Source organism: Paroedura picta, chromosome 5 (genome assembly GCF_049243985.1).
Source record: "Paroedura picta isolate Pp20150507F chromosome 5, Ppicta_v3.0, whole genome shotgun sequence".
NCBI lineage: Eukaryota > Metazoa > Chordata > Lepidosauria > Squamata > Gekkonidae > Paroedura > Paroedura picta.
Window position 1 is genome coordinate 89928555 of NC_135373.1, and position 576716 is coordinate 90505270.

The window sequence follows — 576716 nt, forward strand, 5'->3', positions numbered from 1 at the left end:
ATGTTACACATCTAGTTGTGAGTTCCTGTGTTGTTGTGCAGGGAGTTGGATTAGCTGACCCTTGCGGTCCCTTCCAACTCTATGATTCCATGATTTTCACCAGAACTCATTTTAAAACACCTTGTGGGAGCATGGCTGACTGTGGAGCATGTCGAAGTAGCAAAAGGGGCATCAATTTCCACTTGGTGTAGTGCTTAAGAACGGCTGTTTCAAATCTATGCTAAATGCACATCTCCCCCAGTGCCCCATGTAGGATATTCTTCATAACATTTTGAATCACTCACGCTACAGATCTTGCATGCTCCAGCAGTTTGCATGCTCTGTTTTTATAGAACAATGAATGCAAAGGAATGGGATATGAATCAGGTCCTCAAAATGTGGCTTGTTTTAAGTATGATTGAGGAAAACGTATGAACAGAGCCAGCTGTCCCATAAAACCAGCTGAGGCAGCTGGCAGATTTGGGGTGTGGAGGAACTTCCTAGTACTAATGACTAATTCCACTGTCCTTTGCCTCCTTCCTTCCACCACCTCCCCTGCCACTTGGAAGACAAAGTAGAGTCTCCTCCTTAGATCACAGAATCATAGAGTTGGAAGGGGCCATACAGGCCATCCAGTCCAACGCCCTGCTCAACGCAGGATCAGTCCTAAGCATCCTAAAGCATCCAAGAAAAGTGTGTATCCAACCTTTGCTTGAAGACTGCCAGTGAGGGGGAGCTCACCACCTCCTTAGGCAGCCTATTCCAATGCTGAACGACTCACTGCTGATCTCTCCTCCAATCATATTTTAAAACTCCATAGCCTCCCAAACATTCCCTACAGTACTTCCCAAACTCTTATGGGATTTCTGCCTCACAGAGGAATCCATTTATCATTTTGGTTGCCTAAACAACCAGGATGATCAGCAAAGTCATCAGGCCAACCAAAATGGTGACTGGTTTCTTGAAAGAGTTATATTTGTATGTAAACTGTTGTTTTTTATATGTTTATCAGCATATTTAGAAGAAATCACAAATACAAATATTTTAGCGATGAAAGTTTTCTTTTAGACTATTGCTGCTTCACACTCATACTTTTTATATATATATAGGAGATGATTGAGCCATAGTTAAGGACATTTAAGCTTCACTGGTGCCATGGGAGAAATGTAAATAAATGATTAGCTCTCTTATTGAAATCAATGAGATTTTAAAGTACATAGCTTTGGTTGGAATGTGGATATAAGCCAAGTCCATAGGTATAGCCCCGGTGACATAATTTTTCCATCTTCTTACCAATGGGCATAGATCACGTATTGCATTCCTTATGAAAATATAAGTACTGGGTCTGTGGTAACTAATCCAAATGAAATTGCCTCTATTTTCATGAAGGAAGTGAATAAGCCACATCCAAACATTATCTGTGCCAGCCTCCACTTTCCATTTTCCTGCACAGTCTTTCATTTTCCATTTCCTCGGTGTGACAAAGGGACTGGAAGCTCCACAAGGGGAGAGAGTGACTCAGCAGACACATCCAATCTCATCCAAATAGCATCGTATCGATTTGTGTTTCTGCATATAGCAAGCATTCCTGCCATCATGCAGCGTGGATCTGAGATAATATTCTTCCTGATTCATATTTGACAGAGCATCCTGCTATTTAGAATCTCATGTGCTCCCCACAACTCCCCTACTGTACAGCTTGATGAAAGTGCCTGTGGATACTTTCATATCTGATCTCCCAATCCCAGCTGATCCTTCTAGGCTGGCTAGGTGTCGGGTATCTCTGGATGAACAGCTAGTCATTTGGTTTAACAGACAGAGATCCTTACAGGAGAAAATACCCTTATTACAATGAAACCCTCTCTTTACAGACTAATAGCAAAGAACCTGGAAACAGGCGTAGATGTAGAAAGACAAAGTACTGGTGATACAGAGAATGAGGAAAATAATAATAATAAAAAAGAGTGCTGTCTAAATTACATTGATTCCTGAGCTAACTTGCCATTCCTGAGAAATAGATGCAAGTTCACCAGTAGAATAAACAAAATGATTTTGGAATTTGGGCAGAATTCCTTCTCTTACTCCTTGTTTCCTTGGATTTATACTGACTGAGGTAGATATGTAATTCCATCCCAGCAGGGAGGGATTTTCTTTGTGACCAGCCCAGCACTGGTTGGCTCTTCTCATCAAAGCTGCCTTTGACCAACAGCCATGGCATGCACCACAGGTTTTTAAAGTTCCAGGCCAAGACCTTAAAAGTAATCTATATTGCCTCTTCCTGCCAATGTTGCAAATGGTTTCCCCACAGCTCCCTTTATCCTTTGCCATGTTCATCAATCACCATAAATTGTGCTTCCTTTCAGGGGGATTTTATTTTGCCTGACTCCCAACAAGAAGGTGTAATTCCTACAAGGCAGAGTCTGCACTTACTTTGTTTATTCCATTGTCAATCCTGTTGAATTCAGATCACTTTGAACTTGGATCTTCCTCTTCCCCCCCCCCCCATTGAAACAGAGAAGTCTTCTGCACGTGGTTAGGGTAGTCCAGAAGGGGGGGGGAGCCAAGCCTCTTTCTTTCTTTTCTTGAAGGGTGAGGGGAGAGGAGCCAAGCAGGGAGCCTCTTTTCTTGGAGGGGAGGGGGAGAAGATCGAAAAAGGCAGAGAAGGGAGAAAAAATCCAGGACCGACAGAAGTTGAAATTAGGGGCTTCTCCTTTAAGGCAAATTCATCACATGACCACCTGTGGCCAATCACGGGTCCTCTACCACGGAGGAAAGCCCCGATTCAAAACAATGCAATTTTATAATATATTCAGTATTAAAAGCACTCTAAGATATTGCACAATAAAGGTAGGGTCACTCCGGATCAATCCTTCTTGCTGAAGAAGGAAATTTTAAATTGCCCCAAATCCAAACGGAAATCGCATTCTGTGTAGAGGGCAGGGACTGAATCGATCTGGGGTTGGAATAAAAGCTCCATGCAGTTTACACCCAAGTCTGATAAAGGTAAAGGTATCCCCTGTGCAAGCACCGAGTCATGTCTGACCCTTGGGGTGACACCCTCCAGCGTTTTCTTGGCAGACTTAATACAGGGTGGTTTGCCATTCCCTTCCCCAGTCATTACTGTTTTACCTCCCAGCAAGCTGGGTACTTATTTTACCGACCTCGGCAGGATGGAAGGTTGAGTCAACCTTGAGCCGGCTGCTGGGATTGAACTCCCAACCTCATGGATAGCCCCTTTGTAATCAGGCATGAGTGCTATTCATGACATTCCACATTCCCCTGGCAAAACAGATCCCAGATAATGTATGGACTCTGGGATGGTATTAAAAAATGAACAACAGAGGCAGATGCTCCAGGCCTCATGCTCAAGGAGGGGAGGGGGGGCTGGCTGTGCATGGCTCTACCTCTCCCCAAAAGGGCAAAAGAAAACCTGCCTTGTTAGCACCTGCCCCATTTCAGACTTTGGAAGAACTGCGTCCAGTGACAGTAATGACTCCTCAATTCATATTGAAACGGACCCTAGTGTGGCCCTGGTAGAGGGGCAGCAAAGGAGTGACAGTGATTCTCCGGTCCCATCCTGGACTTTTGTCTATACCTGGATTTGCTCCCACTTACAGTGTTTTCCTAAATAGAAATATACCACTAAAGTTAATGGAACTAGATAGGTTTTAGGATGGCCTTGTTAGTTTCCTGTGATAATCTGATTCTACTGCACAAAGACCATTTTGCTAAACAGCTTAGTTTTGATATGATTAAGTGGCTGGACCCAGTTTCTTTGGGTCTGCTCATGATAGCTGCAGTGTAGAATTGCAGTGCAATTTCTTAAGATCGGGGTGTTAAATCCAATTCAAGTTTTTGGCCGGTTCCAGCATCACAGCCATAGAATCCCTCATTCTCATCATGCATATAGTATTTTATCGGACTGCCCCAACAGTTTAGTTTCTGCCCAATGCAAAAACATTTTTTTTCATTACAGGACAGCAGCACTGTCATGCAAATGAGAAAACAAAACTCCAGACTGTCCCAAGACTTGCATTTCATGTCAAGAACAAGCCAATTTGTTATTTATTATTTCTTATATTATTTTTTACTGCCCCGAGATGTCATAAATTGAATGAATGAATGATTCAATTTCTATAACCACCCCTCTTGACATTGCTATCTTGGGGCAATTTACAACAATTCAATAAAACAACACATTTCAATAATCACAATTGAAACAATAAAATAATTTAAAAGTTTAAAAAGTTTAGCTCCTTAAACACGATTTGTTCACTGTAGCTGCTAAACATAGCAATCAGTCAGTCTGCTCCCTAGTCAGCGTTGAAGAACATAGAAGAGGACCCCTATTAATGATCTTTGATAGATTCATTGGCTCCAACCAAATGCCTGGTGGAAGAGCTCCATCTTGCAGTTCCTGCAGGGCCCTCAGCTCTTCTGGGAGCTCATTCCACCAGTCAGACTGAGAAGGCCCTGGCCCTGGTAGAGGCCAAACATATATCTCTCAGGCCAGTGATCACCATCCTGTTTGTATTGGCAGAGTGAAGCACTCTTTGGGGGATATAGCCAGTATAAATCTCTACATTATGTTGAATATGTACCCTACACTTAGCATGTGGAGTCTCTGAGAGATAAAAATGCAATGGAGAGAATCTTCTGTTGAGTCATATGTCGTCCATTCATCGTCAAGTCTACCTTCCCTCTAGAGCAGGGGTAGTCAACCTGTGGTCCTCCAGATGTCAATGGACTACAATTCCCATGATCCCCTGCCAGCAAACTCTGGCAGGGGCTCATGGGAATTGTAATCCATTGACATCTGGAGGACCACAGGTTGACTGGCAAATACTCTGGAAGATAGAAACAGAGTTCAACGAGATCTGAACACAATGGAAAATGGGCAAATGAGAACAAGATGCAATTTTAATAAAAGTAAGTGTAAGGTTCTGCATCTGGGTCAGAAAAATGAAAAACATGCATACTGGATGGGGGGTACGCTTCTAGGTAACACTGTGTGTGAATGAGACCTTGGGGTACTTGTGGATTGTAAACTAAACATGAGCAGGCAGTGTGATGCAGCGGTAAAAAAGGCAAATGCCATTTTGGGCTGTATCAACAGGGGCATCACATCAAAATCACAAGATGTCATAGTCCCATTGTATACGGCACTGGTCAGACCACACCTGTGTGCAGTTCTGGAGGCCTCACTTCAAGAAGGATGTAGATGAAATTGAATGGGTACAGAGGAGAGCGACGAAGATGATCTGGGGCCAACGGACCAAGCCCTATGAAGATAGGTTGAGGGACTTGGAAATGTTCAGCCTGGAGAAAAGGAGGTTGAGAGGGGTCATGATAGCCGTCTTTAAGTATTTGAAAGGTTGTCACTTGGAGGAGGGCAGGATGCTGTTTCTGTTGGGCACAGAGGAGAGGACATGCAGTAATGGGTTTAAACTTCAAGTACAACGATATAAGCTAGATATCAGGAAAAAAATTTTCACAGTCAGAGTAGTTCAGCAGTGGAATAGGCTGCCTAAGGAGGTGGTGAGCTCCCCCTCACTGGCAGTCTTCAAGCAAAGGTTGGATACACACTTTTCTTGGATGCTTTAGGATGCTTAGGACTGATCCTGCATTGAGCAGGGGGTTGGATTAGATGGCCTGTATAGCCCCTTCCAACTCTATGATTCTATGATTCTATGATTACCCCTGCTCTAGAGAAGAATGGGATTTATCCCATTTGGGACCAGCATATTCAGATGAGCTCCTCAGTTGCCTTTGGTGACACCTGTCCTCAGATACTTTTACATATTACAGAGACTTTCCCTCATCTAATTGTAATATTTGTACTAATGAATAATCATAACCATGGTAAAGCAGATTCTAACATACATTATAGGAAAGTGAAAACACGAGTGAGGGAGCACCTGAAACATTACACAGGAAATGAGCTGCTGCAAAGTAAAGTCACTGCATCTCATTATCATTATTATTATATATAGTTCTTTTACACTGAGAAACGGTATTTTTCACACACACATTTTTCTGTACTTCCACTATGCCCCCTAATGGAGGAAAGGTAGAACGGCTGAGGAAAGTAATCCTGGATCTCCATTCTGCTCTTTAAATAAGGGGAAGTCTTGTGGCACTGTAAGGACAGACGTAATGTCCAACATAATTTTTTAGTGGACTGCAGCCCACAGAAGTCATTGCTGGAGTAAAACCTTGTCAGTCTATGACTCCTCAAACTCCTCTTTGGCTGCAACGGATGAAGATAGATCCTCCTTTTGAATGATTGCCACTACTTGAGAATGTGTTCATTCAGATCCTATTGCAGGATGTCTGTGCAATGTCCAGTTACCCATCATTAGCTCACTCACTGACCACTGAAGAGAGTTTTGCTGAATAATGAACTTGAAGAAGAAGAAGACGAAGAAGAGTTGGTTCTTATAGGTTGGTTTTCTACCTGAAGGAGTCTCAAAGCGGCTTACATTCACCTTCCCTTTCCTCTCCCCACCCTGTGAGGGAGGTGAGGTTGAGAGAGCCCTGATATTACTGCTCAGTCAGAACAGCTTTTTCAGTGCTGTGAGGAGCCCAAGGTCACCCAGCCGGCTGCATGTGGGGGAGTGTGGAGTCAAACCCGGCTCACCAGATTAGAAGTCCACACCCCTAACCACTACTACCAAGCTGGCTCTCTTTGATTTTTTTAGTCAAATGGATCCTCTTTTCTTTTCAAGAAGAGGCACTTAAAATATGCTCCTATACCACTTTTTAAAAAAAAATTAAGAGAGTAGTAAATAGAACTGCATCTCACAGAAGATAAATAGCAATATTTGGGATTAATTCTCAGTTTGTGACCGGCACATTCAGATGAGTTCCTCAGTTACCTTCAGTGACTTGGCTTTAAATCCTTTTTATTATTGAGGCTTTTGTGCAACTGACAGTGTAATTCTAAACAGAGTTGTGCCATTCAAAGTCCCCTGAAGCCAATGGGATTCCAACAGGATAAGTGTGTTTGGCACTGTAACTACAAGTCATAGAACCTACTCTGGGCGCTTTAGTTCATCACCAGAACTTGCAACAAGATAATGAAGATTTGAAATAATCCAGGCATATGCTGAGTATATCTTTCTTAGCACCAGCTTAAGACAACTAATCATTCCATACCTAGGCTCAGGGGACAAAGCTCTGAGATATGCTTTTCTTTCGCAGTAATGGTTCACTCTAGTTTGTCCCAAGGCCCAGAAACACTTTCCATATACACAAATGGTCATAAATCTTCATTTTAAAATTCAGAAGGCTAGAACTTACAATGGATATTCATTAGACTTCAGTTCTGGAGTAGAAGAATCTCTGAGATGATCTGCAATGCATATGCTTCGTAGTACTAGGGAGTATGGTGCTGGGGAGGGGTAGGCCTTCTAGGTCCAACAGTATTTGTTTTCTAGGCAGGCCAAATGCTGAGTGTATATCTTTTAAGATATTAAATGTTTTCTTTGAATAGTTGTATATGTTCTCTCCCCCCCCCCATACTGCTCTTCTAGTCATCTAAGTTAAAGATAAACAAATAGAAATATATGTATATGGGAGCATGTGGCTTGGTATACAGGCATCAGTTACAGGGACACACAGCAATAATCTATCGCTGTAGAAAGAATGCATAATCTACATCTACATGGATAAACTTGGGGTAGTGGTTAGGAGTGCAGACTTCTAATCTGGCGAGCCAGGTTTGAATCTGCACTCCCCCACATGCAGGCAGCTGGGTGATCTTGGGCTCCCCACAGCACTGAGAAAACTGCTCTGACCAAGCAGTTGGTCTCAGCTTCACCTACCCCACAGGGTGTCTGTTGTGCGGAGAGGAAAGGGAGGGCAACTGAAGCCACTTTGAGCCTCCTCTGGGTAGGGAAAAGCAGCATATAAGAACCAACTCTTCTTCTTCTTCTTCTAATTACATCTGACAAAGCTTAGACTAGGAACTCAAGGTCCCAGGTTTGAAGAATACCACTGTCTACCTAGCCTGCTTCACAGGGGTGTTGTGAGAAGGCAGTGACCTTAGGAAAGTATCATCCAAAAAATAGCTGTGTAATCCGAAACAGAGTTACACTCTTTTAAACCACTGGAGTCAATCAGCTCAGAAGAGTGTTAACTCTTAGGACTGCACTGTAAATCCACATTGTATCTGAGGAAAGTGGTGTGCACCGGAAAGCTCATACTTTGAATAAAACTTTGTGGGTCTTAAAGGTGCCAAATTTGTTCTGCTGCTTCAGGCCAGCAGGGCTACCCACTTAAACCTCTAAATCAATGGTTTGGGTCTCGGACTAACAACTAATCTTTCTCACTTTGACTTGGAAGGAAGACTCCCCCCCCCCCCCCATCTTCTTCTAAAAGGTCTCATCTGGCTCGGTTTCTCGCAGTCAGCGGAAACACTTTATGCACAAACACACACGCCCCCCCCCCCCATTCTGGGTCTGCGTCAAGAAGAGCCGAGCAGCGCGGCGCAATTAGTGAAGCGCGTCACTTTCACTTCGAAAGCGGGAGGGGGGCGGGGGGAGGGGCGCTGGGTGAGTGAGTGGGTGGGTGGGCGTCTCATTAAACAGCAGCGGCTGTTGTGTGCGCTGGTGACATCAGCCCCCTCGCTTTATATACTTAGGGAGCGGGACAACGTTCCCTTCGTGGTCCAGACCTCCCTAAAGCGACTCCGGGCAGTTGAGGGGAAAGCAGCCGCCGCCGCCGCCGCCTCCGTCCTCTCTGCTGTCTGTCCCTGTCTGTCTGTCTGTCTCCCTCCCACCTCTTCTCCTTTGTTTGCATGGACTTTAGTTCCTAGAGAGGAGAGGATGGCAAAGCTGAGGATGCAGCTGGTGTGCGCGCTGCTGCTGGCGTTCGCCTCGTGGAGCCTGTGCTCAGGTAAGCTCCGTTTGGCACCTTCCATCCTTGCTGAGGAGGACCCCGGGCGATTCGGGCGAAGTTGGGAGCGCTGGAAGCGTGGGAGGAGTTTGTGCGGACAGGTGCAGGAGACACGGTGTGCCAATTTCAAAGGCTCGTCGGGACTGAAATCAGCGGTTTGTTGTCAGTATCCGCTGGAAGGAGCTGTTCGCCTTTTGCACTTTTTAAAATTAGAAAGATCGAAGTCGAGCGTGGCTTCCCATCCCTAGTTCCCCAAGGCACACTTTCCCGCTGTTTTGCTACCAAGTCGCTAAACTACTTCTCTGCACCTCTTTAAAACGGATCGACTGCACTCAAACTGCCAACTATGCAGCGATCTTGTAACTCTTGTCAAGGAAGATCCTGACAGGACTAGAGAAAACGAACTGCATCTCCAAACCCACGAAAAATTTTTTATGGATTAGGTAGGTCATCTCAGCCAAACCCAGGCAGTTATATACAATGGATACTCATGCCCTGTGTATAGAGAGAAGAGAATCCCATAGCTTTAAAGAACAGAACCAATCTTTGTCTATACCTGGATTCTAATCTGATTCGTATCTCATTTTTACCTTTATGGATCCCTCTGCCCTCCTCCTGTTTCAGCTGCCCAGGAGAGATACTTTCCCCGAAGGAGTAATCCTAAACAGGGTTACTGAGAAATCTGAGGAAAATAATTTTCAGATTGGACTGTCATTTCCCCCTTTGATCAAAGAGTGGTGATCTCCCTTGCAAATGCAATGTGGAATGTATGGGGATGAGCAATATGACATGTACTGTTATCTCCTTCTCCTTAAGGATAAGGCACACTGTCAAGCTGAATATCCTTTCTAAAACTGTAGGCAAGTAATATTTATTCTGACAACCTACTGCTTCTTCCATGTCATACAACTATGTCCTTCAGTTGCTGAAGCCTATCAATGGCATTTATTTTGTGGAAAGTTAAGGGATCAGATATAAGTACTCTAATGGGAAATGAGAAGTGATTGGTTGAAATAAAGATGGGTGAAGTTTGCCTTACATAAAGACAAATTCAGGGCATATTTGTGATTTGGTAATTCTTCAAAGCAATCTTCTCTGTTCTATGTTCAAGCAACTGATTTTAAGTTCCCCAATGATACAATTTCTCTTAAAGGAATAAAAACACATTCTGAACGTGGTTAAATAGTGTATATAGGTCCTATTAGACACATTATACATAGAGTGGAATGGATTTAGTTCCTATCACACTTCCAGGTGTTTCAAAACCCAATATCATTATTTCATGGAGCAATGTACAGTCTACAAGCTTTTCAGATCTAACAATTCCATTTCTATATTAAAAATTTGCAGCACATATTCATGACAAAAGCTACAACGTGGTACACAATTATAGATACATGAGCTTCACTTAAAACTAGATACTTCAGATTCTTTGCCAAATTTTGGCCCATTAGACATCCAAACAAAATGATACTAATGATACTAAATGGGTATAAGACTGTACAGCTAACTGAAATTTATACCAATAAAATTATTTTAAATCAAACACCCATAATATATCATGCAGTCTTATCAGAAGTCAGATGCAAAAGCAAAACATATATAAAACTCATTTTCATCTTGCATATATCAACTTGCCTTTAAGAACAGCTGTGTTACGTGTTGCATTGTTAATGGGAGTTGAATAAAGAAAAGGATATCTGGATCCATTTAAATTGACAGGAATTAATATTTGCATTGGAGCAGAATAGATGATTAAACAGATGGGGACCATGTTCTAAAAGCAATGCAATATTTTAATTTGCTTTAATATTTCAGTTTGACAACCCAGTAGTTCCTAATTCCTGATTGCACACTGGGCACTATCCAGCTCCTGGCTCCAATGACAAGATTCATGATGTATCTAAATCTTTCACTGAAATTACCAGGACAGTAAGAAACGATTAACTTGGACCAACAGCCATCAACCTCACTAGGGTATGGATCATGATAGGGAAAACAAAAAACAATTGGACTTCTTTGCATGTGTTATGCATCATCAAGTTGCTTCCAGTTTATGGCAGCCCTGTGAATTAATAACCTTAACAGCTTTGCTCAGGTGTTGCAAGCTGAGGGCTGAGGCTTCCTTAACTGAATCAATCATCTCATGCTGGGTTTCCTTCTCTTTTCCTTCTGCCTTTAACTTTGCCTAACATTTTGGTCTTCTCCAGTGACTCTTGTCTTCTCAAACTAAATAAGATAGCTTCAGTTTAGTCATATTAGTTTCCAGAGAGAGTTCAGGCTTGATTTTATCTAGAACCTACCCACTTGACTTTTTTTAGTAGACCACTGTATCTGTTAAATTTCCTCCAACATCAAATTTCTTTATTTCTTTATTATTTATCTATTTATCTATTTATTTATTTCTCACCATTTTTGAGACCAGCTCATGGTGATTCACAGACGTCCAATAAAACCCCCAGTAAAACCCCATTAAAATGGACAACAAAATCACAATAAAAGAGTAACATGGCAGTAATACCTCTAAACTCCCCCACCGTCTACCCTACCTCTGTCTCTGGAGGGACAGAAAGAGGGGTCAAGCTCACTTAGACTAACTGCTGCCTGTCGCCAGGGGGAGGGCACCGATCTTCCTCGCTACCCTAACCTCAACCATAGACCTGGTGGAAAAGCTCCGTTTTGAAGGCCCTGCGGAATGCTGGAAGCTCCCACAGGGCCTGCAGATCACCCAGGAGCTCATTCCACCAGGTTGGGGCCAGGACCAAAAAGGCCCTAATCCTGGTCGAGGCAAGGTGTGCTTCTATGGGGCTGGGAAAAACTAGTAAATTGTCACCCGCAGATTGTAGGGCTCTGTGGGGGGTAGACGGTGATATGCGGTCCCTCAGACCATGCAGGGCCTTAAAGGTTAAGACCAAAACCTTGAACCAGATCCAGACAGCAACTGGTAACTAGCGCAGCTGCCTCAGCACTGGCTGGATTTGGGCCCTCCATGGTGTTCCTCTGAGGACCCTAGCAGCTGCATTTTGTACCAGCTGTAGTCTCCGAATCAGGGACAAGAGCAGGCCTCCATAGAGTGAGTTATAGAAATCTAATCTGGAGGTCATTGTCGCATGGATCACCATGGCCAGGTGTTCAGGGGACAGGTAGGGTGCTAGTAGCCGGGCTTGGTGTAGATGGAAGAATGCCTGGCTAGCTACCTTCTTTCAATGGAATCAACTTTCTTCCTGTCAACTTTTCTCATTGTCCAACATTCGCACCCATGTATAGTAATGGGAGAATACTATATTATCCTGATCTCAGTTTCTTATGTCTAAGCAACAGTTTCTTATGCCTAAGGATTATTTCTCATTCTTCATGGCTGCCTTTCCAAGTTGCAGTCTCCTTTTGGTTTTCTTGGCTGCAGTCTTGCTGTTGATTAAATAGATGGGGACTAGGTTCTAATACGATTGGAGGCATCATTACTTTCAAGAAATCCTACAAGTGATCTACAAGTTGGCTGATTGGAAATAATATTGATACTTGCAACTGGTACAGATCCCTCCTCCCCAAGAAAGCACTGAGCAAAATGTGTTGGGGCACACAGAGTGAACAAAATTGATTCCCATGGCACCACTGTTTGGTTTGTTCTTTCCTTGCCTTCATTTGTGTGACCCGTCTTTTCTGGCTGACTTCACGTAAATGATCAATGCAAATATACATGTCCTCATGTATCATCGGCAGCTTCTAATCATGTGTATGGTCTGGGCATTTTTTCCTATGTACAAAAAACAGTCCTCATTCTTTTGGGATTCTTTCTGCATTTGTTCTTCAAGCAATTTATCACCATTGCATTCAATAAAACTATTGACATTGAATTCAAGTACCAGAGAATTGCATTGAAAAGGCTGTTGTTCATAAGCTACACATTATTTAGATGAAAGTCCAACTAATAACAATTCTGGGACATACCATGAATAATAATAGAGTGAACGTAAGAGCTAAGCAAATATAATCAATACAATTACTGTTGTTTATAATTACTGATGCCACAGAAAAGGTGTATCAACAAATTAAGCCTCTTAATAGTACTTTCTCATTTTGGCCACACTAAAATCGATGGAATGAGCTGATTACAAGTACCTCAACCATTCTTGTTAATATGGCATGGAATCTGATCCCATCCATATATATTTATAATGTTCCATATATATAATATATATATTTATAATTTATCACGTTCATGCTGTTGCAATCCTAGACACAATGGTGCCAGTTAATGACTGGAATATAATAAAATGTGTTTCTGTACAGGAATATATTACTTCTAACTTATGTTTTCCCTTTTCAGGCTGACACTCCCTTGGGAAGTACAACTCAAGCCTTGCTAACTCAAGACTTGCTACCAAGGGTCACACACTTTTACAGAAAACCATAAGTCCCATGGCTATTATAAATGTATTTCCATTTTACTCATACTGATTGGTAGGAAAGGATTTTGAATCTGCTTAAGTGGATTAAGCATCTGCAGGGTTGGGTTTTTTTTTTTTAAGAATTCCAAATTTTCATAGAGAAAAAATGCTTACTAACTGCCATTGAGATCCTTTTAAAATAAATCAAGCTGTTGAATTTAAATCCTCCCAGTCAAAAGATGCCTTTAACACTTTATATACTTTATAAGCACAGTAGGAACTTCAAATAATTAAGGCTAAAGCTAATCCCACCCAACAAAACCAGCAGGTTTTCCTTGGCCCCTGCTGGTGATGATTGCAGTTGACCAATAACAAGCTACTTCTATTCCTAGATTGCATTTCTCCCAAGAGAGTGTATAAATCAGAGAACGCATATTAAAGAACAAAACACTTGCCAAGCATTTATTGGTGCCAGTGCTTAAACCTGAAATCTCTTTAAAGGATATCTTTAAATCCTATGTGTTGAAACCCAAATGCTGGTGATTTATACTGGAATAGTAAACATATGTTTCTGATTAACTTGCAGATTCAGAAGAGGAAATGAAAGCCATAGAAGCAGATTTATTGACCAATATGTATACATCAAAGGTAATGCCCCTATCGCTCTTGAGCTGCAGAATGCTTGAATTCTCACTCCATACATGAATGTTTTGGCATACCATTGTCAGGCACAAGATTAACCTGAACATTATTGCAAGATCTTTGCAATTGTGCAAAATTGTCTTAAGGGACTATGAAAACCCGGGTGAAGGCATGATTTAACTCACTGTTAAATGCTGTAATATTGATACAACTACGTTGGAACAACTATGCTAGAATTATGAAGCAATGTAAATCCATTAGCAGAAAAAAAATCAAGTCTGAGTAGTCTGATGAATAAAAAATTAATGTCAAATCACATAATAATCCACTTATAGATGTATAATTTACATTCGTGGCTAATGAAGTCCTCACCAAAGCTTTATCTGTATAACAACATATGCTTAATGGTCATCAGAAAAACAAACAATAGTTCCAAGAGTACCAAATCAGTAAGTTATGATTCCTTCATTTTGGGAATGAGGCATCCTTTTTTTTATTTTCAAGATACACTTTCTGGAAATATGTCAGAATGCAGAACACATGCTTTGACAGGCTTGTAGCCAAACAAGCATACCTAAATATCTCATATATATATATGGGAATGAAAACACAAACCTAATATACTGCTGTCAAAAGATTTATTTTGCAGCATCTAGAGTGGCATACTTGATATACAGATGATTGCAGAGTTTCTTTTTCCAGAAACAAGAAAATGATTAATGTATGTTTTAGAGAGCCATATTCAGAATTATAATTTTTCAAGCCATCCTTTGAGGTATGACCAATCCATGTGACTTTTCAAAATCAGAGGTAAGTTCCATGGAGCCCACCACTCTATCAGTGGCCAGTCAGGTGGCCCTACAAAGCCCATGATCAAGGCTATCCCTTGCTATCATTTTAATTTAATTTACTCTAAAACAGCCCGATGATGTAATTTAGCTTATAGTAAAAATTAAAAAAAACTTATGAAACATTTTCAGACTCATTACAAAGATTTTCTCTGTGTCCAGGGTATAATGCTCAAGTTTGACAGCTTGGCAGTACAACCCTTCACTTTAATGTCAAGACTTGCATTTAAGCGAAATTGATTTATGACTGCTCTGAATTTGTACTTTGCTGAGAACCAAGGCTGTTTGGGGCGTGGGGGGGGGGGAGGGAGCTACAGCTAGCATCTTGAGGAATTAAAAAACAAATATCATTGTAATTTGAAATACCATTTCTTCTGGTGTCTATGGATGACAGACTTTGTCGAAATATTTTGTAAGGGAGTAATATTGCTGATTCTGCACAGTGATTGTTCCCCACATACAAAGTAGGAAGCCTACATAACATAATGTTCCGTCAGGGGTTCCTGGGGTTGTTCCCTTTAAAGTGTAGAGGAACACTCCCTCCATATTAAAAGGGAACTTTCAGAGAGCTACAGAGAAACATATGTTACTACGGTTTCCATCCATCTATGTGCATCTGCTGCCATGAGAGAAGAATCTTTGTAGAATGTTATAGCAGGGTGGCTCCTCCCCCTGTCCTTAACACTCCACTAAGCAAAGGCTGAAGCTATCCTGCAGCTTAAAGTGCCTTCCTCCCATTTAAGAAGCTCTACTTCTTCATCTGAAGGAAGGCTCTTTGGAGGATGGTCGATCTCCTCCAGCCACTGACAAAGCAACGGCATTTTTAGTGGGAGTTGTAAGGGTTATAAACTTTGTTTTCTTGAGTACATTATAGAGTACATTCATCAAGGTGAACCTCAGTACAGTTTTGGAACCTATGCTTGAGAAAAAGTCTTCAGGAGGTGTTACTTATTACAAAACAAACTTGATATTTTAACTACTGTACATAATTCATTATGACCGTTTATGCACTGGGAACTTCACTGCCCCAGCTCCTGTGCAGGAGCACAAATTAGGGGCAGATGAGGCACACCAGGCCAAATGCTCCCCCGTGTGGGTGCAGGAAGAGGTGGGGCACCTCTAGCCTTCAGCTCGGCACAGAACCTCCAGTGTGTAAACGGTCTATGTCATTATGTGTTGGGATTTTTTTTTTCATTTGTTGGTTTTCATATGTTGTAGACAGTTTTGTATGAGAGTGTTTGGCATGGATTTATGGGGAAGTAAAGGTGCCATTATGAACACCAAATTGAGACATTGTGCTAAGCAAAGAAATACCATGGCTGGGCAACTTCCACTATTATAAAAACATCCTGAGATTTTTTTTTATTATCCAGACTTTTTCCAGACATCCCCCCCCCCAACATATTTCCATGAATTTGTTTAAAGCAATGAGGACTATGGAAATGACTAAATGCTCAATCTTTTGCATTTTGTGTTTTTCAAATTCATCATTGACATATAGATTGTCAGGGTGTACTTTATATACCATGTATTTTCATGGTAAGAAAGACTCCTTTCCTTAAGAGAAATGGATATGTTATAAAGCCTAATCAGTGTAATAACACTGTTTTCATAGATTGTTTCCAAGTTCAGTCTTCATTTTATAAGCATTTTAAAATTCATAAGATTTGGGCTGTATCTTGATTCACTTGAGCTTAAAGATTCCAGCTATGAACCATGGTAGTCTACTTATATGTAAGTGCAGAATGCATATAATATATTGACAACTTCTGAGAAATGATCTGTTCTAAGAAGAAAAATTTAATCTTTTGCCAACAATTCTGACCATCAGTTAAATAATTACTCTTTAAAAATCTGGAGAGGAAGAAATATTGGCAAAAGGATTAATTTCTTTTATGTAATAGCAGTCCTGTAACAAAAAACAAAACAGGTCTTCATCACTCTCTTTGTATTAACCTTCTCCAAAGGGGAAGTGATTTTGTTAGAACACATTATTTCAAGGGCATTCTCATTGTCATTTTAGACAGATAAGGTCTGCATTTGGATAATTAAACTGGGCTGAAACCTTTATATTTCTATTAGTCTCAGCCCTGTAGAGAAGATGATAAAATCTCAGTTGAAAGGGAAATTGTGGTTCCATCTTTGACCTGATGGAATGAAGGCCTTACAAGCTGAAGTATTTGTAGTTTGATATTTTTAGCCTATGGACATATCTTTCAAAGAAAATTATAAAATTTACAGAAAACCAGAAAAAACATATTGATGCCCAGAGATTTAACTGTCTCTAGGCAATGTCATGGCGTCATAATAAAGAAAGGGAATAACTGCTTATATGTAGAATGTAAGTAGGAAGAAAGAAGCCTGCTTACCCACTGTGTAGATGTTCATTTCCCCCACTATCATTTCTTATTAGAGTTTTGAAGCACAAGAAAAAAAAACCCTATAAAACATGACCATGGAATTAATATGTGTGTCATGAGCAATGATCCCTTTTTTATTACCCTCCTCTTCAGCTCAGTCAAGTATCAAGTTCCACAAGATTCTGTATCAAATCTGAATCTTCATATCCTGGTTGATCTATTTCATTGTTTTGAAATTGTTTCTTAAATATCTGTACTGACTTGGATGGCCCAGGCTAGCCAAATGTCATCAGATACCATAAACTAACTGGACTGTTCCTGTTTAGTACTTGGATGAGAGACCACCAAACAAGTCCAGAGCTGCTACACAGAGGCAGGCAGAGGGAAACCAACACTGAATCATCTCTTGTCTCAAAAACCGTACAGGATCACCATAAGTTACCATAAGTTGATAATTCAAGTGACATTAAAATATGGCATATGAAACAGTGATAGGTTTGGATGCTTTTAGGAGATCCTCACACTTTGTAAATAGAACTGAACCTGCCAAGAAACCTGAATTAAAATAGTTTGGTTATACAAAGTAGAAGCAGTTTATGTGAAGTTCTTCTATGATAAGAGAAAGGCATTTCTTTATTCAGTCAACTGTCAAAATGAAGACGTTCTCTCACTAAGCATGGGAGACCCTCAGTTCCATGGTTCTGAACACTGATCTTCAGTGTTTGTGTTCTTATAATTGTCACCACTATTGATTTTTTCTAAAAGTCATTGACACCTCAAAGACCAAGTTATTGGCACTAAAGGAAAACAATTTACTGACTATGTATGATGGGCCTTTGAAAGCCAGTTCACATTTTGCAAAGCTGTTTTTCCATGACCAGTGTACTTACAGGAATGGCTTTTCCCTTACATTCCCCCGACAGCACTGAAATCCTCAGAACAACATCTGTTCATGGTCCCCGGCCTGAAAGAGGTGAAGTTGGCCTTGATAAGGGCTTAGGCTTTTTTAGCTCTGAACCCAGCCTTGTGGAATGTTCCCAGAAGAGATCATGGCCCTGCGGGGCCTAAACCAGTTCCACAGGGCCTGCAAAATGGAGTTATTCCACTGGGCTTATGGTCAAGGCCAGAAATACCGTCTACCTTTAAAGGCTAGCCTCACCGCTAGGGAAGGAGGAGAAGGAATGTTGAAGACCAGTTCCAGCCCTCACCTCCCCATTTTGGGATTTTAGTTGGGGGCATAAATTATAGGAATTATAAATATTAATGTTTTAAAATTTTAATCTTTGTACCTTTTAAAATGTTTTTATCCACCCTGAGTGTAGGAAGGGCAGGATTTAAATTAAAAATGTGTTATTATTGTTGTTATTGTTGTTTTGTTTTTTATATAGCACATTTTGATCCTGACCCTTAATAAGCTTTGCATACACCTAGCCTCTTATATTGTCTCCCATCACTCCCAGATGGGACTATCTCATTGCAGAGAAACAAGCTCAGGGTTCCCATTGATTTGTCACTGTCATGAGTTAAAATTTCCATGAAAATAAAATGTTCCGTATGTTCATTGTTGTGGCGTGTCTGTATCTTATTTTGAAGGGATGTTTAAACATTACCATAGCGATTAAAGAGCGTTAGGACAGTGGTTGAGAGTAGAGGAGTAAACTACTCCCCCCCCCACTGGGCCTCAGTAAAATTGTTGAGCATTGAGTGGTCCCCGGTGATAAAAAGGTTGGGGACCACTGCACTAAACCACCTGAAATTCTGCTTCTGAAGGGGGTGGGGGGCAAAGTGGGAGTCTGCAGGGAGAGGAGAAAATTAACCAAAAGTTAACCAAAAAATTAACCAAAAAGAAAATTAACCAAAAGTTCCCATCCTAGGGAAATGCTGCTTTCCCAGCATACATGACAATCCTATCCAGATCGTAAGAATTTCTTCCCTTAAGTTTCAGGCTTCCATTGTCTGATTTTCATCATAAATGGATTGAGTGGCAAGGGCACAATCTCTGAACTCATTAAAAGATACAAAAGCGTGGTATGTAGCAAATACAGCATCATGTGCAAATAGCCTGTGGAAAATACAGAATTCTCAAGGGCCTCCTGCATTTTTAGGGACATCAGCAGCTGTCTCAAGAGAACAAGTCTTTTTTTGCTTGTGGGGAACAAGTGCAACCTCATCTCTGTGGGCTTTGCAAGCTTAGGCAATTGTACAGTTTTCAGGAGTTGGCTTTCAATCCAGGAGTTGGCATTCAATAGGAGAGAAATCCAACAGCTGGCAAATGCATTCTCACACATAGCTGTGACAATGCTTATAAAGATCTGGATCTAATCATGGATCTTCTACCATTTCATATGTTCTGTCCTTTTGCTAAAATGTGTTTTTAATAGATTCATAGCTTAGTTATGCTGGAAAGGACCAGCACTGCAGTGCAAAAGTGTAGTTCAATGGCTCATTGGCTGGTGTTTCCCCCAATCCCACTCATTTCATACAAAGGCAATTGGAGACCTTTGACATGTTGGATAGGGCTGAAGGGCTGTGTGTGATGCTTTGTATCATCATTATAATTACAGCAGGATCTTTCCAACCAGGGCAGGGTTTTTTGCTCTGAATTTCAATGCCACTGTAGACAAAATGTGCACTTAATTCATTCATGCCGTTTCATTTAAATAAGTAGCATTACTTCATTCTTGATTGAAACTGAGAGTGTTTATTCATTAAAGGATGTAAGCTGACACAGTATATTTTGAAGGAATAATAATAAACCCACCCTTCCCTGAAGGCTCAGGGCAGAAAACATAATACATAAAAACAACGTTTAAATAACAGCAATTGATATTTAAAAATATTCTACATCCAAATTGGTTCAAAACTGCTCTCTAATTTCCCTGTGTGTATATGTGTGTGTGTGTGTGGGGGGGGGGATACTAATGTCAAAATGGTTAAGGCCTGGGGACTATAATTTTGGTGTCATTCCTGGCCTCAAATGCAGGCCTTGAGAAACAGCTCTGCTTTGCAAGCCCTGTGAAACTATCTTAAGTTTAAGGAATTACATGGGTTTCTTGTATTGTGTTTCACCTTTTCCAACCCCCACACCCCCATTTCATCCCCAGTCAAAAAATAATTAACTTACACAACTCACTTCTTCAGGATATAGTGATGGCTACTCGTTTGTCTAGCTTTGGTCCATCAAGGGCTATGAGCCATGCTGACTTCCTCAAATGTGTTTCTTAATCTAATGGCAGAACTGCTTAGTCTGGAGGATACATGTCTTCAGAAAGAGGAAATTTCTACATTCCAGTGCAGGCGGAAATCAACATATGAAGTTCTGGACAACTCTACCCTGCTTGTATACTTTCCAAGAGTATTCAATGGCCTATTAGTGTGATCTAACATGCATGCTCTTACACCAGTATCAAGAAAGAAGCAGTCAGATTTAGGGGAAAGGGTAGCAATATTCAAATCTTCTCCCCAGTGAATCACAGGCATGACTTCCTACTGATAATAACATGTCTTTGGCTCTTTATTCATCCTTGATTGGGCAAAGTCTTGGAATATACAGTTGCCCATTTTGCTGACATGAATGCATATGCTGAAGAATTACCGCACCACACTGTGTGCCTTTTTCCTGCTTGGTGTCATGATAAAGCACATGTGCCATTGCCATTTCATTTGACTAATATTCATGAAACAAAGTTAAGCTTGAAATTGCAGTAGACATTTTATTCAGATTCTCTGTCCAAGTTGTGGCAATTTTCAATAATTAAGAGAGATGCTTCCAAACAAGGTTAATTTGTCATTAAACCTGTCCTAGCCTTGTAAGAGAATTTGACAGTTTAATTATATCACTGAATGCAATAAGAGAATGAGTCTAAAGGAAACACAAAATGGCAGCAAAGACAAAATGTACCGGTGGAAAAAATAGGATTTAATCTTCATAAAAACTAAGATCAAAAATATCATTCAAAAGGCAGTCTGTTACAGGACTTTGCTTTGTGCAGATTAAAGTGTCCAAGTACATCACAGATCTGGCCAGCTGGCCTTTAAACTTGAAGGGAATCAAAAAGAAAGAAATGACACCTACAGAATGGCACATGGAATGAAGTTTTGATTGACAACTTCTTGTTGGATTGGGAATATGTATATTTATAGGCCCCTATCTACAGATAAATGACGGAAGAGCTCAGCGTGCTCGTACCCTCTTTTAACTTCCTTATACAAAGTTGTGTTTATGGGAAGGAGGAACAAACAACTAGTTTCTTCTTTTTGTTTCTCTTGTGGCAAATCTTTTCTTTCCATTGGGAGAAATAGAGAAGATCAGCCACCAAACCACGGAAATTTGACTGTACAGAGGAAGCCTCCAAATTTCTGAGCAGACAGATTTGGACCATTTGTATGTGCATCAAGAATTGTTTTAATATTTGATCTAAGAAATTAAGCTTACAAGATTAAAGGCATCACTGAATTACTTAGCCAATGACTTATTGTTATTGACCACCCCACCATTGTTATTTGCAGGGGAAACATTTTTTAGGAGTGTTAGTGAAGCATCACAACATCCATAGGTGTTCTCCATGTAGCAGTTCCTGAACTCCAAGAACCCCTGCAATACCTCCTTCTGAGCAGGATGGCTCACATCACACCTTGTTTGCTAGCAGCTGTCTCCTTTTTGTTTTGACAATATGCTTGTCATTCAATCTATAACGACTGATAATAGCCATATGACATACTGTGGATTTTGAATTTTGCAGATAAACAAGGCAACGGTTCCTAAGTGGAAAATGACCCTTCTAAACATCTGTGACCTTTTAAGCAATGTAAACAATCCAGAAGAGGAGACCGGTGAGGCCACAGAAGAGGACCTCCTCACCAGAAGACAGTTCCCTGCTACTCTTGATGGCTTCAGTTTGGAGGCAATGTTGACACTATATCAGCTGCAGAAAGTTTGCCAAAGCAGAACTTTTCAGCATTGGGAGGTAGCTGTGATACCTGAACGTTCTAGTTTGTTCTAGAAGTTACATTACTATGGAATAACATTTTGTTGTTTTTTATATAGTAATTAGTTTTATAGCATATTCTATTTCATTTAGATTATACATAGGATTATATTGCAAAATATATTTCATGGTTTTATCAGAAATCCTGTCCTTATGTTCAGAGGAATTTCATGATTTTCAATATAATTGATGATGAAGGGTCCTTTATGGAACTTAATTTGGAAATGAAATCTCAGGGATTTTTTGTTACTGCTAGGTCTCTGTTTAACAGTGTGAGAAATAATGGCATACAAGATACTAAACAATTGGCAAATGCTTTCTCCTGAGAAATTCAAGATAATCCCTAAATTTGCTGTCCTAAGAGCAGAAAGAGGTGGCTGAGAGGGAAAAGAGGAACATGGAAGTACACCTAGAACCAAGTGGAATGAAATAGACAAGTTTTATCTATTACGAGAGACTGAGAACTGACACAACACAGGGCATGTATCTAGGTATCAAAAGGCCCACCTAGTGACAGATGGAACCCTTCCCCAACCAATGAGCCCAAGGTAAACCTGGAATGGGATGCTAGTGGCCCCACATGGTTGCAAGCCTCTGTGTGTTTCCCTTGCCACCTGGGCATGCAACTGCAAGGCTCAACCCTCAAGGCTCCATAAGGTGAACACAAAGGGACATCCTCCTCTCAAATGGATCCATTCCAATGCCCGAAACCAGCATAAAGCTGTGAAAAGGAACAAATCAAAAGTAAATGAACACACTAAAAGCATGTACATAAAGGAAGGAGAGAGGGAAGGATGTTGGGAAGGGTTCTGGAAGCCAACTGAGCAACCAGATAGTGAGGCCTTAAAAAGGGGAGGAGCAGACAAGAATGAAGCTTGCACTTTTCAGGTCTGCCCCTTATTCAGCCCCTAAGGAGCACTCTAGATGACCAGTGATTGGCTGGTGTGCCTGGAAGGCCTCCCAGCTAGTGAAGCAGGGATCCAGCTCTCTACTTTAGCTGAAGACAGAACAGCCTTTCCTCGTTTCACCACCTTGCCCTGCAGCTGCAAACAGTCACTGGTAAATCTGTGGCTGTGATATCTATGTCAGGTACAGAAATGTCTAATGGAAAGGGTGTGACATCTGAGCCTCTGTTCAACGGAGTGAGAAATAATGCTGTATGAGACACTAAGCAAATGACAAATCCGTAAATGTCTGTGTCAAGTACAGAGGCCTCCGAGGGAAAGGGTGTGACATCTGGACAATATTATTTTACACAACAAATACAAGAGTCAGACAGCACATTAAGTATGATATCAAGGCTTTATTTAAGGTAAAAAAAAATTATGGAAGCAGACCTGATTTGGAATGGGTCATGGTACTAGATGGCAGAGGCTAGGAATGGGGACAAATCAGGAAAATCCATTTTGGTTTGGTTCATGGGTGAACCACAAACCAAACTGGAAAGCTCATATATGAACCAACCAATTTGTGGTCCTGCAAATCTTCTTGAAAGGGAGGGACCACAGTCTCTTTAAACAGGCATTGCAGAAAGCCTGAAAAACAGTTTGGAGCTGTCTTGTGCAGTTCTTTTAAGGTTTAAAGAGACTACCAGACAAAATGATGTGGTGGTAAGGTGGTATTTCTCACTGTATTGGGCTGTCTTCTGAAATCTGTTTAAAGAGACTGCAGAAGACAGCCCAAAACAGCTGAATGGAAGGGAGAACCTCCTTGCTGCCCAGCTATTTGTGCAATTTGTGCAGGGAACATAAAACAGGGGTTTAAAAGAGCTTACAGTCTCTTTAATACCATGTTTTCTGCTCCATCCATGACCAACTACATAACACACAAACCATTATCATGGTTTGTAGAAGTTCATGATGAACTTCTGTTTGTGAACCATGAACAGAGTAAAATTCATTACAAATTTTCCTTCATGATTCGATTCATGCTCATCTCTACTAGAAGAAGAGTACTCTTTCTCTTGAGTCAGTTCAATAATAATGATTGAGTTTTCTGGAACCAGCATGGTGTAGTTTTAAAGAGTGGTGTATTCTAATCTGGATAAATGGTTTGATTCCCTGCTCCTCCACATGCAGCCAGCTGGGTGAACTTGGGCAAGTCACAGTTCTCTGGGAGCTATTCTCACAGAGCAGATCTCCCTCCGCTTCACTTACCTCCCAGGATGTCTGTTTTGGGGAGAAGAAGGGAAAGGTGTTTGTAAGCTGCTTTGGGACTCCTTCCAATAGTGAAACGTGAAGTATAAAACCCCAGTTCTTCTCTCTATTGAGTGCAGTAAGGAGGAAATGGCATTATTACTTTTGTTTGGTAGCTACAGTCTCCTCTCCCTTTCCCTTGTCCTTCACCAACATATCACAATTAATACTGCAGGAAAATGATTGAGATGGGAAGTTTCATCTGTGCCCTCCAGCAGCAGGGTGCGAATAGAAGGGCAAAGATTGATGGCTTGACCCAGAGTTCAGCTGGTTGATATGCTTGATCACAGAATCATAGAATCATAGAGTTGGAAGGGGCCATACAGGCCATCTAGTCCAACCCCCTGCTCAACGCAGGATTAGCCCTAAGCATCCTAAATCATCCAAGAAAAGTGTGTATCCAACCTTTGCTTGAAGACTGCCAGTGAGGGGGAGCTCACCACCTCCTTAGGCAGCCTATTCCACTGCTGAACGACTCTGACTGTGAAAATTTTTTTCCTGATATCGAGCCTATAACGTTGTACTTGTAGTTTAAACCCATTACTGCGCATCCTTTCCTCTGCAGCCAACGGGAACAGCATTCTGCCTTCCTCCAAGTAACAACCTTTCAAATACTTAAAGAGGGCTATCATGTCCCCTCTCAACCTACTTTTCTCCATGCTGAACATTCCCAAGTCCCTCAACCTATCTTCATAGGGCTTGGTCCCTTAGTCCCTTCATAGGGCTTGGTCATAACTCAAAATAAAACCTATATTCTCCCCACATTATCATGGCCTTTAAAACTTCTGATCCTGGATAAATAGGAGGGACCTTCGGAACAAAGTGGAATTCTGACAACAGTTTGGAAGTAAGTAGACAAAGGTTAGAGAGAAATCTTTAAAAGGTGGAACCCCAGCTTCTGGATCAGGTTGCAGAGTTACTCAAAGTACCTGTTTCCACTTGTTATTCCATATCCAGTTAGGATGTGGCAATCTGCTTCTGCTTAACCCCTCTTTGGGCCATGGGCCACTGGACCACTGACACACACATTTTAACACTTCATTTGTATCCCATAGTGCCAAACAGTTGAATATTTTGAAGGGGTTAGGATGTACTGCTCCTAACACAGTGCCATTCCACTGGAAAACAAAACTCTCATATTCTCTTCTTACTACCAACAGTTACTTCAGCAAGATGTTTATGATCCAGAGAATTCAAGCCAAGATAAAGACCTGATGAAGAGAAAAACTCCTTACATTCTGAAACGGCAATTACATGTGAACAAAGCCAGACGACCATACATACTGAAGAGAAATTCATATTACTGACTCAGCAATTAAAGTAGTGCTTATTTAGTTTATGAGTAACTGTGCTTGATGGTTACCTTATTTCACCCTAAAATCTTATTTGTGTGGGAAATATATTATGAAAAGTGATCAAGATGATAGCATAATTGTGTCTTTTTTGCCACTGTTGTTTCTGGATTGTGAATTTTCCTACCTAAAAATTAATTGGACTAATATATTTACAAATAAATCTAGTTTCTAAGCATGATGTATTGTATACCACTGGGAATTTAAAACAAATAGAAAATTGTAATACAGTGTCTACCCTGCATCATCACCTCTTTAACCACATTGAACAACACATTTTTGCAAAGTCATTACAAGGGCATTTCGTAATTTGACATATGACATTATTTAGATATAATAATAAGCAACTAAAGTAGAGTTTACAGCCTGCTTTACATTCATAATTTCCAACAATTAGTATAGAATACTTATTAATAAACTCATATTGCCAAAGTAAGTCATATGTACATGCTAGATTAGGGTGACTATTTTTATCATAATAAATTATGCTCCACTTCCCACCGTTAGAAAATTTCAAAGTGGCATACAATACAATGATAATAACATCTATAAATTACCTGTTGATGAGAACAGTTAGTAGAAGCAAAATATGAAGATACTTAAATTCAGTGACTGGAGCTGTGAAAGGGCACAACAGATTTTCTATGCACCTGAAAAAGGAATCCAGGTTTGCAAGGGGGGGGTGAAATCTAGGGGGGAAACTAGGGAAAAATTGAGGTTTTAGAAAAATCCAACAATGATTCACCGAGTAGTTGTAGTTTTAAGCTACAGTTTCCCTCAGTGGCTGTTGCTAGTAAACTACAGATTCCAGGTTTGGTTCAGTCTGGAAAAGGCAGGGGGAGAAGCCATGACAGGGCAGCTTGCAGGCCTAATTTAGCCTTTCAGGGAAGACTCATCAGGGCAAGGCCTGGCTAGGGTAGTCGGATCCAGATTGTGAAATTCCTGGACATTTTGTGGTGGAGTCTGATGACAGCAGGATTTTGGGAGGGGCATGCCACAGCAGGATATAATGCTATAGAGTCACCCTCCAAAGCAGCCATTTTCTCCAGGGGGACAGATCACTATTATTTGGAATATCCCCAGGTCCCACCTGGAGGCTAACAGCCCTAGACCTAGCAGCAGCCTCTGGGTGACATGATACCAGCTGATTTGCCTGAGTCAACTAGGCCTGACTACTTGCTACTTTTCAACAGCAGCCACCCTGCAAAAACCAGCTTGATGTAATTGTTACAGAGAAGTGTCTGGGAGACCCAGATTCAAATTCCCATCTTGCTGTGGATGCTCACTGCGTGATCTTGGACCAGGCTCAAACTTTCAGCCTCATATGTTGTTATGCAGATAAAAAGGATGAGAGGAGAATAATGTATGCTGCTTTGGTCCCACTGAGCAGGAAGACAGGGTATAAATGACATAAATAAAGCTGAAGATGGGAGTTAAAGGACAGGTTGGTGAATTGCTGAGAAGGACAGAATGAGGCAGAGGAAGAGGAAAGGATATGGAGGTTGCCAGGGAGATGGGGAGGGGGGATAAAGGAGAAAATGAGGTGCCACTCCATAAAACTGTGGGGTTCCCTGCCATGCAAGTGGGCCTGGCTGACATCAGTGACTGACATCACAAAACTGGGCCACAGTTTTCCTAGGTATAGACTGTTGGGGGAGAAGCTTAAGACAGAGGGGCAGATGAAAGTGTCCTGGCTGTTGGGTGAGAAGCCAGTAAGAGTTATCTAATCCACATTAGGAAATACCTGAACATTTGAGGAATGGAGTCCAGAGAATGTGGGGTTTGAGGAGGGAAACAGCTTCAGACAGGGTAATGTCATAGAGTCCACCTTCCAAATCTAGGGTTGCCAACCTTCAAGTGGGTACTGGAGATCTTCTAGAAAGAGAAAATGGCTGTTTTGCAGGGTAGCCTGAATTACATTATAACCTAAAAAGGTCAGTTCCCTCCCCAAGCCCGGCTTCCCAAGCTCCACTCCTAAATCCTCACCTTTTCTCTACCTGAAGCTGACAATCTTAAGGAGAGAAGGAAACAAGGGGAGATTCCTCCCTCAAGTCCTTGTAGGCTCCCCCATGGACAGTACTGGACCATGGAGAAAATGTACAGTATGGAATTTACACTACTTATATAGTGAATACAGTATATGAATACATAGATATATGTATCAAATGCAAAATGAAATTAGTATTGATTGTAAAACTACACATTTAAATGGACTTCATACTAGAGCATAGACATAGCAGACAGATTTTGAAATTGGGCTCTTTGAGATCAGATTCATGCTTTGCTGTGAGCCACATTTGGTGACTTCCAAACACTAACCTGCCTCATAGCATTTCTAGAAGAATGCACAAGTATTTGCCTTGACTTGGACAGTCCAGGCTAGCCTGATCTCATCTGCTAAGAAGCGTCAATCCTGACTAATATTGGATGGGAGACCTCCAAGGAATACTACGGCTGTGTTGTGGAGGCAGGCAATGACAACCATTTCCGAACATCTAATGCCTTGAAAACGATGGGGTTATAAGTCAGCAGTGACTTGATGGCGCACACACATGCAAGTATCATTGGGGAAAAGGCTTGACACAGTGGTTCAACATCAGTGCGGAACGCAGAAAGGCCCAGTCCCAATCCCCAGCATCCCTAGTTTTAAATAATATTCTACATTTTAAGATAGTGCAATTGAACAAAGGTCAAAGTGAACAAATTCAGCAGGTTGTAAAGAGAATACACCGTCTTCACGAAAATGGTCCTTAAAAGCTTTAATACCATTGAGCCAGAACTACCATTGGAAACAGAGATCATATAAGAATGAACACAATGAGCAATAAGTGCCTGATTGTATGAGTGGGAAAGAATGAGCACAGTAAAAAAAATAATCTAAGCCTAATCATGCAGCCTTCTGTTGATCAAATTATTTATAACTTCAGGCCCCTGGGTTTAAGTACTAACTGAGGGAAAATATCCATGTAATTTTGTAATTATTTGACTAAATCCCATCCACAGCATAGTCAAAACAAGACATTAGCATGGCTATACTAGTCAGACCCTGCACATGACAGGTATGCTGCAGAAGTGCCTTTGAGTGTATTGTTATAAGGAAAGAAATAGAAGCCGATGATTGTATGTGTGGGAGTTGAAAGGGCTATTTGAATGGGCATAAATGCCCAAACCACAAGGATGAATCCAAGTATTTCCAGTAAGTCATGTTAAGGAAATTTGCTCTGGCTGCTGGAAGCTTCAGATTTTCCAGTGGAATGTTGTGGAAAGGCAGAAAATGAAAGTGTTAGATGCCTCTTTTTTACATTTCTAAAATGAAACATGGAGAAACAAACCACATATCATTTATGCCCCCTGTATTATCATTTCTCTATAAAAGTATTATCATTTATCTATGTCAAAAGTGGAACTCTTGCTTCTCTACCGGAGCTGAGATGCATATGTTTGACTACATGCACATCATGACACAGGAAAAGAGATGGGAACATATGATGGAGAAGGAGAAACACAGTATGTCGCTTCCATTTCCTGATCCCTTTTCTTCAACATCAGGTGTTATCCATAGCAGAAGTTAAGGAAGCTCCGTCAGTGAACAGACTGGAGTCAAAGGCTGATATAGTAAGTGATATAAAGTAAAAAGGGGAAAAAATGGAACATGGAACGAACGGGGGGAGACAACTTGATACAAGACTGGCACAGCAATCCTAAGCTGAGTAGCATTGTACTGTGTCTGAGGACTAGGCTGTTCATGATGCTGGGGGATCTCTATTAGAACCATGTTGAGGTGGTTGAACTACTCTTTGCTGTTTCCCTGACTGGAAATTGTCTCCCCAAGGTTGCTTCGGTAACAGTACAGACAATATGTAGCTGTTATTTTCTTCCTTAGACTTAAGGCACACAAGGGGAACATTTCAGTTTAGGAGAACAGCACAGGGGGATGACCCCCTCCTCCACACACACACACACACACACACACACACACACACACACCCTTTTTTAGTGCCACAGGCCTTATCCAAGCTGGGACTCCCATGGTTATTAGAGCAAATGACATATCTGGAGTTCCAACCATGAAATGTCATTGTCACATCAAAATTTATCCCTGAACATGTTTTTATCAAACATGGAAAAACAAAGGTGAAATAAATCATCTGGGAGAGGGAACAGAGAAGATGCACCCAACATCTTCTAAGTACACATTGAAAGAAAAAATCAACAGTTCTAGACTTAATTCTTTACAATATATAACCAATAGTTAATCTTATTTGTCCTTCAAGCAATGCTTTGTGTTAAAGAATCCCATGTTCTCTCTTCGAATAAATCAACACTCCAATATAGTCTTGTTCTGTTCTGAGGCCCTTTTGACTCTGGGCTCTCTTTATATTTTATTGTACTTTGAAGGGACATCTTGTAAAGTACTCAGAGTATCTAAGCTACCATGTGAAAACTGAACAACTCATCTCTAACAACAACAAAGTTCCTGGTTTTATATCATCAATAGGACAACTCTACTAATTTACAATATGTGTAAAAAGGGAAAGTTAAAATTAATTCTTGCTATTAAAAAACCCTCACAGCACGATGAATTCATCTGGCAAAAAATGTTTTTTCTAATGCGTTACCTATTGAGAATTGTGGTGTGAAAATGGATGCTTCTTACTCCTTACCTGCATTACAGATTGTTGAGTTGGATCCAATCAACTTTTCTGCTTAAGCAAAGGATAGAAGGGATTGCTTCGGACCAACCAAATTATTCTAGGAATCTTAGGACCTACACGCACATAAATTATGTGGAATGGAAACTTCAGTAGGGATGAAAATGGGAAGAGAATAAATGAAAAGGCTGGATGAACCCAAACCACAGATTACTACCCACAGTTTGTCAGATTGCCAGTTTGCTTTGTATGAAGCAATGGAGAACAATTCAGTTTTCATGTCAGACTTTCAATTTCCCCCTCTTAGAATCATTTTTGGTATAGTGCCTCTATCCATATTCATAAAATGCTGTAAAGTGCTTAGATTTACTACTTACATTATCCTAGCTTCATTTTGAAAGATGCAGGATTTCTAAGAGAGGATATATGCACCACATACTATCAGATAAATACCCTAAAACAGAGGTGACCAACAAGTAGCTGTGGAGATACTAGTAGCTCATTGGCTGCGGCAAAATATAGAAACATCTCCTCTAGGCTATTTGTGTGGCATAGCTGGTGACTTTTTCTTGGGATCTGCCTAATCTGTATTGTTTCCAGAGTGAAACAAAACTTGGTAACATGCTGGAAGGACAGTATTTTTTTAATACACAGGAGTAGGGATGGGCACAACATGAAAATTCCAGTTCACTTCAGAGTTTGGGCCTGAGATGTTCCCAGACTGAACTCTTAACCCAAAATGACCCAGAAGCCCTGGAATGGACTGGCCAGATTTGGGCTGGTCTTTCTTCTGCTTCTTAGAGGGGGGAGGCAAAATCAAATGCCAAAATGGCTAGAAGCCTCACTGCTAGGAGACCATGGGTGCATTTGGATTTGTCTTTAGGTTTTGATTCCTATTCTCACAGACATATCATTATGGGGCAATTCCAATGTAAAGACATGATCATTTGGAATATCTGGGCTAAATCCAGGCTTTCCATCACTCAACAGTGATGACAGGTTTCAACACTTTGAGAGTCTCCAGGCAGCATTTCTCCTTGTCAGGATGACAAACTTGAACAAAACCCTTAGTTGAATCAAGAAAGAGTTTATTTTGCACAGATCAATCCAAGACGATATAAAGCTCAGAACTGAGGGCTAATTGCAAAAGCAGTTCCTTTTCACCAACATATCCCTCCCAATTCCCTTCTCACGGTTTTTACTCAGAACAGAAAGTAACAACAGGTGCGCACTGACCCTGCATTCCAAATAGATAACATGTTCAGCACTGGCCCTGGAGAGGCCAGGGGAATTCTTCTCAGATAGTGCTAGTTACAAACTACTGCATGGCACACAGGTCAAGGGAAAGATACAGACATAGAAAATGGCTACAGTCAGGCTAAGCAAAGAATTTATGTGCAACAAATCATGGCAGTAATCAACTGATTCTGACACTCCTCCCCCATCAGCATTTTGGCAATATCTACAGTAACTACACTGCCTTCATGCCAAATCTGGCCCTGATACTTTACCTCATGAGAGCCTCCATGATTAGTATTCTTTTTGGATTCGATAAAACACAATTTTTGATATCCCTCCCTCTAAGCAGAATTGGAATCAGTGTCCAGTTTCTAATGGAATGTGGGAGCAGACCTATTCCCACAGCTACCAAACAGTCATCAGTAGGCATAAGATGGCAGCATGTAAACAAAAGAAAATTCCTACAGTGAGATTTGACAGGTTCCACAGGCTGGGTCTCCTGGACCAAAATAATTGCTGGAGATGAGCTGTGCTTGGTTACACAACGTTGCATCATTTATGTACTTGCCCTGACCCATTTTCATGAGAAGTGAAGAAACACAGTAATGGATTCAATAGTTCAATCCTCTCTACTTGCAATGCTGGTGCATTGTACATATATATGGAGCTGTTACCATAGGCAGAAGCCTACACCGTTGGACTGGCACTTTGTGTTCCTGCATTGAGCCGCCGCCAATACTCACACTGGTCTAGGCAAGGACCAGCCAGACTGGGAGTGCCAGTAGCCATGTTTGGACCAACTGACTCAACTCCTGAAATATGCCCTTCTACACAGAAACTGAGTGTCAGGCACACAACTTTGCTGAGACAAAGAACATTCTCCTGGTACTGACATTCTCTTGGTACTAGCCATTGTATTGCAAAATAGTGGCTGGCAGACTCCTTTCTCAATTTCATCCTGAAGCTAAAATTCTTTGTTATCCCATAAACCCCTTTTCTGTCCCGACATTAAGCCTGCCTGTCAAGAGTTTCATCACTCCTATCAGCTAGACATTAGGAGGCAGCCAGTTTCCTGACTCTTCTCCAAACTTCCTCTTTCCCCCCAATCCCCCTTTTGTTAATCCCATCTTCTTGCTCACTGCCATTCCTATGGCAAACCTTTTTTTACTCCCTGGGAAGCCCATCCAGCCTATGTGCTTTCTCACCCTTTACCACGGCTGCAAAAAATGTATGAAGACCCTTCTCTGAGGCTACCAGAGTGCCTTTCTAGTGACTAGCTTCCCTGGTGCGGATCAAGTGCAGGCTCATTCGCATTGCTCTGCTTCTTTCTAGTGCACCCCACATCCAAATAAGTAATAGTAAATCTTGCTGACCCTTATTTCCTAGATCTAGTCCATTTCCTTCTCTTTGTTTCTCCTTACGAGTGTTAGTGTAATTGCTTATCTGTTAGGTAAGCTCATCATTCGTCTTATGTGTTTGTCCCAATAAAAATGAATTCTTTTATTTTAATATCTATAGTCTGCCTCATATTCCGAAAAAGAGATAATTACTTCATAAAACATTGGCAATAGATGTTGCTAGTTACACCCTCTTACTCAGCCAATTCACCTACCACATTAAGAGCATTTGGAGTTGCAGAGCATTTCATACATTTCCCCTTTATTGTTTACTAGTTTCAAAGCCCCTTTATAAAAAGGGGTTTTGAAAGGGGAGACCGGCAGGGAGGGAATCCCCAGCAGGCGCGCTTCGCGCGACTGCTGGGGGTTGCCTCGGGCGGCGGTCTGACGCGGCGAGAGGCGCTTCGCGCCTCTCGCCGCGTCAGTCCGGGAGCAACTGCGAGCCGCGCTGCGCGCGGCTCGCAGTTGCTCAGCCTGGGAATCGGAGGGACCAATCGGCAGGCGCTTCGCGCCTCCCGTTTGGTCCCTCCGATTGTCTGTCGTGAGGAAGGGTCCAACCCGGACCCTTCCTCATCACGGACAAAGCCCACCTCTAGGGGGCTTAACGAATTATATAGTCCGTGGCGCCCGTGGCGCCACGGGCTGTTTAAAGATAGGCTGAAAGACAACTGGCCTCTGTTTATGACACTGTATGTGTCCCTGTTTTTAAAGAAGGTAAATCTTGTTCTATTTATGTCAGACAAGAATTATGGAGACTTACAGCACAGAGTAAACCTACTTAATTTCATTTGGCTCAAAGTAATTAGCTGGGTGTTGATTGTGTAACTTTAATAGAGATGCCATTGCTTAAGGCTCCCCATTGTTTGCTGTTCATGGACAATGATGCTGACTAAACAAGAAAGATACAGACTGGGTGTACTTTTGTTAACCTGAAGCAACATGTCTCATAGAATAACTTTCAGAGGACTTATTAAAAAAGAAGGCCAAGAAAAGTCTACTATACCACTTCTTGGATGAAATATCCGAATTTACTGAGAAGGCTGTTACTATTATTTTGACAAGGGTCATCCCTGAATAAAGCAGAGAATGTTACAATTATCAGTTCATGTAGGGTTGCAGAACCCACCATATATGAAGAATGTCTGAAGCTACAACTAAATCTCTTGCAGATTGTTGAATTAATTTCTTGTCAAGACCAATAATGATCACAGTGCAGAAAAAACAGCAATATTAACTATTAAACCCAGACATGTAATTGGTCTTTCCATAATCAGTTTAATTGCCCAAACTAGGTTTTCCCTAAATAAAAGCTGCCACAGCAAAAACTGCATATAGAAACATTTTCTAATCTAACAGGGAATATTTATGGATTATATTTGAAAGACTAAGTCCTTTGTCTTCTCAAGGGACTTAACATTTCTCCAGCATATGTCATAGCGTGTGACCTTGAGATCTGTTTGGATATGAAATTTCTTTTGAAAATTCACCATGGTTGTACATACCATCTCCCAAAAAGTTCCTCTTCCTTCCACTTCTTTGTCATAGTTTTTAATAGAGCATGGAGATGAAATGTCTTGTGGACACTACCTGAAGTACTCTGCTCAAAGCATTTTATTTGTGCATACCATGAATGCTAAATACCTGACACTTTATCTGTTAAACTCTTCACTTAAATAGTTAGGTGCTTTTCTAGTAGAAACATGCCTGACACTTACTGGGTAGAAAAAGCATCTCTGATTCAGCTTACTGAAAGTTTAATGATGAAAAGGGTTTTCAGCAGCATCAATAGAGGGCTGTTTGAACTTAGTCCTGCATATTTCTTGGTATGACACAACTTTCAATATAAAGTCATAGAGGTCTTTGGGAACTAGGGATGATTCTGAATTTTTCACTTGACAATCTCAATTTAAATTTAGCTTCTTTCTTAAGAACATTTAACTGATGTTTCTTCATTTTCATACCATGTAATGTTCAGTTGTATTGGATCTTCCCCGTGGACCTTGTAGTGGGCTCTGTCTCATGAAAGTCTGTCACATTTAATTTGTGAGTCTTTAAGGTGCCTTAAAACTTTTCCACATTTTAATGGTACTTGTCAATAAATGCCTGTGATACATCACACAGATTTGGCTCTATTAAATGCCACACCAACTGCATATATAAAAATAAAAAAATAAAAAGCAAGAATCCTCTGCAAATATATATTAATAAAAAGAAATAAAAAAGCAAACAGTGGGCCTATGATCTAACCCAGAATGAAATGGCAAAGTACAGAACAGATATGGGTCTATAGAAAGCCATCATTTAACATAGCAAACCAAAGCTGTGAGAAAAGATAAAGCAACTATGCTGAATTGTGACTCAAATTCCAGCTACAGCCCTGATGTCACCATGGACCAATTGGTGCGTTTGAGATTTTAAATTCAAAGACAATTGCTTGGGGGAGAAGTCTGATCTTGACACTCCTACAATTTGTATCAAGATGGGTTTGCAAATTGTCTGTGACTAATGTGGATTTATGTAGGTAACATTTGCTAAAACCACGCTGAAAATATACCAATGACGTTTGTCTGCATTCTGTTTCCTTCTTCAGCATTTAGGAAGCATCATGGCTTTTTTTCTTTGTAACAGCATCTCAGCATTTTAAATGAGATGATATGTAACACAATTGTTTTCATGGTGACCCATTAGTTTGCTTTTGGTTGTTGGGATGTAAGAAATGTCTTTAAGGAGTGATTACATGGACAATATTAGAAGCAACCAACTATCTGATCAGATATGGCAATCATTTGTGTGCTTACTTTCCTGTTAATTGTTATGTTTAAAAGTCTTTTCAGAGGATAGCCTTGTTGGTCTGCAGTGGAACAGCTAGATCTAAGCGCAGTAGTACCTTAGACACTCATAAGATTTTGGTGGTATCACCTTTCAAGAGTCAAAACTCCCTTTGGCTTGTTGATCTTGTTGGTCTCTAAGGTGGTACTGGACCCAAATCTAGCTGTTTCACTGTAAACCAACAAGATTCCTTCTGAAAATACCTTAGGGGTTTTTTTTTTCTTCAAAAAAGGTTTATAGTATAATACTAACCAGAATTTCTTCTGGATGTTAAGACTAGGGTTTTGCAATCTTAGGGCAAGCACACAACTGACTAATTCATAACAGCATGATTTGTTTCATTTTGATATTTGGTTGGATCAGGGTCATATAGGTAGGTAGAACCTTACCTGGGGTCCCACGGTGGCTTTTGATAGCCCTGACTCACTGATTTCATAGGATTTTGCAGGGCCTGCAAAATGGAGCTCTTCCACCAGGTGTTCGTCTGAGGCCGGGTGGTGGCCCAGGGGCTAAGATTGGGTCATCCTCTACCCTGGGGACAGAGACCAGTGTTAGACTGGCCAGATTCCCAGCTCGATCCATCCTACACCCAATTATTCATCTGCCTGCCTTTTTTAACCATCCAGTGAGCCTATGTGGAAAATAGTTTGTTAATCATTGTATCACCATCATTGTGCGTTTTATAGTTTATGGGGTTTTTAATGGGGAATTTTAATGTTTTTAATATATTAATTTGTACATGAAATATTGTAAACCGCTGCTAGCCAGTTCTCTGAGAGTGGCTGTCATACAAATCTAATACTAATACTAATACTAATACTAATACTAATACTAATACTAATACTAATACTAATACTAATACTAATACTAATACTAATTCAGTTCCTTGGCTGGTATGGCTGAGCCTCACAGAGAAAGAGCAAATATATCTGAGCAGCCCTAGGGCAGCTGCTCCACGGGTGCCTGGTGTGTGGGCCTTTACTGATGAGATCTGCTGACTTGTTCTTTCTTGCCAGGATGTGGAACTGATATGTTTGATCCAGTAAACCACAGGTTTAGTTCATAAGAGCTTGTCCCCAAACCTCAAACCATCATTAAAACTGGAATCTAGAAGAAATGTAGAACTGAGTAAGATAATAGATAAAGCAGAAGGCCTCAAAATGCAATTTAAAGGTTAAAGAAATTATGCTACAATACTAGTTTAGGAACATGACTGTTCTTCTGCAACCATGCTTGTAGGTAATGGTCTATCCTGTATCACTTTGGATTAATTTGGAATGGCAAGAAACCAAGAATAAGTTTTAAAATGTTATAAGATGAGAAAAAGGGAGGAGGGTTAGCAGTTCCATATATAAAATTATGTTTTCAAGTGTCAGGTTTGATATAGAGTATGGACTGGATTAAAAATCCAAGACAAACTTGAATCACCAAACTTAAACAAAGGTTTACACAAATTCAAATGGGCAGCCATGTTGGTCTGAAGTAGCACAATAAAATCAGAGTTGCATTTGAAAGCTCACGCCCTGAATAAATCTTTGTTGGTCTTAAAAGTGCTACTGGACTCTGATTTTAAAGGTTTACACAATTATTTATGGATAACAAACTCAACAAAAAGGAGCCATATAATTAGAGATGGACTTTTAAGAATATGGTTCACATATCAGAACATATTGAGTCCTCCAAATTCTATGATGTCCCCAGTAGAAGCACATCATGACAATGATACAGGCAATAAAAATGATTTTTGAATGCATAGCAATATGGTAAAAGCTCAGGGGAACTCAATTCCTAACAAGATATTCGAGATGGAATCAACATTCAATGGCTACTATATTACTAATCAGTTTCAAAACTAAAGAACATCAGCAAAGAAGATGGAGCTTTGAGAGGAATGGCTGTATTTGAACAGCTGATTTCAGAACAAAAATATAATTTACTATATTGGATATATAAGTTACTACTTCAGTTAGAAACAGAAGATGAACAATATATATGTATGATTAAATAGATACAGACATATAGAAAGTAAATATCTATGCACTAATAGGTACAGTTGTGGGGAAAAGAAATTACGTTCACAGCCAGGCATGTCTTAAGAGAAAATTGGTTTAAAATATTTTTCAGATGGTATATTACTACAAAGGATATTGAGAAAGTAGATAAAAATTACAAAGGGAAATACTGGAAACATCAAGATATATACAAATCCTTTTATCATATGTAGTGAACTTGTAATAAACCAAAAAGATATTGCAAGAAAATAAATGAAAAAATACAGAATATATTAAAAATTAATTCCTTATGGAAGCTAAGTAGATGTTATTAAGAATAAGGTAAAGGTAAAGGTATCCCCTGTGCAAGCACTGAGTCATGTCTGACCCTTGGGGTGATGCCCTCTAGCGTTTTCTTGGCAGACTCAATACAGGGTGGTTTGCCAGTGCCTTCCCCAGTCATTACTGTTTACCCCCCAGCAAGCTGGGTACTCATTTTACTGACCTCAGAAGGATGGAAGGCTGAGTCAACCTTGAGCTGGCTGCTGGGATCGAACTCCCAGCCTCATGGTCAGAGCTTCAAACAGCATGTCGGCTGCCTTACCATCCTGCACCACAAGAGGCTCAAGAGGGCTATTAAGAATACTGCCTTACAAATTACCAAAAGTTTGAAAGAGATCTTTTAATATATTGTGACAGTGGCTATAATTATCAAGCGAAATGGAAATGAGATGTCTGTCCAAGCCTAGAAGAATGGGAAAATACACTTGCTGACTACGCTGTAACAGCGAATTAGCATCCTATTTGGGAAACTGATCAATTATAAAATTTGAGGAGAGATGGAATGTTTATTATTTTAACAGAAGACAAACATAGAATAAAAACAATGCAGAAGAAAAATGAGAATAAGTTTTTTAATATAAAGGTATAATTAAGTGTATTTTAAATAAAGATATATATTTTTTTAATTGGGAGACATATAAAAGATTTTCTTTAGAATTTGGGTATACTGAAAGCAATAGGTAGTGTCTAGAAATTATAAGATGTGTAATGTGAATTATGGGGTGATAATAATAATATAGTTGTAGAGTTGTTAAGTTTGCATTTTGAGTATTTGTGGGGACTGTTGTATTTATGGAGAATGCCTTAGAGATTCTACTGAAGGAGGATGTTGGGGAGAGGGTTTTGTTGTGGCTCCATATACCCAGTAGTGTGTAGTGGTTTTTTTTATTCATATAGTCTGTTGTATGATTCTGCCTTTTATTTTGTATCCCTTTTGTATCATCGTCTAGTGTGTATATATATAAACACACACACACACAATTCTTCCTATCACCACCTATCTGCCGAGTTGGGGACATTAAGGCTATAAAGAGTATCACTGCAGTAAATCAGACTGAATACCAAGATCTGAGATGGTATCAGTGGGAAAAAAACAAACTACTTCAGGACAAGAGTTATTGTCTTCTGCTTTCCCATTAATAATAAGCAACTTTGGAAGGTGGCTACTGACCTCTACTGGCACGACTCAAGAGCCTGTGCAGAAGAAAGAGCTGAGACAGTCAGTGCAAATGCCCTCTTATGGAGAGAATCAGATTACATGATTTCCCAGTCATAATTTTACACAAAAATGAATCAGATACATCCTTGATATTGACTGGCAATTAGTGCAATAAAAACAGCTCAGGATATATTTTGGCCACCATGTGTGGCCTGAGTACCTGACATTGGGACTGAAGTATTGCTACATTTCTTTGTCTCTTGCCTTGAAAAGGGTGGCCATAAGTCAGCTGCAACTTGATGACACTTTTCATTGCCCCTTGTAAATCAATATTGTGTTAACTGAGATCAGTCTTACTAGTGATTATATAGCTTCTGTTTGGAAACAAAAGTTTCTGAAATGTGCTGTGATTCCCCCCCCCCCTTATCACTTAATTTAGAATTGGCCTGACTCAGTTATTTGAGTTCAAAGTGATTTGAAAGAGGGCTAAACTGAAACGGAGCAGCCAGAATGGGTGTGGAAGGCCCCAAGTGTCCTTAAAGAGAGAAAACAGGGGAGGAGAAAGACTACAGTCATAATTAAGGGTAGGGGGAGACACCACATGGGACCCCTGGAAGTGTGAGGCTGGTAGCACATGGTACATGAACTGGCCCTGTTTGTAGCATTGAAAGGAGCCCCTATTTGGGCCTGCAGAAGTTAAAACTTCCACTTTCAAAAACATGCTTACTCACCTCTTAGATTCAAAGTGTATTTTGTTTTGAACAGCCATGATCCATTTTTAAAAGAGAAGCTATGCAGAGGAGGCCCTAGGGATTCAGACCAGGATTCTAGGAAACTGGATTGGAGTTACTCTTTCTTCTCTATGTCTTTTCCAGAATACAAACTGCCCCTCCAATTGCTCCTCTCCACATCACATGAAGCAGTTCAGATCACCACCAAGAAGTCTGACATAAGCCCACAAGGGCACTGTTGTGATTCTGGGAGACATCTTGCTCATAGTAGCTTAGAACAAGATAGTAAATGCAGCTTTTCAACCCCCCCCCTTCAGAGAGTTGTCCCCACCCAATCTGAACCCACCCCCTTCTGCCCAGATTCCAGACATCCCATTGATTATACCCCTATCACCAGTTTCCTCTTTCCATGTTCTTTGTAACCTGCTTTATAATCTTCTGGGGAAGTCTTTTTAGCTTGTATATAGGCATGCTGCACTATCGCTTCAAAACCTGAGTCTTTGTTCTCAGCCTTGGAACATCTCTTACAATCCTCTATCATCATGGATGTTGCAACCCCAGTACAGTGACATCAGCGGTGGAAATTCCAAAGTTAACTGTCTGGCTAGAGAGGCTGATCTCTGAGATCAGGGGCTTGCAGGCTGGGCTGGTGGCTTTTAAATTGAGCAGGGAGGGAAACCTAGGTCACACTGTTATCCAGTGGCCTTCTTTAGAGTCAGCTTGGTATAGTGGTTAAGAGTGGCAGCCTCCTTCTCCACCATCAGCCAACTGGGTGATGTTGGGCCAGACACGGTTCTCTCAAAGCTCTCTCAGCTTCACCTAACTCACAGGATATCTGTTGTGGGGCAAGTAAGGATAAGGTGATTGTAAGCTGTTTTGTGACATGGGGTACAAAAAAACCCATCTCTTCTTATTCTTCTTCCTAGTGGGAGCCATGCTAGATAAGGCTGGCATAGATCTTAGTTTCCTGTGCAGCCAGAGGTCCAGGGAAACATCATCTTGTAGCACTGAGTTAGGAGCCCAACTACATGCAGTTAAATGCCTCCCTTGATGAGACAGCTAGGATCCCATGGGAAAGCTGAAAAACATCCTAAGCTAGAAAAGTGGCATAATGACATTCCTGGCTCAAGCACAATCAAGAATGAAGGGTCTAGTGTGGACTACATATTTATTTATGTAGAGAGATTGTATGCTGCATCTCCAGAGATTGCTTCAGCTGGCTTGTAACTACGAAAATAAAACCATTAAAATGAAGGCATTTAATGAGCCTCTAAAAAACAAGTCCACACCATTTAAACAGCCACTCAAAATAAATCCTTAGAACAGCATCTCATGGCTTCATTTGCTTGTTTTCCATGCTTGCTTCTATCTGTGCTGCACTGGTAATATAGGAATTGGAGCTGCTTATCATGAAAATCAGTAGAGAGGTTAATAGGAATAAGAACATTCCGCCATCCCCTTAATAGCCTAGCTTGCCTCTGTCAGAGATACTTGATTTCTTGCTAGTCAGTTTTGCAATCAGTACACTGAACTTTGCTTACACATATATCTTTTACATTGCCTTGCTAGAACTCCAGGTCACCCCCTTGCCAATACCTTCTTTATCTCCTGAGCTATTAGAGTTCTGACTTGTTCATCTGGCAAAAATGATCTCTGGAAACTGCACGGCTGGTGTTACCCAGGGTGCAGAAAAGTCATCTAAATAATTTGCACTTCCATGGCCTTCCAGTGCCTCATGGGAGCTTATTTACCAAGAAAAAACCTGCCCATGAGTCGGCAGCAGAGAAAGCAAGTAAAGCAAGAATGTCAACAACAGGAGAAAAACTTTTCAACATGGTGCTATTTTTTGACCCAAGACATCCTATTTTTGACCCAAGACATTGAGGCAATATGGTAAGGGGATCAATTGATTTGGTGATGAGTGGTTCAAGTATGATAAATTTGAATGTCCATCACATTTGCTGGTTTCAGCTAAATTCAATTTGAAACTGAAAATGTGAATTTTCAGGGAAACAGTATGATACAGATTGAATATGAAATTCATTACTACCAAAGAATTATGTGAATGCCCTTTCTGCCCTTAGACCGGTAGTGCTCACTCTGAGACACGCCCCACCACACAGAGACAATAAGATCAACATTCCATGTATAATTCTAGCCTATTATAATTACCAGAATATATCTGAATATGTAGGGTGGTCTTTTGCTCTCTCCCACCATTGAACCTCAGCTACCCCTTGTGTCTCAGACAGGAGTGGAGGAGCTAGCCAATCAGACTTAGGACACAGCACAATGTACTAGAAATCAGATTCTCCAAAATTCTTTATCAGGATGGGTGTTTAAAGATAAGAAGAAGAAGAAGAAGAGTTGGTTCTTATATGCCACTTTTCCCTATCCGAAGTAGTAGGGAAAGTGGCTTACAATCGCCTTCCCATTCCTCTCCCCACAACAGACACCCTGTGGGGTGGGTGAGGCTGAGAGAACCCAGATATCACTGCTTGGCCAGAACAGCTTTATCAGAGCCGTGGCGAGCCCATGGTCACCCAGCTGGTTGCATGTGGGGGAGTGCAGAATTGAACCCGGCATGCCAGATTAGAAGTCCGCACTCCTAACCACTACACCAAACTGGCTAAGTGTTTCTAAAGGGTAAAAAAAAAAAAAAGAGCCACTGAATAGGCATCAGTTTAATAAAATATTAATCCCTAATTCTGATTTACTTAAAAGTCGTGTAGAAATAGAACCTAGGTTGATAGCATTTTCCGTTTAATCACAAGTTAGGATGTTAGAAACAGAGATTTCATTTAACAACCAAATAATTATTTATTTATTATTATATTTGTTGACTACCACTATCAGTCCAGCCAGTTTCACCTTTATGATGAATTTTAAGATAAGATGCAAAATTAAATTATTTATCAATGGTCGCATCATTTTTTGATGTTATAGCATCATCTGGTGGACATGATTAAAATAACTACTTAAAAAAAATTTGGCTGGGTAACACACAGGACTCGTGGTTGCCTCGTGTCTCTTTTATTTGATGGTAACTGCAACCATGACTTTTTGCAATCCATGGAGACGGTCCCACTCAGGTATGGTTTTGACTTGCTTATTGTGTTTGCCAATTCTGTAAAACTACAGTCTTCAAGAAAAATGCCTAAGATGAAATATGTCTATCGTCATGTTTGGTACCAGAGCATCAAAGACAACAAAAATAAAAAGTAATCACTGCTCACTGTTTTTGCCCTCACTTCCCCCCATACCATGCAGTGTACAAGCTTAAGAGAGAATGTACAGCCCTGAGAGATTTACCTCCCAAAGCCCTCAACATGACACAGCCAATGAGGGCTGCTTTCATCTATAGATATTATTGCTGTGTGCTTGCTTATCTAAACAACAAGCTTTACCTCCACCCTAATTGTGCTTTAGGAGGGGGCTAGCAAGTTTAGGTCCCCTCCCTACAGACCATGGCACAATTCAAACAAAAAGAGATCATTGCCCTCTAAGAATCAATTATCTCCCTCCTCCCTGAACAAAGGTGCAGTGGTGGAAATTGTGGTTGTGGTTGTGGTTGTAGTATACCACCCTCCCCGAAGGCTCAGGGCGATTCACATCAAAAAGATACAATACAGGTAAGTTATTTTTACAATAATAAAGTGATAACAACATACAACATAGAACAGTAGAAAAATATAGAGAACATTAAATTAATACTCACTGATAGCCCAATGGGTTAGGTGGAATGGCAGTGGGTTCTATAGTAGGGAGGCTCAGGGAAAGGGCCCATGGGAAGTGGTGGTTGAGGTCGACCTCAACCAAATGCCTAGTGGAGGCTCCCTTTTGCAGGCCCTGCAGAACTGTTCTACCAGGTGAGGGCCAGGATGGAGAAAGCTCTGGCCCTGGCTGAGGTCAAGCGAGCTTCCCTGGGGCCAGGGATCACCAGTTGGAGGTGCTGAAGTGTAAGGCTTTTTGGGGGGTGTAAGCAGAGAGATGATCCCTCAAATATGCTGGACCCATACTGCGCATGGCCTTAAAGGTGATAGCCAGAACCTTGAGTCTGATCTGGAAATCAACCGGAAGCCAGCACAGCTGCTGGAGGATGGGCTGGATGTGGGACCTCTAAGGTGTTGCTGTGAAGGCCCTGGCAGCTGTGTTCTGGACCAGTTGCAATTTCTGGATCAAAGGCAGGCCTGCATAGAGCGAGTTGCAGAAGTCCAGTCTAGACGTGACCATTGTGTAGATTGCTGTGGCTAGGTGTTCTGGGTCCAAGTAGGGTGCTAGTAGTTTGGTTTGGCAGAGGTGGTAAAATGCCAGCCATGCTACCATTTTGATCTGAGCCTCCATTGAGAGGAGGCATCAAGAATCTCACCCAGGTTCCTGGCAGAGTGGGCCACTGATAGCCGCACTTCATCCAGGGTGGGAAGGTGCGCTTCCTGCCCAGCCACAGGACCTTCATCTTTGAAGGGTTGAGCCTCAGATGACTTTCCTTGAGCAACCCCATCACTGTTTCCAGGCAGCTGGCTAATGTTTCTGGGGGATTGGGAATGGACCCACCTTTCTGACATTATAACAAATTGCAGCTTGCAGTTTACTTTCCACCTGCATTAGGCTAAAAGTTCAGACCAAGAAATGCAGACCCCCAAGATTCTACTTTTTAATAACTCCCAGACTTTCAAGGACCTGATAACTCAGTGATAAGTGAGAGATCTTGTTCTCACCAAGGTAAACTATCAGAACTTGCAGTGGCTGTCCAATTTTGAAGTGTTGGACCAGAGATCGAAGGTGATGATTCCACAGCATTCTACACTTTCCATGCCATTTGATGGTCCTGGCATCAAGTCCAATTGGGTTCTGATGCTGGAATATCCAGCCCTGCACTTGGCCCTAAACACAGCAGACTGCCCCCAAATTAAAACCTGAACCAGGTTTCCCTTTACCACCACACTTGTAAAAAAACAAAAACAAAACAAAAAACACATGCAAATTGAGTTCTGTCTTTTAAGGATTAACTTAACTCACTTAATCTCCTCAAAGGACAAGCCTCTCTATGGTGCCCCACATGAGAAAAGACTGGGTGCCAAACTGCTGAGCAGATATCTAGAGCTGATGGGTGCTTGTTATCAGCAGCCACTGGCTTCTCTCTAGCTTAGGCTTCGACTATTTTCTGGACTTTGAAGTCACTGGAATTCTTAGTCCACCCCTGGGCTTCTGCATGGAAATCTTAACACAGCTAGATGAAAAAGTTAAGATAAGAAAGAAAAAAAGAAACTGGGTTAGTTTCAGAAGCAAGGATCTCAGTGGCCACTAGATGCTACTCCTCCTCCAAATATCAAGTAGAAAAATAAAACTGTAAAACCAGAAACAAAGCTCTCTGTATAAATGTGGACCCCATGCAATTTTTTTTTATTTTTCTTTGTTTCATTACTTTTCTTCCTTTCTTTTCTTGCCTCTTTGGTAATTCGATTTATTTGTACTATTACTTTTATCTCTTCTGATAATGCCTGATTTCCAAGATATCAGAACTGACTTGTCAAACATTGGCAGTGGTCACTTTATTTCAATGAAGTCCCCTTTGGAAGAAAATACGGAAGGTTTGTGATCCCATAGGTGCAGATTACACTACTTTCGAGCTCATAACTTTTCTAGCTAATTTTGCGTGAGAGAGACTAAGGCAACATAGCCACCAGGAAGCCAGATACTTCTATATATCAGTTATAGTGCCAAATGATGTGATGGCCCAAGACTTAGCTCCCAAGACTAAGTTCAGGCATCAGTATTACACTAGTGAAACTGAATAAAATACCTAATCAGTCTAGGGCTATGCGCAGAAATGTTCTATTTATTTACTTGCTTGGAACACTCCACTTTTCCTCATCCAGTACTCAGAGAAGCTCACAATTATCAACCTTAAAGTTTCTACTCTAGAGAGATCAGTTCCCTTGGAAGTGTTGAAATATGCAACATCTGTACTGTGCACAATTCAACAGCGTATATGAACAGCGTATATCCAGCAGGGGGCATCAGAGGAAATGTGTAGTTAGCATATTAGATTAGGAACTTCCTGGTATTTTCCAAATAATCTCCTCCTGTGTCCTGATTGGCTCAAATGGAAACTTCCTGATCCTTTGAGTATACTTCCTCCTACATGGGCCGATGCTTATCTTTGCTCTGGAAACTGCAACAGGTCCAGAGCATGGTAGCCAGGGTCCTCACAAGTACACCATGGAGGGTGCACATTCAACCTATGCTCTGACAGCTGCACTGGCTCCTTGTGGAATTCCAGATCAAATTTATGATATTGGTACTTACCCATGTCCATTTGTAATCTGAGTCCTGCATATCTGAGAGACCACCTCTATATACTCACATGCTCTACTAATACCAACCAGCTGGTGGCCCTAAGGAGATATGTCTGGCCCCAATTAGGGACCAGATATTTTCTGCCCTTGCCCTCACCTGGTGGAACAAATTCCTGGAACATATCTGAGTCCCGTCAGAGCTGGTGTCATGCCTGCACCCTCTCATCTGGCACCAGGGGGTGCACCAGAGGCAGAAGCTCCTCCAGAGACTCTAGGAGACCAGGCTGACCCAGACCTGAAGAAGCCTGATTTCCCAGGAAGTGAGCAATCTGGGACCAGCCAGGATGAAACCTAGCTCTGTAACATCAAACAAAGACAAGGCAGTGACAAGCCCAGAGGAGTCGCCCGAGGAGCAGCACCAAAGGCCACAGGCCAAGGCCCCCATGAGCCCAGGCTGGCAGTGGTGGAGAAGATGATCTACCCTGACAACTGTCAGAAGATCAGCATACTTGTTAGCTCACTGTCAGGGTAGATGGGACACAGTTGCAGCTCCTTCCTCCAATGAGGATTAGCTCCAGCTGTGGCTCATCTGGCTGGGAGCCGCCTCATCCAGTCCTGGCTATTTGAGAAGGGCGTTGAGACATGGCCTTTGGTGGGGATAACAATTGTGTTTACCTGCACATCTTGCTGATGATTGTGGTTCCTGTTCACCACAGCAAAGCTCTGCTCATTGACTGTCCGGCTCTTTGGTTTGCATTCCATCTTTCCTCGCTCTTTTTTACTTTCGCTTGAGTTCTGTAACTCCCGTGTCTCTACAACCTTTGCACTGCCTCTTGACCTTGATTCTGGATCATGGTTTGATTTATGTTCTCTCCCTCTGGCATCTGCTTCCTGCTTGCTATCAAAGGTGTTTTCCTTGGCTCCCAACCTCCCAGACTGGACTCTGACTCTTGGCATACCGACCTGGTCAAGTAGGTGCTGGCCGATAGGGCAGCACAGCTGGCACAGTTCTGCAAGACTTATAAAACAGAGCTCTTCTGCTAGGCTTTGGGTTGGGACCAGTGACATGTTAACATCTTTTGAGTGCCACCAACTTATTGGTTTATTGTAAGACACCATAGCCTGGTATTTGGGAGAATATTGAAAGATACTCCAAAAATCGGTTGTTCATGCTGTTGTTTTACTTGACTGTTGTTTATTGTTTTAGTTTAATTTTAAAATTTATTTTTTGCTTTAAATTTTAACTATTGTATTTGTGATTTTGCACTGCCCTGAGCTGGACTATTTGATAGAAAATAGATAAAATTAATTGATTGATTAAATAAATTAATAAATAATGCATATTTAAACTCTGCCAATAGGAAGAACTAGCAGTTTCTGGATGGCAGATTTTATGACATTACATCATACTTTTTATGACATTACATCACTTTCAAGACGGAGGTCCTATGGCTGTGTAGGAAGGGGGAAGAACAGGAAGTACGCTTACCTGTCCTGGCTGGGACACAACTGAACATCATGCCCAAAGCCAGGATCTCGGGAGTGAGCCTGGAGATATAGATATATATATACACTCCCAATCCAATTGGCGAAACCCTTCTGAGACCATTGCAAAACCACGGGGTTTCATGAAACCCTTGTTGGGAAACCCTGAATTAGAGGAATGCAAAAAATTATCAGTTCTGCCAGCCATCTTCAAATGTCCTCCTACATGATTGTGCCTTAAAATTCAGGTCATGAAATGCTTTAAATGTAGGAATCAGCACTTTGAACTGTACTCAAAAATAAATATGGAACCAGTACTTAAGGTGACCATTATATGAAAGGCTCACCTCCTCTTCCCCTGATGTCATTCACAGAAATGTTCTCTCCCAGTAATGCTTGCTCTTTGTAAGGATGATGTATCAATGGATTAAAGAACTATCTGCATTTTAACCTACTTATTAATCAATAAATCTATCTAAACCATAAGCCTCTATATGGATTACCTTTGAAAGACTGAAGGAAGCATAAAATAATCAAAATATTAATTCAAGATAATGCAGTGAGAGCAATCTTTCCATCCAACCTTGGCTGATTGTCTCTGGAAGTTGTAGATACAGGGATGGATATTCTGAAGTATACGTTACCCAGACATAAAAGAAAATATATGAAGAAGAGCTGTTTTTTGGTACCCCACTTTTTACTACCGAGAGGAGTCTTCAAAGTGGCTTCCAAATGCGTTCCATTCCTCTCCCCAGAGCAGACACCCTTTGAGGTAGGTGAGGCTGAGAGAGCTATGAGAGATCTATGAAATCTATGAGATCTATCTATGAAAGAGCTATGAGAGAGGTTTGCTGGATTGTGGAAATTCGGTTGATGTCATTTACTTGGATTTTAGTAAAGCTTTTGACAAGGTTCCCCATGATGTTCTGATGGATAAGTTGAAGGACTGCAATCTTGATTTTCAGATAGTTAAGTGGATAGACAATTGGTTAGAGAACCACACTCAAAGAGTTGTTGTCAATGGTGTTTCATCAGACTGGAGAGAGGTGAGTAGCGGGGTACCTCAGGGCTCGGTGCTCGGCCCGGTACTTTTTAACATACTTATTAATGATCTAGATGAGGGGGTGGAGGGACTGCTCATCAAGTTTGCAGATGACACCAAATTGGGAGGACTGGCAAATACTCCAGAAGATAGACAGAGTTCAACGAGATCTGAACACAATGGAAAAATGGGCAAATGAGAACAAGATGCAATTTAATAAACATAAGTGTAAAGTTCTGCATCTGGGTCAGAAAAATGAAAAGCATGCCTACTGGATTGGGGATACGCTTCTAGGTAACACTGTGTGTGAACGAGACCTTGGGGTACTTGTGGATTGTAAACTAAACATGAGCAGGCAGTGTGATGCAGCGGTAAAAAAGGCAAATGCCATTTTGGGCTGTATCAACAGGAGCATCACATCAAAATCACAAGATGTCATAGTCCCATTGTATACGGCACTGGTCAGACCACACATGGAGTACTGTGTGCAGTTCTGGAGGCCTTACTTCAAGAAGGACAGATAAAATTGAAAGGGTACAGAGGAGAGCGACAAAGATGATCTGGGGCCAAGGGACCAAGCCCTATGAAGATAGGTTGAAGGACTTGGGAATGTTCAGCCTGGAGAAAAGGAGGTTGAGAGGGGACACGATAGCCCTCTTTAAGTATTTGAAAGGTTGTCGGAGGAGGGCAGGATGCTGTTTCTGTTGGCTGCAGAGGAGAGGACACACAGTAATGGGTTTAAACTTCAAGTACAATGATATAGGCTAGATATCAGGAAAAAAATTTTCACAGTCAGAGTAGTTCACCGGTAGAATAGGCTGCCTAAGGAGGTGGTGAGCTCCCCCTCACTGGCAGTCTTCAAGCAAAGGTTGGATACACACTTTTCTTGGATGCTTTAGGATGCTTAGGGCTGATCCTTAGGGCATTGAGCAGGGGGTTTGACTAGATGGCCTGTATGGCCCCTTCCAACTCTATGATTCTATGATATGTGACTGGCCGGCGGTCATCCCGCTGGCTGTGTGTGGAGGAGATAGTAGGGGGAATCAAATCTGGTTCTTTAGAGGCCACTGCTCTTAACCACTACACCAAGCTGGCTCTCATGTGGAATGTAGGGCATAATGGCTCATGTGAAATGTTGAAAGTGTTCCATTGCATGCTACAGGATACTTCCTCTGGTAAAGCTATGATAGTGAGGGGAATAGGATGGCTGGTTCAAAATCTGGACAGAAAATAAGAAATTTCAGAGGGTAGCTGTGTTGTTTTGGCAATAGAGCAGCTAGATTTGAGTCCAGCAGCACATAGATACCAACAACAAGATTTTGGTGATATGAGCTTTTGACAGTCAAAGATCCCTTTGTCAGATACTTGATGAAGATGAAATTGTACATCTTGCTATTCATTGCCCTTCTATACAGGGGAATTTGAATCATGCCAGATTCTAGTAGAGGAACAATGATTTTTAGAAAGAAAAAAAAAGTCTTGCTTGAGAGGGGAAAAGGCACATTAGCGCCTTGGAAGCTGTTGCTAGCAGCACATTTCAGGCCAGCATGCTGTGCCATATGGGAGGACAGCTCTGTTTCCCAACAAAACAGGATGGAAAGACACAGTTCCTTAAGGCTACAAACATTATTACTGATTGTTTCGTTTGCCCCTGCTTTCTTGTTTTACAATTAAAGCAAACAGAATCCAACGCAAACAGAATCCAATGAATGTGTACGTTACAATTCCACTGGACCATCTACAATTCAAGGATTTTTGGCTCCTCTGTGTATATTTGCTGACTTCAGTATACATAATTGGCCAACTGGGGCTAATATTTCTTAAACTGCAATGGAGCTGCCAATCTAAGGGTCAATGTTGATGTGATAGGAATCCAGGTGTGTTTATTTACATGTTCTCCTGTTCATGCGTAAAATAAGCTGAGATATTTGGCTTAGTTTGTTTGTTTATTTATTTATACATCACATTTTATCTGTAAACCCCTAAGGTAGTTTATAATAGAGTAAAATACAATAAACATAATAAAGCATCACACAAATTCGGTTAAAAACAGCAAGTCCAGAAAATACAACAGAACTGCATACCACAACATCCAATACAATGCAATTTCCAAAAGGACGGAATTCCCATGATGCCACACTCTTTTGCATACTATGTCTTCTTGTTCTAACTCAAAGGATCTCTGGGAAAGGCAGGTCTTTAAATTCACCTGGAGGGCTTCTTACTTCTAGGGAAAAGGCTACTCTCAATTCCTGCAAAAGAGAATTCAAAAGTCTGGGAGCAATTTAAAAAGAAAAAACAAAAACAAAACCTTTTGGCTTTCCACCAGGCAAACTCCTTCTAGTTCCTCAGGGTCAGCCTCATATCTCAGGTTGCTTGATTTGAGTGGAATAAGAGCATTCTTTAGGGCTCTGTAGGGCTGTGGGTTTGTTTAACAGAAAGCAGAACACGTGGATAGAGAAAGCAAAACTATTTCTCCCCACCTCTTTACTTTTTTGTGTTTTGTTGCATTAAACTATCATCCCCACCCCTTCCCCCAGTCTAGCTTGCCTTGGGAATCTGATCTAAGCATGGAGAAAAATAATTGAATGAACAGAACACTATCAGGTGAGGTGAGGTGAGGTGAGGTGGGGCAGGGCTGAAAAACCACATTCATACTTTCTGTTTAAAAAACAGACCTTCCAGCTTGTGTGAAAATGATATTTTAAAAACTCAGTATTCCTATCCTCCCTTAGGCTGTTGTTTTCAATAAGAACTGTAAACTAGTTTGAGCTGATCTGTCTTTGTGGCATTATTGAAACAGTGATAATTTTTATTTCTCTCTGCTATTTTTGTGTTCACATTTCTCAGAACAACCTGATTAGCTCTACACGTACAATCATGGAATTTGATTGTGGGAGTGAACTAAATGTGCAGCAAGGACTATGAGCCCCTTCTAAAATATCAATTTTAATTTCAGATTGAAGAATGTACGGGTCATTTCCCCCTATTACCCCAAATTTCTGGGTGTCTTGTTACTGTTCCATTCCATGCCCCCCCACCCCGATTTCAGATTATCCCAAAGAATTCTTGAATACTATACCCCACCACCTCAAGGCTTTTGTGGGTTGATTTTCAATTCAGAGATCTCTAGTTGCACACCCCTAGTACAAGGTGAACTTGCACACCTGGGTGTAAACTGCACGGAGCTTTTATTCCACTCCCAGGTCAATTCAGTCCCTCCCGTCTGCACTGAAATTGATTTCCAGTTTGATTTCCATCGATGGAAATTTTCCATCTGCAACCGTCATGCCTCGACCCGCATTCACTGTACCTTTGCCTCGGAATATCAGGGAGCGCTTATTTTCCGGAATATCCACCAATCCGCACCGGATGCACCAAAGGGTCCACGTGTAGATGTCCTTGGCACTCGGATTAACCGGCATTCCTCCCCCCGCTCCTCCCCAATGGTGACGTTACGGAACTGTCTTTTGCTGATTGGTCAACCAACCCCCGCATTTCCAATGCTGACACTGCGTGGTTCTCTCTTGCTGATTGGTCGACAACCCCGCCCTTTCCAATGCTGACTGAACGTGTTTATCTCCTGCTGATTGGTCGACTCGCGGAGTCGAAAGAAAGGGGGAATAATTGTTTCACGGGTAAATACGCTGTTCAGCTCTGTTTTGAGAGCTTAGATTGTTTGAGAAAGCACAGAAATGGAAAAGTGTACAAATACGGTAATAAAAAAAACATATCCAGGCGCACTCTGGTGGGAAGTACGTCAGAACGTCAGGAATCGATTTAAACTAACGTGATGCAGATGACGCAAGTATGTTAAAGCTGTTTCGTTTCGGAAATAATGTTTGTTGCAGATCACTCATAATGCCCGAGCCTGAATCGGACGGAGATTGGCAAGAATAAAAGCGGGAAAATCAAGAGATGCAGAATAGGCCCTAGATTCCCATCTATTTGGGGGTATGCATGTGATAGCTTGCTTTAACTGTGTAATGCACCAGGATGACTATATCTATTTAGCATTTTTTGTAATTAGAGTTCTAGTAACTAGAACTTTGATTTTAAGTACTCTGTTTTTTTGGGGGTCTATGTTAAACTAGTTTTGTAGTGATGGGTGACAAGAGTGCATCACATTACTCCTCCATCCCCTGCTAGCAGAGCCAATGGACTTGGCAATCCTAAACAGAGAAATTTTGGATCTTCTCCGTTACAATAAATAATCAGATCCTTCATTAATGCTGAACTCAAATTTTCCAAGTATGTGAAATGCCTTAAACATTAACTATATGCCCCTGTGTACACAAAGCAAGTGCAGTGCCTATTGCTAGGGGGTGAAAGCCTTGGCTTTAGCCCCTATGTTCCTCCAGCTCTGCAGTCAGTGTAATCAAAACTCTGAAAAATTATCCCTGGTTCAGAAGGATTTACTATCATGAGTGTGTATGCGTGGAGGGGGAGGGTTTAAAATAATATGGTCTTATGTACACTACATTAAGTTAGTTAGTAAAGGAAAAAATTATATTTAGCAAAACTGGTATTTTTGCAAATTCATGGGGTATCCATGCTGATCGGAAGCAGCAGGACCAAGTTTGAGTCCAATGGCACCTTTAAAGTCAATGAAGCTTTATTCAAGGTATATGCATTTGTGTGCATGCACTTTCTGATACTGTGAAACAGAACTTCCTTAAGCACAGTATATAGCTGAGAGCCATAGCATGTGTAGATGTGTAGATTCAAACTCTTCAAATACATTAAAACAGATTTTCTCAAATGTTACATATAGTTAGAGGGAGGTAGCTGCCAGAAGGGCTAATTAGAGTCAAGATGCAGAAGTAACTGAGCAATAAATACAGTTAATATTGGAATTACATATTTGTTAAGCCACGTGAATAGCAGTAAATCGTCATACAAATAATAAAGGAAACAATAAATAATTATCATGTAACATAATAAAGACGTTAAACAGATTAAAGGACTAAACAGAGTTAACAAGCTCAGTTTAAACAGCTACCATTTGTTTAGGTTTAATTCTGGGGGGAAACATATCAAAGAAAATAAATATGTGAAAGTGCAGTTGTGATGACTGAATTAGATTAACATAAATTGTGAAATAAGAAGCCAATATCACTGTTAGGTCCTGGGGACTCAATTGTTCTGAGTATTGAGTCTAACCAGCAACTAACACCCCCCATATGTGTTGGTTGAGGAAATTCTGTTTCACTCTATCTAAAAAAGTGTTGTTGTTGTTACGTGCAAAGTTGTGCCCAACCCATCGTGACCCCATGGACAATGATGCTCCAGGCCTTCCTGTCCTCTACCATTCCCCGGAGTCCATTTACGTTTGCAAAGAAGTGTGCTTGTACATTAAAACTGATGAATACAATTTTGTTGATCTTAAAGGTACTATTGGAGTCAAACTTTATTCTGCTATTTTTGTAATTATATTGTTGTTTCAGGGTTATGTTTTCCAAAATACACATTAAAATCTTGTTTCTGTGTCATTCAGTGCATTGGAACTGAATTATTTTACAAGGAGTACTTTGGAAGAGTCTAGTACTTTGGGAAGAGAAACTAAATTGGGCTTACCACCAGGTTTGAAGCAAAAGACAGTGATTTAATACAACTTTAAAAGACTATCTAGCATGTATTTATTCATTGTTATACTTGTGTTATCAAGATGACCCTTTTAGGTATTGTCGTATGTGGCATGGGAGAAGCTAAAGAAATTTTGTTAAAATTAATTCATCATGCAAAATTACCTTTTAAACCACAGTTCATTTCTGTTCCACTCATCCATATAATATAGGGTGAACATCTTGTGGACAGAGACAACCAAGGTAGTGTGTAGGTATATGTGTGTTTTAAACTGACTGATTTGTTAATTACTGAAACATTAAAGCTAAGTTTCTGTTATTGTCTGTTCTGAATTTATAATGGCAGATGTTGCCTCCTGGCATTGGCATTCAGAGATTCATGACTTCCAAATGTGGCGATTCCCTTTAATCACCATTGCTAATAGCCCCTGATTATGTATCTTCTATATTCTATGAAAGTGTCTAATCCTTTTCTAAATATATCTATGTATGCAGCCAACTACCCCCCCTGGTAACAAACCCCACATTTTCATAATGTGCTGAGTAAAGGAGCATGTTGTTTTGTGTACCCTGGATCTATTACTCATCAATTTCATTGGGCACATAACTGCTCTATCAGGACTGTGACTAGCCCAAAATCACCCAGCTGGCTGCATGTGGAGCAGCAAGGAATCAAACTCGACTCACCAGATTAGAACATGCTGTTCTTAACCACCACACCAAGCTGACTCTTCCCTTTTATCTGTCCATAAACTTTTGCCCATAAACTTAATTGGGTACTCCTGAGTTCTAATGCTATGGGAAAGGGAGAAAAAACTCTGTTTATCCTTTCCACCCCACAGATAATTTTAAAAGCCCCAGTCACTGTTTTCTAAATTGAGAAGGTTCAGATTCTCCAGCCTATCACAGGAAAATTGCTTTAACAACTTTGTTCCCCCTCTTTTTTTGTACTTTCCCCTGTTCTACAATGTTTTTAACTATGATGGCCCAAATTATCTGAAGGGACCCCCACCATAGCTCTGGCATTGTAATCATAGCCATTTAATAGCCATTTAATTTTCAACCCTGTTCCTAATAATTCCTAGCATGGCTTTTTCTTTTTTCACGATTGCTGCACACTGCATAGACATTTTCATTGCACTATTTGCCACAATTATAAGATCTCTTTCAATCAGCATATATTTAACATTATGCTAACTGGCTTCTAATTCCCTGGATTCCCAGTGTACATATACTACTCATATATATTAAATGGAGATTATTCCCAGGAAAGTGGCCAATCTGTTGGTTGTCCCTGGCCTCTGAGAGGTACACCTGGCCTCGACCAGGGCCAGGGCCTTTTTGGTCCTGGCCCGAACCTGGTGGAATGAGCTCTCAGAAGAGTTGAGTGCCCTGACAGAGCTATGACAGTTCTGCAGGACATGTAACATGGAGCTCTTCCACCAGACATTTGGTTGAGGCTGGGCCAGGAAGATCGGGTCCTTCCCTGTATAGCCCATATGTGCTGGACATCTGGGCAGAAGTTATTGCCCCCAGGGTGGTGGTTTGTGGTTGCTGTTGGGCTTGGATAGGTGGGAGGGAGATGATATAGATTGGATTTTGCTGCCAGTATTTATATCATCTATTTTATGTGCATTTTTATTATTTTAACTAGATCTAAAGCTCATTTCACTCAGGAAGGAAATGGGCACTAGATTGCCTGGGAGCGGGGCCACCCCCCACCCGAGGCTCTCTCGAGCCTTCTCCCGGCCGGTGGGAGCGGCCTCACCATTTCTACAACACGGCGAGGCCGCTCCGCCGGCCAGGAGAAGGCGGCCAGGCCCACCTGCCCCCCGAGGCTCTCTAGAGCCTTCTCCCGGCCGGCGGAGCGGCCTTGCCCCATCTACGACGCGGCGACGCTGCTCCGCCGGCCGGGAGAAGGCGGCCAGGCCCCCCGCCCCCCGAGGCTCTCTCGAGCCTTCTCCCGGCCGGCGGAGCAGCCTTGCCGCATCTACGATGCGGCGATGCTGCTCCGCCGGCCGGGAGAAGGCAGCCAGGCCCACCCGCCCCCCGAGGCTCTCTAGAGCCTTCTCCGCGGCTGGCCGGGAGAAGGCGGCGCGGCCCAGCGCTCACCCGTGGCTGTCTGTGCGGGTGAAGCAGGCAATGGGGAGCCGCGCTTTGCGCGGCTCCCCATTGGCTGCTTGGGGCAGGATAAACACTTGGAGGGGAGGATAAACACTTGGCCCCTCTGAGTTTTTATCCCGGACAGGGCCCGCCCTAACTCCTCCCACAGTGCCCTTACTGCTTTATTCAGTCCGTGGCACTCCGCGCCACGGGGCTGTTTAAAGATGTAAACCACCACAAGCTAGCAGGGCCTGGGAATGGTGGTCAATAAAAGCAAATATAAATAAAACATTACAAATATTTATAAAACTCCTTTTGTGTATCTTCACCAGCCCTAAAAGTGCTTTGCACCGTTAATATACCCTACTTACCTTTTCTTGCTATGGCAATCTCTATAAATCATCTCAGAATAATGTCAACCAAGTAGATTAGAAATGAGAAATTTTTACTGTATGCATGTCAGAGTCATTAGAATATTATTAATGAGAGGATGCTATTAAAGTAAGTTACCTTTTGCCATGATTTCAGGCACTTTGGAATGTGGGTAGATGCCAGAAAGAAGCAAAAAAAAAAAAAAAAGATCTGTTGCTAGTCAAATATATCTGGGGTCTAGGAAGCCACCACAGAAACTTGGATTGTTTTTCTAAAAAAAAAAAATCTGTACTTTTGATTTCCAAGTCAAAACTCAAGGATACTCTGGAATCTCTCTGATTCAGGATACATACTTCCAGGAAAAAACAGAAATAGAGTTGCCAGAATAGTGGCCATCTTCTGGCATGGACGTTTGACCTCAAGTGTTCATGGGACTCCTGCAGTGATCCTGAAGGAAAAAAATGGCTACCTAAAGCTTGTAGCTTGTGAACACTGAAAGACTGGCCTGCAGTCAGTGATTCCGGATACAGGGACTAAAAAGACTTCCTTCTCTTTTCAGAATGACTTTGGAACTGCTCAATACCATTTATTATTCACAATGTTTTGTTTAAACTCTTAGTTCTTAACCCATCATTTTCTCTACTTTTAAATAAAAGCTATTTGATCAGATCAGATCTTGAATGAGACATCCAAAATTCTGTGTCCATCGATCTGGCTCTTTTAAGGCTAAAGGCTTACATCTGGAAGAAGAAATACAGATCTGTGAAGCTTACCTGATTACTTTGTAATCAAAGCTGACTGAAAACAGGAAGGTGTGGGGGGGGGCACAGAGAGCAGCAATGAGGAATAACCATATGTTGGCTCTTACATTCATTTTTTTAATGGACATAAAATAAAACAAACTGAATGTCCAAAGATAACCAATTTTAACAGTGATATTCAAGGAAGCAGGACAAATACTTTCTGTTCTTTATTGCCAAAAGAAAATTAGCATTTTTTGGGGGTGGGAAATGTCTGGATTTCAGTTGAACCACAATGATAGCCTACATCAGCCTTTTTCAACTTTTTTTACCATTGAGAAACCCCTGAAACATTCCTCAGCCTTCGAGAAACCCCAGAAGTGGTGCAATCATGCAGAATATGATTGGGCTTGATCCTGAGCAATGCTCTACTACTCCTCTGCCGACGGGCTCCGCGATTTACCTAAATGTTATTACTATGTTAAAAGAAAAAAAATGTATGGGTGGATTTATTTGATCCATATGTAATAACAGATAATGACAGATGCTGTATTATTTATATATTTCAGAAGCATGTATATTTGTCAAATATAAAAATTAAAAAAAACTCCCACAGAATATGATTGGGAAGCATAGCTGTGTACATGTGCACCCAGTGCCTTTCCCAACCACTATAGGCCCATCATTGGCATGGGGGGGGGGGAAGTTCAACATGATAATATATGTTCATATCACCCGATAAAAGTTTAACAGTGTTTAAAAAAAAGCTATAAAAATTAACTTCCACCCTTTCAGTAAACCCTCTCAGAGTCTCCAAGAAACTGTGGCTGAGAAAGCATGGGCTACATGCACACAGGAGGATCACATAGCTGTAAATCCAGCCCTCACCAAACTTGGAGGGCAGTTAGAGGTGAGACAGGCAGAAGTCCCTTACATGTTTGCTGTCTTTAGCACACCAGGGAGCAGTTCTAGCACTTCATAAGCCTCACAAACTGAACCAGTTCGTAAAGTTACTAAAAATTAATGATGGTCTGTGGTTTGCAAATGGGGCATGTCATGAACCACAAACCAAATCACATTTTCCTGGGTTTTTCCATCCTTAATTCTAAACCAGCCAGCCAGAATATCAAAGCAAAATGAATACTAAAAAAGGTAGTTGCTCTATTCCTTTTCATTCTAAAAATGACACTTTTCATTTACATTTAACTCGAATGAATACCTTTGAAGAGTTGTGTTGTAAGAGAAGACAACAGTGTCATCAGTTCTGCTGCCAAATATAAACAAAGCCACAGCTGGCAAAGAGCTTTGATACCATCTACCCTCTCTTGAGAACTTTAGTATGTTCTGAATTGGAAGAGATTTTTTTTTCTCATGAGAAACCGGACAGCTTAAACAGCATAAAGTTATTTTTGCAAAACTACTATAAAATACAAACCTACTATAAAATAAGGCAACAGGCTAACATTTCCTTGCCTCTTGAATTTCTTCCTGGTTTGCCACCTTAGAAGGGGGGTGGGGGATATCCATTGATCTGAACGTATGATTCCCTTTCTGAACATCAAACTCTGTTATAGCTTAGGGCAAGTCTTTGTTAACTGAACATATTACTGTATAATAAGGAAGCAAAGGTTAAAGGAAGACCAGTGCAGCAGTTCCCTTCTTAGAGAGGTTAATAAAATAACAATACTTCTAGCAGAAAGGAGCATCATGCAATTTCCCTTAAAGAATAGGTTAAAAGGTTTGGTTGAAGTTCTTCAAAGAACACACTGTTATCTGATCCAGTGGCTTGGCAACACTTTATTATTCCTATTTTGATGTGTGTGTCTCCATTCTCTTATCTAACTTTAAAGAAAACTCATATTTTTAATGACAGAAGAAAAAGAAAGCATAAGCAAAATCTTTTGATGAGACACAAACTCCCTTGGCAGTCCTCCCCCCCCCCTCCGTTTCACAATGTCACATTCTACAAATGGAAAAATGGTGCTCTCCATCAATATGTTGATATGGCCTGGTCATTAATTGGAAGTAATGGATGTTAATGGGTGATTTCTATATTTTGGTTTGAAGCAAATTTGCTACGGAAAAGACTAAAGTTTGTTTAGTTTTACATGGGGCTCAAAATTTATGATGGACTTGATACAGTCTTGTGTTTGTTCCTGTAGAATATAACAGAAATAAGAGAACAAATGAGTATTTTGTTGTACACCACTGAATGGATGTTGTAATACTGAGTTGCAGCAGTGACTACTCAAGTATAATAATTTTTTTAGTTTTGTGTTAATTAGCCAACAAAATTAATTTTCTGATGGAGTCCATGTAAGCAAATGTTTTGTAAATAATGGCTTCTTTTACCTATGTCTGTATAGAGGTAAAAGGTATCCATTCAAATTAACAGCATTTTCCCCAAGTAATTTTGATTCCATAACACATTAAAGTTACACCTGAAAGGTTAAAATATTAAAATTGTTTCCCCCCTCCTTGAAGAGGTTTATGTAGCAATTTTATAATTCAACATAATTTTAAATACAATATGATTCTTGTCCTTAAAAAAGCACCATTAATTCTGTTCCAAACACTATCATAAGACAAACTGAAAAAAATATCATTAAACCAGGTGGTTGAAAAACAATACATTCATAATGTAGCACCACAGTGAAGACTTGATTGCAATATGTGTTACATGCACCATTAAACAATACTGTGGTGAGCCAGGAAATCTTCTCACTTGGAATATCAGGATAGAAGCCCTTTTTTATGACAAGCGATATCACCTTATTGATTACAAGCATTCCTTCAAACTAGAGATGCTAGATTTTAAATCTACATTGTATCCTTTATGTACTTATGCATTCCCAAAACCAAAAATGAGTGTTGTAAGGGTATAAATCAGCAGTAGCCAATCTACCATACAATACTTGGAAAAAAATATTCTGCATTGCTAGAAGAAATTGATCTATGCAACTACAAAGGCATGCAGAGTTGCTCTGGAGTGTTCAGCATGCATGCCTTTGTAGTTGCATAGATTCAGCATAGATATATGCAGTATTACAAAGTCTTCATATTTGTTGGGGAATGTTATGAAAATTTTACATCACACACACCATGGAAGTTTGGGAATGGACTCTGGCTCTCTTCAGTTTGACAGAAGCAGATTTAGCCTCTTCTACCCACTGTTTTCATATCTTCCATCTTCACTATAGCACCATTGTAAAAATTATGTTACTTAGGTGGCTACATGCAAGTTTCACAATGGAGCCAATAGTGGCTCCATGAAATGGTTTGTGGACACAAAATCAGTATGTGGCGGGGGAGGGTAAAGCTGCTTCTCCCTGTGTACTGTGGTCACAAACGGAAAAATAAAACTGTGAGCATCCTGGAGGCCCAAAACTCCTATCACATGTGTGATATTAAGTCATTGTGTTTTCCCCCAACAAATAGAAGAATTTTGCAATGTGTAGATGAAGCCACAGTAGTGGATCCTCTGTCTAGAAGTGGCTCTCCAGGATCTCAGGCTCAGTGTCTTCTAACTGAGGTTGATTTTATCATCTCAGAACTTTACCACCTCTTTATGCTGAATGTGCAAACCAGAAACTGAGGCCATCTAAATGCAGTCACAAACAATTCCTCTCTGTTCTCTTCTGCCAGCAAGAGTACAATTACTGTATTTTGAAAAGCAAAGAAGAGGACATATTTCCTGACTGACGACTTCAAACAACTGATCGCTATGATAAATCTCATTTTAAATAACCCTACTATTTAAACTGTGCTAACTGCTACTAACTAGGAATATTCCTAACCTTCTTTGTTTTAAAAGAAACACAATTCTAAAAGATTTATTTAGGCTAAATAATAGCATACAAGCAATGCCTTTATTGGCATAAAAACATGCTACGAACAAAGTAAACTGAGATAAAAGGATCATAATGTGCCAATAATTTTTGATTTAAGAACTGTAGACAAAAATCAGCCTTAAGAAAAGTGAGATGGACATCACTCAATAGAAATTGACAAAACATCTTTTTGATGAGGCCTCCATTTGGATATAAGGCGCATGACCTGCCTTTGCTGGGCCGTGTGCGAAGGGCAATCAACTATAATATGTCGAATAGTATCCGGGACACTTAGTTCATATGGATACATTCTGTTTTCGAAATGGATCTTAGCAAATCTCCCTTGTAGCACGTTTGATGGGAAAGCATTGAGCTGTGCGAGCACAAATGCTGTACAGTAAAGGGGGGTTGTCAAATTATAGCAATAAGATGGCATTACCCCATATTGCACATTTAATGACAGCTATCAACAATGGATCTTGTCACAATGATTTAATTTTAACACAGAACTAATTGTAAAATTAAATTGTATACAAAGTTCTCGTATCACTACAAATAAAAATACACCTTGTGGCCAGTCTCTTTCAGGTGCACTTTGTTCTTCTTCCTTAAACTGACAAACTCAAGCATACTTCTCTGTAGATTGTATCTTTTTCAACTATTCCTCACTGTTGAAAGGATAGTTGTGAAATTCTTTGCAAGTAATGTGCCTATAATTGTACAGGAGTAATGATATACCTTGAAGTGATTCCAAGGTCAAGTCCTTTCTTTGCTCCACTGAATTTGCATTATGGGGCAAAATTTGCATTATGGGGCAGAATGGCAAAAAAGAACTGTGTAATCTTCAAAAGTTCTGAGTGACACAAAATGTTTTTGAACTCTCAAAGAACTTGCTCCACTTCTCATATTCCTGAAGATTAATGAACCCATCATCACCTTTACATTCATTCACAAACATCTTGAGGTTGCTGAATTGGTTGAAGCATTTCTCATCATCTATGGCCATATCCCTACTCAAGATGTATGTGATGGGAGATCTTATTCCACTTGGGTGTCCCACGAAAAGACATCCAAGTAACATATGAAAACTCTTTAATAGGCTCCATCACTTCTCCCCCCCCCCCTGATATTCTATGTTGCTGTCATATAAGCCATTTACCTCTGCACAGAATTTGTTACATGCTGCATCAAGGCCTTCCTCGTGCTTTTCTTCTAGCAGGATTTTAACACTGAGGGACATAAAGTTGTTGCTCTTCTGTTCATCGAGCATGGTGAGAACAGACAGTAAGACTTTAAGAACTTCTATAAATTATTTTCCTTCTCTAGTTCTTCAATATGTGAATGCAACATACTCATAAGAGAATGTATGTGCCACAGATAAACCTTGCTGAACATATGTTCAAAGAACTTCTTGATCGCTGTTGGTGGTTTATTCTGTGTGAGAGAAAAATGCCTTAAGAGCTGGGATGTGAATGAGCCTGGTGATACCTAGAAATAATGACAGCCATCTTGCCTTGCTATAAGACAGCAGGGTTTTTTGTACTCAATGTCTACACATTCACAGTATTCCTTTAACTGCTGTATTTGAACTATATAGATGTGAAAATATTGCTATATCTTGAAAATAATGCTCTCAACATCAACCTCCAACATGTCTGCTGTTTGATGAACAGTTCTTCAAAATGTGTGCTGGACATCCCACATTAATTAAGATTTTGTTATATGTAATTACTTTTTCAAATTTGTAGACATATTTCCCCCTACAAAGTCCCCTTGCAATCCTCCAAATATTGTGTGGCAATCCTCACGTGTGAATGCTATGCATTTTGGAAGTAATCCTTTACTTTAAAGATACCTTCAGAAATGATGAAATTGTGCCTCTAGCCTCGGATTGGCAGTGCAGTTGAACTAATTTAGATTGCAAGCCACCACTTTTCCCATCAAAATATTGTGACAATTGAACAATGGGAATATATATGGTCTAGAATTCCTAAGTTAACTAATAGCCAAATTCTTAGGGAAAACTGGTATAAAATGTTTTATATGTGGCATGTAACACTGAAAGTGATTGCCAAAATTGCAAAAAAATGTAATAACAAATGTTGGAAATGTACAGACAATGTGGGTTTGTTTTATCATATTTGGTGGAAATGTGATCAAGTATATACATTTTGGGCCAAAGTTCATACTATTATGCAGAAAATGTGGGGTCTTAATTTTCCAATGAAACCAGAGTATATGTTATTAAGTACCACCACAGTGCCTCCCGACATGTACCAGAGGACTATTTTTTTACGCGACGATGGCAGCCAGATTAGTAATGGCTATAAAATGGAAGGTACAAGAATTACCATTGATAGAAGACTGGCTGAATAAGCTGGCGGATCTAGCCAAAATGGCAAAAGTGACACTGAAGAAGCCTTTCAAGAACAATGGGGTATTTGAACTATTTAAATAGATAGTTGAAGTTGAATTAGAAGAAGGTTGTTCTTAATATTTTGTTATTATAGTGTGTATAAGTAATATGATGTACTAACGATAACAATTTTATTTCTTTCTGTTATTTTTTGAAAAATAAAAATCTATTAAAAATATTGAGCAATTACTGAAAACAGCCTTACCACACTATGACTGCTCCCATCAGTAGAAACTCCATAGTAACTTATTTCTTTAATACGTATCAAAACATTTGCAACAGAATGGAGTGCCTAGATAGTTAATTCTTAGATCTTGCAACATCCGAATTTGGGAATGTCCCCTTTAGAGAGCCAGTTTGGTGTAGTGGTTAGGAGTGCAGACTTCTAATCTGGCATGCCAGGTTCGATTCTGCACTCCCCCACATGCAGCCAGCTGGGTGACCTTGGGCTCACCACAGCACTGATAAAGCTGTTCTGACCGAGCAGTGATATCAGCACTCTCTCAGCCTCACCCACCCCACAGGGTGTCTGTTGTGGGGAGAGGAATGGGAAGGCGACTGTAAGAGGAATGGGAAGGAATGGGAAGGCGACTTTGAGCCTCCTTCGGGTAGGGAAAAGCGGCATATAAGAACCAACTCTTCTTATTCTTCTTCTTTAGTAGGCCTGACATGCAATCCATCACTTTGTCATTATTGTGGTGCTTAACAGTGTGGAAAGTGAAAGCACCTTAAGCTGCAATTACTTCATCTTCTAATTTGCTACTTGGTTTTATGAAGAGGTCTGTTAATTTTCTTGAAGATGCTTCTCCTCGTACTGCTGTCTTGTGTTTCTGAGAATCCACACGTGCTTGCAAGTCTTGCTGTCTTTTATTCATCACAGAGACAAACATACTTGGTTTATATATCACGCATTTGGGTTTGAAATCTCAACCACTTTCTGCAGTTCTACAGTAAATTTGCACTACCCTTTGGGCATTTTGTCTTGAACAGCACCGAACAGAAAGCAAGGCCTTCAGTAATCTCTCTCTCTCACATGTACCCAAACATAGTATCAAACTGGTTCACCAAGCATCCTTGCCAGACCCATTTTCTGCTGGATCTTGCTAGACCTATTTTTTTCTGTAAAAACATGCAAAATATTTCCAATCAGGATTCACCACTATAGTATAGCTAACAAGAACAACACCAGGAGTGTCCAGAAATCCTATACTTCATGGCAATGGGAGAGACTCTTGCCATTGCTATGGGGAGGGAAGGAGACAACAACATGGATCAATGCCATCTACACACCTAAGACAATTCTGATGTCCTGGCCATGCCTTACTGGCAGCTACTGTTTGCTGCTGTGGCAGGTAGGACCAGGAAAAGGCTTGTGCATCACCCCCATGGCCTCTTCCTGGTCCTGCCTACCACAGTTGAGCTGGCTAGTGCAAACACAGCCCATCAAAACTGTGGCCAGTGGTGTACTGCAGGGAGGTGTGGCCACGCTTTTTTATAGAAACAGCCTGCTTGATGCCCACCCTCTTTGTGGGAGACCAGTTGGAAGCTACTCACCACTTTTTCAAGTGTTATGCCCAATTAAAATGTTTGTATCTATAGATTGTTTGCCAGTTGTTATACACAAATAAGTTGTATGTTAATAATTTCACTACATATATCACACCTGGCATTTTGGACCTGGGATGATCCTTTTTGTGGGAGTCCATGTCTGCAAACTGGACCCTCCATCATGGGGGGCTCCTTAAGAGACTGCACAGATGCTGAGCTGCAATACTAACCCTGCTGGGGAGGCCTCACTTAACATACAGAGTGTTTGCAGTGGGGAGATAAAGGGAAGGTGATTGTAAGCCACTTTGAGACTCCTTTGGGTAGTGAAAAGCAGGATATTAAAAAATCTTCTTCTAAACAGGCTAAATATTTCCTTTTGGAATGCAGTACTGGAATTTTGACATTTGAAATGAGTTGATATGAATTTACCAAACCCTGAGACAGTATTTTTCAACCAATTGAGTTGCTCTCATACACCCTTACCAAATCATTAAAAGATTAAAAAAAAATTTTTTTTTTTAATTTCATTGTTAATAACACGCAGAAAACTATAGGAAAATTCCCAGATGACACAATATATGATTTCCAGCACACACTAATAAATGCCCATCCCTTACGATTGAAGTTTATCAACAAAACTGTTTTGAACATTTGTGAATTCTAAATACTCTAAATTACACATGGCTTTGATTACGGGTACATATTTAGTCTTGGTGTTTTGGGTACTACATGTGCTGACATGAAGAGTCCTTTGGAAAACATGCAAATATGTATTTCATCAGCAGGACACTTTTTCAACATTACTTTCTTCTTTTCAGCAAAAGCTTTAAATATTCTGTATCATTTGCTCAAATCCCTTTGATGCCCTCCCTCAGTCAGTAATACTTAATAACCAATGAAGCAAAAGGGAATTACTGTAAGCTTAAGAATTATGCCTGGCCATAAAACCAGCCAGTTACCCTAGCAGATTTGTTTTTTCTTTTATGTACATTTAGATGTGTATTGGTTTAAGCTTAGTGAGTACTTTTAATTTTGAAAAAAATTACACTGGTGATTGAAGTCGAAACTCCAGAAAGTATTTAAAATATCTTGTTTTCACAGGGATTGGCGTCATGGGCAGTTGTTCAGGAACGAAAGGAAAATAAACGAAGATTCTTCTCCAGAGAGGAGAAGCTTTTGTGAAGTTTACAATCCTACTGAGGGGATCATTTATTGAATGGAATGCTACTGCTTTAAGCAGACCTGTGCCAAGCCACCATCTAAAGTTAGCAGGATTTATGAGTCAAGAAAACCATTGGCTTGCTGCTTTTTGCAGCTCCATGGATAAGCTGCCCTTGTGAAATCACTTCTCTGGGACACTCAGTTCAGTATTATGCTGCTTTTCCTGTTGGCATTTTTGGTCAGTACTGGCATTCGTTCAAGACAACTTTTTGCTGACTTTATGTAAATAGCACCTATATATATATATATATATATATATATATATATATATATATATATATATATATATATGCAGCCTTTCAGGCACTGAGCATCTGAAAATAAGTAAGACTTAAAGGTTTGAGAGAAGAACAACCCAACTAGAAAAGGGATCTTTACTCAAAGATTGTTTTGATTGGTGTCCTCTCAACAATGCTTTCATTCTGCCCAGGGTTTTAATAGTTGTTTTCATGTATTTTGGTGTACTTTCACTCAGGTTTAATTTTTTAATGATGATGTGCTTTAGTTGGTGTTAATGTTCTTTTGAGATGTGATTTTATTATACATGTTTTAATGTGTTAGCCACCTTGGTGGCCCTTATGACAGAAAAGTGGGACTGCCTTTCCCATTACGTTCCCCAATGAACACTTAGGTCAGGTGACTAAAATCAGCTGCTTTCTTCAGCCCTGGACCCGGCCTGGTTGAATGCTCTGCCTGGTAAAATCAGGGCCCTGAGGGGCATTAAACAGCCCCACAGGGCCCATAGGTTACGGCTGCTCTGCTGGGCCTCTGGTCGAGGTTTGAAGGACACCAAAAGTCCAGCCAACCTCCCTGTCCGTATCCATAGCCTACATTCATTAGCCAATCCTACATCTTCCAGTTTATTTAGGAATTCATACAGGCATTGCCCCCACCTCTCTCCAGTTAAACTTTGGCACTAGTATGGGGCAAGGAGAGTTAAATTGGTGTTTTTAATATTGTACTTATATTGTTTGGTGTAGTGGTTAGGAGTGTGGACTTCTAATCTGGCATGCCAGGTTCGATTCTGCACTCCCCCACATGCAGCCAGCTGGGTGATCTTGGGCTCGCCACGGCACTGATAAAATTGTTCTGACTGAGCTGGAATATTAGGGCTCTCTCAGCCTCACCCACCTCACAGGGTGTATTTTGTGGGGAGAGGAAAGGGAAGGCCACTATAAGCCGCTCTGAGCCTCCTTCGGGTAGAGAAAAGCGGCATATAAGAACCAACTCTTCTTCTTCTTCATTTTAAGAAATGTATCTTAATGGTACTATAAATAGATTTTATTGTAATTTTATAAACTCTGTTGTAAGCTTCTCTGAGCCTCTAGGGAGGAGTGTGTTAAAAGTAAAACAATAAAATAAATAAATAATATAGATTAAAAAAATACCAGCACTCCTTTAGTGATATTTATGTTCAATTTAAACAGGAGGGCCTATTAAACATTACTCATCAGGAAGAAAAGTCAATGACCATCAGAATAGTTCCCCATGAGAAGCCACAAAATTTTTACAGCAATCACAGCCAGGGCTGCCAACTAGCCTGGTCTTGATACTTTCAAGTGTGGGAATGAACATTTGGAGTTTTTCATGTCATATAAGCCAGTACATAATTTCCCATTGAGCCATGTTGAAAGGGCCTTTCACCAGTGGTGCTACATAGTGCACAACTAGGAGTGCCATCATTGTGGCTGCCAAAGTGCCACCACCATACCATCTGTACAGCTCTCCCCAGCACTGCAGTACATGCAGCCTAGAACATGGGAGACAGAGTTCTCATAAGCAGACATGGAGAAAGGTACATTGATGGATGGCAAGGCAAGTGTGTTGGTGGAGAATTGGTGGTGGTGGGCCCTACTATTAGCCCTGGGTATTGGCAGCTCAGGGTATGCTAATATTAGCTCTGTCTCAAACCCATTAATTTTTGAGCTGCTTCATCTAAAAATAATTCACATAATCAGTGGGCAGCACACCAGTTTTTGGGGGGTTTTTTAGACTTGGTCAACCACAATGCAATTAAATATAATTTCTATCAAAGTCAGATGCCCCTAACCATTACTGTTCCAAAGACTGACAGGGACAGTATGACTTAGTTTGTAATAAAATATATATTTAGTTTAACTATATTTGTGATAATTTGAGAACTTGAGCTTCTGGATACTGGGTTAAAGATGGTGGTTTTGTAGTCAGTTAACAGACTCTCTACTTCTGGACAGTTTCCAATTGCAGCTATCCTAACCATTCCTCCCTGAGTCCAGAAAGCAAACAACTAGCCAGCGCAATCCTAAGTGACTCATCTAAACCCACTGCCTCCCTCAAAGCATCCAGAACAAGTCCATGGACCTAATTACCAAGTTCTACATATTGAAATGCAAACCCACGTCTAATTCCACCATAACATAAACAATAAAGACTTAACTTTAAAGTAATGAAGACATTGTTCCAACCTGTCAGTTAAATCAATATTAGAATGGAAGTTATTTACTGTTCCTTCCACAGAGATTTATCACTTCCATTGCAACAATTGACATCACTTGTCACAATGAAGACCAACTCTAGCACTGGCTCAGAAATGCCAATTTCATAGTTCATGCACAATTACAATGGCATCTAGCTCAATAAAATGATATAACAGTGCAGAATTTAACAATGTCATATGAAATTATGTACGATAACCTGGAAACAGTTGGACAGAGGTGCTACTTTTTAAAGTGACTTCATTTTATATTTTTCTATCAAAATGGCATTCCAAACCAATCCTCTACAGCAGGGGTAGTCAACCTGTGGTCCTCCAGATGTCCATGGACTACAATACCCATGAACCCCTGCTAGTGTTTGCTGGCAGGGGCTCATGGGAATTGTAGTCCATGAACATCTGGAGGACCATAGGTTGACTATCCCTGCTCTACAGGACTTCCATTATTCACGAAGCTCCTGTGAAATCAGAGTTTTCCTAAGTTGGTTCAATATCACTTTTGCAACAGGAATTAATTACTAGAGATTATCAGTGTTTGGTGGTGGGGAGGCAACATAGATCCAAGGAAAAACAGGAAGTGAAGGAAGGCAGGGAAATTAGACCAAAGCAAGTTTGTGTGAAGAATCAATAAAATAAGCAAAGTTTGAGGCACAGTTTTAAAACAGATTTTAACCTGTCTATCCCTATTTCCTTTTACAAAGGCTGCTGTTAGCCAGACACTTCAAGTGACTTAAAGTGACTTGAATTTAAGCAGTCTCACTGAACAGAACATTGTATTGAGAGATGCTTGTGCAGCGATAACACTTCAGTTAAACAGAAGCAGAACCATAGCTATTAAACCCCTCTTTCTACAAATCTCTGTATAAAACAAGACAATGAAAGAGAGTAGTGCAATAAAAATGACAAACTGACAAAGGATAGTTTTGGAAAGTGTAAACATGTATGGTCTTACTTTGTCAAATTTGTTTAATAAAAAGATATTCCTTACATATAAAAATGGATTTATACATTATGTGCATTAATATGGAAATATCATGGTATCTGTGACCCTTTTTTGGCGAGGGTGAGCTATATGGCAGTGACTCAGCTGAGTAGCCATATTGGTCTGAAGCAGCAGAACAAATTTAGAGTCCACTGGACAATTTAAAAGTGGGATTTTAAAAGTGTGACATATTTTGCTGACATATTTATGAACAGTTTGCCAAAGGGAAACACATTTAAAAAAATAAATCATGCTTCACAGAATATTTTTCTCTCACACTGAATTCATCCATATTGTTTAGAACAAGAAGCACCCAATCTAGCACAGCAAAAAATGCCTGATCGATTTTTGAAAGAAAAAAAATTATGTGATCTGGATGGTAGAACAAATTATGGGAACTATTTCACACAGCAAAGCTTCAGTCACCATGAAGAAAAAATATTTGCCTCCTTAACACAAAATGAGTACATTTGTCAGTGGCAACAGAGGCAAGGTGCCAAGCCTGTGCTCAAGATCTTTAAAGGGGGGGGGGTACATTCCAGAACCCTTTTGCATTATTTCTTTTAGTTAATATTGGGGGGGGGGTTAAAGCCACCCCACCCTGCCATTCACAGCCTTGAAAAAGGCATAATTTATTAAGAATTTCTTGTCCACTGACATTAAATAGAGATAGGTAAAAGCACTTGGATTTTGCCAAGTGGCCACAAGCCAAGGTTTTTCAGAATGCAATGTGCACATGAAGGTCTGTGAGTGCAGAGGAAATGTCATCCTTATGAATACTGTATGTATATTTCCTTTGTGTGTGCAAATGATGAAGTGCATGTGAGCATTATCTAGCATTAAAGGAAATGGAGGACTCCTCTTACGTAAAGTCTAAGATGTGCCCTGAAGCCTGACAGAACTTTGACATTTAACATTTGAATTCAGAGCAGAACTTATCAAAACCCACCATTGGAACTATCCATTAGTCATACATTACAAAATTATTCTGATTTCTGCAGCATCACAGAGAACTCTCTGAATGTGAAAACAATAATACTGGTGTGTAATACAGCTATCATAAAAAACTTCAGAGGAGAATATGGGCCGTAGACTTTATGGGCCCTAGCTCAATACCACAAAATGAAAGACAAGTGAAATTGGATTAGTGTGTCTTTTCAGGGCAAGGAATCCTGGCAGAATAATATATGTTGGTTCAGCTCAAGAACAGTGGATGCACTTATTGAGTTTACAGAACGATCATTACAGATTTATAACAGTACATGTATTTTCATTTAAAAGAATCTGCAGTGGGTACCAGTGCTGCTTTCCTACATTGCTCACACTAGCAAATACCAACTGCATTATCAAGACTGTCTTCAAAACAAAACAAGCCACCAACCACTGTACGCACACAAACCACCATCACATTTTTAATTTATATGTGGATAAGATGGAGTCAAATTATTTTGACAATATACTGGCAAAGGCCTACAAAACCTTTAAATAATGAAGTAGCGTTTGCTTTGTTTAGTGCATTGGTTCTTCCCCAAGGGAAGATAAAACAACAGAGAAATGGATTTAGAGCTGGAGAAATGGATGGGAACGTGTTTGCACTTCCTATAAAATTCAAACATTCCAACAAACTAGTCATTGTGTATTGCCTGAATGAACTAGTAAAAAATAGATTGCTTTGCTTGTTTTGTGATTTCCCAGACTGCCAATGTCAGAGGCAAAGTGCTGGCAGGGAGTCAATCATTTTATGGACTGCCTTCCCTTCAGAATCCAAGTTATGGTCCTTAGTCACAAATCAGTGTCTGCGGTAGAGTCGTCTTATTGATTTGGTGGCTGTGAAGTCCATATGCTAATACTCCTAATGATCAACCATTCCTTTTGGCTTTTAGTAATAAGTATTCTCATACAGTTAATATCAAAAAGAACTTTGTGCTCTACTTCTGTGATTTCCAAGTGTCCATTTTTAAACTCCCCTAGTCGTAAATAAGTGGTACATTGTCTCCCTTTTTTGCCCCCAACAATTTTTTCCCCAACTTCTAGAGCTCCATGATGCAAAATATCATTTTGTCGGTCTTCCGTTCCAGTGACAACTTTAATTCTATTGATTTTAATTGGCTTTTCAAAGACAATTACGTAGAAATCTCCAGTGGAAGGTGCCTTTCCCCAGAAATATTCATCAACACTACTGTAAGCCTTGCTGGCTTCATAATTTTCAAAGACGTTCATGTTGGTGTGTAGTTTGGCAGGTGGGTTATCAGGGATGTCAAATGAATCTTCTTCAAAGTCATCATCTTTTAATTTATTCTCCGCTCCTTTATAAGATGAATAATATCCCATATGCTGGAAGAGAGAAGGCTTGAAACGTATCACATCCTTTTGAGCCAATAGACCCCGGAAATGTATTAGCAGCCAGTCACAAGGCATTTCCTGGTAGAACATTAGCAAGAAATGGGCCAGGCGGGGGAGATCATGGGAATGGTACAGTTTCCCAATGTATCCCAACTTGGAAAATTCTAACGTCACCCAGTAGGTTCCTTCTCGTGAAGTTATGACTTTCTTAACTACAGTCAAGAAATTTTTGGCACATCGAACATCATCTTCTAACATCATGTAATAATCAGAAAGATTAGCACAGAAGTTAAGCAAGAAAGCATAATCTACGTTTTGCTTGGAACGGAATTTCACCCGATCTTCTGGGTCATTGTAATTTCTTTTAAGGCCATCCAATATTGGATAGTATTCCTCAGGAGTATGAATCACCATTAACCTGCCAGCAATTATGTGATGGGCAAATTTCTGTGAAATATCTTGAACCATCCCATCACACCAAGATGAATCAAACTCTGCCAGGTGCACTACCACTGCAATCTCTTTTAACTCCTCATAACTTGACTGCTCAAATATGGACTTGATTGTCTCAAGCAAATAATTCCCCTTCTTCCTTTTAACAGAGGACAGTCCAATGGTAAGATATCCTGCAGAAATGAAAAGAAATGGGCTTATTAAGAAGCTATAGCAATGATATTAAAACACACTGTTTTAATAAAAGTAAGTTATTGGAATAATAAAAGCTATAGAATGGGAAACACTTTCATGCACACTCAGGAGCTCACGTATGCCTTGCAAGACTTATGCCTTTTTCCTTCGGACAATAGCCCTTTAACAATGCCACTTCACACACTGGTTATTTCTCTAGATGGCAGGGGGAATAATTGGGGGCTCACCAGTGACAGTGTCATGTGTCACATCACTTGCAGTGCATTGGGAGTAAGATCATCATATTGCACCAGCATTCTAGGATTTCTCCAAAATTCTATAGTTAGGCATAGCATTTTTGGCAAATTTTAGAGGCTCAGTGTGATCTGATGACATCACTTCAGGTTTTGGACTGGAAATGACAGGGCAAGTTCAATAGGCCTCATAGCCTTATGGGGTCATATTAACCCTGCAGACACAACAGGATTTTGCCTGTTCTCTTAATATATCCTTTTCGGTATTCATAGGAGGAAAATACTAGAAGTGCATCAACTATATCCCAATTGGAAGATTTGATTACCTGCATACATATCTGAGATAGCTTTGTATTCCTCACATAACACTTTGATCTTCTCACATCCTAAAGTTTCATTGCTTTGTTTTCATTCTCAGGATTGGTCATTTCAACGCCTTCTGGTAGCTAGCTACTGAATGTGTGAAACTGTTAGCTACTGAATGTGTGAAAGTGTTCGCACATTGAGCTAAGGTTCAGTTCTTTCAAACCAAAATGGTCTTTTAAGGTGTCAACCACTATTAATAACCATGGGCAAATATGTTGGCAGAGTTTAATGTTCCTAAGTTGTGCAGCACTGGCTGCTAAAGAAGAAATAGCTTTATTGAAAATTATTTTTTATGTTAATCTGACATCACTTCCAAACTCATTATTTCCCCCTTAACTTTGATTTAACTGAGATATATCTCACAGTTGGGATATATCAAAATCAGAGTCCAGTAGCACCTTTAGGAACAACAAAGATTGAATAAATCTTTGTTGGTCTTAAAGGTGCTACTGGACTCTGATTTTATTGTGCTACTTCAGACCAACACATTTGAATCTATCCAGTTGGGATATATTGTACCGCAATTGCTGATTAACATAGAAGGCTTTTTAAGGCAGTTCACTGGGGACACGCATGCTATAAGGGCATACGTTTGAGTTACCTTAACACATTTGCCTTTTGTTGACTCCAGATCATGAGTCCTGTTCTCCGTTGCTATCTAAACTCTGTCCCCACTAGTTACTTTGAGATCTTCTGCAGGAGAGACTGGGGTGGATAACCATTTAGGAGATACCAAATATGTGTCACTAGACTAGAATGGCTGCAGCTGGCAGTGGCAAAGAGGAAAAGAAGGCGAAGAAGATGCAGTGTGCAGAAGGCATCAGGGAATGAGGATACGGTCATCATGATTTTTTAATTATTATTTTGGACACTGAAATAGAGGGACTAGATTTGGAGATCAATGATTCACAGACTACCCTAAATAATCCTAACTAATTTGATGGAAATTTGATTATAAGATTTTTCTTTTCAGAATCCCTACTTCAATGGCTTCACTCCATTACATACTTTCCTGTTAAAATTTTACCAAGAAACAGGTGATTCTCATTCATATGAGAGCCAGTTTGGTGTAGTGGTTAGGAGTGCGGACTTCTAATCTGGCATGCCAGGTTCGATTCTGCGCTCCCCCACATGCAACCAGCTGGGTGACCTTGGGCTCGCCACAGCACTGATAAAACTGTTCTGACCGAGCAGTGATATCAGGGCTCTCTCAGCCTCACCCACCCCACAGGGTGTCTGTTGTGGGGAGAGGAAAGGGAAGGCAACTGTAATCCGCTTTGAGCCTCCTTCGGGTAGGGAAAAGCGGCATATAAGAACCAACTCTTCTTCTTCATATATGTGAAAATACTGGAAAATAAACACAGAAGTGCCTGCAGGTTCTGCTGAGCATTTCTTCGGGTGGTCTGCAAGATCTGTACAATTCCTTTTCTTGTGCTTGCATGGAAAGGGTTAACAAGGCTGCAGATCTATGATCATTATTAAGCTTTAGACTTGCACTCCATTCCTATTGAAATGCCAACTGCATTCTTGAGGGTAGTCATCCCCCTAGTGCGGTCATTCACTGTTAAAATGTAAATGGACAAACAATGTCATAAAAGGTACTGACAGCCTCTTGCTTGATCCATCCTTGCATTCTCCCCTTGTGATTGCTGGCTAACAGAAGAGTTTGTTAATTCATAATGAGTTGAATTTTTGTTTGAAAAGTACTCTTATGCAACTGTATAGGAATTCAGGATTATTTCTTGTGATTTTAATGGCAATCCTTTACTAGATAGTGATATCAAGGCTGTTCCCCTGTATTTATAAACAAGCAGTCTTGGTAGGTTTATCTGTTTGTTACCATTAGGTAAGATAAGAAAAATCTTGCTTTGGTTAATGAAAATGAAATTCCAGACACTTACTTTTTCTGAGCAAAGGTGTGCCAGCCAGATAGCGATAGGAAACATTTATTGAGCCTGAGAAATTGGACAGATCCTTGAAAGTGTGAACATATCGCTCTGAGTTTAATTGATGTGTGGCTGTTTCTCTGATTAACTGTTTGTTTCCCTCCTAACAAGTAGATGAAAAAGAGAAAGACAAAGACAATGCACAAAAGCAGTTAATGTAAGAAAGGAAACAAATAGGGGTGCACACTTCACATTTCTCATCAGTATTTCCCTCAAAGTAAAGTTATCCATCTTGCTATACACATTGGCCTCATTCAGTCACATGTGGAGAAGCATGTCCACATTTGTATCAGTTGGGTTTCTAGACAATACAATAGATATAAGATTGTTGCATTGGTAAACATCATGAGAGGCAAATAGAAATCTGTATTATTAACATATAGAAATTGCTTTTGTTACGCTGGGACAGTCGTATACATGGTGTGGTATAATTATACAGCACCTTGTCCCCTTTCCCCTTTCAATTAATCTGTTATTATCTCCCACTCATTCTAGTCCATGCTTTCTGCCATATTGCTCCCTCTGACTGAACAGTCCTTCTTCCCTGTTTCTCAGGCTGACTTCATTTTTCTTCATGTCCATCATCTTGCAGATTTAAAAAACCTGATGGTTTATGTGTTTAGATAGAGCTTTTTATGATTCAGAATTACCAATCAGTGTTCACCACAGAACTGATAAAGCTGTTCTGACTGAGCAGTAATATCAGGGCTCTCTCCGCCTCACCTACTCACAGGGTATCTGTTGTGGGGAGAGGAAAGGGAAGGTGATTGTAAGCTTCTTTGAGACTCCTTCAGGTAGAGAAAAGTGGCATATAAGAACCAACTCTTCTTCTAATTGAGCAAAGTAATTTTTTAATATTAATTAATATTTTGTTAGTTTAAGCATATCAAGAGACTGAAAAATTCTGGAAGACAGTGACAAACTGCAGTTGTTTGTCATGTTTCTAGAGAGACACAGATTCATCTTGGGTCATGTCTTCCTCCCATATTGCTATTTTATTGTTATTCTGCAATTTAAAAAGCATCCTGCCATAATGTTAAAGGGCTAGAGACTCACAGAGCAATTCTAAACCAAGTGATGTTCCTCTTCTGGAACCAATGGGCTTATAATGGTTTAACTCTGCTTAGGACTGCACTGTCAGCCTCCAAGACCTTCAAAATACATACATGTGATTATTCTACTAATACAAATTCTGGATGTATGCACCACATCATATGCAATGTCTAGGCAAGTGTCTCCTTCAATATTCCTCAAAGCTATGCTTTGTCTACTTGTACTGTAGCCATGCTTCTCAAGGGATATGAATACAAAAACCAACTTTGTTGGAATGTCTCTAAGGAGGCTTTGCATTGAAATGGATATTTTAGTTCTGTCTTCCATAGCAACCTCAATGCAGTACCAGTGTTAAGCAGTTTGGGTGGAAACACTCAGCCAGATACATGCAGACAATTCAAAATACAATGCAAATCTCTAAAGGCGAATATCTTCGTATGTTGTCTGAAAACCTCAGTTTCATAATCTTTAGTAGAGGTGAAGAATCAATCACGGTCTTATGACTGACTTGTGGTTTTCCACAAGGTATGATACTCTCTCCCATGTTGTTGTTGTTGTTGTTGTTGTTATATCGATTTATTTCCCGCCACTCCCAAATGGCTCGTGGGGGGTTACAGTGTCTTAAAACCCCATTAAAACTCCCATTAAAAGACTTAAGAATATCACAGCATGGCGGCACAATAATAAAATCCCCTTCCTACCCCCCTTCCTAAAAAAAGGGGGGGTGGAGGAGAAGGAGGTCAACGGTGTTCAAGAAGAAGCCCGGGGGAGAGCAGTGGATGTACCACAGCAGCCCCAGCCTCAACCATAGACCTGGCGGAAGAGCTCCGTCTTGCAGGCCCTGCGGAACGTTGAAAGGTCCCACAAGGCCCGCAGCTCTCCCAGGAGCTCATTCCACCAGGTGGGGGCCAGGACCAAAAAGGCCCTGGCCCTGGTTGAGGCTAGGTGTGCTTCCCTGGGGCTGGGAACGACCAGAAGATTCTCACTCGCATACCGCAGAGCCCTGTGGGGGTCATATTATTTAATATCTTTATGCATCCTCTGGCCCAGCTGGTCTGGAGTTATGGACTGGGCTGTCATCAGTATGCTGACGACACCCAGGTCTATGTCTTAATGGATGGCTGCCCTCATCTTCTCCCAGAATCATTTGCCAGTTGTTTGAAACAGTGATGGTCTGGCTCAAGCAAAGTCAGCTGAAACTCAACACTTCTGAGATGGAGGTCCTTTGGTTGGGAAGAAAGGGGCCAGAGAAGGAAGCGTGGATGCCCAGCCTAGATGATGTGCAATTAAATACCTCACACACAGCCAGGAATATGGGTGTGATCCTGGTATAGATGATATATCAGAGAAGATAATATAACTGACCAACAGGGTCCGGAATAGGTAAAATACTACAACCTTGAAAACGATAATCTAACACCCTGAACAGACTGTAACAGTCTTAGTAGACTGAGGCAAAATGAAATCTTAGATCAACAATGAAATGTGGAAAATCATTTGAGGGAAACAGTGAAAAAGAAACTCTTATTATACAAAAGCAAATTAAATATAAGACATTTTGCCATCTGGGAAGTTCACATAAAGATCTAAAATCAAGCAAAAAAGAGAAACTGCATATAAACAGCAATAAATAAAAAAGTGGAACACATCTGGGGGATTTTGAAGTAATTAGCAAACTAAAGGAGGCATTCATGTGAGTGACAGAAAATATAGTATAAACCAGATCAAATTTAATCACAAGCAAGAGGTTATGAAATCCCCTAACAAAACTTAATTCCAACCGCACAGCAAGAGGAAGGCATACGTCCAAAGCCAAGCAGAATGCAAAAGCATTACTAAACATGAAACAGTCTTATAACAAGCACCAGCAAAGGCCTTGTTGACTGAATTTTAAATACCAAATACTGCCAATGGCACTTCTGAAAAATATATATTATAAATAGCTGGGATAGTTAATTTGATGGGGAAAATGGCCCAATTTTCCTAACTGAGGAATTCATGGTCTTAGAATGCTAATATATCACAATAATAAAATTTGGAAATGTTGCTACTTCAAAAGGAACCATAAAAATCATCCTGGTGGGCAGCTGTGGAGGCCAAATGACTATGGAAGGTCCTCAGTGTGAGCTATCAACGGCTAGCTGCCCCAGGAAATCTTTGGTTTTATCTCACAAGGAAAATATTTGTCCCTTGTCCTCTACCTCATCTTTTTAAATATGTGGGAGATGACTGAAGGGCTCTATTGTCCTCTGAATTGTGCAAAGTATTTTAAACCCTTTCATTTCAACACAGACAGAGCTTATGACAGCTGTCATCTTTGCTGGGTGGGCATATGAAGGAACAGCAGTGTTTCAAGAGTTCCACATGCATTCAATGAATCATGGGTAGGTGAAGAGCAGGTCCCAGAAGTAACACTTTGCAGACAACTGATGGTTAGGCTGGTGAAATATTGTAGGCTGAGGCTTTAACTATCAACACTGAGAAAACCAAGATTATGGCCTTTGACCCACATCTGAAAAGCCGAGCTTGGTTTGTAGCTGGGAAAGTATTGGAGCAGGTGGGGTCTTTTAGGTACCTTGGGATAACCTTTCAATTCTCTGATTCTAGTTTAGAGCATTGCAGGAATGTCTCAAGTCTTGGTGCATAATCTGTCCAGGATATAGTGAAGTTCTATTGTACCAGGGGAGCCTTTTTTGTTCCAGCAGTGCTGGAGCTCTTCTGTGCGAAGACAATCTCACAGATGCTGTATGGAACCCTGCTAGACCCTTCTCCATCATGTTTTCTGCCACTAGAAAGGGTCCAATTGAATTTTTTAGAGCCATTCTCCAAACACCAAAGTGTATTTCCAACTCACTCACTCACTCACTCACAACTGTTGCCTTTAGCAATAAATAATAGATTGTTCCTCACAAATCAACAGTAACAGAGAAATTAAGTGTGGCATAGTGATTGACTTGGTAAGATCCATGTTCATGTCTTCTCCATTTTCCATGAAACTCAGTAGGTAACCTTGGCCTTTTTGCCTTTCTGAACCTGAACTATTTCATAGGATTATAATGACTATAAATGGAAGAAGAAGACCTTTAAAACCAACCAAATTTAATTTAATGCAGAATACCAAGTGCATAAAGAAACAATATTGTTTTTCCTTCAGAGTAATGAAATACAATATTAAAACTCTTGGTGAATTACCAGATATGAGCAATGTCCCTCGAGAAACATCTCCGATTTCATTGTCTGCTTTTATCTTTTTTAATGGTAACTTACCAAGACATAGCTATCTTCGATGTATAAGTTCATGAACAACAAGCAAATGACAAGTACTCCTAGGAATGATACAGCAGATCGCTTTCGTAAACATCTCATTTTGTCCAAATATTTTAGTGTGAGTCTATAATATCGAGGACATCCAACGCTTCCTAAGAGAGAAAAACATTTAGATTAAGATTTTGTATATATTAGAACATGTTTTTTGGAGGAGTTCTTGGCTTTGAAATTTTATTATCTATTTCATGCCAATATAGAAAATTGTTGTAAATTAAATTCCACATTTCAAGAGCCACAGATTTAGGAAAGGGCAGTCTATTTATGTATCATGCAATATGATGTCCTAAAAATGTATATAATTACTGGATGCTCTCCTATAGAAACACTATCAAAATAATAGAGCATACCCTAGAGTAAATCTATTATTATTCCCACCAGTTAATAATTGTAAAAGCTTTGCTACCCAGAGACAAAACAGCTAGAAACTTATGATATTGAGGACTTTATCTTCCCACCAGTTTTAAATAATGAGTTTCAGTTGTGCTGTATACTGATTCAGACTGAAAATGTATGAGGAAATAAGAAAGTTTTCAACCTTTCCCCACATCAATTGTACTGATCAAAACTCCCCTTTCACATTATATTTATTTGCAAATAGACAATAAATGACTGCAGACCATTAATACAACAGACTCTCAGCCCTGAACTTGCCCCTTCAGTCTTCTTTTTCCTCCAAAACTCAAAGAACGTTTAAAAGGAACATGATTTGAATCCCTGTCTTTTTGCTGTGATGTAAATTGTAGAGGCAGAATTCTTTGGGGAAGGATGAGAGAGAGAGAGAGAGAGAGAGAGAGAGAGAGAGAGAGAGAGAGAGAGAATCCCTGCCTTCAAAAGTGTTTAGAACTAGGTGAAGGATATGTTGGGGCGGGGGGGGGGGGGAGGATAGCTTCACATTTTGATATTTTGGTTTAATAAAGGTTTATATAGTTTTAAAGCAATACTTTTTGACTTACCCTCATATACCACCTTTTCAAAGGACTGGCTCTAAGTGGCTAAACATCCTCTCCCCTGTTGGAGTAGCCTCAATATGAATCAGGCTCATTCACTGTACAAAAAACCAAACAGCTATTTGGGGTGTCACAATTTGAGGAAGATGGCAGTGTGAGTAGAGGCAACAGAAATTACCTGTAGCCATCATCCTGTTCTGAACCTGCCTATCACTATACGCCTCACCTTCCTGTTCTGAACCTGCCTACCACCATACTCCTCATAAGAGTGCTTACTCACTTCCTGTCTCACACTCACAGTATTTTGAGATTGCAACAGTGACACATTTCTATTGTACATGAATGCTGTTTTCATGACAAGGGCAGACATCTAATGTTAATGAGGTGGAGGATATGGCTAGAGAATAACATTTCTTTGTGCATAGTGCTTTCCTGGTCATTTCAATAGGGAGATCAGATACACACAGAAGCCATTTTTAGCCGAGATCTGATGCTCTGTTAAAGTGAATGCGAGTCCTGAACCATCGAGAACCACTGGTTATTCTGCATTAGCTTCAGTATAACAATGCAATCATTTCTGCGGCTGTGTTATTAAACCACTAAGTTATTATCAGATAATTTCATAGACTGCACAAGCTTAAAATTGGACCTTATGCTGGAAAATCAATAGAAATTCCAGAATTACCAGGTATTACAATCATTTTAGTGTCAAATTCTGTATTGCAAAGCTACAGCCATTGCCTCTTATTTTTTGAAGAAGCTATTTTGTCCTAGGCAGGGTTATTGAGACAACAGAAATATTTATTTATTTGTTTTTAAAATCTTTACAACAAGTTACAGATATTTTTCCATTTTACAGCTCTGGAGCTGTATGGTGTGTCACTGGCACATGTTCTTCAATGAACAATTGTCAAGTTACACCAAGCAAGGGCAAGTTTAGAAAGTTGCTGAAAGTGACTAAACATGTATTTCAGATTATGATTGTTGTGTATATGGCTCGGTGGAACCACAGAGCAGAAACCACCATTCAAACATCGGGGACTTGTAGTTGCATTGGTCAGCCTGCAGAATCCATCCTGTTACTAGATTGTTTAAAAAGTCCAATCAGTTTGAACCAGGGAACTTGCATGGGGCCAATCACAGGCTTTGGTGGGAACTCTGGACTATATAAGTTCTGGTGGTGGGCTGTTCTTGGGTATGATCTTAAAGAAAGAGCTGATATTTCACCCCATGCATGACTTCACTCCTTATTGGACCTACTATTCAATAATGATGTCTGCAAACAAAATTATTACAAATAATTGAACTTTATTTTAAAGATGTTGATTCTGACAAGGAAGCTGAAAGTGCGACAATTACAGTGCAATGTCATAACATGTATTTATATTTTGATAAACACTAGATGGCAGCAGGGATACATCTTCTCTCTTGCCTTGGGCGTGTTCAGCAGTCTTCCCATTTCCTAACCGGAATGCACCATTTTACTTGTGACTATTAAAGGCCAAATTCGGTCTTTTAAAAATTCTTTAGAGAAATTTATATGGAAAGTTTGCACGGGAATTCACTGCTCATATGAATCATTCAGCAAAGTTCTTCAAAGAGAAAAGAACTGCCCAGTTCTGGTCTTTAAAAAACTACCATCAAAATTCCAGTAACTAGATAAATATTTAATTTCCCCCAATACAATTACATTTTCAGTTCAATTAATATTAGTTAATAAACCATTTAGAACTGTGATTTTTTAATTTAGAGAATCTCAATTTGTATGTGTCATAAAAACATATTTAGTGCAAAACATGCTTTTTAAAAAAATGTTGGTTTTCTTAAGAGCTCCTGATATGCAAATTTGCAGCCTTTTGTTTAAAATTTTGGAAGAGCCATTTTCTTGCCCTTATGATAGTAGTTAAAAAAGTATATTTAGTTATAGGCTAAAGAACAAAGGACAAGCACCAAACAATCCAAACAATGTTCATTAAGTGTTTCTAATACTCTCGGAACAAAATGTGGAAATGAAAACATAAGCACCGAATGGTGCCCACTGTAATGGTGTTCTATGCAGTCCTTTTTATTCCCATGGGTACATATCAATCATACTCTGTTTGATGGGCACAATGAGATATAGAATCAGACTAAGAGCCCTGTCACTCATGGAAGGGAAATATTTCTCTCCTTGTCCCAGGCCTTGGGGACAGCTAAACCACTGGCACATCATCAGTTTCCATGGTTTCTGAACTCCGTCACATTCCTAAACCAACATCTCTTTTGTTGAAGGTACTTTACAACAACCTGACCTCACCCACATTGTCTGAGGTGGACATGGAGGCTTTTGTAGTGTAAATAGCACCTGGATGAGAGTGCTTCCTCTTCCGTAGCATAGGATGCTACTCTCACTGCATTGCCTGGTCCAATATTGTTGTCTTGAAAACATTGCTTTGTTGGCATCATGATTATCAGAAGCAAAGGCTACTTTTTATTGGTGCATATGGAATCTCATGAACAGAACAGGAAGATTATTTTGATGGGATCATGCAGATTTTTATTATTTTCATTTTATTTCACTTAGCTTTTCATTTTAAATCTCCCTCATATACCGAGTTCAATAGATGTGATTAGACAGGCCTGCACTTCTTCTCTTTCAGCTTCTGAATTCTTTGGGAACAGCTACCATTGTTTATTTTTCCTCTCTATATTTGACTACTTCCATGTCATTTTCCCCCTTAGTTCTTGCTTCTTTCTAATTCCTTTTGGTTTACACATGAGGATGCACTCAGGATTGAACTTTGGCCATGGACAGAGTGGTGATTCTTGTCTACTTTGATTTTAAATTGTGAGCTCCATGTCTGGAATTATTATTATATACTAGAGGCAAAGACCATTGTACCCAGGGAAAGAATGGGCGCTAGTACATACACCAGCAGTGTGACCTTCCTAGGCTCTGGCTCTCCTCCCCCTGCCTGATCTTGAAATCCAGTGTGGTAAAGCAGACTCTGATCTCAAGAGCTGGGTGTGATTCCTGACTTGTCCTCCATATGAGGGCAGCTGGATAGCCAACTTCCGGGGGGGGGGGGCTGAAAACTTCCAAGAAGATGAAAAAGAAAAAGGGGTTAAGGTGGTAATGGAAGAGGGAAGGAAGGAATCAGTTCTCCTGGATAAAGCAGCTGCTTTAGAGGGGCACTGTCCCTCCTACCCCCACCACATACAGCAGCATCTACATAGGTCACCGATGACTCCACCTTCCCATCCAACCCCACATCTTCCAAAGGCAAGGCTGGGTAGGCCATGGATGGGTGGACTGTCACCTTCCTGCCCCCCCATCTCCCAAAGGCCAAGCTGCTCAGGGAAGGCCATAGTCCAAGGGCTGCCTCTTTCCAACACAGAAGTACAAAGGAAACAGTTGGCTTCCCTCCCTTGCATGGGGGAGATGGAAAGGTAGGAAGAGGCTGAGGCTGGGGCAACTTACCAGCAGCAGAGTCTTTCAGAAAAGCTGGAACCTCTTCCACCTGGAAAGCAGGAGGAAGAGGAGAAAAGATATGCCCTATGATTGGCCATAATTGGGAGAGTGCTTCCTCCCTATTGGTGGCACACTCTCAGGGAGGGCCAATCAGGTAGGGAGTGAGTTGTCTACATGTAATTTGAACTGATTGGCCCTCATTGCAACACTGCTCTCTCCCTATCTGCACACAATTTGAGCTGATTGTCCCTCATTGGGGCAGTGGTCTCTCCCTATTGGCAGCATACCCTCAGGGTGAGCCAATCAGGTAGGGAGTGAGTTGTCTGCATGCAATTTGAACTAATTAGCCATCATTGGGACAGTTCTCTCTCCCTATCTCCATGCAATTTGAATTGATCAAATTACATGAAGATAGGGAATGAGAACTGTCCCAATGAGGGCCAGTCAGTTCAAATTGTGTGCCTTCATTGGGACAGTGTTCTCTCCCAATTGGCAGCACGGTCACAAGGAGGGCCAAATAGACAGGGAGTGGGTTGTCACACTTGAGCTTTATGTTTAGTGATGATGAAAGATGATGATCGTATTGTATGTATGATATGATGTATGATTGTATTGTATCATTATATGTGTGCATATATTTTATTTGACCACTGATAAAGTCCCTCTGGTTTGAAATGGTTTTGTTGTATGGTCACACCATGTCCAACCACTGAGACCATTATGTGCAATAATGCACAGACTCTGATTCTTATATTTTAAGGTTGTTTTTTAATCTTATGAATGTGTTCCTGACTTGTTTTCTCAGGTTGGGTTTTTCTTCCCTTTTTGCTTTTCAGCATTAGTGAGGACAAATGAAGCATTTAAATTGAGAGGTATGCTATCAAAATGTTGTAAACAAGTTCTGATTACAGTATCGTGTGACCAGTCAGGTTGGGCTATATTTGACACTTTTGGCTATATTGACAAAGAAAGCAAATAAAGCCAAATGAGAATCAGTCATCGTATATATGATTTCTATACAACTAGACATATTCCGTTAAATTTGTCTATGTGACTATCAGGACAATCCTGTGCAGTTATTCCATTTCAATGTCCTGTATTTTACTGTACACAAACAAAACAGGGAGGGGGCAACAACTGAAGAAGGAGAGACAGGAGATGTGAATTATTAAATCAACCTTTTCACCAGGCAAAAATTATTAAAGGGAGGGGAGCAATGTTCATGAAATAAAGTTAGTCATTTTGACTCAAGTGGTTTATTATAGCCACAAAATAAAAAAGTCTAGAGCTACAATTTTAAGCATATTTATTTAGAAGTATATCCCATGTGGTGGTCTTGCATAAGGACAAATCCAAGAGGAGAAGCCATTTCAGTCACTTGCAGCCAAAACAAGAAATATGTGTTGATGTCCATTAAAGACTAACACTTTTAAAAAATGACCTAAACTTTCATGATGAGTCAGGACCTACATTGTTAGATTAAACTTCCTGCAGTTGATGGACTCGAGCACACAAAAAGTTATACTGTAGTGAATGTTTTGATCCCTAAGGTGACTGAAGTCCTTCCCTATTCTGAAATCAGTGGGGCTTCCCGCAAACATGTCTAGGAGGACTGGGTTGCAGAATAACAGAATTGAAGAGATCATTAAAAGATTAAAACAATAAAATTGCAACCAAAACAGCACCCTTCATAGCAGCTGCTCACCACTTTATGTCCATCAGCATCTGCCAGCGTGATCCACCCAAAAAATTATTAGTGCCCTATTTCATTTGTGGTGAACTTCCAAATCAAATGCTCCCATTCTGGTCCCTAAATAGCATCAATCTTGTGCATAATCAAGTTGATATGACTGCCTTTCTTCATGCTTGTCCAATCTATGTTTCTGCTTTTACTCTTAAAATGCTGTCCATATCGCCCTTGGGGTTATGTACTATCACGTTCATCAATTGATAACTTGACATAGAATAAAGACCCTTTAAACATACCAAGCATTACAACAGAGCTTTCTAAATGGATAATATTATATTTTACATGAAGGTGTCTGACATCAAACCCAGCAAATGTCATTTTTCCCCTCTCATAGCAGGTTCATTTCAAAGTGCACTATATCCATTTGGAGTTCTGATTGACAGCTGAATCTAAATGCAAGGACCTGTGCAAACTGGAATTAGTTTCCTCCCCAACAAATACACAGTTCAATCCCAAGTTAGAATCATGGTGTGTAGAGAGAAAGCAAATGTCACTTTGCCCTGATGACTCTACTTGAGTGTTGTTAGGGGGAGTGAAGTTTCTTTTTCCAAAACTGTATTTTTTTAGACCTAGCCATTGATTTTTCTTATTTTCTTTTAAAGGATGGATTTCTCTTTTATTTACAGTTTTCTATGTCTTTTGATGTACAATGCCTTGAGGCTCTGGCATAGCATCTCCTACTTGGATAAATTGTTAAATCCAGGGATAACAACTTTCCATTTGGCTCTCATTTGTCTGTTCTAATTTTGATATGTCTAATGCCTTTTTATTTGCAGAAACTTTCCTAACCTCCTGTTCTTTAATTGTCTCAGAGGTACTGTTTTCTTCTGATGCTTTAATTGGCTTGTCTGTCACATGCGTTTGTTGATTTCTCTTCTATCCTTATTTTAAGGACATGTAGCAACTCTAAGGCATGTTATCTGGGAAAGGATGCTTAGAAACACCTGCCAATGTTATTTTCTTAAATTATCACTTTAAGAGTTTCTCTACAACCTTTCAAAGTGCCAAAGTGGGAATTCGAGCCCATGCTGGGAAATATGGTCTTTGTGGCTTGAGGCAGTTCTATATCTTATAGATTTAGAGGGTGTTCTACATATAGTCCATTGCAAGAGTTTGCCACCAGCATATCACAAGGTATTAGAAACTCTCAGAATGAACCAGTGCAGAAGTAGATTTTATTAAGAAAGAAGTCAAAAGTAACTTACAAACTTGCACACCAAAGCAAATGAAGCACATACAAGAATTTAAACTAAGGAAGTAGGGGAATATAGTTACTACAGTTACTATTGTGATGTGAAGAGGGAAGGTCTACTGATCTAACAAAAAAAAGAAAGAATAGCCTACTTGAAAGCAGGCTGCATATGTGGGATATCCAAGGAACACCCCCGTGCACAAACACACACAGAGATGGGTGCTAGGTATCTTCCTTAAACAGGAAAATTATATCCTCAGGCTAAGGCTGTTGAGAAACCTCTGACATATTCTTCAGGCTTCAAAAAAACCCAGAAGTAGCTTAATTGTGCAGAATATGGTTGGGAAGCATAGCTGTGTACATGGTCCACCTGTCCACTTCCCGCCCCCTCCAGGCAAATCAATGGCCATAGTGGAAGAGGGGGGGGGGCAGGTTGAAATGCCCATATATGGTCGTATCATTCAATAAATGTTTCACCAATTAAAATATATAAAAATAATTAACTCCTACCCAATCAGGAAAGAGCCTCTTGTGGCGCAGAGTGGTAAGGCAGCCGTCTGAAAGCTTTGCCCATGAGGCTGGGAGTTCAATCCCAGCAGCCGGCTCAAGGTTGACTCAGCCTTCCATCCTTCCGAGATCGGTAAAATGAGTACCCAGCTTGCTGGGGGGTAAACGGTAATGACTGGGGAAGGCACTGGCAAACCACCCCGTATTGAGTCTGCCATGAAAACGCTAGAGGGCGTCACCCCAAGGGTCAGACATGACTCGGTGCTTGCACAGGGGATACCTTTACCTTTAACTTACCCAATCAGGAAGCCAGATAAATTAACAATCTAAATTTGTGGTGCTGTAGGGTGGACTGGGGTGCTTTTTAAAATTTTGCAGGAAGGTTAGATTGTGTTCTTATGCAATCCCACCTTCCTGCAAAATACCCCCCACACAGGCAGAACCTGTCCACCATGATTGTGTTCCTTAGGGGGACACATTTCAGCAGTGAACTGGGTGCCCCACTGAAATGTGTCGCACATGGGATCACAGAAAACTGTGGAGAATGCGGCTTCATATCAATGCATCGCAGCAATGTATGGTGGCGCTGCTGGTGTGGAATTAGCCTCTGTGTATTTTAAGAACATTATTGCACTTTTCAATCCATGTTATTAATGTAGCAGTAAATCATCATGATGCATTGGGGGTTGACTCCAACATACTTTTAGCAGCACTCTGTTCATGGAACAAATTTTTCACTTCCTGCTTCTAGTGAAGCACTGCATCTCCCCTCAAAACTCATTCCCTGTGGCACAAGGAATACTCTAGGAATAACACTAGATACTGTGCAGGGATGTTCAACAAGAGAAAGGAACTGTTAAAAAATAATAAATCTGTTTCAACAGCTGAAACTTCTACCAGCAGCAAATGAACAATGGATCCAACCTTGAAATTATAAAATTTATTTATACAACATACAAATGAATATATAAACACAAAAAGTTGGAACATTTGCTCATTCTTAAGAAACAAGACTGAAAGACAGGAAGACTTGTGTTGTAGATCCTTTTCAGAACCAGTCACAACTACCAAAAATGTTGGTTCCAGGCCCCATCAGCTGATTTTCAGAATACAACCCTGAACATAAAAGTAATCTTATATATCAATATCTGCAAGCTTAAACTAACCCCAGTCTATTTAAAGTATCTGAGCTAGGAGGGCCTCCAGAGATTGGAGCTCAAAAGCTTTCACAATGCTTTGTGTCAATGGGGTTCGTCTTCATAAATTGCATTAAATGAAGTTTGTCCTTTCAAGATTTTTGCAAGATGTCAGTCTGGCACCTTGCTGGTGAAACTGGGCTAGATGAACCAGTAGCCTGAATCTCCACGAGACAACTTTACACACTCAGAAGTTTATTTCTTTACACAAAAGCAGAATCAAACAAATATCTAAGGCAATGAAATCCATTTTACAATTAGATATTGCCTGACCTTCCAGAGACCTAGAAATTTCTATTATACTACATCTGATTGTGTTCAAATGAGCAAGTGGCATCTATTCAATATGTATAATATTGATAGTCTAATAAGAATGGAGTACAGAACCTATTATTTTTAAAGAGGCATTGCCAGGATAAATTTTGCATGTATTATGCTACAGACAATTGAACATATTCAAGATTAAACAAGTACACAATTGAGTCAGCATTTTAAAAGTGATATGTATTCCTTTATGTGGCATGGAATTCATGGAAACTCACCGCCAATGGGTTTTCTTAGAAGACAAAACTAATTTTTAAATCTGTGTATTAACCCAGAGCCAATTTCAAGCTTCCAGCGCTTCATTTTCTAACCTCCCCTTTTTTTGGAATGAATTCTTTTATTGATCAGGAAGCCCCTGCCTGGGCGCTCAATGAGAGGTCTTAATGAAAAACTTATTTTAGAAAAAAAAAGATTAATAATATAGCCAGTGGAAACCGATTTTCTCCTTTTTAATTTCCTAATCTATTTTACATTATTTCCCTGGAGTACCCTGGACTTCACAGATACATGGCCCTGCACAACGAATCAATTCCTCTAGAAGAAACACTGAACACAGTTGTAGTTCTCTGCCAACCCACCAAGTTTCTACAAAGATATTTCCTTCCTCTAAAATGCGTTCATAAACTTTGGCCAAGACTGTGATTCATAAACTGCAAGGTATTTGCTGTACTATCTATGCAATGCCTTTCCTGGACTGATCTGTGAAGAGGTGCTCTCCAAACATTTCCCACAGGAGTATAGATACAAATCACAGCTCATAAGAAATCCCCATGGAGGTACCAGTTTTCACACTAAAGCCAAGCCAAACGGTCATAAATCTGAAATTTCACAGTGAAGTGTGCATGTTCAATGAGAGAAACTTTCATCAACTAGATGAATGAAACATATAAGCATTACCAGTATTTCTCTGTTTTTTGGCCAAGCCACAAATGAAATTTAAGACAGGATAGTGCAAGTTCCTTCCAGACTTGCTCAACAAGATGGGGAATATAATGCAGTCTCTGAATTAGCCAAGAGGGTGCAGCTCAAGAAAGATCAAGGCAGCTGGACTGTGCTTGAGCCAAACGTGAAGCCCTATTATTTCAAACCAAATCCTATTTTGTTTTCCTTCGAGCCATTCATATTCATATATTTGTTTTATACATACCAAACCAAATTTGATAATAGCTTCAGGGACATTTTGACCTAATCTTGGGAAGGATTCCTTTATGTAGCTTTTGAAAATCCTACTCCAATCCATGTGATTGTAGGCAGTTCATGATTTGAGGACAGAGATGTGGGGTGCACCTATGATAAAACCATAGAGGAGACTGATGTTACTTCTGGATTTTTCCTGGAAATTAGCAGGATTGTTTTGATATCATTTTTCTCTTGCTAGCCCCAAGAGTAGAGGCAGGAAATGGGAGCTGGGGGCAGGGGATCCCCTGCCATTGGTGGAAAACTGGTAAGGCTGGTCAGAAAGCAGGTAAATAGTGGATAATCAGTCTTACAGGCTCAGGGGAAAATATTTAAAAGGATCCTGAGCTTTAGCTCATACAGATCAGGCCTGGTCAGACACAGTTAGGAAATGCACCATTACTTCATTACCAAGGATCAGAAAGCTTTACAGTTGTAGCTGTGAACTAATGGACAGAGCTCTAAAGAAGAGTACCTACAGGTTACTAGGCACTGTAAATCAATCATCAGAAAGGCCAAAGCTGAGAGTGAGCTAAGATTGGCCAGGAAAGCCCACTGTAACAAGAAAAGATTTTTCAGTTATGTGAGGAGCAAATGTAAAGTAAAGGAGGCAATAGGCCCACTGTTGGGTGCGGATGGACAAACTCTAACGGAGGATGCAGAGAAAGCAGAAAGGCTCAGCGCCTATTTTACATCTGTTTTTTCCCATATATCAAAGGGTTTAGGCACATCTAGAGATGGCAGTAGCCAAGAGATAGTGTCTGGGTGGCAGGTTGACAAGGACTAAGAGGTTGTCAAGAGGCATTAGCTGTACTGGATGAGTTCAAATCTCCTGGGCCGGATGAAATGCACCCGAGAGTGCTCAAAAAACTTTCCAGAGAACTTACACAACCCTTGTCCATCATCTTTGAGACCTCTTTAAGGACTGGAGATGTCCTGGAGGACTGGAAGAGAGCAAACGTTATTCCGATCTTCAAAAAAGGGAGGGTGACCTGGGAAACTACAGACCAGTGAGTCTGACCTCTGTTGTGGGGAAGATAATGGAGCAGATATTAAAGCGAGCGATCTGCAAACATCTGGAGGACAATTTAGTGATCCAAGGAAGTCAGCATGGTCCTGTCAGACCAACCTGGTTTCCTTTTTTGACCAAGTAACAGGTTTGCTGGATCGTGGAAATTCGGTTGATGTCGTTTACTAGGATTTTAGTAAAGCTTTTGATAAGGTTCCCCATGATGTTCTGATGGATAAATTGAAGGACTGGATTCTGGATTTTCAGATAGTTAGGTGGATAGGGAATTGGTTAGAGAACCACACTCAAAGAGTTGTTGTCAATGGTGTTTCATCAGACTGTAGGGAGGTGAGTAGCGGGGTATCTCAGGGCTCGGTGCTCGGTCCAGCACTTTTTAACGTATTTAGTAATGCTCTAGATGAGGGGATGGAGGGACTACTCATCAAGTTTGCAGATAACACCAAATTGGGAGGACTGGCAAATACTCCAGAAGATAGACAGAGTTCAACGAGATCTGAACACAATGGAAAAATGGGCAAATGAGAACAAGATGCAATTTAATAAAGATAAGTGTAAAGTACTGCATATGGGTCAGAAAAATGAAAAGCATGCCTACTGGATGGGGGATACGCTTCTAGGTAACTGTGTGTGAACGAGACCTTGGATTGTACTTGTGGATTGTAAACTAAACATGAGCAGGCAGTGTGATGCAGCGGTAAAAAAGGCAAATGCCATTTTAGGCTGTATCAACAGGGGCATCACACCAAAATCTCAAGATGTCATAGTCCCATTGTATATGGCACTGGTCAGACCATACCTGGAGTACTGTGTGCAGTTCTGGAGACCTCACTTCAAGAAGGACGTAGATAAAATTGAAAGGGTACTAGAGGAGAGTGACAAGGATGATCTGGGGCCAAGGGACCAAGCCCTATGAAGATAGGTTGAGGGACTTGGGAATGTTCATCCTGGAGAAAAGGAGGTTGAGAGGGGACATGATAGCCCTCTTTAAGTATTTGAAAGGTTGTCACTTGGAGGAGGGCAGGATGCTGTTCCCATTGGCTGCAGAGGAAAGGACACGCAGTAATGGGTTTAAACTACAAGTACAACGATATAGGGGTAGATATCAGGATATAGTCTAGGAAATTTTTTTTCACATTTAGAGTAGTTCAGCAGTGGAATAGGCTGCGTAAGGAGGTGGTGAACTCCCCCTCACTGGCAGTTTTCAAGCAAAGGTTGGATGCACACTTTTCTTGGATGTTTTAGGATGCTTTGGGCTGATCCTGCATTGAGCAGGGGGTTGGACTAGATGGCCTGTATGGCCCTTCCAACTCTATGATTCTAATTTAGGGATTGAACAATTTTTCTGATACTCAAAATCACACCTGGGAAACTGCTGCAAACTTAATTTTATTGGCAGAGTATAAATATGCAAGAGCCTAAAGCACCAAGCTGTTTAAAATAATAAAATAATTTTGTTTAGAAGAGAAATAACTTTATATAGAATGGGAAGAGACAGAGAATTCTACTAACTGTCTAACTGTTTGGATTTCTTCATTCAGTCTTTTCTAGAGGCAAGCAGGGCGGACACATGCTCAGAGGAACAGGAAGTCTCCAAAATGAGCCAGTCAGGACACTGAAGAAGACTATTTGAAAAACATGAGGAAGTTCCTTATCTAATTATGCTAAATGCACATGTCTTCCAATACCCCATATTGGATGCTCTTCATATCCTTCTGAATCATTCACACCACCATGTAGAAGAAGAAAATGTTGAGGAGGCAGTGAAAAAACGTTGTGTGCAGCCAACTCACTCCCTATCTGATTGGCCCTCCCTGGGGCTGCATTGCCAATAGGGAGAGATAATTTGGCCAATGAGGGCCAAACATTTCAAACTGCACTTTGTCAATGAGAACAATCAGTTCAAATTGCACTTTGACAATGAGGCGAATCAGTTTGAATTGTAATCTGCCAATGTTCGCCAATCAATTCAAATTGCACTCTGCCAATGAGGGCCAATCAGTTAAATGCACTCTACCAATGAGGGCCAATCAGTTTGAATTGTACTCTACAAAGGTGGAACATTCAGTTCAAATTGCACTCTGCCAATGAAGACAAATCAGGTCAAATTGCATGCAGATAACGGACTCCCTACCTGATTGACCCTCTCTGGGGTGTGCCACCAATAGGGAGATAGCAATCTTCCAATGAGGGCCAATCATGGGGCTTATCTGCCTCTTCTTCCTCTTCCTGCTACTTGTTGGGTGGAAGAGGTCCTGGCCTCTCTGAAAGGTCCCGCTACTGGTAAGTTGCTCCATCCTCAGCCTCTTCCCAACCTACATGTCCTCTGAACAAAGTAGAGAAGCCAGCTGCTTCCTTTGCCTCCTGTGTTGGTCTTAAGTTTCAGGTCTCTACTGGAAGTACAGATGAGCTGCCAGGGAGGTAGAGAGAATTGGTTTTTCAAAAATAGAATGCTAAGGGACAGGCAGAATGCAATGAATGTCTTAATTCATTCCAGTGAGTCAAGGGTTCCATCAGGCAGTCCAAGGACATTAGCAAAAGGAGGTCACTGGTTGTATCCACAACCCAGCCCTCCCAGCTTCAAGTTAATACAGGCCATCAGTAGTCTCTCAGTCCTCACTTTGTGATGACTCACAATCTTCTGCAGTCAGCAACTTTCTTGATAACATGGTGTGGTGCCTTTTAGACTGGAGCTCCCTTCCAGCACATAGCTGGTATTGCTTATTTGACTCAGGTGAGCCAGGTGTACTGACAAGGCAGGAGCTGCAGCTGGAGAGTGGACAGAGGAATGAGGAGTTCCTGTAACAACTTTGGAATCTAAGCTCTGGTTTCTCTGCAGCTCCATTCTTTCCTGCAGGTTAGAGCTCTCTGCCTGTTGAACATCCGGCTAGGCTAAGCTCTCATGCAGCTGAAACTTAGGTTAAGCTGGGAGCTCCTGGCAAAATAATGGAAGGTATTTTCATCAGTGAAAAGCTCCCTCCTTCCTCCCACATCCACCCAAAGTTTTTCCATTAATGGGTTCATGTAGGACACAATATAAGGGCACTGTTTAAGGTCTATAGTGGGATGGAAAATGGGCCTCCCTTCTTCAGTTACAAATTTGAGGAAATATGAATCTATCAGGGAACTTTTCACCAAGTAAGATATTGCTGACCCCATACAAAAATGCAAAAATTAGATATTTTATTAAGTTGGTAATATCTGACTGAACACCCCCCCCCAAAGTAACAAGTCTCAATCTATTATATAATGGGCTAGTATACTGCTGGCATAACCTATCTTCAGTGTTTATATAGTTGGTCAGTGAGCCTGCATACTGGAATGTTTTTTCATAACTACCAGCATTTGAAAATGATTCTTTTACCACCTTTGAAAGTGATTGCATGCTTATGAAAATCTAATATTCTGTCCTATTGTAGTGCTATATCAATTACACCACTGTAAATGAAATCTCAATTTGTTCTGCTATGTACAAATTAAAACATCCTGAACATGATTTTCATTTGTCCCTGAAGAGCTTTATGAACAGATGATATATTGGAAGCCCCATGCCACAAAGGCAGTCTACAAAATGCTAGTGTGGATTCTAAAACAATATTCAATGAGAATGAGATATCTTATTTATGTGTGAAAGAATTTGTCTCAATGTACAGCCAATCTGTGTAAAAAATAATTTATCACGTGGGGAATTCATAGACTTTTCCAACCAATTCCTATAGTAGCAATAGTACTCCAATGTGTCATCCCATATGATTTTGGCAACCTGGTAGGGTTTTCAAGGCAAGAGACATTTGGAGGTGGTTTGTATGCCTGCCTTGACATACTGACTCTGGATTTCCTTGGTGGTCTCCCATTCAATTACCAGCCAGGATTTAGCTTAGCTACCAAGATCTGGCAAGACTATCCAGGGCAGGGCAGGGCAAAACAATTGTTTGGTACAGAAGATTTGAAGTGTACATATACATGCCCCCCTCCCCCAAATTTGGGTATAAAAACTTCGGTAATTATGAGTTTAAAGACATATATCTAATCTCAACCTCCATCACATAGGAAACAGGATTTACTGATAGTCGTGAAAGTCCAGATACTACTCACATGATAAACCACTTTCGCTTCCCATTATTTCCAACGTGGTTTTTAATTTTTTTAAATGATGAAAGTTATTGAGTATTCTTTTATTTAAAAAATTCCTCCTAGGCAGGCAAGATCAGCTTTAAATCAGCAGTTTTGCTATAGTGGAGTGATTAGCTGTAGTCTGTTCTTCTGTTTGGGTATTGGGGTAAAACTTAATGCGAAAATACAATGATTCTTTTTACATTATCACTCTTCCTGATTAAATTCAGATTGGGTCAGGCATGTACCATGTGCATATCATCTACATTTTTGTCACTGTGCTCATGGGTGATTGTTACACATATGTAGTTTTTATGCTAACTTTTATATTTACATCTGAGGCTGCAGATAAAGTACAGTGGCAATGAAGTTGCCTTGTGGCAAGTTTTCATACAGTTCCCCATCCCAGGCTCCCAGCACTGACCACCCTCCCACCCCTGGGCCACTCAGGCCTTTCCAACTTTAACAAAAATGGTAGTGGAATTTCATTATACTGATGCATCATTATGATAATACAGGTACCAAGTTCTTTGAATTTTCAGCCTTCATTTAAACTGAAACTCAACCTCCCCAAGATGGAGGTCCTGTGGCTGGGTGGAACCCAGGAAGTGTCTCCCTTACCTGGACAGAGTGCAACTTACATCTGCACATATGGCCAGGAACTTGGGCATGATTTTTGATGCCGCTTTGTCAATGGAGGCTCAGGTCATGAAGATAGCCCAGACAGCATTTTTCAATCTGTGCCAAGCATGGCTACTAGTGCTCTACTTGTCCCCAGAACACTTGGCTAAAGTGATCCATGCAACAGTCACTTCCAGATCAGACTTCTGTAACTTGCTAATGCAGGTCTATCCTTGGCCCTGACTCAGAAACTTCAACTAGGACAAAATGCATCTGCTTGGGTCCTCACAAAGTCATCTTGGAGGGCCCACGTCCAGCTGTTGCTGAGGCAGCTTCATTGGTTGCCGGTTTGCTTCTGAATCAAGTTCAAGGTATTGGTCTTGACCTTTGGTCTTGACCTTTGATACTATAAGTGGCCTGGGTCCTGTCTACCTGCGGGACTTGTTGTCTCCTTATGCCCCCTGCAGGGCATTATGCTCTGTGGGTATGAATTAGTTGAGGATCCTGGGTCCCCGGGAAGCATGCCTGGCCTCAATCAGGGCCACGGCTTTTTATTCCTGGCCCCTACCTGGTGGAATGAGCTCCCAGTAGAGCCGAGGGCCCTGATGGAGGTCTCTTGGCTCTGCAGGGCCTGCAAGACAGAACTCGTCTGCCAGGCTTTTGGTTGAGGTCGGGCTGCACACTGGGATATAAGATGCCCTTGTGGCATCTAGATTCCACTGGGGTCATCCATCACCCCAGTTTACATCTCTTGAAACTACCAGAAATAGGTGAATGAGGAATATGGGTCTATTAGGTATTGTTATGCCTTTTTTTGTCTTTTAGAGGGTGTTATTTTATTGTAATAAAATAAATTGTAACTAGATATTAAGCCCGCTGTCATTAAATACAGCGGGCGCTAGGAATGTGGGTGGGGGGAGGGGGAGAAGGAAGGGAGAAATAGACGAATGGAGAAAGATAGAAAGGGAGAAAGGGATGAGGCTAGAAAGAGAGGTAGGAAGAGTGAGAGAAGCAGAGTAAGGCAGGGATGAAGGAAGTAGGGAGGAAGTGAGGGGCAAGGGAATGGTGGGAGGAAGGGAGGGAGTGAGGGAGGGAAGGGTAGGGGGCGAGGGGGAAGGGTGGGGAGGGGTAGGGTGCAGTAGCAATGGGTGGGTGGGTGGCTGGGTGAGTGGTGGTGGGGAGGCAAGCAGTAGCATTTGGTGGGGGGGTGGAGAAGGCGGTGGGTATGGTGGGTGGGGATAGTGATGGTGCGGCCTCCCGGCCAGTCGGCATGGCTGGATGTTAGAGGACGTACCGTGCTGTGTGCGGGGCGCATGGTCCGTCCGTTGCATTGGCCAGGTGGCTGGGGCGGGTTGTGGGCGGCGGCAGGGACGGTGGGGTGGGGAGGGGTGGAGGGGAGTGTGGGGCGAGGCACGCTGTTGGTTGGGGGGTTCGTCCTCACAGCGGGGTGGTGGCAGCAGGCACAGGGGATGGCGTGGAAAGTTGTCAAAGCATCTGGAGGGGAGAAGGGGCACAGGGCGGGGCAGGGCCACGGTGCATCAGTGGCCTCAGTTGGAGGGGAGGAGCCGTAAAGCGATGGAATCAGGCGAAGGGAAGCTGGTGAGGGGAGGATGTTGGGGTGTGAGAGTAGGGGGCGGGGAAGGTGGAGTGGGGTGGCAGAGGGCAGCGGTGATGGGCTGTAGTTGGAAGAGGGGGGGGCCAGGCATGGTGGGGAGCATTGCCGGAGGTCAGGATGGATGGGGTGGGGGTGGGAGAGTGGCGGGTGGGGTAGCAGGTGAGGCGGGCAAGCGGCGGTGGAGGAAGTATAGGGCGGGCAGCTGGCGAGGTGGCTCAGCGAGTGGCGAGCTGGGAATGGTGGGCAGCAGGGGAAGGCAGGCGACATTGAGAGGTGGGCGGTTCGGGAGGCAGGCTGAGCAGCGGAGTGGCCTCCGCTGGTCAGTTGGGGGGCAGGAGGCGAATCGTCTGCCTTCCCCATCACGGACGGACTCCTCCCAGGGAGCCCTTATTCTTTTATTTTTAACCGCGGAGCGGTTAAAGATTGGCAAGATGGTGATAAATAAATTTTAATTTTTTTTTAAAATGCCTAATTCCACGTTGTTTTATCTGGCTGCCATGTAATATCAAATAAAATTTGATTTGATCAGAAAAAATACTGTTTATACTTCCCATAATTATTTTGTAAAGGTCCCATTAATATTGTCTCTTCATTAAAAAAAATCATTTCATATTAAAATGTTTCATCATTCATTATAACTTTGGGTAGTTATGCTATACTTTTCAAAGTCTATGTTTCTAGGAATAATAATAGTTGATTTTATAACTTGCAGTCTAAAAAAGGCATTCATTGTCCTTATTTTTTTTTACTGAAACTTGGTGATCTGAGGCTGCTAACTGGGAAAAAAACCCCCTGTATTTGCAGAAATAAACTGTTTCTGAATTACAAAAATACCATTAAAGAGTGGATGAAGATGCCAAACCTATCGTGAGCCCATTCTTCCCTTGGGAACAGCTGGAGAAATAATGTGATTCCCTTCTTCTGCAACAAGTAATATGGAACAGTTTCACTTAGATTCAGGTTTGACCAACCCTGATGATTTGAGTGGATGCTTTTAGACCAAGGGCCAAAATCCAGTGCTGTTTCAAGCTGAGGGCTGAAACTAAAGCTAGGAAACATGTCTCCCCTACAATATTGACACTTGTTGTGGGTTTGATGATAATGGGCACTATGGACTAACCCGTGCCACCTTTTGGCTGCGTGGGGGTGGGAGAAGGAAGTGGTGACGTTGGCAGCTGCAGCGTGGGCCTCCTGGGGCACGCTGCGTTGGCAGTGTGTGCGTCAGAGGAGGTAAGGCTGGGAGCATCTGTTTTAAGCCTAGTTTTAAGCTCATACCCTTGTTGCTCCAACCCTATGCGTGTGTATCATTAAAGCTGTGGCCATTTTATGCCAACGAATTGTGTCATGTCTTTCTTCTCCAAACTGGCCTCATACCCCCATTACATGTCTGCCGATACATTATTATTTCATTATGCTGATAACTCAGAAGGATCAGCTGATGTTTACTGAGCTCAAGGGTACAAGAAAGGAAAAAATGCATTCAGCAGTTTAGAAGTGCCAAGCTTATAGGAAGCTTCTAATATGTATGTGAAAATCCCAAACTGATTAATCAGTTATACAACAGCTGATAGTATAAGGAGCCATTGCAGTCAATTGGAAAAACTAACAATGACAGGAACAATTGAACTTATATGGGGTGGTGGTGGATATGAACAAGGATGAACCTGAGCTCCTCAAACATTGAGGATATGAAAATTAATGAGTTTGTACATTCCTAATTATTTTTTAATCTGAACAACTGTAATATCCACAGTGTCACAAAAATACAGATCATATTCAGGGAAAATGGTTGGCTAGAAAGTTAGCAGGCTAATACTATATTCTACAAATTAAATGAATGATTCGGCATTCGGGGGAAAAACAACCTCCTATTGTAGAGAATTTGTCTTCATATGGTTAGTGTCATTTTTGGTACAAATTCCAGCCAAATAATTATCTACTAATGAATTAAAATGTGCCATCTGTCCATTTTACTACAGGATCCATCTATGCTGCCAGATTGGAAAGTAAAGTAATAAACAGCCGTGTTGGCACACCAAAACAGACATAAGTGTTAAGAATGAAAAGGCAAAGCTTGTGCTTATGATGGGTTACATCATGAATTTAAAGGCTATAATATTTTAACCCTTTGTTTGTGGTGTGAGTTCTGATCACATTATTGGGTTACCTTTGGCTTGCTACTCATAAAGAAGCTGGGGATGTTTCACTTGAGGCGAGTACCCTCCTACAGCAACTTGTACAGGTTTTTCTGCCTTAGAGTAAGCATTACCTCCTCCCCTTCTAACAAACACATCTTTGGTCTAGTAATGACAAGCTTGCTGTGTTCCATTGTTGACCCAGTTTGTTTTCTGGCTCCTTTAAAACATTTGTCAGGTGTCTTTTATGTGAATTCAGTGAATAAACATTTGACTTGTTTTTTGGTGATTTTTGTCAAGAAGCAAGTCTAATTTCTTTCTTCTTGAAGTGTTGCTCCTAGCAGAGCAGAGGAATTGGCCCTGTGATTGTCATACCAGTCAACCAATCAGCAAGGGGTGCCAGTCCACAGGTGAGGTCTGGGGATTCCCTGTGCCATGTACCCATAGCCTAGGTACATGCCATCAGCTGAAGAGGCTCACGAGGGAGCCTGCTTTCCCCAGGGGGCTCCCCCATCCTCCCTTCCCAACTCCCTTGTTCCTTCCACCCTCTGAGGTTATACCTATTATCTTTTATAGTTGGCACTGGCTAATGTTGAATGATATGCAAATGACCTTTCCCTGACCCATGCTTGTGTCAACTCCCCAGGGTGCCCATGCATTAAGACAGCCCTGCCCCTAGCTGTGGCCAGGGGGAGCCTGGCAACACTATGTGCCTGCTTGAAAAAGAAAGCAATCCTGCTTGAAATAGAAAGAACCAGTTACTCAGTTGTCAGGAGAACATTGCAGCAAGAGAAAACCTGGCTTCAACTTATCTCAGCCAAATATTGATGTGGTTGAGAGGGCTTGCTGGGAGGGAGAGGCGGCAACCCAGAGACCCTCTTGTGTGCATGCTGCTGGAACACAGTGTGCACAGCATTAAAGGCAGGGTGGGTCCCATTGCAAATATTTAACTCACTGCATGGGTCTCACCCTCTTTGCCAGGGATGCCCACCCACCCTGTCTTGTTCAGGGTTTTGAGGTGATGTTTTGTTCAATAATTGTCACAGCTGCAGGATGGAGCCTGTTGGCAGGCAGTCTGGTGTGCAATTGGACTCCCTGTGGTTCAGGGCCTCCTTATGAGGTGGTGCTTATATGAGTTCAGCTTACCCAGCTGGGAGGCCAGGGGCACCTTTGCCAGTTGGCATGGGGGCAGTCAAATCAGGTTGGCTCCTGATGGCTCCCCTGCATAAGTCACTTCCCTTAGTGGCAGACTTCAGTAGGCAAGGGAATCTGCTCTCCCGGCTGGGAATGGTGTGGGTCTCCAGGGTGCCTCTGGACTCTGTGGATTATTGGTACAATCTGCTGACTGCTAGGTCAGGCCCCTCTCCTATGCTGTGCCAGCCCTCCCGTGGGGAGGTAATAAAGCTGTGGCCCTGTTTATCTCAACATTATCTTATTCTAGCACATAATGCCTTCCTGCAAGTCAATGTGAATTGATAGTGGACTCACCCCTCAGACATTGTGGATGTGCATGGCCCCTCAGTCTTTGTTTGTAAGTGAATATTGTTCCTAAATTGAGTAGTCGGCTTCCTTGAAAGCACAATAGGATGGAGAGAAAGTATAGACATTCTTAAATAAACTGTGCTTAATGCCTCAATTGGGAAGATGGTTGCAAGCACATATCATTCCTTTCCAGATAGACTCAAAGTAAATGTGCTTCAGGACCGACACCAAACATTTCTAAAAACATAACTGAGCTATAACCATGAAAATAGTTTCTGAGGGTCGCTGTGTTGGTCTGCAGTAGAACAGCTAAATCTGAGCCCTGGAACCCTTTAGAAATGAACAAGATTTGGGGGCTAAAAGCTTTCAAGATTCTGAGTGTTTCCGCACAAGGACCAATGTTGCCAATTGGTTCCACAAAGCGGAAATGCTATTTTTAAAAGTGAAATCTCGGCGTTACGCATACCTGCCTTTGTAGTGGAATCCAGTAGCGTTTCATTCGTTTCCCACAGGTTTCCGGTCTCGCAAAAATTGCTAGAAAGGAAGCAATTTTTTCTGTGGTTGGTCCTGCCCCTGGCCGTCAATCAAACGAACAGTCAATGGGCAATTGTTATCATGCTCCCGAAAAGCCCCTTTCCCTTTAAGCACAGTTAAAAAAAAAGAAAAGAAATATACCCGTTACAATGAATATGCCTTGATTCTTCCTAACGTAGAGACCCATCTAGCTGGCATATGAGCTGGCGAGTCATCGTTACCACGCTTCCCCGAGTGAAAAAGAAATACCCCCCCCCCCGCACGGGCGCGTTTTTCGGCCAAAAATAAAGGGAACTTGCAAACGGGGCTGTGTTGTGCTTGGGGACTTAGGGGAGCTTTAAAGCACTTTTGTGGAGGGACAGTAGCCGAAGAAGCCTCGCTGTGTGAATGAAGCCTCACTGGTTTGTTGCTTTCCACTCACTACGAAAAAAAAATGGTGATCGCTTCGCCGGAAGTTCGGAGGAGAGAGCCAGCGGGAGGGACTTTGTTGGAACCGCAACAATGGGAACGCACAGGTCTTTCTTGCTAGTGTTGCAGATTGTTCGCAAGAGTGTAGCGCTTTTCGGAGGATGAATCCACTTTTCCCGATTTCCCTAGAAGTGCTACAATGAATTGCTTTTTGCGGGACTGTTTCAGGAGTGTTGCAGATTGTGTGTGACGTCTTGCGGAACTGCAAATTAGTAGCGTTTACAATTAGCAAGCCTTCTGCTACATTAAAGTTGTGCAGAATGGACCTCAAAGTTCCCTTTATCAGAAGAGAAAATCTTGTTTGTCTCTACCTGGACTGAGATCTAGCTCTTCTACCACAGACCAACACAGCCACCCTCTGTAAAATACGGTCATTGACAATAAACATATACTCATATTTGAAAAATAAATGCAAAATGGTTATAATTCAAGGGCACCGTGGTCAGCAATAACATCTACCAGTGGGGAAAGAGCTCATTTACAAAAGCTCTATGCAGCAGAAAATGGAAACTGAAACAGGGATTAGAACATCCAGTTAGATTTTGTCTCTTCTTGCTTTAGACAACTGCCAGAATGAATATGTAACACCCTTTCCATTGGTGGTGCTTTTCTCATTGTCCATTTGAACTGGAGCAGGTGTGATCTGCTTTCTACAGCCCTGGTGTGTTCATTTAGTGAGTAGCAAGCATCTGCCTTTCGATTTTTTTAACAGTGTTTTTTCATTTGATTTTTGTGTTGTGGGCTTTAGGGAAAGAGCACCTTTCAGTGCCTAAGTGCTGATCAAATGGGGGGGGGGGCGAACAAACAAACAGAACCACCTCCTGCGCTCTGCAGGTTTTGCTTCATGCTCTAGTTTAGAGATCAGTTGGAGTGTGGAACTGCCAATATTTGATGTAAAAGACATGCTTCTAAGAGAACTATTAACTCCCCCAGTCATATAGGATGTAGTTATTGATTGCTGGAAGATATATTTAGTCATTATTCCCCTTGGACAAGGTACCTGCAGGAGTGCTCATAATTTTTCGGAAGCAACTATTTTGTAATATCATAGCCTCTATAGCATCAGACCATGATTTTCTGTATATAATCAACCCAGAGGGTCCTTGTGTTGGCTAAAATTTGCAAACACAGACCTTGTTCATGGTCCTGCAAGATATACCCACAGGTGACAATGAAACGACTTCTTCAGATTTCTTTTAATCATATTAATATAGAATTGTGAACTGCTGCATTACAAAGTGGGTAATTTGTTGCCTGAAGGCATTACATGACATTGTAAAACATAACGTTTCAATAAGCAATACAGTTACTTCTCATCTTGCATGTGTAGAGCAGACAGAATTAGAAAGATGTGTTACCTGTAGTAAGTACCCCATACAAACTTCAAGCAATGTGATCTCCATACTCACAGAACCAATCAACCTCATAGTCTTTGCAAATGTACAGAAATGGACATAACTGATATGTAAACCATTAAATAGGTAAAGGTATCCCCTGTGCAAGCACTGAGTCATGTCTGACCCCTGGGGTGACACCTGCTGGCGTTTTCTTGGCAGACTCAATAAAGGGTGGTTTGCCATTCCCTTCCCCACTCATTACTGTTTTACCCCCCAGCAAGCTGGGTACTCATTTTACCAACCACGGAAAGATGGAAGGCTGAGTCAACCTTGAGCCGGCTGCTGGGATCGAAGTCCCAGCCTCATGGTCAGAGCTTCAGACAGCATGTTACCACCCTGCACCACAAGATGCTCTTACCCATTACATAGCCTAATCCAATTATTTTTGAGGAGAGAGGGGAAAAAACGACCACCATTTATGCAGACCCCTGTAATTTTCCATTGGTTGATGATATTGTTTTTTCTGAACAATACTATATGTGTGGATGTGATATTGGGGTACTTGTGGACTGTAAACTAAATATGAGCAGACAGTGTGAAGTGATGGTAAAAAAGATGAATGCATTCTTGGTTGGTATCAACAAAGGCATCACATTGAAATCCCAAATTGTCATAGTCCCACAGTGTACTGCATTAGTTAGACTACACCTGGAGTACTGTGTGAGTCCTGGAGACCTCACTTTAAAAAGGATGTGGTTACGTGGGCTGCCACCCCTCTACCGCAGACCAGTACAGCCATGCCAACCCTCCTTGACACTCTTGCGCAGACCAAGGTCAAGCCTTGAAAAGCATAATGGGAGAACAACTAAAATCCACCTCTTGCTCTCCAGCAGGACTTGGAGCTAGGACTCCCCAGCACACTTGCTTGCAAACAAAAAAGGAGTTTTGTCAGCACACCTGGCAAGTATAGAGAGACAAAGGCACCCCACCCAAAACATCCCTCCACCCAGACACCCTCGATCTAATCTAAGATTTGGTCTTTGTCCTTTCCCTAATCACTATTCCCAGGCACAAGCAACCATCCAGGATTTGCCAGAACTGGGCCATCAGCCCTTCTAAGTAGGAAACATTTCTTCATATTCCCAGCAGCTAGTTTCTTTGTCTCAGCAACCCATTTCTTTGTGGGGACCTGGCCATAATTGTTACCGCCCATCAAAATTTGTCCAACCCCTGGACAAGATAGAATCAGCCCCCGATAGCCTCAGGTCACAAATTTCCTTTAAATATCGGGCTTCCACAGACACAAAGTGCAGTCAGTTTCCGGGCTACAGAAATGCGGTTCAATGCTCGTCTTGGTCCCTCGTCTGTCGTCCTGTATCGCTTACCCGGAACTCTGCTCCACCCAGAAGACAGGAAGGTATCACCTTCAATCAACCCTTAGTATAGGTTCTATCCCCGTGAGCCTATTCCTTGTGTGCTAGTGGCTAGGAACGTATATTTCTATGCTGGAGTACGCATGTGTTCTCTTTTGTCTAAATAGTGTGTGATAATAAAATCCTTCCATGTTTAGATTGTTGTCTGCCTCAGTTCTATCTCAGTGACATAATTACCTGGTAAACTGTGCAATAAAAGATCTTGTGTTACTCCACACTGCCTCTTGGTGGCTCTACTAGCTAATTCCCCACAACTAAATTTATACTCATGTCCTTACAGATACGCATTTGACGTAACAATGTGGACAAAATTGAGAGGGTATAGAGGAGAGCAACACAGATGATTCATGGTCTGGGGAACCAAGCCCTATGAGGAAAGACTAAAGCACTTAGGAATGTTCATCCTGGAGAAGAGGAGGTTGAGAAGGGACAAGATTGCCCTCTTCAAGTATTTGAAAAGTTGTCACTTAGAGGAGGGTAGGGAATGGTTCCTGTGGGCAGTAGACAATAGGATCCATAGTAATAGATTTATACTACATGGAGAATGGTACTGGCTATATATCATGGGGAAAGTTCAAAGTCAAAGGAGTTCAGTAGTGGAGTAGGTTACCTAACGAGGTAGTGAGCTCCTGCTCATTGGTGGTCTTTAAGCAGTGGCTGAAGAAACTATTATCATGGATGCTTGAGGCTGATCCTGCACTTAGCAGGGAGTTGGACTAGATGGCCTGTAAGGTCCCTTCCAACTCTATGATTTATCAGCAGCAAAACTGTTGGCAGCTCTTGCTTAGAAAAAAAAACTTACAATTTTATAAGGAAGAAAAAAAGTTTCAGTAAGTCTGGTGAAGTTTTCTCAGGATGCTGGTAGTTACAGACATCTCTGGCTAAGAGGTATCTGGGCTCAGCAACCTTAACTTTCTTTTCATATAAAATGTTCCCTCCCTCCACCCCCTCCTTTGTATTGCTCCATAGGTTTTCCCCCGGCATGTTCTCCAGTTATTCCTTTGTGGGGAAAGAATAATACATCAAAACTGGCCTTTAGATAGAAGCCTGCTCTTACTTGCTTGGAATGGGTAGGCTGTATGATTTTACATAACACATATAGCAGAAAACTACCATTATAAATTTTGTCAGCTGTTCAACATAGTTATTTTTCTTGCACTAAAAGCTACTGTTGCAACCTCTGTTTCATAGAAACAGGTAAGTACTGCCCCAGCAGAACTATATGAAAATAAATGTACTGGGATCTTTCTAAGAAATCTATCTTTCCTGGGCATGTTTTGGGCTGAGCTTGGTGTAGCAGTTAGGAGTGCAAATTTCTAATCTGGTGAGCCAGGTTTGATTCTGCACTCCCTTACATGCAGCCAGCTGGGTGAACTTGGGCTCGCCGCAGCATTAATAAAGCTGCTCTGCCTGAGCAGTAATATCAGGGCTCTCTCAGCCTCACCTACCTCACAGGTTGTCTGTTGTGGGGAGAGGAATGGGAAGGTGACTGTTTTGAGACTCCTTCAGGTAAAGAAAAGCGGCATATAAGAACCAACTCTTCTAAGAAAATGGCACTTATACATCTTTATCCATGGTTCCTCTATATATTTGTGAAACAGTCTGGGAGGGTGGAACATGTCTGGCTGTCCAATCAGGGTGCAGCCAGCCCCTGCAGCTCCTGCCCTCTATCCATGGACTCTAGCCTCTTTGCTCTCAGATGCACCTCAGTGCCTGGAGCCAGCAGCAAGTAAGGGAAGAGGGCTCTGGGTGAAGGGTAGTGGTGGAGGGCCTGCTAACACTAATGAGGGCTTCCCGGCCTGCTAAGCAGGGCCTGTTAATGAGGGCATCTTGGCCTGCTAGCTGGCCCTGCTAACGAGGGCCTCCTGGCCTGCTGACTGCCTGCTAAGGAGCTCTGTCCTGGCCCTGCTAACAAGTTGGCCAGCCCCCGTCTGCCCCAAAGCCACCTTAAGCTGCCTGGTCAGTGTTGCTCTCATTTCGAAGCCTGTTCTTAGGAACGGGCTTTGAAGCTAGTTTACAAATAATATTATTTCAGGAAGATAAATGCGTCACTTTCTGTGACCATTTGACCACATTGCAGTAAATACATCAGAGGTTCTTTTGCTTAGGAACATTTATATTTCACATATGTTTAATGCTAATCCATGCACTGATGACTGCAGGACCAGGCTGGGAATATTCACCTATGACATCTAATGGGCTGGCCTCCTCTAGGGAAATATCTACTGGAATATCAAGAGGAATTTCCATCTACTAAAAAGGAAAAACTACAAAAACCCAATATCCTCCCAGTGCTTAATCAACTGGCAGATGTGCTGGGACACTGTAAATGTGATATATGTTTATAATGCTTTAATACTTATGTCTGTATTTTATTGATTGATGTTACCTGTCCTGAATCTCATGGGAAGGAGAGGCTACAAGAATAAAGATTTTAAAAATTATTTAGTGTGATGATGATGCTCAAGGGAAGCAAGTGAATGAGGCTTCAAATTGGCTGGAAGCATGCCTCCTCTCCCTAGCTGCTGGGTTTAACAAAAGGGAGTTGCTGCTTTGTGTAAAAAGATGTCAGTCTCCAGGTGGGAACTAGGGATCCCCTGAAATTTTATCTCTTCTCCAGACTGCAGAGGTTGATTCCCCTAGAGAAAATGGATGTGTTGGAGGGTAGACTCCATAGTATTTTACTCCTTTGAGGTCCCTTCCTGCCCCAAATCTCATCCACTCCCAGTTCTACCCCCAAAACTCTAGGTAATTCTTAACTCAGAACTGGCTGTATCTTAAATTGCTTCCTGAATGACCAAATTTAAATTAAGGGGAGACAGATATTTTTATTAGTTGATAGACTGGTTTCATTGAAACTTTTGAAAAAAATATTTGTAGATCTGTCTCTTGAGAAACCTATATGCAGGTCAAGAAGCAACAGTGAAAACCGAGCATGGAATCACTGATTGGTTTAAAATTGAGAAAGGAGATTGGCAGGGCTGTATACTGTCGCCTTGCCTATTTAACTTGTATGCGGAGCGCATAATGAGAAAGGTGGGGTTAGATGAGTCACAAATTGGGATCAAGATTGCAGGGAGAAATATCAACAACCTCAGATATGCAGATGATACCACTGTAATGGCAGAAAGCGAAGAGGAACTAAAGAGCCTTATGATGCAGGTGAAGGAGGAGAGTATAAAAGTTGGCTTGAAACTCAACATCAAGAAAACAAAGATCATGGCATCTGGCCCCCTCAATTCCTGGCAAATAGATAGGGAAGAAATTGAGGTAGTGACAGATTTTATTTTCCTGGGCTCCAAGATTACTGCAGATGGGGACTGCAGCAAAGAAATTAAAAGACGCTTGCTCCTGGGGAGGAAAGCTATGGCAAGTCTAGCCAGCATCCTAAAAAGCATAGAAATCACCCTGCCAACAAAAGTGCGTCTAGTCAACGCTATTGTCTTCCCAGTTGCAATGTATAGCTGTGAAAGTTGGACCATAAGGAAGGTTGAGCGGCAAAGAATTGAGGCTTTTGAAATCTGTTGCTGAAGAAGACTCTTATGAGTCCCTTGGACTGCAAGGCGAACAAACCGGTCAGTCCTAGAGGAGATCAGCCCGGACTGTTCCTTAGAAGGCCAGATCCTGAAGATGAAACTCAAATACTTTGGCCACCTCATGAGAAGGAAGGACTCCCTGGAGAAGAGCCTAATGCTGGGAGCAATTGAGGGCAAAAGAAGAAGGGGATGACAGTGAATGAGGTGGCTGGCTGGAGTCATTGAAGCAGTTGGTGCAAACTTAAATGGACTTTGAGGAATGGTAGAGGACAGGAAGGCCTGGAGGATCATTGTCCATGGGGTCACAATCAGTTGGACATGACTTCGCAACTAACAATAACAACAACAACAATGTAGATCTATATTTTTCCTGTTTCTACAATACTTTGGAATATTACTCTGATACAAGAACAAAGAAGAAACAAGATGTTCTTAATCACATTCATGATTTTTGATGATGAAATGAGTGGATCAATCTCCTTAATCCTGGCCTTACTACCTCCCCCCCCCCTTCCTTCTAGAATTCTGATCCTCTCCAGCCTCCTCTTTTTTCATACCTTTCAAATAATTAAGACATTAAATCCCCCTTTTTAAAAATTTGTAGTAGCATTTCACTGAGCAACCATATGTATATAATAAGGTTAAAGGTAAAGGTAAAGGTATCCCCTGTGCAAGCACCGAGTCATGTCTGACCCTTGGGGTGACGCCCTCTAGCGTTTTCATGGCAGACTCAATACGGGGTGGTTTGCCAGTGCCTTCCCCAGTCATGACCGTTTACCCCCCCAGCAAGCTGGGTACTCATTTTACCGACCTCGGAAGGATGGAAGGCTGAGTCAACCTTGAGCCGGCTGCTGGGATTGAACTCCCAGCCTTATGGGCAAAGCTTTCAGACGGCTGCCTTACCACTCTGCGCCACAAGAGGCTCTTATAATAAGGTTAGTAAAAACAAAATGAGGAGAAAAGCCCAACCTGAAAATTAAGTCAGAAACTCAAAGCTTGAGCAAATAAAAATTAAAATATGATACTATTTATTGAACAGTGCACAGAATATTAGGACTAAAACATGACATACAAGGTACCACTAAAACCTCAAATCAAGATGAAGTTGCATGCCCTATTCCAGAGAATCATAATGGCTACACATGTACAAGAACCAAGAACTTGATGAAACAGAAACATATCTGCACTTGAGCATGAGGCTTCTCTTCCTAAAGTTGCAAGTAAGCAAGGCGGGCACAATAACCTCTCACAGAATGAGGCAAATCTCTGCTGCGAGAAGTATGGATTCTGGAGCACAGTCACCTTAAACCTTTTAAAAAATAAATCTTGGGAGGAAAATCTTGCAAGACTTAGAACTAATGCCCAACCAATCAAGGACACCCTGCTTCTCTACCTCAGTGGGGAGGACAGTATTCCACAAAAACACTGGGAACCCTTAAAGTGGCTTGATCAATTCTACCATGTTTTCTCTGCTCCTGGATATCTTTGGGGAAAGATAGGGTCACCGCGGTTCAATCAGATTGGTTGCAGATGGAAAATTTAAATTGTCCAAAATCAAAAAGGAAATTTCTTTCCCTATTTGATTTTCTCCCCAATGAGGACCCAAAGTGGCTTTTACAAATGACTTTTACACAGAACTTATATATTTTTTCCGGACTAAAATATGGCCATTGCACAACAAATAAATAAAGAGTATTGTGTGTTTTGAATTTGTGATAGACCTACCACCAGGAAAGAGGTTTGTATGCCTATGTTTTGTTTTTTGGGGGGGGGTGTTATCTGGGAGCCAAAGGGACAGCAGCCCCTTTGGAACCATTGTTATAGTGTATGTGTGTGTAATATAATTATGACCACTGAAGAATGCCCTCAGTGTCAGAACACATTGGGGCTTTTAATGTAACATGTATGTGATCCTTTGAAATTTGATGTACGTTTTCTTGGTTGCTTTAAATGCCAAGTTTTTAATGTTATTGTTGTATGTAGTTTTAATCCTTATTATGCACACTAGGTAACAAATAGTTTTATTCTCTTTTTTGTTTTTATTTGCTCATGCTTCAGGTCCCTGTCTTGATTTTCAGGTTGGGTTTTTGTTCCATTTTAACTTTTCTTTTGAAAGAAGCATAGAGCCAGAGGCCCATGTAATTCTCAAAGCTTTCATCATTAATACTTTATGGGCCCTGCTGATGTGCTTAAATATAGGAGCAAAAAGAATTGATCTTCTATTTAAGCACGCAAAACATATAAGTAATAGGTTTCATCTCTAGATGTAGGGAGGTGAAATGCGAAGTACAACCAAGATGTCAATAGGAAGATAATAAATTATTTTCTTCCCACTTCTTTCTGACAGAACTTTCCTGCAAAGATTGCACATATTTGCTAAGCACATCTTTACCTATAACACATACTGAGTAATCCATGTTGGTTAAACTCCAGTTTAAACTTAATAATTCAGTGTTCTCTAATAATCAGTGCCCATCTTAGACCCAAAACTGAAGATGACCATTAGCTCAAGCAATCCTGTGTTTATCTGTGTTAACATGCTGTGTTTATCTGTGTTAACATGCTGTGTTTATCTGTATTCAGTGAATTTTACTGGGAAAGTTTTCATGTGTTTGCTGAGTCATCTCGGAATTATTTATTTGAACAAGAGAAAGATATGCAACAATTAAGTAATATAATGAAATAGTGAAATATTGCCAATTCTAAACTAAATCTATTATGTCTACCAGGACTGTGCGCATTTAAGTGCCATAAAGTTGCACCTGACTTATGGTGACCTCTGCAAGAAGTTTTCAGTGCAAGTGATTGTAGGCAGAGATTCAATATGCTAAGACAGCTGAGCACCAAGCTTCTTAAAAGAACAGTTTTATTAGAAGTATAAACCAACTTTGTATAAAAAGAGGAGAGATTCTTAACTGTCTAAGTGTCCTGTTGGTTTCATTCTGTCTGTTCTGGAGGCAAGCAGGTAGGAAGTGTGTTCAAAGGAGCAGGAAATCTAATTGAGCCAATCAGGACACAGGAAGAGATTTTTTGAACATATCAGGAAGTTACTAATCTCCTTTGATACCTGCTGCAGTATATTCTTCATATTCTGGTCAATCATGGACACTGATGATCTGCATATTTCAACAGTGGTAGTTAAAGGTAGTTTGCCATTGCCTTTCTCTGCAGAGTCTTCCTTGGCAATTCCTCTTCCAAGAACCAACCATGCTTAGCTTGCTGTATGCAGAGGTGAAGCTGAAAGTGGTCAGAAAGCCTGGTTCAAGTATCCTTGAAATAAGATATTCCCACCATTGAACATTTTGTAGAAAGAGTAGATTAGTTGGACCTCTGTTTTATTAGTGATGTAGGAATGCAGGAGTCAAAGGATACCTCACATTTAGTTACCTCAATAGTAAAAGAAATACATATTTCTTTTTTTCCATTCGCATTTGCTGTTCGTTTGTTTGTTGAGAGAGAGAATGAATCTCATGGCAGCAATGTTTTAGAAAAAATATAAGAAAACCAAAGTACATTTTACAGTTTTAAAGTCTTGCCAAATACATTTTTTTTCACTTGGCAATATAATGAAAGTGTAAACAGCTTGTGGATGATCCTGACAAGGATGTTCCGCAAATGGCTGTTTGTGACACATGGTTTCAAGTTTTGCCCTCCAGGATCCTCAGCCAGTTACTTTCAAATGCTACAGTGGAGTGTTGAAAAGGGGGGGGGGAGGTTGGCAGTTTAACTGCTATCCAACTGACAGTGTGTGTTGTCTGATTTGGTGGCAGGTTGGTTAGGTGGTCTGTTGGTTAGGCAGGGAGTCCATTAGGAACTTTAGTATTTGAAGATGGGTAGGGTTAGTGTACTGTTACTTTCAAAAACACTTTAAAAGAGAGATGCTTTTGTGCTCAGTGTTATAAAGGTTTGAGTGCTGTTCCTACAAAAATTATAAAATAAAAGCCTTTATGTTCCATAAGTCTAAATCAATTGGACAAAATCATGCCCATTACCTCTTCTCAGGGTCTTGCTCTCTAAGTCCAGTGACACCTTTAAGAGCAACAAAATTTTATTCCTGGTATAAGCTTTCATGTGCACGCACACTTCTTCAGGCATTGCCTTCACTGAAGACTAGAAGGCTAAGTGATTCCAGCAGCTGTCATTATAGTCAATAAAACTTTTTAAAACAAAAAATGAAAAAAGTTTGTAGAATGTGAAATTTAGGTCTTTAGTTCTTGTTTTGGAAACAGGGTGTTCTCACACTGCCACCCCTCAAAAATACATCCCCTCTTTCCTCAGCTTCATAACTGGCTGGAAACCCAAAGAATTGTCTCTGCAGAATTTTGAAGATTCCCATCAGGACTTCTATGGGAGTAGAAATCATTTCTCCCCGTTCCCATTGATTCCTTGCCCATGCTATCTGCTTTTTCTCCTCTTTTGTTGATTATTTACTATTCCTCCCCTTGATATTCCCACAGCTGCCTAGTGTTTGACTTTCTTCCTTGACTGTGAGTGCCAACTCTGCTCCGCTCTTATCACTTGTTTGTTCTACTACATGCAGGACAGTTGACACTGTCCTCTCCCTTTCTGGCTATCTTCATGGAAGTCTTGCCCCGGTCCCAACATGCTCATTTCCTCCCTCTTTGCCACATGTCCGATTATCCATTCCTTCTTCTTCCATTTTCCAGTTCTTGCATTTTTCTTCCTTGGCTGATCACTGCCTTATTAAGAACAAAAGAAAAAGAAAAACTTTCTTGCATGGTGTGTCAGTGCTGAGAGGAAACTCAATATGTATGCTCTGCTGGAATTACCAGCTTTCCCCAGGGCCTGCAAGACGGAGCTCTTCCGCCAGGCATATGGCTGAGGCCAAGGCAGTGCCCGGGTTCCATCTTGGATCCCTTAGATCCATCGGCCAGCTCCCTCTCTCGTGAGACCAACGTTATGACCTCTGACTGAACAGGTGGGGGTTATAGGATTAGAATGCCAGCGTTGTTATTATTGCCTATCATATAATGGGAACTTATGGAGTTTTATTGTGATTTTAATGTTTTATTGTGAACCGCCATGAGACCTTCTGGCGAACAGCAGTATACAAGTTTAAATAAATAAATAAACAACCAAATAAATAAATAAATAAATTTCACAATGCCTAAATATAAAAGGAATTTTGGAACAAAAGGTTTCAAATTGAGTTAGTGGAAGAAGTGGTAGTGAACTGAAATAACAGTGAGATTTCTATAATGAATATGTTTCAATATTATAAATTAGCACCTCTGAAAAGAGGAAGCAAAAAGAGTCTTCCCTTTAATATGTGCTTTTCAAAGCCAGCAAATACAAGGATATCCAGTAGGAAGATAAATCCAAATCACATCTGTCCTTCAATTTAGGAGATCTAACTAATCCAACATATATTCAGTAATGACAATAGGAACATTCAGACATTTGCCATCTCACTATAGGGGCAGAAGATCCACTGCTGCCAGCAGGTCCTTCCCTGTTGACACTCACCTGGCCATGGTCAGGGAATAGGGGAAACAGTGGCAGTGTCCTGATGCACTGATGTCACTCCTCTTCTACCTGGAAGTGATGTCAGTGTATTGCTGAGGGATGTTGGGAAAAGCTTTCTTGCATGGTGTCTCAGTGAGGCCTTTCTCCCTTGTGGAGAAATGTTGGGCATAACTTTAAATGTTGACCAAAAGCTTAGTGTCCCTTGAGACAAGCTGATTAAAAAAAATAGAGCAGATACGTGCCTGACAGAAAACAGGGAAGTCTTCAGCCTGAACTATTATCAGATATTCCCAACAACAAAGTAAAGTAGGCCAGAAGAGGATAGGGTTTCTCATGTGTTAATGTGCAACTGAGACTCACCTGGGCCATTGATTGACACCACAGAGTGCTGACTGGAAGATGTGACTATCCCAGTAGCCTGTTCACTGCGTGTGCTGTGTGCTCACAGGTGGGCCCCGCAGTGCCTATAAAAGGCACCACATGCACAGGTCCGGACTCTTCACCCAGGACTCTGCAAGAGCAACTTCCCTCCTAGCAATTCTATATTTTTGTAGAAACAGCCAGGTTACAGTTTTTGAGCTGGAAGTTTCATAGTTAAATTCATCACAGCTGTGGTTTTGCATGGGATGGAGCCTGTTGGCGGGGATTCCAGTGTGTAATTGTGTAAACCCCCTCCCTGGGGTTTAGGGCCTTCATGACATGAAAAGAAGTGTGGCTGACCCAGCTGTGGGAGTCCAGGGACTCATTTTGCCAGATGGCCTAGCAGCAAACAAATGAGGTTGGCGCCCTTTGACCCCCCCCCCCGCCATGTGTGGCTGACCCAGCTGTGGGAGTCCAGGGCCTCATTTTGCCAGATGGCCTAGCAGCAAACAAATGAGGTTGGCGCCCTTTGCCCCCCCCCCCCCGCCATGTAGGCCACTTGCTCTGGTGGTGGACACCAGTAGGCAAGGGATTCTGCTCTCCCAACTGGGAATGGTGCAGATCCCCAGAACACGTCTGGACTCCAAGGATTTTCATGCTGACTGCTAGGGCAGCCTACCTCTCCCATGCTGTGCCAACCCTCCCATGTGGAAGTATTATAGCTGTGGCTTTGTTCATACGCAATATTGGTTTGTCACATCTTATTCCAGCCCTAAATGTCCTCCTGCTAGTCAATGTCTCACAGAGTCTGAGAACCTTTGAGTGACAGGGTATTCAAACAGAATTCCATAGAGAGTGTCAGTTAAGAAATGACAGTTGAAAAGTGACAGTTAGAGACAGTTTAGCACTGACTGTAGACTTGCAAGGAGGCAAAGGAGGAGTGAATGGATTTATGATGATCTCCCTTCAAGCCAATAGGAAAATTGTTTCGAGTTAAAAGAAAGTATTCCTGCCCAATGCAAAGGGACATAGCTCTTGAAAGAGGTGTGATCCCTGGTCTGTGAAGAAAGATTTTGGGAACTGTCTTAGTGTTAGCAAAACTCAGGAACCTATGCTTGAGTGTTTCAGCAGAAAGAAAGCCTCCTCAAAGTTTCAAAGATTTTGCTGAAAAGCAAAAATGCTTACTTATTGACAACATATTAGCAAGATTTAGTGTGATTATGAAGACCTCAGATTTTATTGTCGACCTAATACATCCTACCTCTGACTCCACCTGACCTTTTCCTTACCAAGTTAAATAAAATACTTTGTTTATTTTTGAACTTTCAAAAGTTTCTCGTATGCTATTTCAATAGAATATAACACTGTGATTTTGACTCATTCCTCAAGTCTCTGGTCAGGACCACCATCATCAATCAAAATATATAATAATATGGCAGTGTGCGACACCCATAGACCAAATAATAATAAGAAAATAAAGAGATCACAAAGAAAGAAGGAAAGAAAGAAACCCTGTGGGGGCCTAAGAGAAGAAGGTGAGATTTCACCCTATTTTTATAAAACAATAGTCCCCCCACATATGTTGTCTATTTAAGTATTTCAGGAACGTACACAAACTCAAAGACTGTCAATTCTTTAGCATTTAGAATATACTGGCCAATGTCTGAACATTTTACCCCTGTTAGGTAGGTGAAAGAAGTCATATCCAGAAATAAGATTTCCATTGAATCCAACAAAGAGAACCACACTGATTCTCTAATACTAAGCATTTCAATAAAAATGGCTTAACTTTTTGAAACAGAACAGACTCTGAATCTAAAATATTTTTGCACACCACTTCCTTTTACCAACTGACACTGGAATAGTTCTTTCAGAAGTGGGGAGAACACCTTTTAGTTTAAATCTTGCACTGGGGAAACTCTGTTAAGATACACAATGTGAAATGTTTGTATTTTTAAAAATTAATTAACTACTATTTTAAAAAATGAGATCCTATGGTTGGTATTTTCTCTGTAGTGACCTTTTCTGAGGCTGTAGTTTATTCATAACACCTAACAAACTGATAGCTGGATATGACAGGCCATAAAAGAGGTCTTGATTCATAGCCAACAGGAACTTCAGATATTGTGAGAAGATTGTATTCCATATCAATGTAAAAATCGGTGATTTATGGAGTCCATCACTCTGCTCTAAGAAGGGGCTTAAAATCCTGTCACTTTAACGTGCAAGATATGTGTACGGTGTCATGTTTTATGGAGTTTATCTAGCTAAAAAAGAAGGATGTGCCTAACTTGGATAACACAATGTAGAAAAGTTTGCCACAGATATTCACTGGCTAAATTCTCAAACATTCTCTGCCTCTATTATTCTCTTTACAAGAAAAAATGTGGTGTCAAATGTACCTCCAAGAGATTCTGGGTGAAAAGCAGTCTGCTGTAACTAGCTACATGAGAGAAGTGTAGTAAATGGAGCATAACACAAAGCCTGAATATATAATTGTACAAACTTCTTCTCAAGAACATTGTGATGGATAGTTAACCATTTTCTTTACAATTGCTCTAGATATTATTACCATAAGAATCCTTAGGACATTTGGCCTCTCTTCTAAGCATTAATGCAATTAAAGTAAAACTACCTAAATTGGGGAGGAAAAGACTACACGAGAAGCTGTCAATCAGGCAGAAACAATTTACATTATTTAGCCATCAGCTTCTGTAGTTACAGTAGAATTCATTGCAAACCTTCCATTCTGTAAAATTATTGAAGTATGTCCTGCTAAGTATTATGTTACACAAGTGCCTGGCTATCCATGAAAAACCACTGATGGCTCCTTCCCTGAATTTATTTTGAATTGTGCTTCAAAAACTTATGTAGTATTCTAATTTAGTTTTGCCTTAACCATCCCTTTCCCTGTGTGTTATAATGGGATCTGTTTAGGAACAACAAAACTGCAATGCAATACAAAGGAATCCTTAAGTATTCAAGTATCTCTCAACAATTAAATTTGTTTAATCTTTTTAATAACCACTAACACAAGATTTTAGAAGAGAGAATCTGGGTCAGTAAGATACACATCTTGAGTGGTGAGGAATGCAAACAACACAGGGTATAGGGCAGAATGGGAGGAAATGTGATCAGCCATTGAAAGACTATACATGGTAACATCCCAACAATTTCACAAATTCACCAAGGGACAGTAAAACAACTGCAGCTTCTAACAAACACTAGGCATAGGCTTCATGACTGCCCAGGCAAGCAAGGAATTTGCTGCCCCTACCCAAGATTGGAAGATTTCTCCTAGGCTCTAAGATTTTTACCAACAAGTTTAGGAAATGTTCCGACAGCATTACCAAGGTTTCACATCACATTCTCCCCAAACTCCATTCTTCATAAGTACTGCCCCCTAAATCTAGCATTAGCCTAGGCAGTGTTGGCAACCCTGATTAGCAACAAGGGTTTTGTTTTTTAAAGAATTTTTTATTCATAAAAGAGAGAAATGCTACATATTACATTTTACAGAACTACTATTTGAAGGTAAGAATAAAGCTGTCAATTGATGGGGGGGGGTTGGCGCCTTGTCTGGGTACTCTGGGCTCTTCGGTGGGAGGGGAGAGGTTTGGATACGTCTGGGCTCCTGGCCCAGAGGCCAAGCGGGCCTGGACAAATATCCCTTGTCTTGAAAACCTACAGGGTTGTGATAAGTCAACAGTGACTTGATGGTAAAAAATAATAATCAATACATCACACCACTTGTGTTCTGACTAGGCACTTGGGATGGTTTATATTCTTCATTGTGAAGCCCAAGTGCTGACCTACCCAAACATCTAAAAGGCATTTCTGAGAGCTAGGAATCTGCCTTTGTACTAACTTTTACTAAGTAGCATTAGACAAAACATCATCAAATAGTGATAGCAAGCATCACCAGACTGGATGTCAAGAAACACACTAACCTCCAAAGAAGGTACTTCATCCTCTGTTGTTTCCAAAGCACTAAAGTCAAATCAGGAATCTATGCAGTAGAAACTGAAGGTACCGGAGGCATTTTTGCAAGCCCAGAAGGACCTGTGCAATGTACCAACTACTCAGCAGTATTAGAGCAATCACAGTGTGCCCAGCAGAACCAAGTGCCATCTGAAGTCAAGCACAGAATGACAGGCCAAGTGGGAAGGAGTGTAATATACAGTGTCCAACAAACACACTGACTTTGGTTCATAATATTAACATAATACACTCTGTCACCAAGCAGGATAGGAATGAGAAGAAAAAGGGAATATAAAGACGGGAATGCAGAAAAATTCAGTGAAGGGAGACAAATACGTAAGAATCATGTGGAAAAGAGGGAGAGAAATTAAGAGAGAGAAAGGTTATCTTGCTGCAGCACCCTAACTACAAAGACATTTGGCAGGACACAACATGATGCTGACTCAAGGGGTCCCTTCAAAAGCCTTCCTCAAGCTGCGCCTGGGTAGACTACACACCACTGTTTTGATGTTTTGTCATTTTATCATCTGAAAGGGATACACAATGATAAAGCCCCTTAGGTATGGTTGAAGTGTATCCCACAAATTATTTCATGTGTAACATTGGTCAATAGGAAATGTTTAATATGAATCTCCATTCCATGGATCTACATTTTCTGTCCTTCCCTGATTGGCAATATTTGCAGTTAATGGGGGGGGGGGGATGACAAATTAAACAACAACAGCAACAATAACAAAACAAATGCTGCATCAATTCTTAGATGAAGAATGATATTCCATATCTTGCAATATTTATAAACTGAAAAGGTAATGTAAAATGATTTAGTCTTCAAGGCATTTGGCCTTTTCCTTGATCAACAACAGATCTGAATTTTTTTGAGAAGTTATGATTCATGCAGATTGATATAATAGAGCTCTTTTATACATGTAAGAATCCCTAACCTGACACTCTGACCTGGATAGCCCAGGCAAACCCTGTCCCATCAGATCTCAGAAGCTAAGCAGACCCTGGCTAATATTTGTATGGGATTTGGATGGATTTCCTCCAAAGAACGTTAGGAGTCATGATGCAGAGGCAGACAATGGCAAACCACCTCCAAATGTCTTTTGCCTGACTACCAGTCAAACCTTGGATCTCCTGGCTACACTACACCTGATCCAAGTTTTCAATCAAACATGTACCTCCTAAGATTAAGGTGAATAGTTGATGCGAGGTTACAATTATCAGTTCTAATTTTAGTTAAAAATAAAAGATGATAATTTGGATAGCATATTATGCCTCCAATAAGCAGCTCTGCATAGAATTCTATTCATCTCTATTAAATAAGCTTGCTTTGAAGAAAAAAGTTTTAATATTATACTGTTAGACAGCTTATTCAGAAGATGCCATAGCTCCTTAAACTTACACCTAGAACTTTTTTTTTTAATGTATGCTTTAAGGTTCGTTCTCTCTCCAGTTCTTGCATGCAAAAAATTCTTTAGAATTGTGGTGCTCCCTATTTTTCTTAATTATAACTACAAAAGATGGATATTTATATGGACATTTAACCTGTCCTCAGTGTGTGATATTGTCTAATGCTAAGGCTCAGATTATCTCAGCAATAATTACACAGTGAAAAAGTTAAATAATTTTGTACCCAATAGCTAGATATGTCCATCTCTTTAAAATCCACCATTTTTTTCCTGGTATGATTCAGAGTAACCCCTTTTCACTGTAAGTTCTATGTAGCTAAGCTTTTCTGGCTTTCCTTCATACATGATAACTATCTACTTTCCTAAGATCACGGGAGAAATGCCTCTACACACACACCCTTGGACTGTCCATCCTCCATGGACATTTCTTTGAAGACTAATAATGGTGTTGTTTTACTAGCTGATGCTAGAGTACCCTTTGCACTTTTTATGTGTTTTCAAACTATAACTGGAGCAAAACCCAGTATAGATGGCTGTCCAAAAATAAGAGAGAGTTCTACCCAAATCTTCTCCTCCAAACCTGTGGCTACAAAATCCCAGCGAACAAAACAAAGTAACAAATCCCAGTTACTATCTGCTTTCTTAGTATTAATAGAACTATCTCAGCTAACCGAAAAATACACATAATTGTAAAGTTTCTGCAATCTGGCATCCTAAAATGAAATATGAACCTTGTAGAAGATTATTTACAAGCCAGCATATCAAAAAGCAAGCATTTTCCTACTAAAATGAACATTAATTAGCCAAATGTTGCCCTCTCCTCTCATCAAAAAAACCTCAAAGGAAAAACAAGACTTGGAATTTTCTTCGTCTTTATTATAGAGGATACACAACTAAATAACTGATCATCTAAACAATTAAGTCATATCTCCCCAAAGCCTGCAGCTGTACAACCAAGCATTGATTTGCTCTCTGGCATGCACATACCAGTTTATCTTCAGGGCTTAATAGTTCTGTATATGGCTTTTTGATGTACCAAGCCTGTGGGTTCATAAAACAAATGGATATACACATTACATTATAGAGAGCAGAGGAGTATTTACCCCATTTGTACTGCTGAAGAAATATATGGATATAGTCAGGTAATTTGCATGGTAGCAAGTGAGTCAAATGAGGAACACAATTATTCTGCATGCACTGGTTTGATCTACATCTTCCCCTGGATAGCTGAAAAGTGGCAAATGTCAATATTCATATGTGAATACTGACAGTCCATGATGAACAATGTCAGTGTCCAAAAGCAGACTGAAAGATTCCACTGTCATTCAGGAATGTGCAGACAGCTTCTTTTAATCAACACCCAATAACATTATTCATGAGACACAAGGGGAAAAAACACAAATCCTAACTGAGTCTAGCTTATCCAGCTGCAGCTACTCCAGAAATTATTATCCTAGACTATATTATCCTAGAATCTAGTAAAACATGAAACAGACTTTTCATCATGGAAGATACACATTGTCTTACTTGTTGAGTATGCAGAAATGAACTAACAATCACACTAAGGTGGTAATAAACGCTCCATGTATTTTAACTGATATCCAGAAGTAAAGATGCTAGATGTCACGGTTACTGAGGGCCTATTCATTAACTCTGAACCATGCAACTTATTAGCTCTCACATACCTCTCTTGCATGGGTTCCCTAAAGACCACCCAATTGAGTTGGTCAGCATTTGGGTGATCCCATGCTCGCACAAGTCTCTACAAAGCCATAGGCCCTTCCTTAATTTTCCTTTTCTGCACCAGGAGTGCACCTAGAGATGCTGTCTCTAATCACCATTACACCCTCCACTCAATGAAAAGGTTCAAATATGAAAGTGCAACACTGACGAATTCTCCCCTCTGAAGATCCTTGGGATTATTAAACCACAAGTGGTTTGGACATAGCCCACCATCCTGAGGTATTTTAGGGTAATGCCAAGAATTGAGCCTGTGTGCAGTTGGGAAGCACAGAGCTCCTAGCACGCTTGTGATATAAAGTCCTGGAGGTCACAAGGAAGTGGCCCTCATACTTATGAATTGGCTTTCATGTTTAAGAATCTTATTTATTTTTATATTTGTATCCCACCTCTCCCAGCAACTCCTGGCCCAAGGCAACTCACTGTGAATCAATAAAAACACAATATGATGTAGCAACAATTAAAACATCCCCAACCACAATTAAAACAATCTAATATGAACAGCATCAAGATAGTGGAAACAATACAAAAAGAAATCCCATAGCTCTACTGCTCCAGCCACCATTGCCTACCACAGTTCTAATGTGGTGAGATCTCCCATAGCATAGGCTATGATAGGGTGGGACCCCAGAGTTGTGATTCTGGGCACCCTTTCCCCGGCCTCAACCAAATACCTGGAGGAAGAGCTCCATCTTGCTGGCCCTACAGAACTTTGATAGCTCGGTCAGGGTCCTTAGCTCTCCCAAGAGCTCATTCCATCAGGTTGGGGCCAGCTGGATTTCCCAGGGGCCCGGAACAACCAGGGGCTTTTTGCACGGCTTCAAAATCACACAATGGTTGCTAATTGGAAACGCTATTGATTTGCCTTAACGCACGACGTCGTAGACAATCTGCAACACTCCTGAAACCGATCAGCAAAAAGCGCTTCGTTGTAGCGCTTTCAGGGGAATCCCAAAAAGTGGATTCACCCTCCGGAAAGCGCTACACTCTTGCAAACAATCTGTAACACTAGCGATAAAGACCTGTGCGTTACCATTGTTGCGGTTTCTTCAAAGTCCCTCCTCCTGAGCCTGTCCTCCAAACTTCCGGCGAAGCGATCGCCATTTTTTTTCTCCGAGCGAGCGGGGATAAACGCACCAGTGAGCCTCTTTCTGTTTAGAGGCTTCCCTGGCTTCAGTCCTTTACCTTTAGTCACTAAGCACAAACCACATAAAAGCCCGTTTGCTGAAATAAAGTCCCTTTATTTTTTACACATTAATTCAGCCGAAAATTGGGCCCGTGAGAGGGGGGGGGGTTATCACTCGAGGCAGCGTGGCAACGATCATACGATCAAACGACAGCTCACATTAGGCAGCTGGATGGGTCTCTCCGTTGCAACGAATCTACCTAGATTCGTTGCTATGGGTCTGTTTTTTTTTTAAAACCTTTCTTAAAGGGAAAGGGGCTGTTTGGGAGCATGCTAACGGCTGCCCATTGGCTGCTTGACGGCCAGGGGCGGGACGAGCTTGGCAATAGCGCTTCCTTTCTAGCGATTTCTGCCGAGACCGGAAGCCTGTGGGAAACACTAAAAAACGCAACTGATTCCACTACAAAGGCAGGTATGCATAACGACGAATTCCACTATTTTAAATGGCGATTTTTCATTCCGCAAACAATTTGCAACAAAGATCCCCGTGCGTAAAGGCCCCCAGTATCTTCATACCTGCAGAGCAGAGCGCTCTACAGGGAGGCATAGGTATCGGGTATTCTGGATGCAACAACCTACTGAGTATTTTCTAAACAAATTGACACCAACAGATCTACCCAAACCAATACAATCAACTAATCCTGATTGATTTCACACTAAATTAACACCTGCCCACCCACCCACCATATACAATCAACTACTATCAATTAATCTATTCTAACCCAATACCGAACCCCCCCAAAAACCAACCCCCACCCCAACAATCTAAACTCTACCCCAACCTACCCAAAACAATTAAATTCCAAAAAATCAAGTTACTTGAACCCAGCCAAAGCAATTAATCCAACCAACCTATCAACTACCCTCCACTCACCAAACAACCCTAACTGCCAACTAGCCACCACCCAATCCACAACTTCCAACCACAATCCAACATGAAATAACACTCAGGCCACTCATACATCATACACCCCTGGACTGGGCAACCCTGAGGTGCCACAACAGGCGATCGGGACCACCCTTCCAGGCACCCACAACGACACACACCCTACACCCAGCACATAACTGCACACAAGTGGAACCGGAAAGCCCTGAGAGGCTGTAATTAGCGATCAGGGCCAACCTCCCACAGATACACAACTCACACACACAAAGACAGAACCGGGGTTCAACAATCAACCCCAGCCAAACCATAGAACTAAGAATTGAACCAACAGTGTCCATAGAGCTCATAATGCCTAGCAAAACTGAGGAAGGAGAAAAAGCAGGGGCCTTGATAGGGTCAGGGATCCCAATAATAAGGGGCAAAGGCAGGGACAGCGGATGGCGGAGATACATCAAACCAAGGGGGCCGAAAATCAACCATACTCGAGCCCCCTCCAGACTCCGCCCCATCCCTCGTGACACTAGGGTGGAGGCAAAGGTAAACAACCCGCCTCTGACACTGGTGCTGTGCAACGCCAGGTCAATAAACAACAAAACCTCTACGCTGCAAAACCACTTTGTAGAGCAAAGAGCGGACCTGGCATGCGTGACAGAAACCTGGACCAGGGACGGGGAAACGGTTGCCCTCAAAGATCTAGCCCCTGCTGGGTTTTCTGTCCTCCACCAGTCCCGGACAGCGGGGCGGGGAGGAGGGGTGGCAATCCTAACCCGAGAGGCTTTCTCCTTTAGAACCCTTCCTGCGCCGTCAATACCAGGCATTGAATGTGTTGGCCTCGGATGGGGATCAACCGAGAGCGTGGCCATCTGGCTAGTGTACCGCGCGCCCAATGCACCACCAGATGCCCTGCCTGCCCTGCTAGAGGCGGTGGCGGCCTGGACGCTACAGTTCTCCAGTCTACTAGTCCTGGGGGACTTTAACGTCCATGCTGAGCTACTGTCCTCTAGAACTGGACAGGACCTAGTGTCATCCATGGCAACACTAGGGCTCTCGCAATTTGTTGTTGGCCCCACCCATCAAGCAGGTCACACCCTGGATCTTATTTTCGGCGCAGGTTTGGATGTGGATCTGGTCACAACAACAGCCGTGCCATGGTCAGACCACTATGCTCTAAAGGCTCGGCTAAGGCTCCCACCACCTCCTCAGTTGGGCGTCGAGCAAATTTTAGCTCGCCCACGGAGACTTATGGATCCAATAGGATTCCGGAATGCTCTGCGGGAACCAATGCCTCCTGGCACTTCTCTCAATGGCCTGGTCAGTGACTGGCATAACAGACTGCTGACTGCCATTGATGAGATAGCTCCCCGACGCCCTCTCCGGCCCCGTCTCAAGCGAGCTCCCTGGTACACCGAGGAGCTTTGCGACAAGAAACGGGAACTGAGACGGCTAGAGCGAGTTTGGAGGAAGACTCGTGACGAAGCCTCGAGAACATCTTATAGAATGCAGATGAAAGCCTATGAGATGGCGGTGAAGTCAGTAAAACGCAATTTTTACTCGGCTACTATCGCATCTGCAGACTCACGCCCAGCTCAATTGTTTAAGGTAGTTCGATCCCTCACTGCCCTGATTGAAGGGCAACAAAACAGTAGCCAATTGGACATCAGCTGCGAGGCATTTGCGAGTCATTTTGCGGACAAAATCTCGACACTCCGCCACGACCTCCCTTCAACCTTAGATACAAAAAGTGAACTAGAGGCCCCTTGGCCATCTTTGGAGAAAACTATGAGTAACTTCAGACGACTCACGCTGACCGAAGTGGACAGGATTCTAGCGACAACAAGACCAACTACATGCCCACTAGATCCTTGCCCATCCTGGCTCTTGAAAACAGCTGGCATAAAGATAATGGGCCCCCTCCAGGAGATAATAAACCTATCTCTAACAACAGGAGAATTCCCGGAGGGTTTGAAAGAGGCTGTGGTACGTCCACTGTTGAAAAAAACATCTCTAAACCCACAAGAGCCTAACAACTACAGGCCCGTGTCTCACTTAGCGTTTCTGGGCAAGATGATAGAAAGGGCAGTCGCAAACCAACTGACAGAATACCTGGAAGAAGCTTCGGTCCTAGACCCATCCCAGTCTGGCTTCCGGCCTGGCCATGGGGTAGAGACAGCGCTAGTCACCCTGACGGACGACCTCCGTCGCCAGTTGGATCGAGGCGGGTCGGCACTGCTGATATTATTAGATCTCTCAGCAGCGTTCGACACAGTCGATCACGAGCTTCTAGCTCGCCGCCTCATCGATGCTGGAATACAAGGGACAGCCCTTCAATGGCTGATCTCCTTCCTCCAGGATCGTGGACAGAGGGTTGCAATAGGAGAGAAAACATCAGGCCGCCGGCAACTTACTTGTGGAGTCCCACAAGGAGCGGTCCTCTCTCCTATCCTATTCAACATCTTCATGCGCCCTCTCGCACAGCTGGTACGGATGTTTGGGCTGGGTTGCCATCAATATGCAGATGACACCCAGCTCTTCCTCCTGATGGATGGCCGCCCTGACTCTCCCCCAGAAGCATTAGCCAGCTGCCTGGAAGCAGTGACGAGATGGCTCAAGCAGAGTCGTCTGAAGCTCAATCCTTCAAAGACGGAGGTCCTGTGGCTAGGTAGGAAGGGCCCATGCGAGGAAGCGCGCCTGCCTAACCTGGATGGCGTGCAGCTCTCTACGGCTCACTCTGCCAGGAACCTAGGCGTGATTCTGGACGCCTCCCTGACAATGGAGGCCCAGATCACAAAGGTAGCGCGGCTGGCATTCTATCATCTCCGCCAAGCCAAACTACTAGCGCCCTACCTGGCCCCGGAACACCTAGCCACAGTGATCCATGCGACGGTCACCTCTAGACTGGACTTTTGTAACTCGCTCTACGCAGGCCTGCCCTTAGCCCTGACCCGGAAACTACAACTAGTTCAAAATGCAGCAGCCAGGATCCTCACGGCAACACCGTGGAGGTCCCATATCCGGCCTATTCTCCATCAGCTGCAATGGTTACCAGTTGAATGGTTCTGGTAATTACCTTCAAGGCCATACGCGGTCAGGGCCCAGTGTACCTGAGGGACCGCCTCCCCGCTTTGCCCCCAAAAGAGCTCTGCGCTCTACTGCCTCCAATCAGCTAAGGATCCCTGGCCCTAAAGAAGTCCGTATGGTCTCGACCAGGGCCAGAGCATTCTCTGTTCTGGCCCCTACCTGGTGGAACGAGCTCCCAGAGGAGATCAGGGCCCTGACGGAGCTTAAACAGTTCCGCAGGGCCTGCAAAAAGGAGCTCCTCCACCAGGCATTTGGCCGAGACCAGATGTAATCTACAGCGACCAAGGGCCCCTGCTCCCCCCCCACCCCCCTCAGAATTAAATCAATAAGCCACCCCCCTCAGAATCCCATCAACAAGCCCTGGACCTGTTTGTGTTATGATTGTTTATTGTTATACTGTGTTGTGTTTGGTTGCAATTGTTGGTTATTGGTGTACATGTTCTACAGACTGTTTTATGTATGGTTCTCTGTTATAATGTAAACCGCCCTGAGCCTCCGGGGAGGGCGGTATAAAAGTATGATAAATAAAAATAAAATAAATAAAGAAGAACAACCAGTTTTATCTAGGACTAAATATGCATCAAGACTAGAATGGCATGTTCTATTTTTTCTTAATCTATATTCTGTGTCTCACAATTAAGACAGGTCTCAAAAACCAACTTATTTTTCCAGTAATGTCTCATTGACAGCATTGAATACCCATAAATGTTTCCCTAAAGGCAACCAAGTTTCCTCCCCACAATAATGCTTGGTGTAGTGGTTAGGACTGCAGACTTTTAATCTGGCAAGCCAGGTTTGATTCTATGCTCCCCCACATACAACCAGATAGGTGACCTTGGGTTCACCACAGCACTGATAAAGCAGTAATATCAGGGTTCTCTCAGCCTCACCTACTTCACAGGGTTGTTGTTGTGGGGAGAAGAAAGGGAAGGTGATTGTAAGCTGCTTTAAGACTTGTAAGATGCTTTAAGCAACTCTTCTCCTTCTCCTTCTCCTCCTCCTTGTTCTTTTAGATGGGAATGTAAATTCATATGCATAGATGAATGGAGAAGATATCCATTGGCACATCATTGTTTTTCATTAGTCATTCATATACACCTACTTTGTGTTGTGTAAATCATCCTCCATCCTTAAGAAGCTCTGTTCTGCTGTTTTCACCATGGTTTCTTTAGCATTTCTGAATGAACATCAAACAGCTTTCTCTAGGCCTAAAATACACCATCACCAGAATCTTGAGCTGTATCCCTGCAAGGAACCTTTGAAATGAGTTGAGAAATTGTCCAAAAATAGAGATGCATTCTACAGGAGATGAAAATGCTTGCAAAATGTGTCTACCAACACCATTCCATTTTAGCTCTTCACTGGAAGGAGGATTTGTCACCAACAAAATTCTAAAGATCATTTGTCTGTGAAGGACAGAAAGAAAGGAATTGCACTGTCAACATGCCTAATTCCTTTTAAAGTGGTAAAGAAGACAGAGGCATGCAAAGCTGAAATGATTTTCACCTCATTTGTTCAAGATTAACAATGTCATCTTAGTGAAAGAAAAACAATTCACCAGGAGACAACCTTCCAAGAACTTCAGAATACCTAAAAAGACAGAAAATCAATACTGGCCATAACTATTGGCACATACATGTAATGAAGTGTAAAATGTCTGTGTAACAACAAATTAAAGCATCATTAATGCCCAGAGTAATGAAGGAACATAAAATGAATGTTAAGAGTATATATTGTCTGCTGCACCCCTCACAATCCTTTTTTAAATAAGAAAATAACCATTTTGCCAGTCATTTTAATGAGAAGTTTAGATTTATTAAAATCCACTCAGTCTCAGCTCTCCATCACATTGTCCAGCAAGTATCATATTTCACATGTATAACAAGCTTTTCAGAAAGAATTCAAGAATTAATCTCAAGCATGCCACTGGCAGGTTAATTGGGTTCATACCTTGAAATGTTTCTTCCAAACTAAGTATCCACCCATAGTTTCACAGCTGATGTGGGGCCAGACTCTGGAAGAAGTACCAGAAACTATCCCTAGCACTAACTGACAGTCATGGGAGCTGAGCCAAGTTCTTCTGAAAACCAGGGTCAGTAGCTTATAAACACAGAACAAACTTTCCCTCTCCCCAATATTGGTAGCTTTTCAAAGATTTAAACCACCACACAATTACTTGAGCCGGCAGGGGTGAGAGGCATCCCTACAGGGACACTGTAGGTTGGGGGAGGAGCCGGGCTGAAAGCCGAAAGCCTGGCTCCCCCAATTATGCACAGGGCTCGTTCAGGATAGCCCTCACCTGCACCCTCGGGAGTCCCAGGACTCTGGAAGAACAAGGGTCTTCCAAGGGCCTGGGTCGGGCCGGGTCCTGGACGGTGGCAATGTCAGGCATAATCAGGGATTTTTCCCAAAGCCCTGTCACCGCCATTTCGGGCATTCCGACCCATAAATAACGGCTCTATGGGAGGATTAGCACGGCATGGGAAAGGAAGCCAAACCTAGCAATCAACCCTCAGAGTCCAGAAGAGGCCTGGGGATCTGAACAGGCTGCTGGGGTAGTCATAGTGTCAACAGTGGCCTCTGTGGGTCTTGACTGCACATTTTCTCAACAGTAATAAGAATCTTAGAAAATTAATTCTATTTTGATGGATGTGACCCCGCTGTGTGTTCCAAACCAATGCCACCCAATGTGGAGGATGAACAATGACACACTCAGCCTATAAAGACCCAATATTTAAACATGCTATCAGATGTATGGCTGGTAAAGACAAAAAGGAATAATCATTTTCATTTGTATCATTTGATCTGTTTTTGACACAGACAAGGCAACAGGGTGTTGGAAAGAAACCATCTAGCTATGTAAATTATGTCATGAGAAAAAAGGGAACAAGGCCAGAGGGTATGGCATTTATTTGATTTCTCTAACAAGAAGCATAGAACAGTCCTGAGTAAATAAACACATTTAAACAGGCTTGGATCCAGCAAAGCATAGGGAAATGTCAAGAGACTTAGCAGAATTCTTCTTGCACAAGATCTTGTATAGCACTTAGCACAGCCTTTCCCAATTTTTTACCATTAAGAATCCCTGAAACATTCTTCAGGCCTTGACAAACCCAAGAAGTGACATGATCATGCAGAGTATAGTTGGGAAGGATAGCAGTGTACATGCTTACCTGTGGCCCCTCCTCACCCTCTCTAGTTGGCCATTTTGGGAGGGGTGATCAGTTCTCTCTCCAATCTTATTCAATATTTTTATGCACCCTCTTGCTCAACTGGTGCAGAGGTTGGGATGGGGTTGCCACCAATATGCTGATGACACCTAGCTTTTCCTCCTGGTGGTTGACTGCCCTGACTCTCCCCTGGAAACATTAGCAAGCTGCCTGAAAGTCATCTGAAGACAGAGGTCCTGTGGCTAGGCATGAAAGGTCCAAGTGAGGAAGCGTGCCTACCCACCCTGGATGGAGTACGGCCATCAGTGGCACACTCTGCCAGGAACCTCGGGTTGATTCGTGATGCCTCCCTCTCTATGGAGGCTCGGATCACAATGATAGCATGGCTGGCATTTTACCACTTTCGTCAAGCCAAACTACTAGAGCCCTACTTGGCCCCAGAAAACCTAACCACTGTGATCCATGCAACAATGATGTCTAGATTAGACTTCTGCAACTCGCTCTATGCCAGCCTTGATCTGGAAGCTACAATTGGTCCAGAACGCAGCTGCCAGGGTCCTCACAGCAATACCTCGGAGGTCCCACATCCAGCCCATCCTCCATCAGCTGTGCTGCCTTCTGGTCAAATTCCAAATCAGGCTTAAGGTTTTGGTTATCACCTTTAAGGCCACATGCGGTCTGGGCCCAGTGTACCTGAGGAATCACCTCATTGCCTATACCCCCCAAAGAGCCTTACGCTCCACCACTTCCAACTTCCTGGTGATCCCTAGTCCCAAGGAGGACCACTTGACCTCAGCCAGGGACAGAGCTTTGGTGGAATGAACTCCCAGAGGAGATCAGGGCCCTGATGGAACTTGTTCTGCAGGCCTGCAAAAGGGAGCTCCTCTGCCAGACATTTGGTTGAGGTCAACCAGAACCACCACTTCTAATCACCCCCCCCCCCAAGCCTCCCTCCTGCAACCATTACTACAGACTCACCTACCCTACTGAGCCATCAGTAAGCGTTTACTTATTATTCTCACCAATGTTCTATTGTTCATAATGTTGTTATTGTTATTACTGCATTATTATAAACTGAGTTATTTGTACTGTTCCTGTTTGATGTAAACTGCCCTGAGACTTTGGGGATAATAAACAAACAAATAAATATTGAACAATAAATGTTTAACACATTTTTAAAATATATAAAAATATAAATTAACTCCCACACATTTGGAAAACACTTCCAGGGCTGTGAAGAAACTCTATGGTTTCATGAAACTTTACCTTCCTATGGATCACTGTGGCTAGATGTTCCAGGGCCAAGTAGGGCACTGGTAGTTTGTCTTGTTGGAGGTGGTATAATGCCAGCCGCAGTACTCTTGTGACCTGAGCCTCCATTGAGAGGGAAGCAAGTAGGATCACGGCCAGGTTCCTGGAGGAGCTAGCCACAGATAGCTGCACACCGTCCAGGTTGGGCAAGCATGCTTCCTCACGTGGACCCTTCCTGCCAGTCAAAGGACCTCCGTCATTGAAGGGTTAAGCTTCAGATGCCTCTGCTTGAACCACCTCATCACTGCTTCTGGGCAGCTGGCTAATGTTTCTGGGGGAGTGTCAGGATGGCCATCCATCAGGAGGAAGAGCTGTGTGTTATCTGCATATTGGTGACACCCCAGCCCGAACCTCCATACCAGTTGGGCAAGAGGGCACATGAAGATGTCAAACAGGATTGATGAGAGGACCACTCCTTGTGGGACTCTGCAGGTAAGCTGGTAGCAGCTTGATGATCCCTCTCCTCTTGCTATCCTCAGTTAACGACCCCAAAGAAAGAAGATCAGCCATTGGAGGGCTGTCCCCTATATTGAAAACAAAAGGTAAACTGACTGATACTCATTGCTGGAAAAGCTGGCTGGGTCTGAGCCAGAGCTGATAGCTCCAGAGAAGGACATTACTGAAGACCTGAGGTTGGAACCTGGAGAGATAGTATTTGGGGAGGGGAGGGACCTCAGCAGGCTATAATGCTATAGATCTACCTTCCAAAGCAGCCAGTTTCTCTAGTCAAACAGTCTGAAGATCAATTCTAATCCCAGATCTTCAGACTCCACCTGAAGGTTGGCAACTCTAATTAGTTGAGTGGCCCCTCCAGAGGCCATGTAGCTTGTCTTACTCCTGGGCCATTTTTACTTTTGCCCTGCTTTCAATATTTCGGTCACTGAGGTGCTTGTCTTATTGTCCAGCAGCATTGACTAATTTGCCATTGATTTCATACTTTATCTGGAAACAAGTTCCACTGAAATCAATGAAAACTACTTTCAAGTTAAAAGTAGCTCTGATAGTGTATATATTTTCCCTAAATGAGATTTTCTGCTTTTCCTGAAGTATCTCATTTCCCTCCACTGCTAGCATTATGTAACAGCCTTCTTACAATGATCATTCTTCAGAGTTGTTTGTTTTCTCATTATTCTTGTTAAGCTTCATAGCACGCAGGCGTGAGTGTTTTGCTCATGTGGCTGCTACAGGTATTTCAAGAGAAACATGCTCCTGATGAATTAACAATGGATGCAGTCCAGCTCCATTAAAATCAGCCAGACCTTTGCAGCTTCTGTTTAGCAATTCCAAAACTGAAACACATTGGAAGCAGTACTGAAAGAGGAGATGTGTTTGAGGATCAGTTTTTGAGGATGAAATACATTTTAGAAGATGCAGCATGATAGCCAAAATCCTGAAATAGGAGGATTTTGAAATAGGAGCTTTTGAAATCACAGTGCCCACTCAAATAAAGAACATAATTATCTGGAATAAATTGATAGCACCCCCAAATATAACAAAAGAGCACTATTAGTTGTCACCTGCAACTCAAGACAGTTCAGGGCATCGTCTGTGGTTTACAACTAAAGCTGGACAATGAACTTTTTCAGAGACTTGGGGGGTAAATCTTTCCTTGCTTACAGAACATTTCCAAGTCTAAAAATAAAATAAAATAAAGCCAACAATAAGCCATTCAACAGAGACACAAACTCGATCAGGTCCTGCAACTAACTCAAGTGCTAACTTTATCCTCATACCCATTGAGCACTTCTATTACAGGACATCAGCCATGCCATCCTAATTCATATGCCAGTTGATCCTCTGATAAGATGGTCAATAAGGACTATTTGCTTTTTACAAAAAAAAATTGTCTATCTTGATGCAAAACATTAAAGTCAAATAAATCTGGCATTTAAAGTGAAAATATCCAGATAGAGCCTCTTGTGGCGCAGAGTGGTAAGGCAGCGACATGCTGTCTGAATCTGTCTGCCCATGAGGTTGGGAGTTCAATCCCAGCAGCCGGCTCAAGGTTGACTCAGCCTTCCATCCTTCCGAGGTCGGTAAAATGAGTACCCAGCTTGCTGGGGGGTAAAGGGTAATGACTGGGGAAGGCACTGGCAAACCACCCCGTATTGAGTCTGCCATGAAAACGCTAGAGGGCGTCACCCCAAGGGTCAGACATGACTCGGTGCTTGCACAGGGGATACCTTTACCTTTACCTTTATCCAGATACCAGTGGTACAATATTTCTGTCTCCCAGGACACAGTGTTACCAATCTAAAAGTCACTAACAAAAGAACTTCAAAAGGAGACTCTAGTATGAAATTTGAAACTGTCTCCCAAGGACATAACAAGGACCTAGAATTCCTCAGCAATTCATAAGATCACTAATTGTTGTGAATGGTGTCTCCACTTTCTCTGTAATTATGTCACTAACAGTAAAGCCCATTGTGGTCTGCTTTCAGTATGTGACATTTCACAGGAACAGGCTACCTTCATCCATCAGAACCCAATGGCCAGCTGATGAATCACTTTGGCCTCTTATGCATGGTGGCAACTACTGCACGCTGCCACCATCCCGTTATGATGGGCCAGGATGCCCTGCCATTCCCCATGTATGCACGGGGGCAGGGCATGCTGGGCTGCTCCGGCGTAGCACGTGCACGCTGAACGCTGGGGCCAGAAGGTAAGCCGGTGTGGCAGGGCGGGGGGAAGTTTGAATGGCCCGGGGAAAGAGTAGGGGGGCCCAGGCCCCCTCCACAAGCCCAGGTGGGGGCAGGGGGTAGCCTCTGCCAGCTCCAGGGCTCCACGGTATCCTTACAGGGACACCGTAGGGTCAGGGCTGGGCGGGCCAACAAGCCTGGCACTGTCGATTATGCACAGCGCCGGCCCGCCGCAGCCCCGGCTTACCCATGAATTTGCAAAGTGCCCCCAGATGTCCCTCCAAAAGTGGGACAATCTGGTCACCTTACTCTAGCCTGAACTTTTAGTTGGGAGTGGGGGTGGAGAAGCAAGCTGCTACTGCTCCCCAAGTTATCTGTTTGTGGGTGGGTGTGCTTTTCCTCTCCTACCCCCCAAAGCTATTAGCTTGGGCTGAAGAAAGTGGAAGCAGACACTCCTGTTCTCCTGCAGCCTCAGTTGTCAGTCCATTTTGTCAGTTTCCAAAGGAGAGGAACAGAGCAGGTAAGGAACTGACAGAATATGCTACAGAGAATAAGAATATGTCCCTAAACGTTGCAGCCTATGACATTAGTTTAAGTGTAGGGGAGAAACAATTTTCTCCTTCTACCCAGGAGTGGTTTAAGGATTTGCAGGGCCCTGGTAAAGTACAATTTTGGTGGGAACAGCCAGACCTGGGCAGAGGGACTCCACAGTGGAAAGGGGTGTCACTATTATTGTTATTCTTATTGTTGTTGTTGTTGCTATTGCTATTGTTATTAAACTTATATCTTGCCTCCCCCCGGGGGTTTGAGACGGGTCACATAAAAACCAATCCCCTAAAACAATAAAAGCACAATAAAACATAATACAATTATACAAAAGTTAAGACAAGAATGGCGGCAAAATTCAATATAGCTAACCCAATTCCACACCCACTAAGAAGGGAAAGGGAGGGGGCAGATGACAGACGAAACCGTCATATCTGTGAGGGGGGCTAGATCTTCTTGCTGCCCAGCCTCAACAGAAAGCCTGGCGGAAGAGCTCCATCTTGCAGGCCCTGTGGAATGATGACAATTCCCGCAGGGCCCGCAGCTCTTCCGGGAGCTCATTCCACCAGGTTGGGGCCAGGACCAATAAGGCCCTGGCCCTGGTCTAGGCCAGGTGAGCTTCCTTGGGACCGGGAATGACCAATAGGTTAGCCCCCGTAGAGCGTAAGGCCCTGCAGGGGGCATAGGGCGATAGGCAGTCCCTCATATACACTGGGCCCAGACCACGGATAGCCTTGAAAGTCAAAACCAAAACCTTGAACCTGATCTGGAAGATAACCAGTAGCCAATGCAGCTGCTTCAGCAGTGGCTGGATATGTGCCCTCCAAGGTGGACCGTGAGGACCCTAGCAGCCGCATTTTGGACCAGTTGCAGTTTCTGGATCAAGCTGGAATGTCCTTAAAGAGGGAGGAGAGTGGCTATGACCTTAATGTATGGGGGGAAAGCATTGTGTGGGAGCCTTCCTAGTTTCACAAATATGGTTTAAATCACACAACAAATAAGGTACTAAAAATTAAAACTCAAGTCTTAGTATGTACAAAACTGCTAGAGCTTATTCTGTCCTTGAGATTGTATGTAGAACTTGTCAATTAAAAAGCAAAACTAAGGCTTTCTTACACTAATATAATGGTTAGTTTAAAAGAGAGTATCGGTAGAAACTGGTATTTGCTAGAGAATATCCCTACACTCGAGTTTTAATTTTTAATATAATATTTGTAGTGTGATTTTAACCATATTTGTGAATACTCAGTATTATCATTGTTACATTGTGTATTACAGATTCCCTTGAAGAAGCCTTTTTTTGGGGGGAGGGGACATGTAAAGAATTTTGTAAAAAACTGAGTAATAAAATTATTTTTTACTTATTTTGCACCATTGGCCTTGGTCTTTTTTCTTTCATTCATTCATTCTGTAGAGAACAAAATCATTTTTTCCACAACCCAAGTTGCCAGTTTGGGATGGAGGGGAAATGAAACCTTGCTGGAACAGAGACAGAAGCTGGGGTGGAGGACAGAAAGAGAAATCCAGCTGATACCTGCTGATTATTGGCTTCTGATCTCTACCTCAAAACCCCTTTCTAGGTCCCAGGCAAAGACTCAGACAGTTTCAGTTCAACAGCCATTCCAATCATGCTGGGAGCTGAACAGATTTGGCCATCAGCTCACCTGTATTCCAGACAGCCAAGAATATTCACCACAACATTTCTAGCATCCCTATAGTTGGTGTGTTAATGAAAACTGTCTTGTGCAAGTCTTAGCAAAAAGTGTTTTTTTAAGAAGTCTAATGGGAGCCATTTCATAGTTCACAAACCTGTCCTCCCTATCTTTTACAAGACTCCAAAATTATGGCTTGCCACCCATCAAGTTATGATTACTGTCAAAATACCATACCTATATTCTTTCTTATTTCCCAGACACCTCATATGCTAATTTTGACCAAATAGATAAGAATTCCCACAAAGTTCCTTTCAATTAAAAATGCCCCCTTCTCCTTGTATTGTTCGAGCAAATGTATACATCTCCTTAGAGATATTGAAACTACAGTGTCAGTTTAGCTGAACACTGACTTCTCCACCTCTCACAAGATAGACATGCTTCCATTTCATTCTAGATTTTTCATTATGAACATATTCAATAGAAGTTGCTATATTCCCACAGGCCATTTTCAGAGATAAGATTTGTGTGTGTTCCCCCCCCCCCCGCCCCCGAAGTATCCTTTCAAGTAAAATTTCTAAAATGGAATTTGAAGTAGTTCAGACTTCAAACACTTAGGATGGCCTACTGTGAGTAAGTAGGCAAAGAAGGCACTTAAATATATTGATGTGGAAAGCTTCCCACCAATTGTATTTTAAATCATTATTCAAAGAACTCACAGACTTCAAGGATAAGTCTCACAAAACAGCAAAACATTAAATCATCATCCTGCCGTACTATCAAGAGTGATTGCATTGTTAATAGAAAACCTGATCCCTTTTCCTAATACAAAATTCTGCTCAACAGTTCAAGTACAAGAAAAACCCTCAAAACCCATCCATGGCTTTTTAGTTATGCCAGTCAAAATCCTTTAGGAATTATGTCAAAGGGCATTACTATTTGACTGATGCCACCAGAATAAACACAACATCTTTCCCTGACAGCGTGTAATGACTCAGATCATTTGGTAGAATCATATAAAATAATGTTATCAAGTGCACAAAACATTTCTCTCAGTATACACACCTCGGTTTTCTCTTTTAATATTAAAAAATGCATTCATCTACTATGCTTATTGTCAGGGCTTTCCCAGAAAAATAAGCATGCTTAAACATAGTAAATCTTTTATAATTAATTCAATGTTTTGTGCTATATTTGTATTCATAAATGTTCCATAAAGGAAACATGTAAATAATGCATCAGAGGGCACGGAAAGAAAGCAGCACAAATAGCAAATGATTTTGTTCAAAATCTTTATGAACTATTTGATTGAATCTGTATGTTAAGTAATTGAAAACAGAGCAAAAAAAGAGACCCGTAATCTTACATCTACAGCTGCTATTATAATTATAGTCAGTGAAGTATAAGGTTATTTTTAATAGCTAATAGAAAATCATCACCAGCTAATTATAAAAAACAGGCAATTTGCTTCATTAACAAGCCATAGTATTGCTGAAATAGGTGGCAATTTAAAAATTAAAATTAAAAATTGTGTTATAAATACTGGAGTATCTTCAATTCCAGGACTTGTTACACTAACAAATAAATAGTAAAGATCTAATGGATTAATTTATGTAATAACTCTCAACAGGAAATGACAGCAGCAATGCAGAAGAATAACCATACATTGCTATAAAAGTATTATTATTATTATTATTATTATTATTATTAGATTTATAGCCCGCCACTCCCTTGCGGCTCGTGGCGGGTAACAATATCGCAAATCCCCATTAAAACCCCATAAAACAATAATAACATTGCCAATATTGCCGGCATGGCAAGAATGGCAGCTCAACTCCCCCACTCCCTCCCACTACTAGCGGGTGGAGAGGAGGTCCTGATGATGTTTTGCTTCGGGTCCAGAACCCGAGTCCCCGGGGGAGGCATAGATCTATTATCAAGTGGGCTGTATAAAAGTGGGCTGTTTCACTAGGAAGATAAGATTAGAAGATCAGTCATGTTGGATCAAACCAATGGTGCCTCCAACATCCTGTGCAATTCAATCTCAAGTGAATACAAACAAATCCAAATAGCTGGTTTCCCCCTATTTATCTCTGGAACCTGTAAACCATTTTCATTATGCTGTATGTTAATTTATTCTCACACTCTATAAGTTTGAACTGATTACTTCCGTTCCATGACATTGTATCTAAAGAAGTGTGCATGCACATAAAAGCTCATACTTTGAATACAGCTTTCTTGATCTTAAAAGTGCTGCTGGACTCTAAATTTGTTCCCTTCATGATATTTCCTGCAAACAAAAACACTCCTTTTTCCTCATAGAAAAGGTATTCCAACCCTTTGATTATTTTGGTCACCCTTTTCCGTACTATTCCCAGCACTAGAAGCATAGAACAGAATCATAGAGATGGAAGGGGCTATACAGGCCACCTAGTTCAACCCCCTGCTCAATGCTTAAAGCATCCAAGATAAGTATAGAAATCTAAATAAATAAATAAATAAATACATACATACATACATACATACATACATATCTGTCCAGATGCTGCTTAAAGACTGTCACTGAGTGGGAGCTCATCACCTCCTTAGGCAGCCAATACCACTATTTTTACTGCAAAATACCTTTTCCTGATATCTAACCAATACTGATGACACCAAATTGGGAGGACTGGCAAATACTCCGGAAGATAGAGACAGAGTTCAACGAGATCTGAACACAATGGAAAAATGGGCAAATGAGAACAAGATGCAATTTAATAAAGATAAGTGTAAAGTTCTGCATCTGGGTCAGAAAAATGAAAAGCATGCCTACTGGATGGGGGATACGCTTCTAGGTAGCACTGTGTGTGAACGAGACCTTGGGGTACTTGTGGATTGTAAACTAAACATGAGCAGGCAGTGTGATGCAGCGGTAAAAAAGGCAAATGCCATTTTGGGCTGTATCAACAGAGGCATCACATCAAAATCACAAGATGTCATAGTCCCATTGTATACGGCGCTGGTCAGACCACACCTGGAGTACTGTGTGCAGTTCTGGAGGCCTCACTTCAAGAAGGACATCGATAAAATTGAAAGGGTACAGAGGAGAGCGACGAAGATGATCTGGGGCCAAGGGACCAAGCCCTATGAAGATAGGTTGAGGGACTTGGGAATGTTCAGCCTGGAGAAAAGGAGGTTGAGAGGGGACATGATAGCCCTCTTTAAGTATTTGAAAGGTTGTCACTTAGAGGAGGGCAGGATGCTGTTTCTGCTGGCTGCAGAGAAAAGGACACGCAGTAATGGGTTTAAACTTCAAGTACAACGATATAGGCTAGATATCAGGAAAAAGTTTTTCTCAGTCAGAGTCGTTCAGCAGTGGAATAGGCTGCCTAAGGAGGTGGTGAGCGCCCCCTCACTGGAAGTCTTCAAGCAAAGGTTGGATACACACTTTTCTTGGATGCTTTAGGATGCTTAGGGCTAATCCTGCGTTGAGCAGGGGGTTGGACTAGATGGCCTGTATGGCCCCTTCCAACTCTATGATTCTATGATTCTATGATTCTATGATTCTACTATTCTACACATAGCTTAAACTCATTATTGCAGATCCTATCCTCTGCTGCCAAGAGGAACCACTCTCCCCCCTACAACAAGTGACGACCTTTCAAATACTTTAAGAGAGCAATCATGTCCCTTCTCAACCTTCTCTTCTCCAGGCTGAACATTCCTAAGTCTCTCAGCCTTTCCTCATAGGACTTGGTCCCCTGGCTCTGATTTATCTTTGTCACTATCCTCTGCACCCTCTCAATCTTGTCCACATCCTTTTTGAGGTGAAATCTCCAGAACTGCAAACAGTATTCCAGGTGAGGTCTGACCAATGTGGTATACAACAGGACTATGATATCTTGCAATTTTGATGTGATGCCTCTGTTGATGTGGCCCAAGACTGCATTAAACTTCTTAACCATCGCATCACATTTTGTGCTCATATTTAGATTACAGTCCACAAGCACCCCAGGATCTTGTTCACATATACTGCTACCCAGAATTTCTGTACAATATTCTTTTTGAGATATGGTAACCAGGGGTTATTATGCATGTACCAGTTTTCACTGCAGTCAGTTCACTGACCCTTTTAAATTATCTTTTTAAAAAAACATTTTTAAAACATTTCTGTTTATGCATGTGATCTTATACCATATTGGGTGGTGTTTTTTTTTTTTTTTTTGTACCAATTATACATTTGAAACAGGGAAAACCAGCCAGGCACCAGCTAATCAAAAGGCACTGGCAAGTAGGAACCCCTCAGAAGCTGACTGAGTTATCTGACTGAGTAGCCACAGAATCAACACCTAGGCAGTCTGTAGGCTGTATTTAAGCCACAGTCTGGGAGAAGCTGACTTGGAAGTAACTAGCACATTGTGCTACAAAGCTGACACCCTCCTTGCCCGTTCTGTTTGGAAAACTTGTTTGCTACTCCTTGGACTTCTGACCTTGCACCAGATCTCATGACTTCAGCTCTGGAATTCATCTGCTTGCCTTGCATCTGACATCTCCATACTGGATTTATGACTCTGACCCTGGATTCTCTTCCAACTAGTACTGTTGGGCTCTATTTACCTGTGCGCATACAGGGCTCTGATTCTGTGCAGTCTTGGCTGCAGGAACACAGATTCCCATTCCTCTCTTGTACTCAGATGGTGCTCAGCTAGATCTCTCCCCTGTACCAGCACTGCATTGCAGGCCTGCCTCACCAGCACAGTCCCACTCTGGACTGCTGCTGAACAACTACAGTCACCTTTTAGCATCTCTGAACCCGCTCTCCTCAGGTGCCCTAGGCCATCACTGAGATAGGTGGGTCACTTCCATTTTCATTGATCTATGATCCCAAGTGGTCAAGCATCATCACTTCATACCCCATCTGCCAACAAAGTTTGGACCTCTTGCTCCAAGTAGAAGCTGCTCCCCCCTCCCCCAGCCCCTATGAGCATTCTACCATCAAAAGCTATCAGCTATCTGAATAATAGGTACTGCTTCAAGTATGATAGCCAGAAGTTCCTTGTGCTTTCCCAAGAATCTGGACTTAAAGCAAGTTTCCTTATCTGACAAAACCTTCATCATACTAATGTAGGAGACAATTTGGCTTGTTGCTGGTAGTCAGATGACCCAAGTTTATTCTGTTTACCTGAAGATCTAAGATAGGCTTTTTTTGTTATAAAATTCTCAAACTGAAATACAACAAAAGCATGTTTGCTTTGACTGAAGATAGATTCCATATGCAAAGTGGCTGAGCTACAACCACACCATTGTCAGCTGCTAAAGAAAAAGATACCTCTGAGGCTTGTGCAAAGCTCCCAGAATATCACACTGAACTGTTGGTTCATCTGAAGCTGATGGGTTGTTATTACAGCTATTCACACCTAAGCTGTACAGAAATATTTTATTTCAATTCCCTGCCCAACCATTTATAACAGCACAAACATGAGGAACAAAAATAGAAATTAAACTGGTTGGAGAAACTGCTATGAATTATACATTTAGCTACTGTATGCTTTATTTCAGGGGAGTAAAATTAAATGTCCAAGGTTTAAGTTCCTGAAAGGTTTTAATTAGAGCTGGCCAAATAATTCAGGACAGTTTAACTACCTAATAAATTTTAGCCTTTGTATTTTGCCAAGTGTTTTGTAGGAACCAATGCAGTTTTAATGATCACTTGAGTCTACATATTATTAATAAATAATTTGAACATTTTCTGCACATTATGGATAATATGCATTCTGCTAAAGGAGTTAGGGGGAAATCACTCAGTCAACAAAAATACAATTGTACTATTTATTCTTTACCCCCAAATTTACAAGATTTGTTGGCTTGTTAAAATATTTTAAATATGCTTATATGAGTCTTATTTTATTCTAGGGAACTGTAAACCCAGGAAAATCGAAATCTGGCCACAGAAGACAACACAATCTGCAGTAATTTGTGGAAGGAACTCTGTGTGATTTGAGTACTCTAGTAAGTATTATGGTCCCTATATTTTGGCAAAGGGATTACTTTGGGTCTTTTTTGAAAGTGAGAAGGTCATGGAACTGGTCAAGTCCCAGATTCCTCTAGGCACATCAGTTCTACCTTGACGGCAGGTTCTTCAGATTCACTGAACTAGCAGAAAGGGAAGGGCAATGCCTGCTGGCCCCCACAGCTCACAAGGATCACACATTCAACTGTATTTGTGCAGCTGGATTAATTCTGCTTGTATCAGCATTGCTATGGGGAGGGAAGTTTCTTATTCTGATATTGAGTTTTTACCTAGAGCCCTGCTGTCTCTTTCACTTTTGTCTTTTAAAAGAGGTATGTTTCTTCCATTTCTCTTTGAAGAGAAATTAATGGATGTCAAGAGACTTGGTCTATTTCATAGTCTCTTGCTCAAAATTCAAAGAAATGATTCAGGCTGGAGGCCTAGAAATAAAATGGAAGATTTCTGTTCCTTGGGAAATCAAGGATGAGCTGGTTGTGGCTCTGAGGCAGAGATAAGAAGCCTAGTAGGTATTCACAGGTGCTAGGTACCTTATCTGCCCCGTGTAAGGTCACCTAAGCAGGCCTGCACATTTCATCATTAACACAAAGATTTGTGGAAGCTTACTTGGCACAGATACATCTGCAATGTCAGAAACTCATTGGCAAATTCACCTGACTGGTTGAGTCACCTGGTCTGCAACATCACTGAGCCTACATTTGATCAATTAGTCAAAATCATTGTGCAGGCCATGAGGCATAGAGAGAAGATTCTTCATTTTAGTTTGGCCTTCTACTCTTCTGACTGGTTTGGTCCTTCTGTACTGAACTAGCCTTTTGATTTCCCCCCCTTATAACTGGAACATAGGGGTGCCAAATCCCCCCTGGTCACTGGTGGGGGATGGGGGTAGGGTTGCCAGATCCAAGTTGGGTAATGCCTGGAAATTTGGAGATGAAACCTCAGTGGGGTACAATGCCATAAGTCCCATATGAAGGCTGACATCCCTAATGGAACACAAACACTTCTGGACACTTGATTTTGGCTGAGCCAGCAAGACCAGGCACCTGTATAAATTGAACACTGAGATTTTCTTGGACTCAGGACTTGACAATGTAACATCAAACTTGTAACCAAGCCTTGTTCATGTACTGAGGAACCCTATCTTTCATTAGTCTTTGCATCTGTAGGCACTGACTAATATAAGCCTAGAAACAAAGCAAAATCTAGGCGGGGGGGGGGCAGCACCTTAGGGCTTTGTACTTCTTTTTGATTACTTGCTTGCTTTTCTCATCCATATTATTATTTTGCCTATGTGTGAGTATATGCAATCTTTTATTTTTACTTTTGGTTGTATTGTAAAAGTGCCTTGACCACATGTAGTCCTTTTTACCCTGCAAGTTCCCTAATGTGTGAGAGTGCATACATCCATTCCTCTTTTCTTTTTGGTTTTATTGTAAAAATGCCTTTTTATTCTGTTAATACAGCATTTTGCTTCACTTAAGATCTTTTACCTGCCTGGGATCAGTTCATCTGCAGGAGGAGTGGGCTTGTCTTGATGACAGAAGACCAGAAAGCCAGTAAATCCAGTCTGTCCAATGATAAGAGAACCAGAAGTGGGTAAACACGTGTGGGCATAAGGCACTGCTACCCAGGAAAGCTTTGTAGCTAATTCCTCTTCATCAAAACTATGAAAGCCGATTTTCAAACTACTTTTTCCAAAATAAAAATTAAAGTGTCTATATTGTCTGAAATGCATGCTGTCCTGGAATATCAAACAAAAGGGAAGAAATCCTCAGTGCCTCTCTTACCAAGGCTTGAGCTGAAGACCTCATTTTCTGTGTGCAGCGTGGAGAACACTTATCTTCAGAGCCTGTAAACTGCCTCATCAACCAGCGTCATCCCACGGTCTTGTTGACTTACAGTTCATCTATCAAGGGATTAATTTTCTTGACATAAAGTTTAGCTCTAGCGGGTAAATATTGGACTCTTGATCTACTAAAGAAAGAAACAGACCCGCAGAGGTGGCACTGAACAAAGAAATCAATGACTAACGCTTTCACAAGACACTGTAATGAACCAACTGGTTACAGTGGCCTAGAACACAAGTAACTGCCAGTCTACTCTAGCAGTATAAAACTATACAGGAATCAATAAACCAGATTCCCTTCACTTGTAACAGGGATTGGTTTATAATTCTTAGAATCATTTCCACAAAGCAAATTAGGGAAAACACATTATGGGCCATACGTTATTTGTCCCTCAATCCAGAGCTGAGCATCTTTATCTCAAGCAGACTGTTGCTGGAAAGCTACTAGTAAAGTAGCAACTCAGAAATCCTGAGGAAATTTCATATACCAAAACTAGGATAATTTTTACCCTGACCAAAAGAAACAGTAGAAACAATGGAAACTTCACATCTCTGATTCAAAGTTTCAGACCTAGTCTAAGCCAGGTCATTTCAGTAATGCACCTTCCTTCCTTCCTTCCTTCCTTCCTTCCTTCCTTCCTTCCTTCCTTCCTTCCTTCCTTCCTTCCTTCCTTCCTTCCTTCCTTCCTTCCTTCCTTCCTTCCTTCCTTCCTTCCTTCCTTCCTTCCTTCTTTGCCTTATATTGCACCTACTGAGCTCCTGGTTCGATATTGTCATTTATGCTGCTCAGAGGTATGTTATACACTGCACAGTCATCAGAGTGGACTCTCAACAGGGCTGGTGCAACAGGCAACCATTGCAGCTCAGAGCCTAAATCCTAATTCAAAGAGATGTCCTGAGTAGTCTCCCATCTCCCTGGGAAGAGTTTCCAACAGCAACATCACACTGTTAAAAAATGAAGCAGGAATTTGTTGACGGTCTTATTCCTAGCATGAGTCATACATTATGCAGTCAGTTGTACAGCACAGGGTCTTGCTCTATATGAACCTTGTTTCAAAGCTCAATACAGTGCCCTGGCTCATTCCATGCAGGGATGGTTCTGAATATCTCCTCTCTGCTGTTTCAGCACCCAGATGCTCGTTTTGCTTTCCCTTCCCTATTCGTGGCTTGTGATTCCTTATTTATAGGTTCTTTTCTGTTTCCTGGGACCACTTGTTTCCTTGGAAAATACATGTGTTGGCTATTCATCAGTAAATCACCATTGTACATAAGTGAGAAAGATTTTACAAATAATTTTACAGAAGCATTGCTACTGTACATCAATGCATGGATCCTGCCAAAACTCGCTGCAGACTGGATTTCCACCAGTAAAGAGCAACTTTGTTGTCTTCCAATTCTTGTTGCAGTCTGTCCATTATCACTGACGTATTAGAAAACATGCTGAAAGATCAGAAGAGATTTTAGTCTTCACCGCAGCCACAAGGGTTTTGGCAATGTTTGTGTCAAGATTTCCAGATTTTCACATATCACCAGTCATCAGAACTGGGCAGGATTCCATCCAATTTCTTTGCAGGTGGACCAAAAAATTGCCCTCTTCTTGTCAATGGACAACAACCATCCTGAGGCTACACAAAAGTAACTAAGAAAATGTTTCATTTCCACAACTAGCTGGACCCCAGACGAACTGTCAGTAGGATCTGGAAGGGTTCCTACTGTTGTACAGTAGGAAGGGTTTAGCAATGCCAAAATGGAACAGTCTGGTTCCTCTTCCATCTAGGCTTGCCTAAGGCAGAACTGTTTATAGATCTGAACCCAACAGAAATAAATACTGCAGAATCATAGTTGTCATTGTTCTGATGGGGCCTGATCCCCAGAATATGGAGAGCAGTTCCCCAGAGCTAATGGGAGCCTTAGAGGGTAGATTATATGGAAGCATATCCCTGTTGAGCTCCCACCCCTCCCAAAATGCAGTTCTCCCCAGCCTCAACCCCCAAATCTCCAGGAATTTCCAAGCCAGATTTAGCAGCCCTAATTCAGGCATTTAAAGAGACATCTAAAACATCTAAAACATAAAAAGTTGGCTCTATAGAGCCAAATTTTGGCTGCAACTCCAATAACATTTTTTTGGGAATAAACCCTACTTACTTCTGAGTAGATATGCTTAGACGAACTTCCTGTGTTTCCTAGCTCTATTGAAAAACCACAGGAGGCTGAATTACCTCTTGGGGGCTGGCAGTATTTTTGATTGTGTTTATAATCATTCCATTCTTGCTAATAAACGATTACTGACTTCAAAGCAGAAACCTAATTCAAGTCTGTTAGCAAATAATTTACACAGTTAGATATATACCTAAAAATGATTAATGGGCAACAAGCTAAATTGAGTCCGGCCTAACTTGGGACAAAACCCAGCCACTTTCCTTCTGAGCTCTGAGAACTGGTATCATCACTATTTCAATGCCATTTAAATATATTGTCCCTGAGGCATTTATAATTCTTGTCTGTCACAGAGTTCTAGTGGCATAAAGCAAAAAACGATGCAGCCATTTGACTTATGAGAACAACAAATCCTACACACATCAAGACCCTCACAATGACAGGAAGAAATAACTTGTCTCCTTACCTAGAATTTATTGCTCATGGTTCCATCAGTATCCACGATCAAATCTTTGTGTCAGAAATATTCAGAAATACTCCATAGCACAATAAAGCCTGAAATGTTCTTTATAATGTATTTCTACTTATCTTTCAACATCTAACCATATGCAATAATGTGCCCCAAAGACACTTGATATTCCCCAAATCTCATAAATGCATTCTGTCTTTGTCACAATTTTCTAAGGGAAAGGAAATCAAATATGATGAAAGACTTTGTCCTGGGAAACATAGCCAGTGCTGGACCTCTATTTACTTGGCTGGACAGCAGCTGGGAACATAGATGGCAGAGTGCCATCAGTGAGTTATTTATCACTTGTCTTTGCCATACATTGGTATCTTTGTTTGTGGGGAAGTGTCAACATGTAAATGAAAAAGAAAATGCACTATTTCGATGGAAGGCAAATTGTTTGGGCCAAATACTGGGAAGGGAGGAGTCCAAAAGTAAGCAGATGAAAGCTGCAGGTTATATCATACTGTAAATCAATCAAGGTGGAAAGCAATACAGGACACACTGGGCAATTTGGAAATAATGAAAGGCAAGGGTCCAGTGAAGTGTGTTTTAGAAAAGGGATTATTTTCCAATGTAGATTTTGATAAGGACATAAGTATCACTATTCTGGTTCTCTCATACTATTTTGGGATTTGGTTTAGGTTTTATGGGAGGTAGGGGAATCTCAGAATTATTTGAGTTATTTTATGGCTTCTGAGACTTTGTGAGAGGGGAAGGGGAAGTGGATGCTTTTTCAAGTGCATGAAACTAAACTTGGAAGGATCCTATTGCTGCTTGTCCACTAAAGACCCCAAGTTTCAAGTGAATTGGACAAAGAAGTCCAGTTCTATAGGTCCTTGAACATGATGTCTCCAGCTATCCTACCAGTCTCCATTGTTTCCTATAGGGGGATTCCAAGAGGCCAAAGCCAAACACACTGGCAAAAACCCTCTACATGAAAACAGAATCAATGTCAAACCAGAAAATCTAAGCCCAATCAAAGTTACGTTTAAAAAAAAACACTAAATGTCACCTACAGTTAACTGTTATTAAAACCAAACTATAAATTTTCTTCAGAACCTGCTGCAACAATTAACTCTTTTTAGAAACTGACAGAAAAGCCCCCAAATTCTGTAAAACCCCTGCTCCCAAAACACAGCACTGTATATACTACAACTACAAAATAATAACTGTATAGGCCAAACCATGAGAATGAAAAGGACAAACTTTTTGAAACTTTAAACCCTTTAAAAAATAGAAACAGAAAATGCAAATGTCATTACTAATTCTAAAGAAAAAAAGGCCAAGAGAAGAAGACCTAAAACTTTTTAAACCACAAAACAAAACCAAGGAAAATTATTTTAAAAACAAACAGAAAGGGGGGGGGGGTATTACCTTACACCCAAAGTACAATCATCCAATCATGTATGGACAAGCAGTCTGTGCCCCCCCTCCCACCTCCAGGTCTGATCATTTTGCCTGGAAGAGTTGCTTCTCTTCCCTCTCCCTTGCTTGGGAATCCTTTATACTTGAAGAAAAATATAAGGGGGGGAAAAGTCTTAAAATAGTGGCCCAAATATGCTTAGATATATCCCAATAGTTTTGGATTTTTCAAAGTCTGGTATACAGACAATTCTGGATACCCAAATATTTGCCATGAAATGGGATCACATACAAACAACTTATTATGGACTTGATATAGATTGGGTCCCAGTAAACACTTTTCAAGGTCAGATCCCAGGTCTTATTCATCTAAATATACCATGGTGTCCCAATGATAATCCATCACCAATCCCTCATCATCCCTCCCGCCAGACCTACCTGGTAGCATTGTTTATAAGAATTACTGCAGACACAGCCTTGATTAGGCCCTCAGATTCTCCAGGAAAGTACGCACCCCAGACCCCAGTATTATTGGGAAGTGTAGTTTTCCAGAAGACTTGTCATCCAGAATGCTGCTGGTCTAATAAAGACTGCAGTAACACCCCTTCTCATTGCTGCTCTGACATCAAGAACAATTTCAGAATTACGGTGTTTTCTGTTGCCGGGAAGGCTGGTGTTGGACTAATTATGAACTGAGCTTGTAGGTTTTTAAGGCAGCTACTGGAACCAGAATGGACAAGGGTTCCCCAAGGCTCCAGAATATGAGCCTCAAAACACTGAATCATAGCTCCATTCTATTGCTCCTTCAGTTTTTCAGAAGTGAGACTAAGAGACAATGGATTTGTCCAAAACTCTAGTATGACAGCCTGGGAGAGATGGGGCCTGATTCCTCAAACCCAAGCACAATCGTCTTGCATTGATTTGCTGAAATACTGCCCAATTTTAAACTGCACTTTTTGGGGACAAAGGGGTAAATATCTTTACCATTGTTTTCCTTAATATTTGTGAAATGCCCCTCTGGGCAGAGCACTGTCTGGGACCACATCCGGTGTCCAGACTGCGCTTCTATCAGCACGGGTGAATCCGAATGCACCCAGAAAATCTGTGTGACTGGATTGGGCCGGCCCCTGGAGTGCTTGCTTTCAGAAGGCTGCCATGAGGTGCTCTGGCAGCCTTGCACCCAGACCCTGCCTGGCAGCAAGGAGGGCATTCCTGCTCAGGCCCTACCTTGGCTTCCAATAGATGCAGCTTCTGGCGACCACTACAGAACAACTGGCTGCACGGTCGTTGCCCCATCTGCCAGCATGCTTCCTGCCTTGCCTGCCGCGTACCAGCCAAAATGGCTGCGGGGCCGTCACCCAGCAGCCAGTGGGAATGGGAGGTCGCCCAGTGGCATCAGGGGCAGCGAGCAGCTTGGCCAGCCATGATTCACTAGCCAAGCCTCGCAGCCCACCTCTAGCTACCTGCTCCTGCATTGCCCTGCTTTGCCTGCCCAACAACCTCCCGCCCGCCGCCACACCACCTGGACTGACTGTGGCCCCGTCATTCCGCACGCCTGTGGGAACACTATGTGAATCGCCAACCACATCCTTGGCGGGGGGAATGCCACTAGTGCCTGTTGCATACCTGCATGCAATGGGCTTAAATGCTAGTAATAATATTAATATTATAACTGCGTATCATCTCAGATGCAGATGCAGCAAACCTTCTTCCCACATGTAATTAACTTATGGAATTCATTGCCACAAGTTGCTCTTATGGCCATTACTTCAGATGGCTTTAAAATGGATCAGAGACTTTCAGGGAGAATAGACTGTCAATAGTGATTAGCCATGAAGGCTGAGTGGAACTTGAAAGCAAAATGTACTAAGATAGTACAACCGTGAGTGCCAGATATTATGGACAAGCGACAGAGGGAGGCCATCGGCGATTCTATTGGAAACAGAAAGCTGTACTAAATGGACCTTGATCTGACACAGCAAGGATTAGCCTATGTAGTTCTTGTGCGACAATTAATTATAATTTTTCCTTCTCATGTCAGTGCAGGGTGCAAGGCCAGTCTTTCATGACAGGAATGCCAAAAGGCCAGCACACTACTTCTGCCCCAAGGAGTAACAGTAAGGCACATTGTAATATTCAGGTCAGGCTGGTCCTTACTATAGTTCCTTGCTTTATCCCTTCTATTAATACCTGCAGCATCTAGCATTTAGGGCCTGATGAGGACAGGATCAGTAGCTCAGTCTTGCTTGGTCTCTCACACACCCAGCTGGTTCTCCCAACCTGCTGTGATCCATCTGTGAATTGTTCCTTCAAGTCCCAGACTCCATAGTTTTTGCAGGAAAGAAACATCTGTTCCCCTAGGCATTTTGCAAAAGCCAACACACTTCCTGAACTTTTGCTGGAGACATCTCCTAGTAATATTGTTTTAGGGTGTTCCAAGGACAGGTACAACTGTACAATCATGGTGCTGGAAGGAACCATGTAGGTCATCTAGTCCAACCACTTATTAAATCAGGATCAGCCTAAAGCATCCATGATAAATAGTTGTCCAATAGCTGAATGAAGATTGCCTGTGAGAGGGAGATCACCACCTCCTTAGGCAATCTATTCCACTGTGAATATTTTTTCCTGATATCTACCTAATACTCTACTACCCATAGAATAGCTGTTTTAATTGTTGATTTATTCAGACTGTTGTTTTTACTGTTTTATTGTGAGCAGCCTTGGGCTGGCAGTTGTTGGAAGAGGCGGAATACAAATATAAAAATGAATGAATTAATAAATAAAGCCATTAATGCTGCCCAAAAGAACCATTCCTTATCCTCCTTCAAGTGATAACCTTTCAAAAACAAAGAGAACAATCATGTCCCCTCCCAACCTACTCTTTTCCAGGCTGAACATCCCCAAGTCCCTCAGTCTTTCCTCATAAGGCTTGGTCATCCTCATCACTCTCCTCTGCACCATCTCAATTTTGTCCACATCCTTTTTGAAGTGAGGCCTCCAGAACTGTGCAGAGTACTCCAGGTGCAGACTGATCAATGAAGTACAGCAAGACTGTGATATCTTGTGATTTTTATATAATGACTCTGTTGATACACCCTAAGACTGCATTTGCCTTTTTTTACCATAGCATCATACTGCTCATATTTAGCTTACAGTGCACAAGTATCCTAAGATCTCGTTCACACACACTGCTACCCAGAAGTGGGTAGCACCCATCCAGTAAGCGTGAGTCTCATTTTTGTGATCCAGATACAGAACTCTGCACTTATCCTTATGAATCCTTATTAACCTGCTTGCTCTCGAAATGACATTAAATGGAGTATGGGGAGGGGAATTGCCAAATATTAATTTCCTCCCTAGACCTCCACCCCTCCAAGAAAATTCTGTTCACAGATTAATTTAAAATAATAATAATTTCCAATTATATTTCTCTTTCCAGAATTCATTTCCCCATGATCTTTGTCACATCAGACTATATGAACCATTTCTGCTATCACTGTGAGACATAATTTCTGAAAATGACATCATCACGTTTTGTCATTATATTAAATATTCATATTGGAACACGACTAGAATTGGCAACCACAACATATATCTGGGGGGGGGGGGGAGTCCACCATCAGAATCGAGGCTGTTCCATTTCCAGCCTTTACACAGTTACACAAGATTGAACACAGCTCTGAAAGAAATGCCAAAGTAAATGCAAAAGGCTTCATCTGGCCTGAGGGATAGAATAGGTATTCCACCTATTTGGTTTTCCAACAGGAATGCTACAGAAAGAGTATTGAAATGTGAATGCCATTATCATCGGGGCCCAGAGATGGAATTTAGTTTTGTGCCCTCTCAGTCTCACCATGCCTTATAACTGCATTCATCCACATTCTGAAATAACAAGCTTGCCTGAAGCACTTTGCTCCTTATAATCCTGCCTACTAGTAGCAAAAAAGCATTTTGCAATTCCGTAGGGTCTACCTCCTCTGAATATTTCAGGTTTGGATAAACAAAATGTTAAAATATAATTTATTAAGTTCCCATCCCCCCATTAAACAAAAGTTTTGGAAGAAAAACAAAACATAGCCTGAATATAAGTAGGAATAGGAAAAAAACAAACACTAATTTGGTTCACTAGTAGCAAACAAGAAACTGATTTTTAACAGACTGTTTATCTGTAAAGATTTGAGTCCAGAAGGGCCTTAGAGGCCAAAAGAGTTTCAGGGTATGTGTTGTCATCCTTTTTGTGAGTGTTCAGCAGAGTGCTTCACTGTTTTTCTTCTTAGCAGTGCCTTTGGCTTTATGTGCAGCCATACCCGTCACTTCCCCCGTTGCACCAAAAGAAGGCTTTTTAAGAGGATTAAAAAAAAAAATTACAGTAGGGCCATTGTATACCGAAGATCAATTGCTGTGATCTCAGTTTTAATTGCACAAAGAAATGTGAAACTACACAGTTCTTATGAAATCGAAGTCCAATGGCACCTCTAAGACCAGCAAAGTTTTATTCAAGGTGTGAGCTTTTGTGTGTGTGCATGAGGAAGTGTGTAGGCATACAAAAGCTTTCACCTTGAATAAAACATTGGTAGTCTTAAAGATGCCATTGGACTCAAATTTTGTTCTGCTATTTCAGACCAACATAGGTACCCTTCTGAATGTAAGTAATCTTTAGCAACATGAATGGCTGCCACTCTGTTGGGATCCACAGTATTTTGCAGTCTTAAAAATGTTGATGAAAACCAGTTCTGTGGGTGTTCAATGTCACTTGGTAGGAACTGAACTTATTGGGTGAGCAGCACATATCTGGTCATTGCATGCAAACAGGACCTGAGCTACATACAAAATTAATGGTGGTGATGATCATAAATATATTGAATATGAACAAACATATTCTGCACAAAATTCATGGCATACCCATATATAAACAGCTACAGCTCTATGAGATTATTCATTTTCATTTGTGCCCCTACAAAAGAAATTAAAACATATTTTGCATCCAAATGAAATGCTATCCTTTTCTCGTCTCTTTTTTCTCATATTATATTCTGCCCTTTATTATATTATATGATTATATTTACATCTAGTGCATTTTTATTTTGCCCTCTATGACAGCTTGGAGTAGTGGTTAAGAGTGTTGGCCTCTAATCTGGAGAACCAGGTTTGATTCCCCACTCCTCCACATGTCGTCTGCTGGGTGACCTTGGGCTAATCATGGTTCTTTTGGAGCATATTCTTCTGAATTAAGATCATTGGGTTGCAACAGAGTTGTACCACTGTCTTTGTCAGCTGCTCTGGTTTCTATAGCAGCAGAATGAGAAGCATGGTAGGAACAGATGGCTCTCAACCTGGTTTTCACAGCCAGGGTTTCATGAAACTCTGGGCTTTCTTGATGGCCCTGGAAAGGCTTCCTGAATGGGTCGGAGTTAATTAATTCTATACATATTTTTAAATTATTTAAATGTTTAGCAGATGATATGGCAATTTATGGTCCTGTCAATCTGCCCTTCCCTCCCAAAATGCCTAATAATGGGTATGGAGGGGCAGGCACCAGGTGGATGTGTACACAATTATGCTTCCCAACCATATTCTGCACAATCATATCACTTCTGGGGTTTCTCAAAGAATGTTTCAGGGGTTTCTCAATGGTAAAAGGGTTGAAAAAGGCTAATGTAAACTAATAAAGTGTGTGACAATATCAGATACTATAGACATGGCCAAGATTAATTCTCCAATCTAGTATTTCTCAGTTTGGGAGTAAAAGCAGTGAACACAATAAAGACATTTTGGATGATAAAAGGATTCATTAGGGCATAATGCCACCTGTTCTGAGCTTGTTAATAAACCTAGGAAAGAAATGTAAATGAAAACACTGGGTCACTTGGGGAGTAGATTACTAATTTTCCCACTGAACACCAGTGTTGAAATCACACTTTGCATTTAATAGAGATACTTCATATTGGCACAACATGTTATCTTCTGCATCCCTAGACATACTGACATAACTTGAAGTGCAGCTGCTACGAGCTTGCACCCTGTATAATAATACCAACTTTAACCACCATAGTTAAAGTTCCTGAGTGCAAAGCAAAATACCTCTCTTAGAGGTATTGATATCTCTTGTTCTGATGGAATGGGTTGGCTGTATCACCATTTTTAAATGTAGGAATGATAGACAAGGTGGCACCCACCAGCTGACTTCCTCTAAGATACTCCTATGTAGGAGCTTTCAGCAAAGCCTCTCTGGGTTGCCTTCCATGTTGAGGCATCCTTCTGAAATGATGGCAGCTGCCTCCTCTGTTATCCCTGCAGCTCCCACTGAACTCCATTCTTTAGCCATGCAGAACATTTGAAAATGACAAGTGGAAGCCCTGCTTCACCTGCCTTCAAGTAATATTTCCTTCTTATTGGGCCAGTTATATTGTGGGGCTGTAAGAGAAAAATATATCCTACAGTAACCAAACTGTGTATCTGAAGGACCACCTTTCCTAATATGTTCCCCTGAGGGCACTACACACGACAAACACCAGCTTGCTGGTGATCCCTAGCCCTGAGGATGTGTGCCCGGTCTTAACCAGAGCCAGGACCTTGTGGAATGAGTTGCCTGTTGAGACCTTGTGGAATAAATTGCCTGTTAAAATCTGGGTTATCACTGAGATTTAACATTCCTGCAGGGCATGCAGGATGTCACTCTTCCACCAAGCCTATGACTGAGACCAGCACATTCTGAAGATATAACAGCGTCCCTCCATCACATCTTTTTTTGGCTCCCCTTATCATGATGTCATCTCCAGTGGGGTAGCTTGTGGAGGGCATGAAGGGGTGGGGGTAGGGATGGGGTTTTAAACTGTATTTTATTGTATTTTGTATAATTATAATTATTGTATAATTTTATTATATTGCAGTATAATTATTATAATTATTGTAATTGATGTTATTGAATTTTTGTTGTTGTGAACTGCCCCTAGTCTAGCGATCTGCAGGTGGGCCGCGGAGGATGCCTTCTCCCCCCCCCCCTTCCGGCCCTTTACTTCATCCATGATCTGGCAGAGCTCCGCTCCTGCGCTCACTTGCTTGGTGATGGCTGCCTCCCTTCCCGGTCCCAGCAAGCTTGCCTGCCTGAGCAGAAGTGCTGCCTCGGCTTCCCCGCCCACCAGGAATCCCAGCAATTAAGGAGCACTCATTTCCTTGCCGGCTGCTTCCCTTCCCCGCCCCAGCAAGCTCGCCTGCCTGGAAGTGCCGCCTCAGCTTCCCCGCCCACCTGGAGTCCCAGCACTTAAGGAGCACTCATTTGCTTGCCGTCTGCCTTCCTTCCCGGCCCCAGCAACCCCGCCTACCTGAGGAGAAGCCCTGGACTCAAAGGCAATTGGAACTGGGTGAGGATGTGTCTGAAAAGCATGTTAGTTCCTTGCTGACTATAATCCTTGTTGTACCTTTGGCATTTTTAAAAGATATAGAAACAAGCTCAGGATTCCCATTGACTTGTCATTGTTATGAGTTAAAATTTCTATGAAAATAAAATGTTCCTTATGTTCATTTTTGTGCCGTGTCTGTATCTTATTTTGAAGGGATTTTTAAACATTACCACAGCGATCAGAGAGAGTTAGGGCAGTGGTTGAGAGTAAAGAAGTAAACTACCCCCCCCACCGGGCCTCAGTAAAAGGCGTTGAGTAGTCCCCGGTGAGTGGTCCCCGGTGTTGAGTGGTCCCCGGTGATAAAAAGGTTGGGGACCACTGCCCTAGTCCATACAGTAATGGGTAGTATAGAAATTTATTATTATTATTATTATTATTATTATTATTATTATTATCATCATCATCATCATCATCATCATCATCATCATCATCATCATCATCATCATCATTATCATTATATGAAAGCATGAAAAATATTTTGGACAATTTTATTATTTTTAAAACAAGGAGATAAAAAAAAAATGTTTCTGTATTAGTTGGTGTAAAGATGTCCTCTAAATGTTTCCTCTCAAATGTCCACTGGATATTTCATTCCCATATATCCTCTGGATGTTTCTTCCTAATAGTGGTATTCATTTCAAATTGCTTTTCAGATCTCCCTGGTTCTCTTCAGCATAAAACCAGTCATTATATTACCACGATGCACTGCAACTTACAAGGTGACCCCGGAGCGGTATGCATATTTATGTGGGTGCACCAAACAAGAAACCTGATTTATGAAGGTAAACTGTGCATGCCACTTTCATTAGTGGAAATCTATTTAAAATTCAATATTATCTCTTTTATATAGGTTTATAGGCCATCACATCCTAACAGTTCCCTTCATAGCTACATTAAAATATGTGTAAATACAATGTTCGGGAGATTTCAAAAGTATGAATTCCTGGCAGTGGGAAGTTCTGTTGTACTTTGTCACTGTAAACCTGTTTGATTAGTTTTTTGTTCATTTATTTTTATGTTATTCCAATCAAGGAATTGTGAATGTGCCATTTTAATGCAATGGACACAAAGGGGTGTTAAAATTGCATAAACAGAAGAAATTCAGTGTGAGAAAACAGAAATCAAGATTCTTGGGTTCGATTCATAGAAGGGAAACTAAAGAAAGAACAGACTCCAGGGGTGTGAAATTCAGCAGAGTTCTGTGTAATGCTGCTTCCCATCATGGGCTCCATCTGAATGACAAAAGCCATCTATAAAATAAAATAGTTTTCAAATATTTCTGATAAATCTCCTATTGCTTCCTGCACTGTGAAGCAGGTCCCAATAAATGTTATATATATTAGAGATTAAACTCTTGACTGATCATATATTTTCAGATGTGCACAGGGGAAGATGTGGCCTCTGACATACCAAGAGTTTATGTCTGAGAAGTACTTTATGGGTTAAAAAAAGGTTCCAGTACTCATATATAAGGTTGTGACAATTTCTACCAATTTCTTCTCCTTCTACAGATTCCCACAGATTCTCACCTGAAGGTCCCCTCTCTCTTTCTCTGCTTGAGTGGGACAGGTTGGCTCACAAGGATCAGAACATAGGGGAACTCTCCACCGCCACCCCAGAAAAAGTGCTGGCACTCAGTATTGGTGAGTCTCATCTCAAAAAATTCCTGTGTTCAACACTTATTCTTGTATCATGCGTGAGCATCACCTTATTTCTCTAGCAAAGGTTAAAGCATAAAATGGAAACCAACTCAATGCTTCAACTAATGTGGTTACTCATCCAGTTTCAGATATATGATAGAGTCATTGCACTATCAACTCTAGTAGAAAATATTTCTATTTGACTTTGAGTGACTCTCCCTGTGGCTACGCTCAATCCACTCTCTTTAAATTGTGTTTCATTTTCAATGAACAATGTCTGGTGGGGACTAAAATGTGTGCTGCTCAGTCCTCCAGGAAAGATGATACATGAAATAAAGTTACTCATGTGGCCTGATAAATAAACAGCAGATGATCAAAGTCAATTCTCCAATTTCTGTGGGGGCTTTTTCTGGTCATTTCACTTGCAGTGTTGTTTATCTTCCCTTTACTATCTGCCTTTGAAGGGAATTGATCTGTTTCATTTATATGGAAGTGAGAGCAGGGGCATAAACTGCCTCTTCCACTGACACTGGGAGACCCAATGTTAGAATTAAGTTTTATTTCTGTTCTAAATATTTGCACATACATAGTTCACTTCCTTAATTTACTGGTGAATTAGTTGCTTGAATTCAGGTAGAACAAACTAAAAAGGATGCAACTGAGACCATTCTCAAATAATTCAGATTATGTTTAATTATAAGAATCTCACCCCCTCCACCAGCTAAGACCCCCTTGATAAATAGGGACCCCCTCTTATTTTGGACTTAGGCTGTAAAGGTGGGTACTTAATAAAACAGCTATGTGGCAAGGGAACTTGAAACTTTGGGAGTCACATTGGCCCATTATGCACGGCCACCGAAACAGCGATTTCGGGTCACATGGAAAATGCGGAGGGGGAAGACGCGACGCACACCGGTTATGCACGGGGTGGGGCGCGACGGCGGCAAAACCCAGAGTAACCGATTATGCACGCAGCGATCCCGGCGCCACTTCTGGTTGCGCCCCGGTCATCCGGAAGCTGCGCTTTCTTCCGCGTTTCGCGAACGCGGCTTTTTCGGAGGCATGCACCGAAGCTGCGGCCAGTTGCAGCCGGCACCATGCATTATCGGTGATTTTAGTCGCCGCCATTCCACCCCGAAGGTGCGCTAAAACCCCCGTGCATAATGGGTCATTATGGCACCTGGGTATAGCCATGACATTTTCTGATTTGGTAACCTTGGTCTTCATTTTGTTTGTTTCGTATTTGTATCCACATTATTCTGAAGTTCTTCTATCTTAGCTGAAAGCTCTCTTTTGAACTCTATCATTTCTTTTTTAAAAACTTCTGCCACCTCTTTTTGACCTCTGCAACTTCTTTCTTAAATTCTGTCGTCTTTCTGTAGTTCTGTTGTTGTTTGTCAAGACAGTTAATGTGCCCAGATCTTGTAGCACTTTTTTGATTTGAGCTTGTAATGTGTCCTCAGTGTCTTCATCACTATCTTGTTTTACAAGTTTTCCCCCCTCCACTTTTTCCCCCTCCACGTGGCCATATCTTTTATATTATTAACAATGCTATTAATTCTGCAACAGATCTCCTTCCTTTAGGGGATTTCTTATAATATCTGGCTTTAAGATATGACAGGTATCACACCTTGATCTTCCATAAACTATGCAGTTACTTATTTTTTATAATATCTGTAATTTATATATAATCTGTATATAAATTATATATATACAGTTTATATATAAACTGTAATGTATGTATAATTACACTTTAATTAATTACAAGAGCCTTATCAATATCATCCCCATGTCAACTTTGTTATGATTTCATTAGAAAAACAGAAAAAAGAGAAAAAAATCATTACATTACATATTATACAGTTACTATTACTGCACACATTATATATCGAAATCAAAGAAAGACAGACAGTAGAGGGAATAGCAGAAGATCAAACCACAATGATTATCGCTCCAGACCTGATTATTTATCTCACATAACCGGAGATCAATGCTACAGACCGTATAAAGTTATAATAATACATCAGTTAAGTAGTTTTTATCAGAACCTGCCAATGTTGTCGATCAAGATTGATAAAGACTCCATCCAGATCAGTTAGTTTCATAATTAGCTCTGTCCTTTTCTTCTGTGCTTACCTTCTTCTTTTCTTCTTAAATGTAAATGCAAATAAACCACAAAATTTGTATCCTGAGCCCAATCCTGATGCCCACCTGCATCTTAGAAGGACTGGCTTTGGTGTTTTCCGGCACTTCCTATCTCTCCAGGCAACCAAGGGTAGACTCTAAGATAAAGTTGTAGCAAGTCAGCAAGTTGGCTTCTGATAACTTCATACTCAGCAAAAGGATCATGCATGCTTCTATCAGTTTCAGGATCTCCATGAATGTAAACAATGCTCAGTTGCCTGCTTCCATTCTGCTTATGTAAATATCAAAGTTCCCAACCCTCCCATTTGTTTCATTAATTATATCAACCAGGAGTTGCCTGCCAGGTGACTACAGCACTCAAGTAAGAATGGCAGTGCCTTGTTATGGAGACCAGGTTTTACCAGCTCTGCTGTGTCAAGGGTGTTGCAGACTCTCTTCAAATGGCATGTTTCGGAGGGTTGGGGGATGAGCTGATGTTTCACCAAATATTTCCAAGGAAAGAGGGGGAAAGGATGAGTCAGGGAGGCGAAGTCTTGGCCCTTCAGCCTGGTGGCCATTTCCCATGGAGTCCCAAAACAGAGCCCCACCAGTTTGGTGAAGGCCCCAATGCCAAAGGCTATTGTGGGAGATCTTCTGGGGAAGTTTGCATACTTCCCACCTTTGAGCCATGTCCAGAAACTGGGACTCGCCTGTTACTCTGCCATCTTCCCCAGAAGTCCCCATTAATAATTCTTAACTTTCCATTCAAATACTATTTAAAATGGTTTGAAACATAATTCATTTACTCTGAAACCATTTTAGGCACGGTTTACATATAACTGAAACTATACATGAAACCATGAACATAAATAAAGGCTACATATCAAAATAACAGAATATAATATCAATATGTTTGCTTTTGAAATAGTTTATATGCTCTCTAAGCTGATAACAATTTGGGGATAATTTCTTTTACCTATTTGAACGATGATTATTGCATAGAATTTGGACCAAACATGATGAAATGGTAAGTTAGTGTGATAAAATGCAGCTGATATTGTGAGTTGCTTTAGAATGCCTTATTTTGGGGGGTGGGAAGGTGTGGGAATTTTTCAAAGCTTTACCCAACACTGCTTGTAATTGCTGATTCAATTCTGAATTGATTTGAAGGGAATTTGTCAATCACAGGAAATATCTAAGTAATATTTGGTCATTCAAGGGCACAATGAATTTCAGTACCTCAAATATTCTTGTTATAGTGAAGTTCAGAACCAGAGAAGAAAACAATTTATGTAGTAGTTATAGTTCAGGAGTTGTTTTCTCATCCCGAAATGATTAATGTATTCTATTATTTCCTTTAATAGTCAAAACTGAGTCAAACCAAGATTTGCCTGCTCCAGCAATAGCACTTGCAGCTAGACTAATAGGTGAACATTCTTTTTACATATAATTTTGTTTGATGATATAATCTTTACCAATTCTGTGCATTCAGCCATGTGTAAAGTAACTATTTCACTTTATGTAGGATATGGGTTCCTTTGGAGAACTCTCATAAGATGTGAGTCGATGTGTCTGATATTTTTATAACTCTACAAACGCTTACCAGAGGCAAGCAATAGGAGGTTAAAGAAATCACATCAAACTTACTGCATTGCTAAACAGAAGAGGGCCCCAAAAAATCAAATTACTGACTTGTTCACAGTTTAGTTAAATATTACAAAATGCCTTAATTTCACATGAAGCTAAATACATTAAATTCCAACTCATCACTAAATGCAACCATCAATGTATCTCCAGATCAGGAGATCTATAAATCCCGTAATGGCTATTTTAATATGATTCAGTTTATTTCCTGTTTAGATCAGCAAGAGGAAATTGGTGGAGAAATTGCTTCTGAGCTTTTATTTTGTGAATAACTGAGGAACGGTTTGCATTCTGGATACTACTTATTATAGTGAATTGCAGGTATGAAACTATTAAACAAGTGCTTGTGTGCTAAAAGTTTAGTGTATAAAACACTGCTGTAGCTCTCACCCAAGATTAATTCTGTGCACAAATAAATATCTCATGGTTAATGTCTGAGCATGTGACTGATCTCTCTTTTCACAACTTAATGGGATACCTATCATTGGGGCTTCTGCTGAAAAATATACACCTGTGTCTATTTCCCCTTTACTCTTTGGAATACAGCCTTAAAGAAACATCATAACATAATTGCATTGCACATTCTCCCCCTAATACTAGAGATCTTTAATACCTTTCAGTTTGGCTCTCAACCTGTTCATCAGTGGTGATCAGGCAGCCCTTTAACAGCCAGGACTGTTTGCAAGCTGTTCATATTTATTTGCTGAAAAGGGATATTTGCAACCATCAGAAGCCTGTCTCATTTGATGAGGGTTCACCTGGGTTTTGACTTCTCATCTCTTGTTGGGGAATTTTTGCTTTGCACCAACAGCTTTTTCAGGGGGAAGTGGAATCAGGAATGGAATCAAGAGTTGACTCCCAGCTCATCAGCTGAAAGTTGAGCTCTGCTGATCTCCTAGCCTGGAATCTCTGCTGCCTCCCAGAGCTGCTGAGACACAGTAAATTTATTGGGGAGGGGGAGAGAATCTGAAGCCTGACTGATTTCTTTATAAGACAAAGTTTGAATCCAACAAAATGTTATGAATTGTTGTGTGCATGCACAGTTCTTCAGAAAATTAAATGGAAATCACCAGACTATAGGTAGATCCTTGCCAAGACCCAGTGACTCCCCCCACCTGGAGCAGGCTGTGTACTGACCAGCCCAGTAAACCATACTGTGCCTGACAACCCAGACCATTCTGAGCCAACCTATACCAGGCTTTCTCAAGCAGGGCTTTGTGAAAACCAGGGGTTAATTTGACAGCCCTGGAAAGGTTTCCCAAATAGGTGGGAATTAATTAATTTTTAATACATTTTTAAAATTTGTTAAGCTTTTATTGCGTGAAACAACCATATATGGTCATGTCTACCTCCCCTCCAATAGCCAATGATGGGTCTAGAGAAGGTGGGGAATGGATCAGATGGGTGTGTACATAGCTATACTTCCCAACCACATGCTTTGCAAGTGTGCCACTTCTGGGGGTTTTCAAAGCCTGAAGAATATTTCAGGGATTTCTCAATGGTAAAAAAGTTGAGAAAGGCTGACCTATACAGACTGAGATAAGATGAATGTTAGGCAAAATGCAGGTGAATGTAAGAGTAAAAGTTAGCTGAACATCAATGGTCTGGATTTTTGTGGATAGGAGCCACAGTTTGGAAGCAGTGGTGGCACTGCCTATTCAAAAAGAGTGAATGCCAAATTCCAATGGATGGAGGTCCAAACCCTCCAAAGATTGGCACAAAATATTAGCAAATTGATATCTAGATAAGCAGAAATAATTGGTGTGAATAGAAAAATGTCCCAGGAACAGTCGTTTTTTACTGGGCAATGGGTGCTAGGAGCCAATGAAATTAATACCTTTTTCCTTTTGGTCAGCCAAAGAAAAAAAAAGAAAAAAGAAAAAAGGGCTGTCAATGCCACCAGGCTTAATTAGGGGACATGCTGTACATCACAGTTGCATAGTGCCTGCCAAAACTTCCCACATTTGCCCTGGCCGGCCTTTTGATGATGTGGGTCCAGTCAGAGTGGTGGCCTGAGCAAAGGCTGGGAAGCCTCCTCCAGTCCCATTCAAGCCCATGCAACAATCAGCCCTTTTTAGGTAAACCAGAGCCAAGTTTGGTAGCTGTTCTAAATTCAGCGCAATCCCTGATCAGTTTATAGTCTGATTGTGATAAATGAGGTAAATTAATCTTCCAAACAGATTTGCTGCTATTATTAGATAATGCAATGACATTATATTCTTTATTCTCAAAAATGTATGGACAGAAGAGGAGGAAATTAATAGGAATTACTTAATACAGAATGGCAATGCTAAATGTTGCTTCCAGATTTTTTTTTTAAGTTGATAGGACTATTTGCAACATTAACAGTTCAATACTTTTCCAGAGTTAGTCCAATGAAAGTCCACTGCAATCAATGGGCTTAGACTAGAGTAACTATGACTAGGCTTGCATTGTAATATTAGTAAAGCCATCATTTAGTTTCCATTTTTTCTGTTTCAGCTACTGTACAAATGATATGCATCCTTTAATAGAACAAATATTGTGGCTACACAGTGCAAAGCTTATTCAGTAGCTTGCCACTTTTTCTTTGCTTTAGTTCAAAGAGTTGCTAACAAATGATCAATGAAATGGAAGAGGTGTTGTTCTTCTTTGATAACCAACCTGCATCCTAGTGGTTTTTGTACTGTTTTGAAGAAAAGAAGAAAAAATATACATTATTCAATTTTGCCAAGAGTCTTAGAGACTAGCCTTCCTTGCCTTTACAGCTAAGTGCATCTCAGCTCTTACTGTGGTTTTCTTAAGATGCTGATCACTAATTAGCAGAGTAGGAAAAAAAATGCTTTACTCAGGATCAGAGCCAAAAATGATGAGAAATTCTTGTCCTAGACACAACTGCTTTGAACTGACGCCTTTGTAGCAATACAAGCTCAGATGTTGTTCCTCAAAAGGAGCAAATTTGACTGTAGATTCTCTGTGAGGCAAACTATGATGTTTTAATATGTTCAAAGGGCATTCCTATTGACAACACACTTTGCAGTTGTCTTATATATCATGAAGATTTCCATCTGTGACAAAAGAAACATAACAAAAGTCTTGAAAATCGCCCATAGTGAAAGAAAGTGTTGCAGGGGTAAGTTGAGTTCAGTCATTAATGTTTTACATTTTTTTTCTTACTAGAATGCCTATGGTCCACTGATCTGTATTACATTTAGATGAAAAAAATCAGACTATGTTAAGGTTAAACTGATCTGTTAAGTGACCCTGACACCTCAGTAGGCATCCTTGCCCCTATGGGTCCTCATAAGAGATAACCAAAATAACATATTAACTTGTATGGAATTGCTGGTGAATCTTGTGGCTCAGTTTAATTCATAGAATTACTCATGGACATATATGAAGGTAAATGTTGAATGTACTAGTTCAACTTTGAGTTTATTCTAGATAGACAGACAGACAGACAGACAGACAGACAGACAGACAGATGGGACGGGGACGGGGACGGGGATGGGGACGGGGACGGGGACAGCGACGGCGACAGCGACAGCGACAGATGGATCTTATTGTATTACTGGTTTTAAACTGTTATACACAACCCCAAGACAGCTTGGCTGAGAAGGTGGTTCAATCAATCCAGATAAACATTTAGTTCGAACTTTTTCCATACCAAATGGTGTAAATTGGTATTTAATGGTTAATTTTATTATGTAGTTCTTATTATTACTGGTGTGGGGAACAAAATGGCACCAAGATACTACAGTTTCTGATGAGCCATGCTGAGAAGCCTGATCTCTATTAACTGTAGAACAGTGCAGTACATTTAAATATCTTGGAATCACTTACAGTGAGACCCTAAACTGGAATGCCCACCTTGCAACTATAAAGGCCTCTGGTCTAAAAATCATTGGAGCCATTCTGAGATTTTACTACACCAGGAGAGGGTTTCTAGTTGATCCAGCTCTAAAGCTCTTTGCATCCAAGGTCATTCCTCACCTACTATATGGCATCAACATCTGGGGCTGGAAAGAACAAATAATCAACAGCTTGGAGACCATTCAGAACTTTTTCTTCAGATGTATCCTGGCTCTTCCAAAAGGGTCTCCTGCAGCCCTGATGAGGGAAGAACTTGGTTTCCCCTCACTCAAAGCCCGTGGCCACTTGGAAGAAATCTTAGAAGAAAGACATCACAACCAAATCAGAATACTTTAGCCATCAAAGTTTTAAGTTCTCATTGAGCAAAGACAGGACTCGGTCTGATTTTTTTAGCTCCATTCTTTCACGCTATACCATGCCAGATGACTTACTGCACACATCAGCCAATATTTCTGATGTATGTGATTGGGTGCTCAAAGCAGATTCACTGATTGATCACTCTTCAATTCTGCTATCATAATCAGCCCCATGGTATAAAACAATTTTAAAAGACCACTCTAGAGCATCATATTTAGTAAATATAATATCTAACATCTTTGCAGTTTGAAATGATGCCATCAGCCATGCTGTCTGGGTGATATCTCCAAATACCCACAGCCCAATGCCTGTGTATATGTGAAAATTCATCTGTGCAGGATCTGCCCCACTATGTTTTGGCTTGTCCCCTGTACTCCGAATCAAGGGGCAAATTCCTTACCAAGTTATTACTGAACTCATACCCCATTTCTGATTCTGACAAAATCACCTATCTGTTATCAGATGTTGACCCCTATATTTCATATAGGGTGGCACTTTTCACTCTGGTTGCCAGTAAGATTCGAGACAAAGCATTTTTACAGGAATCTCCACCTTGATACACCATTTTTTTCTTATTGCAACTCAGTAGCACATGTTTACAATTTTATGTACGCAATACTGGAGAAATATTGTTTTATCCGTATTTGTACCATATTGTTTTAATTGTGCTTTGTAATGGCCTTTGGCTATATACAATAAGCATTTTCGTATCATTCGTATCCTATTAACTCTGACAATGAAAATAAAATTAAGAATAATATAAAATTTATAATACAGTATCTCAAATTCTTTATAGAAGTAATACTTTCTGATATTTTACACCCCAAATTTAATTGGATTTGAGAATCTCAGCACAGACAATACTATCTCTGATTGGCATTGTCCCTATCTTTAAGTTCAGAACTTGGATGGGGGGGGAGTGATATGGCTGTCAACCATGGCTTTTCTAGTTTAATTAGTGTTTATAAATTCAGCCAAAAGCAGATAGATGGTTACAGACAAAGCAGAAGCTTACACTAGCCTGCATGAATGAAAACTATTGTTCATCTCCTCCTATTTCACCCATGTTAATAAAACTGGTAATAGTTTTGGACCCCATGCCATTTTGTCACGTAGTTACAGCTTGTCCGTTCACAAAAGAAAATGGGAAAAGTGCTGAGTATTATAGATATTAACGGTTGCTAGAACAGTGTAATAAAAGTTTCCTGTTCTAAAGCATTGCCAAGCTTTCATGTCATTATTCATGAATGAGTAATGCATTCTAAAGGAGAAGAAAGTGCTGATCTCCAAGGATGTGAAAGAAGGAAGGGAGGAAAGATAATTTCATGGGGAAAAAAACACCAATGCTGGAGCTATACATATTGAATAACCTTTAGACTGAAATGAAAATGAAGCCTACTTACATGGAACAACCAAAGTTGCTTTGCCAATCTTGTGCAAAATTATAGTGATAACTAGGCAGTCTTTGGGGGGAAAAGGGGTCACTAAATCTGGAAAAGATTTAGAAACAGAAAAAGAATGGGTTTCTTATCTCTCGCTTCTTTTCAACAAAAGCCTAACTTCACAGGGCTCTGTCTGTACAAAGGTAGGGATGGGTTTTGTCCCAATAGAACCAAAATGTAGAAATAAGCATTATTCCAACAGTGTCTCAATTGATTCAAGTATATTGACTCAGATCCTCTCTTAATTCTCTCCATTCACACCTTTATCTATTGTTGAAACAGTCCTTTCATGATAGGCGTTTTGGAGCTCCTGGAAAAACAACAACATTGGACTTGCACAAGAATAGCTGCCTAGCACTTTGAGAAATGAATTCCATGAAGGACCTCTGTAACGGGTAAGGATAAGCACAGGTGATATGAAGGCATAGGATCCACACTAATTTTTCTCTCTCATTGATTTGTAAAGACAAGCAGCCTGATCCTGCAGATGTTAATTCAGTAGTGCTGTTGAATTCAATAGGATTTCTCTGAAGTAACTGAGCACATATTTGCAGCTTTAAATGCACCTGACTAAATTGTACTCAATGCCACTGAATGCTTAGACTTGCTTATTGTTCTTTAGACTGGCCTAAAGCCATGTTTATTTGAATTCTCATGTAATGTGATGTTATCTTTTGACTGAGAAGGAGCAATAAAATGCAATCAAACTGAAGTCCATTCTGATATAGACCATTAATCTGAGTTAGGGATGTTTCAATACCTAGGCTTCAGTCCTATTAAATAACTAGTGAACAGAGAACTGATTGTCTGACAGATTGTTTAACTAAAGTTTAAATACCAAGGGGCTGCAAGAGATATGAGGGAGAAAGAGAAAGTATGCTCCAGTAGAACCATGGTGCAAATGCTGCTGTTGCTCTTTACTTTGAAAGATCCACTGTGGCTGACTTGGCCTCCAGAGGGCACTGTCACTGAACTGCTCTCTGTCTTTCCCTTCCTCCTTCCCTTATCAGCATCGACACTTCCTGCTTCTCCCAAACCCAAACACTCCAGAAATTTCAACATTTTAGGAGCCATTTGGGTTGTTCCATCTTTGAACTGACCCACAATACCACATTTCAGGACTAATTTCAGATCAGGAACATCTAAATGCACAAGCCTAATTTCCACCTATTCCTTTAAAGCAGTAGAGCATAACTGGCATTTGTGACATATGTGTGCCCACACATGACTTTTTGGCCCCGGCCCTGGCCTGGTATAATTCTCTGGGCCTGCAGGACCTAAATCAGTTCTGCAGAGCCTGCAAGATAGAACTGTTCCACCAGGCCTACGGTTAAGGCCAGAGATAATGTTAAAAAGATGCTAGCTTCTCTGCTCAAAAGTCCACCTACAGGCAAAACTCAAAGTATGCCATATGGTCCCCCAGTTCAGTAATCCATTTGAATACTCTAGCTCAAAAGAGGTGGCCATAACTGGATTGGATATACTCTAAAAGTGAATTATTATAGATCATAAAGATGAAATTATATTTAACTATCATATATTTGAACTCTGTTATAAGCTGCCATTACCCCTTGGGAATGGTGGGATAAAAACTGAAAATAAAAATAAATAAAACAAAAATAGACATTTAAATCAGTCACACAAAAAAAGGAACATCACATTGTTCTTTTAAAAATTCTATTGATGTTAGTATAGACCATTTATGCACTGGAAGTTTCATGCCAGGCTACAGGCTGGATTTTTAGTCGTGGCAGGTTGCCCCAACTCTTCCTGCACACACACGGGGGAGCATTTGGCCCAGTGCACTTCATCTGCCCCCAATATTTGGTCCTGCACGGGAGCTGAGGCATTGAAGTTCCCAATGCATAAACATAGTGCTGATCAGATCTGCAAGATTTTTGCACATGCATCGATGAACAAAAACCTTCTGCAAGCCTGTTCAGCAGGAATTTATGCCATTCAGTGCCAAACTTCACAGAACTGGTGGTCATCTCAGAGCTGATCACCACAATCAAGCATGGTAAATCTGAATGTCAAAAGTGTATTTGCCATTAAATTCATAGCTTTGCTTCCCTCTCAAAACTTCCATTTCTAGCAGGTCTGGGGGTGGAACTTTGGGAGAGTGAAGTTTAAGGAGGACAGCAATCTCAGGGCATATATTGGCATAGAGTCCACCTTCCCAAGCAGCAATTTTCTCCAGGGGAACAGATCTCCCCTGGAGGTTGGCAACCCTAGGTCCCCTGGATGAACTGGCTACCACCTACCCAGGCACCTGTCGTGGTTCGGTCCTTGGTGGCTTGGGAACCGGACCGAACCCCGCCATCAGAGGCGCCCGCGATCACGGAGGTAGGGCATGGTGATCATAGGCAAGCCGGCAGCTGGGCGCCCCACCCGATCGTTGAGGTGGCAATGGCCGCTAAAGAACCTCAATGTCCCCCTCCACCTTTTGACAAGGGCCCGGAGATGGCCCTTTGTTCCAGGAAAATGGGCCATCAGGAACCCCGGAAAACCTCGCATATGTGCATGAGTCATGATTGTATCAGCATGTTCCCTCCGCAAGTACTGGGTGGCAATACAGCCTAAGGAGGTGGGTTTTGTATAAAAGGGAGCTTCCACCTGGAGTTCAGTGGAAGCTCTTACTCCATACCAGCGGACTCCACGTTGCTGAAATAAAGCTTGTTCCTGTTGTATCGTTCACCAGGCCTGGCGTGACGTTTTCTTCAAAGGGGCACCCTGTTTTTTCAGTTAGCAAGCGGGTCCCCGACATCGTAAGAGCTTCCCACCGAACTCCAGGGTCGGCATCGCATCCGAGCGCTTATCGGGACGGATCCAGAGATGGCGTTTTCAAGCAACGGGGCGGTCTCGACCCCCACGAACCCCGGGAACATGAGTTTAATGTCCCCGGGAGATTTCCTCCGAAAATCGGGGGGCCAGGAGCAGCTGTCCGGGACCCCGAGACCCTCGGCAGCGGCGGCCAAGGGAAGGCGCCGGGCCATGGGGTTCCCAAGCACGGCGGGGAGCGCGCCGAGGTCTGGGGGGTTGGCCCCAACCTGGGACACCCAGCTGAGGCAGGCGCTTCGCCCGGTAGGACCTGAGGAATCCCTAGAGGACCTGCGGCGGGCCATGGCGGACTTGGCCAGGCGCTTGCAGGCAGCTGAAGCCCGTGAGCAAGCTCGGGCCGGGCCCGGAGGGACTGGTAATACAACGGCGGAGGGGATCGCGTCGAGTGAGGACGTCTCCAGCGACGAGGACGAGCCCGGCACTGGTGAGCGGGCCCCGGACCCCGACCCGGAGCAGTTTTCAGTCCCGAGTAGGCGAGACGGCCAGCGGAGAGGCGAGACAGCAGAGGATCTCGGGGGAGCGGGTGAGCCGACGGGGCGGCGAGAGCCGGACCAACGCAGGAGCGACGTGCAAGGCAGGGAGCGGCACGGCGTCGTTGGGCAAGTTGGTAGCCGGTGGAGCGGAGCAGGACGAGACGGCGGACGCCGAGAATCCCGGATCCGGAGGGGGTCGGACTACTCTCCAAAACGTTCCCCCCCAGAGCTTAAGGCGCGTTTCGACGGGACGCCGGACGACCTCCCGCAGTTCCTCCTCCACGCGCTGACGCATGCCCGGAGGTATGGAGACCGGTATGAGGACTCCGAGGACTTGGTCTGGGGGGTGGCCTCGTGTCTCCAGGGCAAGGCGGGTCAGTGGTACCTAGGGTTGGCCGAGCGCGGCGACCCGGCAACTCGGGACCTGCAGGACTTCGTGGTCGCGCTCCGCCGACGATTCCAGGACCCCCAGGCTGAGGACAAGGCAAAGAGTCGGATCAAGGGACTTCGACAGGGTACTAGGGGGGTTATGGACTATATAGACATTTTCCGGAGGGAAGCAGGCAAGGTGTTCTCCTGGAACGAGGAGACCCAAATCGAGTACTTCCGGGAGGGCCTTAACCCGAAGCTCAGGGAATGGGCCGTGATCAAGGGGACGGAAGAAGATCTGTCTACACTGGAGGGGTGGTGTTTTGTGGTCGCCAAGCTGGAAGCCAGCCTGGGTTGGGCCGCCGCACCCCCCCGGGAGGCCAAAGGCGGGTCAGCCGAGGCGCCGAGACCGGGCCCCGACAACTCTCGCCCCAAACGACCCCCGAACCCCGAGCGGGAAAGGAGACGCCGGGAAGGTCTGTGCCTGAAATGCGGGGGGTCAGGACATTTCGCAGCAGCGTGCCAACGGCAAGGGGGGGAGGACCGCGGGCTCTCCCAGGGGGGAGGTGCGACACGCCCCCAGCAGGCACGCCGGGCGGAGGACCTCCGCAACGAACCGGGAAGCGCCCAGGCGACGGGAAACGGCCAGGACCTGCTGTAGACGGCGCCGGGCAGCGGGTCCCGCGGTGCGAGGGAAAACCCCTACAGCATGAGGCGCGACCTCCGAACGTGGTAATTTTAGAGCTCCGGAACCCGGAGAACGGACTAAGTTGGGTGGGGGAGGCTCTTTTGGACTCTGGATGCGACCACAGCATGGTCCACCCCCAGATAGCCCGGGCTTTGGGGCTACCGAAGCGCATTCGGAAGGTTCCCCTGGTTTTCGTCCAGATGGACGGCAGCCCGATTCAGGGGGGACCTTTCGGGGAGGAGGTGGGTCCTATCGCCATCCACATAGGGGACCACCAAGAGCTGCGGTGGCTGATCCAGGTCCCCGTAGCGGGATATCGGGCGGTGTTGGGCCTGGATTGGCTGAAGGAACACAACCCCGTGGTGGACTGGCGGGCGGGGACCCTGAAGTTCGACTTGACGGTGGGTGCACGGCATCGGGTCCCCCACGAGAATTCCAGCCACAAGAGGACGGCGGCGCGTCCCAGGGGAGCGGCGGCGGCGCAGCAGGAGATACCAGAGCCCGAGGTCCCGCCAGAGTACCGAGACCTCGCAGCCGTTTTCAGCGAGCGGGAAGCGGACGAGCTACCCCCACACCGCCGCACGGACTGCGCTATCAACATCCCAGAGGGGGCGGTACTACCCAAAGGGCGCATCTACAAGATGAGTGAGGGTGAGCTCAAGGACCTCCGGGAGTTTTTGGGTAAAAATCTGGCCCGAGGTTTCATCCAGCCCGCTTCCAGTCCCATGGGAGCTCCAGTCTTGTTCGTCCGGAAAAAGGATGGGTCCCGACGGCTGTGCCAGGACTACCGGGGCCTCAACGCCATCGCAGCGGGGAATGCTTACCCCCTCCCGCTGATCCCGGATTTGCTGGCCCGGCTGGGCAAAGGGACTCTGTTCACTAAGCTGGACCTAAGGGAGGCGTACTACCGGGTACGCATCCGGGAGGGGGATGAGTGGAAAACAGCGTTTAACTGTCAATTGGGACAATTCGAATTTAAAGTGATGCCGTTCGGTTTAAGCGGGGCACCTGGGGTTTTCATGAGTCTAATTAATGAGGTGTTGCAGGACCTTCTGTTTCAGGGGGTGGTTGTTTATTTGGATGACGTCCTGATCTACAGCCAAGATCCCCAAGAGCACGTGACCCTGGTGAGGGAGGTGTTAAAGCGCCTGCTGGCAAACCACCTATACGTGAAGCTGGCTAAGTGCGAATTCCACCGTCCCTCCCTGGACTATTTGGGCTACCGCATCTCAGCCCAGGGCATAGCTATGGACCCCGAGAAGGTGCAGGCGGTGCTGGCCTGGGAAAGGCCCCGCACCCGGAAACAGCTACAAAGCTTCCTGGGGTTTGCTAACTTTTTTAGAGGCTTCATCCCCAGATACTCCTCCGTAGTGGCTCCCCTCACGGACTTGCTAGGTACCAAGGGGAGAGGTCCTCGCGCCACGCGGCCCAGCGCAGCGCTCGGCTGGAATGAGAAATCGGAGGCAGCGTTCCTGGCCCTCAAGCAAGCTTTCGCGTCTGAGCCCACGCTACTGCACGTCGACCCAACCCAGCCGATGGTGGTACAAGTCGACGCCAGCGACGCAGCAGCCGGGGCGGTTCTCCTGCAGCGAGACAAGGCGGGACAGCTGAGGCCGGCGGCCTACCTCTCACGAAAATTCGCCGAAACGGAGCGGAACTGGTCTACCTGGGAGAAGGAGGCGTTTGCGATTAAGTTCGCCCTCACCGAATGGCGGCATTGGCTGGAGGAAACAGAGGAGCCGTTCGAGGTCTGGACAGATCACAAGAATCTGGAGGCGCTCCGGCAACCGCGATCCCTGAACGCCAAGCAGATGAGGTGGGCGGAGTTCTTTTCGCGGTACAATTTCAAGCTTGGTCACATCCCCGGCAAAGAGAATTTCCTCGCGGACGCCCTCTCCCGTCTGCCGCATTATGGGGAGGGGTACGCTCCCTGCACCAGGTCCGTGTTTGGTGAGGAGCAGCTGGGACGGGGGGTCGTCACTAGGCGTCGGGCCAGGGAGGAATGGGAGCCCGACCCGGCGACCGCCCCGCTCCGAGACCGCCTAGTGGCAGCCTACGGGACAGACGAGGAGCTGGCTGAGCTCCGGGACTCTTTGATTTTGGACTCCGGTCTCTGGCGGAGGGGGGAGGCTGTCTACGTCCCGGAAGGGCTACGACGGGAAGCCCTCAGCCTCTGCCACGATGCTAAGACCGCCGGGCACTTCGGTTTCGTAAAATCCTGGAAGTTGGCCCGGCGGCGGTTTTGGTGGCCCAGTCTGCGGCGGGACACAAAAGCTTACGTCAGTGGTTGTCCTGTCTGCCTGACCTGCAAGCCGGGGGTTGGCAAGCCGAAAGGTCTGCTGCACCCGCTCGAGGTCCCGACCCGGCCGTGGTCAGTGATCTCCATGGACTTTATAACAGACTTGCCTCCCAGCAAGGGGAAAACGGTGATCTGGGTGGTGGTAGATCTATTTTCCAAACAGGCCCATTTCATTCCTTGCGCCAGTGTCCCCAGTGCTTCACAATTGGCTCGGATGTTCCTGGATCACGTGTTCCGACTGCACGGGCTGCCGGACAAGGTGATTTCCGATCGGGGCTCACAATTCGTGTCCCGGTTTTGGCAAGCTTTCCTGCGCCTGTTAGACATCGAGCAAGGGCTGAGCTCCGCTTACCACCCCCAGACGGACGGGCAGACCGAGCGGGTTAATCAAGTACTGGAGCAGTACTTGCGGTGTTTCGGTTCCTATCATCAAGACACCTGGGTGCCCCTGCTCCCCCTGGCCGAGTTCGCGTACAACAACGCAGACCACAGCAGCACGGAGATGTCGCCTTTTGCCGTCGTCTACGGGACAGACCTGAGACACTTCCCGGAGCTTGGAGAGGTCCCCGCCCGGGAATCGGCCGACCTTCGCGAGTGGGGGAAGCGTGCCGGGAGCTGCTGGAAGTCGCTGCAGGAGCAGCTCCACAAAGTCAAGGCAGCGCAGAAAGAGGACGCCGACCGGAAGAGACGACCAGCTGAAGAGATCCGACCGGGGGATCGAGTTTACCTTTCCACCCGGAACCTACGGTTGAATTTGCCCAGCAAGAAGCTAGGCCCTCGGTTTTTGGGGCCTTTCGAGGTCTTGGCCCCGATCAACGAAGTTTCGGTCAAGCTCAAGCTCCCCAAGAACCTCCGGCACATCCATCCCGTCTTTCACGTGAGCCTTCTAAAAAAAACTCCGGACGGTGACGTTTGGCACCCCGTGGTTTCCCCGCCAGCGCCCGAGGTCCTGCCGGGGGGGGGAGCACCACGAGGTGGCGGATATCCTGGACTCTAGACTCCACAGGGGGAAGTTGCAGTACCTCGTGGAATGGAAGGACTTCGCTTTGGGGGACCGGGAATGGGTCTGGGCAGCGGACGTCCTTGCGCCCCGACTCACTGAACGTTTCCACAAGCGGTATCCTGGCCGTCCCGGGGGGTTGGAGAATGGACCTTTGGGGGGGCAGAATGTCGTGGTTCGGTCCTTGGTGGCTTGGGAACCGGACCGAACCCCGCCATCAGAGGCGCCCGCGATCACGGAGGTAGGGCATGGTGATCATAGGCAAGCCGGCAGCTGGGCGCCCCACCCGATCGTTGAGGTGGCAATGGCCGCTAAAGAACCTCAATGTCCCCCTCCACCTTTTGACAAGGGCCCGGAGATGGCCCTTTGTTCCAGGAAAATGGGCCATCAGGAACCCCGGAAAACCTCGCATATGTGCATGAGTCATGATTGTATCAGCATGTTCCCTCCGCAAGTACTGGGTGGGGCAATACAGCCTAAGGAGGTGGGTTTTGTATAAAAGGGAGCTTCCACCTGGAGTTCAGTGGAAGCTCTTACTCCATACCAGCGGACTCCACGTTGCTGAAATAAAGCTTGTTCCTGTTGTATCGTTCACCAGGCCTGGCGTGACGTTTTCTTCAAAGGGGCACCCTGTTTTTTCAGTTAGCAAGCGGGTCCCCGACAGCACCACCCACAAATCCCCAAAAGGGTTTATGGGAGACCCTGGTACCTGAACTGATGAACTACACTTTTTGTCATGTATGACAAAAATTAATTGCTAGAAAATTTGACTCTGGGTTGGCAACCTTAGAAAAAGAATGGAAAGGAAGAGAAGGTATGGAGCTTACAGGAAATAGTGGAGGAGGGAGGAGTGAAATGCTTTCTGCAAGTCCTTGCAGGTTGCCACATGTTCATTTTTACACATATAACCCTCAGGAAATATAACTTACAATTAGTGGGGGTTCTGGGTGGACAAGAATTCTGGACAAAAGAAATGAAAAAAATATATAGCACCCCCATATAGTTAGATGGACTAAACCAGTGGTCCCTAACCTGTGGGCTGCGGCCCGGCGCTGGGCCGCGAAGGCCTCGGCGCCAGGCTGCAGCTCCTTCTTCCCTCCCCCCGAAGCGAGAAGCTCGCCAGGCCGCAAGCAAATCGGCCACCAAAGCGGGCGATTAGCTCGTGGCCCGGCAAGCTTCTCACTTCAGGAGGGGAGGGAAGAGAAGCTTGCCGAGCCGCAAGCTAATCGGCTGCTTTAGCGGCCGATTTGCTCACAGCCCGGAGGGGCCGGGAGGGGAAGCCGCGGCCGCCGGCATGGCCCCTGCTGGGCGCAAACGTGTGTGAGCGGCAGTCCGCGCATGCGCATTTGTGCTGGGGCTGCCACGCATGCACGGGCCCCCAGGCCGCCCTCTCCGTCCACTACTCCGCAGTGGTCTGCGGCAAGCGGAAGCTTGCAGACCGCTGGACTAAACCCAGGATTAAACGTGAGCAAAATAAACACTGGATTCAGGGACAGAATATTTTGATAGGAAAGAGTCACCATGTTTTTCAGACAGCTGATATATATTTACATGTATGCTTACTTCTACAATTTCAGAAATAAGACAATTTAGGATTGTGTGCCAAAATTCCCCCTACTTGCCCCCATTGAATAGCAGCTGGTCATGGATTCAAGTCATGGCCACTATGTTTGTTTGTTTAATAGGCTGCTGTCCTGGCCCACCAACTCGCAATGGCTAACAATGGTTCGTAACAATAAAATACAATGATAAATAAACATTAAAACAATCCCCATTTTATTCCCTACATACCCCACACTAGACCTGCCTCCCCACCTGCCATACATCCAGCGAAGATGTCCTAATCTGGAACATCGGAGGAGGGGCTGTAGATCTTTCTCAGCCTAGCATCAACCAAATGCCTGGTGGAAGAGCCCCATGTCCTTATAACATATTCATCCATGTCCATTTCCTTACAAAATATTTGAATGCAATTTTCTACCAGACACAGATATCATGCTGATATTCTTTCAAGAGGCACATACAACATCCAAAAAACGGGTCTCAAAAATGATATTGTTATGCATTATAATAGGCAATCTTATTGTAAGACTGAGTAGGTAGCTCCCAAATACAGTAAACAAACTTTCCATTATTCTCAATATCACAGAAGACAGAGCATGCCAGAAAAGACTAGCTGACAGCTGTAATCAATGACAGGAAAATGGCATGCAATATTCCTTCGGGCAGCCGTAAATTGCATGCTACCTTGATCGTAAAGAAGTTTCAAACTTGTCTAACAAGGGATACATAAAAATGAGATGTGAAACTGCAGAGATTTAGGGCCTACCTAAAGGTTTTATTTGTCACCTAACTTCTGTCACACACTGGAAGAGATGATGATAATGTGTATATTTAGAATACAGCATGTGAATTATTTCCTCGATCCAAGGATTTCATGTCAGAAACTCATCTGACGCTATTCACAGAACACTCTGCTGGAGGCGGAACTACAGGTACCTTGTCAACTTCACTATATTAAACCGAGAAGCATCACATTATTATTAATACCATTGAGCTCCAAATCTTTAATCCCAAAATGAAATTAGGATGGTTATGCATGGCACATCACTGGAAAGCTGTCACCTGGATGCTGCCCAGTATAATTCTAAGGGCTGCTGCTCCAGTGAAATATTGCATCAAATGCCACCACTCCACGGATATATTTCATCATAGCATAAAATTCAAGATTCATACAGAACATTTGAGCAACCCTAAAGGTAATATACTCTTCAGCAAGGCCATTCTACATAATGTTGGTTGTTAGCTTGCCTTGGGGTTTAGGTGGCTCAAGTTCCGCTTCTCTCACCTTGGGCAGGCCAGATCCTACATCCCTTGTCCTACATGGGGCTCCGGCAGCCTGAATGCTGTCTCTCGCTGGTTCCCTAGACTAGCATAAGCTAGTCTAACCTAACGTTGAATGGGCCAAGTTAGGTGCTGCCTACCTTGCTTCACATAGGGCTCAGGTGGCTGAGCCAGGTGCCACCACTGCCTTCTCCCTTGCTTTGCAAGACCCTCATGTGGGATGAGTCAGGCACCACCAGAACCCTCACCTCACTTGGAGTTTAAGCAAGCTTGAAAAGAAAAGCAGACAGGAAAGATAGGAAAGCAGACAGATGGACCCCAAAGGTTGAAGTAGCACGGGGAGATGGTAGAGATTGGCATGGGGAGCTGGACAGCAAAGTCACCCCACTTCCTGAAATTGGAATGACTCCCTCAAGGCAAGGTGTGTGTATAAAAGTAATCAGACAGACTCTAAAAGGAGAAGCAGATTAATGTGCACACTGCTAGAACTTGAATTGGACAGCTGGGTAGTAAAGTGACCTGACTGCCCAAGGCTGGAATATTTTTCTCCAAGGGAGGGTGTGTTTAGGAAACCAGGTAAACAGGCAGAGATTATCCCCAAAAGAAAAACACCACAGTATGTGGGTGGGAAAAAATGACAGAGACGCTCCCCCCCCCCCCCCAAGAGCAATCCCTTAAGGCTTAACTGCAATCCCAATTGGGGGTGTAAAGTTAAGTGGAAAAAAAGGAAGGCAAGGGATATCAAGGTCAGACCACCAACAAAAGCAGAGCAGGGAAAGTCCCCTAAATAAAAGGCCATGTTAAATGAGTGAACAATTCCAGTTCCCTCATACACAGCAAACAAAAGAAAAATGGCCAAGGAACCCATGGCAAAGCAAAGCCCTTTGATCCATGAATTCCACCCACACACAAACATACAAACATGCCCAACAAAACTCTTCATCTTTGTCACCCCCTCTCTCAAATTACATAGTGATGATATGAAATAATAGGGGAGGAGGATGGAAGGGATCAAGGGAACTACTGGAAAATGAGAAAACAATCTTACCTCTCCCTTTCACTACAAACAAATGAACAACAACAACAAAAAAAGACAAATGGCCAATGAACCCAGGGCAAAGTGAAGCCCACCGAATGAGTGAAATGAATCTCCCCCATGCTCAGCAAAGTACTTCATTCAGCTTTGTCACAAAAGACCCTCTCCATGAAGGCTTAAACTACAAATTGATGTGAAATAAAATTTGGAAAAAGGTTGGGAACTCATGCAAAAATGAGATAACAATTTCAATTCTTTCCAACTTCACAAGAAGCAAACAATAGATGACTGGCAATGAACCCGGGGCAAAGCCAAGCCCCCTGACCTGACTGAGTGCAATTTTCCCCCATACCCAGCCCACACACTCTTCATTCGCACACATTTTCCCACACACTCTTCATTCAACGCTCTTTCTCTCTCCCTCTCTGTCTCTGACTAAAGCCCAACAGAGGACACATGTATTTCTCTTGGGCTTACACAGCACATCCATTGCAACAAATGGAAGTTCTGTTATAAGCAGACAGCACTGCGTGTAAAGCTTTGGAGTATCCCAGTTGGTGTTTCCAGGGCCTGTAAACACCACCACAACCATTGCCTATAATTTCTGCACCAGTTTTATCTGGGTGAATTTCATTTTCCTGAGCCAAATGTCCCAAGTCCCAATCCACTCAAAATTCAGCCTGAGTTTTGTCTTATTAACCAGTTCATACCAACCTCTAATTAAGAAGCATATCACATTTAGGTTTTAAATTATATCTTTGAGCTTTTGTTTTTGTACCAGTTTCTGGTTTCTTATAGCAAATTTCCTCACTATAATTAACTCTGTTTCAGTGTTACTTTTGGATCTGCTGCATTTAAATGGCACAAATAAAATGGTGTTAAAGAATTAAAACAATCAGCAACACAAACAATAAAAATGATGCAAACTTTAAAAACAATTAAAATGGTCTGATTAACTTATTCTTCATGTCAGTTAGAGTGGTTCCTCAGTGGAACAGGCTTCCTCATGAGGTGGTAGGTTCTCCTTTGGAAATTTCTTTCAAGCCAGAGTGGCCAGGGATTCTCTTTTAGAGGGGGGAGCATCATCTGGGCATGGAATTGGGGTAAGGTGACCAGATTTTAACATTGGTAAAGCGGGACACCATTGACCGGGGGGGGGTTCTTAATTAAAAATTTGGTCTATATGGAGCAACAAAAAGTTTCATAGAACGAAAAAATAGTATTGTAATATATATATATATATATATATATATATATATATATATATATATATATATATATATATATATATATATATATATATAATTTCAATGTAAGTACAATTTGCCAGGTACCCCCAGATGTCCCTCCAAAAGTGGGACAATCTGGTCACCTTAAATTGGGGTCATTGTGAGTGGGCAGGTAGTTCTGAATTTCCTGTATCTTGCAGGGGACTGGACCAGATGATCCTGGAGGTCCCTTCCAATTCTCTGATCCTATGGGCACAGTAATCTCTAGGGCTGTCCTTGACATAGAAGGCCTTTTGGCTTCACTAAGTCCGCGGTTCAAAGTGTGTCACCATTTGTTTAAGTAATGCAAAGGAAAAAAAGGAGAAAGAATCAACAAATCACTAAAATCTTCTCATGATACACAACTAATGTAGCATCCAAACATTTAGTACAATATACAGGCAGTCATATTATTAAATTTAATGGTCTTTCTAAGAAAAAGACAAGCTTACCCGCTCGAGACTATAATGAGAGAAACCTGCAGGCTGATCCAGATGCATGCAAATGATCTCATCTGAATAAAAATTTATGCTTGCATTTTGATGACACCCTGGAAAAAAACATTGCAGCTTCCTCTCACTTTCTTTTACTCGTTTTTCTTCTTCATAAAATAGCCAGAAGGTTACAGATGACTTGAATTTCCAATATAAGTTAGATCTTGAGTTTGTACTCTGGTTATAGAATATGAAATTCACCTCAATAAGATTGAAGAAGACATTTTAGCAGGTTTGTGTCATGTTGAGAGGTAAATAAAATGCTTCTTGATGCCAACTGTTAATTTGAATTTCTAAAGAATAATAAGATGCCAAGACTTTGTCTTTTTGGTGGAAAATAAATTAAGAACTTTAATTATGTTCTAATCCAACAAGTCATTTAAATGACGATTCTGAATCATAGGCACTTCTATGTAGACTTTGTGCTTTAACTTAGGCAGATTTCACCCATGATCAAACAGCCTAGAAATGACCCAAATGTGTGAATTTTTCAATACAGGCCTGCAGAATTTGTGATCTAATGTGCTGTATACAGTCAAACTAACATGGTTTCTTTCTTTGACTGAGTGACAGGTTTTTCAGATCATGAAACCTCAATGGATGTTGTTTACGTAGATTTCAGTAAGGCTTTTGACAAAGCCTGATGGGTAAACTGGTGGAAGTGTAGACTGGATTTTCAGATAATTAGGTGAATAGGGAACTAGCTAGAAAACTGCACCCAAAGAGTGGTTGTCAATGGCATTTTATCAGAATGGAGGAAAGTGAGCAGCCAGGTGCCACAGGGCTCAGTACTGGGCCTGGTACTTTTCAACATTTTTATCAATGATCTGGATGAGGGGGGTAGGAGGACTCCTTATTAAATTTTCAGATGACATCAAACTGGGAGGAGTAGCTAACACCCTCAACAAGATCTGAACATTCTAGAAAAGTGGGCAAATGAGAACAAGATGTAATTCAATAATAAGAAGAGTAGAGTTCTATATCTGGGTCGCAAAAATAAGAAACATGCATAATGGATGGGAGATACACTTCTAGGTAGCAGTGTGTGTGAACGTGATCTTGGGGTACTTATGGACTGTAAGCTAAATATGTGCAGGCAGTGTGATGTTGTGGTAAAGAAGGCAAATGCAGTCTTGAACTGTATCAACAGAGGCATCACTTCAAAATCACAAGATGTCATAGTTTGGTGAGCCAGTTTGGTGTAGTTGTTAGGAGTGCGGACTTCTAATCTGGCATGCCAGGTTCGATTCTGCACTCCCCCACATGAAACCAGCTGAGTGACCTTGGGCTCGCCACGGCACTGATAAAACTGTTCTGACCAAGCAGTGATATCAGCGCTCTCTCAGCCTCACCCACCCCACAGGGTGTCTGTTGTGGGGAGAGGAATGAGAAGGCGACTGTAAGCCGCTTTGAGCCTCCTTCGGGTAGGGAAAAGTGGCATATAAGAACCAACTCCTCCTCTTCTTCTTCTTCTAGTCCCACTGTATACTGCATTATTCAAATCCCACTTGGAGTACTGCAGTTCTGGAGGCCTCACTTCAAAAAGGACATGGACAAAATTGAGAGGGTTCAAAGGAGTGCAATGAGGATGATTCAGAGTATGGGGAACCAAGCTCTATGAGGAAAGGCTGATGTATTTGGGAATGTTCAGCCTGGAGAAGAGGAGGTTGAGAGGGGACATGATTACTGTCTTCAAGTATCTGGAAGATTATTGCTTAGAGGAGAGCAGGGAAAGGTTCCTCTTGGCAGCAGAGGCTAGGACCCACGGTAATAGGTTTAAATGACATGGAGAATGATATTGGGCAGATATCAAGAAAAAGCTTTTCACAGTCAGAGTAGTTCAGCAGTGGAATTGACTGCCTAAGGAGGTGGTGACCTCCCCCTCACTGACAGTCTTCAGGCAGTGGCTGGACAAATACTTATCCTGGATGCTTTAGGCTATTCCTGCATTGAGCAGGAGGTTGGACTAGATGGCCTGTAGGGCCCCTTCCAACTCTATGATTCTATGATTTTATGAAATATAATCTATAATGACTATGTCCTGCCATAGCACATCATACAACTGCCCTTATTTCAAACTGGAAGAAGGGTATCAATCACCTTGCAAATCATCATATTTGGCGAGTGAACTACATCCTAGTTCAATATGACATTATATGATGGGACAGAATGAGTGGGTAGAGTTGGGATAAAACTCCATATTCACATTTCCCTAAATAGCAGAAGAAATATAGACATGGGTGGTGTTCCTACGTTTCTTGCTTCAGTGTAGTGAGCTGCCTGGAAAAGAATTTTCCGAACAAAACAAAGAAGCACCAGCTAAGATTTGGTTAATAATAGTTGAGCGAGTAGAGTTCTAGTATCAGAACCAGTGTCAGTATTTCAGTGATGGCTCTTTCCTGCTAGAAAGGAGGTTTTTAGGAGGGAATTAAGATTTGTGAAGTGACAAGTGTTTTCATAGACTTGAACCAGAAATAACTCCCTACCCCTTAATATACTGGTAGTAAATATTTGCAACAGCATCTGCAAATATCTCCTAGCATTGCTGTTGTTATCATTCAGAAGTGCTGAAGTTACATTGCAATTGAGAATGAAGCATAGTGCATGGAAATTGAAACTCTTTCATGGCCATGAAAGTCTGTACTGCTGATAAGAGTACATAGTCGATTCATAAAGCTTTCCTTCCTGTCCATGTTGGTGAGGAAAACTAGTCATTTGGAATTGCAGTCCTAGGGTATGATTTGTCCATGATATGGCAGCCTTACAAGACCCAAGCAGGTCTAACTTAGACCAATCCCTTGAAGAGAGAGTTCCTGGAAATTCTTATATATATTCTAAAATGGAAGAGGGGCAATGTTAATATGTAGCAAGTAAAGTATGTTGATAGTTCAAGATGTTGTAATGGGGCACTGATATGCATAGCATACACACACTCATTGTCCATGTTGTTTCTTTAAACATCATAAACAATCTGAACTGTTGCAGATTTAGGTCCTGTGTCTCTTCTAAATAGAAAATGCTCATATGCCAACTCCAAATACTTTTGGCTTTCATGAGTTTGAATCTTCATTTTAAAATTGAAATAACATCCCAATCTATCATATTTTAATTAAGAGAAAGCAAAGTGCACTCTTAAAATCAGTCAGTGTATCTATTCTAATAAATACCCGATTATTAACTTATAATGAACAAGAGGAAGAAGGAAAATTATGAATCAATAAATAATTCAGTGTGTGCAAGAAAGCTTTCAACTAACCTTTCAAAGTAAATAAATCAGCACACCACTGTACAGCAATAGCAAATCAGAATAAATAATGTGCCAGTGCAATGCAAAAAGAAGGGTATGTTGATTTAGCTGTCTTAACTATGCTGAGAGATCACTTTTACTGATCTCATGAGAGGGGAAGAGAACTGAGACAGTATTCATAACAAGTGATATACAAAGAAATAAGAAATGTAAGCAGAAAATGCACAATAGTGAAGGAGTGGGATAGCCAAGTAATCAGAATGTTTTTGTAAACATGTATGTATGTATGTATGTATGTATGAAGATAAAACATTTAATTAAATAATATATAAAGTAGCTTTTTTCTTTTCTTTTGCTTCCCTATAATCCCTAAAGAACACTTTTAATATGAGTAAATACATGTTGAGTCCAGCATTTATACTGAATCTTATAGAACTTTATAAAATGTTTTTTTGCAGCATGGCTTGTTCAATGTGCTTGTGTCTCGAAAACGAAGTGACACAAGTCCTCTTGAGGCAACCTCTTTCAATGTTTCCCTGATTTGGTAAAGCTACTAGCAAAGTCTGAGTTAAGAGTAATGTGGAATACTTTCCAGGTGGTCATTAGAAAATATGTGGGGGGAAAAGAGAGTGGCCACGTTTTACACAGTAAATATCTACCAACTGAGATGCTCCTTACAAGGCCTGTTCTGGGACCCGACTTAAAGAGTTGAGGCAGGTAGAAAACTGAGAGAGGGCTTCTCAGTGGTTTAGAATACCTTCCTCCACAGTCAATTCCTCCCTTCCCCCCCCCCAGTCAATTTTCCTTCCTCCCTAGTCAATTTTCAGTGCCAGGCCAAAACATTTTTTAATTACACTCAGCCTTTCATCTTTTGAGTTGTTTTTACAAACTTCTAATGCAAGAACTTTTATGAGGACCTGTTAGATTTCTAGATGTTTTTGCTCTGAAGAAAAGATATATAAATGTTTTAGATAAATAAATACTTTTAAACATTATGTTTCATGCAAATATAATGCCTCAGTGTCTCTGTGGTGATTGTGATATGCTTGCTGGTTTCCAAACATCAAAACTGAATTAATTTACAATAAAGTGTTACCCATTAGAAACTCAGACCATGAAATTATATCCAGGCTTGCCACAATCAGATACAGAAGGATCTGAAAATTCAAGCCCATGTAAATGTCCCCAAGGAGGTAGATACATTCTTCCTCAACAGCAGTGACACAGTTTTCATGTTTCAGTCCCTGATTCTCTAGAAGCGGAGATGTCACCTTTCTTTAGCGATATGTGCCACTTCATTGATAGCCACATGTATTAAGCCATGGTCTTGGTTACATTTCTGCAAGCTTTACTTAAAGAATGCATGGAGTTACCTCCAGAAGTGCAAAAGCAACATCTGGCCCAACTGGGGTTTCTGTGACAACTGTCAGCATGGGAGTCCCAGGTCTACCTGGCCACAGTCACCAATATCTCAGAACTGGGTTATTGACCAAAGGTATCCACTAACATAAGTTGTCTGGTCTCATGTTAGTGGCCTTCTAGGAAGTTGTAAAAAGCCATCTGTTGTTCTGGAAAGTTACATATTAATGAAAGCTGAAATTAATTTTGATGGGGTTGGGATTCATATAATTTGTGATGGTGTGGTTTTTATTGTTGTAAACTGCTGTGTGCCCATATGGGAAGGGGTGGTATACAAGTTATCATTATTATTTACCATCCACTAGTCCCGATTCACAATGTCCTAGAACAATTATTTTTATATTTATTAGAAATATATGTATGTCTGCTGCCAGTTTCAAATAAAAGTGCTCCCCATTCCTCTTAGCTGATATCTTAACAGAAGTTGAACTTGAACAAGATATTTTAAAATCAATTTTCTGATTTATTAATTGCATTGGCATTTCTAAAGATATCCAGATGTTTATTTGATATGATGTAATGTTCTAACTGAAGTTATGTGGAGTGATTCCTGGTCCAATCTTTATTTAAGGTCATTTAGACCAAAATTTTAGAAGCACTACTATACAATAGCAGTTTGTAAAAGGGAAGGTGATACTTTAAAATGTTAAAAAATTCATCAACAATAAAACTTAAAACTTCTCCACCATAAAAGTCAACATTTAAAAACATTAACTGCCGTTGACTATTTTACAAGGATAAAATGAGCCATAAAAGCAATAAAACTAGTAAAGCCGTTAAAATATAAAACAAAAGACAAGATTAAGAGATGAGGATAAAAACTGCTAACCAAAAAACATAATAAGTTCTGTGGACCCAAGCATCAGTGACCCAATCAGTGGACCCAAGCATCAGTGACCCAATCTTTCCTAGTTCTTAAAGCTAGCCATGCAAATTTTGCTACTTTGCTAGTTAAAAAATTATCTGTATCTGATAGCAGTATTTGCAGGTGATGCTTTCTCAGATCGTGAGGGCATTCTATAAGCATTGGTACTAATGCACCTGTGCGAATATGATTATACAGCTTGCACTCAAATAAGATGTGTTCTGTGTTCTCTACTTGACCCTCATTGTAGATACAGAGCCGATCCTTGAGAGGGAGTCCATCGAATTTCCCACTCAAGTAAGCAGAGGGAAGGGCATTGTGACGAATGAGGATAAAGGATCTCCTGTGCTCAGGATTTACTTATGTGGAGTGCAATCCCTTTTTCTAAATTCTTTTAAATCGATTAAGCCATTTACTCCTATTCTCCTTTTTTCATTCAAAGAAAAAATTCTCTTTGGTTTCTTTTTGTGGTTTTCTATTATACCTTTTAAAATAACGTCAGCCTTTACAGGATTTTCTTTAAATGTGACACAGGGTGATGCTCTAATGGGAGGACAGGATGGCTTGGAAAGATGTTGCCTGCCTCTAAGCATATGTAGAATGACATTCTGCTATTTTGTATAACCTTATTTTTTGCTCCTTCCAATTTTTTCTTTTAAAAATTTCTCTTTTGATTGTTTTGAAATGGACCTCAAATTCTTAAAAAGAGGGAAAAGAAAGATATTTTTGCATTTTAGGGAGAAATTGAGTAAAGAAGAAAAAAATAATTCTTAATGATTTTTTCCCCTTTCCCTATAGATGCGAACTGTAAATCGACTAGGTACCAACCATGGGCTGGTTGTTCAATGCCATGCTAATTCCATTGTAACAAAAAACAACATTTTCTTTTAGAGCATAGTCAGAGCATTGTAATATTGCTTCAGAAACACAATTGCCTTCGGCATAGCAATAAGAAAGACAGGGTATCTCAGAACTAATAGCTTTATCTGACAATTCTCAGGGAAAAAGTCAGCAATAATAGCAAAGTAAACCAGGACATAACAGGAGGAAAATAGGCAATAAGAAAACATTTATAAAATGGTAATGATAGTTTTACAGTTCACTTTCTTCTGGAAAGAGAAACATGCAATAGATACAGATCATAGCCAAAAGTTTCCAAAGAAAGTTACTTTGAAAAAAATAGTGGTTATCCTTATCTATGGTTCCTCTATATATTTGTGAAACAGCCTGGCAGGTGGTGGAACGTGTCTGGCTCTCCAAGTTGGAATAGGGCCAATGTTTTTTTGTTTGCCATACTGTTATTTGCCGTCCTCCCCAGTTCTATGTGGTTTTGTGTGCTTATATTTGTATTGATTTATTTTTATTTACATTATTTATAGTCTGCCTTTCTCATTGGGACTCCAGGTAGATTACACAGAGTGAATCAATACAATCAGCCAGATGGGAAATTAAATAAACAATGAAAGAAGACCAGAATTCTGCAGGGGGGGGATGATGAGTGACACAGAATGGAAGTAAGGTATAAGTATTAGCATAACACATGATGGATGATTACATAGCAGGATCCAATTTATAGCAAACTATATATTGTAGTATGGACTGCAGTCCCTACTAGGGTTGCATGCTCCAGTGCACTTCGGCCGCTCTAGGAAGCACTGAATAGAGTGGCCAGCGCCATGGTACAGAGGGGAGGGGCAGCGGTGGCAGCACACCATACAGCACCCACATGCAGGCGCAGAGCTCTGTCCCTGCATGCTAGTGCTGGCTGGCACACAAGCGCCCCTACCCTACCCTCCACGCCATGACACTGGCCACCTCAGGCTTCGGTGCTTGCCGAAGTGGCTGAAGCATGCCATAATGCACAACCCTAGTCCCTTCTAATTTGCCCAAGTAAGTTTGTGAACCATTTGTGCAGAGCTATCTTATTGCATGTATAGAAAAGCCTACTTAAATAATCTAGTTTTGCAGACTGAAAAAAGCCAGGAGAATGAGAGCTTTACTGACCTCTGCCAGGTTGACCATTTCACAAGGAGGAGGTTACAACAGAGAAGGAACACAGACTGGCAGTTGTTGATATAGTTTATATATACTTTATTGGAAATGCTGTTTTACTATTTGCCACTCTGAGGGCCCTATTTCAGAGGAAAGGTGGCATAGAAATGTTTTTAATAAATAAAACAAAGTTTATGTTAGAATTATAAATGTGAATTCACAAACATATGTACTCTTTTTAAAAAAGTAATGCACAGTCTGTCATCATGCCATTTCTTAACTCCACATCATTAACATCTATGAAAATCCTAAATTCCAATACAGTTATGATGGATTGCTCAGAACAGACATTCTTGTCTAATAGCATTCTGGTAGCACGTGGAGGGAATTGAAAATGTGGTGAACACAGAGAGGTGACAATCCAGTCTTCTGGGTTTTGGTGAAAAACAGCAGATGGCACAAAATCAGTGACCCAGTGTAGCAGCAACAGCCATCAAGACAATTGTCACACTGCATTTATTTTCACTTTGCTAGGTGCCTTATTTCTATAGCATTGGCAAGCCCTTTGCCTTCATGGAAGTAATGTATTTAATTCTTGTCCTTCCTTGAGCCAAGTTGATCCCTGACAAAAAAAAAAAAAAACCTCACAACCCAAAACAAATCTTGTCAGCCAAGTGCCTTACAGCAATGCTCAGAAGTGTCAAGAATCAGGTGTTTGTCTCAAGCTTTAATTGATCTTATGCCTTGAGGGAGCTGCCAATTCGACTTGAAAAATACTACTAAGAATAAAACACTTGGGAATTGTTTTTCAGATCACAGAATCGCTAGTTTGCTTGCCGAAGAAATGAGCAAGAGTCTGGCACCACCTTAGAGACCCAAAACTTTGGTAGGGCATGAGCTTTCATGGAACTGAATAGTGACTCATGAAGTCTCATATCCTGTCACAAATTTCAATGGACTTTTACTCTTTTCTACTCCTACAGACTAACATGGCTACCCATAGCAAAAATAGCAAACTATTTTTTTTTAGTTTGCTTGCCATATGGAACAGTGTTCTGTTTCAGAGTGTTAGGGTTGGAAGTGACCTTGAAGGGCATCTAATCCAACTTTCTTCTAAGGAAAAAAACATTTAACTAAAAGAGTCCCAAAAAATTGACATCTAGCTGATCATTGAAAGCCAATGCCATATGGTGGTTAGAAGCTGGATTGAGATTGGGAAATTGGACCTACTACCTACAACTAATTTACTACCCAGTCTACCAGCAAATTCACAAGATGGCCTTGTGCAGTTCATTTTCTTTCTTGGTCTATCCTACCTCTGAAGGCTGCTGTGAGGATCAAAGGAGTATCTGTGTAAGCTCTCCTTGGTTCCATGAAGAAAGTCTAGGTTATAAATCTAAAATAGATGTTCGCAATCATTGTTTAAGTTAAATAATGGGTTAGAAGTGGGCCTGCAAAAAATAAAGATTAAAATAACATTGGATATTGTTGATGATAGTCATGGAATTGAGAGGCAACCAACTCTGGAACTGGTAAGCAACTTGGGAGTGCTGTGATATCCAGATTTATAGAAGGATGTTCAATATTTCATCTATAACTGTAGTACCTTTACCAGTTCTTCCTTGAAAAGAATGATCACGCCCCAGGCCCCCTAATGTACAGCTGGGCTACAAGAAGCATGGTTTTTATATAAATCAGTCATAGGAATTAGGTATTTAAAGGACCTCCTACCCCATATTGTCATGTCCAGACACTAGATTCTTCATCTAAGGGACTTCTTTGTTTTCCTCACTAGCTGAGAAGAGGTTGATAGCCACACGTAATGGGGTCTTTTCCAGGCTGTACCCAGTTCCAAAATATCCTTCCCTCACACTGCATATATGAAGCCATATGATTTCTAATTCCAGACCAAGAGTTATTTAATTCTTTTAACTGAGTTATGCATGACTCTTTCTGTTCTTCATCATTATTATTGTTTGCACCACCATGATATGTAAATTAATGCTTCAGAATTAGTTAAAGTTTAGTAAGTCTAGTAGGTCATGTTTTTCAAAAAAAAATTGACAATATTACTTGAGTTCTTTTACCCCATTTTTATTGTATTTGAACACTTTGAACACCTCAGTGGAAGTGTAGCACATAAATTATATTAAAATGTAATACATATTTTCAAACCTAGATATATGTCATTTCAATTTTTCCCCAAATATATTGTACCTTCAAATATTTCAAATCAATGCACAAATTTATTTGGGACACATCTTTCTGTGTTTAGCATATCTATCTGACATACAGCAAAGTGTTTTTCTTTTTTGGGGTGCGGGATACATTCAAACACATTCATAGACACTAGTAAGTCTCTCTTCTTCAATCCCTTTCCTAATCACTGCCTGGAAATGGGGCCAGAGGGTTTTCTTTCAAATAGATCAGATGAGACTATCAGTTGCTGGATTTTCTTTTTAACAGCCTCACACATAAGCAATTCAGTTATGTGCTATGAGGGTTACTAATACGGTATTTGAGAGAGTGCTACTAGATATAAAGATCACTATTAACTTTTGAATGCTGAAGGAATACATTTCAAAATGGGCCTTATTATAGCCATATCCTCTTAATTCGAGCAATTTAACACACTGATGGCATTTTAAACCTGACTAAACTAAAAGACACCTTTAGTATTTTAAATGTAACACTAGCACAGCCTTCAGTAGTTTACAGTTTTTCCCTGTGGTAGGTTTGTACATGAGATGAAACTGATGGAATTAGTGTTCCTTTGGAATCTTGGTTAGCCCAAGTCGAGCAGCTACGTTGGTCCACAACAAGGACCATAATCAGCCATTCAGGATCTGGCTCAGGGCCATTCCTTTGGGATTCTTGATTTATTACAAAAACCTTCACAGTTACTGTATATGCTGTGTATGTGCAAAGGTGCATATGAGCTGGATATAATAGGTGACAGCAGTATATTTCTAATTGTTAAGGCCCTTTCATATAATTATAGCAGCTGGGAGCTATGTCATTGTATGTACAAATAGCAATGTCAGGTGAGGTTGCAAAAGTAGTCCACTATATCATGTGAGCTGGATTCCATTCAGGTGTGGTTTTGCCAGTCTCCAGGTGGAGCTTAGAGATCTCCCACAATTCCTTATATTCTGGCTATAGATATCAGTTTTCTTGAAGAAAATGGCTATTTTGGAAGATGGAGTCTATGGTGTCATACCCTGCTCCAAACTCTACCCTACCCAGACTCCTCCCCCCAAGTCTCCAGATATCTCCCTGATCGCAGTTGGTAAGCCTATATGTTTATTTTGATGCTTCAGTTTGTCCAACATTTACTAAATGGTGATCTCTTTCTGGGATGAGATATACATTGAACCCATTCTCCAAATCAATTAGCAACACCACCAAACATGCTATATAATTGTTTTCTTTATAAATGGCTTGCCAAGTACAAGAACTCTAGCTTGCTGTTGTTGTTTACAGGAACCTCCCCCCCCTCTAATTCAAGATAGCCTTTCCCTTCTCAGCCTCTATTCTTGGTATTTATCCATCTTCCTGTATCTTCTCTTGAACTACTCCCAATTAGCTTTCCACCCCTTCATGTCAGTCATTTCCTTTTATCTTCTGCCCCTTGCCTTATCTTGATCTCTCCCCTCTACTTTCTCTCCCCTCACTACCTCCTCTGTTCTCTCTGTCTTTTCCCCAGCCAGAGTTTTTCCTTCCTCTAAATACCCTACTCTTCAATTCCCCCACTCTTGGCCTGTTCCATAATCTCCCTGTTATTCCCTCACTGCCTTCTTGTCCTTCACCTTCCACTGCTTTCAGCAGGGTACCTTTGGTGCCTCCTCCCACCAGGCTTTCCACAGCTGCATAACTGTATACCCAGCTTTCAGTCTGATTGGCACTGGCAACTGAATACCAGTGTTCACCAGTCATCCGAGCATCGCAGCCATCTCCTTGCCTCACTGTACATATTCAATAGTGTACATGCCCGCTTGGTTGGACTCTCTGCTGCTTGAGTAAATGAATGGCTGGGACAAGGTTACCATAGCAGCCAGCTACACTGGGCAACAACAATAATAAAAACTGTGATGGATGTCTGTTCACCTTTGGCTTTGATAGTCACTAGCCTTGTGAGACATAGTGGACTTACATCATATGCTTGATCATATCCTATGAAGTAGCCAGGGGGTTCAACATTCATTATACATTCATTTTCTTTTGGATATTTGTCAACAGCTACTAATATCCTGAGGTACACTTTATTTTATATTATGTCTAAGATATATGGAATGCAGCTACATAAGAACAGATATACAATTTCTCAACTGCAGAGCTTTTTAACAGTAGAATCCTGACAGAATAAGTTGATCCATAACTCATAAGCAGGTCCTGCACTAATAGCCTGGACTGATTTACTTCCTACAGATCCCAATTTCTGTTAGTCCTTTCCCTAATTTTATCTGTATACCATGCAACTGAAATTGAGATAGTAATTACAGAGACAAACATGACTATATAGAAATACTAGCTAGAAAGTGCAACTGTACATATATAAGCAAAATCTTGGTAGAAGAATACTATGACATTTCAAATATTACCATTCAGAAAAAAATGCTACACCAGAAATGATCTGATATCCAGTAAAACTAGACTGTCTAGCTGAGAACTGACTATTCTGAATGGTTGTCTCATGAAAACTGTTTCCAAATACATGCTACCTCGGTAGTTTTCAACTGGTAATGCCAGATATTGTATCTGAGAACTTCTACATGTTCGTAAAGTTTAAAGATTCACCAAAAAAAAAAAGTGTTCAGCACCGGCTACTTAAAGAATAAAATAGTTTTATTAAGAGAAGAAACAACTTTGTAGATAAGATTGGATATAGACCAGGAAGTTTTAATAGATTTACACATTTGGAACTTCGATAAAGTTCCAAGGTTTAAGAATCTTTTTAAAAAGCATTTGTATTTTGTGAGCGTGCCTGAGCTGTGAGATTTTTTTTAAAGGTTTTTTAGGTTGTTTTTAAATTGTTTAAAATCTATTTACATTTTCCCCAGTTGGGAAACTTAGTTTTACCTGTCAGATTTTTATTTGCATTTATTTATGAGTTTTATGCTTTATTCTATTTCTGTAAAATTATGTTTGTAGTGACTGACAATTATGGACGGAGGTAATAAATATTTGCTTAAAGGAGGTGCAAAGATTGGTACAGTTTCGTTCTTTGTTAAACCCGTAAACTGTGAGCTAGGTTGTGATCTAAACTGTAAAACACAGATTATAACATTTCATGTCATCAGAATATATAAAGCACACAATTTTAAACAATAAAAAAATAAAGACCAAGAAGTTCCTAATATAAATATGCTAATGACACATCTACCCTGGTGCGCCCTGTAGAATATTCTTCATATGCTCTTGAATCAAGCACACTACAAATCTTGTATATTCCAATACCACTTCTCAAGATCTAGAGTGCAAATATTGTAGAGTCTTCTGGGATTATTTTAAAAGAAAACCCATCTATGTCCTGCTCGCTTTGTGTCTGGTCCTTCACTGGGTCCTACCTTTCCTAGATCGGAGGCTACGGCAGAACCTTCCACAAGGGAAGGCATAAAGAAGATGGTGAACAACCAAGCAGAAAAGTGGGGAAAATCTGTAGAAGATGAGATTTAATTTCTGATTTTGAATGGAACATGGACACTCCCAGGCCTGTTTCATTCAAAATCAGAAATTCAAGCTCATCTTCTACAGATATTTCCCATTCTGCTTGGTTGTTCACCATCTTCTTTCTGCCTTCCCTTGTGGAAGGTTCTTCCATAGCCTCTGATTTAGGAGGGGTAGGACCCAGTGAAGGACCAGACACAAAGTGAACAATAGGGCACTGGGATTCCAATACAATATATCAGATATTTCAGAATAATAAACAGACCTCCATGAAGTCTTCCAGATTCAGTTGATTCCTTAATATTCAGAATTCTAAATAATTCCCAACACATTTCACTGCGTAGCTTTATCAAGGGACATCAATTTCAAATTGTTTTCAACTGGCAAGTTCAATTTAGAAGAACAGTCTCCTAACAGAGAATCTGGTATATATGATTTTTTTCCAGATTGGAACACCTTAAGCTAGGAATAGCTGTCTATGGAATCATAGAATCATAGAATAATAGAGTTGGAAGGGACCTCATGGGTCATCTAGTTCAACCCCCTGCACTATGCAGGACACTGAGATCCTTATTGCTCGTCTACTGTAACCTGTCACCCCCTTGAGCCTTCACAGTATCAGCCTCTCTGTAAGATGGGCATCTAGCCTCTGTTAAACATTTTCCAAAGATGGAGAACCCACCACCTCCCAAGGAAGCCTGTTCCACTGAGAAACCATTCTGTCAGGAACTTCTTCCTGATGTTTAGACAGAATTTTTTTTTTGAATTAATTTCATCCCATTGGTTCTGGTCCGTCCCTCTGGGGCAAGAGAGAACAACTCTGCTCCATCATCTATATCAGTGGTCCCCAACCCCTGGTCCAGAGCTGGTGCTGGTCCGTGGATCAGTTGGTACCGGGCCGCGGCTCCTCCTCGTCCTCCTCCTCGGCTGCTGCCTTGGGGGCTGCCCTGCCACTCATCTTTGGTGCTCTCCAGCAGCCACCATGGCTGGGGCTCCCCCTCGGCATGGCAATGCATAGCTGCTTCTGGCAGCGCCCCCCAGTAGGCGGCAGGAAGTCAGGAGCACCAGCAGGAAAACAAGTGGAGCAGGGGCTCAGGTGGTGGTGACATCCCTCAGCACGGGCCTCAGTAAAATTGTCAAGCATTGACCGGTCCCTGGTGATAAAAAGGTTGGGGTCCACTGCTCTATGTGGCACCCTTTTACATACTTCAAGTTGGTTATCAAATCCCCTCTCAGTTGTCTCCTCTCTAGGCTAAACAGACCAACTGTGCTGCCCTAGCCGGGCCATGACACCAAGCTCCCCTAACCTTTCTTCATATGTCTTGGTCTCCAAACCGCTCACCATCTTTGTTGCCCTCCTCTGGACATGCTCCAGTTTGTCTACATCCCTCTTCAACTGGGGTGCCCAAAACTGAACACAGTAGTCCAAGTGAGGCTGAACCAGAGCAGAGTACAGCGGTACCATCAACTCCCGTGATCTCGACACTATACTCCGTTTGATACAGCCCAAAATCCCATTTGTCTTCTTAGCCATCAAGTCACACTGCTGACTCATGTTCAATGTATGGTCTACTAAGACTCCTAGATCCTTTTCGCTCATGCTACTGCCAAGACAAGTCTCCCCCATCTTATATTGATGTATTTGGTTTTTCCTAAATGCAGAACTTTACATTTGTCCCGATTGAACTTCATTTTATTCAGTTTAGCCCACTTCTCGATCCTATCGAGATAATCTGATTCTGTCTCCTGTTGTTAATATCATCTGCAAATTTAATAAGTATCCCTTCTATACCCTCATCCAAATCATTTATATGTTGAACAACACAGGTATCACGACAGATCCTTGAGGTATTCCACTTGTCAATCTTTTCCAAGAAGATGCTGAACCATTAACAAGTACCCTCTGAGTAAGATTTCTCAACCAGTTATTGATCCACCTGACAGAATTAGGATCCATACTGCATTTTACCAACTTGTCAACAAGAATATCATGTGGAATCTTATCAAAAGCTTTGCTGAAATCCAGATAAACTATGTCCACGGAATTCCCCTGGTCCAGCAAGGTAGTGATTTTCTCAAAGAAAGAGATAAGATTGGTCTGACATGACTTGTCCTTGCAAAACCCATGCTGAGTCTTAGAAATCATAGCTCTCTGTTCCAGATGCTCAAGGACTGAGTGTTATTTGTTCCAAAATTTTGCCAGCTACAGATGTCAAGCTGATGGGTTGATAGTTACCTGGATTCTCCTTTTTCCCTTTCTTGAAGATGGGGACAACATTTGCCTGCCTCCAATCATCTGGCACCTCACCTGTTCTCCAAGAAGAGTCAAAAATAATGGACAGAGGTTCAGAGATTACAGCTGCAACTTCTTTTAGCACCCTTGGATGCTATTCATCTGACCCAGATTACTTTTTTTCATTTAAAGAAACTTTGTGGACTGCTCCAACAATGATCCTAGACCACTATTTCCATCCCCTGTGTTGTGTTACATTTTTGCCACATTGATCACTATTTCCCTCACAAGAGAAGACTGAGGAGAAATAGGAGTTAAGTTGTTCAGCCGTCTCTTCATCATCTGTTATAATTTCACTTTCTTGTCCTTGCAGTGGTCCTACCATGTCCCTATTCTTTTTCTTACTTGAAATATAACTAAATAACCCTTTTTTGCTATGTTTAGTATTTCTTGCTAGCCTAAGCTTGTATTGAGCTTTAGCTTTTCTAACACTGTCCCTACAATTATTGGTTATTTGTTTATATTCATCCTTGGCAATTAGGTCTTCCTTCTATTTCCTAAATGACACTTTTTTATTCTTCAAATCATTTGACAACTGCTTATGGAGCCACCTTGGCTTCCTTAGGCTCCTTCCATCTTTCCTTCTCAAGGGAATTGTTTGTGATTGACCCTTCAGTATTTCACTTTTAAGAAACTCCCAGCCCTCTTGGACTCCCATCTCTTTAAGTCTTTCTGACCACGGGACTCTACCCAACATACCTTTAAGTCTGTTATAGAATTGTTATAATAGTATTCGGTCAGCTGTAAGGTATATAAGATAAAAACAATATATACCAGATTCTCTGTTAAGAGATTGTTCTTCTAAATTGAAGTTTCCAGTTGAAAACCATTTGAAATTGATGTCCCTTGATAAAGATATGCAGCAAAACATGTTGGGATTTATTTAGAATTCTGAATTTTAAAGAATCATCTGAAGCCGTTATTATATTGAAATATTTGGTGTACCATATTGGAATCCCAGTGCCCTATTGCTTGTTTGATCACTTCTGATTTAGCTGGTAGAGTCTTCTCAGTGGTACTCCCTTATTGCTCTAGTTGATCTTCTGGCTTCAGTTCTGCATCCCCTTCTGGTTCTTGGGAATCTGCTGGTGCTTCATCTGCAAAGTTTATAATGATCAGTTGCCCTGCTTTTGGCTGCTGTACAAAAAACAAAAAACAAAAACCCTCTTCTGTTCCTTGAAATTCAGTCCTAGAATAAGGATTCTAATTCTCTAAGAATGGGAATACCCACTTTCTTAAGCATCACAGGCAATTCATATGTATAACTCTACATTCCATACATTCATTTAGTTCTTCAGGCTGCATGTGTTCCATAGGAAAGATATCTCCTTCTGTTAGTTATAGATCTGCTGTGTATTGAATTCTCTCTACATTTTGGATTCTGTGAGATATTAAACAACTACATGCCATTTCACTTTTCCCAAGCCATTCATGGTTTTATCTTCCTTTGCTACATCTGTTCCACTGTTATTTTTCTGAATGGTAGTGCTATCATCTGTCTATGATCTATTAATGGAATAGCACTGCAACTACATTCTCTTCCAACCTTGAATAATAAAATCATACAACAAGAGGTTAATATTTCAGTCTAAACTCCCAGCCTTAGATATTTTTGTGACGTTTACACTAAATGTTAAGTCTGGATTATAAATTTTAGCAACACTATACAAAATAAAAGTTAGTTGTCATGGGAAGATACTGTTGATACTTTATCAAGAAGGTTTTTTTTTTGCATAAGCCAGCCCATCAGTAAGATAAAGATATTCATGTCATTAAATTCTTTGTTTATGGAAAAACAGATGCTATCCCCTGTAGATCACTGAACTCTACAATGAAATATTCATGAAAGGAAAGGTGTTGTTTATTATTAATAATCCTTCTGCTTACCATGGAAATAAGGAGTAGCTTTCATTATGCCACTCCAGAAGGCTTAACAACTTTCAGAGTGTCTTTCCCATGTAACTTTCCTTTAGTTAAAATTTTAATGAATATCTACCACAGGAACTGCATCTCAGTGTGGAAAAGGTATATTATATGATGCTATAAATTTTACAAGCAAAAATCACCATTTCGCACAGGCACAGCACACCCATGTTAACATTTTAGCTGTAAGGGGGAAAATGCGCATAAAATCCATTGGCTTACAAATTGAAAAGCTTAGTCATCTAAGCAGCATTTATGAAACCCTCTATGCTAAGATCTTCCATGTGGTCCAGGTAGGGCCTATAGCCCCAATGTTTATCTTAAAAAATCCGAATATTATGTTTGTTTCTTTCATCATTATCTGTACAGCAGTTAAGTAGCATTTCTACATCTGTTATCAGTTGAAGATACACAGTGGGTAATACTATACAAGGAATGAGAATATCCACAAAGCTTTGTGCTTCTTCTTAGTATAACTTGTGGGCTTTCTGGGGCATTTTCCTTTGCATCAGAACAAAGCAAAACCTCCTTTGATCCAGTTCAGTGTGGGCCAGCTGTGGGAGGAGCTGGCGATGGGGTGGTACTGAACTCCAACTTCAAAATGAAAAACTCAGCTCTACATTTCCTATTCTGTCATTTAATTCTTTGTGGAGAAAGAATCTTTGTTTTGGGGCAATATTCCAACATTTTGAGATTTGGGGTTTGCAACAAACCAACACTTGGTCTTAAAAAGGTATGCTTTTTTGGGGGGGGAGGGGGGCTGGTAGCAAGCAGGCAAGAAGGAGAACAATTATTTTTCCTCAGTATTGCACATTCCACTATGTTTTATAGTTTCAAACGGCTCACCTGACAGAAGACCACACCTTAGATGGAATCTGACACCTAGAAGGTAACATTAGGATATGGGAGGCTCAATTGTATTTTCCTGGAGACTCCAAGAAGAGAGGTGTTGACCATTGGGCAGAGAGCAGAGATGAATTCCCTTTACAAAGAAGGAAGTCAGTTTATTTTGGCTGGCTTCAGCTGTTCAAAGCTTGCCAGACCTTAATGCTGGGTTCCATCTTGAATGATGATTGTTGCCTTGTGGAAGAAACAAAGGGTAAGCAGTTCAAACAAAGACTCCAAGGTCTTTTAGAATCCTGTAGCTTTTAAGTTTAAAGAACCTACTTCAGACAAAGACTTGGGGGCTTTTTAAATGGAATGGGGATCAGGGGGCAAGAAGGGCCATGCTGCAATACTCTTTTTTATTTTAATTTCACAGCTTTGAAGGCCAGAACAGGGACTGATAGGCACAAGAGATTCTGTGATTGTCATCATATCAGAGCTTCTGTGTCAGCGTGACAAAACAAAAGGAATGGAGTGGGAAATAGCACCATCAAGAGACAGTGGCATGGGTGTGGGACTTGTGGACGTTGTTCTTGCCTGCTCCCATTCTACTTCCTATTTCTTCCACTGCAGGGGAACATTTTCTTCTCCCCATGTGGAAATAACTGATGACTTGAACACACTCCAATGTTGTTCAAGTCAAAGGGATTATCCATAGAGTATCCTACATAATCCCCCTGCAGCCACAATTATCATTTTCACCCTCTCTCTCCACAAGTATGTAATCCCCCTGCAGCCACAATTATCAGCCCTTTCCCTCCACATGCATGACACTTTCAACTCTGATTTCAATTACATTCAAACTGAATTACTTCAGTGTTTAGTGTTTGGCATGGTTTCAGCAAATGGAATGCCTGCATCACCAATCTTCTGGAGTTCTTTGACAGCATCAATAAACATGGGGATCAGAGTGATCCAGCTCACTCTGTATAAGTGGACAACATAAGCTTGCAACATTCCTTCACTAAAAGTCCCTGTGTAATATTAATGATTCTGGATAGGAGAAGGTATGGATTTGAACCTGGTCAAGGAACAGGAAGGAGGGGTTAGCGTAAACTGGCATTTTGTCACATTTAGAGCAGTGCCCTTCTACAAGAATCTGTGTTGGCACTAGTGTGATTTAATTTATTCATAAATGATCCAAAGACAGGGTGAACAGTGAATCAACCCAGTTTGTAAACTGCAGTAAAGTATTACAGATGATGGACAATGAAGCAAATGGTATTTAGCTTTTAAAATAACATGAAGGTTGATCAAAACAATGGCAGATAAATTATGTAAGTAAATATAAAGTGATTAGTATTGAGAACAAACAAAAATCCAAATTGAAAGTGGTGGGGTCAAACTGTCTGAAACTTTCCAAGAAATGTATATAGGCATCATGAAGGACAGTAAATAAAAACACAACTTCCCTGTGAAAAGCTTGCTAAGGACATAAAATGTAATACTTAGAATACTGGGCACAATTGTAGTCACCCCATCTTGCAAAGGTCTTGTAGAGCTAAAGAGAGCAACCAAACCAATCAAGAAATGGAAGCACCCAGGAGAAAAAGTTAAGGTGTTTCAGACTTTTTAGTTTGGGAAAAATAGATTAAGGGATCAAAGTAAATATCTAAACCAATAATGATTACAAAGATCATTTACAGTATACTGTATCAAAAAAGACATTCTAAGTTACCATACCAGAAGGTCATTAGTCTCAAATTATTTTTGTTGATTTTCCTCTGAATATAAGGGATTACTCCACAGATATACTGATAAAATAAGGAAGAGCTTGCCATTTTTAAGTTAAATGTATGGCTAGCATGATTTTATTCTGACTGTGCAACTGAACTTTTGGGGGAGATTGTTTTGTTTTCAATTTCCCCAGCGGGATTGAGTTTTAAACATTAAATTTTCTTCTATGCAATATTTCTTTTATGCAAAAGCACAACTACTTAAAATGAAAACTGAAAAATCATTAATAAAATTTAATAGTACAGCAAAAGTATTTCAAATATAAGGCAAAATATCAAGAAGTCAACAGTCTTCATTCAGATTAAGTATTTGGGAAGCAATTTGAAGGAAAGATCAGATAAATTCAATCCCGAGTGAGGTTAGAGCTAAAATTTTCCCAATCCCAGTGGATATCAATTACTTTACAAAGCTGTGTAAAGATATCACTAAAAGCTGGTTTAGAACTCAAAACCCAGGTTTATTACTGAATATTTCTTGTTTTAGAGCTCAAAAACTAGATTTGTTACTAAATAATGCCTTACCTGTCCCCAGAACTCCTGGCCACAGTGATCCATGTAATGGTCACTTCCAGATTAGACTTTTGTAAATCGCTCTATGCAGGACTTCCTTTGTCCCTGACCCAGAAATTACAGTTGGTGCAGAAAACAGCTGCTAGATTCCTCATAAGATCATCTTAGAGGGCCCATGTTCATCCAGTGCTGAGGCAGCTGCATTGGTTGCTGATTCCATTCTGGATCAGGTTCAAGGTTTGGTACTTAACCTTAAGGCTATACGTGGTCAGAGCCCTACATATCTGTTGGATCACCTGTCTCCTTATGCCCCTCTTAGGACCCTTCACTCTGTAGGTCTGAATCTGCTGGTAGTCTCCAGCCTATGGGAAGGTCTTTTTTGGTCCTGGCCCCAACCTGGTGGAATGGGCTCCCAGAAGAGCTCGGGTTCTGCAGGGCCTGGAGCTCTTTGCCAGACATTTGGTGAGGCCAGGTTACAGAAGATTTGGGTCCCTTCTCTAACAGCCTCTATGATCCTAAATGCCCATCCATCTTGAAGTCAGTGGGTGGTGCATACTGGGACTGATTGGGAAATTATTGATTGGTTTTAGGCTGCTGGGGGTATGTGTTTTATCCTGTTTCATTGTCTTTTTGTAAACTGCCACAAGCTGGCATGGCCCGGGAATGGCACTCAATAACTCGAAATATAAATTTTGCATATATGTATGTATGTATGTATGTATGTATGTATGTATGTATGTATGTATGTATGTATGCATGCATGCGTATATGTATATGTATATGTATATGTATATGTATATGTATATGTATATGTATATGTATATGTATATGTATATGTATATGTATATGTATATGTATATGTATATGTATATGTATATGTATATGTATATATCTGTGTGTGTGTGTATCCTGATATCAGGGGAGAGAGAGAGAGAGATTTGATTTTTAGACTGTCCTCCCAGCGGGCCAACTCAGGGTGATGGCTGGCTCAGAAACTAACTGAAAATTAGCAGAAACTACATTTCCCAGTGTTCATATTGCACCTCATTTGACAAAATAGGAGAAGCACTGGGACAGTACAACAAAAGAGAGACCCTTCCTCCTGGCCAGTTGGCTGGGCCACTACCATCATCACACAGATCCCCTCAAGGGGGATTTTTCCTTGATTAGGGATACAAAATATAAGATATAACTTTCTAAGGGTTGTTAACAATGCAGTCAGGAATTGCAAAGAGCGGAAATTATTACTCTAAACGCATGAACTACAGCAACATCATTTAATTATTATTAGCACTGCTTATGGAAAACCAAAATAACTAGGAGGGTTGGCTTTGTAGTCCTGCACCCTATGTTTTGGGAATATTCTTGGAAAAGTGCTATGTGGTCCCTTTCCCTTTATCTACCTGGTTCTCTTTAGATAAAATGCTGAAGAACAGTACTAATGATTCTAATCATTAGCAAATGTGCTTCATGCAGTGATATTTAGGTACATTATATATTTTAATCAGTGCAACTGACAGTGCTGCTTATTGGTAGATGTTGATGAGAAGACCAGAAACAGAAGGAACAGAAAGCAGGAAGGAATTACAACTGCTTAAGCCTCTAAATTGCAATTGATCTTCCTAAAATGTGTCTGCCGTTTCTCAGGGATGATTCTCACTTCACATATCATTTATTTTATTTCTATATCACCCTTCTACACAAGCAGGCTTGGGGAGGTTTGCAATAATAAAAATACAGTTAAAATAGTACCCCTCCCCAGCTCTCTTAAATACCATCTGCCAGGCTAACCAGACTGGGAGGGGGGTCCAAAATAAAGAGGGGAGCCAAGGAGAAGTGGGCAGGCCTTTATAAACCTGATGCAAGAGTGCCATTTTTCAGGCCCTGCAGAACTTTGATGGCTCTGTCAGGACCCGAATTTTAACTAGCAACTGAAAATACCCTGGACCTGGTCAAGACCAGAGGGGAAAATTAGTATTAGCAGAGTGCAATGCACTCCATGGGGGATTTTGGGAGAGGCATCCTCTAGTATCCTTTGATCCTGCCGTAACAATACAGGTTCCAGAGTGTATAGGACAGTAAATTAGTCTTACCTTTGGATGCCAAAGGCTTGTTAATAAATGTCTTCTTTGGAGCACTCCAGCAAGTAAGCTACTCTCATGTGAGAGCATCCAGGGGAAATTTCTGCTAGTTAAAGGCAGAGGTTCTTTGCTATTAAACTAATCAGATAATCTTTTGAGATAATGACTATAGATGCACTCTGGTGGGGAGACTCCTTTGCAACAAGGGAAAATATGAAAAGTAGATGATGAACAGTGTAATGTTATTTGGAAACTTCTCTAAGGCATTCCAATATGGAAGCCAAAAACCTCTATGTGGTTTATTATGGTATAACAGCAGATCAAACACCAAAAACCATACAGTAAAATACTTAATAAAAAGCTTACCACTAAGATGCCGAAACAGAAATTGGTTGTTAACAATTGGTTAACAATTGGTAAGGAAAATTGGGAATAATTTTTTTTTAAGCAAGTTAGGACTAAAAACTAATATCTAGATAATAGGGGAAAACTAACCTTGACCAGTTTAATGGGGCTTAAGAAGAATACAAGAAGATATTCTCAGTTCACAAAGAATGCCCTATCAGTTCCATGAACTCTATGAACTATGAGGCAGAAACTGGCTACTGAGTTGGTAATTACTGAGATGGTGATTCATCAGATAATACCGTGTTGTTTACAGCTATTTGCCCTGACCCAGATGCCATCAGAGAGAAGATGAACCTAGCTTGGGCCTTAGCATATAAGGGATAGATCAGAAGAACATGCTGTAGATCTTCTACTTGGCTAGAGTTGCATGGGCATATCCTTTAATGGAAGGGGTTCATACATCCCAGCCTCTATTGCAGAGGGTAGTGCCATTCACCTTGCCAAGCTAAACGCTCGTTTATTGCTATTGCTTTCCAAGGTAAAAAATATATGACACAGTAGAAAGTGTATATCGTTTACTGCAGGGGTAGTCAAACTGTGGCCCTCCAGATGTCCATGGACTACAATTCCCATGAGCCCCTGCCAGCTGTATCTTGGATTCATTAATTGATTATTTTTTTAGCAGAATCCATACCCAAGATTTTTGATCTTACCCTTAACTGCCATTTAACTGCCACCAACCAGCTGGATTGAAAACTGTACTCTAAAATGAGGCGTAAAAGGCCACATGGGTTAAGCTAGGGATAGAGGAAAGTGAGACCTTTGCCTCCCCTTTCATCATTCCTGTCTCCAACAGATCCAAAGAATTTGACATGAATATGGGATTTTGTAAGACTGTTCTTAAAAACTTTGCTTGTATCTGTTCAAGTAGGGAGTAACTGCGGTGCCCTACTCTGCTGGGAAGAGGGCATTCTTGTCCAAAAGCGTGAAAAAGGAGATTTTAAAAAGGAATCCACTAGCTCTGGTGTTCCTTCATAAGTTCTGGAGGAATTTAATCTTGGAGCTTTGCCTCTTTTTAGTTGATGAATACATGAATCAATTTCTGCTGGGGAGACTGGAGGCCAACTTGGAAGTGTATACCACCCTTCCCTAAGGCTCAGGGTGGTTCACATGGAACATAAACATAAATAGTACATGGGACTTTGTTTCTTCATAACATATAAGTGAACTGCAACAATAATAACAACCATACAACCATAATTTAGCAAGCTATGAGATGTCGGATGATTTGAGGGTCTGTAAATTATCCTCATACATGATTTTGATGAAGGCTACCCATTTTTGTGGGGGATAAGTGAATCTAATCCAAGCTTTGAATCCAATCCAAGCTTTGAATCCAATCCAAGCTTTGACTAGTTAAGTACTAGAAGCTGGAAGAATCTTTGTCCTTTATGGCCTGGAAAAGAAGTCTTCATTGCTCTTTGGTATATTCTTTCTTTCCTTTTGAATTATTGACTGGCATGGGGAACTCAGTCATAATGAGACGCGAGTCGGCTTTTGGCATGAACAAGGCCACAGCTTTTATTGAATAACAACAAACTAGGGGTTGGCCTGGCACGAGGTGTAGAGCCCTCCCCACGCAGCCGTCCGGCTGCTGACATGGGCTCAAGGAGCGCCCTGGGTCCCCCGTTCCTCTCAGCCGAGAAGAAGGATCCCTTGCCCCTTGATGCCCTCCCTGGGAGGAGGCCAGTCATGGCTGCTGGGCATCCGCCTCATACAACCACCCTTACCTCCTGGCTCCGAGCCCCTGGCCTTCCCAGCCGGGTAAGGCCGCGCTCGGTATCAGCCGGTCTCTTAATGAGACCCCCACCTCAGGTCCCAGTCGCAGACTGGTCCCTGACCAAAGCCTCTACCTCGTGCCCCCCATTCCGCAGCTGTGACGAAAGGCAACAACACTGAACTTTGGGAGGGTGGGAGGGTGTCCTCTCCGGAGCTTGCTGCACAAGAGGGCGGGCGGCCAAGCACATGGCGCTTATAAGCGCCTTGCCCCCGCCCCTTGCGCCGCCCGACGTTCTGAGCACGCAGGCGCTCCGGCCACTTCTGTCTCCCCTTCCTTCCTCCCCCGCCCGCCAACTGCGGCCGCGTCCAGCCGCAGCCGCTCTTTAGTTTAAATGCTTTTTTCTGAGTTGAGCAATTGGGAGTAGGCCTCTTGTTTACCAGAGCCTTCTAATATAGAAATTACACAGGATTTGTCAAACTAAGGCTTAGAGAGCTTCCATGTGAAGCAGCCTTAGTTCTCAAATAAGTACTCTAGCAAAGAAAAGTGCTATAGATTTTACAAAATATAATAAAAAGAAAGGGATAGTTTGATTTATATGGATTGGGGAGCTGGGGGTAGGCAAAGAGTATTCCTTATCCTTTCTCAAATGCTACCAGCCATTCAGACTACAGTGTGACATGGTAATATGGCCAAAGCCTGTAGGCATAGTTGTGGATAATACCCATACAGATGTTTATATAGTATGTCCACAGTGCACATTATTCTGTAAAATGATTAATACATAAACAGCAAAGAAAATTTGTTGATTTTTATGGGGAAAGTATATGAACAAATACATGATGCAAACTAAAGCATTTTGTGTTCAGTTTACACAAGGAAGAAATGAAATTATAATAGGAAATTGCAGAAAACAGCATGGATGAGCAATCTGAAATAGTCCATATCAGTCCCAGGAAGGCCTCTGGTTCCATGAATGCTGTTCAATACTGAGCTAGAAAGTTTCATGTTTAATTTAAATAGACAAGACAGAAAGCACTTTTTAAAATGAGTTGGGTTTGTAGACTTTGGTAACATTCCTATCAATTTCTTTGGATAAGGATAAACTCCTTAGTATGAAAGAAATTCACTGAAGAATTAACACTATAAAGAGATTTAATAGCAGAATGAACAAAGAAAGGCACATACGTGCAGGTTTTTAACTGCATTAAGTGAGAAACATTTTATCCCCAAATAATCATGCAATAAGCTGTTTCTTGTCTGATAGCATCAACAACCTGTTATTTAGTATAAGAACAGACCACACACATGCCACAGAATTATTAGATGAGCAGAGATGTCTGTTTCAGAAGGCAATTAATCCTTTGCAAAAAAAGAGAGAAAAGAATCTGAAATCACATAATTATAGTTCCAGGGGAAAGTATTTTAATAAAATTGCTGCATTCTAAAAAGCTGGATCCCCCTAGTTTTCTGCTTATCAAAAAAAACAAGGGGGGGATGCTTAGTGCACTGTGATTAGAGAGCTGGATAGTTGTCCTTTTGGTGATGTGACAGAGAAGCATGCTGTTCTAAACAATCACCTTTATTATATTTTGTGGAGATGTTAATAAGCACGGAGGGAGGATGAACAAAGCAACACTGATATGTGATGATGGGGCAAAAAAAAATTGCACCCCTGATATTTCATTAGGGAAGCCAAGAGCAGAGTACATTCCCATCATGATCAGCATGTTATTAGATAGCTGGATACATAACAAAAACGTGATGATCAAGCTTCTGTAGCTTTCCAGGTGCACCCAATTGCTGGTATGTACTTTGCCTAATTAAAATTCCCCACTCTTAATTTCTTTTCACTCTCTCATTTATAATATCCACTTTGGGATATTTACATTTCTTTCTCAATCTCTTGTTTAAATTAAGAAATACAACTAATTCGAAATGCAGCTGTATTAGCTTTCTCTTGTTGACTTCCTTCTGCAAACAGGCAGTTCCTACTTTGTAAAAAAAAAAAAACATGAAACAGCCCCCTTCCAATTTTAAAGCATAAATCTCATTTGAGATATGTGTCTTGTAATCATAGCTTTGATCCTGGTGGACTAACCCAGAGCATACAATCCCATTGCCCCCATTTTATGTTTGTTTTACATGATCTTAACCAAAAAGCCAAAAAAACAAAGTTTCAATTGTATATTATATTTTTACCTATTTTTGTTTAAATTATATTGTGAGCTGCTCTGGGTCCTTTCCTGGACCCAGAAAAACATGACAGAAGAAAAACATGACACAAATATAATTAAATAAATGAACATAATGTCCTGACAAATCTATTATTGATCAGATCTTTATCCTTAAAAATACTGAGTAACAGGTATATTCATATAAAGATGAACATATCCATTTAGTCAACTTATAACTTAAGTTATAATCACTCAAATATCCATAGTAAACATAATCTTGGAATAGTTTCCAGTGTCAAAGAACCAGATTTCTTTCCAGTTATGCCTTAACTATGGTGATATTCCAGTATGCATCAGCCATTTCACTCATCTTTCAACATAATACACCTTGCATGCTCTGCACAACTGTTACAACACTGATCAGTGGGCCATTATATTTTTAGAAGGAACTTGATGGGTACTAAATATTTCTCAGTTCAACAATCCAGGTATGTAAATGGCATCCTAAGAACACAATAGTTTAAAGGAATTAAGAATTAAACTTGTGCTGCTTTTTCTTTCATAGCATTCCAATTAAAACAAGACAGTATATAAAAAGGGCACCCACTGGAAAAAAAAGTAAATGATTTTAACTAAGATTACACATATTTTGAGCCTCTTGTGGTGCAGAGTGGTAAGGCAACAGTCTGAAAGCTTTGCCCATGAGGCTGGGAGTTCAATCTCAGTAGCCGGCTCAAGGTTGACTCAGCCTTCCATCCTTCTGAGGTTGGTAAAATGAGTACCCAGCTTGCTGGGAGGTAAATGGCAAACCACCCCATATTGAGTCTGCCATGAAAACGCTAGAGGGCGTCACCCCAAGGGTCAGACATGACCTGGTGCTTGAACAAGGGATACCTTTACCTTTACACATATTTTTACAGATTTCTAAATTCAATAAACATATGTAGGACCATATGCCATAGAATGCAGTAATCAACCAATATTTTATTGTACTGAGACTGAAATACATCAAAATACTACATGCTTGTACATGATGCTCAAGGAGGTGATTTTTCAGTTCTTTTTTTTTTTTTGAAGAACTTTATGAATTGAACATTACTTCAGATAACAGCCTAACACTTTGTAGTTAAATAACTATCACAAAACTTTGGGATATATAAAATGTTGGGTTATGTTGGGTGTTGTTTTTTGCAAAACAGGAACAGAAGCCACAGAGCAGAGAAAAAAATTCAAGTGAAGAGATGAGAGGCTACAGAAAGAAGTGTGGCAATCACAAGCCAGACATAAATGAAGGTGGACTGATGGACTTAGTTCAGATTCCAATTTATAAATTATTAAGTGAGATTGGGAGGTTAGTGAATACAAAGATGCTAGAAACAATTTGAATTAGCAATTCTGTTAAGAGAACAGCTACAAAAAAATCTACTGTGTACCATCTATTTCCATTAAAATCAATTGTCATTTAGCCACTGATTTTTCAAAATTATTTGTTCTTCTGTCCCACTGTTTATTTTATTTTTGCATGTTGTTCTAAATGAGATAATCCCTTTCAAATGCTTTCGATGTTATATCTGACATAGGAACAACAACAATAATATGCCAAAGGGACTAGAGTTATAGAGAATTAGATTTGGAAGGTACCCTGAAGATCACTTAGATCACCCCTCTCTTAATTCATGAATATATAAAAGACCCTAGAAAGTTTGCCATGTGGCCTCAGCTTAAACATCTCTTGTGAAGAAGAGTCAACAGTCTCCTGACCAGTCTAATTTACTGTTGAGTAGCTCTTACTGTTAGGCAAAATGACACAGGAGAATTCCCCCCCCCCCATGCCACACTATACCCCCTAATGGAGGAAGGATTAGATGATGGCAGTGGACAAACTCAACCAGGGCCAAGGCTGCTACATGCAAGATCAGTCATACCTTGCCAAAAGCTTCCATGGGTAAGGTAAAATCAATCTCACCCCTTACAGATGAGCCTTAAGCAGAGTGCCATACTTAACACTTTGTATCTGGTGGGTGACTCCAGACACAGAGAAGTTGAACAAACCTTGACTCCTATGAGTCAAGAGCCCCTGACTGAGGTGTGTCTCATCTTGCATTGGCTACCCCTGATGAGGCAAGACTAATTTCACCCATGGCCAGATGGCCCCCACCTCAGACCCACTTTTCAGTGTGGCATTAATGGTCAGTCCTCCTCTGTGGATCATTTTGTTCCTTCTGCCTTCTGGGAGAAGATATTTTCTTTATATGGCATGAAAATAATTTCAGATTCCCAGCAAAAGTAACAATTGCTTAAATCCCTGATTACCACTGTTGTCTTGGTTCTGTAAGAGTTTTGCAATTGTTGAAGGGAAGCACCAACCCACCCTTTTGTTTGGTTATTTGATCTAAAATACTGAAACAATACCACCTTTGCTCCTTTCTCTTTTTAATGTGGGTGGGAGGGAGGCGGGAGTCTGGGTGGGGGGCCGGTGGGTGGGAGGAAGTTGTCTGGGTGGGGGAAAGGTGGGAGGGAAGAGGGAGTCTGGGTGTGTGTCTGAGAGAGGGGGAAGAGACCAGGAAGGAGGTCAGGTCAGCGAGACATACAGGTGGTATGGGCAGGGGGGGGGGGGAATGGGAGAAGGAGGTTTGTGTGTGTGAGAGAGGGGGAGGGGGATCAAGGAGCCCCTGAAAAGGTGTGTGAGAGGTGGGATGTTACTATTTCTTTTTTTCTGCTTGGATGTTTTAAATAGGACTTCTGTTCTCAGATTCATTGGCTTCAGGTATATTTTAATATATAATGCTACTCCTGCTGCCTTTCTGTTTGGTCTGTTTGTTTTGAACAAGGTATACCCTTCAGTTATGGTATTCCAGTCTTGAGACTCATCCTGAAAAGTCTCAGTGATAGCTATCAGATCACATTTACCTTCCAATTAATCCTGTTTGTTTCCCATTCTCTGTGTACTAGTATACGGACATTACACACTATTGGTTTCCATGTCATATTTTCCTGAAAATTTCATGGCACTTCCCTCACAATCTCAGTTTTTATTTTTCCTAGTAATTGGTTCACTGGCTTGATATGGGTCTTCTCCACTGTATTTAATTTAAAGTCTTCCTGACCAGGTTTTAGGTTCTCAACAAACAAGCCCTTTTCAGTCCTCACGTATTCCGCTTCTCTTGCCAGAAAGCTTCATTGTGATAGCATAGACAATAGTCCAAAAAGCCAAGCCCTTGCCAGTGAGACCATCTGCATAGCCAGGTGTGGGTTTCCAGTATCCTACTTTCCATCGAACGCCATGACCTTCAACAGGAAGGAGCAATGAATACACAGGTACTCTCGAGTCACTGCAGCAGAAATTACAGGTGTTTAGGTCTTATTCTTCATGCATGACATTTATACAATCTCTGATATCAGCAGAGATATCATTTCAAAGCATGCTACATTAATAGCATCATCTCAATAAGGCAGCACTTACTAAATTATGAATGTAAAACATCTTCCATTCTATTAATACATTATTGTTAATGTTAGTACATACATAAGCCTTTATTGTTTCCAGCCATAGGCCATTACAATGCAATGCAATCAATATCATATCAGTTGATATAAAAACAGTAAAAGAATTAGAACAATACATGCGGTAGTCCATAGATAATAAAAGACAATAAGAATTCAGGTTTCTAGCTCTCTGGTGGCATAAGTTTGGCTCGAATTTTCCTTGCGGCTAATGCAAATAGGGAAACATTATAACTAATTAGGGGGTTGGTATCTGATAATAAAAAGACTATTTTGTCCAAATTCATAGGGAAGTTCTGGCCACTCAAACATCTCTCAATATATTTGGTTCTTGGCTCCAAGTATAGTGGGCAATCCAAAACATAATGATAAAGGTCTTCAACAGCAGGTTCTCCACAAATACATAGGGGTTAATGTTAGTATTAACAGAAACAAACATTTTAGTTCCTTTCCACCCAACTTATAGTCCATTAAAACAAGCTTAAATACAAATAAACACACAATTTAACATAATTTAAAAAATCTTATGCACACATAGGTACATGAACAGGAAGGAGGGTCAATGTAAATCAATGAATGAAAGCCAATCAAAACCAAAAAGTCTGCACTTGCTGGATTAAGACAATGATAGAAAATGGTGGAAGCCATTCCATAGTTTTGGTGCCATAACTGAAAAGGGACCTTTCTCAGCTTGCTCCCTGTCAAGCAAATGAATTATGTGCCTCATGCATAAGATGGACATGGTGTTAGTTCCAAAGAGTATACGGCTTTTGAGGCCAATACAAGCACCCTGAACTGAACCCAGAAGTAACCTGGGAGTCACCTGGGATGGAACAAGACTATGGACCTTACAACAGCTAAAATATTTTTAGGCACCCTGAGGCATTGATGGCTCAATACAACTCCAAGTTAAAATAAACTACTTGAGTCCGCTTTATTTTGCTGATCTCACACATTTCATAAGCAGCTCCTACCGTAATGTGAAATGAAGTTGCCCTCACATTTGAAATGTCTGAGCATTGCTCAAGGCAGACATTGGCAGCTGAAGGAAAGAGATTGCAGTGAGCGGAAATGAAGCAAAAACGACTGACAGCCCTTCATACATTATCAAATGTTTCAACCAGAAGCTTAGCATTTGCTGAAGGAAATAAAAACCAGTTAAGTAGATTCCAACTGTAAAGGGTGTGATAACCTTTGAATATTTGTGAGTCCATGGTAATGTTTTTAATCTTGTCTTGTTATATATTTTCTGAAAAATAGGGACAACTTTTGTTCTACTGTTACCTTACTGGATTAAGAAAGGAAAGGGTGTTAAAATTCAATGAGAAGTTGAATGATCTTTCTTTAGGAAAGTTTATCAATACACAGAATTCTGCCTAAGACCTTTTATGCTGCCGCCGTGCCATTGCATTGGGGCACAATGCCCCGCCATTCTCCGTGTATGCATGGGGGCGGGGCATGCTGGGCTGCCCCGGCTTTAGCATGCGCGCTTTATGCCAGGGCCAGGAGGGCCGGATCGCTGCCAGTCAAGGTAAGCAAAGCGGTGGGGGGGAGGTGGGCAGTGGCCAGGGGGAGTGGGGGGCCAGGCCCCCTCCACAGGCACTGGTGGGGGCAGGGGGTCGCCCCTGCCAGTTTCGTGGCTCCACAGAGCCCACAGGGGTGTGTCGTGTCCCTGAAGGGGACTGGGCGGGCCAAAAGACCCGGTGCTGGTGATTATGTACAGCACTGTCCCGCCTCAGCCCCTGCAGGCCCCTGGTGTACCTAGGAAGCTGTGGAAGTTCCTGCGTTTGCTTAACATAGCCCTGGGCCGGGACGCGTCCGTGCTGGCAGCGGCAACAAGCATTATCGGGGATTTTCCCCAAAGCGCTGCCAGCGCAGGCATTATGGCCCATGAATAATGGGCATAAGAGAGTAATATTCCCAGCAGAAATCAGGGTAGCTTAAATCCCTCATTACTATTGTTGCACCTGCCTTCATCGTGGATTAGCTATAGATACCTTCCAAAGACACATTTGGTTTAGGGGTCGAATCAGGCAGATTTGGGCTACAGTACCTCTCATTAAAGAAAAATAATACTTGCAGAATGTTATTAATGTTCAGAGAAAAAGAAGGTGTCTACACACACATAGGGGGAAATAAGAAAAACTGGAGAGGCTTGGAAGAGAAGTGGTAAAGAAAACTGTAGCCAAGGGAAGCATGGCAAAAGGAGGGGAAAGAACTGAAAGATGTATGATCTGGAAAGGTAACCCATCTCCCATTATGCACTAATATAGTGTTTCTACATACTATGGGTGGGGAGGGGGGCAAACTGAACATTTTATGTGCTTTCTAATGACTAGTTTATCTAATCTCACTATGACTCTCCCAGGCCAGACATTGTTGTTCCAGAGAATGAGCATCTCTTTCATGAATGATAACTCATCTTTCCTTCTGCTTGTTGTTGTTTGAGGAAAAGAGTAGGGATGCCAGACTCCCCCCACCCTCCGCATAGGGGCATTGGTCCCCTGATTCCAGGCTCCACTGGGGCTCAGCTGGGTGATGTGGGACACTTAATTAAAAAAATGGGAAGGAACACCCAATGTTTCAGCAATGTATCTGCATGCCTTCAACTTGACCCAAGTGATGTAGGCACATGAGGGATGCTATAGTGACACGCTGCTTTGGGAGCAAAAATTATAGTAGATGCTTGGTGTAGTGATAAAGAGCGTTAGCCTCTAATCTGGCAAGCCAAGTTTGGGCTAGTCACAGTCCTGTTAGAGCTGTTCTCACAGAACAGTTCTGTCAGTGTTCTCTCAGCCCCACCTACCTCCCATGGTGTCTGTTGTGGGGAGAGGAAGGGAAGGCAAATGTAACCGCTTTGAAACTTCTTCAGGACGTGAAAAGCGGGGTATAAAAAGCCACACTTCTACCATAGAGATTTTGCTCCCAAAACAGAACGTCAACCCAACATGTGGGCCAAAAGGGTCCCTGGCCCCAAAGAAGTTTGCCTGGCCTGGACCAGGGCCAGAGCATTCTCTGTTCTGGCCCCCACCTGGTGGAACGAGCTCCCGGAGGAGATCAGGGCCCTGATGGAGCTTAAACAGTTCCGCAGGGCCTGCAAGGAGGAGCTCTTCCGTCAGGCATTTGGTTGAGACCAGATATAACCAACAGCGACCAAAGGGCCCCTGCTCCCCCCTTTCCCCCCCTCAGAACACCACCTATACACTCTGGACCTGTTTGTATGTTGCACTGTTGTATTGTTTATTGGTTATACTATTATAATGTTATATGTTTACAATTATCAGTATTTCACGGTTATTCAAATGTTTTATAAACTGTTCCATGTATTGTTCCTATGTTATTATGTAAACCGCCCTGAGCCCCAGGGGAGGGTGGCATATAAATATAATAAATAAATAAATAAACATCCCCAACATGCTTACACTGAAAGTCACGTGAGAATATCCTGAAACTTTGGGTGAGACTCCTTGCTTTCAAGAGCTGGAAACCTTATGCTGGGGCCAATTTGTTTCACAAGCTGGTACACAGAATGGTTTCATGGTTTTGCCAAGGAGCAACTGTGACATGGAAGCAGTTTTAAGTGTCATCAATCTGATGACTGTGTCGTAAGGAGCTGTTCCCTGTCTGTCTGTCTGTTTTACTTAAGTCAAATTCAAGTCAGATTGTGTTTGCTAACTCATGCGGCTCATGTCCAGAATACCTAAATCCATTTCCTTCCTCACCCTCAGAATGTCTTTCAAGACCAAACAAACAAAAATAAGCTACTTATGTCCCCTATTTTACTTCAAACTTCACATGTACTAAAATGTCAAAAGCTTTGCTACAGGTGCCCATATCTAAATCCCTATACCACGTTCATTTTATTTTCTCCAGCAGTTTCATGAGAAATGTTGACCTATATTTCTTTCTTATTTTCTCACTAGCTTAGAGAAGACATCTACAGGCAGCAAATATCTTTCTCCAATTAATATCCTGGCTTTGCCTCAGTGGGGAATAGACATCTCTTGAATGCAAATAAGCTATAAATTGTCAAATATTCAGGCAGTGGGAAATGTGCTATAGAGTTGAGCAGGATTTTGTCATCTCTTGTGTAAAAATGTCTCTCTGGGAACACTAAAATAGCAGGCTGTCACATACCACTTGCACAATTAAAGTTGGTAATGTCCTCGAGCATTGATATGTATTCATTTCAAGGACTTAAAGCATAGATTTCTATTTAACTAGATGTGTGGGTTTCATTCCTCTCATGCATCGAAGTCTGGGAAGGAGGATTTCCTAGTAAGAATGCACATATGATGAGGAGTGAAAGCATTTAACAGAATGATGATGTGAAGCTGTTGCATATACCAGGCATTTGGGGAAAATGGAGTTTGTGCTGCTCACTCAAGCACAAAGAGATCCTTCTGGGGAGAGAAAGGCATAAGTAAAAAAAAGTGATGTGATGCCTTGGTAGCAGAATACAAAAGTGGTTAGCCGATTTATTTAACATTCTGCTTGGAATGAACACATTACCTCCTCACCAGGCAGGAATAAAAGGTCCCTGTTTTGTTTCCCTCTCTATGTTTAGAAGAAGAGTTGGTTCTTATATGCCACTTTTCTCTACCCGAAGGAGGCTCAAAGAAGCTTACATTCACCTTCCCTTTCCTCTCCCCACAACAGACACCCTGTGGGGTGGGTGAGGCTGAGAGAGCCCTGATATTACTGCTTGGTCAGAACAGTTCTATCAGTGCCATGGCAAGCCCAAGGTCACCCAGCTGGCTGCATGTGGGGGAGTGCAGAATCGAACCCGGCATGCCAGATTAGAATCATATAAAAATAATATAAACATAGAGTTGGAAGGGGCCACACAGGCTATCTATTCCAACCCCCTGCTCAATGCAGGTTCAGCCCAAAGCATCCTAAAGCATCCAAGAAAAGTGTGTATCCAACCTCGTCTCTCTTCTCTGTACCCTTTCAATTTTATCCACGTCCTTCTTGAAGTGTCAATTTTATCCACAACCTTCTTGAAGTGGAAGTCCGCACTCCTAACCACTACACCAAACTGGTCAATAATTTTAGTTCTCTGCTTTTCACAGTTTGCTTTCTACATTTTGTTTCCTTTACATATGTTTTTTTTAAATACAGAATTTATGCAGCATTTACACATACAATATATGTCATTTATTATACAGTATGTCTAATACAGGCTTTCTCAACCAGGGTTTTCTTAAACCCTGGGGTTTCTTGATGGTCCTGGAAGGGTTTCCTGAATGGATGGGAGTTAATTAAATTTTAATATATATTTTAAAATGTGTTAAACCTTTATCGGGTGATACAACCATATATGATCATGTTGACCCCCCCCCATGGCCAAAGATGGGCCAAGAGGGGGTGGGAAGGATAGGAGCCCTGAGTGGACATATACACAGCTATGCTCTCCAGCCATATTCTGCATGACGGTAGTAAAAATAAAACAGGGATTATTTAGGTGAAAATAATAGGAATCAGAAATACAGTATGATCCAAATTCTGTAGTGGCTTTCTTCTATTAAGGGCAAATTACAAGGAATCTGCAATTTGCCACTATGAGTAGTTTTTTGTGCAACATAGGATCTCCTATCAATAGCGAAACAGATTATTCTTAATTATGGAAGGTATTTGGAAAATGATCATTGTTATATTTGTCATGTCTATAGACATGATTATTATTATATCCATATTTATCATAATACAATGGTGCCTTAATTGGCAAAATCAAAATGGATGCTACATTTCACTGACTAAGTGCACAGAGACACTTGCTATACTCAGTTCTCATCTAAACCTTTTGCAAAGGAATCTGCAGTTTTGCATGGCATGGATTCAGCTTCCAAACACATGTTGTACCCAGGCCTGTAAGTCAGTAACTTGGTCTATGCCAAGCAGCTCTCATTAACCAAAGTGGACAAGTTGCTAGGATCAGTAAGGGTGACCACTTGCCCCCTAGATCCCTGCCTGTCTTGGCTGCTCCGTGGAGGTGGCTAGCAGACAGGAGGCCCACTCAGGGATATTATCAACCTCTCCCTTTTGACTGGGGAGTTCCCTGTGGCACTTAAGGAGCCAGTGGCTAGTGCTTGCTAAAGAAACCATTGCTAGACCTGTGGGACCCAGCCAACAACTGTAAGGTAGTTGAGAAAGCCGCCATGGACCAGCTCCTAGTTTTCTTGGAGAAAACTTTGGCACTCAACCGATACCAATTGCACTTCTGTCCTGGCCACGGGGTGGAGATGGTGCTGGTTGCCTTAATGGATGATCTCCAACACCACCTGGATTGGGACGGTTTGGCTATTCTTGTGATGTTAGATCTGTTGGCTGCATTTGATATGGTCAACCACAAGCTCTTAGCCCACTGCCTCACCAGGGCTGAGACATGCGGAACAGCCCTTCAGTGGCTGCTCTCCTTCCTGAAGAACTAGACACAGAGGATTGCAGTGGGGGAAGAGTTATCATGCCCTTTTCAGCTTCCATGTGGAGTGCCACAAGGGGAAGTCCTCTCCCCCATGCTTTTTAACATCTTTATGTGCCATCTGGCACAGCTGGTCCAGAGTTTTGGGATGGACTGTCATCAGTATGCAGATGACACCCAGCTCTAGAGATGTCATGCTGTCCAGCCAGTAGTTACCTGGATCCTCTTTTCCCCCTTCTTCAATCTTCTAACATCGCACCTGTTGTTCTAGGTGCCATCAGCAAGTTCCTTTAGTAGTATCCAACACATCTGGCCCTGGGGATTTCATTTGGTTATAATATTGTGGTTGCAACTGTAATGTTAGCTAATGGTCCAGTGGCCACCCACTTGAAAACAGCAAAGGAACATGGAAGGAAAGCGGGCTTGTAATTTAAGATGCAGAGCAGCACAAAGGACAAAAGGATAAGACAAGAAGACAGGTCATGAACCACACAATAATTTTCCTGACTACTTCCTCCATTCAGTTATTAAATAATAAAGAATGAAGTCACAAATTGCCCAAAAATCCATTTCAGTTGCTACTGAAATAAGACACTCAAAATGCTGGATGTAATGTAGATAATGTAAATCTTTCTAAAATCTACTAAATGTCTGGCATCATCTCTCTTCCATGTAGAACTATGCATAATAAAATCTTTGACATAAACTTAGTCTACCTGATTACATTCTACTGCTCCTAAAATAAAGTATAGCTGTTAACTATATTATAGTTGACATGGCAAAAAGACCAGACTTTGATAACTTTGCAGAATACTTAGCATATAAGTAGGAAGACAACATAAAATAATTAGCTGGATTGATATTTCTCTTTATCTGCCTCCCCTGAGGTCTTAACCTAAGGCAAAAGATATCTAAGGAAACAAAAATAGTTTATTATATTAGCAGAACTGGAAAATAATTTGGAAAGCCCACTAGGTAGAGAATGTGGCATTTAAAATGCTGACACTAATAAAAACTGCTTCATACATTACAAATTCTTTGTTTGACAACTCAAAGTTACAGCAGTTACTGAAATGCATGCATAAGCTACAGTTTATTTTTAAATTAAGAAAAACATGTAATTATTTTTCCTCCCAGGGGCTGCTTAATTGGCTCTTGTTGATGTATATGTCTCTGTGTTTTTTAAAACCAGGCAAACAGTACACAGTGACAAATTCTGCACAATTTAGCATTTTTTTGTTTTTCTTGCAATAAAGACCATAGTTTTACTGATGTCTCCCAAGAAAAATCTGTTCAATCACTGGGTCACCCTTCTTCAGAAGGACAAAACAGATGAACCAAATGCCAAAATGTCAAAGTTCCATTATACTCACTCTTCTACCTTTGTTCCATCAATTCTCATTTATTACTTCTTTAAAGGACAATAAATTCCAGCCCATAGATTTCTGTAGGACATTTCATGCCTTTTGCCTGGAGTGTGAGACTTCATTAAACATATGATAATCTGCATTTCTAAAATGTTTACTTAAGCCTTTCTGGCCCCCCAAAGGGGGAAAATGCAGTTCCACAATTCTGAGAAGCAAGGCTGTTGTTTTGACTCAAGCAATTAAGAAATAAGAAGTAGAATGATCCAAGAGAGGTGTTTCAGAGCATCCTGTGAGACCTGAAATGTTCTGGGGATAGAAATAGACCTCACAATATCTGTTTGAGTTTTATGCTTATTTCTCGGGCTATTAGGTCTTCCAGTTCCTTTGAGGGAAGTCATCTTGACTGCAATTTAGCTAATAGAATCCCTTTTACATTTTTCTGTTGCTATGCACTACATCAGTGGTCCCAAACCTTTTTATCACCTGGGACCGGTCAACACTTGACAATTTTACTGAGGCCCGGGGGGGGGGTAGTCTTTTGCTGAGGGATGTCACCGCTGCTGCCTGAGCCCCTGCTCCACTTGCTTTCCCACCGGCACCACTGACTTCCCGTTGCCTGCTGGGGTGTGCTGCCAGCAGCAGCTGCGCAGTGCCTCGCCAAGGGGGAGCTCCAGCCATGGCAGCTGCCGGAGAGCACCAAAGGTGAGTCAGCAGCAGATTGGCAGGGCAGCCCTTGAGGCAGCAGCCAGGGAGGAGGATGAGGAGGAGCTGCGGTCCGGTACTGACTGATCCATGGACCGGTTCCGGTCTCCAGACCAGGGGTTGGGGACCACTGCACTACATAGTACTGAATACAGAGCAAACATAAGATATTTTGAGATGCATCAAACAGTAAATATGTAGATAACTGCATACTTTGATTGAGCAAAATCTGAACCCAGCCCTGAAGAATTTAAATTGACCTCAACCAGGACCAGAGCTGAAGAGAACACTCTTGATCAAAATCCTGAGCTACCTTAAACAGTTCCATAGGGCATATCGACAGACCTATTCCTCCAGGTGAATGGTTGAGGCCCTGGAGTAACATCAGAGTTTCACAGGCCTTCCTACCCAAATCTACCTAATTAATGTCTATCAAAAGGATTATATTTTTATATATTTGTCCCTTTCCTTTCCTTTTCTTGATAAGGATGCAAAACTGGGTAAAGCGTGTTTTGTTTTTGTTTTTTTGAGGGGGGATATCTTTTTTTAAAGGTATTTATAAAATATTAAAATTTAAGATTCTTACATTTTAAATTTTGCACATTTAAATTGTATACTTTTAAATGTTGTAATCCAGGGAATGGCAGACTAGAAATGTAATAATAAATTAATACCACAGAAGGGGGACATATGCATCTCTTCACCAGAAGATAGTAACAGTGAGTCGCATCTCAGAGAGAAAATAGTTTCCCTTGTTGACAAAACCACTGGATTGTAGGAATTGCACAAACAAGCAGTTCTTGGATCCAAATATCACTATTTCCTGTAACATTTCAAGACATCCTCCTTCACCATTTATCACTAGCCTGAAACACTGAAAAAGTTGTGTTTTGTGTTTTAGTGGAATGAACCCCTAAATCTAAAGAGTTACATTGTTTGGTCAAAATACTTCCCTACTTTTAACTCTTTCCTGATTACGCATTGTATTCCTATTTGATTCTATTTGAAATTATTGTGGCAGCAATCCAAAGTACATTTCCGTGGTAATTGGCCCCAGGGGGACTTACTTGCATAGAAATGTGTATAGGATTGCACTAAAAATATATATACTTCCATACAACATCAAGCTGACCATGTATTACTACTGTCTCAGTTTACAGTGCATCAATGAAATAGGTCACATGAAACTGGCTCCTAGGTTCTACAGGATTTTTGTGCATATTTACTGTAGAAAAGATTACATGTTACAGGATAGTGTATTATGACTTGGATCTGTAATGGTGGAAAGTACCATCAAGTCTCTAGCAGTTGAAAACAAGAGACTACTGGTGCAATGTGAGAATTATTTCAAAGTCACCTCTCAAACCACTAAGCATTTCATATAGGCATCACCAAGGAAAGATTAAATAAATGCAAGAATTTCAAACCTATAAAATTGCGCTCAGTAAATTTTTCATCAATAGTGTACAGAGGCATTTTACACATTTAGATATAATTACAGGTAATAGTATGCCTATATACTATGTTTTATAATTTTAAAATGTCAAATTATTCTTATTTTCTTCAAATGTGCAGTTCTTTTTATCTTTTTAATTAATGTTTTCACTGTTTTTAGTTATTCTTTTATTTATTTTGGATCCAACTGATGAAATGTATGCAAAATGCCTAGAGGTCTCAGTGATGAAAAATATTAATTCATCTACTGTACTAATTTTTTTCCATTTCTCTCTTTTGCTCTGTGCTTTGTGCAGGCCTCCTTTTCTTGCTGCTGCCTTGGATCTAGCAGACCATTCCTATGAATTGAAAGATTTCCATCCACATTGCATTTCTCTCTCCCCCTCCCGCTGAAGCCCAAAATGCTTCTCCCAAGTACCACACTGTGGGCTGCAGCTGCTGCTGTGAGTGAGGAGGTCACTGTCTAGAGCAGAAATCAGTTTGTGATGTACCCAAGCCTGTAATTTCTATGGCATAGCTATTTCAATCACACAGTTATTTTACTGTAGAATTTCTCCCTTGAAATACATCAGTGAGATCAGGTCCCCAACCCCTCCCCTGGTTCTAGACATAGGTACTAGACTGGCCTGGATCCACTGATAGATTCACTCTGAGCCTCTGGCTTGTTTTTTTTTCCAGCTTCCCAGCCCATACTGGCACAGCTGCATATGAGATGGGACACGCTTTTGTATTAATCCGTCATCTTGATGTTGTTTTATGTATTTTTGGAGTACTGTATAATGGAATATTTTAAATGGTTGCGTTTTTTATTGTTTGATGTTTTATTTATGTTGTGAACTGCTATGAGCCAACTAGTCTGGGAGTGGTGATATACAAATCCTAACCATTAGTGGCTCCTAATATTTCTAAAGAGCGACTATGGGTGGAGTGCTGTCTGGGACATGTTAGGTGTCTGGCCTGCACTTCCGCCTACACAGGCCAATCTGGGTGTGGTCAGCTTTGCTGGCTGCAGCCAAATTGGGCCAGTCCCTGGAGTGCCCGCCTTCAGAAGCCAGCAGCAAGGCACTCATGCAGCTTCGCACCTAGACACTGGATGGCTGCCGAGGAGGGCGCTCCTGCGGTACCATTCCTCAGCTGCCAATTGACTCGGCTGCCAGCACACACTGCAGGCTGAACAGCTGCAGGGCTGTCAGCCCAGCTGCCAATGTCCATGGCCATCACCCTGCCACACACCAGTACTGGCTGCTCAGGCGCGGCGCAGCATGGCGTCCGGCTCCTGTGCCATTGGCCCCACAGCCAGGTAAGGTGGCAGCAGCGCCATCATGGGGGGCCCACCATTAGTGCCCATTGCATTCCTGGATGCAACGGGCTTTCAGTCTAGTTTCATTATAAATAAATATAAAATAATTCCATAGTGCTTGGCTTGAATGACTAACTGCTGATTCTGTTGGATTCTGAATATTAGTTTGCCTAGTGTGTAGTGAGACAAGCAAGCATTCGTCTGGGGCATGGCTCAAACACAGCTTGACAGCACAGTAGATGTAGCTGCTGATTTGTATTTGGTTACTATGAGTGAGATAAAAAGAGGGAAGCAGAAGGTGGATTTTAAGAAAAGAGAAACATAGTCTGTGTTAGACACAGCAGGGGAGCATCAGTCTGTCAGTTTAAATATACAATTTACCCTCAATGAAAAAACACATGAGATCTGAATGAAACTAAGTAAACATTATAGTTAATTTATAGGCAGAAAGAACAGGCTTTTTAATTGATTGACAACAGAGGTGAAGGATAGGAAAAGTAAATTAAAACACTCTGGGAATGGCCAGATTTGTAATTGAAAACTGAAAAGGTCATTAAATGTGCTTCAGTGTAATCTGTTAGAATGAAATTATTCTTTTACTAGCTTCAAAGCCCATTCCTAAGAACGGGCCTTGAAATGGCCCCCTCCCCTGGCCCTTGGCCAGGCAGCCTAAGGTGGCTTTGGGCCGCAGCTTGCAGGCGGATCAAGTGGGGAAGGCGGGGGATGGGAAGCTTGTTATCAGGGCCGGGACAGAGCTCCTTAGCAGGCAGTCAGCAGGCCGGGAGGCCCTCGTCAGCAGGCCCTGCCTAGCAGGCCAAGAGGCCCTTGTTAGCAAGGCCTCCTCCATGACCCTTTGCCCAGGGCCCTCTCCTCTTACCTGCTGCTGGCTCCAGGCACTGAGATGTCTGAGAGCAAAGAGGCCAGAGGCCAGGGACGGAGGGCAGGAGCTGCAGGGGCAGGGCCAATCAGAGCAAAGCTGGCTGCACCCAGATTGGCCCTATCCAACTTGGACAGCTGGACACGTCCCACCCCCTAGGCTGTTTCATAAATATATAGAGGAGCAACAATGGATAAGGATGGAAATCTTAATCTAGATGCAAAGTATCAACTGCAGTAAGAGAAAAGTTGCAGTTTGACTCCTCTTTATAGAATTTGGTATAATAAAGAGGGCAGTGTATATATTAGGGATGCTGCAGATTTTGCGTCAATCACATTTGATGGTTGAATATATTGTGTTCAAAGGTGGCAGTAAGATGTGAGCCAAATGCCTGGTCTGTTCAGTACATGCCAAGCAGAGGCAAATGCCTGCTGAACCAGTTTACATGGCATTTCCCCAAAACCAAATGTATGCAAGGATGCTATTGTTTCAAATTGATCTGCAGCCACTGGTGTCACTAAGGACTACTTTGATGAGCACTGAATGACAGTGTTTTGGGATGACTGATTTATAAGATTTTTGAGGGCTCTAAGAAAGAATTGTCTGCTGAATAGAGCAGTTATACAGTAAGGATGGAGAATAGTAGAACTCACATGGCCTGTGAGAGAATGTGCATGCATAAAAAGGGATGGGAGCAAACCCAAAACGGGGTTATTCAGTTCGTGGTTTGTGGACCCTTTAAATGGGGTTTGCAGAAAGCAGTAAAAACACTTGAATGGTGGGAATTATCCCAGCCATTCATCTTATTTGGGTCTTCTTGTGCAGTCCATTTTAAGTTTGCACAAAGAAATCTGGTAAACTGGGAACAGCCTGTCCAGTGTCAGGAGCTGCTTCAACAAGTGAAGCCCCTGCCCATTGTCCAGTGATCCAGGAGAACCTGAATACTTTGACACCTTCCTACTCTAGCTTGGAGAGCCTCTTGTGGCGCAAAGTGGTAAGACAGCAGAAATGCAGTCTGAAATCTCTGCCCATGAGGCTGGGAGTTTGATCCCAGCAGCCAGCTCAAGGTTGACTCAGCCTTCCATCCTTCCAAGGTCGGTAAAATGAGTACCCTGCTTGCTGGGGGGTAAACGGTAATGACTGGGGAAGGCACTGGCAAACCACCCCATATTGATTCTGCCATGAAAACGCTAGAGGTTGTCAGGCATGACCCGGTGCTTGCACAGGGGATACCTTTACATTTACCTTTACCTTTACCTTACTCTAGCTTGTGGATGTTCCCAAGAGCTCTCATTGCAAACTCACCCAGGAAGCCAGTGGAAGAGGAAGCTAGCAGTGGACAAAGGGCAGCCAGCTGAGACAGAGGAGACCTTGGTGGTGAGCCGCACAACAGCAGCAGGGGAGGGATATGACTCCCAGGCCCACTCCAGATTCCAAGGCATTTAAATGGATCACAGTGCCTTTAAATGACTCAAGAGCTGAAAACTATTTCCTGAATTTCAATACTATATTGGGAATACCCAATACCCATTTAGGAATCAGAAAATACCAGTATCTTTCAGTTCCAATGTACCTGAACCTGAAAAATACCAGGGTTATTTTGCACATGCCTAGTATTTAATGCCCTTCAGTCTTTTTCAGTGCTCATACAGCAGGAAATGTTAATTTGTCTCAGGGTCATATTTAGGTTATGTTATTAAAGGACACAAATCACTCAGTTTACCACCTTTTGCACTTCTATAGCAGGAAGCATCATTTGAACAATCTGCATTGGATACAGATTCACCTATGAAATGTGTGGATTATGAGGCAAACACCATACAGAATGTTTTTAATCTCTACATGATTGCATTGAATTTATATGTGTATATACACACACATGTGCACGCGCGCACACACACACACACTTTATTTAAACAACATGTGGCTGGAGGTGGAGTATGGGTCTTCACATAGATGCTGCTTGAAAAATTTCTGGATTACCAGTCTTGAGCTGCTTGAGAATGAATCCTTGTAAGGATAGACATGAACCAGGAAAATGTAGTTTGATTCGTGGTATGCCCAATTCATAAACCACGAACTGTCACAAACTTTTAGCCATCAAGCAAACCAGTTCATGAGGTTTGTGAGGCAGTAGAATGCCCCCCTGGCATACTAGAAACAGCAAACATGTTGGAGATCTCCAGATGACTCTACCCTACTTATCTTCCAAGTTTGGTTACCACTGGATTTACGAGGTGTGAGTTACAGTCCTCCAAGGAAGATGGCCCTAAGGAAGTGCTTTTGGGCATAGCATAGGTTCAGGAGTGTTTCAAGTATAGGTTCAGGAGTGTCTAGGCAAGTAAGAGATATCAAGATCACAGGGGACTTTCCCTGGATGCTCCTCTACATGCCCTCCAAGTTCCATCCCCTGTTGCTTTGATGTTTGGAAAACATTTAGATTGAGTGGAGACTATCTGGAAATGTATCTATTCATGAACTAGCACAAACCACCATTAACTGCTAGAAAGTTTGTAGAAAGTTCATGCTGGCTGGCTTGCCACTAACTGGCCAAAAATCATCACAAACTTTAGTTGCTTCGTATTATTATGTTTTAAGTCATCTTGAGCAGCTTCTCTGGGGAAGTGGTATATACTTATTACAAATAAATCCATACAGTTTATTTCTATTTAAGAGACAATATTTACTTCATGTTCAAAATAGTTTGACAACAATAATTTTACATGGGATTAATGGGAGTTGGAAACAGTATCCATTTGCAATGTTTCTGAGAAAGAAAGTCTGTTAATGTTGGCTCCGAGTAGATAAAAAAGATGTTCAATTTACGTAATAGTGAAAAGCAACCCCCCCTGGACTGAGGTGTCTTTGGACACTCTGTGCCATCTTTTCTTTTCCTTGATAATAGCTGAACTAGCACTAGCCATTTGTGCTACATACTAAGATAAATTGGTGGCTGGAGGTTATCTTTGTAATTTACTAGCGATTTCCTGATAGCCTTGCCCTTCTAGTATCTGGCATTACTGATCTAAATTGACAGATCAATCAGGCTACAGCAACAGGCTCTTCTGTCTGTCTGACCAGGAATGGAACAGAGCCCTTTGCTGTCACCAGGGAGCAAAGGCTCCTCTCCTTGGCTAAGGTCACCCCCATTAGGGCTCTGTAGAGTGGGACTGATCAATCCTGCCATTCTGAGCAAAGAGCCTACTGCCGAGGCATCCATTCATGCAGAAATTCAAACTCAAATGCAAAAGGAGCCTAACAAATATCTGTCCTTTTGTCAAATCGAATTAAATTAGAAGTGACACTGTGAAGACAAGCAGCACACTACCATCATGCTGTGTTGTAATGGTACTTTTATGTTATAGATTTTTTCCTGTTAGCATGGAAAGGGAAAAAAAACAAAACAGACTTCCCTTTGAAAAGTTTTCCATATGTCAAAGTACAGATCACATGAATATCAGTATAGTGTTTTCCTTTGCAGACATAGCCTCTTATTTTTGTTTAATTCATCTTTTTTATGTTGACACCTAGATCTATTGTTTATGCTAGCACAGCCACTTGAAATGCTGCTGCATTGTGAAGTTGTGGCTGCCATGGTGTGTGAATATCTTAAGGTGATTGTTTATGAGACATATCAAAAGGCTGGAAAATGTACATGAAATAGGTAGTGACGGGTGCGCTCCCTTAGGCTTGATTCAGAATCAGGTCAGCATTTACAAAGGTCTTTGAAATATTTTTGGTTGAAAAGATCTCATTTTCCTGAGCACTGCATTTTTACAATGCTGTTTGGCTCCATAGGAAGGGGTGGGGAACAAAATCATTTGTAAGCTTTGGAAGAAGAGACTCTTCCCCACCAACACACAGGGGGAGGTCTAAGGCCCCAGGATGGGTTACAAGATAGAGGCATTGCACAGAACACAGAAATTTCATCAGGACAATACAGAATGAGGCATGGGCAGTTGGACTCAGACAAGCCACAAAGTTCATGAATCAAAGCTGATTCATACTTTTGGGAGGCAGTAGAGGAAGAGATAAAAGCCTACCAAAATTGTAGAGTTGATAAAAAGCCCCCAAGACTCATCTAAAGGGGGCCATTGCTGCTGCGGGGGAGGAACGCCGACAGGGACCTGGCTGGTGGGAGAGAACTCCCAGCACTGGCATTCTCTGGGCAGGGTGTGTGTTGGCATGGCAACAGGAGGCGTGGCTGAGCTAGGCATCAGTTAAACGGATGGCCTGACATTACTCGGCCTCTTTTCCCCCTCAGGGCTCCCAAAGACGCAAGGCAATAACTGCAGAACTTGTCGCAGATCCAAACGCTCGAAGTTTAAAAAGTCCAAAAGAGGAATAAAATAACATTGGAGAGCCACCCAAGCTGACTCCATGCCCTCCTCGAGTCAAACTGCCCATTCAAACAGTTAGAAACAGGGTAGCTGAATTGTGATTTGGCAGTTCTGCCATGACTCGACTATTTAAATGCTTCCCTCCTGCTTTCTGGGCATAAAGTTTCATTTTAATCTGAGTATAAACAGTTTATCTTCTATCACATGCTTCTTCAGATACAGTGAAACAGAAGTCACCAACCTTGACATATAGGTAGAAGGTGGGGAGCAGGTTGCCATAAAGGGCTAATTACTGTCAAGATACATTACTAATTGACTAATAAATATAGCTAAAACTGGATGAAATAAATTGGTAAGACCTCTGCATTGCAGCCAATTAGCATGCAGTATAGGAAAAGAATTTATAAACATAACTGAATGATGTTAGCATGTATAGTGTGATAATCCATTATCTCTGTTACACCCTGGGGATTCCATTATCCTGTTGTTTGGTGTAGTGGTTAGGAGTGCCGACTTCTAATCTGGCATGCCAGGTTCAATTCTGCGCTCCCCCACATGCAACCAGCTGGGTGACCTTGGGCTCGCCACGGCACTGATAAAACTGTTATGACCGAGCAGTGATATCAGCGCTCTCTCAGCCTCACCCACCCCACAGGGTGTCTGTTGTGGGGAGAGGAATGAGAAGGCGACTGTAAGCCGCTTTGAGCCTCCTTCGGGTAGGGGAAAGCGGCAGATAAGAACCAAATCTTCTTCTTCTTCTTCTTGTACAATCATGTAACTCAGCTCCTGTTCTAGCCTGTTTCTGAAATTCCTTTGCAATAAAACAGCTACTTAGAAGTCCTCCATGAATGCCATGGAAGGTTGCAGTGTTCTCTACAGATTTCTCAGTTGTGTAATTTTTGATGTCAGCTCTCAACTCAGAACAAATAAATGCTTCATCATCAACTTACAACCTTTGCTGGAAAATGACAGTTCTCTTTCACAAGTATTGGTGGGGGGAGCAAGCATTTTCTTGCCTACACACAGCTCTCCAATCTTAAATAACTTTTCACCCACAATAATAAAACATCTAATTTGAATATCAACACATACCAGAGCTTGCGACAAACACAGATGCTTTACCGCCACATATACCAGGACAACACAATCATTGGGCCTAACAACATCACCTACACCATCTCAGGCTCATTCACTTGTTTATCTTCTAACATTGTATATGCCATTCAGTGCCAACAAGGCCCTTCAGTTCTCTATGCAGGACATACCAGTCAAACTCTATGTCAAAGAATAAATGGACACAAATCTGGCATTGTTTTCTGCAAGCAGAAACACATAAAGTACCCCATTGCGTGAGGAGTACCAAAGGACCCTCATTCATTTTGATAGAGTAAATCTGCCAGTATCTTTCCACGTACAAAATATGTTACCTCTATAACAAAGAGGGGAGATAAGGTAGACAGCCACATTGAAAGTACCTTACCTATTTCCTTGCATGCAGATTTCTCTGGATCTAGACTAATGTTTTCAATTGCAAATTTCAATACAGTAAAACTCTTAATGCACCATTACTGCCAAAAGACACATCTCTAACTCTATTAAAAGTTGATTTCTAGTGCTTTCTTGTTTAAACTCAAACATTATGTATGCTTAATGAGAGTGCTTTATGAAAGCAGCATAAAATAAAATTTAGTATAAATCCTTTTACATGCTCAAGCAATCCAGCTACAGATTTCATCACATACCGTAGAGTTCTGTGCCTTAATTATTATACAAATCTTCCTCTTCCCAAACTGCCAGGAATAAAGCAATCGATGATTTGTATGTCTGAGAATTCCATATAAAGGCATAGCAGATGATGATTTCATTAAAAAAAATCTGCTTTTTAAATTCACTTTGGCAGCCAGGTTTCAGTCAGTTATTGTTATTCATTTTATTTTGCTAAGAAAATTACTTTGGGGTTGGGTTAACCATTAGACAAATTGCATACTGGAGAATTGTCCCCTGCCAGTTTGTGTGTATCATCAGAGATTATCAAAGCCATTTTCAAGAAAATGTGAACTTTTTTTGAAGGAAGTGTGACCTGCATTTTAAACATGCAAGGCATAATACTTAACATGATACTTTCTTTCATCCTGTGGGTCCCCAACTAACATCTATGAATTAATATGCTATCCTAAGCATTTATACTTTCAAGAATTAAACAAACTATATTATAAAACAGAAAGTTGCTAAAGTATTTGTCATATCTCATTGCCAGTTTAAATGCTAATTATAAGAAAAACAGCAAATCTTTAGGTAATTCATCTGCTACTCGAGCATGGTAATCCGTTTCATGTCTCTGGGATAGAATGCTTTGTTTAAAGAAAACTTGGTTTTAATGATACACTAGAAGCAGCCATAAACTAACCTTTGCTCAAATAGCTTTTTCTGACGCACATGAGAATACACTCTGAGTACAGAACTTAATGATAGCGAAGAGTGGTGACTTTAGGGACATAACATAGGAATTGGTCTCCAAAAAGGATATAATTTATACATATTGGTTGGAGCCATAAATTACAGTCCCCACTCAACCATTCAGCTACACATTATAGAGAGTGCTATATAGTGTATTATTATAATTTTGACCACTGAGGAAGACCCGGAAGGGTCGAAACGCGTTTGGTCCTATGTGTTGTTAGTTCGGTATAGTTTTTAAGATGTTTTTATTCTGTTTTTAACTGTGCACTATAATAAATAAATAACAAGTTTTACATTATTTTTATTGTTCAGCTCAACTTTTGAGTTCCTACCTGTTAAGGTTGGGCTTTGTTCCTTTTTTTGGTTTAGCATCAAATCTTAATTTAATCACAAATTATGAGTGGCATCGCCAAACACACAAAACCACATGCTAAATTAGAGCAAAAAGATTTTTTCCACATGTATTCTTTAAGTGCTGCTATGGCCGTTTCTGCATGGGCAGAAAAGGCAGAGGGCAATCATATGGAAGTGGGATTAATCCCTACTTCCAGATGAGGCAGCTGCCAGGCAGGACCCCTTCCAGGCCTGCCATGGCTAAGGGAATGTAGATTCTTCTGAGTTCCCTTAGCCCCCCGGTCCGGGGACTGGGACCGGTCTGTAGATCAGTCAGTACCAGGCCGCAGCTCCTCCTCATCCTCCTCCCAGGCTGCTACCTCAGGGGCTTCCCTGCCACTCTGCCATCAACTCACCTTTGGTGCTCTCCAGCTACCGCCCTGGCTGGAGGCACTGCACAGCTGCTGGCAGTGCCCTACAGTGGGCAGCAGGAAGTCAGGGGCGCCAGTGGGAAAGCAAGTGGAGCAGGGGCTCAGGCAGCGGCAGCAACGTCCCTTGGCAAAAGACAACCCCCCCCCCAGGGCCTCAGTAAAATTGTCAGGCATGTGATAAAAAGTGATAAAAAGGTGATAAAAAGGTTGGGGACCACTGCCTTAGCCCTCTGTGGGAGCCAACTTCATGATATTTTGCAAATAGTATCCTACGTCCTAATTGGTTCCATTGGAGACTTCCTGCTCCTCTGAGCACACTTTCTATCTGTTTATCTTCAGATGAAGAACAGAAAGACCTCTTCTGCATCAGGAATCTGGCCCAGCACAGCATTCGTCTGGTCATGGGACTAATTTCTGATTCTGGAAAATGTGGGTGCCATTCTGGGGGGTCTACATTTGCCTGGATGAAAGGGAATACGGTGTTCCCTTGCCTTGGGACAAATGAGGGCTTGCATTTTGCCAAGTCTGGGACCACTCTGGAATGTTGCCCATGTTGTCCTGAAGTGGAAATCATCCCCCCAACTGGACAAGTACTGTGCCGGGCTGGATTCCTGGTGAAGAAAATGTATTTTTCTTTTTTAAAAGTTGTTTCAATTCTGAATAAAGCTATGAATTCTTTAAGCAGCTGCTGTTCCAATATTTTGCATATATAAACTCTGCCAGCATTCATGTCACTGACACTTTGATCACATAGCTAGCCCCACAGCTCATGTAAAAGAGTGGGGCATGCTTCCGCTGTTATTCTCATTGTGCTGTCAGCCGACTGCACTTTCTTAGAGGAGATGGATTGGCCTAAGTGAGAAAGTCAAGCCATCCATCACCCAAGTAAGTGAAATAAAAAGGTACATGGTAATTGCTTGCACCAGATCCGTTGTAAAAGATGTTTCTGAAAGTTTGACCTTTATCAGACAGTTGCCTGCTTCAGACACCTTTCCTTTGACTTTCCCCTTAATTTATGTGTGAAGTGGAGCAAAGGCATTGCCACTGGATTATGAACAGGTCATCTCCTCTTCTGTCCTGGCAAGTATATTTTGTTTCAGGGTCAAAGCAATAACTGGTGATAAATGGATAACTGTGCTATGGCTACGGTGCTGTAAATAATCTACAACATAACAATCTGCTACCCAACATATCCTTGTGTCTCTAATAAAAGTGGATTAATTTTATGTATAGAACAGTTTTGCAAAGTAAGAGCATGTCTTTTTTAAAAAGCACTTTGAGACAAACAAAAAAACATATCAAGAATTGTATAACTGCCTCTCAAATTGATCTTGCAGGAAAGCATATGAGATCATGCGCTGTGCTCATGGTACACATCTATAAGAACAATGATGTGTGGACTATATGACATAACTGATGTTTCTTTTTTGCAAAGGTTCCACACTTAAAAACAGCCTTGCCAGTTTAGCTGGCATCCACAGAGAAACTCACATAAAATAAATACAGATATTCTTTTTCTTGCAATGCTGAAGGATCCTCAACTGACATCTTCCCTTCCTATACTTGGATGGCACATGGACAGCAGCAATAAAATTCCACTCAGGCACTCAACAGAATAATGTTGTCCAGTGACTCCTTATGCCCATTATACTGCTGTTAGTTGCAGGAAGGAACTGATGGAGTCTGCTGGCTATTTGAGGCAAAGTGAAGAGCATAGTAAGTTTGAAGATGAAGAAGTTTAGCTGGCCAACGTACTGATTTAAAAACAAGTCCTGGTTCAAACTGAGCTTTGAACTGGCAATGATGATGCTCATCTTGCATAGGACTCAGTAATTTTTAATTGAGAGGTTGTAAAAGAAGTTTTACTTCTCCAACTCAAATCTCATCATCACTAAGGGTATAATCCTAAACACAGTTACACCATTCTAAGACTTCATTCAGATTAGAAGGGCCCTACTCTATTTAGGATTGCACTGAAAGAAACTTTGTGATCCGAGCTCTGCACTTTATTAACAAAGATATTGATGTAATCTTTTTGAATAACATTTAACTCTCTCATGCTCTCACTAGCCAAAGCAGTTATCATGAATATTTTAATTTAAATAATGGAGGTGGGGCAACAGGGACACTCCAGAAATACATGCAACATTTGAATGGAAGTTCCTTAGGGGGGAAATCTGGTCATACTTAAGTTTACACTTAAATCTATTGTAAAACTGCAATGAGAGAATCTTCAAGTCATATCTACAGTCACAATGAGACTGCTCTTTTGTAGTGTTTTATCAGTATGCATGATGTATTCTGGTAATGTGCGGAAAGGAAAATATGTAAAATTAACTAAAGGCAATGAAACTTGCATGATCCAATTTTGGAATTTATTTTACAAATCCTAGGGAATCCAGAATTTAAAAGAGTTTAGCCTGAAAGCTACTTTCTCACTTTTAGGGAGGTGACACTAAGAGTGGGATCCCGTGCTGCCGAAGGCAGTGTTGACAATAATAATTCAGTCTTGATATTTTTTTCTGCGTGAAGAGGAAATCATAAGATGTCATAGTCCTGAAATGTACCCTACTTTGGTCAGGTTGCATCCGGAGTACTGTGTGTAGTTCTAGACGTCTCCCTTCATAAAAAAATATATAAATATATAAATCTAAAATAAATAGGTATATAAATCTAAATAAATAAATAAATAAAAGATGTAGACAGAATTAACTGGGTGCAGAGGAAGACAACAAAAATGATCAGGGCTCTGGTTACTTAGCTCTACAAGGAAAGGTTGATGGACTTGCCAGTGCTCAGTCTGAAGAAAAGGAGGTTGAGGGGGGACATGATTGCTCTTCTGAGGTATTTGAAAGGCTGAAACTTAGAGGAGGACAGGGAACTGTTCATGTTGACAGAAGAGGATAGGACTCCCAATAATGGGCTGACCAGCTGGATAGTAGGGATTTTTTTTTTTTATGTAAGAGTAGTGAAGCAATGGATTCAGCTGCCAAGGGAGGTGAGAGCTCCTCTTCATTGGCCACCTCCAGCAGCAGCTGGACAAACATTTGGCAGGGATGCATTGAAGAGGGAGATGGCTTCTGTGGCCTTTATGATTGTATGAACATCCAGATGGTGAATGCCAACAATGTATAGATCCTACCCCTATAAATGGCCTGTGTTGTTCAACATATTTATAAATGATTTGGATGAGTGATTAAAGGGGATACTTATTAAATTTGCAGATGATACTAAACTGGGAGGGGTAGCAAACACAACTGAAGACAGCAACAGAATACAGGATGATCTTGATAGGCTCGAGAAGTGGGCTAAACTGAATAAAATGAAGTTCAATAGGGACAAATGTAAAGTTTCGCATTTAGGTAGGAAAAACCAAATACTCCAATATAAGATGGGGGAGACTTGTCTTGGCAGTAGCATGTCCGAAAAGGATCTAGGAGTCTTATTAGACCATACAATGAACATGAGTCAGCAGCGTGACTATGTGGCTAAAAAGGCAAATGGGATTTGGGGCTGTATCAAATGGAGTATTGTGTCCAGATCACGGGAGGTGATGATACCGCTTTACTGTGCTCTGGTTCGGCCTCACTTGGAGTACTGTGTTCAGTTTTGGGCACCCCAGTTGAAGAGGGATGTTGACAAACTGGAATGTGTCCAGAGGAGGGCAACAAAGATGGTGGAAGGTGTTTGAAGACCAAGACATAAGAAGAAAGGTTGGGGGAGCTTGGTCTGTTTAGCTTAGAGAGGAGACGACTGAGAGGGGATCTGATAACCAGCTTCAAGTATTTAAAAGGGTGCCATATGGAGGACGGAGCAGAATTGTTCTGTCTTGCCCCAGAGGGACAGACCAGAACAAATGGGATGAAATTAATTCAACAGAAATTCCATCTAGACATCCGGAAGAAGTTCCTGACAGTTAGAGCGGTTTCTCAGTGGAACAGGCTTCCTCGGGAGGTGGTGGGTCTCCATCTTTGGAAATTTTTAAATAGAGGCTAGATAGCCATCTGACAGAGAGGCTGATTCTGTGATGGCAAAGGGGTGGCAGGTTACAGTAGATGAGAGATTACAATGTGAGTGTCCTGTGTAGTGCAGGGGGTTAGACTAGATGACCCAACTCAATAATTCCCAACTCAATAATTCTATGATTCTATGACATATTGTTTACTATTTATTAGAGTTTTATGTCCTTAATCTTACATGCAGATTTTTGATGTGTGCAATTCTCACATGACAAGTGACCATTTAGTTACCTGCTCCTGAAAAAAATGGCTGCGTGCTAATGGGTAAAGATGCATGTACATCAGATTAGATGTTCCTTTAAAACAAATAGTGCTTTCCTTGGGAGGGGTTATATTTGAGGATTCTGTCCAAAGTATTCCAGATTATTTCCCCACAAAACTCTCTCTCCCCACACCCTTCCTTGATTCTGCATTGGTATGGCCTTCTTCTACTGTTGTTAGTTTTGCAGCAGTGAGTGTTTACTATTTTGGAACAGTTAACAAATAATCAGATATTCACACTGAAGAATTAGAAGGCAATCCACAAAGCAGGATTTTTGTTGCAGATCAGCCAAGTAATGAAAGTCATCCAACGAAACACTACAGTCTTGAGACTTTAGTATAGGGTGCAGGGAAAATGACAATAATATGTTTTAATTTTATATTTAGTTGAGCAAATCAATGACTAGTCTTCCTTTTGAACCATTTTCTAATTTTTCATGTCAAATTTCTTGTAAAAAAATCTTGTAACAATCCATTTCATTGTTTCATCAGCTAAAATCGTTCACCCTGTTCATATCAATTGAACACACATAATCAAAGGACAAAACTCCAGTGAAAATGTGTCAACCAAAACTATTCACAAGGATAACATTAAGAAGTAGTATTTGTCCATTCATAGTATATACTTTTATACAGGCAAAAATGGTGGGGGGTGGGAGTGAAAGTTAATTTTGGAACAAAAATCCTTCTGTTTTCAATGTCTTTATTGTGAATGCTAGAATGAGTACTTACTTTTTTGATAAATATATAACCAGCACATATGAATGTCATATTTCTAAATTAGTTTATATATATTCAAAGTTATTTCCAGGCCTTTTTCAAGATAGAAATGGCACAATCATATCTTAATATACGTTAACACTTTACCATTATCTGCTGGGCAGACAGACAAGCATATCTGCAAGTGTCATCCAGCATGATTTATTTTTTAATTGGCTCCACAAGAATTAAAATTTTGATTCACAATGCATAGTGAATAAGAGACAGACATTCTTTTCCATTGTATTTAGCTTAATGCTTGTAATAGAGTGCAGTGACAAGTGAGCCTTCATGCACATGCTGAAGGTGCAGAAAATAAGGACCTTTGTTATTTATACTGAGATTCTGATGAAATGCATGACACAGACAGAACAGTGATGTGTGCTCGTTTTTTGCGGGGGGGGGGGAAATCCCTGTCACTGAGAATCATTATCTATATACAAAGGCTCCACAAAATAAATATGATATCTGATAACATCTGTTTCAGCTCCAACCTAATACAAAACAATGCAGAAGGCATACAAGTGTGCATGAAATCTGAAAGTGGCTGTATTTTTTCCCTTTTAACACTGGACAGGAAGCATGGTTGAAACCCTTTGTAATGCTGTTTAACCAGGGATGGCCTAATGGTGGCCTCTAGACAGCATCTGACCTATAAGACAATGCTATTGGACATTGCTGTTGGACATTGTCCTTTGGAAACCTACCTGAGCTCTATGTCTGTCTATGCAACCAGAAGTAGGTGGTTCTCCTGTAGGGTAAGCATTGAGCATTAAGTCTAATATAATCTCATCTATTAGCAGTGTTTAAATGTACAGAATATTTATGTCAACATCCATGCAGTCACCAGAAAACCAGGCTGAACCAAATATTTAGAGTTGTACACTGCATCATTTTGTGTGTGGTTTATATTCACGACATTAATAAAGCAAGAGGCTGCTAATGTGATTTTTACTCATTGCTCATCCTTCCTAGGAAAGAAAGGTAACTGAAGTCAGTCTAGCGCTGTTGGATACATGGGAATCAGTGTACTGAAATGCTAAAGTTCTACACAAACTGGGGGGGGGGGCATTCCACACAGCATTAATGTTGCTGAAGTCTTACCATTGTGTAACACTATTTTTTTAACATTACACATGGCGTCGTACACAATTTGTAACACTCCCGCAAAAATCGCTTTGTTGTAGCACTTGTTGGGGAATCCACAAAAGTGGATTGAAATGCTAAAATCCACAAAAGTGGATTCCCCCTAAAAAACCTGCTAGACTCTTGAGAACAACCTGCAACACACCCGTTCTCAATATAGCGGTAAATATAGCAAAAGCAACAAATAAGCGATGCTTGTTTGGCTGAAATCCCTCCACAAGCAATTTTCAGTAAAGTTTCTGAGCACAATACGGCCCCCGGTTCGACACTGCCCTAATTTCAGCCAGAAATTGCTCCAGGGGGGGGGGGGGATTAAAAAAAAAACTGTAATAGCATGTAAACGATTAAGCGCCAGCTCCCACGCCAGTGAAAAAGGTCTTTGAATGAACAAATATATGTTGCTACAGGTGTTTTCGGGTTTAAAAAAAAACAGTTTTTAAAGGAAAGTATGAACGCAACAGTTAATTGGCTGTTCTGTTTGATTGATGGCCTGGGGCGGGAGGAAGCGCGGAAAAATATCGCCTCCTTTGTTGCGATTTCGGTGAGACTGGAAATTACGAGAACAGCGCTAGTGGGAGAACCTTTTTTCCCGAGAAAAACAACTGCGTGCATTACCGAGACCTGCCGCTATTTATTACAGCGCTTTTCAATAGCACTCAGATTTAGCTACATTGCGTGTTGTGCGGAATGGACCTCAATTTGACTGTAAATTGGCCTTGCCTCCAAATTTTATTCTTAAGTCTGTTCCCAGACATACCCAGATAGAATGGAGACCATAATTCTATAGAACATCATAATTATGACATCCTCTCCTACTGGAAATACAAAAGGACCTTAGAGCTTTTGAAATTGCTGAATTCTCTGTGAGAAGTGTGTGTTTTTCTCATCACTGTTAAAAGTCAAGCCAGTACATGCCTCACTGTCCTCCAGTTGCTATTCCCCTCCCCCCTATTTCCACCATAATAAGACAGAAAGAGGCATATCCTCTAGCATTTCAGAAATGAGATCAGGAACGCTCCTGTTCTAATGCTCCTAACTCTAAAGATCACTGTTTGAGCACTTCATTAAACATTACTGAAGACTTCACTGTGTCAGTTTTGCGCTGCATTCATTTGTCTGGCAATAGCCTGTCCTCTGATTAATAAAAAGGTATTGCTTGTTATTATGGTTAAAGGTACAATAAAACCGCAAAGTATTCCTTCACATATTAAGGTGAGGTTTCAACCGCCTTAATAGTATTTTCTGAATATTCTTGAGTCAAATACAGATCAATGAATCTGACTAGTTACCAGTATTGTTGATTCCAAATAAAGCTGAATTTTTAGGGCTTTTCGTAGATATATTTGGCTATACAGAATAGCTGGCGGTGGAGAGGTTTAAAGGGCTATAAAGTTAACTTTCATTTCTCCTCTAGGGCTCTTTCCTGCCTTTTGTTCTGGTATCCAGGGCAACAGGAGGAAGCAGGAAGAGGCATTTCTGCAGCCCAGTGGCAAAAACATCTCAAGCAGAGATTGTGCCTTACAGCCTACAATTGCAATGCTTTTGTAAATGGTGTTACATTGTAGGTTTGCAACTTGCAAGGTTGTGAAGTCCAACTAAGTCAAATGTGAAGTCCAACTAAGCGACTACCTTGCTTTCCTCACCCATTTCCTGAGGAAATGGAGTAGAGAAGGTGCTGTGGCAATTTGGCAAAAAGGGTTTCAGCTTAGGGGGACACTGCTGTTTAGCACAGCAAACACAGAAGTTTGTTCTTTTTTGAAAATTTTCAGTGCATGGACAAAGAGCAGAAAAATAAGGGTCTTCCTGAGCTAGACTTCATCGCTGAGAGAGGTTTGGAGAGTGTGCATGGGCCTTGGCATCAACCACTGATCTAATCCTGATTCCCGCTGCCTAGGAAATTCTGCTGTGAATTTCAGATAATGCCTGCTTGGAGAAGAGTGAAGACAGCAACTGATTTGAAGGAATAACAGTTTGTGCGTGTGTGTGTGTGTTTTTTTTTAAGTTTTCTTATTTAACTGTTAGTTGTTCTTTGGGCTTGGTGAGTGGTAGGTAGGCTGGAGAGGGGGGTGTTGCCAAGAGACCTTGCACCTTTTTTTTGTTGTTGTTCCCTTTGGTTTTATTTTTGTGGAGTTTTGTGGTTCTTTGGGCCTGATGGTAGGTTGTGTATGTGAAGGAGGCCAAAGTTTCCTACCTTCTGTTTGGTTCTTGGCTTTGGACTTTTGGAGTTGGTTTAAAACTTGATTAACTCATTCTTTTTTGCTTCTTTTTGGGGGCTTGTGTGTGGAGTTTGGCTTGTTCTTCTTCTTCTTTTTTTAATCTATTACTTTATTTGAATTGTCTCTCTCCTGTGCTGTTTTCTTCTTCTTTTTCCCTTTTTGGAGTTGTGGGGGGGGGGTTAGGATTTGTTGAAGGTTTGCTCTACTTTTCCTTTCCTGGTGTATGTCTGGAGGGGCTTTTGCCTTAGGTTTTCTTCTATTTCTGCCCTTCCCCACTTCTGAGCACTATTGCACTGGTTCTGCTGTCCTTGAATTCTCCTCCGCCTCCATTGGATCATGTTCTTGTGTTTGCTGTCAGCCCTGTTTATATGGCATTTACCACAATGGCACTGGGGTCTGCTGCTAATACTAATACTAATACATTGCCCTGGTTCTGCTGTCCTTGTAGAAATGGCCCACCCCTGAGTTTCTACATCAGAGATTCTCATATTTGACCTTTCACACTGCCACAGTAGCACTAATTCTGCTGCTGGCCTTGTAAAAAATGCCCCCCCCCCCAATCTTTCTGAAATGTGTGTGTGTGGGGGGGGTTAAGCTCTAGCCGCTCTAGCAGCTACACTACAAATCTGGTGCCTCAACCTCAAACCCCTCCTCCCACTGAATATAACCCAGGACAGATTTGCCATTGACTTTAATTATCCCCATAGGGCATAATGGAATCCAGAATTCCCAAATATTATACCCCATCAGTACTGAGAGTCAGGAACATCAGGAAATACTAATAATTTAGAAGTCCAGTGTACCCAAACCCTCCTCCCATTTTTTTTTCTGGCACATTTCAACTCCCAAATAGGAACAAAAAAAAATCCTTGGTGTTAAAGTAGCCATGGGGAAAAACAATTTCCAGAGTCCACTTCTCCCTTCTGCATCCACATATGTTCTGTTGTGCTAGTGCAGCTGCCCCGCCAGTACTGAAGAAGTTCTCTGCAATCACCATAATATGATCAGCCATCAACGACTGCGGGGGTTGATTCATCACTGGCAATTATGGCATGAATCAGAACTGTAGAAAGCTGAGCATCCCTAATTCAGTCTCTTCCATCCAAACCAAAAGGACTTAATGGTAAGGATCATGGATATCTGTCACGCTCATGTGATTGTTGCCAGCTGCCAGTTACAATCAGGAACATGAGTTATCTTATGAGAATCTTGCTTCTGTAAGACATACAAATTCCTATTGCTCTGCTTGTTCTTTTATAACAAACTAGGAACAAAGCCCATTTGTAAAAATGGGCAGAGTGCGGGCATAGGGTGAGGTCCTCCTATCATAGACTTGCAGCTGCTGGAGGAAGGTGCAGCTTGGAGGGGGTGGTGGCGTGGGCGACGGAGATGGGAAGCACGCATGCTCAGGAGTCTGGACATGCATGCTGCAGCTGGGGGGCGGGGTGCCGGGGCCGCATCGGGGTGTTGGTGTGAGTAACCAGGCATGCGCGTGAGTCTGCGCATGCCTGGTTCACTTTTCCGGCATGCCAGCCGGCGTGCAGGGAGCACTGGCTGGCGGCGGCGGCGGCAGCCAGAAGGGAAGAGAGGGGCATGGTGTATAATGACCAGCGGAAGGTGAGTGCGGTAACGGGGAGCAGGGATCAGCCAGGGGAAGCGTGAGTTGGGCTGGGGTTGTGAAGTGCGGGGACTGGGGGAGAGGCGGCGGGTGGTTGTCAGGGCATCATGGCGGGTTATGAAGGGTTCTGTGGAGGGTGGGGGGATTAGCGGGCGGAGGGTAGGTGCTGTAGTGTGTGGTTGAGTGGGTGTTTATGTAGCAGGAAGCGGCGGCAGGTCGGAAAGGGGTCTGGGAAGGGTGGGGGGTTAGCGTGTGGCGGGTGGGTGCTGGAGTGTATGTGGGGGGGTGTTCGTGTGGTGGGAAGTGGCGGCAGGGCAGGAACGGGTCTGGGGAAGGGGTCTGCACATGGCACTATTTATAGCCTGCGTCACTGCCATGCCCTAGCAGCTGTCCTATCTTCCGCAATGCTGAGACCTAAAGAACTTCAGTACAGAAGGTATGATTGCAGAAACTGGACACAGGTGATATCATGGTAGGACATGCTTACCTATCCATATTTTCAACATAAATCCTAATTTTTCTTTGTAAAAGCAACATCTGAATATTAAACAGTTCTGTACTTAATGCTGCAATTGCCATCAATCTGTATAAGAACAAATCTGTAACCACTAACAGATTCACTTCTATTATTCCATGCTATCTCATTTATCTTGAATAGCTGTTAAAACATACTTATGATTCAATTAAGTTTCTGTGTTCAGTTATATTATCAAGCACAAATTTCAAAGTTTAAATCAATCCTTCTCCATTCAGGCTTCTGATTTGGCATTAATATTAATTGATCTGCCACTGGTTCCCAGAACTTCAAGTATAAATGATTAATTTTTTATTGCATTCCAAGTCATTAATCTATATATATTTTTTCCAATAACTAGCATTGTGTGGGATCAGGAGACTGATAACAGCATCTGAAAAATTAATGCATGTGCCCCCATAGTTGAACCTATGGACTAGCGTCTTCCATGTGCTGATTGCAGCAGAAATTATTTTAGCTACAGACCAACTACACTACAAAAAGAACTGGAATGCCATCCTATTATAGGCTGTTTAGAATGCAGTCCTAAATCGACTCCGATGGATTTGTGATGGACTGATTCAGTGAAGGAAGCCACAGCCCTCAGCTGCAAGACTGATAATGTCAGGACATTTTGGAGAATGTCAATTCATAGGGTCTCTATAAACTGAAAGCTATTTGACACTACTTAACTCACATACTACATAGGACTGCACTGTTAGAAGGAAGCTCCATTGGTTTGAGTGAACTTATTTCCATGGATTTATCTGAACATCAGTTGGTGGCAAGTTTAATGTCAGAATGCTTTTAATTGTGAACCATTCAAATCTGCCACCTTTGATATGATTTATCAGATGAAGCCAAGTGCTCTGGCATTCCTCCCCCACCAATTTGTACCCAAAATATCGGAAATATTTGGTTAATGTGACTGTCTGTATGCATGTTCTGTGAAGTTGTTTGATATAGTAAATGGGCTTTTAAAAAGTATGAGTGACTGGTGATTCAGGTGGGTAGCTGTATTGGTCTGAGTAAAGTGCTCTTTACACCTTAAATAAAACTTTATTGGTCTTAAAGGTGCCACTGAATTCAGTCTTTGCTCTGTTGTTAGCTGAGTGTTAGTAAACTATTTGTCATTGCCACATGCAGTGAGGCAGCTGCTTATTAATTTGTGTGAATGTGGTTACATATGTATAGTTTTATGCTGAATATCCCACATTTGCCATTCTTCTTTGTTGTGGTTTATGTCTCCTTTAAAAAAGTGAAGAAAGCTTCCTTTGCAGAACACCTCCTGATCTGTCACTGAAAATGGTTTGATTTTTTTTTTAAAAAAACAACAAACCTGAACTTGTATATAAGTTATAAACTTATCATCCAATAGCTACGGGACCCATGTCTCCATGCTGGGTATGCACTGCAGAGTTCCTTAATGACTACTATTGTTTAAGGAGTTCCTGGTTGGTGGGGTCTCTCATTCCTCTGAAGATGTCTGGTTCAGAACAGTAGCTTCAGGCATTAAATATTCCTTCTTTGGGACTTGTCTCCAATAGTGATTGGATGAGAATGCATTTGATTCCTTACAGGGATCCATTTGGAAGGGAGAATGCTGTTTCCCAGGAAAGAAAGTATCAAAGACAAAAAAGATATCTGCCATCACTGACAAAGAGCGGCCGCGGTTCGGCGCGGGCCGCAGTTGACGCGGCGGATGGGAGGGGCAGGAAGACACGACGATGCCGGGCAGGGGAGCGTCATCGCGCTGAGAGCGCCAGCGCGGCAGAGAGGGGGCCGGGCACCTTAAAAGGAGCTGCGCGGCTGGGGAACGCCCTTTCTGCCGCGACTGAGCTGGAGGACAGCCCGCCCGCCCTTTAGGTTGGAGGTGGTTTAATTGTCACAGCTGCGGAAAAGGGGGCACGAGGTGGAGTATATGGAGCAGGGACCAGTTTGCGCACTGGGACCTGTGGTGGGGGGTCTCCTTAAGAGATCGGCCGATAACGAGTGCGGCCTTTCCCGGCTGGGAAGGTCAGGGGCTCGGAGCCAGGAGGCAGGGATGGTTGCATGTGGCGAACGCCCAGCAGCCAGAACTTGCCTTCTCCCCAGGGAGGGCTACAAGGGGCAAGGGATCCTTCCTCCCGGCTGGGAGGAAGGGGGACCCAGGGCGCCCCTTGAGCCTAAGTCAGCAGTCAGACGACTGCGCGGGGGTTACTCCACACCTCATGCTAGGCCAACCCCTGGTTATTGTTAATAAAGCTGTGGCCTGTTCATGCCAATCACGGCTCGCGTCTTTATTGGCCCGGTACATCTTGCCAGTCAATGATGATAAGCACCCAAACATAATAAAGAGAGCGCAGATTCTTACTGTACGGTAAGTCCAGTGAATACAGTTGGATGAACCTGAAGAAACTCTGCATAGGATTGTTTTGCTCCTCTAACAACTTGTCAGCGGATCCAATTCACAAGCATAGTGGACGAAGCCTCTTAAAGAAATATTGAGAAAGAGAAGCATACTTTCTTAGAACTTGAAAATTTCAAGTAGGTAATGACTTCTTGAGAATACCAAACAAACTCAAAGCAGAAACAAAACACATGTAACATATTTCAACCCAAAAGGACACTACACAGTCAAGTGTAGCAACCCCACTCTTATGAATCTCAAGTGCTGCTCAACCAGTGTAGCATTCTAACCTCTGTAGTATTATGACCAATTAACTTTGTCACTATATTGTCCAGCAAAGAACTGTGAACAGAGTTTGGGCATGACTTTTAATATTAAATTCTCATCAAACATCTTAAACATTTCTCCTGCTTTCATAAAGCGGCCCATGACAGTATTCATGGCAAAATTATTTTCCCAGTTTTCCCAATCTATACATGAATTACACTGAAGATCATAGTCTGATGAAGGGTGCTTGCACTCGAAAGCTCACGCCTTGATTAAACCTTTGTTGGTCTTAAAGGTGATACTGGACTCTGCTTTTATTGTGCTACTTCAGACCAACACAGCTACTCATTTGAATCTACACTGAACAAGTACAATTAACCATTATTTGTGTGTGAGTGTGTATTTTTATAGAATTTGCTTCATCAAAGAATATTGTTATGACATTGTGTATCCTTTTGTTTTTAGAACTAGTGTTGGAAAATTGAGTAGGAGTTCAGTCTACATACAAATGACCAAACAAGAAGTGGACACCAAGGCCTAGTTAACTGTTTCTGAGAAATTATACCGTTTCCAGGGGGGGGAAGGAAAACAAGGAAAAGGCCACCTCATTTCTTCAGACCTCCTGAGCCAGCTTGCTATAGCAGATAAAACTGCTTCTATTAAGAAGTCAGTATGACAGGCAATACTGTTTATCATAAATGAATTGTCCGCTATGTAATGTGGTTAAAATGATATTCAGAGAGAAAAAGAAATTATCTCATTTTTAAATGGTTGTGGGAGGTGCAGTTCAGGTTACTGGGATGGAGACTGTAAATACCACTGTTTCCCTATATATTAAGTACTGGTATTTCTCAGTCACCATGGTGCCCTGGCAAGCATTAACAGGTAAAAGCATTTTTACCGATTTATCTTTCACTATATTGGCACTCCTATTTGGAGTTTTAAAACAGACTTTTATCACATCTTTATGATGTTTTATTTATATTCCAAGCCACCTTGGGTTCCACAAGTGAGGGAGTCAGCTAATAAATGATTTAAATAAATAAGTACATGTCATGCACAATGCACGAAGTAGAATTATCATTTTGCTACCAATAATATTCATCTTAGAAAATGGCTACAGGACTTATCTGATTCCTATTCTCTGATAAATCTACTGATCAAGTGCTCAGCCGCGAGTCAGCTGGCTGAGAGCATGCAGTTAACAAATGTAGTAATCATGATAATAAACATGTTGATACAGTTGTAGAAACTGCCAACTGTACTTTTGGTGCAGTGAGACCTATATTTGCACTGATATCACTTTCTGTACTGTATTCAAAATCTGAAGGGCATGCTATTATCCCCCGTACAATTAAAGCTGAAATAGGCCACAGCATTAAGGCAGCAATTATGGCCAAAACATCAGAAAGATCTTCCACTGAACTTGACAAAACAGAGGAAATTAATGTTGTGGTTTTTATAGAATCATAGAGTTGGAAGGGGCCATACAAGACATCTAATCCAACTCCCTGTTCAATGCAGGATCAACCTAAAGCATCCATGCTATCTATCCAACCTTTGCTTGAAGACTGCCAGTGAGGGGGAGTTCACCACCTTCTTAGGCAGTCCATTTCACTACTGAACTACTCTGACTGTAAACATTTTTTCCCTGAGACGTATCCAGTACCAGTCTACTGGATATAGTATAAAACCATTACTGCATGTCCTATCCTGCGAAAACACTGCAGGAGCTCTAAGAAGCCTATTTGAATGAACAGAGAACTTCAAGAGGAACTAAGAAAGAAAATGAAAATGTTCAGGAAATGGAGGGAAGGACAGAGCTCTAAAGAACAGTACCTACAGGTTACTAGGCACTGTAGATCAATCATCAGAAAGGCCAAAGCCGAGAGTGAGCTAAGATTGGCCAGGGAAGCCCATTGTAACAAGAAAAGATTTTTCAGTTATGTGAGGAGCAAACGTAAAGTAAAGGAGGCACCCACTGTTGGGTGTGGATGGACAAACTCTAATGGAAGATACAGAGAAAGCAGAAAGGCTTAGTGCCTATTTTACATCTGTTTTCCCACAGGTCAAAGGGTTTAGGCACATCTAGCGATGGCAGTAGCCAAAGGATAGTGTCTGGGTGGCAGGTTAACATGGATAGAGAGGTTGTCGAGAGGCATTTAGCTGCACTGGATGAGTTCAAATCCCCTGGGCCAGATGAAATGCACCTGAGAAGGACGTAGATAAAATTGAAAGGGTACAGAGGAGAGCGACGATGATCTGGGGCCAAGGGACCAAGCCCTATGAAGATAGGTTGAGGGACTTGGGAATGTTCAGCCTGGAGAAAAGGAGGTTGAGAGGGCTTTAAGTATTTGAAAGGTTGTCACTTGGAGGAGGGCAGGATGCTGTTTCTGTTGGCTGCAGAGGAGAGGACACGCAGTAATGGGTTTAAACTTCAAGTACAACGATATAGACTAGTTATCAGGAAAAAAAATTTCACAGTCAGAGTAGTTCAGCAGTGGAATAGGCTGCCTAAGGAGGTGGTGAGCTCCCCCTCACTGGCAGTCTTCAAGCAAAGGTTGGATGCACACTTTTCTTGGATGCTTAGGGCTGATCCTGCGTAGAGCAGGGGGTTCGACTAGATGGCCTTTATGGACCCTTCCAACTCTATGATTCTATGATTCTATGATCCTTTACTGCCAACAGGAGCCATTCCCTGCCCTCCTTCAAGTGGCAACCTTTCAAATACTTAAAGACAGCAGTTATGTCTCCTCTCAACCTCCTCTTCTCCAGGCTGAACATTTCCAAGTCCCTCAACCTTTCCTCATAGGGCTTGGTCATAAGGCCCTGGATCATCCTCATTGCTTTGCTGTACTCTGCACCCTCTGAATTTTGTCCATATCCTTTTTGAAGTGAGGCTTACAGTTCACGAGTAACCCAATATCTTTTTCACACACACTGCTACCCAGAAGTGTCTCTTCCTTCCAGCATGCATGCTTCTCATATTTGTGACCCAGATGTAGAACCCTGCAATTATTGAATTGCATCTTGTTCTCATTTGCCCAAGATCTCATTGAACTCTATACCCTCTGGGATGTTCACTCCTCCTCCTATTCCTATTCCTCAGCAGAATAAAGATTCTTTGCTTCTTACCCATGGTGTCCTGAATCATTAGGGATTATTGGGGAACTAAGTTTATTGAATCTTAAGTCAGCATGATAAGTCTTGGCATTTTTTGGTTCAGTCAAGGCATAGGCTAGTCTAAAAAAAGACAGCAAGATGCTCACTGCCTTTGGACCCAGGGTGGAGTAGCCCAAATAATGATGGCATGTTGACTAACAATTTGCAAAAAGAGAAGCATATTACCTGGAATCAGACTAAATAAATAATGGTTTTAGCATGAAAAGATCATAGAAGTTTGATCCATTTTAAAATACATTTATCTATTTGGGTTGCCAACTCCAGGTTGGGAAATATCTGGAGGGAGTGGTGCAAACTCAGTGGGGTATAATGCTCCAGTGCAGCTGCCAAATCTGCTATTTTGTCCAGGTGAACTGATCTCAGTTGCTTGGTGATCTGTTCCAATTCCAGGACACCTTCAGGCCCAACCTAAAGGCTGGCAACCCTATCATCCATACAACTATGTATTAATCATTATATGTTAGTATATATCACAGTATGATATAATAGCCATTCTGCATCAATGGACAAAGAATGTAGTTCCTGGAGGAAAGTTTGTACTATGGCTTTCTGTTAATGGGCACTGGCCAGGGATGCCATAGATTCCCAGAAATTCCCTAAGAAATTATATGAGAGATCCAGGTTTACTTACAAGTACATCTTAAAAGACAAATCAGAGTTACAGAAGAAAGAGGATAAGCTTCTATCACCTGGCTTCAAGGGTGCACATGCACAGCAAAACTTAGTTAGAACTCAAGAACTCAGAATGGCTACAAGTCAAAGAATGGTTAAACTATCCCTAAGAGTTGGATGAGCCAAACTGACTTGCACCTGACTTCCAGTAAGGAAAGAATCAACTCAGGCTTTGAAGATACACTCTGCTCACAAGCATCAGAGAGAGAGAGAGAGAGAGAGAGAGAGAGAGAGACATTGCTAGGCCGGCACCTTCCCGAGCCTGCTGCAAATCAGGTGCTCAACAGCCCTGCCACAGATCAGGCTCCATATAGCCCAGCAACAGAAACCATGTATTTTAATTGTTATCACTAATTGTACACTTTTTCCTTTCCATATAATACCAGTGTTCTTATATATCTTCTGTTCTTTCCATTGGCTTTAGTGCGTCTAGTTTTCCCCACCTTCTTCCAGTTTGGCTGGAATACAGAGCAAGGGGCTTCTTGCTTGTTGTGTTTCACCCACTCTGTAGTTGTCAATCAAGTTCCACAACCTATCAAGTCCCATTTTATCTTCAGGCTCTACTATCCTCTTCCCCTCCCCTTTTAAAAATCAGATTGATATGTATAAATGCATATTTGAATATGCATTGCTACACAGGGTTTGTCAAGCATTATTTTAATTGATTTTTTTTGGAGATGCAATATCACTTGGTGCTTAAACACACTTCCATATGACACTCCCACAATCCACCTGAATAAAGGTCCCAGGAAGCACACCTGTCCATCATTGCACTTTGTCTGCTTCCAGTGGTTGCTTGCTGATTGATCTATGTTGCAATGGAGAATATCCTTCTAGTCTTGATTTCTCAGCTGTTTGTCCTCGCTAGACATGCTCATGCTACCTTATTGAAAATGAAAGATGAGGCTTTAAGCCAAGATGCTTAGAATCAGGAAAAAGGGTAACCACAAAAGGGCAATCACCATCCATGCCTTGCAACATTACTCAAGGAAGGCTTGCATGGCAACCAGAATAAGGTGGCAAGCTCTAGCTGAGGTTCATTTTCCGAGGCAGATGTAGGTGGACAAGAGAACCACTGATTGGTGGGATAATGTCATTTCCAACTGGAGTGATGACCAATGGATCCTAAACTTCAGGATGTCCAAGGGAACCTTCAATGAGATCATCAACATGCTTCATGAGAGCACCAGCAGACCTGCATGAGGATACCCATCTCTATGGAGAAGCGTGTGGTCACAGCCCTGTGGTAACTTGCCAACCCTCTGTACTACATGAATGTGTCTGAGCAGTTTTTTTTCAAACCAGTTCATTTAATTATTTCTCTTTTGTTCAATCCACAGTGCACACCCTGGAAAAAACAACTGACGTTCTGGAGGTATGGAAAAAGAGGACTGCAGGAGTTATATGGAGGCTGGAAAGACAAGTCAACAAACTGCAACAGCAGCGGGAGAAAGGGGGGCTAATAGCTGTTATGGGGGAGAAAGTCAAGGTTGAGACTGTTTTGTTAGGGGGGGAAAGGTTTGGAGGGAAGAGGAAAGTTTGTATTGTTGTTGATTGATAAATTCACATCTTTATTCTTTCTCTAACATTGACTCCTGTATTTGTGTACATACTATTTGCTACCCAAACCAACCCCACACCCACAACAAGCAAACCAAAAACATAACAAACAAGACAAACAACAGGAAACATGCTTAATGTCAAACATTACCCAAGCCTTTTAGCATGCCCTGGCTCTGGGTTGTACAGAGTTAGTTAATGCAAGTGTCACTCAAAATTTTATTGATAAGAAACCTGTGGGTGGTGGCTTGTAGAGAGAGACCTATGATAGAGAATAAGTAGTTCTTGGTTTAAATTTCCTTTTTTCCCCTTGACACCCTTCTCAGAGTCTGGGTTGCCTGACTTTATGAAGGTGTGAGAGGTCCAGCCTCCTGTACTACTTGCCTGTTTTGTAGCATGGCAAGATTTGGAGGGTTTTGAAGTTCCCTGGCCTCTTTTGCCTCCATTATGACAACCACTCTCCTAACCAGTCCTCCAATTCTATTCATCGAGTCAACAGTCCCTCTAAGAATTTCAGAATTTTCTTGCATGTAAGAAACGAAAATCTCCCTCACTAGTTTGCCCTCCTCCCTTGTATTCTCTACCTCCATGACAGTTTGTTCACATTTCCAGGACATCATCAACTCCCAGAGTGTATGTGACTATCTCATGTCCTCCTCTGCCTGCTCAAGGAGCCTTTGGCCTATGTTGGTAAGCAGGAAGACACATCTCTGTCTCCTCTGCTCACGTGCAAGCCTGTCCTCTGCTGACATGGCTCCTCTGTGAACCTGCTCCTGTACCACCATCTGCTGTGCAGGAACATCCTCCTCCTCCTGCTCCTCCTCTGCCTCAGAAGCCTCAACTGAAAACAAACAAAAAACAGAATCATAATTGCTCCTGTATATTGTGAGGGAAAGCTATCCACAAAGTTTTCTGCAAGAATTAACATTCCTTGTAGGATTCACAGCACATGACTACCCCTCTTCCCTTTACAGAGAAAACAATATCCCCTGTAAGAGAAACAGCCATGTGCAATCACCCCCCCCCAATTCCCACGCACGTACCTGTTTGTAAAGACATAAGTTAAATAATATTACTCACCAGTAGGCATCTCTTGAGCCAGTTGGGCTATATTCTTTCAAGGAGCATGTGTCTGCGGTGTCATGGGGTCTGGGATGTAGTCTGCAGAATTAAAAAATGGACATGGTGTTTGATTATGACAACAGATTAACAACAGGTGTCAATATAAGCAGTGCAGCAAGCAAGCAGTGTTCTTTGGGGGTAGATTTCTTCAGTACACAGAAAAAGATTCATAAACTGAATCCAGCCTCCTAACACATGAACAGGATCCACCTATGTCTGTTGAAGAGGAGTCATTTTCCCTGATTTCAACTTGCATTGGGGATTCCTGTTGGGAGGCTTGAGTGGATTCCTCAGAAACCTGTGTTTCTATAGCAAACAAACACAGAAATCACAAGCAATCCAAAGCAGCACCTCCACCCAATCCAGATTCAAAAGCACAAATATGTATAAATCCTCACTGAGAGTATATTTGCCCAGGTGCCACATGCCCTACTGGCACATGCAAAAAGGTTCAGGCAGCCACGCCTAGCAACCCTGAAGCAACAAGTAAGCATTTAAATGCCTGCTACCTATCAATGTAGCAGACAGCTAAGCACACAAACCCCAAGATGCAAGCTTACCTGATGCCAGGAGAGTTTGGTGAAATATGTTTTCTTCTTCTCCAGGAATGTTCACCAGGAGGTCCAGGATGACCATCTCCAACCCATGTTCCTGCAGCTGGAGCCGTGGGAGAAACTTCCAGGAAAGGGTCCTTCTTCTGGACCTTCCTGCTGTGACTGTCTGCTTTGTTCAGGTGCCTTCACTCTTTTGATCTTTAGGCTGTTTCGAACCCTCTTTGGTCTGCCATCACCATCCCACTCCTCATAATTGCCTTGCTGTATCTCAAAATACGGGCAGGTTACTCTTGCTGCACCAGACTGCTTGTTATGGTTGATGCACTGGAAATATTTGGCCCTCATGTTTTTTATCTTGGAATGGCACTCAAGGCCAGTCCTGTTATGGCCAAGGGCACACATCTTCATAGCCACCTCCAAAAACACTTCCTGGTTTTGGTGGGAGGAATTTAAGTGTCCTGGATCTTCGCCTCTGCAAAGATTGCAAGAAGGTTGTGGATCTCTGTGTCCCTCCATGTAGGTCCTCTGCTGGTGCCTAAAAGCTAGATGACTGCGAGGTGGAATCCCTTTTGTTCTGGTGGCTACAGGTAGAAAATGGAGTTCCATGGGAGGATTTTCCTTTTCTAATTCTTTCCTGCTTCAAAAGGGAGAAGAGAGTTCTAAACTCCTGATTGGATGGAGATCTCAGCAGGATGCTTCCACTGGAGAAAAGGAATCATGTGCTTTATTCAAGTGTTGGTGGCAGTGTTTCCTTTGGCCTCAAATCATGTGGCTGGCTCCATTTTGATTGTGGGTGTGTAGGCATGTATGCATTTAAACGCGTGTTAATGTAAAAAAAATAAAGTAAAAAGGAAAACCAGTAGTCTGACTTAAAGGACAAGGATGACAGACATCTGGAGTTACTGTGTGGGCCCAAAGAAAACTGCAAAATAAAGTGGGGGAGGGTTCATAATACTAGGCCAATGAAATGTAGCCAAGAAAGCTGTCAAAACTTTTTTCTGATTCAGTTATCAGGTAAAAAGACATCTTGGTAGGAACTATTTCAGCGCCTATAACACCCTTATTTGTTTGTCCACAATATAAATACCGCCACCAAGGCAAGATGTATGTTCGCCTATTAGTTGCTCCAGGCTTTCTGCCCTTTAAAAAAATTAAAGCAAGCCCATATCCCAGAAGAAGGGAGGTGAGAGTGAGGGCGGGACATATTTCAGATCCTTGTACCACTAAATTGACTTTGTACATTTTCTTGCCTGGAGGACTGCTGGTTGCTCACAGCCAGCTACCACTTCTTTTTTGGAGAATCCATTTTTTGCGATTCCCCAACTTTTGCAATAAAACCAGGGATGTAGCGAAACTACTGCTGGGAGAAGGCGGAATGTTGGCAACATGCAAAATAATAATAATTAAAAATAGCGTGTTCTAAAGGTAAGTATCAAGCTACTATTACTTGTGCAGAAAGGCCCTAAGTATGTTTAATCAGAAGCAAATCACACTAAACTCAGCAGGACACTCTTAGAAACAGGTGCCTGGGTCATATGCCTATGTCCAATTATAGTACCTTGGAATGACTCCATTGATTAATTTTATTCACAGTCAAGTAGTTAATCACATTAGGCTGCATTTAGTGATTCCCTTCTGCTTAGTGCAGATTCTTCCACTGATTGATGGAGGCTTCATTCAGAAAAGGAAGACTCTTTCCATCATAAAGTCTAAACAGAAACAGTCATTAGATCCAACTCATAATTTTGAATACATTAAATATGGAGAAGGAATTCTATACTGTATTAGAAATGGGTATAGGGGAGTCAGAGATGTAGCTATGCCAAGAAGAATGTGGGATAGTCTACTTGCGTGATTCATCTTGAACAGATCTATTATCTCAAAATATACCATTTTCACAGCAAATATGCTCTCTGATTATGGCACATCCTGATAACTTATCTAAGGACGAAAGGGCATGCTGGTGAATAGATGAATCCTGATTTATAAACCAGAGGGCTAGAATAAACCTTTGACATGTCAGTACTTTGAATTTGTATTTCACATAGAGGAAATGCAGTAACTTGCTAGTGTTCCAGAAGTATTATACTGCTGGAGCTGCTTTATTTAGTTACTAGGGGCCAAGCCTGTTGCATCCAGGAATACAATGGGTGCTAGATTGGGGGAGTGGAGTGGAAGAACTCTGTGGATGGCCTCTCCCTGCCCCCTGGACCTGGAAAGGCTGCAGGCTGGAGGCCCCAGGAAGGGAACCCCCCAGCAGGGGCAGCTGTCACATAGCAGGGATCTGCAGCATCTGAGACTTGGAGGGAAGGAGAAGGGGGTGGTCAGGGTGGGGAATGGAAGGCTGGACAGACAGGCAAGCCAGTTGGAGGAGGAAGCACTCAGGGGTGGGACAGCCACCCTGAGTGGGCATTAAACACTGAGTGGCACTTAAGCCATGAGACACACTCGTCCTCCAAGGCCTTACCAGAACCGATAGCATACTTTATAAGAACTAAATACAACAAAAACTCCAGTAGCTTCAGATTTGCATGGAACTGTGTACTGGCCCTGGAATAATGCATGAAAGTGTAACAGTGCCCCCACTGGAAGACTAACAGTGCCATCCTAAGCAGAGTCCTTCTAAGTCCACTAAAGTTAATGGATTCAGAAGGGTGCAATTCTGTTTAGGATGGCACTGTTATTCCAAAATGAGCCCGAGGGGAGCAGATCAACCTCATCTCTTGCTTTTCTTGATAAGCAACATGCTTGCGACTAGAGCACAGTCTGCACTTACTTTGCTTATTCCATTCTCAATCCTGTTGAATTCAGATCGATTTGAACTCAGGTCTTCCTCTCCCCCTCCCTCCCCATTGAAACAGGAAAGTCTTCTGCACATGGTTAGGGTAGTTCAGAAGGGGGGGGGGAGCCAAGCCTCTTTCTTTCTTTTCTTGCAGGGGTGGGGGGGAGAGGAGCCAAGCAGGGAGCCTCTTTCTTTTCTTTGTTTTTTTCTAAGGTTTGAGGGACATATCAGTTTCATATTGGTGCTGATAGCCATCAGACATCTGGGACACAATACAATCACAGTCTTCTTCCTTCAAAAGGGCTGGTAGCAGTAATGAGTTCAACTTGATAATGAGGGATAGGACCACTGCTGGTAGGTGGGCAGAGTTTGGATGAACACTGAGTACCAAAACTACCACTAAGTGTGATAGCCAATAGGTATTATGCCATGTAACCCCTGGCCATCTCAAGGTGTTTTTTTTCCTGATAGAAGTAGGACATACCTGCCTTACCACACTGGAAAAAACTGGAATCAGGGAAAGCAACAAAATAATCATACAAACTACACATCAAAATTCAGCCCACTTCTCAGTTCACTTTCTCAGCTTGTTGAATTTATCGTCCAAGAACACTTTTGTCACAGAAAGGAAGTTCAGTGATAGAAGTTCCCCAGTAATCTGAAGCTCTCTACAACACTCCTGCCATTTTCATTTGAGTGTGGCATTGTTTGGGCATGTATGTACAAAAACAGCTAGCTCAAAAGTGGTAAGTAGTCTGAGTTGCTGTGAAAGTCGGTGTAAGATAAGGGGGGAAATACAGGACCGCTCCGAAACCCATCATCTTTTAAGTAACACTTGAGCTCAAGCTATAATACTGCCAAGCTACTGCTTCATTGATACAAATCAAAGAAAAGAAGATGAATGGTAACACAGTTGTAAAAGATGTACCCTCAGAAAGCTGCAAAAAACTTCCTGTGCTCTCACAGATTACTGCAAGAAGCCAACTACCTTTTAAACAATTGGTATTTCATGGACTCCAATTGTTCCCATATAAATAATTGTCATCAGTTTTAAATTAACTCCAGCCTGTTATTTAGCACGTCTCATTATGTACACTATTTGACTATTTAAACCAGTTATTGGATTGTTCATACAGTAGCCCTTCAACTCCCTCAGTCAATTAAACTCTTTATTGTATCTGATTTGTTGGAGTCAGTGTCACTGCTAATCTTCTAATTCCCCATCAGTTCAGAAGCTTTACATGTGCTGACTCTCCTGCAAAACATACAGAGGGGATATAAGCAGAGCCCCACAAAGGATGATCGCAGAAGCTCTGCTCTGCCTGAGATGGACACAATTGTATCAAAGTAATTATCCCTTTTCGAATTGTAATGGAGATTGGCGTGGGATTACTAGTTTCAGACTGTGCAATCCATGGTTTACCCAGTTCTGTATTCCTTCACAGAAGAAAGAAACAACTGCAACTTATTCAAGAATTGTGAAAATCTGTGTCACTAAAGCACCAATGCAAAACTATCACAGAGCATTTTAAAAGTTTTATCTGGTGTCAGATTCTACAGCTCAGCACACCTTCGCACACCACGGAAACCTTTCCTCCACATGCTTTTCTTCCCCAAATGCTTAATGTCTACTTGAAGAAAGAGGAAAGTGCAGTAAATTATTGATCGGAGTTATAGCCTCGTCAACCTGCCGCTAAATCTTCAGCAAAGCACCCATCAGCTAGCTATGCCATTTTATGTTGCGAGAAGAACTGGCTCAGTTGCATACACGTGTTTCTCCCCCCCCCCCCCCCACACACACACACCCTTTTACAATAACTGCCTTTCCCCCAACAAAGCTACTATTTACATATTCAAGTAGCAAAAGCCCTGAATTATAAAAAACATTTCCTTCTCAATACAGGTTTGATGTGACACCTTTATTTTATTTTAGAAGGAAGGTAAAGCAGAAGATGCTCTTACCACAGGAGGAGAGAAACCAATTCATTCAGCTGCATCCAACAGGGCTTCTTGCATGCCGGCAGCTTGAGTGATTCTTGGGCCTCACACAAACGAGGAATAATTGGATCTCAATGAAGAGATGTAAACATCCATCATATTGGCACTGGTACTGAAGCTGGGAGCTACCTCAGCTGTTCTATGTACTCTGACTGTAGAATGATGTCACAGACATCAACTGGGTGTACTCTCATTGGCTTCTGTTACCTGGAATCATATCTTAACCCTAAACTGTCAGCTGCAAATTTGAGCGTGGATCACTGTGCACTCGGGGAGAGGACGGTAGAGACAGGACTCTCCCTTCTGGAAAAGAAGGAACAGCAGGTGCATGTTGATTAAAGAAGGAAGACAGGATTTTTTACTTTTTATTTTTTTTTTTAAGAATCTAACAACAAATGTGCCTAAATTATTAAATTAGAGCCTCGGGGAATTGCATTTTCATAATCTGTTTACTAAATGACAATAATCATCAAAATATTGTACAGAATGGATATTAAAGGAAAGGTTAATGAATACAGCATCTGGAGGATTCATCTTTAATGGGCTTACATTGTCTCTTGTTATGGCTCAGGCTTACTGATAAATACGTGTCAAAAGACAGAGGGAGAGAGATATAATTACCATAAAGTTTCCTGAAGCAAGCATTAGTATTATAGATGTTTCGACGTTTTTAAGCGCAACAAACAATACACTATTCTTTGAACATAAAATCGGGGATTCAGCTAGTCTGCAAACAGGCATTTAATATTGTTGCGTGTATGGCATATAATACTGAGTGGCAAAATAATTTATGAAACAGTGTTACATTCAAAATGTGAAATTCAAAGCAAACCCTGAATGGGCTGGGCTTTCTTTTTAAACACTGTGCACTAATTCTAACCATTAGACTGAATCTTGGGGGTCTGTTCTCTTAATGGCAGCTGCCTGCTTCAGCACCAGGAACTTGTACTAACATGAGATCTTTTTGGGTCAAAGGAAGACTCCTTGGTCATAGAATCATAGAATCATAAATAGAGTTGGAAGGGACCTCCATGGTCATCTAGTCCAACCCCCTGCACTATGCAGGATACTCACAACCCTATCGCTCATCCACTTTAGCCTGCCACCCCCTTGAACCTTCACAGAATCAGCCTCTCTGTCAGATGGCTATCCAGCCTCTGTTTAAAATTTCCAAAGATGAAGAACCCACCACCTCTTGAGGAAGCCTGTTCCACTGAGAAACTGCTCTAACTGTCAGGAACTTCTTACACATATTTAGATGGAATTTCTTTTGAATTAATTTAATCCCATTGGTTCTGGTCCATCCCTCTTGGGCAAGAGATAACAACTCTGCTCCATCCTCCATATGGCACCCTTTTAAATACTTGAAGATGGTTATCAGATCCCTTCTCAGTTATCTCCTCTCCAGGCTAAACAGACCAAGCTCCCCCAACCTTTCCTCATACGTCTTAGTCTCCAAACCCTCACCATCTTTGTTGCCCTCCTCTGGACACGTTCCAGTTTGTCAACATCCCTCTTCAATTGGGGTGCCCAAAACTAAACACAGTTCTCCAAGTGAGGCCAAACCAAAGCAGAGTAAAGCGGTACCATCACCTCCTTTGATCTGGACACGATACTCTGTTTGATACAGCCCAAAATCCCATTTGCCTTCTTAGCCACTGAGTTACACTGCTGACTCATGTTCAATGTATGATCTACTAAGACTCCTAGATTCTTTTTGTACATACTAATGCCAAGACAATTCTCGCCCATCCTATATTGGTATATATGGTTTTTCCTACTAAATGGAGAACTTTACATTTGTCCCTATTGAATTTCATTTTATTTAGTTTAGCCCACTTCTTAAGCCTATCAAGGTCATCCTGTATTATGATTCTCCCAATTTAATATTGTCTGCAATTGCATGGTCTTCATCTCATTATCTTTATAGGTACCATTAAGTGGTATATGGAAGGGGATAAAAGTAATTCTCAGTCTTAAAAAGAGTTATACCAATCATATCCATTAATCTGCTTATAAATCTGTTTAGACTATGCTATTAGTTGTACAAATTGCTTCATAAGGATGCCAGCCTCCACTTGGGAACTGGGGATCTCCTGGAATTACAGCTCATCTCTAGGCTACAAAGATCAGCTCCCCTGGAGAGAATGGATGCTTTGCAGAGTAGACTCTGTGTCATTGAACCTCACTGAGTTCTCTAGCTCCATCCCTAAATCTCCTGGAGTTTCCTTAACTGGATCTAGCAACAGAATCTCTGATTCCCTGAAGGCGGCCATGTGGACCTGGCATACATGTTTATCTTCTATGACCGCTGTTGCTACCATTTTATTTATCTAAAACCAAATCTCTGAGGAATAAAGTCTGTATGCACTCAATCTAGTTTTGAATTCAGAGTTTCTTTTATAATACCTAAGAATAGTTTTTGTTCTCTAGGAAAAAAATCCTTGAGTTTAACACAGAATAGGTGGAAAATTGTATTATAGGAGTTTGGGAATAAACTTGATAAACAACTCTGCCTTTGCCTTGTGGTCCTTCCACAATGTTACGCAGACTCAAGAGATTAAATTGTGTGAATTTAATAAACAGCCGCTCTGTGTGGAAATGCAGACACTAGCCTATTAGTCAAAACGTACTTTAGGCCAAAGTGAAAACTGCTCCTCATTTATTTCTGCCTCAAAACATGGGAGTTCAGATGAAAATGTATATAGGAAAAGAAAAGATTCATTGCCATGCAAAATGACATAAAACTGAATTACAGATCAGAAAGATGAATTTGGACAACGGGAATGCCGATTTTGGTTTCCTATGATTAATGGTAAAGGTAAGGCCCAGTAATTGCTAAGGAGATATGAGTCATGAGTAAAGGAATTATTTATGAAGTAAAATCTGTTTAGGCATATCACATGTATAAATTATATTTCTCTGAAAATTTAATGCTATAAATAGGCAAGAGCAAGCAGAGCGCCTTTCTTGATCAAAATCTCAGTGTGTGGCTTGCTTCCCTCAACCACCACTTCTTAGTTCCCTTTTCAACGTGATTTTCACAAGAACAGTCCAAGTCCTGTATCTTTTCAGTAACACGCCGCCATTTATTTTCTGGATTCTTTCCTAAAATAAAATACTCCAGGAAAAGACTAAGATTGATATACAAATAATTAATCAGTTTGAGGTAAGGCTTTATGCATCAGGTTGTCAATCTACCAAGAACTAAAGAGGGCACTTTATGGTCCTTTGGATCCCATTGCCTGGGAAACAAGCCACAAGTTCTTTGAGGAAAGATTAACATTTGGTTGTCTTAATTGTTCTGGGTTTATCCACTGGGATTATCAACACAACTAGACACCTTTCCCCAAAGCACTGAACCCTGCTTCAGGTTTCATCACTATCTCTCTTTCTGCTCTCCATTGCAGTTCCCTGCAAAGTACCTCTTAATTTTTTTTCCTAGAGCTGGTAATTTTCTATTTGTTGACTTCTCCACCCATGGCAGTAGCCTCAAAGTTAAAGAGAAACTGGAGGGTAGGCAGTATCCATTGGAGGAGACTAGCAATTCACTATTTTTTTCTTTTAAAAACATTAAAGAATATCTTCAGATACTTAAGTTGAGCGCTTGATTGTGTTGATGTTTTAAGAGCTAGTTGCTTTTGAGAATTCTCTGATTAATGGATATTTAGGCTTACTTCAGTATTGGTTGGTGTATCCTGACCTGGATGTTGTACTTCTGGCCACAGTCATGCATGCACTGGCCACTTCTGTTTTAGATGATTCTCATGCTGCCTTTAAAGATAGTTGGGAAACAGGAAAGCTTGTGAGTGGTGTTAGCTGTAAGGAAGTACTTGCCAGTACTTAAAGGACCTCACTGGCTCCCAATTGGTTTCCAGGCTCAGTTTGAAGTGCTAGTGCTTGTTTTTAAAGGCTAATTGACCAAGGCACCATAAAAAGCCCTGCCTACACAAAAGTTCAGGGCCTCTTGTGGCGCAGAGTGGTAAGGCAGCTGTCTGAAAGCTTTGTCCATGAGGCTGGGAGTTCAATCCCAGCAGCCGGCTCAAGGTTGACTCAGCCTTCCATCCTTCCAAGGTTGGTAAAATGAGTACCCAGCTTGCTGGGGGGTAAACGGTAATGACTGGGGAAGGCACTGGCAAACCACCCCGTATTGAGTCTGCCATGAAAATGCTAGAGGGCATCACTCCAAGGGTCAGACATGACTTGGTGCTTGCACAGGGGATACCTTTACCTTTACACAAAAGTTCATCAAAGCAACTGCTTCTTCATAAGTGAGATGGGAGTCTACGAATGACTGGCCAAACTTATGGTGACTGACTTCTGGAATGTCCTCCATAACCCTTTACCTGGTACATAAATAAATGCTAAATTCTGGACTGCATGTGTTTTCCTACTTTTTCTATTTTAACAAAAGCTGGGTGTTTTTTTGGTTTGTTTGTTTGTTTGTTTATCTGCTTTAATAGAAAATATTTAATTATCTGTGCAGTGCCATCATTTGTTATTCTTTGAGTATCTCTGCTACTTCTTTGGAGCCTGATTTTACAGTGAATTAAAAAATTAAACTTTAAATGTGTTATGCTCCAGTGCTGGAATAATCTGGAATATTTTCCAGAAAAAGAGGGTATCAGACAAGCACACACCACTTAGCAAATGTCTGCTTTTGTATTAATGCTGGCTAGCGTAACATAAATTCTGTCATCTTACAATCAGAGGAAACATCAGCTATGGAAATTCCGAACCATCAGGGGTGTGCCTTCAAGAACTCCTGAGGCAAATTTATACACCCAAATTTCTGTTTCATGATGTCATCATGATTCTATGGAACGACAAATAAAATCTGGAATTCTTAGGTGTCACAAACTGCACCCCCTGAAAAATCTGTGTAGTTTGGCAACTTTTTAATTGCCTGAACTGCAAAAAAATTTAAATAACAGGCTGCTGAAGCCCATATGTCTTCCAGATACCACAAATGCAAACTACATTACAGAATCAAGTGGGTAGCCATGTTGGTCTGAAGTAGCAGAACAAAGTCAGAGTCCAGTGGCACCTTTAAGACCAACAAAGATTTATTCCAGGTGTGAGCTTTTGGGTCTGAGGAAGAGTGCTTGCACTTGAAAGCTCACACCTTGAATAAATCTTTGTTGGTCTTAAAGGTGCCATTGGATTCTTGATTTTGTTTTACTTTACAGAAATCATTGCCAGATATTTTATTCAATTGACCACTTGAATTGAAAGCACATGTAGGAAATCACTTAATGCAGTTCTGTGAAGTTTTTACCCACATTATCCACTTTCTCACAAAAAAGAGAGAGACTTGATATTTTGTATTAACTAAATATAATTTATGCACCTCCAGTGTGTTCAGGCTACACAGTAAATAATAATTCTGTCTAAAGAACAAAAGAAAATGGAATACATTGTTTTCTACTTTCTGTCACCAAATGTTTTACATTGTCCCAAGTAGGATTACAAACTATAATTACAATATATGTACAAAGGCTGATAGTTCAGGATTAGTAATAGGCACAAACTGACTGATGAGCCAAATTTCAGCATGAACTTGGGTCAATTCAGAGCCCCCAAACTGATGTTTGGGTAGGTGCCTTCCCTGAACATTTACTGGATTTTTGTTTGGTTTGGCTGTTTAAGTCATTTAAAATCCAAATCACCTTGCTGTTAGATTGAAAGGGATGTGAACCATTTCACAAACTGACTTTCCAAATAAGGGGAAGTAAAATGGCTGATAGCCATTTCAGCCCAACTCCGCTGTCAGATTGAAAAGGCTGCAACCCATGTCACTGGTTGGTTTTGCTTCCCTCCACTTAGAATCAGGGTTAAAAAACAAACAAAAAAAACAGGTGAAATGGCTGCCAGCAATTTAAACCTAATGGTGGGTTGGGTCTGCCCATCAGTTGTTAGATTTAGTTAGCTGTGAGCCATTAAACCTGTCATTTTTGCTTCTAAGCGGTGGGAATGGATTCAGTTTGCGGAATGGGGCAACAAATTTGAAATGGAGATATTTGTGACAGTCTGTGTATGTAACGTGCTATCAAGTGATAGCTGACATGACAACCGCATAGAATTTTTCAAGGCAAGTGATTAAACAAAAGCAGTTTGCCATTGCCTTCCACTTTCTTCATGGTTAGTAACAACACAGATTAACTTCCAAGATTTGAGAATATAGGGCTTTCCTGTACCATTCCACACCCCTTCAAGACAAAGAAGAAGAAGAAGAAGAAGAAGAAGAAGAAGAAGAAGAAGAAGAAGAAGAAGAAGAAGAAGAAGAAGAAGAAGAAGAAGAGTTGGTTCTTATATGCCGCTTTTCTCTACCCGAAGGAGGCTCAAAGCAGCTTACAGTTGCCTTCCCTTTCCTCTCCCCACAACAGACACCCTGTGAGGTTGAGTGAAGCTGAGAGAGCCCTGATATTCCTGCTCAGTCAGAGCAGTTTTCTCAGTGCTGTGGTGAGCCCAAGGTCACCCAGCTGGCTGCATGTGCGGGAGTGCAGATTCAAACCTGGCTCGCTAGATTAGAAGTCCACACTCCTAACCACTACACCAAGCTGGCAATAGAGATGATAAATTAAAATAATGCATTTTAATGAAAAGAGCAAAGGTACTGAACACAGTAATTGTAATCAACATCTTGGCACTGGCACAAAATGTTCTTCTAATTCCTGTCCTAGAACTTGGGAAATATAGTGTTTGAAAGTCGAAAAATATTGCTCATTCACAAGACAGGATAGTTTGCCAGGTTGCCTTGGCAATTTTGAGTACTACCAGTATAACCTATGAGTTTTCCTCTTCTTCGTTACTTCACAACAGATTTTCCACTGTCTGCCTTTGAGATATCTTCTTTTAAAGTCATGCAATCTTTGAATAAAGTTTTTACTATTAAAACTCTGTCATCTCAAAATTAGCATTTTGTTTCATTCTTTTCATTTACTTGGCTGCAAGGGTTTGACCCTATCACTTCAGCCTAGACTTTCTTTTTTCTAATTTAATTTTATCCCCAGCAAGTCTTATTAATTCCCTTTATAACATATGCTACATGACCCCAACAAACTTTTATTATCATACGGTGTTTCAACAACAGAAAAAGATTATATTTTATTCTATATTAATATGCTCCTTTCTTCACATGCAAATGAGTAAATGTATAAATATCAAAAATATTGCTATCATATCTAGTCTGTCACTTCATTCAATTAATTTGATAAGTTCCCAGTCTTTTCCTTTCTATAGGACTATTAGTAGCAAGGGTGGTAATCCTTATTGTGAAAATAGTGCCTGGGAAAGGGTTCACCTCCCCAAACTGGGTTCCCTCAAAGTTTGTAGAAAAGTAAACAGCTAAAAAGTTGGCAGATTTTCATAACTGTTCTGATTAGGAATGGGCACAAACTGGCTTATTAACATGTTTGTGTTTTATGAAGGAATATTCACAAACTGAAGAACTGTCACAAACTTGCATCAATTTTAATGCAACTTGTGGCAGTTCATGAATGGCAGAAAGGGCTGCTGTGGACCAAATATCAGCATTCCTGGATGAAATTTCAGTCCTAGATCCATCCCAGCCAGGTTTTTGGCTTGACCATGGGGTGGAAACAATGCTGGATGACCTCCATCACCAGGTGGACTGAGATTGGTCAGTGCTATGCAGCCTTACAGCAGTGTTTGGCATAGCCAACCAAGAGCTCCTAGTTCACCACCTCACTATGTTGGGATATGGGGGAAAGATCTCTAATGGCTGATCTCATTTCTTGGGGGTTGCAGGCAGGGGGTAGCAATTGGAGAGAGAATCAAGCCACTGCCAACTCACATGTGGAATACTGCAGGAGGTGGTCCTCACTCCATTTTATTTAACATATTTATGTGCCCTCTTGCACAACAGGTGTGAAGGTTCAGACTTGGGTGCTATAAATATACAGATAACACCCAACTCTTCCTCCTAATGCAGTGGTCCCCAACCTGAGGGCCGAGTGCGGCCTGATGAGCGGGCGTGGTCCGCGCGGGCGAGGCCCGATGAGCGGGCGTGGTCCATGCAGGCGCGGCCCGATGCCCTGCCGGTCCCCAGCCTCAGAAAGGTTGGGGACCACTGCCCTAATGGATGGCTGCCTAGATTAACCTCCAGAATCTTAGGCTGACATCTGGAAGCTATGATAGCATGGCTCAAGCAGAGTCATCTGAAGCTCAACCCTTCAAAGATGGAGGTCCTGTGGCTAGGCAGAAAGGGTCTATGTGAGGAAGCACAAGTACCCAACCTGGATGTAGTACAACTGTCAGTGACTCACGCTGCCAGAAACCATGGTGTGGTCCTAGATGCCTCCCTTTCTTTGGAGGCACAGGTCACAAGAAAAATGCAGCTGGCATTTTTCCATCTGTGCCAAGCCAAACTACTAGTGCCATACTTGCCCCTGGAAACCTAGCCACAGCAATGCAGCCTAATATCACCTTCTATTGTTCCTAGTAATGCAGCCAATGCAGCCTTCTTACTGCAATATTGCACTGTTGGCTCATATTCAACTTATTGTCCAACAGATCTCCTAAATCACTTTCACATGTACCACTATCAAGCCAGATATCCTCCATCTTATATTTATACATTACATCTCTTCTATTCAGATGTGTAATTTTATAAACCTTTTCCTATTAAAATTCATTTTGTTGGCTTTGGCACAACTTTCCAGTCTTCTTAAATAGTAGTCCTTTATTCTGGGGTAATTTAGCATAATCTGCAAATTTGATCAATGTACCCTATGGCCAAGTCATGAATGAAAATCCCAGCACAGAACTCCATTATACACTGCTGGTTACCTCCCTCCAAAATGAAGATGAATTACTGATGAGCAGCCTTTGGGTTCTATCAACCTGGTAATTACAAATCCATTTGATTGTAACCTTTTCTTTCCCTATTTTTACTAACTTTCTCACAAGAATATCATACCCTAGTTCTGATGCATTTCATTGGTTTTGGCCTAATGTTTGTCTGTCTGACTTTAGTGCAGATCTCCCCAACCTTGTTAAGCCTGTGGACAATGTTAGATTTTTGACCTTTCCCTTCTGTTGACAAAAATATTGTGTTATTTTTGAACTTTAAAAGCCTTGAGTATTATTTCAGTGACTTAAGTTAAAAGCGGATCTTCAGATTTCCCTCAGATTCCTGGGTTGAGTTAGCAGCAACATTTTAGGTTGGGACGGGCAGGCAGGCAGGCAGGCAGGCAAGCAGGAAGGAAGGAAGGAAGGAAGGAAGGAAGGAAGGAAGGAAGGAAGGAAGGAAGGAAGGCTTAGTCAGAAAGGGAGAGAAAAATTGAGAAAGGAAGGGAAGTGGACTACGTCATCGTAACAGTGTTGAGAGAAATTAAGATGGCAGATGCTGCTTTCCTGTGTGTTTTTCTCGAGTCAGGAGGACTGCCTGTTTGGTGTATGACGACATATTAAAACAAAATAATTTCTTCCTTTTCTTCTTCCTCCTCCAGTAGCAGTGATGCCTATAGCTGGGCGAAGCATATTTTAAATTTGTATCTATTGCCTCCTCCATGTTCACTGCTGCCTGCTTATATGTCACTATGTGTAAGAAAATGCTATACCCCTGTGCAAGCATATCATCACAGAGAAGGAAATGGCAATAATGGCAAAAAAACTGTGTCCACATGCTTACAAATAGTTTAATCTAAACCATCTTTATGACAATGAGGCAGAAGTATAATTGCCATAAACATATACCATTTTTGAAAAACAGACCTCCCAACGCAGAATACTTCAACATCAACTTGTCAAGATCTGTGGACAACTCTGCAGTTTGACCAAAGAACTGCCAGGTATCAGGAGAAAAATAATAAATTAGAATAACTCCTGGTGTTGCACATAACATGACATCGCTTTAGAGGAAAACATGGAAGTGATGCTACTCTAGGAATTGCTTGAAACACTCTGGTTTTACCACATAGCTTCTTGTGACATGAATTCACTTCCAGTGGCCCTAAAAGTAATGTCATATTGCATATACAAACTATCACACTCCCTGCCCCAGCTCCCATTTCCTGCTGGATGCCAGCTACCAACCTAGTGGGGAGGCATAACCATGGCAAGGTAATTGTAATTCAGATCCAATGATCATGGAATTAGCTGGTAAAAGGAGAAACAGAGACAAGCCATGCAATTCATGCCCTCCAAACAAAATTAAACATGCCTACTTTTTAGATACTGTATTAACTGTCTAACAAAGATGATATAGGAAGCGATGAAAAAAGCAATGTGAAACTATAAATGTGCAGGACACTTTCAATCCAAATTCTTGAAAGTGAATTTTTTAAAGGTTTGAGAATCATGACAAGAATTTGCAAACAAATCTAAATAAAAGGTTGATTAAATACACCCATTTTTAATAAATGGGACATGGGTTAATTTCTGAACAATCACATCTCAATTTCTCTAAATTAAGCATTAAATTTTCATCCCAGCTGCCTTCAAAACTCCACATTTTCATATGTGCCTCTCCCTTGTAAAAATCAACCCATGAGCCTTTATTGGCACTCAATTTTCTGGATTCTTGTGACAAATTTGTCTCATTAACAGTAATGCATTACTCTGTGCAACTTTTGTGCCAAGTTTGTCTTAAGGATTTCTGATGGAATGCACTTTTAAAAGCTCAGAAGTGTTGTGTAAACAGATAAAGCCTTCACAGAACTAGACAGCCTTGATTGACAGGCTGTTCCAAGAGATCTAATTGGTTAGCATCAGTTAACCAGAGAAAGACTTCTGAGCTCGATGTTGAGGAAATTTCAGTTTGATTTCAGCCATAGTTGAGAAGAGTTAAGCACTGACAGCTTTAGAATTCAGCTATGTCTGAGAGTATTTTAACACAAACTGGAGAACTGGGGAGAAGCTGGCAAGGTGGTTTGGGAAGTGGGTAAAGACTCCCATTCAGACCAAAGAAAGGGGATAGATCTTCTAGTGAGAGGAGAATTTCCCTACCCAATCAAATAGAGAATTAGCTCTGAAAAGTGCAAAGATCTCTTGTCTGATGTGGTTATAAACTGCCAGTAGAAACCTTAATTTAGTTAAAAACTCAAGAGTAGTACTAGTGTTTCAAGAGAAGGGTTTTAGGATACTGGAAAGAGTGTACCAGCCTCCTGGAGAACAAAAGACACAGAAAATACTCAAGGAAAAAGTATACTAGAGTACTTGGGAAAGCACTGGAATCTCAATATAAAGTTTTTTAAGTAACTGTGAATAACTTAAGAAACTCTCATTAGCCTGAAACATAAGAACTAAAGTCTGTGTTTCACTCAGAGTTTTCTATATTGTTACCTCAGGAATTTTACCCATAATTTCACTTGACCTTTCCACTCAATATTGAATAAAATATTTTGTCAATTTGGAATATAAAAACTTCTTGAGTGCCATTTAAGTCATATAATTCAAGTTTCTGATCTGAGCAAACAGACAAAATATTATACTGTGACAGCATGGTATAGCTAGAATTCTTCAGGACTAAGGCAGCTCAGTCACAAAAGGAAAGAAAAGCAGAATGAAAATCTTGCCTCTGAGGAAGGAAAGAGGTTTATTTATTTATTTACGTGTTTACTTACTTACTTACCTACTTTTGAGATTTCTAACCCACCCCACTCCAAAATTGGTCTCAGGGCAGGCTATATCAGTAAAATACAATAAATATAGAAATCTGGGTAAAATTCTCAAAGTTAGACTAAAATCAATGGTATATTAGAAACTGCACAGGGTTTGAAGGTTTTAAATATGAACATTCAGAAAGAAAAAATAATTTAAGTTATATTGTTATGGGACTCTATGCCACTAGCTACGAACATTCCACAAGTATTCTCATATGTACAGCTAGGCACACCTCTCTATTTGAAAAGTTTTATAATTGTTCCATAGTGATACAACATTTAGAATACACTATTGTATTTCACTGATTTTTAAAGCAGTCTTCCTAGGGCTATGACACCATCTATAGCATACAGCCAAACCAAGAATTAGCGATAAGTGCATTTAATTACTATGCCTACCTAGTCTTAATAATTTAGGAACAATGTGTTCTGCATGCTGTGACTGCTCTAATGGGTCACAGACATTGCTTTTGCTGGTTCTCAAGCAGCCCTTTCCAGAACCCTGCTGTTTCTTTTCTGAATTGCATTATTCAACACCTGGTGGCAATAGTTCAAAGTCACTACTATGCAAAAAGGATAACATGCCAAAAATTGGAAGAATTATTTCCAAACGTCTTCATTCTTTCTATTAAAAATGACAGAATGGTCTAGGAATAAGTGATTTTTCCCTTTTTGGTTTCTTTATATAGTGTATATTCTTTTATATTTTTTTCAGCCATTTCCTCTTGATGCTGTGTTAGTTTCACAAATTTGTACCGTGTACACATGTTTGTTTGTTTATATTTGAGTTTATTCACCACCGTTCCCATTTGGGCTCACAGTGGTTTACCGACAGTAAAAGAATAAAAACAAAATAAAACCCCATAATTCCCCATTAATAACATTACTGCAAGTACCAATACTAAGGCAGCAGGTAAAAAACCAAAAACTAGCTCAGCCTTTCAACCAGCCTGGGGCCAACCTTCCTGCTGCTCTACTGGTGGGAGTGAGGTGTCAGATCACTCAGATGGACGTGGGGAATCCAGATCGAATATCAGGACCCTGCCCTGGCCTCAACCATATGCCTGGTGGAAGAGCTCCATCTTACAGGCTCTGCGGGAAGATGACAACTCCGGCAGGGCCCTTAGCTCTTCAGGAAGCCCATTCCACCAGGTTGGGACCAGGACCGAAAAGGCCCTGGCCCAGGTCAAGGCTAGGCATGTGTCCTAAGGGCCCGGGACTACAAGTAGGTTCATACCCACAGAATGAAGTGCCCTACAGGAGGCATAAACAACCAAGCACACCTGCAGGTAAACAGGACCCAGACTACGTATAGCCTTGAAGGTCAATACCAAAACCTTGAAATTGACCTGGAAACAGACTGGTAACCAGTGTAGACTTTGAAGCACCAGCTGAATATGGACCCTCCATGATGCAGATTATAAAGTATACTGGGGGCAAAGCCCATTGTATCCAGGAATACAACTGGAACTAGAACTTGGCGCTGAGAAGAAGAAGGGGAGGAGTCATCCAGTCTGTAAGGGCATGGGGTTGAATGTGCATGTTGTGTAGGTTAGAGGGAGATTACATGGCAACCAATTCCTCCCAGTTCTGCGTTCAATGTAATTTCCCTTCTTGTGTGAATTCCCTGGAAGTACAGCTCATCTCCAGGAAATTAGGCTGAAGGGAAAGCTCTCTCTCCTCACATGCATCCCTTCAAAAAGAATGCACATGGCCCTACACACTCCTTGATTGGTTCTCTGGTGATGTCTGCCCTTCTGAAGCCTGAGGCCTACTGCTGGCAACTGCAGTCCCTGTTATTGTCCACAAGGCCAAGTCATTGCCTAATAAAAGTGGATCACCTAGTTTCCCACAAATCCTCACTGTCTACTTTCCTGTAAAGCTAACTCCACTTGAAATTCTGGGCCACTTATGCCTTTCATAGGACTTTCCAGGCAAATACTGTTTTTTTTAATTTACCAGGCCAAGCTTGAAAAAAGTCACTTCAGTTCCCATTTCTCTCCATTTACTTGTTCACTATTTACAGTTTGAGGCTGTAAATATTCTTTATTTAGATCTTTCTGCACTTTCCAGACTCTCAGGACTAATGCTGGTCTGTCTCTCTGTCTGTCTGTCTGCGTCCCAAAATACAAACAGTTGCTGGTAAGGGCTGGCCAAAGCTCATAGACCAGGAGGGACACACCTGCACAACTCCATCCCAACCACAGCCTGCAAGCCTCTACCATTGTATCTAGATCACTGCTTGTCTCTAGATTATAATGATCAACTCAGCAGGCAAAAATGGCTACTTTGAAGGCTGGACACTGAGGCATTGTATGATTTTCCCACCTCCAAACCTCTAGGAATATTTCCAACCCAGGGGTACCAACCCTCTAGGTGGGGTCTGGAGAGCTCTTGGAATTACAGCTCATCTGCAGAATATAAAGATCAGCTCCCCAGGCAGAAAAGGCTGCTTTGGAATTTGGACAGGGTTGTTGTGGAGAAGAAACATTTAAGGCCTCCCATGCATGTTGTTGTTGAATTGAAAAATGTGAGGCCTACTGCAAAAGCCTAATTGTCACATCCAACACTTTGCCTCAGACCACTGATGGAGCTAGCAGGTGGCTGGTGAATGCGCTCCTCCCCTCTTCAGGCCTGCTGTGAAGGAACATCTAGCAGCCCCCGACTGAGGGGAGGGAGGTGTTTCCTTCCAGGAGCAATGCAGGGAAATCTGTGGGGGGTACTTGTGCTTTCCTTTGAGGCGGGGAGCTTTCCCCTTCTGCCTAAAAGTTGGCTGACAGAAAAGCCCCTTCTCACTTAAAATACTGCTCTGGCTGGCCACACTGCTGGAGGGAAGAACAGCCAAGCCATGTGCAACCCTCTGCAGATTTGAGGCCTACTGAACAGGGTTATTGTGCAGATGAAACAGGAGGCAAGAGAACCCCAGCAACAGCATCCATTGGGCTGGAAAACTTTCATGTCACCTCGGCAAGGCAGTGTGAGGGCTTCTCTGCTTAAGGGGGAAAGGAGGCCACCCCCAGCCCACTTTCTGAGTCCCTGTTAGCAGCCAGGAATGGCCTTCCGACTGGTCTAAAGATTGAACTGACCTGACCTGCTCTCCGCCCACCTAGGCCTTAGCTTTATATTATACAGCCAAGCTGTTCGAGTTGTATGATATTGATTTGCCAATAAAGAAATAATGTTGAACAATGACTTGGATTTCAATGTAGTTCACCACAGGTGGTAGGACCGCTTAGAAATAATAAGATATGCAGAAGCTGTCCTATGCTCATATGATGCCTTTCAATTAATAGTGGCTCATCTTAGCTTTTTTAATTCAATGAATATTATTCCATTCTCTTTGACCTTAATTAATATAATTCATAATAGTTTTAGAACAGCATGCCATTTCAATCATGTAGTTACATCTTTCTTGACAGAATAAAAATGAAACTACAGTGGGGAGTTATCTATTAATGGCAACCTAACAGAAAGGTAGATCTAATGCTCTTCTCTGCTAGGAGGTAGATGCTTTACAAGATACGTAATAAAAGAGTAATGTATTTTTGAAAGTGATCTCTCCTAGGATGTACTGAAGGACAACAGGAGTAAGGATCAATGGGAATTGGGAATCTGATATCATTCAAGAAGCTACAAATGGGTCCACATGAGCCCAACTGTACACTAAAAGATAATTCACACCACAAAGTTCTTGTTCCCCGCCCAGGTTTCAAGCTTTGCACATGTAACTCCTAATAGATTTTAAGGTCTCTGTAAACCACTAAGATCAATCAGCCTGTAATATTAAGGATTCCCTAGAGTGATATTTATAGTGGAGCCAGTAATTTATGGCTAACAAAAGGATATTATTTCAGAATGGTTTCTCTGTCTAATACAAAAATAGTTACCAACATTTCTATATTTATTTGGAGACAGAGTTTTAGTTTGAAATTCAGAGAAACCAGGGCCTTAGGTGAGTGAAAGAAAGTATGGAATTTTCTGAACATAGAACAAAAACGTCACATTTAAGTGCCCAGCATTCTTTTTAAACATTATCTTCTTGAAGGTTTCTCCATTGACTTTAAATGCTGCTCTCTCTGGGCTCCCAGAGCTGCCGATCTTTTGCAACAAAGAAAAGCTCTAGCTCACCAGGCGAGTTTTATCCATCTCTGACTGATCTAGCAAAAAGAATAGCCTGCCCATGGCACTTTCCTCACACCATACGGGGACAAAAGAAGAGTCCTCTTTACTGCCAATTATGAGTAAAAATACTATGCTCCACTGTATTTTTTTATGACAGAATAGCACAGAAAGCCAGTGTTTCCTGTTTTTAAAAGTAGTAATTACATTAACTCTTTTGAAACAATATTTCTTAACTTGGGCACACAAACAAGTCTGATCTTATTTTTGCTACAAGGCAAAATGCTTTGCTAAAAGATTTTTTAAATTTCATTTTGTTTTTCATAAACGTATATAACAGTTTACAGGATCAAAGGGAGAACTACTTAGTCAAAGTTGTTGCAAAAAACGTACAAATCTGAAGGGGTTTTACAGACTACTGAAGTTAAGTGTCAAAAGTTCAATATTGCCTGACTGGATTTACATATTCAGTTAAAAAAAACTTGGTAGGAGAATGAGCTGGAGTTATATGAATGTGAAACTGCCAGGGTTCTTTGGAGTTCTGAGGAATAGAGTTTGAGCAATAAATAACAACACTAAACAAACCAACACAAAGAGAATCCATAGTCCTTCACAGGGATGTATCTATGCATATGAGAGACTCATATCATTCAGTACCATTGCATCCCAGCATTATCTTCTCTGACTGCTGGTGGCTTTTGGTAGCTCGGGCAGATAAATATCAACTGCTATTTCAGCTCCCTTATCTGAGAATGTCAAGGATAGAACCCCAGGGCAAGGATTCTACCGCAGAAGAATGACTTCCCCAAAAGTTGCAATTGTTCCCCATTCCCGAAACTTGCTTAACTTTTAGTACTCCTGTAGATTTGCTGCCTCCAGGGAGGGTAGTAAATGAATGAATGAATGAATGAATGAATGAATGAATGAATGAATATAGAGAGAGCCAGTTTGGTGTAGTGGTTAGGAGTGCGGACTTCTAATCTGGTGAGCCAGGTTCGATTCTGCACTCTTCCACATGCAGCTAGCTGGGTGACCTTGGGCTCGCCATGGCACTGATAAAACTGTTCTGACTGAGCAGTGATATCAGGGCTCTCTCAGCCTCACCCACCTCACAGGGTGTCTGTTGTGGGGAGAGGAAAGGGAAGGCGACTGTAAACTGCTTTGAACCTTCTTTGGGTGGAGAAAAGCAGCATATAAGAACCAACTCTCATATATATATATATATATGTGTGTGTGTGTGTGTGTGTATGTGTTTGTATGTGTGTAAGATTGTACCAGAGTGTCATACAATGAAATACTCTTTTATAACCTATATATATCTTTTCCCCACATGTGAACCCCATCAGCATATATCTGAATCTGTGGATCATGACCATACTGACTCAAAACAGATGTTTCTGCAAACTTGGTAGACTCTCCGGGTTTGTTGAAAAATCTGACATTACAATAATGCATGGGCAGGAGGGCTTAAATGCCCTCCAAAAAAAGAAGAAGAAAAAGCATTGTCTAGGTATGTGTCAATGGACAACAAATTTAGAAGGTTAATGAATTTAAGATAGCAAGCTGAAATTAGGTATTATCGACTGAGAAGCCATTTTCTCTATCCCTGGAATATTAGAAAAGTCTGATCCATAGGATCTGCATTTTGTTTACAACCTTCTTTTCACAACTTGAAATGGGGAAGAAAGGGAGATGACAGTGTCTACCCTATTTCAGTTAACAATGGTATCATTTCAGTGGGGTTTCATATAAAGTTAGAAAATAAAAATAAAATAAAATTTAAAAAGGTAATCCTTACCAACCCACCTAGACAAGGTCGTCCAGCAAGCTTCTATGGCATAGTGAAGATTTGAACCTAATCACCCAGATCTTAGACCAACACTATACCACACTGGTTCCTTCACAAGACCACCAAAACACTAAGTCTCCTGGGGTTTAGTTGCAGCCTAGGGCCGATTCCACATGGGCCATAAAGGCTGGGGTGGTGTCAGTAAGGACCCAGGGCTAATACCTATGTCCACATGATGTCACCACCAGGCTGTTGCCCTCACAGGCCTTGTGCGGATTGGGCACCAGAAGCCCCACACTAAGGGAATCCCTGTCCCATTGCATGCCCATCTGGGCAGGAACAAAGAATTGGGCCTTCCAGGCTCAACTCCTCTCCACTCTATGGAGGCCTGCAGGGAGCAAAAAATTCTCTGGACAGCTTCATGGCAACATGGGCTTTTTAAAAAATTATTTTGCAGAAACTAAATTTCCAACTAAATTTAAAAAAAAAATGCCCCCGTCCTGTGCAGTGGAACCTTCCTGCTGCCACTGTGTTTCCCAGGGGGATACATTTTACTGGAATATTAGGTGTCCCACTGAAATGTGTCCCCTGTGGGGAGACAGCAAGCTGCAAAGCATACAGCTTCACAGCAACGCACTGGCAGCAGCACAGAGTGGCGCCACTGGTGTGGAATAGGCCTAGGACATTATGGTAATTTTAGTCATGCTTCTCTCAAGTTGAATTCAGATTTGAATTCACTGCTGCTGCAGTGGCAACACAATATACCCAATGTCATGAGGTCTGAGATTTCATAGATAGTCCCCCCCCCCCCCATCTTATACCCTCTAGTCCTATGGTGTTCTTCAAGATGAGCAAACTTGTCTCAGCGGAATACTAGAAAATTTTGATACACATTGCCTGAAGATTTGTCACTGAATTCTCTGCATACGCATTAAAACTACACTTCCTGGGACAACCGGGCCATCAGATGGAAGCAAGGGGTGGGGGCGGTGAACTCTGGTCACACCCCTTCCCTGCATGGTGATTTGACATGGGGAGGGTCATCTGTACTGGACTCATTGATGGCAGCATTCTGTTTTCTTCTGGCTTCTCAGTGCCAATTTGGCTTTTCAAAACTGACTTACCATTTTATCACAAAAAAGGAGCCTATTATAATCCTTCTTCATCACTAACATGGCAAATTGAATTTACCTATAAAATTGAAAACAGCCTCTATCTTCCTCTCTGAGCCCTCCTATGGCAATCATTCCGTAAAGGAGCTTGCAATATTCTTCATGCTCCAGGACTCTGTCTGTCTGAATATATTATGGATGGATGATTTTCAACCTTCCTTTTCATTTGAACTCATTTGTGCCATGTGGGTTTAGAAATAGTTTACAAAAGTTCCCTATCTGATTCTTGCATTCTGTAAAGAGATGATAGGTAACAAATGAATGGGAGTAGATGGTTAATGTGGCAAATAGCACTTGAGATTGTTTAGTCCTTGAGCTACTAGGTCTTCAGTTCAATGGCCCTTAATTCCTTTCTTTCCTCAGCCTCTCTTTCCCACCTCATTCAGCAGTTTTAGCTAGCTGCACATTTTTATGTCATTATTTCCCCAAAGTTATAGTTCTGCTCCCTCCTTCTCTGCATTCAGTCCTCACAGCAGCCCTATGAGAGAGATTAATTGGAAATACAGTGACTGGTGATAAGTCACTCAGTGATCTTCATGGCTGAATGGAGATTTGAACCCCAGATCTTACCAGTACTTGTGTGATGTTTTAGCCACTATATTACAAAATCTCATGCATCCTAACTCACTGAATTATTGTGAGGAGTAAAGAGGAGAAACAAAATCAGCCATCTTAAACATTACATTGGAGGGGTGGAATTCAAGAGACAGATGGCAGGAAGAAGACAGGGTAACAAAAATAGAAAAATACTTTTTAGGGGTCATGGTTTAAATACTTCTTTAGAGATGATAGCGTTTCTCACACATCACTTAGAGAGCAATCCTAAGCAAGTCTACTTGGATGTCCCATGTTATTCAGTAGGGCTTATTCCCAGGAAAATTGCTGTAGTATTGAAGCTTTAGCCATCACTCCCCTCATGTAATCTACTAGAACACAAAGCAGGGATTATATAGGCAAGGTGCTCTTGGATGCTGGTATCTAGATGTTCTAGAAAGCCAAGGTGGGTAAAGTTACTTAACATCAGGTACCACCCCAGCCTAATTAATAAAATCTGACCAGCCTGGCATAATATATATAGTACAGAACATAACTTATAAAATCTAATTGTTAAAGCATGCCTTTTATATACTAGAAGGTACTAGAGAAGATCTGACAACTCCTAATTGTTGCAACAAGTTTGATTATAATTAATCTCAATTAAATCTGAACACGGCATTGTCAGCATGGTTCTTGAGCAGAAATTTGACAAGCACAATGAGCAAAGAAGGAGATGGAGCATCATCATCATCCTGTTGGGAGTATTTATGCCACATGAAGTTTGCTTCTTTGGAGAGCTTTGGTTCCAAAAAACAATATTTCAATTCACCCACAGAAATTTACTGTACAAACATTACAGAATCACCCTAAAATATACCTGAGACAAGTAGGCTTGAGACTTTTGTGATTAAGAAACTACTTCCAACTTTTCCAGTGAGTAGAAGTCATTATGCCTATGCCATTTTCAAATTAAGAGAGGACCTCCTTTTGCTCAGGGGCTAGAACTGCTAGTCCCCATCAAATCCAGCTGACAAAAGAAAGAGTTTGAGGTAGCATTGATACTTGGCTCACTTCAGCAAAGCAAGCATTTACCATGAACTGGTCAAACTTTAAATAATGCAGCTGAAGGATGAGTTCCCCTCAAATTGTTCAAGGAGGGGACAATGCACTGTTCATGGGATGTATTACAACTAGATCTAGACTGGTAGGCAGGAATACTGTGGGTTGCTAGGTCATAGGCAACGTTACTTGGAGACTACTCTAAACCTTCTGTGAGTGAAGGGTCATTTGTAAACCAGCACATAATTGTCTGGAGTTCTCAGGTAGACAGGGAAGAGTGTTGAACCCTGAGCTGCTTGAGTGGTACACCTGAGGAAAGGGAGATGGAACTGAATAGCTTTTGGCACAATTTGGGTGTGTAGGCTGGGATAACTGAAAGGAATCATAATGTTGGCCAAAGCTGGGACAAGGATGACTTTGCCTACAATGACAATATTCATTAGAACAAAGTTTGCATCTGGTGGCACCTTTGAGACCAATGAAGCTTAATTTGTGGTGTCAGCTTTCATGTGCAGGCTTCTAATCTGGCATGCTGGGTTTGATTCTGCACTCCTGCACATGTAGCCAGCTGGGTGACCTTGGGCTCACCACGGCACTAATAAAACTGTTCTGACCGAGCAGGAATATCAGGGCTCTCTCAGCCTCACCCACCCCACAGGGTGTCTGTTGTGGGGAGAGGAAAGGGAAGGCAACTGTAAGCTGCTTTGAGCCTCCTTCGGGTAGAGAAAAGCAGCTTCTTCTTCTTCTTCTTCTTCTTCAGTAATCCTTAGAGGTTACCATTTAGCAGCAACCCATTTTTAAAGTTGGTGATGTTTAATTGATGCTTTAATCAACAGATTAGCTAAGAATAAAATCTTAGTTTAATCCATCTACTGTTTGTATCTTTATTTGGGAATACAGTTACATCTGTTGCATTTGAAAGACGATAGAGAAGCATGAAATTCTTTTAGTCACTGTTTGTTACAAATAATTCAGTATAAATACCCAAATTAAATATGGACGCAAAGTAAAGGGTCTAGATTCTAATATCAGCATTTTTATATATGTGATGTATGTTACCATTTGCAGATATTCATTACACTCAAAATAACTTGGCTTAATGCAGAAAAAAAATCATAAGATTTAACTATACTTATACGCAGCTTAACCAGATTTAGATAGCACACAACTAAAAAAAAAGTAATATTGATAGATTTTTGGTCAATAATCCTGGTGAGCAAAATTCAAATTCAAGCATAAATAGAAAAGGTGTGGTAGTTAAAAACACACCATTTATGCATCCCATTTTAAAACTCACTAAGGCATTATGCCGCCATTTGTTCTTGTTTTCCCCCTTTTTATAAACTCGCAGGGGGGTAAGGAAGTCTTCACTTCAAAAGTTCTATTTTTTCAAAAAACTGTATTTAAGTTTTATTTAACATTAGAAAATGCAACAGGCAAACCACTAACGTATTTATCCTTGAAAATTTGCTATGGCAAAACAATTCTGCATCTCACATGCCTTAAAAACCTTTTGCTAGGGTCAGCATAATTCAGTTGCTGAATTATGAACAATCTTTCTATCCAAATGAGTAGCAGTTATGAATCTCCAAATAGGGGTACGTTGATTAGTAGTGACTGCAAGGACTGTAGCCATATATTTTTGGTTATTCCTCATAGAAACCCACCTTAGATTATCCCTTTTTATACATATATTGCTAGATGTGTCTGCAATCTTGGAGAATAGCTTTCCCCACAGATTTCCTGAGTGTGGCTTTTTTCCATATAGTCTTTTGATAATGTACTTCAGAATATTTTCTCCATCTATTGCAGCAGAAGAGTTCTGAAGCACTGCTAGATAAAATGCAAGGGGAAAAAACCACAGGGAAAGCTTTATGGGGCAACCTATCATGCACTCAGATACAGATTTAGACTGGCTGCCAAATATGGGTAGATAATTTAAAAAGAAAGGTCAGAAATACAGAGAAAAGGAAAGAAAGGGGATAATGAAATTTAAAAAATGAAAAACCGAAGCAAGCTGAAATAATAGAATAAGATGGCAAAAAAACCCAGTAGGTTGTGAAACTGAAGTCATTTCATCATTGAGTTCACATTGGAAGAATACCAAACCAAGAAAATGTGGAACTTGCATACCTGTAAAACATATAATATAGGGAATTAAATCTGGGCTATAGTTTAAGGAAGGAAAATATACTCATTGGCTCTTGCTCAGTGAAATAAAATTACATATACTGCAATAGAAAAATGCAACTAGGAGGAAAATCTTGTAACTAAAGCTAGATTTTACTGAATTTTCTGGAATGAAAAATATGCCAAGAAAAATGTATGACTTCTTAGCAAAGAAAACTATAATCAAATGAACTCCATCTTACTCATGATTTTCAGTGCCTTTGGGTACCTTCGGCATACAGCGTAGAGCAAGGGTAGTCAAACTGCGGCCCTCCAGATGTCCATGGACTACAATTCCCAGGAGCCCTTGCCAGCATTCGCCAGCGAATGCTGGCAAGGGCTCCTGGGAATTGTAGTCCATGGACATCTGGAGGGCCGCAGTTTGATTACCCCTGGCGTAGAGAATGAAAGGTCAACACTAGAAACAGTAACCAGGAGACCTGGCTCAGAATACTTGCCAGTGCCAGGGATACTAGTCTGAGAATATACGAACATCAGCTGAATATATCTTAAAAGACCCCCTTGTTTACACAGCAGTTGAGATTTCTTGCTACATCACATTGATGCTGTTGTGTTATATTCCACTTGTACAAAATGCAAAGAAACTCTATCTATGCAATAGCTGCCTATGATCCAAAATCATAGCCTGGTTACACTTGAGTAAATAAACTACATTTGCAATGTATAGGTTGCAACTTTTAGCCATTTTGCTGCAGCATAGAAAGCATGTATCTCCCCCTAGCCGGTGATTACTGGGTCATTAATGTGATCTTTTTGTCAAGCATACAATCACTTGCACTTCACCCCTTTGCAGTTGTAAGTCATATACACACTGATTAGATGGCCAGCATTGAATATATTGTGTGCTGTTTACAGTTGCACAGTCAATATCTATTTTGCTTGCAAGATTCATTACTTAAGTTACCTGAGCAACCTTCACCAGAGAAATAACTACAATACACAAGGCAGAAAAAGTGCTCATGAGCAAATTTATCCCAAGTTGGAACAGCCTTTCTTTTTTGCTGTAAATGTAGGCCCTGTGGCTAAGTTTGGGAAACAGTACTTCAAGTGCAATCAGCCTCAAGACACATCTCTTGGAGTCATGTAAACATTTTAAAACAGCCTTTTTTACAGATGTGTGGAGATGGGGACTGATGATTCCTAAGGGGCCATACAAGAATAAGCATATGTGAATCAATTTGGACAGCTTGGCAGCTTCTAACGGACACTGCATTCTGCTGTCATAAGGCATACAGCCACAACAGAGTAGTAAACCTCCACTTAAAATATCTTTTTATCTTTCCAATCTTTGGGCATACAAAACCTGATGTCAAGAATGACACATTTCAAATCACCATCTGAATGGAAGGCAACCATGGCCCACTGCAAACACATTGGTTAATGCACTTTCAATACACTTGAGAAGTAGATCTGCCTGTTCTTCACAGAATCCAGCTGCAAAAGTATATTCAAAGTCCTACCTACCTACCTACCTACCTACCTACCTACCTACCTACCTACCTACCTACCTACCTACCTACCTATCTATCTATCTATCTATCTATCTATCTATCTATCTATCTATCAATCATTGCATTTCTATAATGCCGCTCCCAGAAACTGGCTCGCAGTAGTTCACAAATAAAGCAGTATCAATAAAAATACCCCCCTTCCAAAGTAAAACAATATAAAATATAAATACAAGATGGTGGCACAATAATAACTTTAAAAACTGCTCCCCATATTCCGGGCATCAATCTTTATATGTACCAGCTGGGAGATGGAAACAGGCCCCCAGCACAGTCTACCACCACAGTAGGAGCCGGGGGGGGGGAGGAGGACCAGATCTATGAGCCCATCTCATAGTCCAAGGATATTCTGTTCACGTTCCCTGTAATGTTCTTTATTGTCATGCATGTCACAAGTGTTTGTAATTACTTAATTTTAACAAGATGCCTTAACACCTAAATATTTCTATAATTGCACGTGACAAATAAACAGAAAGATGCCATACTTAGTCCCAAACATGAATCTGGAAAGGAAAACAGAATATCAGTCCTGAAGCTGCTGTCAAATACAGATCTTTAGCTCAGGTCCATTTTAGCAATGACCTTGGGCTCATCCAGGTTTTAACTGCCTGAGAACTGACACTTAAGTGGGTGGGGAAAAATATTCCTTCTTTAGAAAGCAGCAAGCCATTATTCAGACTTTGTATGCAATCAAATAATTAACTGCAAATTGGGTAATTTGCATAAACTACTCTACCAGCTCAATAAAAGGAGCTCACAATACTAAATTGTGGCACCAACTTTTATTTAATGACTTTGAAAACCACAGAAGCATGTAATGTACCTAGTAAATTTAATTTTTTTTGCTTAAAAGCAAGCAAACCAAAAGAAAACAAATTAATTGATCTTACTCATTTGTACGCACCTCCCTCAATATTTATAATGGAATAGATGTTGTCAAATTTGCCTTCTCGGGGCTGAGCATAAGACGAGCCTACTAGATCAGACAAGGAGTCCATTTTGTCCAGCATACTGTTGCACACAGCACTCAAATGGATGTCTTAGTGTGCTCTTTAAAGTTAAGACAACAGTACATCCAGCACCACCCCTCTTGAATGTAGACCCTGCTGCTAAATCCTCCCAGTAACTTTTTCTTCCTCAGGTCAAATTCCAGGAGCTGTAATTTGCCCCAACGGGGAATACAATCAATCATGAAGTACCTGCATATCTGCAAGGCAAATACCATCTTGGGCAAATCAACAGAGGAAAGAAAAGTAGTAGAGGGGGAAAGGTCTTTCTCCTTGCCACACACTACGGGCCAAATCTTACGATGGTGATTCCTATCATTCCTATAGTCACTTTTTAGAAGTGTGCAAGTTTTGTTTGTTTTTTTATCATGTGACTTCTCTACCACCCTATCCAGCAACATTATTTTCTCCAGAGTCAAATGAGGCTTGAAACAGAAGCCAATGTTGTTATATGTTTTAAAGGAAATGAAAATGTTATGTTAAAGCATATAGGGGGGATAGTGTAGGAGCTGGAATAGTCCATATGCAGGGGGAATAGCAAACAAAGCTTTTTATGGGGCCAAAATGTGTGTGTGTGTGTCTGTGTGCAACTGATCCACAGGAGCAGTTTAACTAAAAGGCTAAGGGGGGTAGGGGTGGGCTGTGTCCAGGATGGGCAAGAGGGCCCATTGGCCCTGGCCCTGGATTGACAAGCGCCTTCTGATTGGCCCCTCCACTTGTCAGGCTGGGGCCAACGAGCCCAGCGTGGTGGCCGATTGGCCCCGAACTAATGAAGCAGGAAGCGCACACCCCCACTCCCAACCCCCCAACTGGGCCTGTCCTGGGGGGGAAGGCTTAGCAGAGGGCAAAGGAGCCTGGCCACCGCCTCGCAGACGCGCCGCCTAGGTGCCTTTGCCGCCCCCAAATCTTCAGCAGCGCCTGAGAGGGGGGTGGGTGGAAAAGGCTTCAAGGAGGGCAAAGGAGACCGGCTGCTGCCTCGCAGATGCGGCACTTGGGCGCCTTTGCCTTCCCCAAATCCTCAGAAGCGCCCGGGAGGGGGGCGGATGGAAAAGGCTTTGAGGAGTGCAAAGAAGCCCAGCTGCTGTATCGCAGACATGCCGCCCAGGCTCCTTTGCCTTCCCTAAAGCCTCAGAAGCGCCCAGGAGGGGGCTGGGGGTAAAAGGCTTTGAGGAGGGCAAAGGAGCCTGGAGCCTGCATCGGAAACAAATCCCCCAGGCACCTTTGCCTTCCCTGAAGCCTCATACGCACACAGGAGGGGACTGAGGGGAAAAGGCTTTGGATAGGGCAAAGGAACCCGGCTGCCGCATCAGAGAAGTGGCGCTCAGCCTCCTTTGCCTTCCCCAAACCCTCAGATGCACCCGGTGGGGGAGCGGAGTCCTCCTTTGCCTTTCCCGAAGCCTGGACATGGCCAGGACAGGGGGGGAGGGGAAAATCTTCGGGCAGGGCAAAGCACCACCGCTGTATTTCGCCTACAATGGGCTTTAATTCTAGTATATAGAATTTATATACTCTAGTATATTAGTATGTAGAGATACTAGAGAATACTCTAGTATTCTAGTATATAGAATTTATATATATATATATTCTATGAGATCTCATGAGATCTCATGTTTGCCACCTCCTAATAAAGGATTTGTAGCAACCAATATTTGGGCTGAAGAAACATTTTAATTTATTAATTAACGTGTCAGTTATCAGGAATGGTAAGTTCTACATTTTCAGTTCTGCAAATGGGCCAACTTGAGATGAGGGTGGAGAGGGCATCTAGGAGGAATCTCATCAATGACAGCAGTTAAGCACGACTGCCAGTCCTCCACCAGTGCTGCCAGCGAAGTTACCGGGAAGTATCGGCTCCTGGAGAGCATTCAGGAATCCAGTCGGATCCATAGGTCTCTATGGCAGGGCTAAAATGCACCTGCCACCCAAGGAAGGGGGATCAGGCCTTCAGGGCATAGTGGCCTGACCATGGGACAATGTCTATCTCTGTCAGATCCACCTCTACCCCAGCCCCAAATATCAAGTTGAGGGTGTGCCTGGGCTAATGGGGAAGCAGTAACTAATTGGGAGAACCCCAGTGTCACCATGGCTAACATGCCAAAACCAGAGGTCATAAAATTGACATGGACATTGAAGTCCCCCAAGATTATAAATCTTGGATAATGTACTGGTGGGCGGTACACCAACCAGATGACCAAGTTCTCCACTGATCCCCACTCTATGCTAACACACTCCACTCCTGAGATGGCACTAGGATATCCCTGTAGGAGAAAGCCTCCCGGATAAGGATCACCACCCCTCCCCCCTACCATGGAGCCTTGTGAAGTAACAAAAGCCCAGGCAGAGCAACATCTATCAGTGCAACAGTTTTACCCTGTTGCGCCCAGGTTTCAATCATGGATGCCAGATCAACATTCTGCCCTGCAAAGTAGTCATGTGGGGTGAAAGACATGTTATTAATCAACTTTGTGTCTTTTCCATTCTCATTCATCATATTTATTTCCATAATCTAATCAAATTGGGAAAATTCAGGACGGAGAGTTCACTGTATTATCTCCGTCTCCACTGCCATCCTGGTTTATTTTCATATATATGCATAACCAAACTATGGTCACTTGTTAAGTGGTTCTGCCTCTTCAAGCATAGCTTACAATATGCAAAAGCAGCTTGGAAACAGAGTATAGCAACAAGGAAAAAGTTCATGGGCAGATGAATGCAGAAATGCTAGCCACAGTGAACATGGGAAAACAGAGAACCAGTATGGTATAATAGAGTGTTGGATTTGATTCTCCACTGCTCTACTTGCAGCCAGCTGAGTGACCTCGGGCAAGTCACAGTTCTCCTAGAGCTATACTTACAGAGCAGTTCTATTAGAGCTCTCTCAGCCCCACCTACCTTAAAGGATGTCTGTTGTGGAGAGAGGATGGGAAAGGCATTTGTAAGCTGCTTTGGGGCTCATTTGGGTAGTGAAAAGTGAGGTATAAAAAAATAGCTCTTCTTCTTTAGGTCATGTATGCTAGAAACATTGCATCCTTCCAGATCAAACAGGCAGCCAACATTGGAAAAAATGGGGAAAACCTTGTATGTGGGTGCATGCATATCTCTGTATTGCAATGTATCTTCCGAATGTGCCTTCTTAAACACAAACAATCTGGAAACCCAAAGATGCATACTATAAGCACAGAATGACTGGAAATGTATGATTTACCAGCCTCCTCTCAAATGGGTGCAGTTATGAAGCAAGTATATAACTGCACTTTTCCGCTGGAGCTCCTGGTTTGTAAAGCTGTCACCACTCGCATTTGGTTGATAGCACCAGGGAAATGACCGCTCACAGCACAACAAGAATGCAGATGGAATTGCTTTGACTATAGGTGCCTGGGGAGCTTGCTAAACATTTTATATGGCAACCACATTCTGTCACTTTTCTCAACAACTAGGGGGAAAGCTGCTCTATCATATAGATTGCATCCCGCCCATTTTTTTTCTTTCTGACTGCTAATCTCGGGTGCAGTCAGCCAAAACAATTCATGAAGGCTAGGCAGCAACCCCTCCCCTTCCTCTTTTACAGGATTACCATGTTAATGTCTTCTATATTCCTGACAATTTACTGATTTTTTTAAATGTAGTTAATTATGGATTTATAGTTAAAAACATAATTCCAGATCATTTGTGTACATTTTGTTTTATAACCTAATACTGTGTATAAAAATGAAGTCTTGTTGGTGATTAAAAGCACAATTTAGCAATTCAGTAAAAAGCTGAGGAGCTAGAGAATGTTTCGCTCATACAATTATACTATTATGAGTCTAAAATCAAGATCACCATTCTTTTTATTAAGTGCAACACATCTTAGGTCTGTCACATCAGAGTAAGATGTGACTATTTATTAGAAACCAACCCTCATTCTGCTAAAAGAAGACTTTATACTGACACTTTGCATTTGATATTTTCTTCTGAAGCTTAGAAGTGTGTACACATTTGGTTTGGATTTATTTAAAATTCCTTGTATCTTTCACCCAAGGAAAAAAGCCTATGGATAGCCTATGCTACCATTTATTTTCCTGCAGGTTTGATGAGAAAAACTACATTTCCAGTTTGCTTCACCCCCATGTGGGAAGAATACAAACCTCTGAATTTTCAATTTAATGCCATGTTCTGTTTCCTCATCCCTATTTTTTCTCCATAAAAATTAACACACGTTGACCGTTTATGCACTGGAGGTTTAATGCCAGGCTGCAAGCTGGAGTTTTAGTCGTGGCAGATTGCCCCACCTCTTCCTGCATCCACACAGGGGAGCATTTGGCCCAGTGCACCTCATCTGCCTCCGATTTGTACTCCTGCAAGAGAGCTGGGGCAGTGAAGTTCCATGTGCATAAACGGTCTTTAATGTTCTTTTTGCATCTGTTGTGTCTGAACGGTGATAAATGGCATATAATGTACATATGGCAAAGAAGTCATAAAAGAAATAAACCAATCAGAAATGCCAACAATAAAAATGGGTAGACTGAAAGACTCACAGCAACAATATATGAATACAAAAAGAAATGCATCAATATTCTGATGACCCCTGAGAAATTAATGCTATATTGTCATTGCTTCCCTCTCAAATTTCCTCAGATGAGTAATTCAAGAAGGAGCTGCCAAATTGCCATTAATTGTAACAGAAATGGAAACTTTTGTTGAGTGAGTTTAAAAGAAAAATATCAGAGATCAAGACTGTTTTTGTATGGAGGAATTTGTTGCACATCCAGTGGATTTGGAGTTCTTTTCTTTCAACATCAGGCCCTCAGTACCATACAATAAAGAATAGCTGTTGTTCAGTAACCTTGATTTCTTTGGATTGTGAAGCATAAGCCTTTGGTTTCTAACCACAATTCCATATGATAAAGCCACATCCCCCAGTAATTCAAATAGAAATTTAATATAAGATAATGTGATTTCTTAATGGAAAAACACTACATCCTGTTGCCTATTGTATGATGGATTTAACTTAAGGTGACCAGATATAATGATTCTGGCGGGACCGCCCCGACATTCAGCAACTTGTCCTAGGTCCCGTGGCCTTTTATAAAAATCCCAAATTTTTAAATCCGCTGGCTGACCACGGGATCTGGTGAGGGCGGATGCTGCGGGTTCCAGGTCTTCTTTGGAAGCAGAGCTGCCAGAGTGCTAAAAGCGCCTTGAACAGCAATGGGAGACACCGCTGCCGCCACTGCCCCCACGACAGAGCTGGTGCGCCTGCAGCAGCAGGGGACATGTGCTCAGGGGACAGCTCCAAGTTGGGTCTGGGGCAGTTCCAGAGCCCATTTAGTTCCAGAGCCCAATGCCTCAATATGGGCATTGAGGCACTTTGCCATGGGTGAGCTGCTCTTCTCCTGCCCAGCCTATACCTGCATGCTGACCGCCAATGAGAGAGGCAACCACTACGAGTGCTGCTTTGCCAGGTACTGCCCGGCGCCTGGCCCTGGCAGGGTGGGGAGGGGAAAGGCCGAGCGAGGGGGGCAGGCTCTCTGAACTTGACCCCTCTCTCCTAACCCTCATGGACTTCAGGTCGCACTGGCCCCTTCTGGGATGGTGACCCATTTTATCTCTGTAAAAATCTGGTCACCTTAATTTAACTTAAAAAAACAATCAAGAGTTTGAGTCCTAGGATTTTAAAATGTAGTGTTAAACAATGTTGAGTAGTGTCTAGCATTCTGGTATCAGGAATAGGAAAGCTTTGTTTCAGATCCACCCAAAAACAGATGCTCCCTAGTTGATTTTAAGCCCTAGTTGACTTTAAGCCTCTGTCTCCCTCCCTCTTTCAGCTTCACCCACATCATATTCGGCACCAAGGCATAAAAGGCATATGGTGCCTTTTATGATCTGCACTTTGCCTTCCTCCCTGATGACTTGATGCATCATCAAGCTACATCACCATGAGTGTAGCTAGTGCACAGAGCCAAACATGTCCTTGTTGCTGCTCAACTTCACAGCCATGTTAACCAGCAGCAGTGGTGAGTTGGAGCCATTAATCTTGTATATTGTATTTCCATATGGATATTCCGTTGTGTTATTACTGAATTTAGCAGCTATGCCAAAAAAGGTATTCTGATCTGAACTACAAAACTGGGTGGAAATCCTCACCATCCCTAAGATAGCTGGTGCCTCCCAAAAGTAATGTGGAATATATAGCCATCCCAAAAATCATTACTAAGTAACCTCATATGTTAGTGTAACAAAGAAGCAGCAAATATCTGAAGAAATAAAGGTCTTTATTTCAGAACTAAAATTAGTTTCAAGTATAAAATCCCCATAAAACATATCAAACCCCATCTAGTCCCATAACAATGCCAACAGGACATTAAAAACAATCTGAACCCAAGACTGGCAGCGTAACTCCCTTGCAGACATCCACCCCCAGGTTCGGGGGTATAGTACCAGGCATATTTCCCAGCTTATTAGTACTCACAGAGCAAAGTGCTCTATAGCGAGCATAAGGCGAAAGGTGGTCCTTCAGATATGATGGCCTGAGACCTCAAATGGCCTTAAAAGTCAATAACAGAACCTTGAACTTGATACAGAACACCACTGGCAACCCATATAGCTTTTTTTAAAACATCTTCACCACTGGCTGAATATGTGCCCTCCAAGACCTTTGTAGCCATATTTTGCACCACTTGTAACTTCTGGGCCAAGGTCAGGGGTAGGTCCATATACAGCAAGTTATAGAAATCTACCCTGGAAATGACTGTTGTGTGGATCACTGTGGCCAGGTGTTCCGATGCTAGATATGGCACTAGTAGCCTTGCTTGGTGCAGATGGAAAAATGCCAATTGGGCTACTCTTGTGACCTGTGCATCCATTAACACACACATAACTGAAGAGTATCCATGTTGTACATATGTTTTTGTGTGTATTGCCCCCCAAACACTGCAGAAAGAGAAACAAAAACAAAAACAAAAACAAAAACAAAAACAAAAACAAAAACAAAAACAAAAACAAAAACAAAAACAAAAACAAAAACAAAAACAAAAACAAAAACAAAAACAAAAACAAAAACAAAAACAAAAACAAAAACAAAAACAAAAACAAAAGATATAGGAATCATTTGTTCAAATGATATATTTAAAATTTATTTTAAAATTTGCTTTAAAACTTTCAGGCTCATCCTTTATAGGTCTGAAAAAAGCACCCTTACGATGTGGGCAACATGGATACAATATGCTATAATACAGATCCTTGCAAAAATGGGGGGGGGGGCAAGGTTCCAAGAAAGGATATTATACTGAAAGGGATATTAGAAACAAAGTTTTCAAAGAAAAAAAAAACCCTGCATAGCTTTTATTTTTCCCATTGTGTTCCCAGGGTCAACAGTAGGCAGTGGGACAAATGGGCATTTACTGGAACCTAAGCCCATTGCCATCATCATGAGAGGCCCAAAGAAATATTGTACAAGACTTGTATGTGCCATTCTTCTGCATTTTACTATCAGTCTCAAAAATAATGCCACAGAGTTATGGTCGCTGAGGCAATGTATTTGTGGCCTAAATACATTTTAAATGCCTGTCTGTACTCATAAGATGTGAGAAAAATAGTCACGTCTGTTTCTACATGATTGGTAATAAACTAGGTTCAGAATCCAGGAGGCCAAAAGCTATAAACGCAGCTGTGGACTATGCAGCATATCAGCGTTCAGTAGCACAGCTCACATCTCTCCAAAATAATGATGCCTGCTATAAATCGAAAGACTTTATGCTATTCCACCCCATCTGCGCTGGTTGAATTTGTCTGTTACCATGTGATAAGATTGTTCTCTCGGACCTTGTGAAGGGTTGGCCCAGAGAAGACAAACAAGCATCCATGTTGCAGGCCAAAGAGAAGTCTCGCAGGACCAAACATTAAACACAATAAACTTCAGTCTAGAAACAAAATATACCCAACTAATGAGATCTGGCTTCAACACCCATTGCATTGAATTATATTTTGGGTTACAGAACAAATCTGTTCTGTTATACCTCCATTAGTTTCACTGTTTATACATAAAGATTTCATAAGCTGGTATTTAATGAATCTTTAGTGGGATGAACAAAGACAATTTTCCAGCTGGATGAAAATCAGCAGATCTGTCTGATGGAAAAGCTCATATTTCTACCAATTTCTATCAAGAAAAAAGGATAACTAAATATTTAAACTTCTGGTGGTGGTGGTGTGGGATGCCATAAGGGATTTTAGGAAAACTGCAAGATTTTTTGTGCTCAACTGAATACAGATAACCGTACCTTCCAATAAGCACATGGACCAATTTGAGGCAGACTTTCAGCCAGTCTATTGATCAGGTTCGTTGTCTGTTTTATAGCTGCCAAGTTGTCAAACAATCAAAAGCATTGCTGCTGCTGCCCCTATATGAAACACATTATTTTTATGCTAAAATAATTAAGCAGTGCTGCAAGGCCTGAAAGACAGAGCTGTTCCACCAGGCCAATGGTTGAGGCCCTGATGGGATGGACCATCAAGAAGCACTGGACTCACTGATGAAACAGAGGAAAGATCTGCCCCCCGCCAAACCTAAACTAGTCTGGGGCTACTGAGATATGAAATGTTTTATTGGTTATATTTATTGTGTGATTTTATATTCTGAATGATACCTTATTTTATGTTGTCACCTGCCCTGAGCTTCCAGGAAGGGCAGGCTACACAAATAAAGATTGATTGATTTCCACTAAAATGGCTACTTGCACCTGTACAGCTGTTACTGCTTTTGGTCAACAGTAGCCCAGCAATATACATGCAAGAATGTAAGAATAATAAAACCATTATCATCTTGCCTATATTCTTTTGTGATATTTTCCCATTTCTTTTTTACATTTTCTTATGCCATTGATGACTTAATGTAAGTTTATTCCAAAAGAGTATCAATTTTTAACAGTAATATGTACATTAGCACACACTAATATGGTTGGGGAAAACGGCACCTTAATCCCAAGTGTGAGAGGAAAAGAAACATAAATGTAGAATTTTGCATTGAACCAGAGATTATCTTTGGTTGCTCTTTTTAATACCAGGCCCCCGTATTGAAGAAAACCTTCTGTCTGAGATCCTGGAAAGTTGCTGCCAGTCAAAGCTGAATGGCTAAATAGTGTACTATATGAGGCAGATTTCTATATTCAATACTCAGCAGTTGGCTACCAGCTAAATTCAGAGATTAATCTAACAAATGGGTAACATAAGTTTTCCCCTTTGTATCTTCCTATATCAGGACAATAAGCTGCAGGGCATAACCAACCGTCTTGTTCCCAGCATCTGTCCTGATGAAGTCACGCACATACCAGGAGTAGACCGGATAGCAAAACCATTGCAGAAAACAGCCCCATCCCTTGACAATTAGGGTGAGGGAGGAAGAACAGTCTCCAATAGGACTGGGACTACAGTGGCTGCCTACCTGGTCATGGTATCAGCAGCAGCCTATGCCTGCCTGCCTGGCTGCACAATGCAGTGGTAGCTGAGGCAACTCCTGTGCCCACCTAACAACTGCTATGGCTGTTCCTGCCTACAGCTGTAGAAGCCCTCCCACCCATAGTCACCATGTAAGGCTATGTAGTTACCACAATGGCTACTTATGGCAGCTGTTCATTCTTACATGCGCTATACCTTGCAAGAGCAGATTCATGTCATGATCCAGGACTCGGTTCCTGCCAGCCCATGGCATGTGCCATACCTGCCTTACCTGAGTACGCCACTGATTGAGGGGGATTCAAGGGACATTCCGCATGACTTAAATGTAGCCAAAGCCTTTCTTAAACACTATTAATTCAATGTTCCACATGATGTTATAAACAAACCGCAAAACTCCCGCCAAACTTCAGCAGCAATTGGAATTTTATAGCGCTTAGGGGGAAACCCAGAAAAGTGGATTCCCCCTGAAAAAACTGCTTCACTTCTGAGCACAAGCCACAACACATCAGCGAAAGACATGTGCGTTCTCAAAATAGCGGGAGAAAGAATGTCCCTCCCTCGCTCTCGCCCCCGAGCTTCCGGAGACACAATCGCCATTTTTTTCCCCTTAAACTGGCGAAAGCAACAAATAAGCAAGGCTTTTCCAGCTGAAATCCCTCCACAGAAGTGCTTAACAGTAAAACAAAACTCTTTTCTGCAATTGTCTTTAAAGTTTCCGAGCACAATACAGCCCCCTGTTCGACACTGCCTGTAATTTTGGCCACAAATCATGCCCATGGGGTGTGGTTACTTGAAGAACATGGAAACGGTTAAGTGCCAGCTCCTACGCGAGCAAAAAAGGTCTGTCTGAGACAATGATTGAACAAACATTCATTGCGACTGGTGTGTTTGGGTTTTTAAAAAACAATTTTTAAAGGGAAATGGGGCTTTTCAGGAGCACGAACACAACAGTTCATTGGCTGTTCTGTTTGATTGATGGCCAGGAGAGGGAAGAAGCACAGAAAAATATTGCTTCCTTTGTTGCGATTCCAGCGAGACCGGGAACCTGTGGGGAATGAATAGAACAGTACTGGGACTTCAATATTCCACTAGAATTGAAAGTATGTGGAATTATGAAATTCCACTATTAAATATAGAGTTTCTGCATAGTGCAAACATTTAGCAACATTGGTCATTGTGTGGAATGGCCCCAAGTGAATGTACTTCAGGGTGATAAGGAAAATATATGAATGATATTTAAGGACCAGAGAGAGAGGAGAGAAAGATAAAGCAATAATGTTCCAATGGACACCTCTACACCCAAGTGTCTTGTTCTGACATACGGCTACAAGATTAATTTTATCATGGGTAGGAGAAAATATTGAAAGTTATAAATCAGTTTGAAGTTGTGTTGCAAAGTGTAGTCCACATAAGAACACTGCTATTGCTAACCACTATATAGGTAGCATGTTGAAATTTACTGTGCGGACTAACCATAACCTACCCAATGAGTTGAACAGATGACACAATGCCCATTACTGAGAGAGAGTGCATCTTTAATTCAATTGTAACACATGTTCTTCATTACACAAACAATTAATGAAGGATTAAAATGTATTATGAATTAAAATTATCCAACTCATTATTATAATGAAGGCTTTCAGCATTTTGTATTATTAAACAATAAGTCTTAAGTAGCTAATTTTAGTAATCAACATCGCATATTAGCAAGTCTACACTGTAAATGACATCTTGGAGAATGCTATGATGCAAACAATTATGGCAGTCATGATAAATCTACACATTCAAAAGAATGTAAAACAACAGATAGAACCAAGTTTGCATACAAACTACAGTTGTCAGAAGCAGATTGAGAATGTCATGGAGATTTGGGAATGGTGATTGGGGAGACAGGGCAAACAATGCCCCAGAGTCCACCCTCCAAAGCATCCGTTTTCTCCAGGCAACTGTCTGAAGATGAGTTTATTTCCATGGGATCCCTAGTTTCACCTGGAGGCTGGCATATCTAATACAGAGTAGAATGATCTCCTGAAACACTTTTTATGTATATAGCCAGCCTTCCATTCATGCATTGCAATTATTCTTTGACCTTAACTCTCTATATTTCTTTTTTATTATGGATGAATTCTATAGTATATAAAAGTTACTATCTACTTATGAAGTCCATTGACTATGTAGATAAATTTGTTGAAAGAGTTGACTAGCAAGATCTATGCAGCTTGGCTAGCCTCAATGTTAGCATTTTTAATACTAGCCTTAACACAATAACTCAACAATAAGGTTTCAGCAGGCAGATCAACTTTCTAGAGCTGTGTGGTTAAATAATGTAGTTCTTCTTAATAAGACCCCTCCCCTCTAGACACTGGAAGCTTGGTGGTTACCCTAGCCACGTCAGACTAACAAGGGAAATATGCAGCTCATGGTGAATTCTTCTAATCTGCAGAGATTATGAAACATCTTCTTGAGCTGGCTGGGCCACCCACTTCTACAAAGATAGACCTTACAAGATTTTCCAGACAGGATCCCCAAAGTAACCCCATAACAGCTAGGCAAGAGCTCCACACTGTTTTCTTCACTGTATAGGAAACACTTGTTGGGCTGTCTGGGCTGCCCATAATTCTCCAAAACCAGATTTGGAAAGACAGAAAGGCAGATATGACAAGACTTAGAACAGAGGATCCACAAAATGACCTCATAACAGCTTAACTGATACCCTGGCCCCAGCAGACCAGTAGAAAATGGAGTTTTCTATTTAAAGTGATTCATGATGCAAACATAAGAAAGAAAAAAAAGAATTGAAGTGCTGATGTATGTTCATTCATTGAAATAATACATGGGGACTATTTCAAATATGTGCCTAAATAATAGTTGTGCTTCTAGGGTTGCTTCTATAGTGTATGTTAGAAATGGCTCCTCTACAATCTTTAGAAGTTAGGGCATAAAACATTTCTGGGGTCCCTGCTATGCCCCCTCCCAAAAAGGTATCCCACATTTATATCTTCCAACCCCTCCTGAGTGTAAAAACCTCTGTGTGCCATGAAAGAGAGTGTGAAGAGGGGAGGAAGTCCCTAACTCCCTGCATGCCACAGGTCCCTGTCTCTGAACACCAAACCCATCTTTACATACCACTGGAGCCAAGCCCTAGCAGAGACAGTCTGTCTGGAAATGTATCCATTCACGAAACACTCCAAAATTCATGGAATGTTTGTGCCAAGTACCCTTCCATGAATATCACTTGATGAAGCATAACCTGGACAAAATGTATGTCAAACTTTACTTTGTGTCCTGGATTGTGCTCATCCTTATGAACTATACTGATAGTCCACTACTGCAGCGATAGGCCAAAATGGCATATTTCAGTATCTGGAAAGCATCCACTTCCATTTGATCAGTATATGAAGGTGTTTGTAGCTTGCATACTTTTGTGAGGTCTCAGACTCAGCAACTTATTGACTCTCTGTGCTTTTCATATCTAACAGGAATTTTATTACACTGCCAATCACCGTCTAGATGCGAAGGTGGCCTACAGCAATAGTGCGTGTTTGTGGTGAATTTACCGTCTCAGAGGGGAGAGACTCATACATTCCTCACCTGAGGTATTCTGTGTTTGAAACAATTGTTATTAGCATTTTGGTCTGTCTCCTTTGGCTGGATGTTTTATCATTCCTTTTTAAATCGCGAAACCCATTTTTCCATTTGTATGTGTGCAAAATGGGAAACATCATCTTAGAGATTAAGAAAAAAAAACCTCTGTCACTAACCCACCAATTACTCCTTCTGCCATAGCACCATTCTTTTTAATTTACAACCTACCCATAGTTGCTAAGTTACTATACTAATCACGCTTTTGTTCTATTCTAAATTTAATTTTAAAAACCCTCATGTCATATAGAGAAGAGATTATGGATGACATCTCCCCTCCCTTTTTGAACACCTAAGTTGTTATTGTAAAATAAACAATAGAACATATGCAAGAACAAATATATATATGTGTATGTTCTATGTTCCAAGTGCCATCACCAGCTCTGCTTCCCTCCCTGCCTTTCTCTGTGTCTCTCTCTGAGCAAGTGGTAGGATGCAAGGAATTCACTCCCCTCCCTTCCAAGCCAAAGCTTTGCCTTAGAAGGTGAGGTGGGGTCTTTTCAGGGGCCCACTGCTGCTGGCTTTCACTGTACTCTATGAGTAGAGCCATTTTGGCTTTTCCCGCACTTTCAATGTGTGGCCGCTTTAGTCTCATACGCATTGCGCATTGCCCATTGCTACGGAGGGAGAGCCTCTGAGTTAATGCCCTCTACTTTTCATGTGCTCCTGATTCCTAAGGTAAAGAGGGCTTCTAGAGGCAAAAGGGCTGGTTCAAGCAAGTGCAAAGTTCCCTTTTGCTTCCCTCCCAGCCTGGTGTGTGTGTGAGACAGAGAGCTCATGCCAGATGGCAAGGCACTCCCTCCACTACCTTCCAAGCCACAACTTTGTCTTGGAAGGTGGGGAGGTCTTTTCAGGGGCCCGGTGCCACTGACTTTCCCTGCACTCAACAAGTACCACAAGTTTAGACACTGCATCATGGTTTTCCCTGAGCTCTCAAACTGCAGCTTGGCCACCTGCATTCCCCCTTCCTTTCAAGATGCCTCCCCACAATTCAATTCCCCCCCTTTCCCTTGCCTTTCACTTTAAAGAGGTAAATTATTCCATTCAACAGGGAGTGTTGACTGTTAGTGTAAAAAGGGACTCCTTCACCTGGTCTGTGTGTCTCTGCAAGTGCCAATGCCTCCTTTCCCCTCCCTGCCTTACTGTCTGTGTGCCAGCTTTGCAAAGTCTCCAGGCTGCAGAGTTCCATTCCCTTGGGGGGCGGGGGGATCTGGCTGATTTGGACTCATTGGTCTTCTACCCCACTGAGGTCCCTCATCTCCCCAAACGTTCCCTTTCCCAGGGATTTTCCAATCCTGAGCTGGCACCCTAATCACCAATCAATTCACAGTATTAAACAACACTGGCAATGACAGCTGGCTTGGTTTGATGGTTTCCAGATTTGTGGTTGGATCCATCACTCTCCCCCTGCAGCACAAGTTCAGCATCATGGGACTTTCAAGATAAGAGATGAACAGAGGTGCTTTGCCATTGTTTTCCTCTTCTAACCCTGTCTTTAACCCTACTTAGCTTCCAAACTCTGAAGAGCTTAAACTATTGACTATTCTTCACATATTTATACCAGATTTCTCTCCCCAATGGGGACATAAAGCAGCTTGCTGCATTCTTCTCCCTTCTACCATCTCCCAACAACATCCCTGTAAGGTTCGTTACACTAAGAGTCGATGGCTCAAGGGAACCCAGCAAGCAGTGGAATACTGAGGTTGCAGAATGGGATGACCCACTACTGATGGTGGATGGGCATCCTACTTTTGATACTTTCATTTTTCTAAAAATATAACAAATCAAAGGTTGGCCACTACCTGTGTCACTGCTATGTCAGTTTTTATCTACCTTCAAGCATAATGTGTGACTACCGGCCAAATTAAACTATTGCCTGCTCACTCTACACAGGACACGACTCCACGCAGGACCATTGACTTCCAGACCAGCAAGTGGCCTACCAGCACAGCAAATAGTCAGAAAACTAATTTCATAAACTACTATAGGCGCTGAGGCATGCCTTCCCCACAAGGAGTGCATTTCTGACCACACCGGGCTTTGTCCCTAGTATATACATGGTAAAGGTAAAGGTATCCCCTGTGCAAGCACCGAGTCATGTCTGACCCTTGGGTTGACGCCCTCCAGCATTTTCATGGCAGACTCAATACAGGGTGCCTTGCCAGTGCCTTCCCCAGTTATAATACTGTTCACAAAATGTAAAACAACTTCAATTATTATAAGTGTTCTGTTGGCATGAAGAAGAACACTTCATATTACATACAAATAATGACATAGTGTACATTAAAGTACAATTTTCATGTTACATTTGGTAGGTATGAAAAACGTACTTCAGAGTAACAGTCGAATTCTGTGCATGCATCTTACAAAGTCCCATGGAGCTCAGTAGAAATTGCTCCCAGGTAAACACTGAAGGATGAGAGTGAAGCTCATTGAACACAATGAGATTTACTTCCACATAGTATGCTGGGTCACAGCCCAAGTCTATTAAGATTTTAGAGAAATATGTTCTTGTGTAGGTGGCAATGGTATGGATTTCATTCCTTTGGGTCCCAGACAATACTACTACTGCAAAATATTAAGAATTTATTGTATCTAATAGTAAATAAGGATAATTCACCACTGCAACTGAATATATAAAGACCCTGCTCTGGTAGAGACTTCCAATAGTGGTTTCAATAGTAAATGAAAGGTATAATACTAAAGCAAGCTGAATTTCAGTGCACTGTTTTTTCAAATTGCTTTGACATATTGCAATCATACAGTGAAACATGCATATATAGCTTCAAACAGACAACTTAATCAACCATGAATATTGCAATGAAACCAGTAATTCAAAAATTTCCATATTTTGCCTATATAATAAACACCTACCAATCTGTCTTATGTAGCAGAACTTGGATAATGAACTCAGAAATTGCTTCAAGGGCTTAGAATGTCTGTCAGGTATATGTGGATAACAGTATTGCTGGAATGTTTTTGACCTTATGCAGAAGAACCCATTTTTCAGTTTCACTTGCTGAGTTTGTAAATGTCCTACGCTGTATGATAGCCACTGACTGCACTATATACAACGCTATAAGCTTGATTGTATTCTTTATTAGCCTTGCCTAGCAGAAAGAAATATTTTAGCACAATACTAGCCAGCTATGTGTACTGGTTAGGAGTGCAGACTTCTAATCAGGAAAGCAGGGTTTGTTTCCTTGCTCCTCCTCCACATGCAGCCAGGTGGGTAACCTTAGGCTCATCACAGCACTGATATAGTTGTTCTGACTGAGCAGTTATATCAGGGCTCTCTCAGCCTCACAGGGTGTCTGTTGTAGGGAGAGGAAAGGGAAGGCAATTGTAAGCCACTTTGAGACTCCTTTGGGTGTGGAAAAGCGGCACATAAGAACCAATTATTCTCCTAAATAAGAAAAATTCACCTGGTACTAAAAGTACAAACAGAAGGGCAATTTCAGTGGACTATTGGACAGACTACCCTCCTTCCTTGAATGTTTTTTCTTCATTAGATCTTCATCCAGGTTCCTATAAAATCATATGAAATAAATCTCACAATTACAAGACACTTGGTGGGGCGAATCTCTGTGAACTGAGAGGGGTACCATTTTAATTTTACATACATATAATGCATAAGGCCTATGCTTAATATATCCATGGCACATTTCTATGTATGTACTGATGTAGGCAAGATCTATTGTATGCATGATTCAAGAGCATAAGAAGAATATCCTACAGGGGGCATCTCAGAAGATACGTAGTAAGCATATTTTGATTAGGAACTTCCTGATATTTTCAAATAATCTCCTCCTGTGTTATATCTCCATGTTCAAGAAAGCCAGGACAACTGGGTGTTCAATCAGCTCCTTATTAGGATCTCAACATGGTGGTACTAGAGGCAAAACTGAAGTGAGAAACCCCTAAAGAACCCCAACTTATATACACTAACGAACAATGGATCTTCCTGCCAGTGCGCACTATTGGTCAATTTCAGTTTAAACTGACTGGATCCTGAAACTGGGATCTAGCAGCACATTGGTCAGTTACACTGCCTGTTTCGATTCAGCCTTGGACCTCAAGCGTGGTCCTCAGCAGAATTATTAACAGAACCACAAACATAATATCCTGTATCATGACTGGCACAGTTAGAGACTTCCTGCTCCTTTGAGTACACCTCCTGTCTTTTCCCCTCCAGAATGTTAATTAGTTACTCTTATATCTCTCCTCTTGTGCTTACAAAGTTGTTTCTCTTCTTAATAAAACTATTTTATTCTTTAAGCAGCTGGTACTCCACATATTTAAACTCTGCCAGCATTTATACACCCGACTACTCTGTGGATAGACATTAATCCTGCTCTTTTACCCACAAATTGTAACACCAAGACAAAAAAAATATGAACCCACTGGGAAATTAATCTATGGCTTAATGGAGACACCTCAATGAGAAGACAGGAGAGAGATGCCTAAAAGCTTCTAGCTTCCCTACACAGGCATTTGTCCTGTGCTGTTGATCCAGCCAACCTGTATATTTCTGGATCCACAGATAATGGCTACTGGAATGAAGCATGTCTTAAAACAACTTAAACATTACAGCACCGTCTCATAGCAATGGGCATGCAGACTAGACTAGGCTAAACAAAACAAGAAAACATGCTGACCAAGTTTGGAGCATGAGAGGAATGATGTAAAGTAAACTTGACTGAGAGAACATAATCAAAGATGAAGTGATAGATAGGATTACAGAGACATAAAACAGGATTCAGTGATTTTTTTTTTAATTTCACAGCGGGCTGCCCTTTGTTACAACTTGTTATTTAAAAGGCAAGGAAATGGCTAAATGGTGCCTATGAGACACTTTGTTAACAAATAAACCTAGTTAAATCTATGCATGCCATTGTCCTGCATCTTTATTTGTGTGAGTTGGTACAAGGGGACAGAAGGGCAGGCTGATATTGAAACAAAATACAAATGGCTTGGTACCACAAGGCAAACACAAACTTGACTGAGAGAACATAATCAAGGAAGAAGTGATAGATAGGACTGCAGAGATATAAAACAGGATTCAGTGACTTTTTTTTAATTTCACAGATGAAAGAAAATCATGAATGGGGTCAGTTTTTATGGTACCAGGCCGGGGAACTAATTTAACCCTTTTCCCAAAACACGTGTATAACTTCAAGCCATTATCTTTAAAATAAGTTCCTGATCGGTAGAAATTACTCATGAAGAAATTAATGGCTCCTCTTTTTAAGGCTTGCCAGATGTTTCATATCTGCATTGATCAAGTTCATTTCTATTACGACAGTCCTTCAAATGGTACAGATAATTGTGCACATGTGCAAAAATTGTCAACAAACTGTCATTCTCTATAGCTCTGAAACATTTATTCCAAAATAGTGAGATAGTTGTAACAATGGAGGCAGCTGGAATTACCTTTCCAGCTGAACATTTTTATTGCTTCTGCAAGAAGAACCATGGCAAAGAAGATACAAGACAACAGTATATGATAGAGGTTTATTGATTTCCTTCCCCTTTAATGTGGGTTATCACTTCTGGTAAGACTACTCTGGCTGCCAGCATTTTGGCAATGCCATCCTGGTTCCCAAACTTAGCTGTTGGCCCTTTTAAATCCTGATTTACTCACAAACCTAGGTCAAGTGCATTAGGCCCCATTACTTCCCTTACCCTAGATTAATTAAGGGGTTGACTGCTATAGCCCAACACCAAGGGAGTCCCTTATCAACATGATACGAATTTATGGTTGAGAAGGAATAGCAGTATTTAACAGCTACACCCTGCTGTTCATTCATTTCCACCTTTGCATTGCCTTGTTTTCCTTTCCTAATAATTATGAGCAAGAGAATATCCTTCATCCATTCAGGTAGGGAACTGGCCTCTTAGAAAAGCTAGGGAATCTCTTTCCAGTAACACCTGAACCCTGAACCAAAAATCTCAAATAATCCATTTCTTGTAGCAGTTTCGATGTAAAGCAATAATAATAATAGAAAAGCAGCAGCTGTCGTTTCTATAGCACTAAATCCTAAAGTCATAGAAGTAGTAATGACTTCTTCTTAAGCATGGTATCTATCCTCAAAATGCCCCAATCAAATGCTTGTTGAATGTTGCCTTGAAGGGTTCCATAGAATCATGTCCTATAATCTCTCAATGTTTTCCATCCCCAATGTGTCTAATTTAAAGTAGTCCCTATAAAAATGTTAATTCAACTAAGTAATTCAGACAGAAAATAATTACATGGTGCTTCAGTTGCAAGATTATTATTTTTAAAAAAACACCTTAACACTATGCAACAATTATATTAAAAGGACAGAAAATGTGCCTGTGGGCTCTCAGTCTAAAATAATGTTGTTACAGTTTATTTCTCACCAAAATAATGTTGCTACATTTTTATTTCACATATAATTGCAATTTATCAGTATTCCTTATTTGCCACAATTTTTTTAGAATTAGTAATATAATTTGTATTTCAATATTATTATTATTAGTAGTAGTTTGGAGGAAATCTGTTCCCTAAAATCCAAATAGTCTCAAAATTATTTTCTTTTTTCCCCACATCCTTCTTGAAGCATAATGGTCATTAGTTTGATACCTCTCCAACTTTGCAGTTATTTTTGAAAAATTGGGTACTGTTATTTAATCAATAGCTGCCTAGCCATCACTGCTCAAGTACCATCTAATCATTAACCCCTAGTGTGTCTTTTATGGATTTGAGTGGATAAAATAAACAGAACGTCACATAGAGCTTATGCACTGTTGACTTGTGCGCTTGATTAAACAATGATATAGTTCAATGACAGATGGAAGCTTTAATCCTTAAAACTGGTGATGTGCAATCACTCTCTATGTCAAATCACAATTTGATTGCAGCTTGCAACCATCATCTTCAAGCAATTGTTCATTCTTATACTATTCAAACTTTATGTATATTCTTTAACTACAATGGTCCTTCTCCTTGTCTGCAATCTCTATGCTGTATCAAATAGGAAAAAAAGGTTACGTAAAAGGTCTTCCCTTTGAGTTTTATTGATATTAACCAGGGAGGAGGAGTGACATGTTTCTCAACTATTCCAGCTTTGTCTATTTATTTGTCTGACTCCCAAAGCCACATATGTTCCTTGAATGTTCTAAACTGGATGACAAACCATTCTTTCACAATCACCTGGGAACTTAGCATCCAATAATTCTTGTGTATATACCAACGTGATGAACACCACTGACTCATCAGTACTGCTTACAAAGGCAAAAAGAGAGAGAATTTATAGCTATTATCCTTGTTTTTTAATTTTACCATGACCTACCCATAAGGACCCTAGCCTGTATAATTTCAGCAACCCAGTTAATAGTATATACCAAGATCGCTGGCCCATATGATTAGCAAACCTCTCATAATTCCACTTGTGAACTGAGAACAAAACATCAATGCAGTGAGTAATATGGTGTGACTATACCGGGCACTTACTAGATAAACTGCAGTGTTGGTTGGATCAAGAGGACCTGATTGGGAAACAGCAGACAGGATTCAGGGAGGGAGACTCAGCTATTCATCACTGTATAATTATACAACATCTTGTTGAAAAATGTACTTCAATTAGACCAGTCTCTTTGTATGCAGCTTTCACTGACTTTAAAGCAGCATTTGACTCAATATCCAGACGCATCTCTGGGATAAACTCTACAGCACCTCTGTTGACCGCAGGCTATTTGAACTCATTAAGTCATTATACCAGGGAACCTGCTGGTGGCAGCAGCGTTTCAGGGAAAATCCCTGATAATGCTCACTGCCACCTCCAGCGCAGGCGCCTCCTGGCCCAGGGCTATGGAAGGCCCGCGTTAAGCAAACACGGGATCATCCGTAGCTTCCTGGGTAAGCCGGGGTTGCAGTGGGCCAGCGCTGTGCATAATCGGCAGCACCAGGCCTGTCAGCCCGCCCAGCCCTGACCCTACGGTGTCCTTTAAGGGACACTGTACATTCCTGCGGGCTCCGTGGAGTCACAGAGCTGGCAGGCGTAACCCCCTGGCCCCACCAGTGTGTGTGGAGGGGGCCTGGCCCCTCCGCTCCTCCCCCCCCGCTGCTTCACTTACCTCGGCCAGCAGTGATCTGGCCCTCCTGGCCCCGGCATAAAGTGTGCATGTGCTACATCAGGGCAACCCAGCATGCCCCGCTCCCGTGCATACACGGGAAATGGTGGGGCATCATGCCCCGCCACAATGGCACGGCACCAGTGCGGGGAAGCTGCCACCGTGCAGAAAGGGCAGTCTAGAGACTTACAGGCAGTGAATTTCTGGCTGCTATTTGATATTCAAAGTTGCTGCTATTTGATACTCAATGCTGCTGATATGATACTTACATTTTAATTTGTTTTATATATTTAATCTGTTAGTGTATTTTGCTGTTTTTAGAATTATTGCTAATTTTAACTTATTTTGTATACTACCCTGAGCCACGATGGAAAGGCAGTTATTAAATTTTCTGAAAAAAATAAATAAATAAGAAGAATGCCAATGACCACAGGTACAAAGCAGCGCACATACACAAGCACTATATTTGACTGGAAACCATACTGCTAGTGAGTTTCAGCCTAAAGGCAGCAATCCAGTAAATGCATATGAGCCTAAAACAGTTACCCAGACCATTATTGTTATGAATGTCACTGCTTTGATAGATACACTAGTGCATATTCTTTTAAAAAGAAACAATGTTCTTCTATGCCTTCTAAATACGAAAGAAGGCACATACTGAGGTCATGATAATCTCAGTTTTCAAGGCTGTTCTAAAACGATCTAATCAATCTTATCAGTAGATTGATTTGCATGCAACATAGGAAAATATTACTATAATTAGAAATTAGAACAGGAATTGGCAGACATTTTCTAGCAATGCTGGACTGGAGGTAGTGTTATGGCAGCTTTGAGAAAAAAGCCATTTGCATTTTATCACATCTTCAGAAATGATATTTTGCACAGGAATCTTTGCTTTTCATCACCTTAGGCAAATATCACCAATTAAAAGTCAAGTTGACATTAGAAAGAGAATTTAAAATTAGAGGGTCCAGTGAAATATGGAAAAGCTAAATGAAGATATGATTTTTCTACACACCTTTCAAGCTGAAATTAAGTTTAAATACAATGAACAAGCTTTCTTTTAACAAAAATTCAGAAGGCAAATAAAGATGTTGGTTAATACCTTTAGACAATCACTGAAGAACCCATTTTAATATTAAAAATAATAGTATTGTCTGTGCAAAAACAAGAAATGGTTTCAAATTGTTTTTTACGTTTTCTGAAGATATTTACTCAGCATAGGTAGACAAAATAGGTAAAATAAACATTAATTTGAGGATTGTGTATTTTCAAAAAAATTGCCTTAATCTATGTCAAACAGCCATAACATTTCAGACTTCTATGAAATAAAATGAGTAATAAGAATGCATGGCTACAAATTAACTTGACTGCCGGTGCTGGCTGGTGGCGACATGACCCTCCCAGCAGCCAGTCCTGGGTGTATGCTGCTTGCTCGCAACTCAAGCAGACTTGAGGGACAAGGTGGGTCTGCAGCGCCTATAAAAAGCACTATGTGGGAGGGTCTCAGCCTTTTTTGCCAGGGCACTGCAGGAGCAGCTTCCCTCCCACCCACCCTGTGTTGATGTTGAATCAGCCATTGTTGCAGTGTTTGAGTTTTGGTGCAGTCCACTGACTGCTAGGACAGGCTCCCTCTCCCATTGTATGCCAACTCTCCCATGGGGAGGTAATAAAAATGTAGCTTTATTTATACCCAACATTGTCTTATTGTCATGTCTTATTCCAGCCCAAAATGCCATCCCGCTAATCAATACAGTATTTCAATGAGAATGTATTAATTACTTTATAAATGCATGGCAAAAATAAGAGCCACAGGAGTGCCATGGTGTCTTGCTTCTGTGCAGTGCTTTTCCAGGTATTTCTGTCATATATGGTAGATTTATACTACTAAAAACCTTTTAGTTACAGGTTCTTGATATAACAAAAGTTTGTTCTCTCAGATATTCTATCCTATAATCTATACATTAATCTTCCAGGCTGTTACATTATAGCTTTTCAGAACAATTGGGAGAACTAATGATCACCTCCATATTTGATTTTAAATTAATCACTCTCAGATGCTGGTGCCCATTGATTTTTAACAATCATGTGAGAAGCAGCAAAGATAATTAAATTGACATTTTATGTGGAACAGACAACCTTTCATGTGAATGGACAGTGTGAGCATAATTGGACTCCTTTCCTCTCCCATGATGAAGTCTACAGGATAACAGCCTCACCTTTTATTTGATAACATTTTGTATTAAGTATGCACATTATTTGGATATAAAATGTGTATTTAATATGACAGACATAGTACAACATATATATAAAAATCTTGTTTACTAGGGAATTAATTTGATAGAAGAAGTAACAGCTCACTAGGACCTAGAGCCCAAGATTGTGTGACCACCCTAAGCTGCATGCTTATTATTTGTTTATTTGTTTGTTTATTAAACTTGTATACTGCCACTCCCAGAAAACTGGCTTGCGGCGGTTCACAACATGGCAATAAAAACAAGAACAACTCCTCTCCAACAACAGGGCCATACAAATAATGATGATATAGTCTTTCAATGACCTATTATGCATGGCGGCAGACACACCAGGCTGCTGCTGTTCTATTGTGGTGGGGCAAGAAGTCCTGCCATCCCCACATATGAATGGGGAAGGCCCTGCCCCAATGACCCCGCACACGCAAAGTGGGCCGGAAGCTCTGGAAGCACCCGAAGCAGTGGCAGCAGTGGCAAGCAGGGGCATAGGGCCTCCATTGCATGATTGTGGGGATCATCATCATCATCATCATCATCATCATCATCATCATTATTTGATTAATAGACTGCCATTCCCCAATTAGATCTCATGGCGGTTTATAGCATAAAATAATTAAAATACAATAAAATCCCCCATAAAATCCCCAACTTACACATATGTCACATATCATACAGCAATCAAGTATAGAACCGTGGATTCCGTGTAACACATCATACCATCAGCCATAATCACAGTTCCAATCCTGATTTTCCTATGTTCGGGATGGTGGGTGAATAACATTTAAGCATTTAGAGAGAGTGGGCGCCAATCTGGTAGATCTAATATAACAATCTTGATGTTAGAGATCTCAGCATTGGAGGGGATCCTCAGATGGACTATGGGAAAAACTGCCCTGGCCTCAACCATACGTCTGGTGGAAGAGCTCCATCTTACAGGCCCTGCGGAAAGTTGGTAACTCCGACAGGGCCCTTAGCTCTTAAGGGAGCTCATTCCACCAGGTTGGGGCCAGGACCGAAAAGGTAGATGAGACCCAGGCTGTGTATAGCCTTAAAGGTCAATACCAGAACCTTGAACCATCTGTCCCACCATGGCAGGGGTAGGGGATGCCCCTGTCAGCTCCATGGAGGACATCCCTGGAGGGACCCCATAGGTCAGGCGAGGAGCCGGGCCTGAAAGCCAGGCTCCTCCAATTATGCACAGGGATAGGCCAAGCTAGCCCTTGCCTGCACCCGCGGCGATCCCAGGCCCATGGAAGAATCCACGTTTCATTAACGCGGGTCTTCTGAGGGCCTGGGTTGGGCCACGTCTTGGATGGCGGCGACGTCAAGAATAATCGGGGATTTTCCCCAAAGCCCTGTCACCGCCATCATGGGCATTCTGGCTCATGCATAATCGGTCAATGTCTGACTATCTCAATCAGGGTTTCATGAAAGCTGAGAGCTAAGAATACATAGGCTGTTGCCTATCACAAGGCTTGCTGCCACTAACAAATGGCTTATTATATTGACAGCTGTGTACAGATTAAGCAAATACCACTCAGGGCACATTCCCTCAGTGAACAGAACTATCGAACCTGTCTCTTTTTCTCAGCATCATTCTCTTTTCTCATGGATCTTGTCTTATAATGCGGCTGAAGTATTTTGGCCTCAGTGTAGTCATTTTAACTTCTGGGAAAGTTCAGGCTTGATTTGATCTAGAACCCACTTCCATTCTTCATGTAGATTCTTCATGAATATAATAGGATTATTGAAAATAGAGAATCATCCATCTACAAAGATATGACTGAGGTGGGCCTATCCAGATTGAAGTCCCAACTTCTAGCTATAAGATACGTACAAATCCTACAATCACAACCTAGGGAATTAATTGTTGCAAATATGGATGAAATAACTTCCATTCAATATCCATAACCTGAAAACCCCCAAGAGGACCACATGATTTGATCTGCCATGTAAAGTATGGAAGATAGCTAATAGAATATGAACAGGCTTTGGCAGTTATGCAGACCTGTTGTTTTTACGGGGCAAAATACCAGGTCTCAAATGTTATTGTGGTACAGCCCATCAAACTATTTTCCATCTGTCACAGGGATGTGAATGTTGTGATGGAGATGTAATGGAGCTTTTTGTACTCTCCCCAGATATAATTGAGCAGATTGAAAATTTAGGTATTACTATTTAGGGGGATTCCCCAGTCTGTCTGCATAACTGTTGTATCTACTTGGCTACATATTTTATATGATTACATGCTTCCTTTTGTAACTCTGCTATATGATAAATAGGAAAGGAGATAAAATACAACCTTGTCTGACACTGAAGTAAATTGTCCCTCCAAAAGGGAATATTGTTTCCTCAGAGAAAAAGCTACCTTAGTAGTGTAGCTTTCTCTGTTATAAAAATGAAGCTCACTGTCCCACCCTGTCTTGATTAGATCTTTTTGGCTTTATTCAACCCTGGAATCTTCAATAAGTGTGTAGAACCATCTTTTCTTTTTGGAAAAAAAATACTCTTGATCAGAATGGCACTGAAGCATTTTTTACCAATCAACAACTTAATGATTATATTTACAAAGAGGGAAACGGTAATTGGAACTGAGGAATCAGTTAGCTTAAAGTTTCTAAAACTTAATTACAGGCTTTTCAGATGTTTTTAGAACTTCTTTTAGAAGTTAAAGTTTCCTTAAACTAAGATGATCCTTTACTGTGCTTGTTTCCCCCAACACATATGTGGGTTTTTGTTCTTTTAATTTCTAGAGTACCCCTGAACTCCCTCTGGCTCCTAGAAAGTGGCCATGCTTAGCTTGTACTCTCATTTTCTTCATTTTTAGATGAACAAGTCTCCCACTGCCTTCAAAAGTAACGGAGGTTCTTTCTCTTACACATGTATTTTAGGAAATGCACCCCTGATTTCCATTTACTAACTATTCCTTATAAGGATTCTCCATCCATTTTGGCCTAAGTTGGGAGTAAACATCTGACTACCCAATTTCTCACTACCAAATAACTGCCCTAGTTGTTTAGACAATGTATGCAATAGCTGTCAACAGAAAACTCTGTTTTCTCACTAGAGTTTCTTAGAGGAGTTTATCATCTCAGGATAAGTATCAGATCACTCTTAGACAAGTCTCAGACTGAAATGAATTCCCCCCAGTCCACAAAGAGGATAATAACTCCCAGTCAACTGTGGCTGGCCAATCACAGGGCTCAGAGTTTTTTGCCCTGGTTCTGTCTGCTTAGTGAGGATTTTTAACTCCTTATTGACTGTTGCTGTTGAACTTACAGCCTCATTTTCTAAGTGTTGGCCATCACAGACAGCTTTGCCAACTGAACAGTATTCTGCCTCTCCATATTGAACAGCTAGGTTCAAGTCCTACAGCACCTAAAAACCAACACGGTTTTCAGGGTATAAACTTTTGAAGTCAAAGTTCCCTTTATCAGAAATGAGCTGGAATGGAGATTTTGTAAAGGATGCAGTGGTACAATGCCCATTATAATCAGCCTGGTTAGAGCCAAAGGGAAATTCTTTGGGACAGAAATTTAGCATTTGTAGTGAGGTAAGACTCCTATGTTCCTATTCAGTAGCCTCTTGTTCAGAGTACAGATTGTACACCAAAATAATCAGATTTGTGGCATACCCATTTCTTGAAATGAATGGCTGGTCCATTTAGTTCAATTAAATAGACAAATATATGCATATACACAAAGGGACACTAAAAAAGCAAGGATTGTAACTGCAGTCTTAGGGTAACTGCATGTTACTTTGATACACCTGATTCTTTATGCAGGTACTTTAACTAGAAAATGATATTTGAAGAACTCTCTCTCTGGATGTGTTATATTGTCAATTAAACATTGTGAAATGTACTTGCTGCATTTTGTGCCACCGCTCATCAGACAACCTCACAAGGTTTTAAGGTCACTGCCTAATTTACAAATTGCAAACTGTTAAGCATCAGCTCCTTTAAATGCTGTGGATTCTACATGATTGATCTAACACTTCCCTTTCATTATTGAGTAGTCTATATTGTGTATTTAGAAGACTGCCATTTTATTTTGGATATCAAGCAGCCTTACCTGTAAAACTGGTATGATGCCAAGAGCCACCCTGTGCAAAACATAAGCAAAAATTTACAATGAATGCCGATGTTGACTGAGCTCAGGAAATGCCATGCTCAATGATGCTGCACTAGGATCACAAGCCAGTTTTATACTGATTCAAGATGGGAAATATCATTTTGTGCTTGCTATAGCCACTACTCCCACTCCCGAATACACTAACTACTGTGCAGCACAGACTGGATTTTGGGAGAACGGGGAGCCACAAGACTGTGAATGAACTACGTGCATCCTGAAGTAAGTTCTCTCTCCAAATGTATACAAGGTGGGTGTGTCCAGATAAGAAATAAAAATCAGGAATCCCTTTGGCATTTGTCAGAATACTTCCTTTCTACTGGTTCATAATGCAGAGCTGTAACCTACAGGAAGCTCCAATCAGGATCAGAAATGATTGTGACAGAAGAGAAGGTATATCTTTCCCTGTGGATGATCTTTTTTCTTACCAAAATAACTCCAGCTGAACAGCTTCTTCCTTAGCGGTGGAACAGTTAGAGTTACTATCACTTCCGTCACATGGACAAAAAAGTGGCTTAGATGGGACAATTTTGAGTTCTGAAAAGAGAAAAGGATAAGCTTCTCTCAGACCAATTATGCATGGCAAGAAAAGGCTTGCCAGCTTTCACATGGCAGCGGGGCTAATCCCAGTTTATGCATGATGTCACTGTGGGCCTGGCCCCCTCCCTGCCCTGCCCTGCCCTGCTTTAAGGCCTCTGATGCCCTGCAGCAAGGGAATGCTGATATTTTCAGCTGCCCTTTGCTGCTTGGACGCCATTGGTGCCCATGCAAGGCCAGGTCCATACAGAAGGCCCAGCAGAGACACAAAATGCCTCAGTCAGCTCTGTGGCACTTTGTGGGGCCAAATGGCTCATTTTTTTTCTTTACGGGAAAGTGGGAATGCATTGGCCCTAATAATTTAAATGGCATAGCTTTAATCATTGCAAAATGAAGTATAGCTGAAAATGTAGTAGAAAAATTCCCTAATTCCTGGACTAATACAATACTGGTTCCAATTTACAAAAAGGAGGAATGTTCACTTCCAATCAACAATTGCGCCAATAGTCTGCTTTCAATAACTGGGAAGATATGTGCCAGATTCTTAATAAATAAACTTACTTTTTGGATGGCAGAACAAAAATGTTAGGCTCTAAACAAGATGGGTTTTGTAATGGGAAATCTACACGGGATCAGTGTGCCATCCCACTCTCACCTTGTTAGTAAAAAAATACAGCTGAAGGACTGTTAGCAGATTAAGTATGCTAAGAGGAGTTCAGCACCAAGTTATTTAAATGAATGAAATATTTTTATTAGGAATAGAAACAAACTTTGTATAGGAAGAGGAGAGAAACACCTGTCTTCGTTCTGCCTGTTATTGAGCCAAACTGGGAGCAAGTGTGCTCAAAGGAGCAGGAAATCTCCAATTGAACCAATCAAGATGTAGGAGAAAACTATTTGAAAAACATCAAATAGCTCCTATTCAAACTGTGCTAAATGCACATTTCCAATGACCCCTGTAGGATATTCTTTATATGCATTTGAATCATGCACACTACAAATCTTGCATATCCCAACAAAGACAAGCACTTCCTGAATGCAGGAATTTTCTGCTAGATTTCCAGGTAGTTCTTCTTGCAATTAAAAAAAAAACTATGCTGCTTATATTATTATGACCCACTACTTGGAATCATCTAAAACTGTAATGTTCAGATGGCCCATTAATCACATTTTAGGAATTAAGAACAGAGCTCCTATTTATGATCATTCTTAAGCACCATTCAAAAAATGCAAGGAAAATAAGTTGGGTATGATTAATTTTCCCCCTTTTCAAAAAATCCTTGGCAAGCTCATATCCACCAGCCACTCATTCTGCTTTGCTAGACATAACATAAATGTGACACAGCATAAAAAATAGCCTTAATGCTTATCTACAGTATATTTAAAAGTTATCAGCTTTTCCAGGAAGAGGCAAGAGCAACATCTCTAATTAGATGGGGAATTCAGCTGCCAAGATCTCAAAGAGCAATGCTGCATCTGAATCTCCATCCAGTACCATGGCTCTGCTGACCCCCAATAGCAACGTGTTCCCAGTGGAAAGCAATTTAATGCTTCACTACACAAAGAGCCATATAAAGGGATGCAAAATAATGCCCCAATAAATTTGTGACAGGTCCATCCGAATAGAGCAGCTTCCGGCTGCTTATCTGGGGCCGAGTAAATGTGTTCCACCTCCATCTAAGATCAAAGCCAAATGGCAAACTGCCTCCACCAGTTCTCATCAGGCAAGCGGCCTCCCTTGTCCATTAGCTGAGAAACTGCCCAATTATTTAAGGAAATGTGACAGCAGTAAATGTAAAGGCAAAGCTGTCTACTGGTAAGAAATTCAACTGCACATTAGAAATCCTCGTGCCTTCTGGAGTGTTTGCAAGCTCTTTCTGTCGTCCTCTCCTGCGCCTGACAGTTCAGATACCCCAGGGTTATACTCATGGCAAAGTTCAGAAATGGAACAGCAGGGCTTTACAACAAGGCACTTTGGAAGGAGGAAACTGTCAAATATTAGCAAGTGTACTGAGAGGCAAAGAATGCTAGGCCATGATTTCAGCAATCTTATCTCCACAGCACAGTGGTGGCTGCTGTTTCCTGGCTAGCATAGTAAAATGTTCGGTGCCTTTTGCAACACCCCCCCCCCCATTCACTGCCTTCAGAATAAATATTAAGGCTGAATTCCATCACCGCAATGTTAAGGAGGAAACATATTATCTATTTTTAAAAAATGGTCTGAATGTTAATACAGAAAGGAAAAGGTCAAAAAGATTTTCTTCTTTAAAAGCTGAACGTGCTCAATACAATGCAGGAAGTGGGAGACAATATGTAACTCCCTTCTCACCAAAATTTCCACTCCAAGATTGTCTAAACTCTTGATGGCTTGAGCAGACTGTTTTGTCATCCCACTGTTTTAGTTTAACTGGCCCACAAGAGTGAGGTTACAGAAATCACAGCTCTCCTGGAATTACAGAGCTCAGTTTCCCTGGAGAAAACAGATGCTGTCATTAAAATCTACTGAGGCACCTTCCCCCCCAAACTCCTCAAACTGATACCCCTGTGCAGATGCTATCATCATCACCATCATTAGACACCTACTACTATTAGAGGTGGCTCCATTGTTTGTAATATTTTTATTGATTTGTATGATTCTATTACCCACCCTAAGCCAAGCAGGGAAGGGTGGGACAGATATAAAATCATCATCATCATCATCTCTCTTCTGGGGCATTTTCAGCCTTCATCAGGCTTCCTGATTGGTAAGCTTATATATTTGGAAGTCCCACTGACTATGTAGAGAACCTTTCCTTACTTGAGAGTAGCCTAATTTTGTGGCTGTTGTTATCATAATGGGGGCCAGCCACTCTCATCTGAGATACAATGGTAAGGCTCAATGCCCATGAAGAATCCTGGGAGTTGGGTACAATCTGAACATCATCTCCCATCCTTCAAAATTCCCCCTTCAGAATTCCCATGCTTCCAAGGACTCAAAGAAGCCGACTTCTCCCCTTCCCTTTTCTTTCTTGAATCTACTCTCAAAACTGCTGTCATAATTCTGACCCTCCTGGAGCATTCCCAGTCTTCACCAGTGTTTTTAAAGGAGATTTTATCTTCTGAATCTTCCCAATAAGCACTTCTGGGTGGGTTGCCTGGTTTGGCGGCTTTCCTTAGCCACATAGGCTAAGTTGACTAGCAGAAATAATAACTATTACTGACAGCTCCTGAACTGATATGACAATAGGATGGTGGTACTGGGGAGACCTCACTGCAGAGCTATTAAGAACATATTTCTTAAAACTTAGTGGGTTGAATATAGAAGAGCTGATCTGATTGCCATTAGTGATATCCTGGGCACTTCACAAAGTAGGTGGTGGGGAAAACAACACTATTGTTGCCATCATCTGAGTGTTAACAAAATAAAGGATATTGCTACAAAAACAACAAAACAAGCAAATCAACAAAATCATCGGATCCAGCATAAGACAGAATGCACACTGCTTAAAAGGGTAATTGGGAACACCACTTATGTGTCCTAGATGGCGATTATTTTGGAAAGTATTTTTATAAATTCACTATTTAACTCTTTAGAATGTTATAAAACTACATATAAAATGAAGACAACAGTACAGCTCAACAACAAAAAAGAAGAGGTGTGGGAAATTCAAGTAAGGTTGTCATGGACAGGTAATGCTAAGTGAAACAAAAGAGACACAGGAGGCGCAGCATGGCAATTTTCTTTTTTCCCCTGACAGAATGGATTAAGAGAGTGATAACTGTTAATGCACTGAGATTTCTGACTCCATCTCAGCCTCAACATTCAACATGGTTAAAACCCCCAAAGATATCACCTTTGTTCAGTGGGGAATTCATTTAAAAACAGACTGTAAACCTTGCCACTTGCTATTAAATAGACAGGGAAACATCTGTGGACAAGGAAGCTGTATAGAAGGCAATAAACCTAAAAGCTGCTCAAGCAGACTGAAAGGAATGTAGTAAATTGTGGGACATACTTGTTAGTTGTGTTGAAGTTGGGAAATGCACTACATGGAATAAGGGCTGCATCTAAGGTTGCCGGTCCCCAGGTGGGACTCAGGGATCCCCCAGTTTCATAGCTTATTTCCAGGTGACAGAGATCAGTTCTGTTGAAGAAAATGGCATTGAAGCCCCTCCCCATCCCAAATATTGCCCACTCCCAGCTCTATCCCCAAAGTCTCCATGTATTTCCCAATCCAGAGCTGGCAACCTTTGTTGGATCATATGCAGCTCTTTCTCTTTATAATATTTTTTGTCCACTGCAAGGAGCCTCACACTAGCAGGAAGATGCTCCATTGAAAGACTTCTTATACCAAAATGAAAAACTATAATTTCTGGAAACATGGTTACTAATGTGCCCACCAGCACTCAGTGGATGGTGGGAGAATTTAAAAAAAATTATATTCAGTGACAGCGGGATGTTACTTCCTGGAAACCCAGGTGTCAATATTCTCTAGGAATTTCTGAAAACTCTGTGGAGTTTCCTTTCTCCTGTCAGCTGCTGAAGTACTGGCAGGCCAGGACCACTGGGGACATGAGATATCCACAGTGAGCACGTGGAAATACTACAGAACCTGCTTCCTCTCATCCCCACTTTACCTGATATCCTGCTGCTAGGCCAGGCCTGGTAACTCTAGCTTTGGTAACGTGTAACTTATTTTTTTAGTGGATATTATCTGTGTGATATCTTCTAACAAATACTGTTAGTCACACAGTCCATATGTAGTATGCACATACTTATTTGTCTTCTTTTTTTATTCACTTAAATCACTGCCTATAATAAAGACTCTAAACATGTTTAATGCAACCAATGTTAATATATACAAACATAAGTGATGAGTAAGAAGGGGAATTTTTGAGATAATACAGAAAAATCCCACAGCCATATATTTGATTGGATAGCCAAAAAATATTACTCACATGCAAATCAACCTGATTCAATATACCGGTAATAAAAGTGATGAGAATAGGCCTTATTAACTAGTGTCCCCATGTTTACTAATTGTACAATTTGTGAATGCACATAGGCTGCTGTACTACAGGATGCTGGCGACCACTGGAGAAAATGAAGGGTGTGTGCTGTCAGACACTGCCAACCTTGCAAGATCCCTAATATTTTGATAACATTTGATGAAAAAAATCTACTTAGAGCTACCATTTCTTCATATGGAAAGCATATACATAAACATACAACCCAGTCTTAATAAAAATCAAAATTGAACCAAACTAATTTTCACCAAACAACAACATTTCTGATACATTTTTCTTTCTTAAATTACAATATGGAATTAAAGCAATAATTTTCCAGGATACACCCCTATGTAGAACAGCAATAAGATACAGAAGAGATGACTGGCAGCTTGGTGGATCACAGAATAACACAACACACACAAATGTCCTACTTATGTCAAAACAGCATACTGCAAACTGGAATGGGATTTTTGGAAGACATCACCTGTGATTTCTTTTGAAGACACTGAAAAAACTGTTTCATTGGGTTTACCTACATTATACAAATTACTATTATATTGATCAACAAAATCACTGAAAGTGTAATAAAAACAGCATTACCTTTTGCTCCTTTCAATGGTCACCTTGGTACATCAAGTTAGGCTTGCTGGATGCTTCAAATCACTGTTAAACCAAAAAATGGCAAAGAAAACATATGAGATCTCTAAATTATGGGCTGCATTTAGACATAACGAGAACCCCATTTTTACAAATCCTTGTTTGATTAATGGGACATCTGAAAGCTGCCGTTTGTTGATGGGTGCTAAACTGGAATTATAAACCATGGTTTGGTTAAGTACACTGCACAGTTTTTAGCTGATTGGGGCTACCCCTGGATACAAGTGTAGTGAGATAGAGGGTCCTTGTACTGACCCAATTCACTATCAAAAAACACCGTGAATTAGCAGAACAATTTCTCATAGTCCTTGAATTCCACTTGGAATTCTCTGCTACCCAACCCCGTCACCCTGTTCCATTGAAAGTCAATCAGGGACACCCAGAATGGTTTTAAGCAGAAGTCCTCCATAGTCTTGGGCCTTGTTGTAGATATCCTCTGACATGACAGAGAAGGTTGAACCTGAGTCCACTTCCATTTCACAGCTGGTGTCATGAATATGAACCCCCACAACGATCTTCTGTCCTGACCTCATGTTAATGCTTTGCACCATGCTTTTGAGGACAAGGTCTTTGCTGTCTATAGACATCTTATGGGGTCCCAAGTCCCCCAATTTCCTAGGACTTCCCTTCAATTGCTGTGGCCAGTTCTTCTTTGTACAGCGCACTAACTCAATGTGCCCCCACTTCTTGCAAACTCTATGCTGCGCTTCCCTGAAATGGAAAGTCTGCCTCTTGTGCTGATTTCCACAGCCCACGTACCTCTTTGGTGGCTCAGATGAGGTGACACAACTGGAGGTAACAGCAGTTCTTATTTGTTGGACCTCATCCCCTTGCACCTCTGGGCTATTGTCATGTGCACCTTGTGAGCTCTGCATTAGTTACCACGTGCTAGCTTCAGCCACCTCTGCCGCCAATGCCTCTTTCATCATGAATTTAAAGGTTAGTTGCTGCGGTGCAAATACCTTCTTTTTTATCCCCTCATCATGTAACCTGCCACTTCCCATGTACTAATAGGGGAGGAATTCCCCTGGTGAACACGGTCTGCCCTGGAGTTGTGCATGCATACAGACAACTCCAGTACAGAATGGCTCCACCATGCCTCACTATGCCGGTGGCAGTGATGGCAACAGTGGGGGGAACCAAGGGGGTTCCCCACATTTTGGTGGGATAGCAGCACGAAAGTGGGATAGCGGCACGCTACAATCCTACCATGAGGGGACAACGACACCCCATTCGGTTCCACCGTACCACAAAGTACCATGGAGTTGAATGGGCCATTTTGTGTCCCTGGAAGGCCAATCTCTTCCTTGTATACACGGGCCTTACCCAGCATAGGCAACAACTGAGCACACATTAGAAAAGAGAATGCTGATAAATCAGTATTCCCTTACCACAGGGCATCAAAGGCCCTAAGTCTGGCCAGGGTGGTGATGTTGTATATAAGCAAGAATTTGCCCTGCTGCCGTGTGAGCGCCACCGAGGCTTATCCCTCCCATGCATAATCAGTCAGACTCCTTTTCCATTTGTTTCTATTAACAGTGAATCATCATTTTAGAATGCAGAAAAACTATGATACAGGAAAAAGGGGCAGGTGAAATTTTTTATTTTACAAATGACAATTCTTTGGTTATATTCCAGCTTTGTTAATAATGTCAACTCTTTCTTACAGATGGTATTCAAATTTTCTGTTGTAGGCGTTTAGAAGCCCAAGAGTTTGATTAATTATGCATAATAGTTTATAATTACAGTGAAATTGCAAAATAACAATTCCTAACTCTATTAAGATGCTAAGTTGTAAATTCTGGTGCCATGACTGCTATGCATGACCTTAAGGTAAAGGTAAAGGTATCCCCTGTGTAAGCACCGAATCATGTCTGACCCTTGGGGTGACACCTTCTAGCGTTTTCATGGCAGACTCAATACAGAGTCGTTTGTCAGTGCCTTCCCTGTCATTACCATTTACCCCCAGCAAGCTGGGTACTCATTTTACCGACCTCAGAAGGATGGAAGGCTGAGTCAACCTTGAGCCAGCTACTGGGATTGAATTCCCAGCCTCATGGGCAAAGCTTTCAGACAGCTGCCTTACCACTCTGCGCCACAAGAGGCTCATATGCATGACCTACGATGTGCTTTATCACAGGCTGGCATAGTGCTTAGTGACTTTATATCAAATATAGCCATTACTGGATGCTATACAAAAGCATTGCATAATGCTGCTTCATTGCAGGAAACTGGTTAGAGACTAGTTAAAGGTAAAGGTAAAGGTATCCCCTGTGCAAGCACCGGGTCATGTCTGACCCTTGGGGTGACGCCCTCTAGCGTTTTCTTGGCAGACTCAATACGGGGTGGTTTGCCAGTGCCTTCCCCAGTCATTACCGTTTACCCCCCAGCAAGCTGGGTACTCATTTTACCGACCTCGGAAGGATGGAAAGCTGAGTCAACCTTGAGCCGGCTGCTGGGATCGAACTCCCAGCCTCATGGGCAGAGCTTTCAGACTGCATGCCTGCTGCCTTACCACTCTGCGCCACACAAGGCTCTAGAGACTAGTTAGACACAGGATATGATGCAGTCTGGGTGCTAGGTTGGGGGGGGATTTACATATTTTCAATCTTAAAAGGACTATGGCCAACATAGATATAGTAGCTCTATTGACACAGTCATGCATACTTTGTAATTATGTGTTATACGGGAGCTTAAATTTATGCATTCACAGTGGTAGTGTTAACAGCCAGATTCCTCTTCTCAAAGCGGGGAAATTTATAGCTAGAATAACATAAACACTCTTCTTTAAATCACTACAAAAATTATAAATGCAAGACACTGCCTTGTTCAAAAGGATACAAAGTGGATGCTACTCAAGAACAAGCCTGGGCAAGTAGTTTGGAAGTTTCAGAGTGGCTACCTGTCTATGGCCTCTTCTATATCCCAGAGAGATGGTCATTTTGCTGCTTCTGCTGACCTTTCATAAATACTGGTAATTATCAATCTTCCCTGAGGTCTCTCCCCTCTTCCTTTCCTGTATTTCTTTTAAGTAGCTTGGTGTGTTTTTTTATTGTGTGCATTTCGTTTATTCTTTCTCTTCTTCGTTAAAAAAAAAACGTTTATGGTTGAACTTCTGCCTGCCTGGCTTATTTTGAGAGGTATCTTAAAGGGAAAAGGCAAACATATAACGGTGGAAATGCTACAGGCCCTGCAAATCCTTAAACTGGCCTGCCTGAAGGACAGGAAACCCTTAGAAACAGAACAGCATGAGGGTTAATTGGGGGTCTTCAATGAAAGGGGAAATCAGAAATCACCTCCCTCAGCTAGCAGTCTGCTAGCAGAAGCTGAACTTGGGTCCATTCGTAACACACAAAATAAAAAGCCTATCTGATAGCCCTTATCCAATTCTGGTTTTACACAATAAAAGCATAATGCTTAATAAAAAATAATGGCAATGATTAATGTCAATGCACTCTCTAATTACTGGTTATATCTAAACGAATACTCCAGAAATTAGTCATCACTAAAGCTACAAAGAATGACAAATTAAGGAACAATAATTTCCAAGGGTACCATAGAGGAGGTTGTAAAACCTTTCCTTGTACTGCTTAAGCATATTATTTCTATGCTGTGACTTACAGGAATTGAGACACAATCCCATAATTCACAATGATAATTGTGCCACACTTGAAGACATCATATAAGTTTGTGGGTCAAATTAAATGGCTACACGCTGTTAAGTACTTCTCACTTGAAAAAGAATAACCACTTTTTACCCTGATAACAATAATACACAGCAAATCTTTATGAACAGATTAAGTCTTCACTACAGTGTTATTAATCATAATGATTTAGTTTAGTAGTCATGCAAATGAAATATAACATTCATGGCCCTTACTTTCAATTATTGGATAAGGAGATTAATTTCAGTTAAGCACTTCTGGGGAAATGGTTTATATCTAGTATAAACCCTGATGAAACCATCGATGAGCTGAACTGGGAGAAGTGTGGGAGCCTCTTTTTAAAAAATCCAAGATGACCTTGAGTTCATGAAGAATAAATTTTAGCACTAACTTTCCCCCATTTCTTCCACTATATATAGTCTGAGATAAAATATGGCAAAAGTATTTCAAGGAGAAAGTGCAACGAATTATCTTGTGCTACATAGCTGGGACCATGACAACCCAATGAGTGAAAATACCCTGGGGAGAAAGCAGATCAAGAATTGCAGATGCCAGGAAAGAAGCTACAGTTTTCAAAACTTCTTAGGTTTCCATCAGCATATATTGTCTTTTTGCCAACTTCCATGCTGCCCTCTCCTGCTCCTCACTGTAATCTAGAAGGATTTTCTATGTGAACAAATTGTCTTTTCCCTGTATTCTTTGTGTAATTCTATGACCTTTCTGGGAGACTCAAAATGTTGAGTAGCAGTGTCACTAAGAATGGGGAGATTGCAGCTGTTGAAGCCACACTGGTACGTCTCATGTATTGCCAGAAGACACTCTGCCTAATCTGCCCTGCCCACTCCTGAGGGTTTGTCAACTCCTGGTGGAGCCTTGTCTTTTGCTCTCTCTCTCTCTCTCTCTCTCTCTCTCTCTCTCTCTCTCTCTCTCTCTCTCTCTCTCTGTGCTATCACCACTTGGTCTTTGTACAGGGTTACCCACTGGGAAGATCAGGACTCCCAGCTTCCCTTTCCAATGTTGAGGTCTCAGCTCAGTGTCTGCCACAGTCCCGTATATGGAGATAATGTATTGCAGGGTACATTCCTGCAGGAGTAGCTGTTTGCCAATCCCCCCCCCCACTTGCCTGTGTGCTCCCCTTCTTCTTGAGTTGTGTTTCCAAGATGGCAGAGGTCTGCATGGGCCAGAGAACCCCAATCAGCATTCAGAGTTTTAAAACATTTATTAAAATTAATTGTTTACAAACATAAGTTTAGCACTTCACAGATTTAAAGCAGGAAAATCCAAAATAAATTGGGTAAAACCCACAGATTCTCTGTTCCTCTAGATGTTAGAAGTAAAGCAGGCACCGTGTGGGGCTCTTCTGGTCCTTCCCCAGCTACCATGGCACAGGGAGGGCCTGGCTCTTCCTGTGTGCATGAGCCTGCCCCAGCCTAGCCTCTGATGGTGGCGCTGACAACAGAGAGAATGCGGAAGAATCTGCATTGCCTTGCCATGGGCCATCCTAGACCCTGATTCGGGCCAGTGCCAGGAGGGGGCCAGGATGGTGGCAATGTCATGTGCATGCAGGGCTTAGCTCCACTTACCTGTTGCTGCCAGCCCGGCCTTTCTGCCCCATGCATAATTGGTCAAGGAGGGGAATTCTACCATAGAGACAATCCAAAGTCTTAAACTAGTTAGCCATATTCACTTTACTGTATCTATTCAAAATATCTATAAGCCAACTTCTCCCCCTGCAGCACCAGCTATTTGGAGCCAAAGATGGGTAACAGCACAAGTTAAAAACAATAGGAGCAATAATCTAATAAACTATGATCAGAAGACAAAGCCAGCAGAACATAACAACTGTTCCCAACTAAAACCTAACTATTGTCTACCTAATCACTGAACACCCTTCATCTCCTGAAAACTACCAAGGTTGAAACTGTTCTTATCCTCTCATTGTTTCACACCCTGGGAGTTGCAAGTGGTCTACATATCCAAGGACAGCAGCCTTGCATTTTCTATTTTAAGTTGATAAATAAATACTGATGTAAAAAGGACTTGAATATGTGCTCTGGAATCATTGTGCTTTTTCAGAACAAGAAAAAATATAGTTAAAGTACCTAGTCAGTGGGGACTAGTTCTCCCCAATAAACAAGCACAAAGAACTCCAAAGCCCCATCTCTCTGATTGGCTATCCCTGCCTTTTCAAGACTCTCCTTGAAATCTCCCATGCTTAAGTCCTCCTGAAAATAAGCTCCCTTCCATTACCATGCCTGTAAGCTAAAATAAGAAAATTAGTAAATTCAGAAAATGGCTCTTCTACTGGAAGTAAATATAAGCTTCTGAAGTTTAAAATATCCCTTTTTTCCAATGGGAAAGAATTCATAGAGCCAATATCCATAGATACTTGGACTTTGTGACAGGATTGTAGATGCTATTCTTGGTTAATAAGTGATATCCCACTCATTTTGTGAAAATGTGGCAGCGCCTCCAAACAAAGGAGACTGAGTACTGCTCAGATTTCATCACTTAATTTATATCCATTAAAACTAAGGCAAAGAGCATTAGAAATATGAACTAAAAAGGAGACAAAGTTTAATCTGGAAGAGTGTGACTAGCTTTTACCTACAATGACAAATGAGCCAGCTGTTAAATTACTAAAGAAGCCATCCTAAGCAGGTCCATTCAGAGTTAAGTCCTGTCGTACTCAATATTTTCCCCCAGGAAAGTGGCCCTAGGATTGCAGGCTAAATATAGTATTTTACTTGGTCAGCACTGCGACCCATTAAGTTCAACGTGTTCCTGTGAAACTGACTCTCACAAGTCTCAGAGATATGTAAAAATAAATCATGCAATATAAGGGAGATTTCCCCCCCATACTGCTCCATATTCCAACCATACTTTATATTTCTTTTTTACTGTGAGCTATCTGAGAAGATGCCCATGCGATTCTCCATATAGCAAAGAATGTTCACAGAAAAGTCATATATACTCATTCTCACAAAGAATCATCCTTACAAAGCAATTGTTCTAGTAGATTGCTATTAAATGGCATTCTGTGCCAGCAGCAAAAGAGAAAAAAAGGACAGGTGTCTGAGGGGAAAAGCTACTAAATCATCATGACCTTTTTCTTCCCTTTTCCTAGGAGTAAGTAGTTCAGTCTCTAGAGAGTCAATCAAATCAGGTTCAGTTCAGCTTGCAATAAGATGCCAGCCCTTAGCAACCATCTAATCATTAACAGTTCAAGTTAGCAACAAAGCAATAACATTTTACACATGTCAACAACTTTAACCCTATTCCCATTTTGTGTGACAATGCTGAACCCAGGAAGAGGAGCAGGATTGTGACAGCTAGTTTGACTCTAACCTTAATGGCCAATTGTGGTCTCACATGCTGAGTAGAAGTGCTTGGGCTCCTTGGCCTTTATCGGATTTGCTCATTTGGGTAGGCTCTATGCATATCTTCAGACAACTGTGGAGACGATGACTGTGAACAGGTAGCACACAGTCATTTCCACACTGTGTGCTTTCAGTGAAAATGCAAAGAGGGCTTTTAGTACCATTAGACCAAAGGTGCATGTAGAATTTGAGCTTTCACTGAAATATTGCTCAGATTCCATGTATATGTTGTGCCTCATTTTCAGCACAAACTATATAAGGTGCTATGTGTGAGGGACCTGGCGTCTTTGTCAATCTCCACTGGAAAAGCCTTCCTCTCACCTACCCTGATAATTGTTATAATGTTGTTACTGTTAATTGCATTAACTTTGTGTGTTGAAATTCATCACAGCTGCAAATTTGTTAGCATGAGAAGGAACCTGTTGGTAGGGAGTCTGGTGTGCAATCAGACTCCCTGGGCCAAGGGGCCTCTATAAGAGGTGGTACCAAATGAGGTGGGCCAAACCAGTTGGGAAGGCATGTGGGGATCATTTGGCATGGTGGATAGGGTCAGGCAAGGAGTTTTGTGTCCTTGGACCCCCCCCCCCACAGGCTGCCTCCCATGGCAGCACAATACAGTGGGCAAGGAGATCTGTGTTCCTAAATGGGAACCATGGTGGACCCTCAGATCACCTCTGGATTCTCCCCGAAGCACTATAAAAAGGCGAATATTGTGGGAGTGTTGCTGGAGTGCTGTGGTTTGTGTACGACATCATGCATTATGTCAAAAATGTAGCATTTACAAAGTGTTACAAAGTGTTACAATGGTGGTTCACTATCCTGGATGCAGTGATAGTTGGTTGCAAATCATATAAATCAGTTATAAATGCACTACTTTTTAAATTTTAAGGTGCATATATAATGATGCACTCATATAAGGTTGCATTGAATTCCACCAATCAGTCTCCCACTGAGGACTTAGGAGACTCCTGAAAACGGCACTACTGTTTACTCCCAGTGAGTACTGACTCTGTCTTTCACACACATACAGAAATTTCATATTTTATAATAATATACTGTCTGGTATTCATCTGAGCAGTCCTCAATGATTTTAGTGTTTACCAATCTGTTTGGGTCAGCTATGTTTTGGCATATGCTTCGTTTTGAAAAGAAGAAACAACAATATTCAGCAAGTGTTCATGGCTGTTTGGCATTAAATGGGCAGACCAGGTGATTGAGCAAACACCTTTGAACACCTTTAGTTTGACTACCAAACTCTTTCAGTATGAAATCCACAGTATCCCTAGATACAATGCCCAACAGATATGTAGTAAATCTTACTTTACCAGTTATCAGGATAACTGGGATCACCATGGAGCACTTTGGGCCTCTGGATCAGAGGGCTCACTGACTGGAAATAACCAACCAACTAGGAAGGTGGAATGAGAGTAAAATACTGTATGAGATTGCTCCAGACTGGATGCATCATTGTGAAATGAAAGTGCTGCATAGAACTAATGGGCCAAACTTGGCTTCACCCCTCCCCAAGACACTGACAAGTTGAAAAATACAGATGTTACCACCAAGCTTCAGGAAGAATACCTACAAGGGCCTTAGACCTCTGTTTTGTTTCCTTTTAATAGATAGAAGGTTTCAAAATACAGAGCTTAGTTCTAGTAGCAATTAGTACTTTTAATATGTATCAATGTAAAAACACTATGACATTACATAATTGCTGATTCTAAACTTAAGGACAGAGAGAATGTAGAGACCATTACAATTCTTGTGCAGAAAACAGTACAAAATTAGAGGAAACAAAATATTAGGGGCTAGACTTTTTGTTTTTTGGGGATATGTGTGTTTGTGGTTTTTTAACAAAAGACAGAGAATTGAGTTGTCCTACTTTTAGACTTGTTCCATCTAAATTGCCTTACAACTCACAGTATTACGAAAATTAAAGAGACTAACATTAGTTCCACATTAACAAATTCACATTAGGTGTCATCACATTTTTTTCCTACAATTAGTTAATCTCACCTCAAATGTTCTGTCGGAAAATGAAATATCTAAAATAGATTTTAGCTTAGCGTCCTTCTGTCATCTCAACACATTGCAAAACATCACCCTTACAAGCATTAAGAATCATTCAGCTTTTCTAGCAGGAAGAACTTTTAGATGCTGGACTCCATGAGCTGAGGTTTTGAATAATGGCATTTCCCCCTCTATGGGTTCAAATAAAAATAATAATACTGATGTCTATCTATATATTTCTCAAGTATGGACAGATCTGCAAATACCTTAATTTGCAGATCTGGCCCACAATGAGGGAAAGGAGATTTTTCTCCAAAGTTGATGGGAGTTGTAAGGCAGTAGTGAGAGGAGGCAGGCGATGGGCTGGGAGGCTGGTGCATCACAGGCAGCAGGAAGCATGCAAGGCTGGGAGGCCCCCACATGGGCTTAGCCTGACAGCCTAATATTATTAGGCTCAATACATTCCATTTACCTTTAATACAGAAGGGAAGAATATAATTTCCCAACAGATGAAAAAGGCTGACTAGGCAAAAATTAGCAGGGTCAGAACTACTACCCTTTTTGAAAACAGGAATGATTATGGTATATTTCCAAATTGGGGGTATTTCACCAAACAAATGAATCCAAGGAAAAACATATGCTAATATGCTACTCCATCAGGAAGGATCTTTCTTACATAAGTCCTTTGGGACCCTATCCAAGCCTGGAGCCTTCCCAAATCACATATGATAAATCATCATGCTACATAAATCCTTCTCTGAAACCGGGACTCTTTTGAAATAGGTACTCTAGAGGCAGGCACTTGGGAGAACACAATTCCTATTCCTCAAGCACAAAGCATGGACACTCCAAGTGCTCACCTACCAGACCTAGCTCCACAAATAGCTCTCGCTTAGGAAAGGCTAGAAGATGGAAATAGGCTTTGCTTTCCAAAGAAAACTAAACTGCACAGTTCAGAAGTTCAGATGCTACACATTGATTTGTTTGGAGACAAGCAGATTCATGGGTTAGCTAAAGTACTAAACTAGGGCAGACACTTCACTACAGGCTATTTGAGAACAGGAGATGAGTGCTGATTAAGACAAGATGCCAAGCAACCCTTTCAGCCAGTTAATATACCTTTTCATTATGTACATGTCAACGCCAGAATATGACTAAGCATTCTGTACGAAATAGGGATGCTTACATCCCCCAGTCCCTGTTTGCCAGCCATAAATAGGGAGAAGATTTTTCAGTGATCAGTTCAAACATTCATCAACCTGCTATGGGCTGTTCAGCAGGTTCCTTTGCTGTATTGCTTCTTAACCATGCAGTACAGCGCAACTGGCTTTCTGTACAGGTGCGTTCTCCTACAACTTGATTGAGTTCTAGCCAAGTCCCTGTTCTTAATGTGTAAATGCTGTGATGAGCAAGCAATTGTTTCAAGTAGTCTTAAATCATACTAACATAAATAAATGATGGGTTTTAATAAAATCCTCTGCCTATTTAAATAGTCCCCACAGTGACATTAATAGCTGCTGATCAGTTTGCACAAAATCAATGTGAACCTTTTTGCAGGGCATTTTGCAGTGTGAACCAAGCAGGATGGGTGATCAACTTACATCTAACTGACAGCTTCTGAGATGGTATGTTGGACTGTTGAATATGATTTATATTGAAATTTGCATCATCCTTAGTATGACTAACTATTTTAGTACAACTGCATCCAGTTTGATATTCCTCAGCATGGCTGATCCTTCAATAAATGGCCAAGATAACTATGACCGGGAAGGGACATAATCATGATGTTGACACTTCTTGTGCATCCCCTAAAATAACAAAATATTATTTTCATAGAAGGATTGTAATTATATTTTACTGAATAACTTGTGGTTTGGCTAATCATTTCCTTGATCCCAGAGAAGAGAGGAGCCAAACATTTGACAAACTATGATGACAATGAACTCCCCCCCCCCCCCCCCCGATTATATCAGCAATGCTATGTGTTTGGTCAAAATAAGACAAAATATAAAGAAACAACCATTTGCTTATTGCCAACAGCCAAATAATGAAAGGAAAAGCTCGTGGTTTGCAAAAATGTAGGATATCTACAAGGACAAAGATGATCATATTTTGCATATTATGGATGTATTAACACATGGAAAGAGACCTTTTTGAATTTTGCCAGTGCTAAATATTATTACCCTACTATCCCTGAAAGCTAATTTAACTATTTTGGTATTATATTTCTGGTATTATAAAAACAAAAAATTAACTTTAAAAACCTTGGCAACCATAAACTTGTTAGGTTAAATTTAAAGTAAAGTATGGCCCTTTCTCAGCTGCTAAGGGAAATAATAATTCTAAGTAATGAGGAAGAAAAAAACAGCTAATGGGATTGAGGCCGACATGCATCTACTTATGATAGATCAGACCTCACTCATATGGTACAGTAATATGCTAAAACTTTGATGACTTAAAAAATATATGGGCCCCAATTTAACTGGAAGGTTTAATTTGCATTTACTGAAACAGACCTTCATTTTGGAGAAGAGCAAAACTGAAATCTTTCAAGGATTGGTCCCAGAACCAAGTATATCCAGTATATTCAAATGTACCTTGGAAACAATAGGAGAAGTTTTTTGATCAAATCAGAAATGACACCAAGATAGGAGTCATGGTTTACGCAGAGAAGAGCCATAAAAATTATGCAGGAAGAATTGGATGATCTGATGTATTACTGAGCAGTTGAAAAGTCATTAGATAGAATAGGGGCCTTTTGAGTCTGTAGTGTTTAAATTGCTGTTTTCAGCAATAACTCAAATATTTCGAGCATATTGGATTTCATGCATTTTTTTAACATGAAAATGGCATATTTCTCAAATTTGTTGGGACTGATTATAGCTGGTGAAGTTAGAAAGCTGAGCTTCAGAGTAGTCTGAAGCATACGATTTTGCATTCACCTTTCAATATGAGCACCATTAGGTTAATGCATGGATAGCAGGAAAACAGAAAGAGAATCTTGCCAGTGTTAATGATGCCACAAGCAGAAGGTTCACAGTTCTTTCTTCTTCCCAGTGCAGTGTAGTGAAGCATCAAATGTATGGTAAGCAGATATCCAATGGTCACAGGAAAGTTGACAGCTTGAATTACTTAGTTATAATGAAGATAAATAGTGTTCCAGACATGGACATTTATTGCCCCCTGAAGAAAAATTGACAATGAGCTTGTTGCCAAGCAACCTCTTTTCAGCATATAAGACATATACTTCCTGTGACTTGATTGTTATCAGTATTTAAAAAGGAAGGCATGGTATGTTCTCTCAGCTTCAGTTGCATGAGTACGTCTCAAGATAAACATTTGAATGAATCATTGACATAACATAAAATGAAGATTTGATAATTTGATCAAACTCTTACCCCCACCCGTACTAAAGACTACTCATTCTATCACTATATTTAAAAGAGGCAAGCTGTCAATATTCAAAATAGTGTCTGCTGTAAGATTTTTATTTTTTTAAATGCTTTCTTATTGAAAAGATTTAAAACAATAAAATATAAAATAAAACAATAAAAATATCAATAACATAATGGCCAAAACAATTATCTCTTGAATTAACCCATGGTTCAGTAGACTGTCCAACCAAAGATATCAAGTACAAACCATGGACTAAGAGCCAAAAGGGCTAAGAACGTGGACTGTTGCCCTTCACCTTGCACCTCTAGTTAATAATACCTTAAAGAGGAAGAGAAAAGCAAATTCTCAGAAAGATGTTTTGACCAAAATGTTCTTCTTCCTCCCTCCATCCCTGCTTGTAATACACTATCCCACAGTTAACAGACAACAAGCAATAAGAAAATTTAAAAAGGGGGGGGGGGAGCTGGAGAGATTTAAATGCATAATATCTCCTGACATCTTGGTTTTACATTGATGTATATATATGCATGTGTATGTTGACAGAGTGTTAGTGTTTGAATATGTTTCTTGGCACCTGTGGTGCTCTGGTAGTGGTTGAAGCCCTAGCTGAAATCCTGAACAAGTGCTTGGAAGTAGTTTTGGAATGGATGCAGGCTAATAATCCTGACAAGATGTAAGTAAGTGCTACTGGTGAGTGGAAGGTTTGATTGAGGATTTAAGATGTCGCCCATTATGGATGGGGTTGCACTCCCCTTGGTCTGTAGTCTGTGGGTGCTCTTGGACCCAGTCTTACTGCTGGATAAACAGGTGCCAGCTGGGACCAAGACTGCCTTTTACCAGACTTTATTGGTTAGTCAGCTGCAGCCTTTCCCTGGCAAAGATCTGGTCACTGTGGTACATGCCCTCATTACTTCTAGATTACATTTCAGCAAAGCATTCTGCATTGGGCTGCCCTTGAAAAGTGTTTGAAAACCTCAATTGCTACAGAACACTTCAGCCAAAATGTTGACAAGAGAAGAGTAGTAGAGACTATAGCCTTCCTGTCTTGGCCCCTCTACATCAACTTCCAATTTGTTTCCAAGCACAACTCAGCATGCTGTTCTGGACCTTCAGATACATATATGATTTGGAAACAACATACCTGAAGGACTAATAATCCTTTATGAAGCTGCCTGACCATAACTATCATCTTTGGAGGCCCTGCTTCAGGTACTCCCACTTTCTGAGATTAGGCAAGTGACAATCCATGAGAGAGTCTTTTCAGTCACTTTCTCCCAGAGAGATTTCTCTGTGACCTTTTGCTGCTTTCTTCTACCAGCAGGTAAAAAAATTCTTGTTTTATTTGGCATGCCTTCAATGATCTCTTCTTCCTAACCAAGATTTTATGCTTTGTGTATATTTTAACTGCTTTAGGTGTATTTTAGCTCCCTTAGAATTGTTTTAATCATGTATATTTGGGAGATAGTGGCCTTTAATTGTTTTATGATGTAATTTTATCATATGTGTTTTTAGCTGTTAGCCACTGTGGAAGGGTAGAAAATGGGTTATAAATTTTATAAATAATAAATAAATCTTCCTCTCCCCAATCCTCTATAAAACTGGCAATGCTGGATCAATATCTGTATTCTCTAGTGCCAGAAGGATTCTAGCTCTCTTTCAGGGGATTAACTCTGCCATTGAGATTTAACGACCTCAGGGAATTTTAAGTGAAGATAGAAAGGGGGGAAAAGTTAAATGTTCCCTAATGTGGAAGATAATGGTTGCTGGTTTGTTTTCCTGTTAAAATAGGGAAAGACATGCACACACATACAAAAAGGCTTCTATCTCAAATATTTAAGCATAGCATGTAATTTAAATTCATTATGAGTGTTTCCTGGCTTTTTATATACTGATTGTATTCTTGTGAGATAGACTAATATATCATATTTCTGGGTCCAGATGTTCATATGACATTTTTAAAATATATTTAACTCCATTCCCCTTTCTGCAACTATGGAGAAGCTCTGGGCACTAATAATTGAAAGAAATGAGATGGCACTGACAATGTTATCTGACTTGCCCATCCTTTTAAAGAAGAAAGTGAAGTTTGTTTTCCAGTAAATTACTTGCTAAAACATGCAATATGAACATATGAGGCTGTGTTGCACTAAGTTAAAAGATTGATCTAGGTGGTCATCTAGTTAGACCAGTGATCTGTATTTGACTGGTGGTGACTCTCCAGGATTTCAGGCAGAGGACTTCTCTTGCCTGAAATCTTTCTCAGGTGAGGATGCTGTGAACTAAACTTGGGACTTGCCACATAGGCAGAGTGATCAGGTACCAAGTTATGTATGCTGGAATTGTGAGGGTAATATTGTTTGCACATCATAGATCAAGGGTTGTTTTTTTTTAAATCTCAAACTAGAATCACACTAATCACTTTGATCGTACAGGAGGGGGGTATATCAGTCCTCCGTTTTTGCCACCTGCATCAGCTCCTGGGACTGCTTCATAGCATGAGACCTGTCTTCTTTCCACTAAAACACTGCTGCTCTTTAATTTCTATGGGGATAATCCATTTTGGGGAGCCCATATTTTGTGAATAAACATCTGGAATTTATCCAGAAGTGGAAAACTCCTGCAGCACAAGGAAAAGTTTTCTGTGTAGACCTTTGGATCAGTACCATGTAATTAAAAACATGCATTCCACACATCTGCCAGTAAGTACTGTCGGCAGATGTCTAAAAATATAAACATGTAAATCACAGACATTAAAATGTCACAAAATGAATTTTCTATTACAGTGAGGAAACACTGAAATATTTACAATATTGTAATGGTAAGTAAAAAAGTTTGCATCTCCTCCAAAGAAATGGACTGGAAGCAGATCTTTCTAGAGAATACCTACAAAAGAACCACTAATCTTAACAGTTGCATCAAACTGAATTACCATAGAATTGTTAAATTATTGCTGAGTCAAAACCCTAGCACCTTGGCCAAGATGACTTTTATTTTTTTTCCCAATCTTTTTCATCTAATGAGATCTAAACTGACCAAATGTAACTGCACTCTCAATACCCAGATATTTGGAATGATGATATCAACCCATGAGAATAAATGACTCCTTTACGGTAAGAAAATACTTTGCTTACTAAGTAGCACATTTTGAAGGAAGTTACATTTGTTTCCCCTCCAAGAAGCAGTTAAGACAAGTGTTACCAACTTTAAGGTGGTAACTTTAAGGTGGTTCTCATAGAATTACAAATTACAAATGAACTCCAAAGATAATTTTCCTTAGAGGAAATATCAGGTTTGGGGGATGTAATCTATGGCATCATATCCCTGGTGAACATTCTTTCCTTCCCAGCCACTCTGCAGCCACTCCCCCCTCCCCCATCTTCAGGAATTTCCCCAACTGGAACAGGAAACTGTAGTAAGATCCTCAAGCTCTGAAGGGCCAAGGCCCTCTGGTGTCATCACATCTTCATCTTCATTGAAATAAGTTTGTTCTCTCCTTTCAAATAATCATAAAATGTCCAGAATGCAATCTATATCATAAAGATAGTATCCTCTGTTTACTTAACACATAATCAAATAGAATGACTTGAGAAGCCAGATTATTCTTTACGCAATAAAATTCTCCTAGCTTGTTATCTAAATTGAAATTTCTGCAGTAGATTCTAGAAAACTATTGTATTATGACAGAAGTCTCTGGGACCATTTCTGCGCTGGCTGCCACCAAGTGTTTGCCATTGGGCAGTTTGCCCCACCTCTTCTTGGGTCCAGACAGGGGAATATTTTGACTGCTGGACCTGGTCTGCCCCAGATTAGTGCCTCCGCATGAGTCAGCCAGGGTGGAAAGGTTCTGCTGCTTATGGGGATGACAGCGGAGGCAGGTTTTCCTGTTCAGGAACATGGTAGCAACAACAGCAACACAAAATTGCTCCAGGAAGCTTGGCAGCACTGTGCAGCACTGAGGAGTTCCTAGGGCATTTTGTGTCACTTCTAGTACACTGTAGTTGGCCATTCATTTTGCCAAATTCATTTCTCCACATTTTGAGACTGCAATGATGAGAAACTCCAAAATTAACTCCTGTATCCTCAGCAGTGCCTCCTGGACAGTAAGTTAGACTTTGTGGAATGTTAACCTATAAATGAAATGTTAATTGGCTATTATGAAATATTTTTTTCTTTTACCTTTCTTTTGCATGTAGCTCCTCTAACTATTCTGGAGGCTGAAGCTTAATGATATTTTAAAAATTAAATGGCAGGAATAATATGCAAGACTGGCAGTTTTCACTGGAACAACTCCTTTCTATATGACGTGTTATTGTATAGTTAGTAGATGGTGCTCTTAAACGAGATCTTTAAGGAGATCTCTTTGATGAGGACTTTGGGTGCTGAACTTTTTGCATTGAACTGCATGCAAATATTTCCCAGCAGGGATGCTCAATGACCTTGGAGTGTAGACTTTGAGACAAAGCAATTGTGACATTTGAGCCATGTCATCTGGCCTAGGATCTGCCATAACCACACAGAGCTGCCTTTCAGCCTCTGTAGCCACATACCATTTGGTGAAGTCAACACAAGATAATCTCCACTTAACTGAATCTTACAAAAAGTCTGTTGGAGTGGAGATCTCTCCAACAGAGCTCTCTAAATCTGAAGTGCTAATTGCTTAGTAATGAAAAATTCAATCACAGGGCTATTAAAACGTTAAGTGCTAAGCAGATGGATGAAATCCAAGCTATTCTAGGAGAGACAGATAGCAACTTTTACTTGCAAAATGTATAGGAGACCGTGTCTGCCAGAATCCCCCTTCCCCATCCAAGTTTTGAAGGTTAGAGAAGACTCGACACTAAATTTGCTTTAAGGCTGCAAGTTGCTTCTAATGAATTTTTCAAGACTGAGTGCAGGTCTCCTGAAAGATCTTTCACCAGCCGTCTCACCTCTGATCTGCTACAATAAACACGAGGAAGGATGCCAAAGTATTTGTGATTTTATGCATTCAGTGCAAAAGTGGCATATTCTCTATTCTGGTCACAGACAAGAAGTAAATCTGAGAGGATGATCGTTAAACAGTTCGTGCACAATTAAGTTTAGTGCAGATTTAATAAGTATGTGCTCAGGTTAACCTGATCTTGACAGATTTTGAAACCCAAGCAAGGTCATCCCTGGTGAGTATTTGGATGGGAGACCACCAAGGAAGTCCAGATTCAATACTCAGAGGCAGACACTGGCAAAACAACCTCTGTCTCCTGCCCCCAGCGTTTAGAATCATAGAATCATAGAATCATAGAATCATAGAGTTGGAAGGGGCCATACAGGCCATCTAGTCCAACCCCCTGCTCAACGCAGGATTAGCCCTAAAAAGGTTGGGAAAAAAAGGTTTCAAAAAGGTTGGAAAAGGGAGTCCAATTCTATGGGCACCCAAAGAAGGCTCCCACATTCTCCATTGTTTCCAATGGGCAGAAATAGCTAGGTAGTAGTACAAGCCCAGTAGAATGCCCCAGAGCAGGGGTAGTCAACCTGTGGTCCTCCAGATGTTCATGGACTACAATTCCCATGAACCCCTGCCAGAAAACGCTGGCAGGGGCTCATGGGAATTGTAGTCCATGAACATCTGGAGGACCACAGGCTGACTGCCGCTGCCCCAGAGGATCTCTCTGGTGAAAGTGAAGAGGGGGGGGGGACACATTGCAAGGCCTGCCTAGCAGAAGGACCAGTGCCATATTGCCCAGCAAATCCTAGTGCTAAACCTAACAGAACTAAGTTCCCATTTGAGAATCTCTGAAACAGAAACTGGGGGGGGGGGGGAAGGAGCATTTCTGCAGGGATAGCGGAAGCAGTGCAGTGTACTAGTGCCCAGCAGCAGATTCCAATGCCACCAGTGTAGCAAAAGCCAGCTCAACCATACTGACTGATTATCGCTTAAGTTTTTAATGTAGGGTTGCCGGGTCCATCATCACTGCCAGCAGAGGATAGAGAGGCTCTTTCTAGGGGCATGGAATGATGCAGCATTCTGATGTCACCTGGAAGTGAGGACCATTCACCAGGCACATCGGGGTGACTGACAATCTAGCTTTTGGACAAATCTCTATGTTAGAATTAGCTTCTAACCATAGAGGTTTGCCCAAAAACCAGAGCATTCCCCCCCATCAAGCCCAATGTGTGAAGGACACTTTTGGGTGACATCAGCACATCACATTAATTTGAGGTGTTCTTTCGGTTGGGGAGGTTAGGGGGAGTTTTTGGAGTTGAGATGTATCCAGGAAGCAGGTGACCCCCTTCTACCCAGACAAGAGGACTTAGCAACCCTAATTTAATGGTCTCTCTTGAATAACTAAAATAAATACATTAGTCTGGATAATCAAAAGGCATTATAAAAAAATTAAGCCAAATGTTCAGTTAATACCTGTCCTTACACAAGTCATATAATGATGGTTAAGTTCTGTCCAAAACATGTATTCATAGGAAACACACTATGTGAACCTTACAAATCATTTTACAAAGAGAGATTTCCATCTTCTGTTCTTGCTGAGGTGTTCAGGAAAAACAACAATAGGCTGATTTTCTAGTGATTATTTCCCTCCAACTGTACATCTTCCTCCCCACACTGCACTGCAGAATGAATAGATGATAGCTTTCAGAGTTTGACACTGGCCAAAAAGATTAGGAGCAGTGTTGACATTGATAAATTAGATATATTAAACCTTTGCTACAGGGATCTCTGCATGGTGGATGAATCATCTTAAAGCAAGGCACCACACTTACAAGTCTGTTGAGAAATACTGGCATTTATAAAGAAAGTACATGGGCATCCTCGTCTTGTAGACACAAGGGTGTGCGTGTGTAGCTGCAGCAGTATGCTGCATGATTTAAGATGATATGTTCTGTGCTGTGTTGTTCTATGCTTGGCAAAATAGAAAGACTGTCGGCTAACAGTTACAGGACTATTATTCTTCTGCTGCTGACTGGTGTGCTGAAGGGGGAGGGGGTACACTGGCAGTCAATCAAATCAGAATAGGGGTTCAGTACCCCAGCCACAGCAAAGTCAATAATACTGCTATCTTAATCAAAGTTACATCCTTCTAAGCCCATTGGATCTGCTTGGAACTTTAAATCAGTGACAAAACACTATTAATTGGTAATTGCTACTGCCTGTAGAATACTTCATGATGTAGAGTCTTGTTGGATGCTCAGACAAAGCAGCCAAAAGAGAAGTAACTTGTTCTTCCCACACTTCCAGTACTTATATGAATAGAGAGGGAGAAGACATCCATTAAATTATGTGCCATCTGGTTAGATGTACATTTTATGAGTATAGCAATTTAAGAAGGAAAAACTATGTAGACTTATTAAAACAAATTCAGCATTGCCAAGTTATCTAGTATAAACTCATTACGGATGAGCTATATCAGAGCAAAGATATTATGATAATTTACTATAGCCCTCTCTGGAAGATTTTTAAAGATTTTGTAAAATAATTCAACTGCTGCAAGTTACAGCTATATGCAAGGAAGAAGAGCCAGCTGTAATTCCACATTCAGAGTTCCCCATTGTAACATGGTACAATATAAGGCTGTATGGAAGGGGGTAGGGTAATGGAGGTGGTGAAGAACATGAAAACTGCCTGCTGGCAGGGACTACAGAACTATCAACAATGTGTCTTCAACAATGGCTAGACACAGGTTTCTGAGGCACAGAAGTGATACAATAGACAGAGGAATCCTCAGTAACCAGAAGGCAACAGTTGTGTGCAGACTAAGATAAAACAAAGTGACTGAGATTCCAGAGTTGGATCCCCAAGAAATATGAAGTCATTTTGGCTCAATGAAAAACAAGGCAATGCCTACAATTGCCTCTGTGCTCAGACCAACTGGAAGTTTTAAAAATGGATTCTGGTGGTGGCCATGTTGGTCTGCAGCAGAAGAGCCAGATTGGAGTCCAGTAGAACCTTAGGGATCAAATTGATTTCTAGGGTACAAACTTTGAGAGTCAAAGTTCCCTTTGTTAGATAACATTGAAGTGTCACTAGTGATCATAGCCATTGACAGGTCTGTCCTTCATAAATTTGACCAATCCATTCTAAAAACCACCAGCCTGGCACGATGTAGCAATATATTCCATAAGTTAACTAAAAGTTGCATTAAAAATTGTTCTTTCTTATCTTTAAAGTAATTTACACAAGATGACTTAAGAGTCTAGGAACTGTTATTTGGGAGATAATAAATTCTGTCTATACTACTATCAATGAGGATACATGGAAATTTGCTTTTGTAAGTAATAAGCAGTGCTTAATTCTTCCTTAACAATGAGAAGTCACAATGTTATTTTTCATTGGAAGACAGCTTAACCCATCTTGTTTTCATACAATATGATAAACATAATGCAGAGATACTCTTTTAACAGGAAACCTGGCAAATTCCTTTTTTGCTGCTAGCCAAAACACAGCAGGAGGGAATTACTTCTAATGCAGTTTCTTCTCTCAAAAATAAAGGCTCCCACACTGTAGTTGGAAATAAATATGAAAATACACATTTCAAATGGTTACAGGAATGCATTTTCTTCTTTTTTTCTTATCCTCTATTTCATTCCATAATAATCATATTAATGAATTTCCATGCCAGGATTTATTTTCATAACTTTAACAGAGAAAACTATTTTTTTTTTCATATCAAAATGGCTTTGTAAGATTATGGTGAATTAAATTAGATGAGCTGAGAATTCTTTAGCTGATCACCAGGGACTATATAAAATGGGATTTAAGAGTGGGTGTGCTTCAAATTCTGCTACAAACACATTCTGTAGTCAAATTAACACCATTTGAATGTGGGAATAAGATGTCAGCCAATCATCCAGTCTGCTCAGTTAATACCAAGCAGCCACAATTGTGTTTCCCAAACTTGCATATATGCAAAGATGCTACCAATTTAAACTGATTGGTGGGCAGTATAATCACCAAGGACTTCTGACTTGAACACAGAAGGGTAGGATTTTATTGAAACACAGCATTTCAGGAGGATAGATTTATAGCATTTGTGAGTGATCTAATTGTCTATTGAAACAATTGTCAGCTGAGGTGGTTGTAGAAGTCAATCGATGTATGTAATAATGAGCATGTGTGAAAAGCCAATTATGTTATACTGGATGGTTAGTAAGGAATACAGTGAAACAGCCTGCCAAGCATTCACAAATGGAGAAACTATCAAACTCTTTGTTTGCAGGTCTTTGTTTGCAGCCAGAAAATAGGGTGTAAGCCAAACCACCCCGTGTTCACACATTCTTATTAAAGAGGGGTTTTTAGTTGTAAATATTAACATTTATTAAATATTAAAATCAATTAATATTCATCAATTAATATTTAACTTATCAGTTAATTCACCAATTTAATTTATCAATTAATATTTATTAATATTAATACAATGGTATTTTAATGTTGAATAGCAGTAAAGTATTTGATTTACTCTGCATATGTCATTTCTGTTATCATTGTTACTATAACTCATCCTTATCCATTGTTGTTCCACTATATATTTCTGAAACAGCCTAGGGGGTGGGATGTGTCCAGCTGTCCAAGTTGGAATAGGGCCAATCAGGGTGCAGCCAGCTTTGTCCTGATTGGCCCTGCCCCTGCGGCTCCCGCCATCCAGCCCTGGACTCTAGCCTCTAGTCACTTTTTAGGAGGAAACAGCCAGAACAGCATGAGTTCCAAGGAAAGTTGGAAAAACTTCAAGACTACAAGATGCTTTTCATTGAAAATCAAACTATGAAGTCCTTTTCACTGTATTCCTCAATAAACATTCAGTGCCATGAACATAATCCCTCACTCAGCCAAGGTTCCTTGAAACAAATACAATTATTATTTTAGTACCATCCTAATTGTACAGACCTCAGTGGATATCTGTTTCTTTAAGAATATACATGGTATATTCATTTCCCATTAAAAGTTAAAAGGAGACAGTGGGGCAAGGTCACTCTGCCACTAAACTGGGATTGAATTGCCTTCCTAAATTTATGAAATGGACATGATGAAAGCTAAGTCAGACATGAAATAGTATTTCAAATTTCAGTGGAAGTATAATTGAGAGCTGAGCCAAACCATTTACAGGTTGTAAATGTAAAGTACCCCTCCTTTTGGAGATAGTATTCACCAATTGTGGAACAGGAGGACAAAGAAGGGGTAAATTGTCCTCTTTGCATCCAAATACAAAAATGAAAAAAAAAATAGGCCATTTTACCTTGCCATGATAGGATGGTGGTTTTGTGGCTTGCAAGTGCAATACAATTCTGCAAAGCATTGTTTATGCCCAATTCCACCAACCTCCATTCAGTCAGAGAAATGAGAGGTCTTCATTTTACTATTGCTACACAATATGATATAGCATGGTGATGTCAAGAACACTGTCCTCCAAGATCTGCCCACAATGGTCTATTAAACAGTAGGTAATTAACTTACCTACTATGCCACAATAACCTTATGTCAAAAATGGTATTAAAATGACATGTACCTTTGTAAAGGTTATATTGACTTAAATAAAATTCCCTGCATGCTTGTTTGACTGATAAAGAATAAGAAAAAACAGCCCCATTTTGAGTTTCTTTTTTTAGTTGAAGAATGAGAACAAACTTTTGTTAGAGTTGCCAGGGGAGAAAATGAAGCTGTTATTGAGGTGGTGGTCCTTGGAAGCCAGAAGATCATACTTAAAGTGTAAAGCATCCAGCCATAGTAACTGAAAATGACAGACCTGTCAAGCAAACATAAATAATAGAGAGGCACAGTTTAGACATACAAATGACCTGTCCCCTGCTACACCTCTTTTGTTTTAGCTGCTGTTACCAAGTGACAGAGACGATACCGAAGCTCTCAGAATTGGGGAATGAACAAGCGAGCAAGCAAGCAACATATGCATGTGCTTAGCTTCTGATCATAACCTCTAGGCCAGTTGAATGATTCAAGCCTCTACATTATATTATATTATATATATGCAGAAACAATGAAGGTGAATGAAAAAGCAATGGTAATATCAGCATAAAACAGACTGTTTCACAGTACAGAAGATCCAGAATTAACCTCTTACAGGTATATTCTAAGTATAGATACAGCAATAAAATATTATATCTTTCTGTTTATCCTAACTGTTTATCCTAACTATTTTGAGAACATAAGCCTGTTTGACTAAATGTAGGCCATTCTGCATGGTGACAGGTGCACCAGGCCACCGGCGGTGTGGTGGATCTTCTCCAGCACCAAAAAGTGTCCCCTGGGGAAAAAAGCAGTGGTGGAATACTTCTGCCATGTAGACTGTGGGGGAGGGGGGCATTATTTCTCAGGAGGATGGGATTTCTTTCAATACTTTAATACTTAAATACTTCATTCAGAGGTATCATGGAGCTGTGACATGTCATTACTAGATGACTTCTCTCTGCTCCCTTCACAGGGCAACCTCTCTTGTTTTTATCCCTTATTGGCCTCACCTCATTTCATCTTTGATACCACCGATATATTATTACCATTTATTATTTCATCATATACTTGGAGATTGTCTTCTCAGAATGTCTGCTCTGCGTGCTCTTAAGAAAAAGTTTAGTTTCCCATTTATTCACAACTTCACTTAAACTAAGTAAGAAAATGCCTTTGACAGGTAGATAAAATTATTCCCGGTTAATTGCTGTCCGTACAATTTTGGGCCATGCTCAAGAGAATAAGCTGTCTATATATTTTGAACACTTGAGTTCCTTTCAATCATAGTTAGCTAGACTTCTACCTGGGCTTCAAAGAAAAAGAAAATAGTATGTTAATTTATTCTGTAACAGAGACTTCTGGACAGAGTTTTCAAGCTCCAGAGGCTATAGCTGGTGATGAAGCTGTCAGAAATTGCTACACTCTCTCCACCCCTGAAGGAATTATGATGTCTCTGGTAAAATCAAAAACATATTGCTGCCACTGAAACCTTGTTAAAAGTACAAAGAACTCATAGGTATTATTTCTTTCACACTGATAACTATGTAATTATATTTTTGAATATTTATTCAACCAAGAAAGTCCAAAAGTCAGAGTCTAGTCTAGAGTCCAAATTCTTTCATCAAAGCCAAATATTCAAATGGGAATAAAAATATGCAGATGATATGGTGGTATTGTCTCTTCCTAGAGCTGGGCTGGGGAGAATATTGGTAATTTGGCTTCCTATTGTGCAGAAACTGAAAATCAACTAAAACAAAACAACATTTATAATTTTTGGAAGACATAGATCCAAATATAGCTGGTTCATTAATACTGACAGAATTGAACAGTGCTACTCTTTCAAATACTTGGATATTACTTAGACCTATGTCCTGGCAGGCCAGCATACATTACAGTATTCTCCTAGCTAGGTGTTCATCTGGTGCTATCTTTAAAAAAAATCTCCAGTGGGGATCAACTAGATGCACAAACACTCAAAGTTTTCTTGAGGAGTAACCTCTCAGCTCCCCTGTGGGGTGGAGATCTGAGGCTGGGAAAGTCCTGTATAGACTGGAAACTATTCAAAACTCCTTTATTGGGGAAATCCTGGGATTACCTCAGTGAATGCTGGGTGCTTTGCTGAGATCTGAGATTGGTATGATAACTTTTGCTGCAAAGGCACATCTAAAAACTAATACATTTACTTTCAATACATTTAGTTAAGCTCAGTTTTTAATACTACTTGGACAGGAATTATTGGCATGATTTGTTCTCTTCCATCTTGCATATTTGTGCTTTACCATCACTTGACATGATTAAATCATGGGAGTTTTATAAAATCCAGGCCTGGGTCCAGGAGTAGGATGCTGCATGTGATCATGAGTTGGTAAAAATATTAAAATGTTAAGTACGGTAGCCTAGGCTAAAGCCTAATAGATGCTTCTTATGCTAGCTGAATGATTTAGTCAAGGCTACATTAAGAAAGGCCTTTACTTGGGCCCATTTCCAAACCTACCTATCAGCAAATTTATATGGGAGATTTAATAAGTCTCCCATTAATATTTATGCCCCTGCAATCTGAACCAGGTAGAATATCTCAAACACTATCAGCTATACTGTCTACTTTATGATTCTATCCAACCTAGTTTGAATCAAAAGCTGTTTTGTATTTCCGTTTGGATGAGGACCAAATTAAGTTTCTTTTGGCAGATGTATTCCCATCAGTTACACTGAGGGTAGCCACATCTATACTATTATCCATGTCTGTCAGGAGAAGATTTGTCTCTGATGCAACTCAGAGTTGATAATGTTTATTGTACAACTGTATGTTATTTTTACTCCTTATTTTAAAATCTTTTTTATTTAATTTATTTATTTATTTATGTGATTTATATACCACCACTCCCAAACAATGGCTTGTGGCAGGTCCCAAAGTTCTCATTAAAAAACCCATTAAAATCCTCATTAAAAGGACATACCAATACAATACAGCAAAACCAGCAAGCAAGGTGATAAATAACTCTATCCCCCCACACCCAAAAGACTGATACACCTAGCTCGCAACACCCCAGGTGTTAACGCCAGCCCTGGGAGGGGGGCGTGATCTTCCTCACTGCCCTCACTTTCTCACCAAAGACCTGGTGGAAGAGCTCCATTTTGCAGGCCCTACAGAATGCAGAAAGCTCCCACAGGGCCTGCAGCTCACCTGAGAGCTCGTTCCGAAAAGGCCCTGGCCCTAGTTGAGGCCTGGTATGCCTCTCTAGGGCCAGGAATCACCAACAAATCAGTACCCACAGAGCATAAAGCCCTGTGGGTGGCATAGGGCGACAAGCGGTCCCTCAGATATGTGGGACATATATTAAGTTTCTATATTCTTAGTCTGACTTAATTTTAATTATTGTGTGCTAACACACTTGTTTGAATTGTTTTACTTTTGTTGTAATGGTTGTTACAGTGTAAGGCTGCAACAATAAACTTATTTACTTATTGACTGACTGACTTGCTTTGTGGGGCAGGGTAGGACATAGCAGCAGAGAGAGAGGACCATCAGCTATAGAAGACACTGGGTAATGTCATTGAGAAGGAAGGTATGTGAATCCTTCTATGGCTTGGAATACAATCCAATTTCAACAATTTGAGCACAACATTCTCTTTTTTTATACTGACTGTTAGCATTATGGTTTACAAAATTGTCTACTTGGAGCACAGGTTGCCATGATCAGATCTCTGAAGGGGTGCCATATGCATTTACTGAACAAATAATAATAAATAATTTGTCTCTATAAGCTTTTTCTTTAAAAAAAAAACTTCACACACATTTTTAAAAGGTATTACATAGCTTAAATATTGACAAGTATAAAGATAAAACAATTTCAAACCTATCATCAATTAAATAAACAGAAAACAAAGTCTGTTTCAGAGGTAACAAAATCAGTGGCATTCCTGTAAATGAAATGTTATGGACTAACGATTAGTTTCCTCCCCACATTTCCAATCTCCTCCAATGTACCACAGTAGTGAATTGCTTAATGCATTGTAAATTGATTCTCCATTTGGATATGGTTTGATGGAGGAGGGCAGGATGCTGTTTCTGCTGGCTGCAGAGGAGAGGACACGCAGTAATGGGTTTAAACTTCAAGTACAACGATATAGGCTAGATATCAGGAAAAAGTTTTTCACAGTCAGAGTAGTTCAGCAGTGGAATAGGCTGCCTAAGGAGATGGTGAGCTCCCCCTCACTGGCAGTCTTCAAGCAAAGGTTGGATACACACTTTTCTTGGATGCTTTAGGATGCTTAGGGCTAATCCTGCGTTGAGCAGGAGGTTGGACTAGATGGCCTGTATGGCCCCTTCCAACTCTATGATTCTATGATTCTATGATTCTATGATGTCATTTTTGACTATGATGGTGAAGCCCAGCAAGGGATGTCCCCTTTGAAAGCCTCTGCAACACACTATTAGAAACCAACAAGTTATCCTTACTGTTGTTCTAGAAGAGGTCCCTAAAAAGGTAGGAACTTTGAAAACCATTCTCCTATACTAAAAAACCACTGAGCGCTTATTGCAACATTGCACCCTTAACATACAGCTGTATTTAAATCATTTATATCTTTCTTTTTATGGCGGTAATAAGGAAATCTGTTCTTCTGCATTTAGAATTAGGAAACAGAACAGATGGCAAAAAGCTTAATTTAAACTAATACAGGCTTTAAGATAACTTACATTTTCTACATTTTCCACTGAAGAAGACATTTAGTTCACAATAAAAGCCGTTTGAGCTACAGTGGAATGGACTAGCAGATGCATATAGTGTAGCAAGCATTTGCATCAGAAAGTGCATGCAGTATTCTCCTTCAGGCTCAAAGAGCAATGCACATATTAAATGACTGGTGATGGTTATAAAGATTTAACAAGTAAGCTAAATTTCTAATATTTGTAACAGTTAAAGACTTAAAGGGACAGGATTAATTTTTAGGCCTGACAATGCACCATTTAGATACTGTTGATATAATATGACTACAGCAGGTGTTATTAATGTAAGAGATGCTCTATCAAACCAGTGGAGCCAAAAGGAAAAATATATTTAGGACTTCTCAGGTTTGCCTATATAATACTAAAGCAGGTAAGAAATAGGTCAGTTGGGCCTATATCACAGGTACTGCAGTAGGCAAATCGTGTAGGCTGAGTTTGGCATGGTGTGTCATGTTAGGGAGGGGTTGTGGCTAAATGTTACCCACAGTCAGTATCAGGTATTCTGAATCCATCCAGACACATTTCCCAGCATCACTCGTTTAAAAATCTTGGGTGTTAGATCCAGGAGGGAAATCTCTCTTTGCCTGATACCCTAGAGAGCTGCTGTCAATGATAATGGTAAGCTACCTGGGACAACAGTCTTCACACAGTGTAAGCCATTCACAGACCTACTTTGGAATAATCTTCTTAGTGCATAGCATACAACATCTTTAACTCATTAAAACTGATTAGCTGAGGCTATCCCCTTGACTTTTTTCTTTCAGTATAAAACATAAACCTGATACCCCTGCTTTCCCTTCCCTTCCTGCCTAAACAATTATTTTCCCAATTCACTGATGGGTAGATGGCAATAATTAAATCTGTTTCTTTGGTAAATGGAAAATAGGACAGGGAGATGGAGCCATTCCCCTATTGGCTAGAATTAATTAAGTACCGAAGTTTACAGATACGCACACATTTATCCAGGGAGATTAAATTGATTTCCTAGTTGCATAAAAGACAAAGGACGGCACAGAGGATGAATCTACTGATTGCCCAGATTAGCTCATGTCAGAAGGTTTATTGTTTTATATTAAAGAGAATTTTTAGATCACAGCTGTTAAGAGGAGGGCAGACTGTGCTAAATCCTGAGGATTTGCATACTTGAGCATAGTGTACTCCAGATGACAAAAGTAAACTGTCTGAATCAAGGAGCACTAAGAGCCTAGCCAGTCACTACCTTTGCAATGCTAATTAGGAGTTTTGCAAACTCCAGATTCCAAAGAGAAGATCTGAGCAAGCAGCCTTGAAACCAAGCACAATATTTGTAATAGTGTGGTATCTTTGAGCTAGAGGAAAGTTTTAATGCTGTTAAAAGATTGTAATGCAGTTAAATCTAAAATGTAAAATGACAGAACACCGCCCCCAAAGAAAAATGAAAAAAAAAAAAATCCGAAATATTTTTGTTTTGTTTTTTGCCATTATCTGTGTAGCTTTGTGCTGTTGCATAAAGGTCTCTAGGATATTTTTGAATTTGTTTTAAATTGCCCTAGGGCAACAGGCATTACAAGCAGTGGACAATAATAAAATAATATAAACTGGTTGATTAAAAACAATAAAACAAGCAGTAAGGGCAGCATTAAACAGTGCCAACTACAACAATAAATTGACAAGCAGTTAAAAAAATGTTTCATTTAGTCAGCAGATAAAAATTTGTAATGTCCAATAATTTAGTGGAAGAACAAAATACACTGGGAAGTCAAAGCTGAATGGAGAACCATCACATTAATTTTATGGTGGGAAAGAATTCTTACATCACTATGCTGCACAGGAGAACAGTGTTTGTACCTGGCACAAAAACGTAATAAGGGAAGTACCAGACAGAGGGTGACAAGGCTGCTCATGTAGATATTAATTTACAGGCAATTTATATAGAAAGAAACCCTTGGCCCCACCCTCTATAGGGGTTTACTTTCCCCCTGATTTTCCGAGAGAGAGAGAGAGAGAGAGACAGAGAGAGAGAGACAGAGAGAGAGAGACAGAGAGACAGAGACAGAGAGACAGAGACAGAGAGACAGAGAAGAGTTCCTTAACAGCTTCAGAAGGTGAATTGGATGGGATCATATTTCTGCTGAGCTCCTTCCCCTCCTCAACCTCTGTTCTTCCCATGCTCCATCCCAGATCTCCAGGAATGTCTTAACCCAGGGTTGGCAACCCTTTCCCAAAAGTCTCCTTTGGAAAGCTAGAAAAGCCAAGTCCTTTTTCCTGGCCATGGGATTTTCCATCTCTCTCCCCATCAGTCTTTTTTCCCAATGAAAACCCAAAATGATTTTTACAAATGCCTCATATAAAGAACACACACACACACATGTATATGTATATGTATATCTCCAGACTAAAATATGGTTGCTGCATAACAACCATGAGCATGGGGGAGGGGAACTTGGGATGTGGCTTGGCAGTCCAAAAATGTTTGCAGGCTGCTGCTATAGAAAATAGCAGCTACATTATATTTTGCTAAAGTATGTGACATATCATATCCAGTGTATATTATATGGCTGCTGTATTCAAATTAAAGCAAGCAAGTATGCCTCTGCATAATTCTAGTGCCAGTATGTTGTCACACATCTGCACAAAATGAGCCAAACTAATTTGATAAGCATGAAATATAACAGTCGTACAAAAAAAGTATTCAATGAGTACATTGTTGTGCTTAACCTGGGGGCCTTTGTTACCCGATGTGTTGGAGGGTATTTTGAGAGGGAATCAAGATCCAGGATGTTGAGAGATTGTTTCTCTGTTATGAGAGCCTGTGTGGTGTACTGTAAAGAGCAGCAGCCTCTAATCTGGTGGACCAAGTTTGATTCCACATTCAACATGCAGCCAGCTGGGTGACTTTGGGCCAGTCACAGTTCTCTTAGAGCTGTTCTTGCAGAGCTGTTCTCTGAGAGCTCTCTCAGCCTCACCTACCTCACAGGATGTCTGTTACGGGGAGAGGAAGACTATGGTGCTTGTGAGCCACTTTAGGATTCCTTTGAGTAGTTAAAAGCAGGGTATTAAAAATAGCTCTAGAACATCCATTGTTATAACAAAGGAATCTAGAGGAATTTGAAGGAGTCTAAAAAGGAGCTGGACTATTCCACAAAATATTTATTTAAACATTGAGAGCTATCTAAAACATTGGCATTCCTTGTGTTTTAATCTAATCAAATGAAATATAAATTGCAGGTTCAAGAAAAATTAGGACAGTTTCCTTAGAAGTTTACTGTCAACAAGGAGGTGATAATTTTTGGATTAGTAACTGTGGCTCTTGTGGCGCAGAGTGGTAAGGCAGCCGTCTGAAAGCTTTGTCCATGAGGCTGGGAGTTCAATCCCAGCAGCCGGCTCAAGGTTGACTCAGCCTTCCATCCTTCCGAGGTCGGTAAAATGAGTACCCAGCTTGCTGCTGGGGGGTAAGCGGTAATGACTGGGGAAGGCACTGGCAAACCACCCCGTATTGAGTCTGCCATGAAAACGCTAGAGGGCGTCACCCCAAGGGTCAGACATGACCCGGTGCTTGCACAGGGGATACCTTTACCTTTAACTGTGGCTACAATCATAGCAAATGAAAAGAAAGCCCACTGGCAAGTCTTATATATCAGAATTGTGTCTTCTGGAAAATGCATAAGGAAAAATAACTATCTGATTACTTTTGGATCTATCCATCACAAGGAAAGAATAATTTTGCTATGAACAGGGTTTTTAAAAATAAAGACTCTTGAGGAACATTTTCATTTCAGGTCATTTTGAGGGGATTAGGTTTTAAGCCTGTAGAACAATTTTATACCATTAGTGCTCTTGACATGTTTATAAGAGCATCATAAATTGCAAATGATTAACATCCTGGGAGTTTGTAGTTTTTTTAAAAAAATGATGTCTTCAAATTATTAGGACTAAAAAAAATTATGGGCAATTAGGTGTTCTTTCCTTCCCTGTAGAAATTATGAACTGAAAATTTGAAACGTGGCTCCCCTAATGCGATTATATAATTTAATATTCACTTTGTGAATCTTTAATAGTTTTTTTTAATGCAGAGGAAGTAATAATGTTCCTTTTTAAGCACAAAAGACCCTGTTTAAACTCATAAAATTACTAACTACCCTTATTTCCTATTGTGGACAATTGTGGGGTTACAGTTACTCGCAGCATTGTCACTTCAAAAGACTACAGGATGAGAAAACCACATAAACAGTTTCTAGGAAGGTAATTAAGATAAGTGAAATTATAGAATCACTTATAAACATGGGCATACCAATACCTACAGATTTGCATGACATTTGGTTGGTCATGGAACAAAACTTAATTGTGCAAACAGCTATGTGTATCTGTGGTATTAAATTGGATTCTAGTCTTGTGTTTACTCAAACTGGACTGTTTCCCCAAATAATAATAATATAAGGAATGTTCAGTTCCTGTGGAGCCCTGTTTTCCTCTCAGATTCAAGAGGGTAGCCGTGTTGGTCTGAAGCAGCAAAATAATACAAAATCAGATTTATTCAAGGCATGAGCTTTCGAGTATGAGGAAGGGTGCTTGCTCTCAAAAGCTCACGCCATGAATAAATTTTTGGTGGTCTTAAAGGTGCCCCTAGACTCTGATTTTGTTTATTGTTCCTCTCAGATTGTTTTACTTTGGGCACCACGCCCGTTTTCCCTGTATGTTAACCTGGAGCAACAGAGGACCTAGTGCTGTGAGTGTGTCAAACGAATGTTAACTTATCCAGGCAACAAAACATTCTGGTGAAGCATGTCCTCCTTCCCTGTTTGAGAAAGTGGAGCAGATTGCTAGCAGCTAAGAGGACTTATTAAATGCAGAGCCAATGCTCCTCTTGGCTACTGGAAATAATGAGCCTGAGAATACTATAATATCACTTCTAGAGAGAGTAGTGTACATACAACGATCCATCAACTTCCCACAATGTCCTCATAATGTAGCTACGAACCCCTCTCCCAACACTGTTCCTGGGAAAAGCATAGGAGCAAAGTGGAGGATCTTTAATGCTAGGGAGATGGATTTAATGTTAGAATTGCAAGCTTGGAGACTTTTGAGAACAGGAACAATTTTCTGTTTTTTTACTGTATAGATGAGGGGATTACTAGAGTGCTGCACAATGTTACTTCCTGGTGAATACCCAGACGTGGCATTCTGCACTATTTCTTCCCCTGGTTTTGATCCTGTTGGTTCACTGAGTATGGATGGAGAACATTGCTACGAGGGAAGGACTAGTAAGTCCACCTTCCATCCCTTCCTTTGCAAAAGAAATTGCCATTCCATTGGAGGAACTACAAAACTCAGCTTTTTTCAACCTTTTGACTGAGGAGGGGCCTCTGAAATAATTTTTCAGGCTAAAAGGAGCCCTGGAAGTATGTCAAATGGCCATGCCTGCTCGCCATGCCCCCATAGATTACATGTCACAAAAATACATCACAACCTGCATTAACAGGCAAGCTCAAGGAGGACTGGGGAGGGGGAGAGAAGGGAGGTGGTTTTAAGCAGGAGTAAGTGTGCAGGTTCTGACCCCCTCCCAGGTCTGTACACCACAAGAGAACTCACATTTGGAAGGGGGGAGGGGAGCAATGGAAGCAGCCAGTTCCCTAGCTTGTGACCGAGTCCATTAAGGGATTATCTACTCCAATTGGCTTTCTGTAACAGCATTGGTAATAAGGATAGAATGCAAAGAGCCACTGAATGAAGCAAGAAGGCCTGAATCATTTTGATGCTGAAGAGGTTTAAATACAACTCCACACAGGACTTTGATACACAGAGAGGAGGGAAAAATAACCTCAGGGGTGAAATTAAGTAGATTTAAAAATCCTGTTGTTTTGGAATAACCTTCAAGATCACACAAACACCTTAGCAGGAAAGAATTGTTAGAGGTATAAAGCTCTAGAGAGGCATTGCTATTTGCAGCTTCAAAAATAATTTGTGAAGAAAATCACGTCAGTTGCTAAGAAGGGCCTACTGGTGTCAGCAATAAAATATGAGGTGGCAGATAGAAAATTTAGTAAAACTGGGCTGGTTTTTGTACTGAGGCAGAAAGAGATTCTGAATATGCACACACACCATATCTCACACACTCAGAAGTCCAAAAGGTATAGCTGCCTGGGATTCATTTCCTTTGCATAAAGATCACAGAAGAGGCATATTGTCTATGTTTAAAAACAACAATAACACCTTGCTTTACTTCAGATGTTCAGAGAGAGATCTTGCAGCACAAGGTGCTTCACCTTGCAGCTGGCTCAGGCTCACCATATTTCCAATGAATGTTTCTACATATATCCTTCCTTGCTGCTCCCCTCAGTTTTTGTATACCCTGTTCTTCACTACCCGAAGAAGTCCCCAAGTGGCTTACAAGCAGCTTTCCCTTCCTCTACACACAAAAGACACCCTGTGAGGTAGGGGGGCTGAAAGAACTATGACAAAACTGTGCTGTGAGAACAGCTCTAAGAGAACTATGACTAGCCCTAGGTTATCCAGCTGGCTTCAAGTGGAAGAGTGGGGAATCAAACGTGGTTCTCCAGGTTAGAGCCCATCGCTCTTAACCACTATGCCATGCTGGGGGAAACTCATAAAATTATAAAATTTGGGCCTTGATTAGTAAGCTTTAACAAGGGGTAAAGCCTAGAAAATGAAAGTATTCATACAGAAGTGCTGAAACATGGTTATGCATATTCATGTTGCCCGGGATGTAAAAAGACTGAGAGGGGAGCCATATTGCTCCCTAATTCCCTGTTGTTGCCATCAAGACATAGTGGATATTCCATTTCAATATTCCATTGAAAGTGAATAGGTGCTGGCATTGTGCTCCCCTGTATGACTCAAGGGAACGCTCCAGGATTAGCAATTCAAAAATTTAAACCTTAGCACTAATCTTACAGTTTAGCAAACCGTAGATTTTGCGCATTCTAGAGCATTCTCTAACATCGTGATGTCACTTCTCTTTTCACTAGAAGTGATGCCTACATACCAACATCATGCTGGTGTGCCATTCCCTACACCCAAAAAGTTACCTGCGGGTTGCAGGCTATGACCTGACAACTGTATTTTTTGTGTTAGTTCAACTAAGTGCCTGATCCAGAAAAAAGTTAGTCACATCTAACATGGGTACTGGTTTTTATGAAACAACTGTAGAACAAACTGTTATAAAATACTAGAAGCAATTAATTACTACCATTCAGAACTGTAAGTGCCTGCTTCCTTGTAATTGCTTTTAAATTATTCAATTCGTACATTATTTATGAGGCATTACCAAATCCAAAAAACTCCCTGAAAAAAATAAATGCCTAAAGAGTCTAGGAAATCACTTTTATAAAGACACTTTATGCACATAGACAGAAAACAACACAACATATTTCATCTAATATATTTAAAATAACTTCTGTCTCTATTTATAAATGTATTAGTAAACTATAGTGGTATTCTTTGTCCCATTGATATGTCATTATGTTTCTTCAGTTGAATTCTCCAAAGGATTGGGTTCCATGATGTTTTACATTCTTTTGGTGTTGTTGCTATAATCAACACATTTTAATGGATTCAAGTAAGTAGTCTGAAGTATCAGATTTTGAGTCCAGTGGCACTTTTAAGACCAACAAGTATTCGAAGGAATAAGCTTTTGTGTTCATGTGCATGTCTTCAGTTACTGTGAAACAGAATTCCCTCAACCATTACATTTAGATAGAGGGAGGGTGTGTGTGCGTGAGAGAGAGGATGTTAATTGCCAGGAAGAGCTAGTTTAGATGCATGACTAACTGAGTAATTATAGCTGAGATTGGATTAAGGCAGTTGTCAAGATCTGTGAATGGCAGGAAATTAGCATACAAACACAAGAGTTAATAAACAGATGTGAGAATGACATTTGAGTCCAGTGGTAACCTCAAGACCAACATAACTGAACTCTAGATACAAATGGGAACTGAGATGTTTAGTATATATAGATGCACAGTCCTTCAGTTACATTGAAACAGATTTCTTTAAATTTTACATAAAGTTGGGGGTGGGGTTTAGTTGGCAGGAAGGGCTAATTAAAGTGAAAATGCCGACACCGGCTGATCTCCTTTCTCCAGGGTCCCAGGCAGAGGAGAAAACCAATCCTGCTGGAAATAAATCAGAACCAGAATTCTTGTGACAATTTCCATTTTTCAAGTATATCCAAACTGAGATGTGGGTAGCCTTGTGACAGTGCAATACAATGGAATTGCTCCAGTCTAAACAATGACTTTAAATCAGAACAACATCTACATAGCATTATACTGTCAGTAATTGATCAGAGTAAATGGATTAGACAACATTAAGCAACACAGAGTCAGCTCTTGTTAAATACTGCATAGTACCATACGTGGCCCTGACAAGGGAAGAATTGACAGTTTGATTAAAGGCGCATAGATGCCTCCGTTCTGTTTTTATTCAGGAGGCTGACTGCCGTATATTCCACTCCACCTGCCATCCACTTTAACCTGGAAAATTTCTGAAGTTAATGTAAGTATGCTGTGCGGGCAAACTGCTAAACATCCTTGAAATACCTCACAAGAAGGATGTTGAAGAGAAATAATGTATCAAAACAGCAGTCAATAGTGCATGCATTACCTCAAGTCCAAGTCCAGAAACCAAAAACAAGAGAATCAGCACAGTGATGATGCCTCAGTGCCCTTCATCAATAAATCAGGCAATATGTAACCTGAAATCTGTGGAGAAATTCAAATAAGGACATTTTTTTCAAATATTCCTAATATAGAAAAGAGCAAGAGTCCAGAGGCACAACATCTGTGGCAGGACATGGTTTTGTTCTTTGTTTTTGTTTTTTGTGAGTCACTGCTCATTCTTTCAGATACCTAAAGATATCTGAAAATATCTCACTTCTTCAGACTAACACAGCTACTCATATTTTATATTTATATATAAATAAATAAGTAATATTTATTAAATATAATAAATAAAGAAATAAATAACAAATAATTTTTTCCTCATACAGATATTTAATCCTTGATTCACAGAGTGGTGGTGCTACCTCTAGCTTGTGAAATTCACAGGGATTTGGGGGCATTGACTGGGAAGGAGAAAATGTAGGGGAGAGTTAGGAGGTCAGCAGGGATGTCCGCTGAAGCTGCAGTTTCCTCTAGGGGCACTGAACTCTGTAAAGTGGAGATCAATTATAATTCCAAGAGAACACCAGAACCAAACTTAAAGTTGGTACATGTGACTAAAATGTAATAAGGAATGAGACTTATTTATTTATTACTCAACAAAGCATAACAAATAGCCTCCGCAAAGGCAAGCAGACAGAAAGAAGAAAAAGCTTCCATTTTTGTTATACTTTAATGCACGGGTAGTCAACCTGTGGTCCTCCAGATGTTCATGGACTACAATTCCCATGATCCCCTGCTGGCAGGGGATCATGGGAATTGTAGTCCATTGAAATCTGGAGGACCGCAGGTTGACTACCCCTGCATTAATGCACTTCATGCCTGTCTTTATCTCTGTATCAGGTTATCATGTTTACTGGAAGCCTTCAGGTAGATTTTGTTTACCTGTATGCATGTACGCACGCACATCTATATTCACAGGGAACTACATTTCATGAACAATTTATATCTTTGAATTGTATATATCATGTTTGTTTATTATTTATTAAATATGGCACAATGACAATCACACTAAAAATAAACAGAAGATAAAAGATAAAAAAACATATTTGATACAAATTACATTTTAATAAAACACATTATTAAAATGTTATATCTAGTACATAAAATCAAAATATTTAAAAACCGTATTAAAGCCATTTTAAGATAAAGCTAGATTTCTGTTCAGTAGGGGGCAAGGAAGCTGGATCAACCCAACTAGCCCTTGCCTTTATTTTACTTTCACATGCAACTGATGTTGCCTAATGGCTGTTGCACAGAATTTAGCTATCTGTTTGCAAACATTGGCATAGGAGAAACCTATTTTTTTTCCTGGCCAGTAATGCCATGGACACCCTTAAGCTGGAGGAGTATTAACTTAGAATTGTATATATCAATTTTTAGATTTAATGGTTTGATAAACTTTTGGTTTGCTAATGCTTTAATCAGATCAAATTAACAGTTTAATGTTATTTTGAAACAAAATGGACTAAATGATTTTGATAAGTTTTCCTTTAAAAAATTAAATGACTACTCATTATTGTAGGCTTAGGAAAACTTTCTGAGCTTCCCTTGAAATCCCTCTGATGTTTTCTCCAAACTTGCTTCTCTTTTTTTGCAACAACACTTGCAGCTTTTTAATTACTTATTTAGATTCTAAACAATGTTGTGAAGGAAGTATTTCTTGCTGTTTTATCCAATTCTTTGTTCAGAATTGGGTGGAAGATTTAACTTCTGATCTTCAGTGTGCTGCCTTTCTGTGAACTGAGACCAACAAATTGGAAATGATTGCTACAATCCAGCCATGTAATTAGACAGCAAAGCATCTAATATACTCCTTTTGTCAGTGGGACAGAAAGAAAATTCCTGTAAATGACACATTATACCATAAAAACCCACTTTCAATAGCCCTGTTAATCATGATAAATAAAGATATCGTGGAAAATCAAGCAATTAATCTATTGGAAGCCTTCCACAAAGTCACTAATAAGGCATCAGAAAATGCAAACGCATACATAAAGAATATCCTTTGTGAATATACTGTTTTAGATTATTGCATTTTGTTATAATAAGTACCTCTAACCTCAGCAATAGTTAATGTCCTTTATGGCATTACCCAAAATCAAATTATTCATTTAAGAAAGATGTGCAAAGCCAAGGTTTTTAAATTCCAAGATATTAGTCAAGCCAATATATAATTTTATTTTGTGGACAAACCTGATAAGGCAGTTACATTATGTTTTTGTTTATAACCATCAAATAATGCATGGTAATTGTATAATGCTAGTAATAAATGCTGAAATTTAGAATGAAGGGGAAATGCAGGCATTTAAACAGCAGCCATGTTCAGTAGGACACAGTGGAATGAAGAACAGAAGGTCTTGGCATGATAGCAGGCATAATATTGGATCCATTAGCACTGTAAATGTCCTTTGGGGGCTTGGCAGTCTGTCGCTTTGGCAGGTGCAATCATTATTTAACAAAATTGCCCAATGTTTCGTACATGGCCCATATTGGCACTTTCCTCAAGCACTTTCTCCAAAGTAGTCCCAATAAAGTGAAAATAAGTTTTGCTTTAGTCATTACTGTTCACTTGACTAATTTTACTAATATGAACTACTAACAGGCCAGCCAGAATATGAGGAAATGAACAAATGTTAAAATACAAAAGATCAAACAAGAGTTCTAAAGAAATTAAGGGACATAAGCAGAAAGAAAGCTTACCCAAAATATTTGAGATTCCGGTGATATTCTTTATGAAGTTCCCAGAGAAGTGTGTCAGACCTCAACAAGGGCCAGAGCCTTCTCGGTCCTGGCTCCCACCTGGTGGAATGAGCCCCCTGAGGAGATCAGAGCCCTGTCCGAACTTCCACAGTTCCGCAGGGCCTGGAAAAGGGAACTCTTCCACCAGGCATTCGCTTGAGGCCGACCCTCAGAACACCTGCTGGTTCCCCCAGACGCCCCCCCATGACTGAAAGAGTTAACCTCCCAATGTTACTGTTAATTGTTATTTATAATGAATGCCATTTTGGGCTGTATCAACAGAGGCATCATATCAAAATCACAAGATGTCATAGTCCCATTGTATACAGCACTGGTCAGACCACACCTGGAGTACTGTGTGCAGTTCTGGAGGCCTCACTTCAAGAAGGACGTAGATAAAATTGAAAGGGTTCAGAGGAGTGCAACGAGGATGATCTGGGGCCAAGGGACCAAGCCCTAGGAAGTTAGGTTGAAGGACTTGGGAATGTTCAGCCTGGAGAAAAGGAGGTTGAGAGGGGACATGATAGCCCTCTTTAAGTATTTGAAAGGTCGTCATTTGGAGGAGGGCAGGATGCTGTTCCCATTGGCTGCAGAGGAAAGGACACGCAGTAATGGGTTTAAACTACAAGTACAATGATATAGGCTAGATATCGGGGGGGGGGGAAATTTCACAGTCAGAGTAGTTCAGCAGTGGAATAGGCTGCCTAAGGAGGTGGTGAGCTCCCCCTCACTGGCAGTCTTCAAGCAAAGGTTGGATACACTTTTCTTGGATGCTTTAGGATGCTTTGGGATGATCCTGCATTGAGCAGGGGGTTTGACCAGATGGCCTGTATGGCCCCTTCCAACTCTATGATTCTATGATTCTATGATTTTATAAATATAGTTTTGTAATCTTTTGATGCTTTATTGAAAGTTGTTTTGATGTTACAGTCCGTATAACGCTCCATGTAAGTTATATAATGTTCAATGTAAACCGCTCAGAGTTGCAAAGAAATGGGCGGTATAGAAATCTAAATAAAATAAAATACAGCAATATGTAATATTGCATATGTAATGACATCAATATGTATGCCAGAAATAAGAATCAATTATATCCTTGGAGTGATAAAACAGGTAGATCAAAAGAAAAGGTGGAAACCAGACAAAAAGAGTAAAAGCATAATTTCTTCAGTTCCTTTTCCCTGGTCAGTGAGGGTAGCCGAGAAAGGCCATTTATATTAATTCTTACCCCTCCTGTTTTCATTTTGATCTCAGTTCAGCTCCTACTTTCTCACAAAACTGGTCTCTGCTACTAACATTTCTTTAGAAATACTGATTCTCATCTTTCAGCTCTGTTTTTTCAACTGTTGGCACCTGTTAAATTGCATCTGCCTCTGCAAAGTCTTCCTTGGTTGTCTCCCATCCAAGTACCAATCCGCTTACCTTCAGGGATCTGACAAGATTTTGTATCAACTGTATCGGTCTACATCACAATACTACGCTCGTACCTTCTACTTTTCAGTGGGATTTCCTGGTACTGAATCATAGTACAAATGTTTTTGAAATATTTAACAAAACTGCCTGTTATATAGCCAATTTCAGTACAAGAAATTGTATGTACAACATTTCACAGGAAATGTATGTACAACATTTAAATGCGAATTTTTATATTTAATGGTGTTTTAATTCTACTTATGTACATTATGTAATAAACATCTTACTTGAAACCCTTTTTTTGCTCAAATTTTGGGTTCTTATAATAAAACCTAGGTCTCATTAAGCCTAGGGGTCATCATGGTGCTACTCAATGACCTATTATGCATGTTAGCAGCCACACTGGGCTGCTACCAGTAGCTAGCAGCAGGGTAGCATGCCATGCTACAACCAGAGAATGCATGGGGGAAGGAATCCCCTGGCACATGTGAACCAACACTGTGTGTACTCATGCACACCATTGGGCTGGGAGGGCCCACTGCACTGTGGGGCGGCAACAGCAGCGAGGGAAGGAGCAGGTGGTACACCGCATGCTGATGGGAGAGTAGCATGCCACTCTCCTGCCATCATGGGAGTTGGAGAGCGCCCCATCGGTTCCACGGCTCGCAGTACTGACAGGAGCATTTGGTGTCCCAGCAGGACCACTGTCAGTTGCGGGAAGAGCATGGGGCCAGCCCGGCAGGGCCGCAGATGGTGGCTCCAGCATCATGGGAAACATGGATGAATCTGTATTCCCTGCTCCAGGCCAGTGATGGGATGCTGGTAATGTCATGCGCAATCAAGGATTAGCCTGCTGCCCTGCCGCTGCCCCCCCTCCCAGAATATCCAACCCATGCATAATAGGTCAATATGAGTCTTCTTCTCCAAAAACAACACAGAATATATCATAAGCTTTTCAACAGATAAAGATATGAGTAAAGACCTAGCTGACATGTCAGTTGACAGTGAAAATTCTCCTTTAGTTTATACTGGTTTTTTTAGCAGCCTTTAATATTTTTTCCCTCCCAAACATTTCTGCCACATTCTACCCCAGAACCTCCATTTACAGATAATCTCTTTTCAAGGGCATATAAATTCTCAGAAGTGTGAAGATTCTTTAAAAAAATTAAGCAGGCATAAGAAACCATTTTCCAAGTTGAATAAGTGAACGAGAAGCAAACCAAGAAAATAATAAATTATCAAAAATCTATATTTGTCAGTGCAGCAAATGGTCATAGATGCTACACACTTGATTACAAGAATGTATATGAGGCTGAACACCAGCTAATTTCTTGTTAATTTCAGATTTGCACATTTATTAGGGGATGTCAGTTTAATTCAAGCAAATATTGTTCATGACAAAAGATTCTAGCCATAAGAACACACTGCCATAAGAACACACTACTTATAAAGTAGCACTAGAAGAAATCTATGGGAAAAAAGCTCTGAAAGCTCAATACAGGACTCTATACAATGTACATCACATAGCACTGCATCAGTGCCATCCCTTTAGGAAAGATACATTTGAATGTCGAAGAACATATTCCTGATTTATAATATCCTGCATATTTTAGGATAAATTCTGTTTATTTCCCATTCAGTATACAGTCCCCATCATCGCAACACAGACACACACGGATGCAGTTCTTATCATTCCAACAATTTCTTCTGCAAAGGTAAAACAGCCAGTGTACAGTTCCAGGCTTTGACTGTGCTCACCCGACCAGGATAATACAGCCTCCCCAAGATTGTCAGAATGTGCTCCGAGCCTCTTGGACTTCATAAAGATAGCATTTGAAGGTGGCTAGTCATAATCTGGTAACAGCTTTGGTCATGGCTCTGACTTTTTAAAGACGTTATTTAAAAGGATAAAGTATCATTCTTGTGAGAGTGCTTTTTAATAAAGAGATTTCCAGCTATTATTTATTGTGAGTCAGCTCCAAGCTGAACAAAAGTATTCTTATCCATCTTATTTATGTCTTGCGTCTCTCACCAGAGATGTGCAAGTTATATGACAGCACTGCATTTCCTATTGATATTGGCCATGCAATGCATCCAATTCTAAGTTCACTTTAAAACAGTCATATTAACTCACAGGGAACTATGGTGAGAATTCCATCAACACTTGGTCCCAGAAGCCTCAGTAAAGCAGAAGTCATAAGTATATAACTTTTATTCTGTATATATGAACTATATAAAGGGAGCAACTCAGAATAAGTTTTACACCCCACACACTAGGTGTACCACAATTAACTATTTCCCTAAGACTTCTGGAAGGTTTATTTTTTCCCAATTTCCTCTGCTTTTTGTATTGCCTTGCATTTTCCCCTGTAATGTATTCAAGCATTTATTTATACCAATAAAGGTCTTCTGCATCTGAATCTACTTCAGCATTTTACTCTCTCCATTTATTACTACAACAATGTAGGAATCCTTTCCTTGTAATGAAACTTTACTTCCCTCTGGGAACTTTATTCTTTGGCAGCCTGAGGATTCAATTGGTTGTGTATTGACACTTAACAACTAGGCATGAACAAATACAATTGGATTCTATGCATTAATTCAATTAAAAGTTGCATTGATTTCAAAAAATGTGGGGCCCTGACCAATGTAAGTTTTTTTTTTTTTTTTGAGAACTGTCTATTACAACGGAAGTTTGTGCTTAGCCCTTAAAATGCTTTAAAGGAATAAATTTTCTTATGGGAAATCTGTTATTCCATTTTTGAACATTCCCTTATATTTCTTTCTTTAATTTCTAAATCTACTGCATGGATATCAATTTGGATGATATGAAAGGGGATACTAAAATCTTTGGTGGAAAGAGTTACCGTATATACTCGCATATAAACCGACCCGCATATAAGCCGAGGCACCTAATTTCACCCCAAAATGCTGGAAAACGTATTGACTCGCATATAAGCCGAAGGTGGTGTTTGGATAGTGGGTTTTTTTCCTCCTTTCCTCCCCTCCCCCGTTTTTGGGCAGGATCTTTTTTTTTCCCCTTTTCTTCCCACCTTCCTCCTCCCTCTTCCCTCTGAACAGTCTTGCCTTTTGATATCCAATCCTGTGATGTTTCTCTTCTTAGCTGGGTGTTCTGTTCTCTCCACTTTCCATGCCTTCCTCTAGGGACGTTTCTTCCTTCTGCTGTCTGTTCAGAGAGCTTCAGAGCTTCCTGCAGCTTCCTGCACATGTGCTAGCCTCCTTAAGGCAGGGAGAGGGGGAGGCGGAAACTGTTCTTTCCCACCCGGGCTCTCCTTTGCTCCTGTTTCTGCTCTTCAGGCAAGTAGACTTGTCTTCCACCTTCCTGTCTTGTCTGGCAGCTGTTTTTTATACCCGCATATAAGCAAAGGGGGACTTTTTCGGCTTAAAAAAGGGCTGAAAAACTTGGCATATATGCAAGTATATACGGTATATTTTACCACAATTTTGTTGGATGCTCAAACATTAATTTTTCCCACAATAAAAATAAAGGGGGGGAATAGTTTTAACAAGCATGGTTACATTTTTTATCTTGGCATCCAAGAAGACAGATTTTATAGTTAGAAAAAAATTGTGGGAAAAAATCATATATACTTTTATATACTTGGATCAGCTTTTGAATATTTTAATTTCATCATCTAAACTTTCAGCTTTTGAAGACTTCATTTCTCTGTCTAAATGGATGAATTAGTGATTTCCATATTACCTTTTCCCCATCGGCACTGAAAAAAATTAATGTAAATATAGTTGTTAAACTAAAATACACTTCCATGTCCAAACAGGGATTAGTTGTTTAACATTTAAAATCCAGCACACAAGTTATTCAGTCCTTTGTGTATCAGTGTGCATGAGACTACATGTCAACAAGATTTATCTCTTAATACACATTTAGACAATAGGTATTCTTTTGATTAATCACACTGCTAATTAACTGTGTACTGAATGTTCAACTCTGAATACCCTCCAATTATTTCCCCAAGGAGTATCACTAAATATACAGTGTTTACAGATACCTACCCCTCTTAAATAATGTTTCAGTTCAAGTACATAAATTATTATCTGAAAATAGCACTGGAATCCCAGGTCAATGGAAACCGTGCATCTGCTATGGCAGACAGTGTTCCTCTTTGCAGAACACATGATGTCTGCACTGACATTGCTTTGTAGGGAGATAGGGTAGAAATCCCTTGTTTCCCAGTATTTATTGAATGGATCAGTAATTTGCTTAGCAGTTTGTTTGCACATCAGATGGAAGACCATCAGTATTCTAGATGAGAATTTCTGTCCTTGACATAGTTTAAGAAGAAGAGCAGGGTTTTAAGGGTCCACTTTTTAATACCCAAAGGACTACCAAAATAGCTTACAAACACCCTTCCCACAACAGATACCATGAGGTAGATGGGGCTGAAAAATCTCTAAGAAAATTGCTCTACAAGAACAGCTGTAAAAGGACTGTGAATAGCCGAAGGTCATCCAGCTGGCTTCATGTGGAGGAGTGGTGAATCAAATCTGATTCTCCAGATTAGAGTCCACTGTTCTTTAAATATAACACCACACTGGCTTTCAGTAAGGGCAATCCACACATGGAAGTATCTCCTATTCATAATTTAACAATACTGGCTTAGAATGAACAATTTAGTATTCTAGAGTAAGCTTATATATTTGAAAAAACACCTGTAGTTTTTAGAATTTAAAATGTGATCCATTTCCAAATGTGTCAGCATGCTGCTCCCTGGCTTCTGGTTGTAGCAACACAAACAGAAATGAACACCAACTGATCAAAATCAATGCTGTGATGGTTTATAGCAGCTGTGTGTTTGGTTCTTTACTATTTGAAACATTATTGTGCAATGCAGATTCCCTTGAGTTCATGGAATATGTATGTGAAACACTCCAATGAAGGAGAATGGATCAGGTAGACAGGTTCTTTCTATTGCCTAGTCAATATTTATCTCCTCTGTGAAATCATCCAGATGAAGTCACATTCTCCCACATAATTTGGGATAGCTGTGTATGCTAAATTGATGATGAACACAATTACCTCTGCACAGAACTTTCCTTCCAAAACATCAGCTACTGATACATCGATACAGACTGCTTTGTTTTATTAACTTGGAAAGGAACAAAACAATGTAGCTTTCCTATGGAGAAACAGTTATTACCTTTCTTTGCACCATGTTACACTCTGCCTCTCAGCCAACGATTTCCAGGTCCACATAAAAGCAACAGTTATAACAAATCAATATATAATAAACTGTAATAATATCAGCAAAACCAGCCAAAATAGGTAACTAACGAAAAAGCAAAAAAAAATCTAAACGATCCTAAGGAGGGATGGGAGTAAAGTCTGAATGTTCAATAATTTCTTAATCTGGCACCTGGGTAAGGGGTTAAACAATCAAAATGCCTCCACTGATGCCTCCATCTCTGATAGATGCTCCCCTTACACGAGAAGGTGGCTTAGTATTCAGATAGAAGATTTTTATCCCCAGGCACACATAAAGAAGCAAGTGGACTTTATAAAACTGAAGAAAGATTAAAACTGATAGCAATGTTGCCCCAACTTTTTGTTATGGATTGAGTCTTCAGAGTCAGTCCTGTGTCAGCTGTATTGCAACTGTTCAGTCTGAATGGGGTCAAATCATGGATCACTGTGGCCACATCCTATATCTCAAGAAATCCTGTAGCAGATGAACCAACAAAATTTGAACAACAGATCTGTAAGCCAAACCAGTCCCTTCCTTATTGGGACCCAGTTACCCCCTCTGAAACCATACAGTTAATCAACACCTTCCTTCTCTACCTCTTCTCTTGTTATTCATGGTTTTTCCTTTTAGTGTGTGTGGATGTTTTCACACATGCTAAATAATGCAGTTTCAATCCACTTCAGCAGCCATTTGCAAGTGGATTTTGCTATTTCACACAGTAAAATCCAGTTGCAAAGTGTATTGTAAATGGGCTGCAAGTATGTTATTTAGCATGTGTGAAAGCACCCCGTGTATTCTATAAATCCTGAGTCTGCAATCCTGTGTGATTAAGCAAGCCTGAGTTCAAATTTTATTCTGCCATGGAAGCTTTCTTGTTGAGCTTGGGCTAGTCATATGCTCTCAGCCTAACCTGTCATACATGTCTGTTGTGAACATAAAATGGATGAGAAGACAACAATATAAAATGAAGAAAAGGAGACAGATAGAAGCCACTTGGGTGCCATTGATAGATAGATCGAGTATAGTGTAAATAAATAATTTCATTTCAGGACCCTAGACTCTCTAATAAACTTAAGATGCTCACCCAGAAGATTGATGATGAGTGTAAGTTGATTAATAAAGTGTTAGTTAATTTCAGTACATAGGGTGAGCATTCTTACAGAACCATCCTAAACAGAGTTACATCCTTCTAAGTCTGTTCACTCAATGAATTTAGTAGAGTGTAACTCTGCTTAAGATGCAGAACAAATTTTGAGTCCAGTGGCATCTTTAAGACCAACAACATTTTGTTCAAGTTGTAAGCTTTTATGTACACAGCCTACTTCATCAGACAATTAAATGGAAATAAGCAGACCACATATATAAGGAGAAAGTCAGTCATGGATTAGCACCCAGCTGTAATGAAGATGTTTATGAGTACAAAGGCCTTCTAAGAATAATGAACTCAGGTAATTTTTTATTTGGGTTCAACTTTGGGTGGAAGAAACATTGTAAGGAAATAAAAATGTCAAGATTAAAGATTAATTGAGAGATGGCTTCCCAACTGGAACCTGGGAGTAGTTAGAATATGTCACTATGTTCAATTTGTCTCATCTAAGTGTGAAGAGTTCTATCCCCGGGCCTGAGAATTAAAATTCCATCTCCCATTTTAAATTATATTGTATCCTACTATATATTATGTTACATTCCAATCACTGTTCAATTCTATTATCCCAAAGAAGATATAAAATAAAAGGAAAAGGATGTACAACCCTTTTGAGAAATTGTTAACATACATAATAGGATAAAAATCCAATATCCCTGTTGAATCCTGGGGATACCCTTGTTTTGAGTGCTATAATAATTTGCAACTTAACAATTTCCCTTTCCCTTTCCACATTTTTCTTCTTCAGGGTTTGGGGTAAGAAACAACTGTTGCTAATTAAAAAAATATTAGTAAGGTATCCATATTCTAACAGTTTGTCAAATGTTCAAATTACTGATTGCAACTTGCGAAAAGCTTGTGAACCAATCTATTCAATGATCAACAAACATCTTCGTTTTGTGTTCTGATTCAACATGGCAAGAAACAAAATTGGTATATTTCCATAGAACTATTATAGAAAGGAAAGCCAATATTTTCTTCTTTAATATCAGATGAGATTCTATCACTAAACTTTACAATTTCTTCCCTTTATACTCTCTTTCTCTCTCTTACTCTAGTGGCAGCTTGATCATATTATTTCCTGTCAGTTGTTCTGAACAGTTACTTTTTTTTTAAGACAGTGTATATTTGTAAATGGTTTATCTGTAAAAATATGCCAGTTATTGCAATCTTTTTGAGCTGGGGTTATAACCTTAAGCAAAGCAGTAATAAACCCTAGGGAGAAAAGAATGAAGTATAGGTATGGGCACAAACTACAATTCGTGGTTTGCAACAAGGAGCAGAAAGCAGAGGTTTAAATGGTTTTTCACGATTGTGTTTTCAAAAGGGCCAACATTGTTAAGGCAAGCTCTTAATACTCTTGCACTTTGTACTCATGTATGCTGCTTCAGTTCTTTGGTCTTAAATTTTATATTTTTATACAGTTCTTTTATTCTATTTTACTGTTTATAAATTTGTATTTTATATTTTGTAAAGGCCTATGGCTATATACAAATAAATGTATCACTATCACTATCACAAACCACGATAAAACTCCATGAAATGTATTAAAATTTGTGCAAGTTTGTAGCAGCTCTTCCATTTGTGAAATTCAGTTCATGACCCATGTACCAGCAAAAATTCATCATGAGCCTTTGTTCATGAGCTGGTTCATGTTCATCCCTAATGAACAACCTAGGGTGTTATTTAATTATCAGATCTTTATCCAAAATAAACACTTCCCGGAAATGAGTTCACCATACAGCAGCACTGAAACTAGCAAAACATCAACAGAGTAAGGATACTGAATGAAATATTCAATGGGTTGTCTCAGTAAGAAAGCTAATAAAAAAAGCTATTGCTGCCATTTTAAAAGCTAATACTTCTATTGGCAAACTGAGTGGTGCATTTTTTCTCCATTGACCCAAATTCCCTGTCATTGAGTAACTGAATTTAATTTCTCAATGTCAAACACCTCTGCTAATCCCAAACCTGTTTTCAAGGCTGACTGTACTTAGTTTTACATGGAATGAGTTTAGTATTTAACTTGGAGGGGGGGTGGACCTATTTCACTCTCATAATTTCCAGACTAGGAAGGAATATCAGAAATTGACATTCTCACTACATATGTCACAGTTAAGTAGGAAATTCTATTTTTTTTATTCATCTCAGTCTAAAAGGAACACTTGTAGGCAAACTAGAAGTAGAAATTCCATGGCAGTTTTGTTCTCAACATTATTGATTTTTAAAATAATTGCTTCAGGAGATGACTTGGCTTTTTTTTTTCATCCCGTCTTTATAAGTCATTCATAACTACTGGCATATAGAATTGTTATATGTCTCTAATTTAAAAGGGACATATTTTGCAGTCAATATGAACATCATAGTCATAATAGAAGCAAGGGGGATCATAGCTCTAAATCTGTCTTTTCAAGAACATCTGCAAAAGCATGGTTATCCAATGAAGGTCTGGGCCAGCAAGGGTTTGGGGATTTACCACTTTGTGTCCCATACAATTTCACCAGGCTAATCATCGCTGCTGGTGGATTGCCGACATTTGGAGTCCCCAGGAGGGGACTCCCGGGAGTCATCGGGAGGCATCCTTAGCGGCTGTGTGGTTTGGAGACAGTTGTCACCTAGATTTTTTAAAATTGGGATATTGCATTTTGTATATTTTTATGTGGGATTTTTGTTCTGTAACCCACCGCGAGATGGCTTGCTGTCTTTTTAAAGGACTATAAGTACACAATATTGATTTGGAAATTTCATGGGGCTTAAAGGGTTACATAAGAACAGCCCTGCTAGATCAGACCAGTGGTCTGATCTATCTGGTACAGCATCCTGTCTCATAGACTGGCCAACCACACTTTAAACCCCTTCCCATGCATAAACCTCATACAAATCAGATCACTGCAAGGCTGCTTAAACAGATGTTAAGAATACCTGATCATGCTTCCTTTATCTCCTAGTCACTGCCATTTTATACTAATAGGAAACTGCATACATAGTATCTTACAAAGTCTACTGGAATACCTCGGGAAGCTCATTCACAGTTGTTCTGCAATCCATCCTTTCAGATTTGGACAGATCACTCAAGCAAGTTTTTTCTTAACTTCTCCTGCACTGGATAAGGCAAGGCAGGCAATCAGCCAAACTTGTCAATATTTTGAAGTAGGAGAACATGAGCTATCCCCTCCAAATATGTATGGCCAAAATGTACAAAAGTTCTTTACTTTTTATATATTTGGCTGACCAAAGACCAGTCTACAAAACTGCCAGCATATATTTAGTAACCCATCCTCAGGTAACAATTAGTCACTAAATCTTACAACCTCCCGAACCTGTATTTCATCAAAATATATAGAAACTGAAATCCCACTAAAATTGACTAATAATATCCAATCAAGTATCAGTAGGATAGCCGTGATAAGTAGAAACAAAAATACTTATCATTTTAAAAGTCTGGGTGCATTTCTCTCCAGAGTCTGCAATTACACGTCATTTTTCAGCATATAAAGCAACTTATACTATTCAAAACTACCTCTGAGTGATGGACTATGTAATTCCAGAGTACTGTTGTTCATGATGGGCAAACATCCAGCCACAAACAATGATAACTACCATAAATTGGACACAGTGCAAAACTTAAACCGCCACCAGAGCCTCAGCCAGTGCAACGTCTACTGTAAAACACTGAGTTTATAGAAATGAATTCCGAACCCAAATTAAATTTACTTGTAGCATAACAAATTCTTTCCAGTTTCACACCTGAAGCAGATGGAAGGCAACTGCATCAAGTAAATCAGCCCTTTCAAATTACAGTGGTTTATGATGCTCATCTGCATTTTAATTAGACATACAAGGTTTATTCCTGGAAAACCTCAAGAATGCCAGTATTTGCCACCTGGAAATACATGGGAGAGTTCACAGTAAATCAAGTAAAATATGTAGCACAATTTCATTTTGCATATGATTTTATATCCAAGTGCAGACTCCATAGCTACAGGTATCAATGCCTTATATTAACCAATATATATAATATTGACCTGACCAGACTAAAGCTGATTTAGGGTGCAATTTTAAGTCTCCTTGAGGCAAGAAAAAAGGTGAGGTATAAATATTTAAATAAATAAGTTGCTGTATTCTAAATCCCTGGCGGTCAACAGGCTTAGAGGGGTAAAACTCTGTTTATGATTGCATTCTTGATACCCTAAATGTATCTTGATTGAGAATTAAAGCTTTTCAATAATAATATTTAATCACAGATCTCTTGGAAAAATCTAAACATAGTATAACTTCTATATAACCTATATAAACTCCATGGTACAGACTATCCAATTCCTACTTCCATCCACTCAATATGGCAAATAGATGAATCTCCACAGACCAATCTCCATACTTTTATTTCATAGTTGTACTTAGTTGTATCTTATCTTATACTGAAGAAGGGTTTAGAAGATTCCTTTGGGCATGTGGTCTTCCTGAAAAGAGGAGTATTTAACAATCAGTCTTCCAAAGACCAAAATTCTTGTGTTCTCTAAAAGGTTTATCAAATACAGGTGGGAAATTGATGGCCATAAGATTGAACAAGTTTAAGTGTTCTGATACTTAGATGTAGCATTCTAACCATGGTTCATGCACAGTTCAGCTTTCCCATGTAACTGAATCTGCCCAAAAAACAGTTACAGGAACTTTAAAATTCAACTTTATAAAATGGGTTCTCATGTACTATATGCATTGGAAGTCTTTCAGGACTAGTAGCTGCGCAGTGCCGTGCCGAAGGAGAGCCCCATCCATGGTGGCCAATGGAGAGCACCAAAGGTGAGCTGGCGGCAGAGTGGCAGGGCAGCCCCCGAGGCAGCAGCCAGGGAGGAAGATGAGGAGGAGCCGTGGCCCGGCACCAACTGATCCACAGACCGGTCCCGGTCTCCGGACCGAGGGTTGGGGACCACTACAACAAAGTTTAATTACTTGGCTTCTCCTGGGCCCATTATGCACAGAGTGGAAGATCCGCTTTCGGGGTGGAATGGTGGTGGTTAAAATAACCAATTATGCACGCTGCAGGCAGCAACCAGGCGCAGAGTCAATGTATGCTACCGAAAAAGCCGTGTTAGCGAGATGCGGAAGAAAGGCCCATTATGCATGGAGTGGAAGTTCCGCATTCAGGGTGGAATGGAGGCGGCTAAAATCACCAATTATGCACGCTGCAAGCAGTAACCGGGCGCAGAGTCAATGTATGTCGCCAAAAAAGCCGCATTAGCGAGATGCAGAAGAAAGGCCCATTATGCACGGCCGCCGAAACGGCGATTTCGGGTCACATGGAAAACGCGGAGGGGGAAGACGCGACGCATACCGGTTATACACGGGGCGGGGCGCGACGGCGGCAAAACCCAGAGTAACCGATTATGCACGCGCCGATCCGGGCGCCGCTTCTGGTTGCGCCCCGCTCACCCGGAAGCTGCGCTTTCTTCCGCGTTTCACTGACGCGGCTTTTTCGGCGGCATGCACCAAAGCTGCAGCCGGTTGCAGCCGGCTCCGTGCGTTATCCGTGATTTTAGTCGCTGCCATTCTACCCCGAATGTGCGCTAAAACCCCCGTGCATAATGGGTCAAAGTGGAGCTTCCCGGGGCCAGGGCACAACCAGAAGCAGCTCTGGAGGACCTATTATGCACGGCCACTGAAATGGTGGCATGGAGAACGAGGAGGAGGAAGAAGCGAAGCAAACCGATTATGCACGGGACAGAACATAACGGCGGCAAAACCCAGAGTATCCGATTATGCACGCAGATACTCCGGAGCCGCTTCTGGTTGCACCCTGGTCCCAGGAAGCTCCACGTTGACCCATTATGCACGGGGGTTTTAGCGCACATTCGGGGTGGAATGGCGGCGACTAAAATCACGGATAACGCACGGAGCCGGCTGCAACCGGCTGCAGCTTCGGTGCATGCCGCCGAAAAAGCCGCGTCAGTGAAACGCGGAAGAAAGCGCAGCTTCCGGGTGAGCGGGGCGCAACCAGAAGCGGCGCCCGGATTGGCGCGTGCATAATCGGTTACTCTGGGTTTTGCCGCCGTCGCGCCCCGCCCCGTGTATAACCGGTATGCGTCGCGTCTTCCCCCTCCGCGTTTTCCACGTGACCCGAAATCGCTGTTTCGGCGGCCGTGCATAATGGGCCGTTGACCGTTTATGCACTGGAGGTTTTGTGCCAGGCTGCAGGCTGGAGTTTTAGTCGTGGCAGGTTGCCCCACTTCTTCCTGCACTCACACGGGGGAGCATTTGGCCTGGTGCACCTCATCCACCCCCGATCTGTGCTCCTGCGCAGGAGCTGGGGCAGTGAAGTTCCCAGTGCATAAACGGTCTTTCTTCCGCATCTCGCTAATGTGGCTTTTTCGGCGGCATAAGTTGACTCTGCACCCGGTTGCCGCCTGCAGCGTGCATAATTGGTGATTTTAGCCGCCACCATTCCACCCCGAATGCAGACTTTCCACTCCGTGCATAATGGGCTGGGTAGCCGCATGCATAATCGGATACTCTGGGTTTTGCCGCCATTGCGTTCCGTCCCGTGCATAAGCGGTTTGCTTCGCTTCTTCCTCCTCTGAATTCTTCATGCCACCGTTTCAGCAGCCGTGCATAATAGGCCAAAGTGGAGCTTCCCGGGCGCAACCAGAAGCGGCTCCAGAGTAGCCCCGTGCATAATCAGATACTCTGGGTTTTGCCACTGTTACGTTCCATCCCGTGCATAAGCGGTTTGCTTCACTTCTTCCTCCTCCACGTTCTCCATGCCGCCGTTTCAGCGGCCGTGCATAATAGGCCCTGTACAGATTTACTGAATCAAGCAGAGACTATGGGACATTGACCTCAAATCAACAGAGCATGGGCCCACTCATCTCTGGCAGTGGGAAACTGTAAAAAAATGTTCTTTCAAGTTACATTAGCTTTCACTAAACACTGCAGAGCCTTCATTTTGGCCCAGTTTAATGCCCTCCCATCAGCCCTTCTTGAAGGAACATGTGCACATGTTCCATATGTACAACATCTCTGCCCATGCCAGTCTGGAATGGTAGAAACAATCAAACATGTCCTCCTATGTTGTTGATTTTACTAGGACTTTTGGAATATGTACATTATCCCAATTCTGTCCAAATATCCACATAAATCAAATTAATTTTATACATCTTGATGACTGTTTCAATGAAACTACCCTTAAGGTAGCAAGATTCTGTACTCTGGCATGTTTAACAGGGCAGAAGAACATGGTGTAGTGTTTTAATAATTTTATTATTACTGTTAATTGTGTATTTTCCATACATAATATCTATTTTATACAACCAATGCTTATTATGTATTGTTGATATTTTTGACTGCTGATCTCATGATAATAATAAACTAAACACCTTACTATGACATCATCTAAAACCAGGTTAAGTGCATTTCCAGGGAAGAGAACAAGTTTCCTGTGTATTCAATCCTTTCTATATTGTTTATTATTGCGTCAGAAAATGTTAAGTGGAAAGGTTATATTAAGTTTAGAACTATGTTGTAAAAAGAAATTAAATGAGCCCAGCATTCGTGGGTATCCATGATGTGCTTTGAAAGCAGCTGTACACACCAGAGTTTACATTTTCAGAGTTTAATTTTACATCCAAACTCAGAAGTTGGCAGTAAGATTTTAAAAAGTCAGCGACACCCACTATACTTCATGATCCTAGATCTATTCAGTGCCATTTATTCCCAAAAAAGTGTTCGTAGGATTGCATAATAAACCCAATTAACAGAGAAGTATCTTCTTTGTCCACACATGTTTAATTCACAGAAGACCATCACATTATAAAAGGATTCCATTTAAAAATTTAACACACTACACTAGATATTAAGTGTTGGTAGATGCTTAACCACTTACTTTTTTTGCTTTTGCAAAGACCATGGTGGAGGTGCTGCAACTTCATATAGTTGCAGTATGAATTCCAGCTGTTGTTGCTTTTCTAACAAATATCTAGGGAGGGAAAAGGAAAATAAAAATGGTTCTTCAGCATAGTATAAAATAATAACCTTCCGAAAACAACTAGTGCTAAAATCAAAAGACATTTTTGAGATTTGTTTTTACTTTAGCTTTTCACTATTGTGAAAAGCACTTCTATTTCTGCTTGAACTTTTACTCATATAGGGATAGATATGAACTGGCTCACAAAATAAAGTTTGTGATGAATTTTGGCTGGTTCATAGCAGGTCAACCAGAACGAAATTTTCATGAACTTTCAAGCAATTTGTGGTTTGGGCCAGTTCATGTGTGGACACATTTCTGTACAGACTGTCTCTGTTCAAACAAAAAGCTTAGCAAACTTCAAAACTCTGTGTGTGTGTAAACACTATTTTCAATTAATCACGTCAGGTACAGTTTGGTGTAGTGGTTAGGAGTGCGGACTTCTAATCTGGCATGCCAGGTTCGATTCTGCACTCCCCCACATGCAACCAGCTGGGTGACCTTGGGCTCGCCACGGCACTGATAAAACTGTTCTGACCAAGCAGTAATATCAGGGCTCTCTCAGCCTCACCCACCCCACAGGGTGCCTGTTGTGGGGAGAGGAATGGGAAGGCGACTGTAAGCCGCTTTGAGCCTCCTTCGGGTAGGGAAAAGCGACATATAAGAACCAACTCTTGTTCTTCTTCTTCTTCTACAAGACGTGTACTTAGCTCATGTTCACTTCCCATTTTTTTGCACAGAACTTGAAAAATCCACTAGGATTTCCCCCTTGCCCGGAGTGTGATTCTGTTTTAGACATTAGTACTAGTGAGCTGGCATTGCCACAATGCACTGAATTTTACTGGCCATTCTTTGTATTGATGCTGCTGGCTACTCTGCACATTGCACTGGTTTTCCTGAGCTTACAAAGTTGCCCATCACCACCACATTCAGTTTTTGCTGCATAGAATTTCTAGGACAAATTTAGTTCTGTTAGGTTTGCACTGCCACGGTGGCTCTGATTCTGCTAGGCACATTATACTGGTTGGTCTGAGCTTGCAAAAAGCTCCCCCCCCCCCACTGCTTTATTTTCTATTGCAGAGATTCTCTGGGACTTCAATTCTATTCTGCTAGGCTTCTTCCTTTTTGCTATCCCCCTTTCTATTGGAAACAATAGAGGATGGAAACGCCTTCTTTGGGGTGCTGAAATTCAGACCTTGTATATCCGATAATCACCAGACTTGGAAAGCAGATAAAAGAGAATCAGTCAGAGGTTCATTATGAGGTTGGTGTCTCTAGCACACCAGAGATTTATACTGCATTACAAACCTCACAAACTGAAATGGTTTATTTTGCCCTTGATGCTTTGTGGATTGCAAACTGGGCAGGCCACCAACTATCACAAACTGCATTTTTCTGGTTCATGCTCAGCCCTACACTCAAATGTTAGGTAGTTATGGCAGTTCAAACAGAATTATGGTGTTATTGTTACTGTTACTGTTGTTGTTATATTTATTTCCTGCCACTCCCTGCAAGGCTCGTGGCGGGTAACCACAGTCTTAACCCCAATTAAAATACCCATTAAAAGACTTTAAAAATCCTAACATGACGGAAAAACAATCTTGTTCCCACCCCCCACTACCAAAGTGGCAGGAAGAATGGAGGACGTGGTGTAGCCGCTAGTCCCAAAGGGTGATGGCTCTCATTCGCTGACTCCAGCCAAAAGCCTGGTGGAAGAGCTCCGCAAAAATATGTCCGCCGATCAACTATAGTTTTCAAGGTTCTAGATAATGGTGGAGGTTATCTTTTTTTAACCATACGCCATAGACACTAGTCAGAGAACATCACATCCCCCCTGGAACAAAGGAGCAGAACAATTTGTTCATACCCTTCCAAGCTGAATTAGGTAGATCAGTGACAGCATGCTTTAAAATTCTCTTTCTATAAGCCCTTGCCTTTTAGCCCAGTAAAACCCACAGTAGTCCTCATTCACGTGGAAGGCTTACAGGCACCATAAAAAGAAGTCTGTCTAAACTTCAGTTCAGTCAAGTTGGGACACTTTCCCGTGTTTGATCAGGTCAATTAAGGACTACATGAATTCCTTATATACTGGATTTAGGAGCTTTCCCCTGAGTTCCATCCTGTGGGCTCACTTATGGGCTGCAGCCTGAGTAGCAGCTTTAGGGGCTTTGGCACAGACTGTCCAGGATGAAAAGCAAACAACAAAAGCACATTTCATCATGAAAATGGAACCACAATAAGGTTAACTTTAGCTTACAGTTCCTAACCTCCAGATAAAGCCTGGAGATTGTCTGGAATGACCATTAATTTCCAGACTTCATAAAATCAGTTTCCCTGAAATTTGATTTCCAGACTTCAGAACTCACTTATATTAGAGATAATGAATGCTTCCTAGAATATGGCATTACATCCCACTGAGGTCCTTGCCCTCTCCATCCACCCCAGGCTCCACCCCCAGATCACCAGAATTTCCCAAATTGGAGCTGGCAACCCTTGTTCACCACTTTAAAATCCTTCTTCTGTACTGTAGTGCTATATCAGAGAGACAATTTGATGACTATTGCTGCACTATTGTAAAATAACTGAAATGCAGCAAAAGTAAGTGTGTATGAAATAAAGTGAGAGCCAACAATTTTATCCATCAATGATTGCTGTTTGTCCTGCCATTTCATTACTGAACCTTTCAGAGCTGTTTGCTTCAGGTACTTAGTTGCAAATGCTTCTAATCAAAACAATCATAGGAAATTAGAGCTTTTTCATACAGCAAGAGTGATGTCTGCATTTACAGTAGCAGAAAACAGTAATAAACTCATTACAATCTTTGCTGCTTCTGCCCTTCCATATCATTTCATGCATATGTGCTGAATGCATGAATGAGTCATCATTCCACCTAACAACTGAGGATTCCATGAACTAGAATTAGTTATACTTTGTCATATACAGAAATGACTTTAAGCTGATTCCTGTATTAATTATTTAATGTGCTGAGATATTTACAAACAGAACAGGAATCAGGACATTTTCTACATCTCTACAAACTTTTCCTTTTGTTTGTTTAGGCTGGATGAGAAAAAATATCTGTATGTTCATACAACTTGGCATGTGGTAGTAACAACCGTTATGGAGCAGCTTCCATACCGTAAACTATTTTGATGCATACAAATATTTACACATCAAAGTAATTTGATATACAAAACTATTTAGGGTTGAGATAAATGTAGATTCTATAACAAGTGATCTTTGTGCATAAAGCCTAATAATGGATGTTGAGATGGGCACACATCATTAGACTTTTAGATCCCACTCCAGTTTATCTGGGGTACACTTGTACTTGGGGGGGGATGTCCCATAAGGCAGTGGTCCCCAACCTTTTTATCACCAGGAACCGGCCAACGCTTGACAATTTTACTGAGGCCCGGGGGGGGGTAGTCTTTTGCCGAGGGACGTTGCTGCCTGAGCCCCTGCTCCACCCCACTGGCACCCCTGACTTCCCACCGCCCACTAGGAGGCACTGCCAGCAGCAGCTTCGCAGTGCCATGCCGAGGGGGAGCCCCAGCCATGGCAGCTGCCAGACAGCAGCAAAGGTGAGCCGGCGGCAGAGAGGCAGGACAGCCCCCAAGGCTGCAGCTGGGGAGGAGGACAAGAAGAAGCCACGGCCCGGTACCGACTGAGCCACGGACTGGTCCCAGTCTCCGGACCAGGGGTTGGGGACAGCTGCCATAGGGTACAAAAATAGAATAATCCCTATGTTTAGTTACACTGCTAAAGTTATCTGCAGCTCAGGAGTTATAACTTGTACCATAGTACAGATAAGCAATACAAGAAAAACTTGTATCATGCTCTAGTCCAAACTCTGCCTGAAGTCCTTCCTTGGCAGTTGTTTCTGAAAGCCTCCAAAGAAAGAAATTCAGAAGCAGAATCAGACAAGCAATGTGATATTTTAAAATATTTTTGTAATGTTATAAATATTTTATTTAGATTTAGAATGTGTATTTATGATACAAAGTAAGATTTCGTATGTAGCCTTTTATGACTTATGAATTGTACTAGAATTAAAGCCCGTTGTAGTAGATACAACGGTCACTAGCAATGGGAAGAGGGAGATAGCAAAGAGAGAGGGAGGTAAAAAGGAAGAGAGTGATTAAAATAGAGAGAGCTTGGCATTGGGAAGAGTAAGGGGAGGAGTTGTCCAGTCTGTATGGGCATGAGGTTGAATATGTGTGTTGGAGGGGGTCAAAAAGCTGTTTACAAACATGTTTTCCATTTATCTCCCCACAATAGACAAGCTCTGAGGGATGTGGGGCTGTGAGAGGTCTGAGAGAACTGGGAATGTCCCACAGTCACCCAGCAGTCCTCAGGTGTCTCTCAGCAGTTTAAAATTGCCTTCCTTTCCTCTCCCCATAATAGGCACACCATGAGGGAGGCGTGCCGCACCCTGATTGGCCCATATTTACTCGCAGACACCCAGGACACGCTTCTCCCACAGGGCAATTTCACAAATAAATAGAGGAACCATGGATATGATCGTATCTTTCTGTTGTTCTGACCCTATCTAAGTCCCTGGGGAATGACAGGCTAAAATTCTGAAAATAAATAAATATATTTCTACATTTATTAATAATAATAATTTGATTTATTGCCTGCCACTCCTGGCTGAGCTGGCTTGTGGTGGATTACAGATTTAAAACCCACAATAAAAACACCAATAAAATACTCCATCCCTCCCTAGCAATGAAGAAGATCCACCTTCCCCCACTCCTCAACTTCCCAACTCACTGCCTAAGGGGATGGATGGTAACAGATGGTAATCTAGGAGTGGCTCCTGTTCTAGCCAGTCCGGGGGTGGGGGAGCTAGGTCTTATTACCATGGTCTTGCCCAATGATCTACCTTAGGGCCCTAAGTTCACCCAGGAGCTCATTTTACCAGGTTGAGGCCAAGACCAAAAAGCCCAGTGCACCATCATAACAGTTTAATACAGAACTGAAGTCTGAAAACTAAATTTGAACACAGATAATAGAACTGAAATTATTGACTATTTAAAGGCCAGTTGCCAAACACATGCTTCAAAAATATATGGATATAGTACTGAAAAAGAACAAAGCCCAGGCAACATTTTTTCCAACTTGGAAACTGCTTGATAATTATTGGTTTAATAAATGCAAATAAGCAAAGAAATACCTCATTATACATTTGTATCTGTGCCAAAAGAAATCCCAGCTCTGCCAAGAGGCTTCACATTAGGGATAGATTTGGGATCTGAAGAGCACTGCAAATAATAATTTCAGACAGGCATCTATTCATTTTCTCCCATCATCAAGAATGAGAATAACTAGATTGGAAATATAGACCTAAACACCATACAGTGTTGTTTTATCTAGCTTTATTTTGTAGTGCTAATTCTACACTGACTTTTTTTTAAAAAAACCTTTGTTATGGGAATGCATGAAACTTAGTCAATTTGAGTGGAGCAGAAGAGTCTCAGTGAAAGAAAAAAACTCTGAAGGGAGCTTTGAATCTCAAAAACTTATACCTATGAGTGTGCACTCGGATACATTCAAACCAAAAATGTACTTGAAAAGTAACTTATATGTATTTTCCAGGTATATTCAGCATCCCAAATATATCCAGATTATGTGGGCATACTAAAAAAATGGTCCTGAAAATCCTGGAAATATTTGAGAGTAACTGAAAAAATTGGGAGCCAGTGTTTGCAAGCTCCCAGGAACTACTCCCTCAATCCATATTCCTCACTATTTATTTTATTTGTGATAATGTGACCATAAGATATGGCAATTTTGAGTTTGACTCCCTGGCCTTGGGATAGTTACCAGCAACCCTGGGAGGAATGTCTCACAGTTGTATGGAGACGGATGGAGCAAGCAACATATGGGGAGGTGAGAACCTTTGGTCACTGATAAAAGGCAGTTTGATTCTCCCTGTGTAAAGTACACTGAATTCTAGGGGATTGTTTAGCTGTTTTAACAAAGGATTATCATTGGCTGTATTTGGTTGTGACACAGTCTACTGATGTAACATAACTGATTTTTCCTATATATTCCCTGTCATGTAAGAAGATCATAGTCTGAGGAAGAGTGCTTGCACTCGAAAGCTCACACTCTTTGTTGGTCTTAAAGGTGCTACCTGACTCTGATTTTATTGTGCTACTTCAGACCAACACGGTCTGAACCATTTGAATCTATTGAAATGTATGGGTTATTTAAGGAACAGGCACCAGCAGTTTGTTATGGCAGCACCCCTGCCTCACATGCTGGCACACTGTACTCCATAACCAGTAATATGCCACGTCTAGGCTTGGGAACAAGCCAGACACAGGAGCACCCTGAAACACTATGACCAGTCACACTGCCAGGACAGAATCCATCTTGGAAACCAGGACATGCCTCAGCTTGCTGTTTGCTACAGGTTGGAATTTCACGTGCCTCTGGACTCTGATCACCCTACACCCCATAGTTTTGCTGATAGTGTGATCTGGCCAGAACTAGTTTGGCCAGGGGCTCTTGGGCACTTTCTTTGTCTCCCCACACTTGGCCGCTCTGCCAGAGGCTAAGCCCATCATGCAGTTAATAGACAGTACCATCTCTAGCATGGTTCATTTTGTCTAAGGCTATTAACAGCCACACTCTGCATGGTCCCTGTGCAGCCTGCTTTCTCTTGCCTATCATCTCTATGGAAAGATCATTATACTGGACCTTCTTTTCCCATATATTCTTCTCTATATGACTGCTTGTTAGTGTCTTTTATTATTTTCTTTCTAATAAAAACTTATTATTTTTACAATTTACTAATGTTGTCTGCCTTGAGTTCTTAAGGGCATAATTAACTTGTAAAACACAGGCATTTGATCCTTTAATGCTAAGTTCCCCTCCCCCTCGCACTGCTCAGATAGTTCCCCAAGGCTTAATACCGGCGTTACAGGACACGTGTAAGTGTGATTCAGGTAACAGGTTCCACTGTAATTTTGGTGCCTATATTTTCAAAAATACCCTCCCCCCCCCAGTTACACCTGGAAACTATTCCCGTAGGAAATAACAGACCCCCAACATTCAGAAATCTGGAGAGGAACCTAAGTCCCAAAATCCTACCAGTATTTGGAATTCAGGAATACCAATATTTTTCAGATCCAATACACCCAGTGTTGAAAAATACCTCTCCCTTGGTATACCCCTGCTTATACCCTGAAACTCTTGTTGGTCTCTAAGATGCTACAGGACTCAAATTTAACTGGGGTTAATATGCAATGTATGTAAACATGAAATTTTCTTGCAGAACTCGTCATGTAGCAATGCTCTTCTGATCCTAAGAAACTTGCTTGTCAAGAAGGGCACAGGGCTGCCAATTCCTTATCAAAAATTCCTGGAGATCTGGAGGCACAGCCTGGGAAGAGAGAGACTTGGGGAAAAGAGGGACCTCAACCGGGTATTATGCCACAGAGATAACCTTCAAAAGCAGCAATTCTCTTCAGGGAAAGGGAACTCTGTAGTCTGGAGATCAGCTGTAATTCCAGAAGTCCTCATGGAGGTTTGCCGCCCTAGGCACATCACATTCAAGGACATCAGAATAGCACTCAAGGTCCTGTATACTATGCTGCAGCCTGGCAGACAGAATCTTGGGCCTGTTTCCACTGTGTGTCAAAACCTATCCTGTAGATGGCTAGACAGTGGTGCTGTAGCTACCAGCCACCTGATCCAGGAGACACATGCTCCAGCACAAAGTAGGCACAAAGTACTTGCTCATCCTCAGTTTCCTAACAGACTCCCATCTCTGACAATGACTTGGATTGATTTCTACAATTAACAATGAATACTTCCTAAAATACTTCTCCGGGGAATGGTAGAGGACAGGAAGGCCTGGAGGATCATTGTCCATGGGGTCGCGATGGGTCGGACACGACTTCGCACATAACAACAACAACTTCCTAAAATAATACAATGCTCTGGAAAGAAATAAGATTTGTTTTCTTAATGAAAAACTTCCTTGCTAACACATGTTTTCCCTGCCACCATTCAGATACAGCACTGTAATTAATGCTCTCTTCAAGCTAAAAGTAGGCATCAAATAAATGGCAAAATAAGAATCCATGGCACCAGCATTCTTCACATAATTAAAACATTATTCTATTTATTGCGTCAGATGAGTATTTGAAGTTTATATTAGTCTAAATGTCTCTGCTGCTTGTGGTTTAAGTGACTGATACATCAAATCAATGGGATTGCTTCCATATTATTGAAAATTTGCATACAATTTTGGGTGATTTGTATATACTTTCTAGATTGGAATTTATGCAAATATTATTCAGACCTGGATTTTCCAGAGTGAAAGATGAAAAAGGATTTTATATCCCAGTTTTCTCTACCTTCAAGAGCCTCAGCGTTGCTTACAATCACCTTACCTTCCTCTTCTCAGAACAGATACCTTGTGAGACAGATGGGGACAAGAGACCTGTAGAACTGTACTTGGCCCCAGGTCACCTAGCAGGCTTCATGTGGAAGAACAGGGAAGCAAACCCAGTTCTCCAGATAAGAGGACACCACTTTTAACTGGTCTTAATCTCCTTTCCTTGCTCTCCTCACAAAAGACACCCTCTGAGGTAGGTGGGGCTAAGAGAGCTCTGAAAGAAATTGCTCTGTGAGATCAGCTCTAACAGGATTGAGATTAGCCCAAGGCTACCCAGATGACTGCATGTGGATTACCAGGGAATCATATGCAGTTTGCTAGATTAGAAGCCACTGCTCTTAACTACCACAGTACTACACCAAGCTGGTTCTTAAATCTGGATCATGCTTAGAATTCATTCTCATCAGCAATTCTCCTCTCCCCATGGATTTGCTTTCTAGAGGCTTGGCATGTAATAAGCTGTGATTAATGGTATTAGTAGCTATCCTCTGCATCACTCCTTTTTAGTAGAGAAGTTACCCATATGACTCCATTTCAAGAAAAGTTTAGATGCCAGCAAACCCTTCAGATTTTAATGTCACTCAGAGAAAAGTGATTGATTTAATACCAGTGTAGGGTCTAGTGTGCACAAGGGAACACTCAAGAGTCTTTCATGTGGATTACTCCTGTGCTTCTAGAGGATTTAGAGGTAATATGTTGATGTCTCTTCGGATTGCAAGGTAAGTGGTCTCCTTCACCAGTCATCAAGATGAGAGCTCTGATTATGATGTTTACTTATTAACCGTGAAAATACATGTACCTTTTTATTTTTACTAGTGGGATGGCTGGATGAAGAGCACAACACACTAATTAGAGTAGCAATAAATTGCTCTGCAATACTCTGTGGCTTGCATTGATTTGTGCAACCAATTTAGATCAATGTATATTTACAAGATATGTTTCTCTATTGTTTTTTTTTTAATCGATCCATCTTTAGAAAACTATGATACTTTATAGTTCCCCTATTCTGTCTCTCTGTGTGTGTTTGTGTGCGTATCCCACAATGATCAACATGCAGCTCATGGTGGGTTACAAAATTGATGCCCAATTACAATATCTCCCCAATAAAATCCCATTAAAACAACATACAAAAATATATAAATTGGGGTGTCAAAAATCAACCCTCACCCCACCATGGCTGACTGCCAGCTGGGTGTCAAAAGGGAGCAGCATCCGCTGGTCACCAGTGTGGTGGTAGATCTTCTTGGGAGGGGGGAACATCTGATCTTCTAACTGCCCTGACCTCAACCATATACTTTATGGAAGAGCTCCATCTTATAGGCTGTGGAATGCCACAAGCTTCTGCAGAGCCCGCAGCTCTTCCAGGAGCTCATTCCACCAGGTGGGGGCCAGGACCATAAAGGCCCTGGCCCTGTACAAGTTCAGGTGAGCTTCACTGGGGCCAGAAATGAGCAAAAGGTTGGTACTCATAGGGCGAAGGCCCTGTGGGGGACATAGGGCAACAGGTGGTCCCGCAGATATGTGGGTCCCAGACCGCAAAGGGCCTTAAAGGTCAAAAGCAAAACCTTGAACCTGATCCGGGCTACAACTGGCAACCAATGCATCTGCCTCAGCACGGGCTGGATATGGGTCCTCCAATATATCCTAGTGAGGACCCAAGCAGCTGCATTTTGTACCAGCTGCAATTTCCAGGTCATGGACAAGGCCAGCTAGTGGCCTCGAAGTGGCAAGAACAATGCAAAGTACTTTGAATTGAAACTGCCTGTCTAGTAGTTGCATTATGTCTTCCTGAGACTGAAGGGGTGCTCCATTAAACAAGGCTTAACTAATTAATTTTGGGGAGTATACTTCAAAATCTAAAATTAAAAGTTGTAATTATATGGGTTAATATTATTCCACTGCTCTAAAAATACTAAATACTTCACAAGGACTAACAAACTGAGCTAATTAGTCAGTGAAAACACTTGGTTTTGGAATACAGAACTATAAGGATATTGTTTTTAAAGTTATAGCTAGCCCCCTAAAAGCTAAAGGTATCCCCTGTGCAAGCACCGAGTCATGTCTGACCCTTGGGGTGACGCCCTCTAGCGGTTTCATGGCAGACTCATTACCGTTTACCCCCCCAGTAAGCTGGGTACTCATTTTACCGACCTCAGAAGGATGGAAGGCTGAGTTAACCTTGAGCCGGCTGCTGGGATCGAAATCCCAGCCTCATGGGCAGAGCTTTCAGACTGCATGTCTGCTGCCTTACCAATCTGCGCCACAAGAGGCTCTTATAGCTAGCCCACCCCACCCTTATTTCCCTTTGCAGAAGCTAAGCATTGTCTCATGACAGACTTGCATAGCTATCTCTTGGCCAAGAACTGACAGCCACAACAGCCTTTAAAAGTGCATTACTGGGTAGAACTTGAGGGAGATCTTTTTTTAGTTCCTCTTTTAAATGTGTTGTGCCATATTATCCCCAATCCATGTTTGCAAACTTGACAATGTGTTAAATTGTTACTCTGTATAGCTGTAAACACTACAACATAATTATCAACATACATTAGAATTAATGGCTGTGTGGTAGGAACTACTTTGATTCACATGTCTTTGAATTGCATTAGTATTCAGGGGAAATAAATAGAAAGAGTCATATATGTTACAGCCTCTGTCTTATCTGCTCAGCATCAGTAGAAAAATTCTAAATACAGCCATTTTGAAAGTGGGCCACTTATTTCAATCTAAGAGTTTGGATCATAAGTGCCATTTGAATGATTTGTCTTTGCTATCCCAGAAAATAATGATTCTTTGTGCTCATTCAGTACAAAGCAGATTCCCATTTTAGAGATAATACTGTCATTTCAGAAAACCAAGGAAAACAAATGCAAAAACCAAAATGGTGCCGAGAATGTTCAGTGAAATCCATAATGGGTGCATAGTTTTCTCAGAGTTACTTGCCAAGTCAATTCTTACCAGCAATTTTAATAGAAAGGACATTTAATAAAAAATGTTTTCATAGGAATAAACTGCTGAATTATTGAGCTGGTTCTACACCCCACCCCCCTTCCCTGTCCTCTTCGTGTTTTCCAGACATTTTTTCATGGTCATTAATGTTATAGAGAAAATCTAAAGATATTTTAATTCACTGAGAGAACAGGGTCAGGACTATTGAAACAAAATAAATTTTAACAAAGAAAAGAGACAACAGGCTCATGGAAACAAGAATGAGAGTCGCTCAGGGAGAATCAATCAAAAGAAACTCTCCCTGGAGTAGTAGTAATGCTTCAAGGACAAAAATGGTAGACCTACACAAACTGACTTCCTGAACAGTAACAGCTATGCAATAAATATTTCATAAACAAAAACACACTATCTTCAAAAAGAAATTGAGGTTAGCTTCCTCATCCCGTTCAATAAAGAATCACAGTTCTCCAAGGACATGAAGCAGGTGAAACATTGCATTGTAATCCACAAAAAGAATTATAAAACAATTAAGTCCTTAAGACTTATAATAATAATAATGATGATGATGATGATGATAATAATAATAATTATTATTATTATTAGCGCTTGGCCTAAGCTCACTACAGTTAACAATGAATTTAAAATACAGTTAAAATTAGAAAACCTACACACAATATGCTAAAAACATATTAAATCCTCCCATCCCCCATACAGCCCCCCACAGCATTCCCAGGCAGATGTAAATGTAGATATTACATAATTGGAGGATGTCAGAGGAGGGGCCTGAGATATCTCCTATGCCTGGCCTCAACCAAAAGCCTGGCAGAAGAGCTCTGTCTTATAGGCCTTGTGGAACTACATTAGCTCCAGCAGGGCCTATAGCTCTTCTGGGAGCTCATCCCACCAGGCAAGGGCCTATTGCAAAGTAAAAAGGAATAAAAAGTGGCCGCGCATGTGCAAATGTGCGTGCGTGGCAGGTCCACGCATGCGCGTTTGCGCTGGCAGACGTGTTTCCTTCTCCCCCCCTCCCGCAAAAAGAAGTTTGCAAGGCCGCTTTGCTTGCAGCCTGGGAAGTTTCTCACTGCGGGGGGGGGGGAGAGGGAGCCGTGGCCCGGTGCCGGGGCCCTCGCAGCCCGGCACCGGGCCATGGCCCGGTGGTTGGGGACCACTGCTCTATGCAACATACCTTTAAGTCTGTGAAAGTCAGCTTTCCTGAAGTCCAGTCTATATGTATGACTACATAAAGTTTTTATCCTTCCCACGATTGAAAATTCCAAAAGCACATGGTCACTGCTACCAAGTGTGCCCACCTACCATAATTTATTTTATGGGATATTTTGTGTTATAGTTTTGTGTTCTGTAACATACCACAGCTTCAGATGTTTGGACACTGGGACAGATTCATTTTGTAGAAGCTGGGTGTGCATGTCCACATCCTCTGGTTGGAGACTCCCTTAAGGAGTTTTAGGAGTACAGCCAGATTGGAACTATCATCTGACTCTCACTACCAGGTGGCAAGGGAACCAAGCAATGGCTGGAACCCATGAGGGCCCTTACTAGAATTGTCTTCCCATGGCTCCTTCCCAGCAGGTGGGCTGGGGATCCATGGCTTCACTTGGGCAACAGGCAGGTTGTTGGATCTGTCTTCATGCTGTACCAATGTTCCTTGGTTTGTTCCAAATAAAACTGTGGCAATTTTCTTCCATGAAATGTTTCTGTTTTCTACCACAGCTCACTCCTTATTAGGCCATGGACCCACAACCTAGGTTGAGTTAGATATCGATCATTTCTGCATTTGGGGGATATACTTTGTTTGAGCCTTGCGTTGGATTTCCTTTGGATGTTGTGAGTTGACTCTAGGCTTTCCACATTTGGGCTTTCCTTCCTTCATTTCCCAGGCTTAAATTCACCATATATGCTTTCTGCATGCACTACAACCTTTTTACAGCTGGAAACAGCATTGTAATGCAATCGCATCTTTAAAAAAACCCTAATTTTTTCGGGAGGAAGGATGGTAATGAGGAAGGGGGTGTGCACAAATGACTCAAAATGGCCACCACAGGAAAAACCAAAATTTCCCCACTTGGCAGCTGCAAATTAGATTCTACCAGGAAAGATGAACTCACTGTAACCAGGAATTTCCTTGCTGTGGGGTGAGAGGACAATCCAGGCCTACACCTGGAAAGTTGGATTTTAGTGCAAAAATTGATGAAAAAGACAACACTTTAAATAGGCAAATTCAAACAAAATCCCTAGTGAGGAAATAGTCATGTTGATTTATGCTGTCAATCTGCTGCACAATGACAATATCTGGGTAAACTACCTTTTAGTTAGGACTTCTGCCTATATGAACTGAATCATAAACTATTAGTAGTGCTGAAATAAATACAATTAGCTATATAAAGAATCCATGCATATATAGAGATATTTGAAGAAACGATCTTATTCTTAGCTGTTGTCAGTCAAGGAAAGAGCAGCTACAGTAAAGGTGTATTTGTAAGTCTTTCCCTCGATCTGAAAAGGAATTAAAGTGTTCATTTATCTAAAATACAAGTAGAAAGTATTACTCTAGATTTAGTTGTTACATTTGGATTTTCTGCCTATGTAATGATATCATATCCACTACATGATCCATAAATTGGTTTGTTATTAAAGGGGGAAACCCACAAACCAACTCCTGGATTGAACAGGCCACATTTTCATTAATCCTTGCAATCTTGTTGGCTATTTCCTTTCTCTTTTAAATTCATTTGTTTTCACTATCTGCCCCCCTTTATCCTTATTCTCTAAACAGAGAATCTACTTTTTGAAGTACAAAACTGAGCAGTTCATACATCTTCTACTCCTTTCAACACAAGATTCAAAGCATATCCCTAAAAAAAGTGAGCCTGACTACTTCACAATTGCCCATTCTGAATGATGCCAGTGCCATATCTTATGTTTAATGATGAAAGGTCACTTATTAGTTTCTAGTCTCTACTGGCTTAGAACATATTTTGCATTCAGTCAATGCCATTGGATTGCACAAAGCAAACCTTAATGATTTCATGCTTTTGTATTTTATACATTGAGCCACTGTATTTCTGCCAAGCAAATGTTAAGTCGTTGCTGTGTAATAATTATTTTTCATTTGTGCAGCTGTCATTAATCAGTGCCGTCTTGTCACCCACTTGCTTTGGCATTTGAGCCTTGGTAACCATATTCATTCCAGTGGCTTAAACAGTGCAGAAACTCAAAGGTATATTGTTTATCTGTTAACTGTGCTCAATATAGATTTTCATTTGGAGCTTCAGAGAAATGCCTTATAGTCCCCACACACAATTATCCTTCCACACTATTTGTGTCTGCCATTTATATGAAGATTAGAATTGAAAAGCCCTGAGAAAAGATTGGTCGTCAAAGCTCAGTATGGATACATAAGGGACTTGTCAAGAAAGAGAGCTCATTATTTTATCTGAAACGGAATGTAACCAGTTTAGGGTGAAACTGAAATAAGGCAATTCGGTTAACACACTAATCAATAAAAAACATTAGTTTCTCAAAGCAAGATTTTAATTTGTTTCCAGCAACCCAACCATCACAATCAAAAACTCCCATGTATTCTTAAATTGGGGGGGGGGGGGAAGGGGGAGAGTCTTTGCAGTTCATTCATTTAAGTCTGAGACACTGATATTTCAGCTTTATGCCCATAATAAGAGCATGAGCTGCAGACATATTGATTGCTGTTTGAGAAGAGAAAGATTAAAGAAAAAGTCACCCAGATACTGGGCAATTTACTGACCAACAATGGCATTGAATGCTAAAGTAGCTTTCAAAAAATAGGGCTAAAAAGTGTTGATTATGTTGCAAACAATGCTTTGTTACAATAGTACAATCAATTTTAAAATACTTATAATTATTTAGAAGCGAATATTTCAAAGACCCATACAAAAACTAGGCAATAATAATCAGAAGAACTCTCACTTTGATTTTCTAGTACCTTTTCCATATTCTAAAGGAGACTTTGAACTTTATCCCAGTTACCGCTATAAAAACAGTACTGTGAACCTTTCACTACCCTAGAATCCCAGGTTAGGGAATGTGGCGTAATTAGTACAGTTTTAAACATTTGATCACATATAAGTTTGTTTCCCAGACATACAACATGTAATATAGACTAGCTGTCCTCTGTTCTCCTGTGGCCACACATCTAAGCACAATTATAGCCATGTCATCCACCCAATGATGATAGTGCTGGTAGAATTTAAAGATGCAGAGAGGGATGCAGCACTAAGATGCTTAAGAGAATAAAATAGTTTTGCTGTAAAGAAACAAACTTTGTACAGAAAGAGGGAGAGATTCCTAATGTCTCTGTTCTATTCTGTGTTCATTCTGTTCATTCTGGAGTTAGGCAGGCAGGCAGGGAGGTGCTCAAAGGAACAGGAAATCTCTAATTCAGCCAATCAGGACATTGAAGATTATTTTTTCCTATTCCTATTCTAAATTTGCTAAATGCACACACACAAAGTTACATCATTAATTTATAACAATGCAATTCCCTATTAATGATTACTTTAGGATTGTATTGATGGAGTTGACTGAGTGAAAAATATTGTGGCCTGCTGATCAGTTCAAGTTGGCTCATCAGTTTATCATTGAACAACAGAGGCCAATCCAGTTTCAGCTTACACTCAGAATTTCACAAATTTCCTTGTGCAGTCAGTTGCACATTAATATAATAATGAAGCCTTTGATGATGTTAGCCATTTAGTTGTGACTCTTGGTGACTTGGCTCAACTTTTGTCACGATTTTTGATCTTTCACAGCTTCTTTTAGTTGTGTAATATTCTGGCTGGTGTCCATTTTGATCATATCTATTTTGATCATGTTCTTTGTTAGCCTGGTTACCTTTTACCATTGACCAGTCCTAGCATAATTGCTTTCACCACTATCTTGGATCACATGATATGGCCAAAGCAAGTGAGCCAAAGTTTCATGATTTTGCCTAACAGTGATATATCAGGTTTTATTTCCTTGTTTGTGATTTTTGCTGTCCATGGAATCCAGAGAAGCCTTCTCCAACACCAGAGTTCAAACTAATTGATTCTCCTCTTGTCAAATTCTTTCATCGTCCAACTTTTATAGACAAACAGACAAAATACCTTTATTGACAAAATTCAATTCTTAAAATTGATGAATACAGTTCCAATATTATGAACAATTCCAGCACATCAGTATTTGTTCTTTTCCAAACTAAAATTCCATTGTTTAAATTCTGCCACCAAGAAGGTTGCCACCTTTTTTGTAACTTTGAAGTCTTGATTGGCTAGCAGTTTGTAGACTAGTTTCTGAATATGTCGACAATGTGTTGGAACTATAGCTTCTATAAGGTGTTCTTGTAAATCAGGGGTAGTCAAACTGCGGCCCTCCAGATGTCCATGGACTACATTTCCCAGGAGCCCCTGCCAGCGAATGCTGGCAGGGGCTCCTGGGAATTGTAGTCCATGGACATCTGGAGGGCCGCAGTTTGACTACCCCTGTTGTAAATTATTGGAAAGGTGTCAATCCAAAAGTATGTGAGACAGAATGTTGGGACAACCCACTCCACATCTGAATAGTCTTTCTTGATAGGGTATTGTCTGGAATTGGTTGTATAAAATCACTGAGGGCAAGGAGTTGGTTCTTGCTTGCATGAAGGCTCCCCAAGCTTGGAATCAAAGAGTCTAGATCAGGGGTAGTCAACCTTTGGTCCTACAGATGTTCATGGACTACAATTCCCATGATCCCCTGTCAGCATTTGCAGGGGCTCGTGGGAATTGTAGTCCATGAACATCTGGAGGACCATAGGTTGACTACCCCTGGTCTAGATAATTCAAACAGAAACTAGGTGGAATTCCAAGATATTGAGGTGAACCAGTTGATGGAATTAACAGAGATTTACACTGAAACTCATTATCATTGAGCTCTTGCTTGATTTTTTTTAGGATAATCTGGGCAATTTTCTCTCTGATCTTGGTTAACCGTTCAGGTGAGGGAGTCAAATAGATGATGGAGAAAGGGCTAAACTGCTTAACTCCAATTTCTCCTCAGTCTTCTCTTGTGAGGGAAATAGTGCTCAATGTGGGGGGGAAAGTATCACAACAGGGGAGATGGGAATGGTGACCTATGATCATTGTGGGTACAGTCCATAAACACCTAGTTTCTTTAAATGAAACAAAGCTGGGTCAGATGAATTGCATCCAAGGGTATTAAAAGAACTTGCAGATGTAATCTCTGAACCTATGTCCATTATTTTTTACACTTCTTGGAGAATAGGTGTGGTTCCAGATGACTGGAGGTGGGCAAATGTTGTCCCCATCTTCAAAAGAGGGGAAAAGGAGGATCCAGGTAACCACCGACCCATCAGCTTGACATCTGCAGCTGGCAAAATTTTGGAACAAATCATCAAACAGTTGGACCTTGAGCAGCTGGCACAGACAGCTATGATTTCTAAGACTCAGCATGGGTTTCGCAAGAACAAGTCATGTCAGACCAACCTTATCTCTTTTTTCAAGAAATTGACTACCTTGCTGGATCAGGGAATGTTGTGGACATAGTTTATCTGGATTTCAGCAAACCTTTTGATGAGGATCCACATGATATTATTGTTGACAAGTTGGTAAAATGCAGTATGGATCCTAATTCTGTCAGGTGGATCAATAACTGGTTGACAGATCATACCCAAAGGGTACTTGTTAATGGTTTAGCATCCTCTTGGAGAAGAGTGATAAGTGGAGTTCCCCAGGGATCTGTCCTAGGGCCTGTGTAGTTCAACATATTTATAAATGATTTAGATGAGGAATTAGAGGGGATACTTATTAATTTCACAGATGATACTAAATTGGGAGGGGAACAAAGACAACAGAAGTCAGAATTGGAATACAGGATGATCTTAATATGCTTGAGAAGTGGGCTAAACTGGATAAAATGAAATTCAAAGAACAAATGTAAAATTCTGCATTTAGGTAGGAAAAACCATATACACTAATATAAGATGGGGAAACTTGTCTTGGCAGTAGTATGTGTGAAAAGGATCTAGGAGTCTTAGTAGACCATACATTGAACATGAGTCAGCAGTGTAACTTGGTGGATAAGAAGGCAAATGGGATTTTGGGCTGTATTGAATGCAGGATAGTGTCTAGATCATGGGAGGTGATGGTACCACTTTACTCTGCTCTGGTTTAGCCTCACTTGAAGTACTGTGTTCAGTTTTGGGCACCACAGTTGAAGAGGGATGTAGACAAACTGGAACATGTCCACAGGAGGGCAACAAAGATGGTGAGGGGTTTGGAGACTAAGACAGGTCCTCACTAGGTCATCTTGGAGGACCCATGTCCAGCCATTGTTGCGACAGGGCAGGGCACTGTGCTCTACATAGGATAATGTGCTGGAATTTATGGTCCCAGGTCCCTGGGAAGCATGCCTGTCCTTAGCCAGGGCCAGGGACTTTTCAGTCCTGGCCACTGCCTGGTGGAATGAGCTGCTGGAAGAGCTGAGGGCCCTGCCAGAATTGTCAGCTTTCCTCCGGGACTGCAAAACATAGCTCTTCTGCCAGGCTTTTGGTTGAGGCTGGGCTGCATACCGGGCAATAATTTCAGGTCCTTCCCCATGCTTGTACAACCTGGGAGGAGGTCTACCATCGCCCCAGACTTACATTGCTTGGACACAGCCAGGAATAGAGGGAAAGGAGCAATAGAAGTTTAGGATTATCTGGCCGCCATATTTCTAGGTTACTGTTTGTTTTTCTGTTTTATCTGGTGTTTAGCTTTTATTTATGGGGTTATCTTTTTAATATTGTAAGCTGCTGTGAGCCAGCTTGTCTGTCCTGGAGGAAATTCACCTACCATTCCACAGTGGTGATTAGCAATTTCCTGAGTATACAATGAAGGGCCACAAGAGACAAACTGGCACATCCCTTCCTGCACTGGCACATCACGATCTGCCTAAGTTCATAAAATCAACATTTCTGTCAGCCTCTGTTTAAAAACTTCCAAAGGAGAACTCACCACCTCTTGAGCAAGTCTGTTCCACTGAGAAACTGCTCTGTCCGAAACTTCTTCTGGATGTTTAGCTGAAAATTCTTTTGAATTAATTTCAACCCATTGGTTCCAGTCGGCTCCTCTGGAGCAACAGTAGAAGAAGAAGAAGAGTTGGTTCTTATATGCCGCTTTTCCCTACCCGAAGGAGGCTCCAAGCGGCTTACAGTCGCCTTCCCATTCCTCTCCCCACAACAGACACCCTGTGAGGTGGGTGAGGCTGAGAGAGCCCTGATATCACTGCCTGGTTAGAACAGTTTTATCAGTGCTGTGGCGAGCCCAAGGTCACCCAGCTGGTTGCATGTGGGGGAGCGCAGAATTGAACCTGGCATGCCAGATTAGAAGTCCGCGCTCCTAACCACTACACCAAACTGGCTCTCTGCTTCATCCTCTGTATCATATCATCACTTAGTCATCTTCTCTCCAGGCTAAAAAGACCAAGGCCCATTCCGCATACATAGGATAATGCACTTTCAATGTGCTTTGGCAGCTGGATTTTCCTGTGCAGAACAGGAAAAACTACTTCTAAAGTACATTGAAAGTGCATTGCCTGTTGTGTGCAGAATAGGCCCAAGTTCCCTCAACCTTTCCTCATATGACCTAGTCTCCAAACCCCTCACCATCTTCATAGCCCTCCTCTGGACACATTCAAGTTTGTCTACATCCTTCTTCAGTTGTGGTGCCCAAAACTGAACACAGTACTCCAAATGAAATCTTACCAGAGTGGAGTAAACATGATGGAGAGGAAACATTCAAGGTGTGCTCTCCTAACTGCACTAGTTCCTGCCTGAAGCCCAGATCAGGTTTAAGATTCTATTCCTTAATTTCAAAGCCCTAAATGGTCTGAGATCATTAAATCAGTGGAGATGCCTCTTCCATTATGTCCCCCGAGGAATCTTAAGAGCTAATGAACAAAACTTGTTCATGATCCCAGGCCAAAAGAAATTAAACTGGCCTCAACCAGGGACAGGGTCTTTTTACCTCTGGCCCTGGCCCAGTGGGACACTCTACCCGTAAGATCAGGACCTTGCATGACCTTAACAGTTCCATATGACTGATGTGATCTACTCTCAGCCCTTGAGGAAATAAGTAATTTCTGGCTTTCTACAGGAAATTGTAGAAGTCAGTATTTCAGAGGATAACCATAGGCATGCTGACAGAAAGGCTCGATTTGTTCAGATGGTAAGATATCAGAACTGAATGGCTGGAATTATTCCTGAGGAGTATAATGGAAATGTTCCATATGCCATAGGCTTAAAAGAGCCTATTGTTTCACACAAATTCTTGAGATGGATTCCCAAAGTTATAAGCTACCAGCTCAATATACCAAATAAACATGCTAACAATCACATTGTGTAAAAAAGAGAGAAATCTCCCCACAATGAATGTTTAGTGTAAATAATCTTGAGTTATTATCAAACTCACAAATGTCCTTCCATGCTTTGTCCTATAAATTGGCTACTTTTTAGAACCCAGAGGATGCATTACAGATGATGCCCAACTGCATATTATCAGTCTTGGGATGTTACTAGTGCTTGTATTCTTCAGATATTTTCTGCTCTGTATTCAAAGTACATCACTGTGGCATGCACTATTGAAATAAATGGGGTTTGCACGAACACAGCAGCTGAAGATCAAGAAGTGCGTGATTAAAAGAGTTTCAGTTACATCTGGCAAGGCTGTAAAGCCAAGCAATCCCCAGCAGTATCTGGCTCAGCAAAACTAGGTAATGTTTTATGACACTTTAAAAGCATCAACTTCATATCAGTCTATAGACGACATGAACGTCTCACTGGTAAAAATCAAGCTATTAAATCAATGAGTAAGCACTGCCTCTCTATTTTATAAATAACCCAATATAGGGTTTTCTGACATTTATGGACATTTGCAAATTAAGTATGTACTTTATGTGGAAGATTGAAGACCTAATCCTCAGAGTGCTGGGGAAAGACTGAACTGCTTATTTTATATGCATGAATAGGTAGCATTTTCTACTAACTCCAGATACACCATGGCTTCCTAAATGATGTGGAAATATTGGAAAGGGATGCATTAGTGACTTGCATAACCTCTGCTTGCACATCAGTCAGAGGAGAAACTTATGTATTTACTTGCATGGAGAATATGTTCATCTCATTTGGGAAAGACATATAAATTCCTCTTTTCTTGTGAGAGGCAAAGCCTAATAAAAGCATTACTGGATCATACCACTGAATCATGTTTTTCAACATGCTTTCCCATGATTGGGAATGATTTTACAGTTACCTCCTAATGGCCCATAAACAGGGGCACAGAAACCAAAGCAAAGAAGATAATTGCATATCCATATTCTTTTACCATTTCTCCACAAATTCCTCAGGCACAGCCACCCTAAGTATACAAATCATTAACATTTCATAACTAGCCATTTAGAGCTATGAGTTGTCTTCCTGATGGCTGCCTGATTTGCTGCTCATTAACAGCAAGCACAAGTGAATGGTCTGGCATAATTCAAATACTGGTGTTTTTGCACTGCCTTGTGGGAGTTATTGTTTTTCCCCAGCTCCATATTCTAGCACACAATATGGATCTTAACTATACAGATACAATGAACAAGTGAAATGTAGTGGTCAGGGCTTGAAAAGCAGGCTGCTAACCATGAGGAAACACAATATCACTGGTGTTTGAGAAGATTCAATCTGTTGACTAAATCTGGAGGAATTGCCACAAAGCTGCTCAAGGGGCTGTTTGATGAGTTGATCCAGTGAGGGGTTCAGGTCACATGGAAATTATAACTTTAACCATGGCAAGGTCAAATGTCAACAGCCTTACATTCAAGAGATCATCATCATCATCATCATCATCATCATCATCATCATCATCATCCACTCCCGAAGCCAGTCCAGCTCCTGACCATTTACAATAAAAGAATAAAACTCCATAAAACAGAAAGAACAAAAGTGCTTGATGGCAGGTAAAATAATCTATAACCCTACCCCTACCCCAGCTGCAGCCTGTAGCACCAGGGCACACCAGTCCCCAATATCCTCAGGAGAGATGACTCTACAGGGGCCTATACAGGGAAGGACCTGATCTTTCTGGCCCAGCCTCAACCAAATACCTGGCAGAAGAGCATCTTACAGGCCCTGTGAACCATTGACAGCTCTGTCAGGGCCCTCAGCTCTTCCAGGAGCTCATGCCACCAGGTTGAGGACAGGACTGAAAAACCCCTAGCCCTGGTTGAGACCAGGCATGCCTCCCAGGGGTCGGGGTTAACCAGCAAATTCATACCCACAAAGCAAAAGGCCCTGTGTGAGGCATAAGGAGACAGCGGTCCCTCAGATATGCAGGGCCCAGGCCATAGATGGCCTTAAAGATAAGAATCAAAAACTTGAATCTCATCCAGAAGCTAATTGGTAACCAGTGCAGCTGCCTCAGAATAGGCTGGACATGGGTTCTCCAAGATGATCTCGTGAGGAACCTAGCAACTGTGTTCTGGGTAAGGTGACCAGATTTTAACATTGGTAAAGCGGGACACCATTGACTTGGGGGGGGGGTGGTCTTGATTTCAAATTTGGTCTATATGGAGCAACAAAAAGTTTCATAGAATGCATAGAACACAAAAATAGTATTGTTATATATATATATATATATATATATATATATATATATATATATATATATATATATATATATATATATATATATATATATATATATATATATATATATATATATATATATATATATATATATATATATATATATATATATATATATATAATTTCAGCATAAATACAATTTGCCAGGTGCCCCAGATGTCCCTCCAAAAGTGGGACAATCTGGTCACCTTAGTTCTGTGCCAACCACAATTTCTGGGTCAGAGACAAGGGAAGGCCTGCATAGTGCAAGTTACAGAAGTCTAATCTGTCAGTGACCATTGCATGGATCACTGTGGCCAAGTGTTCTAGGAATCGGTAGAATGCTAGTAGCCTAGCTTGGCGCAGATGGTAAAATGCCATGCAGGCTACCTTTGTGATTTGAGCCTCCATAGGCAGGAGGCATCAAAGATCACCCCCAAATTCCTGGCCACAAGCACAGCCTTATCTGCACCCCATTCAGGCAGGGGAAGCATGCTTCTTGGTCCTGCCCCCTTGTATTATGCCAATGTCACAACTTTTATCAAACCTAATCCGGGCTTGAAATTTTTCTCCATTAACTATGAACAGTGAGTCTACTGCTACTAACTCTCAGATTGAGGTTGCAAGATCTGCACTGGGAAATACTTGGAGATTTTGGGAATGGAGCATAGGAAAGGCAGGGATCTCAGTGTGATATAATGCCACAGTCCACCTTCCAAAGCAACTACTCTCTGCAGAGGACCTGATTTTCTATAACCTGGACATCAGTTATAATTCCAGGACACTACCTGGCAACTAGCAACCCTACGCATAAAGACAATTCAAGCATAAAGAATCACACACAGTCACAAATAGTTATTTCATCCAACTGGACCTCAGCTACTGGAAACGGTATCTCACCTCCCTATTAATAAGCAGCATGCTTCTTCTGAATTAACACAGACAGGGAGGAGAGAAAAACCTTGGTCCTACTTGGTTTGCAGAAGTTCAGCTCCTTGCAAATGGGGTATTCGTTGTACGTGACAGTATATGTGAGAAAAAAGAAGTGTTCTGATTTATTTATGAGTGGCACATAAGTTCATTTCAATCACACTTCGTTTATTCACTCAGTTCTATTCTGAAGGAATGAATTCATTCTGATCATTTCGTCAGTGGCTGAGAAAATTGAACTCTAACAGATTGCAGCCCTAGAAGAAATTGCTTGGCGTTAAAGAGTTTCTCATAATTGTTAAACTCCCACATGCCTCAGGGGAGAAACCATGTCCCTGATTAGGAGAGCAAACTGGAAGAAGTAGTCAAAATTCTTCTTGTTAATAAGTATGAAGCCATCCCTTGCTAAATACACTTAACTGTCAAACAACATTTCCACTGTGTGTAACTAGCTTATTAATCAAGATTGAGCCATTTCAAAATAAAAAATTAATAGGAAGATATGTGGATAGAAGCATACAAGCTCAAACTTCCATGAAAAACAAACTATATGGGTGGATAAAGGGGGGGGGGGAAGGAAACTGACCTCCATTCAGAGTATTCCTCTGAATTATGCATGTCACAAAAGTCAAGTCAAGAGCAAACTTTCTAGATTGTTTCCTGGTTACTTTTGACAGATCTTACACCTAGTAAAATGAGTATGTAATAGCTACAGGCATATTTTGATGACTATTCTTTATTAAATAAATTTATTACAGGACTAGACAAAAATTCTGATTTGCCTATGTACTGTTACCCAAAATGGGCCCACAGAAATGAGCTTTCAACAGGATTCCAGATCAGAATGACGCAGGATTCCATCGGTCTGTGTATACCAGGGTAGACCTTGGTAGGAGCATTTATTTATTTATTTAATATTTTGTATACCGCTGTTCTCAAAGTCTCGTGGCAGTTTACAATAAAAGAATAAAATAAAGAAGAATAAAACTACCTAACCCACAAAGTCCCCAATACATTAAAAGATGGCTGTTCTATGGAGTTAGTACCCTATCTCTTCTTTTTCCTTAGGAGTGAGGGTCTTGTTCTAATTCTAGGGGATCCACTGATGATAACTCCAGGACCTCAGCCCAGCCTCAACCATATGCCCTGTGGAAAAGCTCTGTCTTGCAGGCCCTGCGGAAAGCTGATACCTCTGTCAGGGCCCTTAGCTTTTCTGGGAGCTCATTCCACCAGATTGGGGCCAAAGTTGAAATTGCATGCAGCCAACACATTCCCTATCTAATTAGCCCTTTCTGGGACTGTGTTGCCAGTAGGGAGAGAGCACTTGGCCAATCAGGACCAATCAGTTCAAATTGCACTCTGTAAATGAGGGCCAATAAGTTTAAATTGCATGCAGACAACTGACTCCCTACCAGATTCACCCTCTCTGGAGGTGTGTAACCAATAAGGTGAGAGCACTCATCCAATGGGGGCCAATCAGTTCAAATTGCAACTTGCTAATGAGAGCCAATCAGTTCAATTTGCAATCTGCCAACAAGGGCCAATGAGTTCAAATTGAGTTCTACCAATGAGGAACAGTCATATCAAATTGCATGCAGTCAACTGACTCTCTAACAGATTAGCCCACCTTGGGGGTCTGCCACCAATAGCGAGATAGCACTCTGCCAATGAAGGCCAATCAGAGGGTGAGACAAAGGGTGAGCCAGAGGGTGAGCCAGGTGTCCTGATAAGGCAGGGAGCTGCAGCTGGAGACTGGGCAGAGGAATGAGGAGGTCTTGCAATGACTTCAGAAGATAAGCTCTAGTTTGTCTGCAACTCCATTCGCTCCTGCTGGCAAGAACTCCTTGCCTGTTGAACATCTGGCTGGGCTAAGCTTTCATCCAAATGAAGCTTGGTTGAAGCTGGGAGCTCCTGGCAAATCTTTTCCTCTGAGGATGTGGGGGGATAGGTAGGATGCAGACTCCCACAGCCTTACATGACTAGTCTGTCCTTTGGGAGATGTGGGGGTGGAAAGGAGGGATACCCCCACAACCTTCTCTGTCTGGCCTTTGAGAGATGTGGGGAGAGGGAAGGAGGCAGCCTACTCCCCTACGGTCTTCCCTACCAGGCCTGCCCTTTGGGAGCTGGAGTGGGAAGGAGGTAACTCATCCCCCATTGCCCTCCCCAAGCAGCCTGTCCTTTGGGAGAGGTAGGGCTAGGTGGGAAAGAGGCAGCCTACTAATCCTCTGTGGCTTTTCCCACCAAGCTTGGACTTTGGGTAGATGTAGGAGAAGGGATGTGTATACCAGGGTAGGGGATGGGAAGGAGGAAGCCTCATTATGACTGTTTATGCACTGGGCACTTTACTGCCCCAGTTCTTGTGCAGGAGCACAAATAGGGGGCAGATGAGGTGCACTGGGCCAAATGCTCCCCTGTGTGAGTGCAGGACTAAAATTCCAGCATGTAACCCAGCATGAAACCTCCAGTGCATAAACGGTCTATGCCTAGCTCAACCTCTTGGAGATATGGGAGGCAGGAAGGTGGCAGCCCCCCATGAAGCCTTCCCCACCTGGAAGTTGGCAATCTAGCTGGCTGCACATGGAGGAATCAGGATTCAAATTCAGCTCTTCAGATTAGAGTCTGCTACTTTTAAGCCACTTCCCTGGATCTCAAGACTGAGTGGGGAATGGGGGGGTGGGTGGGATGAGGAGGAACAGAACCCTGGAAGGTCACAGTGCAGGTGTTTGTGCAATGGGCTTTGCCTCAAGTCCCACAATAAAATTATGAAGAAAGAAAGTGACAGTGATTTTAAATACAAACAAATAGCTTTATTGCATATCAAATAAAGTGAAAGAAATGAAAATACAAAGCATCTACCCTGGAACATGAGGATTAAATCCTAGAGTAAACGCACATGCACACTAGTTATCCATATGTAAAAGGTAAATTAAATTGAAACAATAGGTTCTGTTATTTTAAGGAAACAATCACAATTTCAAAGTTTAGTTTGAAAATGGAAAAGCTTTTCATAAAGTTGTTCTTAAGTTTGCAAAATATACAGTTGCAAAGTCTAAAGTCACAGTTCTGATTGCAGTTATCATAGGCCAATGGATTGTATTAGTATATAGACAACATAAAATTATCTCAAAATATTCCTTCCCATCAGAACAGGCTCAAAGACATATAAATCCTTCTTGCTTCCCTGGATTAAATGGATTGGAAAAAAAAGGCATGAACAGCCTTTACTTTGTAGAGTTCCAGGAACTTCTATTATAATCACAGTAAAACCATTAGGAGAAGCTATGAACAACTTCATACCTGTCAGTCATTCTTTTCATTATGTAGTTCCTTTGCACCAGAACCTACAATATAATTAAGTGTAAATTTCAGCATCTCTTCTGTTGGAAGACATTTTCTCTGGTACCCTGAGGTCAAAGCTTCTCTTTATGTACTTTCAATAGCAGAAGAATGGAGGAATATCCATAGTTGGAATATACGAGTCTTTCATTTCAGACCTATCAAGTATATCTAGAGAATGAGATTTATTTAGATTTTGACACAAAATGTTTCACTTTATGTCTAAAGATCTGGACTTCAGGGTGTCTTCTATATATGTACGTAGGTATATACATATGTATTTGTGGGGTACATATTTTCAATGTCTACTATTCAAATATGCAGCCCACTAATGAAAAAGAGTAGGGATAATTTTGTATCTGATATCGTCCTTACTGAATTACTTGTCTAGTACAGGTGCTGCTCCCCCCCCTTTTTCCCCCTACAGTTCTCAGTAATCAAAATTGAATTTTACTCTTTATTTATTTATTGAAAGCCAGAATTATGCTACATCTCAAGGGGACCTGCTTGAGATGGCTTACAAAATGAAACATAATAAAAGTATAGGCATTAAAGTTATTAATTAAAATAAAAAATAAAGCCAGAACACTATGACATCTTAAAGTATTTTAGACTAACTCATCATAAAAGAGCAATCATTTAATTTTAGTTTAAGGAACGTGCAGAAACATTCTGACCAGGTACCAAAAAGAGATACAGAGTTGCCATGCAAATCTTAAAGGGAAAGACATCCCAGAGAGGCAGTACCACTACTATCAAATTATTATTATTATTTATTGTCAAATTAATATCTCACCCTTCCCTTGCATCTCAGGATGGCTAACATTGATAAAATACAATTAGCATGAACTAAAAACAATCCAGGCAGTGAGACCCCCACTCCCAACTCTGCGCCGCATTTGAAATTTTACGAAATGACATTCTTTTGTTTTCCAGGTGTAACCCCCCCCCCAAGCAATGTCAGCCTGATCTGCTAATGCCAGAAGCCATCCAATGATTAAAATAAGGAGAAGTTGGTTCTTATATGCCACTTTTTTCTCCCCAAAGGAGTCTCAAAGCGGTTTACAATTGCCTTCCCTTTCCTCTCCCCACAACAGGCACTCTGTGAGGTAGGTGAGGCTGAGAGAGCCCTAATATCACTGCTCGGTCAGAACAGTTTAATCAGTGCTGTGGCAAGCCCAAGGTCACCCAGCTGGCTGCATGTGGGGAGTGCAGAATCGAAACCAGCTCGCCAGATTAGAAGTCCGCACTCCTAACCACTACACCAAACTGGCTCTCAATCACATATCCAGTAGCTGACTAAAATGAACCATTTCCCAACCCCATTTATCCTGGTGTAAGTTCACCCAACTGACCCAACAATTCATGGGGTTATGGTAGAATAGTTGGGGGGGGAGGGGTGTAGGGGGAAACCCAGCAACATCTGCAGTCATTGTAACTCACAATAATTTGCACTGGCCTTAACCAATAGCTTGGCAAAAGAGCCTTGTGGAACTGCTGGAGTTCTGATAGAGACCTGATCTCAACTGAGAACTCATTCTGCCAAGCTGAGGCTGGGGCCAGGGCCAAAAATACCCTTGCCATGGCCAAGGCCAGATGCACTTCTCTGGGGCTGGGGATCACTAGCCTGTTAGTGTTGGCTGAGCATAATGCCCTTTGGGGGATGTACTCAGGTAGGTAGTTCTCTGAAGGATGTATGTGGCAGATTTTGACTAGTGAGCTAGTCAATATGGTAGAAGCAATCAGTCCCCATGTAATGAGGGGCTACAAAGGTAAGAACCAGCAATTTTATTTATTTATTTATTACATTTATATACCACCCTCCCCTGAAAAGAATGGGCAGCCAGTGCAGATATTTCAGCCCTAGAATAATACAGCGGAAGTTTACAGATCTTATGGGCAACTAAGTCCTACATTTCCATAAATTACATTTCCTAAATCCTATATTTCCATAAATTACTTATGTAGGACATTTTAAACCCACCCTTCCTCCATGGAGCTTAAGGGGGCGTACATCAATCTCTCTTCCATTTTGTCCTCACAATGAGGGAGATTAAGGTGAGAGAGAATGACTGGCCCCAAATCACCACACAAGCTTCATGGTACAATGAAGATTTGAACATGAGTCTCCAAGATCTTAGTTTATCCATAGCTTCAAGATTGCGGTCAATCAATCAATATTTATTTATGGTCATTCAGACCAAAATTCAAATACAAGATTTCAGTCTGTACTTTTCTAGTAACTTGCCTGAAGTCTGCATGTACATCTTTTTCCTCCCCCCTTATCTTCCATCAAGGCTGGCATGCCATTCAAATATTCCAGGGAAGCCTATGTCATGTGGCATATTTCTGTTTACATTCATTATGGCATAATTTATTAATGAGGGCTGCATATTCCTGTGGCAGACAGGTACATCACCTGCAATCCTTCTCCAAGCAGTCATGTGCTATGACCTCAGGCATTTTCCCAATGCAGGATTCTCAAAATGGTTTCAGAAATTGTTTCAGAAAAAGTTATATATTTTTATTGAGCATAAAAATTAGACCTGTTGATTATTAAAGTTTCCCCCCTCTTGATCTAATAAACAAAAATGCTGCTATCATTTAAGTGGTCAATAGACCAAATGTCTATCTTGTCAGTTAAATGCCACCAACATTTTTTAAAAATTGTACACAAACATGTTTCACTTTCCCCCAAAACCTTCTTTCCCCATTCCAATGTGATGGCTTCAATGCTACTGATTTTAAAGTCAATTCACATCTCTCTTGGTATAGCTGCAAGACACCACAAAAGAATGACTACTCCATCAACATCAATTGAGAGCTTTTTTGAAGGCATTCTACCCATCAGAACTATAATTCTTTCCCCCCCCCCTCTACAACTACTAATAGTCATCTTTACATTCATAATTGAAATCAAGTACGGTTTGGCTTTACAAAGCTAACCAAGAATTGATTTATTCCCTGCTTAACCTTTACTTTGTAGAGTTCCAGTAACACTTCCATTGTCATCCCAACAAAATCCCTCATTATTGAGGCTTTGAACAATAGACAATGCCTTCACAGCTGTCAGTCATCCTTTTCATTCACAATCAGAGATCAGCAATGGAAAGGTTATGATCTTGAAAAAGATTTTTTCCCCTCTGCCATTTAAGCTGCTACAGGTATATTGGCTTCAACATAGTCTTGAGATTTCAATTAAAATAGCCTTATAGCATTTTGACATTCTTTTTCCAGCCTCTTCTATGTTGGGTGTTAAATTCTACCATCTTTAGAGCTAGGTACGTTATTTAAATTGATAGGCCATATTGATATTGTAATCTCTGGGAACAGGGTTTTGGGTTTTTTTTAGACTCTTTCTAAAGATAATTGTCAGAGCTTTTGCTGCTATGATAGAAATGCCCAAACAAAGAAATGTTAACACTGCAAAAGAAAGGAAAGCCAGGATCCAGCAGTCACAATGGCTTATTCCCAGATAATAATTAATATTCTGTTCACAAGATAGTTGAATATATCACCAATAGCCTACTCATTGTGACAGATGTGTTTCATAAGTTAACTGGCCTCACTATTTTGACCCCCTTTGCTTTGAGGTTGTCTGCAAAATGGAGGCTTTTCCTCTTAAAGGAAGGCACATTAAAAACTACTCAGTGGATGGGTAGGGTGCAAGCTCTTGTTGTCCTTTTAACTGACAACTTTTCCTTTTAAATAGTGGGGGGAGGAATTAACCAGCGTTTGGTCAAATAATTAATTGAATCTAGAGACTCCCAATAGGTCAGTAGAGGACATAGGGACATTAGAAATGGCAATATTTCATTCATCTCTTGCCTTCCCAGCTGCCTCTTCATGTGTCTTTCTCATCTCTTAGGGCACTCCCTTATTGACATGAAACATCTATAGTGGCATAGGGGCAGCAAAATGAAGTCAACTGCAAAAGGGGTGGGGCTAAACAAGCTCTGGGGAAGCTATTGCAGAGCGCACCCTTGGTTTCTGAGCCATGGCTGCTGTCTCCTCTGTTCTCCTCAATCACAACAACCCCTCCACTGGTACCTGAGCAGAAATGCGAGGAGAGAGGAGGCTAAGAAGGCACAAGGGCTTGCACATGACCAGAACAGTAGCATCATCACCAGAGGTGTGTGAGCTCCTGACCCTCCACTGCTTATAAATTGGGACTACCATCCTGCTTGCCTCTGCCAGCGAGCCACCATTTACAGCATGGCTGGGCCCCCTCTCATGCCTTGCGTCATGCCAGCATCACCAGCAACCTCCCTTCTCCTCGCTCTTTTGCTCAGGTACCAGGAGAGTGGTTGTGGGGATTGAGGAGAATGGAGGAGGCAGCAGCCATAGCTTGGTGGCCGAGGGTGTGTATTGTAGAATCATAGAACCATAGAATCATAGAGTTGGAAGGGGCCATACAGGCCACCTAGTCCAACCCCCTGCTCAATGCAGGATCAGCCCTAAGCATCCTAAAGCATCCAAGAAAAGTGTGTATCCAACCTTTGCTTGAAGACTGCCAGTGAGGGGGAGCTCACCACCTCCTTAGGCAGCCTATTCCACTGCTGAACTACTCTGACTGTGAAATTTCTTTTCCTGATATCTAGCCTATATCGTTGTACTTGTAGTTTAAACCCATTACTGCGTGTCCTTTTCTCTGCAGCCAATGGGAACAGCATCCTGCCCTCCTCCAAATGACAATCTTTCAAATAGTTAATGAGGGCTATCATGTCCCCTCTCAACCTCCTTTTCTCCAGGCTGAACATTCCCAAGTCCCTCAACCTATCTTCATAGGGCTTGATCCCTTGGCCCCAGATCATCCTCGTTGCTCTCCTCTGTACCCTTTCAATTTTATCTATGTCCTTCTTGAAGTGAGGCCTCCAGAACTGTACACAGTACTTCAGGTGTGGTCTGACCAGTGCCGTATAAAATGGGACTATGACATCTTGTGATTTTGATGTGATGCCTCTGCTGATACAGCTTAAAATGGCATTTGCCTTTTTTACGACTGCATCACACTGCCTGCTCATGTTTAGTTTACAATCCACAAGTACCCCAAAGTCTCATTCACACACAGTGTTATCTAAAAGCGTATCCAGCATTGTGATAGCTCTGCCCCCCCCCCACAAACCAGGTCCTTCAGACTTTCAAAGGTGAATGTGTTAGGGTGTGTGTGTTCTAGTTCTGTATCTTGGGGGGCTATCTTTTAGAGAGATTGGGATGATGAGATTTTACTTGGAACCCAATATTCTTCTCTATAATAAGCTTTTCTCTCCCTCCTATCCCCAAGCAGCAGCACGGAATTCTGTATATGGCTCTCTGTGCCTTCATTTTATGCTGACAACAACCATGTGGATTATGTTAGGCTGGAAGTGACTGGATGAAGCTTCATGGATGAATGGGGATTTGAACCTTCTAAACCTTCCAAGTTCTAGTCTGCTCCTCAGAACAACTTCAACATCGGGCTTTGCTTACCGGTGGATTGGTTACCAGACTGTAGATGGGCCTGGAGATATCCTGCTAATACAACTGGACAAGTTCCCCTAGAGGCAAGTTCCCCTAGAGAATTTGGATTCTATGGCATTGCTTCCCACTGATATGCCTACTGCACCCCTCCCCCCAAAAAATCTCTAGATATTTCCCAATCAAAACTGGCAGCAAAGAACTGGATGTATCCAAAAGGAAATCACAGAGTTGATAACAGGACAAAAGAGAGTAACCAAGATGATTAAGGGGGAGACTGAAGAAAATACAATTATACAGTTGGGGGGGGGGTGAAGAGGGGCCATGATAGGCCAAGGTGGCAAACCAGGGCTGCTGTGTGAGATGTTTCATATATATATTATATATGAGAATCTGATTCTCACACTAATTTATTATTATCTCAGCTTTATCTCCTCATACTGATAGTCCATAGCTTTGTGGTTGTTGCTTTCTTCTAGAGCTATTTAGAATGGCAAGCTATATCCCTGTCTGTATGGTGTTCTCTGTGTGTGGGTGTCTGTGTGTGTATGGGCATTGCTAGGTCTGCATATAGGTTTAAGACAAGTGTTGGATAAGGAATACAGGATGAACTAGTGACTTTTATTTATTATTTATATTTTTATCCCACCATTGTCTGAAGACAAATTAAAACCCCATTAACATAAATCACAACCCCCAATACCATTAAAACCATTAAAAAATCGTAAAATGGCTGCAAAATCCTCAATCCTTCCCCAATTTAGAAGAAGAAGAAGAGTTGGTTCTTATATGCCGCTTTTCCCTACCTGAAGGAGGCTCAAAGCGACTTACAGTAGCCTTCCCTTTCCTCTCCACACAACAGACACCCTGTGGGGTGGGTGAGGCTAAGAGAGCACTGATATCACTGCCCGGTCAGAACAGTTTTATCAGTGCCGTGGTGAGCCCAAGGTCACCCAGCTGGTTGCATGTGGGGGAACGTGGAATCGAACCTGGCATGCCAGATTAGAAGTCCGCACTCCTAACCACTACACCAAACCATCACAGGTCCAGGATCGCAGAGTGAAATAGTGGGCCTCAACCAAAGACCTGGCGGAAGAGTTCCATTTTTCAGGGCCTGCAGAACTGAGACAGGTCCGTCAGGGCCCTCAGCTCTTCTGGGAGCTCATTCCACCGTATCAGGGCCAGGATCGAAAAAGCCCTAGCCCAAGTCGAGACCAGACGTGCTTCTCTGGGGCTGAGGACCACAAGTAGATTTGCACCCACAGAGCGAAGAACTCAGGGGAGGGGCATAAGCAGACAAGCAGTCCCTCAGGTAGGCATTTGACTTAAATGTGTAACTGATGTCTATTGATACTAGAAATCCAATAGTACTCATCCTGTTTTCATTCCTGAATGTTACCAAGAAGCTTGCTTGTTTGTTTTGCCTGTGAATTGTCTGTTGTGAGTCAAGGCTAGAGGTGTCTGTTTGTTATGGGATGCCACTGAAAAAACTGAGTTCAGCTTGTTAAGGCAACATTGTATTTGAATGGATGATCTGAACAAACAAGTGGAGAGACTACAAGAGGAGAGAGAAAGAGATGGCAATGATCAATTGTAACACATAAGTTCTCAACATATTGTAAATACACAAATCTGTTTTTCTTGAACCCACACTTTTTATCAGAACAGACACACAAAACAGCACTACTTCTGCTTGAGAGGTTAAAACAGATACAGCAATGACAACTGGGCTTCTTTCACATGAGGCCCTTACTGGAGGCACTCTCAGAAGGGTATGTTTGACAGTTGGGAGAGGAATGACTACCAAGGTCAAACAAGAGCCGATGCCTTTCAGAGTCATATTCCCTTAGGCAGTGTGCCTTAACATACACAATCTGTTATAATCTTTTCTGCCTCTTTCCCACAGATCAACCCCTGCAAATTCAGGAGACAGAAAGCACAGATAGACTGACATATAAATGACAACCATTCTTAAGGACATTTCTGAGTGCACTTACATCGTACACCAGAAGGTCACTATTCGTTACCAATGGGTTGATTGGCCAACTCTAGAACAATATTTAACTTACCTCCCTCCATCAAGACACCTGCTTCCATGAGCTTTGCCCTGCAGCAAGGGAATGCAGATAAATCCATGTTCCTTTTTTGCTGCAGGACACAATGAGGTATAAGTCAGGGCAGGGCTGTCTGGATGGGGAAAATCCAGGCTATCCCCAGTCAGGGCATTGCTCCCTCCACCCCCAAGCATCACATTCATCTTCAAATCTGCTCACAATCTCCCACAGCTATGCAATTCCAGTATAATGGAACCCCCCCCAGTCCCCTTCCACCCAAAGCAAAGTATTTGACACAAGTCTAATGGCCACCATGTTCAGAGATGAATATTCTGACCTTTTCAAAGCATTCCTTGTTGACACCACAAAATCTGGCTCTGGCTTCTGGTCTGGTATGATTGGAGCTCTGCTGAGTGAGGGGGCATCATAAAGCAGTCAGCAAAGGAAGGTGTGCTGTGCAAGTGAGCCTCCTCGCTGACCCAAGATTGCACAGCATGCACCCCAGCACCATACACCATCCTTCATGACCTGACTGGTGCATCCCCAGATTGGTGAGGAAGCATGTGGTGCTGGGGCTAGCTCACCTTTACAGAGAAACTTCCTAAACCAAACCAAGGCTGTGCAGCCTTGGGTCAGTGAAGGAAGGTACATGGTGCTAGGGTAAGATGACCAGATATTAACATTGGTAAAGCGGGACACCATTGACTGGGGGGGAGGGTTCTTGATTAAAAATTGTGTCTATATGGAGCAATAAAAAGTTTCATAGAATGCATAGAATGCAAAAATAGTATTGTAATATATATATATATATATATATATATATATATATATATATATATATATATATATATATATATATATATATATATATATATATATATATATAAATTTCAACATAAGTACAATTTGCCAGGTACCCCCAGATGTTCCTCCAAAAGTGGGACAATCTGGTCACCATATGCTATGGTCCACACTTTGCAACTGTGGGTTGGTGAGGAAGTATATGGCACTAGGGCTGGCTTGCCTGCACAGTGTGCCTTCCTTCACTGACTGCATTCTGATGTCCCCTCACTCAACAGAGCTCTGTTCTTTCTTTGCCTGACTGGCAGAAACCAGAGCTAGATTTTGTGGTGTGGAGTGCTTTGAAAAAGTCAGGCTATTTATCTTCATAACATAGCAGCCATTAGAATTATGTCATAGCCTTTGCTTTTTGGGGGGAAAGGGGATGGCGGGAGAATTCATTACACTGGAATTGCGTTGTAATGCAATTATAATGCATTATACCGGAATTAATGTAATGCATTATACTGGAATTGCGTGGCAGCCTTAAAAAAAGAGGTTGATTTCAGCCTTGGAAGAGGGTGGTGAGAAGGGGGGGGGGGTTTGCTCAAATGTAATAAAATGCCACTGGCAGCTGATTGGTGATTTTCACCACTTGACAATGATTGACACATAAAACAGATGGTGGGAAGTTCTGACTTTCTCTTCCTAGGCACTCCTGTGTATACACAGCGCCTGGGGGAAAACAGAGGGGAGAGTGGGGCAAGGGCTTCCCATGTAGTAGTGGGAAGAATTGGGACAACTAGACCTGGGCCCAAAACAAAGGGGCAGCGTAGCATAGCATTCTCCATGCAGTAACGATCTGACTCATGTTGAGAAGAGATGTGGCAGGGTATTGTCTCCAATATTTCTTACTTGTGCTGTTCATGTGTACACACTTAGTGAATGTGGAATACATTTGAAATATGATGGGGATCTACATTTTCCCTCCTGCTTAAACCTTGAATCTTAAACAGTTGCACACTCAAAACAAGTAACCTTCCTTCAAGTTGGTGCTTCATTTTTAGGACCAAACTGCTGAAGACTTGTTTGAGTAAATTGAGTGGTCATTGGAAGGTCATTTATTTTGGCTAAAATACCATGCATAGCTTTTGGGGAGCAATTCTTGTTGACTGCAAGAATGTCTCATTGGCTTCAACAGGAATTGTTCCCAAGTAATTTTACTGCTGCAGGATTACAGCTACCTATTACCACATTTATATTAAAGTAAGTGGTTACCAGCAATCCAGGAAGTACAGAGGCCTCCCCTCTCTCCCCTGCCCTAAATAATGTTTTTTTTTTAATTTATTAGAAAAACACACTAGCCAAGAAAACAAAATGAAGAAAAGTAATATCTTTTTAAAATTACAGACTGGTTAGATATGGAAATTGTTTTGTTTTACATTCCTTGTGATCACTATGAAACATCCTATTTTCTTCATTATGTAATTAATAACAATGGCTTTATATTTGTACCTGAAGTAGATATAAGATTAAATATATATATAGGGCAACTTGGAGGCTGGAAGCATTTCTCCTCTTTCCTTTCAACCAGCAAAATTGGTCTAATTTATTCTTTTTACTGAAACCAAAAAGGAAATTATTTATTCACAAGATACCACACAAAATTTATTAGCACAGCTGTTGCTGCTTGCTCAAAGAATTACTAATGAACATGATGGGTAATACATTTAAATTAGAAATGATTGGTAATGCAAGTTTTAATGATTGCAGATACAGGGCTATGTAAAGTCATGACATTGTTTGTGTACCTCCTCTGGAGCAGTTGTGATGTCCTACCAAATGCTCCCAAACATACCAAGTGAGAAAGGACTTGCTGATTTATCATTGGTATGCTTGACACATGAACATTAATATTCTAGATGACTCCACCAAGCTTAGCTTTCTGCTTAGTGAAATAATGTAAACATGGGGGTCCCCATTAAATCCATGAAAAACTCAATTTGCCTAAGGATGCTTGGCTGCCTGCATGTTCTGCTCATCAAGAGCTAGCTTGGTGTAGTGGTTAGGAGTGCAGATTTCTAATATGGCGAGCTGAGTTTGATTCCCCGCTCCCCCAGATGCAACCAGCTGGGTCATGGTGGGCTCGCCAGAGAACTGATAAAGCTGTTCTGACCAAGCAGTAATATCAGGGCTCTCTCAGCCTCACCCACCTCACAGGGTGTCTGTTATGGGGAAGGTGGCTGTAAGCCATTTTGAGACTCCTTCAGGTAGAGAAAAGGGGCATATAAGATCCAGCTCTTCTTTTTCATTTAAGAACGGACTCATAATGTGCTTATTATATCACAGTGTGAACACTCCTATATAAGTTCTTGGGCAGGCATGTACAGAACAGCAATAGGTCATGGTTCTTTAGATTAATTCTATAATTTTTCTACTGTAAGTTACTCCTGTGGCAATGGTAAGTGGTCAATTATAACTAATTATCCTATTTATTTTAATTTATCACATAATTATGGCACCAATAATGGTACTGGAGTGGGTTTGTTTTGTAAATATGAGGAATAAGATCATACAAGCTTCTTTGAAGCAAAAGCCTGTAGTCTTTTGTAATTAGATATCATACAGTAATTGTCCATTTTTAAGACAAATAGAAAGAAGCAGGTGAGCATGAACAGTGAAAACTATTCAATCCCTTAATTCCTGGCAATTTTTGCTTACCTCAAACAGCTTTCTAATTTCTCACAAAGGAGAAATCTGTCTCGAAATCATGATTTAAGTGGCACTGTGAGTTGGAATGGACAAAATTAAAGAGACAAAAAGGCTGTTTTAAATTGCGGTTTATAAAGCCAGCAAGAAAGAGAGAAACAATCTGCAGTTTGTTTAAACACTTATGCGATTGAAGACATGTTAAAGCAAGAATCCATATGCAATAGAACATAAAATCCATGTGCAATCTAAAATAAAGAACCTGAAAGATTATTAGGGTAAAACTAGTTTGTTTCCCACATCTAAATAGCAAATTCTGGGTAGCTGAATTTAGGGTTACTAAAATCCTAGTATGGTTTGGAGTTCTCCTGGAATTACTACTGATCTCCAGATATCACTTGACAGGTTGTGACAGTATTTTAAGGTGTGCCATAGAGATCACACCTCTAAGCTCCCTTCCTTCTCTGAATGACAGTTTCCCTAGACATTGCCCCCAAGTGTCTAGAAATTTACAAAATGGTTGCAAATTTTAATAGGATTCAATGTGTCCCTTTTCACACTTTAAATGTCTAAGATTCTGTTTTAACTTTTTCAGACTTACAAAGCAAGTCTCAGAAAAAGAAACCCAAGGTTTGAATATAAACAAAGCCTATTTTTCCATACCAGTCTTGTTAAATAAGGATTAATGTCCTCATGTCTCTTGTATCTAAAAATAAATAAATAAACTGTCAAGTTTGTGTTCAGCTATGTGACTGCCTATCTGTTCAGTGGCAAAGGCTAGGATATCTCCAGCTCCATTTAAGCTGTTAAGCTTTTAAACACTGGGCCTTCCATACAATTACCTATTGCATGTAACCAGCACATGAGAAGAATGTTAAAGTGCCTGTAATAAATGAAAGGCCTTTGATCAACTGCCACCTAATTTTTGTTTATCACCTGACAATATGTTGTACCAGCTGTCTGACATTTCTTCTTAAAAGAGCTCAGCCAAATTCATTAGCATAAAGAAACCTTTAAGAATTTATACCCTATTGCTGCAAGCGCCACCCTCTATTCGTTTGTTAGCAGAGTTACAGAGTTACCAACTAACTCATGAGTAAGGTGACTAGATTTTAACATTGGTGAAGCGGGACACCATTGACCGGGGGGGGGGGGGTTCTTGATTAAAAATTTGGTCTATATGGAGCAACAAAAATTTTCATAGAATGCATAGAACGCAAAAATAGTATTGTAATATATATATTTTTACTTGCAACGTAAGTACAATTTGCCAGGTGCCCCCAGATGTCCCTCCAAAAGTGGGACAATCTGGTTACCTTACTCATGAGGAGTCATTCTTATTTCATAAGGCTTTCATTCATATTACTATTCCACTTTTAGAAAATGTGTCTGCTCTGGAAGTTGGTCCTCCCACTCTGTTCCATTTTTGAAAACAAATGTGTAGCTAGGTTTAGAAATGCCAAATTCCATAGTTCCTAAAGCTGAAAATATGAGGCTTGGGGATGTTATCCCAATCTTCAAAAAAGGGAGGACAGATGACCTGGAAACAGTCTGGGCAGTGAGTCTGACCTCAATTGCAGGAAAGATAATGGAGCAGATTTTAAAGAGCAGCAAACATTTGAAAGACAATTTGTGGATCTGGGGAAGTCAGTATGGGTTTCTCTCCATCCTCTCAGACCAACCTGGTTTTCTTCTTTGACTGAGTGACAGGCTTCCTGGATCATGGAAATTCAGTGGATGTTGTTTACAAGCATTTCAGGAACGCTTGTTCTGATGTTCTGATGGGTAAACTGGAGGACTACAGACTGGCTGTTTGGATGGTTGGATGGATAAAGAACTGGTGAGAAAACTGCATCAGCTTGGAGGGCGGTGAGTAGTGGAGTGCCACAGGGCTCAGAACTGGATCTGGTACCTTTCTACATTTTTATCAATGGTCTGGATGACGGGATAGAGGAATTGCACAATAAATTTGCAGATGACCCCAAATTGGGAGGATTAGCAAACACCCCAGAAAATACAGATAGAGTTCAATGAAATCTGAACATGCAAGGAAAAAAGGCAGATGTAGTCTTGGCCTGGGCCTGTATCAACAGAAACATCACATCAAAATTGCAAGATGTCATAGTCCCACAGTATACTGCATTGATCAGGCCACTTTGGTTAGACCAGTGGTCCCCAACCTTTTTATCACCGGGGACCACTCAACGCCGGGACCACTCACCGGGGACCACTCAACGCCTTTTACTGAGGCCTGGTGTGTGGGGGGGGTACTTTACTCCTCTACTCTCAACCACTGCCCTAACGCTCTCTGATCGCTATGGTAATGTTTAAACATACCTTCAAAATAAGATACAGACATGCCACAACAATGAACATAAGGAACATTTTATTTTCATGGAAATTTTAACTCATGACAATGACAAATCAATGGGAACCCTGAGCTTGTTTCTCTGCAACGAGATAGTCCCATCTGGGAGTGATGGGAGACAATGACACCCGAAGTGTGTTGTAAAGGGCCGGGGGGGGGGGGGAGAAGGCGTCTTTCAGGGCTCACCTCCAATTAGTTGAAGGACCACATGTAGTCCATGGCCCACAGGTTGGGGATCGCTAGGTTAGACTACACTTGGACTACTCTGTGAAGTTTTTGAGACCTCACTTCAAAAAGGATGCGGACAAAACTGAGAGAGCTCATAGGAGAGTGAAGAGAATGATCCCCGGCCTGGAGACCAAATGCTATGAGGAAAGGCTGAGAGATTTGGGAATGTTCAGCCTGAAGAAGAGAAGGTTGAAAGAGGATATGATTGCTCTCTTTAAGTATTTGAAAGGTTGTCACTTAGAGGAAGGCAGTAATAGATTTAAGGTATGCATAGAACGTTACTGGCTAGATATCGGGGGGGGGGATTTCACAGTCACAGTAGTTCAGCAATGAAATTGACTGCCTCAGGAGATAATGAGCTCCCCTCACTGGTGGTCTTAAACAGCAGCAAGACAGATATTATAATGGAAGCTTTAAGCTGATCCTGTATTCAGTAGGGGATTAGACTAGATGGCCTGTATGACCCCTTCCAATTCTGTGATTCTATATTATTCTTGTTCAATATGAACTCTTATCTGGCTTGGATTGTATATTTTACCCTGGGTGCTGAGACAAGGGAAAGACTTCATCATCTTCAAATCCCACTCACCTTGTGGTCGATATAGCAACAGCTGTTGCTATAATAGGTTGGTAGTGGAACCAGGTGACATAAGAAGGAAGTCTTTTCACCCACCTTCTACCTTTCTGTACTTTAAAAGATGTCTTATCTAAATAACAATGTAGGGGGTGTCATGTAATAAATGTACTCTCTGGGATGATGATGCTGTGAATTTACCTAGGAACTTGCTATATTTGAAGGCATTGTAAAGAAATGATCATTTGTTCTGTTTAGTTCATACCAAATAGCGATTAATGCCTGCCAAATAGTATTGCATCTGGTTTTTGCTGTTGTTGTTTTGTAAAACTACATTTATGCAAAGATTCTGCCAGTAAAAATGGATTGCAGAAGGCAAGTTGGTTCATGGATTCACCAAAAAGAAGAAACTGACCAACCAAAATGGTGTTCCAAATAAATACAAATCTATCTCAAATATAATCTGTGTCCTTATTTTATTGTATTATAATATATTAAATGCATTTTAAATCTCTTAAATGTTTCCAACTTTTGCCAACTTGTAGATCCTGACTGAGTGGAAGGGTGGCCTAAACTATTTATTTAATAGTAATAACTACATTTTTCCTGGGTGCAAGGGATACCTTTAACCTCTCCCATTTTTCAAGGACAATTTTAGGGGCACATTAGTGACACACAGGACTAATATCATGATGTCATAAATGTGATGTGATGTCAGTTTCTGCCAAAACGTTAATATAAACCAGCTTATAAAACTTTGTTATGAGTTTTCAAATGCTAAAGGACATTGAAGTGATTCATGATGTGTGCACTCTCCTTGGACGAACAGTGTTAATTACCTAACTTAATAAAAACCAGAGTATGCTTTGGGTCACTTCCTGTGTTTCGAATCATATGGGTGTTGCAATGAGTATTACAAGGAAACAAAGGAAAAGTCTTTGCCAAGTCTGTACTCTGTATGTCAGCTGCAATTTAAAATGATAGATGTGAGCATTAAGAAACCAAATTTTGTGAGTAAGGAAGCATAGCCCTGACTCAGCATAAGACACTTCAAATGGTTTGAGTCTAAAGAATGTAACAACTACTGAAAAAGTAATGCTGGGTGATTAATTTTTAAGTATATTTTCCTTGGGCTGCATTTTATGACATTCAACTGCACATGAAGTTGTACTGAAAATCTGAGGTCACTGCATTACAAATTTAAGGTCAGGTTTCTAGTTCTCTTGAGACCATATTTTGTTATTAAAACTCCACTATTATTATGCTGCTTGGCCTTCAGACCCAAAGGACAGCATACCATTACAATGTGCATCCATTTCAGTGCCAAGGGAAAAATGCAACACATTCACAAACACTGAGACAGAATCTTAATCACCAGGATTATTCTACAAAATTTCAGTAGTTCCACATTTATGCATTTATTCAGTAAACTGAATAAAAATCTCATTTATTAATCATCATTTAGAGTGAATTATAAAAGGAAAATAAAGCAATGCACCTAGAGTCAAGCCCCCCAAATATTTTAGCCATACTTTCCCTCAAACTTTGCTATCTTCCTTCTGTACACTTGAAGTCACAATAAGGACATGCCCCCATGTATTAGCAGGGAGACCCCTCCTTTTGCTGAGGGGTAGTTTATAATTAAACAATCATAGATATCCCTTACACACTATCAGCACAAATATTAAATATAATAATATAGTGCATGGCTGAAAATGTCACTGAAATAGATGTCAGCCTGATCATAAGTACAAATACACTATCCAGTCCAACAGGGCATGGAAATGGATACCAGTCAGAGAAAAGTCTTCAGAGAAAAGTCTGGACAAATAATTTAGAATGTGAGGGAAAGAACAGTTGATCCACTAATAATCTCCTCCCCACCCCATGAAAACACATAATTTAGGACAATAGGTCTCCCAAGAAATTGTGACTAATTTCATCAGTTAGCAGTCCCACTACCCTTGCCCCTATTTATCCTAATTTGGCATGTACTTAACACTTTTCTCAGACTTGATAGCTTTCCCATCAGGTGCTCAGAGTATTATCAAGAACCATTAACATAATTCACTTCAGGAAAAATAATCAGTCATTTTCTATTCCTAGAAAATTCATCAATTCATTGTTTTGGAGGCTAATATGTCAGACAGCCCCAGGAAGCATTTTGCCCTATAAAATCTTGCCCCAGTCCTATGTGTATGTGTACTCCAACACATTATACTCCTCTTCCTCAAAACTATGATCATTTTGCTGCTTCCACGGACTTTTTCTCATTGAGACTGATAGTATAATCTTTTCCAAAATACTCTCTATTCTTTCCTTCTTGAATTCTTCTTAGCTAGCCTCGTGTTTGTTTTCAATGCATTTTGTACATGTTGTATCCCTTTATTTTTCCTTAATAAACTATTTCCTGTAAAAAGTCCAACTAGTTTATTGATAGCATTCTGTAAGGGACCATTCTGGAAGAGATCCCAGTTATCCTTGCTCACAATGTCTCCTTTAAGCTAATTTCCCCAACAAATTAGGGGACTGCATCTTTGTGGAACACGTATCCATCAGAAAATAAGTTTACCATAGGTAAGTACAGGATGTTCTCACTGGCCAGAGATAGGGTTGCCATGTTCTTATTTCTGTGAGGATTTTGTACCAATCACAATTGTGCTATTGTGATTCAACAGACACATCATATCCCACTATGGTATCTCTATGGCATAGGGAAACTGTGTCCATTAAATGTCCTCTTTCACAAAGCATTATAGGAAAGAATATGTAGAAGGAGCTATATAAGAAATTTCCTTTGAATGGGACATTAGAAAAATGTTTCTTTTATATCAAACCTCAGTAGTGGAAGAAAGAAAAACATTCTAGCCCAGTTGCTGAACCCAGGGGAAAGAGTTCCTGGAATTCTCTGTTGTTTCTGTAACCTATAATTTTGGGATAATTGTGGTACGAAGTAGCTGACCACCCCCACCTGCGAGTTGCGGCCCAAAGCCACCTTAAGTTGCCTGGCCAGGGGCCAGGGTAGGGGACCCTTTCAAGCCCGTTATTAGGAACGGGCTTTGAAGTTAGTAAATATATAATGGGCTACATAAATCATTGTACTTGGACTTACTAACAATTTGTATAGTTGTCTGCATGCAATTCATCATCTCTCAAATAGTATTCCAATATAATATTTTGGAAGAATTACAGGAAACCAGTGACACATTAATACTGTTCATATTGCTACCTCCAAAAGAAAAGAACAGCAACATGGCAATTCTTTTTTTTTAAATCCCAAAGGCTAGTACTACCTCAGCTACTTCTCAAAGCCAAAACACGATGAAGCTGTTCAAGCATCCAGTGTAAAACAAAATACTTATTTACTAGTGCAGCAATTTAACAAGCTGAGGGACCTGTTTGCTGTTCAGATTTCAGATAAGATTAATTTGTTGTGTGATGGCTTAGATTGAAAAATGCAACAATAATTAGCAGCAATTTTGTTCTTGACTGACACTGAAAGAACAGAGGAAGTTACCTTATGAAGTGATTGTTCTCAGAGGGACATGTTCAGAAAAACCATAGAACAGTGCCGGGTGAAAGTAGGGAATTCTCTGCCTTCAAATAGAATGCCACTTAACAAAAAACAAAGAGAGAAAGGTCTTTATAGCTGAGAAAGTCGAAAGACTGATTGCACAGAGGTTTGGCTCTCACTGTGAGTTCACATGTTGCATAGAGTCCTTTTTTTTCATTTGTGTGCTTTGCACATTCACTGAAGAGTCTCTCCAGTTAGGGATGCAGAAAAATCCTACCAGGACTAAGTTAAATGTTGTGTTATTATTATCTTGCTATCTTTGTATTTGCCTTTCTTCCAAAATAACTGCTATGAAAAAACAGGAAGCACACTTTTATATTTTTGCCTTGGATGCAAAATTACAGAATCTTCTCCTGTCCATCACACCTACCTTACCTGTTTTTGTTATTCAAGTATTCAACTAAAGTGATTAAGAAACCTGTACACATAGGCTGGGAGAGCTGCAAAAGGAGAGAGCATCAGAGCCTGTGTTCAGAACTTTGTCTTTAGGGAACAACTAAACCATTTTTGCCCCGAGGGCCAAATTGCGTGTTGTCTCCTGCCCACAATTGTGGGATATTAAATTGCTGTTTTTAGCCCCTCCATACTGTAAAGCATTTCTGCTTTTTTCTGCTGCTGTGTCATACCTTTTCCCCTACTCACTAATGGGGGGGGGAGACAAAAAGAGAGCAAAGCGGTCTTTACTCACTGCTCCTCAGCCTGTCAATCACTGGAGGCAACCAATCCCCTCTCAGTGGAAGGTTGTGGGTCTCCAAGATTCCCCAGAGTGTGAAAAAAAAATTTTTTTACTGAAACTTATGAATATGCTTTGCCACACAAAGAACAGTACCAGAAAACCCCCCGAATGCAGAAGAAAAATGCAGATGCCGGGCAAGGGGTGAGAGATCTCTCATATAAAATCCCCCTCCTGACCCGTGTACATGTGAACCAGTGACGGGAGCTGGAGCCTCTTCCCAAAACTTGGTCTTGCTTGGAAGAAACCATCTGGCTTCTCATTTCTCTACATTCACACTCTCTCACACTCCACTGCCCTGTGCATTGAGAAGGCAGCAGCATTCCCTAGCTGGCAGCCACTCCCAGCAAAGCTGGGGGAGTGCGGCAGGTGTAAGGTGCTGAGTGTGGGTGGGTGGGAGTGGGTGAGGGGAATGCAGGAACAGCAGGATGAGGCAAGTGCAGGTGGGGGAGAATCTGACCTGGGTGGGGGGGCAGCCAGCAGCACTTCAACCCTCCCTTATAAGAGCGACAATCTCAGGACCTGTTTGGTATGAGAGGCTTTAGGGAGCAGGCCATGCACATATGAGCACCATGAGCCTCCTTCGGATCCAAAAGAAAGGGAGGAGGCGGGAAAGCCAGTGGAGCCAGCCTGCTGACTCACCAGCTGCCTTGTCAAGCCTCCTTCCTTTCCTCCCAGTGCTGAAAGCCAGCAGCAGCCTCAAGCCCTGCCACATGCCTTTCCCTCCCTTGCACAGCCACTCAAAGGCCAGTGGTAGCCCACCCAAGATGGACAGCAGCACCAGCCAGCTGCCGACCTTCCTGAAGCCTGCCTGCTACTGTGCTGTCACCACCACCATAGCTGCCTCCCATGCCCATAATGAGGCATGAATGCTAAGGAACAACCAGCCTTTCATGTATATGGGGAGGTGCATATGTGTTGCTCTGCTTATGGCACCATTAAAAAAAAATTCTCAGAGCAGGATATTGAGAGGTGCAAAGGTGGGATAATGCTGAAGAGACTGTCACATATTTTCCCCTCCATACGGTCTCATCCCTGGTTGTTTACTGGTTGCTTGCAGATGGGTTGCACGATAGAGGGTGGTAAATCCACTTTCCTGGATTTACTGCATCACACTTTAAAAATGGCCAAATCTTGACCCGGCCACTGGACAGCCTCGGGATGTTGCCGATGTCATGTGAAGGGGGTTTAATGTGCTGCCAACATGTGAAGACTGTCCAGGTACATTTTCCTTGTGTGGAAATGTCCCTAGTAAGTATAACCCAACATTTATGAAGGGTGGGGCAGGGCCTGTCTTTATAGCCCTGGTGAACTGATGCTACACTTTCACATTATGCAATGCCTAATGTGGAGGGCTGCACAAACACCAGCCCAATTATTCAAACTACTCCACCCCTTGCCACTGTCCACAGGGGACCACAGGAACCATAGACTTCCCCTCCTCACCTCGTCCCCCTCCTGTGCTGCAAACTCTAGTACAAGATAAGATTAGATCATGCTTCTCTCAAGGACAGCTCAGACAATCCACCATCTTCACAAATGGAAAAAAGAGCAGACAGCCTTAAATCCCCTCCGCTTGCTGTTCCATTCCTGTTTCTAATGCCTGCAGCTATCCACACATTGTTTTTTAATGCAGTTTGCTCCAAGTCCTTGGAAAACCCTGCAGATGATAAAGAATTTCTACCATACATTCAGTAGCTTATTCAATACCCGACACCTAGCAATGTCAAAGAGAATTCTTCATGTAAACTGGATGAGGGTGCAAAATCTGTCTCTCCTCCTTCAGCTGCTACCAGATCTAGGGCATGTATAAAGTTCAAAGTGCATGCATACAGATCCCAATGATATCTTCTACTAAGATTATGCAATTGGTTTTAATGTTGGGTCAAATCTGAATTCCCCTGTATACTGAATTTGTCTTCAGCCCACTGATACCAGGAGTTACTTGTCTAAGGCCACCTAGGGGCTTCATGGCAGAGCCAAGCTTCATAAAGCACTTCACAATCCATAGCTTGGCTTGTGCCATACCAGGTCTTCAGTGGAAACATTTTAGCTTCAAATAATGCATATTTGCAATTATGAACTATAGTTTAGACATTTAAACTGTCATAATTGCGCCAAATTGCCAAATTTAAAATGGAAATTATCACCAATTTGTTAAATCTCCGTTGAGAAATAAACACTGGGAACAACTTGTGGCATGATAAATTTAAAAGTTAAATTATTCAACCATCTCTAGCACAAACCTTTTATAGCAAGCAACAAATTACCATAATTTTGTGCTTAATGCAACAGAGTAATAGTATCACAAACCCTGGCATTTGTAGATATTCCATAAATAAGATTAAATGTATTTTAAAATAAGAACACAAACAGAGGCCTGTTGGATCAAATGAGGAATTCCATCTAGTCCAGCATCGTTTTTCCCATACATTGGTCAACCAGTTGCCATGGAGGTTCAAACAAACAAAGGCTTTTCCTTGATGTCACCTATTAGAACCTAGTATTGTCCATGAACCAAATTCCCTTTTAAAGCCAGTTGTACTGGTGGCTATTACTACATTCATGAGCAGTGTGAATTCCACTGTTTAGCTTCTGACTAAGCAAAATGTATTTTTTTGTCCATTAGGAATCTATTGCACATCAACTTCATGGGGAGCCACTGGTGTAGTGGTTGAAGTGTTGGACCACAAGACATATTTTTTAGATTTGGTGTTACATAACCTGAGGTATATAATCTGGCTGGCCTTCAATTAAACGAGTTCAAATAGTTTCCAAGCATCCAGGAAAGTATTTGACTGTCTTTATTTCCACTTTCACTTCCTCATGACTAATCCTCAAATTTTTGAAAAGTTCTGTTTAGGAATAAAATGTGACTGCTTTTGTCTTCATGGCAATTTCTTCAGTGATACTGAATTAAATAGCACTGTGGTAACTATTCCAACTGTCACAATATCAACTATATCTTGCACCAGGTCACAAGCCCTGTTTAGAACAACATCCAGAATCACTACCCCTTGTGTTGGTTCTGTGACCATCTATATCAATGCACAGTATTTGTGATGTTCAGAAACCTTGCCTTACTTTCCCAGCATGACCTGAGCACAGTCATTGTGAAGGAATGCTCTAGAATGGCACAACATAAGATGCATCAATTTACTCATTTTTTAAAAAAAGACAGTAAAAAAAAAAGAATTCTATGAGCAATGAGTAACTAAAAGCCAACCATATAGTGAGCATATTTGCAAGCTTAAGCAGGTATCCTTGCTGTAAGCCAAGAATATATGGCCTAGAAATAATTATGTTAATACAATTTTAATTACGATTTTAAGATGGCCACCTGGATTCCCCCCGGATACATTCACCAGATGTTTGTAAGCAGTCGCTGGTTGGCTAGAGCAGAGTTGCCTGAAGCTCAACCACTCCAAGATGGAAGGCTGGGAAGGAAGGGGGCTGGGCAGGAAGTACATCTACCCACACTGGCTGGTGTGCAGCTCAATATCACTCCCTCGGCCAGAAATTTGGGTGTGATTCTGGATACCTCCCTTTCAGTGGAGGCCCAAGTCTCCAACCTTAGCATAATTATGTTAATACAATTTTAATTACGATTTTAAGATGGCCACCTGGATTCCCCCCGGATACATTCACCAGATGTTTGTAAGCAGTCGCTGGTTGGCTAGAGCAGAGTTGCCTGAAGCTCAAAAACTCCAAGATGGAAGGCTGGGAAGGAAGGGGGCTGGGCAGGAAGTACATCTACCCACACTGGCTGGTGTGCAGCTCAATATCACTCCCTCGGCCAGAAATTTGGGTGTGATTCTGGATACCTCCCTTTCAGTGGAGGCCCAAGTCTCCAACCTTAGCATAAACTCACAGCATCCAAAAGAAATCTGAAGTGAGGCTAAAACAAGGTATATCTCAAATGCAGAAACAGTCCATGAAAAAAGGAAGCACAACTTACTATATTTACTTAGGAGTAAGCCTCAAATTCATTGATGTTAACAGAGAAATATTTAGAGATTCTTGGCTGTAAATTAGAAATGAAAATTCTATTATGAATGTTTTTGAATGTCTCATCTGTGCAGCTCCATTCTCAAAATCACCCGTATGATTTGATGTTGCTTTTCCTTTATGTGTGTTATGTGTATGACTCCTCAGTTTTATAGCATTTCTCTTTTCTCACAATTTTTCCTATAAAGTGTATCAATGTTATTTGTGTATCAATAAATCAATACTATACATAATTGTCCCATGTCCCAATGTAAATTTCAACTGAACATAAATGTACATGTTCCAATGTAAATTTCAAGACTTTTGCACCATATATTACCTCTTAGCTTCAAACATCCCTGTCTAGCTGAATGATCTTGAAGGTTCAAGAGAAGGAACCATAATCTCCTTGTTTTTACTACACCAAGCATATATTAAGCAAACAAAACAAGCCAACAGTATATATGTTATAGCAATCATTCAGATAATATTTGCACCAGTGAACTTATCTTGGAAATTTTTAAACACAAAATATGCAATCAGTAATTGTTAATATGGGGGGGGGGGAGCACTGATGGTAAAACTGGGCACTAATAGGCCACTCTAATCCGTCATTAGCACTACAAATAAAGCTCTCCAATTAACATCATCTCTTTTAAACAATTATGATTTAAAAACAGATTAATCAATGCTTTAAATTAAAGTGTATGTGACCATAAGAGGGCTGCTTGGCATTTGGATAATTCAACCACTTAATGAATCTAATACGTTTTACAGAAAACTGCTTCTTAACTCCCGAACTGGAAAGGTTGATGAGTCTATGATTCATAATGTTACTACATGCTACACTTGCTAATTATATATAAACTTAAAGGAGAAAAATAAGTGGGGTGTGGGAGGAACAGGAGTTTATAGACAGCTAAGTATTAATAAAGATTTAGAATAGTACTTTCTTCTGTGTAAATCTACTGCTATTTTCTATTAATTAACATAATTGATAACAATTATAAAGATATCTGGCATTTTAATCATGCAAATATGTCTTCTACTGTCAGAGTAGAAAATTAAAAACAGCCAGGAGTCTTTTATTTGCAGTGCAAGCTGGAGAGGAAATTAAAATAGCCCTAGTAATAAATGACTGATATATTCAATTTAAAAGAAATCCCAGATATCGCAAGGCTAAGGAAGCTTTGTAATGAATACAAGTGGTAGCTGTTCCTACAAGACCTGAAATACTAGAAAGTATGGGGGAATAGGATGTTCTTGAGGTCCTTATTATTTCTGTAACGCATTTAACTTTTAACCTTTGATAATGCCAGTGTTGAGGGACAGGCTCCAAACTCAAGAATAGCAGCCATACTTGTGAAGATGAAGTAAGACAGCTTTGAATCCTTCCTCAGTAAACCTCTGTATTGCACCCCTTTATTTCAAACACTACAAAAACTGGTGCAGAAATTATATATTCACAGATGTGCCTTGAATATTGGAAGGGTATTATATATATGGTGAACATTTGGAATTCAAAATTAAAGAAGCAGTTTCAGTTCTCTCTCTACCCATGTAATGTAGATTCAAAAGCAGAAAAGGACTATGATAGTCCTAATAAAGTGTTGAAGACTTCAATGATGCAATTCATTTGTCCAGTATGATAATGGAACTAGTGAATGCCACTTGTAGAATAACATTAGCCTGAAATGTTTTTTCTTGCTCTGAAATGTTTTTTCTTGCTATCTGTTTTATCTGGCCGCAGTGCTGTATTAAAATAAATTTGAATTTGAATAACATTAACAGGCAGAAACTTTGGCAGAGCTTACTGGTGATGATGAAATTACTGTTCCATCCAACTATTGGTTCTGAGTACCTGTACAAGAAGCAACAATGATTGAGAGAAGTTTGGCTATGGCCAGATTGACTTTTTGATCTGGGACAGAAATGGGTACAGACATGATGTCCATAGCCCTGCCCTGGAGAGCATGCCAGAAGAGGCTGTGGCAGCTGTGGGTGTCAAGCGCTGACAAAACTCACAAACAAAACTTCTATAAGAAGAAAGCTTTAATTGGAAGCAGATCAGTTCACTATAACATTCGAAGTCAAGTCTGTTCGATACAAGAACAGTAGGCACTTATCAATACTTTTCTCCCGCCCAAAACTTGAGCGTTCCCAAGGGAGGGGGAAGCCCCTCACCCAGGTGCCATCCGAGGCTTCCTGCCAAGGTGTTAAAGCTAGTGCAGCCTTGGTCAGGCCGGCGCCTCAGGCTAGCTGATAAGATCTTTACAGGAACTAGGCAACATTGTTTCACAGCAGGGAGAATATGCAGTGTGAAAATGCAAGAGCTAGTTTGGTATAGTGGTTAGGAGTGCGGACTTCTAATCTGGCATGCCGGGTTCGATTCTGCGCTCCCCCACATGCAACCAGCTGGGTGACCTTGGGCTCGCCACGGCACTGATAAAAACTGTCCTGACCGGGCAGTGATATCAGGGCTCTCTCAGCCTCACCCACCCCACAGGGTGTCTGTTGTGGGGAGAAAGAATGGGAAGGCGACTGTAAGCCGCTTTGAGCCTCCTTCGGGTAGGGAAAAGCGGCATATAAGAACCAACTCTTCTTCTTCTTCTTCTTCAAAGAAGGGGGGAATCAAAGGAAAACTACGGGCATTTGGTTACATGGGAACGGTTCAGCAAAGACACAGCATTCAAGATGGAGTCAGACAGGTTCACTGAACAATTTTCATGGCAGAGAGCAGGGACTGATCCTGACAGTGGGGTGCCGTGGCAGGAAGCCCCCTGGATCAGCGCAAACCATTGCAGGAGGAGGCCAGGCCAGCGCTGCCCTGTCTGTGGCCAGGGGACATCGCAAGGCAGCACAGAGGTAAGGAGAGGTGGGAGGGAGCAAGGAGTCTGGGTGGTGGGCAGGCTTCTGAGGGCTGGGGCAGAAGCTGTGTGGCTCCCAGGGGCAAAGCAGCTGCCCTCCAGGCCACTGAGGGCTGGTGCACAGGTCATGCTGCCAGCACAGGTCCAGGCACTGCCCTCCAGGCCAGAGGAGGCCGGTGCCCTCCTGGAAGAAGAGGTAAGGAGAGAGGGGGGAGGACTCTGTGTGTGCATGTTTGTATGTGTGCGTTCATATCTGTGTTTGTGAGAGAGGGTGGGAGGGAGAGGGATGGATTAAAGAGCTCTGGAGCAGGTATGTGTCCCACTATATATAGATATGATCTATAGTCTCTATTTCCCCACTACCACACAGTCATAACCTTCCTGAGTATGATCACTTTATGTAGTGCCCCCTGGTAACCACTGAAGGTAGTATGTTTAGTAGTTCAGCAGTGGAATAGGCTGCCTAAGGAGGTAGTGAGCTCCCCCTCACTGGCAGTCTTCAAGCAAAGGTTGGATACACACTTTTCTTGGATGCTTTAGGATGCTTTGGGCTGATCCTGTGTTGAGCAGGGGGTTGGACTAGATGGCCTGCATGGCCCCTTCTAACTCTATGATTCTATGATTTAGAGAGCCAGTTTGGTGTAGTGGTTACGAGTGCGGACTTCTAATCTGGCATGCCGGGTTCGATTCTGCGCTCCCCCACATGCAGCCAGCTGGGTGACCTTGGGCTCGCCACGGCAATGATAAAACTGTTCTGACTGAGCAGTGATATCAGGGCTCTCTCAGCCTCACCCACCCCACAGGGTGTCTGTTGTGGGGAGAGGAATGGGAAGGCGACTGTAATCCGCTTTGAGCCTCCTTTGGGTAGGGAAAAGCGGCATATAAGAACCAACTTTTCTTCTTCTTCTTCTTCTTCTTCTTCTTCTTCTTCTTCTTCTTCTTCTTCTTCTTCTTCTTCTTCTTCTTCTTCTTCTTCTTCTTCTAGATGCTTGTGTATTTGAATTTTGGTCTGAATGACTGTAATATAATTGATTGACATTTAGATCCTCAAGGGTAGAAGCTCTTCAGTATTTTGGAACAGTTCTTGTTTTTACATAATCTTGCATCTTTTAGAGAGTTGGAATTCCAACCACAGCTGAGGAGCAGGTACATCTGGCCCTCAGTTGTTGTTGTTGTTAGGTGCGAAGTCATGTCCGACCCATCACGACCCCATGGACAATGATCCTCCAGGCCTTCCTGTTCGCTGCCATTCCCCGGAGTCCATTTAAATTCACACCCACTGCTTCAGTGACTCCATCCAGCCACCTCAATTCTCTGTCGTCTCCTTCTTCTTTTGCCCTCGATCGCTCCCAGCATTAGGCTCTTCTCCATGGAGTCCTTCCTTCTCATGAGGTGGCCAAAGTATTTGAGTTTCATCTTCAGGATCTGGCCTTCTAAGGAGCAGTCAGGGCTGATCTCCTCTAGGACTGACCGGTTTGTTTGCCTTGCAGTCCAATGATGCCATGATCTTTGTTTTCTTGATGTTGAGTTTCAAGCCAACTTTTGCACTCTCCTCCTTCACCCACATCAGCAGGCTCTTTTGTTCCTCTTCACTTTCTGCCATTAGAGTGGTATCATCTGCATATCTGAGGTTGTTGATATTTCTCCCTGCAATTTTGATCCCAATTTATGACTCCTCTAATCCTGCCTTTCACATAATGTGCTCCGCATACAAGTTAAATAGTCAAGGCGACAGTATACAGCCTTGCCGAACTCCTTTCTCAATTGTAGTGCTTAAAACAATCAAGTTTACTTAAGGAGAGGGGAAGAAGCAGCAATAAAATCAAAGATAATTTACTGGAGCAATATTTGATCAAAGGAAGCACCTGCATTGTCAGATAAATCACTGATGAGGTGCTATATAAGCATTTCTATTGGTTATAGTAGCTGTAAAACCTGAAGGATGCTTGTTACTATGCAACCAAATGGCTACTGCAAAATACTCCCATAGTGAGCTGAAGGGCTAAATAACCTAGCAGCTCTTCCACATCAAATACACAACCCCTGAGAATTCTGTAAGCATACTCTAACATTGTAAAGCTTGCTTAAGGATCTCTTGCATTTCTCTTTCATTGCACTGCAGGGATTAGGCAATCCATCGATTAGTTCAGCTACAAACAACAGACTTAGTCCTGATTTCCCCATGGTTAATGTAAGTCATGAATGAGATATACAAGCTAAAATCCAGCTCTGTTTGGCAAGGTGAAAATAATTGTTAGTGAGAATATAGTAATATGGTGGATTCTGGTAATCCTACCAATACAGATGCAGGTCATATTCCACAGGACAATGCAGTATCATATGATGAACCTAAAGTGATTTTGCATTGTGTTCCAACAGGAGAACATTTATCAATGTTGAGGAACACTGCTGTATTTGAATTAGATATTTGTTATCATCTTTCACATGGTAATATGTCGTAGTACAATGGAGGTCAGTCCTGTAATATTAAGCCATTTAACCTCTTCATGTTGTAGTTCAAAGCTGGCAGGAAAATAAAATAGAATCAATGGGAGACAGCAATATAAAAATGAAAAATGTTCTGCTTGGTTTGTTCTTTTACCTTAACAGGATTCCCTCCACCCAACTCTATGACCTTAGTGTACATGTGAATAGAAGGGAATATATCAAGTAACTGCTCGAGGAAGGCTATTTCTGGTACTCCTGGAATTTCTAGAAAATAATTATTCATTCTGACTTTTGGGGATTTGACAGACTACTTATGTATCTTCCCCTTATTCTTTCACCTTCTTATAATTATTAAATAGAGCATCAAGTTGTTGCAGGTACACAGACCCTTGGGCAGAAGAGCATCAACATTTCCCATACTTCAGATGAATTCTAATAAATCATATTAACTTTAAGCAGTCTCCATGGCTAAAAAGGGTCTCCCCTCTACTTCCAAAGAGATTATATAGCATGTGCAGGGATCAGACAAAGTTCTACATTTCAGGAGCAGAGATTTTAAATATACAAGCATGCAACATTAAGAAATGTCATAATTCATTTTGCTATTCACAGTATGATTTAAGGAGTCAGGAAAAACATGAACACATTGCAAGAGCAAAAAAACTGAACTTTCCCTCAGGCAACATTAAATTATGCATTAGCCTTTTTTGGGTAAATTTGCTGGACATTATTTATTAAACTAAACTATTTGTATGCTGTTTTAGCTATGCATGAAGTGTTTCAGTGCAAATCTTTGGGACTCTTTTATAGCTGAGTTTAACCTCTTCTAATAATAAATGGCGGGCGACAGGTCAGGAAGGGGAAAGAAAACCATTATAGAAGCAGATAGATGTTTTCTTCCAAAAGTTCTTTCTAATTCTATGTACCAGAAGCAAATAGAAGTCATTTTTAATTTTTTTTTTCTAAATCTGTGCATACGGGCATCATATTTATTAAAACCTGAGTTCCATAATATTCAATAGAGCCAGATGAAAATAAAAACAGTGCAGCTTTAAAGAGAAAATAAAAATAAAAAGGCATAGGTAGAAGAAAGGCAACATAGTATAGCTCCATCCTGTCAGAAGTGAACCATGATCAATACATGGAAGGGAGATTGCCAAGGAAGTCTCTGCAGAGGAAACTGTGGCAAATCACCCCTACTTAAAAGCATCTGAGACTTACTGCAGCTGCTCGTTGACGCCCACAGAGGACTGGCTGGAGGCGGACACAACTGCCCCAGCAGCTTGTGGGCTGGGTACACTGCCGGCATGCAGTGCACATAGCATCAGGGCGAGCTGGTACCCACAGCACCTATATAAGGCGCCAGGTGTGTGGGTCCCAGGCCTCTTGCCCAGGAAACTGCAGAGAGCAGTTTCCCTCCACCCACCCTAAGTTAATGTGAATACAGCCTTGTTCTGTGTCTTGAGGGGTCATTTCATGGTCAATAATTCATCACAGTTGCGGGTTTGCATGGGATGAAACTTGTTGGCAGGGAGTCCCATGGGTGATTGGACTCCCTGGGGTTTGGGCCACCCTATGAGGTAGCATGTAAAGAAGCGTGGCTGACCTTGCTGGGTGGCCAGGAGCTCATTTGTCAGGTGGCTGGGGGGATAGTCAAAGGTGGCCATCCATTGGCTCCCCCACATAGGTCGCTTCCAGTAGGGCAGATTTCAGAAGGCAAGAGGATCTGCTATCCTGGCTGGGAATGGTGCAGATCCCCAGGGCACCTCTGGAGTCTGTGGTGTATTGGTGCACTCCACTGACTGCTAGGTCAAGCTCCCTCTCCCATGCTGCACCAACCCTCCTATGGGGAGGTAATAAAGCAGTGGCCATGTTTATACCCAACATTGTTGTGTCGTGTCTTATTCCAGCCTAAATACCCTCCTGCAAGTCAGTAACTTCCCTTGAAAAAATCCTTGTTGGGGCAGTCATAATTTAGTTGAGACTTGATAGCACATACACACATAAGAACATAAGAGAAGCCTAGCTGGACCAGACCAATGGCACATCTAGTCCAACATCCTTTGTCACACGTTGGCCAAAACTCAGGTGCTATCAGGATATCCAGCAGAACTCCAGAAGCCCTCTCACTGTTGCCCCACAGAAATGAAGAATATAAAACATCACTGTCCCAGACATACTGTTACCTCTATACCTTGCATGTACCTCTGCTGCATATGTTTATCCAGTTATCAGTGCTTGTAGCTGCCACCACTTCCTGTAGCCATGAATCCTACATATTAGCTACACTTTGGGTGAAGAAATGCTTCCTTTTATCTGTTCTAAAGCAACTGTTCATTCATTGTATTGAGTGCCCACTCATCACATGCATAATTTTATAACCCTTTATCATGTCACCCCTCAACTGTAGTTTCTTCTCATGTCACCCATAATCATTGTTTCTCTAGACATCCATATAAAGGGGGAAAGGATTCAAGGTTTCAGACAGGACCACTGTCAGGAAAGCCAGCTTGGTGTAGTGATTAAGAGCAGCAGCCTTTAATCTGTAGAACCACTTTTGATTATCCACTCCTTCATGTGCAGCCAAGCTAGGTGATCTTGGGCCAATCACAGTTCTCTCTGAGCTCTCTCAGCCTCACAGGGTGCCTGTTCTAGGGAGAGGAAGGGTAGGCAATTATAAGCTGTTTTTAGAATCCTTCAGGTAGTAAAAAGTGAGGTACAAAAAGCCAGCTCTTCTTCTAGATAAGAATATGTTAAGATGTTGCAGATAAGATAATGTGCATACTCAAGTGTCAATGACAAATTTGACTGTCACATGACTAGCATAAATGCTTATTGATTTAACATGTACCACACAAACTCTCAGCTCTCAGGCATCAGCTATCAAGGCATAGTAATAATAAAACACCTGTGAGAGTAATAAAGTAGTCACTGAAAATGCACCAGCTTGCAATGATCAGAGATAGGGACAAAATATTGAAATTAGAGCAGGACAAGGAGAGAATTAAGGTAGTATAAAAGTTAGTCATTTTATGTTTCCGTTTGTTTATTGAAAAGGACCTAAGTCAGTTTTTTTTTTAAAGCACATTTAGCATCAACAAAGGCATGATTCAGCATTAATATTACTGGCCAAAGACCATGATTTTCACCATGGTAATTCCCAAACATCAGTGAAATGCCCTCTCAAATAAAACCAATCTGCATCCCTTCCTAAAAGTAGTTAAAGATGATGCCGTCCTGGCAGAGGTTGACTGGTCGCTTAATTCACAGGAAAATTTCTTTGTTGGCCACTGCCCTAGAGGGCCACCAATGGCTTACATGCAAGCAGAGTGAAACCATAGCTTTTCTGCCAATGGCTTGGCTTGGACTCTTCAGAGGCAATGATGCTCAGCATCCACTCATGAACTGTCTTTCTGCTCTACTAGCAGCTTGTGGAAGGAGACACAGGATAACGTTTAATGGTTGGCTCCGCTGAGTTGAGTGGCTGTAGCAGTGCTGGTGTGCAGTGCCGCACAGACTCCTCAGATTAGCTTCCGTGAAGTCTGAACAATGACTAAGAAGGCTTTTCCTGTGGCCAAAGAAGATCTCACAATTCTAAGAGCATTACAACTAGCAGAAACACTTGAAGAAAGTGCAGCTGTTCTTTATATACATAAGCCTCAGGTCATGCAAAACATTGAATTGCTCTGAATCACTCAGAAATGGAAATGCAAGGACATAAGCCTGACTAGCAAATGTAGATTAGTTAGATCCATCATGTTTTCAATAGCCACTTGTGGCTGTGAAAGTTGGGCAATAAAAAGAATTGGACTAGAGGAAAATTGATTTGTTTGAACTATGGCATTGGAGAAGGCTTCTGCGGGTTCCATGGGCAGCAAAAGTCACAAACAAGGAAATACTACATCGCATAAAGCCTGATCTGTCACTGGTAGGAAAAATCGTGTGATCCAACTCAATGGAGAAAATAATTATGTTAGGATTGGTCAGTGGAAAAAAGGAAACCAGGCTGATAAATAACATGATGGTTAGATACAATCAAAATAGACACCGGCACAAGCTCGAAAATCATGGTGACAGTTGAGCCATAGGATCACCAAGAGTCAGACTCAACTGAATGGCTAACATCATCATCATCATGCATAACTTTAATGGTAAGAACCAACCCTATAAATTAAGCCTGGAAAAAGATAAGCAACCAAGAATGGTCTAATATGATCATATTAAACAACAATATCTATAATTAGTAGCAGTTTTTGATATTAAATTGACCTATTTAAAATGTCTAGCCCAGCGGTTCTCAGCCGCCTTATGGCTGTGACCACAACAGCGGCTGCGCGTGCATACGCGGGGGCAGCATGCGTAGGCACGCACGCACAGGCACAGAACAATTGAGGCAGTTTGGAGGCAGCCAGTGCGATGGCTCTCCGACTGCGAGCCGCCACCACCCACTGCCACCTGCCGCTACCTGCTACTGCTGCCGCTACCTGCTACTGCCATTGCCTGCTTCTGCTGCCAGCCAGATTCTCACACTTTTGCTTGCCATGGTATTACATAATTCTGTATCACTTTTGCTCTAGGCAAGCGGAGTTTTGAAAAAAAAATATGGAATGGCAGTGATAAAATTAAAATAAGTCTACAGTCCCAAGGAAGGAATCTATTTTCAAGGCTGCCTGCAGCCCTCTGAAAAGAATTATTAGCTGCCTTGCACTAAATGCATTGACAGCTTTGGAATATCGTAAGTCAGAGAAAAAAGGTGTCAACCAATTTTCTTCCTTAAGCAGCCTGAACAAAATGGAATTGTGATAGTAAATCAGTAGAACTTGGCTGTGCTGAAACTTATTGGGAGCTGCAGCAGGATGGCGGTGCTTAGGAATTGTGATAGTTAACACGAAGCATGACTACTATCTTTTTAGAAACTGCAAGAAGGGATATTTGGTATGTGTGACTTTCCTCATCACTACTCCAGCAACAGCAAGGCAAATGAAGTCTGAGGCACTTCTCCTTCCAATTCTTTATTTTGCATTATGAAGATTAATACTTGTGTAGACTTCCTAGGTAAATGAACAAATAATTGCCTAGCCAAACCTTCCTAAGAAATGTCTGGAAGTGTCCAGCTTATAGCTGACATTGCCCAGTGTTGCAAACTTCCAGATGAATGTTGGTGTTCTCCTGGAATTACAACTGATCTACATATAGATATCAGTTTCATTGAAGAAAATAATAGTATACTACATCAGTGGTCCCCAACCTTTTTATCACCGGGGACCAGTCAACTTGACAATTTTACTGAGGTCCGGGGAGGGGGGTGTAGTATTTTGCCGAGGGATGTCACCGCTGCTGCCTGAGCCTCTGCTCGGCTTGCTTTTCTGCCGGCACCCCTGGCTTCCCACCGCTCACTGGGGGGCGCTAACAGCAGCATCTGTGCAGTGCCATGCCAAGGGGGAGCCCCAGCAATGGCTGCTGCTGGAGAGCACCAAAGGTGAGCAGAGTGGCAGGGCAGCCCCCGAGGCAGCAGCCAGGGAGGAGGACGAGGAGGAGCTGCGGCTCGGTACCGACTGATCCACGGACCGGTCCCAGTCCCCGGACCGGGGGTAGGGAACCACTGTACTACATAATAGATTCTAGGGGAAATGCCTTCCCAAATTCACTCTTCCACAAGCACTGCCCCCCCCCCAAATCTCCAGTAACTTCCAAAATAGGAGCTGGAAAATCCTACATGCTCCCCAAATATTTCCTATTGCCCCTTTTAGTCTCCCAGCTTTTATTTAAGTATATCAAAGGATTTAGCCTGGATTAAGAAGCATAGTTACAGTTGGTTAATAAAATCTAAATCACTGGCAGGAAACAAGCTTTGTGGTTTCAGCCAAGTCAGGCCAAACCCTTTAACTGCCTCTGTCTGTCCAGAAGCAGGAATGGGAAAAATCATATACTGGAGGATGTCTCTATGGGGTGCAATCCCAACCTTGTGGAAGTAACCCCCTGCCTATCTCCTCCACTACCATGGCAAAGTGTGGCAGAACCTTTCCACAGGTGGGCTATGTGTGCTGGGGACATATCTTCCCCAGTCACACAAGAAGCAGCAGGGCATGCTGCCCCACTGCAAGAAACTGGCGGCAGCCTTGCAGAGAAGGTCCCAGTGAGCTTTACGGTATTGTAGGAATTTAACTACAGTATTGTAGGAATTTGACTGGGGAAGGGAATGGCAAACCACCCTGTATTGAGTCTGCCAAGAAAATGCTGGAGGGCGTCACCCCAAGGGTCAGACATGACTCGGTGCTAGCACAGGGAATACCTTTACTTTTACCTTTAGAAATTTAAACTTGAGCATTTCAGGCCACAGTTGGACATTTTAACTACTATACCACAGTATCTCATGATACTGTTTGGATAATATTTGCTTCTAGCAACTTGAAATCCTGCTAAGAAGATCTTTGGGTTTAACATCTCATGGGAAATGCTTAATGTTTTATCCGGCTGATAAGATTTATACAACTCTAACCTTTCAAACTGCTCATGGATTCGCCTATACATTATTTAGTTTGATTGGTGAAATTAAAGTTTTTGGCTTGTATGCTATACTCTTGGTTTTGATAGTTTGTAAATAAATTCTAGCCCCCCCCCCCCCGCACAACAAGGTTAAGATATTTTTCCAATCTAGAATTATAATGGAAGAGTATTTCTGTATGATAGTAAAAGGCGAAATTTGTTCAAAGTTTGTGTTGTTACTTTTCAAGGTGCATTAATATAACCGAATGAAGAAAGAATCCAAGGAGAAAAGGAATCTAAATTTCAATCAAAAGAGAAACATTCCTCAGAGAAGTTTTATAATGGTTCTTGGATTGCTTCTACACACTTCAAAAGCCACCAGCAAATACATAACAATTGCACTTGGTGCAAATGATAAGACACATTCCTTGGCATCCCTCATTCTTTTGGAGGAGAGGGGCAAGGAATACCAGTTTACAGCAGTTCTGCTCTCCCAGTTGGGAAGATAATCCTGAGGGTGGGTTAGTAGTAAGGAGATAGGTTGAGAGAGCTGCAAGCAGTCCTTTCCAAGGCCTCCATCTGGTGTCCGTCACAGATTTCATTTAAAGGAGATGGCCAGGAAGTGTCTTTTCTCTGGATGCCTTGACAAAGAGGCAGTGGGCTGAGGACAGTGCTGATGTTTCAGAAGGGTTGAAGATGAGAGGATAGAGTGTAGAACTGTAATGAGCCCCCACTGAGCTTTTCCACTACCACTCACTTTCTGCTTTTACTTGAAACTGAAGCTGTCCTCATAAATCAACCAGTTGCCTTTGAAAGCAGAGCTAGAACCCCTCATCAAGACATAGCACAGAGAATACCTTCGCAAAGTCGGAGGACCATCAAGCTTAGCAGCAGAATATCTTTGCCAGCCAACAGTGTTGCTGGTGATGGCAGTATATAGTGGTTAGAATGCCAGCCTAGGATCCGAGCGATGAAAGTTACAATACCAACTCTGCCATGGAAGCTTTCTGGATAGCCTTGGGCTAGCCACACACGCTCAAACTAAATAGAGAAAAGAACAACATAAAGCACTTTGCATTCTCACTGAGGAGAAAGGCAGGGTGGGTATCGATGAAGTATGTAAGTAAATAAATAAATTACACAGTCCACATGATGCAACCCAATGGTCACTAATTTTTTTCCAATGGCAACTTTTTGTACAACAGCTTTCTTCTACTTTTCTTTTTGCATGTCATTGCCAATAGGAATATGAAACTAAGATTCTAACCCTTGCTGGAAGGGGGAGAAAAAGCAACTCCAGGCATATCCCATATGAGTACAGATTAACACATGACCTCATATGGGCTACATATGAGCCCTCAGGGAAGAGTGTCATACAAATTGGAAAAATAAATAAAATTTAAATACAGATTTCTTTCTTTCTTTCTTTCTTTCTTTCTTTCTTTCTTTCTTTCTTTCTTTCTTTCTTTCTTTCTTTCTTTCTTTCTTTCTTTCTTTCTTTCTTTCTTTCTTTCTTTCTGGAAGACCTAAGTGGCGTCCCATATGATGTATCTGCCCAGGTATCTTTTAAGGCTATTTCAGAGTTTAAAGGAGCCAACTAGGCTGCAATGCAGAACAGAAAAGACTATGAGAGCTATAAGACTGACCTTGTTAGACTTTGTTTGTTTTAAACAGAAAAGCACTTGAAGCTTTGGATCAGTAAGAAGAAAAGCCAAGCAAATACACTGACAAAGAGGTGATTTACAGTGCAATTGTAAGCACAGTTACACCTTTCCAAAACCATTGACTTTAATGGATGTAGAAGGGTATAACTCTACTTAGGATTGCGCTGTCAGAGATAACTCCTCATAGGCAAACTGAAGCGAGAACTGATGGTTCAGAAAAATGATTTTTCCTTGCTACATTTAATGCATCAGTGTCATTAGAAATGGTGGGATACCTGCAATGAACTTGAAATGGATAATTTCACTGTATGAGGCAGCAGTTGAAAATGAATAAAATAGAAATTGAATAGCAGCCTGAAATCAATGGGCTTAGAGGCACATCTAACTCAGTATTGGATCAAACTGTATATTTGTCAGATTCCTTCTCAGTCACATGAGTGTTTTGAAATATGCCCATTACTAGCAGCCTTTTCCATCATGGTAGATGTATTCCACATGAATGACATTGCAATAAATGACCTAGTAAGTAAAGACCCAATTCCTACAGAAATATATTAGGCAGGGTATGTGTGTTTTTAACTACTGCTGAAAGATAAATATTGCTTTCTCTGTTTTTTTCTAGAAAATGAAACAAGGACTACTGCCAGGGATACATTTATAAACATACATCTGAGCTATATAATTCTGGCATTTCCTGTTTGTCATTCAAATGTAAGATGACTGTTAAATGTGACATAAATACCTATGTTTGTTTGATCACTGAAACAGTTGTATTGATTGATTCTGAAAAAATGTATAACAACTAGTGAATACCCATGAATCTTTATGAGACAATCTTCCCTTTCTTCTTCCTTGTTTCCAGAAGAAACGCTTTTGACAAAGCACTGCTGGGGAATAGTGAATATTTCCTCTTAGGTTTCTTGTTATAGTTGTTTACATATGTCCCTCTGTTTTTATTTAAGTGGTTAAGTAGCTGGAGGATTTTGTTCCATTTAGCTACACATGCTATATCATTTTTGACACATTCTGTTTGACCTTTTATATACAGTATATACTGTACTTCGTATGTATCATGTACTTGGAAGGTGTAATGCTGATTTGTAAAACACAAATAATATGGAAAATGTATTCATTTGCAGGAATTAACTACAAGAGATCCTAAAATGGAGCAAAAATAAGGAATTATGGGGTTGGTTTGTGCAAGAGAGAAACAAAATTGCAAAGAAAGGTTGTTGGGTCAAAATGACAAGGATGAAAAGTCCAAAATGATCCCTGACTGTAGCCTTTTTCTTCCTGGCTCTCGGTGTCTGCTTCCAAGCTGAAATAAATAAATGAAATAAGCTGTCAGGCCACTGAAGCTGTGTTCTCTGCAGCTGAAAGCTGGGATGGAAAAAAATACTTGAGACTGTGTCGGATAAATAAGCTGACCTCTAGCCACACCATAAGGAGACAAGCTTATTACCTTCTCCTTAAATCTTTTTCTATAAGTGATAATGTTAAAGTAGATGAAATATATATTTTTGAGATATGTAATTTTAAATTACTGAAGGCAATTGAAGCTCAATGTTTAATTTGGTGCTCAAACATTTTTATTGCATCTGGACAGCATCATAGATCAACAATGCAAATTAACCATAGAGCAGATGTGTGGGAATGAAAATACTGTTAGTTCATTTGTTCTACTTTCAGGTGTCTTTTTTGATGTCATTTTGTAACACATTATCTTGCACAACAGGGATTAGACATTTACTAGTCAGGAAGGAATCGAGATGACACAATAAAATTAGCATTAAAAACAATAATCAGCAAACTCGGCAGATAACATTTTCTCCCTTTGAGAGCAAAAAGGGAAGGATGGAACACCTAGCAAGTATATCTGGATAGATGCATGAAGAAGAGATCCAAGACATGCACATAAACTTTACGACACACTGCAACTCCTGGTATTATGTATTCCATTTATCCCAAATTCCTTTTGAAACAGTTCTCAAATATTGTTCCCTATCTGCTTTTTAACTGTTTTTTTTTGTCTCCATAGTATCTAACTTGGAGTGTTTGAATCTGGAGAACCGAGTTTGATTCCTTTATAAGGTGCCATGCGGAGAGGCCCCACCATTCCGCTGCAGATCGCCACTGAGACAGTTTCCCTCCCACCCTCCCTATGTTTCAAGCTATACCTGTGGTTTGTTAATCTGTATGTTTGTATTTCATCATAGCTTGGAAAATGGCATGAGGAAGACCCTTGGTTCTGGATCCTTGAGTTTGTGATGTGGCCCTGAGGTTGGGGGATCTCAATAAGAGACTGGCTCACCACCTGGCTGGGTAGGCCAGTGGACCTTAGCCAGGTGGGCTGGGTGGCTGAATGAGATGGGCATCTATTGGTCACCACATGCCCACCTTCCCTGGAGAACTCTAGAGGCAAGGGATCTACCTTTCTGGCTGGGAGACAACAGGTCCCAGGGCACCCCCAGAGCCAGGTACAGAGCAGCCGGCCAGCTGTGGATGGGTGGGTCTTTCCTTGTGTCAAAATGGGGACTAATTAATATGGTATCATGAGCCAGCTGGAATACTTTTTTTCTTCTTAGCAGTGGTTTGGATAGATTGAATTGGTGTAAAGTAATAACTAAAATCTTTAAACAAAACCTGTACACTACTAAGACTAGATCCTTTAAAAAAATGTTGAGATCTGTTTTGTTTTAACTTAAAGCAATGCATGACAATGCTACCCAAAATGAGGGGATTGGAGATCAGCACCTCTGGATTATTTCAAATTTTTGGTTTAGACTTTGCTATATGTATGTCCAAGGATGCTTAGGACAAAGAAACAATTGGAAAGGGTAAAGAAAATAACTGGAATTTTTTGATTAGTCTGTATTTCATCTTAAATTAAATAAGAAAAAGAATATTTATTATTAAAACCTTCATTACACCTAGATAAATTACCCTTAAAGAATCCAAAGACTCAGTAATTTCCTGGAGAAGACACTGGTTGTCAATTTCTTTGTTTTAGCCCACCTCAACTTAACAGGTGTAACATACAGGGCTGGCTGTGATGGCTCGCTTTCTACAGTGGCCTGGCTAGGCAATTTTTATCATACTGGGTTCAACTCAGCTAAGGCAGTTCTCCTATTGTCCTGCTTGTGGCCAGGTTGGCTGAGGCCGGTGAGTCTCACTTCACTCCTCATAGGACTGGGACATGCCATCACGACTGAACATTGAGTCAGCCAGACCAAATGGTACTAGGCTAATATTATGAGCCAGACCATGCAGCTTCCTTCTATCTTTTTTTTTTCAAATATATAACAAATATGGTAGATAAGCATGAGGGAGACAGCAATATGGAAACTGAGATAGTGGACATTGGAGAGGGTGGACTTGGGTAAGATATGGAGATATAATGATATGGAGTCAATTCTCTGAAGCTGCCATTTCTTAAGGGGATATTGATGTACTGTAATCTGGAGATCAGTTATAATTCTGGAAGAACTCCATGCCATACCTTGAGGATGAGGATTTCAGTAGGAATGCATCTATGCAGAGCTTTCATGATCCAGTTTTGAATATTTAGGAAAGGAAATTCCCCCCCCCCCATTTTGGAGTATATTTATGTTTATATGCAGAGCTGTTTTAAATCTCTGTGTATTAAGTTGGGTCCCATGGAAATCAATAGAATGTTGGACCCTTGTAAGTCTGATGCTTTATATCAATTTGAAAGTGGGTGTTTTTATCAGCAGTGTCATGCTTCGTTTACCACTTTTTATTTTAGCTAATGGGGATGAATTATTTCCCTGAGCAAGTACTGTTTATGCTTGCCATGGTCCAATGCATGTCTTGCAGAAAGGGCGAATCTGCTCTCTGCTTTGAACAAAGGTAAAACATGTGACCTTTTCCCACAAGATTATTTATGCCTTGAATATTCAGTGGTTATTTATTAAATACAGCACATCAAGCTTTACAATACTGGTCTCTTTTTATGCATTCTTGTTCTCCTCAGCAAGCATTTGGCTATTGGTAGACTATATGCAAATAAAAAATAAAACATTGTGTAGTTAATAGCAGCTTTCAGTCTAATAACAATGGAATCATTCAGCCAGTTTTGGGTAATGTCTGTCTTAGTCTAACTCCCCGCTCCACACACACACACACACACACACACACACAACAAACTCCCATAAAGACAAAGGAAATAAATGCAAAACTTCAAGAGAAAGGTTGTGTAACCTCACATCTCTCCCACACTGTGATACAAAGCAAAACTTCTAGAATGTTCCATCAGGGGAAATTCCTGTTTGTATCTAGGAAACTACCTGGTGCCAGAATGGAAAATACAGTTATAGGCCAGAGGGAAGCCATGCCAACTTTATGCATGTGCCATGATAGTATAACACACTAATAGACATGGAAGATTTCCTAGGTCTCATAGGTTGCTATCATTGTTTCATTGGGCATTTTAGCCAACTGGCACCCCTGATGATTGCTGTTGTTGTTAGGTGTGAAGTCGTGTCCGACCCATCACGACCCCATGGACAATGATCCTCCAGGCCTTCTGTCCTCTACCATTCCCCGGAGCCAATTTAAGTTTACACCTACGGCTTCAGTGACTCCATCCAACCACCTCATTCTCTGTCATCCCCTTCTTCTTTTGCCTTCAATCACTCCCAGCATTAGGCTCTTCTCCTTCCTCCTGATGAGGTGGCCAAAGTATTTGAGTTTCATCTTCAAGATCTGGCCTTCTAAGGAGCAGTCAGGGCTGATCACCTCTAGGACTGACCGGTTTGTTCGCCTTGCAGTCCAAGGGACTCGCAAGAGTTTTCTCCAGCACCAGAGTTCAAAAGCCTCAATTCTTTGACGCTCGGCCTTCCTTATGTTCCAACTTTCACAGCCATACATTGCAACTGGGAATACCATAGCCTTGACTAGAGGCAGGGTGATGTCTCTGCTTTTTAGGATGCTGTCTAGATTTGCCATAGCTTTCCTCCCCAAGAGCAAGCGTCTTTTAATTTCTTTGCTGCAGTCCCCATCTGCAGTGATCTTGGAGCCCAGGAAAATAAAATCTGTCACTAGCTCCATTTCTTCCCCATCTATTTGCCAGGAATTGAGAGGGCCAGATGCCAGGATCTTTGTTTTCCTGATGTTGAGTTTCAAGCCAACTTTTGCACTCTGCTCCTTCACCCGCATCAACAGGCTCTTTAGTTCCTCTTAATTTTCTGCCATTAGAGTGGTATCATCTGCATATCTGAGGTTATTGATATTTCTCCCTGCAATATTGATCCCAATTTGTGACTCCTCTAATCCCGCCTTTCTCATGATGTGCTCCGCATACAAATTAAATAGGCACGGCGACAGTATACAGCCTTGCCGAGCTCCTGGTCTTGTTTTTACTGACTGTATAGAACTTCTCCATCTTTGGCTGCAGAGCACATAATCAATCTGATTTCTGTGTTGACTGTCTGGTGATGTCCATGTCTCTTGGGTTGTTGGAAAATAGTGTTTGCTATGACCATTGTATTCTCTTGACAAAATTCTACCAGCCTGTGCCCTGCTTCATTTTGTACTCCAAGGCCAAACTTGCCTGTTATCACAGTTATCATTTGGCTTCCTACTTTAGCATTCGAATCCCCCATGATGATAAGCACATCATTTTTTCGCGTTGCTTCTAGAAGATATTGTAGGGCTTCATAGAACTGGTCAACTTCATGCTCTTCAGCAGCAGTGGTTGGGGCATAGACCTGGATTACTGTGATGTTGAATGGTTTGGATTCGAACTGAGATCATTCTGTCATTTTGGGGACTGTATCCCAAGACTGCTTTTCCTACTCTCTTATTGATTATGAAGGCTACTTCATTTCTTCTGTGAGATTCTTGTCCACAGTAGTATACCTGATGGTCATCTGAATTAAATTCACCCATTCCTGTCCATTTTAGTTCACTGATTCCTAAAATGTCGATGTTCAGTCTTGTCATCTCTTGTTTCACCACATCCAGCTTGCCTTGATTCATGGATCTGACGTTCCAGGTTCCTATGGAATAAAAATCTTTACAGCATTGGACTGTCTTTTCACCACCAGTTACTTCCACAAGCGTCCTTTTGGCTTTGGCCCAGTCGCTTCATTCATTCTGGCGCTACTCGTACTAGCCATCTGCTTATCCCCAGTAGCATATTGGACACCTTCCGACCTGAGGGGCTCATCTTCCGGCATCATATCGTTTTGCCTTTTGAACCTGTCTATTGGGTTTTCATGGCAAAGATACTGGAGTGGTTTGCCATTTCCTTCTCCAGTGGATCACCTTTTGTCAGAGCTCTCAGCTATGACCTGTCCATCTTGGGTGGCCCTGCACGGCATAGCTCATAGCTTCACTGAGCTACGCAAGGCAGCGATCCTTGAAGGGGGACCACTGATGATAGATTTGTGCAAAAAGAAAGCATACACCAGTGTCACCTGGACCCCAGAATGACAACTTGTCTTTGAGAGTTTATCAGAGAAACTGTTTCAAGAGCCAATTTTAGTTCCACCTGATTATAACAAGTTCTTCATTGTCCAAACCAATTCTTCTTCAAGGGTTGTCGGCATGGTGATATTATAAATTGGGGGGGGGGGATAATGAATATCACCCCATTGTTTATTTGAGCAGAAAGTTGTTACCTTAAAATCAGGCTTATGACTCCGTGGAACAAGAGTGCCTGGGAATCGTGTGAGTCCTGAATGAGCTGAAAACATATGTGTGTGGCGGTATTTATTTATTTTTGGGATCTTAACATAACCATTTGTAATGTCATCCATGGAATGTAGGAAAACAATGCTTGAGTCTTAAGGTGAGCCTTAACCTTGCAAGATTTTAGCTTTGAGATTGCTCACATGAAAAGTAGCCAAAACATGATGGTGACGATTAGGGATGCTATTCCCTGGAATCATAGCTCATCTCCAGACAAAAGAGATCAGTTCCCCTGGAGAAAATGGCTGCTTTAGAGGGTGAAATTCATACCATTATACTCCACTTAGATCACTCCTATTCCTTGTTCCACTCCCAAAGTCTCCAGGTATTTCTCTACCCAGAGCTGACAACCCTACCGACAATCTGCCCCATAGGAAAGGTGAGTAAATCTCGGCTTGGCTCCTCCAATTATGCACAGGGCTGGCCTGAGCCCTTGCCTGCGCCTGCTGTGCTCCTTGGCTCACGGAAGAACCCGCGTTAAAGGAAGTGTTTACTTATTGTTCTCTCTATTGTTCTTATTTTATTATTGTTATTATTGTATTGTAAGCTGAGTTATTTGTACTGTTCTTGTCTGATGTAAACTGCCCTGAGCCTTCAGGGATGGTGGTATATAAACAAACAATAAAAAAAAACAAACAAATAAATAAATACCAGGTGGAAGGTAGCATCAACTAGAACTTTTAGCCCTTGCAAAATATGGAAAATTTTTGCATTTAGAGTATCCCAACATGAGCATGAATCTTGCAGATACTTTCCAATTACTGCAACAATTCCATCCATGTTCAGTTTGCTAGACAGTACTATTAAATAGAAACAAACACTTTACAAATACAAGAAGATTCTATCTATCTAAACCAGGCTTTTCCAACCAGGGTTTCATGAAACCCTGGTGTTCCTTTGAGGGTTCTGGAATGGTTTCCTGAATGGGTGGCAGTTAATTAATTTTTACATTTAAAAAAAATGTTAAATATTCATCGGTCATGTTGACCCATCCTCCCCTACCAAAATGGCCAATGATTACCCTGGAGGAGGGGCCCTGGGTAGGCATGTACACAGCTATGCTTCCCAAACATATTCTGTACAACTGCACCACTTCTAGGGTTTTTTGAAGCCTGAAGAATGTTTCAGGGGTTTATCAATGGTATAAAAGTTTAGAAATGCTGATCTAAACATATAATACTAGGAAAGTCCATTGGTGGTTCAAAATAAGGAAATGATAGAAAAGTATACAATCTAGATTTAACTGTACATTTTAAGGCACTCCAATAAAGTACTAATGATAATTTTGCTTTTTCCTCCAATTCTTCATTCATCTCTGTTGGAATGATTTTCAGGTAATGTGCCCTGATGTAAGTTTAGCAAAATAAAAACCACAGAAACACTCATAAACATTTAATGAGATACTAAAAGTAGCTTAAAAAAGAAATTATCAGCTACAAATAATAGCCTAAATGACTTACTGTCTCTTAAAATTGAAACAATTACGGCTTTAAAATAATAGTGCAGTAATGGCTTAAAATATGATAAATACTATCTTCCTAATGATTCCAGTTATAAAAGAGATTATAATGGATTTCATGTCTTTCTGAAACGTTCAGCAATAAAAACAGAGATGATGTACATTTCAAAATCACAGTTCTACTAAATAAATATTTTACAAGCTTCAGTGAAGTTATGGATAAAGAAAATATTTTCAGATATAAAAACATATGTATCATAATAACATTGCAAATCTACAGTGCCATGCACATGTGCATTTTGAATGTTAACAGTTATTAAGAAGCATTGCTATTAAGCAGTGCAACATAACACTAGACGAGATACAGCTAATATGCCGACTCTTTGAAGAACAGTACTTAACCAATCGTTAAAAGTGAGTGAGTATTAGAAAAAGCAACATTTTCCCTGGACAGGGCATCTCTAAGACTCCTTTGACTTCTGCGACACAGCATTTATCCACCTGGCTATAAAAAGGATTGACCGCAATGGGTTTCACATCAGTGTTACTGACTTTAATTGGACTGCTCTGGATTGCACAATACAAGCAGAGCTTTCATCTCTTTAGCTGGTTTCCCATAGTGGCTGAATAACACTGTCTTTCCTCAGTTCCCTTGTTTGGTTTTCATCGGCGTTTACTAATATTTCTTTGCCTAGGTTTGCCTAAAGTTTGGATGGGTGAGGAGGAAAGGTGATATGGTTTAAGATCCAAAGAATACAGATGTACCATCTCTTGAGCCCTCATCTGTTCCTTTGCTTAAACCATCAAATCCACCAGATGCTCTATACCAGGGATTCCCGACCTGTTGAGTCCGCAGGCACCATTATAATTCTGAGACCTAGGAAAAGGCATAGCCACAAAATGGCTGGCACAAGAGGTGAACCCAATCACAAAATAGTTGTAGCTTACTTTTAATCACACAATGAAGATCCTTATGCTATAGTGACAGCTGCTATAATTTAATGTTTAGATTTTATATGTAGGTTTTATGAAAAGTTGGGTTGTATTGTTACTATTGTAACCTGCCCTGTGCCCTCAGCAAAGGGCAGGCTAAAAGTTCTAAAGTAAATAAAGCAATTTTAAAAAATCTATTCAGCCAGGCAACTCTTAAGAGCTCTCCTGGATCAGACTAAAGTTCCCCCAGTATCCTGCTTTACGTGTGATTTTGTCCAGGAGCATAAGCTTCGGTTTCCATCCTTCTCCAGTTGAAGTCTTCAAAGCAGTTCTATAGGGTCTTTCCAGTCAAGGTCACTAGAGACTTGATAGGTTTTTTGTAAAACTAGGATTTGCAATTTTGATTGCTTTAAAAAAAAAAGTAATAGGAAGTCATTAAGACCCATTATGCACGGGGGTTTTAGCACACAATCAGGGTGGAATGGCGGCGACTAAAATCACCGATAATGCACAGTGCCGGCTGCAACCGGCCACAGATTCGGTGCATGCCGCCAAAAAAGCCACGTTCACGAAACGCAGAAGAAAGCGCAGCTTCCGGGTGACCAGGACGCAACCAGAAGCGGCACCGGAATCGCCGCGTGCATAATCGGTTACTCTGGGTTTTGCCGCCGTCGCGCCCCGCCCCATGCATAACCGGTGTGCGTTGGGTCTTCCCCCTCCGCGTTTTCCATGTGACCCGAAATCGCCGTTTCGGCGGCCGTGCATAATGGGCCTAAATGGGAACAGTGACAAGCCCTTCAAATTCCAAAAGCTACAATAGTATCCCTAAAGCCCCAATATAGCTTCAACTAGCATGGCTAAAATAACTAAACTGATTTTTCTGTTCTCTCAGCCCAATTCAAAACCACTTCTGGCACATAAACTTTTTTCTCAGTCCAAAACTGGTTTTCTGTTTTTCATCTAGACAGCAGAATGTGACACACATCAAAAGTTTGGAATAGTCTATAATAGCCTATAATCAAGGTGCCAAAAACACAACAACATAAGAATCTCTATCAGATTAAACCAAAAGTATAGCCAAATATAGCATCCTGTAACAGCAACCAGCCATAAGTATCTAGGAAGCTCATCGGCAACAAATTAATGAAACAGCCATTCCTTGTAACTTTCAATATTCACAGGCATAATTCTTCTGATTCCATTTAGCTAAGATGTTTAATAATCCTTGCCAGATCTAGCCTCTATAGGTTTGTCTATGAATTTACCCTTTGTCTTGTGTCAGGCTATTTAAAAAAATCCATAACAAAATAGTGTGACTAGTTCTCTAAATAGGAAGTATTGTATTTCTCTGCATTTGATTTTTTATTTGCTTTTAATTGAGTTCCGTAAATTGGAAGAACAGTAGGGGACTGAAGTATTTTAAATGCAATAGATAAATACAAGTGCAATAATGTCTGTATCAGCATCTTAAAAGATGGTTGGAAAGGCCATGTGATACTAAATTCAGAATTACTTTCCATTTGGGGAATAAGTATAATTGAAGGAACTCTGTACATAATAATGTCAGCAGCAGATGAGGTTATGGGGAGGAGGTATGCAAAATACACCAATATTCTGGTATATTGAACCTAAATATATTGAACCTAAAAATATCTATTTCTTGATATTCCCAGATCTGAATACCAGTATGGTATTCAGGTTTGGTAAATATTTGAGAATGCTAATGTTTTCTGCTCCATTATACCTTGTGGGGACCATTACAGACAATGATCCCAATAGGGTATAATGGAGGATCCAGGGGTAGCTGTGGCCAGGGTGGGGGGCTGTTTTTTGAGGCATAGTTTTTGCATAGTTACTGATACCTCTCCACACACAGGTTTGAAAAAGATTGGAACAAGGGGGTCCAATTCTATGGGTTCCCAACAAGGTTCCCATCCTCTATACTTAGATAGGACACAGCTAGATTTGAGTCCAGTAGCACCTGAGTGAGTCTGGGTTTATAAGCTTTCAACAGGCACAGGACAAAGGGAGCTTTGACTCTCAGAAGCTTAGACTCCCTAAAATCTTGCTGGTTTCTAACCTACTACAGGGCTTGAATCTTATTCATTTAAGAGATTTATTCTTCTGCAGAATCCAGCTCAAGTTGGCTTACATTTAAAATAATAAATTATCAAAACAACAAGCCACTAAAGCAAGCCCAGGGACACAAACTGTGTAAAAGTATCCATAAAATAGACCTCAGATCAGGAACAGACTATAAAAATGCCAGGATGATAAAATTCCTAATTAAAACCTGGGTAAAAAAAGATATGTTTAGGGTTTGGCACCCAAGAGGTGTTAAAGCAGGTGCAAGGCAAGCCTCAAGAGGAGGATATTTCAAAATCAAGGTTCTACCACAGAAAATGTCCTTCTCCAGTTACCAAAGTTAAAATGGCTTTGCATGCCTCACCCCTGAAGGCAGGGTCATAGAGAACACTGGATAAACGGCAGTGGATAACTGCATTGAAGTCCCCACTGTCGGGGACCCGCTTGCTAACTGAAAAAACAGGGTGCCCCTTTGAAGAAAACGTCACGCCAGGCCTGGTGAACGATACAACAGGAACAAGCTTTATTTCAGCAACGTGGAGTCCGCTGGTATGGAGTAAGAGCTTCCACCGAACTCCAGGTGGAAGCTCCCTTTTATACAAAACCCACCTCCTTAGGCTGTATTGCCCCACCCAGTACTTGCGGAGGGAACATGCTGATACAATCATGACTCATGCACATATGCGAGGTTTTCCGGGGTTCCTGATGGCCCATTTTCCTGGAACAAAGGGCCATCTCCGGGCCCTTGTCAAAAGGTGGAGGGGGACATTGAGGTTCTTTAGCGGCCATTGCCACCTCAACGATCGGGTGGGGCGCCCAGCTGCCGGCTTGCCTATGATCACCATGCCCTACCTCCGTGATCGCGGGCGCCTCTGATGGCGGGGTTCGGTCCGGTTCCCAAGCCACCAAGGACCGAACCACGACATTCTGCCCCCCCAAAGGTCCATTCTCCAACCCCCCGGGACGGCCAGGATACCGCTTGTGGAAACGTTCAGTGAGTCGGGGCGCAAGGACGTCCGCTGCCCAGACCCATTCCCGGTCCCCCAAAGCGAAGTCCTTCCATTCCACGAGGTACTGCAACTTCCCCCTGTGGAGTCTAGAGTCCAGGATATCCGCCACCTCGTGGTGCTCCCCCCCCGGCAGGACCTCGGGCGCTGGCGGGGAAAACACGGGGTGCCAAACGTCACCGTCCGGAGTTTTTTTTAGAAGGCTCACGTGAAAGACGGGATGGATGTGCCGGAGGTTCTTGGGGAGCTTGAGCTTGACCGAAACTTCGTTGATCGGGGCCAAGACCTCGAAAGGCCCCAAAAACCGAGGGCCTAGCTTCTTGCTGGGCAAATTCAACCGTAGGTTCCGGGTGGAAAGGTAAACTCGATCCCCCGGTCGGATCTCTTCAGCTGGTCGTCTCTTCCGGTCGGCGTCCTCTTTCTGCGCTGCCTTGACTTTGTGGAGCTGCTCCTGCAGCGACTTCCAGCAGCTCCCGGCACGCTTCCCCCACTCGCGAAGGTCGGCCGATTCCCGGGCGGGGACCTCTCCAAGCTCCGGGAAGTGTCTCAGGTCTGTCCCGTAGACGACGGCAAAAGGCGACATCTCCGTGCTGCTGTGGTCTGCGTTGTTGTACGCGAACTCGGCCAGGGGGAGCAGGGGCACCCAGGTGTCTTGATGATAGGAACCGAAACACCGCAAGTACTGCTCCAGTACTTGATTAACCCGCTCGGTCTGCCCGTCCGTCTGGGGGTGGTAAGCGGAGCTCAGCCCTTGCTCGATGTCCAACAGGCGCAGGAAAGCTTGCCAAAACCGGGACACGAATTGTGAGCCCCGATCGGAAATCACCTTGTCCGGCAGCCCGTGCAGTCGGAACACGTGATCCAGGAACATCCGAGCCAACTGTGAAGCACTGGGGACACTGGCGCAAGGAATGAAATGGGCCTGTTTGGAAAATAGATCTACCACCACCCAGATCACCGTTTTCCCCTTGCTGGGAGGCAAGTCTGTTATAAAGTCCATGGAGATCACTGACCACGGCCGGGTCGGGACCTCGAGCGGGTGCAGCAGACCTTTCGGCTTGCCAACCCCCGGCTTGCAGGTCAGGCAGACAGGACAACCACTGACGTAAGCTTTTGTGTCCCGCCGCAGACTGGGCCACCAAAACCGCCGCCGGGCCAACTTCCAGGATTTTACGAAACCGAAGTGCCCGGCGGTCTTAGCATCGTGGCAGAGGCTGAGGGCTTCCCGTCGTAGCCCTTCCGGGACGTAGACAGCCTCCCCCCTCCGCCAGAGACCGGAGTCCAAAATCAAAGAGTCCCGGAGCTCAGCCAGCTCCTCGTCTGTCCCGTAGGCTGCCACTAGGCGGTCTCGGAGCGGGGCGGTCGCCGGGTCGGGCTCCCATCCCTCCCTGGCCCGACGCCTAGTGACGACCCCCCGTCCCAGCTGCTCCTCACCAAACACGGACCTGGTGCAGGGAGCGTACCCCTCCCCATAATGCGGCAGACGGGAGAGGGCGTCCGCGAGGAAATTCTCTTTGCCGGGGATGTGACCAAGCTTGAAATTGTACCGCGAAAAGAACTCCGCCCACCTCATCTGCTTGGCGTTCAGGGATCGCGGTTGCCGGAGCGCCTCCAGATTCTTGTGATCTGTCCAGACCTCGAACGGCTCCTCTGTTTCCTCCAGCCAATGCCGCCATTCGGTGAGGGCGAACTTAATCGCAAACGCCTCCTTCTCCCAGGTAGACCAGTTCCGCTCCGTTTCGGCGAATTTTCGTGAGAGGTAGGCCGCCGGCCTCAGCTGTCCCGCCTTGTCTCGCTGCAGGAGAACCGCCCCGGCTGCTGCGTCGCTGGCGTCGACTTGTACCACCATCGGCTGGGTTGGGTCGACGTGCAGTAGCGTGGGCTCAGACGCGAAAGCTTGCTTGAGGGCCAGGAACGCTGCCTCCGATTTCTCATTCCAGCCGAGCGCTGCGCTGGGCCGCGTGGCGCGAGGACCTCTCCCCTTGGTACCTAGCAAGTCCGTGAGGGGAGCCACTACGGAGGAGTATCTGGGGATGAAGCCTCTAAAAAAGTTAGCAAACCCCAGGAAGCTTTGTAGCTGTTTCCGGGTGCGGGGCCTTTCCCAGGCCAGCACCGCCTGCACCTTCTCGGGGTCCATAGCTATGCCCTGGGCTGAGATGTGGTAGCCCAAATAGTCCAGGGAGGGACGGTGGAATTCGCACTTAGCCAGCTTCACGTATAGGTGGTTTGCCAGCAGGCGCTTTAACACCTCCCTCACCAGGGTCACGTGCTCTTGGGGATCTTGGCTGTAGATCAGGACGTCATCCAAATAAACAACCACCCCCTGAAACAGAAGGTCCTGCAACACCTCATTAATTAGACTCATGAAAACCCCCGGTGCCCCGCTTAAACCGAACGGCATCACTTTAAATTCGAATTGTCCCAATTGACAGTTAAACGCTGTTTTCCACTCATCTCCCTCCCGGATGCGTACCCGGTAGTACGCCTCCCTTAGGTCCAGCTTAGTGAACAGAGTCCCTTTGCCCAGCCGGGCCAGCAAATCCGGGATCAGCGGGAGGGGGTAAGCGTTCCCCGCTGCGATGGCGTTGAGGCCCCGGTAGTCCTGGCACAGCCGTCGGGACCCATCCTTTTTCCGGACGAACAAGACTGGAGCTCCCATGGGACTGGAAGCGGGCCGGATGAAACCTCGGGCCAGATTTTTACCCAAAAACTCCCGGAGGTCCTTGAGCTCACCCTCACTCATCTTGTAGATGCGCCCTTTGGGTAGTACCGCCCCCTCTGGGATGTTGATAGCGCAGTCCGTGCGGCGGTGTGGGGGTAGCTCGTCCGCTTCCCGCTCGCTGAAAACGGCTGCGAGGTCTCGGTACTCTGGCGGGACCTCGGGCTCTGGTATCTCCTGCTGCGCCGCCGCCGCTCCCCTGGGACGCGCCGCCGTCCTCTTGTGGCTGGAATTCTCGTGGGGGACCCGATGCCGTGCACCCACCGTCAAGTCGAACTTCAGGGTCCCCGCCCGCCAGTCCACCACGGGGTTGTGTTCCTTCAGCCAATCCAGGCCCAACACCGCCCGATATCCCGCTACGGGGACCTGGATCAGCCACCGCAGCTCTTGGTGGTCCCCTATGTGGATGGCGATAGGACCCACCTCCTCCCCGAAAGGTCCCCCCTGAATCGGGCTGCCGTCCATCTGGACGAAAACCAGGGGAACCTTCCGAATGCGCTTCGGTAGCCCCAAAGCCCGGGCTATCTGGGGGTGGACCATGCTGTGGTCGCATCCAGAGTCCAAAAGAGCCTCCCCCACCCAACTTAGTCCGTTCTCCGGGTTCCGGAGCTCTAAAATTACCACGTTCGGAGGTCGCGCCTCATGCTGTAGGGGTTTTCCCTCGCACCGCGGGACCTGCTGCCCGGCGCCGTCTACAGCAGGTCCTGGCCGTTTCCCGTCGCCTGGGCGCTTCCCGGTTCGTTGCGGAGGTCCTCCGCCCGGCGTGCCTGCTGGGGGCGTGTCGCACCTCCCCCCTGGGAGAGCCCGCGGTCCTCCCCCCCTTGCCGTTGGCACGCTGCTGCGAAATGTCCTGACCCCCCGCATTTCAGGCACAGACCTTCCCGGCGTCTCCTTTCCCGCTCGGGGTTCGGGGGTCGTTTGGGGCGAGAGTTGTCGGGGCCCGGTCTCGGCGCCTCGGCTGACCCGCCTTTGGCCTCCCGGGGGGGTGCGGCGGCCCAACCCAGGCTGGCTTCCAGCTTGGCGACCACAAAACACCACCCCTCCAGTGTAGACAGATCTTCTTCCGTCCCCTTGATCACGGCCCATTCCCTGAGCTTCGGGTTAAGGCCCTCCCGGAAGTACTCGATTTGGGTCTCCTCGTTCCAGGAGAACACCTTGCCTGCTTCCCTCCGGAAAATGTCTATATAGTCCATAACCCCCCTAGTACCCTGTCGAAGTCCCTTGATCCGACTCTTTGCCTTGTCCTCAGCCTGGGGGTCCTGGAATCGTCGGCGGAGCGCGACCACGAAGTCCTGCAGGTCCCGAGTTGCCGGGTCGCCGCGCTCGGCCAACCCTAGGTACCACTGACCCGCCTTGCCCTGGAGACACGAGGCCACCCCCCAGACCAAGTCCTCGGAGTCCTCATACCGGTCTCCATACCTCCGGGCATGCGTCAGCGCGTGGAGGAGGAACTGCGGGAGGTCGTCCGGCGTCCCGTCGAAACGCGCCTTAAGCTCTGGGGGGGAACGTTTTGGAGAGTAGTCCGACCCCCTCCGGATCCGGGATTCTCGGCGTCCGCCGTCTCGTCCTGCTCCGCTCCACCGGCTACCAACTTGCCCAACGACGCCGTGCCGCTCCCTGCCTTGCACGTCGCTCCTGCGTTGGTCCGGCTCTCGCCGCCCCGTCGGCTCCCCCGCTCCCCCGAGATCCTCTGCTGTCTCGCCTCTCCGCTGGCCGTCTCGCCTACTCGGGACTGAAAACTGCTCCGGGTCGGGGTCCGGGGCCCGCTCACCAGTGCCGGGCTCGTCCTCGTCGCTGGAGACGTCCTCACTCGACGCGATCCCCTCCGCCGTTGTATTACCAGTCCCTCCGGGCCCGGCCCAAGCTTGCTCACGGGCTTCAGCTGCCTGCAAGCGCCTGGCCAAGTCCGCCATGGCCCGCCGCAGGTCCTCTAGGGATTCCTCAGGTCCTACCGGGCGAAGCGCCTGCCTCAGCTGGGTGTCCCAGGTTGGGGCCAACCCCCCAGACCTCGGCGTGCTCCCCGCCGTGCTTGGGAACCCCATGGCCCGGCGCCTTCCCTTGGCCGCCGCTGCCGAGGGTCTCGGGGTCCCGGACAGCTGCTCCTGGCCCCCCGATTTTCGGAGGAAATCTCCCGGGGACATTAAACTCATGTTCCCGGGGTTCGTGGGGGTCGAGACCGCCCCGTTGCTTGAAAACGCCATCTCTGGATCCGTCCCGATAAGCGCTCGGATGCGATGCCGACCCTGGAGTTCGGTGGGAAGCTCTTACGATGTCGGGGACCCGCTTGCTAACTGAAAAAACAGGGTGCCCCTTTGAAGAAAACGTCACGCCAGGCCTGGTGAACGATACAACAGGAACAAGCTTTATTTCAGCAACGTGGAGTCCGCTGGTATGGAGTAAGAGCTTCCACCGAACTCCAGGTGGAAGCTCCCTTTTATACAAAACCCACCTCCTTAGGCTGTATTGCCCCACCCAGTACTTGCGGAGGGAACATGCTGATACAATCATGACTCATGCACATATGCGAGGTTTTCCGGGGTTCCTGATGGCCCATTTTCCTGGAACAAAGGGCCATCTCCGGGCCCTTGTCAAAAGGTGGAGGGGGACATTGAGGTTCTTTAGCGGCCATTGCCACCTCAACGATCGGGTGGGGCGCCCAGCTGCCGGCTTGCCTATGATCACCATGCCCTACCTCCGTGATCGCGGGCGCCTCTGATGGCGGGGTTCGGTCCGGTTCCCAAGCCACCAAGGACCGAACCACGACACCCACCTCCTTACGCTATTTCCCGAGAGTGATGAGGCAGACTATGCGGACGTATAGTATTTATTGTTTTATATAATTATGTGTTTAAATCTGTATTTTAAATTGATAATTACACATTTTTAATTTTATGTTTTAATCTATACCCTGATTGTATTGTGTTTTTAACTATGAGCTACCCTGAGCCTCCAAGGAAGGGTGGTGAATGAATGAATTCATGAATGGATGACTGAATGAGTGAGTGAATCAATCAGTCAATAAATCAATCAATAAATACATTTGCAAGTAAAGTTTAGGAGAATGTGACTCCTAAATGTTTATACCTTTCTACAGTGCATTTTGCTTTTTGTCTGGAAATAGAAATTTACCACTTGAAAATAAATTTGATCTTCCAATCTACATATGTCTGATGAAGATACTTTAGAAAACAGGACACTAGCTTGGTGCATTGGTTAGGAGTGCCATCTTTTAATCTGGTGAGTTGGGTTTGATTCTCCACTCCCCCATATGCAACCTGCTGGGCGACCTTGGGCTCGCCACAGCCCTAATAAAGCTATTCTGACGGAGCAGTTATAACAGGGCTCTCTTAGCCTCACTTACCTCACAGGGTGATTGTTATGGGGAAAGGAAAGGGAAAGCAATTGTAAGCCGCTTTGAGACTCCTTCAGGTAGAGAAAAGCAGCCATTTTTGGTCATTTCCGCATGGAGGGGTAAAACACAAGTGGCTTCCTGCTGGGAAATTCAGGATGGTAAATCTCACATTTGCAATCCACCTCACAGGGAGACCCCTCCCATGTTTTCCCTCTGCCCCATTGAGACTTTTTGCCTCCTGATGAGACTGCAAGGGAAAACAAATCAAATTTCTCCCTCTGCTCCTTGGTTTTTCACTTGCAGCAAGCACAGAAGTTCTCTTGTGGAATGAAACTTCCCCCCCAGCCCCCAAATTATTATTTTTTTTAAAAAGCACTTCCGTGTTGCTATGCAGTAAGGCCACAACACAGATGCATCTTTAATAAGATCAACACTGCCTATTGCTATGGAGAAACTCCAGCATTCCCCCACTTTTGGAAATGTAGTGTTTTTTGCAGTTGATTTCTGTCTGGGTGGTTTTCTGAGAGGCTGAACATTGTCCCTGGAGCCCAACAAGACATTTTGTCCTAATGGTTGGCTTTAATTCAAGCTGCTCAGACCCCTGTATGATCGGGAGGAGGCATCCAGGTTACCTTCCTCCCTCTTTCCCAGCTCATTATCATCAGAAAATGTAAACAGGTCTATTTTTGCCTGCCCATGTTCTTAGAAGGCTGGACAGGTAACTGAAGCCCAAAAAGACACAATGACGTAAATGCAGTTAAGAAAGAATGATCATGTTTTATTACTAAGGATGTATAAATATGCCCCTTTTATTGTTTTTCTTTCATACATGATCAACATGAGCTATTTTGTTTCACCAGATTTCATTGCCAATGTTCCAAAATAATTTTCAACATAATTTTGCATTGATTTTTGTGAAATTAATTTGCATGATCAGAGGGGTGGGGAGAGACAACTCTGGTTTCATCCTTCATGGGGACGGCCTATGGCAGAAACATTTCAGACTATAACCAGCATGTTCATGAAATTTGGCAACATACATATTCCTTACCAAGGACATTTCTACAAGAAGGAACATTGAGAAATTTTCACCCACTGGCTGATCTCAAGAAGACAGCCAATATCATGCAGTGAAAGGAAAGCGTAATGACGCTTTTAAATATATATATTGCAAGCTGCTACTCTTTTATTTTAACAATGCCTTTGTTTTTGAATAATATCCTGATTAAGAAGTAGAAACAGGCTATAAAATATAAATAACAATGCAATTTTTTCATGTTTTGATAGGCAGATCTAATCTTTATCTGAGGTCCAAGTTTTAATCAATGAGTGCAATATGCACTTAGAAAAACCCACTGAAATTGGTTTCCTTCCTGTGGATTCATTAATCCCTCTTCATCCTCAGGAAAAAGTTATATGTTGCATAAAAAGCCATGAGACTAAGAATACATCTCAACATTTATTACAAAAAAATAGTCTTAAACAATTTGGTATCCTTTACCAATGCTCCCCTATAAAAGTAGCTCAATATCTGGAGTTATCAAACTTCTTAAAAAGTGCCTAAAAACTGCCTAAAATTATGCAGTTTCTCAAGCTGACATTTCAAATGTTATATTACATTTTTAAACATTTGGGATGTGAATGAGGGAATGAGCTTATGATGCTAAAGAAGATAGCTTTCAAAATATAGCTTTGTGGTGTGCTAGCACTGTTTGTCATTATTTCCTATGGTTTTATACGATTGGACATTATGTAGATGTGTAATGTATCAGGGCTATGAGGATTACTATATCTGAAGGCTCAGTGTGACTCCTAGCTTTGTATTATTTCATATACCTGTGGCTCAGCAAAGTAATTTCTGAGAGATTGCTTGAAATAACATACAGCACAATTTTCTGTGCCTTTATCTGGAGGATATTTTCCCCCAGCTCATACATACCACATAAGAATGAGATAAAGTTACCATATTGTCTTTCATGCATTGGCTCAGTTTTGTGATACACAATGTGAAGCCTCTCCCTTTTGCTCTGAAAGCTTTATATCAAAGTAAATTCCTTTAAAGAACTTGAAAAAAAAAACAACCTGAGCACATCAGTGCAGCAATAAGCTTAACCAGAGAGGCTTATCTGGCTGATTCTTGTCGCTTTGAGTACTTGACCTCAGCATTTTAAGGATGCCGAGGAAATGTTTGCTACCTTGACTGTATAAATTGAACCTCACTTGCAGTCATCTTTTCATCTGAAAACTTGTGTCAGAAATAGTTGGAACCTAACAACATTAATCCTACCATACATCCCAGTAGCCTATCCAACTCTAGGTTCTACTTAAGTTATGTGCACACTATAGCCTGAAGGAAGAATGTCTTACACCCATAGGTACTTGCAGTATTTCCACTAAAGAAGACAAATTCAATTTTAGGTCTGCAGAAATATACAAAAAGTATGCTCCTTTGAGCTATTGTTGTGCTGGCTTGTGCAAAACTGAATCCCTGCAAGAGACTGGGGTTTTGCATGCGGTTTGACCCATGGGCCTAAATGGTGCCATGATCACTGAAGGTGCCTCCTTTGCTTAAGAATGGCTTGCTGAGATGCAATCAGTTTATTGCATTGAGTGTATTAGCAGTTGAGCACTGCTGGAAGGTTTAGGCTAGTCTGATCTCATCAGATCTCAGAAACCATGCAGGGTCATCCCTGGTTAGTATTTGGATGGGAGACCACCAAGGAAGTCCAGAGTCACAATGCAGAGACGGGCAATGGCAAACTGCCCCTGTGCTTCTCTTGCCTTGAAAACCCCAAAGGCAGGTTGTGATTTGATGGCACTTTTCAACTCCATTAGAAGCCAAAGTTGTAGGGGATCTATTAATTGTGCTTTTGTTGGGCTGCTGTGCTATTTTCCATGGTAATGTTAGTGCAGAATGGGGAAGATGATAATCTAAACTTTAATTTGGATACAAAGCCATTTTAAGTTTCTTTCATGGTTTCAGTGGGTGGGTATTGAGGTGGTTTATTCAAGAGATAATTGATTAAATACCCTTGAAGGTCTTTCTTGAGTATTTCCCCCTGACTGAGAACAGGAGCTAACTACTTGCTACATATTATATATTTTATTTTTTTACAATGATCTCTTGAGGTCCAAAGTTACTGTGATTATAGAGCCCAAAATCACAAGTGTGATTATAGAGCCAAGAATCACAATCTTCTAATTTATAGTACTGATGAACAGAGAAATCTTTTGGTATTCCCATTGAAGTGATGTCTTTTTACTGGCTAACTGGCACTTAGCCTCTATTTGCAATCCATGAGTAGAGCAGCCTCTTTAATATCTTGTCTCCAGTTCTTGAAGAAGACTCTAAAGTTTGGAAATATTTTTGCACTTTCCAATTTTGAAGGCCTCACTTCAAGAAGGACGTAGATAAAATTGAAAGAGCACAGAGGAGAGCAACAAGGTTGATCTGGGGCCAAGGGACCAAGCCCTATGAAGATAGGTTGAGGGACTTGGGAATGTTCAGCCTGGAGAAAAGGAGGTTGAGAGGGGACATGATAGCCCTCTTTAAGTATTTGAAAAGTTGTCATTTGGAGGAGGGCAGGATGCTGTTCCCATTGGCTGCAGAGGAAAGGACACGCAGTAATGAGTTTAAACTACAAATACAACAATATAGGCTAGATATCAGGAAAAAAATTTCACAGTCAGAGTAGTTCAGAAGTGGAATAGGCTGCCTAAGGAGGTGGTTTCAAGACTAAAGGAGGTCATCAATATAGAAGGTGTATCTGAGATGACTGAGTTTGAACATCTGATTACAAAACAGAAATATAATTTATCACAATTTAGCTATTACTTCATGTAGTAACAGAAGAGCAAGTGAAAAAATGTATGATTAAATGGATGCAGAATTTTATTTTTAAAATCTTTTTTATTTTATAAGAATATACAGAAAGAGATGGATGTTAGTCACAGTATATCCCCATCCCTAGATTTGGCGAGATAATCCAGAAATAAGGTCCACTGCTCCTGGAATTCTTCCAATGTTTTTGTTGTTGTTGACTATGGGTGTAAGTTTTGCCATTTTTGCTAAATCAGCAAGTTTATCCAACTATAAATCAATGGTTGGTATCTCCTGGGATTTCCAGTTCTTACCCGAAACTAGTCTTGCTGCCATTGTGGCATGAAAGAAGAAATTTCTGGCATGAGAAGGAAGTAATTCTGGATTTAACAACATATATTCAGCTGTCATAGGAAACTTAATATTAAACATCTCTTCTGAAACAGCAGGTACCTTTACCCAATATCTATACACTTTCCCACATCTCCACCATGTGTGGAAAAAAGATCCCACTTTTTCATGACATTTCCAGCACGTATTGTTACACTCCTTAGACATCTTTGCAATTACTTCAGGCATTACATGCTATCTATATAACATCTTATACCAATTTTCTCTTAATATCTGTTTGTTGGTTTAGGCACTTTAACCCATATACGTTCCCATGTTTCCAACATAACATTAGTTCCAATATTCTGCATCCATTTAATCATACAAATCTTAAACAGTTACAATTCAGTTTCATATTATTAACAGTTTGTATATATGACCTTGCAGATGTAGTTTAGCTTGGACTAAAATATTTTCAAATTCCAGGAGCAGAGCCTCCTTCTCCACCTGCCTGGTAAACTCTGAGTTAAATCTAGAAAGCAATTGGCTAAACTCTAATCACTGTATTTCCAATCCTTCTTTCTTTGTTTGAATGTCTTTAAGTTATCCTGTTTTAAATAACATATTCTTGTATTTTAAGCAGATTATCCTCTTCTGTTGAGATTGTGTAAAGATAGTTTCAACCAGAGATTTAAATAATGACAGTGAGGGAGAGTCTGTTTTTATATCTATGCCAAATGTTTATCAGATCAGATGACAATAGATTGAGATTTCACTTTTTCTTCCCCTTCTGCTTCAGCGAGGGCCAAATAATGTTGTGAAATTCTTCCCCTAGGCCTGCCTTCTCCAAGATTAAGTCTCTAGTCATTGGTTCCATTAGCCAGTCTGCCAATGCAACAAACATGACAGCATGTAAATAAAACTTCAAATTGGGTACAGCTTGACCACCTCTTTTTTTTTCATCTTGTAAAATTTTGAAGGCAATCCTGGGTCTCTTATAGTCCCAAATAAACTTATTTAATTCCATTTGCCATTTATGTAACATCTTTAATTGATAGAGGTAGTACTTGAAATAAAAAAATTAAACTTGGGTAGAATGTTCATTTTGAATGTGGTGATATGAACAGGCCAAGAAAGTTTCAACCTGTCCCACCTTGTCAAATCCTGTTGAACCTTATTCCACAGCTTTCCGTAATTATTTCCCACCAGATCTGAAGGGTCATCTCCTAAATATACTCCAAGATATTTTACCATCTTCGGGTTAACTTTACAACCAGAACTATTTCTAATGCATTGTGCATCTGAGTCTGATGTCCCAATCAAGATGATTTTGGTCTTAGCTCTGTTGACCTTATAACTTGAGTATAGACAAAGTCCTTCAGTAAATCAAATAGTACTGGAGTGGATGTCAATGGGTTGGTTAAAACACAAATGACATCATCAGCATAGCTTTTAGTTTGAATTTTTCTCCTTCAACTTTTAGACCAGTAAGCTTAACTTCTGCTAGTATCTTGACCGCTAGCATTTCCAGTACCAGATTCAACAACAATGGTGATAGAGGACGTTTGAATAATGTCTTTAGTCAACATGCCATTTATCAAAATTCTAGCCTCATGGACAGAGTATATATGCTTAATCAAGCTCAGAAAAGTCTCTCCACAGCTCAGAGAATCTCGAGTCACACGCAGAAAGTTCCATCGAACATTGTCAAATTCCTTCTTAGCATCTAGAAAAAGAAACGCTGTCTGCAACCGCCGGTTTCGGGCAAAGTCCATAGCATTCAGAACAAAACGTATGTTGTTTCTCATATATCTCTTTGGCATAAAACCGGACTGATCCAGGTGTACCATGTCATTGATACATCTTTTCAGACTTTCAGCTAAGATCTTAGCAAAAATGTTATAGTCCACATTTAATAACGAGATAGGTCTGTAAGAATGTGGTGAAGATAATTCACAGCCTTCTTTAGGAATAAGAGTTATGGATGCCTGATGCCAGGAATCTGGCCATTTCTTTTCTGTGTGGTCTATCACATTGTTTATAAGCTGAAACAATATGGGTGTGATCACATGTGCTAGCTTCTTGTAATACAGCAAGGAGAGCCCATCAGGTCTGGACACCTTTTGCAGTTTCATGGCTGCTATAGCATCAAGGCAGAATTTTAGAGAACAAATTCACCAAAGGGAACGGCTACTAAAAAAAGAAATTGTTGACAACCAGTCAAGTGTTAAGAGAAAATTGGTATTAAATGTTTTCAGATAGATATTGAGAAAGTAGATAAAAATTGCAAAGGAAAATATTGGAAATGTCAGGACAGATAAAACGTTTTACTATAAGTGGTGGACTTGTAAGATGCAAAGAAATATTATAAGAACACATGGGAAAAAGTCATTATAGAAGGATGATATATAAATACAATAAATAAAATTTAAATTCCTTATGGAAGCTAAGAATATGCTGTTAGGAATACTACCTAACAAATTACTGTAAGTTTTTGGAAGAGATATTTGAATATATGGTGACAGTAGACAGAGTAATCTGTGTGTTACCCAAATTGCTGGGGAATCATGAATATAGCAAGAGGCAGGGGTAACACAGGATCTTTTACTACCAATTTTTACGGGGTCCTTTCCCTGGAAGAAACCCTTCTTAAATGAAGAAGACAATTAAGCTTAAACTCAGAGGATTTATTTTGGGAAAACATCAGGGTACGTTCAAAACACACACATAAGCAAAACTATACATACACTAAGTTCTACAGGAGGACAGGTTACACTAAGTTCTACAGGGGGGACAAGATACTGCACCTTTCTTGGATCCAAGCAGCCAAGACACAGGGTTCACGACATCAGGGGGTGGACAGGATGCCGGGTGTGTAGAGAACAGCAGCACGCACACACACACACAAACACACAAAGGATGTGCGCAAGGCTTGATCTAGTGTTTGAAATTCCCGGGCCAACCCCAGGACTGCCCACTAGGAGGCACGTGACTGATGATTGGTCTCTAATATTATGAGTACCTGATAGGTGAGTTTGAACTGTGAGGTCACTAGAGTGGGAAGTGTGGAGTAATCTCATCAAGCAGAACAATACCTTGGCTAGGTGTAATGTGTCACTAATGGCCCTGTCTTTGTTTTATCAGGGAGGACTGGGGAAGTCATTTGGGGATAAGAGATGCTGCTAGGCAAAAATTACACTGGGCAAGAGAGACAAAAGAAGTTGCAGTTAGTACCCGGAAGGGATATTCTTTCCTGTAGTCTAATGGTCTTTGGCCGGGGGGGGGGGGATTTAGATAATATGCACATTTAGCTCAGTCAGTTGGGCAAGGAGGAAATGTAAGAAATCTAGTGAAGTCCAAACAAGATGGAGTCCTGGCCTGGCTTCCCAGGTTTCTTAAGGGGCCCTACTGACTCCATAGTCAGTCTCTGCCAGGTTGGTTTCTGTGTGTGCCAACCTACTTAGAGTCCACTCATGGGCTTCTGTGCATGAAGGTTCCTCTGTGTAAGGCACCCTTCCATTATGGGCTACCTCTAGGGTAACATGTGCAGCAAAATGAAAATCAGATATCTGTCCAATGTTAGAAATATGGGAAAATAAACTTGCTCATTATGCAGTAATGGCAAGATTAACAACTCATTTGAGAAACAGATCAGTTTCAAAATTTGAGGAGAGATGGAGATAAACATAGAACTAGAAAGTTTAAAAACTGTATATAAATGTATTGCATTGCATATAAACTTATTGCAATGCAGAAGCCAAATGAGAACAATTTTAGAATATAAAGGTTTAAGGAAGTAGATTCTGAAAACTAATGTTACTTGCTGTAATTTGCTGAATGTTTTGGTGCTTTGTAGATGCTCCTTTTGGACAAAACTTAATGCCTTACAATATTATGGAAAATGTGTGGGAATATGCAATTGCAGGAGAAATGTGACAAGTAACTTAAAAGAAAAGAGACTAAAGTGATGTTCAGGTATTGTAACACACCTGACTAGATTGAGATGAACGTATTTATTGAAAGATGACATACAAATGAATGATGATATACCAATGCTGTCGATGACATGGGTGGTGGCCGTGATGCCCGCGATGAGTGGGAGGTGCAAATATGCACGCTGCACAGTGGTGTGCATAAGTGGCAGGGCACAGGTGCCTTTATGTGTGCCACTTGGCCTCTCTTGTGCCCTGTAGCCAAACAGCTTAATGCAGTGTTATTTACTTACAGCTACTTTTGTTTCTGAAGAGCCTCTTGTGGCGCAGAGTGGTAAGGCAGCAGAAATGCTGTCTGAAATCTGTCTGCCCATGAGGCTGGGAGTTCAATCCCAGCAGCCGGCTCAAGGTTGACTCAGCCTTCCATCCTTCTGAGGTCGGTAAAATGAGTACCCAGCTTGCTGGGGGGTAAATAGTAATGACTGGGGAAGGCACTGGCAAACCACCCCATATTGAGTCTGCCATGAAAATGCTAGAGGGCGTCACCCCAAGGGTCAGACATGACCCGGTGCTTGCACAGGGGATACCTTTACCTTTTTTACTTTTGTTTCTACTATTTACATTTTTATTTTTAAAAAATTGTCAGCTACTGGATGATATGCAGAATTCAAGTGCCATAGTGCCTAATGTACATTTACTACAGTTTTAAAAGTTTTCTACCTATATTCTTGGTGGTGGTTATAGCCTCATTTTTAAAGATATTTTGTCTTTACAAATTACAAGATATTGTAATTACAAGATATTTTACTTCACATTTAGAAACTAAGGAATAATGTGAAGGAGTTCTTTCTCAGAAATGACCCAATGTGTAAAGAAAATTACCTCTTATTTACACCTTAGCCAATAAGCTCTATTTGTAGTATGTGTAACAACCAGTCAAAGAACTTTTTAATCATGATGCAGTGAAAAAGTCATACTGTTGCCTAAGGAACATTTTCCTTGTAGAATAACTACATTTCTCATGATGCAGTGCATGCTTGAATTGTTCTAAATCTTGACAGTTCACCTCCCTTGGCCATTAAGTCAGGCAGCCAAAACTAACAAAGGAAAACACATCATAACTTCAAGTTGCTGACATCTATAAAATTGTTCCTTGGGTATTTAAAGAATAGTAGGAGGGGACTAATAGAATGGCTCTTGAAGACAACCTGGAAGCTGCAGCTATTTCAGAACTTGACAGTAATATTTAAAGGGGCTGCCAACAGGAACACATTTTGTGCATATCAAAACAGTTCCATTTGGTTATCAGTTTGTTTCTGAGTCCTAGGTGCTAGTTATGACCTTTAGAAGAAGAGTTGGTTCTTATGTATGGGTTTTCTCTACCCAAAGGAATCTCAAAGCAGCTTACAACCACAAAAGACATGCTGTGAGGTAGAGGAGTCTGAGAGAGCCCTGATACTACTGCTCTGTCAGAACATCTTTATCAGTGCTATGGCGAGCCCAAAGTCACCCAGCGGGCTGCATGTGGGGGAATGGAGAATCAAACCTGACTCGCCAGATTAGAAGTCAGCACTCCTAACCACTACACCAAGCTGGCTTTCCAGCTTTAAAACCTATCCCAGTCTAAGACCCACATATCTCAAGGATCATCTGCTCCCATATGTCATTGCGTGTCAAAAATGTGTCTTTAGGAAGCAACCACTTAAAGAGACTTCCCTGGCATTAACCACTATCCATGCCTTTTCTGCTACAGTTCCCACTTTGTTGAATGTGCTTGCTGCAGAGGCAACTGAAGTGCTGTCATAAGAAATCTTCAAGAAACACCATTTTATTTGCCAAGGCTTTTACTGGGATATAAAATGTACAGGTCATTTATGTGGAGGGGGTATCTGGGGATTTATTTTTTATAAGCAGGCAAGATCACCTTAAGATTAGAAAACAGAGCATACCCTGCTATATTTCTGATTGTATCTAAAATGTCTTGCCAGAAGTGGCTAATTTGGGGAAAAAGCCAAAATATATGTAACAAACCAGACTGTTTCCACAATACTCACAATTATTTGCTCATTGTCATAATTTGGCCCAACCTAAGGTGAGTTAAACATCATTGATATTAAATTTTAAAAACGTTTGACTTGCAGGAGGGCATCTTTAAACCCCTCCCCCCGCTCCGGAGGAGTGGAAGGAATAAAAGAGTAAGGGCATGTGGGGAGGAGTTAGGGCGGGCCCTGTCCGGGATAAAAACTTGGGGGGGCCAATCAGGAGCCGCAAAACGGCTCCTGATTGGGCCCCCTGAGCGTCCATCCAAGGCCAAGCGGCCAATGGGGAGCCGCGCTAAGCGCGGCTCCCCATTGGCCGCTTGCCCAAGCCTCGCTTGCCCTGGCTGGGGAGTCACCAGACAGACAGAAGACGCTGCTTGCCCGGTGAGTCCTCCAGCCGCTCTCCTCCCACTAGGGAAAGGAGCAGGGACGCTGCGTCGAAGACACGGCGTCCCTGCTCCTTTCCTACCGCTGCCATTTTCCAGCTTCTGCCGGACCTGGGCACCCTCCTTCGTGGCAGCGGAGGAGCGCCCGGGTACGGCAGAAGCCTCCCCCGCCCACCGCCACCATTTTCCGGCTACTGCCGGACCCGGCCGCTCCTTCGCGGCAGAAGCCTCCCCTGTCCACCGCCCACCTGGCCCTGCGAGATTCTTGCCTTCCCCCATAGGGTCAGCCCTGATCACAGCTAACCACCTCTTAGGGAGGCCCCAAACCATAGGGAGTTTGATGCCCCCCCAAAAAAACAGGCTCCCCCATGCCAAAACCACTCCCTTCCCAGAATCATACAAGAAAGCCTGCCATCCCAGGGCAACATAACATTTTCTTTGTATGCACTCAACTGCAACCAATGCATAATAGGGTGGGTGGGAAACTGCTCTGCTCAGCTGCTGTGGGGAAAAGAGGTTGGAATCACACAAATGGCGCTCTTTATAAGGGTGCTGTGAACTTGCCTCACATCCCATTTTTGCATGGTGCATCTTGTGCTCCACACGCCTCCTCCACTGCTGGAGCAGTCCCAGGAGTGCATCTTCCTAACGCCCGCTCCTCCACTGCATTAACAGGCGGGCTGTAATATGTCTGCACTACATTTATTTTAAAATCAGAATTTCAGGTTATTTTAGACCAAATACCCTTCTAGTGTTTCCTACGAACAGTATAACCTAAATATTTCTCCAAATTTGCATTTCTCTTTATTTCATTTTAGTCAACTTGTTTTACTTTTCTAAAGCTTTCTGGAGAATTTAGTTACACTATTTGACAATGTGTTCTATATTTAAATACTATCTATTGATACATTCTCAAAATTGATCTAGTTCTGTAAAACATTTCTTGTGTAGAACAAACCTCAAATTAGGATGTGCACACCACATTTGGAAATTCACTAGTATTCCCTTTATCACCTGCCAAAAAATAAGGATACTTTTAGACAAACATTACCCATTTTATCACTAATAAATTGTAGACTTTTGTTCCTTCTGATGTAGATACTTGACTATTTGGAGTGAAGATACAAATGTAGCATTACATCACCTATGCAACGTCTGATGGAGTCAGGACACTTCTTGTAGGTGTACCACTGGGGCTCCTATCAGCTACCTAGAATCGTAGAATCACAAAGTTGGAAGGAGCTTCCAGAGTCATCTAGTCCAACCCTCTGCAAAATGCAGGAAATTCACAGCTACCTGACAACCCATAGTGATCCTAGTTCCATGTCCAGATGATGCCCCCCCACCACATAGGGACATAGGGCCAACCTGGCCTGGGGGAAATTTGCCTCCTAACCCCAAAAGTGGTGATGGGCATTTCCCTGGGCATGCAAGAAAGTGTCACAAGAGCCAAGCACTGACATAATCCCTTCTGCCCAGCCATTTACAATCTGCCTAAGTTCACAGAATCAGCATTTCTTTCAGATGGCTATCTAGCCTCTGCTTTAAAATTTCCAAAGGAGAACCAACCATTTACTGAGGAAACCTGTTCCACTGAGGAACTGCTCTGTCCTGGAAGAAGTTCCTGACATCTGGAAGATGTTAAGCTGAAAATTATTTTGAATTAATTTCATCCCATTGGTCCTGGTCTGACCTTCTGGGGCAACAAAGAACAACTCTGCTCCATCCTCTATCTGAAGTATCAGAAGATGGCAATCATATCACCTCTTAGTCATCTTCTCTCCAAGCTAAACATACCAAGCTCCTTCAACCTATCCTCATATGTCTTGGTCTCAAAACCCCTCACTATTTTCATTGCACTCCTCTGGATGTGCTCCAATTTCTCTACATCCCTTCTTCAATTGTGGTGCCTGAAACTGAACACAGGGTTTTAAGTGTGGTTGAACCAGAGCAGAGTAAAGCAGTACTATCACATCACATGAACTGGACAATATAATTATGTTGATACATCCCAAAACCCCATTTGCTTTTTTAGCCACTGAGACCAATTATGCATGGCAGTAGCCATGCCAGGTTGCTGCTGGGTCCTTGTGGTGGGGTGGCATGCCCCGCCACTTCCCATGTATGCACGGGGGAAGGAATCCCCCAGTGTATGTGAACTGCCCCGATGTTGTGCATGAGCATGCATACCACCGGAGCTGATAGAGCCCAGTGCACTGTGCAGAGGCAGCAGTGGGGGGGGGGAATGGGGAGGATGGTGCCCTCACCACCCAATAGCAGGGGAGTGGCTTGCAGCTATCCCACCAAGGTAGGGGAATGCCATGTCCAGCTCCACAGAGCTGACAGGGGCATGTGATGTCCCTGCAGGGACACTGTAGGTCTGGAGGTACGCATGGAGCTGGCCCAGGAGGGCTGTGGATGGTGCCCACAGTATCACAGAGAATGTGGGAGTTTCCACATTCACATACCACAGGCCATTTGGGGCACTGCACTGGATCAGGGCCAGGATGGCGGCAGCATCATGCATAATCAGGGTTTAGCCCCGCTGCCCTGCTGCCGCCACCCTGGACTACCCACCTCATGAATAATCAATCTGAGTCACACTGCTTAATCATGTCTCTGCTTTTTAGGATGCTGTCTAGACTTGCCATAGCTTTCTTCCCCAGGAGCAAGTGTCTTTTAATTTCTTTGCTGCAGTCCCCATCTGCAGTGGAGCCCAGGAAAATAAAATCTGTCACTATCTCAATTTCTTCCTCATCTATTTGCCAGGAATTGAGAAGGCCGGATACCACGATCTTAGCTTTATTGATGTTGATTTTCAAGCCAACTTTTATTTTATTTATTTATTATTTAAACTTGTATACCGCTGTTCGCCAGGAGGTCTCATGGCGGTTCACAATAAAACATCAAAATCACAATAAAACTCTATAGGTTCCCATTATATGATAGGCAATAATAACAATGATAGTGTTCTAATCCTATAATCCCTGCCTGATCAGTCAGAGGAGATAACGTGGGTCTCACGAGAGAGGGAGCTGGCCAATGGATCTAAGGGATCCAAGATGGAACCCGGGCTCTGCCTTGCCCTAAACTGTATGCCTGGCGGAAGAGCTCCATCTTGCAGGCCCTGCAGAAAGCTAGTTATTCCAGCAGGGCCATTAGCTCCTCCGGGAGCTCATTCCACCAGGTTGGGGCCAGGACCGAAAAGGCCCTGGCCTGGGTCGAGGCCAGATGAACATCCCGGGGGCCTGGGACAAACAGTAGATTCATACCCGCAGAGAGAAGGGCCCTATGGGGGGCATAAGCAACCAAGTGGTCCCGCAGATAAGTAGGTTACCCAGGCTGCACATGGCCTTAAAGGTTAATACCAACACCTTAAATTTGACCTGGAAACAGACTGGTAGCCAATGCAGGTAACGAAGTGCTGGCTGAATATGGATCCTCCAAGATGACCCAGTGAGGACCCTAGCCACCGCATTTTGCACCAGCTGTAACTTCTGGATCAAAGTCAAGGGTAGGTCTGTGTAGAGCGAGTAACAGTAGTCTAGTCTGTAAGGGACCGTTGCATGGATCACAGTGGCTAAGTGTTCCGAGAACAGGTGGGGCACTAGTAGCGGGCCTGACGAAGATGGAAAAAAGCAGTCCGGGCTACTTTGTGACCTGAGCCTCCATAGACAGGGAGGCATCGAAGGTCACTCCCAAGTTCCTGACCACTGGTGTAGATGTTAATTGTACATCATCCAGGCATGGGAGGCACGCTTCCTGATCCTGTCCCCTTCTTTCCAGCCACAGGACCTCCATCTTGGAAGGGTTGAGTTTCAGGCGACTCTGCCTGAGCCGTCCAGCCACTGCTTCCAAACAACTGGCAAATGTATCTGGGGGGGAGTACGGCTGGCCGTCCATTAGGAGATAAATCTGGGTGTCATCTGCATATTGGTGACACCCCAGCCCGTAACCCCAGATCAGCTGGGCCAGAGGGCGCATGTAGATGTTAAAAAGCACTCTCCTCCTTCACCTGCATCAAAAGGCTCTTTAGTTCCTCTTCGCTTTCTGCCATTAGAATGGTATCATCTGCATATCTGAGGTTGTTGATATTTCTCCCTGCAATCTTGATCCCAATTTGTGACTCATCTAACCCCGCCTTTCTTATGATGTGCTCCGCATACAAGTTAAATAGGCAAGGTGACAGTATACAGTTACTACAGGGGGCATTAGAGGAGAAGTATATTTATTCTTATTCTTGGTGCTCCGTTCTCTTGAATATTATATACTCTGCCAACAAATGGCAAGTCATCATTTTAAAATAAAGCAAGGTGAGGGGTTTTGTGTTGATAGTGTTAAGAACGTGAAGCCATTGAGTAGTTCAGAGGTGCCTTCACAGCTAATCTTTTATTGATCGATTTATATACAACAATGATGGCCCCATCCACTTTCCTCCCTCAGAAGAAAAATTTCCCTTCAATTTTTCTTACTTTTATAATTGAACAGAACTTGTGATCTGTTTTCTTCTCTCCTGAAGAACTTTGGCTGTCCCATCATGTGTCAGTATGATATTTTACTGCCAGTTCAGCTCAGGAACCAAAGGGAAGAGTCAGATCTTAACTTAAACAACTGAAAATGGCATTTGAGACATTTTAAAATTTGTAATTAACTGCATATTTTATTCAACATAGAGGGGAAAGGTCAAGTGAAACCTGGGATCAAAATTTCTGAATAAAATCAGTACATACACAGGCTTTAGTTCTTTGTTTTGGGCTAATGGGAGTTTCTTAAGCTTTTCACAGTGACTTAAATCTTTATTTTGAGAGACTTTCACACCATTGTGTTTTCCTCAAACCAGTGCACTTTCTTCGAGTATTCTCTGATTCTTCGTTTCCAAAAGTCTAGTACACTCTGCTGAAGGATTAAAACTCACACCAGATCATACCCTCTGCTACCAAAATGTTGAGAATCTGGCTAGGATCCAAGAAAACCTTTTGCATTTGCCCAGACACTACAAACCCATCTGGAAGTGCTGGCAAAAAGGAGCCTGGAAGTGATGGCAAAGAATAACAAGAGGTGTAATGCCCCTACCTACTGCTTAAGTCTCCACTTCTGTTGCACATCCAGAGAGTGAGCTTTACCTTGGATTCTTCAGGTATAGGTGAATGAGGCACAGGAACAAAACAGATATATACACAAATATATCATATTCACTGATTGGCCAGTATTGCCAATCAGGGCTCCATAAACTTAAACAAGTTATAGGAAAAACAGTTCTTACATGCTTTTACAAAATGGAGAAGGACTTGCAGGTGGCCAGACTCTGAGACCACCTGTCACAGACAAAGACAGACTGATTGGGAACAAAGTCCTGCTCTTCTTTTTCCTGTGCAACAGAAAATGGGCATTCCCATTCAAAACCAAAGACTCAGGTGAATCAGAGAGAACAAGTCTATGTATGCCTTTTGGAAACAACAGCAGCTCCTGTTTAGTCACTACTGGGTGTCTCTGCTGAGCACAGGACCAGGACCTTGCAGTTTACAACAAGAAGCCCTACAAAGTAGGCCTCCTCCAAATTGCTGATTGTATTCCAGCACTTTTCAGTACCCAAGCCCCTTCTCTTGAAACACCAGTACTCATCTTGATTTTTAAACTGACTCTTAAAGCCTCTGCAGGCAGTTTCTAGCCCTACCAGGAGAGGGATTTCTGCACTCTTCACAGCTACTTCCCTCTCTGACTATGTAGGGAAAGTTTCCTATCACTAGCAGATCTATTCCCTTTCTTAGGTCCAAAAGGAAGTCTCCATCTTATTACCCACTTGCTCTTGCCAACCTTCTCCAGTTCTCTTGCTAGGGCTGAAATCAGACTAAATCTCCCCAGCTTCCAGTTCAGAAGTTTTTTTCTGCTCAACTGATGCTAGCCATTCAGACCTCTTAGAACAGCCTGTCACTCAAGGTTCTCTGGCTCTGTGAAGGAATAACCCTTCACAGCCTTTTTTCTGTTTACATAGCACTTCTAAGCTTTTTGGTATGCGGTCTGTCACAACTGACTTTCTGCTCCTACAATGGCTGCCAATGCAGCTAACTTCAAGGAGCCAGCATCAGCAATAAATAAATAACCATACAATTTCCACACCAGTGGGAAAGCTAACTGAAATATTCACAAAGCAGTAGCATCTCCATATGTACAGGGGGTTTATGTCTGAAAGCATCTGCAGCTCAAAACTTCCAAGGAAGAACTTATGTACCAGGGAAATCCATGAGTTTCAGCCATGGGTGTACTTTCAAAAAAGTGATGACCACTTAGATAACATTTGCTACTTTTAGCATCAAACTCCTCATCTCAAATCAATATCCTGGACTCAGAGGATACACATAATATCCTTTCACAGGTCTACTTAAATTTTCCGTACTGCTTAAGCATTCCATTGCCTACCGATAAGTGATAGCTTGTTGACTTATATTTGAGTTATATTTCCTAACCTTTCCAAAAGCCCACTATTTATAAGGACAGAATAGAAGAAAGTACCAAATATAGGAAGATTGTACTGCTGACCACATTTATTTGTAAGGACCATATACAAAGTAAGACAAATATGTTCAGATTAAAGTAATCATGCAAAGAATCAAGCACTGCATTTGAAACTATTTGATCTTTGAGAGAAGACTACTCTTTGTGGGAAAGGGAAGACCTGTAGAATAATACACACAAAAACTATGAACCTTCAATGATATTTCACTCTTTAATTTTTCCTCTCATGTTTAAAATAGTAAATTAAGAAACTTGCTTGTTAAAAGCAAAACAAAAACTTTTCCTATGGCTGACAATAAGAAATTTGCTCAGTTTTTATGAAGCATTTGGTGGCAGCATTTTTCAAAACACAAATATGTCCTTGTTTTAGATTTCCCTTTAGATATTTATCAGAAAAAGAGAGTTTAAACATAGTATATGATATAGTGCTCCATATAGACCAAAAGACCAAATTTTTAATCAAGAACCCCCCCCCCCCTGGTCAATGGTGTCCCGCTTTACCAATGTTAAAATCTGGTCACCTTATTATTGCTGAAAAAAGTTACAACTGGTAAATCAGATAAATCTCACAAATTTCACATTATACTTTCTGAAATGCTCCAAGTCTAAAAAACCTTTAGGTAGTCTCTTACCAGTGACAAAGATGTTTAAGAATTAACAAAAAGAAACATGAAATAAAAAAGTCAGTATCAAAAATGTACCGAAGGAAAAACAAGAAAAAGCTTGAAAAACTTCTACTCCACAATTTCCTTGATGTGAACTCTTTGGAACACTTGAGGGAAAATCATTTCCCATTATCTTCAATTTACTTCTCTTCTCCTTTTAGTCCAAAATCCTGGAGATAAAAGAAGTTTCAAAAGTGCTATATACTGGACATAAGATCTTCCTTTCCTAATTACTTCTCAAGTGTTAAATATTCAACAGAAGATGGTGTTTTAAGCAGGGCACAAGCTTTTTACTCTTTCATTTCACTTCCCTTTCTTACATCTGAAAAAGCCCTTCCACTTCCCTGTGACCAAATAAGACAGCATGCCTCATAACTTGGTGTACAGTGACCCTTCCCACCATACTCTCCAAAGCTCCAGAAATGTACTATTGAATTCATGGCATAGCACACTGTCTGAATACATAGTCATTTTCATCAGATTGATACTTGGAACAGCATAAACATTGCTGACTTCTGACCAACACTGGAAAAGCCTTATCTACATTTCTTTGTTGCTAACTGCCTCAAGCGAGCAAGTGGCTAGCCCAGTGCCTTCTTGCAGGACCACTTGTAGATGCCTAGAACTTCAAATACTTTTGCCTACTTTTGTCAATTTGTAATGCCTGCATTTCCTGAATGGCATAAGCTAAGACTCCAGCTGTATTAGAAAGCTCAGATTGCTTATATTTATCACATTCCACCAGATCCTCTCAACATGTAATGACTTCTGATATCTGAGACACTGTAACACTAAAAATAATTAATTTATTGGACGAAGTTTATGGGTTTTTAAAAAGCATGACAGTATTTCTCCCATTTTCTGAACCCCATCAATACCAACAACCTGGGAAGGATGCTTGCTGTCTACAAAGGTCTTTTGTCAGTCACAATTCACAGGAGAATGAGAAATCTCAAGTCCGTCAATATAAACTAATAGTAATACAGTCTGCAGGCTTTTATCGGGGTGAGGGGTGGGGGTGGGGTGCATGCTGACAGAGCACTTTGTGGGAGGGTAAGGGCTACAACCAATAGTAAGCAGTTCAGGTTATTTTTTACCTGCAACCATGCTGCAATAAAGTGCCATCATCCTTCAATCGATAAAGGTTACTTACTTAACATTTTCTCTAACATATTTGGATTGCTAGCCATTAGATCATTTTCTGATAAATAGCACTGTTAATGAATGGAGAGAGTAACTACATACCTTCAGGAAGAACCTGCCCGATAACAATAATCCATTAGGAAAGTGACAATATCCTCTGATCTATTGCCTGCAAAGCAGGGACTTGATGGAGAGTTTCATTCCTTCTGTTCAGTACACCAGAAGAAAATCAGCACCATTTGAATATTTCTCAGGCTGTGACATCTCCTGAGAACCCAGGCTGTGTTCTGTTTCCCAGGGGATGACAATCTGGTGTTCCAGTGTGCATACAGCAGTGAAGATAAATTGGAAAAGCTTGAGATAAATTAGGGATGGCTAAGTTAAAATTGTCTCTGCTCCTGAGTCTCTCATCTGCAGTCTGAAAGTCTGTTTTGCTGTGAAAAAGCTAGATGGCAGGCTGCCTCAGCGAGTTCTTCTTAAGCTACAGAGAGCATTTTCAATGAAGAAAAATTTTCCCATTATCTAAGCTAATGTGACTGAAGCTAAGTCGAGTTCTTAAAAGTGTCTGCTGGCATGAAATTCATTTTGCTTTTGCTTTCTTCCAAGCCACAGGTCAAAAACATGCTATCAGACCATACATATCTATCTGAATGAAACACTCCAACTTTTCAGGTAACAAATGCTAGCTAGGATCTTGTTATAGCTTTGTTCAATAGCCAAAAATGTAGATAATTTCCACTCTTTCACCTAACCATATATTTCATACTCTGTCTATTGAGAAGCTTTATTTTCTGCACCAAACACACATATCTACTCACGTATATATCTTATTTATGCTATTCCAATTTACATTTTTAAAAAATCATTTATAATCTATTCAGAATAAGGCTATTATTTTCATTCTAAATAACAACAGCTAAGGCATAGAACCCATATGACAAACAATAAAAAGCCATTACAAAAAATATTTATTTGTTACATTTATACCCCACTCTTCCCCAGAGGCTCAACAAAAGAAACCTCCCAAGAAGCAGTCCCTTTCCCCATGTTGATAGTTACATAGATTCAAAACTAGCAACTGATGGTCCACCATTTTATGATAGGCAGGTATGCAAGACTTAGGGGTTTATGGAATGTAATACAGGTATTAATTACTTCTGGGGTATAATGTTACCCCTGCCCTACGATGTCATGGTATTAATGGCAGGACTTTAATTAATGCTAACGTAATTGAAATACTAATAATCTGTGATGGCTTTATGTCAGAATTGTTTGAATTTACAGCAGAGCAAAGTACCCGGCCTCTTCTCCCACAACGGCCAAGCAAGGAGCTTCCCTCCCACCCACCCTGTTGGTTATGCTGTGGGGAATAGACCTTTGTTCCCTGGGGGGGGGGGGGGGGAGCAGAGTGTCTGTTGCTTATTCTGATTTGCTCTTGTTTGTACAAAATGTCACAACTGGGGGGGGGCAAGGGGAATGAGCCATGGAAAGAAAAATATGGAGGAGTAGAAATACGCTCCAGGTAAGGAGCATGATTAAAAGGCTACAGATTGGGGTGGGTCTGACCCGGATGGGAAGGCCCCAGGGATGCTCCAGTAGACTCAGATAAAAGGGAATGGGCTGAAGGAGGTATATTCCTCCTGAGGCATTCCCTTGATTCTCCTTACTGAGAAGATGCCCAGTGGCAAGGAAACCCGTAGGCCTGGCTGGGGACCAGGACAGGATTCCCAGGGCGCCATTGGGGGCAGAGAGTTGGCTCAGATGACCCAAGCATAGTAAGGGAGGCTCTATTCCCCTTTGCCAAAGCTAACTGTATGTGAGACATTTCCTTGCCCCTATGTGCCCGCCTGCAAGTCAAATCCCTAATCTAAAAATGTTAAACACACATCTTCTCTGATTCCCCTTGTAGAACATCCTTCACTTTTTAAAATCATGCACACTACAGATCTTTCATATTCCGAAAAGAATATGACCATTCTCTTCTGCCTTTGGTTTATCTTGCATGAAATCTGTAGGCAGTCTTGTCCTCTAATCCCATGTTTTATGAATATCCCTTTTATCCTGTCCTTAGTTTATTCAAGACTGAGAGCCTTTGGTATCTATATTTATTGTCAATGGTGTAATTTGCAGCATATAAAACAAATTTAGTGTTTAAAATAATGTATTGTAGATAAAGTTTGAATATACAGAAAGAGCAGGACACTAGGCTACTAGCAATAGTAAAATACTTCTTATTTGGAAGATAAATGACTATGTATAAATAGAACTAGAGACCTAACTACCTAGCTAACTATTGTCTGCAGTTATTTATCTGTTATTCAACTTTTCTATCTATGCTAAATATATATCTCCTCTGATGCCCCCTGCAGGACACTCTTTATATTCTGCTCACTTATGCAACATCTGTTGGAAGTGGAGGGGTATAAATAAAACAGTAAGAGGTGGGGGGGCGCTGACGGGATGGGGGGGCAATGATTGGCCCCTGGCCCTGGACTGACAAGTGGAGGGCCCAATCGAGAGGCATGAAGCTTGTCAGTCTGGGACCAAGGGGCCAATCAGCAGCCGCATGCAGTGCAGCTGCTGATTGGCCCCTGGCCCCAGACTGACCAGTTGGGAGGCATGAAGTGCCTCCCAACCCACCCACCCCCCACATGGCCCACCTTTGCCCCACATCGGCTATTCCTGTGCTAGCCGCCAAGATGTGAGGTAGGCCCACATGCCCCGGGAAGCTGGGCCAGCAACCATGCTGCCTGGGCGGCGGAGAACAGCTGGAGCTGGGGGGGAGCCCTCGCAGCTCCCTCCACTCCACACCTGCACTGTATACTCCACACCTGCACACCTGCACACCTGCATCTCCCCCCTCCTCTCCCTCTCCCTCTCCCTCTCCCTCTCCCTCTCCCTCTCCCTCTCCCTCTCCCTCTCCCTCTCCCTCTCCCTCTCCCTCTCCCTCTCCCTCTCCCTCTCCCTCTCCCTCTCCCTCTCCCTCTCCCTCTCCCTCTCCCTCTCCCTCTCCCTGCCTGCTAGCACCCACTGTATTTTTCTTACAGCGGGCTTAATTTCTAGTGTATTAATATCATATGTTCTTCTTCACTGAAAAGAACAACCCAGTTCTATGTGAGAGTTATCTTTTCTATCACCTCACATGTTATTATGGGGCAGGTTAAGTACCATGAACAGGGAATGAAGGGCAGTTTTCAAAACAGAATATTGGATAAGCCATGGAAGCAAGCTAGAAGGATGATCAAAAAAGATTTATAAAGCAAATTGTAAGTTACCTAGTCATACAATTACTGCTATCAAGTACTCTTAGAAATAGATAGCTCTGGGAAAAATCATATATTGCTGTATGTTTGGTGCACAAGAGAGAAAATACATTTAAAGAAATGAATTCTTTATTGTTGAGAATAAATTGTAAAGGAGAATATTTGAACACTGGGTGCATAAGGGCTTGAAGTTTTCATTTATAGAGATGGAATAGTTCATATTTAGCCTTCCACTGTACTAAGAAAGGGAACATGAATGTCCATGTCTTTGGAAATCAAGTGTACATGGATTTTCAATAGAAAAAAATACCCAATTTATACAATTGTCAAAACATTAATGGACTCATCTTCCAAATGAACATTGAAAGAAAAGAGGTATTTCAGCACTTTTAAAAGAACAATGGAGAAGAGGCCCGTTTTACGTTTTCATGAAAGTAAAAACTGGAGCTGCTATAAAATGAAAGTTTCCATAGAGATCCCCTGCATCCACTGTTTTCTCCTGGCAGATTAATGGATCCACCAGCTGACCCATTTTGTTTGGTTTTTTTACAATTCAGAGATATAATCCAAATTAATACTTAATAATTATTATATAATATATAAAACTATTATTTTGATCCTTCCTACATCAAACCTAAGTCTATATAATCATATTATTTTATTTATTACAGGATGATCTTGATAGGCTCAATAAGTGGGCTAAACTGAATAAAATGAAGTTCAATTGGGACAAATGTATAGTTCTGCCTTTAAGTAGGAAAAACCAAATACACCAATATAAGATAGGGAGACTTGTCTTGGCAGTAGCATGTGCGAAAAGGATCTAGGAGTCTTAGTAGACCATACATTGAACATGAGTCAACAGTGTGACTTGGTGGCTAAGAAGGCAAATGGGATTTGGGGCTGTATCAAATGGAGTATAGTGTCCAGATCATGGGAGGTGATGGTACCGCTGTACTCTGCTCTGGTTCGGCCTCACTTGGAGTACTGTGTTCAGTTTTGGGCACCCCAGTTGAAGAGTGATATAGACAAACTGGAGCATGTCCAGAGGAGGCCAACAAAGATGGTGAGGGGTTTGGAGACCAAGACGTATGAAGAAAGGTTAGGGGAGCTTGGTCTGTTTAGCCTAGAGAGGAGACGACTGAGAGGGGATTTGATAACCATCTTGAAGTTTTTAAAAGAGTGCCATATAGAGGATGGAGCAGAGTTTTTCTTTCTTGCCTCAGAGGGACGGACCAGAACCAATGGGATGAAATTAATTCAAAACAAATTCCGTCTAAATATCAGGAAGAAGTTCCTGGCAGTTAGAGTGGTTTCTCAGTGAAACAGGCTTCCTTGGGAGGTGGTGGGTTCTCCATCTTTGGAAATTTTTAAATAGAGGCTAGATAGCCATCTGATGGAGAGGCTGATACTGTGAAGGCTCAAGGGGGTGGCAGGATACAGTAGATGAGCGATAGGGATGTTAGAGTCCTGCACAGTGCAAGGGGTTGGACTAGATGACCCATGAGATCCCTTCCAACTCTATTATTTTATGATTCTATGATCCCCTTCTGACTGAACTGTGCTATAAAAATATACATCTGTGCATCAAACTGTATTATGCTAGTAGTATACTATATAAGTACCATACCAATTTGTAAACAAATTGTGCAGGAAAAACATATGAATCTATCATCCATATTTGCAACAGAAATGAAAATATTGACATTTGTTCAGCAAACCAAAACATAATGAAAAAAGAGGCATTTTTGTCTATTCCTGTTCTGGTCTAATTTGGTTTCTCTGAAAATGAATGAGTAACAGGGCAACCCTGAGCAGACCCATTCTAAGTAAATGGGTTGTAAGAGTATAGCTTTGCTTAGAATTACACTTCTACAGGTGGGAAACTGCAAGGACTTGTAGGGGGCATTTCCCCCCACTATTGCATGTTTCACTTTCCATAGCCTCTCCCATTTTTCTCCCTCCTTTTCTCCTTCCCACCCTCCAAGGAACTTCCCTTGCGTTTGCTGGCAGGGGCTCATGGGAATTATAATCCATGAACATCTGGAGGACCACAGGTTGATTACCCCTGGTCTAAGGCAAAGTTAGAGCCTCTTGTGGCGCAGAGTGGTAAGGCAGCCATCTGAAAGCTTTGCCCATGAGGCTGGGAGTTCGATCCCAGCAGCCGGCTCAAGGTTGACTCAGCCTTCCATTCTTCCGAGGTCGGTAAAATGAGTACCCAGCTTGCTGGGGGGTAAACGGTAATGACTGGGGAAGGCACTGGCAAACCACCCCGTATTGAGTCTGCCATGAAAACGCTGGAGGGCGTCACCCCAAGGGTCAGACATGACTCGGTGCTTGCACAGGGGATACCTTTACCTTTACCTTAAGGCAAAGTGAGGGAAGTTGTTGGATGTGGCAGTTAGGATGGCCCTGAAGTGAAAAGTTCTGGCATGGCCTGTCCAAGCCTCCATTCTCAACCCCCTTGGCGGCCCTACCCATTTCTTCTCCCAGCGGTGGTCAGGGGCAGACTGGCGGTGATGTTACCAGATTGCCCCAGGCTGGGCTGGGGGGCAGGCTGTGTCACCTTCCTATTGGTCTTGGTCCAGGGCCAGTCCAATCTTTGGACCCCTTTGTGTTAAAATACATATTTTAACGTTACACTCCTTTGTTGTGTGGGACACACTGAGATGTGCCTGCCTGATCTTTATGGAGGATGGGAAGGATTTTTTATAGTAATTCTGACTAAGACAGGCTTATTTTTTATGTTCTCTCAGATATCCTCCCTTTTGTGTAAAAGATATATTACAGATTTGTTTTGTTTAATTTGGCTTCTTGGATTCAGTTGTTTACTATTTTTTATTTATGGATGAAGAACCTGTACAGTTGTGGGAAAATATGGAAGAGTAATGAGTGTGGGTTGCCATGGAGATATTATCCATGTGAAATGAATAAAAGCATCACTAGTAGGGCTTCCCATAGGCATAGGCTGACCATATTTCTTTGGTACAAAAAGGGGGACATTGGGATGGCAAAAATGGAATGGGGGTTAAATATTCTGTATTTGTGAAAGTAAGATGATAAAGTTTTATAGACATATTGAGCTTACCATTATTCTTAAGTGACAGAACTCATTGACTCTCTCTCTGCAGGCCAATAAACCTGAGGAGGTGGGGCTCATGCAGCTGCAAGTTTGCCAGTTGCTCATGTTCCATGACCTTTCGCACCCTAGGCCTAAATTCTGATTAATAGACCTCACCCGTAAATGAAAATGACATGGGTTACATTAGCATACAGCCAAAACAAAAACTAAGGCTACAGCAAAAGGGGACAAAATTGACATTTAAAAAAAATTAAAATTAGGGGGCAGCCGGGATATATGAAAAAATGGTACTGTCTCTTTCAAAAGGGTACGTATGGTCAGCCTGCATAGGCAAAGCTCTGTGTATACAGTCTGGGATATAACTGCATACAGCTTAGTTACCCCCTAAACCCTTTCAATCTAGGATGGGATGCTAATTTTTAGTGGCCTCCTGGCACCAGAAATTGATTAATAAACCCTCTATCTATATCAGAGGTGATATTGTACAAATTTGTATACCTGTCCTTTCATTCATTGTACAATGGTCTGTATTCTGAAGTACATCAACTCCTTTGTAAATTAAATAGTCCTTCACTCACAAACTCTATATTGCTAGCTAGCATGACATCCATTGAGTAGGAGGTCCCTATCTCAAATTCACCTTTTATCTTAATTATCGGGGCCTTCAAAATTGCTAATTGGTTTGTAATCTGCACCACCTTTCTCTCTCAGTATCTGTTAATTTTATAATACTTCAGCTAACATGCTGAGAACATCTCACTAATACAAATTAAATGCAGAGAGTGAACATGCCCTGAAAGATTTGTGTTGACTGATGGAAAGTAACAATTAATATTTAGAGATAAATAATCTAATAGTGCTAAGGAAATAAGTACATAATAAAATCATATTCATTTCTATTCCTGGGTGAAATCAAAACCATTAAAATGATGTGCTCAAATGTAATTGATTTATCCTGACATGAGCTTAAGAAATTCAGTTAGACAGGCTCTCAATCACGCATACACATACACACACACACATACACACACAGGTTGACGTTGCTACAACTTGCTATGTATGCAATAGCAAGCAAGAGCATTTGCCATTTTATTTTAGGCACACAAATCTGAGAAGCAGAATCATATACATACATACATACATACACATATAGACACACACAATGTAATTTAAGAAAGGATCAGTATAACTGTTATGTTATCTATACTAAGCCTGTGTATTACATGGTAAACTTCTTTCACAGACACAGATCTCTGCACTTGGGTGGAAACTCTACATGTGATCGGGAGGGATCATTTGTAATCAATTACTGAGATTTGAGTCTGAACCAAAAAAAATGTGCTCATATAAAACACTTTTGTCTTATACTCACAATAGCCCCAAATCTATTATTGGCACTATAGTATAAATTTAATATATTCAGGGACAGCATTTTTGCCTTTTTAGTGAATGTGGCTGGGTGAGCATGCTCGGCAAAAAGGCTGGACAATGAGGAAGAAGCAGATTTCTTCTGCTTTAATAAATATTAACATTTGATGATCCAAAGGAATGGATGGTTTTCAACCTATTTCTGAAGATTTAAGACCACTTCCATTTGCAGAAGAGGCAGTGGTCCTCTATCTATGCAAACGTTGTTCCCTTACACTGTTCATAATGGTTTGCTGACCCTACCTGGGACAAACCTAGAAGTCCAACTGCAGTCGGAGGGAGAATGGAGAAATCCCACTCCCTAGGTTCTGTGCATCAATTTCATTAGATACAAGTCACCATACCTATTTTAAAGTACAAGCCAGCCTCAGAACATGAGCTATTCTTTTCTGGCAGCTTGCAAACACTTTGCTCATGCTGTAGTATTTACTTGGCTCAGGGCTATTTGGTTTTTGTGGCTAATTAGAATGTAAGGACTCAAACCTGGACCCACTGCCAGGTTCTGTGGATCTTTTTACTTAACATAAAACTCCCAATGAGTATGGAGGACAAAGGGATGCCAAGGGGGGGGGGGACTAGAAAGGAAAACAGCAAAGCTGAATTTGACCGACATATCGGAAAGGAGACGAGCAGCAAAGGAAAACCCTATAAAAAGGAATACAGCCACACAAGGGAGCGCTTTTTATACTGGAGCAGATAATCAGCAAGGCAGCATAGAGCTGCACTTTATCATCCAATGCAGGCAGTATGGCAGCCAAAGATAGGGCTTCAGTGCCAGACAGAGGCAGAGTAGTGAGTTGGCATCACAGAAGAGCACTTTTTAGAACAATGCAAGCAAGCCATGTGACAGGCCTCAAGACAGACACCACTGGGAACTGCCTAAGAAGCTCTGGGCTTTTTGTTTTTGTGAAAATGTCTTTCAAATAATTTATTATATTGAACAGAAAGGTTAACCTTTTTCTCCTTTTCACCTGTAAAATGCCAGTCAGTTTGACAAAGAAGTACCCAAGAGAAGTATCCAGCATATTCAGTTATGCTATCTGTAACACTAATCAGCAACACTTTTAATATGTTAACTTCCTGTTTTCACTGTACTTAATATCGAATTTCAGGATTTTGGAACAACTGGCAAAAGGTCTAAAAATGAAATAGTCATAATTTCTGGTTCTTCCATATAATAGCAGGAAGTGTGGTACATCTCCACATCTCCATTTTAAAGTCAGATGTCTCGTTAAGAATAGAATGACAGATCTTCTCACAATACCTGACTACTTATTTGTGTGTGGAGTTAATGTCATGCAGTCTAACTGCAATGTGCAGGTAAATCAAGCAATTCTATTAATCCTTCATTACAAGGTTATTTTCAATTCCCTGTGGTCATGTTATTGCATAATTGCCCATTTCATTGCTTTGCACTTTCTTCAAAAGTAGCAGAGGATGTGGTTAATTGTTGGGGAAATGTTTTTGCCTTGTTAGACCATTGGCTAGTCTAGAATGGCAGTTTTCATATTTTTAATGACTCATCAAAACACCAACTGTGTCAGAAATATAAAACTAAAAAAATGTCTGTTAAGCAATATGGCAATTCATTTATCTTGACTTTTGTATCCATCTTGCATACAACACATACATTTTTATGATGCTATTATATCTGCAATCCCCATAAACACAACCAGGCTGCATCCAAATTCAGGCATATTTGTCCAGTGGCAGAAGGAAGGTATTCCCTGATTTAAAGTTTATCTCCTCCTCTGATAGCATCCAGACTTTATTATTGTCTTGTGTAGTATGCCTGGTAACATGGTTACTCCATTTAAATGTCAGCCACTTTGAGTACTTTTTTGATATATGAGATTTTATGATATGAGATTTTAACTGGAAACAATCTTGATTACTGTCAAATAATGACTGGAGCTTCAAAGAGATTCAATAGCTGATTGGGAATCAACAAACGTTTTTTAAAAAATGAGGAAGTCTTGACTCAACTTTCTTTAATATAAAAAACAAACAAAAATAACAACAACAGATACAGTTCATAAGGCATTGTGCCTAACAGCCCGTCAGAGGTAGAAATATAGCTGGCGCTTTTCTAAATCCACACATATATGCCAGGAAAATCCATGGTTGTTGAATTTCTGAAGCTCATGCAGCTGTTAATGGTACAGAACCTCTATCAGAAAAAAATGTTTTCAATATCTAGGTTGCCATGCACAGTTAAGGAAAGCTGAATCTGGAAAAATTCTTTTTTAATACAATTGTTAAAGGTATGGCACCACATCCTTCATCACATATCACCACACTAAAGAATCAAGATTTGAAGGCATCAAGAAATTAGAATCAACAGAAATATGAAATTTGGTTCTTGTTTCTTTGCTTCTCCTAGACTGATTATGCATGATGGCAGCTGCACTGGGGCTGGCAGATTTTGCCATGCCTCACAGCAACAGCGGGGGGGGGGGGCAAGGGTCCCACTGTAGGAAGGTAGGATAGTGACATGCCACTATCCCACCATCATGGGGGGGGGGTATAGAAATGCCCTATTCAGCTCGGCAGCACTGTGAAACATTTTGTGTCCCTGTAAGGACACCATAGGCGAGAGGCCAATATGCCCAGGACTGGCCCAGTAGGGTCTTTGATGACTTTGATGACAGCAAGAAAGGGAATGCAGAAAAAAAATCAGTGTTCCCATGCCACGGGCCATCAGAGACCCTAAAGTTGGCCAGGACTGGGAGGGGGCTCAGACAGCACTGGCACCATATATAAGCAGGAATTAGCCCCACTGTCATGTAGCCGCTGACCACTTCACTGCTGGTGCATAATCAGTCCTACTGAACTTACAGTTGGTAAAGAAGTCACAGATGCTTTAAACATAATTGAGGAGCCCATGAACAGATTAATATTTGATGGAATAAAATTGTTTGCATCATTATAAAAATATACATGCCCATGTTCTGCCCATGTCCTAGAAGACCAACATTTCTCTGCTTGGTACTGTAGAATCTTAGACTTTTTGAAGCAAGCCGGACTGACCCCTGATGAGTCCCAAATCTAGATGAGGACACAGTACCTCATCATACCAAACAGCGCATATTGGATATTGATTTCTAAGACTTATCCGCAGATGCCCAAAGACCGTGCTCACCAGATTTCTATAACATCCCTTGTATTTATAGATCATTACCATCATATTTTTCAACACTCATCAACCCATGTCAGAGGCACTATTTTATGTTGGCTCAGTTAAACATATTACCAACAGCCTGGTCAAGAGGTAGACAGAGTCACATGCCCTACCATGAATGACTCTGCTCCTGTCCAACCAACTCAGTCGAGTCAATATCCTACGTACTTCTTCATTGCCCCAATCATTGCAAGCTCTATCTTTCCCCATTATGGGCATTAAAACCCTGGGTCTCAGATGAGTCATTAACTTGTCACCTGCTGGAGGATAAGGAGCCCCTCATTTCTGCCGCTGTAGCTCACTTTTTATGCAAAGCTTTTTATAATCCCTGATTAACTTTTTACCTTGTTCTATGATAAACCATCTTTTTATTTTTATTTTATTTCTTGTCTGTAATGCCAATAAAGGTATGTTTGATTGAGATAACTCAATGTGATTTGCTTTAGCATTCTATTTTGTTCCAATCGGTACAGAATTTGATTATCTAAAAAATCCTTCGGCCCATTCAAAAATAATACACAATCCCTCCAAAACATTCTGAAACTTTATGACTCAATGTTATGCTATTAAGCTGGATGAAAATTGAACTATATTCATTCAGTGAAGAAAATTGGTACGTGCAGTTAGATGCAGCACTGTTGATTAGTGACATATTCAAATATGACAATCAAACATTGCAGAAGGTTATATAAAAGAGGCTGTACTCTAAAGTGAAATAATTCTCTGAAAAAACTGACACACATTAAAATGTGTGACATGGAAATGATGTTCAGAAATGGATTGAAATTTTTAAAGCTGTTTGCAAACTGGAAACCAATCATGGATTTGAAATGTCAGGTATCAGATGTTCTGTTGAATAGCCTCCTCTTTCTTTAGTACATGTTATTCAGGCCAACCAAAAGCAGATATGTACGTTCTGATGCATTCCAAATGTTTTTATTCCTCACGAGATTTAAAAAAGATTTTAAAGGATTCTACTTCTAAAATGGCAATATTGAAAATAAATGCAGATTAAGCCTTTGTTTAAAGTTGCTAATTTAAATATCTTCCTGTTAGGAAAACAAGTCATATCATTTTATGCACAATATGCACAGATGGAAGTGAAGACTACCTGTGGTTGGGAATTCTTATCCTTGCATTCATTATCCCTTGAACCATTTGTGCATGTAGATTAACATTTGATGAACTGTTACATTACACATAAGCTGTTTGCTTATGCACCATCTCTGGCAAACATTTATTGGTCTTGGCACCTGAAACCTGGCTGTGTTCAGCCAGTTTGACAAGGAAACCAGTATACAGTATTGTATTTTGCATTGATAGACACTACCTTTTACTGTAACTCAACTGCCTTTTCTTTTACATGAAGCTTGCCTCAGACTACACTAAGAGGGAATTGAATAGAATGACCAAGAGTTTGTATCATTGCTAATTCTAACTAAGGCAAAGGCTGCACCAATGATGAACAAAAGAGCACTTGAACAAACATTAAAAAGAATAATTTACCAGCAGTTTTTTGACCAGCACCTGTAAAGGCAATGATTGTTATAAGTGTTATTGCTTCTCCTGTAAACTTCCTATACTGACCTATTTTACATAGGATTGCCAGTCCCTGCCGCTGCTCAGATGGACAGCAGGGGGGAAATGAGAGGTATGACAGCAGCATCCTGAGGTGATCACTTCACTTCCTGTGCACCCAAAAGTGATGTCAGTATGTTGGTGAAAGATGCTGAGGATGCTCTGTCATTTAAGAAAAACTCTATGATGATATGGCTATTGCTATTGCTCTTTAAGTAGTGTTTGACCTGTGCTTAAAAGTGTCTCCTAAACTATGATGTTTCTCCTTGACAGAAAATGTTGTCTAATTTCTTGTATTTTAAGGTTGCTCTGATAACATAATGACCTGTCCTGGCTCACATACCAGTAGCATACATGTTAATGTAAGAGCAGTGTAATGTAATATAAGACAATATGGAAACCCCTGGTCCATCTAGCTCAATATACCTATCCTGATTAACACCAATTATTTGGGTGACAACATTCTTTCCTAACACAGATTTCCTCAGGTTATTTGACTAGAGATACCAGTTGAACCTGGTGCCTTCTACTTGCAAAACATGTTCCACTTAGCCACAACCTCTGCCATAAGATACTGACACAATCTTTCTTTTTTTCTTTATTTGGATTTTTATACCACCCTTTCCTACAGCTCTGAGCGGTTTACATAGAATGTACATAATTGCATAGAGCATTATAACAATCTATCAGGTAACAATCATAACATAGCATGAACAACAACACTGACATATCCCTGGGGAGAAATTGTTCAGTCATGGAAGGGGCATCTGAAGGGGAGGGGGGGATGCAGATGTTTTGAGTCAGTTGGCCTCAAGCGAATGCCTGGTGGAGGAGCTCCCTTTTGCAATCCCTGAGGAATTGTGGAAGTTCAGACAGGGCTCTGATCTCCTCAGGGAGTTTGTTCCACCAGGTAGAGGCCAGGACTGAGAAGGCTGTGGCCCTTGTTGAGGTCCAGCGTGCTTCTTTGGGGCCAGGAATCTACAGCCAGTTGGAGGTAGCGGAGTGTAAGGCTCTTTTGAGGGTATAGGCAGTCTCTCAAATACACTGGATCCAGACTGCATATGGCCTTAAAGGTTATTACCAAAACCTTAAGCTTAATCTGGAATTCAACTGAGAGCCAGCTGAGTTGTTGGTGTACTGGCCGGATGTGGGATCTCCATGATGTTTTAGTGAGAATCATAGCCACAGCATTCTGCACCAGTTGCAGTTTCCAGATCAAGAATAAGAGTAGGCTTGCATAGATCGAGTTGCAGAAGTCCAGTCTACAGGTGACCGTTGCATGGGTCACTGTTGTTATACGTTCTGAGGTCAGGAAGGCACTTCCATGAGGCATATTCCCAAGATAGCCTGTACCAGGATATAGATAGATATAGCCCCATCCCTGAACAACAGGAATGTTTAATGCCTCCTCCCCCCTGTATTGTTTATTGTTCTGCTAAATACCCTGCCAGTGTATGACATTTGTTCGTTATGACATTCAGACTTTGCTCCCAATGACCTGAGAGCCAACCAAAGTTTGTTTGTTTACTTAATAGTCATGGTAAAATCTTCTCCCAATGGGTTATTTTATAGATTGAAAACCAAACTTTGTTTCTTAGAAGCTATTCTTCCTTAACCTTTCATTTTCTTTAGCCCTTGTAGTAAAAAGCATCCTGGCTTCTGGACTATGAAGAACGGTCAGCAATTCTTGCTGGAGAATGTAAGTATTTCTGAAAATATTTTTTTTCTTTCAAATGTCAAGATGCCCTGACATAGCTAAGGCTAGCCTGATCTCATCAGAAATTAAGCAGGGGTGGCCCTGGATGGCAAACCACCAAGAAATGGCAGAGAGTCATACATAGAGGTATGCAATTGTAAACTACTTTTGAACATATCTGGACCCTTTGGGATCATCAGGAGTCAGCTGCAACGTGACAGAAAAAAAGTAAGATAGCATGACTGTTTTCAAATTTTCCTTCTCTTCCCTTCTTTTGGACCCCACCTTATTTTAAAAGTGTTTTAAATGATCTATAGCTCTGGCTGATTAATTTGCTGCCTCAAAAACTCCCTCATAAACTCCCCATTGGACAGAATCTTGCACAATTAAAATTGGAAAGATCTATTGACACACCTAAGAATGTTTATTGCTTAATCTAAGCACCCACATAAATGCTGGAGGGAAAGGATAAACAAAGTAGTGGCATCTCACAGAATTGAAAAGTCACACCATGTTCTATATTCTTAGTTCAAGGTGTCCACTTGGCTAAATAGTGTCATATACAGCAGATGTGTCAGTCATTCACAATTTATCTTTTCTAAGTTTTCAAATCATCAATTTCTTGCTTATATGACCTGCTTAACAATGAAGCTAACACAGTTAATAAAGATAAGTGTAAAGTTCTGCATCTGGGTCAGAAAAATGAAAAGCATGCCTACTGGATGGGGGATACGCTTCTAGGTAACACTGTGTGTGAATGAGACCTTGGGGTACTTGTGGATTGTAAACTAAACATGAGCAGGCAGTGTGATGCAGCGGTAAAAAAGGCGAATGCCATTTTGGGCTGTATCAACAGGCGCATCACATCAAAATCACAAGATGTCATAGTCCCATTGTATACAGCACTGGTAAGACCACACCTGGAGTACTGTGTGCAGTTCTGGAGGCCTCACTTCAAGAAGGACGTAGATAAAATTGAAAGGGTACAGAGGAGAGCGATGAAGATGATCTGGGGCCAAGGGACCAAGCCCTATGAAGACAGGTTGAGGGACTTGGGAATGTTCAGCCTGGAGAAAAGGAGGTTGAGAGGGGACATGATAGCCCTCTTTAAGCATTTGAAAGGTTGTCATTTGGAGGAGGGCAGGATGCTGTTCCCATTGGTTGCAAAGGGCACGCAGTAATGGGTTTAAACTACAATGATATAGGCTAGATATCAGGAAAAAAATTTTCACAGTCAGAGTAGTTCAGCAGTGGAATAGGCTGCCTAAGGAGGTGGTGAGCTCCCCCTCACTGGCAGTCCAGCAAAGGTTGGATACACACTTTTTTTGGATGCTTTAGGATGCTTTGGGCTGATCCTGCGTAGAGCAGGGGGTTGGACTAGATGGCCTGTATGGCCCCTTCCTACTCTATGATTCTATGATTAAGAACCAAGGCACAGCTATTTATTCACCTATTATTTCAGCATCAATTGGATAAGAGGCAGAACCAGCATGAATGAACTGGTATGTAGAGACACCATATTTTCCACAATTAAGGTCACTTCTACAATTTGCAGTTCTCCAAATCCAAATTTATCTACTGGACTTGGAGTTCCAAATTATGGGATGCATAAGAAATCATTATTATTTCTAAGTTTATACAGAGCTTGTTTAGTATTCCATACCTTTCATTTGCCTTTGTGGCACCACCATTGTGGGCACACGTCTAATTTGCTTTAACTGCTTTGGATTGCCTTATGTATCTGGACTCAGTACAGTGTTGGACAGAAAGCTGTTGTGATAAGGACATGGGGTGGAGTGAGGGGGAAAATTGGGTCTGCACCTGAAGAAGCGGATTTCAGTGCGAAAATGGATGAAAAGCTGATCCTTTAAAAATGCAAGTCCAAATGGTATTGCTAGAGCAGAAACTGCCTAAGAGAGGGTTGCATAGAATCCCTAATATAGCTTACTTCATGTTCTGCCATTTTTGTTGCCTTCTCCTCAACATCCCAAAATCTCCCACAGATTGAATAGGGCAGGAGACCATTAGCTCTTTAGATTCTAGCAATATATGCTCTACTCAAACCATTTTAAAAATTGGTTTGCTGTGTGAGCACACATGCTTAATTCTCGGATAGGCAATTATACAACCTCTTATGCAGAAGTATTTTACTTGTATCTTTTTCTAGTTGTTATAGTACATAGACTTTGAGGAATAGGGTATGGCATTATCTTTCAGCTTGGCAAAAGTTAACATTATTTTCTTATAACAAGCACATGTATATTTTCTCCTTTCTTTCAGATCTCAGCTTTGTCACATTAATAGAACAGTCCTCTTTTGTCCTCCAGCAAGCATATTAGAACCTTTATCTGAGGTTCAGTTAAAGCCTGCATACAAAACATATTGTACTTGTAAAAAACATTATTTTTCTTTGGAGCTTGCAAAATTAATTGAAATTTGAATATGGTGCCTTTCACTTCACCCTGTGTCATCATTTCACCAGTACAATAATCATTGCATTAGCATTCAGCTGGTAATTACTTAGAACCTCCAAGGTCATGTGGTGTGATGGTAGATATGTCCAGTGGCATTAAGTCACACATTAATCCTGCTAATTTATTTGCAGAGAGACTGAATTAAAGCTCTTCAAGCTATATTCTAAATCTGCAAAAGGGGGAGGAAGAAAATAACTTATGGGTACTGCAAACAGATCCCCAGTTACTTAAATTATACTGCACTGATTAACAAGGCACATAACGAAAAATTCCAATAATACCAGATATGAGTGACACTAATTAGATTTATGACATATAAATCCAATCATTGTTTACATTTTATCATTTGTATCTGGGAATACATCTGCTTTATCTCTGCTGGTGCAGGGTTTATAAACATGTTCATTCTGATACTTTAATGATCGCTGGATGAAGGCCAATAAATTCTTGGGCTGGCTTCCATTTTTACAATGTCTAAGGATTGGATGTAGACAGAGCCATGCTTTGTCTTGCAGTCATCAGGCCATTGCTACAGCTAGCTCCTGTAAATAGCCTCAGTTTGGTCTTGGCTATTGTGGGATCAACACCTCTGTGAAATACTGCCTTATTTACTCCAGTGTGTAAAACAGGAAGCTCTGCTCACTGTCTTGGCAATAAGGATAGTTCCTCTCTATCTTTCCATGATCAGGATGATGGTAATTGGGAAACCAATTGTCACCATTGTTTTCTTTAGTTGGTTGAGGAAAGTGCCATCAAGTCAAAGCTATTGCAAACCCACAGGGTTTTCAAGGCAAGAGATGTTCAAAGCTCATTTGTCTGCCTTCATATCATGACTCTGATATTCCTTAGAGGTCTCCCATCCAAATATTAGCCAGGGCTGACACTGCTTAGCTTCCAAGATTTAATGAAATTAGACTAGCCTTGGAAATTCCAGTCAATAGCAGATCATGCAGGAAACATGTAAAATCACCATATTTCTTACATGATCTCCGATTGGCTGGAATCACATAGTGAAACACTAAAATGGCAGCAGCTCTAAAAGGCTACTGAAGGAAGAGATTTATGGGGGTTTGTATACATCCTTCAAAAAATCACTTTTTGTGCTGAAAAGCAAGCCTCCCCTGATACAAGTCTGGCACAACAGAATATTGGCTCTTGTGGTCCATTCTTGGTTCTATCATTTCAAAAAAAATGGTGAAACATTTAAATGAAATATTATAAAGACCACACTGTAATCCACAACCAATCTATCACTGATAGCCAAGAATAATTATTTCTGAGGATCCCACAACAATGAATGTACTGTCTTTTTAAGAGATGAGCTCCTCACCTCTCTATACTACATTTTACTGAAATGAAGGACCTTGGACAGGGAATGATGGCCTTTATTTAAAACTTCCTTTGTGCTTTACTGTTCTCTAGAATGATAATAAACTTAAAATGTTTCAATTTGAAGCAATGCTAAAAAGTTGCATGGTTCCCCCCACCTTTTATTTAAAATATAGTACTATTCTTTCAGTATAGTAAAATGGAAATATACATAATTATGAAGAGCAGGAGCATTTGAATTCAAATTATTAATGTCCAAATGCTTGACTTCTTATAATTATCTTTAAATTATTCTTGTCAAATATATATTATTGTTAAGTTAATCCTTCATATATTTTAAAATAAAACCAAGAAAGGTGTCATTTAGAATTGTTAATGAAGTTAGTTAATGCATTCTCTCTTTTTAAAAGGAAGTTTTTAAAAGAAAATAAGATCAGCATATAAAGTACATTCAGTATTCAGTAAGATAAATTTGCAAGTTAAATGCTGGAATTCTTGAACACCAAATGTACCACATATTTTTCATGTTTAAGAAGTATGACCTAAATACATAATTTTGGCAGGATGGTTTCTGTCAGTGTGATGTGTACTTGAAATCTTTAAAATCTTGGTTCTTGTCCTTTTGCTTATTCTTTGTTAGTTTTTCACAACTAGAAGGAATATCTATATAGGCAGGTAGGTAGTTTCTTGTGTGTTTTTTCCCATGGGTTAGCTGACAATCATGGTACTTAAAATTGAAAAATCACTAGGGATGGTACTGAGTCTACTGTTTTGAATTGAAAATTCCACTTTTGGACCCAAAAATATTTTCCTTTGAGGTGAAATTATATTTTCTTCTGGATCATACTACTGATTTTAAATATGTACATAATTACATAATCCCATCATGTATATAATCTCTTTTCTCACAAACATCCCATGATATAAGGGGTAATTAAGTTGAGTAAAATTCTTGACATCAAAATCAATTTGGCTTCTGCATCCATTGTATATTACTGGCATAAAATGATGAAAAACAAATGGATGAACAACGGCAATGAAAATATACAGTGAAGAACAACATGCAAAAAGTAAAGGGCACAGAAAGTATGCACTCCTATATCACCCAATACCACCTACTCACTCAAGCTGCTCTGCTCTGAATATGATTTTGCCAGGTATGTAGAATCAAGACTCTACTATAATTCTCATTTTGCTGCTACTGTAACCTCTATAGTGACTCTATAGGGTTTTCAAGGCCAGAGATCTTCAGACACAGTTTGCCATTGCCTGCCTCTGTATCATGCCCCTGGTATCTCCCATCCAAAGCCTAGCCAAAATGGAGAATATTCTTGTGTATCCAGGGATTACCTTGCTTACTTCCTAAGATCTTGCCAAATCGGGCTAGCCTGGGCTATCTAGAGCAGGGCCATGTTCAGATGTAGACTAGCCATGTTAAAATGACAGTTCCAGGGTGAGTGAATGAATATGTATGAATGGAAGTGTGCATGTGTGCAGAGGTAGCCTTGTAGTTGTATGCTCATGCCTCTAGTTTAGCCCTTGGGATATTAAAAAAAAATTTCTGGGGAGCAGGGTTCTTCCACCCCCAAGCTAGCACCTGTTGTATTCCTGGCTTGGCCCCTAGTAATATAATGAAATGTATGCATAAACAAAACTCACCAAAATATCAGGACATAAGCTCTCAATGGAACCTGACTCACAGTGGTTTGTGTCTTACTTCTTAACCTATAACTAAGGTTGGAAAACAATTACACTCTATAGTTTAGAATTAGAATTAAATTTAATCTTTCCTATACTTGCTAAGCAACTGCAAGAGGTATTCTTGTGTCTATTGATCCTCCATATTGTTAAGAGGAAACAATTGGTAACTGAGACATCCTCTGTAAGCCTTGCAATCTCATTAGTAATTTAAAGTGATACATACATTTATATAATGGATTATAATGTCCCCATTTCCCAGGATTTACTGAAACCATTGGAATATAATGTTTATAACCTCTGGATAAAAAACCCTTTCTTCCTGTAACAAACATCTTGGTTAATCAATGTTCAAAATAACCATGCTAAATTTTCCCATTCCTTGATGCTGTTCTTGGAAGGGTTATACTCCACCAGGAACCTGGGTGTGATCCCGGATGCTTTCCTCACAAGGGAAGCCCAGATCACGAAGGTAGCACAGCTGGCATTCTTCCATCTCCACCAAGCCAAGCTACTAGTGCCCTCCTTGGCCCCAGAACACCTAGCCACAGTGATCCACGTGACGGTCACCTCCAGGCTGGATTTCTGTAACTCGCTCTACGCAGGCCTGCCCTCAGCCTTGACCCAGAAACTACCGCTGGTCCAAAATGCAGCAGCCAGGATCCTCACAGTGACGCTGTGGAGATCCCACATCCGGCCCATACTACATCAACTGCAATGGTTGCCAGTTGAATTTTGGATCAGGTTAAAGGTTCTGGTAATTACCTTTAAGGCCATACGCGGTCAGGGCCCAGTGTACCTGAGGGACCGCCTCCCTGGATATGCCCCCAAAAGAGCTTTACACTCCGCCGTCACCAACCGGCTACTGATCCCTGGCCCAAAAGAAGTTTGCCTGGCCTTGACCAGGGCCAGAGCATTCTCTGTCCTGGCTCCCACCTGGTGGAATGATCTCCCAGAGGAGATCAGGGCCCTGACGAGACTAAAACAGTTCCACAGGGCCTGCAAAAGGGAGCTCTTCCACCAGGCATTTGGCTGAGGCCAGGCCAACCAACATCTGCAAGGCCCCTGCCCCTCCCTTCCCCTCCCCCCAGAAACCCACTAAGACTCCTGGACCTGTTCGAGTTACCATTGTTTATGTTATGATACACTGTTATGTTATACTGTCACCCGGTTTATCAATTAATATTAATGTTATTATATGCATGATTTCATGTATAGCTTCAGTTATATGTAGAATGCTCTGAGCCTTCGGGGAGGGCAGTATAAAAATATGAATAAATAAAATAAATAAATAAAGGGAATCACTATTTTTACTCCTCATTTGAGACCTATGCTCAAGAATATAAGTTTTTCCACTTTTTTTTGTTGGACCCATTTGCCATATGTCATAAACAGAACATATATCATTTCATAAAGTACATTTTGAGACTTACAATTAACAAAGAATGGCACAGGCAGCTTGAAATTAACCTCCTGGTTTTATCAGTTTATTGGTACACATTAGATTACAGAGACTGCAATTTCCATATGAGGTTTCCAGGCTGGGAGGCAGACCAGCACCTAGTTCCTCCTTGCTTGGTTCTAAAGACATTAAAAGCCTCCCTCCCTGAGCCATTACTCAGTAATGAGAAATGGAAGGAAAGAGGGGAAAACGTAGTTAAATATTTAAGTACTGTAAAGTGAAGACTTTGTGGTCAAAAAGCAGAATATAAGGCTGTCTCTGCATGATGACCCTGAGTAGTTATGCTTGTCTGGAGTAGAACAGTGAAATTCATCTTGCTCTCTAAGGTGCTACTGGACTCAAATCTAACAGGGAAAGAATGAAGAACATAAATCCTACTCAGACATTCAATAGCATAGGTCTCTCTCATGTGCATTCCATTACCCTGAATATGTCGACAAAAGATGGATATAATTAGAAACATTCCCCCATTTTTCAAAGCGGGCAAGAGAAAAGAGGCTCTGCAAAATCCAGATCATCAGAACTCCCAAGCTATTTTTGAAATTCCACACATGTTGCACCAAGAATTAGGTACTTGTTTAATACATAATCTCATAAATAGTTAAAATGTAGGAAGTATGCTGTTTCAAAACATGTGAATGTGCAAAAAAAAAAAAACACTGGTATTATTCACATTTGGGTATATTGGGCCACCAAAATACTGGTATTTTCTGATACCCAGTAAATATTTGGGAATACCGATTTTTTTCAGCTCCATTAGAGTTTATGAGGACCATTACAGTCAATGGTCCTTAAAGTGTATATGGAGAATCTATCTGCAGTTCTAGAAGAGCTATTTTTTGAGATAAAGACACCAGATCTGCAGCATAGTTGACATCCTCTATTGTTTCCAAGGGAAGGCATTAAATTGTCAAGGGAATATGGTTCCTTTAACATTTAAATACCTTTTGGAAGCCACAGCATAACACTGCATGTGAACTCTGAGGCCCATTCCGCACCAGGATCTATGTAGCAAATTGGTTCCGGAATGAAAAATGCCATTTTTAATAGTGGAATTCGTTGTTATGCATACCTGCCTTTGTAGTGGAATACAGTTGCGTTTCTATCGTTTCCCACAGGTTTCCGGTCTCGGCAAAAATCGCTAGCCAGGAAACGATATTGCCTAGCTTTGTCCTGCCCCTGGCCGTCAATCAAATGAGCAGCCAATGAGTGGCCATTATCATGCTCCCGAAAAGCCCCTTTCCCTTTAAGGAAGGTTTTTAAAAAAAGAAACACACACGTTGCAATGAATCTGCATTGATTCATTGCAACGGAGAGACCCATCTAGCTAGCAGGTGGTGTTTGAGCTGCCGTTTCATCATTGCCATGCTCCCGCCGAGTGAAAAAAAAGTAACCCCCCCCCCCCCGCATGGGCGTGATTTTTGGCTGAAAATAGAGTGAAAAATAAAGGGAAAATAAACCAGTAAACGGGGCTGTGTGTTGCTTGGTGCTTGGTGACTTTAAAAAGCTCTGGGGAGGGACTGCAGCCGGGGAAGCCTTGCTGGGTAAACAAAGGCTCGCCGGTGCATTGATCTCTGCTCGCTCCGAGAAAAAAATGGCGATCGCTTTGCCGGAAGGAGAGAGCCAGGGGGAGGGACTTTGCAGAAACCGCAACAATGGTAACGCACAAAACTTTCCCGCTAGTGTTGCAGATTGTTTGCAAGAGTGTAGCGCTATCCGGAGGGTGAATCCACTTTTTGGGATTTCCCTGAAAGCACTACAATGAAGCGCTTTTTGCGGATCGGTTTCAGGAGTGTTGCAGATTGTCAACGACGTTGTGCATAACAGCAAATCAGTAGCGATTTCAATTTGCAACCATTGTGCAATTTTGAATGAGTGCGGAATGGCCCACAATGTGTATAAAGACTTGCAGTCCCTTTACATACCTTCTCCAAGCAACAAGTTTACCTGGAAGGTGGTTAAAAGGACTACCACCTCTTCAACTGCAGCTATGCAGTAGTCCCAAAAAATCCTGAATATTTTTTGGAATTTTCAGGCTCAGCCATTTTAGATAGCTGAAAAATAGTTTTAAAAAATATCCAGCTTAATTAATACCTGAAAAATATTTGGGGGGCTATTTTGTTTGTTTGGTTTTTTGGGGCTCAGATTAGCCAAATGCACACCCCTAACTCAACAATGGCCACAGGATTGGAAAAGGTCAGTTTACATTCCAATCCCAAAGAAGGGCAATGCCAAAGAATGTTCAAACTACCGCACCATTGCACTAATTTCTCATGCTAGCAAAGTTATGCTCAAAATCCTACAAGCTAGGCTCCAGCAATATGTGGACCGAGAACTTCCAGAAGTACAGGCAGGATTTCGAAGAGGCAGAGGAACTAGAGATCAAATTGCCAACATACGCTGGATCATGGAGAAAGCTAGGGAGTACCAGAAGAACGTCTACTTCTGCTTCATTGACTATACTAAAGCCTTTGATTGTGTGGAGCACAACAAATTGTGGCAAGTTCTTAAAGAGATGGGAATACCAGAGCATCTTATTTGTCTCTTGAGAAATTTATATGCAGGTCAAGAAGCAACAGTGAGAACTGAACATGGAATCACTGACTGGTTCAAAATTGAGAAAGGAGTTCGGCAAGGCTGTATACTGTCGCCTTGCCTATTTAACTTGTATGCAGAGCACATCATGAGAAATGCGGGATTAGAGGAGTCACAAATTGGGATCAAGATTGCAGGGAGAAATATCAACAACCTCAGATATGCAGATGATACCACTCTAATGGCAGAAAGTGAAGAGGAACTAAAGAGCCTGTTGATGCGGGTGAAGGAGGAGAGTGCAAAAGTTGGCTTGAAACTCAACATCAAGAAAACAAAGATCATGGCATCCGGCCCTCTCAATTCCTGGCAAATAGAAGGGGAAGAAATGGAGATAGTGACAGATTTTATTTTCCTGGGCTCCAAGATCACTGCAGATGGGGACTGCAGCAAAGAAATTAAAAGACGCTTGCTCCTGGGGAGGAAAGCTATGGCAAATCTAGACAGCATCCTAAAAAGCAGAGACATCACCCTGCCAACAAAAGTGCGTTTAGTCAAGGCTATGGTCTTCCCAGTTGCAATGTATGGCTGCGAAAGTTGGACCATAAGGAAGGCCGAGCATCAAAGAATTGAGGCTTTTGAACTCTGGTGCTGGAGAAGACTCTTGCGAGTCCCTTGGACTGCAAGGCGAACAAACCGGTCAGTCCTAGAGGAGATCAGCCCTGACTGCTCTTTAGAAGGCCAGATCCTGAAGATGAAACTCAAATATTTTGGCCACCTCATGAGAAGGAAGGACTCCCTGGAGAAGAGCCTAATGCTGGGAGCGATCGAGGGCAAAAGAAGAAGGGGACGACAGAGAATGAGGTGGCTGGATGGAGTCACTGAAGCAGTAGGTGCAAACTTAAATGGACTCCGGGGAATGGTAGAGGACAGGAAGGCCTGGAGGATCATTGTCCATGGGGTCACGATGGGTCGGACACGACTTCGCACATAACAACAACAAAGTGAGCATCCATAATCCTTCACTGGCCATGCACTTTCCTGCAATCATATTGTTAAATGTTTTAACTTATGACCTCAGACTTATGTTGAGGTGAGTTACAACATCCTGTTCTCCATAAAGGTTACTCCTTTGCAAAGTTTCTTCTTAATTAATTTATGCCTCTCACAATCTGTATTATTCTCAAATTCTTTCACTGTAATTGAGCATTTCTTCTAAAAAGATGTAGTTTCTCCTAATGTGACCTCCTGATATGACTGCATACTTGATGTTTAAAAGAAAAACCTGCACAATAGCTTTAAAGAAATACATCTGGGAATTGAAGTTGAAGCTTCTTACAAGGCTTCACACAAAAAGGAACATAATGAATAGTGAAACTTGAATTCTTTGCTTATTCCAATATTTTGGTCAATGTATCTTATATGGAGAAAGGTATTGGAATACTAGCATTGATTAGAATTTGACAAAATATTATAATCACATTTGTGCTGCCTGTAAACCATCTGCATACTGTTCCATAAACCATAGACATTTATATGCTCCTGAGCTCGAGATCAGTATTAATTTTTTTACTTACTTACTCCATGTCTTCCCAACGGGCACCCAAAGTGGCTGACATTGTTCTCCCATCCTCAGTTCTATCCTCAGTTCTATCCTCACAACAACCCTGTGAGGTAGGTTAGCCTCACCCAACAAACTTTCCCTTTCTGGCGTGTTGTGCATTTGTGTTGCTATCTGTATGGATTACTACTTTGAGTCCCTTGAGGGGAGAAAATGAGAATAAAAGTATAAAAGACAGAGAGGGGGATATAAAAAGACAGAGAGGGGGATTCAGACCTGGGTCTCCCAGATCCTCATCTGACATTATCATCACTATACCACACTGGTATTACCACACTATACCACACTATAACACAAAATCCAAAAAGAGTGAATTGTGAAATCAGTTTGCAAACAGACCAAGAAACTGTTGAAACAGTTTTTGGGTTTTTTGTTGTTGTTGTTTCCCATGTTGCATGCACACTCTTGGTACACTTTTGTTCTGGGCAGCCAACTCTCTGAAATAGTTCAGAATTGCAGTGATCTGTTTTCAACGCTGCCTTCATCTCTTTGAAAATAATTTGTTTCTGTCATGGACTCTGCTACACACACCCCTTTAAGAAGACTACTCAATAAAAGGAAATGAAAAGTAACAGAAATAGGAAGTTCTAAAAACAGGGTCCAACTGGGTGAGCTGAAGCAACACACACCCCTATATCAGGTTTTTTAAAAATATTTATTTATTTATTTTCTTATATTTTTATACCGCCCTTCCACATGGCCCGGGGCTGTTTACATGGGAATGACATGGCATACATTGAATGTCCTACATTAATAACAGTCACAACAACATCCCAGTATCACTTCTAACAATAAATACAGGTTTAAGAGGTTACCATAATAAACTCATGGAACAATTTCAATAGAACAACTATAACGGAAGCTCTAGAGAGATCAGAATTATTCAGATTATGGAGGGTATGGCTTGAGGGGTATTGTGGGATGTTTTTAGGTCAGATTAGCCTCAGTCGAATGCCTGGTGGAGGCCCTCCAGAATTCTAGGAGTTTGACCAGGGCCCTGATCTCTTCAGGGAGTTTGTTCCACCTAGCGGGGGCCAGTACAGAGAAGGCTCTGGCCCTTGTTGAGGTCCAATGTACTTCTTTGGGGCCATATATTGCTAGCCAGTTGGCGGTGGCAGAGCGTAGTGCTCTTTGGGGGGTATATTTATTTATTTAATTTCATTTCTGTGCCACCACTTCTAGACCAACTAGTCCTTGGCAGCTCACAATAGCAAATAATACAAAGTTTAAAAGCATGACATAAAATCCCTCCCTCCCACCCTAACCACCATCATCACAAGCTGTTAGGTACTGCCATATGCTGTATGTGCCTGGAAGGATGTAAACACAGATGACAAGGCACCAAAGGATGTCAAAGCACCAAAGGCACTGGAGGAGAGGACAGATCTATCATATCCCGGCTTCAACCAAATGCCTGGAGGAAGAGCTGCATCTTACAGGCCCTGTGGAACTGAAGAAGTTCTGTCAGGGCCCTCAGTTCTTCTGGGAGCTCATTCCGCCAGGCAGGGTCCAGGGCCTCAGTCCAGGCAAACCGCATGAGGGCCAGGGATCTCCAGCCTGTTAGTGCCCAAAGAGCACAAACAGGGTTAAACAGTCTCTCAAATACATTCGGCCCAGACCACATAAGGCCTTGATTCAGTGTTCAACTGGTAACCAATGAAGCGGCCTCAGCACAGGCTACATATGGGCTTTCCATGGTGTTCCAGTGAGAACCCTAGCAGCTCCATTTTGCACCAGCTGAAGCTTCCTGATCAAGGACAAGGGAAGGCCCACATAGACTGAATTATAGAAATCTAGTCTGGAGATGAGCATTGTGTGGATCACTATGGCCAGGTGCAAATCCTACATTGATGCTATTAACAGAATTCCATTTATCAAAACTGCACCAAGTAATACCACTATACACATATTCTCTTCCTCCTTTAAAGCCTTTGAGCAACTATACTGATGAAACTATTTACATTTATTATGGCTATAGGGCTGGCAATAGCATAGTTAAGCAAGAGGCATATTTCTTACATAACCTGCGGTATCATTATGGTTGGCATCTAGTAATTTATTCATATCTGACTGTCAAGAGCCTGTTGGTATCCTGTTTATATGTGCATATAAATTCTTAATAGAGGGCCTTGTACAAATAAATTTTTTAATATAACTAGCTTTCCCCCTTAAATGTAAGTATTTCATATGCCTTTTAAATGTTGAAATACCATAGTGGTTTATCCCACATAAGAACAAAATAAGTTACATATTCAAAATGTATATTCAAATTATCCTGTGCTGTGAAAACCATCCCTGTTGTCTTAACACATCAAATTTGATACTCTTCTCTATCGACAGACAAAGGATTTGGGGATGTGTGTTACATTTTATTTCATTACTATCCCATGTAGCTTTCTGTATTTTAAAGCAAAGGTTATCTTGACGTTTGGTAATCATGATATGCCCAAACAAAATGGATCTCAAACAGAGTGAAAATGCATATTATATATGCACAGAAGCCTTTTCTGTACCATGTTGACTTAACAGTTTTGTTTGGAATCTCTCACTTGTTCCTTTGCCTAATTAAGTGAGATGAATCATTTATCATCATTGATTGTATCAACTATGTTTTCAAAATGATGGAACACCAGGAGTAAAACAGCTTGGGGAACATGCATCATCATCCCACTGTTTTCAGTGAACATTTAAGAAATGAGGGGTGGGGGTGGGGGGAAGAATAGCAACAATCAACCAGTGTCTCTCCATAGTTTTGTAGAAGGCCGCCACTTAATATTTTCGTTTGTCCACAAAAAGTAGATTGTTCTAAACTGCCTTTGTGAATCAATGCTTTTGAAAACAAAAACAAAACATGTCTATTGCCTTACATTTCTAACATGATGATAAACATGTAGGAAAAATGCTTTTTAAATCACCAAACAAAACCCTGAGTAGCAAAAAAATTTCACTAATGAAGATGCATGAATGAAAGCTCATGGCAAGCATGATTACCTTTTTAGGTCTTGGTTTACTATTCCACTTAATTATGAAACGATTAAAAAAATTAAAGAACAGCTTTAAAATGAAACAATTCTGAGTTGAAGAAGTTTCATCAGCTAGCCTGAATTTGAAGACTATTATTTTATGGCATTTACTGCTATTATTTTATGACATTTATTTTCTGAAAGCTATTAAAACAATGGTTTCAACTGGTATGTGCTTAATTTTATGACAGATTAGAAGCAAAGCTCTTTGCACCCAGAGAAACAACAAGCAATAGGATGTACCCCTGTACTGTGACCTTCCTGGGGGATTGCTACATGGCAAAAGCTTGTACTCACCTCTGGAGTCTTGAGGCCCCACCTCCAAACCTCAAGAAACATTCCTGACTCAGGAGTCCCCAACCAGGTGTGGATTGGAAATCTCCAAGAACTGGAGGTGATCTGCAGACTATAGAGATCAGCTTCACAGGGAAGAATGGCTGTTTTGGAGGGGTGACTCTGTAACGACAACTCATCTCCAGTCTACTGGAGATGGAAGGGCTTGCTTGGGAGGAGGGAATCCTGTGGCACTGTGCCCCAGAGAGGTAGCTGGATGCCAGTGTTCAATTGGGACCTGGGGATTTGCTGAAATTTTCTCCCTGGAGAAAAGGGCTACTTGGGAAGGGGGGGGAGCTCTCTGCCACTGGATCCCATGGGATGCAAAAATGCCAGGTTCAAGGTGGGAAACAAAGATAAATGCTATGTGGCAGTAATTGCTAATAACAATAAACATCAAATAATTCATAAACTTGTCACAGTTTCTTCTTTCAATGAAAATATTTAGATAACAAAATTTGCTTGAAGAACTGAAAACCTTTCAGTCTGTATGTTCTTCAGTTCAGTTTAATATCAGCAAAGTAAATAAAAAACAGTTGCATGTTATAATTAAACATGAAAACACTGGTTGGGAAAGAACTTATAGAGGGCTTCTCACTTACTGCCTCTGTTAGCTTTTCTCAACTTTTTGACCTTTAAGAAACCTCTGAAATATTCTTCAGGATTCAAGAAACCCAAGAAGTGAGATCTCCAGGTCCCAGCAAGAGGAGAGCATAGAATCATAGAATCATAGAATCATAGAGTTGGAAGGGGCCATACAGGCCATCTAGTCCAACCCCCTGCTCAACGCAGGATTAGCCCTAAGCATCCTAAAGCATCCAAGAAAAGTGTGTATCCAACCTTTGCTTGAAGACTTCCAGTGAGGGGGCGCTCACCACCTCCTTAGGCAGCCTATTCCACTGCTGAACGACTCTGACTGAGAAAAACTTTTTCCTGATATCTAGCCTATATCGTTGTACTTGAAGTTTAAACCCATTACTGCGTGTCCTTTCCTCTGCAGCCAGCAGAAACAGCATCCTGCCCTCCTCCAAGTGACAACCTTTCAAATACTTAAAGAGGGCTATCATGTCCCCTCTCAACCTCCTTTTCTCCAGGCTGAACATTCCCAAGTCCCTCAACCTATCTTCATAGGGCTTGGTCCCTTGGCCCCAGATCATCTTCGTCGCTCTCCTCTGTACCCTTTCAATTTTATCGATGTCCTTCTTGAAGTGAGGCCTCCAGAACTGCACACAGTACTCCAGGTGTGGTCTGACCAGTGCCGTATACAATGGGACTATGACATCTTGTGATTTTGATGTGATGCCTCTGTTGATACAGCCCAAAATGGCATTTGCCTTTTTTACCGCTGCATCACACTGCCTGCTCATGTTTAGTTTACAATCCACAAGTACCCCAAGGTCTCGTTCACACACAGTGCTACCTAGAAGCGTATCCCCCATCCAGTAGGCATGCTTTTCATTTTTCTGACCCAGATGCAGAACTTTACACTGATCTTTATTAAATTGCATCTTGTTCTCATTTGCCCATTTTTCCATTGTGTTCAGATCTCGTTGAACTCTGTCTCTATCTTCCGGAGTATTTGCCAGTCCTCCCAATTTGGTGTCATCTGCAAACTTGATGAGTAGTCCCTCCACCCCCTCATCTAGATCATTAATAAATATGTTAAAAAGTACCGGGCCGAGCACCGAACCCTGAGGTACCCCGCTACTCACCTCTCTCCAGTCTGATGAAACACCATTGACAACAACTCTTTGAGTGCGGTTCTCTAACCAATTCCCTATCCACCTAACGATCTGAAAATCCAGATTGCAGTCCTTGCCACTGTTCAGGGATGCCAGCTTCCAGGTAGGCCAGGGCTGAGTCTGCACTTACTTTGTTTATTCCATTGTCAATCCTGTTGAATTCAGATCGCTTTGAACTCGGGTCTTCCTCTTCCCCCCACCTCCCCATTGAAAGGGAAAAGTCTTCTGCACGTGGTTAGGGAGGCTCAGAAGGGGGGCAGGGAGCCAAGCCTCTTTCTTTCTTTTCTTGAAGGGGGGAGAGGAGCCAAGCAGAGAGCCTCTTTATTTTTTTGGAGGGGGGGGGGAGAGGATCAAAAAAGGCAGAAAAATCCAGGACCCACAGAAGTTGAGAGAAATTAGGGGCTTCTCCTTTAAGGCAAGCTTGTCATATGACCAGGTGTGAGCTATCAGAGGTTCTTTACCACAGAGCTTTCTTTCCCAATCCGGATTTGAAAAATATTGAGTATTAAGAGCACTCCAAGATATCGCAAAATAAAGGTAGGGTCACTCCGGATCAATCCTTCTTGCTGCAGAAGGAAAATTTAAATCACCCAAAATCCAAATGGAAATCACATTCTGTGTAGAGGGCAGGGACTGAATCAACCTGGGATTGGAATAAAAGCTCTGTGCAGTTTACACCCTGGAGAACCCCCAGAACAAAAGGCCTTCTCCAGACTGCAGAGATCAGTTCCCCTGGAGGAAAGAGCTGCTTGGGTGGGGAGGTCTCTGTGGCACTATGCACCAGGGAAGATTAGGAATGCCAGCCTCCAGGTGGTACTTGAAAATCCCCTGGAATTACAGCTCTTCTCCAGACTGCAAAGATCACTTCCCCTGTAAGAAAAAGGTGCTTGGGAGATGGAGGGCTGTGTAACATTCCTGCCTCCACACACAGAAGACAAATGAATTCATCCCTTCTCAGTTTACAAACCCTATTAACTACACACTCACCTCTCCTTACAGGAAACACCCAAGTATCTTCCTCCTTGGATTGCTCTGAGAAGCCATTGGCCAGAAAGTCCAATTTTAAAGTAAAAGAATCCCATAACAGTCAGTGAGCAAGTCAAAAAAGACTTGCACCAAATATCCTGTAACAGCCTGGCTGAGAGTCATCTCCTATTGATGGAATCAGGTAGATTGGATTGCAATTTGAGCTGAATGCAATTTGGATTGAGTGGTCCTCACTGGCAGAATGCAATTTGAACTAATGGGCACTCATTTGTGGGGTGCTCTTTCTCTATTGGTGGCACACCCTCAAAGAGGGCCTGTCAGGTAGGGACTGAGTTGTCTGCATGCAATTTGAGCTGAGTGCTAACTCTCTATTGGTGGCATGCCCCCAGGGAGGGCCAATCAGGTAGGGAGAGAGTTATAAACTTGAGCTTTATTATGTTTATAGTGAAGTGATTAGTAATTATGTCTGCTATTGACTGAGTACTGTTATGGAGCCACATTTCTCAGTAATAAAGCAGAGCTCATTGTAGGAGGGACCCAATAAGAGGCAGTCCTAATCTTTATGAGGCTTACCACCAGTGCTTTGACCAGGGATTCTAACATGGGAATAGATTTGGGGTGTTTGGCAAAGAGGTGCAAGAGAGAACCTTTCTAGTCTGAATTTCCTTGAAAAGGACATATAAGCTTCACATCAACACAGTGTTGCTGTATCCTTACTGGTACAGAAATCTGCACAAGATCAAGTAAGCACCCTATTTTATTCTAAAATACCTTTAAATTGCTAAACCAGGTATTAAGGTAGAAAGCCAGCAAGAGAATAGAGGCTATACAGTGATTTGCAGGGAATGCCACTTCTGTGATTATCTACCCACTAGACTGAAATCATGAGTGTGCGCTTAGTGCATGGAGTTGTTGGCTCTCAGAGAACAGGTTTGTTCCTCTGAGGTTAGGTTTACTGAGCTGGAATAGCTCAGGCAGAGAGATAGGCTTGGAGAGGAGACATTCAGACCAGTCCAACTGCTGTGCTGGCAGCTCATCTGCTGTTTTGGAGAACGAGAGTCTTGAGGTTGGAGGTCATCAGTCTGAGGTGAGATGCAACTACTTCTTCAGATAATGGACAAATGTCCTCTTATCTCAATGATGCTCCTTTGGGATTGCAGGGGGGTAGGCTTTTGGGAGTGGGAGATGTATTGGGAATATGAAGGGGGGGCTGTGACAGATGATCTGACCACATGATGACTTGCCTGCTTAGTGTGAATGTCTAAATAGGCAGATAGTGCTGTGGAGGAGTCAGAAGTCCATTTTGGAACCAATGACATTGAGAAATGTAGTTCTGTGGCCTTGGAGAAAATATTTTGGTTACTTATTGTATGATGTTCTTGTTGTACTATAGCCTCATAAATTATAGGTTAACTTAAGAGAACAACGGTAGAACGGCAACATATGCCACAGGAATGAGAATTGGTAAAAGAACTGATCAAAATCCAATCTGAATATGTTCTGTTTTACATCTGAAGTTTAATTTATCTTGAATAAAATGGCCAGATCTAGTTTACAATAAGAAGAGGAGATGATCATCCCTCTACATTCCATTGCCATTTTCCCACTCTAACAGAGCATCATCTCTCGCTGCTGTGCCACTCTGCCTTTTCAGTGGCGGCCTCGGTAAGTCATGGGCTGTTCTTTGTATGATTCAGAACAAACCCTGCTATTTACCATCATACTACTATTCATAATGAAGAGTATTTCAATTTGTATATTGAACAACATTTTCCAGTATGACATACATATTCCAAGATAAACAGTACAGTGTGATTGTCCACAACACCTAGCATTCCAAATATACAGCAAATGTGCTTACAGTTGCATTATGGACCAGTAACATAGTGGCCATATATGAATATTCCTATATAAATTGAATACTTATTACTTTACCATTATGGAAATCTCTAAGGCAATACATAAATACTTGAAGCTTCCTTCTACTGAATCAGAACATCAGTCCATCAAGGTCAATATTGTCTCCTCAGACTGTTAGCAACTCTCCAGTGTTTCAGGCCAAAGTATTTCACATCCTTTGCTAAATTATCCTTTTAACTGGAAATGCCAGGAGTTGAACCTGGGAACTTCTGCACACCAAACAGATGTTCTACCATTGAGCTTTGGCTGTTCCTCTGCATTGAATATCATCCTTATATTTTCACATAGAAAAATGCTGTTCATATATATTAATAACATCCATCTGACTTGTGATTCCAGAATCCAAAGGTATGTTTAACTTTGATGCCATCTTTAAAATATTGCAGCTAACTCCCACCACCATACTGCTTGAGGTGAATCTATCACATTTCCACACTGCAGTGTGCCTCTGCAGGGAACTTCTTGTAATGGCAGTGCTTGAAAGGTTAATGACATTCATTGCACTCCTAATCTATCCTTTGAACCACTGATTAGCATTGAAATTGATTTGGAGCTACTTGTGGCTGAAATGACATTAATCTAGTCTTTGCCGTTGGAAATGCAGACACCTAGCTCATGTTAGCAGGTGATGACACATTGTTAATTTGATGGCTTCCATTGTTTTCTCTTTCAGCAGAACATCTGAAATTGGGACAGTTAGTCCAGAAAATTCTACTTGATTTGCACTTTAAAGTTTCAACATCATGTCCATTACTTCTTTGGAAAGGTAGAATAAAAATTCTCTTTTTTGACAGATGACAGCGTCAAAGAAGGACAGTTTCTTTTAGAAATGGAGCTAGGGATAAAATGTAGGCTTATACGTGTAATCGGGATGGATGGATTTTCTCCATTCCATTCTTCTCTTGCTCTACGATTTCTCACCAAACTGCATTCCACTCCTTTTTACTATTGATTTCAATAAGATAATTTCTTCAAAAAATATCTTCAGGAGTGATTTGTGCACATTTTGCTACATGATCTGGAAGACAGAAGTTTCATTCCCCACACTGTCCTGGACACTTGCTTGGTGACCTTAGACCCCTTACATACTTACACCCTTGACTACCCCACAGGGTTGTTGTGGGAATAAGATGGAAGTCAGAAAAGTTATATAAGCCGCTAAGTGCTCACTTGGAAGAAGGCAAGGAATAAATAAATAAATAAATAAATAAATAAATAAATAAATAAATAAATAAATAAATAAATAAAATCAATTAACATATTTTCTCCTTCTGTTTTGATGTCCTTATGATAAACACACATGCATAGAAAAAACACTATAGAACAGCAGCTTTGGTATAACTGTACTTGTGGCTGTACCAGTTACCTGTCCATTTTACCACTGTTTTACATGTATGTACATGTGCACCCTGTGAAACTGCTGCACAAAAATAATCTGAATGCAACTGTACATACAAGTATATTAAGATTGTTTTTTTATTTTGCAGTAGTCCTATAAAAGTATAATCCTATGAATTCTACTCTGTCAGAATTGTAATATTTAGGTTGGCTCCACTAGCACAGCTATGAAGGAGAGTACTGCCTAGCATTGCAGCAAGTCTTGGGCTAGCACCACAAGAAGTATCTCAGTATCACAGCTTTTGCTCTAGCACCTGACTGAAACTGAGCTACAGACGGGTGCTTCAGACCATTTTGGATTGCAAAATGGTTCAATTTTTTTCCTGTGCACATGCCTAGTCAAGATAGATTCAGGTGGGTAGTTGTCTAGGTCTGAAGTAGCAGAGCAAAGTTCAAGTCCAGTGGTACATTTAAGATCAACAAAGTTTTATTCAAGGTATAAGCTTGTATATGCCTGCATACTTCTTCAGGTACAATGAGATGGAAGTTACTGGCCCATACATATAGTTAGAGGTGAGCAGAAAATTAGCATAAAACATAATGAAGATGTTTAGCAGATTCATGGACCAAGCAGGAATCTTAGTTTATATGGTAAACTTTTATTTACCATGTGTTTGGGTTTAATTACGGGGAGGACTGAACATAGTGAAGAAAATAAATTGGAGATTGGTGGGAAGTGTATCCTTCTTAATTGTAGGACACTGAGAGTAAATAACTGGTACTCTGCCATTATGCTCCATCCATCTTCTCTCAAGCATGGAGGCAACCTTATAGCATCCTCGTCTTTCAAATAGGTTTATTGGCTGTGTAGAGGATCTCCCCTGTATCTAGACCAGAGAAATACATCCCAATCAACCATTCCAAATTCCCTTGCTGATCTGTTGCAAAGGAATTTCAGGAAGAGACTAGAAACAGGTGTTGCTGACTTTCAAGTTATTACAACATTCAGACCTTTAATGTATGGGACCCATTGTGCTTCACTGCCACCTGGCTTTGGGGTTGGGGCATCTTGCCCCAACCCTTCCCGGTACTGCACAGGGGATCATTTGGCCTGCTTCCCTATATCTGCCCCAGATGTGTGCTGCCGCACTGCAGCCAAATCAGCAAGGCTCTGCTATGCTGCAGGGGTGGCGTAGGTCTTTACAAATTATTTTTAAGAATGTGGTATTGCATAGCAATGCAATACCACATTTTTTAATGCCCCAGGCAGAGCTACCTGGAGCATTTCTTTTTTTCCTTTTGGGATGCTGTACTCAGGTACGGGTGCAGAGGAGCCAGGCTATGATGGCCAGATTCTTCTGCAGATGCATAGATAAGGTCTGACATAGGCCCCACTGAAGCCTGAAGCAAACGAGGAGACCCAGATTCATCATCAATAGGCCAACTGAGGGCCTGAGTTGCACCAGGCCCAAAACTGCCCCACGCTGGCACCATCATCATGTGTCAGCAGGAATTCAGCCTGATCTGCAATGAGCAGTGAGTTGGCCTGTATTTGTGGTATGGAATAGGTCTCATAATAATAAAATCCCCAGGATTTAACAGGGATACTGGTTTCTTATCTCCCTTCATATGCTAATCTCATTCCTTCCTTACACCTGTATTTTCACCAACCCTCCAGAAGGGCCATGTATCCACTTTATTTTATTTCTGATTATAATAGTAGAATGTGTTGTAAAATGTAACAACATGCCTACAATTAAAAAACAGAGGCAAAAGGAATAAATACCGAACAAAGTTGCATGTGTTACAGAATCTAGGAAAAGAACCAAAAGCAAGCAGTAGGTCACAAAATACATCTCAGCATTTCTCCCTGACAAATGGGCAGAAAATAGCTGGAGCTAATAAAAATTGCAGATTCTAGTCATCTTTCTTGTAAATAAGACCACACTCCTGACAATGGATTGATACAGGAGCTATCTGTAAGGTTGGCAACATCCTGGTGATCTCCTGGAATCACAAATGATCTCCAGGCAACATAACAGTTGACCCAGGCTCAATGGATGCTTTAGAAGGTGGACGTCTATGGCATTGTATCTCCTTAAAGACCTTCCCCTCTCCCAAATCCTACCCACCTCAGACTCTGCACACAAAACCTTCAGGTATTTCCCAGTCTGGGAGTGGCTACTGTAGCTATAGTCAATTCAGCTACAACGTCAGCTTTTTGGTGACTGTATGCTTGATACATTTCTTGACTTATCTGAATTTTATTGGTATATGAGAACCCCACATATGCTACAATTAGTCCAATGAGATCTACATAATAAGATATTTGTGCAGAGGACCTAGACCTTACCATCATCCCGTTTGAACTGACACACTAAAATCCTGGAGCAAACATATCCACTTTTCAGGATAACAGTAATAGAAATGGGTAAGTGGATGTTCTGGGAACTGTTAGTTATTATTAATGTTCTAATTAAGGAACTCCTGACAAGTTTCTGAGAAAACTCATGAACTCTGGAATGCCCTTTGATAGCTCTTATGTATCAGCATGTAATTATTCACAAAACATTAATCAGAGATTAGTATTGTAGAAATGCAAATTATCCTGAAGTAGTTCCACACAGAGAATGTAGGAAGGAACACTTCAAATATTGGGGGGGGGGGGAGCTAAATCATCTGCATTTCTGGGGAATGAACAGAATACAATATTTTAGGACCTTACCACATTGGCATTGGTAATGATTTATCAGTGGAGAAAACACACCTCCCCAATGGTAGCTATGTTCCTGAGGCAGAAAAATAACTTCAAATACTAACAATTCATTCAGAAGCAACTTGCCCTTATGTCAGAATACGTATCCAGGCTTCAGGTCTTTGTGAAGCAGACATCTGCTTCCACAATTTTGAATTTGCTTGATGACATCTGCTACCCCAAGTTACATAGGAACTAGGCTGGGGTAGTGAATATATCCTACATCTATTATGCTGGTGACAAAAAGGATAAAATAATTTAAAATGATTTTATTGTTTTACTGTTCTCAGGCACAAAGAAGGTTAAAACAAGGTGTTATTTTTACTACAATCTTTAAATAAATGTGCTACTTTAAAGAACCAAGTACTCTTGTCCATGTGTCATAAAACATGGAAGAAAAGTGCATAAAAGAGTCAAACATAAGTATTCTGTGCATGATTTCTGCAAAATACAGATTTTTATTAGAGTATAAACAACAACCGTGCTTTTAGGAAGAAAGTGCAAAGATGACAGGAATTAAAAACACTGTGCTATTAAACAGAGGAAGGAATTGCTGGGAGTCCAAACTCTAGGTGCAATGGGGCAGAGGAAGGCGAAGAGAAGTCTGCAATTTACTGTGTGACACATTCTGAATGTACAGGTGGGAAAATGGATAATAATAACCCAGGAACACACCAGTTACATTATCTAGAGGATAATGCAAAATAAAAAGTTAGCATAAAATATAAAATAAAGACTGTTACTCACTCAAATAACTCACTCAAAGATCGAATTGGACTTTACAGCACATTCCACAAAACACTGCTGAGGTCTTTAATCATGAAGGGAGTAATAATAGAATGGGGGGGGGGGATATGTGTCCCAACAAACAGGTCTTCTGTAAGAAAATGAAACATATTCAAATAGAGCAAAGTTAAAAGGCAATTTCCTTACAATCTGCATACTTCTATTGGACAGATTTTACTCCTTTTTATGTTAGGGATGGAAAACATCCAACTATTTATTAATTTTTGTCTGCACTAAATAGCAAAACAGGAGGGGAAATGCAACTTCTATACATAGCTGGCATAAAAAAACAACACTGCTTTAACATTATGCAAGTTTTAACAGATTTGGTTGGTAAGGAGGACAGGACATGTATTGCTAGTTACCCAGCTGCTGGTAAGACGCATTTCCTAGTGCATCTACTTGATTATTCATTCAGCCTGACACTTTGATAACCCTTGGGAAAGCAACTACTGGGAAAGCAAATACTGGGAAACATGGGTCAGACTTGAATCCAGTAAACCCCTCTGCCCTACAGGCTACTCAAAGTGTAGGTTTATGTATCGCTGAAGCCACTGCTTCCATGCACTTGCTCACTATACAGCACCAGAATGCCAGTTTTGACAATGAAAATCAAATAATCCCCATAAGAAACACACAGGATGTTAAGACTATTGGTACAATGAAGGTAACAATCTGAAGTTTATCTGGTTGATTTGGGGATATGATAAAATTAGTTCTTGGCTCAACTAAATAGCGAACTTCGGTGATACATCGATTTGATGCAGTCATATTCAGTCATACAGCTAAGAGATCCCAGTGTTAGGATGGACAGGCAACAAGCAAACAACTACCAGAACTGTTGTGACATTCTGCACTTTTGAAGGCTTAGAGGTGCTGGGTAAACAGACTGTTCACAAGAATATTAAAACAATAAATGTATTTATTTATTTATATATTATATTTATATACCGCTGTTCCCAGCAAGCTGGCTCGTGGCAGTTCACAATAAAACATATAAAGCAGCATAATCAAATTATAAAAGCCCCATGAAGAAAAATCGACAATAATTCTACAATATACAATATATAACATATTACATGGTGGTTGTTGTTGTTAGGTGCAAAGCCGTGCCCGACCCATCGTGACCATCGTTTCCCTTTTCAAGTTCCTTTTTCAAGTTCAATTTTCTCTGATAAGGACCCGTCTACTATAACTCTCACATGCTGCTTTGTATTTATGCTTCATGTCCACTTTAAAAATATTTCAAAACTTCAAGCAAAAATTTCCAAGAAACATGATAAAATACTTTTTCAGCACCACAAAACAGCAAGCTGTTTTTTTTTACCTTTTTATTTGAATATTTGGTAGTGTTTAATATATACCCAAAGTTATTTTTCATATACCTTTGAGGGACAAATCCTTTCTAGTTCTCATATACTTCATCTGAAATACATATTCTTTCAGCCATTACTGTTGTAAAAATTTTGTAATCCACAAGTAATGAAGAAATAGGCCTAGATGTTTTTGGTAATGATGGATCATTGCCTTCCTTGTGTATCAAAGTAATATTTACTTCTTGCCATGTAGGCAGTAATTTTTGTGTCTCTTGGAATTCATTTATTACTCTGTATAGAGGTACAGTTAATATTTCTTCAAATGATTTGTAGTAGGTCATTGTCAAACCATCTGGACCATCTGCCTAGTATTGTCTCATTTTAAGTTTTTTATGGCAATGTTTATTTCTTGAATTGTTATTTTCTGATTTAAACATTTTCTGTGTTCAGATGTAAAGTTCTGAGTGTATATCTTGGAGGCCTTCATAATCTGTAGGATCTCCTTTATATAGATGTTTGAAGAAATGTCTCTGTTCCTGTGTTTCCTTGTCTGTATATACAATCTGTTGATCTTTTCCAATTCCAGAATTCTTCTCTTCTTCTTCTTTTGTAAACAATAAGCCAGATAGCAGCCTGGTCTATTTGCATTTTGAAAGTGTTTTATAAACATTTTTGTGCATTTCTTCAACTTCTATTTGATCACAATTATTTCTTAATTTTCTCCTCTCATGCAGTCTCTTTTTGATTCCCATCAAATTGTTATTGTTCTGCTTTTTTAATAGATCTGTTAAGCTCTTTATTGATTCCTTTTGAGTTTTGTTTTTCTTTGCTGCTATTCCCATTAATATTCCTCTAATATAGGCATTACTAGCTTCCCAAAATGTCATTGTAGTAACATTATTTGTATTAATAGCAAAGAATTTCATCAGGGCTTCTTTACTTTGCTGGACATCTTCTTGCAACAGTAGTGTGTTGTTCAGTTTCCAACACCTTTCTTACTCTTTTCAGTGAGGTTTCTATTGGGCTATGATTTGCATGGCTCTTGGTATGATCTGTCTCTTTGACTTTTGAAATACAAGTTTTAGCTATTTCCCTGCCCCCCCAAAAAAGCCCAAGAAACAAGTTAGCAAGCAGAAACTTAAAACCAATAAAACAGCAGTCAACATGAAAACTAACAGTATGATTAAACCAGAAATGTAGATTAAAACAGATTCTGGCCAGGAAATAAAATCATTAAATAGCCTCTGAAATGAAATGGTTTTGACAAAATACTTTCATCCTTCCAAAAGACTTATACTGGATTAGAAGTTCCAGAGAGTGGGGGCCACAACTAAAAAAGTCCTGTCCTGTGCTCCAGCCAACCAAGACTCTACATGCAAAGTAGGTGTTAATTGGTCATGTCAGCCTCATGTTTGTGGAGGTAGTTCTTTCTCCAACTGCACACAGCCCTGCCTTTTCAACAGAGGGGAAAAAGAGAAAAAGCACACTCCAACAACTGCTTGTGCTAATCCCCTGTGAGAACCTGGCAGCTGGCATTGGTACAGCCTCACCAACCTTGCACAGGATGAAACCTCCTTGTTTGGTCTTGGGAGGAGCAAGGTAATGAGTAATTCTCAGGACCTGTCTTGGACTTTTGTCCTGGCTCCCAGATCCTCTAAATCAGACCTTTGTAAGAGTTATCTCAACTACATCTAGGACCAATTGAAGCTGATAAAATCAAATCTGGATATTCTCCAAACAGGTATGAAACTATGGAATAATAACAGGAGACCTGTAAAACCAGTAGGGGAGATTTCCATCTTCCTTTCTCTTACTGGGCCAGCCACTTGGAGACCAGCTTGTCTGCGTACTGTGCCACCATTAATGGCTGCCTAGTACACATGGCATGAGAGAATGCAGTGGCTACTGTTCCCTCCTCTTCCTCTTTCATCCCTACACACTAGCCTGCTAGGATCATGTGGCAGTGGTTGCAGCTCTGGATCCTATCTCCTCTTCCTCTGCCTGCCTAGTTCATGCAGAGGTGACCTCTGTCCCCCTCCCCCTGTCTGCTTTCCTGGGCTCAGCACCAGTGGCAACCCTCATTCCTTTCTCCTCTGTCCACTTACAGTCCACTGGGACACTCTTCTATATTGTCTTTCAAGAAGAGGCAAAATTTTTCTTCACAACTGGGAGGATCTCTCAGGTCTATAGAAAAATACTCTCTATCTGACCGAAGTGCCATTCTTTGGGTTTTTCTATTTTTACAGGGTTTAGGATTAGATATGACACATAAAGAGCCTCTTGTGGCGCAGAGTGGTAAGGCAGTCTGAAAGCTTTGCCCATGAGGCTGGGAGTTCAGTCCCAGCAGCTGGCTCAAGGTTGACTCAGCCTTCCATCCTTCCGAGGTCGGTTAAATGTGTACCCAGCTTGCTGGGGGGTAAATGGTAATGACTGGGGAAGGCACTGGCAAACCACCCCATATTGAGTCTGCCATGAAAACACTAGAGGGTGTCACCCCAAGGGTCAGACATGACTCGGTGCTTGCACAGGAGATACCTTTACCTTTACCTTATGACACATAACTTTCTGCAGAACTGATGGACTTCCTAACGGACTGCAGGCTTAAAACTTGAATGTACTGTGTACACTTTCTTGTTGCTTTATCTTTTCAACCATAATCTCCTAATTAGCAGACCCATATGCAATGAGTTGAACCCATCATTTTATTACAATTGTGAAACTGATTGCCCAATGACAAATGAAGGTGACTGATGCTAAAGTAAAAACTAGACAATAGAGAACAATTATGCCCAAAGTCTTGTCTTGTCAGCTAATAGAACACCTGTTTCTTTAGATGTGAAAAGGAAACTACAATGCTTGAGGGAAGAGAGGGAAAAGATCACAGCATGACTTTAGCTACTGCAGCTCAAACAACACGTTTTAATTGCCTTTGATTCTTGTTAAGTTGTGATATTTCAGAAGCCTTAAAATTAAGTCTCATGTACATAACCAGAAAGTATATTTTAGAAATGTTGATCCCCTGTGGCAAGTTTCTCAGACAGTATTGATCATGATAGTTCTTCTTTCTTAAAATATTTTTGTCAGCAGATGGCATATAGAATTTGATTAAAAAAAATAATGACCTGGTTCTGAGTAAGTGGCTATGAGGTGATATCCCAGAAGGCTGGTACAAACGGAATGAAAATTAGGCAGATGCTTTCTATTATCACCCACAGTTGAGGTGCTGCAATAGCATTACTTTATCACCAGTCAATAGCTGAAGCAATAATTAGGCACTGCTGGCTTCTGATTATAAAGAAGATGAAATCCACCCTTGTTGGCAATATTAATTTAGTTATTATTGCTATAAACTATTTGTTGAAAAATAGCATTATTATCCTTATCCATGGTTCCTCTATATATTTGTGAAACAGTCTGGGGGGTGGAACGTGTCTGGCTGTCCAAGTTAGAATAGGGCCAATCAGGGTGCAGCCAGCAACGCTGGCTGCACCCTGATTGGCCTTGTCCCTACACCTCCCACCCTCCCTCCATGGATGCTAGCCATGTTCCTCTCAGACATGCCAGAGAGAGAGAGAGACACAGAGCTCTGCCAGACTGAACACGAGCCCTCATTCTCTCCTATCGTTCCTGCTGTGAGTGAGGCAAAGAGAGAAACACAGAGCCCTGCCAGACTGAACACAAGCCCTCATTCCCTCCTATCGCTCCTGCTGTGAGGCAGAGAGAGACACAGAGAGCCACCCCTGCTGTGACTGAGGGAGATATAGACAGACACAGAGAACTAAACCAAACTGCACACCAGCCCTCCTTCCCTCCTACAAACCAGCCCTCATTACCTGCTATGCCTTCTGCAAGGCACACAGACTGCAGTGAGAGGGAGAAAGAGACAGACAGAGAGAGATCTGCACCTCCCGGTGTTCCCTGGGTCCTAGCACCCAATTATTCTGGCTTGCAATGGCCTTTCTTGCTAGCTATAGATATATTCCATTTTGCCAGACCAACTAAAAGTGTTTCAAATATAATTCCGGACACCTTTATGAGTGTTTCAGCAGTTTAGGAACCACTGCTTTCCAGGATGACCCTACATTGCTGCGGACTCCCATATTGAGTTCTTCAGGGAGACTATTTTACTGAACATCTTTCTGTTCCCTCTTGCCAAACTGGTCCAGGGGTTTGGGCTTGGGTGTCCTCAATATGCTGTCCAGAATTACCCTCAGAAACATTCACCAGCTGCCTGGAAACAGTGACAGTCTGGGTTAAGTAGAATCTCCTGAAACTCAGTCCCTTCAAGATGGGAAGTCCTGTGACTGGGGAGGAAAGGGCCAGGAAAGAAAGGACACTTGCCCTGCCTAGATTGTGTGCACAATATGCTAGGAATTTGGACATGATCATTGATGGATTCCTGGCTATGGAGGCTCAGGTAACTAAAGTAGCTCTGCTGGCATTCTACCACCTCTACTAAGCTAACCTACTAGTGCCCTACCTGGCCTTGGAACATCTAGCCACAGTGATCCATGCAAGTGTCACCTCCAGGCTACATTACTGTAACTCAATCTATGTGAACCTGTCCCTGATCTTGACCCAGAAACTGCAACTGGTTCAGAATGTAGTGGTGTGAATCCTCAATAGGACATCTTAGAAGGCCCATATTCAACCTGTTCTGAGTCACCTGCACTGGCTCTCAGTTGAATTCTGGATCAGGTTTCAAAATTGACAATCAACAGCATTCATGGTCTGGCCCTGGCATACCTGAGGTATGCCTGACTCTGCCCCCCCCCCAAAAAAAGAAGGCAATCTGCCAGCACAAACAAGCTGCTAATCCCCAGCCCTAGATATGTATGTATGGCCTCAACTAGGCCCATGACCTTTTTAGTCTTGGCCGCAGTCTGGTTGAATGAGCTCCTAGAACAGATGTGGACCCTGAAGGAACCAACACAGTTCTGAAGGGCCTGAAAAACTGAACTCTTCATCCAGAGTAACAGATACTTACTGTCAACAAATGGTCTTGAAGGAGGAAAACCCTGGTATTATGAAGACCCAATTCATTTGGCATCTGAAAGAAGACAACTCCAGTCTAATAGTTTCACAATGTTTTTTGATCGGAGTACAAGCTCTTTTGAAGCTTAACTCAGGTAAGCTATACAAGGACAATCCTGGTCCTGCTATGTTAGAATCCAGAAATGAGCACCATGGAATTTGGGTGTAATCAAAGCAAAAGGGGGGGGGAATGTAAAAAAAAAAAAAGTCTAAACTTTAGAGCAGCGACCTAAGCAGAAGTGGTAAGTTGTTACTAAACGATGCATGAAGTATTGATGACAGAATGGTCTCTGTGTTTGTCCTTCAGCTATCTGGTGCCTAACTGCTTATTGATTTGCAGGAGGGCATTTAGGCTGGAATAAGATGTTGCACAACAATGTTGTGTATAAACATGGTTGCAGCTTTATTACCTCCCCATGGGAGGGTTGGTGCAGCATGGGAGAGGGAGCCTGACCTAGCAGTCAGCGGACTGCACCAAAATCTGGAGAGTCCAGAGACATCCTGGAGATCCGCACCATTCCCAGCCAGGATAGCAGATCCCCTTGCCTTCTGAAAATTTGCCCTATTAGAAGCGACCTATGTTGGAGAGCCAAGGAATGTCCATCTCATTTTGGCTATCCCCTGGCCACCTTGCAAACAAGCCCCTGGCCCTCCAGCCACACTCATTTACATGCCACCTCATAGAGAGGCCCAAACCTCAGGGAGTCTGATTAGAATCATAGAATCATAGAATCATAGAGCTGGAAGGGGCCATACAGGCCATCTAGTCCAACCCCCTGCTCGACGCAGGATTAGCCCTAAGCATCCTAAAGCATCCAAGAAAAGTGTGTATCCAACCTTTGCTTGAAGACTTCCAGTGAGGGGGAGCTCACCACCTCCTTAGGCAGCCTATTCCACTGCTGAACTACTCTGACTGTGAAAAACTTTTTCCTAATATCTAGCCTATATCGTTGTACTTGAAGTTTAAACCCATTACTGCGTGTCCTCTCCTCTGCAGCCAGCAGAAACAGCATCCTGCCCTCCTCCAAGTGACAACCTTTCAAATACTTAAAGAGGGCTATCATGTCCCCTGTCAACCTCCTTTTCTCCAGGCTGAACATTCCCAAGTCCCTCAACCTATCTTCATAGGGCTTGGTCCCTTGGCCCCAGATCATCTTCGTCGCTCTCCTCTGAACCCTTTCAATTTTATCTACGTCCTTCTTGAAGTGAGGCCTCCAGAACTGCACACAGTACTCCAGGTGTGGTCTGACCAGTGCCGTATACAATGGGACTATGACATCTTGTGATTTTGATGTGATGCCTCTGTTGATACAGCCCAAAATGGCATTTGCCTTTTTTACCGCTGCATCACACTGCCTGCTCATGTTTAGTTTACAATCCACAAGTACCCCAAGGTCTCGTTCACACACAGTGCTACCTAGAAGTGTATCCCCCATCCAGTAGGCATGCTTTTCATTTTTCTGACCCAGATGCAGAACTTTACACTTATCTTTATTAAATTGCATCTTGTTCTCATTTGCCCATTTTTCCATTGTGTTCAGATCTCGTTGAACTCTGTCTCTATCTTCCGGAGTATTTGCCAGTCCTCCCAATTTGGTGTCATCTGCAAACTTGATGAGTAGTCCCTCCACCCCCTCATCTAGATCATTAATAAATATGTTAAAAAGTACCGGGCCGAGCACCGAGCCCTGAGGTACCCCGCTACTCACCTCTCTCCAGTCTGATGAAACACCATTGACAACAACTCTTTGAGTGCGGTTCTCTAACCAATTCCCTATCCACCTAACTATCTGAAAATCCAGATTGCAGTCCTTCAACTTATCCATCAGAACATCATGGGGAACCTTGTCAAAAGCTTTACTAAAATCCAAGTAAATGACATCAACCGAATTTCCCCGATCCAGCAAACCTGTTACTTGGTCAAAAAAGGAAACTAGGTTGGTCTGGCAGGACCTGTTGGAGACAAATCCATGCTGACTTCCTTGGATCACCAAATTGTCCTCCAGATGTTTGCAGATCGCTCCCTTTAATATCTGCTCCATTATCTTCCCCACAACAGAGGTCAGACTCACTGGTCTGTAGTTTCCTGGGTCATCCTTCCTCCCTTTTTTGAAGATCGGAATAACGTTTGCTCTTTTCCAGTCCTCCGGGACATCTCAAGTCCTTAAAGAGGTTCCGAAGATGATGGACAAGGGCTGTGCAAGTTCTCTGGAAAGTTCTTTGAGTACTCTCGGGTGCATTTCATCTGGACCAGGGGATTTGAACTCATCCAGTGCAGCTAAATGCCTCTCGACAACCTTTCTATCCATGTTAACCTGCCACCCAGACACTATCCTTTGGCTACAGCCATCTCTAGATGTGCCTAAACACTTTGACCTGTGGGAAAAAACTGATGTAAGATAGGCACTAAGCCTTTCTGCTTTCTCTGCATCTTTCGTTAGAGTTTGTCCATCTGCACCCAACAGTGGGCCTATTGCCTCCTTGACTTTACGTTTGCTCCTCACATAACTGAAAAATCTTTTCTTGTTACAATGGGCTTCCCTGGCCAATCTTAGCTCACTCTCAGCTTTGGCCTTTCTGATGATTGATCTACAGTGCCTAGTAACCTGTAGGTACTCTTCTTTAGAGCTCTGTCCTTCCCTCCATTTCCTGAACATTTTCCTTTTCTTTCTTAGTTCCTCTTGAAGTTCTCTGTTCATCCAAATAGGCTTCTTAGAGCTCCTGCAGTGTTTTCGTATTTCTGGAATAGTCATTGATTGAGCATGCAATAGCTCTTGTTTGAGTAGCGCCCACCCTTCACATGCTCCCTTCCCTTCCAGCATTCTCGTCATTCTCATGGGACTTCCTGCCAACCGGCTCCATCCCATGCAAACCCTCAGTGGTGACAAATAACTGACTGTGAAATGACCCCTTAAGTCACAGAACAATGCTATATCCACATTAACATAGGTTGGATGGGAGGGAAGCTCCTCTCTGCAGCATCCTGGGCAAGAGGCCTGGGAACCGCACACGTGGTTCTGGCACCATGGGTTCTGGCTCGCCCTGATACCATGTGTGCTGCATGCCAGCAGTGTGCCTGGCCTACAGGCTGCTGGGGGCAGTCATATCTACCTCCAGCCAGCCCTCCGTGGGCATCAACAAGTCACCACAATAAGTCTCAGTCACTTTATGTCCTAAAGCCAACCACTCCCCCCCCAAAAAAAAACAAATTAGAAGCTATTCTTTTTTTTTTTAAGTTGTAACTTTGCTGCATTTTAGAGGGTTTTTTTTTCTAGCAATGATTTAAAAAAAAAAACTTCTAAAACCATTTTCCATCTGGCAATACACAGGGGTTTTGTTGATTTTGGGGGGGGGAGTGGTGGATGAAACTTTTTTTTTCCCCTGTTGAAAATGGCACAAGTTAATGTTTTTGGCAGAATTCAAAAGGGCAATTTGCAATTTTAAGATTAATTTGTTCTAGATTTTTTTTGGTGCAGATATAGCTTACTATATCAAGATGAGTTGAATCAAAATTGGCATTATTTCAGCTCCGTTCTTAAAATTGCTACTGATTTCCACTATAATTTTTTGTCATGTGTGTGAAAGAAATGAAAGTGTGAGAGAGAGAGCAAAGATGCTTTTTTCATCAGACATTACTTTGTGGAACAACAGCATAAAATGCTAGTTATTGCAGTGCTGAATTAAATAACAGCATGCCATATTATAGAAAGCATTTTTGGCAATACAAACAAAATTGTTTAACTACCATATTGATCCATAATATTGTATTTTCTAAACTATAAGATATGTAACTCCTTGCACTTTCTTTCCTCAATAAAATAAATAGGTCTTTTGTGTAGTGGGCTGTGGCAGAGGTTGTCAAAGACTGTGGCTGGTAAGAGAGAAATAAAATAGATTTTTCCAGCTTAGGGCTGTTTCATTATTCCAGACAACACTTCGTATTGATCCTTCTCTATTTATTTCTAATTTTGTTGCCTCTGATTGAGCTGAGCTCTAAATCTTCTGATGGCTTACATGCTGTTAGGATGCAGCATTGCTACACGAAGTGCAAGGTAGCAATGTTCTCATTTTAAGCTCTAATTTAGTCTGATTTGCTGCAAATTAAGGTGTTCGAAGGAGCATTTTAACACAGATGCCACTTCAATATTATTGGACTTATATTACTTAGATCACAAATGCTATACCAATTACAATATATGTTTTGCAGCCATCAATGCAAGCATATTGACATGGTCCTCAATATAAAATCCTGTTTGGAGCATGCAATATCATTTTAGAAATGATACAAAGTTATTAGAAATAAAAGAAGAACATCATGTGGTTTTAATATTTAAACCAGCATACAGGAGATATGCGGTATCTATGGACACAACTTTGTAGGAAGTATCTATTGCACTTTAGGGTATTTATTGAATTTCAGTTGACTTAAGAGAAAAGATTTTGACAAGTGTTCCTAAAATATGCTGTTTTTGGCAACAAAAAAAAAATGCACCATATCTCAGTGAACAAAAGAATACTAAGTTAACTTAATATTAATTGGCTATGATAGATAGTGGAAGGAGGATGCATCAGAATTTGAACTGGATCATAACAGTTTAATGTTAGATGCATTAGATGAGTATCTTAGTCCTGAGTGACAGAGGTTTCTTTGTATTAGGACTGTAAGCAATCTGGAGCAGGTTCAGCTCATATTCTGGTAACGATCATAGGTTTCTAGATCATTGTACAGTTTGTCCGCATCCAACCAGTTCAACTTTGTCCAAGTGTGGAAAAGAAACTAGGGTGTAAACTGCACCCTAGTTCCAACCCCAGATCGATTCAGTCCCTGCCCTCTACACAGAACCTTTGGATTTGGGGCGATTTTAATTTTCCTTCTGCAGCAAGAAGGATTGATCTGGAGTGACCCTACCTTTATTGTGGGATATCTCAGACTGCTGCTAATCCTGAATATATTCAGAAAATCGCATTGTTTTGAATCTGGGCTCTCCTCTGTGGTAGAGGACCCGTGATTGGCTACAGGTGGTCATGTGACAAGCCTGCCTCAAAAGAGAAGCCCCTAATTTCTCTCAACTTCTGTCGGCCTTGGAATTTTTTTTGTGCCTTCTTCGTTTTCCCCCCCCCCCTTCAAGAAAAGAAAGGATTTTTTCCTCCTTCCTCTGACTTCTTGGATCCTCTCCCCCCTGCAAGAAAACAGAGAAAGAGTCTCCATTTGCCTCCCCCCTCTTCTGAGCCTCCCTAACCACGTGCAGAAGACTTTCCTGTTTCAATGGGGGGGGGGAGAGGAAGACCCGAGTTCAAAGCGATCTGAATTCAACAGGATTGACAATGGAATAAAAAAAAGTAAATGCAGACTCTGCCTAGGTTTGGTATATTTGATTGCATACTATCACCACCTCCCCCAATTTAAAGATACATCATTACATGAAAAAATGACTTTTTAAAGTTGATCCTTAGTCCCTTGGTTTTTCTGTATGCTTGCTGACAGCATTTTGTCCATCAATAACCACCAGACTGGCTAGACCAAGATCAATATAACCATGTGAAGGAAGAAGATAATTAATCCATTGCAGGCCATTTAAAAGATGCATCCTAGCACACCAGTACAAAAGCAGTGTTTACTGGAGACAAATGCTTGTGTAGTGGTTAGTGTTTTGTTTATTATTTATTTAATTGATGGCATTCTATTCTGCCTTTCACCTCAATGGAGACCCAAAGCAGCTTCCATCATTTGACTTTGTTTTTTTATCCTCACAACAACAGGGGTTAGGCTAAGAGAATCTTGCTGTCCCAAGGTTACCCAGCAAGCTTCCGTTGCATGAGTGGGGATTCCAACCTTAGTCTTCCAGACACTAGTCCAACACCCTTAACCGTTACACTACACTGACTTGGGGACCCAGATTCAAATTCCCAATCTAGCATGTGAGCTTGCTGGGTGACCTTGTGCCAGTCACAGATCCCTGGTCTCGCCTACCTCACAGGGTTATTATGAAGATGAAATGGAGGAGAAAAGAAGGTGTTTTGGGTTCCCACTGTGGAGACAAAGGGAATGAAAAGAAAAATAGTGGGTGAAAGAATCTGTGCCCAACAAGAGGGTCCACTTTCATAGCCCAAGTATGATCCTGGGGATGTGAGCTTGAGAAGGTTCAGTGCAAGCACAAAAGCAGCCCTGAATAGCCTCGTGTATGTTAAGACTGGAGCAAGTACGAAATTCTCTAAGCACAACTTTCAAATTAAACCTTGAAGCAACTTGAAATATTTCCCAATAGGAACACCCCAAAACATACCCATATAGTTCCAAAAAACAAACTCTAACTAAGTGGTTAAATGCTAAGGATGCAATCCAGCAATGAACACATGATTAAGTCCCACTGAAATTGACTATTTCAAAACAATTTTTATTTGTTTTTCTCAGCTGAGTATATAGTGTTTTGTAACTGACATTTTGGGGATTTTCACATTAGTGTTCTAAACTGAATGTTATTCGTTGTTGACCCAGTTTTGAGTAAAGTGCTACAGGGATCAGGGTTTCACACAGCAAATTTCCTTCTCTTAACAAGCCATCTCTGATGCACTATGGCCATTTCAAACAGCACTTCTTTTTTCCCTACCATTTTCCCACACACACAATCTTCCCTGGAGGGTTTTTTCTTTTTTCTTCTGATGCTGTAACAGTACCATTCAGAACACAGAGAGAGAGGCTGTCATTAACTAGCAACAAAAGGAAAGCTCATTGGGCAGCAGGTACTCAGGCAATCAGAAATTACGGTTGTGCTTTTTGGCATCCAAAGTGGCCATTCCCACCCGAAGCAGTGCCCACACCTCTCCTCCCCCCCCCCCCCGTGCTGTGGCACTGCCTGCTTTGAGCGGGAATGGCCACTTTGGACACCGAAGTGCCTAACCTTATCAGAAACCTTCTTAGCTTAGAAACATCTGTCACTCCAGTCACTGATGCCATGAACGCCCACTGCCCAATGAGATGCTTCTTTTCTCTTGTTTCTGGGTAACAACTGCTGATCTCACTGTGACTTCAATGGATTCAAGGCATCTCAATGATACCTCTAAAGTGTTATATTGGTTTAGTGCTCCAGCGCTCCACTTATACCATTAAAAAAAAACTGCAAAAGATCACATGGTGAAAAGGGGTGAGAAAAATCAGCCTCGCAGGAAGTGCTATGGACATTTTACACAGCACACCACAGTGATCCAGAAGTTCAAGAAAGAGGATGGAAACTATTTCCCTCAAAAGCAGCTCAGCCACACTTTGCTAATCCAACACAAGCAGGTTTATATGAAAAGGTGAATCAATTCTGTGAATGTAGACAGAATGTTAGGGGCTGGGTAAAAGGGACTGTGTTCATGCTTGGCTCTTGTGGCCCTTTCTGGCATACCTTGAAGAAATGCTGATTTTGGGGTTGGGAAGTGAATTTCCTCCAGGCCAGCCTGGCTAGGGATTCTGTTTTTTGGGGGGAGAGGCATCATCTGGGTATGGAATTGGAGTCATTGTGGGTGGGCAGGTAATTATGAATTTCCTGCATTCCTTAAGGCAGAGGTAGTCAACCTGTGGTCCTCCAGATGTTCATGTCTGGTTCCTCAGAGACTGCCTCCTCCTGCAATGTCCTTTTTACTGACTGTGGATCAAGTCTGCTGGTTGCCCTTCCTCTGAGGAATCCTCTTCATCACTTGTCTCTGCTGGAGCTGGCTGGTCCATGACACCTGTTTACTTGGCATTTAATGTTTAAACATGGTTGCCAAAGGATCCCCTAGCTCAATCCAAAGCCAATACAGGGATAACCATGAACCAACTAAAAGAAGCAGTCAGGGACAGGGGCACATGCCAAAGATTTTCCTATAGAATTGACGAGGGTCAGTCATGACTGAACGGATGATATCATCATCAGTGTTTAAAAGAGCAGATTCATGAGGATGTTGGTTTTTTCACATTGCAGAGGGGACTATTCCATATCTGTTGTTTCCCTCACAGAAATCCTCCTACCCCTAACTATTAGCTATGATAGCAATGAGACTAGTAACAAATTAGTGGTGAGAATTATATTTATAAATGAATGGCATAGGGGAATAGTAACCCCATCCCAAGCCCCTAATTCATACACAACAACTGTTTTTCACTTTAAATTTAACATCAATAAATCTGTTCACAGATCTCCATGGTGGTTTGACCCATATGGCTAAGGCAGGTTTTGCTTAAAAAGGGAGGTGCAAATGGTGGAAGAGATTAATATGTTAATTAATTATACTGTATTTTATTATTTTGTTGCTCGTTTTTTTGGTATAGCTTTGATCTAGCTTATAGATTTAGTAGTAATTCAACAAAAATGATTTTTTAATTATTGCAGTGAAAAGATCCAGCACTGATATTTTTCAGGAATGACTTGTTTGAAATCAAATACATGAAGCTGTTAACTTACTTCTCTATAGAATAGAAAGTGCTGCTTCCATTGTCAAGACCAATACACGGAGTAAAGCGATAGCCCGGCTGAGAGCCTGTGATGGGAATGAAGTTAATCCTTGTTACATTCCACTGATGTACTACTTTCTACCAAGACAGAGTGCAAAGAGCAATCAACCAGAATTTTCTGCTGTCACCCAGTTGTGTAGGTAACTGTGTTTTGGCTGTACAAATGAATGATTACTCAGCTAAACAGAACCTTCAGCTGGAGAGCTTAATTCTTATGTGCCCTCTAGGGCCTGACCAAACCACTGTGGCTGCACAACAAGAAAAAATTGGAGTACAATATAAATTCTAGTTCAAAAACTGAAAATCTATATCTATACAGATTAAACTGGGGTGTTCCTTTTTGAGGAAGCCTCCATTGAAGAATGACAAAAGCCAAAGGTTCGTGACATCACTTAAATTAAGCGTGGAAAACATATAAGATAGTACAGCATCTGCTTTAGTAGGGCAGTTTAACACAAGAAGTATGGTTTAGATCTGCTGATGTAGCATAAATTCCAGCCTAAGAGACTATCCAATTGTGTTTCATTTCCCTGACATGTTAAAGGATGTAAAAAACGGAACCAGCTTTGCTCAGTGTTTCGTTTGACAGCTATTGCTGTGTGCAGCTAGAAAGTGTAAATATCCTACAGCAGTTAAACTTGACCCAATGAAAGATTTCATGTTATGTGTGCTGGATATCTTATCCACCAACATACATCTAAAAACAGCTGGCCACACTCAGTTTATGAGAATTTATTTGTCATGTTTTTCAAATATTTGGCCATGTTGACTAGCCTTCTGTATGCTGTAGGTAAATACCATAGAAATGTCATCGTGTCTATACAGGTTAAGTTTATGAAAATGCTTAGGACAATGGCATAGGATGCCCAAGGAAGTTCAGTGATCTTATTCCACGGATGCTTTGAAGTTAAAGCAACTTGTTTAAAGTACATTTGTGTAAACAAAAACAAAAGGAAAATGGACCATTACTAATGGATCCATGTGTAGCAGATACTTCATGGAGTAGAAGAACGTATGACTGGTTCATGGAGAGTATGGGGAAGATGTTCCAACCACTTCTTGATAACAATGAGAGAATGATTCCTTCTGTCAACCCAGGCAACACCATTAGAATCACAGAATAATAGAGTTGGAAGGGATCTAATGGGTTATCTAGTCAGAGCCAGTTTGGTGTAGTGGTCAGGAGTGCGAACTTCTAATCTGGCATGCCGGTTCCAATCTGCGCTTCCCCACATGCAGCCAGCTGGGTGACCTTGGGCTCGCCACGGCACTGATAAAACTGTTCTGACCAAGCAGTAATATCAGGGCTCTCTCAGCCTCACCCACCCCACAGGGTGTCCGTTGGGGGGAGAGGAATGGGAAGGCGACTGTAAGCCGCTTTGAGCCTCCTTTAGGTAGGGAAAAGCGGCATATAAGAACGAACTCTTCTTCTTCTTCTTCTAGTCCAACCCCCTACACCAGAGCAAACACATGAGCCCCTGCCAGGGAATTGTAGTCCATGGACAGCTGGAGGACCACAGGTTGACTACACCTGCCCTACAGTATGCAGGACACGCACATCCCTATCGCTCATCCACTGTAACCTGTCCCACCCCCTTGAGCCTTCACAGAATCAGCCTCTCTGTCAGATGGCTATTCAGCTTCTGCTTAAAAATTTCCAAAGATGGAGAATTCACCATCTCCCGAGAAAGCCTGTTCCACTGAGAAACCGCTCTAACTGTCAGGAACTTCTTCCTGATGTTCAAACAGAATTTCTTTTGAATTAATTTCATCCCATTGCTTCTGGTCCATCCCTCTGGGGCAAGAGAACAACTCTGCTCCATCCTTTATATGACACCCTTTAAAATACTTGAAGAAGGTTATCAGATCCTCTCCAGTCGTCTCCTCTCCAGGAGAAACAGACTAAGCTCCCCCAACCTTTCCTCATATGTCTCCAAACCCCTCACCACCTTTGTTGCCCTCCTCTGGAAATACTCCAGTTTGTCTACATCCCTCTTCAAGTGAGGTGCCCAAATACCATAGATCATAGGTCTTGCTAATGTCGGCTTTCTCAAAAAGGTTTCATGAAATGTATTTTAAAATTTGTTAAGCATTTATTGGGTGATATGACTATATATGGTCATGTTGACTCCCCCCTGGCTGATGATAGGCCAGGAGGGGGAGGGGAGGGGCCCTGGATGGGTGCATACACAGGTATGCTTCCCAACTTATTCTGCATTTGCCACTTCTGGGGTTTCTCAAAGCCTGAAGAATATTTGAGGTTTTTCTCAACAGTAAAAATGTACTGTCATGTTCTCTTCAGTGTGCACAGTAATATTGGGATTGGGCAGGAACCCAAACTAAAACACATTCCTGTTTGAGTTTTCTGGTTGAGGGGTATGAACAAGGAAAGGGGGGGGAAGTGTGACGAAGCAGCCCTCTCCCTATTAGCTTAGCATCCATGCTCTGTATTTTAATTTAAATCTTTATTGTGAACAGGGTAATCTAGTCCAACCCCTTAAGGCAGGGGTAGTCAACTTGTGGTCCTCCAGATGTTCATGGACTACAATTCCCATGAGCCCCTGCCAGCAAACGTTTTGGAACTCTTCTTTTGGATCTCCCCTCAGATTTGATGCTGTGAGTTTAGGCTTACTGGTATTTGGACTTTGAACTGGCATTCTCACAAACTCTGATGACTAGTTACTCCCTTTGTCTGCATGCTGCATCTGTAGCAAGCCACCAGGGGTGGACATGTGAACACATGCAGCTGCCTTATATTGAATCCGATCATCAAAGTCAGTATTGTCTAGTTAGAGTGGTAGCAGTTCTGCAGGGTCTTGGGCAGGAGACTTTCAGATCACCTACTGCTAGATCCTTTTAGCAGAAGATTCCAGGGATTGAAGCTGGTAGGGGGAAAATGGCTCAGTAAAAGGGCTCATCCCTGCCTCCATTCCTACCATTTCCACCACTCCAGGGAAGAAGAAAGAGCTTGTACCACCAGATCTTCTAGAACGACCCCCAACGTTTGAGCTCAAGCCAAATTGATACCCTATAGGTTTTTGTTAAAAGCTATCTCGACAGAGAAATTACTGTGCAATCACCAAGGAAGTATCAAGAAAGTGGGTTTTTGATGCCTAGGATCCTGTTCTGATTGCCTAAACAAAACAAATAAACACAAGCCTTTGGATTTCCTTTTGGTTCATGCTTCACTTCTTGAACTGTCCAAAGGGTCTTCCAAACAAGTGAATCTTACTGATATGTCTGTCTTGCCACAGTGCTCCCACCATCATCACTGGCATAATTTGATTCTGTATAAGCAGCACCTCCACCACTCCCAACAGCCTCAATTATGTTATTTCTGTTTGAATGTTACATTTGTGTCTTACCTATGTGACAGGGCGTCCATTGTGCTTGCTATTTTTGCTTGTTTGTGAAAGAGTGTTGCATTTTGTCTGGCACTTAATCTGTAAAGTTTTATTTGCCAGGTGGAAACCTTATTTTATCAATCCTTTGATGATGAATATTTTACAACAACTCTTTGAGTGCGGTTCTCTAACCAATTTCCTATCCACCTAACTATCTGAAAATCCAGATTGCAGTCCTTCAACTTATCCATCAGAACATCATGGGGAACCTTATCAAAAGCTTTACTAAAATCCAAGTAAACGACATCAACCGAATTTCCACGATCCAGCAAACCTGTTACTTGGTCAAAAAAGGAAACCAGGTTGGTCAGACAAATCAATGCTGACTTCCTTGGATCACTAAATTGTCCTCCAGATGTTTGCAGATCGCTCCCTTTAATATCTGCTCCATTATCTTCCCCACAACAGAGGTCAGACTCACTGGTCTGTACAAAGGTTAATTTTGACTACAATGTTTGTTGTTTTGTTGAAATTGTTGCCTCCACCACTTTATGTTGGGAAGCAGCATGGAAACATATTTTCCTTATGAAATAATCGATTAATTTCCTGAAACAGATTAATATGGTCTTTTATTGCATCCCCATTGTGAATATGTCAACAGAATTCAGTATTCATACTCAGAACAGCCTCTGATTAATTTCTCAAACAAAGACCTCCTGCTTATTTGGGGAATTATTTGTTTCCAGAGGATTTTGTATATCTCAAGGCAGATTGTACTTGATTGGACTGCCATAACAAGGCCAACACTCCAACAGCTTTCCCTTGAATTCTTAATGTTCTTTTCTCCATTACAACCCAACAGCTCAGCCCACAAACAGAGAGGAGTTGGCAAGCCTGCTGGAAGCTCCAGCTTCCTACCTCAGTTCCACTTTGATAGGATTAAAGAAGAAATTAGCTGACTAATTTGAAGATGTAATGTGTCCTTTGGAACTCCCTTTACCCATTAAAAGGAATGATGCTGTTGAAAATTTCATTGGAGAAATCTGTCTCCAAGGGCTTTTTCATTTTAAAATTAATTAGTTAGTGTACCATGAATAAAATTTGCTATATTTTATGTGCCTCAGTGGTTTTCAGATTAAAGCTTGATCCCACAATTCTTGTTCACTGCATAGGGTGCAAAAGGTTGCTAATATCCCTGATGAGTTCTAATGAAGGCCACACAGGTCTGAAAACTGAAGCAGTAAGCAGCAGAATCTGTTGTTCTACTCTGAAAAGATGGAAATTGAAAGAGCTTCAGCTCTCTAGCACTTGTGCAGCCAAAGACCAAAGTTGGGGTAATACTCCATTTTGTTTTTCATATCACCCCCCAAAGATATATTAATTATATAAACTGAACATCATATTTAGAGACATAACCTAAAATATTTATCCCAATCTCTGACATATGAATGATTTTGAAGTCTTTCATAATGTCTGGATATATCCCTATTTACCAGAGAGTAGAATTATAATCAGTATCTTCTAAGGTGTATTATGCATGGCAGGAAACCTTGCAAAAAGTCTGCCCCAAAAAACATTGCTGTTTTTATTCCTACATGTGGAGCTGGTTTCACCATGGAAAAGCCACCACAGTATTTTTGTTTATGCATGGCATTCCCCCCTCATAGCAGCCACTGTGTCTTTTCAGTGCAGTATTTAAAACTAGGTTTACAATGACTTTTCTTTTAGAAAGGTCATGAAAACACCTGTTTTTGAGTACATAAACGTTTTTGATCTCTTCCCCTGTATCACTGTACACCTGTGGATGAAGGGACAGCCTCTACTCCCTCATCTACCAATGGGAACTTGAGGTGTCCCTTGTTTGGCACAGACCCTTCCACCTCTGCTATGGCAACATTATACCTACAGATATATAGTTGTTCATTCCATCAGAGGAATTTGCAGGCATTTCAATCCACTCTTTGAGGAACCGCATACCTCTGAGGGGAAAGGGTTACTATTTTCCAAATGCTGTGTGCCCCAATGGAAATTTCTTGTGGAGGTCTCTGTGCCCATGAGCTACAATTTCCATAAGGACCTGCCCTGCCAGCAGCACATGCCAGAGTGATTGTCATGTGACATTGCAGCTGACCATGGCCTGCCAATTAACGTCTAGGACAACGGAGGAATTCCCTGGCACACACATTATTTGCTATCGTAAGTCCATCTTTCATATACATAATCCTTGCAGAAAAAACCATAACCATTTTTAAAAATGACAATTTAAAAGGGTCAGCATACTGACTTCAGTAAAAACCTTTACATGTATAACCCACCTAAGTCAGATGCTGTCTTATAAAATGTCTGTGACAACTTCACTGTCATATTTGGTTAAGCCCTTGGTGGGAGGAGAGTGGGCGTGGCCAGTCTGGGTGAGGCCCCAATCGTGATGCGCAAAGCAAGCCAAGCCTGCTCCCGCCCACCAAGCCGGGAACCGCCGCCACACCAGGCTCCCTTTGGCCCTGAAAGCTATCTCGCCGTGACAACAAGAGCTTCCAGGTCCAACGGGAGCCTCCTGCAGTGGCACTGCCACCTGGGGAGGACCTGCCCAGTCCCTTTAGGCCCCGTAGCTCTTGTGCCATTGTGAGAGAGCTGAGTGGCCTACAGGGACCCTCCCATGCCGGCGCTGCTGCACGGAGGTGCCTAGCCAGTCCCTTTTGGAACCGCAGTTCTCTCGCCATCGCTATACAGTTGCATGGCCTAAAGGGACCCTCCCAGGGTTGCCCCTCGACTGGCCCTACCCAGTCCCTTTAGCCCCCGCAGCTCTGGTGCCATCGCTGACTGACAAGAATTCCAGCCTCACCCAGACTGACAAGAATTCCAGTCTTTCCGATTGGTCCATTACCTGACTGGCTGGAGTTCGGCGGGGAGAGGCTCAGGCGGGGGTGGCTTCCCTGTGTGCCTCCGAGCAGGCCCACCATGTCAGGGATGTGGCAGGCCTGCTCAGAGGCCTGCAAGGAAGCCAGGGACTCAGCATGGAGGGTGGAGGGCACGGGAGGCTTCCCTGCGGGCCTCCAAGCAGGCCTGCCATGTTGGGGATGCAGTGGGCCTGCTCCAAGGCCCACAGGGAAGACGAGGACTCGGCGGGGAGAGGGGCAGGGAGGGGAGGTGCAGTTAAATTCCAAGTTCATAATGACTGAGAAAAGCGAGCACCCTGTGGCAGGTCACTGAGAGGATGAAGCCAAGGGAAGCTTGGAGGAGGGCATGTGTGCATGAGAGCTGTTGCTGCCTGAGCTAGGACCGCCCTGCTCTGAGGAAACTCGCTAGTGATTTGGTAACAGGGTGCCCCCGAGGAGGTTGCGACATTGCCCGGAGCTTCCTGCTGGCTGAGTCCCACTGGGACTCCATGCAGCAGTGGATGGGATGCCTCGGCGCCCCTCCAAGAACAGCGGTGACGGCTTGTACCCATGACTTATACTGCCAGCATGATCAGCAGCTACAGTGGCTGAGAAGACTCGTGGTCCGAGGAGATTTACTTTGCCCCCCACACGTCTTTCTTCATGAGTCCCCTTGCCAAAGCCAAGCAGAATCTGCAAGTGAGTGCCACTGACTCCAGCTTCCCCATTCCGCTGCTCTGCTCCCTGTCCTGCTCCCTGTCCCATCCAGCTGCCCAAATATAAATATAATAAATAAAAATAAATACATCCACTCCCCTCTTGCCTGCTCTCCCTTCTAGGAGCCGCTAGTGCCCATTGTATTTTTCCATGCAATGGGCTTTTTGGATGATCCACTCATAAACGAAAAATGAGAAATGCCAGTTCAGCTCACATTGTGATTGCTGGTTACAACCAGGGAACTGTGTCCCTCCCACCCCCCAGCAGACAACTTTGATTGCCTGATCAAATGGAGAGTAGGGCCCATTCCACATGTGTAGGATAATGCACTTTCAGTGTACTTTTGCAGCTGGATTTTCCTGTGCAGAACAGGAAAATCTACTTCTAAAGTGCATTGAAAGTACATTATCTAATATGTGCGGAATCAGCCTTGGACTGGGATTTCTATCTGACTGAGGGCCATTTCGCACGGCTTCAAAATAGCACAATGGTTGCTAATTGGAAACGCTACTAATTTGCCATAACCCACGACGTCGTAGACAATCTGCAACAATCCTGAAACCAATCAGCAAAAAGCGCTTCGTTGTGGCGCTTTCAGGGGAATCCAGAAAAGTGGATTCACCCTCCGGATAGCGATACACTCCTGCAACCAATCTGCAACAATAGCGATAAAGACCTGTGCGTTACCATTGTTGTGGGTTCTTCAAAGTCCCTCCTCCTGAGCCTGTCCTCCAAACTTCCGGCGAAGCGATCGCCATTTTTTTTTCCCCGAGCGAGTGGAGATCAACGCACCGGCGAGCCTCCGTTTAGCCAGTGAGGCTTCCCAGGCTGCAGTCCCTCCTCAGAGCAGTTTAGTCACTAAGCACAAGAAGCCCGCAGAAGCCCGTTTGCTGATGTATTTTCCCTTTATTTTTCACACTGTTTCGGCTGAAAATCGCGCCCGTGGGGGGGGGGGGAGGGGGGATTTTTTTTTCCCACTCGGAGGCAGCATGGCCATGATCAAATGACAGCTCAAACAGAGGCTTCCCCGGCTTCAGTCCCTCCCCTTCAGTCACTAAGTGACCTTCAGTTTCACACATTCCATTCAGCCGAAAATCGGGCCGTGAGAGGGGGGGGATTTTTTTTTTCTCACTCGGAGCCAGCGTGTTAACGATCAAACAATCAAACGGAGCCAGCGTGTTAACGATCAAACAATCAAACTACAGCTCAAACACCCCAGGCAGCTGGATGGGTCTCTCCATTGCAACCAATCTACTCAGATTCGTTACAATGGGTGTGTTTTTTTTTTAAAAAACCTTTCTTAAAGGGAAAGGGGCTGTTTGGGAGCATGCTAACGGCTGCCCATTGGCTGCTTGACGGCCAGGGGCGGGACGAGCTTGGCAATAGCGCTTCCTTTCTAGCGATTTCTGCCGAGACCGGAAGCCTGTGGGAAACGCTAAAAAACGCAACTGATTCCACTACAAAGCCAGGTATGCAAAACGACGAATTCCACTATTTTAAATGGCGATTTTTCATTCAGTGACCAATTTGCAACAAAGATCCCCGTGCGAAATGGCCCTGAGAGCTGTTTCTCTCCCCCACTTCCCCAGCCAAGCTTCTTACTGTTGGGCCTGGAGTCACCCAGAAGCTTGTGGAGCTGAAGAACGAAAGTGACTGGATTTGTGATATGTTTTCATGGAACTAAGTTATTTTTAAATTTAGTTCAAAGCTATACAAGCACCCCCCCCCTTCCCATACCTATATATTTGAAAGCTCTGTCCAGAGAGATTTAAATCACTTGGTGAAAACACATATATTCAAAGCTTTCCCGACACTGGAGAGGAAAAGAGAAACATCTTTCACTTTTAGCCTCAGGGCTGTCTTCTATTTAAAGCTGCCTAATGTGGAGAAAGTTCTGAGTAAGCAAGACAAAATATACCAGTTTTAATCTCAGAGACACCTTTAAGGCTATATAAAAGGATTATGGCTTTTACGAGCTTCTTTTAATACTCTATCAATATTGATCTTATCTTGTAATTACATCAGATCCTCTAGCCAGCTTTTCCTGGGTGTATCAGCAGTACTTACTGCTGACCATGTTTCAGTCATCTGAATATTCCCCCTCTCTCTCTCTCGGCATCACAACTGTGAATGGAACCGTACATTTAGATTTTTCTTAGTGCTGAGATTTTCATAGCCCCCAAGTCATAAACAGAAAGAAAATACAATTTATTTTTTTGAGTGTGGAGTAAAGGTCTGATAATAAAATGCTCCTTACTTTCTGCCACATAGATTTCTCTCAGAATTTGAAAGATAGACATAGAAATGGCTGTGTATTTTCCTACTGAATAAATTGTTTTACCTCAAAAAAAATATCAGCCTGAAAAGGATGGCCAGACTGTCCTGTTCTAGCCATGTGTCAATCATGATCTTCCTAATGGCTCATTTTAGGATTTCCATAAATAAGAAATTATTTTCCCTAAGAAAGCATAACCACCTGTGGCAAAAACAGTGATAAACTACAAAATTACATCCAGAAGGGGATTATATGGTAACTGATGTCTGGGAACAGGCAGGTCCTGGAGACAGAGTTCTGGGATTCACCAGAGCTAGGATTGATAGTTTCCATATCTTCAGCTTAATGCACTGAAATTCACTCATGCAGGACCTGCTGTGGTTGGCTAACTAAATATTGGAAGACCCCTGAAGTCCAACCCTTTGTGGAGAAGATTGGTTATTCAATCATCCTTATAACAAGGAATAAAAGGTTAAAAACAGCCAGTCAATCTGGAAAGTGTACATCTGATAGATGGGAGGAAAAGAGAAAGCATCTGTTCTATATACATAGAATCACAGAATCATAGAGTTGGAAGGGGCCAGACAGGCCATCCAGTCCAACCCCCTGCTCAACGCAGGATCAGCCCAAAGCATCCTAAAGCAGGGGTAGTCAACCTGTAGTCCTCCAGATGTTCATGGACTACAATTCCCATGAGCCCCTGCCAGAGAATGCTGGCAGAGGCTCATGGGAATTGTAGTCCATGAACATCTGGAGGACCACAGGTTGACTACCCCTGTCCTAAAGCATCCAAGAAAAGTGTGTATCCAACCTTTGCTTGAAAACTGCCAATGAGGGGGAGCTCACCACCTCCTTAGGCAGCCTATTCCACTGCTGAACTACTCTGACTGTGAAAATTTCCCCCCTGATATCTAGCCTATATCGTTGTACTTGTAGTTTAAACCCATTACTGCATGTCCTTTCCTCTGCAGCCAATGGGAACAGCATCCTGCCCTCCTCCAAATGACAACCTTTCAAATACTTAAAGAGGGCTATCATGTCCCCTCTCAACCTCCTTTTCTCCAGGCTGAACATTCCCAAGTCCCTCAACCTATCTTCATAGGGCTTGGTCCCTTGGCCCCAGATCATCTTCGTCGCTCTCCTCTGTAACCTTTCAATTTTATATACGCCCATCTTGAAGTGAGGCCTCCAGAACTGTACACAGTACTCCAGGTGTGGTCTGACCAGTGCCGTATACAATGGGACTATGACATCTTGTTATTTTGATGTGATGTGATGCCCCTGTTGATACAGCCCAAAATGGCATTTGCCTTTTTTACCGCTGCATCACACTGCCTGCTCATGTTTAGTTTACAATCCACAAGTACCCCAAGGTCTCGTTCACACACAGTGTTACCTAGAAGCATATCCCCCATCCAGTAGGCATGCTTTGCATTTTTCTGACCCAGATGCAGAACTGTACACTTATCATTATTAAATTGCATCTTGTTCTCATTTGCCCATTTTTCCATTGTGTTCAGATCTCGTTGAACTCTGTCTCTGTCTTCTGGAGTATTTGCCAGTCCTCCCAATTTGGTGTCATCTGCAAACTTGATGAGTAGTCCCTGCACCCCCTCATCTAGATCATTAATAAATATGTTAAAAATTACCGGACCGAGCACCGGGCCCTGAGGTACCCCACTACTCTCCTCTCTCCAGTCTGATGAAACACCATTGACAACAACCAGTCTGATGAAACACCATTGACAACAAATGCATATACACATGCATTCTGCCTCCCCAGAAGAGTGGCCAGCCTCCAGGTGGGGCCTGGATATTTCCTGTTTTTCAACTGACTGCATTGTACCTCCCCAAACTTCAGTTGGCATAGTTTAACTAGGCAAAGGCTACAGCACTGGGTATGTAAAGAATAAAACTGAAATAATTTTGTAAGAAGGAAGAAGAAGGAAGAAGAAGAAGGAAGAAGAGTTGGTTCTTATATGCTGCTTTTCTCTACCCGAAGGAGGCTCAAAGCGGCTTACAGTCGCCTTCCCTTTCCTCTCCCCACAACAGACACCCTGTGAGGTGGGTGAGGCTGAGAGAGCCCTGATATCACTGCTTGGTCAGAACAGCTTTATCAGTGCCGTGGCGAGCCCAAGGTCACCCAGCTGGCTGTATGTGGGGGAGTGCAGAATCGAACCCGGCATGCCAGATTAGAAGTCTGCACTCCTGACCACTACACTCCTAACTGCTACACCAAACAACTACACCGATCAGGCTAACTGACTAACTGTTCTCCATCTGAAGGCTTGTTTCCATTTTCTAAATAAGCACATGGTCAGCTGCCTGCATTAGACCTCAGGTGAGATCTTGTTGCTTTGATGGACTCCATACTAAAGAGATCTTCTTCCTTGTTCCTCTGACTTTTATCACCTCTCTTTCTCCCTACCCACTGATCTAGTCAGCTGGGCTGAAGAAGCATATCCTGAAGAGTTTCAGGAATCTCCTTCCTGGAAATCTGTCTAGCATTCAAACCACTCATCCTTTATTTTCCAGCCTGGGGGGAAAGAAAAACAAAACTTTCCTCTGCCATTGTCTCTGGCGAGAGGTACTAGAATATGAATACAAGTGAGCAATGGGAAAGTTCAGCCTGGAGAAAAGGAGGGTGAGAGGAGATATGATTATTCTCTTTAAATATTTGAAGGGTTGTCATTTGCAGGAGAGCAGGGTCTGGTTCCTGTTGTCACCAGAGGATAAAACCTACATTAATGGGAGGTTGGGTCTGCATTGCAGTTGATTATGGCAGTGAGCTTCCCTTAAATACCCCCCACCTTTGGAGGCAAAGCTTTGCCTGCAAAAGTGGTGTGCATGTGTCTTGAATGTTCCAAAGTCTCCAGGCTATGGGCGGCGCTCTGCCTGGTGGCTTTGGAGCATTCAATATGTCATTGGAAGTATGAACACTCAATTATATAATCAGATCCGAGTGATCTTTTCCTCACTAGAAATTTTCCTCTTAGATACTGCTTGCATAAATGCCAAAAATACTATTTAGAATCACCTTATTTTTTAAAAAGTGGATTTGGTGTAAGAATCTTAAAGGTGGAAATGGTGTTTGAGGGGGGAAAGGGGTGGAGAATATTGTGTGCACTGCTAAGGTTTCCCTTTTACAAGCTTTTGGTCAAACACCAAAGGTCAAATTTTAAAGCCCTCAAGGTTGTTTAATATGATTAAAGGGGTCGTGATGAGTCTTTGCACCTAACAACAACAACATTATTATAAAATTTGAAAATTCTTAAAGCCAGTGGCCTTTTGAGATCCATAAACAGAGATTCAGTGCAAGAAACCATACTGGATCAAAACAAATACATCATTTTACACTGCTGTCCTAAGCAAATCTGCTCAGAATCTTATCCAGCTCTGTTCTGTGGGGTTTACACCCTGGGAACTTTTCTTAGGATTGCACTGTTAGTGTCCTTACATCTTCTTCTTTAATAATGGACATATAAAAATGTAAAATGGACACTTGTTTAAAAATGTCAATAGTCACCAGCCCTATAATGTACATGTTATACATTTATCCTCTGTTAGTGGCTCAGGTGTAAGTAATTGCAATTATGGAAAAAGTCAGTCCTTTCATTAAACAGCATACTTTGATTAATGTCAGAATAAAAACTAAATACTTTTATTTAGAGCTTCCAGAATGCACCAAAGCAAGTAGAAGCTTTGAGCATTCTTTCCCCAAGAAAACAATGGGATGTTTTATTGGAATTGTTAGAGTTTACTTTCACCTTGACATTTAAAAGTTTGTACCATTCCTTAGACTCTATAATGAAGATTTGTGTACAATACAGTGAACATCATGCCTATGAACTTAAAACAATATAACATTTTAAACAATGGAAGAACCTATATGAACTTCTAATATTTCTAACAGTAAACATTATAATTTTATAACAATTGTTGACAGCACAATTGTAATTCAGATTTAGGTGGAGCTGTGACAGCTCTCACAAGTCTGCTCTGTGAGAACAGCACTATCAGAACTGTGACTATTCCAAGTTCATCTACCTGGCTGCTTGTAGAGGAGTGGGGAATCAAACTGAGTTCTCCTGATTAGAAATCGCTGCTCTTAACCACTACACCAATTGTGTACTGTCTTAACTTATTTTTGCTTGTGTTATTTTAACTTATTTCAGCTCCACCTGTCTCACAGGGTGTCTGTTGTGGGGAGAAGGGAAGATGATTGTAAGCTGCCTAGGATGATTTGACACCAGTGGTGCCACTTTGGGCTACCTCGAGCCCTTCTTCCCATCAAGAACCTAGTTCTCCACATGTTAAGACAAATCACTTGCAGGGGGGCTAAGGAGCCTTGACACCAGGAAGATTCTAAGTTGCTGCAGAGCCATATGCTCTGTAGCATACTGTGTCCCCATGGAGGACACATTTCAGCACCGAATCTGTTCCAGGGCCAAAATGTGTCCCATGGGGACATGGTTCAGCAAGACACCCGATGTCCCACTGAAATATGTTTCCCTGGGAAATACAGTGGCAGCAGGAAGGTTCCTCCATGGGGGAGGGGAAATAAAAAAAGAATCAATAACATAAAATTTAAATAATTTAAAAAAGCAAAAAACAAAAATTGAAAATTAAAATAGCCCTAGTCCACCCCATGGTGCCGTGAACCACCGTGAAGCTGTCCAGGGCACTGTTTGCCCCCTGTTGGCCTCTGTAGGTGGGGTGGGGTGGGGAGGAGCCAGGCCTTGGAAGCCTTGCCTCTTCCTGTCTAGATGGGCCTGCCACAGGCAGGCAGCACCAAAAGGGAATGCGGAAGAATCCATGTTCCCTTAGGGCAGGGCTCCTGAGGCTTAATCCGCGACTGGCTTGGGAGGGCGGCAGCCTGGCAATTACATCATGTGGACACAGAGATTAGCCTGGGTCCATTACAACAATACCCCAGCCTTTCCTGCCTGTGCGGAATTGGTTCTAGAGACACCCTAGAGTAGTGAAAAGTGAGGTATAAAAACCAGCCCTTCTTCCCTTCAAGAACCTAGTTCTCCACATGTTAAGACAAACTACTTGCGGGGGGGGGGGGGGCTAAGGAGTCTTGACATCAGGAAGATTTTGAGTTTGGCTTCTTGCTTTCCAATCCCCAAACTCTGATGTCAGATATGCTGGAAGAGCTTACATATGCAATGAAACTAAAGCACCAGTGTTATTTTTAAAAAAGTTTTATTAAGAAGAGAAACAAACTTTGTATAAAAATAGAGGAGAGAGAAGCCTAACCGTTCTGTTCTGTTGTTCATTCAGTCTGTTCTGCTCACTCTAGAGCAGGGGTAGTCAACCTGTGGTTCACCAGATGTCCATGGACTACAATTCCCATAAGCCCCTGCCAGCAGGGGCTCATGAGAATTGTAGTCCATGAACATCTGGAGGACCACAGGTTAACTACCCCTGCTCTAGAGGCAAGCAGGGAGGAAGAAAATCTCTAAATGAGATAATCAGGACACTGAAGGTGATTATTTGAAAAACATCAGGAAGTTTCTGTTTTAATTCCGGTAAATACATTTCTCTGATGCCCCATGGAAGATATTTCTCATATGCTCTTGAATCATGCACACTACAGATCTTGCATATTCCAACAAGACCCTTGATGTGCAAAAGGTCCCATGCTGCCAAATAGAGGCTAATGGAAGTTCAGAGCTGGTTAAAAAAAATTAAAATAAAAAGCTACTGTTTGAAAGGATGCCTCCATGTTTTATATTTTCTATTCTACAACCATGCTGGCCTCCTCTTAGAGTTTTTTGTCCCATCCCTGATCATTTCTCCATCTCTGGGTATTGTCACTACATTTTTTAAAAAGCCTCTCTTGGCCATAACATGCAAAATAATTTGTGCTAACACTACATTTAACACTGTGGAACCTTTTGGCTTCCTCATCCTAAGCTAAAATGTCAAGAAAATAAGGACTATGGGGAAAGTAAAAGGAAATAATAAATATCATTGTTGTTGTTTTTTTCGGGTGGGGAGGTTGCTGGCCTTCAGCCTTTTGTTTTGGGAAATTTCTTGGAGCATGATCAAACAAACAGAGGACTCACACAAGATCTTTCCTCAGGCTATGGAACTTGCTGCAAGTTCCCTTGGAACCTTAAAATTTAAATTCCCCTTTGGGAATGTTTGCTTAGGTCTACCAGCAGTGGAATTTTTGTCCAGGATGTCAGTAAAGAGTTTAAACTGAAAGCACATTATATACATGTATAGAGCGTCATTTCCTTTATATCAATTTAGATCCTAAAAGAAAAAAGAGAGTTAGCATTTTCTAATGTTGTTCATAATAATTGCAGTATTGCTGAATTAATGGTGGGAAGGGGAAATGACCAAGAAGCCTCTTCTTGTGAGGATCTTTCAAGTATTAGATAAACCTACTTTATTAGAGTCAGGTCAAAAATCAACTGATATTCAAATACGTGGCTTCAAATTAAGTAACCTGCTTGTGGCTGAATTCAGCCTTGGGCAATAATCAGGAAACACATTTAAATGCATAAAAGATATCACACGGATATTTTTTTATATCTAACTTTCCAAACAGCACTCTACTTCTAAAAGGCGTAGGTTAAGGTGCATTGCTATCAACATTTGTTGCTATGGAATAAGAATTGCTAATCACTGTCAAAGCCGGGCCCAAACTGATGTGACACCATCCGCATGGCCACCCCAAGGATGCCATCATCATTGAAAAGTCATTTTAAAATGCCATAATAAGGGGCAGACCCTGACTGAGTATACAGCCTGGCTGGCTGAGGTGCTCAGGCTCCCCCTCTGCATTTTAGCAAGTGCTGAAATGACCCTTCACCCTGCCAACTATTTTGGCACTTGAAATAGCAAAGACATGTTGTCAGCCACAATTGAGTCCTTGGGGAAGGGCAGCATAGAAATATGAAAATAAATAAAGAAATTCAGATTAACCTGCTTTTCCCAACTTTAATTGTCCAATAAACTGACACAAAATAGCAATGTGTCAGAATAATTGACAGGTAAGATTTCATTTCCAAATGGTCATATTTATTGATTGATTAATTGATTGATTTTATTTGTTTCTCTGCCTTTCTATCATGCATCTCAGGGCAAAAGGAAGGTGTCAACTAGAAAAAGAGTACAAGAACAGTAAACGCTTAAACAACTCATATCAATTAAACTCATAAAAAATTAGTCTTAAACACCTTGTGCCATATTAGCTGAATTTTCCCTCTTTCCTCAGGCTTAATCTGCCCCCCAAAACTCTCTGAAATAACAGTTATTTGCAACCCTACTAGCGAGGAGAACAGAAGCCCTTTTGCTTCATCTGGGAGGCTCTTCCACACATATGTAGCAGCCACTGAAAAAAGCTTACACCCAAGCCCTTGAAAAACATGTTGTACAGAGAGCATAGTATGTTTTTGAGAAAGTATTGCTTAGTGGATCCAAGTCAGAATCCACTTACCTGATATGGGGGGGGGGGGGAATCATTTCTAGAATCAATTTTATATATAGTTATAAATGTGGTCATGAAATCGTCTTTTGTACCCTCTGTAGCAAATCGGGTCATGACAAGACTTTGAATCATCTATCATACTGAACCAGGAAGTCATTTGATTCTATGACCAGATAGTAATATATAAATGATTAATTGATGACCTATTTTTGTAATTAAATCTCAACAATATGTAGTCCCCTTTCACGGATGGCTTAACCCCCTTGATGACAGTTTGGAATTTGCCTTTCAGTTCAATCGTAAAGCCATTCCTTACTTGGATATCTTGGTAGGCAAGGGTAGTGATAATGGAATATTCATCAAACCGTATGTCAAGCCTACTGATCTAAATACTTATCTGCATTATGCTTCATGTCATCCAAAGTATTTAAAAATAATCTCCCCAATACCTTATGTTTCACCTTAAACAGAATGCCACAAGAAACACTGATTATGTTATGTCTCCCAGTATCTTATACCTGCATTGCACTTATTGTTTCCATTTCCCTGCCATTTATAATATGCATAAACATATATGCATCTATACATATACACCCTTCTATATGCATCTAATGCATATACATCTATACATATACATCCATCAGTTTGCTGCATCAGAGTACAGAAATGGTGAAAGGAGAAAATGGTGCACATTATATGCAAAATGAGATAGTGAAAGTTTTTTTAAAATCTACGAATAATGAATACAGACTTTCAAATAAAGCACTTGGCATTTTGAACAAAATGTTCCCTCATCTCAGATCCATCATTTCCTCACCCAAGGTCACACTTCCTTTTCTCCTGGCTTGCTCTCTGATCCAACCTTGAGAATATACTCAAAAGACAAAGCAGCTCCTCCTGTCTCCTCTCTACTAAAAATGACCTCTTGTCAAACATGTACCACACTTCTGAGCTTTTGTCATTAACCTCTTTTTAAAATTCCAAAATGTAAAATGTCTACTTGAACTGAAGTGAGGATAAAGTACAAGTACAGCATGTTTTAGCAAATGTGAAGAGAGGGTTTCTTTAAAAAAAAAAAAAAATAAACAGAAAAAAGTGTGTGTGATGAGATCATCATAAGTCTACTTCCTCAGATATGCATCGGATGGCTGCATATTTGACTACATCACTCTGCTCTCCGTATTCCATGTGTTAGTTGGCTAGCTGTGCTATTTTTCCTTTAGTAGAGATTTTGATGTGATCCGTTTTAAAGAAGTGACCCCATATGTGACTATCAAGTTGTGTACACTTAATAAATGCATTTGAATCTGCTCAGTGCTTTTTTCAAACGGCAGAGAATAATAAAAAATAAAACCCTAAGTTAAATGAATGGTTATTAGTAAATAAGAAAGCTATATCTGGGGAATTGCTTTGGTATCTTGGAAGGTAACTAATTTTTTCTTGCTAGTGCTTAAGTGTCAGGAAATTCAATAGATATATAGAATCCCTTTCAGAATCCTTCTGCTATTCCTAATGTAATCTTGTGCTGTTTCAGCTGTTTTCAAAGAGGATAATCCATCAATGGCTATGATGGCTGGAGGAAAATTGTGAATCCTACTGGACTCTCCTGTTTGTTGGTACTCCTGTTAACTAAAATAAACATGTTGTCTGAATTTTGGATGGGGAAATGAATAAATTCTAAGAGACCTGAGTGAATTGAGTAACAAGCCGAATCTCCACCAGTGTTTACAAGACTGCCCCTACCAGAAAACTAACACAGAGGCCGAATTTCAAATAAAATAAAAAGTAAATAAGTAAATAAGTAAATAAGTAAATAAGTAAATAAGTAAATAAGTAAATAAGTAAATAAGTAAATAAGTAAATAAGTAAATAAGTAAATAAGTAAATAAGTAAATAAGTAAATAAGTAAATATCTTTATTGAAAAATGAATTTAAACATCTAACACATTTACACACAATTTACACATAGAGAAACCAAAGGGTTGAGATTATATGACAGGGTGTAAAATGATTTTGGTTAAAGAAAGATGAATAGCTTCCACAATATGAAGAAGTCCATGTCATGAACCCCAGTTCCTGACCTGAGTTTTACCTGCATTCTCCCAGAGACTCCCGGGTTGTTGTCATAAAGCCATAAATCGCCTGTTAGTTCCTGTCCTCCCTCTGCATACCAAAGTGTCTCCCCGCCAGAACACCTTATCTCTTCCTGTTCTCAATGACCTTGCTAGAAGCTGTAAAGCCTCAACATTTGTAATATTTTAGATCAAAGCACAGGCCAGACAGCCCTCCTGAGAACTATTGTATTTTTCCACCTTGTGGGACCCCTCTTCTCCCTCCCCTATGTGGACTCATGTATAAGTACCTCATGAGGGTTATTGATCCTTTGTCTCTGCCAAAGAGTTTTGTTCATCGAACTTTCCCTGTTGATGCCTGGTTATATTAGTCTCCAAAATAAAGCTTCCTTTTGGATTTTACTACATGAGTCGTCTCAAGGAGTTGCTTGTTCAAGTGTCTTTACTTGGGTGTCTTCTGCTTGGTTCTTGATAGTCCATAGGAGAGATGACTTCCATGCTGAAGGATGTATGATTTGGATCCAAGAAAAAGACAGACAGCTATGTCCAAGTGTGTCTGCTTTTAAGTAGCCAATTTCATGCCTGGAAGCTAAGGTTGAGAAGTTAGCCCCTAAAACAATGTATTTACTGTGTTTGCTGGGGTAAGGCAAAGAAGTGGAGATCAGGAAATGACTCTGTCATTGTTGAGAAAAAACCTTTACCTGGGGTACTAGCTATACCCAGGTTGAGGAAGACACTGGTGATTGCTTCAGGATGGACACTAATGGGTTTCCCAAGTGAAGAAATAAAAGGGGCTGGCAAGTATATCAAGGTGTTTGATGCTCTGGTAATTAAGGAAGGGAGATGGCCAAGGAAAGGATGAATTAAGGTAAAGAGTAACCACAGGTGTGAGGAAAGCATTTTATACTATCAAAAAACAAGCAAACACCTGAGTGCCATTATTCCATCAATAAGCTTTATTAATATAGTCTAGGGTGAGAAAAAGGTCAGTGGAAATGACCATTCATGATAGCAATAATGTCACTTTCCATACTATAGAGTCCTCCTCGTGGGATGTGGCATCTAGCAGCTAGATAATATACATTTCATTTGCTGGGGGCACACAAACATGTCTGCATCAGTTTCCTGAAATGGATACATTTTAGTGCATTTCTGGCCAAGCAGTGTTTTTTTAAGGAGATGCAGGCAACACTGCCAGAAAGGCGATTTGTGATCAATCTTCCCCTTTGCCCATGGAGAAGTCTGGGCACCTACACACCAGGGAAACTGTTGGCCACTGTGTGAAACAGAATTCTGTACTAAGATGGACCACTGGTCTGATCCAGCAAAGTACTTATTATACTTTGTTTTTGCTCACTGTTGTAATGACATTTTTTTTACATTTATGTTGTTTAGTTTTGGAGTATACATACTTGCTCCCATTAATTCTTGGGAATAATGTCAGAATAAATATTATCCAAACTTTGAGGACGTTGATTTATTCTACCACTTTATGTGAAAGATATCTGGATTACAGTCAATGTATCCAGCTATTCCTGAAGCACTGTAGAACATTTCCTACACCTAATGCAACCCACTTACCACTATGACCCATATGTGAATACTGGAGGTCACCCAGATAGTCAGTAACAGCATTAGGGCAAAATGGAGATCTATACAAGAAAGGAGAAATGGTGAAAAATGTAGCTATTGTTTTCAAAAGAAGTGCCATTTGGTAGAAGAGGAAGCTTTTCTCTACCATAAGAAGGCTCAATGCAAATTGCACTCTTTCCCCTTTCCTTTCCCCACAACAGGCACCTTGTAAGGTAGGTGAGGCTGAGAGAGCTCTGAGGGGATTATAACTGGCCCAAGGGCACACAGCAGGTTTCATGTGCAGGAGTGGGGACTCAGTCCTAGTTCTCCAGATTAGCATCCACTGCACTTAAATACTACACCACATTGGGTCTCAAGTGTCATTCAGGTCTGTGTGACTAGATACTTTTTCTGTATTTTATACTAAAAATAGGGTTTTGTTTTTGTTTAACTTTAAGAATGCCAAGACACAGGTTGGTTTGTGGGAAATGCATGGATTGTTTTTGTTTGTTTTTTTAAATCAAAGAGTTCATCCAGTTTCTTTCCAACAATTGGAAGATTTACAACCTTCAAGAATATGACAGGGTAGAAGCAGGAAGGAAAACAGCAGCAATGGTATGTACATTTGATACATGGAATCCACAGCACTTACATAGGTATGGCAGTAGAATACTCTGCCTAGAGGGTTTTACTTCACTCTAAGGTCTTTTATGCCTCTCAGCAGTTGACCATTCCTTTGCTAGATGAGCATTCATTTCCTTCACCAGCTGTTTTCAAATGGCCATTCTGTTATGAACTGCTCTTTGAGACACTTGGATTCTTCCCCCCTCCAGATTTTCTTATTTGCAGCCCTACCTATTATTAACATAGTCTGTGAAACTGCTGAGAGCCGAACAGTACAGAATAATTTGCTTATTTTTCAGCTAAAACTGGATGCCTTTCCACTATCCAGCAGTTAGCATGGTATTGTAAATTTGTGCCTGATCCTTTCTTGTCAGAAACCACAATTTGTTTCAGATTCCAAATGGACTGAGAATCAGTTTGAGTCCACACATCTAACTAGAAAATAATAATGCGGTAGAAACACATGTTGCTTGGGAATTTCTTTTGCTATTATTTGCCACAATAATTTTAATCCTACTTTGTCAATCCAGTCCCATTGAATCCTGAAAGATATGGAAGCATGTGTATAGATATCTATACCTATATATCTACACACACACACTTTCATCCCTCATGGGGGCCCAAAGGCACAATAGCATCCCCAGTTATATTTATCCTTGCAACAATGCCATTAAGTATGTTAGGCTGAGAGACAGAGACTAGACCAGAGTTACCCAAACAGTTTCTGTACTAGGGATATGGTTTGAATTTGCATTTTTAAAGGGACAAGTTTTTAATCTGTTTCCACACTGAAATTTGCCTCTTCAGACCTGAATTGCCTCTCACTTGTCCCACAGCAAAGGAATACCCAGAAAATTGGTTCCATTTTTTAAAATGGGGACTAATGGGGTTTAATTCAGGGATGCAAAATGCAGAATTGCATACAATTGGGGTTTTTCCTGTGCCCACCATTTTGAGTTGTCTGAGTTTCCTCATCACTGTCCTTCCTCCCTCCCTTCCCCACCCTCCTTCCATTCCAAAAATCTGCTTTAAAAAAAGCGGGGGGTAATCACATTACGATGCTGTTTCTACGTTTTTTTTTAAAAAAGCAGTCTTGCAGTGATAAACAGCAGTGTTATAATGTCATAACATTAGTACGTATTTCTTTTTTAAAAAGAATTACATTTTGGACACTTTGGGGAGAAGGGGAGGAGGTGATCAAGGGCACAGAGTGGTGGGATTAAAGGGTACAATGAAAACAAAGATGCAAGCAGGCATCATTTTGCAAAAAAAAAAAAAACTCCTTTTCTCCAGGCTGAACATTCCCAAGTCCCTCAACCTATCTTTGTAGGGCTTGGTCCCTTGGCCCCAGATCATCCTCGTCGCTCTCCTCTGTACCCTTTCAATTTTATCTACGTCCTTCTTGAAGTGAGGCCTCCAGAACTGCACACAGTACTGCAGGTGTGGTCTGACCAGTGCCGTATGCAATGGGACTATGACATCTTTTGATTTTGATGTGATGCCCCTGTTGATACAGCCCAAAATGGCATTCGCCTTTTTTACCACTGCATCACACTGCCTGCTCATGTTTAATTTACAATCCACAAGTATCCCAAGGTCTCGTTCACACACAGTGTTACCTAGAAGCGTATCCCCTATCCAGTAGGCATGCTTTCCATTTTTCTGACCCAGATGCAGAACTTTACACTTATCTTTATTAAATTGCATCTTGTTCTCATTTGCCCATTTTTCCATTGTGTTCAGATCTCGTTGAACTCTGTCTCTATCTTTTGGAGTATTTGCCAGTCCTCCCAATTTGGTGCCAATTTGGTCAAAAAGGGAAACCAGCTTGGTCTCACAGGACCTGATGGAGACAAATCCATGCTGACTTCCTTGGATCACTAAATTGTCCTCCAGGTTTTTGCAGATCGCTCCCTTTAATATCTGCTCCATTGTCTTCCCCACAACAGAGGTCAGACTCACTGGTCTGTAGTTTCCCGGGTCATCCTTCCTCCCTTTTTTGAAGATAGGAATAATGTTTGCTCTCTTCCAGTCATTAAAGAGGTCCTGAAGATGATGGACAACGGTTGTGCAAGTTCTCTGGAAAGTTCTTTGAGCAGTCTCGGGTGCATTTCATCCGGCCCAGGGGATTTGAACTCATCCAGTACAGGTAGATGCCTCTCGACAACCTTGGGCTGCGCACCAGCTACCCAGACACTATCCCTTGGCTACTGCCATCTCTAGATGTGCCTAAACCCTTTGACCTGTGGGAAAAAACAGATGTAAAATAGGCACTGAACCTTTCTGCTTTCTCTGCATCTTCTGTTAGAGTTTGTCCATCTGCACTCAACCGTGGGCCTATTGCCTCCTTTACTTTACGTTTACTCCTCACATAATTGAAAAAAAATTCTTGTTACAATGGGCTTCCCTGGCCAGTCTTAGCTCACTCTCAGCTTTGGCCTTTCTGATGATCGATCTACAGTGCCTAGTACCCTGTAGGTACTCTTCTTTAGAACTCTGCCCTTCCCTCCATTTCCTGAATATTTCCCTTTCCTTTCTTAGTTCCTCTTGAAGTTATCTGTTCATCCAAATAGGCTTCTTAGAGCTCCTGCAGTGTTTGCATCTTTCTGGGATAGTAATGGATTGAGCATGCAATAGCTCTTGTTTGAGTAGCGTTTCTCATCCATGGTATGACACTCATCATGTCTCTGAGTTTATTAAAGTTTGCCCTACGAAAATCCAACATCCACGTCTGGCTACAAGCTTCCTTGCCCCCCCCCCAGCTCAAAAGGAATTCTATGAGGACATGGTCACTTCTCCCTAGGGTCCCCACCTCCTTCACCCCATCCACCAACCCTTGCCTGTTGGTCAGTATTAAGTCCAGTATGGCTGAACCATCTTATGGGTTCATCTACCATTTGATAAATGAAATTGTAAGCCAGGCAGGTCAGCAAGTTGCATGACTGAGGACGCTTTGCAGTGTTTGTTTCCCAGCATCTGGGAAATTGAAGTCACCCATGATTACAAGGTCCTGCCGCTTGGATATTTTCCCAAGCTGCTCGCAAAGTGCACCATCTACATCCTCTCGTTGTTCAGGCGGTCGGTAGCAGACATCAACCACCACACTGTTTGTTTTCCCCTCCCTTATTTTCGCCCAGATGCTTTCCACTGGAGATATACTCTCCTTCACTAGAATTTCCTGACAGGTAAGCCTGACAGGTAATTCAGACCTGGCTGTCCCAGATCCTAGTCAGATATTCTAGCCTAATAGCCATTTTTGCTATAATTGCTCTAAAGTAGAACTGGGAGTTTAGATTGTTTATTCATCTATTCTATTATTCATCTATGAATTATAAGAAATGGACTGCCTTCCTATTGTCATGTTCTGTAGCAATTCTCCCAATACGACATTTCTGAATCTTGAAGTAAGTACTTTCAGTAATTTACTTTGAGAGACATGCTAAGAGGTGCATCAGTACATCTTTGTTGCCAAAGCAGGCTTCTTTCTGAAAACAATAATAGTTATAGTGTTCCCAAGATTGTCCCTTCCCATATCAGTTGGATTTTACACACATTCCAAGCAAAAGTGTAACTTACAACTTAGCACTAGAACTAAAATAGCCATAATATACATGACAGTGATAGGAAAACCAGATGGCCCCAGAAAATAGAGGAACAAAGTCTTACTTGGGAAACAGTTTTAGGAACAAGGACAAAATATGAGCCCAAAAGCACCATGGGACTCTGGTCAATAGGAACATGGCATAAGCCAGGGGAGAATATGGCATTTATAGCAATCCTATCCAGTTACTTCACTCTAAAACCATTCTGGAGTAACTTTGTATATTATTTGACCCTGAGGGCTCAGAGATTGTGACCTTTTATGCAAGTCAGAAGCTATCCCGCGCTGCTGCCATGCTGTTGTGGTGGGGCACAATGTCCTGCCGTTCCCCGTGTATGCACGGGGCGGGGCATGCTGGGCTGCGCACGTGTGCTTTACGCTGGGACCAGGAGGGCCGGATTGCTGCCGGTCAAGGTAAGCAAAGTGGCAGGGGGTAGGGAGAGGCTGGGGGAGTGGGAGGAGCCAGGCCCCCTCCTCACTCACTGTTGGGGGCAGGGGGTTACCCCTGCCAGCTCCGTGGCTCCACAGAGCCCGCAGGGGCATGCGGTGTCCCTGAACGGACACCGCAGGTTGGGGCTGGACAGGCAAAAAGACCCAATGCTGGCGATTATGCACAGGGCCGGCCCGTCTCAGCTCCTGCCGGCCCCCAGCATACCCAGGAAGCTGCAGAAGTTCCCACGCTTGCTTAACGCGGGCCTTCTATAACCCTGGGCCGGGACACGCCCGCGCTGGTGGTAGTAGCAGCGAGCATTATCGGGGATTAAGGCCCGTGCATAATGGGCCACAGTGAGCTCTATTAAGAGCAGGTGCACTGAGGAATCCAGCCTATCAAGAGAGTACAGAAGGCAATACAGAAGATATGCCCTTTCTATGCCTCTCAGCTGACCATTCCACTGCTAGATGAGCAATCATTGCCTTCACCAGCTATGTTCAAATGACCATTCTGTTGTCAACTGTTCCTTTAAACCTAGTAAAAGAAAAGTCCATATGAGTTTACAAAATAAAATGCAAGCTCCCACTTTAGTCATTTTACAGTAGCATGACCACATCCAACTTGATATGCCATTTGTTATTTCTCTCATAAAAAATACCCCTATTGGGTTAGTTCTGGACAGATTATAGGCTATAGTCTTGAAAAAAAAAAAGGGGGGGAATCTAATCTTGATGTTTTCTCAATATTTTATCAATTCTGTTGTCACTCTTTATAAAGTCATGAAAAGGATTTATTTAACAATAAACAATAATAAATGGAAAAGGTGCATTTAGGCTGAGATGACTAATGCAAAACATAATGATCAGGACTTCAAATGACATGAAAGGACCTCTCCAAATCCTCAGGTTTATGATTTCTTTTAAAAGTCTTCATACATTATTTTTTTCTAATGTAAGACGCCTAGGAAGCAATTTTGATTACATTACTAGAGTAAGAAAATTTAAAATACAATTTAGTTGCCAACACACCAGCATGCATTTTAGCAGCAGCTGAACAAGTCCTTCACTGAACTAATAGCCTACTTAGCTGGCTATTAGAGCTGGGTGAACTGATCCATTCAATTGAAAGTCGGTGAATTTTGTTTTGCCTGTTTCCAGGGCAGATAGTGGAAAAGAATACATGCATTGTCAATGCAGCCTTGTCAGTTTCATTTATGATAAATACTAACATGATTTAAAAGAGAAAGGTATGTCAGAAAATGTGAAGCCTTCCTTTTCTTTTTGCCATTCATTTCTGGTGGATTCGTCACCCCAATTCATTGTGAATAAATGCCATTTATGCCCCTGCATTATGATTTAAGGGCACATAATTGAGGACAGGAGGGCATTTAAATAATAAATAAATAAACCTTTATTTCTATGGCCCACCCTTCCTGAATGCTCAATCCTAAATGCTCCCTAGCAAATTCCTTTGTCCTTAACCCTAAGAACTACTTAGCAAAGATCATTGTGATAGAAAATGTGGCTTAGACCTTATTTGATGCAGCGAAGGAGCCAGGCAGAGAAGGAGGACATGCTGGGAAGATGAGCTGAGTGGCGTTGAGGGAAGGCATGGTGATGTTACATTATGCTTGGGGTAGGGCGGGAAGGTGTGGGTATGTTAATAATAAAGTTGTGGCCTTTTTAAAACCAACGGAAATGTGTGTGCATCTTCCTTAAGCCCAAGGTGCCCTCCTGCAAGTCAACTCAAGTTCTGTAATACTTGGTGGGAGATGTCCTTTATAAATGTTGATTTTCACCGGACAGGTTTAAACCAATCCATGGCTCCAGCCTGGTGGAATGAGCTGCTGGCAGAAACAGGGAACCAGCTTGGTGTAGTGATTAGGAGTGCGGACTTCTAATCTGGAGAGCTGGGTTTGATTCTGTGCTCCCCCAACATGCAACCAGCTGTGTGACCTTGGGCTTGTCACAGCACTTATAAAGCTGTTCTGACCGAGCAGTGATATCAGTGCTCTCTCATCCTCACCTACCTCACAGGGTGTCTGTTGTGGGGAGAGGAAAGGGAAGGCAAAGGTAAGCTACTTTGAGACTCCTTCAGGTAGAGAAAAATGACATATAAGAACCAACTCTTTTTCTTCTAAGTTCTGCAGGGCCTGCAAATGGTGTTCTTCCAACAGACATTTGCTTGAGTTCCAGGCTGCTCTTCAACTAACCATCTGGGCCCCCTGCCTACCCACACTTTGGGGGCTATTGTTGGGTGAGTATCCCCCCCTTAGAGCCAGGCTCTTATAAAATACATCCCATCTGTTTGCTTGGCTTGCTGGGTTGTTTTTTTTTTTCATATTAGGCAAAATGAGTTAATAGGATTTAAGAATTTGGTTTTAATTGAATTTTAGTATTTTTACTTGTTGGATTTTTATTTTGTACTCTTTTACTGTTGTATACCCCCCTCCCGGGACCATGTTTTGGAGAGGGGCAGTTTAGAAATCTATAAACAAACAAATTCCACTTTCCTATAGCATGTTGCAGCTGACTTCCTAGGCCAGATCACACATGCTGTGGAGGTGATTCATTTTCTTCTCTCCACTTATCTGCAATTACTCATGCTGCAAGCCAAGCAGAGTGTATCTAAAAATGTTGTTAAAATGGCAGAAGCAGTGCTATCTCATATCATTATATGCATGTGGTTGATATGCTGATGCAAAATGTATGAGAGTGAAGATAATTACACAGAGTGAAGTCATGGAGTGTGAATCTCCTTGTTTGAATCAGCCCTCAGTCTAGTCATGACCATTTGTTACCTCAGTCAGATGGGAGGAGTAAATTGTTCCACAAATAAGTCACAAAGAGGGACAAAAGGAAGGAAATCCAAATTATCTTTCTCGGACCTAGAATAGGTAATACCCAAGTAGTAATACAAAACAGCATGGTAATACTGAAAGGAAAGGATCTGTGTGTCTAGAAAACATACTGTTGTAACTCCTGTAGGATACTAAAATTCCCTGTCATGTAAGAAGACCATAGTCTGACGAAGGGTGCTTGCACTCGAAAGCTCACACCTTGAATAAATCTTTGTTGGTCTTAAAGGTGCTACTGGACTCTGAGTTTATTGTGCTACTTTAGACCAACACGGCGACTCATTTCAATCTATCCTGTAGGATACTGATAGTGATCTGATCCCTGCATTTATCTCTTGCAGGCCAGAGAGTTTCATCATTGTTTAATTAATGTCTGGGTGAAATCAAGCATCAGCACCAGATCTGGAGTTTTGGGATAATATTCTGGGACAAAAAATCTGGGTTCTGTACTCAGCTAAAATGTCTGCTTTCTGGATTCTGATCCCAGTCCTAGGGTGTCTCAATTCTTACTAGAATTTCTGTAACATGATGAATTCTTAATATCAAACAAACTGTATCTCTGTGTAGTACTACGCCACCTTTTCTCTCTGGAAAGAAAGATTCTGTTTCAGCAGGGACTAAGAAAATTTCTGCATGTATAATAATAAAAAGCATTTGGGACAAAGCCTGTTCCTACTGCAATGAATGTCAATAGCATACTTGGACTAGAAGTAATTCCTTTGGGAAGAAAAACTACTTCATAAATGGAAGCTATTATTCAACATTATACTGTAATGCTCCATCTGAAATTGTACAGGCATCATTTCCAATGCCACAATCTTTCCTTCAAATGTTGTCATTGAGGACAACGCTTTTATATCATTTATTGTGATACAGCTCACATCTCTCTGGAAGTATGACTGACATTGGTGGGGAATAGAGGCGAGATGCCCTGCTCTCAGAGTTTCAACCGTACGTGATATCTGCTTGTGATGTGAGATATCCCATCAAGCAGCGATTTCCCCTGCCTCTCATCTCCCCCATTTCTAACTCACTCATTCCTATGTTCATGTGCTGTGACAATTACAATTAGCAGTCCTGGAGGGAAAACTGGCCACTCATCTCTCACCCTTTACTTACACTGTAACTTCATCAGAGACTAACCAGCTATGGTTCCAGCACTTCTCAAAATTACATGTCAGGAGGTAGGGCCCTGCTTATGGATAGTTGAGCTGAACAATAAATATAATGTAAAACTTGTTAGTTGTTTATTATGGTGCACAATTAAAAACAGAATAAAAACTTCTTAAAAACTATACCGAACTAACAGCACATAGAACCAAGGACCAAACGCGTTTTGACCCTTCCAGGTCTTCCTCAGTGGTCAACATTATGATAATACACTCTATATAGAACTGTACCTATATAGAACTCTCTATAATGTATAGGTCAGTGGTTGAGTGGGATCTGTAATGTGTAAATTATATCCTTTTTGGAGACAAATTCCTATATTATGTCCCTAAAGTCACCAGTCTTCGCTATCATTAAGTTCAGTACTCAGAGTGTGATCTCATGCAGCACATGACCAAACCACAAAGCAAAATTCATCTCAAATGTTGTCCTGTTCATGGCTCACAAACTAAAGATCATGATGGGTCTACTGCAGTTATTTTCAAAGGGATTTACAGGGCCAGAAAGCATGATCAGTTTAGGTTCACAAACAAGCCTCCTGGTTTTTCTGGCTCATTCCAGTTTCTGCCCATCCCAAGCCCTTTGGATCAGGACTGTGGCAAAAAGGGAAGGTGGGTTTAACTCTGCCTCCCAGTATTGTTTTCCCAAACAGAAAAGTCCCTGGGGAAGCACTATTTATGCTATTTGAAAAAAAAATGTACCAGCATCCAAAAATTAGCAGCCTTCCCATCTATGGGGATGAAGGCTCAATATCACTCCTATTGCATCTTGAATCCCATAAGCTTGTAAAAGGTTTACAATTTCAGGGGAAAAGGCTGCATGGTTAGACACTAAAGTGTAGAGAGGTTGTGACTCAGTGGCAGAACATCTGCTTGGCATGCAGATGGTCTCAGGTTCAATCCCCAGCACCGCCAGGTAAAACAATCAGATGGAAGGTGGTGCCAAAGATCTTGACATAAATCCGTGGATATCCACTGCCGATATGAGTAGACAACACTGACCTTGATGGACCGGTGGTCTAATTCAGAATAATTCAGAATAACACATCTTCATGTGTCTGGAATACAATGGAAGATATAGTGCCAAGAAGTCTGAAATCCTAATGTCAAATGTCCTGAGAACTACATTTTGTTTGCATTTATACCAATCTGTTTCTATTGAAAATCAATCACACAATACCCCTGACTCATAATATTTAAGGGTGGTTGCAGTATGATTGAATTCAGCCTTTGTGACCAATATTCCAGGGGTTTGTGGCATACAGAAGGTTGTCTCACCGCTGATGGGGAAAACAGCTACTCACTTGATCCTGCGGGAGTGCTACTCAAACATCCAAACACCTTTGAGAAGGGGGGGGGCATAATTGGAGGGAAACACAACAGGAGTTCAATTTAATTCTGCCTCAGGGAGAGAACAGAGAGCGCTCAGGTTTGACTCAGGAAAAGAGCAAACAGAGTGGCAGAATGTCGCTCTACTAATGACAGATAGATCAGTTGTAAGGTCTATCTCTTGCAATGAGCAGACCTTGTGCCATTTTGTCTGACAGTTAGGAAAGGGGAGGCTGGTGCAGGTGAAACCCTCCATGTGTGTGAATCCAGCTTAGTGGCTCCTTTTATGCTAAAAACTACTGAAGAAAATTGAAATTACTCTCTAAATTAATGTGCTTTCTCCAAGTATCTCTTTTGTGTATCAGAAGACCTGTTCTGCTGTTCTGTTCCTTGAAACTTACTTTTAAATAAATATTTTTTGTTGTTGATATAGTTCCTGGCTCAGACCTCTTTCTCATGGAGGACTCACCCAGCCATAATGCCACGCTATGCCCTGTTGTTTTGCCTCGGGATATCTGACCTTGTTCCCTCCCCCTGTTACTGCACAAGAAGCCTTTGGCCCTCCCCCATCTGGCCCAGATTTTTTGACTCACATGAGATATGCAATGAACAGTAAATAAAAACTTCACGGTTGTTGTTTTTTCCTTGTTTTGCTTGTGGTGCAAGTTCCCTATTACCTTCCAGGTCCATTTTGTTGCATTTGAGTACCCTACTCCAAGACCAAAAAAAAATGTTATGGAGATATAATTTAAAAATCTATTAAAAATGCTCATTAAAAATGATTACAGCTGTGCTGGGGAGCTGTGAGAGAGCAGTGGGGCACATTTCTTTATTTTAACAATGCAGCCCATGTGTAGAATCAAGGGAGAGCATTTAAAAAATATATTTCACACACTGTTATTGTGCTATTACATAACAAATCTATCTCAGAAATACAATAATAATAAACTGTTTATTGTGCTATTACCTAATACTGTTATTACATAATACTGTTATTGTGCTATTACATAATAAATCTATCTCAGAAATACAATAATAATAAAAGGGTAGAAGGTGCAAGGGGGCGCAGAGAGACCCATGAGTGCCTACCAAGAGCCTGCCATACATCCCACCCTGCAGCAGCCTCAAATGCTTTTTTTGGGGGGGGGAAGGTGAGAGTGGTTGCAGGGGGAGGATGATAGAAGAGACACTCGGGGGTACGGAAAGGGCAGGGAAAGCACACAGGATGGCCTGAGTTTTCCTGTGCTTGCATGGCTCAGCCCCAGCATCCTGTGGCATACAAGGGAACATGGATTTCTCCATGTTTCCTTGTTGTGGGACAGCTGAGGGCATGAGTTGAGCCAGTCCTGGGCCCGCCCCAGACTGAGCCTGACTCTGTGTGAAAGCAGGATTTAGACCCATGCACAAACAAACAGTATTGCAGCCTAATTGGTTGTATGGAAGATATCTCTGTGATTTCCATATGCTACTCAGACGCTACAAAACTTACAGCTAGGAACCCAAAGCCTAGACTGTCGCTTCCTTTGGAATCTGTGGTAACTGGGGGAAAGGTTTATAGATTAAAATAAATCTGATTCCCCCAAAATCATAGGGCGCAGTGTGGGTCCCTTCAGTTGACAGAAATAGCTTGTCACATAGTCTTCTGCTAAATATGGAAATGATATTCTGAACTGTTACTGCATAACCTGTATTTCAAAACTGACGTTTGATGTTGTATTATCAATTGTCCTCTTGACTGCTCAGCTTTACAATATCAATGCCATAGAGCCTTTAGGAAGTTCAAGCTATACTCAGCTGAAGTTTGGAAATTCTCAGTTGCCCATGTGTGCTTAAGAAAAGAGCTTAATCACACTATTTTATATATTCAAGTAGGAGACTGGACATTACAGTATTATTTTTTATTATTTTTTGCAAGGTTGATTTGATTGCCTGTGATGTATACACACATTATGCACAAACAGATTTGCAAGTGTGTCTCATTGTGCAAAGACCCGCAAAATGGTTTAACCAGAGAAGACAGGATCAAAAGTAATGTAGTCCATATACCATTGCCTTCAATGATCTTTGCTTCTAGCTCAAATGCATTTGACATATGGTTCACTCAGGCTAGAATGCTGCCATTCATTGTCTCTATCGCTTCCCCTTGCCTCTTTCTTCTCTGACACTTTCAAGTTCAGTCAACAGTTGTGCTCACCTTCCTCAAGATTTTTTTTCTTGGAGTAAAATAGTGTGTGTGTGTGTGGGAGGGGGGAGAAATTAATCAACAACTAGCAGTCCATTTTCAATGACAGAAGGGCCACTGAGGAAGTGGGGGTGATTTGCTCCAAATTTCCCCTCTCACAGCAAACCTTCACTTTGTTCCCAAGAGTATTCCCTGAAGGTAGGCAGAAAAATTCTTGGTTCCTCTTAAGAATCTTGTAGGATGTCAGCCCATATAAAAGCATACCTACTAAATTCCTGACCTCTCAAAATAAAATTACAGCCCCTATATTTATATATGTCTTCACAGCTTACTTTTGTTATGATGCTCAAGACAGCTGAAAATGAAGTCAAGTTCTTTTCTCCTCTAATAATTTTGTATAGTTAATAGGCATTTGTTTTCCTGTCACTTCACTGTGCAATTAAAACAGCCTTTATTTTAAATTCTACAAATATTTTCTCTAGAAGTCACTAGGGAGTTCATCATGAAGCCTCTTACAAGCTCTAGTGATATTCTTGACGTTGGCTGTATTAGTGCAGAACTTAAAAAGCGCTAGATGGTAATTATGAACTTATGATATGACCCCAGGATTGGTTCAGCATATGAATGTGTTAACACTCTTCAAAAGAATTGCTCACTTGCTTCCATTTGTGTGGAGGCAATTCAATACTTTGATGTTAACATCACTTTGGTAATGTATCTTGTTTAGTTGATGCCCACAGGAGACAGGTGGGTAGGGCTTGGAGATGTGAGAGTCAGTGGGGATACCAATGTCCAAGTCCATCCCCAACAGGCACTGATGTCACCATTGATATAATCAGCTGGTCGCAGCTGCTGCAGCGGCTGACCGCGTGTGAGACAAGAGCAGCCCAGCCTGGCCCAGGATACTGCAGGAGGCAAAGGCATCTAGACTCTGCCTTCTTCTGTGACTATGCCCAGGCGCAGCCAGAGAGCCCTGAGTGGGCAAACAACAGGCAGGTGGGGGGAGACTCACTGGAGGGCTGTGTGGCACCCTTCATCAAGTGGCACCCAGGGTATGTGCCCTGGTCTTCATACCCTAGCATGCCGCAGTATCACTTCCACCCAAGATGGAAGTGATTGCCATGTTGAAAGTGTTGCCATGGGGAAATAATATTTCTAATAGGATATCATTAAAGATGAGAACATATGGAAGAAACAATTATTGGCTAGAAGAGCTGGGAACAGAATGAAAGTCTAGGCAGTTTCAGTTAGTAGTGATTGACAGAATGAGTATTTCAGCCTTCTAGTGGCTTGGTGGCACTGTAGAGTAGACCATTCAATGTACATGTGAAGCTTCTGTAACTGCTCTGCTCTGATAGCTAGTGGTCCTCCAGATTCTTTAGCAGAGAGAGGCATTTCCCAGAAAATGATAACTGAGATAATTTCTTGTATGCCAGAGCACTGGCCTATCTTGCTACGCATTTTCTAGAGTGACTCTCTAAAGCCTCAGGTAAAGAAAAGTTTATTCCAACTCCTGCCTTTTAAGATCTTTTACCTGGAGACAATAGGGGCTGAAACATATACCTGTGCATACAAAGCAAGTGTTCTATCACTGTTGCATCTCCAGTGACCTGCATTTCTTGAATTCCATCATGGTCACCAAAGGCCAAACTAATCTTGACAGCATCCACCACTTTAAAGAGATTTACAAATACTACAACAGCCCAATTTTGCTGGGGCCTGCAGTACAGTGGGATAAAATGTTCCTCCCCCCCCCTGCAGTGCCATTTTAAGCATGACACAACTATAGTTATAGGGGTCTTGCTGAGAGTATCCATGTCAAGCAACTCCTCTTTTGGTGCTCTTAAAACCTTTAGAACTGCCCATTAAATAATGACTGCTTTTGTATTCGTGTTAACTTTAAGAATAAAATTGACTAGCAGTAAAAACCTAAGAATAGTTTTTTGGGGGGAGGGGGTGAATCCCACTAAATAGATCTGAGTGCATTTATGTATAAAGGTAAAGGTAAAGGTATCCCCTGTGCAAGCACCGAGTCATGTCTGACCCTTGGGGTGACACCTTCTAGCGTTTTCTTGGCAGACTCAATACTGGGTGGTTTGCCAGTGCCTTCCCCAGTCATTGCCGTTTACCCCCCAGCAAGCTGGGTACTCATTTTACCGACCTCAGAAGGATGGAAGGCTGAGTCGACCTTGAGCCGGCTGCTGGGATCGAACTCCCAGCCTCATGGGCAAAGCTTTCAGACAGCTGCCTTACCACTCTGCCTTACCATTCTGCGCCACGAGAGGCTCTTCTGCATTTATGTATAGATCTGCTTAATATTGCTCCTTAAACTTTGCAATTGATTGTCACAACTTCTTTGAATTCTGGGTGCCAGGGTTTCTGCCTCTCATGTTTTTCATCATCATCTTCTTCCAAGGAGCTCAAGACAGTATAACTGATTCACTTGCAGTCTTCAAGCAAAGGTTGAATACATACTTTTCTTGGATGCTTTAGGATGCTTAGGGCTGATCCTGTGTTGAGCAGGGGGTTGGACTAGATGGCCTGTATGGCCGCTTCCAACTCTATGATTCTGTGATTCTCAATTTTTTGTTACTCAATGAATGTTGTAACTGAGAGGATATTAAGTGAGAGCTGGTGTGATGTAGTGGGTAAGAGTGATGGATAAGGTTCAAATCCCCACTTGTGCTATACTCGGAAGAGTATGTCCCCGTGGAACTGTACTGAACCATAATCAGGTGCTTGTCAAAGTAAATGTGTACCCCTTCATCCAGGGGTCAGGCCCCAGCTATATTTCAACTATGATATAGTAGTTGCAAAACAGTTGCTTATTTTAAACCTGTCGAAGTTCAATTTGTCCCAAACTATAATCTTTATCACATAATATCCAACTGAACAAACCTCTTGATAGTCTACTGAAATCTCATTGAATATGGGAGTAGTCATGCAGTGAAGTTAATGACTATGCAACCTCCACCATAGCCCTCACATTTTAGCAAACAGGCTATCTAAATACAATAGTGAACTTCATCATAAATTGATCTCACTGATTAGATTTCCTTCAGGCTAATCCAGAGGAGTTAACTTAAAGATAGCAGAATGACAGCTTTGTTAATTGCAGTCATTCACCTTTATGTTAGGAGTTTTATTTGAATTTGTTCACACTAACTGAGTTAGACATAAGCATTTTGGGAACACATGGAAAAGAGTGCAGTTGCAGCATAGATAGCATTAAAGACATCAAAGCAGTAACCAAGTTTTCAGCCAACAGCACCATACCAATACCAACATCAAAACAATAAGCAAGGCAGAAAATGGAACAACTTCTTCCATAGATTCAATATCAACAGAATCCCCCTCAGAATCCCATCAACAAGCCCTGGACCTGTTTGTATTACAATTGTTTACTGTTATACTGTGTTGTGTTTGGTTGCAATTGTTGGTTATCGATGTACATGTTCTACAGACTGTTTTATGTATGGTTCTCTGTTATAATGTAAACCGCCCTGAGCCTCCGGGGAGGGCGGTATAGAAGTATGATAAATAAATAAAATAAATAAACAGGAGAGGATTTTGACCAATCACAGTGTTGAATCCAGCAATCACACTCCCCCAGCAATACAAAAGTAAAAGCACCAACCAGTAGGTAGTAGCATTACTCTCACAAAGCCATAGCTCCCCTTTTTCCATTTCTCCCAAATCATTGTAACTCCCAGACACACCATCCAAACTTACCATGAAACCAGCAGGTCTGAAATTGTAATTCAGGAGTTAGGAGTAATGTTCTGCAGCTGAACAATGTATTCACGTACTAGACATGTTAGATGATACCAATAATCTCAGATGAAGTTTAAATTAAAAATCTTAACACAGGGAGTCACCTACAGTAAGTCCAAACTTCCTCAGTGATTTTGCTAGCCTTGTTTATCCTTGCTAGCACATGGATTGTGGCCAAGAGATACAGAGCCTCATCTCTCTTTCCCAACATGCCACACAGACAGCTAAAGGTTTGGTCTGAGCAGCTCTCAGTGCATTCCCTTCCAACCCACCCTGACATATCAAAAATGACGGGATGTTACTAGAACAGCCCTTCATCATACAATGCCTCAGAGTACTCCCTCCAATTCTCCCTGTTATATGAGCAAACCCCTCTATTCCTCCAATCAGTAGTAGCAATCTGAATAGCCCAGATTAGCCCAAACTTGGAAGCTAAACAGAGTAATCCATGGTTAGCATTTGGATTAAATACTAAGGAAGACCAGGGCTGCCATGCAGAGGAAGGCAATGACAAAATACCTCTGCTCCTGCCATGCCCCCAAAACCTCATGAGGAGTTGCCATAAATTGGTTGCAACTTGACAGCTCATGACATATAAGTAACCCCCTCTATTCCTGCCATTACTTATTACAGCATAAAACCAACCATAGGAGACTCCAAATTACTGCTTGGCTCCAAAGAATCCATGTTGACCCACAGGACGGAGTATGGGACAACAGCATGTGGCAAATGCCTGTATGGGAGATATTTTCTAACTAGTATTCCTATTGCTTGAGAAATGTACAGCCTGATGAACAGAAACCTATTAAGGGGTTAGGGTAAGCCCATCCCCATCCTTAAAGGCCACAAATTTATTAATTTTGGTTGTTGTCATCAGCCACTCAGTCATGTCCGAGTCTTGGCAATCCCACTAGGAGACAGAAGTTCAAATCCTGATCCTGGCAAATATTCTTGTTGCTCTCCCATCATTTCTAATTTAAAACACTTCACAACCAAATCAAATTGTGATGAACATGAAAAGGATTGTCATGTGACATTCATGCAACTCAACAGATTCTAGTTAAATAGTTGCAGCAATAAGATCCCTGGTAGACCAGATCCCATTTATATTTAGCTATCAGATAGCATGTATTTTGAGGTCTGCAAAAAGAGACACGATACCTTTATCGGGATCAAATCTTTAGTGAAAGAGGATACACAGAATCTCCACAATAATTAGTCTTAGAGGCATGCTAAAAATGAGTTTATTCTCAGTGTATTAATGTTGCACTAAAAGTAGTACAATTATCACCTATTTATTTCATTTGTACCTTCTGTGCCCAGGAAGAATCCAGGAGCAAGCATTTTTCCAGTCATGTGTATTTTCCAGTCCCGCTGTCTCGAATACACTGATTTTCTTATGATCCCTATTAATTAGAAATTTCAAATAAAATAGCAGCACAAAATCACTGTCTTGCAAAATATTGCAATTCCTCCTGACTAAGCTCCAGTAATGCAGGTGGAGTGTTGTCTCCTCATGCCAGCAGTAGGGGCAGAGGTGAGATCCCATGTGATGTCTTATTACCTTTAATTTTTATTTATCAGGACAAATACCATAAAGAGGAACCCTACTACTTTTGACTTTCACGTGTTTATAGATTTTTTTAAAAAGAAAAGCTATTATTTGGAAGTTATGACATGTTATTTGTTCTATTCAGGTCTTATTTATTCTGTTTCAAAATGGAAGTGAACAGCAGATACCTCAGTTTGTCCCTTTGCTTGCAATAACTTCTAGTTTGCCCTTGCTTCTGGCTGTACTTTTCTTCTAAGCACCTTTGAAAAAATGTTTGATATCTTCCCTGGCCCTGCAGCTATGTATTTCAGCTGGTTTTTTAAGGTAGCAAACGCCTACTTTCTCCAGCTAGTTCCAAGCATGCTCCCACTGCTGCTCATTAATTTTTTTCTCAATGACTATGTTCAGAAGTAAAAAAAAAAATTAAGGCTTTAAATGGGAACTTAACAGTAGGCCCAAATGGATTGCCAGTTTATAGCTAAATTCTTACACTCCTTGGGTACTATCCAGGGGCAATGAGGCACACCTGAGGATCATTTCACACATTACAAAGCAGCACACTTAGGTTTATTACCAACTGAAAACTAAAAGAGAAATGTGTCCAATAAAGGCTCTCTGACTAGTATATTTATGTCATATATGTGGGTTATGTTCTCACACATCACATTTTAAATGTACACCTCAAAGGGAGGGCTAAAAATAATATTTATATATTATTTATTTATGGAAGTATATGCCACTTCTCCAGAGACCAGCTTGGAGAAAAATGTGCTGCCCTTTCACGTGATATTGTTTACCTTCATGATATGAAAGGTTTCAATTGATCATTTATACATGTTAGGTCCTTGTTACTAGGACAGGACATTTTCCCTCCAAGCCTACTGGTAACTTTATTGGAACTCCTTGCAAAAGCTGTTGATCACAGATGGGACAGTATCTGTCTGTCTGTCATCTCCTTCATAAACTTCTTTTGTAGGTGTCTCTTTAAAAGATGGAGGCAAAATAATTTGACCATATATTATATTATATATTTTTTATTAATTGGCAAGCAGGAAAGCTCTATCAATTTCAGTCTCTGCTCACATCGAATGTAGACAGCCTTGCAGATCTTCAAAGAGTCCTTATGCCAACCTAGGCAAGCTTCTTGCTTGATTAGCTGAGTTGAGCAAGATCTGTGACCTTTCATGCAGCTTTCACACCATGGATAATTTCTGCTGAATAGGGATGAAAGTAATCAGGATCCAAAAGTCTACAGCAGAGACATCTGATCTAATTTCATCATTACAGTACAAAGAGTGAAACATATGACGATCACTCTTCGATTTTAATTTAAATGGATTTTACTGGTAAATTGGATTTTGTTATGCTTCATAAGAATATATTTCATGAAGCAAGTTGAATTGCCTACCTTTACAAATAGATATGGATCAGAGGAGAAACTTCATTTCATGCAACCTTTGAAATATCCATACAGAAATGTAAAATTTGCTCTTGCAAATCATCTACAATTTTCATGCCCTAAAAGTTATTTTTTATTGAAGCAATGTGTAAGCTTGCTACATACTAGTATTCTATTTTTACCATGATACCCTCAGTGTCTAGATCTAAATAATAAATAATCAGTATATATTGTATATCACCTAATATCAAATACTCCTTATAAAAAAGAGAACTCTTTAAAATTGTTCACTAGACAGAATAATGATGTATATGCTTGATTTATATCTATGTTGTTAATTCTTTTGACCATGATTGACATTTTAAATACAAAACAGACTGAAGGGTTAGCAGCAGAGATATACACTTCAAAAACGGTAGTGTTAATCTTGAATCAAGATTGGTGGAACATATTTTTCATTATTCCAATGTTTATGAACCCTCCACACTATTTCAATATTGTGGAGAATCAAAAATTCAGGACAATCTTTCAAATTGTACCCCCCCCCCCAAATACACACATCCAAAACAGCAGTATCAGGGAGAAAGAGTAGGAGAGAGATTAAACCGGCCCCATCAAACACCTGTTATCCTGTCAATTAGCATTTATAGGGAATTGAAGCCTTCAGTAAGAGCTATCGCTATGTAATTTCTGCTAGCTGAGTGAACAAGCCTACCTCCCATTGGAAATCATTGGGCTATCATTGCCTATAAGGTGTAGAAAGGCCATATCTATGTGTAGGAAATGATGGGGCCTATAGATTGATATCTTTTCACCCAACCATCAGCCACCAGCAAATAGTTGGTGTAATGGGAATGATCTGACATTAGAAAATGGCAGGTGGTTGGCTGGACTGGCAGGCAGGCTTTTGTAGTCCTGCAAGGTTTCACAGTTCCAAAAGAGTGGTTGATAGGCTCCTATTATTCCAGGAGGTTTGCTTAGCAAACTTGTGATGTATTTATCCAGGGCAAAGAAACTTTGATGAAAGAGCCTTTTGTGTCAGAAGTAAGTCCCTTGCAGCTACTTCAGACCAACACACCTACCCACCTGAATCTACCTTGCAGCAGCGGGACATATGATTGATAGTTGAGTGGAATGGTAGGCCACAATCTGCAGCATCAGAATGACTTTAATAATTTTAGAAGAAGAAGAAGAGTTGGTTCTTATATGCCACTTTTCCCTACCCGAAGGAGGCTCAAAGCGGCTTACAGTCGCCTTCCCTTTCCTCTCCCCACAACAGACACCCTGTGGAGTGGGTGAGGCTGAGAGAGCCCTGATATCACTGCTCGTTCAGAACAGCTTTATTAGCGCCATGGCGAGCCCAAGGTCACCCAGCTGGTTGCATGTGGGGGAGCGCAGAATCAAACCTGGCATGCCAGATTAGTAGTCCGCACTCCTAACCACTACACCAAACTGGCTCTCTGAATCATATTCAAATTCCTCATTCAAATTTCCACTAGAAAATGTCTGAATATAATCCCTTCCCCTGCTTATACTTATCAGTAGTGGAGGCCACTTGTTATGGTGATTTGGGATACATTAACTCAGGAAATAAAGCTATGATTTGAGATTGGTTTCTTTACCACCGTTAATCGTAACTATGTTTTCATGAGATACACAAATTCAGACTTCTTAATTTAACCCTCAAACAAACCTGGACTATATGGACTTTTTGATATGTTTTTATCCCAATGAAATCCCCATGTATTTGTATTTAAAAGTCTCCTTTTTTGTTTCTGTTGTTTTCACAGTAATAAAACATCCAGGGACTGAAAATATACTTCAACATGAGGCAGGATGTATCTTTTGCAGAGGTTCCCTCTTTTCCTTTTGCATATTGAATATCTCACACTGATAGAATTCCTTTACTAAGTTATACATTTTTTAAAAACCAAAGCAACAAAAATCATGTTTCATATGTAGAATATTAGACAACAAATATGGAATTGCATGAATTTTAAAATAAAACATTTACAAATAAATGATTTAGATTTTCATACCTTGGAATATTTTCTGCCCTAATAATATAGCTTTGTATACTAAATATTCTGTATCCTGTCAGGAAAAGCTTTCAGATTGTCATGAAGGGCTGTATCCCTCCAGAACACTAAAACTACCCGAACAGGAAAGAGTAATAGATTTCTGGTTTTGTTTTTTTAACCTTTTAAACCTCAAATGATTTTTTTGGGGGGGATCCCTGTAAATGGTTACTAGCTTTAACATTCCTTATGCCTGCACAGGTGACAATGTCCTAAAGTAAAAAGGTTCTATAGTCACTTTTATTTGCATTCTGTCAAAAATAAAACAAATACCTGAGTAGTCAATTCACTTTTTCTTTATTTTGTCCAATAAAAACTCTATGGCTCAATACCTTGAGCAATATAACTATCTAGAATTTCATTTGCAATCTCTACTTATTTCCCAAAAGACAAAAAGGAATAAAAAATGCAACATTCCAAAGTTATATTAGGATTTTGATCTGAGAGTAGGAAAGGGAGTACCCTACTTGAATTAGAATTGTAAAAATTCACAAACCCTAGCAAAATGAAATGATATCTTAGATTGGAATATAAAGGATATTCCAATAGAATATGAGAAATTGCATCTATCCTACCAAGGGAACAAAAGCAAATTCTATCAGAGTCAGGGAGATACAAAAAGCAGGCTCTAATAACCATAGTTGAATAGGCCTTCATTCAAGCAAGAGTAAAGGCCCTGAGAAGACCAGGTGAGGTCAGATAATAAACATAGGAGGGAAGGGAATGGGAAGAGGGACGGGAAAGAGTATTTAAAAAATCAGTGAGAATTATTCCAAAAAGCTGCGAAGAGCAAACTCATTGAGCAAAAAGAATAAGACTATCACGATCCATCTGCTTGATCCATTTTTAATTAAAATTCTTGATTCAACAAACCCCATTCCTTAATAGATATCAGGATAAAATCGTATGGCTGACAATTTCTTGCCCATGATCACCAGCCATGATGATTTATGAGAATCATCCTTCAATAAGGCCAGAAAGCCCATAACACAAAAAGTAGCTTTAAGCACCCATTAAATGCAAGGATCCACACCCTGGCTTCCACAGATGGCTGACCAAATTCAATATACAAAGACACACCACCAACAGAACATGAAATGTTCAGCAGCTTTATGAGGGAGTAAATATAGTCCATGACCACCTTAGTTCTTATAGACATCGTATATATAAAATAATAGGGACTGTTAGATTAGAAACCAGTAAGTTTGGTATGTATCTCCTTTCCCCTCATCCAAAAGAAACTCAGAACACCTCCAACACAGGGTTTAATTTTGTTTCTAACAACTTCTTGATGTGAGGCCCAGAAGCAAGCAAAATTCTAAAAGAAGAAGTTTCTTATTTTATAATTCCCATGCCCCTCATTGATAAGGTGACCAGATTGACCCACTTTTGGAGGGACATCTGGGGGCACCTGGCAAATTGTACTTACAATACTATTTTTGGATCCTATGAGTTCTATGAAACTTTTTGTTGCTCCATATAGACTAATTTTTTTATCAAGAACCCCCCCCCCCCCGGTCAATGGTGCCCCGCTTTACCAATGTTAAAATGTGGTCACCTTATTCATGGATGAATTATACGTTTTAAGGAATTCACCTTAAAGGTTGGTAGAAGGCTTGTATACCAGCACTATACTCACCACAATGCAGGCTCTGTTATCAGACACCTGATTCTGTGAAATTAGGTAGGTTGTGAGTGGGCAGAAGGCATTGTGTTGATGTTTGGCTCTTCTGGCCCTTTCTTGCATGCCCAGGTGATAGCCACTTTGGGGTCGGGAGGTGAATTTCCTCCATGCAAGACTGGCCTGGGATTCTGTCATTAGGGAGGGGGAATCATCTGGGCATGGAATTAGAGTCACTGTTTATGGGCAGGTAATTGTTAATTTACTGCATTCTGCAGGAGGTTGGTTTAGATGGCTCTGGGGGTCCTGTCCAACTCTATGATTCTATTATTCTAACTCTCTGTGAGGTAGGCTGAGGAAAGAATAGGGTTGCCAAAAGACCTGCAAGAAAATGTTATGTCCCTTTAATAGATTGTTAATATGTAAAAATGGACTGCTGAAGCCTTTTATGGTACTAATGTAGATAATATCACTTAACAACATCCTTTTAAATGGGCAGGACATAAAGCATTTGTTGGCCTAAATGGGAGTCGTCATCTACTTGCCCAATTATCCTTGCCAACTTCCCCCAGTTCTTCTGTCCGTGTTAAACTGCTGTCAGTCAGGGCTGAATTCTAAATGAATTATACTCCTCATCATTGAACTCTAAAGTCTCTCTGCTCAGCTGATGATACCCCATCAAATTGCTTGGAGCAGCCTGTCACTCTAGGCCATGTTTTCTCAACCAGGGTTTCGGGAAAGCGTGAGACTTCTTGATGGCCCTAGAAGGGTTTCCTGAATAGATGGGAGTTAATTTTATATGTATTATATATATCACAGCTGAGATAGGGCAGGGTAGCATGCCCATCTGTGAGAACATAAGTAGAATCTGTAAGATATGACCAGTGATCCATCTAGTACAGCATCCTATCTTACACAGTAACCTAACTGGAGGTACAACAACAGTGCATAGAGGCTAAGAACTTCGTTTGATGTTGTCTCCTAGGACAAGGTATACAGAGGTTTACTTCTTTAGTCACCATGGCAAGTAGCCACCATGAATCTCTCTAATTTCCTTTTAAAGCAGTCTAAGCCTGTGACATCTCAACACTCTGGCAGCAAATCCCAAGTCCTGGTGTCATATTATATCTGATTTTAACCTAGGTGTGCCTATGCATCATTATTATTATGTAAGTCAACTGCTAACTGAACTTCCTCCAGATAAAGACACCAGGATTTTTGTCATAGCTGTCCTTCTGCAGGGAAGAAACCAAAAGGTAATGGCAGTCTGTCAAGTGCTTTTTGCTATACACAGTTTAGCCAGACATAATGCGATGGAGATGTCCTTGCAAATTCTTCCAGTAATGCATTGGAAGAAAATAGCCCCCCTGACAACATTATGTAGCCACATGGTATCGCCAGTCCATGTATTCCACCCCATCCCTAAGGCTCTGCACCCTTCTTCTAAATTTTGTATATTTTATAAACATTTCCATTTGTGCAATTTATAGATAGCTATAAATGTATAGCTTGTATACTTAAACATCAAACCTTCCCTATGATGGCATTTAATTCCCACCCTCAGTCTTTCTCTGAATCCTTCTTCTCTCCTCAAAAAATATTGATATAACCTTTCCATAGATATAATATTACGGAAAGTCCAGTGAACCTGTACCAAATCATCAGTGTTCATTAATTTATAAACCTTTTTATATATCCAGTAAGCATATTAATGTTCACACTGCTATGTTTACAGAAAGAAAATTATGCAGAAGGAACGAAAGGATAATAAAATATTAGTTTATCATTTTTCAAATGAATTACTTCTGTTTGTAAGACCAGTTGAATGAAAATAAACATTTGTGTACTCCCAACATGGAAAAATTTGTTTTTCTTTCTGTGACCACATAGATGCATGTTTGTGGTCAACAGAAAATATTATGAACTCTTGTTGCTTAGCAACTGCATGGGAGGAAAATTATATTCAAGTAACACACTTTGCAGTATACAGTCTTCCAAAATGCCTATAAAATTAGGTAAGCTACAGGGTGACATTTCTTAATGAAATCTGATGTAAAGAAACAGCTTTTTGCCTAATTAATTGGAGATGTAAATTAGAATTTATATTTTGTATGATAGTTCAGGAAAAAGGGGGGGGGAAATCAAGCATACAGTCACATCATTAACCCATAGGAGAAAGAATTTGAAATCATTATTGTTGGTAGATTGTTGTTTATCAATCTTATTCTATTGTAATTTTTGAATAAACACAGCTGTCTTTAGGAAACACCTTTTCTGATGCTCACTGAGTAAAATTTTAATAATCTGAAAACAATTATTTTGATCCATACACATGTGTGCATTCAAGTACTGCAGTGTGCAAGTGGATATCCTGGGGTCCCAATACAGTTCTAACTACGCATTACTAAGTTCCCCTGAAATCCATGGAACAAACTTTTTTTTTACTGCTTCCAGACTTATTTGTAATTAAAGTTGCAAACTCATTTATTTAGGAGTTAACTGCTATTGATAATTGTTCTATGCATCTGATGTCTTATCGTTTCAGTTTTTGTTGTGAACCATCTTGGTTCACCATTTTGTTGTGAACCATATGAATTTGCCCTGGTCCAAGGGTGGATGGCTGGCAACAATGTTATGATTTCCTAGCAATGGTCATTGAAGGCATTTGTTTCTTAAAGCTTCATGTGCTGCCTCTATTATTTTGTGAGGTTTTAGCCCCCACTGTGTGAATTTAAAATTTCAGATGTTTATGCAAACATAGAGCTTTTCTCAGGTTGGTAGAAAGATTTATCTTGTCTGTCCCAACCTGCAGTCCCCAAATGTCAATACCCCCTGTGTTCTCAAGGGTTAAGACAACTCAAAGACTCATTTGTCTTTCAATTTGAATTAGCATTATAGAATATTAATTATTGATGTCAGTGGGAGACACTTTGAACAACTGTTAAGTGAAATGTGTACAAAGATCTAACTGAATAAGCCATGTATTCTTCTGCAAGGTAAGATCTGAACTATTATAACAGCTCAGTTATAGCTATCATATTCAATTATTAAAACATTTATATCTCACTTTTTCACGAGGCTCAAATTGGCTGAGAAATCACAAATTAAAACCCCACTGGGGAAAAAATGCCAGTAGGCATAACATTATTAAATCCCAGGAAATAATGTCCTTGTAGCATCTCCTAAAACATTTCTAGGGAACATTTCTAGCAACTCCTTTCACCAACTCAGGGGACCCTTCTATAAGGCAAGAGCTATAAGAATAGATTCAGTAGATGCCAATCAGGACACCTTAAATGGGAGAACATCCAGCAGGCAGAAGTTGGCAGTTGGGGACATGTGGGTCTTAGATCATGAAAGGTAATAACCAGTACCTTGAACTGAACTTAGAAACAAACTGGTAATCAATACAACTGTTTGTGAGTACCCTCCAAGCTCTTCACTTACTCTGCAAATGTTAATTCCATTCCATCCAAGATAAGCAGATCTGGACCTTTGAAACGAGCCACTCCATGACTCTTTAATCACATCAGCCCTTATCTGGCTGCTTTTTAGTGTACTCATGGCTTTAAAGGCAAGCACACTTGGAGAAAATCCTGTCCACTTCTTGAGGTGGGCTGATCTACAAATAGCCTTTAATTACTGGACTTGCACTCCTCCATTTAACCTCATGCTGAACTATACAACATGTGCAAGATTGGGCCTGGATGAATATTTCTATTTAAAATCAGCTCCAATTTTCATCAGATGCTGGGGAAGAGAAATTCACCATATCCTCCTGTACTACTTTCCAAACTATATTCACTGTCTCTCCAGTGATTATTTGCCTCGCTTTTTAAAGAACTCTTTGGGAAGTGCACAAGAGATTTTAATCAGGAAAAGAGCAGGAGGAAAGAGTGAACTCTTTTTCCACATTGTCATTGGTTCAATCAAAATCTCACTATGCAATTAACACCTGCATCTGCAGCCAGGAACTTGGGGGTGATCTTTGATCTTTCCATGGAGGTTCAGATCACTAATGTCGCCTGGACAGCATTTTTCTACCTTTGTCAAGTGTGGCTACTAGCACCCTTTCTATCCTCAGAACACTTGGCCATGGTGATCCATGCAACAGTCTCAAGAGGTATGCCAGTAACAGAATACAGTGAACAGCTGAATACTAGAGCTGTAGACATAGAAGGCGGTTATAGTTGGCTTCAGGCAGTGACAGAAAAAAGTTTGCTCATTCCACTGAAGTAGGACCTTTCCCTTTCACTCATCACTTCAAAGTGCAAGGGTCTCCTACCGAAGTTGTATTCCGCTGAGGAATGGGGCTTCAGCTCTAGGCCCACCAGCTTCCAAGTGGCTAGTAAAATATTGATAAAATAATTCATCATCTGTGGGGTGTGATGAGGGGTGGGGGCAATACATAGTAGCTCTTCTCCACGTGGGACAGTTGGGTAGTTTATTGTTGGACATAGATGCTATGCTGGCTCATCATTTTGTCACAGATCTCAGTATTTTTAGCAGCATCTGCAACCCTGATTGGAATGATGTGACTGGGACAGTGCACAACGGGAAATTCAGCATCCATCAACATTTGTCTCATGAGTTTCACATTGCGTTGATGTTGGCGGTGAAGAATTTGTCCCTCCCCACTTTTTAGAATCTTCAGAGATTCTAGCGCACCGGATAGGAGCATGGGTGGCAAGGAAGTGGTAAAAATGAAGCCAGTGGCATAGGAACGCACAGTGTCTATCAGAGAACTTGTACTTGCAATGTAGCCCCCCAAACAGCCAAATGCTTTACCTAGTGTTCCAGAGATAATATCCATTTTATGCATCACACCATCTCTGTCACCAATGCCACCACCTTGAACACCATAAAGTCCGACAGCATGTACTTCATCAACAAAGGTAATTGCCCCATGTTCATGAGCTACGTCACAAAGCTCTTCCAATGGACAGACAGCACAATCCATTGAATGAACAGTTTCAAAAGCAACAATTTTAGGAGTAGATGGATTTGATTTTCTCAATAGTTCTCGGAGATGACCAACATCATTATGGCGAAATATGTGCTTTGGCACCCTGCTGTTTCGAATCGCCTGAGTCATGGAAGCATGGTTTCCTGCATCTGAGTAGATTTCACAACCTGGCAACATTTTAGCTAATGTGAAGAGTGTTGAATCATTAGCTACAAAGCAAGAAGAGAACAACAGAGCAGCATCTTTTCCATGGATATCAGCCAATTCTTGTTCAAGATTAACATGGAATTTACTGGTGCCCCAAATGTTCCTGATGCCTCCAGTTCCTGCATCATGTCACTTAAGTGTTTCCATTACAACTCCACACACTCGAGGGTGAAGACTCATCCCAAGGTAATTATTGCTGCACCAGACAGACACGGCCTTTTTGCTAGTATGGGAATCCAAATAGTCATCCGCCATGAGAAAAATTTGGGCCCTTCGGTTCACGGTTTTGAACACTCGGTATGTGTGATCCTTTTTCTTCTCAGCAGTTTTCTTCTCAAAGAACTGGTCATATTGGAAAGTAGAATGTTCAGCGTGGAGAAAAGGAGGTTGAGAGGGGACATGATAGCCCTCTTTAAGTATTTGAAAGGTTGTCACTTGGAGGAAGGCAGGATGCTGTTTCTGTTGGCTGCAGAGGAGGGGACACACAGTAATGGGTTTAAACTTCAAGTACAACGATATAGGCTAGATATCAGGAAAAAAATTTTCACCGTCAGAGTAGTTCAGCAGTGGAATAGGCTGCCTAAGGAGGTGGTGAGCTCGCCCTCACTGGCAGTCTTCAAACAAAGGTTGGATACACACTTTTCTTGGATGCTTTAGGATGCAGGGTGTCTGTTGTGGGGAGAGGAAAGGAGAGGCGACTGTAAGCCGCTTTGAGCCTCCTTCGGGTAGGGAAAAGTGGCATATAAGAACCAACTTCTTCTTCTTCATCCAGTGCTACAACAACTGCACTGGTTATCATTTTGCTTCTGGGTCAAGTTCAGGGTTTTGGTTATAACCTTTAAGGCTATATGTGGCCTGGGTCCTACCTATCTGTGGGACCACTTATCTTCTTGTGCCCCACCCAGAGCACCTCGCTCTGTGGGTATGAATCTGCTGGCTGTCCTGGGCCCCTGGGACATCCGCCTAGCCTCAACCAGAGCCAGGGCTTTTTCGGCCCTGGCTCCAGCATGGTGGAATGAATTCCTGGGAGCACTACAGGACCTGACGAAGTTATCAAAGTTCCCCAGAGGCTGTAAGACAGAGCTGTTCCACCAGGGTTTTGGTTGAGGCTGGGAAGGAGAGCTGTCCTGGGATTTACAAACTGGAGGTCCCGCTTAGTGGAATGCACTGTGATTAGATCTTCTTGGCTATAGCAGAAAGTAGGTGCAGTTGGGGTATGTGATCTACCAACTGGAATAGGGAAATAATGTTGTTTCACCATCTGTTGGATTGTTGGGTTGTTAGATTGTAATATTATTTTTTATTATTGAGGATTAATTGAAGGGATCTTGTTGAGATTGTATTCTATTGTTTGTATCTCGTTATAAGATGCCTTGGGCCAACTGTGCATCTGTCAGTATCCGTTGGTTGGTGCCACATTGTTTAAATGTCTTCCTATGCCTTTGCAGGCAGCACTGTCAACAAAGGCATGGGGAGGCATTTAAAGGGCACAGAGGTTCTGTAAGTATCAGCTGTTTGGCGTCCTTCTTGGCCCTGGCTCCAGTCTGGTAGAATGGTCTACCAAATGAGATCAGAGCCCTGTGGGGCCTCAGACAGTTCCACAAGCCTCGTAAGACAAAGCTGCCAGACCTCTGTTTGAGGACTAACAATTAACATCTGATCTCATGGATCTGCCTGGACCTGCCAAACTATACTCTTAAGGGAGGTCTAGGGCAGTATATAGATAAAATAAATAAATAATAATAAATAAATGCTCCTGAAATCCCATGATTGGAATTTTTATGGGCAATAGTAGAGTTAATTTATCTGGAAGTTTTAATTCATATGCGATTTTATATTATATTTTAGAATTTTATATGATTTGTGTTGTGATATGCCCTGAATTTAAATAATAAATAAAGCTGAATTAATCAAAGACAGCCATCAGGTGGCTGGGGAAGGCTGCCAATGATGAGCTCCATGAAGAGCCTGGTATATCTTGATGCCTCTCTTCCATTGGACAAACACATGTTCAAAGTGGTAAGGTATGTATTTTTCTATCTTTGCCAGCTGGCCTCCATCAACTGGCCCCTTTATGTCCCAGTCAGAACTAGCCAGAGTAATTCTAATTTGTTCTACACAGGACTGTCCTTGAAGCTTCAGGTTATCCAATGCAGCTGATAGGCTTTTGTTCAGAGCATCATGTTCTATGCATATACAGCTAATACTGAGGCAACTATATGGATTCATAATAGCTTGTGGGTCAAATTAAAGATGTTGGTCTGAGCCATTAAGGCCCTAAATAGTCTGAGATCAACTGAAGGACCATCTCTCCCACTGTGATCTCTCATGCCCTTTTATTCCTTACTGCAAAAAGTTTTGGTATTGCCTAGCCCTCGAGTTGCTCATCTCTCTTTTACCAGAGCCAGGGTCTTCTCTGTGGTGAACGCACTTGCTCTATGGGACCTTATTAACTTCTGGAGCTCCTGAGCTCTTCCAACAGGCTTTTAATTAGTCATTGTGCATGTCTTGTGATTCCTATATGGTTTTCACAAGATTATTTTTCTGCTGTTCAACAAGAAATGTATCTCTCTAGTTTTAAATTATGTTATATATTCTTATTGCCTTTAAGACTGCATATTAAATTGTATTTTACTTTGATGTAAGTTACCTCAAATCTCAATAGTGGAATATAAATCTGATCTATAATAAATGAATTATCAGGCAATTGGTGAGATGGAAGATGTGTCTGGAAGCCATTACATGCCTTAAAGCAGGGAACACTAGGAAGGAGCACCCTTGGAGTTGAACAGCATAATTCCAAAGTTAGTAGGGGTGGATAACATTTAAGTGTAGAGAAGGATTGAGTCCTTTACTCTTTCTGTTAATTTCTTGAATAAATGTTCATCTTGATTTAAGTTCAAGAAAGTAAATAGACAATCTAACTTGTGAGAATAAAGTGGAAAACAGGGAAATGGCAGATTGTTAAGAAAGAAGAAAAGAACATACTTGGGTAAATTTATTAATCAGCACCAAATATTATGGATTGGTTAAATAAATTAGTGGCATATGGGAAAATGGCAAAACTTTCATATTTGATACATAACAAATCAACATTGCAATTCAGAAGACAATGGTGGTCAATATTAGATTATACTGAACAGTAAAATTTAAGAAGAAAAGTGATTTTCAAACTGTATAACCATTTCTGCACAGAGGGGTAAAACATGAGTGGCTTCTTTCTTGCAAACGCAGGATAGTAAGCCTTGCATTTTCAGCCCTCCTTGCAGGAGACCTCTCCTGCATTTTCCCTCTACCCCATCATGGCTTTTTGCCTCCTGACGAGGGAGGCAAGGGAAAGCAAAACAAACTTTCCCTTCCACTCCTTGGCTTGCCAATCACAGCAAGCCACCATCACAGCACAGCAGTTCTTTCATTGACTGAAACTTTCTCCCCCCCCCTCCCCCCCACCAGCCCTGAATTTATTCAAGGCACTTCTGCATTGCTATGCGATAATGCCACAACACAGATGCATTTTTAATAAAAATCAACACAGGCATATTGCTATGGAGAAACACCAGAACGATACAGCATCCGCCCCCCGTGTTGGGGTTCTTGCTATTTTGGACTTTATTTCTGTCTGGGGGGATTTCTGAGTTGCTGAACATTGTCCCTGGAGCCCAAAGAGTCATTTTGTGTTAATGGTTGGCTTAAAAACAAAGTGCTCAGACCACTATATGATCAGGAGAAGGATGCTTGATCACCAGGCCCCTCTCTTTCTCAGCTCATTTCCCACCTCCAGAATACACAAATGGGACTGTTTTTGTCTGCATGAGTTGTGAGAAGGCTGGACGTGGTAAATGAAGCACATATATGGTTGGCTTAAAAACAAAGCGCTCAGACCCTGTATGATCAGGAGAAGGCTGCTCGATCACCCGCCCACCCCCATTTCCCAGCTCATTTCTCACCTCCAAAAAACAGAAAAGGGGCTGTGTTTTGCCTGCCTGATCCCAAAAAGACCATGAACACTTTAAAGATTTTATTTTACCTTTGACAATATATTTTACTTCTGTGGTCAGACTGTGCCATTAAAAAAATACTTGGAGCAGCAGGTGGAGGGGGGAGCAGTGTGTGAGGGCAAGACAATGCTAAAGAGACTATCATGCCTTTCCCCCTCCATATGGGCTTGCCTCTGGCTGCTCACTGATGGGATGCATGACTGAGAGTGGTAAATCCAGTTTTGGCGATTTCCCTCATCGTGAGTTAAAAATGGCCAAAGCTTGACCTACCTCCTTGACAACCTCAGGATGCAGGTGATGTCATGTGGAGGGGGTTCTAAAAGCTGCCAACATTTGAAGGGGTATGTCCAGGGGTAGATTCCTTGTGTGGAAATGATCTATTTGTTAACTACAGGGATAATGCTTTATAACCTTAAGGTGATGTATAAGAATAAGATGTACGCTTTATCAACATTTCTTTTTTTAAATAATAGGTTTGTATTATATAATAATATGTAGTATTTCCTGTGTATTCTCTTAAAATAAAAAAACTGCTCCTATAAAGAAAACAGCTAGCAGGGACAACATTGTGGAGGGGTGCATGACTTGGCATCTCTTGCTACATACTACATGTGCAGATGGATATAAATGGGCAGAAGCACTGGCCAGTTGGGAGGCAAGGGATGCTTGTCCATAAAAGTCAGCCATAGTCAGCTTCCTAATGAACTCTTGGATAGGTAGCTTATTCTAATAAACAATGGGTAGGTCAGATATTTAAATAAATAATATTAGTTAGACTAATATAGTTGTCTTGGATCCTCATGTGGGAGGGGGTGCCAGAACAAAGCTATTTAACATGAAACAACCACTTGAATCCTACATTCAGAAAGAAACGCATATTTCAACACAAGGGTGCTTTTCATTCTCTCATGGTTGCAGGGATTTTTTTTTAACTTTGCATAAGCAGAGAAGAGTTGTTTGTGGTGACTGTACATAAACCTTTCATCTTGGTACTTACACTGTGCAACAAACACTGCAGAAGACAGAATCCTGATAGTATTTATAGTGCAAAATCTATTAAGAGGTTCATTGTGACAAGTGCAGTTTAGCAGATATTTAGTCATAAGAGTAAAATTAAAATGATATTTCTTTATGGTTTAGTCATCCTTTAAAAGCAATAGAAATAAAATTATACACTTTTTTCTGCTCATGACAGTACAAACACATTTCCATTCCATTTCTGATAGGCTTTTATTCTAATCGCATGGTCATGGTGATTTACAGCCAAGGACAGCTTTGTTGAGGGACAAGAAAGCAAGAGGATTATTATGTTCTAAATCTGCATACTTTTCACCTAAAAGGCATTTCATATTGGTATATGAAATAATGTGCTGTTTAATATTTATGAGTTTTTTCTGTTTCTATTCATTAAAGATACAATTAGAATTATTAATAGATTATAATTTTATCCCTGCCTTATTTTAATGACCATAAAATGGCATATACTGTTATGTTCCATGATCAAAGAAGGATAGGATGCAATGGGGATTTCATCTTTTCATGCAGGCCTGAAATAATTCTACCTTTTCACTAGTTGGAACATAGATAGCCTAGTATCGTGAAGTTACTAAAAAATATTTTATGCTTGCAGGTATTTACCTGGTCAGGCTATCTTGATATAAGTTCTGATGACTTTGGTCTTCACCAATTGAAGGAAGAAGAAGCTATTTCTGGGTAAGGCAAGATGTGAACATCTAGGCTTCTCATGTCACAACTGTTTATGGAATTGTATTAGGGAGAAAGACCCATTACAGAAACAGCTAGTTCTTCCAACACCCCCTATCCTGTGACATATAACAATATACAACATGTAATTAATGTCAACAAATGTTGTGATATTATTTCATCCACTGTCAGGCCCAACTGCAACCCTGTCTGACTCCAAGGAAGATCTGAGAGGCTTGCCAGGATCAGCCCCTGAACTTCAGCCACTGTCAACAAACATAGCCTCAGAAGTCCCAGAACTGCCTAGGGAACCCAGCTCAGAATCTGAACCCCAACCAGACACAAGCACCCAGCGCCTCTAGCCTTTAGATAGCCACCCTGTTGCAGAAGTCTTGGCAGCAACTGGCTCCCCACCCTTGTCTCCTGAGCCTAAAGAGCAATGTCGTAGGGAGCAGCACATTGCCTTACAAGAAAGACACAGGAGTGCGAGGCTAGATGCTCAAGGCAGAACTGGTCTCCAAGAGGCTTTGCAGTGCTTTGGGATTTACTGTTTCTTTCTCCTAGTGTTTCTTCTTTTATCTGAGGGGCAGCATTGTTTGTCTTTTCTTCTTGGGGTTGTGTTTCTTTTAAAAGTTGATTTTTACAGTTCTTTATTTCAGTGTTTTGTTCTGGGTGGGGGGGGGCACTGCAGTTAGAGTTGTCCATTCTTCCAGTTTGGTAGCTGTTGTACTTGTTGTAATAAGTTTCAAACTTTGGGTACTGTTGTTCTGCTCTGGTTTGCTGGCCCTCTTTTGCACTTACAGAGCTAGTTTACTGTTTTTTTTTTAAATATTCAAAAACATTTAACCTACTGATGCCTCAATTAATGTTAATTTACCAGTAGCTGCTGCATTTCCCACCCTCG

General features: G+C 41.4%; 2 protein-coding genes and 1 pseudogene across 12 annotated transcripts; 1 reads left to right on the forward strand and 2 right to left on the reverse strand.

Annotated features, from left to right (window-relative positions):
* The first annotated feature begins 8575 nt into the window (after positions 1-8575).
* Positions 8576-25719, forward strand: NTS (neurotensin). The gene is made up of 4 exons (XM_077338967.1): positions 8576-8877; positions 13852-13913; positions 21858-22082; positions 25459-25719. Exons 1-4 carry the CDS (start codon positions 8808-8810, stop codon positions 25603-25605), a joined length of 504 nt encoding a protein of 167 aa, XP_077195082.1. The 5' UTR covers positions 8576-8807; the 3' UTR covers positions 25606-25719.
* A 44202-nt stretch (positions 25720-69921) lies between these two features.
* MGAT4C (MGAT4 family member C) lies at positions 69922-469391 on the reverse strand. Of its 11 annotated transcripts, XM_077338972.1 has the most exons (7): positions 255089-255350; positions 250351-251266; positions 249749-249829; positions 249253-249509; positions 79943-80094; positions 75578-75725; positions 69922-73055 (listed from the first exon to the last, which is right to left on the reverse strand). In XM_077338972.1, exons 5-7 carry the CDS (start codon positions 80039-80041, stop codon positions 71899-71901), a joined length of 1404 nt encoding a protein of 467 aa, XP_077195087.1. In that variant the 5' UTR covers positions 80042-80094; positions 249253-249509; positions 249749-249829; positions 250351-251266; positions 255089-255350; the 3' UTR covers positions 69922-71898. The 11 variants fall into 11 exon arrangements, 10 of the variants coding, with proteins under 10 accessions (XP_077195087.1, XP_077195088.1, XP_077195086.1 ...); XM_077338973.1 differs by lacking the exons at positions 249253-249509; positions 249749-249829; positions 250351-251266; positions 255089-255350 and adding exons at positions 313815-313877; positions 368553-368645; positions 469064-469391; XM_077338971.1 differs by lacking the exon at positions 250351-251266.
* Positions 469392-569068: 99677 nt separating this feature from the next.
* Positions 569069-576716, reverse strand: part of LOC143838887 (5-aminolevulinate synthase, non-specific, mitochondrial pseudogene) — a 9447-nt pseudogene continuing 1799 nt past the window's right edge.

Coding starts and splice junctions, on each gene's coding strand:
- MGAT4C (XM_077338968.1), bottom strand. CDS start 243,002: ATGCAGAGTTTCTTCAGGTTCATCCAACTGTATTCACTGGACTTACCG. Junction 80,095..242,950: donor TTCACTGGACTTACCGTACA/GTAAGAATCTGC, acceptor TTTCTCTCTTAG/GAAGCGTTGGATGTCCTCGA. Junction 75,726..79,942: donor TCGAAGATAGCTATGTCTTG/GTAAGTTACCAT, acceptor TCTACTTGTTAG/GAGGGAAACAAACAGTTAAT.
- NTS (XM_077338967.1), top strand. CDS start 8,808: ATGGCAAAGCTGAGGATGCAGCTGGTGTGCGCGCTGCTGCTGGCGTTC. Junction 8,878..13,851: donor CTCGTGGAGCCTGTGCTCAG/GTAAGCTCCGTT, acceptor ATTAACTTGCAG/ATTCAGAAGAGGAAATGAAA. Junction 22,083..25,458: donor GAACTTTTCAGCATTGGGAG/GTAGCTGTGATA, acceptor TACTACCAACAG/TTACTTCAGCAAGATGTTTA.